This window comes from Macaca nemestrina, chromosome 8 (assembly GCF_043159975.1).
Source record: "Macaca nemestrina isolate mMacNem1 chromosome 8, mMacNem.hap1, whole genome shotgun sequence".
NCBI classification, from domain to species: Eukaryota; Metazoa; Chordata; class Mammalia; order Primates; family Cercopithecidae; genus Macaca; species Macaca nemestrina.
The window spans coordinates 89825127-90401842 of record NC_092132.1 but is presented as its reverse complement, the minus strand read 5'-3'; the positions used below and the strand labels follow the sequence as shown (position 1 = coordinate 90401842).

Here is a 576716-nt window from a genome sequence, read left to right as displayed (position 1 = left end):
GGTTTCTGGTATATAGATGTTAGTTCTTCTAAGTTTAGGAATACAAGAGCCTTTACACTGTCGGAACAGCTGGCTGTTTCCTACTTCTGCTGTAGAATGTGCAAAATGCAGTCAATCATGACAAAAGGAAACCCTTTCTTTATAATTTGTATGAGGAATACAAATCTATATTAGTCAAAATAATATATAAAATATTAATGATGCCATAGAATGCAGACAATGTTGGTTAAACATTACTTTAGAATCTATAATTGCTAATAACTTTAACTATAATAACATTCATGACAAAGAAGAAATAGTGTACACTATATGTTTTGGAGTTTCTTAGTAGTTAGCTCTTTTGAAAGTCACAACCCATTTCTCATAACACTTAAAATAATGTTCAAAGGAAACAATGACTTTGTCATAGATTAGTAATTCATTCTCATTTAATGGTTAATTTAAGAAATTGCAGTTTCATACTACTCATTGTGAATTTAATGTTAGATCTTAGATTAACTTTTTTATCTTTGGCCCGGTTGCTTCTATTACCATGAATGCAGATTCTGAATATTTATTTGAAAAAGTCTCATTTAAATTAGGTTGATCATTTTATGACTATTCAAATTTGAAAATTTTATATTATCAACAATTATGTTATAGAAATCAATCCTTCCATAGTGAAAAAATTAATCCTTTCATACTGAGAAAAAAAAAAACCAAGAAGGTAAACATGATGCATAAATACTGCTTTTTAAATAATAAGGAAGTGTAATGGAAAATATAATGAGAATTCATTTAAAACAATGACCAATTGTGTTTACTGATATCTAATGACTAGGAATTATTATACCAAAGTCTGAGTCTCTCAGCTGAATTATGTTGTAGGGAAAAAATGTGAACAGAATTCATATAGTCTAGATTTTTCTAAGTGAAGAGTCATCTAGACTAACAAAAAAAATGTGTTCTTTTCTTATTGGTTATAAAAAGAAAAAATAGCTTTAAGGGCAAAAATGAAGTTAGTATTTACACTATTCTACCCACTGTGCCTCTGGGGCTTTCTTTGGAGAAGCTGTAGTCAGGCAGATAGGAGTCTATCATGGTTAAGGATTCCTCTTCCCTTTCCACAGTCTCCCTTCTAGGTGCTCTGTGACTGGCGAACTTTGTACCGGACAGCAGGTCTCTGGGATGGGCAAAGATAAGTTAGACTAGATACCAAATTGGTCATGTCCTTCTGGCCTCAGGCACCCCTGGATCATGCAGTGGTTGGCAATGACCAGTCCGACTCCTCTCCTCGCTCCCACCTGGTCTCCTTATGTCTCCCATACACTCACCCACCTGCCTGCCTACACATGTACCAGCCAACAGAGCATGGGGTGATTATCTGAATAAATCAGCCTAAAACACAGCAACTAAAAGATTCATTTTTAGTTAGAAAGTTGGAAAAATACCAATCTAATTAATTACTTAAATTTTCTTTGAGAATTTAAAAATTGTGTTGTTATAGCAGTAGCACAATGAACCCAGGATTAAGAGACTGAGTCTCCATGTCATCTTACAATTATTGTGTAGGAGTTATGATCAGTTTTTCATAATATTTTGGGGACCTAATGAACCAGATGCAACTAACCTTATAATTGGTGATAAACATCTCACATCTCCTCTCTACCTTAAAACCCATCCGCTTTATTACCTGTGTAATTCTGCTTATGTCCCAAATGTCTATAGCACACTCCTTCCCCAGTCTAACCTTCTGATCCCTTCAGTGTGCCCTCACCGGAGGCAAGTTGGTGCATGAAAATGGTTATAATGGTGCTGAGATACTGAACCCTTCGGCTTTCAAACAGCATGGGGCCAAAATCTTTAGGCTGGTACTATGTGGTATGAGCATTGTACTTTTTTCTCAATATGCTGACAAATTCTGACATATTATTGATATATGTGTGAAGGAGTGGAGAAGCATTGTCCTACATTTGTCCTTGACCTTTTTCCTCTCTGCCTCTTCCAGAGCTCCACCCCTTCTGATCCTGACCCCCTCTAGCTTGCATTCGCAGTCTGTACTCTGTGTCTTTTCCCTAGGGACACAGCCTGATCAGTATTGCCCAGTCCAGCATCCGCAAAGCAAAATGAGCACATGCAGATGCTGCTGCCTCTTTCAAACTTCCTAAATTACCTATAACAACATACAGAATGAAAAACAGCAAGAAAACCCTATCTTTAGTTAAACATGAGGGTGCCTGTAAACTTAAATCACAATAATTGAGGAAGGGTGACCAGAAGTTAAAAGGAAGATGAATAAGGGTTGAGAGGATGCCTATGGCCAGAGATCTCAGACAAAATTTCCCAAGAACAGTTTTCTAAAGCAAGTGTTATATCCTAAAAGAAAAAAAAAAACCCTAGATATATAGATAAAGTTATAGGTATATTCCTCTTTCAAGGCAATGACAAATTGGTTCACAAATTGGTTGTAGCATTTTCCTGGGGCCCATTTTGGCAAGAAGGATGGAAAAAGAAGTGAGGGTAGGGATGCCATATTTGTAGGAAGCTGTCTGTTGCTGAGGGGAGAGGAGAAGGGCTCTACTTGGAGAGTAGCTCTGTCACCACTGGTCTTGTAGCCTCGGAGAAGTGAAGGGCTGGATACTTCATTCACTTACAAAAAATCAGTCATGAAGAATTTCATTGTGTGCCAAGGAGGATTCCGGATAGCCTTAAAAACAGCCCTGGCCCACTTATCATCTGAACTTCCCATCCGTACTGGTCCAGGAAGAACTACTTACCCTTCAAAATTCTTCTACTCTGAATAGAACACACCAAATAATATTTTTAAAAAAGGAAACAAGAAATAGGAAAAATAAATTGAAGGTGAAGATCACTCAGAAAAATATTGAAAACGGTGAAAATCTTGCCCAAACATATTTTTATATATAAATTTAAAAATTTGACAGAGTAAACTTGCTTAAAGATATAAATCAAAGCAGAAATTTATTACAGCATATTAAATGGCTTCTAGAGGAAGAGAACTACTACCTCTTCTATGACTGGAAGCCATTGGCTCCTGAAACATTCTACCATTCCTGGGTTAGAACCCTCCCCAGAGAGGAAGCCCCAAGCAGTGCTATGGCCCCTGCCTGTGCTCTGGTCCCCACCAGCAGATGGATACCCATGTCCTTCTTGATACTCAAGGTGCTGGTCACTAGACAATGAGCTGCTGCAGGAAATCTCTATAGCACTCTCACACTTGCCAGCGGAAACAGCAGAAGCAAGGCCCCCATCTCAGCTCTGCTACCCAGGAGTGTGCATCTCATTCATCAGATCTGAGTTCTCTGGAGCCCTGGCTGTAAAGGAGTCTGCAAATTGAAGCATTTAGCTTTTCAGGCACTGCAATACAGGGCAACAGTTAAAAGGAAAGTAGATAGGGTCAACCTGACATATCTACTGGAAAATATTTAAAGGTAACACTTAGGTAAATAACAGAATCAGTGAAATCTGGGTGGTGTAAGAGAGTAAAGAGAGTGGATAATGTATAAATATACAAATCCTATCTTTGCATTTAGGGAACAGATATCTAACACAATGCTTTTTAGGGCCACAAAGAAAAGAATGTGCACAATGCAGCGTGTAGATGGGCCCTGCCTACTGCCCTATTACCCATGACACGTCTATAAGCCATGGTATAATGTGCTGCAAAATACATTGAGGAGCTCTTTTCTAAAGAATAAGATAATTGACCGGGCACGGTGGCTTACGCCTATAATCTTAGCACTTTGGGAGGCCGAGGCGGGCGGATCACAAGGTCAGGAGATCGAGATCATCCTGGCTAACACAGTGAAACCCAGTCTCTACTAAAAATACAAAAAATTAGCTGGGTGTGGTGGTGGACACCTGTAGTCCCAGCTACTCGGGAGGCTGAGGCAGAAGAATGACGTGAACCCGGGAGGTGGAGCTTGCAATGAGCTGAGATGGCGCCACTGCACTCCAGCCTGGGTGACACAGTGAGACTCTGTCTCACAAAAAAAAAAGAGAGAATTAAGTATGAAGTACTCTTTTTAAATGTTTATCAAAATTAAATATTAAAGCAACCTGGGTATTATGTATGTATGTGCTTGCACTTGTATAAAATGTCATACTTATACAGAAATTCGTTGAAGTATTATTTGTAATAGCAAAAGCTTAGTACCAATTTATATACCCATCAGTAGAGTACTAGTAAAATAAGTTATGCTATATCCATACAATGGAATAATATACATATTATTATTAAGTTAAAAGCATGGCTCATGCCTGTAATCCCAGCACTTTGGGAGGCCCAGCTGGGTGGATCATTTGCTGTCACGAGTTTCAGACCAGCCTGACCAACATTGTGAAACCCTGCCTGTACTAAGAATACAAAAAAATTACCCAGGCATGGTGACACATGCCTGTAATCCCAGCCACTTGGGAGGTTGAGGCAGGAGAACTGCTTGAACTCGAGAGTCGGAGGTTGCAGTGAGCCAAGATCACATCATTGCACTCCAGCCTGGGCAATAAGAGCAAAACTCCATCTCAAAAAGAAAAGCAAAAAAGGCATGAAACAACTTTATGTGTACCAATACCAAATGGTATCTGACATATACATTAAGTAAATGCAGCCAAGTAAAAATAATTTGTGTTAAAATGAAGACACATCATGGCATACACATATTTTGAATGTTGGGGAGCCTGTGCTGGTGACCTCCATCTCCTCCAGGTTCATGCTCCTTACTTCTCTGCCCCCGTGGCTCTTCTGGGAGGTTTACAGATGGGTTACATCACTGAGCTCTCCTGTTTTCTCGTTTCCTGTTGACCTCCACAAATAGGGACCAACAAGAAGAGATTGGAGGGGGTGAGAAGAAGGAATCCAGGGACTTATCACCCCACCCAGCTTGGCTCCTTCCCTATGGATCATAATGAATTGCTTATGGAGAATGTGTGGCCTCTTATCTAGTTACCAGATCTAAATATCACATGTACCTGCAAAATTTGTACAACTACTATATATATTAATAAAAACAAACAAATAAATAAATAAATATAAATTGGGCCAAAAAAATGGAAAGAGAAAAGAAATCTATTTCTTACAGTTCTGGGGGCTGGAAAGTCCAGTTTCTAGATATAAAGCCTTTGGCTTGGAGGCTCAACTGAGATATGACTCTATATATGGCTTCTTCTCTCAAGCCTTCTCCAGAGGCACCTTGACCATTTATCGGGTGACTGCCCTAGGAAAACGGAAATAACTAGATTATTGAGGGATTACTGTTATTGGATTTAAATGATTGCTAATAACCAGAGACCAGAAATACCCATGTAGTAGACTAGTCAAGATGGGAGCTTATGGAAGTCAAGTAATAGATGAAGTATTGGCTTGAGTCTACCTCAGAGAGGGTCTGTGGGCTTATTCCATGGTTATTTTTCCAATGTCTGAATATATAGTGGGAATAGATATACTTAAGAACTGGCAACACATTCAAGTTGATTCTCTGGCCACAGGAGTGAAGCTGAAGTGAATGGTCAATCTGAAGCTGCCTCTAGTTCCAGGATGATAATCTGTTAGAATTTGAATGTGTTCCCCAAAAGTTCATATGTCAGAAACTTGGCCCCCAATGCAGCAGAGTTGAGAGGTAGGATCTTTAAGAGGTGATTGCGTCTTGAGGGGTCTCCCCTCATACTTGCATTAATTTGTAGATTAATGGTTAATGGGATACCATGGGAATAAGTTAGTTATTACAAGAGTGAGTCTGTTATAAAAGCCAGGTTGGTTCTCTCCTGTGTGCCCCACACCGTGTGATGCCTCTGCCACCTGAAGACTCTGAAGAGTCACCACCAGCAAAAAGGGCCTCACCAGATGTGGCCCTAGACCTTGGATATTTGACCTTGGAAATATCATGTGATATTTTGATACTTATAAACAATGTGCAATAATCAAATTAGGGTAACTGGGATATTGATCATTCAAAATTTGTAATTTCTCTGTGTTGGGAACATTACAATTCTTCTAGCTATTTTGAAATATATGATGAATTCTTGTTAACTACAATTTCTTTACTATACTGCTGAATTAGAACTTATTCCTTCTATGTAACTGTGTTTTGTACACCTTAGTGAACCTTTCCCTAATGTATGTTCCTAGTGCCTTTGTGAAAAATAAACTGGCTGTAAGTGAATTAAATTATTTTTGTGTTTTCTATTCTGTTTCATTGATCTATGTGTCTGTTTTTATGCCTGTACCATGCTGTTTTTATTACTGTAGCCTTGTAGTATAGTTTGAAGTTAGGTAGTGTGATGCCTCCAGTTTTGTTCTTTTCACTCAGGGTTGCTTTGGCTATTTGGGCTCTTTTGTGGTTCCATACAAACTTTAAGGTTATTTTATCTTTGTGAATAATATGATTGGTATTTTGATAAGGATTGCATTGAACCTGTAGATCACTTTGGAAGGGTAGACTTAAACAATATAATGTCTTTCATCCCAGGAACATGTGATTTTTTTTCATATTTTTGTGTCTTCTTCAGTTTCTTTCATCAGTGTTTTATAGTTTTCCTTGTAGAGATCTATCACTTCTTTGATTAAATTTATTCCTAGGTATTTTATGTTTTTGTAGCTATTCTAAATGGGATTGCTTTCTTGATTTATTTTTCAGTTTGATTGCTGTTACCATATAGAAATTTCATTGGTTTTTTAAATGTAGATTTTGTATCCTGCAAATTTACTGAATTTATCATTTCTAAGAGGGTTTTTTTGGTGGAGTATTTGTTTTTTTCTAAGTGTAAGATTATGTCATCTGCGAAAGGAATAATTTGACTTCTTCTTTTCCAGTTTGGATGCCCTTAATTTTTTTCTTTTGCCTAATTGCACTAGCTAGGATTTCCAGTATTACGTTGAGTAGAAGTGGCAAACATAGGTATTCTTGTCTTGTGTCAGATCTTAGTGGAAAGGCTTTCAATTTTTCTTTTGTTTAGTATGATATTAGCTGTAGGTTTGTCATACATGGCCTTTATCACATTGAGGTATGTTCCTTATATGCCTAATTTGTTGAGAGTTTTTATCATAAGGCGATGTTGAGTTTTATCAAGGGCTTTTTCAGCATCTATTGAAATGATCATACGGTTTTTGTCCTTGATTCATTTGATAGGATGTACCATGTTTATTGTTTTGCATGTATTGAAACATTTGTGTATCCCTGGGATGAATCTTAGTTGATCATAGCAAATGATCCTTTCAATGTGTTATTGAATTTGATTTGCTAGTATTTTGTTGAGGATTTTTGCATCTGTGTTAATCAGGAACATAGTTTCCTTTTTTCATTGTGTCTTTTTCTGTTTTTTTTTTTTTTTTTTTTTTTTTTTTTTTTTGTATTAGGGTAACGTTCTAGCTTCATAGACTGAGTTGGGAAGTAGTCCCACCTCTTTAATTTTTTAAGTTCCTCTTGAAATGTTTGGTAGAATTTAGCAGCAAAGTCCTTAGGTCTTGAGCTTTTCTTTGATTGGTAACCTTTTATTACTGATCTTGTTACTCATTACTGATCTACTCAGGTTTTTTATTTATTCGTGGTTCAATCTTTGTAGGTTGTATGTGTCCAGGAATTTACCTATTTCTTCCAGGTTTTCCAATGTTTTGGTATATAGTTGTCCATAGTAGTTTCTAATCATCCTTTGTATTTCTGTGGCATCAGTTGTAATGTTTCATTTTTCAAGGGGCAAGTGAGAATTGGTAGCCTAAGAGAAGGATGGGGGTCAGTGGATGGAAAATTACTAAGAGAAAATATTGAGAATAAGGGAAGTTCTGGCCAAAATGACTTAACAGGATTCTTGCTGAAGAGAGACCAGGGTGACCAGACATCATCTGAGGGATGACAGAGGATAAGGGACCTGACCACATTTTAAGGGTGATCAGATATTAAGCATGGGGTGTTCTTGCCAAACTGACTTAGCAAGGCTCTTTGCTAAAGCTAGATTTTACAAGAAATTGCACAGATGGGCCTGGGTGAAGGTTTGAAAGCCTGAGCCAAATTTGCCCAAAGGATCTTTGTCAGTGATGAGCAGTCAGGTGAAAAGGAAACATTTACTCTTCACAGTACACCCTCATGTGCATCTTCATCTTTATACCAATTGCATGCATATCTATTTCAAAGCATTCCCCAAGCCCTGCTACCCCCTCTAGTTTCTCTCTCACGTGTCCTTCTTTCCTCATTCTCCCTCCTTCCTTTCCCACCATGTTTCAGTCAGTGTCATAAAATTATATTTATACATCCCTACCAACCCCTTATAACCATCCTCATCATTGCTGGAAACATTCGTAGAGCACCCCACACTCAACCTGTCCAAGGTGCCAGGTGCCGTACCACCTGCCAAGAACACACTATAGGTTTTTTTTGAAATGATGAAAGTGTCCTCATGGTGCTTACATTTTAGTGGGTGAGATGAAATTAAACAAATAGGTTTATTAAATTTTATTAAATTATAAAAAATTCAAGTTGTGCAATGAAGAAAAATAAAGCGCTTAAATGGAGACTCATTGGGTGGTAATTTCAGATGGGCTGAGAAGACAAGACCTTGCTGAGGGGGATTGATTTGAATAGGAGTTTTAATAAAATGAGATGTGATTCCAGAGATCTGGGGGAAGAGTATCCAGGCAAAGCGAAGAGTGAGTGTAGATGCCTACTTAATGAGTTGCCGTTAGAAAGTAGAAAGAGGTAAAGGGTAAGTTTGCAGAGACTCCATAGCACATAGAGCTTTGGAAGCCGTGACCTGGATTTGGGATGAAACTCTGGGTGTGAGAAGTCAGCAGGTGGTTAGTGAATAAAGAACTAGAAAAAAGCTCACCCTGGCTGCTGCCTAGAGAATCGACTAAGGAGCAACTCATCTGTTAGTTATTGCAGTCCTCTTGCTATGAGTTGATGTTGGCTTAGACTAATGTGGAAACAGGGAAAGTTGAGAGAAAAGCTTGGATTGGGGGAAATATTTTAGAGGTAGGATTGACAGGCCAGTAAGCAATGCTGTTGGACTGGATGTGGGCTTGGATGCAAAGAATGAATGTGAGACCTAGGATGTGGCCTCAATAGCTGGACACATGGCATCACCACTTCCTGAAAAAGAGAAGATGGTACAGGAGTGAGGTTGTCGGTGGGAAGAAATAAAATATTCTCTTTCAGATTCTTAAGTTTGAGATGGGCATTCTTCAAGTAGAAAATGTTGAATTGGCAGTTGGGTGTGATATGCAAGTTTGGTACTTAAGGACAAGTCTGGGATAACAGTATTCATTTGGGGAACGTTAGTGTATAGATACTTTGTTAAGCCATGAACCTGGTTCTGAAAAATCTCTCTCCACTAACTCAGGTTCCATCCTCCTGCCATGAAACCATGAAGCACAGCACTGTTCTCCTCTCTCCAGTCCCCTCCTGCACCTGACCTTTCCTCTCCAATTTACGTTTATTTCATACCAAATGGCTTTTCTATATTTGGTTCCTCGTATCCTGCCAATCAATATCCTGAGAGTTTTGTCTACCATTCCCAGGTCACTTTTGAAGGCATTTTCCTAAATCAAGACAGTTCCCTTTCTTCTAAATATTCCGGCTTCAGTAGTTAGAGTGATCCCCATACTGGGAAGCCTGAGAGAGGGATAACAGAGGGTCAGCTTCAATTTGAAGTAGTTTTGGAGTATGGCTTTCATAATGAAGCTGAAAGGAATTACTAAATGTGATACATTGAGAAGTTGTGAAGCTAGAATGTTGGTTGCTTGCCCTTGTGGATGTTAAATTAATCAATCTGAGTCATTAAAGGAAGAGGTGAACTGCAGAAAAGGGTCAGAGTCTATCAAAAATTTGTGGTCCAGACTGCATCGAGAGCTGTGCTATGAACCAAATAATGTCCCCCTCAAATTCCTGTGTTGAAGCCCTAATGCCCAGTACTTCTGAATGTGACTGTATTTAGAGACAGGAACTTTAATGAGGTAACTGAGTTAAAATAAGGTTATTAGGGAGGACCCTAATCTAATCTGGCAGAGATTCTTATTAGGAGAGGAGATTAGGAAATGCAGAGAGACACCAGACATGTGCACACATAGCAAGATGCCCAGGGGAACACACAGCAGAACAATGGTCATCTTCAAGCCAAGGACAGAGACCCTGGAAGAAACCAATCCTGTCAGCACCTTGATCTTGGACTTCCAGGCTGCAGAATTATGAGAAAAGAAAGTTCTGTTGTTTAAGCCACCCAATCTGTGATATTTGGTTACGGCAGCCTTAGTGGACTAGTACACGTTGCAATGAGAAGATGTGCAAAGTGGAATAGTAGAATTCATTCATTGGGAGGAAACTGGTGCTTAACCTTTCTGTGTTCATGATGCACTTTCTAATATCAAAAGTTTTGGTAGCAGTACTGAAGGATCTAACAAGTGAACACCAGTTTTAGAAAAAGAAGTTCTAGAAAACTAGAAACAAATTATTTCTACAGTTATTTACTCTATTCATTTTACCATAGAGTTTGTCAGCAGTTGTAGTAACTCTGCACTCTGAACTCCCGTGTCTCTGTTATAGCAGCGCTGCTGGCAACCCTAAATCAACCTAACTCAGGTGTGACTGGAGGTGTTTTTTATATATCTTGCAACTTGTAACCAGTTTTACCCTACTCTGAACTTTATCATATGATACCCTCAGCTTCCATCATTGCCTAACAAGAATTACCATGTGTCCTCACCTTTAGCAAAAATAAACTGCACGCATTGAGAAGAATTTGAAAGCGTATTAGTGAAGGTTCATATGCTGTAGCATATGTAAACACTGGTGTTGGAACGGTGAGACAAAATTGATAAGCTTTGGAATGGGTTGTGGTTGAAATCCTCTCTTTAAAAGATTCTTACAGATAGAAATTAAAAACTGCTATTAACCACCTTGGTATTTCTATATTGATCTTTCTATAAATTCTGAAGAAAACAAAAATCAAAAAACCCACAAACCATATTTGCTTAACAGAATTTTACTCTCACATTCAAAGACACCTGACTATAATGGTGTTATTTCTATAATGTGTTCTTGGTCAGCTGCACACCTTCACTCTGCGTGCAGTGGACAGAACAGGTGAGACAGGTGCCAATTGAACGTCTGCAAGGGTGTGCTGGGTGTTATCTGGACCAGATGGCCATCCAGCGTGGGGAGGAGCACGCAAACCTTCACCTTTCCCAAGCAACAGTGCTTTGATGTGAAGTTAAGGGTACACAAAGGAGAAGGGAGTTGAAGATCTTTGGCTGTATCAACAAAGAGATACTGCCTGATTGTAGTCAAGGTGAGCTGTCATTGCCAACAAACCACTGGCCACAAATGGCTTTTATTCCCAGTTTCATAGTGAGTGTGGAGGGGGCAAGAGAAAGGGAAGGATGCTTTTTTTACCCAAACACTTTTGGTGATACAGCTTTATATATTTTAAAAACTTATCCTTTTAAAAAAATTAAACTCTATGATAAAATATAACTAAAGAGCTTAAATAACTAGCTTCTTATAGATGTCCCCAAATTATATATTATTATTATTTCAGATGGTATATTATTTAAAGAAAAGGATCCACACTCAAAGCAGAAGCTTTCTTATTTACTCAAATTAAACAACCTAACATCAATTCTTTAACATTTCATGAGATGTGTAATGGCCCACACTATGACATATCTTCGGGAATGCTCCATGAGCACTTGAAAAGGCTGCTCTTGTTGGGTGCAGTGTCTCCTGCAAGGCAACGAGATTACGAGAGTTTATAGTGTTATTCAAATCTTCTATATTTGTACTGATTTTTTGGTCTAATTGTTTTATCAGTTACTGACAGACAAGTGTTCAAATATTCCACCATAATTGAATTTTACTATATTTCTGCCTTTAGTTATCTCAATTTTAATGCATTTATTTTGAACCTCTCTTATTTGTTAATAACACATCTAGGATTATGCCTTCCTAGTGAATTGGCATCTTATCTCTGATAGTATTTCTTGTCTTGAAGTCTACTTTGATGTTAAATTGGTCACATCAATTTCTTGTGCTCAGCGCTTTACAGACCCGAGTCTTACTTTGGGCTTTTTTGTCCACATCACACCCAGAGAGTTGACTATGCTTTTGTGGTCTGTATTCCAGGATTTTGGAGATTTTAAAATTAACCAACTGGGTACACACTACATTTGGCTAATACTCTAAAACGTTTGGCAAACTATGTGTTCTTGATGCTTTATACATTTCAACAAATGTCCACATTATTTCAAATAATAGTAGCAACAATAAAATATAATGAGGTAACCCTAGTAAAATAGGATTTTGGTTTTTCACATTCTGATTTATCACTGTCATTCTCTTATCCGTGGCAACAAGTTGCATAAGGTAAGGTTTGGGGAAGAATCAGGGAGAAGCACGAGGCAAACAGATCGGGCCTCATAAAGTCTCAGTCATCTCCAAAGTGCTGGAGTGATGATGTGTGTCGCTTCACTGTCTTCCTCTTTAATATATTTGCGAATCAACAGACTCACTCCTTTAATGCCAGCAATTTCCTAAACAAAAACAACTTTTTATTCACCCACGTAAGATACTAGATTTTTTGGAAACAAAAGGAGAGAAACCTAAAGCCACAACAGTAGTTTCAAAGGCATCAATTGTAATGTTCCCTCAAATTACCTTGTCAAGCTCTTAGACTGATTTGTCTTAGAAGTTAAATACTTAGAATGCTTTGAAATGGAAACAAAACTGTAATTCCTTGCCTCTTTGTATTTGTTGAATGTGTGTAATGTCCTACTGCAAAACTTGAGTCAAAATGCTTGCAATAAAATATTTTGTTTGTCATATTCAGAGCAGCAAGCTAAAAAGGTAAACAGTCACAGAGTTTGGTCTGGTGACTTGAGCTATCATTTAAGGTGCTAAGGACACCCTTTCCAGAGAATCCAGGAAGCCTAAGCCTACCTGCTTCGTGTGGAGTAGGGAGTGCTCAGTGCAAGTGTCTGAAGACTTGTTTTCTAGATTTACCACTAGCGCATATTTGTGAGCATGCACAAGTCATTTAGACCTAATGATTGATGTCTTAAACTGTGACATAGTGGTAAACATACCTGCCTTACAGGCTTGTGTAGGATCATGTTAGGGGAACTGTAAATAATTCAGTATGACTAGATCAGGGGGCTGGTTTAGGGGAGTGGGGAGCAAAGAGGCTAGGACAGAAAACGGAGACCAGATGACAAAAGACACAGAAAACCATGGGAGGGACCTAGGACTTTATTCTGCAGGATTTGCATTAGTTAGAGGTTTACAATTGAACTGTGCATCTTTTAATATTATGTCTTATTCTCAATTAGCCTGTTCACTTCTTTGTTAAGTCTCCAAGCAAACAGCATCTTCAGGTACCCTTAGGGAAAATCACACCCTATTTCAATTAAAAATTCACCTCTAGCAAAGATAGTACTTGATAACATTTCAACCAAGGACAAAAACTAAATAGTCACACTGAATGAACATTGTCCAAAATACATGCGGTCAAATTCATCACAGGCATTAATAGAAGACCAAAATTCACATTGTGCACTCTAGACCGGTACTGTGCAATATAATGGCTACTGATCACATGTGGGTGTTGAGCACTTGAACTGTGGCTAGTCCAGATTAAGATGTGCTCTGAGTGTAAAATACACCACAGATTTCGAGTGCTTAGTATGAAAAAACATAAATGTAAAATCTCTCATTAATAACTTCATACCAATTATAAGTTAAATGAGAATATTTTTGAATACTGTGTTAAATAAAATTTATTATTAGAATTAATTTCACCTGTTTCTTTTACTTACTAGGAAATGTAAAGTGGCATATGTGGTTCCCATTCCATTTCTATGAGAAGACATTGTTCTGGATCATTCTGAAGCGGTGCTGGAAACAGGCAATATCTCAGTACCATTCTTTTCACTTCAGATACTTTCTGAAGAATGAATAAAGGTACTTGAAAACAAAAGTTATGTATATTTTTATAATTTGTTGAGCAAGTGCAGTCTATATTGAAGGCCATATGTATAAATATCTTTTTGTGTTTGTGTTTGAAAGAAATAGATACTGGGGGTCGGGTGCCGTGGCTCACATCTGTAGTCCCAGCACTTTGGAAGGTCAAGGAGGGTGGATCATCTGAAGTGAGGAGTTTGAGACCAGCCTGGCCAACTTGGTGAAACCCTCTCTCTATTAAAAATACAAAAATTAGCCAGGTGTGGTGGTAGGCGCTTGTAATCCCAGCTACTCGGGAGGCTGAGGCAGGAGAATCACTTGAGCCTGGGAGGTGGAGGTTGCAATGAGCCGAGATTGTGCCACTGCACTGCAGCCTGGGGGACAGAGTGAGACTCTGTCTCAAAAAAAAAAAAAGAAAAAAGAAAAAAAAAAAAAGAAAAGAAAAGAGAAAAGAAGAGAAGAGAAAGAAGAAAAGAAGAGACGAGAAGAGACGAGAAGAAAAGAAAAGAAAAGAAAAGAAAAGGAAAGAAAAGAAAAGAAAAGAAAAGAAAAGAAAAGAAAAGAAAAAGACACTGGGAAATCACTGTGGAGTCTAATGAACTGCCCCACTAAAGCTTGAGCCCTGAGATGACCTTTGTAGTTTGCTGGGAGCAGGATTTCTGTGCTCCAGTGCAGGTCCCAGAAGGCTTTCTTTGGATAATACAGGTGCATAAGATGACAGTACAAACAGATGGGAAAAGAGGGCCACAAAAAAAGTTGGCCTGCAAGACACAGATACCAAAAATGGAGACATCTGCCATGGCCATCAAGGAAAATGTTAAAAAACATTTGCATTCTCTTATTTCTTGTGTTTGTGTGTCTCCTTTATTTGCAAATTCCTGGAGGACAGAAACCATACATGGCCCCAGCATGTTGTTCCATACAGGTAGGAATTTGATCAATCCTTTTCAAAGATAAACTCTTAGCGTAATCCAGGTTTGCTTTGTTACAACAGTGTTAATGATATGTACTACTGCACAAGAATCCTAATTTTAAAAAAATATTTTAGCTGCTAAGTCTCAGCATTAAAGATTTTTACATATGATGAAAAATATACCTCTCGTGAAGTTTTATTAAACGATGTATGAACTGTAAAGTTATTATTAACATTATGTTAGTTATATAAATTAGTTACATAATGACAGTAAGTTATTACTAACTGTAAGAGAGCAGGAGACTGCTAGCAGAGTCAAACTTCAAAGTTATCCCAGTTCAATCCATTTTCACTTATGTAAACATGCAAAAGATTATTACCATAATTCCAAATTGGCTGTTATACGTTCCAGACATATAATCCCAAAGAGGTACTGGAGTTGGATTTTGCCTTTTGACAAAAATACCTGCCACCTTGGTTGACATGCTAAAAATGAATGCAGAGTTCAAGTGTTTGAAATGCTGAAGATAATCCTATGATCACATCAAAATTGCTGGCAAGTAGAGCAAGAGTAAGCAGATTAGATCCTGATCCATTTGTCCTGGCAATAAAGAAAAAGAGCAAGGAAAAAAAAAATGCTAAGTCTCTCCTTTGAAGGTTTACAAGCCTATATCTAAGTACATCTCGTTGTTGTTTTTCTTATAAGAATAGAAATAAAACCTCTTTATCAGTTGTTAAGTGCCAAAGTGGGCAGGATGATGAAACAAACAGAAAACATTAATCTGCAGGCCCACCTGCCAATTTCACCTTCATCCTCCTGCAAAAGATGAACATATCTTAGTCAGTTTGAAAGTGAGTAAATCTAAAAAGCTTCTGCACAGCAAAGGAAACAATTAATGGAGTAAAGAGACAGCCCACAGGTTGGGAGAAAATATCTGTGAATCATATTTGGGGAAAGTGGCTGATATGCAAAATATATAGGGAACTCAAACTACTCAATAACAAGAAAACAAGATCCAATTAAAAATGGGCAAAAGACTTAAAAAGACATTTCTCAAAAGAAAACATACAAATGGCCAACAGATATATAAAAAGCACTCAACGTCTCTAATCATCAAAGAAATGCAAATTAAAACCACAATGAGATATCACCTCACTCCTGTTAGATTTGCTATTGTCAAAAAGACGAAAGATAACAAGTGATGGTGAGAATGTGAGCAATAGGGAACCCTTGAACACTGTTGGTGGGAATGTAAGTTGGTACAGCCATTTTGGAAAACAGAATGTAGGTTCCTCAAAAAAAAATAAAATTAGAGCTACCTTATGACCCAGTCCTCCTGCTGGGTATATATCCAAAGGAACTGAAATCAGCATGTCGAAGAGATATCTACACTCCCATGTTTATTGCAGCACTGTTTACAACAGCCAAGAGAGGAAAACAACAGATTTCCCTCAACCAATGAATAAAGAAAATATGATACACATGATAGAACACTATCAAGTCTTAATAAAACAAGGAATTCTGTCATTTGCAACAACGTGGGCAAACCTACAGGACATTATCTTAAGTGAAATAAACCAGGCACAGGGAGAACAAATACCATATGATCTCACCTATTTATGAAATCTAAAGACTCAAACTCACAGAAGTAGAGAGAGAATGGTGGTTACCAGTGATGGGAAGGGTGAGTGTTGGTAGGGTCGAGGGTGGACAGGGAAAGGGGTGATTTAGGTTAACAGGTACAAAGTTTCAGTTAGATAGGAGCAATATATTCTGATGATCTGTTGCACAGTATGGCCACTATAGTTAACAATAATGTATTGTAGCTAAAAGAGGGGATTTGAAATGTTCTCACTCCAAAGAAATGATAAATATTTGAGGTAATAGATATGTTAATTAGCCTGATATGATTATTTCACAATGTAGACATGTATCAAAACATCACGTCATACCCCATGAATATATCAATTTATAACAAAATATGACAGTTATTACTTGTCAATTAAAAATCAAATAAAACTTAAAAAATAAAAAGCTTGCTTATGGGGGTCTCAGTGGCAGGCCCACAGGAACGACTGGAACTTGGTAATTAACTGCTGCTACTGGATCCTCAGCAAAAGACAGTAGTGATTCAAAACCATGTTCAAAGAGGAGAGTTACTGGAGTAATAATAATAATTCAACCCTGAAGGTTTTCACAGCTGTTATGTCAATTTGGCATCGCTGCTCTCTTGAGCTGTGAAGTATGTCAGATTTTCTCATGAAAAACACAGAGGGTCCCACTGCACGGAACGTTCAGGTCTGAAGAGCTTAACAATAATCACACTCGTTGGTTCTATGCCCACCCCACAGGGGCAATTAGCTAATTGTCTGTGAAGCCCTTTGAAATGAATACGCTTAGAGTCAGAATTTGACATACATACTTGAACTTGAAGGGATGTCAGGAATATTAGATTTTGATATCAGTCCAATAGCACCAGACATAAAATAACATACATTAATGCATTATGTATTTAGGTACAGAATCATCCTTCCCACCCATAAAAGCTGGGATTATTTTCTGTTTTTTTTTTTTTTTTTTTTCCTCCTCACCTAATTTATATAAGGGACTATTGTTTTCAAACTGCCGTTATTAACATTGAATTTCCTACAAAATATATTGTTTAATGGTCTTTCATTTTTTAAACATATTTTATTTTTATCTCTTTCTTCTTTGATTTTGTTTCTTTGTTTCTTTGTTTCTTTGTTTCTTTCTCTTTCTTTCTTTCTTTCTTTCTTTCTTTCTTTCTTTCTTTCTTTCTTTCTTTCTTTCTTTCTTTCTTTCTTTCTTTCTTTCTTCTTCCTTCTTTCTTTCTTTTTTTTTGAGACAGGATCTTATTGTGTCACCCAGGCTGGAGTGCAATGACAAAAACATAGCTAACTGCAGCCATGAACTCCCAGGCTCAAGCAATCCTCCCACTTCAGCCTCTTGAGTAGCTAAGACAACAGGTGCACCACCAAACTAGGCTAATATATTTTTTTATTTTTTATAGAGATGGAGCCTTGTTGTGTTGCTCGGACTGGTCTCCTGGGCTCAAGAGATCCTCCCACCTTTGCCTACCAAAGTGCTGGGAATACAGGCGTGAGCCACCACGCCTGGGCTTTAGCTTTTAAATATATACTTGTTGACTTGATCTTCTTCTGACATTAAATAACAGCAAGGTAATTTTGATAGTTTTGTTTAAAACACACAATAAATGAGACAAATAACAATGATTAAAAATAGTGCCATAGAAATTCTTCAGCTATTTTTTTTTTTTTTAAGATGAAGTTTCACCCTTGTTGCCCAGGCTGGAGTGCAATGGTGCCATCTCGGCTCACTGCAACCTCTGCCTCCCAGGTTCAAGTGATTTTCCTGCTTCAGCCTCCTGAGCTGCTGGGATTACAGGTGTGCACCACCATGCCCAGCTAATTTTCTGTATTTTTTTTTTTTTTTTTAGTAGAGTTGGGGTTTCTCCATGTTGGTCAGGCTGGTCTCGAACTCCTGATCTCAGGTGATCCGCCCACCTCAGCCTCCCAAAGTGCTGGGATTACAAGCGTGAGCCACAACGCCCACGCCCAGCCTCTTTAGCTATTTTTAACTTAATTTTTCTTTGGACAGATGCATAAATCCACTGAATCTTTTAACTGAAAGGATGCTTGATGATCAGTCAACCAAATCTTTCATTTTCCATAAGTTAACTGTTTTCCTCTTGGTTGCTTCTGAGTTTCTCGAGCTTCCAAGGTCCACCCTTGTTGTAAGCCCTGAGTCACTGGGGCGAGTCTCCAGCTCCCTCACACACCATTCCACGGGCCTGACTCTGCCATTTTCTGTCCTCTACCCTCGGAACCCAGCTCCCACAGCTGTAGCCCTCTGTGTGCACAGCTTTGCCCCATGAGGACACACCCTACTTCCTTCATCCTAAACCCCCTGATTAAAAGCCTGACTGTAATGATTTGGGATGAAAGAAGAAAAACAGATCATGACAATCTATTTCAAACTAAGTTTTTGAGACCCATCCTCAAATTTCTGGAACCATTTTCACCAAGCCTTACTTCTCTATCTCAGTACTAAGCTTAACTAAACACAACCATTAAAGTGCCTTTCCTGAGCGGAGGAAAGAGCAGGGAAATCCTCTCCCAAAGAGCAATGATATCCTCCTCCTAGACCACCCAGCCCTGTATCTAGCCAGGCTTAAAAATACAGTAACAATGTGACGTATTCCTTCCCATGACCTTCAGATGATAAGTCTGGAGACGCACAGATATTTGACCAACACCACTCAGCCAGGGAGCTGTGCAACTGGTTTGCAACTGGATTTCCGGGTTCCCAGCCAAGTGGATATCTTACATTGCAGCAGACCAACCGTGAAATGAAACAAGAACACCTTAACTGAGGGTAAATATGAGAGTGTCCACAAAGGGGGCACTATTAAACCATAGGTATCAGGAAGCCCAGTTGTGCCCTGGCCCAATATTGGCTTGCAGCCTGTCTTGGGACCATATCTTGGTGGTTTGTGTTGCCCCAATGGCATTCTAAAATAGAGGATATGTTCAGTGTTACTTCGGCTACAGCGTTTTATTGCCTCCAAAATAGAAGATGCCCAGCTGGGAGTACCTGATGTTATGAAGAGCAAAGGAACAAGTGCAGAATAATATTAAAGCCACAGGGTTCTAGCAGGAGGCAGACCAATGCTTCCAGGCTTACCATTTGGACAGTCATAGAGGCAATTTATACCACAGTCATTCAGCAACTACTGCATTATCTTTCCCAGCTCTGTTCTTTCTCAGAACAAAAATTGTATAATTGAAACAGTAAGTATTTTACCACAACCCCTGGGTCATAATTTGAATAATAGATGTTTATCGTAAGGAATTTTTCACCCTCTTATCTGCTGAGATAGTGTTCTCATAAAGTACCGATGGTGACAATGGAAGTAGGACAGGGTGAGGTTGACTTGAACTGAGAAGGACTCTGGTTATAGGCTCCACAATTCCAGATCACGAGATGATTGGAGTGAGCACAGCCTCAGGCATTGAGGACCCAGATTTGAGGTCTGCACTCATTAGTTTTGGGCAAGATTCTTAACTGCAAAGAGCATCAATTTTCAAATCTGTAAATTAGGATTAATTTAACTAATGCCTACTTATAAAATCATTCTAAGGATTACATGAGCCAAGAGGTATAAAGACACCAAGTAAACTGGCAAACATTCCTCAAATGTTAGCTACCACCAGCCTCTTCTATCTCAAGTCCAGCAATTATAGGCCAAATAGGAGGAGACTGCAATCTGATAAAGTCTAAACTTACAATGAGAACATGTATGTGGAGGGCTCATTATCTATTGATGCAGATTTGCAAAGTTGATTGTTAAAGAAATACTCAGTTACTTGACATAGAATACCAAAGAAAATTTTTTTCAAAAATTTAATTTTTAAATAAAAGTTCCTTGGTGCACTTAAACTTCTTCAAGGAACAAATGGCTTAGTCACCTGAAATCAAGGCAGATACTTTTTGCCCAAATTCAGTAAGTGTTTTGATATAAGCAAAGTTAAAATCTAACTTCAGTCTGTGATATGAGAATGTATAGCTCTAGTTTTGATGTTTATTTTCATTCTACAAATCGTTCAAATATATGATTGTTGTCCTTTTGATTTTTTTTCAGTCAAATACTTGGTTAATGTCACAGACTTATTTAATTGCATGTTAAGTGGTTTATTATCTGTCTTTGAGTATTTACAACTCAGGAACTGGGAAACTGAAGTTGTTTAGAAAAGTTACTTACTCATGTCACAGCGACGGCTACCTGGTGAGCCACGACCTTTCTGTCTGGCTTCTTTTATTTAGCATATTTTCAAAGTTCAACCATGTTGTAGCATGTATGAGTTCCTCATTTCCATTGTATGAATATACCACATTTTACTTATCTGTTCATCAGTTGATTGACATTTGCATTGTTTCCCTCTTTTGACTGTTACAAATAATGCTGCTATAAGTATTCCTGTAAAGTTTTTTGCATAAACATACGTTTTCAATTATTTTGGGTGTATACATAGAAACAGAATTGTCAGATCAATGGTAAATGCTACATTTAACTTTTCGGAGGACTACTAGACTGTTTTCCACAATGGCTGCAACATTTTACATTCTTGGCAACAGTGTACAAGGCTTCCATTTCTCCACATTCACATCTAGAGTTGTTATTATCTGACTTTTTAATTTTACTCATCCTAGTGAGCATGAACTGGTATCTCATTGTAGTTTTGAGTTACATTGTCCTGATGGCTAAGGATGTTGAACATCTTTTCATGTGCTTTTTGGCCATCTGAATATCTCCTTTAGAGGAATGTCCACTCAGCTCCTTTGCCCATGTTTTAATTGGGTTATTTTGTTTTTTCATTGACTAGTAAGAGTTCTTTATGTATTCTAGATACAAGTCCCTTCTCAGGTATATAATTTGCAAATATTTTCTCCCATTCTTTGGGTTGCCTTTTCACATTCTGCATGGTTTCATTTAAAGCACAAAAGTTTCTAATTTTGATGACATCCATTTATTTTCTTTCTTTTCATGTCTTTAGTGTCGTATTTAACAAACCATTGACTAATCCAAAGTCATGGAGATTTATGTCTATGTTTTTTTCTCAGCACTTTATAGTTTTAGCCCCTACATTTAGGTCTTTGATCCATGGACATAACTTCATTATTATGTAATGGATATCCTATTGTCCCAGTAATATTTGTTGAAGAAAATTTTCTTTTCTTATTGAATTGTCTTGGCAGCTTTATCAATAATTAGTTGACTATACATATGAGAGTTTTTTTCTGTACTCTTAATTCTATCCCACTGCTCTATATGTTTATCCTTATTCCAGTACCACACTGTTTTAATTTCTATAACTTTATAGTAAGTTTTAAACTTTGGAAGTGCAAGTCCTCAAACGTTCTTCTTCTTCAAGCTTGTTTTGGCTATTCTGGTCTCTTGAATTTCTGTGTAAATTTTAATATCAGCTTGTCAAGTTTTGAAAGAAACCAGGTGGGATTTTGATAGGCATTACATTGAATCTGTGGATTAGTTTGGGTAGTATTGTTATCTTATCACATTTAAATATTCTGATCCATGAATGTAGGTATCTTCCCAATTACTTGGATTTTCACTATTATTTTCAACAATGTTTTGTACTTTTCAAAGTATAAATTTTGTACTTTTTTTGTTAAATACATTCTGAAGTATTTTATAATCTTTGATGTTATTGTAGTTAGATTTTTTAATATCATTTTTGGATTGTTCATTACAAGAATATAAAAATATAATTGATGATAAATGGATTCCCAGGCAAGATGGCTGAATAGGAACAGCTCTAGTCTGCAGCTCCCAGTGAGACCAACACAGAAGGCAGGTGATTTCTGCATTTACAACTGAGGTACCCAGTTCATCTCATTGGGACTGGTTAGACAGTGGGTGCAGCTCACAGAGGACAAGCAGAAGCAGGGTGGGGCGCTGCCTCACCTGGGAAGTGTAAGGGGTTGGGGAACTCCCTCTCCTAGCCAAGGGAAGCCGTGAGGGACTGTGCCATGAGGAAAGATGCAGTCTGGCCCAGACACATTTCCCATGGTCTTCACAAGCCACAGACCAGGAGATTCCCTCTGGTGCCTACGCCACTAGGGCCCTGGGTTTTAAGCACAAAACTGGGTGGCTGTTTGGGTAGACACCGAGCTAGCTGCAGGAGATTTTTTCATACTCCAGTGGTACCTGGAACACCAGCAAGATGGAACTGTTCACTCCCATGGAAAGGGGGCTGAAGCCAGGGAGCCAAGTGGTGTTGCTCAGCAGATCCCACCCCCATGGAGCCCAACAAGCTAAAATACAATGACTTGAAATTCTTGCTACCAGAACAGCAGTCTGAAGTTACCTGGGATGCTCAGGCTTGGTGAGGGAAGGGGCATCTGCCATTACTAAGGCTTAAGTAGGCGGTTTTCCACTCACAGTGTAAATAAAGCTGGGAAGTTTGAATTGGGTGCAGAACCCACCACAGCACAGCAAAACCACTGTAGCTAGACTGCCTCTATAGATTCCTCCTCTCTGGGCAGGGCATCTCTGAAAGAAATGCATCAGCCCCTCTCAGGAGCTTATAGATAAAACTTCCATCTCCCTTGGTCAGAGCATCTGGGGGAAGGGGTGGCTGTGGGCACAGCTTCAGCAGACTTAAACATTCCTGCCTGCCAGCTCTGAAGAGAGCAGCAGATCTCCCACTATAGTGCTTGAGCTCTGCTAAGGGACAGGATGCCTCCTCAAGTGGGTCCCTGACCCCCATGCCTCCTGACTGGGAGACACCTCCAAGCAGGGGTCAACAGACATCTCATACAGGAGAGCTCTGGCTGGCATCTGGCCGGTGCCCCTCTCGGATGAAGCTTCCAGAGGAAGGAGCAGGCAGCAATCTTTGCCATTCTGCAGCCTCCGCTGGTGATACCCAGGCAAACAGGGTCTGGAGTGGACCTGCAGCAAACTCCAGCAGACCTGCAGCAGAGGGATCTGTTAGAAGGAAAACTAACAAACGAAAGAAATAGCATCAACATCAACAAAAAGGATGCCCGTGCAAAAACCCCATCTGAAGATCACCAATTGCAAAGACCAAAGGTAGCTAAATCCATGAATATGAAGAAAAAACAGTGCAAAAATGCTGAAAATTCCAAAAACCAGAATGTTTCATCTCCTCCAAAGGATCACAACTCCTCAACAGCAAGGGAATAAAAGTGAATGGAGAAGGAATTTGACAAATTGACAGAAGTAGGCTTCAGATAATAACAAACTCCTCTGAGCTAAAGGAGCATGTTCTAACACAACGCAAAGAAGCTAAGGACCTTGATAAAAGGTTACAGGAACTGCTAACTAGAATAATCAGTTTAGAGAAAAACATAAATGACCTGATGGAGCTGAAAAACACAGCATGAGAACTTTGTGAACATACACAACTATCAGCAGCTGAATCAATCAAGTGGAAGAAAACATATCAGAGATTGAAGATCAACTTAATGAAATAAAGCATGAAGGCAAGATTAGAGAAAAAAGAATGAAAAGGAATGAACAAAGTCTCCAAGAAATATGACTATGTGAAAAGACCAAACCCACGTTTGATTGGTGTACCCGAAAGTGACAGGAAGAATGGAACCAAGTTGGGAAACAGACTTCAGAATATATCCAGGAGAACTTCCCCAACCTAGCAAGACAGGCCAACACTCAAATTCAGGAAATACAGAGAACACCACAAAGATACTCCTTGAGAAGAGCAACCACAAGACACATAGTCGTCAGATTCAACAAGGTTGAAATGAAGGAAAAAATGTTAAGGGCAGCCAGAGAGAAAGGTCGGGTTACCCACAAAGGGAAGCCCATCAGATTAACAGTGGGTCTCTCTGCAGAAACCCTACAAGCCAGAAGAGAGTGGGGGCCAATATACAACATTCTTAAAGAAAAGAATTTTCAGCCCAGAATTTCATATCCAGCCAAACTACGCTTCAAAAGTAAGGAGAAATAAAATACTTTACAGACAAGCAAATGCTGAGGGATTTTTGTCATGACCAGACCTGCCTTACAAGAGCTCCTGAAGGAAGCACTAAATGTGGAAAGGAAAAACTGGTAGCAACCACGGCAAAAACCTACCAAAATGTAAAGACCATTGACCATATGAAAAAACTGCATCAACTAATGGACAAAATAACCAGCTAGCATCATAATGACAGGACCAAATTCACACATAACAATATTAACCTTAAATATAAATGGGCTAAATGCCCCAATTAAAAGACACAGACTGCAAAATGGGATAAAGAGTCAAGACCCATTGGTGTGCTGTATTCAGGAGACCCATGTCATGTGCAAAGACACATAAGCTCAAAATAAAGCGATGGAGGAATATTTACCAAGCAAATGGAAAGCAAAACAAAAACAAAAACAAAAAAAAACAGGGGTTGCATCTTAGTCTCTGATAAAACAGACCTTAAACCAACAAAGATCAAGAAAGACAAAGAAGGGCATTACATAATGGTAAAGGGATCAATGCAACAAGAAGAGCTGACTATCCTAAATATATATGCAACCAATACAGAAGCACCCAGATTCATAAAGCAGGTTCTTAGAGACCTACAAAGAGACTTAGATTGCCACACAATTATAGTGGCAGACATTAAGACCACACTGGCAGATCAATGAGACAGAAAATTAACAAGGATATTCAGGACTTGAAATCAGCTTTGGACCAAGAGGCCTAATAGACATCTATAGAATTCTCCACCCCAAATCAACAAAATATACATTCTTCTCAGCACCACATTGCATTTATTCTAAAATTGACCACATAATTGGAAGTAAAACACTCCCAGCAAATGCAAAAGGACAGAAATCATAGCAAACAGTATCTCAGACCACAGTGCAATCAAATTAGAACTCAATATTAAGAAACTCACTAAAAACCACACAACTACATGGAAACTGAACAACTTGCTCCTGAATGACTACTAGGTAAATAATGAAATTAAGGCAGAAATAAATAAGTTATTTGAAACCAATGAGAACAAAGAGACAACGTACCAAAATCCTTGGGACACAGTGAAAGCAGTGTTTAGAGGGAAATTTATAGCACTAAATGCTCATTTCAGAAAATGGGAAAGACATAAAATCAATGCCCTAACATCACAATTAAAAGAACTAGAGAAGCAAGAGCAAAAAAAATTCAAAAGTTAGCAGAAGAGAAGAAATAACTAAGATCAGAGCAGAACTGAAGGACATAGAGATATGAAAAAACCCTCCAAAAAAATCAATGAATCCAGAAACTGGTGTTTTGAAAAGATTAACAAAATAGATAGATTGCCAGCAAGAGTAATAAAGAAGAAAAGAGAGAAGAATCAAATAGACACAATGAAAAATGATAAAGGAGATATCACCACTGATCCCACAGAAATACAAACTGCCATCAGAGAATACTATAACTACCTCTATGCAAATAAACTAGAAAATCTAGAAGAAATGGATAAATTCCTGGACATACACATTCTCCCAAGTCTCAACCAGGAAAAAGTTGAATCCCTGACTAGACCAATAATAAGTTCTGAAATTGAGGCAATAATTAATAGCCTACCAACCAAAAGGAGCCCAGGACCAGACAGATTCACAGCCAAATTCTACCAGAGGTACAAAGAGGAGCTGGTACTATTTCTTCTGAAACCATTCCAAACAATAGAAAGAGAGGGACTCCTCCCTAACTTATTTTAAGAGGCCAGCATCATCCTGATAACGAAGCCCGGCAGAGACACAACAACAACAAAAAGAAAATTTCAGGCAATATCACTGATGAACATTGATGTGAAAATCTTCAATAAAATACTGGCAAACCAAATCCAGCAGCACATTTAAAAGCTTATCCAGCTAGGTGCGGTGGCTTATGCCTGTAATCCCAGCACAGGATGCCAAGGTGGGCCAATCATGAGGTCGGCAGTTTGAGACCAGCCTGACCAACATAATGAAACCCCATCTCTACCAAAAATACAAAAATTAGCTGGGCATGCATGGCTGTAATCCCAGCAACTCAGGAGGCTGAGGCAGGAGAATTGCTTGAACCCAGGAGGCAGAGGTTGCAGTGAGCCAAAATCGTTCCACTGCACTCCAGCCTGGGTGACAAGAGTGAGACTCTGTCTCAAAAAAAATAAAAATAAATAAAATTTAAAAATTAAAAAAAAAAAAAAAGCTTAAGCACCACGATCAAGTTAGCTTCATCCCTGGTTCAACATATGCAAATCAATAAACATAATCCATCACATAAACTGAACTAATGACAAAAACCACATGTGTATCTCATTAGATGCAGAAAAGGCTTTCAACAAAATTCAGCACCCCTTCATGCTAAAAAAAACTCAATAAACTAGGCACTGATAGAACGTATCTCAAAATAATAAGAGCTATTTATGACAAACCCATAGCCAATATCATGTTGAATGGGCAAAAGCTGGAACCATTACCTTTGACAACCACCACAAGACAAGGATGCCTTCTCTTACCACTCCTATTCAACATAGCATTGGAAGTTCTGGCCAGAGAAATCAGGCAAGAGAAAGAAGTAAAGGGTATTCAAATAGGAAGAGAGGAAGTCAAATTGTCTCTGTTTGCAGATGACATGATTATATATTTAGAAAACCCCGTCGTCTCAGCCCAAAATCTCTCTAAGCTGATAAGTAACTTGAGCAAAGTCTCAAGATACAAAATCAATGTGCAAAAATCACAAGCATTCCTATACATCAATAACAGACAAACAGAGTCAAATCATGAGTGAACTCCTATTCACAATTGTTACAAAGAGAATAAAATACCTAGGAATCCAACTTAGAAGGGATGTGAAGGACCTCTTCAAGCAGAACTACAAACCACTGCTCAAGGAAATAAAAGAGGACACAAACAAACTGAAAAACATTCCATGCTCATGGTGAAGAATAAATATTGTGAAAATGACCATACTGCCCAAGGTAATTTATAGATTCAGTACTATTCCCACCAAGCTACCATTGACTTTCTTCACAGAATTGAAAAAACTACTGTAAATTTCATATGGAACCAAAAAAGAGCCTGTATAGCCAAGACAATCCTAACCAAAAAGAACAAAGCTGGAGGCATCACGCTACCTGAATTCAAACTATACCAAAAGGCTACAGTAACAAAAATGACATGGTACTGGTACCAAACCAGGTATATAGATCAATGGAACAGAACAGAGGTGTCAGCAATAAGACCATACATATACAACCATCTGATCTATGACAAACCTGACAAAAAGAAGCAATGGGGAAAGGATTCCCTACTTAATAAATGGTGTTGGGAAAACTGGCTAGCCATATGAAGAAAACTGAAACTGGACATCTTTCTTACACCTTATACAAAAATTAATTCAAGATGGATTAAGGACTTAAACATAAGCTCTAAAACCATAAAAACCCTAGAAGAAACATAGGCAATACCATTAAGGACACAGGCCTGGGCAAAGACTTCGTGACTAAAATACTGTAAGCAATGGCAACAACAGCCAAAATTGACAAATGGGATCTAATTAAACTAAAGAACTTCTGCACAGCAAAAGAAACTACCATCAGAGTGAACAGGCAACCTACAGAATGGGAGAAAATTTTTTCTATCTACCCATCTGACAAAGGGCTAATATCCAGAACCTACAAAGAACTTAAACAAGTTTACAAGAAAAAAACAAACAAGCCCATCAAAAAGTGGGCAAAGGATATGAACAGACACTTCAAAAGAAGACATTTATATGGCCAACAAACATGAAAAAAGCTAATCATCACTGGTCATTAGAGAAATGCAAATCAAAACCACAATGAGACACCATCTCATGCCAGTTAGAATGGCAATCATTAAAAAGTCAGGAAACCACAGATGCTGGAGAGGATGTGGAGAAATAGAAATCCTTTTACACTGCTGGTGGGAGTGTAAACTAGTTCAACCATTGTGGAAGACAGTGTGGCGATTCCTCAAGGATCTAGAGCTAGAAATACCATTTGACCCAGTAATCCCATTATTGAGTATATACCCAAAATATTATAAATCATGCTACTATAAAGACACATGCACACATACTATTGAGGCACTATTCACAATAGCAAAGACTTAGAACCAACCCAAATGTCCATCGATGATAGACTGGATTAAGAAAATGTGGCACATATATACCATGGAATACTATGCAGCCACAAAAAAGGATGAGTTCATGTCCTTCATAAGGACATGGATGAAGCTGGAAACCATCATTCTGAGCAAACTATCGCAAGGACAGAAAACCAAACACTGCATGTTCTCACTTATAGGTGGGAATTGAACAATGAGAACACTTGGACACAGGGTGGGGAACATCACACATTGGGGCCTGTCATGGGGTGGCGGGATGGGGGAGGGATAGCATTAGGAGAAATACCTAACGTAAATGATGAGTTAATGGCTGCAGCAAGCCAACATGGCACATGTATACATATGTAACAAATCTGCATGTTGTGCACAGGTACCCTAGAACTTAAAGTGTAATTAAAAAAAAAAAACAACACAATTTTTAAGAAGAAGGTCCACTATGCTCCCTCTAGAACCAGGAACCAGGGTCCCACACTGGGAATCTGAATTGCCATCTTAAAGATTGTCACTGAGCCGGGATGGTGGGTAGAGACAGAACAAGCAAAATGCTGTGAAGTTTTATTACCACTTTTAAATTGCTTTATTACCACTTTTAAATTACTTTTTCTTGATTCAGCATTTACTTAGTTGGTATGAACTTTTTACTATTTTTCAGAGCTATGACAAAGTTGGTTCTGAGAGTTTTTGCTTGATTTTTTGATGTTTCTGTGAAGGGATAGAACCTTTGAGCTATCTACTCTACCACTTTTGCTATAATAACATCACTCTTCTAATCATTTTTTTTAAATGGGATTGCTTAGAATCCTGTATATAAATTCATTTCATATACATATAGAGGTGATTTTGTTTCTTCCTTTCCAATCCAGGTGTTTTATTTTCCTTGCCATATTTCCCTGGCTGAAGCCCCAGCACAATAGTAAATAGAACTAGTGAGAGCAGACATTCTTATCATGTTACTGATCTTAGGGGAAATGCTTTCAGTCTTTCACTATTAGATATGCTACTTGCTACGGGTTTTACATAGATGTCCTTTATAAAGTTGAGAAAGTTTCCTTTTATTCCTAATTTGTTGAATTTTTTGTATATTTTTGTTCTTGATATTGTTTGAGTGTTGGATTTTGTCAAGTCCCTTTTCTATTGATATGGGGCATCCCATTAATTCATACATTGAGTTGACCATGTGTGTCTTAACCAGTTTAGGCTGCTATGACAGAACACCATGGACTGGATGGCTTAAACAACAGAAATTAGTTCCTCAAAATTCTGGGAAATGTGAGGCTAGAAAGCCCAAGATCAGGGCACTGGTAGATCCAGTGTCTGTCCAGCGTCTGGTGAGGGCACTCTTCCTGGTTTGCAAATGGCCATCTTTTTGTTGCATCCTCACATGGTGGTTGGGGTGGGAGGGTTGAGAGGGGGAGAGAGAGAGAGGAACAAGCTCTGTCCTGTCTTATTTTTAATAAAGGTATTAATCTCATTTATAAAGGCTCTACTGTCATGACCTAGTTATCTCCCCAAAATTCTACCTCTCAGCACCATCACACTGGGGACTAATTTTTTTTTTTTTTTTTTTTTTGAGACAGTTTAGCTCTGTAACCCAGGCTGGAGTACATGACATAATCTCAGCTCACTGCAACCTCCACCTCCCAGGTTCAAGCGATTCTCCTGCCTCAGCCTCCAGAGTAGCTGGGACTACAGGTGTGAACCACCATACCCGGCTAATTTTTGTATTTTTTGGTAGAGACGGAGTTTCACCATGTTGGCCATGCTGGTCTCGAACTCCTGACCTCAAGTGATCCACCTGCTTGCCCTCCCAAAGTCCTGGGATTATAGGTGTGAGCCAACGCACCCCACCCGGGAGCTAATATTTTAACATATGAATGAGGGGCACAAATGTTCAGTCCATAGCAATGTGGTTTTTTGTTCTTTATTCTGTTGATATGGGGCATTCTATTAATTCATTTTCAAATGTTAAAAGAGGCTTGCATTCCTGTGATAAATCCCACTCGGTCATGGTGTATAATTTTTTTGTTCTTGTTGTTGTTTTTGAGACAGAGTCTCGCTCGGTTGCCAGGCTGGAATGCTGTGGCAGATCTCAGCTCACTGCAAACTCCACCTACCAGGTTCACGCCATTCTCCTGTCTCAGCTTCCCAAGTAGCTGGGACTACAGGCGTCCACCACCATGCCTGGCTAATTTTTTTGTATTTTTAGTAGAGATGGGGTTTCACTGTGTTAGCCAGGATGGTCTTGATCTCCTGACCTCGTGATCCGCCTGCCTTGGCCTCCCAAAGTGCTGGGATTACAGGAGTGAGCCACTGAGCCCTGCCTAACTTTTTATATATTGCTGAATTTAGTTTGCTAGTGTTTTGTGGAGTTTTGTGTCTATATTTACAAGGGAAATTGGTCTATAGTTATTTTGTTGGGATGTCTTTCTCTGTTTTGGCATCAGGGTAATATTGGGCTCATAGGATGGGTTGGGAAGTGTTTCTTCCTCTTTTAATTTTTTTGGAAGTGCTTATTATGTATATGTGTTAATTCTTAATTAAATATATGGTAAAATTAATCACTGAAGCCATCTGGACCTGGCATTTTCTTTGTGAGCAGTGTGGTGTTTTTTGTTTGTTTTGTTTTAGTAGTAATTTCAATTTCTTGTTATGGTACTGTTCAATATTCTCTTTCTTCTTGAGTTAGTTGAGTAGTTTGTGTCTTTCTAAGAATTTGTCAGTTTTATTAAAGTTACCTAAATTGCGCCATACAATTGTTCTTAATAACCCCTTATAATCCTTTTTGTTTCCGTGAAGTCCTTTTTCTTTTATTTCTGATTTTAGTAGTTTGAGTCTTCTGTCTTTTTTTTTTTTTTTTTTTGCTTGATGGATTAGTCTATTTGGCCTGCCATAACAAAATACCAGACTGCAGACCTAACCAAAATTAATTTTCTCACAGCTCTGGAGGCTAGGAAGTCTGAAGTTAAGAGTCCACCTGATGTGGTTCTTAGTGAGGGCTCTCTTCCTGGCTTGTAGAGGGCTGCCTTCTTGTTGCACTCACAGGGCCTTTCCTCGGTGCATGTGTGGGAAAACTGAGGTCTTTGATGTCTCTTCTTTTTAAAAGGACAATAATCCTATTAGAGCAGAGTTTCACCCTTGTGACCTCATTTAACCTCAATTATCTCCATGTAGGCCCTGTCTCCAAATACAGGTACAGTCACATTAGGAGTTAGGACTTCACCACGTGAATTTTGGGGTCTTGCGATTCAGTTCGTAGTACTTGGTCAGTCTAGCTAAAGTTTTATCAATTTTGTTGACCTTTGCAAAAACAACAACAACAATAACAACAACAACAACAACAAACAACTCCTGGTTTTGTTGATTTTCTGTATTGCTTTAACTCCTACTTTTATTTTCATTTATTTTGCATACATTTTTGAATAATAGCCACTATGCCAAAGTTTGGGACTATACGTGAAGAAGTCATATATTTTGCCCTCATGGAATGCATTGTCTTCTGCACTATTTTCACATTTTAGCAAGAATAAATATCTTCTTGTAAGGTTATTCGACACTGAATTTATAGATACATTCTTCGAGTAGTGGGGCTGGCCGATACCGTGTAGTTAATGCTACCACTGCATCGAAGACCAGCTGAAATGGAGTGTGCCGTAGAGGAGGTTTTAATTTGCTAAATGCATTTTCACTAAAATAAGAAAAGTGATCCCTAAGAAGTTGCCTTAATTGTTTCTCCCTGAATATCTCGAACAACACTTTCATTGATCTGTTTCTAATTTTTGATCCTTCAAATGGGCCAGCTTAGTAGACACTTGCCACTTTGACACAAATATGTAGATATGGTTCAAGTGAGCTATAGGAGACTAAACTGGGGATAGGTGATCAGTTGGCAGGGTTATAAGGTCATGGACAACCATCTAACTTTTGTGGATCTCCGATTTCTCCTCTTTTTATAAGCAAGTTTAAATTTAAACTACTCTATATGTGTGATTTTCAAATTTCCAATGTTGTGAGGCCTTAGTTTGGATGGATACTCTAATTTATTGTCTCATGTAATCATTTTACTCTTTCAAAGTTTCTCAGAGACTAAAATACTAGAAAGGTCAAAGCAAACAACTGATGCCTGTGACAAGGAAAAAGTGGCTCAGTGCTGCCCCAAGAAGTAAAATCACATTTTAGTAAAATAAACATTAATCTTAATAAAATTAAGTTTAATAACTGAAATGGAATTGGTAATGTTGAACTTGCCTACCTTTAAGTACCTAGGTAAAACCAGAAATCTCAGATGGTATGAATAATTACAGCTGTCAACATTTGCATACTTATTGTGGGCTAGGCTCATTAACACTCTGTATGTATCTTATCTTTCTCGTATTTACACTGGGAGATAGGCACTACTGCTACCTCTTTCTTTTCTAGAAGATAATGGAGGCTGAGAGACATTAGACAACTTGCATAATGTTCCACAGGTGATCACTGGCATCAGGGGAAAGGGAACCCAAGTCTTCTTTTGTTTGTTTGAGACAGAGTCTCGCTCTGACACCCAAGCTGTGGTGCAATTGCGCTATCTCAGGTCACTGCAACCTCTGCCTCCGAGGTGCAAGGGATTCTCCTGCCTCAGCCTCCTGAGTAGCAGGGACTACAGTCACCTGCCACCACACCCAGTTAATTTTTGTATTTTTAGTAGAAATGGGGTTTTACCATGTTGGCCACGCTGGTCTCGAACTCCTGAAGTCAAGTGATCTGCCCTCCTCAGCCTCCCAAAGTGCTGGGATTATAGGCGTGAGCCACCACACTCAGCTGGAACCCAGGTCTTTCTTCCAGCAAAGTGGGTAATCTCAGTTCAATCACTCTTAGGTTTCCTATTTTTATAGAAGTGAAAAGTAAGCCCTAGAAAGCTGCTTTAGCAAGGCCAAGGAAAAGGTTATCTTTGTGATGAAAAGTTTGCTTTTTATTGAAAATGACCCAGATTTCACTCCTCATGCTTTATTGCTCATGCTGTTCTACTAAAAAATACCATTATTTCTTTTGCTTGCCTTTTTAAATCACATGTGGTTTCATCATGCCATCCTTACGGAAAACACCACACTTATCACAACTGATAGTTGCATGCCCATGCACATGCATGCACAAACACCCACACCCACACCCTCAGTTAGGGACCCTCATGGAGGCTCTTCCATATACAGCTGGAAACATGGAAAATGACAGACTTTCAACATATATGGTTTCTATTTATAGTGTTGGAACTAATGAGAGTGCTTCAAAGTAAGATTTAAACCTAAAGTCATGGACAAAGAATTTTGTGTGTCATCAAGTCATATGGTAAAATCGATGAGTCAAAGGTCTTGAATTTGTTGTAGCCCAGTGTTTCACTGAATATGAAAATGAATTTGGTCAAGAAGCCATTACTTCCATTGCTACTGGGCAGTGCCCAGGGTTGGGCGCTGTTGCTGAGGAATAGGCCATGCTGTAGAGTCCTCACCAGCCACTAGGCAAAGGAGGCTTTGCAAGAAGGAAGAGGAGGAGGGAAAGTGGGTGATACTTTTTAAGATTTGCTGACTTTAGCTTGTGTTTTCATTCTTCTGAATTATGGTCATAGCTTGGTGTGAGCATTCCAAGGTATTATTTTAGGCAACTTACTTCTGCAAGGAATCAGATAATTTTTCTACTATTTTTTTTTCTTTGCACATGTCTTAAAATCCCTTTGCGGTTATAAGATGGAAAAGATGACCAGATGCCTTGTCTTAGGAGGACAGTCCTTTGTTTTCATACCTTCTCTTCCAACCTGTTCTATGGGATGCTCCCCACAAACGCTTATTTTTCTCAGCTGAAAGCATCCTTCTTCCTCCCAAACCTCACTTTATTTGCCCTCTGATGATGCTTCTTCAGCTTCTTTCCTTTCTTTCCAGCTCTCTTACTAAGGACCAGTTCTTAGAGTTCTGTGTCTCTTCACTCAGGGCCAGCACAGTGGTAGTTAGGAACAGACTTCACAGAGAGGGCACTTCAGTTCAATCCTAGCTTCACCGCTGAACCACTCTGTGCCACACATATGTATATATTTTTTAATTTATAAAACAAAGATGAAAATAGTACCAATGTCCCAGAGTTTCTGTGAAGTTGAGCCGTATGAAACATGTAGAACAGCATTGTAGCACATTCCTGGCACTTAGTCAATGCTCGTCTTAACCTTGCTCTCCATCCCACACTGATGGAGATATGTAGGAGACACAGATATAACCCCTAACACACAGAATCATTTAAGATGAGTGCCTCATTTCCTTCATTTAGAAAACAAAGCTGATAATTCCTGTCTATATCAGAGCTATTTTCACCGTTTGAGCTGCACCAGTTTACAATTCCTTCACCTTCTGAAGGTGAGTGAATTCTTCACAATTGTTGCCACATTCCTAAGGAAATAGCTCACTGCTTTGTTAATTAAACTAGAACTACGCTGGCCTAAATGAGACTCTACTCCTTCACAACGTAAGCGTCTTCCTCTGCAGTTTCTGGTAGGATGTTTGAAAATGACCTTGCGCTCCAGAGAAGCATGTCAAAGTCTCAGAGGGACACTTTTGCTTGGGTTAAGTAGTCATCACTTTGCCCTGAGGCCACAGGTGCTTCAAAATTCAAAGAGGAATTCTCCTTTTGAAGATAATATGTTGCTTCTAAGAAAGATTGCATGCCTGAGCAGTTTCTTTCCTGGTGTGTTATAACCGATTAGAATTAAATTACATTAAGGGCAGCTAAGGAATGCACAGTGAACTAACAGACTGACCAACTTATGCCAATTCATTAGATAAAACTGTGCAGGGTAAAAATGTTATTTTCTTTCTCTTTTCGTATTGTAACAGACATCTTAGTCTCTCTCTTCAGAAGTGGCAGTTTATTACAAGAGTCTTGGTTTTCAGCCTGAGAACCACAGATGTAAATAACAAATGCAAGTCAGACACAGGATGCAGCAGTATCCAAGAGTCAACATACCCTTACACTGGTCTATTATTCTAGTAACTGCTAGAGACGTTACTGGGCTGCAGCAACATTATGAATGCATTTCCAAACTCCTGTCTTACCAGACATACCAGTCTGGCTTGTGGTTTCTGATGAAAGAAATGACTAAAATTTGAAGACGGGCTGTAGTTTGAGATCTGTCATACTTCAGAGTGAAGGAGCTCAGAAAAAAACTTTGTCTTCTAAGCTCTCTGAGTTGATGGGCTTTAAAATGCCACTTGATGGGCTTTAAATTGTAATCTTCTCCTTCTGAACTAGATCTCATAATACCTAAGTGACTCTGAGCATGTAAATTGGATGCCTCTAGGAGTTGGAGCTGCACTTCCAAGCCTGGGGAAACAGAGGGGACAGCTCCACTGTGCTGTAGTCTAAGTCCCAATAAAGGCACACTGAGAACAAGGCGACAAGGGGTCATATAAAATTGCTCTACCTTTTTTCTCAGGCTTTACCAAGACTTCAAAATAAGCATTTATCCTGCAGAAATATTGACTAGGCAGGGCATCGTGACTCACTCCTGTAATCCCAGCACTTTGGGAGACCCTGGTGGGTGGATTGGTTGAGCTCAGGAGTTTGAGACCAGCCTGGGCAACATGGCAAAACCCCATCTCTACAAAATTTAGTGGGGCATGGTGCTGCACACCCGTAGTCCCAGCTGCTCTGGAGGCCTGGGTGGGAGGATTGATTGAACTTGGGAGATGGAGGCTGCAGTGAGCCGAGATCACATCACGGTTGCACCCCAGCCTGGGCAACAGAGTGAGACACTGTCTCAAAATGGATTGATTGGGCCTAGTGTTTTTGTCAGATTCAAATTTGACAGAAGAAAAATTAATTGTGTTGAGTTCTTCCATCGTTCCAGGCACACTTTGTATATATTAAATATTTAAATTTGGAAAGAATTATATAATTTAGGTGCTATCATCCTCTTTTTGTAAATGAGGAAACTCAGGGACAATTAAGTTAAATACCTTGCTCTTGGTGATAAAGTATAGCTAGAAGATTAAAAACCAAGGTTTGAACCCCAACCTTAAACTTAACCCTAAACACAACCTTAACCCCAGACCTAAGCCTAAATCTGAACAACTCTATCTCTAACTTTAACCCAAATCCACTTTCTCCAAAAGCCACACTCTTAACCACTATGCTATAATAAACTATTACATGCTGATCAACAGCATTTGGAAACTAGTGGAATTGTTTAATACAAAATAAAATGCACAAAACTACTATATGGTGAAAATTATAAGATAATTATATTAAATAGATTGATGAACTCCATGAATGACCAAATATTCCGTCTTTGGGCTAGTAAGTTAAGGAAGATACTTATTTTTATTTATTTGTATATTTTTTAAAACCAGCAGTTTACCCTGACAGAAGAAAGATATTTAAAAGGAGTATTTGTCATTTTTGCCCAAGTTCCAGGTAGCTATCAAGTAAAAATGTTTCCAAGACTAGAAGCTGAAGTATTTTTAAGGGTAATCAAAATGGGATTTTCATTTTGAAAGTTGCATTGGCATTCACAAAAGTGTTCTCATTTTTAATAAGACTTATCCTACCTCAAAGATGCTAGTAAACAGCAACTACATTTTACCATTGAAATGAGTGCTGTCAAAATATTAAATTAGTTATATAACAATCCAGCTACTGGGGACATAAATATCAGGTCTGTTGTACCCCAAAGATTAGCAAGGTACAAAAGAGAATGGAAAACATCAACATTCAAATGTATTTGCCATGGATGGAAGGCTCATTTAGAAAATGATAGATTCTTCCCCCTTGTGAGCCAAACACCAGCTGTAGGGGCAATGGAAATTAAATTTCACATTCAGTTTTATATTCATAGATAGTAACAATGAAAATCAAATTCAGGATCCACAAATAGGTGAGGTAAGTCAGGCAAAGTGTTTGAAGAATAATACATTCTGTGGTCCATTTTCAGGATTTTGCCCCAGGAACATTTAGAACAGCTTTTATATATCACATAGGTGCTTAATACCTACTTGTCAATTGAATGAAGGAAAAGAGTCATCATGGCTGATCTATGTATCTGAATGGATGAAGAGAGACAGACTTCAATATACAGATGAACCATACATATCACATAATTTCAGCTTAGCTGCATCTTTGAAGAGCATGAAGAGAGGATAATACACTTTTCATGTGTTTAGTTTTATTTTTGACTGAAAGAGACATAAGTTGCTTCAACTCATTAAAGAGCCTAAACATGTTAAAAATCACTTCTGATAAAAATTTCTGTTCAAAATAAAATTTGTTTAGGAGTAATGACTGGAGCCTGAATCTATGAACTGTAACCATTTATGTAAATTAACCAGATTATTTAAGTTGATATTTTGGTAGACAGGGAAAAGAGGAATGCAAAACAGCAAGTTGCAGTCTTTTCCAGTCTGTTCCCTTATAACAGTAGATGCCACTACTGAGTGTGGTCTTCTAAAAGTACTCTGTGCTAACTCAACACAGTCACCATTGCTGTCTTTTCTTTCACGGGGACTGAATAGTAAGATTTACCATGTATTTTAAGTTGGTCTATTGCTTCATATAAATATGTGACAGAATGCATAAAAGATCATGTCACTCTCTCTCTTAAATCTATTCATTGGCCTCCTGTGTCCTCAGAATAAAATCTTACACTCTTCATAGTGACTTCCAAGACTCTCTCAGAATCTCCCCACCCCTGATTTATTACACTACATCATTTTCTGTCATTTTCTCTCTTAATAATATCTTCAGTCAATATGTTTTGCTCATAATATTTGGTTCAATTCCTTGCTGCTTATCACCATTTATAACCATGGATCCATAAGTATGTTTATTTGTTCAGTGCCTTTTCTTCCATTTGACCAGGAAGATAAATGATTTAGAATGTGTGCTTGTTAAATAAATGAAGGAATAACTCTTTACTTCAAGGACACTTGGGATGCTTTTGGGGGTCAAAACTATAAGCATGAAGCAAATAATTATACAAAAAGAAGAATATCAAATATGCAACATTCTCCCACCATGTTGTATTATTGTGAACGATCTACAGCAGAGTCTTTGGAGAAGGTCTGGGTGGGCATTAGACCTGAATGGGTATTTTAAAAACGGACAGAGAGAGGTTGTTTAAACTGGGAAATGACATGGGCAAAAGCTCAGAGGTAGGAAAGATAATTGCCTGTGAGTGAGCCAGTAGGGGAAGGAGAGTCGACCAAAACAGAGAAAATAGATTTGACCAGGTCAACCTTTCAGCTCTTAGAGCACTTATGTCAGATGATGCTCCTGAGCCCTGACTTTGCCCAGAATGTGAACTGCAGCACAGGCATGATGGGGTACAAGTTGTACACAATTACCAGAACCTTATGAACTCCTCTGAGTAATGCACTCAAGACACCATAAGCTAATAAAAATGTGAGAGCAGCTGAGGCCAGGGCCTCTCAGACAATGGGAGAGACCTCAGCCAACTCTTTTTTTTTTTTTAGATTCATTGTGTAATAAAAGCTAAGAAATGCAATGTTACAAAAATTCTGATGTATTTTGCTATACTCATTTAACATAAAACAGCACCAAAAAATTGCAATGTAGTGTAATTGTGCTAGTCACAAATTAGAAGATTTTGAAAAAAAAAACAGAATACCCTCTTGAGGATGCAGTCTAAAATAAAATAAAAGCTTAAATTTGTATAATGAACATCTTCTGTATAGCCTCAATTGAAGAATACTTTTAAAAGTCTGAATTAGAGGCTGCACGATTTGCGTGTGCCTGGCACTGTCCATGGTGCTGAGCATAGCACAAGGAGCAAGGAGGAGGCTCCCCGCAGAGCTTGTGGGCTGACTGGAAGAGAGGTGGGCCCCCTCTTGGAACTTATGAAGTCATTCAAGGCCCAATAACCGGCACTGAACTAGAAAGAAAGTGGTCAAACTTTAATAAATGTTTTACATTATTTTAAGTCAGGTTTTACATTAATATGAGTTTAGGGTGATGGTAAGGTAAGCAAGTGAGACACTACTTAAGGTTTTGAACATAAGAAACTAAAGAATAATGGGCAGGCCAGAGCTGGAGTTACCACATGAGAGTCCTAGTTGGGAAAATAATTACAGGTGCAAAAAAGGGCATGGGGGACAGATTTGGCATGAGGATTTTAAAAAGAATTCAACACAGTGCTCATATTTATCTTAATTCTCCCCCTTCTCCTAAAAAAGAAACAGAACCTCAGTTGAGGATGCACTAAATAATAAATTGAGACTGCATGTAGGTAACACTGGAATCACAGAAAACAAACAAGCAAACAAAAAAGGAGTCAATGATGGCTACATTGAGATGTTTCCCAAAAGTCCACTTTCAGTCTTCACCAAGCCCAGGGGTTTCACTCCTCTTCCCATCCATGACTCTCCTCCGGTTGAAGTCAGTGTGGTTAGTTCCTCCCTCCAGCTGTCTGCTTGCTAAGAATAGTTTAATCACTGTGTGCATATGTTGAGAAATAGCTACAGAGACAATGAGCAATTTAGTGTTTTGGATTAAATATTGCCCTATTTTCTCAGTTATCTTTTGAAAAGTAAATGCTCCTTGATGTTGAGATATACTAAGTGATTAATATCTTTGTGGAAATTAACTTTTCAGTTTTTTTATTTTAAAGTATTTAATTGACAAGTAAAGACTGTGCATATTTGAGGGGGACAACATAGTGATTTGATATATGTATACATTGTGTAATGATGATCAGAATCAAATTAATGAACACATCTTCTACCACCCATGCTGTATGCTAGAGCTCCTGATCTCATTCATCTTATGTCTGATTAAAATTTTTCCTTTTGATGGTAGAAACTTTGGTGCAGGCAGGATATTTGGGTTGGTGTGAGACCCCGTGGAAAAGATGAGTGGAGTAAGGATGACAAATGTGGTGCACCCACGTGAACACTGCGCCCACCCAATTCACCATCGAGGCAGCCACATGCAATAGGATGTTTATAAACAGAGCATCTGAAGGACAGGATCTGAAGCATCCAAGGCCAGCCTGCCAACAGCACCTCTGCAGACTCTATAACCACTGCAGACAAGGATATTGGCCCAGCGCATCGCAGCCCTCACAGGAAACAATCCCATTCCAGAGCTCCTCTCACACCCACTGTGCTGATGGGCCTGGCTCACAGGCTCCATTCTCTGCTTCTGAAACCATTCCTTTCTAAGACATTAGAGTTAGATTCCCTAGGGCAGGCAGCCCAAGTTAACTCCTCCCTACAGTGGCATTAACCTACATCAGAGCTGCACAGTGCTGAGTTACAGCATTGGCCACACCTCATTTTACCATCAGGACTAGCCTCAGAAGGACAGTAGTTTAGATTCTTTCAACATTCACCGAATGCCCGACACTTGATTATGAGCTTCTCTTTGCATGCCAGGCTTGGAGCTAGCCTGGGGATAAGAGATAAGCAGACAGAGCCCACTTCTGTGGCCTGAGGGTTCTGACTCTAAGCCCATGGCTCCTGCATAAACCATGGCGTCTCCCCAGGTGGGCTGGGAAGGACCTCCCTAGATAAACAGATAAGTTGTTTGGCATGCTGTTCAAAAGGCTTTATAAGTAAATTAATCTGCTTTACGTGAACAGTGTATGCCTCCAGAGCCAAACTGGTACTGAATTTAGTAATTTAACAACACTATCTTTTCTTACTGAGCACTTCACATTTTGTGAGTTCTCTCAAAGTTTGAGTTGTTGCTCAGTATTCTGGACAAGAAAAGGAACAGATCCTTCTATTGCATCCAGGGGCCCTTAATAAACATCACCACTATAAAGCATTGTCATCTTGGCTGCTCCTTCTCTGGAGTGCCCCTGAATACACAGGTTTTTCTGTGGCCATGAAGGAATGCAATGTCTCTTCTATCTTTAGGCTGTAGCTTTGGATAGACAGATTCCTTTTTTTCTTTTAGATGTGTATTTTCCCCCTTCCTCTAAAATGTTTTGAGCTATCACAGGGTATTTCTCCTGGGTAATTTTCATATGAGTTACCTACTTGAGAGTTACTAAAACAGTCATTCTGAAATACAGTTATTTGTTTATTTCTCCTCCCCGAAAAAAAAAATCCTTTTAAAAAACCAAACTTTAATATAACATCAATATGATAATGCAACAAATAACCTCTTAAATATAAAAAGACATAAATCATTCTTTTTTTACATCTAATTAAAATATAACCTTCCCTCTTCCCCACCCCCCCAAAAAAATGGCACAGGAATATTTATTTTTTTTCTTCTTTGCTCCTCAAATTTGTCTTTTAGTAGTTGAGAGCAGATGAAATCTTTTATCACTATATTTAGACGTCAACCAGGCAGGTCGCTGCCATGGTAACTGCTGCACGAAGAAATGCTAGCAAGGGAGGGGCTTGTGGGCTCCAAGGAGGTACTTACTTAGTGCCAACCAAGAGAGAGTAAAGATGCTACCCGATCAAGGCTTCCAGCAGCTCCTCTACCCACCTGTACCCACCTGCCTGCCTGCATATACCAGCTGCTCCTGCATCCACCTGCAACAGGGCAGGCAGGACTTCTGAACACCACCACCGCCCCTATACAGCTAATGTCTGTGAAATAGGGAGAGATGGTACAAAGGAGTCCCTGCACTCCAGGACCCCCACCCTACATCCAGGCTACTCTCTAATCACCAACAGTGCTGCCTTGGTTTTAAGCAATCCGACTCACCTTGAATCTCAGGATAACTCTAGATGCCCACTCTATAATAAGAGGTCAAATAAGTGTATTGCTTTGCATGTTTATCCCATGTTATTTCAGCACAACTACTGCATGGTAAGAATTCACAGGGCCAACAAATTCTTACTTAGGGCTTGCCTTTTTCCCAACACTGTGTTACACACTAGAAATAGAAAAGAAAAGAAAGAAAAGACAGGCAAGGTGATTCTTTTCTCGGAGCTTAAATTCACTAAGAGAGAAACAGATGATAAAACACAATAATAAATAGCAATGATCAACAGAGTAGACATACATGTTAAAATGCCATATTTCTAAGTGATGTGAAGACTCCAGAGAGGCAGTTGTCATCGGAAGGGGCTGGTTGTTGGGTGGAGAGCCAGGAAAGGTGGCTCTGAAAGGCTGAAATGAATTGAGACTTGAATGGTGGGAGATCAGCCATACCAGATATGGAGAAAGGGCAACGAGGGGAGGCCAGTAGATGGAGAGATGTGCCTGTCTGTTCCACAAACACAAGCCCAGTGCAGCGGGAGTTAGGGAGTTCCCGGCACAAACAAAATCACCCTTGTCTAGTCAGCCCCTGCCTGCTCTTCTGGAGCACGCTTGGCTTCAGGCGTCCTTCAACAAGTCTGGGCGTCTCCAGAGGGTGGGCTTCTGTGAGATCTAAAGGAAGAGCTCACGTCTACTGGCAAAGTGTACCATTTTCCTGACTTCTTGAGAGCTACAGCCCATTGCAAGTGAGACAGAAGCCCAGCGAGGCTCTTGTCCTTGGAGACTGAAACACGCAGTTGAAGTGGTTGCAGCTCCTACTGGGCAAGGAAAAAGGAGCTGCTTGATCAAGGGCTGCATTCTGGCTTTGCAGCCGCCTCCCAGGGACTCCTGTGGCATCCGCTGCAGCCTCATTTCCTGCCGACAGGCACCAGACTGCCTCAGCCTCAGTGCTGGGGCTGCCACTGTGACCATTATGCTGATGTCAGAGTGATTTGGAAAAACTCTCGGCTTCCGTCATTCTTGTATGGCTGTCTTCTTTCCCTAGTGCTCAGGAAATCTGGGCAATAGGCAGCACCCCGGCTTCACATCCTCCTTCACTCTCCAGCCTTTGACCTTGCCTGGAGCACTCCCACTTTCGCTTCCTTTGGGGTGAATTATTTCTTTCTTGTCCAAGAGCCTCCTTAGTTTTTCATATGGTGGCACCTACCCCTATCAATCTTCCACAGCACAGAGAAGACTCAGAACAGACCCAGAATGGGTTTAAGCTGGTTCTTTTAAAGAGCATTTACATGTTAATCTGTCACCAGTGCCCCTCTCCCTAGCACTATTCAGGAATGCTGTGTGGAATGGACAGAGTTCCATCGTGTTTCTCAGAAAGGAGTAAGAAAACCAGTGTTTTTCCTTTTCTGGATGGGAGGACTTTCTCTTCTTGTTTGATTACAACAGGATTTACAAAATCTAGGTGACAATATATTATCCTTCTATCCAGCAGAGTGGGCTTACATAGAATAGAGGAGTCTTTTAGTGAAACGTGTTTTACTGACAAAAGAAAAGGTTTCTCAAGGCTTCACCCGGTTTCTACCTAGCCTGATGGCAAATGCTGGAGAAGGAGAAGATGCGGAATGCATAAGAATGTGGGGGGTGGTACCAAAGACAAACCTTTTCTTAGACTTGCCTTGGCCCTATTTTTTGTCTAGTGGAGAATAGGAATTAGAAACCAAAGAATTGATGTTCTTTAAAAAGAAGATAAGGCACGTAGGCAGGGCACATATGGAGCTATAGTTGTGGAAATATGCTTTTTGGTCTGAAATATAACTTTTTATTTCACATGAACTTACTATTAAAATGGAGGAAGCGGATCTACCTCTTTGAGATACTGACCTTGAAATAGTAGGAAATTTATTATTCCTCAAAGAGTCAAAACATTTGGCAACCTGCTCGGGAGATATTATGGGATGCCTACCAAGTTGTGGATACTGTGCTAAGACTTTGGAGTGGTTGAGCCCAAGTAAGGGCAGAAGGGCAGAGCGTTGTTACTTCTTCACTCACCCAACTGCACATTTTTTGAGCGCCACTGGGTAATTTACTTCTGATGGTTTTTGCTTCTGTTTATATCTGTGTTATTAACACTTTCTCCAGGGCTTCTTGCGAAAAACAAATGGGATAAAGTTGTTTAACAATACTTGTTAACAAGTAAGAGATTGGTAAACAGTTATTTCCCTATCCTTTGCCACACTTAGAATAAAATAATAAATTCTTTGTGTGGCATTTATGACCCTTTTTAAAACCCACCCACATACCTATCTGGTCTTATTTCCCAGGACTTCCATGTCTGGAGCGCCTATGAGAATAGTGTACTGGTTTGCTGGAGCTGCCATAATAAAGTGCAGTAGAAACCCATTACCTCCCAGTTCTAGGGGCCAGGAGTCCACAATCAAGGTGTTGGCAGGGTCGGTTCCTTCTGAGGGCTGTGAGGGCAAGATCTGTTCCAGGCCTGTCTCCTTGGCTTGTAGATGGCCATATTTCGTATACATCTTTCTGGTTTAAAATTCCTTTCTGTGTAAGCACACCAGACATACTGAATAAGGGCCCACACTAATGGCATTATTTTAATGTAACATCTGCAACAACACTATTTCCAAATAAGGTGACATTCTGAGGTACTGGAGGTTAGGACGGCAGCATTTGAGTTGGGGAGGGAGACAGTTTAGCCCATGACAAGGGGTTTTGTTTTTCTTGCAGAATCGGAACTCACCCTGTTCTCCTCTCCACTCTTGCTCTCTCTGGTCTTCTAAAATCCCTTCCTAGTGAAATTTGTTTCCTCCTTCAAGTCAAATTCAATGTTCACACCCTCTGTGGAGCTGCTTCTGATTTCTTTAACTGAAATTCACTGCCTGCTTTTGAATCACACAAGCAGTTATTTTACCTTATTTTAAAAATACTTTTATTTGTTTTAGTGATTATTTTCTATATCACTTCTTGTATAGTACCATTCAGTTACTAAATATTTTTAATAAATGAAAGTACTTGTAAAGATGCTTCTTCTTCCTAACTGGGCTGTAAACTCTTAAATTAAGAGATCATGTTTATACTTCTTTTCATAACAAAATTTTTTTTAAACACAGATCCTGTATGCAGGGGAGAGGAACAGAGACAATACTCATGTGGGAAAGAGGAGGAGCCTTTGGGAAAGGCCCCATTTAGACAAGGCTGCAGAGGATGGCTTTCCCTTGGTAGACAGTTCAAGGTCCTCTACCTGTTAGCTTTGAAAGTTGGTTCCAACCACAAATGGAGAGCAGCTTTATCTAAAAATAAATGCATGCGTGAGATTGATGGATAAAATCAGAACATCGATGTATTAACTCACAGTGAGAAATGAACTGTCATAAACACTGAAGGGCAGTGTCTCCTGATTATCTCCTGTGGAAAACCAGATATAATCAAAAGTTTGCTGGATAAGCCTGGAGTCAGATCAAGGGAAAATCAATAAATGATTTGAATATTTAATGGCATCAGATTAAGATAGTCTGATGAATTCATCTCCATGGTTGTCAGTTGCCAATGGAATAACATTCTTGAGTCTATCGGCTAAATGAGCAGGCACCAGCAATATTTGAATCTTTAGCTATTCTTCCTCTTTGTATAACATGATTATTCTGAGTTTTATAATCTTCTGAGATCACACCTTCCTTTTAATAACCAAATTTAAAATACTTTATGGCTCCCATATGGCGTGACTATAAAGAATTCAGCCACCTATCAAATATTTCTGAGAATTTCTTGTCCTGCTTGTCATTTATTATCTCTCACTCTAAACTACTCCCAAGTTGCCTTGCTAGTCACTGCTTGCCATCTTATTACTATCCCTGTATGTTGCTTTAGCTAGCACTAGTTCCGTCCCATCATTGCATCCTTCCTCTTTCTCCCTTACAAGAGGGTCACTTGATTGTACTGGTTAACTAGTTTGCAGGAAATCTGTTGAGGGAATTTCAAAACAGGAAAGGAAAAAATAATCAACCAGATATCACTGCTCCCAAAGAGCACTGACCATGGTCCATCACAGACTATCCGTTAGTGGCAATTTCTCCACCAGCATGTTGTTGAAACCCCTGTCCTACTCAGATTCGAGGCCTCTTTTCTATCTTCTCTCTTGCTCTCTTCAGCCCCCAAAGTTCTCAAGCTACCCTCTCCAACCCATATGTAAAAACAATAGCAAAATTCCTTCTCCAGAGAAAAATTCCAGCCACATTCTATGATGGTGCTATCATTTCCAGAAAATGTTTATTAAATGCCTACTGTGTACCAAATACTATGGAGGGGGAAGAAAAAATATGGCCCATGTTCTTAGGAAGTATTCATAAACATAATTTTACAAATGAGTGCATGATTACAAAGTGAGGTTAGTGTTCCAAGAAAAGAAACATGGCATTTGGGAACATTTAACAATGGCATCTGGGCACAAGAGGACTCCTCTGGCAGGGAGTCATGAAATATCAATCAGTGGACAAGCAGGATTAAAAGCTAGAGACAGGGGCAGGTGGAGAGGCACAGCCCCCCAGGCAGAGGAAGGCACTGCATGGGAAGGTGCCTGGATCATATGGGAATCTAAGAAGTCTAGTGTGACTAAGAGCAGAGAGGTGGAGGAGAATGGTGTAAGCCCACACAGTGAGGCCAGTGGGAGAGGCAGAGAGGCCAGACCATGCAGGAATTTAGAGGATTGCTAAAGCTCAGATTTGAGATTTGGAAAAATAAAAATACAAAAGTCACTTTACCTGCAGCATGGAGAATGAGCTGGAGGTGGACCAGAGTCTGTACAAGAAGATAGTACAATCAAGAGATGATGGATGTTAGAATTAGGAACAACTGCCAACCAAAGTGGAGAGACGGGGAAGGATTTGAGAATTATTAAGGGGAGAATATCAACAGGAATCAGTGATGGATTTGGAGATTATCAGTAAAAGAGAGAAACACCACAAGCATGATCCCTAGACTTGAAATTGCACATCTGAAAAGATGAAAGTATCATTAAATTGAAATAGGGCATTCTCAGAGAAGAGCAGAATTTAGAGGCTAAAGTCATGGGGTGAATGTCGGTCATGTTGACTTTGAGATGACTCTGAGACATCCAAGTGGGGTTATTGGCCGGATATGTTGACTGGAGCTCAGGAGTGAGATCTGGGCTATACTTATTTAAGCAATATTTGCCTTGAAGAGGTAGTTAAGGGTAGATGAGATTGTCTAGGAAGACAGTACAAAGAGTCAAGGGGAGATGAGAAGAGCTAAGGGTCTAAATGTGAGCTGTAAGAACCAGCAGTTCATAAACAACTTGTTCACCAGAAGATTTCTATAAAGCACAAGCGAAGCAAAAGGACAGTGTTTAGACAGTGATGTGTGATAAAGAAAGGTTTTTTGTTATAAATGAAGATGGCAATAATAAGGTTGGTAGACATGGATTATACTAGAGAGAGAATAATTGACGACTTCAGGTCCCTGAGGCTTAAAACACTGGTGCAGAGATTACCCGTGGATAGCAGGAGGGACTCTGCTGAAATACGGCAGGAACAAACTGGGTGTTTCTTCAGTTTTGAGATAGAGTCTCACTCTGTTTCCAGGCTGGAGTGCAGTGGCACAATCTCCTCTCACTGCAACCTCTGCCTCCTGGGCTCAAGCGATCTTCCCACCTCAGCCTCCTGAGTACCTGAGACTAGAGACACATGCCACCATGCCCAGCTGATTTTTGTATTTTTTGTAGTGACAGAGTTTTGCCATGTTGCCCAGGCTGGTCTCGAACTCCTGGACTCAAATGATCCTCCCGTCTCAGCTTCCCAAAGTGTTGGGATTATAGGCATGAGTCACCATGCCTAGCTGAATGTGGGTGTTTCTAGACACAGGTCAGGTGACAGGTTTGGATGGTAAAGAGTATTTCAAATGATAGCTTCAGCTTTTTCTAAGTAGAAGGTTAAGTGTTTGCTTAGTGAGAGAGTAGTTAGGTTGAGTTGTAGGTTGGAGGGAAGTGGAAACATTTTGAAGTGGTCACTGGAATTGGTGGAGAGATGCAGTGTGGTGGGTCCAGGTTCAGCTGGTGGTCCTCAGCCTGCAGTGACACCACAGTGTGCTTTGCAGTGTTCTTGCAGGGGTGGTGAAGATGAAGAGTAGATGGGAAGAAAGCAGATAGAAGGGTTAATCCAGGTTTTCTCCAGAAGGCCATGATGAAAAGAAGGAAAAGACAGTCCGGATATTGACCAAACTGTCTCTAAAAGGAGGTCTATGGAATCAAAGTTGGATAAGGAAGGAAACAAGGACAGCAGAAGGGAAAATTGGATGACTGGGACACAACTGAGGCTTTCTCGAAGGCCCACTGCAGCTGAAACACCACATACCAGGAACAAGTAGGAAGGCCATGAAAGGCAAGACAGCTGTGGAAGTATGTGGAATACTCAGGGGTGGATCAGTTTCAAGGCATGAGTAATCCAGGGAGTGACTTTGAGAGTGTTGGCTGAGGTGGAGAGAAGAAAATCTTTTTGCAGAAAGAGGTCAAAGTACTGAAAGGCTGAGGCACTGGATGGGCCATCGTAACGGGAGCTGAAGAGCAATTAAGCTTCTCATGATCTCATCCTATCTTTCCAAACTAATTCCTCCACCAAAAGAGCCCATATCTCCAACCAAAAGAGCCCATAGGTATGCTTTTCCAATCCGAAGATGAGCTTTTTTCCCAAAGATAACTTTTGTTTCCATCCTGAGTGGTTTTTTTCCCTGACATCAAACATATAATATATTTTCTAACACCAATTATCCAGTTCTCAGACACTGGCTGTTATGGACTGAATATTTGTGTCCCTTCCCCAATTCATACATTGAAACCCTAACCCTCAGTGTAGCTGTATGTGGAGTAAAAAAAAGTAATTAAAGTTAGGACTCTGATATGATAGGATTAGTGTCCTTATAAGAAGAAGCACCAGAGATTTGTCTGCCTCTCTCTCTCTTCCCGCATGCATGCACCAAAGAAAGGCCACATGAAGACACAGGGAGAAGGCAGCTGTCTGCAAGCCAGGAAGTGAGTCCTCACCAGAAACCAACCCTGCTGGCACCTTCATCTTAGACTTCAAGCCTCCAGAGCTGTGAGAAAGTATATTGCTTTTTATTTAAGCCACCCAGTCTATGGTATTTTCCTATGGAAGCTCAAGTAGAATAATACACTAATTATCCAGAGCTAGTACAGACCCCACAGGTTAACAGGCTCACCTGAAGATTGCCCTCGCCTTAGCTATCAGCTCCCCAGGGTACCTGCAGTTCTGTCTGTCACAGCTATAAGTCCAGAGGCTCCCATGACCCTTCTTCATTTTCATAATTCATTAGAGAAACCCACAGAATGCAGGGAAATACTTACAATTACTGGTTTATTAGGAAAGATACAATTCAGGACAGCCTAATGGAAGCGATACAGGGGGTAAGGGGAGTGGGGAGGCCATGCGGAGCTCTTATGACCTCTCCAAGCATGTCACCTTCACAGTACCTTATGCATTCCCCAAGCCAGAGGCTCTCTGTACCATCATTTCGGGGGTTTTATGGAGGTTGCATTACATACACGCATGATGGAGTAAATTAGCCATTGGTGATTCAATCTTCAGCTCCTCTCCCATCCCCAGAGGTTGAGGAATGGGCTGACAATTTCAATTCTTTAATTATATTTTGGTTTTTCTGGTGACCGGCTCTCATCCTAACACTATCTAGGGGCCCACCAGGAGTCACCTTATTAGCATAAACTCAGGTGCGGTTGATAGGGGCTTGGTAGGACTAAGACAAGAGGTTTTATCATCCTTATCACTTGGGAAATTTCAAGGATTTTAGGAGCTCTGTGCCAGCAACTGGGGACAAAGACCAAACATTTATTTTCCGTTATGCCACACACACTCCTGGGATGCTGACATGGCTACAGACAGCTCTAGAACTAGCAGCCATGGCTTCTGCTGCTGTCTTCATGGATGGCCATACCCTCTTCTTGTTGACAAGCAGACATTCTGTCAATGTTCAGCTGTAATCAAACCATGCTGGTGTAACAGCCATCATCTCTTTCCAAGATGACTTTCTAATTTCTTTTCCAATTCATTATATTTTGATTTTATTCTTCACTCTCGGAATTCTTTTATTGCCAAATTCTTCAGGGATACTTCATGGTAGCCTTCATATACCCAACAAATAAGGTATTGAGTGGGTAAGTCCCACAAGAGCACAGAAATAAATAGAAAGATTAAATAACTACTTTAAGATTAAATTACTTTAAAAGATTAAAGTAACTTTGGTTACTTTTTATAATTGCTCTCTGTTTGAATGTTTCATATGAATATGTAGAGAGGAAGTTTGTTAATTTTTATTTTGTGTTGCTTACACGATTCTGTGTGATATCTACAAGTGCAGCTATTTGACCACTACTTTCCATATCTAATGCTCACTTTTCTGTGCTCAAAGATAAGCTGCCATTGGTTTGAATGTCATCTGCTATCAGTGTCTTAGCAACAACAGACAATCCTGTATTCTGGGATAAAATAAACTACTCAAGGAGCCATACTTAATATCGAAATTTCGTTAAATGAAATGACAAATCATTACCGTAAAAATGTTCCAGATTGATATAGTGTTTTTGGACTTACTACCTTTAAAACATACATTGAGTGCCTTCCCTTGCCTAAAGCATCAAGTTTATACTATTCATTTTGTTTTATGAATAGTGACATATATATAAAAAAATCTTCAAGTGATTTTCTCAGGGTGCTTTAAAGTTTAGAAAAGAATTTGGGTTTTTCCTTTTTCTTTTTTTGGAGAAGAGTGGTTAATTTACTAAGGAACACTAAAGTTGTTATACATTATATATTTCAGAGTGAAACCCATTATAAATGGTATAACAGCAGCCCTGCTTCATTAGATATTGTAAATAGCATTTTCTAAAATTTGGAAGGATCTTAGTTTTATTATTAAATCAAATCACATAATTTTATAGATGAGAAAGTTAAGTCACTGAGAGCAGCCTAGATTGAAATTCACACTGGACTCCCCCAAACCAACAGCTCCCTCCTCTTCCCAGAATGGTAAATTGCCTTAGAAGCAACAAATCAACATGAAGTGGGCAATGCAAGTTGTATTCCCACTTCTTTGCCTTATATTTTACTAGCAAACTGCTCAAAATTTCTTTTTCAGAAATAATGTGTGGCTTTCAAATTAAGTTGAGCTGCCACACAGAGCTCAGAGATTCTACACTTGATATTTTTTATTACAAGCATTTGCAGCCGGGAATCACAATGACACCATGGCAAGCAGTATGTCTTGAAGTCATGCAGATAGAAAGCAGTGGGACCTAGTGGAGGAATAATGAGCTCTGGGGTCAGGTAGAGCATCCCTCAGAGTCGTGACTTGGTCACCGTAAGACTTTCAGTTGCCCAGAGTCCTGACTGGACAAATCACTTAACCCCTTTGAGCCTTAACTCACTCATCTCTCAAATGAGAAATAACTTGCAGGGTTATGTAAGGACTACACTCACAGTATCTAACACAGTCAGAGATGCTTAATAATTGAAAACTCTTAACGTTGTTTCTGTATTTTTGGTCACTTACTAAGTGACCAAATTTTCAAATTTCGGCAAATTATTTAATCTCTCTGAGACTGTAGTCTCATTGGCAAAGTAGAAAAGTATCAATCTTATAGGACTGTCATGAGAATTAAATGATAAAAATACATATAATGGCCTTCAATATATATTTGTTCATTTTTTCTGCCTGCTTTTCTCCTGCCAATAATGTGTCTGGTTAATCTCAATTAGTGACCAGTTTAGATTGAATTTTAAATGGAAGAACTTAATGGCAAGGGTGTCTATGTCTTCATTTTAGGTGGTACATCATTGGCCCGTACACTCTAAAAGTCAGAACCACTGATGGATTGAGTTGTGGTTTCCTTGATTTTTGGAAACACCTCTTCCAAGAGGTTTCTGATGAAAGGTTCTTGCATTAATCGTTGAAACTCTAACTTTGTGGAGAGTTGGTGATGTTTGCCCTGGAAAGGCTTACACATCCACTAGCATGTAAAATATTCATAAGTTTTCAAGTTTATCTCACAAAGAGAGGAGGCTGTAGCTCATGACTCAGCTCCCAGTCTGGAGTCAGCTGATTTTCCTAGAATGAAAGTTTGGCCACGCGTCTCTCGGGGTACAGAGGAAGATTTTGTCTTTGTTAACCGTGATGTAAACTCTGGCAGGTGAATGTGTTTAGAACAGAAGCAGTTGCCTTTGCACTTTTGCAAACAGTGGATGTGAAAAAGGGCAAGGTCTTGACTGGCACTTGGAAAATATTACTGTGAGAAAGGCACCAGTGGATACAAAAGAACTGCTATTTTTTTTTCTTTTCTTTTTTTTTTTTTTTTGAGACGAAGTCTCACTCTGTTACACAAGCTGGTGTGCAGTGCTGGGATCTCGGCTCACTGCTGCAACCTCCGCCTCCCAAGTTCAAGCAATTCTCTGCCTCCACCTCCTGAGTAGCTGGGATTACAGGCGCCCACCACCATGCTTGGCTAATTTTTGTATTTTTAGTAGAGAAGGGGTTTCACCATCTTGTTCAGGCTAGTCTTGAACTCCTGACCTTGTGATCCACCTGCCTTGGCCTCACAAAGTGCTGGGATTACAGGCGTGAGCCATTTCACCTGCCAAGAACTGCTGTTTCTGACTCAGACATGCCCAGAAATGAAAGAATATTTGCTGGTTACACTAAAAATTACAGGTGATTTCTTCTTCTTTTTCTCCTTCTTAAAAAAAAAAAAATCTTTCTTATAAAAATTACTAATTTGTTCATACTTTTCTAAAACAGATTTGGAAGAGAAGTGATATAGCCAAGCATTTTTGTTGTTATTGTTGTTGTCAGAGAGCATCATAACTGTTTCCACTGTATAGCAAATAAAAAAGTTTGGACTAGACTCAGCATAACAGGCAATGCTGGAGTCAGCAGAACTTGATTTTATTTTGGAGCTTACTTATTGGAAGAATTTGGAAAAAGAAAATAATGCATTCACTCCAGCAACAACAAAACTTAAATTCTGAGAGAGATTGTGAAGTTAAATTGGATGATCCATGCATGTAAAAGTTATCACAAAACCCAGCATCGTGTACAGAACAGACTATTCCTGCATCTCATCTTGTTTAATTAGAAAACACAATTGGAAGTTCAGGTATGCCTGGATACTTATTAAATCCATTTAATACTGTTCTCAAAAGATCCCAGTGTCATCCAATTGCAAATAACAAACTGCTTACCTCTTATGGATTTTATAATTTTTCATACTTACTCTGCATTGTTTCCATGGTATGATAATCTGATCTGCTGGTGCTTATGAGTATGTACATTGTTATCTAATTTTTAATTATATAGCTTTAATTTTATTACTTTTGTCAAAGGAAGTGAATCAGTGTCATCTGTTTATAACCAATTAAGTTATGGACTATGTGCTATTAGCAACCTTGAATAAGTCTTGATAGTTTAATAATTCTTATGAACAATAGATATTGCAGACTCTGGCATGAAGTACTTTATGAACCACAGGACCAACAAAAGCTTTCACTGACTCTGCTACAATATCATAAGCAAAGAAGTTGCATTTTGTGGTATACAATTATATGTTCTTTTTTTAAGTAATTAGTTTGATATTAAAAGTGTCTGATTAATTCAGACATATCCAAACCAGTGACAGCAATGATCATGTAAATGAAGCATAAATAATTAAAAATGAAAAATCATGAGTGTCTGGATCTAAAGGCTTTCAAAACATTGGGTGTGTTCTAGAACCAGTTCATCTTCAGAGCAGTGTCTAGGAAGGTAAAGTTAAGTAGAAAATCACATTGTAGAGTTCTCAGTTTAATCTTGATCTAAATGATACTCAACTGCCTAACAACAAATGAATAGGTATGCTCATTATCATTTAGATGCTGTTTTACCCAAACATTAATTTAGATTTCAATCTCCTTTTCAATTAAAAATTCAGGAAAGCAAAAATATAAATGCCTTGCCACTGAGACACCAATATTGGAAATTAGGTGAGACGGATGCCCTGCCACCTATCTTGTATCTAGTTAGATGTTAGCTATTAAGATTATGTGAACATTTTCTCTTGCTAGAAAGTCCTGCTACATTTTCCTGTGCTACTCAGAAATAAAAATAAGTTTAGAGACTATTATCTGATCAAACTAGCAGCCGGGATTGGTGCCTCATGCCTGTAATCCCAGCACTTTGGGAAGCTGAGGCAGGTGGATCACCTGAGGTCAGGAACTCGAGACCAGCCTGACCAATATGGTGAAACCCCTTCTCTATTAAAAATACAAAAATTAGCCGGGTGTGGTGGTGGGCACCTGTAGTCCCAGCTATTCTATTCGAGAGGCTGAGGCAGGAGAATGGCATAAACCCAGGAGGTGGAGCTTGCAGTGAGCTGAGATCGCGTCATTGCACTCCAGCCTGGGCGACAGAGCGAGACTCCATCTCAAAAATAAATACATAAATACATAAAATAAAATAAACATTTTTATTTACTAGAACTATTTCTTTTTGGTTTCTTAGTTATTGTCCGGGGGCCAGGTGCGGTGGTTCATGCCTGTAATCCCAGCACTTTGGGTGTCCGAGGTGGGTGGATCACTTGAAGTCTGGAGTTCAAGACCAGCCTGACCAACATGGTGAAACCCCATCTCTACTAAAAACACAAAAATTAGGTAGGCATGGTGGTGCACATCTGTAATCCCAGCTACTTGGGAGGCTGAGGCAAGAGAATTGCACGGACCCAGGCGGCGGTGGTTGCGTGCTGCACTGCCCAGATAAAGACTTGATTGAAACAAAGGGAAAACATATTTCCTTTTTCTTGAATATTTTGACTCTCACAGGTTTTATATTTATTTTGCATTTATTGTTACCGTATATAATTTTGTCAGAAGACACATGGTAAATATTCCTAAAGTTTCAACAAAAGCCAGAACAAATGAAAAATCTAAACTAAATACAAGAATGTGACTTGGGGAGTGGGGAACGTGGGCATCTGGAAAGATGGAGTAGGAATACTTTTGCATATTCCTGCCACTTAGTGCAACTAAAAGTCCTGGGCCGTGTATGCAGAACAACCACAGGAAGGTTCTGAAAGATGGAGATGGAAGACTAACAGGGACATGGGGACACTGGGGCCTGAGGAACAACCCTGCGTTTTTTATTTGCCTCACATATGTCAGGCTGAATAGTGGACAGGCTAACACCTGGAAAGGCCAACAACCCAAATAAAATTTCTGCTCCCTCCAGACAAATGACAAGGAAAGGGCAGCCTACAAAGACAGACAAGCTTTCAAACAATGACCACTTACTCCTGCCAAACACCACAGAAAAAAATGCGTCTGCTTCTCCACCCCCTGCCACCAAAGGCTGAATGGAGAGGCCATATTTCCACACTGCCCGGACCATAATAATATCTTTCCTGAATGCCCTGAGCAGAGTGCTATCAGAGAAGAAGGAGGAGAAAGCCAAAACTCTCATTCCCACTGGAGGGTAATGAGGTCCCTTTTCCACAAGATGACAATGAAGACCACATTGGGATCCTGGACTTCCAATTCACCTGGCGGTAATGAGGTGCCCTTCCTTCCCCTATCAGAGGTGGATCAGTGAAGCGTCAGGACCGTCACCACCACTCAGGGGCAGCAAGGATACCCCTCCCCATGGCGTGAGCAGAGGCCACGTGGGGCACAATGAGAAAGCACTCCTGCCACTCCCAGCCAAGGTGTTGCCTGTGGAGACCCAACAAAGGGCAGTAGCTCCTATCCCTCCTGGTTGTAGTGAGGATCACTCACTCCAGTGTCAATACAGGCCAAGTGGGGAAACTGTACTTCCACCCCCTACTTGGCAGTCATGAGGCAGTGACCCCCACCCCTACTCTTATTAGAGTGGTATCAGAAAAGGCCACATAAAACAAAGGATTTAAATAAGATCCAGAGTTTTATAACATAATACCCAAAGTATTATGTAACTAGAAATCACTCATTATGCTAAGAATCAACTTAAATGAGAAAAAACAATCAATAGACAAAAACACCAACATGGCAGAGATGTTAGAATTATCTGACAAGCATTCTATTTTACTATTTTTATTTTTATTTTTACTTTTTGGGCCTTGCTGTCTGTCACCCAGGCTGGAGTGCAAGGGTATGATTATAGCTCACTGCAGCCTCAATGTCCCGGGCTTAAGCAATCCTTCCATCTTAGCCTCTGAACTAGCTGGGACTACAGGTGCACATTATACCTGGTTAATTTTTGTCTTTTTTGTAGAGATGTGGTCTTTCTTTGTTGCCTAGGCTGGTGTCAAACTCCTAGGCAATTCTAGGTCTCCAAATCCTAAAGCAATCATCCTGCTTCAGCCTCCCAAAGTGCTGGGACTACAGGTGTGAGTCACTATGTCCAGCCTGAAAAGGATTTTAAAGCACTCATGGTGAAATGATCCAATGAGCAATTATAAACAACTTTGAAATTAATGAAAATATAGAAAATCTCAGCAAAGAAACACAAGATAGAAAGAAGACCAAATGGAAATTTTAGCACTTAGAAAATACAGTTACCAAAATACAAAACTCAATGAATGAGCTCAAGAGCAGAATGGAGGAAAGAATCAGTGAACTGGAAGACAGAACAAGAGAAACTACCCAAGCTGAATAACAGAAGGAAACAGACAAGAAAAAAAAAAAAAAGTTTAGAGCCTTAGGGACCTGAAGAACCACAATAATAAAGATCTAATACTTATGTCATTAGAGTCCCTGGAGGAAAGTAGCTAAAAATATTTGCAGAAAATAATGGCTGAAAATTCACCAAATTTGGCAAAAGACATATGCTTATAGATTTAAGAAGCTATATGATCGAAACAGGGTTAATCCAAAGAAATCTATATAAAAGCCCATTGTTGTCAAAGCTCTAAAAAGCAAAAATAAGGAAAAACACTTGAAAAAAGTTAGAGAGAAAGAAAAGTTAACTTTTTTTAAAAAAAAAGCAATTTGAACAACAGCAGACTTCTTATTAGAAAACATGGAGCCCAGATGAAGCAGCACAATATTTTCTTTTTCTTTTTTTTTTTTTTTTTTTTGAGACGGAGTCTCGCTCTGTCCCCCAGGCTGGAGTGCAGTGGCCGGAACTCAGCTCACTGCAAGCTCTGCCTCCCAGGTTTACGCCATTCTCCTGCCTCAGCCTCCCGAGTAGCTAGGACTACAGGCGCCCACCACCTCGCCCGGCTAGTTTTTTGTATTTTTTAGTAGAGACGGGGTTTCACCATGTTAGCCAGGCTGGTCTCGATCTCCTGACCTTGTGATCCGCCCTTCTCGGCCTCCCAAAGTGCTGGGATTACAGGCTTGAGCCACCGCGCCCGGCCGCAGCACAATATTTTCAAGAGCTGAAATAAAAGAATTGTCAACTAGAATTCTATAGTCAGTGAAAATGTCCTCCAGGAATGAAGGGGAAGTCAAGTCATTGTCAAATGAAGGAAAAATGAGATAATTTCTTGCCCACATACCTACCTTAAAAGAATGGGGAAAGAAGTTCTCTAAACAGAAAGGAAATGATAAATGAGAGGCTCTTGAAACATTAGGACAGAAGAAAGAACAAGATAAAGAGAAAATATATGAATGAATATTAATTTTCTTCTTCCTGACTTTTCTAAATTATCTTTGAAAGTTGAAAGAAACATTGTAACACTTGACTAATGTGATTCTGAATGTGTGTAGAGGAAACACATAAACAATTATAAATGGGAGAATAAAGAGATGGATTTCTACACATCACTCAAGCTGGTGGAATCAGGAGACTGAAATAAGCCATATATACACATACACAAACACACACATAAATACACAAATATGTGATATATAAGCCACTGAAAATCTTTGCATACAAACCTATATAAAGAGATATACTAAAAAAATCTATAGATAAATAGAATTACTGGAATTATAAAAACAAGTTCAAATAACTCAAAAAAGATAGGAAAAGGAAACAGAGAAACACAAAACAGAACAAACAGAAAACAAAAAATAAAATGGCAGATGTAAGCCCTATAATGCCAATAACTCCATTAAATGCATCAATTCAAGGACAGAGACTGGTAAATTTAATTTAAAAAAAAACCATGACCTAACCATATTCTGTCTACAAAAAACTCTCTTCAAATATGATGATCTAGATAGGTTAAAGTAAAAGGGTGAAAAAAGGTATACCATCAAAACACTAATCAAGATTAAGCAGGGTGGCTATATTAGTACCAGATAATGTAGACTTCAAGTCAAGGAGGATTACAGGGACATTGAGGGCCATTACATAAAATCACTTCTTGATCTATCCACCAAGAAGCATAGCAATCCTGGTGTATCCACCAAACAATAGAACTGCAAAATATGTGAAGCCAGAACCGATAGAATGGAAGGAGAAACAGACAAATCCACAATTATATGTGGAGACACCAACATCCTTCTTTCAATTACTGACAGAGCAGCTAGACAGAAAATCCAAGGATAAAGAAGAATAACACACCAACTGACATTAATAGAATATGTTACCTAACAACAGAATAGATACTCTTTTCAAGTGCCCCAGGAACATATACTAAGATAAAACATATCCTGAGTCATGAAACAAACCACAACAAATTTAAAAGAATTTAAATCATTCCGAGTGGACTGTTACCACAATGGAATGAAACTAGAAATCAAAAGCAGAAAGTAAATCTCCAAACACCGAACAACACACTTCTAAATAAGTCATGAGTCAACGAGAAAGACTCAGGGGAAAAATGAAAATTACATTTAAATCAATGAAAATTAAAATACAGACCATCAAAACTTTCAGAACACAGGTAAAGCAATGCTGAAGGAAATTTGCAACACTAAATGCTTACATTAGGAGATAAAAAGTTTTAATCCAATAATCTAAGCCTTTACCTCAATAAACTAGAAATATAAGATCAAAATGAGCCCAAGCAGACAGAAAGAAATAAGTTGTAAAAAAGCATATATCAATGAAGTTAAAAATGGAAAAAAAATCAATAGAGGAAATCAATTAAATAAGAACTTGGTACTTTGAAAAACTGATAAAATTGTCAAATCTTTCACAGGTTTGACAAAGAAATAAAAGATAGAAGACACAATTACTAATTCAGGAATTAAGCATAGGATATCATTGCAGACCTTACACACCAAAAATATAATAAGGAAATGCTATGCACAACCTCACAAATGTAAACTTAACAACTTAGATGAAGTGAACCAATTTCTCAAAAAGCAGGAACTACCACAAATCACCCAATATGAACTATATCATTTAAATGGCCCCAACGTTATTAAGAAATTTACATCCGTAGGGCCGGGCCTGGTGGCTCACACCTGTAATCCCAGCACTTTGGGAGGCCAAAGGTGAGAAGGAAATCAAGACCATCCTGGCTAACACGGAGAAATCCCGTTTCTACTAAAAAATACAAAAATTAGCCGGGCGTGGTGGCGGGCGCCTGTAGTCCCAGCTACTCCAGAGGCTGAGGCAGGAGAGTGGCGTGAACCTGGGAAGCGGAGCTTGCAGTGAGCTGAGATGGTGCCATTGCACTCCAGCCTGGGCAACAGAGCGAGACTCCATCTCAAACAAAACAAAACAAAACAACAAAAAAAGATATTTATATGTGTAATTTAAAACTTTTCAAGGCCGGGTGCGGTGGCTCAAGCCTGTAATCCCAGCACTTTGGGAGGCCGAGACGGGCGGATCACAAGGTCAGGAGATCAAGACCATCCTGGCTAAGCCGGTGAAATTCCGTCTCTACTAAAAACTACAAAAACCTAGTCGGGCGAGGTGGCGGGCGCCTGTAGTCCCAGCTACTTGGGAGGCTGAGGCAGGAGAATGGCGTAAACCGGAAAGGCGGAGCTTGCAGTGAGCTGAGATCCGGCCACTGCACTCCAGCCTGGGCGACAGAGCGAGACTCCGTCTCAAAAAAAAAAAACAAACAAACAAAAAAAAAAACTTTTCAAAGATTACGGATGGTTTCACTAAAGAATTCTTTTAAGCATTTAGGGAGAATTGGCATCGGTACTACACAATATTTTCCAGAAATAGAAGAAGAAACACTTGCCAATTCATTTTATGAAGTTGATACAGAAACCAGACAAAGATAGTACAAAACAAAACTACAAATACCCCTCATAAGTATAGACACAAAAATACTTAACAAAATATTAGTTAATTTAATTCAGTGATACAACTACTTATACATACCTTGACCAAATTAAGTTTCTTCTAGGGATACAATACTGGTTCAATAATCAAAAGTCAATGTAGTCCATTATATAAACATAGAAATCACATAATTGTATCAATTGATGCAAGAAAATCATTTGACAAAATTCAGTACTTATTTGTGGTTAAAATCTCAAAACATGGGAGGATCAGAGTAAATAAAAATTAAATAAAAAATAGAAAAGAAGGAAATCTCAGAACACTAGGAATAGATTGGAAGTTCCTCAACTTGCCAAGGAACATCTACAAAAAACCCACAACTTATATGGCATTAATGGTGAAAAATGGAATACTTTCTCTTTAAAACAGAAAAGAAGCAAGAATGACTAGCTCTATCACTGTTGAAATAGTACTAGAAGTTCTAGCCACCGCAATAAGGCAATAAGAAAAAACAAAAGCACACAAATTGGAAAGGAAGAGGCAAAAATTCTATTTGCAGATGATGTGATTGTATGTGTAGAAAATCCCCCCAAAATCTATGAAAAAAAATATTTTAGAACTAATAATATAATTCAGCAAGATGACAGGATATGAGATCAACATACAAAAATCAGTTGTATTGCTCTGTACCACATGTCTACGGTGGACATGTGGACACTGAAATTAAAAATATGATAACATTTACTATCCCTAAAATATAAAGTGGGGAAAAACTTATATGTAAATCTAACAAAACATATGATAGACTTTTATACTGAACACTACAAAAAGCTGATAAAAAGAAATCAAAGAATATCCAAATAAATGAAAAGTAATATCTGTTCATAAAACAGAAGGCCCACATAATAACAATCTCAACTCACCCTAAGTTGATATACAAGTTTAATGTAATTCCTATCAAAATAACAGCAAGATATTTTGTAGACATATAAAGTTATTCCAGAATAATATGTGGAAAGTCAAAAGAGCTGGAATAATTAAAACAGTTTTGAAAAATAATAATGAAGTAGGAAGAATAAGTCTATCAACTTATTATATAGTTACAGTGATCAAGACTCGGTGGCATTGATGGAGGGATGGACATATAGATTAATAAAACAAATTAGAAAACACAGAAAAATCCCTACACAAATATGCCTAACTGATCTTTGACAAGGGTTTAAAACTGATTTAATGGAGGAAGGAAAGTCTTTTCAACAAATAGCATTGGCGCAATGGGACGTTTATAGCAAAAAAGAAATAAACTTCAACCTAAACCTACCACCTATGCAAAGTAAATTAACAACCAAAAAAAACTGAAAATGTTCAAGATGGATTATAGGTTCAAGTGCAAAATGTAATAAAACAATAACATGTTTAGAAGAAAACAAGAGAAAAACTTCAGGACCTATTTATTGTTCACCAAGAGTCTGAGACATGAAGAACACAATTCATAAAAGAGAAAAAAATAATAAATTGGACTTCGTCAAAATTAAAAACATTTGCTCTGCAAAAGACCCTTTTAAGATGATAAATAGACAAGCTATAGACTGTGAAAAGATATTTGCAAACCACATACCTGTCAAAAGATTCATCTATAGACTATATTTTTAAAGCTCTCAAAACTGAACAGTAAAATACAAACAAAAAACCCAATCCAGTTAGAAAATAAGCAAAAAGCATAAAGAGACATTTCACTGAAGAAGTTATGGGGAGAGCAAATAAGCACATTAAAAGATGTTTTGCATTAGGAAAATGCAAATTAAGACCACAGTGAGATATCACTGCATACCTGTTAGAACAACTACCGTTTAAAAATAATGAAAATACCAAATGCCTGGGAGAACACAGAGAAACATACGTTGCTTGTGGGAATGTAAGATGGTACAGCCACGTTAAAAATTAGTTTGGCAATTTTTAAAAAAACTAAACATGCACTTAAAATTGCCCTTCTGGGCATTTATTAAAGAGAAATAAAAACTTAGGTCCACACAGAAACCCATACTTGATTGTTCATGGTAGCTTTATTTGAAATAGCCACAGAGTAGAAAGAAGAAAAATGTCCTAAAATAGGTGAATAGTTAAACAAACCTATACCATGGAATACTACTTGGCAATAGAGAAGAATGGACAAAAATGAAAAGGAATGGAACAACTTGGATAGACCTCGAGAATACTATGCTGATTTTTAAAATCCAGTATTTAAAAAAACACGTATTTGCTGTATGATTCCACTTATATAACCTTCTTACAGTGACAAAAATTGGACTTCAGAGATGAAGACAATATTAATTCCAGGAGACAGAGATGGTGAGGAGGAGGGCAAGGGATGGAATCATTGTGCATCTTGATTTCGGCAGTAGTTACAGAATCTACACATGTGATAACATGACATAGAACTATGCACATCCTTTATATCATTATTAGTCTCCTAGTTTTGACCTTGTGCTCTATATAAGAGGGAACCAATGAGAGAAACTGGGTGAAGGGTACACAAGTCCTCTCTGTATTATCTTTGCAATTTCCTATGAATCCATAACTATTTCAGAACAAAACATTTTGAAAAAACGGCTATGATATTTGACTAATCTGGCTATGATATCCTGTGGAACTCACAATAGCTAATTGAGCTATGATATTCTATGGAATTCACAATCTATATTGACAACCTGTGCTTCAGAATCAAAGGACCTTTTAAAGTATATGTACTTTTTTTTTTTTTTAAGTGAGGGTCTTGTTCAATTAGGTGATAATTTGGGTCATTGCCTTCTAGGTTCTTATCCCATTAACTTGGAAATGATCAATAAAGTACTACTTGGGCTGAAGACTTTGAGAAGCAACACATACCTGTCTTCATTATTTTAAAACGCAGAATAAAGTAACAATGGACACGTTTAGTCATTCTATAAATAAAACACTTCCTCTTCCTTTTAATGGAGACAGATGGATGGAGGCCCTGCTGAGTGGCCATTAAGGGAAGCACTGTGTGTGAGGTCTCTATCTAGCTGTATTGAAGATGATAAATGATCCTAGAGGCTAGTATTATCTCATTGACATTTTTCTCAAAGCACTACTTTTTTTTGGATGTTTAAAAATTTGTGAAAAGCCATCTATTACTACTAGATTTAATTCTAATTAAACTGGGCTTCATTTGGTTTTTGTTTTAGAATTAGCATAACTTAAAGCAAGTTAGTTTTTTCTACACTTAAAGCTTTTCTAATAAGGCATAGCTAAATGTGACTTTGCAAGTTGTTCTGCTTTCACATCCTTCAGCATCTTTCAGTGCTACTTTCTGGTGCCAGGGCGGCTCAGATCATAAAACTAGAAAAGACCTCAGCCACCGTCTGCTCCAGAGGTCTGGAATTGGCAGCCAATAGGTATGTTATTTCGTAGAACTTGATTTCTTTATGTTTATGAAATTTGAATGTCTTTAGATTGGGCATGGGGTCTCCCATGGGCCACAGCTCATGCCAGCATCTCTGGGTTACCTCCACTGTTTTTCCATAACGCCTTTCCTTGGTTGGAATTTGATTGTGAAATGCTTCTTCCTTCTTCATTACTCCCATAGATGGAGAAGCAGTGTATATTTTATCAAGGTCACATAACTAATTCACTGCAAAACTCAGAACATGCCCATGTCTCAGTCTCCTTCTGCACTTATTCTACTGCCCTCTATACCCCAGAGACATTTCTTAAAAGGGGTTGTGGGGTGGGGCTGGTCCTGAAGAGAGAGCCAGAAACCCCACATGTACGGAAGGATTTCTTTGTGTCCAAAAATGCTTGAAGGTGCAGCTCAGCACAAGACCCAGGCTGAGTACAGAGTGATTTCTTGTTGCTTAATGTGGATCAGACCTGATGGGAAACACAGCCTGCCTCTCCACCAGCTCTCTCCCACCTCCAACCCCAGTTCAAATTGATTTTGTGCTTCCTGTTTTTCTGTGCTTGACAAAGGAAGCAAAAGTAACATGCTGTCAGTGGGTAGTTGCCAAAAAGCAAAGTGGCCGAAATCACTTGCTTCAAATTTCCAACTATAGTTCAAAGTCGCCTTGCAAGCAGCCACTGCAATTTGTTAATAAAATGTTAAATCATTAAGGTCTTCTTATTTGTCTATTGATTGTTTAAGTAGGATGTTATGACAGGGAAGTATTGGTGCTAATAGTATCGACCCACCTTCAGGGTGTTCTTAAGCAGGCAACTCCACATAGGCATTTCACTAATTCAGATATATTGCCTGTCATAGCCATTTCATCAGGACCCTTGACATTATGCTCAGACTGTCTTTTAGGAACTTTAGCTTTCTGGAAAAACTGAGAAAATAGAGACTTTCATATAAAAATAACATTAATAATTATGTATTTAGTGGTTTCCCTGAGCCAGGTAAGGTGCTAGGATTTTGGCCTATATTATTTTTAACACAGCAATGCTACACATAGGGATTGTTATCTTGTTTGTACATTTGGTGAAAATTGGGCTCTGAAAGGTGAAGTTACTCTTCTACACTCTCATGGCTGGTAGTGGCTTTGTCAGAATTTGAACCTAGATCCATCTGAGTTGGAGTCCATGCTCTTAAATATATTGGTACATTGCTTAAATAATAACTCAAACTTACTCTATCGTATTTCTGGTATCAGACTACTGGGGTGTCAGATAAGGAATGATGGCTGAGTGAGTAAGAGAGTTCCAGCCTTCAGTAAAGCCAGTTCTCCTCCCATTGGCAACAAGGCAAAGGACACTGGGAATGGAGTGCGTCCAACAGAGCAGCCTCCTTCTGTGATGTAGGAAAAAACACCCATGATTCATGCACATACTTGGGGCTACCCAAAGCCCAATGCACACTGCTGGTGGCCTGGATACACTTACTGACCCTCCAGTCCAAGACTCCAGGGAGGCTGAACAGAGGAGAATGGGGAAAATTAGGATTAGGAGGGTTACATTGACACATAGTAAAACACATGGTGTTAAAAAATAAGTCATGTTTTTTAAAAGGTTAAGTGAATTACAGAATGCTTTTTAACTTGAGATCCATGGAGATGTCTCACCAGACAGAAGGCTGGAGAAAGAGACAGGGAGAAGAGTAGAGGGAATTGGAGTGACAGCATATGGGGTCCCCACTGGCTTTGAGCAGAGGCATTTGTCTCTCATTATATATTAGAGATAATGTATAAGCTATGTCCATTGAAGAGAGTATTCTGTGTGGGGAAAAACCCTGAAATAGGAGTTGAGTTGGCCTGAAATATCTGGAAACCAATCTGAAATGTGTAACTTAATTAAAGTAAATTACTTTAATTTAATAACTAGAAATTCATTTTAGAAAAATTCATATTTCTTGACGGTTCAGGTCTCTTCTCTGATGTGGTTGGAATGTGCCCCTCAAACTTCATGCATTGAAAATTTAATCCCCAATGCAACAGTATTGGCACATGGGGCGTAATAAGAGATAATAAGGTCATGAGGGCTCTGCCTTTATGAATGGATCAGTATCATTGTCATGGGAGTGGGTTAGTTATCTCGAGAGTGAGCTTGTTATAAAAGTGAGTTCTACCCACTCTTGCTCTCTTGCTATCTGGAGTGCATCTTCTCCTGCTGCCTTCCTGCATTGGAAGACACAGCATGAAGGCCCTCAGCAGATCCCAGCACCTTGATACTGGACTTCCCAGCCTCCAGACTGTGAGGCATACATTTATTTTATTTATAAATTACCCAGTCTGTGGCATTCTCTTATAGTGACACAAAATAGACTAAGACATACACACTCTCTCTCACTATTCATTTAGAAAGCAAGATTCTTTGACCCTAAAGCTATCCTGATTATGGATCTCCTTCTGATTTCACCTTGTCAGCAGAGCTTGGTGCACTGTAACCACATGTTAACTCTCCATTCATGCATTTCATGGATTAGCTTTCTGTCAAAGGGCCAGTCATTATATTCCGCTGAGCAATTACTAACAACATTCCTTCTGTCATCAGGGACTAATGGTTTTCTTGCTGCCTTTGCTCTGAGCTTCAAAAAGCCTCTCTCATTTTCATGGATTTTTTTTCTCACCCGCAATACGTTTTTCTTATCCATGTCTTCATTCATTAATCCTTCTTATGCATGACTCATTTTACCCGTGTACAAGACAGCTCTCTTGGCTGCTTCTACGCCAATTGTTCTTTTACTAAGCTTTGGGTTCATTTCAAAGTCTTTCTAAACACCTGTTCCCCTTTCTTTCCTTTTTCATTTCCTCTTAACATTATTTACTTAAAGTATTTAAAAGCGAAATTTTAAAACTCTTCCCCAGACTTGGCTCTCATCAGCTGTATTCCCTAGAGAAGAACAAGGTATCATCAAAAATTAGATAGAAAATCTAGCATTGTTTATATTTCAGTTCAAGGAACATTTGTTGAATCCTCCTACTTAAGTCAAATGCATAGTACATAGAATTGCAAAATTAAAATAAATTCTCAGTGCCAGAAACTCTCCCGTCCAGCCTCTGTATTTCCATAACCTTTGTCCTGACCACTTGCCCTCAGCACATAAACATGCCTCTCCCATACAGACAGACAGACACACACACACACACACTCACCCCTGAACCACACTCACATACAACTGATGCTGTCGGCTTCACAATCAAGCTTTTAAAAATGAAATATTGTATTTCCTGTCTTCACTCCTTCAACTCCTATTAAATGTTCTAATCCACTGCAACTTTCTCCATCTGTTAACATACCACCCATGCTACTCCTACTTTTTAAAAAATATAGCCCACTATTAAAAGTCCTTTCTGATTATTCACCCTGAACTTGCATGTATTTATTTGTAAGTCTGCTTTCCTTATTAGATTGATGCCCACAAGAACAAACACTACATTTAACTTTGACTTAAATCCTGATACATTTCTGTTTAAATTGTTATTAACTGTGTTTAACTTATAAAAACAGTGATTTTGGTTCAACCTACTATTTATGTGTTCTTAGCACGAAATACAGTGAGTGGTACAAAGCTTAAGTTCAATAAATACTCAATAACTAAATTAATACATAAAACACCCATAATTTACAGACTTGCAGAGTAGCTGTTGCAAACTTCAGAACTTACATTTATTTTTCTGAATGTATCTTTTCTTAAATATTTTCTTCTCAAAAGCTTCAAGAACCAAAATATATTTTACTAAAAGGAAAACCTATCTCTATATTCTAGAATCTAATATATTGTAAAAATTATTCTGTAAGTGTATAAGAAATCATATTATAGATTTTAGAAATACATCATTTAACTGTCAGTTATTATATTACAATTACTAACATCATAGTAAAAATTTGGAGCTTATATTATTTTTATGAAAATTGTTTCAACTTTCTTTCAGTGCGTTTCTTTAAATGAAAAGATAATACTATAATTGAGAAGTCAATTTCTAAGTTACATTTAGAACAGTAATCTATATGTCTGTTTCTTATCACAGGGCAGTGGTTAAGAATCAGGTGACACTGATTTCTAGCCATTTTCCTGAGTTGGAGAGTTTAGTTTACCCTAAACTTTTATCTTTGGAAACATTTTAGGCACAAAGACCTTTTCTGTAATCAGAAACCACATCCAAAAAAGGTAGAAAGGTATTCTACCTTTCACTCTTTCTAGAAAGTGCATTTCATTTTTTCTTTGCCTGAGTTAATAATGTTTTCCACTTCTCTTTTTAATGGTTTGATCATGATCCTGGACATTTTTGTTGTTGCTCTTATATTTTTTGTCCTGGAGGGTTTTGAACTGGGAAAATTATATCATATCATCCTTTATATTATCAAATCAAATATATTCTTTAAGTAAGCTAGAAGAGTTGAAGGAAAGTGTATTCAGTACAGATAGCTGGAGACATAGGAATCCTCTAGATCAAGCAGGACAATTATGGCTCAGGCATTCACCATGTAAGCATGGAAGCCAAAGTCCATCCCTGGGACTGCACTCCTACTCACCTGAGAAAGCCTGGGAAATGCAATGGAACAAGTGACACTACTTGTGCATCCTTGTGGGGGAAGGACACACTCAGGTGGATTTGTTTGCCTGTCTTTTGGGAAAGCCTATTGGAAACAGAGGGTACAGCAGTCCTAGCAAAAGGACAATTCTATTAACAGAGGGAAAGAAACAAATTATTATTGTTCAGACACAGTGTTGTATACACCTTTACTTATCTACTTGTATACAGTATTGGATACAATTAGGTAACCTATGGAAGGCTCAAAGTTCTGTTTTGCCAAGAAAAGTCCAAATGACAGTGCTAAAGATGGAAAAATGTTTATAATTGTGCAAATATCACATTGACAAAAGGTACAATAACACTGCTTCATTTAAAGGAAGAAAGAACTCAACTTTCTAAAAGGGAAGATGTTCATGTCGAATTGTGTGCTGGCAAAACAAAATAGTTTGAAGCCAGATGAGGCAGATTAGAATTGAATTTTGCAACTTTGGGCAAATTGCCTGAGTCTTGGGACATGGCTTCCTCAAATGGAAATGAAAATAAGAATTTATGCTTTTTAACAATGGATAGCTCAACTAGAGATAAAATTAATAGGGAAATACTGGACTTGAACTGCACTTTTGACTAAATGGACCCAACATACATTAGTGGAATTTTCCATCAACAGCAGCAGAATACACATTTTTCTCTAGGCACGGAGATTGTTCTCCAGGATAGACCATATGTTAGGCCACAAAACAAATTTTAATAAATTTAAAGAATTGAAATAATATTCAGGATCTTTTCAGATCATAATGGAATGAAACTAGAAATCACCAGCAAAAAGAATCTTGAAAAATTTACAAGTATGTATAAATTAAACAACAACCTCCTGAATGGCCAATAGGTCAAAGAAGAAATCAAAAGGAAAATTTAAAAATATCTTGAGACAAATGACAATGAAAACACAATATACCAAAACCTATGGGTTGCAACAAAAGCTTAGCGGTTCTAAGAAGAGCAATAAATGTCTACATTAAAAAAGAAAAGAGGACCAGGCGCAGTGGCCCACGCCTGTAATCCCAGCACTTTGGGAGGCCAAGGGGGGCGGATCACAAGGTCAGGAGATCGAGACCATCCTGGCTAACATGGTAAAACCCTGTCTTTACAAAAAATACAAAAAAATTAACTGGGTATGGTGGTGGGCACCTGAAGTCCCAGCTACTCAGGAGGCTGAGGCAGGAGAATGGGCGTGAACCCAGGAGATGGAGCTTGCAGTGAGCTGAGATTAGGCCACTACACTCCAGCCTGGGTGACAGAGAAAGACTCCCTCTCAAAAAAAAAAAAAAAAAAAAAGAGAAAAAAGAAAAAAAGACAAGAAAGAAAAGAGATCCCAAGTAAATATTCTAACACTAAGCCCTGAGGATGTAGAAAAAGAAAAAACTAAGGCCAAAATTTGTGAAAGGAAGAAAATAATAAAAATCAGAACAGAAGTAAATCAAATAAAGAAAAGAAAAACCATAGAAAGAATCTATAAAACTAAGAGTTGCTTTAAAAAAACAAACAAAATGTATAAACTCTTAGCTACTTTAAGAAGAAGAAAAATAAAATAAAAAAATGAAAGTGAAGTTACAACAGACACCTCAGAAATAAAAAGGATCTAAGAGACTATTATGAACAATTATATTCCAACAAATTGGGTAATCTAGAGGAAATAGATAAATTCCTAGAAAATACAACTTAGTAAAATTGAGTCAAGGTGAAATAAAAAGCCTGAATAGACCAATAACAAATAAAGAGATTGAAGAAGTAAGCAAAAACTGCCCATCAAAGAAAAGCCCAGGACCAGATGCCTTCCCTGCTGAATTCTGCCAAATATTCAAAAAAAAAAATGGTTACTACTAATACTTCATAAACTCTTCCAAAACTACAGGTAGAGGAAATACTTCCTAACACATATCATGAGGCCAAAATCACCTTGGTACCTAAGCCAGACAAAGATATCACAAGAAAAGAAAATTACATGCCAATTTATCTGATGAACGTCGATTCAAAAATCCTTGATAAAATATGAAAAAACTGAGTTCAACAGCACATCAGAAAGATTATATATCATGACCAAGTGTGATTTATCTCTGGCATGCAAGGCTGGCTTAACATACATAATCAATCAAGGTGATACATCACATTAGTAGAATGAAAGATAACCACATAATCATCTCAATTGACATGGAAAAAGCATTCAACAAAGTCCAACATTCTTTCTTGATTAAAAACTCTCAACAAGTTAAGTACAGAAGGAAAACTCCTCAGCAAAATAAAGGGCATTTATTTTAACTCCCACAGCTAACATCAGTGGGGAAAAACTGAAAATTTCTCCACTAAGATCTGGTACAAGGCAAGGGTGCCCACTTTTACTACTATTCAGCATATTACTGGAAGTACTAACAAGGGCAATCAGTCAAGAAAAAGAAATGAAAGGCATACAAATCAGAAAGGAGAAACGGAAATTATCTCTATTTGCAGATGATGTGATTCTATATGTAAAAAATTCCAAAGATTTAACCCAAAAATCCCTGTCAGAACTAATAAGTGAGTTCAGTAAAGCTAAAGGATACAAAATCAACAAAAATCAGTAGTGCTTTTATACACAAATAATGACCTAGCTGAAAAAGAAATCAAGAAAACAATCCCCTTTATGATAGCATGAAAAATGCTTGGGAAAAATTTAACCAAGGTGAAAGATTTGTAACTATAAACTGTGAAGTATAAAACATTCATGAAAGAAATTGAAAAGACCCAATAAATAGAAAGATATCCCAAGCTCATGGAGTGGAAGAATTAATATTGCTAAAATATCCACACTACCCAAAGCAATACATAGATTCAACACAATTGCTACCAAAATCTCAATGACCTTCTTCACAGAAATAGAAAAAAATCCTAAAATTCTTATGAAACATAAAAGACCCCAAATAGCCAAAACTATGTTGAGCAAAAAGAACAAAGCTGGAAGCATTACACTTCCTGATTTAAAATTATATTACAAAGCTGTAGTAATTAAAACAGCAAGGTACTGGCATAAAAACAGAAACACAGACCAATGGAACAGAATAGAGAGTCCAGCAATAAATCCAAACATACATGGTCAACTAATTTTTGACAAATCACCATCAAGAGGACACAATGGGGAAAGAACAGCAGTCTTTTCTATAAATAGTGCTGGGGAAACTGGATTTTTGCATGCAAAGGAATGTAATTAGAATCTTATCTTACATGATATGCAAAAATCAGCTCAAAATGGATAAAAGCTCTCAATGTAAGACCAGAAACTATAAAATTCCCAGAAGAGAACATAGGGGAAAAACTTCTGGACATTGGCCCTGGCAATGATTTTCTGGATATCACACTAAAAGCTCAGACCACTAAAGGAAAAATAAATAAATGGGACTACATCAAACTAAAAAGCTTCTCCACAGCCAAAAAAAAAAAAAAAAAAAAAAAAACAATTAACAAAATGAAATGGCATCCTACAGATTGGAAAAAAGCAATTATGCAAACCATACATCTGATAAAGGGTTAATATCCAAAATAGGTAAAGAACTCATATAATACAATAATAGAAAAGTGAATAACCTAATTTTAAAAATGGGCAAAAGACTTGCATAGACCTTTCTTCAAGGAAAACGTGAAAATCACCAACGGGTATATAAAAAGGTCCCCTACGTAATTAATTGTCAGGGAAATGCAAATCAAAACTACTGAGATACCACCTCACACCCATCAGGATGGCTATTATTGAAAAGTCAAAAGGCAATAAATGTTGGCGAGGGTGTGGAGAAAGAGGAACTCTTGTACACCACTGGTGGAATATAGATTGGTACATTCTACAATGGGAATGTGGAATGTAGATTGGTCCAGCCATCATTAAAAACAGAACTACCGTGAGCCAGCAGTTTTTCTTTGGGACATATATACAAAGGAAATGAAATCACCATCTCATAAAGATATCTGCACTCTTATGTGCATTGCAGCATTATTCACAGTAGCCAAGATATGGAAACAACCTAAGTGCCCATCAATGAATGAATGGGTTAAAACACTTGTGGTATATATGTACCATGAAATATTATTCAGCCCTAAAAATAGAATGAGATCTTGCCATTTGCCACAATCTGGATGAACTTGGCATTATGCTAAGTGAAATAAGTTAGACCAAAAAAAAATGCATAATCTCACTTATATGTGGAATGTTTTAAAAAAAATTCAAACATACAGAGCTGGACAAAGAACGAAACAGTGGTTACCAGGGACAGAGTGTTGGGAAGAAATGGGAGATGCAGGTGAGAGGATACAAAGTAATAGGAACACAGGATGAGCAAATCCAGACATGTAATGTACAACGTGAGGACTAGAGCTAATAAAATTGTACTGTATTTGGGTTTCATGCTCAATGAATACATTTTAGCTGCTCGTGCCACAAGAACAACAAAAAAGAGGTAACTATAAGAGTTGATAAATATGTAAATTGGAGTAACTATATGAGTTAATAAATATGTAAATTGGGATAACTATATCAATTGTTAATATGTAAATGTTTGACTCTAGTAACATTTTTTACCATCTATATGTATCCATAACATCATGTTGTGTACCTTAAATGTATACAATAAAACTTATTAAAAAAAATTTTTAAATAGCATAATTGTTACATTCAGTAGTATTTGATGTTCAACATGCAGCCACTTGGACTTTCTAATGTTTAGTTAAATAACAAACCACGAAACATGAGAGAAAAAAGAATTCATGCTTCTCAGGGGGTACTGTGAACATCGAGCCTTTGAAAGTATTTTGTATATATGAAATCTGGAACTAATGTTAATGACTTCCAGAGAGGTAGTTATCAAGCTACAGCAGAGTTGCCTGCTTCTTAGGCTTCTGGCAGCTGCCTTGTATTTGCTCACTGGGCCTTGAAAGAAGGTCCAGCAAAGCAGAAAGAGTGGGCTGAAGCCAGACCTTACTTTGAATCCCGGCTCCATTAGTGACACGTTGAGTAACTCTTAGAAAGTTATTTACTGGGAAGGTAGTGTGTATAGTGGTTAAGTGAATCGAGTATGTGTTTTGAATTTCATCTCTATCACTTAGCAGTCTTGTAACCTTGGGGATGTTGTCCAACCTCAATTGATATACTTGTTAAATGCAGATAACAACGTATATTTCTCTTAGTATTGAGAGGAATGATAATAATTTGCTATTCATAGCCACATCTGATGGAGACTCACAGAAGAGAGTTCATTTGTGTTTTTGAATTGAATAAATAAGTTTTATCCTTAAAACTCACCAGACAATCTGGTGTGCAGGGAAGTTGGGAGGAGGATTTTTAGCAAATATGTAGACTTCGAAATCTCCCCCATATGTGAAAAAAGCAAACTGTCTCATGAAGGGTCAAATGTTTCTACAGAGCTCAGGATGCTAATTCCCACACTACTTTCCCATACCACATGGACTGACTATGACTATGAAATAAACTTAAAAAGGAATAACATTTTAAACATAGTCTCCTCTACACCTGTAAATATGGATTGTCTTTGGGGACTCTGGTGACTGCCTTTATGGTGCACAATTCACATTGTTAAGACACAAGGCAGAGAGAGGTTCTAGCAACTGTAAACCCTATAGATCCTTCTCAGTCTCCAAAAAAAGGCAGGAGATGAGACATGTTCACGTACAATGAGATGAAAAGCCAAACATCAGAGAACTCAACTCTGCCATTTGGGGCCTATTTCACATTGGTCATGAAGCCCGGGCAAGCATCAATTAATGACAAGCAGTAACACCAGCTCTGATTGTGAAAGGTGGTGCAGTGTCATAAATAACAGGTTTGGGGCAGAAAGAACTGGAGCTGCAAACTGTCTTCTGCCTGGAGATTCAATTCTATTTTTCCATATTCTATTTGTGACCAAAGACACAAGAAAGATGTTGGATGCCCAGCTAAAACTTCTTATGACTGGAAGCACATGCTAGCAGGGCAGCTCGCTCTCTCTTCATTATAGTGAGTCATCAATCTTCCACTGGGTGAGACCTAACCAATCCCTCTCCTTACAGACATTTAGGTTATAATAATAATAAAAATAAATAATTATTATTATCCTTAGAGAACTTCATAGTTTGAAAAGTCTTCTTTTATGTATTAGCTCATCTACTTCTCACAATAATCCCAGTGAACAAATGCTGTGCATTATAGGACAAAAACATTTGGCTGGAATTCCAAAATAAATTCTTGGTTAGCTGTCTACAATCATCACATATGTTGAAGGAGATGATCTCATAGAATTATCCAGGCAAAAGAAGACTCTAATACTATGAAAAGCTTCAGTTCTAAATCCTTTTACTATGGGGGAAAAAAAAAAAAAAAAAAAAAAAAAAAAGGCTGGACAAAAGGTAAGATTTCTTTCTTCTTTTAAATCACTTTCTCCTGATCTTATGCTTCTTCCTACTTGATCATGTAGAGATAAAGTCACCTTTTCCTAAGTGTGAGGGTGATGAGTTGTTAGAGAGAAAAACATTCCAAAATGGAAAAACAGGACCTAAACAAGACCAAGAAGTAAATAGATAATCTAGAGTCATTATTTTCACAGAAAAGCAACAGCTCTGCTCTCAGTCCCAAAGCTCCACCTCTGGATTACTACCCATAGTGTCCTTTGCTGTGATGTGTCTCAGCAGTTCTCCTCCACGGAAAGGAGAAGATGGAGGAGATTTTGCACTCCACTGATGGAGGATCCAAGTGATGCAATGTCCCACTCAAGAAAGGAGAAAAGAGATTAACAAACTAGCAGAAAAAATCTTTCCTTCATCCCTCTGACGCCAGTTTTCCAAACTAGCTTCTGCTTCTTTGTATCCATGTCGTAACAATTGGCATTGACCCTTTACACCTCTGAAAGGTATGCTTCTGGTTAAGATGTGGAAAAAGATAAGACTTTCATTCCCTTGATAACAAGGAGTAAAACCTGGGCAAAATTTTGAGGGTGTTTTCGACAGGGTTAGCAAGGAATGGTGAATGTAAGTGAGCCTCAATGCACCAAATTAGAAATTACCTCTAAACAGATGAGCCAAAACCAGTGGCAGATTGCATAAATAGGACCAGTTACCTAATATGGTTATTGTCAGGCAGAAAGGTTGGTTAGCTGTAGATAGAGAGGCATTGTAGAAATGAGGGGAAAACAGCTGAGCCTTAGACCACAGTGTAGGCTGGCAACACTGATAGATTTTTTAAAATTTTTGTAAAAATTGTAGACCTATAAATTCAAAGAGCTGAAATAATTATTCAAGAAGAATAACTACCAAAATGACAGAGAGGGAGAGATTGCTAAAATAAAAAGACAATTTTTTTAAAAAAGGAAAAAAAGTTAAAATAGCAAGAGAAAATGACACATTGCTTAGAGATAATCAATAATAAGAATTATAACTGATTCCTTATCAGAAACAATGTAAGTCAGAAGATAATAAAGTGACATCTCTATAGTGTTACAAGAAAAAAAAGATAACAACCCAAAATTCTATTTTATTATTCAAGAAGAATAGCCTTCAAACATTAAGGTGCAATACAAATATTTTCAAATAAATGAAAGCTGTGAGAATTTGTCACCAGCACATTTGTACTTTAAGAAAGGCTAGAGGAAATACAGTTGTCTCTTGGTGTATGTGGGGGATTGGGTACAGGACCCCTCTGTATACAAAAATCTGTGCATACTCAAGCCCCACAGTCAGCTCTACAGAACTCACAGATAGGAAAAGTCTGCCCATTGGGTGCTGATCTCACATTCTGCTAATACAGTATTTTTAATTCACTTTTTGTTGAAAAGAATCTGTGTATAAGTGGGCCTGTGCAGTTCAAACCCATGTCATTCAGGGTCAGCTGTATTTCAGAAGAAAGAAATTATACCATAAAGAAACTTGACTCGATAGGAAGAAATGCATATATGTATTAGGTAAATACAAAAAACTAATTTTTGCTTTTTATATTCATGCTAAATACCACTTAATATTTTTTATAGAAAAATAAGCAAAAAGAATAATATATCAGTGGGTTATAACATGTGTCGAAGACAAAAAATTGACAGCAGTACAAAGGATAGAAGGAGTGTAATACAAAGTACAGCATTGTACTATTTTACAAAAAGTAGTATAATATTATTTTAAGGTCAATTGTGACAAGTTCAACATGTCCATAATAACTCCTAGAGAAACACTAAAAGTAGAACAAAGAGGCATACCTACAAAGTCAATAAATAGAAGACACAGAATACTAAAAACTACTTAAACAGTCCAAAATAAGGCAGGAAAGGAGGAACAAAGAAACAAAGAATAGATGGGACAACCAGATAACAAATTGAAAAATAATAGCTTTAAATAAAACCTTATCAAAAATAAATTAAATGTAAATGAACTAAATGCTATCACTAAAATTCAGATATTTTCAGACTGGATAAAAACGTAGCAAACTATGTTTGTAGTTTCAAATATAAAGACAAGTTGAAAGTGAAAGATGAAAAATGGTATAAAATATAAAGCACTGAACACAAGAAATTGATGCGGCCAAATTAACATCAGCATAGACTTCAAGACAAGAAACATCAGAGATAAGCTGTGCATTTCATAAAAATAGAGGCCAATTCACTAGGAAGACATAATCCTAAATGTGTTTTTAACCAATAATAGAGGTTCAAAATAAATGTACTAAAATTGAGAGAACTAAAGGCAGAAATATAGTCAAATGTAATTGTCATGGAATATTATAATACTTCTCTGTAAGCAATTGATAAAACAATGAGACCAAAAAAATCAGTAAGAATATAGAAGATTTGAACAACACTATCAGCTGTCCTAGTCTAATTGCCTTATAGAAGACACTCCATCCAACAAGAGCAGCCTTTTCAAGTGCGCATGGAGCATTCCCCAACATATGCCATAGAGTGGGCCACTACGTATCTCATTAATTTTTTTTTTTTTTTTTTTGAGATGGAGTCTTGCTCTGTTGCCAGGCTGGAGTGCAGTGGTGCAATCTCGGCTCACTGCAGCCTCCGACTCCCTGGTTTAAACAATTCTCCTGCCTCAGCCTCCTGAATAGCTGGGATTACAGGCACGCGCCACCATGCTCAGCTAATTTTTGTATTTTTAGTAGAGACGGGGTTTCACCATGTTGGCCAGGATGGTCTCAATCTCCTGACCTCGTAATCCGCCTGCCTCAGCCTCCCAAAGTGCTGGGATTATAAGCGTAAACCTCCGTGCCCGGCCCTCATTAAATTTTAAAGGATTGAAATGATATGTATTGGAAACGGTAAATAATAAAATGTTGTGAAATTCCCCCTACAATTAGAAATTGAGCAATGAATACTCTTCAAGGAAGAAATCACAGAGAAATCAGAAAATACTTTGAATAGTGATATGAACATAGCATATCAAAATTTATAGGCTGTAGCTAAGTCAGTATTTAGAAAAAAAGTATTTGTTGGATTCTTATATTAGAAAATAGAACTGTTTTAAAGTCAATGACTACTGTTTCTGTATTAAGAAACCAAGAAAAAAAGCAAAGTAAATCCAAAGGAAGTAGAAAAAAATAAAATAATAAAGAGGAGAGTGATAATCGATTAAATAGAAAACAAACAGTAGAGGAAACCAACAGAACAGAAAAGTGGTTCCTTGAAAATATTATTAAAATTGTTAGATGACTAGCAATGCTGTTCAAGAAACTTGAAAGTCACCAGTTACCAATATTAGGAATGAAATGGAGGATACAAGTATTGATCATACAAACAATCGGGAACTACATTATAAGCACCTTTATGCCACTAAATTTTACAGGTTACATGAAAAGGACAAACTTCTTGAAAGACATATGAAGAAACAGGAAATGTGAATAACTATGTGTTAAATAAATTGAATTGATGATTAAAAACCTTCCTGTTAAAAAAAAAAAAAAACCTCCAAGCTCAAATGCCTACCATGAGTAATAGCAAGCTTAGACAAACTCTTTTAGAAAAGAGGAGAAATTATTTCTTCCCAACTTATTTAATGATGTTGAAATAACTTAACAACAAAAACATGACAAGGAGCATTATAAGAAAGGAAAATTAAAGACTAATATTCCTAATGAAACTAGACATAAAAAGCTTTTACCTAGTATTAGTAATTATGCTAAATTATATTTAGATATATAATGTAGTTAGTATATATAATGTAATTATATATGAGTTATATACGTATACATAAATATTTATATACATTTAAATAGTTATATATTTTAAGTATATATAAGTACAAATTATTGAATTAATGTAATTTAAGTTATACTAAATATATATAACATGAGAGGACTTCAAATACTTTGTGGAAAAATGGAATTAAAAGATGAAAATAAGAAATGCAAAGTTTATTTTTCAATATAAGCTCCATCAGGTTCAAGACAATTTTATAAGTGATGATACCAGCCATTTAATTCATCCCTAAATAACTGAGAGTCCTGAAAATTTGACCATGTCAATGCAGTCTCTTTCATATTATTAACTGAAGAAAAATAGTTGCCCTTTAAAGACATTTTTAAGATAAGGAAATAAAAGGAAATCAGAAAGAGTCAAATTAGAACTGTAACGTGGATGCCTAATGATTTCTGACCAAAACTCTCACAAAATTGCCCTTTAGTTAGAGGAAATGCAGGAATACCGTTGTGGTGGAGAACTCTCTGGTAAAGCTTTTCCTGCCCTTTTTTTTTTTTTTTTTTTTTTTTTGCTAAAGCTTTGGCTTTCCCAAAACACTCTCATAATAAGCCAATATTATCATCCTTCAGCCATCCAGAAAGTCAAGCAGTAAAATACCCTGAGTATCCCAAAAACTATTGCCATGACCTTTGCTCTTGACTGGTCCACTTTGGCTTTGACTGGACCACTGCCACCTCTTGGTAGTCAGTGCTTTGATTGTACTCTGTCTTCAGGATTATACCAATAAGGCACTATTTTATCTCGTGTTAAAATTTTTCAAAGAAATGCTTCAGGACTTTAGTCCCGCTTGTTTAAAATTTTCATTGCAAGCTCTGCTCTTGTCTGCAACTGACCTACAACAGTTTTGGCACCCATTGGTGGAAAGTTTGCTCAACTTTAAGTTTTCAGTCAGAATTGTGTAAGCTGAACCAACTGAGATGTCTGTGGTGTTGGCTATGTGTGCAGATAATAATCAGGTTTGTTTTTTAGTTAAGGCACAAGCAAGATTAATTTTCCCACACAAATTGATGTGGCTGGTCTGCTGCTGTAGGCTTCATCTTCAACATTATCTCATCCTTTTTTAAAATGAGTTATCCATATGTAAACTGCTAATCTGGGGGACAGACATTATCCCCATAAACTTTTTATAAAGCATCAATAATTTCAACATACTTCCACCCAATCTTCATCATAAATTAGATGTTTATTTCTGTTTCGATTTTAGCAGAATTCATATTGTTCTGATAGGGGCTCTTTTAAAACTGATGTCTTATCCTTAGGTCCTCAAACTAGATCTGTTCAGACATGTTATAACAAGTTAGTAGTATATTTTAGTGCAAAAAGTAATTGAAATCCATGTATAGCTTTTTGCATAATGTATATTTTCCATGAACATTTTGAAGACTCTTCGTGTGTGTGTACTTATGTGTGTGTGGACAGTGGGGAGGAAGAGAGTATGAGGAATTGCTTTATGCAGTTATGGAGATTGACAAGTCCCAAGATCTGTAACTGGCAAGCTGGAGAGCCTTAAAAACTGATGATGTAGTTTCAGTCCAAGTTTGAAGGCAAGAAAATCCAATATCCCAACCTGAAGACAGTGAGGCAAGAAGAGTTGCCTTTTACTCTTTGAATGGTCAGCTCTTTTGTTCTATTCAGAGCTTCAATGGATTTGATAAGGCCCACCCATATTAGAGAGAAAAAATTGTTTTTATTTTATCTACTGATTCAAGTGTTAATCTTATCCAGAAACACCCTCATAAACTCACTCACAATAATGTTTGACCAAGTATCTGGGTGCCCTATGGGCCTGTCAAATTGACACACAAAATTAACCATCACGCTCCCTAAGATCAGGAACAAGACAAAAATATTCCCTTTTCATCACTTCTATTCAACATGTAATGGAGTTACTAGCCTGTGAAATTACATAAGAGAAATAAATAAATGGCATAAACACTGGGGAAGAAAAGTAAAATTGTCTTTATTTACAGATGACATGATTACATATGTAGAAAACTCAAAGAAATCTACTCCAAGATAAAAAATAGCTATTAGACTTAATAATTAAAGTTTTTGATGTAATAAGATGTAAGATCAATATACAAAACTCAATTGTACTTCTGTATACTAGCAGCCAACAATTGGTGAATGAGATTCAAATAAAACCATTCACATAACAGCATCAAGGAACACAAAACAGGAAACAAATAATCAAATGTGTATTAAACCTTTACTCTAAAAACTATAACATTTCTGAGATAAATTACAGTAGACACAAATAAAAAGACATAGAATATTTATTGATGGGAAAACGTAAATTCTCCCCAAACAGACCTATAGTTTCAAATAAATCTCAAATCAAATTAAAATAGCAGCAAGTACATTTTTGGTGAAGTTTATAAACTGGCTATCAAATTTTTATGTAAAAGCAAAGGAGTCAGAATAGCCAAAACAATCTTGAAGAAAAAGCCGAAGGCCCTAGCCTACTTGATTGCAAGATTTACCATAAAGCTATGGTAATTGATAAAATTTGTTATTGGTGAAACAATAGGAAAATATATCAGTGGAACATAATAGATCCCATAAATAGTCTTACTCATAGTTACTTTATTTTCACAAAAGCATCAACAATTCAATGGGGAAATTTTTTCAAAAAATTCTTTTAGAACTGGTTAACTACTTGAATAAAAGTGAGCTTTGACAGGTACATCACACTTCAATAGAAAATTTATTCAATAAAAATCATAACAAATAACTCAATATAATGCAAATGTTGAAGGCAACTAGATTCTAAAAGTCAACATAGGATGATATACTTATGACCTTTTGGTAGGCAAGGGCTTCTTCAAACACAATGAAGAAGCAAAGGATGTCAGCAAGATGGCCAGCTAGAGATACCTGCCATTTGTTCTCCCCACTTAGACACAAAAAAAGGACCAAAGGTGACAAGCAAACAGCTAAAATTTGACTGGAGTATTGAAGGGAAAGAACTGGAGTATAGTGGGGCAGTGAAGAGGCACCTGTGGTGATTGGAAGTCTAGAAAGGCAGCATGGAGGCACTTGGCCTCTGAAGCGCCATCTTCCTCATCCAGATTAGGTCTGCCTGGAGTCAGGAGGGGCCTCCTGTTGTGGGGAAAAGGTAAGCACAAGATCCCCAGTGACCCCCATTACCACCACAAACACCTGCAGTCCTTACAACAGAAGAAACCCACAGTCCTTGCAAGTCCTGAGCCCAGTTTGGAAAACTGTCAGGAATTCATGCAGTTACATTGCCACAGATTAAGAGCACAAGATATGCACTCTCCACCCCCTACCCACCCCTTGTGAGTCAAGCTGCTGCAGCATGGCACTATCATGAGACCAGAGCCACCTCTGGAGTGCATCATGCTGTGGGGACCAGTAGCCACTGCACTTGGGCTCCATCTTCATTCCACCAAGCCCATAGAGGTGGTGGAATACCACAATTCCAGCTGTGTGGAGCCTGGGCCCACGATTGGCTGTGACTCTGGTCCTGCACAGCAGAGAAACCAACAGCTGCTTCATCACTTCCCACTAGAGGAACAGACTGGCAGTAATGTTGAAGGCAAACCCACCTTTGAGCTGACCAAACTACTTCTTGCCCTCTCTCAAGGTGGAGAGGCCCCCAAGCCTCCAAGCAGCTGATATGTTCCCAGGCCAGAGGAACGGCTATGCACTCATGCTCAGAACCTGAGAAACAGACCCGCCCAACACAGCCTACTCAATGGCCCTGCATCTATAATCAGGGACTAAGAAACAGTCCCATGGGCCCTCAGACCAGCCAAGCAGTCAAGAGTTTACTTGAACTTGAATGTGAGAAACAGCCCCATGGGCCACTCCTGGTGGATAAGTCCCAGGCCAGTCAAGCAGCCTTGCTGCAATGTCACAAGCCTGAGAAATAGCCTTGTGCCCACAGACACCACCCCCAAGACCAGCCAAGCAGCCTTGCAGCAAGATCTCAAGCCGAAGAAGAACAGCTGTTCCTAGCAAGTACGCCTTCCAGGCCAGCTGAGCAACCACATGCTTGGGTTCCTAATCAGAGTAACAAGCCTGAGGCTACAACCCCAGCAAGTCAGATCCGAAATTGGTTGATGCACCGTATGCCTTTGAACACCTCAGCAAGCACCCCCGACAAAGCTGTACTACAATCATCACAAACTCTCTCAGCCCAGGCTACTGAAAACCTTACAAATTCCATCAGTGTGGATTACAACTGAAGAAAGTAAATGGAGAATGAACTCCATTCACTTAGAAGCAAATCCAGTGCATCCCACTGAATTGACACCCTAAGACTCATTCATAGGAATAAGTCTTTCTCTATGAAACCTACTTCATAAAATTGGAAGAGGCAACTTCTCTACCAGATGCATAAAAATCAACATAGGACACATTAAACAGGAATAAGGAAGGAAACATGATACTCCAAATGGAAACAATAATTCTCCAATAACATCCCCCAATCATGAGAAAATATATGATGCACCAGAAAACAGACTTCAAAAAAAATCTTAAGGACACTCAGTGAGACACAAGAGAATACAGACAGACAATTCAACAAAATCAGGAATACAATTCAGATTTGAATAGGAAATTAAAATATATGTATATATTATTAGAAAGAACCAAACAGAAATTCTAGAACTGAATAATTCAATGAATGAAATTTTTAAAAAATACAATTGTGCGCTTCAACAACACACTAGACCAACTGAAAGAATTTCTGAAGTTGAAAGCAGATCTTTTGAAGTAACACAGAGAGTCAAAGAAAGAAAAGAATAAAGAGTAAAAAAGAATATAAAGGCCCACAGGTTTTATGGGACATCAGTAAGTGAACAAATGTTTGTGTTATGGGCATTCCAGAAGGAGAAGAGAAGGTGAGGAAAATATATATAATGAAATCATAGCAAAAAAACTCCCCAAGTCTTGAGAGAGAGAGAGAGAGATGGACACCCAGGCAAAGGAAGTTTTAAGAACTGCAAATAGTTTCAATGCAAACAGGTCCTCTTTCAGGCACAGCACAGTCAAACTGTGGAAAGTCAAATACAAAGAATTCTAAAAGCAGCAAGACAAAAGTATCAAGTCAAACCTAAGGGAATTCTCATTTAGACTAGCAGCTAATTTCTCAGCAGGAACCTTACAGGCCAGGAGAGAATGGAATATTTCAAAGTATTGAAAGAAAAAAAAAAAAAAAGCTGCCAGTTAAGAATATTATGGCCAGCAAAGCTGACTTTCAAAAGTGAAAGGGAAATAAATATTTTCACAGACAAGCAGAAACTAAGGGAAGTTATTACTCTTAGAGCAGATCTAAAACAAATTCCCAAGAGAGTTTTACATCTGAAAGTGAAAAGACAATACCATTGTGAAAAAACACACGAAACCATGAACCTCACAAGTAGAGCCAGTACACAAAGGAGGAAGAGAAAGGAAAAAAATGTTATCACTACAGAAAACCACCCAACCTCAAAAATAAGCAATAAGAGAGGAATCAAGGAAAAAAAGACATACAAAGCAACCAATAAAATGACAGGAGTAATTCTTTGAACATCAATAACTATCCTGAATGCAAATGAGTTACATTGCTTATTTAAAAGACATAGACTGGCTGAATGGATTAAAAACACAGGACCCACCTATATGCTGCCTACAAGAAACTCATCTCATCTCCAAAGACACACAAAAACTGAAAGTGAAGGGATGGAAAAAAATATCCCATGTAAATTTTAACCAAAAATGAGCAGGACTAGCTATATTTATGTCAGACAAAACAGAATTCAAGTCAAAAGGTATAAAAAGAGACAAAGAAGTACATATAACAATAAAGGGATCAATTCAGCAAGAGAATATAACAATAGTAAATAATTATGCACCCAACAATGGAGCATCTAGATATATAAAGCAAATATTATTAGATCTAAAGGGAGAAATAGACCCCCAATAATAGTAGTTGTGGACTTCAACACCCCACACCTAGTATTGGACAGATCATGTAGACAGAAAATCAACAAAGAAACAATGGATTTAAACTGCACCATAGACCAAATGGAATTAACATTTACAGGACATTTTACCCAACAGCTGCAGAATATGCATTGTTTTCATCAGCACATAGACTGGCCATATATTAGGAACCAAGGCAAATCTTAACATATTTTTCAAAGTCAAAATCATATCTGACCACAATGGAATAAAATTAGACATCAATAACAAGTGAAACTTCAAAATTATTCAAATACATGGAAATTGAACAACATAATTCTGAACAAATGGTGGGTAAAGGAAGAAATTAAGAATAAAATTTAAAATAGAAACACAATATACTAAAATCAATGGCACAGCAGAAGCAGTATTAAGAGGCAAGTTAATAGCAATATATGTTTACATAAAAAAACTAGAAAGATTTTCAACAAACAATCTAAACCATTAAGGTGTTCACCTCAAGGAACTATGTATTAGGGTTCTCTAGCGGGACAGAACCTAGAAGAAAAAAGCAAGCCCAAAATTAGTAGAAGGAAATAAATAATAAAAATCAGAGCAGAAAAAAATGAAACTGAGACTTAAAAAACAATATAAAAAGATCAACAAATCAAAACGTTGGTTTATTATGCCTGGCATGATAGCTTGCACCTGTAATCTTAGCTACTCAGAAAGCTGAGGTAGGAGGATAGCTTCAAGCCAGGAGTTTGAGATTAACCTGGGAAACATAGCAAGACCCCATCTCTTTAAAAAGTTAGTTTTATGAGAAGATAAACAAAATTGACAGACCATTAATTAGATTAAGAGAAAAGAGGAAAAACCTAAACAAATAAAATCAAAAATGAAAAAGTTGTCACAACAGATACCACAGAAACACAAAGGATCACTATGAACTAGTATGAATAAGCCAATAAATTTGAAAATCTGGTGGAAATGGATAAGCTTTGGTACACATATAACCTATCAAGACTGGAGCAAGAAGCAAGAGAAAACCTGAAAGAGATGGAATAAGTAATAAAAAGTGTACCAACAAAGAAAAGTCCAGGACTGGATGGCTTCACCACTGAATTCTATTGAAGATTTAAGGAGGAATTAATACCAATACTTCTCAAACTATTCCAATAAATTGAAGGGGAAATAATAATTCTCCCTAACTAATTCCATGAGATAGCATTACCCTGATACCAAAACCAGACGATGACACAACAAAAAAAGAAAACTGCATGCCGATGTCTCTGAGGAACATTGATGCAAAAATACTCAAGATAATACTAGCAAACAGCAACTAACAACACATCAAAAAGATAGTACACCATAATCAAGCAGGATTTATTCCAGAAATGCAGGGTGAGTCATTATCTGCAAATCAATAAACATCATACATCACATCAAAAAAGTGAAGAGTAAACACCATACAATCATCACAATAGATCTAGAAAAGGCATTTGATAAAATTCAACATTCCCTAATGATAAAAACTTCAAACAAATTAGATATATAATAATAATAAAGGCATAATAAAGGCCATATGTGACAAACTCACAGCTAACATCATACTGAATAGGGGAAATTACAAAGTTTTTTCTCTAAGAACTGGAGCGAGATAAGGATACTCACTCTTACTACCTTTATTAAAATGGTAATGAAAATCCTTTCCAGAGCAATTAGGCAAGAGAAAGAAATAAAAGCCATCCAAATTGGAAAAGAGGAAGTCAAATTGTCCCTGTTTGTAGATGACATGATCTTATATGTAGCAAAACCTAGACTCTACAAAAAACTCATAGAACAGATAAGCAAATTCAGTAGTTGCAGTATCCAAAATTGATATACAAAAATCAGTAGTGTTTCTATATGCAAACAATGAACTAGCTGAAAAAAAATTAAAAAGGCAATCCCATTTATAATAGCTACAAATAAAATAAAATAAAATGCCTAGAAATAAATTTAACTAAGGAGGTGAAAGGCTTCTACAAGGAAAATCACAAAACACTGATGAAAGAAATTGAAGAGGATACAAACAAATGGAAAAACATCCATGCTCCTGAATCAGAAGAATTCATTTTGTTAAAATAACAATACTACTCAACAAAATCTACAGATTCATTAAAATTCCTATCAAAATACTGGTGATATTATTCATGGAAATAGAAAAAAAAAATGAATTGTATAGAATCACAAAAGACCCTGAATTGCCAAAGCAATCATGAGCAAAAAGAACAAAGCTGGAGACATCACACTACCTGATTTCAAAATATACTACAAAGCTATAGTAACCAAAATAGCCATGGAGCTGCCATAAAAACAGACACATAGACTAATGGAACAGAATAGAGAACCCAGAAATCAACCAACCTATCTACAGTCAACTAATTTTTGACAAAGTTGCCAAGAACACTTATGGGGAAAGGACAGTCTCTTCAATAAATGGAGCTGGGAAAACTGGATATCCATATGCAGAAGAATAAATCTAGACCCCCACCTCTCATAGTACATAAAAATTAACTCAAAATGGATCAAATAACTAAATGTAAGAAATGAAACTTAGAACTACTAGTAGAGGACGGGTGCGGTGGCTTACACCTGTAATTCCAGCACTTTGGGAGGCCGAGGCCAGCGGATCACCAGGCCAAGAGATCAAGACCTTCCTGGCCAACATGGTGAAACTCTGCCTCTACTAAAAATGCAAAAATTAGCTGGGCATAGTCCCAGCTACTCAGGAGGCTGAGGCAGGAGAATCACTTGAACCTGGGAGGCAGAGGTTGCAGTGAGCTGACATCATGCAGTTGAACTCCAGCCTGGGCGACAGAGCAAGACTCCATCGAAAAAGAAACTACTAGCAGAAAATATAGGGGACATGCTTCAGGATATCGTTCCAAGAAAAGATTTTATGAATGAGATATCAAAAGCACAGACAACACAAACAAAAAAAATTAATGGGATTATATCAAACTGCAAGCTTCTGCACAGTAAAGAAAACAATCAAGAGAATGAAAAGACAACCTATGAAATGGGAGAAAATATTTGCAAACACTCATCTGACAGGGAAATAATATCCAGAATGTGAAAGGAACGTAAATATCTCAAAAACAACAATAAAGAAAAACAAACTAACAAAAAACACCACACAATCCAATTTTAAAATGTGCGAATGATCTGAACATGTTTGAAAAGAAGACAAATAGCCACTAAGTATGTGAAAAATGTTCAATAACACAAATCATCAGGGAAATGCAAGTCAAAACCACAATGAGGTATCTCACCCTAGTTAGAATGATTATTATCAAAAATACAAAAAATTTAAAATGATGACAAGAATGCTGAGAAAACAGAACTGTTGTTGGAAATATAAAATAGAACAGCCACTGTCAAGAACAGTATGGGGACTGTAGGAAAAAAGATGGGTGATTTAAGAAGAAAACAGTATGGGGGTTCCTCAAAAAACTACCACAATATTGTTCAGCAATTCCATTACTGGGCGTTTATCCAAAGTAAAAGGAATCAGTGCATCAAAGAGATATGTGCACCTCCATGTTTATTACAGCATTATTTACAATCTCCAAGATAAAAAGTTAACATAGGCATTCAACAAAAAATGAATAAAGAAAATGTGGCATACAATGGAATACTCTTCAGTCTTTAAAAAGAATGAAATTCTGCCATTTGCAGCAACATGGATAGAACTGGAGAACATTATATGCAGCGGAATACAAACACTACATGCTCTCACTCATATGTGGAACCTAAAAACAATTGATCTCATAGAAGTAAAATGTAGAACTGAAGATACTAGAGGCTGGGAAGAGGTAGGGAAAAGAGGTTAGGGAGAGATTTGTTAAAGAATACAAAAAGTACTGCTAGATAGGAGTAATAAATGCTGGCGGTCTACAGCACTGTAGGATGACTGTAGTAAACGATACTGTATTACAAAGTTTTAATAGCTAGAAAGAGGATATTGAATGTTCCCAATAAAAAGACATGATAAATGTTTGAGATGATGAATATACTAAAGACCCTGATCTGAGCACTGTACATTATATGTATCACAACATCACTATGTACCCAATGTATATGTATAGTCAATTTAAAAATTAAATTTGATTAAACAAAAAAACTCTCTTAAAAGATAATTTAACTTTTTCAAAATCAAAGCTTTTGCTTTCCAAAAAATACCATTAATAAATTAAAAGGTGTCAGGTGTGGTGACTCATGCCTATAATCCCAGCACTGTGGGAGGCCAAGGTGGGAACTTGAGCCTAGAAGTTTGAGACCAGCCTGGACAACATGGTGAGACCCCATCTCTACAAGAAATAAAAAATACCAGCTGGGCATGGTGGCATGTTCCTGCAGTCCCAGCTACTCAGGAGGCTGAGCTGGGAGGATTGCTTGAGCCTGGGACAACAAGGCTATGGTCAGCCATGATAATGCCACTGCTCTATAGCCTGGGTGACAGAGTGAGACCATGTCTCAAAACAAACAAATAAAAAAACAAAAAATCCCTAAACTAAAAGGCAAAACACAGACTAGAGAAAATATTCGCAATTGTTGTGTCTGACAAAGGACTGGTATCCAGAATAAATAAAGAACTTTCAAAAAGTACAAGAAAAGCAACACAATTAAAAGTGACAAAAGACTCAAACAGACTTCAGAGAAGATCTTTAAAGGGCCTATAATCACATAAAGCATTTATTGAAAATTCATCTCAATAAATGCTTTTTTGATGCAAGGTTGGTTCAACATACATAAATCAATGAACCCGATTTGTCACATAAACAGCTAAAGACAAAAACCACATGATCATCTCAATAGATGCAGAAAAGGCTTTTAGTAAAATTCAACATCCTTTTATGTTAAAAACTCTCAAAAAAGTTGAAGGAACATACTTCAAAATAATAAGAGCCATCTATAACAAACCCAAGCCAACATCATACTGAATGGGCAAAAGCTGGAAGCATTCCCCTTAAAAACTGGCACAAGACCAGGATGCCCTCTTTCACGACTTGTACTGAATGTCATACTGGAAGTCCTGGCCAGGACAATCAGGCAACAGAAATAAATAAAGTGCATCAAAATAGGAAGAAAGGAAATAAAATGATCTCTGTTTTGAGATGATATGATTCTATATCTAGAAAACCTGATCGTCTCAGCCCAAACCCTCCTTAAGCTGATTAACAACGTCAGCAAAGTTTCAGGATACAAAATATCAATGTACAAAAATTGCTAGCATTCCTATACACCAAAAACAGCCAAGCTGAGAGCCAACTCAGGAACACAATCCCATTCACAATTGCCACAAAAAGAATAAAATACCTAGGAATACAGCTAAAGAGGAAGGTGAAAGATCTCTACAGTGAGAGTTACAAAACACTGTTTAAAGAAATCAAAGATGACATAAACAAATGGAAAAACATTCCATGCGCATGGGTAGGAATCATTAAAATGGTCATACTACCCAACGCAGTTTACAGATTCAATGCTATTCCTATCCAACTACCAATGACATTCTTCACAGAACTAGAAAAAAACTACTTCAAAATTCATATGGAACCAAAAAAGAGCCCAAGTAGCCAAGGCAATAATAAGCAACAAGAACAAAGTTGAAGGCATCATACTACCTGGCTTCAAACTATATCACAGGGCAACGGTAACCAAAATAGCATGGCACTGGGACAAAAACAGACACGTACACCAATGGAACAGATTAGAGAGCCCAGAAATAAGGCCACACACCTAAAACCATCTGATTCTCGGCAAAGACAACAGAAACAAACAATGTGGAAAGGACTCCCTATTCAACAAATGGTGCAGGAATAACTGGCTAGCCACATGCAGTAGATTGAAACTGGACCCTTTCTTTACACATACAAAAATCAACTCAAAATGGATGAAAGACTTAAATGTAAAACCCAAAACTATAAAGTCTCTGGAAGATAACCTAGATAATACCATTCTGGACATAGGAACTGGCAAAGATTTCATGACAAAGACTCCAAAAGCAATTGCAATGGAAGCAGAAATTGACAGATGTGATCTAATTAAACTAAAGAGCTTTCACATGGCAAAAAACACTATCGGCTGGGCACAGGGGGCTCACATCTGTAATCCCTAGCACTTTGGGAGGCCGAGGTGGGTGGATCACCTGAGGTCAAGAGTTTGAGTCCGGCCTGGCCAACATGGTGAAACCCTCTCTCTACTAAAAAAAACAGAAATTAGCCAGGTGTGGTGGTAGGTGCCTGTAATCCCAGTTACTCAGGAAGCTGAAGCAGGAAAATTGCTTCAACCTAGGAGGTGGAGGTTGCAGTGAGCCAAGATCCTGCCATTGCACTCCAGCCTGGGTGACAGAGCGAGACTCCATCTCAAAAAAAAAAAAAAAAAAAAAAAGAGGAAGAAAAGAAGAGAAACTATCAACAGAGTAAATAGACAACATACAGAATGGGAGAAAATATTTGCCAACTATTCATCTGACAAAGGTCTAATATCCAGCATCTATAACGAATGTAAACAAATATACAAGGAAAAAAGAAAACCCAACCATTAAACTGTGAGTGAAAGACATGAACAGACATCTTTTTTAAAAAGACATATATGCGGCCAAGAAACATACGAAAAAAAAGCTCAATATCACTCATCATTAATGAAATTCAAATCAAAAACACAATGAAATACCATCTTATATCAGTCAAAATGGCTATTAATAAAAAATAAAAAATGAAAAAAAACAGATGCTGGCGAGGTTGTGGAGGAAAGGGAATGCTTATATATTGCTAGTGGGAGTGACAATTAGTTCAACTATTATAGAAAGCAGTGTGGCAATTTCTCGAAGAACTAAAAGCAGAACTACCATTTGACCCAGAAATCCCATTTCTGGGTATATGCCCAAAGGAATATGAATTGTTCAATCATAAAAACACATACATGTGTATGTTCCTTGCAGCACTATTCACAATAGCATAGACATGGCAGCAACCTAAATCCCACATTGTCTCTTTACCAAGTCTAAAGGTAGACTTAATAAAGAAGATAAAGGATAGCCATAAAAAAGAGCAAGATTATGTCCTTTGCAGGAACATGGATGGAGCTGAAGGCCATTATCCTTAGCAAGCTAATGCAGGAACAGAAAACCAAATATTGCATATTCTCACTTATAAGTGGGAGCTAAATGATGAGAAGACAAGGACACAAAGAAGAGAACAATAGACACTGGGACCTGCTTGAGGGCAGAGGATAGGAAGAGGGAGAGGATTAGATAAAATAACTATTGGGTACTAGGCATAGTACCTGTGTGACAAAACAATCTGTACAACAAACTCCCATGACACGAGTTTATCTGTATAAAAACCTGCATATGTACCCTTGAACCTAAAACAAAAGTTTAATAAAAGAGGAAAAAAAGAAAAGAAATCATTATTGAAGAGAGAAAGATAAAACCACAAGCAGATACCTTTCCATTCTACTAGAATACCTAATTAAAAAGGCTAACATCACTAAATGTGGAGGAATTAGAACTTTTATACATTATTAGCATGAATGTACAGTGATACTATTGAAAAGCAATTTGCCAGATCTTTACAAATGTAAACACAGAACTCTTCTATAACAAAGCAATATCACATTCCCATATCTGAAGAGGCTTGTGTAATAATGCTCATAGCAGCTCTCTTCATAATTTCCTATAACTGAAAACAACACAAATGTCCAACAATAAGAGAATGGAAAAATATAGGATTAATTCCTACAAAGAAATACTTGTCAGTAATAAAAAGAGCCAATAACCAAAAACATAGATACATCTCAAAAACATAATCTGTTCAAATAAAAAATACATAAAAAGAGTATGTGCTATAGGATTTCATTCATGTGTAGTTTAAAGAACAGGTAAAACTACTTTACAGTGGCAGAAATCAGAATAGTGGTTGCCTCTTATTGGGGAAAGGATTAGTGAAGAAGAGGACAAAAGGGTTTTCTAAGTCAACATTCTTCATCTCAATCAGGGTGTGGAGCACCTGGGTACATGCATCTGTCAAAACTCATGAACTATAAAATTAAGATTAATGTACATAATTGTGCAGTAAATTATGCTGAAATTAAAAGAAGAGGAGAAAACACACTTGGACCATCTACTAGATCAGAAAACCATCCTCATCTCTATTATCTTGAATTATGTTCACCTGCATCAACCAACAAAGTCCAGCAGATGAAATTAAATATTGTGTACTGGATTTCAACACTGTTCATAAAATAGAATAACAGCAATGTAAGTGGCTTAAATTTGTCATCATCTCATAAATGTTTAGTCATACTCATTAAATAACTCTTTTGAAACTTTGTAACTAATTTAGAAAAATACTAATTACAAGACGTACACAAAGCTTCTTCCCTCTCATATTTTCCATCTGCTCAGCCTTGGCAAAAGTGCTCCATTCTAAGGCCTGATGTTGAGAGGTGAAGCCGGCTGGGCTTCTGGGTCTGGTGGGGACTTGGAGAACTTTTCTGTCTAGCTAAAGGATTGTAAATGCACCAATCAGCACTCTGTGTCTAGCTAAAGGTTTGTAAATGCACCAATCAGCACTCTGTCAAAACAGAACAATCAGCTCTCTGTAAAATGGACCAATCAGCAGGATGTGGGTGGGACCAGATAAGGGAATAAAAGCAGGCCACCCAAGCCAGCAGTAGCAACCTGCTCTGGTCCCCTTCCACGCTGTAGAAGCTTTGTTCTTTCACTCTTCACAATAAATGTTGCTGCAGCTCACTCTTTGGGTCTGCACTGCCTTTATGAGCTGTAACACTCACTGCAAAGGTCTGTAGCTTCACTCCTGAAGCCAGTGAGACCACGAACCCACCAGGAAGAACAAACAACTCCAGACGCACTCCCTTTAAGAGCTGTAACACTCACTGTGAAGGTCTGTGGCTTCACTCCTGAAGTCAGCGAGACCACGAACCCACCAGAAGGAAGAAACTCCAGACACATCCAAACATCAGAAGGAACAAACTCCAGACACACCATCTTTAAGAACTGTAACACTCACCGCAAGGGTCTGCAGCTTCATTCTTGAAGTCAGTAAGACCAAGAACCCACCAATTCTGGACACATTTTGGCAACCATGAAGGGACCATCGCCTATTGCTAAGCGGTAAGACTATCACCTGTTGCCAAGCAGTGAGTACCATTGGACCCCTTTTGCTTATTATTCTGTCCTATTTTTCCTTAGAATTCAGGGGCTAAATGCTGGGCACCTGTCAGCCAGTTAAAAGAGACTAGCGTGGCTGCCAGACTAAAGACATGGGTGTCAGGCTTTCTGGAAAAGGGCTCTCTAACAACCCTGACGCTTTGGAGTTGGCAGCATTGGTTTGCCCAGAACCAGCTTCCACTTTTCCTGTACTTCTGCTATTCCTGAAGCTAGGATATGGGGAGCTTCAGAAATGATATCCTTCCTATTCAAGTGAGGACAAAAGGCATCACTCTTCCAACCCTCTAGATCCCTTCCCTCCCTCAGGGTATGGCCCTCCACTTCATTTTTGGGGGATAACATCTTTATAGGACAGGGGTAAGGTCCCAATACTAATAGGAGAATGCTTGGGACTCTACAGGTTTTCAAGAATGCGTCGGTAAGGGCCACTAAATCTTATTTTTCTCAGTCCTCTTTGTGGTCTAGGAGGATAGGCAAGGGTGCAGGTTTTCGAGAATGCGTTGGTAAGGGCCACTAAATCCAACCTTCCTTGGTCCTCCTTGTGGTCTAGGAGGAACACTAGTGTTTCTGCTGCTGTGTTGGCAAGCACAACTATTCTGATCAGCAGTGTCCAGGGACTTTTGCAGGTTCTTGGGCAGGGGTTGTTTCTGCTGCTGCGTCAGTGAGCACAACTATTCTGATTAGCAGGGTCCAGGGACCGTTGTGGGTTCTTGGGCAGAGGGAGAAACAAAAGAAACCAAAACCAAGGGCAGTTTTGTCTTTCAGATGGGAAACACTCAGGCATCAACAGGCTCACCCTTGAAATGCATCCTAAGCCACTGGGACCAATTTGACCCTCAAACCCTGAAAAAGAGGAGGCTCATTTTTTTCTGCATTGTGGCCTGGCCCCAATATTCTCTCTCTGATGGGGAAAAATGGCCACCTGAGGGAAGTACAAATTACAATACTATCCTGCAGTTTGACCTTTTCTGTAAGAGGGAAGGCAAATGGAGTGAAATACCTTATGTCCAAGCTTTCTTTTCATTGAAGGAGAATCCACAACTATACAAAGCTTGCAATTTACATCCCACAGGAGGACCTCTCAGCTTACTCCCATATCCTAGCCTCCCTACATCTCCCCTTCCTATTAATGATAAGCCTCCTCTAATCTCCCCCATCCAGAAGGAAATAAGCAAAGAAATCTCCAAAAGACCACAAAAACCCCCAGGCTATCAGTTATGTCCCCTTCAAGCTGTGGGGGAGGGGAATTTGGCTCAGGTACATGTCCCCTTCTCCCTCTCTGATTTAAAGCAGATCAAGGCAGACCTTGGGAAGTTTTCAGATGATCCTGATAGGTACATAGATGTCCTACAGGGTCTAGGGCAAACCCTTGACCTCGCTTGGAGAGATGTCACACTATTGTTAGATCAAATCCTGGCCTTTAATGTAAAGAATGCGGCTTTAGCTGCAGCCTGAGAGTTTGGAGATACCTGGTATCTTAGTCAAGTAAATGATAGAATGACAGCCAAAGAAAGGGACAAACTCCCTACCAGTCAACAAGCCATCCCCAGTATGGATCCCCACTGGGACCTTGACTCAGACTGTGGGGACTGGAGTCAAAAACATCTGTTGACCTGTGTTCTAGAAGGACTAAGGAGAATTAGGAAAAAGCCCATGAATTATTCAATGATGTCCACCATAACTCAGGGAAAGGAAGAAAATCCTGCCTTCCTCAAGCAGCTATGGGAGGCCTTAAGAAAATATACTCCCCTGTCACCTGAATCACTTGAGGGTCAATTGATTCTAAAAGATAAGTTTATTACCTAATCAGTTGCAGATATCAGGAGAAAGCTCCAAAAGCAAGCCCTGGGCCCTGAACAAAATTTGGAGGCATTAATAAATCTGGCAACCCCAGTGTTCTATAATAGCGACTATAAGAGGACCAGGCCCAAAAGAAAAAGCAAGAACAGAGAGAAGCCGCAGCCTTAGTCATGGCCCTCACACAAACAAACCTTGGTGGTTCAGAGAGGACAGAAAATAGAGCAGGCCAATCACCCAGTAGGGCTTGTTATAAGTGTGATTTACAAGGACACTTTAAAAAAGATTGTCCAACGAGAAACAAGCCACCCCCTTGTCCTTGTCTGCTATGCCAAGGCAATCACTGGAAGGCACACTGCCTCAGAGTGCAATGGTTCTCGGGGCCAGAAGCCCCCAACCCAGTGATCCAACAACAGGACTAAGGGTGCCCAGGTCAAGCGCCAGCTCATGTCATCACCTTCACTGAGCCCTGGGAACATTTAACCATTGAGGGCCAGGAAATTGACTTCCTCCTGGACACTGGCGGGGCCTTCTCAGTGTTAATCTCCTGTCCTGGACGACTATCCTCAAGGTCCGTTACCATCCAAGGAATCCTGGGACAGCCTGTAACCAGGTATTTCTCCCACCTCCTCAGTTGTAACTGCGAGATTTTGCTCTTTTCACATGACTTTCCTGTTATGCCTGAAAGTCCCACACCCTTATTAGGGAGGGATATATTAGCCAGAGCTGGAGCTATTATCTACATGAATATGGGGAACAAGTTACCCATTTGTTGTACCCTACTTGAGGAGGGAATCAACCCTTAAGTCTAGGCATTGGAAGGACAATTTGGAAGGGCAAAAAATGCCCGCCCAGTCCAAATCAGGCTAAAAGACCCCACCACTTTTCCTTATCAAAGGCAATATCCCTTAAGGCCTGAAGCCCTTAAAGGATTACAGGATATTGTTAAACATTTAAAAGCTCAAGGCTTAGTAAGGAAATGCAGCATTCCCTGCAACACCCCAATTATAGGAGTACAGAAACCAAACGGTCAGTGGAGTCTAGTGCAAGATCTTAGATTCATCAATGAGGCAGTAATTCCTCTACATCCAGTTGTACCCAACCCCTATACCTTGTTCTCTCAAATACCAGAGGAAGCAGAATGGTTCACTGTTCTGGACCTCAAGGATGCCTTCTTCTGTCATTCCCCTGCCCTCTGATTCCCAGTTTCTCTTTGCCTTTGATGATCCTACAGACCACACGCCCCAACTTACATGGACGGTCTTGCCCCAAGGGTTTAGGGATAGCCCTCACCTGTTTGGTCAGGCACTGGCCCAAGATCTAGGCCACTTCTGAAGTACAGGCACTCTGATCCTTCAGTATGTGGGTGATTTACTTTCAGCTACCAGTTCAGAAGCCTCATGCCAGCAGGCTACTCTAGATCTCTTAAACTTTCTAGCTAATCAAGGGTACAAGGTATCTAGGTCAAAGGCCCAGCTTTTCCTACAGCAGGTCAAATATCTAGGCCTAATCTTAGCCAGGGGGACCAGGGCCCTCAGCAAGGAACGAATACAGCCTATACTGGCTTATCCTCACCCTAAGACATTAAAACAGCTGTGGGGGTTCCTTGGAATCACCAGCTTTTGCTGACTATGGATCCCCAGATACAGCGAGATAGCCAGGCCCCTCTATACTCTAATCAAGGAGATCCAGAGGGCAAATACTCATCTAGTAGAATGGGAACCAGGGGCAGAAACAGCCCTCAAACCCTTAAAGAAGGCCCTAGTACAAGCTCCAGGATTAAGCCTTCCCACAGGACAAAACTTCTCTTTATACATCACAGAGAGAGCAGGGATAGCTCTTGGAGTCCTTACTCAGACTCGTGGGACAACCCCACAACCAGTGGCAAACCTAAGTAAAGAAGTTGATGAGGCAGCAAAAGGCTGGTCTCACTGTTTATGGGTAATTGAGGAGGTGGCCACCTTAGTGTCAGAGGCTACCAAGATAATACAAGGAAAGGATCTCACTGTCTGGACTACTCATGATGTATGCCATTTGGCATACTAAGTGCGAAAGGAAGTTTATGGCTATCAGACAACCGCCTACTTAGATACCAGGTGCTACTCCTTGAGGGACCAGTGCTTCAAATATGTACGTACGTGGCCCTCAACCCTGCCACTTTTCTCCCAGAGGATGGGGAACCAATCGAGCATGACTGCCAACAAATTATAGTCCAGACTTATACCGCCCGAGATGATATCTTAGAAGTAAGTCCCCTTAGCTAATCCTGACTTTAGCCTATATGCTGATGGAAGTTCATTTGTGGAGAATGGGATACAAAGGGCAGATTATACCATAGTTAGTGATGTAACCATACTTGAAAGTAAGCCTCTTCCCCCAAGGATTAGCATCCAGTTAGCAGAACTAGTGGCACTTACCCGAGCCTTAGAACTGGGAAATGGAAGAAGAATAAATATGCATACAAATAACAAGTATGCTTATCTAATCCTACATGCCCATGCTGCATTATGGAAAGAAAGGGAGTTCGTAACATCTAGGGGAACACTCATTAAATACCACAAGGAAATTATGGAGTTATTGCACACAGTGCAAAAACCCAAGGAGGTGGCAGTCTTACACTGCCGAAGCCATCAAAAAGGGGAAGGAGAAGGGAGAACAGCAGCATAAGCAGCTGGCAGAGGCAGCAGAAAGGAAACAGAGAAAGAAACAGAGAGACAGAGAGAGGAAGAGACAGACAGAAAGTCAAAGAGAGAAGGAAAGAAAGGAAGAGACAAAGGAGTCAAAGAGAGAGAAAGAGATAAAAGTAGTAAAGAAAAAACAGTGTACCCTATTCCTTTAAAAGCCAAGGTAAATTTAAAACCTATAATTGATCATTGAAGGTCTTCTCTGTAACCCTATAACACTCCAATACCACCTTTTTGTCAGTGTAAACAAGGGCATATCCCAAAAGCACTTAGGCCACTGACAACACATAGCCTTCCTATCAAACATCCTTAAACCAGCAGGTTTCCTAACAGGGGATCTAAATCTTAACTAAATATCATACAAGGTCCAGCCAGACCTAGGAGGAACTCCCTTCAGAAGAGGACAATAGATGGTTCCTCCCAGGAGATGAAGGGAAAAGACACAATGGGTATTCAGTAAGTGATAAGGAAACTCTTGTAGAAGCAGAGTTAGGAAAATTGCCTAACAACTGGTCTGCTCAAACGTGCAAGCTGTTTGCACTCAGCCAAACCTTAAAATAGTTACAGAATCAGGAAGGAGCCATCTATACCAATTTTAAGTTAATATGGACTGAATGAGGTCTTATTAGTAGCAAAGAATAATTGAAATCCCAGACTTACAAGGTTTTCAACAAAAGTAAAGTTTGCTAAAAGTTAACAGTGTAAACATATATTATCCTAATTTCTAATCTTGTAGAAATCAGACCCTATCAGTACCCCTCAAAGCTCAAGTCTGTCAGTGTAGAGCCATACAACTAATACCCCTACTTATAGGGTTAGGAATGGCTACTGCTACAGGAACCAGAATAGCCAGTTTATCTACTTCATTATCCTACTACCACACACTCTCGAAGGATTTCTCAGAAATCTATCCTTACTCTACAATCCCAAATAGACTCTTTGGCAGCAGTGACTCTCCAAAACCACTGAGGCCTAGACCTCCTCACTGCTGAGAAAGGAAGACTCTGCACCTTCTTAGGAGAAGAGTGTTGTTTTTACACTAACCAGTCAGGGATAGTACAAGATGCTGCCCAGCATTTATAGGAAAAGGCTTCTGAAATCAGACAACGCTTTTCAAACTCTTATACCAACCTCTGGAGTTGGGCAACATGGCTTCTCCCCTTTCTAGGTCCCATGGCAGCCATCTTGCTACAACTCACCTTTGGGCCCTGTATTTTTAATCTTCTTGTGAAATTTGTTTCCTCTAGAATCGAGGCCATCAAGCTACAGATGGTCTTTCAAATGGAACCCCAAACGAGTTCGACTAACAACTTCTACCAAGGACCCCTGGACTGACCCACTGGCCCTTTCACTGGCTAAAGAGTTTCCCTCTGGAGGCCACTACAACTGCAGGGCCCCTTCTTCACCCCTATCCAGCAGGAAGTAGCTAGAGCGGTCATCAGCCAAATTCCCAACAGCAGTTGGGGTGTCTTGTTTAGAAGGGGAATTGAGAGGGGAAGCCAGCTGAGATTCTGGGTCCGGTAGGGGACTTGGAAAACTTTTCTGTCTAGCTAAAAGTTTGTAAACGCACCAGTCAGCACTCTGTCAAAACAGACCAATCAGCTCTCTGTAAATGGACCAATCAGCTCTCTGTAAAATGGACCAATCAGCAGGATATGGGTGGGGCCGGATAAGGGAATAAAAGCAGGCCAACTTAGACAGCTGGAGCAACCTGCTCAGGTCCCCTTCCATGCTGTGGAAGCTTTGTTCTTTTGCTCTTCATAATAAATCTTCCTGCTGTTCACTCTTTGGGTCTGCACTACCTTTATGAGCTGTAACACTCACCACGAAGGTCTGCAACTTCAGTTCTGAAGCCAGCGAGACCATGAACCCACCAAGACCATGAACCTACCAAAAGGAAGAAACTCCAGACATCTGAACATCAGAAGGAACAAACTCCAGATGCAACATCTTTAAGAACTGTAACACTCACCGTGAGGGTCTGCAGCTTCATTCTTGAAGTCAGCGAGACCAAGAACTCACCAGTTCCAGACACAATGTGAGCTGGGGCCACTGGCTGGTAGCGGAAGTTCAAGTCGGCTTCCACTTAAATTCATCCAGCTGCTTTCTCCTGGAAAGGGGAAATAAGCCATGATGATACTAGCACATCTTCATCATTTCAGTTTCAGGAGCCAACTGAAGACAGCGGTAGACTGTAGCCAGCACATCTACAAGATGTCCAAAGCACTAAACCCCAGAGCCTAATGACACCTCTGCATTAGCCAATACCCCTAGTACATTTTTAATAAACTTGTATAGTAATGTTCCCCCAGCAAAGGGGCTATTTCAGAACCAGACAATACTGCCATCAAGATCTGTATGTCATTATTAGCTGGACAGGAGAACAGAGACAGTGACTATGTCTGTTGTCTAGCAAGAGAAAGCAAATAGAGAAAAGGGAGGAGAAAAAAGATAAAGGGATTTTAGTTTTTGTTTACACCATTTATCATGAATCTATCACCAGTGACTTTATTTTATTTTAGAAATAAGTCTAAAATAAAATAAAGGCCAGGGCTGGTCTTGAACTACTGGCCTCAAGCGATCCACCTGCTTTGGCCTCCCAAGGTGCTGCAACTAGCAGCGTGAGCCACCATGCTTGGGCACACCAGTGATTTTAAAAATGCATTTGGGGCGAGCTAACCATAAATAGGTTAACTACAGTATTAAGATTTCCTCAACTGTACTGACCATCTCCTCTCCAGGAGAATGCCTCCCGCAACAGTGTTTTTCTAACTACCTTTAGAAACTTTAAATACTGCCAACAGTAGCCCTAGGGTCTTCCCTGAGGCTTTTTTATTCTCTTTAGCATCCTTAATACATATTTAAAGAACACTCTTTTAACCTTTCTCTTTAGCAGTTCCATTCCTGATGCTTCACTCCTGAATTGAATAACTCATCTTGGACAACCTTTCTGCCTGTGAGCATTTGTAATAGAACGTTTTCCAAGCAACACCAATGCCTGTGTCTTTTGGAGAGGGAGCTAAAAAGAAACAGTACCACTGTTTCATTCACCAGTATCCCAAAGTCTCTGCTCAGAATCTCTGCCTCTCCAAGGGCAACGCTGCTTGTCCCCAGAGGGATCCTCCTCTCTGTTATACTCAGTTAGGATGTACACATCCAGGACTGCAGTTGCTTTTGCTGCTTAAGAGACATAAGTGAGGCTGTTTTAACCCACCCGTGAGCAAGCTTCTCTCTCAAAACTTTACCTCTTAAATAAAAATGGATCCATGAGCTGTGCAGCTACTCCAGCTTGGGGTTCCTGTGTGACCCAGCAAATACATTCAACTTTGGTCTGCTGAGCACTGCCAGGCATTCATCATTCTCAGGAAAATCTTTGATCACCTAACATAGCCAAAGCCCAATAAAATCCTAGGGAAAATAAATGCAAGAGGACACTAATGGCAAAAGTGCATTCTGCAGGACTGAGCTCCAGCTTTGGGCCCAAATTCTAGTCTGGCTCTAACCGTTGTGAGTTTGAGTGACATATAACTAGACTAGGGAGGACACATTAGTGAGCAGCATGCTCTGGGACCTCCTGAAATGCCCCCAGCAGACACTGATTATCCATAGTGACCCAGATGTGGCCTCAGAATCCTTCCCTGCACAGCACATTCTGGTACTGGAGAGGAAACCTAGCTACAACCTTGCACTAGATTAAGCATAGACCTAAGAAGCCTGTCCATTGGCCTCTGTCCTAGTCTTTATTCTTTCTTGTCATTTGAGGGTGGGCAGGGGTTGTAACGAAGGAAGTCTCTTCTCTCCCAAGGAGGGGGATTCTAAATCCCCTAATAGCCCTAGAAGAGAATTCTTAGAAATTCTTAAAATTAGGGATACAAAAGGGCCTAAGATTCACCAAACAATTCTCCAAGCAGAAACGAGACTTTTTAATGCTTTACCCCAAACTGTTCTGGATCCATTTCAGATTGCTTCTTCTCTGGGGTAGCACTGGCAGGAAGGGTCATAGTGGGAGGGAGGATTGGAGCCTCCACTCATGTTCAAATGTGTAACTAATTATAGGCATTTGCATTGCCATTGTTACATGAAAAAATATTATTATATCTCAATTTTAAAGATTAGAAATCAAAGGCAGAGGGGGAAATTGCCATCTTGAGGTCATTTTTCAATTCAGCAGGGGTCAGAGCTGAATTGAAAAATGCCTATGGTGGGGCGCGGTGGCTCACACCTGTAATCCCAGCTTCTTGGGAGGCTGAGGCATGAGAATCACTTGAACTCGCTTGCAGTGAGCCAAGATCCTGACACTGCTCTCCAGCCTGGGTGATACAGCAAGACTGTTTAAAAACAAAAAAAAAAAAAAAAAAAAAAGGCCCATGATGCATGTCCCTTGCTTCAACCTTCTCCCCTTCTCCTAGATAGTCCCCTGGACAAGAGAACTAGGAATCAGCAATGTCTGTAGATCACAATAGGACTAGTCTTAACAGTAAACTGAGTGATGTACAGGCTAATGAAAAAGCTCACCTCCTCACCACCACGTCTCCTGCACAACCTCCCCTCACATACACTCCCTCAGTGCCCTGGTCCCTGGCACTCTACAATAAAGAGTTCATCATTTTGGAGTAATCATAGCTTCCACTGGTCGTTCTTTTTTTCCCATCAAGATACCCCTGAGAAGATTACACTTCCTTCATCACTCTGACCTTAGCATGGTCGTAGGCTGGCAGAAGGCTTTTCTCTAGCACAAACCTGACCCCAACTTTAGGGATGCACTAGCTACCTTCTTAGAAAACAGGAGAGTATCTCCTGCAAAGGCAGAAGGAAGCTTGGACTTGACAGCTGGACAGAAAGAGCTTCGCCCCTTAATACTCACTCATGTGTGGTCATCCCCCTGTGGTTTCACTTTTCTTGGTTTCAGTTATCCATAGTTAACTGCCGTCTGAAAATATTACATACAATAAGATACCTTGGGAGAGAGAGAGAGACCACATTCACATAACTTTTATTAGGGGTATTATATTATTATAAGTATTCTATTTTATTAGCCGTTACTGTTGTTCATCTCTGCTGTAGTTTGAATGTTTGTCCAGTAAACCTCATGTTGAAATTTGATTCCCTGTGTTGGAGGTGGGGCCTGATGGGAAGTGTTTTGTTCCTGGGTGTGGACCCTTCCTGAATAGATGAATGTCCTCCCTGGGAATGGGGAAGATTGAGTTAATTGTCTCTCCATTCATTCTCTAGACAGCTGATTTTTAAAAAGAGGCTGGCCCCTCCCTCCCCTCTCTCGCTTCCTTTCTTCATGGGATCTGCATATGCCAGCTCTCCTTCTCCTTCTGCCATGAGTGGAAGCAGCCAAATAAACCTCTTTTCTTTATAAATTGCCCAGCCTCATTTATTCCTTTACAGCAGCACACATGGACTAAGACAATTCTTCCTGTGCCTAATTTACGAATTAAACTTTATTATCCATATATACGCATAAGGATAAACATAGTGGACATGGCATTTGGTACCATCTGTGGTTTCAGGCACCCACTGGGGGTCGCAGAATGCATCCCCCATGCTTAAGATGGGGCTTCCTGCACTAAGAGCCAGGCCTTTTCTAGATGAGCATAGATTGGCCTGGGGCAGGGAAGATGACTCAGATTCTACTAAGTCTCGAATCTACTTGTCCATTTGAGCTCTCCTCCGTGGTGGGGAGTGGGTAGTCCTCCTCAGAAAACAAGGGCCTTCCAGAAGGCAAACTTCCAAGCTTGTTACCTGAGTCTAACCTGTTTTTTTCTTATGCTTCCCGTCTAAAGTGCTAACAAATCTTATTTTCATATTGATTTACTTGGCAGAAAGTTCATTATGAACACTGATAAGCCAGAAATTCAAGGAAAAAAAAGTCAGCCTCTTCCATTACTAATTAAAAAAAAAAAAATGGTTGAGTGTGGTTGTACACATCTATAATCCCAGCACTTTGGGAGGCTGAAGCAGGAATTATCAATTGAGGCCAGGAGTTCAAGATCAGCCTGGGCAACATAGTGAGACCCTTCTCTACAAAAAATAAAATATTTTTAAAAAAATTAGAAAGAAAGAAACAAATTTTAAAAGCAGAGCTGACTCTGGTGCTGAAATTATTCCTAATTCTCAGGTGACAAAGGGCCTGGATGCAGTCTGGGGACATATCAGATGAAGGTGCACGCAGGTGACACTAAAGGTCTAGGATGTTACGCTGATGTCCGCATAACTGGCTGTGACCGAGAGCGCTTCTGAGCCTCTGCAACTCTCCCATCTCAGGACCACTCAGACCCTTTGGAAGAGGAAAGGTGAGCCTTGCATCCTCTTGTATTAAACCTATTAGCGTTACTCACACAACACTATCATTCTCTTCTTGTTCTGACAGGAAGGAAATCTTTGTAAAATGTGATATTTGTGGATCAGTTACTTTCTTTCTTTTTTGAGACCGCAAGTATCTTCCACTGCTTCAGCTACCTGAGCATAGGCCAAGGAGCAGGCTGGGTAAACATGGGGAGTGTTGGCTGTCTGGGCAGAGTTGGGTATTGTGATGGCGAGCCTTGGCTCCTGTTCCTTGGAGTTAAATGCTCCTATATTGTGATATCTGTTCTCGTTCCACCCTCCTGCTCTGTCAGTAATTCCTGTGCTGTGCCTGTGATAGGTGTGCAGGTCCGTGACCGTTTTCTGAAGTTGTTTTCTTGATCTCTCTTCCCCATTTATTGCTAATCAGTTCCAAAATCCTTCAAGATTTTCTTTGCTAGCGAGAGATGTTTACCTTGACAACCACATTTTCAGGCTATATCTCCCAAAATAGATTTACAAAGAAGGAAGACAGAGAGACCAAGGCTAGTGAAGGGCTTCTTACGCTGCTGAAGATATTTTTAAATGTCAAATCGCCAATAGACAAGCTACTAGAGAAGAAAGCTAGGAAGGAACATCAAGGAGCTTTAGGGGGGCTTGGTGGACGCCACGGAGAACAGCAGGTGGAGGGGCAGGGCCAGGATCTGAATCCTGAAGACCTGAGCTTCCCATTCTGAAGACGGAACTCAATAATAACCTGCCCTACTTTTGTCAGAAAGCATCATGTTAATTATTATTACTGGCACAGCCTATGGAACCATACTTCTTTTTTCTCATCTGTATGTTTACAGTGCTCTAGAAGAAAGAGTCTAATTTGATATATATTGCCATCTTTTAAATAACAGATGATGAAAAATAATATCATATTTCAAAACTAAAAAGAGAGTGAGCTTGAGCATCATGACAACATCCAAAGCACTTATTCTATTTTACTCCTTCCCATCTCTGAGCATCCTGTGGACAGAGGGCAAGAATAATAAAAAGTAAACTATCTGACTAGATTGGACATTTTCTTAAATTGCAGTTCCAACCATGTCGCTTTCCTGCTCAAAACCTTTCAAGCTGAAATCCCTTCATACAGGGCTCAGCCTTCCCTTTCAGCTTTTTATTTTGCATCCTAACTGGATGACTTTACAGATTCCCAAGTTTACTCTGTCCTCTCCCCACTTCAAAATCTTCACCTGTCAAAACCCTGCTAATTCCTCAAGGCCCATCTCCAAATCCCTTCTTGATTCCTTCTCCTTTATATAAACTCAATCTCTTTTTGTTCCCTTAGCTTAGGGCATTTGTGGGTTTTGTGTGTGCATTTGTGTGTGTGTGTGCGCGCACGCACCTAATCCACTGGGCATTATAGTAACAATTATTTGGGCCAGCTATGCCAGTGTCCGAGTGTAGGTGCCTTGCTAAGGGACAGGTGGATGTGTTCATTATTTGGCTGTCTCTTCAGTTCCTAACACCGTTGGTTGTGCAGTGTTGTCAGTATTAAATGCCTGTTTACTGAGTCCATTTGTCAAATTATAACTGAATGGGGACCTCATCCCTCCACGTACCCCACTTCAAAGTTAAGAATTATCAGTTAATAACTTGGAAAGTATACGTTTCATGTTTGAAGAGTAGAATATTAATTCTGGATGGATGCATAAAACATCCTGTCATTTTTTTATTTGGAGCAGTCACCACCCTGACCCAGCCGAGATCGTGACTTTTAATGCTCTGACTTTATGTTTTAATAGGCCCATCTCTTTCTATTTTAAAGTCTGAGATATTCCATATTAAAAAAAAAATCTGGGACAACTAGAGAGAATTGAATTTGGGCACAATGGAAAAGGACTTGGTAAGTCCTCCTTATGCAAAATTTAACTGAATTGGAGTTATCCCAGATATCTATCAGTGTCTTTTATACTCAAAGAAACTGCCACCGACTCTGTTTCTAAATATGTGCAGCAGGAAGGCTGAAAGACCAATGTGACCAGCTGTCCTTTCTGCAGTGCATTTGAATGAAGGCTGTTCTTTCCTGAGCAGCTGTAGATGCTGTTTGCTGAGCGTGTTGCTATTTTTGATTCTGCCTTCTTCAAAAAGAAGAAAAAGGAAAGAAAGAAAAGAAAAGTCACACCATCTTTGACAGCCCCATACCCAGCTGCTCTCTGTGCACCTTCCCCAGGCTTGGGACTGTAAATCAGTAAATATTCCTAGATTTTCTGTTCCATTTTTAGCTCACTTTATAGTGATTGCTACTAATTGAATCCATGGTCGTACATTTGTCTCACATCTGGATCCACAGAGAAGTTGTAAGCAATGTTTCAGTAGAGCCGGTTCACTGGCTGCATTCCAGGGCTTCATTTTTTTGTTCCCATCTAGCAGCTTATTAATGGGTATTGGTTTCTGGGTGACACTGGTTAAACTGCCCAAAAAGATTCATGTGAAGTCTGGAGGCGAATCTAAGTCTCCCAGCCACATGGCTGCAGGTTCCAGCGTTCTGTCAGCATTTAGACCTTCTCCAGCTTGACGCTTCACTTGACCTGGCAGCCCCTACACAGGCAAGGCCACCGTCTTGATTGATCTCTCTGCACTGTGGCCTGCTGATTGGACAACTTACCTCTTGGGAAGCAGAGTACAATGACTGCTTCCAGATCTTTATTAGCAAAGGAAATCTTTGGCTTTCTGCAGCTGCATGTGTATCCTTTATTCCCCACAGCTCACTCCCCTCATTGTGCTGACTGGCCAATCTAACATAATTGCTTGCAGAATCCTCTGGCTGTAGACATTTATACCCCTGGCCTACATTAACTGATGTTAGAGAACATGCATTCCTGCCCACCAAACCCTCATGAGTCACTAGGGTACCTTGTTCAGCAGGGCCCACTACGCCTCAGCAAAGCAGCTCAAGCCTTCCAGCTGTGACCTTCTTAGGCAGCTTCAATATTCTCCTCATCTGTCAAGGACTTCCTACAAGAAAACAAGGCCTCTCTAGTATTTCCCAGTAAACAGTGCTCAATGGAAAACATTCTAAATTATTCATATAAAACGTATAAACTGACCACAGTGTAACTGAAACAAACATACAAGATCCTCCTAAGGAAATCCTACTTCTTTGCCTCTTCATGGTGAGGTCTCTGTGGGGTAGGGGCACAGGCGTGGCTCTGAAATTTGTTGTCCTTAGCTCATCACCAACCTCTGCCTATTGTGAGGTCACAATCTTTGGAAGCCATTCATCTTCTCTCTCTTTCAGCTAAGTCATCTGTACAAGAATAATAGTAGTACATACATTGTGGAGTTGGTATGAGAAATAAATGATTTAATATATGTGCATATTATACAAATAAATATAAATTAATTAAGCTATGGAAAATTCTCATTTACATAAACAATTTGTATGTAGTTTATAAAAATCTACTAAATCCATAGCTTTCAGAGTGTTTTAGCTGGCCAAAATGTTGCCAGCACTACCAGATGAATTGCTTTGATCAGTTTTTATGGTCCACCCTCCCCTTCCTGGTTGTGATCATGATAAAGATTTTTTGAAATCCTTATCTTTCCTCAGTAGCTTAAAGGTCAAGGGAAAAAATATGTAGAAAAGTTAGGCATCCTCTTCCACCTATGGTTTTAAAATATCAGAGGCAGATTGGCTGCCTTTGAGAACCAATTTCTGTATATGCAATAGTCATTACTAAAATATTAGTGTGCAGAAAGACATACATTTCAATCAGTTTTTAGTGAGCATTTACCAGTGCACTTGAATACACTGGAGTCTACCATTGTCTTCGTGTGTTTGCCATAAGTCAAACTAATGAATTACATGTCAGCATTTCTCCTTGGAATGGTGGTAGAAAAACGTATTTCTTATATTTTGTGAACACAAATCAACTAGACTGTCATGATCACTTAGGCCAAGAAAACAAGCACTCATGTTTATTAAATGCCAGAACTATGCCGAAATGTTAATGAAGAAAGAACTGAGTCTGTACAAACAAGAATACATAGCACTGTTCTTTGAGATTAGTGTTTTTGTTAGTGGAAAGTTACAATTTAGTGGGGCCATATGACTTACAACAATCATAATTTTATCAGTGAAGTAACTGAAGCCCAAAAAGATGAAGATCGCAAAGCTAATTGTTCTTTAACCAAGTTCCTTCCTTTCAACTGCACTGCCCAAGTCAGCAAAATAGCTCTCAAATAGAAAATACAGCCAGTGTGAAGCACTCAAAATAGAAATCTGTAATCCTTAGTAGGTGCTTGCCAAAATCTTAAATATATTAGATGAGTAAATGCAGTGCAAAGCCTGAAGGTGATGAAGTAACCTCTACTTTAAATCTGATCTATTTAAAAATCTGTTTTTCTCAAGGAGGGTAGGAAATTCACTGGCCAGGTGCAGTGGCTCATGCCTGTAATCCCAGCACTTTGGGAGGCCAAGATGATCAGATCATCTGAGGTCAGGAGTTCAAGGCCAGCTTGGCCAACATGATGAAAAGTCGTCTCCATTAAAAATACAAAAATTAGCAGGGCGTAATGGTAATCCTTACTTGTCATCCCAACTACTCAGGAGGCTGAAGCAGGAGAATTGTTTGAACCAAGGAGGCGGAGGTTGCAGTGAGCTGAGATTGTGCCATTGCACTCCAGCCTGGGTGACAAGAACAAAACTCTGTGTCAAAAAAAACAAAAAACAAAAAACAAAAACTGGTTGTCTTACCTGGCCAGAGTACCAAGATCTACATTGTTGGGTTTTACCTACATTCTTTAATAGCATTTCATAGTAGGAGTAGAAGCAAAAATTAAAATGTAGAAATTGGTCGTGTATTGCCTCATGTTGCTAATTTGATGTGATTCACTAAGCTGCTGTTTGGACTGTACTTTAAATGAGATCAAAACTCACTTTCAGATTTCAGGCTTATCCTCAAAACCCCCACCACTAAAAAACTTTCTAAAATGATCTGAATGGTTTATGCTATGGCTTTTGGTGTAGGGTATGAGGAAGATAATAAATACGTCTCAGGCGGTATTTCTCTATGAACCTCAGGCTAGTGGTAAGAAGAAAAACAGAGAATCTTTATCTACATCTCAATGTGCAGCACGCTAAAATATTTTGCCACTTGAGTATTTTTCCCCTACAGCTTGTGATGTTTGCTTTTTTAAAGTAGAAATTATAGAAATATACAAGGAGAAAACACAGTTCACAGTTCCTTCTTTGCAATAGGTATTTGTGTTTTTTTTCTTGGAGTGAAACCATCTTATAATTTATATAGTCTTAATCTATTGATATACTTTCACTTTCTATCTCTGGGATTTCTATCTTTCATCACTATATTAAATCAACTGAATGAAGATTCTTTTGATTCTAAGAACTTATTCTAACTTATAATAAGTTCATATTAGCTCAACTCAAAAAAAGAAAATTTGTTGGTTTGGGTCTGTGGGAAGGCCAGAGGTAGACTGTAGCTTAGGCAAGGCTTGATCTACAAACTCAAAGAATGTGGACAGTTTCTCTCTCTCAATTACAATTTCTTTTTTTTCATAATTTCTTCTGTATGTTGGCCTGATTACCTCATCTTGAAGATGTGCTTACTCTATTTTAGCAGGATGAAGGGCAAGGTGGAACCTCAAATTTACATGCCAACTTGGCATCACTGGTAGGAAGAGACTCTTTCCTTTCTACAAACAACAGTCCAGGGAATGGGCTCTGAATGGCCTTCTTGAGTCAGATCCCCAACGGATTAACATGTGCTGCCAAAGGCATGGGTGACTGTTACACATCCAGCCTGGGTCACATGTCCACCCTTCAGATAGAGGTTGGAAGTGGGGCACCATCTCTGGTATTTCCATCAGAACCTCAAGGAATGGGGAAGGAGTTCTGCAAACAGAAGGGAGTGCCAAAAGCAGAAGGATAGGCGAAAATGTGCTAGGCAGACCAAAAACAGCAGCTGGTGTGTTCGCCACACTTAGCTTTGGCTTTTTTTTAGCAGGGTTGGCCTGAAGACGAGACACATGACCCCAACAGGCATGCTACACTGCTGCTAGTGACCAACCACCATCTGAGGGGCATTGCCTTCTTCAGCACCACAAGTGTTCTTTACTCTCATCCCTTATATGAGCTCCCACTTTCTTCTCTGCAGGAGTACGGGTAGGTGCAGCTTTCCTGCCAAGGGCCACGAAGTAGACCTCTGAGGTGCTGCCAGAGGAGACACAATGGCTGCTGGGAAACATGTTGTATAGTTATCAGAGCATAGGCTTTGGTATCAGAAAGGACACACATTCAAATTGTAATGAAAAAACAGGTTAGCTGCTTTCCACATGAGAGTCCAATTAACAAGAGCCAGGTCTGATACGAAATAAATGAATTTATTCTGAAGTTAGCTTGGGGAAGGGGCACAAAATGTTCTGCTTTTAAATGTGCCACTTCACCTCTGGAGCAGAAAGCAGGCACTTTTATAAGGTTGCAAAGAAAATGAGTAAGGACAGGGGTACCCCTGCTAACTTGGTGTCTTATCTACTGGGCAGTTGAGGTGGTGACTTCCTGGACAGAAGGAAGTTGTAAAAGTGTTCACGTGGGCATGCTTTCTGTAAGCCCTCCTGGTGGACGAAAGTTCTGAGGCAACCCCATGGGGGTGAGAGTTCCATGGCGGGTGTGCTTTGGTCCGCACACTGCCAGTTCGGAAGAAGAGATCTGTCTTGGAGCACACAGAACTTGCCCTCTATGGAATGTCTGTGATGGGGCAGGTGAAAGGCTATATTTGCATTTCTGAAGGGCCAAGTAGGAAACAGGGAGCCCAGGAATACAAAAAGAAGAGGGAGAGGAAAAAAAATAATAAGCCACCTCTAGAACAATGGGGGTACTAGGTTACAAAACCCCAGCTTGACAATTTAGCAATTTTGTGATTGATTTTTCTGACTCTCAGTTTCTATCTCATTGGATTGTCAGGACTGGTTGAAATATTATTTATAAAGCATATAGCATAGCACCTGGTGACAGGTAAGCTCTTAATAAACACCACCATTAAAAGCTACCATTATTATCAAAGATATTATTATTTCCCTCCTTCCACTTCTCAAGCTAGGAATAAAGAGCAGCAATTTGGGATGATGGAACCCTCTTGAATTAGGAGCTGACTAGTACAATGACATACACAATGTGGTATAGGTGCACAAACCTCTTTCATACAACAGCTTTGTGTTCTCTCATTTAGCCTTCAAAGCCCCCACTGAGCTGGATGCCATTAATATCTAGCTTTCAGGTGAGGAAGATGATGCCCAGTGGGACTGTGATTTTATTAGGTCACATAACTGGTAAGTTACAGAGACAGGATTCAAACGTAGGCTTTCTGAATCCAGATTTTGTTCTCTCTTAATTATACCACACTGTAAAGACCTATTTTTCTGAGAGCCCAGCGTGTGCCCTGCTAATCAGATGGCATAATGGGCAAGAACAGGGCCCGAGAAGACCTGGAGAATTTTCACTGGGTCACCAAGGTTTTGAACGTTTTTACCAGGGATTGTTCCAGAAGGTGATAATAGCTGGCAAGCTGTGACCTGTTGGAGGGAAGAGAGGAGAGAAAAGTTAAGAAGAAGGAAAAGAAGCAGAGTGGAAGAAAGAAAGGGATTAAGGTTGAGACAAGGAAAATTAAAATCTGCCTGATTAGAACTAGCAAAAGGCAAAGTAATTTTTTAAACCTTATTGTACTTTTTGATTAAAGAAAATCTTTGCTCAAAGGCAAGTATTACTTAGAAAGCCTAAGAAAGGAAAACAAATGATAATGCCCATTATTTTTGAAATGAAGTATAAGATTTTTCTGTGAATCTTTCAGATTTTAACTCTTGGGATGTGATATCCTTAGGGATTTCTATAAAGACAGACTTATTTCACTTATTTAGTTCATCCACCTTTCCACATGAAATTCCCAAATTTTAATTTACATATCCTGTTATTCAAAGTATCATCCTCTAAAACACTCTTTATCCAATATTGACACAGAGATTTCATTTTTAATTATTATTCTAAACCCAATTTTCAGCTTCTCTGTTTTTCTCTGATATTTTCACCTTCTTATAGGAAAGTTTTGAAACTGTCTTGAAGAGAATGGCAAACGTGTAGAGATGAGGCATACAATATACACTTGAGATCTATAAAACACCGAAAGATGCATCCATACAATGAAATTGCAAACCTGTCATCTGATGTCTTCATTTTTATTCATCTAATTTTTATCTTTTGAGTCTCAGCCATTCTCTTCCCTACATGTACAGGCAAAAGTCAGAGAGTATGCATGTATGAACAAAAGAAATATCATAGAGGCTTCAGTCAGCCATTCCTTTGAGCAAAACTGTGCTGGGAGGAGGAAGGCAAGGCTGAGGCCTTGGACCACTGCAGCAAGCAGTTCTGTGATAACATAGGAGCAGAGGCCCTGGCGCATATAATTTCAAAGCAAATCGAGAGTAAAAAGTGAACTTCCAGTTTCTGGTCGAGGAGGTAAGAAACTTGGAAATCATTTCATTCATCTACCCAGCAAAAAAAAAAAAAAAAAAAAAAAAAAGCTGAGTGAAAGAAAATTAACAACTTTCTTAGGTCCATCAGATAACTAAGATCACAGGACAACCCTCTGCTCTTCAAATTAGAGAGGCAGACGGGCAGATGTGGAGGATCAGGACCTAGTGGGGTAGGAGCCCAAACGCAGAAACCCTCAGGGGAACCAGAACTGGAGTTAGAATTGACTAATTGCTGGAGGCAGACAAGGCTGAGGGTTAAAAGCTCCAGGGGGACCCAGTCATGGAGGGAGGGAGCCCACACTTTTGTGAGTTTTACCTCCTTCTAGGAGCTCTAGCAGGTTCTCATGGTGAAAATGAGAGAAAATTCCCCTTATGTCTCTAAGGGTGGGGTGGAGGTGGAGGGGATGAGGGGGTTGGGGTGCTTTTTAAAACTCCAGAGCACGCTGTCCTTACAAGGTCTGCCCTCAGGAGACACTAGCCCCCGGAGCCTGGCTGACCTGGGGGAAGGGAAACAACTCCAGGCCTCTCTTGCCTGCCTCTGTCTCACCCAGGGGAAAACGAAACAAAACAAACAAGACAAAACTGAGAAGCACTTGTGAAGATCATACCCCAGGGACACAGGCTCAGGAAAAGACTGAGACCCAGTCCTTAGGATTAGCAAAACTAAAACATGTCAGGAGAGATGCATGTTCCAATAAAGTTTCTTTTGTTTCTAGGATTTAAAATCCATTCATACTTGCTCAAATATAATGAAAAAGTCTTCTTTTGAAGGAAGCAGAGAGGTCTTATAAGAACCCAGTGTAATGGGGCAGGGGGTTGACTGGGGAGTGGACAGCGTCTCTGAGGCCAGATATAGGGCGCTACTGGAGCCTACATAGCCTGTGCCTTCAGCCTCCCCTCTGTGACTTCCTCTCTGTCACCCTCACTCCCTCCTCTCAGTCTCACTGGCCTCCTAGCTGCGATGCCAACATGCTGGGGGGCCCTCTAGCTTAACACATTGGCAGGGACTCCCTCTGCCTGAAATGTTCCTCCCCAGCTATTAGCATGACTCACTGCATCTCCATTCAAGCCTTTGCTCAAATGTCACCTCACAAGCATTGACAGAGGCCTTCCTTAAGGATCTGATGATTTTCCTTGTTCCTAGCTCCCTTACCCAGCTTTATCTGTCCTCAGACCCCTTATCAGCACCCGCTTGAACAGCAGCCCCTGCTAACCCACGGTGGGTTTGTTCCAAGAGTCCAGTGGATGTCTGACCAAACCATATGTACACTATGTTTTTTCTTATGCATACATGCCTATGATAAAGCCTAAATTATACCTTAGGTGCAGGAAGAGATGAACAACAATAAATAATAATAAAATAGAACAATGACAGCAGGTTCTCAAATAATGTCATTTTGTTCAATGTTGTTTTGTTGTAACATTAACGATTTTAAAAAATCAGTTCCTGGCCAGGCGCTGTGCCTCACCCCTGTAATCCCAGCACTTTGTGGGGCAGAGGCGGGCAGATTACTTGAGGTCAGGAGTTTGAGACCAGCCTGGCCAACATGGTGAAACCCCGTCTCTACTAAAAATACAAAAATTGGCTGGGTGCAGTGGCACATGACTGTAATCCCAGCTACTTGGGAGGCTGAGGCAGGAGAATCGTTTGAACTCGGGAAGCAGAGGTTGCAGTGAGACGAGATGGCACCACTGGACTCCAGCCTGGGTGACAGAGTGAGACTTTGCTTCAAAATAAATAAATAAATAAATAATAAATGAAAACATCAGTTCCTGCCAGCTCCACCGTGTGTATGGAGTTTGCATGTTCTCTTCATGTCTGCCTGGTTTTTCTCCAGGTTCTCCAGTTTGCTCCCACATCGCAAATCTGTGCCCATTAGGTGAACTGGCATGTCTACGTGGTCCCGGTGTGAGTGAGTGTGGATATGGGTGAATGTGGGTGTGTGTGAGTGCACCCTGCGATGAGATGGCACCTGATCCAGGACTGGTTCGTACCTTGCACCCTGAGCAGTTGATAGGTTTAGCCACCTGCCACCCTGAACTGCAATAAGTGGGTTGAAAAATGAATGAAAGAATACAAATGATTACCATGTAAAAATGTGTAAAGTATATGATAATCATGCAAAATACGTGACAATAAACCATGCTGGATGAAAGCACTCAGCAAGCCACCACGTTTGTGATGGGTTTTTTGGTTGGCTGGTTGTTTTAGACGGAGTCTCCCTCTGTCGCCCAGGCTGGAGTGTGGTGGTGCGATCTCGGCTCACTGCAGGCTCTGCCTCCCAGGTTCATGCCATTCTCCTGCCTCAGCCTCCTGAGTAGCTGGGACTACAGGTGCCAGACACTATGCCCAACATATGTATATACACACACACACACACACACACATGCACACACACATATATACATATATATATATATATATATTTTTTGTATTTTTAGTAGAGACAGGGTTTCAACACGTTAGCTAGGATGGTCTTGATCTCATGAGCTCATGATCTGCCCGCCTCAGCCTCCCAAAGTGTTGGGATTATAGGCATGAGCCACCATGCCTGGCCTTGTGACGGTTTTTGAACTGCACGATGCGAGGAGGTGCTCCTAACAATTTTCTCTTCACAAACATTTATTCCTTGATGTAACTCACTGCTACTTTGACCACTGTTGCTCACTAATTCATCAAAAATTTAGTAAATAATTTTCTTATTTGTTGTTATTAATCATTCTTAAATGCATGTACACTCACATTTATTTCAATGTTTAATATTAGAAGTGTTCTGGGTCACTACTTAGAAGTTTGGTGATGTTTTTTAACCAGTAATATGTTGTAGCAACTAAACTCTTGCTTATGTCATTAGCCATGGGGAAAATGGTTTTCATATAATTAATTTTGCTTCGACAACTATTGTAATAAAGATGTAAATGTGGTCACTCTCTCTCAAAATATCTTCCAGTACTGTACTCATCCTTCTGCTCATGAGAGGGTGAAATGATCAAATGCTTCTGTGATGAGATGAAGTGAGGTGAGTGTTGTAGGCATCGCGATGTAGTGTTAGGCTACTGTTGACCTTCTGCTTTGAGTGATTCCGGTTCCTCGAGCCTTGACAATGTCAATGGAGGAATGTCAGGATCAGACAATGTCGATGGTGGGGAATCCTTAATAGTAGAAGGATTTTTGGTTGAAACTTTTTGGAAGAACACTACAATCAGAAATTGTTGTCTCTTTTTTACTCATCAAAGTGTTTCTGCAGAGGTTTTAATCCTTCGTCGATCATATGGGTGACTTTAATGCTGTGTTCCATTTAAGAATCATATTCCACAATTTTGTCCTTCAGTGTTTGTGCAACTCAAAACACTTTGGCAAATTTTGGTAATTTTCACATTGCTGGTTCAGCTTCAGTTCTTTTTTATCTTCCTCTTCCTCTGTAGAGGACTCAAGTTCTTCCAATTCTTCATTTGTTAATGCTTCTCAATGGCCTTCAATATGTTCTTTCATGCCTCCAAGCATGTTGGAAAATCTTTCTTCACCAACTTGTCTTGCTCCATGAATGGTTTTCCTAATTTCTCCAATGGGGAAACCATTTTCCCCATGGCTAATGACATAAGCAAGAGTTTAGTTAGCCCCAGAAAGCCTTTTAAATTATTCAGGTCAGCACTCCATAAGTTTGTCTAGTAGCCATTTACAGTTACTGGTTGTAATTCATTCATTGCAGCTTTGATAAATGCTGTTGCATCAGCACTGCATTATGTTTGGATTGGTGTTTGCATTAATTGCCGATCATGTGTGATCAAATATCAGGCGGTTGTGTATTGACTTGACAAATCAAATGATACCCAGGTAAATGAACTGAAGCAATAAGATTGTATTTGAAGGTAAAAATATGACCTTGACTTTTCATTTTCACAGCAAACAGATTCAGGATGGCCAGGTGCATTGTCTATTATTAATAGGACTCAAATTTCAACCCTTCCTCTTCCAAGTATTTTTTCATTTCTGAGATGAAGCATTGGTGGAACCATTCCATAAACAAGATGGCTGTCACCCACACTTTCTGATTATGCTGCCAGAACACAGAAACATAATTTTTGTTTTTGAGAACACAAGGGTTTCCTGTTCTGTACACTATGCTTGGCTTTGTTATAGCATCATTGCTACATAGCAGCAGAATTGATCTGTCCTGCCATGTTTTATGCCCTGGTGCCTCTGTTGTAGGTTCTCTTAGGCATTTTCTTCCAGAAGAGCCAGTTGCATCACAGCTGAAGCCTTGCTTTGGATGCTAGTCTTTCTTCTTAATCAACTTCTTCATTGGCAGACACAGACTGTCCTGTAATTTTTATAGTTTTCAGTTTAAGCCCATTCTTGAATCTGTGTAACTATCCCTTACTTTCTCTGTAACCATCCCTTACTTTCAATAAATGGCTTGGTGTCACTCCTTTTCAAGGATCCATTGCTGACGTCTCCACATAGGCTCAGTGCTTTCTGGAGCATATATTGCCATCAATTGGAACATGTTTTCTGTTTATGTTTGCTAGCCTCAAAATTACAGCCATAACAGGTCCATTGCCCAATGCACATGGTAAATCAATACACCAAGCCATGGGTTGCTGCAGAAAAAGAAGTTTAATTATAGGGTCACCGAACGAGGAGCTGGAGAAAACTTCAAGTCCATCTGCCTGAGGAGTTTGGGGCTAGGGTTGTTAAGAATTTTGGAGTGGGCTGAAGTGTGGAGATTGTTGATTGGCTGAAGAGGACAGGGTGAAGTCATGGGACAGGGAGAGGAATAAATTGTATTCTCGTGATGCTTCCTTCCTTTGTGGGGATCTACAGACTGGGTGGCATTGGCAGTTTTGCTACAAATTGGGATCGAAAAAACATCTTAAGCAATGCTTAAACAAAACCTTTATGATTCTAATATCAGAAATCCTACCTAGCTTACACAGAACTCTTAAGGTTGTAATGTCAGAGATCCTACCTACAGGAACAATGGAAATACAAATGGTATCTAGTGGGCCAAAGGGCAGCTTGATTAATGCTAAATTATAGCTATATGTATTAATTATACTTCTGTCCAGAATTTTCGTTAACCCTGTGAGGATGGCTTCAAAATGTAATGCCTTTTCTATCTTAACAAGGCACTTATCAGATACCGTGGCTGTAACTTTTGCAGCTGAGATGTGATAACAAAATTAGCACAAATTTCTTCTCCCTCCTTTACGATTTCACAGATAGAAGATTTGCTCTTACTGTAAATCTTAGCAACCTCAGCATACAATTTTTTTTCTTGGCTTATTAAGTTGAGAACCTTCCCCTTTACACTTAAAAAAAAAAAAGTAGTTTAGGGCTCCTCTTTGGCATATTGGAATTGCCAGTCTCACTACTCTTTTGCTTTAAGGCCACTATTAAGTAAAATAAAGGTGACTTGAACACAAGCACTGCGATATTGTGACGGTCTATCTTATTACTGAGAAGGCTTCTGAGTGACTCACGGGCAGGGACTGTCTACAGCACAGACGTGCTGGATAAAGGCAGGATTCGTGTCCAGGGTGGATGGAGTGAGAGGATGCCAGGCTTTGTCACACTACTGAGAATGGTGTGCAGTTTAAAATGTATTAATCATTTTTCTGAAATTTTCCATTTAATATTTGCAGGACTTGACTAGGTGTAATTGAAACCTCAGAAAGTCAAATCATGGATGAGGAGGGACTGCTGTATATGCCTTTCTGTTTATTTGTTTTCTCTTTTCACCCTAGAATGGTTCGTGGTAGGCTCTTAGTAACTATTTGTGAAGTATTTGTGGAATAATTAAACAAATAGATAAACAAAGAGCAGGTTTTGAGGAATACCAGAGTCTACCACCCCAAAATATGCCTCTTTGGCATATGAATTGTTTTGAGTGAAAGGCCATTGAGAACCAGCAGAGGAAGGAAAGATTCTAAAAACAGCATTTTCCTTTTGGAAAGGAAATTTACATTTATAAAGGAAATTTTCATTTTTAGAGAGAGCTCCCTGTCTGCACTGGGAAGAGGAAACTCTTTAACAACTCTTAAGGATGAAGAAGGCACAGACTTAAATATGCATAAAAAACCTTACTAAACAACCCTGGTACCAGGGCACAGCAGCTCACACCTGTAATCCCAGCACTTTGGGAGGCCGGGGCAGGCAGATCACCTGAGGTCAGGAGTTCAAGACCAGCCTGGCCAACATGGTGAACCCATGTCTCTACTAAGAGTACAAAAAAAATTAGTTTGGCATGGTGGGCAGGGGGTGAGTACACCTGTAATCCCAGCTACTCGAGAGGCTGAGACAAGAGAATCACTTGAACCTGGGAGGTGGAGGTTGTGGTAAGCCAAGATCATGCCACTGCATTCCAGCCTGGGCAACAGAGTGAGACTCCATCTCAAAAAATCAAAACAAAACAAAACAAAAAACAACTCTGGTTTGCCTTACTTTTCCTGGTCACCTTACCATAACTTGCTTCTTCCTCATCCGGAGGCTGCAAACCCCTTTCCTTTCGCCTAAGATGGTAGCTAAGCCTAAGTTCTAAACACCCTCTTTGAGCTACTCATCTCTGGGTACTCTCCTGTGTCACATGCACAATGCTCATGTTAATAAATTTTCTGTTGTTTTTCTCTTGTTAATCTATCTTTGTCCAGTCTGATTCAATATAGAACCCTAGGTGGAGAATCTAAAATGGGTAAAGGAAAAGATTTTTCCTACCATACAGTACCAAGTTGGCTCTAGAGATGAGCTCAGATCTTACTGTTGCCTTTTAGCTTTGAGAGAGAAAAAAGCCTTTTATTTGAGGAATGCAAGCCCCTCTAAATTATCAGGCCCAAAGAGGCATTTAAAATGTAAAAGCGGTTATGTCTCACTTTCCCTGTGCTTAATAGTTATCTCTTGAAGCCACTTGCTTTGCAGGCTCTAGACTGATGCCTCGTAGCCATAAAATGCCACATACCCTGTAATTCAACAACATATAGCCAGTCACTAACCAGTGTTATTTCTGCAAACCTAAGAGAAGTCCTGGTGAACAGCTTTTGTAATCATGCTCTCTCATGATTCGTCCTTTTGTTCTTTAATGACTTGATCCTCACTTTTGTTCTCTGGAGCACTCCCCAAGGCAACTTGGAAATGTGTCCTGGACTGCAGTCCTCAACCTTTGCGCTTGAATAAACTCTCTTTCAACTACATTCTGACCTTTTTGATTACCTTAAGTTGGCATTTTCTCTTTGTGTGTTTGCTTAATTTCTCATGTTCTCCCACCTAGCTTCTGACTCACTGCTCCCTATGACACTGGGGAGCAATCACCTAAAGACCCGCACTCGGCCTCAGCTCTGCTGATGGATCCACTGAAGTGTTTATCTCCACCTGCTACTTTCCTAAGTCTCTTAGTTCAGGGTCATTACTTGTCCAGCAGGAATTTTTCTTAGTTCTGGGTTTGTGTGTGTGTGTGTTTTTGGGGGGGTGAGGGTGGAGGAATGAGGTATCACAGACTCTGTACCTACTCCTCGTAGGTTGGGATTTTCTGGAAGGGAGTGTGGAAGGAGAAGGCATGCACTTGAAATATGTCTTGTCAAGGTAAGATTTCAGTCAAAGGAAGGAACTAATATTTACTATATTTACTTGTGGAGCCCCTGCTAACTGCCAAGCACTGTGCTCAGCATATGGAAAGCACTTCACTCAACCTTTCTATCCACTTTCCAAGCTAGACATTAGATATTATTTGCATCATTTTCACAGAGAGGCGCATGTGGGAAAAGAGAGAGAGAGAGCTCTCTGGGGTCTCTTCTTAAAAGAGTACTAGTCTATCACATCAGAGCCAATCCTCATGACTTCATCTAACCCTAATCACCTACCAAAGGCCCCACATCCAAATACCATCACATTCAGGGTTAGGGCTTCAATATATGATTTGGAGCGGGGGTGGTATAAACACTTGGTCCATAACATAGGCCAATCCAAATAAAATAAGAAAGATTATTAATATGAAGATACCGTTAGCGTGATCACCTGCCTCCTGAGAGTCTGTTTCCTGCATGAATCCATATGACTTCTGAGGGACCTGGCACCCAAAAAGGCAGACTTGGGAATTCACATGGAGGCTCCAAAACTGAAAGGGATCTTTTTTATAATGCTGCTCAATTTAAAATTTTCCAGTAGTGCTTTCTGCATAGACAAAATATGAACTGCTGTTCAAACCCAAAATGTTCCTCCAGGTAATTCAGCTGTTCTCCTTGTCCAGTGTGGTCCACAAATCCTTATTGACTGTCATCCAAAAGGTTTATGAACCAGGAAGAAAGCCTATAGCTCAAGAAGCATCTCATTTATAGGAAACATGAAGTGGGGATTTTCTCTTGTCCTGAAATATCCAAATAATCCATCCAAAAAAATGAAATAATAAATCTCTCACTTGAGCTCTTTGCTTTGCTTTTATCTTCAGATTTATTTCTCAATTGTCTCATCCTGGTACAACCAGCTCAGAATCAGACAATAATCTGTGTATGAATGATATACAGTAGGACAGGAAAGGGAATGAGCATTTTTCAAACACCTACTCTCCACCACACTTTATACATATTTCGTTGTAGAACTACTGAAGCCCTAAAGAAAGTGTGTCCATAGTGTGTACACATAGGTGAGAAAACTGAGGCTCAGAGAGATGCAGCTGTTTGTCTGAACAATCCCTGATTAGTCAGAATGCCAGCTGTGAAACCAGGGATCATGCGCCGGCATTTATGCTACCTGAGCTGTTTCCCAGAAGACTGTAACATTGAAATCGGCAGGATTTTAGTCACTCAGAATAGGTTGCAGTCTCTTAACAAGCCTTTGCAAAGCTTTAAAATTCCTCTAGCTCAGGATGCCAGAACAGTGCTTATTAGATCTCCCTCATCCAAAGGCTGAGAGAGATGGTTGTGGAGCTTCACCCATCATTTGCTCATTATCATTGAGACTCCCAGGACTTAGAAGTGCATTTTGGTCCTTCAGGGATAGTAAAGGTCCCCCGTGAGAGGCCGCTTTCCCTCTCCTTGGCAAGATGCTTCTGTGCAGGCTTTTGGCATTCTGTTACCTTGCAGTTGAAGCCTCTACTTCCTTTCTCACTACAGACGGTCCCAACTTACTATGGTTTGACGGTTTGACTTTACCATGGTGCAAAAGTGATATGCATTCAGTAGAAGTGGTGTGATAGATACTCTCTCACGATGCTGGCAGCGTAGCCGGAGAGCTCCCAGTCAAACACATGGTCACGAGGGTGAACAGCTGATGCTCTAGAGTGTGCTATGCCACTGGATGACTTTCCCCAGCTGTAGGCTAGAAGTGTTCTGAGCACGCTTACAGAAGGCTGGGCTCAGCTATGGTGTTCAGTAGGTTAGGTGTGTTAAATGCATTTTCAACTTAATGCTATTTTCAACTTATGATGGTTTTATCTGGATATAACTCCACTGTAAGTTGAGAAACATCTGTGATCTGAACTATACTTTCAAAGAAGGTACATATTGTCCCTGGATTTTTAATAGCAATTTCTATATTCCTCAGTTAGTATCTTCCATTCACTTACATAATGCATTCAACCAATATCTTAAAGGAGTCACATATTTATTCCTGCAGCAAAATTTTATAATGAACAAATAATATTTGTAAAAATTAAAACATAATAAAGTTCTTCACAAGAATCCCAAATCTTTTCCTTCTATCAACTCATGGCACCTAAGAAAACTAGGAACAGAGAGCAGGTTTTCAATGAATATCCATCGTGTGTGTGCTTTGGGGAAAGTCTTAGACGACAACCAATTATTTCATCAGTGTGGTGGACGAATCACAGAAATAGCAGTTTAGTTAATTTTCAAGACATGAGCAGGATAATTGGGTTTCAGATGAAGTAAGTATTAGTCCTTACAATTAGGGAACATATTTGCTAACTGCCTCTTGGATTTACAGTGGGTTGTACGGATGGCGAGCAAGTTTTTCTCTCTCCCCGACACAGGTCGCTGGTGGAGTGTGAAAGCAATGGACTCCTTGCTATGAAGCTTTACCCATGAATCTGCTTCTGGGTTTCCAGCATTTATTCTTCATGTACTTCTCCTTTTTTTCCCCCTCAGGTAAATGCTAATTTTATTTCTCAGATTTCTTCACATGAAATTATAAGCATACTATTATTATTTCATGAAGCATGTCAAAACAATACACTAATAGCATTGCAGAGTTTAAGGCTCTTTAATATGTAACCCATTTATAGGCAACAATAAGTAGCTTTGCTAGAATGATTAGTAAGTAAAGAACAAATGAACACTCATGCTATGAGTTTGTCATCTTTGTATATTTTCTATATTTGCAAGCTAGTTCATGTGCAATTCTTTGAACTAAGAAATTGTCCTTACACCTAGTAGCTGATTGTCCATATGGCTTTTAATAAGATGATATGAAGGAGTGATGATTATATGTGGACACATCCTTTTTTCTCCCAGGAATTTTTTACTGGATTTATATGAAGAAACATGGCAATGTGTTAAATTAATACAGTTAAAAGCTGAACTGACTATGGTGATGACCTTTCCTCCTCCTCTTTCCGAAAGTCCCCAGCTGTGGACTTTGAGTGGGAGTAACTTCATTCTCTGCTGTAAGGGTGAGCCTTGGCTTAGTCCAATGGCTGTGTTTCTTCTGTCTGAAATTTGTCATGGATGAACATACATTGCAATTTGGGTCAATAAGACAGATGTTTACTAGGGGCTCTGGAAAATAAGCTGCCTCTTCATTCTTTGGAGGCTGTCAGAAGAGAGATAGTTTCTTTCTCTGGATAGTGTGCTATGGATTTGAGGTCGGAGCTGCCGCAACTATGTTACTAGCAGGAGGGGGTCATCCTAAAGATGATGACCCCATGCAGAGGAAGCTGATGCTGAGAGAATTGTGGGAAAAGAAAGAGGTCGTAACGACCTGGGAAGCTCTGGATTCAGTCTCTTCTGAGTTAGATCTACTATTCTTTAGTTACGTTAATCAATATATTACCAGTGTTGCTAAAACCAGATTGAATCATACTTTCTTATTTCTGGCAACCAAAGCATGCCAACAAATGTAACTTTCCAGCTACCCAAGCAAGAGGGTTCTGCATCTACTTCACATTGGTGGTAGTTTTTAAAAAGCCCTCTTCCCGCCCCCACTTCTTCTTCTTCTTCTTCTTTTTTTTTTTTTTTTTTTTTTTTTTGGTTTTTCTATGTCAGAAAAGCCTTGATTCATTTTTTTTTGTAGAGATGGAGTCTCACTATGTTGCCCAGGCTAGTCTGAAACTCTTGGCCTAAAGCCATCCTCTCGCCTCAACCTCTCAAAGTGTTACAATTAGAGGTGTGAGCCACCACACCTGGTCGCTTTAATGCTTTATTCAAATTTTCAAAAGTAATTTAACCAAGATGCTCTGTGGGGTTCCTCACCTGCCTCTTAACAGAGTTTGAGATTCAATTTTTCAATCAGAGTTTATTGACCACATACTATGTAAGTAGCAATCACCCTTTCTTCCAAAACAGTACTTCCATTTTTATCTGTTTTTATTATTGGATGTCCACATACTACTTATTTTGGAGAAAGTATTATGCAGCTAAATATATGAACTACTGATTTGGTCTAACGTCATCCTGATGATTACAGAATGGAGCCTAAAGGAGTTTAAGTGATTTGTTTGAGGTCTCCTGGTAAATTTCAGAGTTGAAATGAAGCTCCTGGTTTCTTGATCCATGATGCAGTGGCCTTTTGTTAGATTCTACTGCCTTCTCACATTGCTTGTCACTACTTTTGATAATGATTATATTATTATTTTTTCCAGGCTTTAATATCCAAATAAGTTTGGTCTGCAAAAATTGAATCAGAAAGCTAACAAGAACTGACTTTCCTATGAAATTTCTAGCACTTCCTATTTTCAGACAAGCTACAAATACCCTGTGAACAGCCTTTCTCATGAGATTTGGCATCTGCCTGTTGCTATGATCAGAAATAAAAGTGTATAAGTTGGAGAAAATTAACTAAAAAAATACACCTGAAATGTCTTGGGTCTACATACACTTGGGAATGTTCAAATACCAGACCCAGGCCCTAATACTGCTCAAACTCTGTTGATTTTTCCCTATAGACCAAAGGTTTGTCTGGACTTGCCGTGTTTTCACAGTGATCATTTGCTTATTTCAAAGTGCTACGTGTTGTGATAACAATAATTTCAGAATTGAGATGAAAACTCTTTTTTGCTTTTAACAATCAGATTCAGAAATGATAATTTACTGATCATCTCCTGTAGGTCGTGACTTTTTTCCCAAAAGAAAACTACCGGGTCCTCTTGGACATTAATCTCGGAAGTTTCCCTGTGTCCTTATTGGTAATAATGCAAGTGGCCCCTGATAGGAGCCGCGAAGACAAATAATGACATAAAATCAGCCATTTAGAAATATAATTTCCTTATGTACTGCTGCAGTAGGGACTGGAATGGATTTTAACTCCAATCCCAGGAGTGCAGTTGCGTTATTTAGTATCAGTGTTCGTTACACTAAACCACTTTGTGATCCACTATGTGCTTTGTTTCCTTCCTCTGCCTTTCATTAGTTGTGTGTAATATTAATTCTCTTTGATGCCATATTTGATTTTCATGTGTAAATAATCCCTGCCTAATCTATTTGTTTTCCTTTAGTGGCTGCGTTGCTTATTGGGGTGGAGGATTCACCCTCTACCTCATCTGTCCTTTGTCTGATCGGTGTGCTCATCCAGGGCGGATCAGCATGGGAAATGTATCCTAATCTTAAAACTCACTCAAAATATGTGTTTTTACTGTGATCAAGTAGTGAGGGTAGTCACTTACATCTCTTATAATGGAGACTGTCCTTGGAGACCACAGTCTCAGGCTTTCAGAGAGTAATGTCCAAGTTGCTTATATAAATGGAATGTTGGAAGAATCAACTGAATGAATAACTAGAAATATTTTATTTGAAAAGAAAAGACGATGTATAAACTGAAGAATGGGGTATCCCATTTTAACAAAGAGAAAAAACATTTCTCTTTCTGCCCTGGAGTGCGGTGGTACCATCTTGCCTCCCTGCAACCTCCGCCTCCGGGGTTCAAGTGATTTTCCCACCTCAGCTTCTCGAGTAGCTGAGATTACAGGCGTCCACCACCACCCCCAGCTAATTTATATATTTTTAGTAGAAACAGGGTTTCACTATGTTGGCTAGATTGGTCCCGAACTCCTGAACTCAAGTGATCCACCCATCTCTCAAAGTGCTGGGATTGCAGACATGAGCCACCATGCCTGGTCTCTCTTTCTGTTTTCTAAACTGTCTAATATGTCATATGAATATTTTATATAGGAGATTCTGGATAGGCAGATATATAGGTAGACAGGTGGATAGATAGATAAATGGATATATACATATATGTGTACATATACTTAATTATGAGGTATTTTTAGTAAGAGATTACTCTGAAACATTCATTTAAGTCAGGAAACAAATAAGAGATTTTTAAATGCGTTAAGGTAAAAAGTATCTGTAGAGAAATTTTAAAAATTACACAGACAAATATGTATTAAATAAATCCTAATAACTTTGATTCTATATCTTTTGGCCATCACCACGCTACAAGAAAGTTGTTACCCTGTTGTCTATAATAGTTAAATGATGGATAGGTTGCAACAAGACACTGAGTCTTGTTCAGTTGAGTCTTTTCCAAAAATGCACACTTGAATACATCTACTCTAGATATATTAGAGTTGTTCCTGATATATTTAAAAACAAACACTGCTCAAAGTTTCCTGATGGTCAAATCATGTCAGTCATCTCTTCTATGGTGTAGGCACCTGCAATGAACCCTCGCAGTGTGATTTCAGTGTAATGAGCTTAGTAGTGCGGCTGAGTGTTTTGTTTTTAAATTCTCAAAATACAAGTTTGGTTTACTCATCAATTTCATCTGACTGATTTACTTAGTTGGCAAGCACAATCAGAGCCAAATCCTGCCCTAAGAGTTTATGTGTCCTGTTACCGTGGACCAAGAGGGAGCAACCCTGTCCTGATACCGCAGGGGCTCTGATCAGCAGCCAGCTGTGTGGGGATTGGCCCAGTGTTTCTGAGGGACGATCACTGCCCTCTTTCCCACATTCACCTTCTTTTACAAGTCTCTCTGCTCACAGTTTCAACACTACTGGACACATAACCATTCCCAAGGATGGCTTGGCAAGGATCCTTTGGTACAACCAGGAAATACCAGGGCTTCCAGCTTATCCTGCTTTATACAGTGACATTTTCAGGATTCAAATGCAACACAAAATGGGTCTAGAGTGGACTTAACTCAGGCACCTGAAGCTTATCTCTATTGACTCCAGACTGTATTGATCCTAGAACCTCATGGCAATGAAGACAAGTCTTGGCCCTCCTCACTTCACCCTGGCCTCTGATTCTCTTCTTTCCTAACGAAGTATCTTTTATACTAACACCTATGACCTATAGATAAAAAGCTGTAGACATCTCCATTTTCTTGATTCAGGGAAGCCATTTGACTTCGTTAAGTTCCAAAGATAAGAAACTGAATCCAATATTCAGAAGAACAAAGTCTGACTGACCTTAGTGCCTTTGACCTTGATGACACCCACAATTTAAACAGCACCAGACTCTCTGTGAATGATGTGCCAATATCATGTATAATCTGCCTATTCAAAAACATACTTGTGTTGAATATGTGATATGATGTTTGCTCTGTAACTACCTGCCCGACGTTGGAATTCCTGGGGAGGCTGTACTGGGTGGGCAGTCCACACAATATTCACTATGTATCCACAGCATGCTTGAGCAAACCAAATTTCTCATTTGAATCTGCCTTCTGAGAGTTATTTCATCAAGACCATATTTCTCCTTGCACTTGTTCCCATGTGAAGCAGATAGTTACACCTAACCTTTGGAAATTTAGAAAACAAAAATTGCATTTGAGCAGAAAAAGTATTTGGTAGGCTTTCCAGGCTATTTAACTTAATTATTTCCATTAATCCTCTGTACATTTCTAATGTATTTACACATTTCCTTAAGAGTTTTCCAGCATCTCAAATAATATCATTGCATTTTGGTGGATGTTTTACTAAATAATGTCTGTTTATTATCACCTTAAACAACTTGTCATGATTCAATTTAATTCAATTGAAATCAAATTCTCCTGAGATTGTTTATGTAAAAGATTATCAAATATTTTATCCATTCTGACAAGTGGTTTATTATATTACTACAATTTATTGGTAACACACACTAGAGCCTTTGGGAAGCAGCAGGGACATTAATACATTAACTACCTATTATAATTCTGTCTGGGTGTTGAGTGTTTTTGTTTGTTTTGGTTGGGTTTGAGGATTTTTTTTTTGAAAGTAAAGTATAAGCTTGAGTATGACAGACAAGAAAATTATTCCAGCATTGTACATTTTCATTTTTATGTTTTATCATTTTATCAGAATAATTAAAACCAATTTCAATCTACATCTAATTTGTGAAGAAGACAAGTTGAACTGTAAAGCCACTGGGTTTTTCAATATCTTCCAGTTTTATTAGACAAACGATAGGAAGTTTCCACTTCCACTGCTTTCTGCCCCTTCATATTTTCAAGGCATGCATGAACCACCTCCGTTTGTTATAATGCACTTTCTCAAGGAACTTCGGAACTTAATTAGGAAAAAGGAGCTCAGCAGCAGCTGGAGCAGGGCCCAGTTCTCTCCAGACTTCAAAGGGAGCTCCTGCTGGGAAGGTGATTCAGGAGTAGGAGAGAGGAGGTGAGCATGGGGTCTCTGGACCCTCTGGAGCTGCTCTCTCCACTACCTTTGAATGAACAAAGCCCTGGAAGCCAATCTAGGAGCAGATTAAGGGTAGTGAGGATCAAGTGCTGTGGGACAGAATTTGCTCACATCAATACCAGAAACATCTATGTTACAGCAATTCAGATTTTGATGGGCCCATTTCTCCCTTGTCATCTTTTTACACCTTGAATATATTCCTTTAGGTGCATGGTTTTGGAAATTCTCTTGTCTCCATGTACTTATCTTCTTGTGAAATTATTTACACATAACTCACTAAATGTGCCATACATGGTTTCATGCACATGTGTCTACTCTGCTTCCCTGCTGAATTCCTGCTAATTCTTTAGGAGCCCTCATCACACATCATCTCCTGTGCAAAGCCATCCCTGTTGCCAGAGTTAATTATACACTACTCAAATTATTATTCTATGTTATATGTATTGCTAATATACTTTTCATGTTATATTATTGGTATGCATGTTTATTTGCCAAGGTAGAGCAAAAGCTTTTTGAAAGAGTGATCTACATCTTCTCCGCATTTTTTTTTTTTTTAATTTGAGACCGAGTCTGGCTCTGTAGCCCAGGCTGGAGTGCAGTGGCGCCATCTCAGCTCACTGCAATCTCCGCCTTCCAGGTTCAAGAGATTCTCCCACCTCAGCCTCCTGAATAGCTGGAATTACAGGTGCCCACCACCATGCCCAGCTAATTTTTTTTGTATTTTTAGTAGAGATGGGGTTTCACCATGTTGGCCAGGCTGGTCTGGAACTCCTGACTGTGGGTAATCTACCTGCCTCAGCCTCCCAAATTGCTGAGATTACAGGCTTGAGCCACTGTACCCAGCAATCTTCTCCACTTTTTATATTCACCCATCAGGTGCCAGTTTTACTACCTATAAATATTTCTGTATATTTTATTTATATATACATATACAAAATTACCACCTAGAATTTCCAATATTGTCTAATTTTTACAGCAGTTTTACAGCCATCACACAACAAAGATGTAATATTTTCAATGTATTTTCAAGCAAAGACATTGAGACTCAGAGAATGCTGCTCAAAGAAGCAATATTCCCAAGGGTAAAAATCCAGAAGAATGAAATTGTGATTGACTGGATCTTAAAGTCCAGGATAATTTAAGGCATCACTATGCTCACTCCCTGCAGTTGCCTACACTTAGAAAGTGTGCCCTCTGTGTTTGTTGCATTAATGAAGTAATTAATTTGAAAACTTTTGGCCACACTCTTGGTACTTGAGATCTGTGCTGCATGTGTGATGATCAGTTTGCTAACTAAGAGAGATGCTAGGCTCTAGGAATAATAGACCTTAAGAGGCAGAGCTACTGCGTCTTCTCTGGTTTTCCAGAAAATCCCCCTGGAGTAGGCGCTGCATGAATATAAATAGTGGGGTCCACAAAACACCAATGCGCCCTCCATATGTTCATTCACACAGAGTGAGACCCACAGGCTTGGAGGACATGTCACATGTTAGGCAGCTAGCAAGTATCAAAGAAGGGACTAGTGCAGAGGGAACTAGACCAAGAATTGGTGGCAATTGGGATTTCTGATGTGACATGAAGCCAATAAAGCTTCGATTACTACTTATTCCCTCTGTTCCTTATCACTAGGCACAATTTAGCCTTTCATCTTTCTATATCTCCTTCTTTATTAAATAGAACTGGCAGATGATGACCTGGATCCCTTTGTTGTAAACCATTATGCCTTTACCTTTACACTTTGTAGAACTCCTTGATGCCAAGTGTGGGGGAAGAACCTTCCTTGCCTCTTCCAGTTTCTGGTAGTTCCTGGCATTCCTTGGCTTGTGGTGACATCCCTCCTACTGCTGCTTTTGTTTCATATCATCTCCTTCCCTGTCTATCTGTGTGCCTTTTTCTGTCTCTTATAAAGACACTATCATTAGATTTAGGTCCTACCCTATTCCAGGATGATTTTATCTCCATCTTTTCCTTAATTATATCTGCAAAGGCTCTGTTTCCAAATAAGGTTACTTTTTGTTGTTGTTTTTGTTGTTTGAGGTGGAGTCTCGCTCTGTTGCCCAGGCTGGAGTGCAGTGGTGCGATCACGGCTCACAGCAACCTCTGCCTCTCAGGTTTAAGTGATTTTCCTGCCTCAGCCTCCTGAGTAGCTGGGATTACAGGCATGCACCACCATGTCTGACTAATTTTTGTAGTTTTAGTAGAGACAGGGTTTCACCATGTTGGCCAGCAGGTCTCGAACTCCTGACTTCAGATGATCCACCTGCCTTGGCCTCCCAAAGCGCTGGGATTACAGGCGTGAGTCGCTCACTGTGCCTGGCCTAAATAAGGTCACATTCTAAGCTTCCAAGTGGACATGAATTTGGGGAGACACTCTTTAAGCCACCACAATGGAAAAAAAAGTGTTTCTAAAGGTAGCTTGTAGGGTGGTCCCTGTCCAAAGAAGGCGCATGGTGCACACCACATGCCCTTCCCACCAGGCTGCCCATCCTCAGTCACTCTCTACTGCCAGCAAACCTGAGCTGGGCGGTCAGTCACCTGGCCACCTGTGAGTGAGTATATTCCTGATCCAGTGTCTTCTCCCAATACATCCTTTATTCTGCCCTCCCAGGCATATGTGAACACCTGGAATAATGGAATCCAGTGTGCAGAAAAGCCCTGCCCTGTGCCATTCCTGCATCTGGCAGAGGAGCACCCAGGAGCAGGAGGTGATGCCCTTGTCTGTGGTTCCATGCTATCTAGTCCTGGGCTGGCTGTGCCATGCCATGCCCACTCCCTCTATATGCCTCATTTGGTCATTTCTGCAAGTTCATCTCTTTATTAAAACACACCATGTTCTTTCTATTCCTCCTCCTAGCCCTCTTCCAAATTCCCACTGATCCCTCAACAGAAATCTTTCCTCATTCTTTTCTTATTCTCTCTCCCTGTCTTATGTGCATTTTATTTCTTAGCCCTTCATATCCCCAAAATCCTAAAGTTAAAAATACTAGTGACATATCTGCATCAACAAAAAGGGAAACTACAAATTTTGAAGTAAAATCAGAAGAAAGAACCTGAACCATCAGTTTCTAATGCCCCTGAGAACAGGAGGGTATCCACTCTGTCCCCCAGGTGAATGAATATCAGAAAGACTTTTTTCAAATTTCCTCCTTTCAGAAAGAGAGGAAAATTTGTTTTTCTGATTAGTGACAATGGAAAAAGGCTCTTTCTCGTTCTGTCTCCCCCAGCCCCTTATCTAAGGGAAGCATCCTTGGGTAAGAGTTCAGTCTTCTCTGCACATCCCCATGCAGACAAGTCGCCCAAAGCCAGAGTCAGGGACCAAGATTAGGAAGTTTAGTGCAGATGGATGGAAGCCGTACTACCCAATGCACCCTAAAAGAATATTGAAGCTGATATTTTGACCTACAGTTGTGTGAAACTTGTGTCTGGTTCTCAATTGATTTGGAACTCAGAAGACTAGAAAGGGGGCCGGGCGCGGTGGCTCAAGCCTGTAATCCCAGCACTTTGGGAGGCCGAGACGGGTGGATCACGAGGTCAGGAGATCGAGACCATCCTGGCTAACACGGTGAAACCCCGTCTCTACTAAAAATACAAAAAACTAGCCGGGCGAGGTGGCGGACGCCTGTAGTCCCAGCTACTCGGGAGGCTGAGGCAGGAGAATGGCGTGAACCCGGGAGGCGGAGCTTGCAGTGAGCTGAGATCAGGCCACTGCACTCCAGCCCGGGCGACAGAGCGAGACTCCGTCTCAACAACAAAAAAAAAAAAAAAAAAAAAAAAAAAAAAAGACTAGAAAGGGATGCTTGTAACTCTTACCTGCAAACCACAATTGAAACAGGAAAAAGCAATCCCATTGGCCTATAACTGTAAATTTTCAAAATTAAATAATATGTGTTTCACCATTATAGAGAGCAAGCACCACATTTTTTAAAAATTAATTCGGGCAATATCGTGCTGTCCATTATGGTAGCCACCAGCCACATGTGGCTACTGAACATTTGAAATGCATGGCATGGATTGAGAGGTTCTGTAAAAGTCACACACACATCAGATTACAATAACTTGGTTAATAAAAAGTAAAATATCTCAGTAATTTTTATGTGGATTATATCCTTAACATAGCAATATTTTTGACATATGGGCTCAAATAAAATGTATTATTGAAATTTTTTAAAAAGAAGTGGGAAGGTCTCCTTCAACATATCTACAAAACCCTCCTAGGTGTTTTTTTCCTAAAAGTTGATGAATTTATTGGTGTAAAGTTGCTTATAATATCTTCCTATTGTACACGTGTGTATCTTCAGCTCTATGCAACTTATCACACGTGTAGGCTTGTGTTTTCCCCACCAGTCCAGAGGCAGAACATTCTCACCATGACAGGATCTTTTTGTAGCCATCTCCTCCATCCTTAACCCCGGCAAGCACTAATTTCTTCTTCGTTTCTGTATTTTTTATCACTTGAAGAATATTCTATAAGGGGCATACCACAGTATGTAACTTTTTTTTTTTTTTTTTTTTTTTTTTTTTTAGACAGAGTCTTGCTCTGTCACTAGGCTGGAGTGCAGTGGCACAATCTCAGCTCACAGCAACCTCCGACTACCTGGTTCAAGAGATTCTCCTTCCTCAGCCTCCTGAGTAACTGGGATTACAGGCATGCACCACCATGCCCAGCTAATTTTTGTATTTTTAGTGGAGTTGGCCAGAATGGTCTCAGTCTCCCAACCTCGTGATCTGCCCGCCTCTGCCTCCCGAAGTGTTGGGATTACAGGTGTAAACAACTGCGCCCGGCTCACAGTATGTAACTTTGAACTACTGAGTAGTATTTCACAGTGTGAATGTACCGCAGTTTGCTTAACCATTCACCATTGAAAGGTGTCTGAATTGTTCTGTTTTTTTTTTTTTAATTATACTTTAAGTTCTAGGGTACATGTGCACAACGTGCAGGTTTTTTTTTTTTAATATAATTGCGAATAAAGCTGCCATGAACATTCCTTTTCATGAAAACATAAATTTTCATTTCTTCAAGATAAATGCCCGAGGCTGCAATTGCTGAGTCTTATGGTCATTCTATGACATATTACCTTTTTTATTCTAATGGAATTTGAAGTGACAGCCTCTCTTTCACACTTGATATTGATAATTTTTGTTTTCTCTTTCTCTTGCTTTTAACTTTATTGATTTTATTAATCATTTCCAAGTACCAGTTTTTCCAATTTTTAAAAATGACGAATTTTAGAGTAGTTTTAGATTTACAGAAAACTAACAAAGATGGTACTGAGTCCCCATATACCTCTCACTCAGTTTCCCCATTCATGACATCTTACATTAGTACGGCACATTTGTCACAACTTAGAAATCCACATTGGTACGTTACTTTTAACTACCTCAAAGGCTTCATTCAGATTGCACTGGTTCATTCACTAATGTCAGCTCTAGGATCCCATCCAGGACACCACACGACATTCAGTCATCACATATTAGGCTCCTCTTGGCAGTGACAGTTTCTCAGACTTTCCTTGTGTTTAGTGACCTCGACAGCTTTAAGAAGTACTGGTCAGGTGTTTTGCAGGATGTCTCTCAATTTATGTTTCTCTTTCGTTTTCCTTATGTTTAGACTGGGGTCATAAGTTTTGGGGAAGAAGACCACAGAAATGAAGTGTCCTCATTCCATGTTGACAGCAGCCATTCCTGTTGATGTTGATCTGGATCACCCCGCCAAGGGAATGTTTGCAGTATTCTCCACAGAAAGTTATTCCCCCTCTTCCTACACTTTATTCTTTGGCAGCAAGTTGCTAAGTGCAGGCCACAGTCAGAGGGGCTTGATGGGAAGAATTAAGTTCCTTCTTCTGAAGGGCTCATTTACTTTTCAATGATCTTACTTTTCTCTCAAGTACCAGCATCTAATAGAAATAAAACTCTCTTGATAAATCTTATTTTTTAATAATAAGTGTCAGTTTGGAAATGATGTGTTTTCTGCTTTTCTATTGCAAATTTACATTTCAGCGCTGTCAGGGTTAAACAGGTTTTATTGGCTCTCTTGGGGATTTAATCACCATTTATCATTTGTTCCTATGGGAAAATGATGTCAATCTTTCAACTGACATCAAATCTAAACCTGTGTTCCCAGCATTTGAGATACTTCATTTTGGACCCTAACCTATATTCTTTGTGGTTTTTTCCTTTACTTCATTGATACTGCTATGTCAATATGGAAATTAAAATTTTGGGACAACTCAACCCCCTCAATTCCTCTAATGACCGTTGTTGGTACTTGTATCTCTTAGCACTAACCTGCTCCTTCTTCAACTAACTTTTAAACTTTAGTCTTTTTACATTGCCCTCACTTTTTCTGAACAGTCATTTTCACTGATGTTTTGAGTAGCATTTCAGCAGTCTATGCTGTTCAAGCTTTAGCATTTCAAAAGCAACAATTATAGTTCTAATTGTCCTCAGAAGAGCTGCAGAGTATTTGTCTGGGAAAGATTTTTCTGTAATATTTATTAAATGTCTGTTAATATGCCAGACACTGTGTTAGGCTCTGGGCATGGAGTGTACATAAGAGATTAGTGGACTACCACAAATCAGAAAGGTTTTATACAAAGTCGCCCTTTAATTCTCCACTCTGCTACCAGAACGCACATTTCAAAACACAAAAACAGGCATGCCACTCTTTTATTTTAAATGCTTCAAGAGTCTCTGTAGTTTTGGGAGAAAAACATTACATCCTCTTAACTTATCCCATAGGAATTGTGGTATTGGGCAGTTGTTCAAACTCTCAAAGTCTTGTTTGACTCTCTCTCTCTCTCCTTTTTTAAATAGTAGTAGTAGATTTGTCTGAGATTTTTTTTTCCCCACAAATGTGTAATGAGGCTTTAGTAAGGCAATTGTATTTGAAAAACATAGGGCATAACATAATTTTATTTCCTCTTGGTTGTAAGCTTTTAATTTCATAGTTTTACATTACATTACAGAGCTATGTATTATTCCCTTTATTTAAAGGGAAATCTGGAGAATGAATAGGAGTTAGTTACAAAAACGGATTTTGCAGGCTGGGCAACATAATGAGACCTCATCTTTACAAAAAAATAAAAAGCAAAAATAGCTGGGTGTGGTAGTACAAACTTGTAGTACCAGCTACTCGGGAAGCTGAGGTAGGAGAATCGCATGAGCCCAGGAGGTTGAGGCTAAAGAGAGCTATGATCATGCCACTGCCCTCTAGCTTGAATGATAGCTGAGATTCCGTCTTAAAAATAAATAAAGATTTTTGTCTATTTCATACCATCCTCCCTGATCCCCCTGATTTGACACACGATTCTCTCAGCTAGATTCTTGTCTCCCTACTGGTCTTTCTGTTTTCACCCTTGCTTTCCTACCCTCAACAGAGAAGTCAGTGATCCTTTTAAAAACATGCTAGATCACACTATCCAACTACTCACTGAATGCTCCTCGGGCTGGCTACATAACTTGTGGGGCCCAGTGCAAACTGAAATGCAGGACCCCAGCCAGGGACAGGGGAATAAATTCCCCTTCCCATTGACCTCCACCCCAAACCACAGAGGTTAAGCAATTCCTAAGAGAGTGTGGTCTTCACCTGGACATGATCAGCACCTGGATCCCACGTGGGTGACAGGCCCCCACTTAGTCTTTCGTTGAATACACCTGGTGCTGCCAGCCCAGGGAGGAGAGAGTCACCCCTTCTCATCCCGAAATGTCATGGGGCACATGCTTAACTCTGACACTCCACACTTCTATGCCCAAGCCCCCATTGGGATGGTGGGCAATAGCACAGAGGGAATAGCCAGGCAGGCTACCCAGGAGGTAGTTAGTAAGCATCTGGAGTCCATCCTAGGAAGCCAGGGAGCCAGGAGCATATGTGAGCTGAGGCGCCAGGTCCCTGGCACATGCTCTGTCATCCCATTGCACTTCACTTACAAAACACAAATTCCAAGATAAAATGCTGGTGACATGAGAGCACTGAAGCATGAGGACATTCTGAGCATGGAGCCCTGTGTACCCACACTGGTTGCACACCCAAGAAGCCAGCCCTGGCTTATAGTTGTCCAATATCTTGTCATCTTGCACACATGAAAAGGAGAGTTTTTGTATTGGCATACAAGGTCCTACATAATCTGACCCCCAGCAACCGGTTTTTCTCTAACCCTATTTCCAACTCCTCAGTTACTCTTTCCCTCCACTGCAGCTACACTGTTCTCCTTGCTAGTTCTCAAACACACCAGGAAAGCTACTGCCCCAGGGTGGTTGCATGTGCTGTTCTGTATTCCTGGAATGCTTTTCTCCAAGTAGCCATAAGTTGTTTCATTTTCTTCACACCTTTACTTCATATCCTCCTTTAACTATCTTTATTGTGAGTGGGGTACCCTCCTCCCTTCATTCAGGTATCTAATTCCTACCTCTAGGCCACCTTCAAGGAGGTCTTGCTCTGTTACCTGCCTACCTAGGGCCTTATAATTCTGATTTCCCATCCAAGATTCCACCTCATTTTGTGGTGACAAATATGGGGGAACAGAATAACTTCTCCATTCTGCAGAGAGTCTACACACTTCCCACTGAACTCTGAACTTATCCTAGTAGACACCAATACAGAAGCCACACCAGAATATGCATTACTGCTAACATCTGACTGGGCCTCACTATGTTGCCTAGGCTAGTCTTAAACTCCTGGCCTCAGGCAATCCTCCTGCCTTGGCCTTCCAAATTTCTAGGATCATTGGTGTGAGCCACCACACCTGGCTTCAAAAATGTAATTTGAAGATAGAACCAAAAGTATTTTCTGGCAGGTGAGACAAGGGGTCTAAGAGAAAGATACAGTCAAGGATGATGACCCTGTTTTGGCTTGAGAAACTTAAAGAACAAAATTGTCATTAAAGAAAATGAGGAAGAAGTAGCATATTTTGAAGGGGAAGATCTGGAGTTCAGTTCTGGGTGTTTTAAATTTGAGATGCCTAGAGGCATCCAAGTATTCTGGGATCCAGGGGGTTTCCAGCCCGGGGAAATAAATACAGGAGTCACCAGCATATAGGCGTAATTTTAAACATGACATTTTGTGAAAGTATCAAGGGAGTGAGAATAGGTAGTAATATGGTTTTGCTGTGTCCCCACCCAAATCTCATCTTGAATTGTAGTTCCCATAATCCCCATGTGTCATCGGAGGGACCCGGTGGGAGGTAACCGAATAATGGAGGCAGTTACCTCCATGCTGTTTTTGTGATAGTGAATGAGTTCCCATGAGATCTGATGGTTTTAAAAAAGGCTTTTCCCCTGCTTAACTCACCACTTCTCCTTGCTGCCACCATGTGAAGAAGGACATGTTTGCTTCTCCTTCTGTCACAATTGTAAGTTTCCTGAGGCCTCCCTAGCCCTCCAGAACTGTGAGTCAATTAAACCTCTTTCCTTTATAAGTTACCCAGTCTCAGGTATATCCTTATAGCAGTATAAGAATGGGCTAATACACGTAGAGAAAGATATGAAGACTGAGCCAGCTTAAAGGTAAAAGAAGCAGGCTTTAAAACAGGGGAAAACCCCAGAGTGTGTGACATTGTGAAAGCCAAGGGAAGAGCAGATTTCACTGAGAAGAGAAGGTTCTACCATGTCAAATGCCACTGAGGGGGTCAAGGAAGGTGAGATTGAAATGTTCAGTAAGGTGGCAATAGGCTGCCAGCGACTTGGTAAGAACAGTTCCAGTGGAGCAATTGTTGCTTTATTTGAATGTGTTCAAGAGAGGATCGCCAAGAACAGGAATTGAAGAAAGCAAGTTTAGGCAACTTTAGAGAGCTTTGTTGTAAAAGGTTTCAGGGAAATGCAGTGGTGACTAGAAAGGGAACTGGAATAAAAAGTTTTGTTTTGCTTTGTTTTTTAACTAGTGGATACATAGGAGGGTGTTTGTACACTGATGGGGATAATCCAGCAGAGTGGGAACACTGATAATTGAGTGTGGAACTGAACTCTTGAGCAGCGAGAGGGGTGGGGGCTGGTGAACAGCAAGGGAGTTGGCCTTGTAGAGCAGGAAGCTGAGTGGGTGGTACACATGCTGACAGGTGGGAAGAGAAGGTGCTGAGTGCTTGTGTGGGTTCTGCTCTGGTCACTTTATCTTTCTCAGTGAAATAGGAAGCAGAGTCATCAGTGGAGAGTAAGAATGGGGAAGGAGGTGTTTAAAGCTTGAGAAAGGAAAATATAAGAAGACATAATTTAAAAGAGCAGGAATGCAAATGGACTGGGAAGATGAGGTGTGACTGTGGAGCAGCCTTTTGGTCCACTTAAGGGTAAAGGTCCAGGATAGAAAGAAGCAGAGTGCAGGGCTATGCCCCTTCTCCAGCTACAACCAGTTACACAGGATCAGACCTGACATAGGTGGAGAACAGAGTTTAACCAGAGCTGGTGCTTTGTCGAGTAAGAGGGACAACAGAGATGAGCAAGTGTGTGAGAGGTGCCTATCATGATTGAACATGGAATTTACACAGTGTAAGAAGAAAGGGGGGCAGGAAGGGGTTAATGGACATGAAAATGAGGTAGAAAACAGGTCCAGGGGTACAGGAGAGAGTGAGCTCACCAATTAGGAGGGGTTAATCAGAATGCAAGGTATGTAAAGTGGAGATTATGAAGCTGTTGAGTAATGCTAAGGTTTAGGTCATACCAGCTGTCCCCAACCCTTTTGGAACTAGGGACCGGTTTCGTGGAAGACAATTTTTCCTTTGGGGTTGTGGGGGGGATCGTTTGGGGATGAAATTCTTCCACTTCAGATCATCAGGCATTTGTTAGATTCTCATGAGGAGGACCCAACCTAGATCCCTTCTATGCGCAGTTCACAATAGGGGTTGTACTCCCATAAGAATCTAATGCCTCCGTGGATCAGGAGGCAGAGCTCAGGTGGTAATGTTCACCCTGTCTGCTGCAGCTCACCTCCTGCTGTGTGGCCCAGTTCCTAACAGGTCACTGGCCCATACCAGTTTATGGCCCAGGAATTGGGGACCCCTGGGTTATACAATGAGAATAAATCTGAGATTGGATGGAAGACAAAATCATTGATAGAGAGATCACATTTCTGATAGGCCAGGAATCTGTATGAAACAACAACTGATTGTGATGCAGGTAGTCCAAGGACTGTGTTTTGAGGAACTCTAGTTTTAAGTAGAGTTGGCGAGCTAAACACAAAAATTTAGAAGCCACAAGACATGAGGGGGCTGGAAGAAACAGGAAAGATATTAACAGAATGTTGTGTGTGGAGTGTGCTGGACACAGCATCAAACAGTTCACATACCTCCTTGTTATTAGTATTAGTATTTGTTTCTGGCAACAAGACTGAATTCTAGAGATCATTATTGTCTCTATTTTACAAATGATGAGCATGAAGGACAGGGAAGTTAAATAACATGTACAACGATAAGTCCAAACTCTGAGCTCGCAACCATTATGTCCACTTGCCTTGACAGGTGCGATGATTATGATAGAGCAGGTAATATTAAAATCTATATCCTAAAATGTGATTACTAGACTTATGAGATTAGAGACTCTTGAGAACAGTATTGTATATAAAGTCCCATAATATACATGATCTCATCTAATCCTCACATTAATCCTGTGTATTAATTTGCTAGGATCATGGGGCCAGTAATTAGCAAAGCCTGGATGTGAAGCTCATCCTGTGACCTCCTGCTTGTAAACTCCTACCACTAACTACGCGTCACCATTACTTTCCAGATATAGTTCAGACGGCAACCTTAAAGAGACTTTTGAATAAATGTATTAATAAAGAAACTGTTACTAGTTATTTCTTTTTAGAACCTAACATAAAAAGTTTCATAATTCCTATGTTTCCATGGGAACATTCGTTAGCACAGAATGCAGCATTCTTCCTGTCATGGAATGTTCTTTCTATAAATTCATGCATTCACTCAACTAATATGTAATAAGCAAATAGTCTGTGCACGTGCTGTGCTAGGTGCAGAGGATACAGTCGAATAAGAAACATTCTGCTTTAGGGGAATCTTTAGTCAGTCCCAGGTCTTCAGCACCTCAGATACTCTGCAGGGCCTTTTCATGCCTGGTGCAATTTAAGACACTGCATTTGACCTAGAATACACTCCATCCCTTAGGACCCAGTTACCTAAGAGATCATTCTTCTCCCTAATGGTTTGGCACAGAGTAAGATCAGCGGTAGCACCCTGGAGTTGGAATCTTAGATTTGGACTCCGGAGAAACAGAATCAGGGTGGTGTTTTCCAAAAAAAGGATTCTTCTACTCCAAGAAGACCCAATTTTAAAGCTGGATTTAAAAATATACCCTCTTGCCTGGCATACTAAGCATCTTAGTGGGACTGTGTTGCCCCTCAGCCATCACTTGGCTATGCCTTTGCTAGAAATACCGGATTTTGTACATGCCATGTAATCGTGTATAGACTCTATGATTCAACACCCTCCTGCCAAAATGTCAGGCCAAGGCCAAACAAGGGAGGGTCCTGGGCACCAGTCTGTGAGAACAAAAGGCAATGAATCCAGAGCGTGGGGCAAATTCCACTTTATCCAGGTTGGTGATGACACAGCCCGTGATATGTAGCACACAATGCGCGAGGCGGCTCTTTCCACGTGCAGAGAAATCCGTGCACTTCTATTTCATAATGTTACTCATTAAGAATGGCACTATGTACTAGTTGGAACTCACCTGGCGCCTACCACCGAGAAGCGGGGGTGATTGGGGGTGTTATGGTTTGCCTCCTGATTTAGAAGATCCAACTGGTGCTCTTAGCGGCAGTGTAACTCGTGTTGCCTCACTTACCTCCGCTCTTAAAGTATGTGAGTCACAGTATAATTTAAGAATTACACTCTATTTCTTACATTTGCAAAAGTTAAGTGAGACAAATCAAAGCTTATGTTTTCTTATTTAAAAAAATGAAGATTCTATATTTTATTGAGGTTTTAAAAATCTCTTAAAACCGCAACATATTTTATATTCTCCTTGAATCACTCCGATCACAGATTTAATTTTTCGAGTCATTTTTGGAGTTGTGGGACCACAGAGCTAGTTTGCAATCCCTATAGCTTTAAGAGAAGGTATTTCTAGTTTTGGAGTAGGGAGTAAGGGAGGTGGCGCCTGCTCCCGGCTCCGCCACTCCCCGCCCTCGCGCCGGGGGTGGGGTGGCACTCGGTTTCCCGCGGCTACCGGCCGCGCCCCGCGGCCCGCGCCGCCGCCAGGAGTGCTGCGCTTCCCACCTGCCTCAGGACGCCTCGAGGGCTGCTGCGGTGCCCACTGGGCTGCCGCTCCTCCCGGCTCAGAGCTTCCCAGCCGCCGAGAGTTTGCGAGGGACCCCGGCGTCGGGCACGGTCCTGGGCCAAGGAGGGCCGCAGCGCCTCCGCACCTGCCTGAGCTCGGGCACCCCCGCCCACCGGAGAAGCCCGGAGCCCTCGGAATGCCGGCTGCCTCCCCCGAGGGCGCTGTCTCGGGGCTCCCCGCGGATCCGCCCGCCCTCAGCTGCTGGCGCGGCACCAGGCTCCGCACGCCTTTCTCTCCCCTGCTCTCCCTGGCAAGGCCGGACACGCCCACTGCCGCTGCTGGCCTCTGAGCCCGGGCGCCTGAGTTACACCCATTCTCCCCACTATTGTCGGCCAGAGCCGCGCTCCCGGCCCTTCTCCCGGTGCCGGCGGCTCCGAGCGGAATACAAAGAGGCCTGCGCCTCCCTGGCCCTTGCTACGGCCACACCCGTCCGTGCCCACTCTCCGCGGTCCACCGCGAGGGCTGCACGCAGGACCCCTCCTCTCAGCGCGCTCCTCCCCCTCCCCCGGTGTCGCTCAAATCCACCTAGCGTTCCGAAATCCCAGGAGTGGGGGCCTTCGACTGCCACCCTCAGGCCCCCTTGGCCGCTCCTCCCGGCCCTTGGGACTCGCCAGGGCTGTCCTCCCAACCCCTGCCCGCCTCTAGGTCCCGGCCCCTCCTCCGGGGCCCTCCTCCTCCCTCGCCCCTCGCGCGCCAGGGTGGGAGCGGCGGCAGCTGGAAGAGAAGGGATGAGGTCATCCTCTCCCTCGGAGTCAGCTGGTGGAGGAGAGGAAGCGGGAGGAGGGAGCGCGCGCGAGGGGAGGAGAGGAATGTGCAGGTTTGAGGAGCGCCGCGGCGGCCGCTGCTGCTCCTGCTGCTGGCGGCGGCGGCGGCTTGGGCGGCAGCCGCGAAGCCGGGACGGCGAGGAGCGCGGGCGGCGGGCAGGGGCGCGCGCGGGGCGCCGCGAGCAGCTTGGCTCCGCGCAGGCAGCCAGGCGGCGCTCCTGCCGGCCCCAGGCGCGCCGCTAGCCCGGCCCAGCGCCCAGCCCGGCGGGCGGCGGGCGGCGGCGGGCGGCGGGCGGCGGGCGAGCCAGCGCAGGAGCAGGAGGAGGGGGAGCCGCGCCGCCTGGGAGGGAAGCCGGGGCGAGGCGAGGAGGTGGCGGGAGGAGGAGACAGCGGGGAAAGGTGTCAGATAAAGGAGGGCTCTCCTCCGGTGTGGAGGCATCATGGCCGCTAAATCAGACGGGAGGCTGAAAATGAAGAAGAGCAGCGACGTGGCGTTCACCCCGCTGCAGAACTCGGACCACTCGGGCTCGGTGCAGGGATTGGCTCCGGGCTTGCCGTCGGGGTCGGGAGCCGAGGACGAGGAGGCGGCCGGAGGCGGCTGCTGCCAGGACGGCGGCGGCTGCTCGCGCTGCTGCTGCTGCTGCGCCGGGAGCGGCAGCTCCGGGGGCTCGGGCGGCTCCGGCGGCGTCGCCGGCCCGGGCAGCGGCGGGGCGGGCTCGGCGGCGCTGTGCCTGCGCCTGGGCAGGGAGCAGCGGCGCTACTCACTGTGGGACTGCCTCTGGATCCTGGCCGCCGTGGCCGTGTACTTCGCGGACGTGGGTACGGACGTCTGGCTCGCCGTGGACTACTACCTGCGCGGCCAGCGCTGGTGGTTCGGGCTCACGCTCTTCTTCGTGGTGCTCGGCTCGCTGTCGGTGCAAGTGTTCAGCTTCCGCTGGTTTGTGCACGATTTCAGCACCGAGGACAGCGCCACAGCCGCTGCTGCCTCCAGCTGTCCGCAACCTGGAGCCGATTGCAAGACGGTGGTCGGCGGTGGATCTGCAGCCGGAGAAGGCGAGGCTCGTCCTTCCACGCCGCAAAGGCAAGCATCCAACGCCAGCAAGAGCAACATCGCCGCGGCCAACAGCGGCAGCAACAGCAGCGGGGCTACCCGGGCCAGTGGCAAGCACAGGTCTGCGTCCTGCTCCTTCTGCATCTGGCTCCTGCAGTCACTCATCCACATCTTGCAGCTCGGGCAAATCTGGAGGTACTGTAATGGGTGGGGGAAGAGGGAGGCTTGCTGCTGCTACTACATCCCCACTGCTTTGCTTTTGCACGGAAATCTTTCAGGGTTGCTGTGGTAGTAACCCTAGCCACACTCTTCCAGTTTTTGGGGTTTCTTTTGAACTGGGGCTTGCATTTTTAAAATTTGCAATCTCAGTCTAGGGTGGGAGGGAAGTGAGAAGCAAGGAAAGGACAGCAAAGTGGTTTCGATCACCTCATCCCTTCTGTCTTCCCACTCTGCCTCACTGGCTTCTCGCTCTTCGCATGCCACAACCACCCCTCCCAATTTTTAGTGATATTGTTTCAGTGAGTAGGAGAGGATTCCTGTCACATGTTCTAAAATTCCTTTATTTTTATGTTGAATTTGAGGTGTGTGTTGCCATTTGGATGGTTTCTTTTGTTCCCTGGTGAAAAAAAATTGCTAATTTTAGTGAAATGGGAGTTGCTGCTGCTCAAAAGTACCCACATATTAATGATCACTGCTGAAGAAGTGCTTTGCTCAAAGTAAAGATCCTAATAGCAAAAGACTTGTCATATATATATATATATATATATATATATATATATATATATCCGAGCATGAGTCAGTAAACTTTATGGGGCCCAGATTTACTTTTAGAGTGCCCTTTCTGATTATCTTACAATATCTCCATATGTAATTTCTCATATAACTACGAGCCTTTGGAAAAGGGGTGGGGCACCATGTTAACTTTAGTTGTACTTGGCATCTTCATTGGCTACTTTGTTACTTGTCATCTGGTCTACCAAGTGTTTTTACACAGGGATCACCTCAGTTATAAACTGGAATACAAGGCTAAACTTGGGCAGAGGGAAACCACCACTTGAACAGTCACTGCCTGGACTTAGGAGCAGAATGAAATAGTATGCTCAGGAATACATTCTTTTGACTTTTATATGTTACTAGCAGATTTCGATGCAATATTTTACATCTATAAAAATTACTTGTATGGAATCTATAGATTCAAATATCTCAGAGCTTTTTTCGGTTTTAAAATAACTTAGTAAATAGGTGGTATAAGTGAAACGAGGACAATTCCTAGAAAGTACACCAATATGGAACTGCACTCTGTGGTACTAGTGCTCTTTTTCAATTTTACTTGTAGCTATTTTTGTGATAAAAGATATGAGTTGTTGACTATGCCGAAGTATCCCCTGTGGAAACAACTCGGAGGATTTGTGGAATAGCACCACAAACTTCTTTTCATTTATGACGAACAACCATGTTTTCACCTGAGAAGAGCAAGTGTGGTAATTTCACAACATTTCCTGGGACCAGTGCTTTGTAAAGCTGACTGAACATTGCCATAGATGGTGCCCTTTCAGATTGTGAAACATTTTTTTTTTTTCAAGCAGATACTTTCTGGAAAAGTGATATTTGATATGCAGTCAGACAAATTGATGTTGGAAACCTTCATACATATTTTGGACTCAAAGTAACTTTTCGAAATGCTAGTTAAATATGATAGCTGTATTTCCCATGGATGACTGTTGGGAAGACATATAGCTTGATGCTCTTCAAGTATGATGAAGGACTTAAGTGCTTACTTTAATTATTGAAATTACTGAGTGGCTAGGATGCATCTGATTAGCATTTCTAATCTGATAATATGGTAAATTAAGCTTAACATCACATTTGTTAACTTTTTCAAACTTTATCAAGATTTGGAAATCACTTAATTTTAAGCACCTTTTAAGTTTCTACACTTATGTAAATAATGCAAATACTTCTCTATCCTATTAACTGAAAAACTGTGACTTTTTAACAGATTGATACTTTATGAAAAATCTGATATTAAATTCTGTGAACTGAGGAAATCCTTTTAATTATAGTTGTGTTTACTATACCTTCTAAACCAAACATCTCCCCAGTTGAAAAATGATGCTTAATTTTCTCAGGGAATAGTATACAGAAAGTGAGAAATAATTAGGAAAAGATATGAGCCTAAAAACATATCAGAGAGACCAGAGCCACTGGGCCAACTTATCATACAGAAAAGTTATTGCAAAGGTAGGGAGTGGGGGTGGAGAGAGAAGGGATAGAAGGGTAAGGTTTGAATGCAGAAAGAAAACCACAGGCTGTCAGACAAATGCATTAACTGACCCCAGCACTTGGAGAAACTGTGGTCACACATTTCTATAGTATTTTCCTTAGAGAATTTGAAGTTAATACTGATAATGTGTGATCGTCTAGGAGGAATATTATAGTTGGAAGTATTATCAGATATAATATTCTGGAAATATTTGTCAACATTTTCAGAATAATGTGTTTAGTAGATAAGTTTTAATTATCATCTAATCTAACTATTCTCAGATTCTGGTTAAGATATTTGGAGGATGCCAGAGTAATCTGGTGAAAGCATGATCTAAGACTAGTCAGCATCATTTTCTATTTATGAAGTATACTTTTCAAAAAAACCAAAACTTTAGCCTAATGTAGGACATTGGAAAGGGATAAGAAAGCTTATGGAACTTGACACTCAGATGCACTCTAATATGTTTCTATTTCTCTGAGTGTTGAATATTCATATGGAACTTTGGGGGAGTAGATGCATCTTTGATAATAAGCCGATGAAGTGCAACTCATCTCAGATTATTCTATTAGACTCACTATGATTCCTTAAATTAGAAGCATTCCTCCCTCTGCCTCTTCTAGCTTTTCTTTTCAATACATTATACACAAATATTTTAGAAACACCAGAGTACTGAGTGGTTCAAAGCACAGAGGTCATTATTCATGTTTTAACATGCTACTTTCTGGGATCAATAAAATAGATTTTAGCTAGGTTGGTAACTGCTTCTTGTGTTTCCATGAAATTCTAATTATTTTAGGGAAGGACCAGATTCTAAAAGCTTTCTGTAGATACAGTCTTTTGAAATAACATCAAAGCGTTTGCTTGTTTAGAAATAGCCATTGAAACATTGTGGATAAGATTTGCATGTATTTACACATAGGTCACAATGCAACTGCTAAAAGCAATGATACATATTCATTTTAATTAAAGTTTACTAATGGCAAATTAATGGCAGCTTTTAAAGTCGCAGGAGGTGATGCTGGGAAAGAGCTGTTTGAAATAATAAAGTGAGTTTTTGCTACCATGTGAAAAAAGCAATTATGACTTTAAAGAAACTGTGCCTGTGAATGAATGTGAAAGTACTTTCCTTTCTTATTTTTCTCATATGATTCCAGAAATTACCAAGAGTACAGTTCAGCCAGTGGCAATCACAAATTCCCTAAGAGAACAGTTTTTAGTCCTCATGCTTTTGATCAATTGCATCCAAATGTCTTTTTCCTTCAGAAATTATGAAGTTTACTCTTAAAACTCTACCTGAATTTCTCCTATATATGTATGTACATAGTTAATTGTTTTCTGGAAAATATGCACTTTGTAAATAATAAGTCAGTGGATGGTAGAGTGGGGAGCATTTTCACTATTCTTACTCTTTTGGGTTTTTGGGTTTTGTTTTTGAGTCTCCGTCATGAGAGTCATCTGGGAAAAATGTGAGGAAAATACAGTTTTTTTCTGCTCTTGTCATGTTTGCTATTCCAGAAGACACTGATTGTGTCCCATGTTCAAATAAGTTGGGAAAATGGTGGGTTAGACAAAGTTAAACAGATCTCTCTACAGCAGGACTTCTCAGAGCCTTTTATAACCTAAGGTACAGTTGTCAGTAAGCTTTTAAAGGCACATCTATTAAATATTTTTATAATGATGCATGCAAAGCACTCTGATAAACACACCATTCTTAAAACTGGCCAAACAAAAATAATAATTTTATTGGCACTTTAAAAATACACAAATTTTTTTTCTACTTTTTATGTCATCTACATTTTAAAACAACTTAAAAGGAAATTATTAGTATCTGTATATGTGAGAAAACTGTCTCAGAGAGGTTAAGTAACTGGCTTAACCTCTTGATAGGGTCACCCAACTATTATGTAGTAAAGTTAGGATTAAAAACAGGGCCCATTTTACCATACAGTCTATGCTTTTTCTGGCTGAATTAGCTACCTCCAAATGCCAACTTGGATAATAATGACAACAATGTATAAAAATAATAATTTACCTTCACTGCGGATGGCAAAGTGGGAAAGGGAGCTACAGTTTAGATGGATTAGGGGATCTTTCCACTGACACACCTGTAGGTAAACAGTAAAACAGAGACTTGAGCTCAGCTCTTTGAACTCTCAGTTCATTGCCTTACTTACTACACCATTAGGACATACTGAGATTGTTTCATTAAATCCTAACTAAGGAACATGATCTCGTAGTAGTTTTAATGATTCCATGGCATAATGTATGTGAATATGTGAAAAGTTATTTGCAAACGATAAAGAGGTTCTAGAGAAAAGGAATGGGTAGAAAAACTAGGGAGGATATAGGTTACACCTCTGACTATTGAAAAAGGTGGTTTCTGATTTTGAGTTAGTCCTGAATTCTGATATAGATTAGGCAAGATTGGTGCCATTTGCTGAGTTTATCAAATGGTTATTTTCTGCATATATGTGTTCCCTCTCTATACATATATATTAATCAGTCATTCAACATACACTGAGCACCTGCTATGTGCAAGGCACTGTGCTGGTTACTAACTATTCCAAGGTGAATAAAATATATATATTTCAAGGAATCTACTCTCTAATGGGGAAGACAGAAAAGTCAATAGACCATCTCAATAGAAGAAGATAAGCACTATGATAGAAACAGGAAACGCAAACCGCCTTGATGGTTCAGGTAAGACTCTCTGGAAGAGGGGATATCTGAGCAAAGGTTTGAGGGATGAGAAAAATCTGCTTTCTGAGTAAAGTGGGACGTTGGCCTTAGAGCCCTGGATACAATGTGTAAAGGCAGAGAGGCAAGGCTGGTTAAGTGCATGCTCTACATATGGAGTGAGGAGGGAGAGTAGCTAGAGATGAAGACGAAGAACTAGTTGGGCTAGATAATGAAAGGAATTTAGATTGTATTTTGAAGGCCTGAAGGAGTCATGAAGGATTATAGGGGGTGAGGATTGTTAACAAACGTGTTAAAACACTGTTTTATTCAAAGGAATGGCAGAAAGTTGAAAGTTTCAGAGGCTATGTCATTCATCTCTGACTCAGTTATGTCTCTATCATTCATGGAAATCCATTGGCTTCACAGTGGGGAGTTGGATGTCATTGGCACATATAAATAGACCCATCATGATGGGAGAGTCATTTTTCAGAAAAACAAGTTGGTTGAAAGTTTTAATTATATTTATACTAAAGTAAATTATTGGCAAAACTTTCTTTGGTGTTACTATTTGAAGAGTTATTTTCTTAGGATACAGTAGTTTTTACTTTATTGAAAGTTAGGTCTTCTGATCCATAGAAATATATTCCTTGTGTTTATTAGTCACCGTTAACTGTCCAGAGAGCTTCTATGTTCTATTTCTTATTTAATCCTTTGAGTGATCTTGGAGGTACCACTTCTATTTTGCAGATGTGGAAATTGAGAGAGAGAATTTTAATTGTTTTCCTCTTTGGGTCATATATTTCTGAAGAGGTTTTAAGCTAGAACTTAAGACTGATATGGGAGGGGTGAAAGCAACATGGAAAATGACTGATGGTACTGAGGATGATGAGGTAGAAGAGAAGCCTGAAAGCTTGAGAACTCCGTAGTAAGTACTGAACAGTTGTAACATGGAAGAGGCATTGGACTTTTGTGTAGGCCCCCTGGGACAAAATTGGTGGGACCAATTTTGGAAGAGATTTTGTCCCCCTGGGACAAAATTGGTGGGACCAATATAGGAAGAGATTTTGAATTGATGGAAGGAAGAATTTTTTTAGTAGTTGAAGATATCCGCAGATCAACTGGGCTTCCTTAGAAGGAGTGAGTTTCCCATCACTGGAGTGTCTAAGCATAGTCTGGAAAATTAGGTAGAGATGTGGTAGAGAGACTAACTCTCATACAGAGGATTTTACTAGAAGATCATCTTCCAGCTCTGAGATTTTGTAATAATCTCCATCATAACATGCTGCTCCAAACATAGTAGACTAACATTTGCTTTTTTGTGGATGAAAGAAGTAGAATGCATTTTTGTGCAACACTGCAATTGTGCCATTTTAATATCTATTCATTGGTTTATAGACTTAGTATCTTCTTCCCTGGAGTATCACAAATCCATATGCCACCCCTGAGTGCTGGCTTTGGCATCAAGCTCTCTGAGTTAACTGACAGGTATAAATCCACACACGATCAGACAGCTCCTTGTGCATTTACCTGGGTTTCTACATGAATTGGAATAATTTATGTATAAATCTCTGTGGTGGGTATATCTATGTGATATCTTTGCAATAACTAGTGCAAAGGTAAATTTCTTCCATTCACTTGAACTGTGAAGTGTTTACTTTACAAGGGTAAATATTTTTATACTTATTACTCCCCAACAGACTACCTTAATGGAACAGTTGAATGTGTAGCATCTATGTACATGTATACTATCAGTTTTGAACAATGTCTACAAATCCTTGGAGCAATAGCTTTGAAAGTCCCTGCTCAATCTCTTACAAAATGTTTCTTCATGATTGAGTATCCAAGCACACAACTTGCTAGTAAATATGTTTTATATGTTACAGTTCGAATGATGTAGTTCACCAATGGATTTAAGTAACACCAATTACTGTCTAACAAATAATGCACTGATTCTCCTTTACATGGACTTACTGGCTAATCTGATTAATACATTTCTTTGACTTATTTTAGAAATTTGTATGGAACACTTACTGGACCTCTGGAAGCAAGACTAGAGATTAGAGTTGGATTTATTTTTCTTAAGCATTTTCACATAAAATGTTCAGTATGATACTGGTCATAAGTGAATGTTTTATCAGGTATGATCTTGTAATGTGTAATTATTGTTGGAATTTAGGGAAAATTATATTTAATATTGCTCTATAAGAAATATTCTCTTAAATGGCATTGCTTGATTCTGAATGCCATAACAAGTGACTTCATCCCAACAACATGATTGTGTCCTTGGTAAGTGACAGCATGGCTGATCAGGAAGAAAGACCATGGGCAAGTTCTCATGAAGTTAGTCTAGTGGTTGTGGAACTTAATGTAAAAGAATATATACTCAGTGAATATCTATGGATCTGTGAATAGAACTCAGGCACTATTCTTTCTTCTTGATGAAAGTGTAGCTAAACTTGCTACTTTGTAGCTTCTCTGAGATTCTAATGGTGTGGTGAATCAGAAAAGGTGCAATGTCTTCTGGGAGGGATAGGAAAAATCACCCCAGCTCTTTTTTTAGATTACTAGTGTTGGGAAAATAGGGGTACATTTTGTGAAGTGCTAGTCACCCTCTGAGAAAAATGCAGCTAGAAGCCCAGCTTTGTATTCCTGTTTTTGCTGATAGAATAGTCAGGGTGAAGAAGCTATCTGATAGATATTTTTCATTGAATTCTTACCTATACTTGACTGTCTGAGAATATACTTATATATGGAAGGAGTATTGGCATTTTTTATGCTTTAGTCTACTCAAAACGCTTGCAGCCTCCACTGTTACTACCACCACCACCATCATCACTGTAATTCTTATCATCATAAAACGTCGATTCCACATCTAGTATACTTATAGAACTGATACAGATTACTGATTGTAGGAGAAACTGGAGAAGGATTAAAAGGAAAATGAATCAGTCCAGAAACCCCTGAGGTGGTCTGAGTGATACCGTTAGGTCTTTTTTAACCCTAAAATAGACAGAGAGGGTCATAGTTAGAGTGTCAGTGATAGAGCTTATTTAAAGAGGCATCTGTTCTTTTGGGAACTGGACTAAATGTGGGGTATCAGAAAAAATGATTTGGTCTCCCATAGCAGCAGATTCCAGGCAGGCTATCTAACTGCCCAGGGTCATGCGCCATTGTAGGTGTAGATGACACACACGGCCCAGCTCCTGGAGCCTCACAGACTAGGTCTTCTTTTGGTTTCCTCTTTCTGGGTCTTAATTTTCTCTCTGTATGATGTGATTGGTTAAAAATAATATCCTAGGTTCTTTCCAGGTCTAAAGTTCTGATTCTGCTCTTATTATACATTATTTTCACTTGCGTAGTACCTAGGGTGTATGCACTAGAATGTTTACAGGTGTTCTAAGGCCACTGTTGTAGGCTTTCTCTGTTTATGTAAGTCCAAGGGGATATACAAGGGACTTTCCAGGGTTGATAATATTAGTGTCTAAACTCCCAGGAACTGGCATGATTCATACATAGAGAGTCTTAAATATATTCATATAATGCAATTAATCTTATGTTATTTCCAAATTTTAGCTATAATCAAATAAAACAATTTTCATTAAAAACACATATCTATGTATTCAAAATGATGTCAAAAGTCTTCCATGTCACTGATTCTAAGATACATACCATATAGACTGGAGAAGCCAAAATTGCCATCTACATTTCATGTGGTAAGGTATGCACAGCTGGAGTGCTGTGGTTAAGAAATAAGAACAACGCTTCACAGGCTTGAAAGAACTATTCATTATTTCAATGAGAAAATGGTTGCCAGAGCTAGATTTGCTTTTAAATTAAAAGCTTGTCTTGGGTTACACTGCCACTGATTTAATATGCTGAAAATTGGATTTAAACTCTATACAAAGATACAACATCCAGGCCTATCCTTGTTAAAAATAGGGATATGGTGCACTCTGCTAGAAGAACAGAGCATTGCATTAGCCTTCCCTGAGAATTCCCTGGGGATAGGAATTCGCTGGATTCTAGGTTCTTAGAAATCTGATGTGAAGCTGAACGATTTTTAACCCCATGCCAACATTTTAGATTTTAAAATTTTAAAAACCTTAAGCATCTGTTTTCAAATTATCTGAACAAAGTATGTCAAACTATTTTCTCATCTTTATGATTCATAAGTAGGCTGTTTGAATCAGTTCTACTTCTTTTGTTTAATTTATACACATGCCATATTTCCCTGTTGGGGAATCCTTTTATACAAACAGAGCAGTGGGTATTGTGTGGGGTGAGTAACGATGAGTCAAAGAGAGAGTCATGCACATATAGAAGTAGGATCTATAGTGAACACCACTTGAAAAAGACTTGAGATGACTGGTTTGACTTCCCCTCAAGTCCACTCTATTTAAGAAGGACAGAGTTGCCTTTCTGAATCACTAATCTGACAGATTTCATCCATGTGAAAGCAGTCTGACTTCCTTTTTCTGCAGCACAGATAATAGTCATGAATAAAGATCTCAGTCTGGGGCTGAATTCTTTACTTTTCAGGGATTTTTTGTTTTGTTTTGTTTTGTTTTGTGGCAGAGAGTCAATAATCAAAGCAAAGGTAGCAATTGTAACAATAACAGCGACTAAATGATTCCCTATAACTTCTATCATTAATTCATGGCATAGTCACTGTATCAGTATGGCAGTAACAATGAGGAAATGATCCCTTAGTGAGGCAAGGAAAGGATTTGTAAAGGCTTTTTTGTTTTGATAGACTTTCAGCTCGTGAATTAACTTCCTGTTTTACAAGAGTAAAATTAATAACAGTCCATTTTTAAAATATAGGCTAATTCCAGAAGACAGTCTCAAACAGTTTATACTACCTGAATTTGTCATTATAACACAAATTAAGAGGCATGTCTCCATAAAGTTTTATATTTCCAGGAAATCTACTACCCTTAAGAGTGGCAGTCACAAATATGTATCTTTGGGATTTTTTTCCTGATGGGGTGATGGCTAGGTTTGAAAACTTGAATTCTAGAGGGGTGTGGGTTTCTTTACCCCATCCTAAGGAAAGCACGGATATTAGTTGAGTTCTTACTTCTGAAAAGTCATAAACAGTTACAATTATTTAAGGATATAATATCTACCTACGTTGAAATAAGGCTGGAATCAAATGAGAAAGAGGGAGGAAGCCTGAAGGTTTTATCTAACAAGCATGTCCAAATACTCTAGAAAATATCATAGTGTTGCATTCTCTAATCTGCTAATAGGAGTGTAGCGTGTTGTCCATAAGGCATGCATCTGTTAGCTAGTGGAAGAAAAATTTAGCCCTGAGAGAAATGAACAAAAAGAAAGAATTGTATTCCACAATCAGAGAGCAGATTTTCAGTTCTTAGAAGGAGTAGGAAAATCGTACTGACCTCCATTTTGAGATACAGCACAGCTAAGCTTCAAGCGGGGCTTCACCAGCCAGATCAAGCTCCTGTTAGATGAGTTTGTTCCGGGGCAAAGAAAGAAAAGCTTGAGTCGTGATAATGGTCAGGTTTATGAGGTCAACTTGATATATATTTATTTGATTTTTATAGATTAACTGGGTGCAGGTACAGTTGTGTTACATGGATGCATTGTGTAGTGGTGAAGTCTGGGCTTTTAGTGTACCTGTTACCCAAAGAGTGAACATTGTACCTAATAAATGGCATTTCATTCCTCATGCCCCTTCCACCCTCCCACCTTTCAGAGTCTTCAGTGTCTGTAATTCCACTCTGTATGTCCGTGTGTACCCATTGTTTAGCTCTCACTTATAAGTGAGAACATGTGTTCTTTGAGTTTCTGTTTAGGTCATTTCACTTAGGATAATGACCTCCAGTTCCATCCAGTTGCTGCAAAAGTCATGATTTTACTCTTTTTAATGGCTGTATAGTATTCCATGTTCTATGTACTACATTTTCTTTATCCGGTCTGCTATTGATGGGTATTTAGGTTGATTCGATACCTTTGCTATTGTGTATGGTGCTGCAGTGAACATACACACACATTTGTTTTTATGATAGAATGATTTGTATTCCTTTGGGTATATACCCAGAAATGGGATTGCTGGGTCAAATGGTAATTCTATTTTTAGCTCTTTGAGGGGTTGCCACACTGCTTTCCACAATGTTTGAACTAATTTAGACTCCTACCAGCAGTGTATGAAAGCATTCCCTTTTCTCTGCAACCTCACGGGCATCTGTTATTTTTTGACTTTTTAATAATAGCCATTCTAACTGGTGTAAGATGGTACTCATTGTGATTTTAATTTGCATTTCTCTGATGATTAGTGATGTTGAGCATTTTTTTCATATGTCTGTCGGCCGCTTATATATCTTCTTTTGAAAAATGTATTGAGAGCACCAGCGGGGTCAGCAGTTTGTGCGTGTTTGACTGAGAATTTTGTGTTATCAGAAGTGAACAGGAAGTCAGAGTCCAGAGGGTGAAGGCCAAACCACATTATCACAGGTGGGGCCAAAGCACATCATCCCAAACCTGGGAATCCAAACAAAGGCCAGAAATAAGCTTACTAATTGAAGAGGTGGGTGAGACTCTGAAATCAAGGACATCAAGACAGTAAACCATGCCCATGCTTCAAAAGGTAAAACTGAGGAGAAATTTGTTGGATTTATATTCACAATAGACCTACTTCTGTTCCTACTGAGGGGAGGGCAGAGAGCTGGGACTGCAGACAGGTTCTCACTCAGGCACGTCGACTGCCTGCAAGCTCATGAGCAACTTATCTGTTAAAGCACCACCTGGTCACTATGATCAGTTGCTGAGAATAGAATGACTAAAATAAGCAGCCAGTGATAGCCCCTTTATTCATGGACTCCACAAACATCTGCTTAGGATTATAGTAAGGAAAATACATTAAAATAATATGCTTTCAAAAAGTCTACTCATTAGGAAAGGAGCCTAGTCATGGGCATCGCCCGCAAATGTCTTTGTGACGATGTGCCAAGGACGGAGCTGTGGCCTTGTTACTGAAGGTGGACTCTGCAAACCCAAACTGTCAGCATCTCTTGGGAGCTTCTCAGACATGCAGAGTCTCAGGCCCAACCTAGCTCTGCCAAATCGCCACCAGCATTGTAGCAAGATGCCCAGGTGATTAGTATGCACATTAGAGTTTGAAAAGCATGGAGCAACTACTGCTGCTACAGGGGAGGGAAATTTAAGCTCAAATGGTCAGGAAAGGCTAATCTGAGCTGGATGTTAATGGGAAATATGGTTGCTCCAGATATTTGTAACTGGCTTTTTCACCAAACACCTAGTATGAGCTGGGTTATATAGCAAGTGTAGTATAGCAAGGGTTGTTGCTTAGAAACTTAACAGAGATAGGTGCATTCATACACACACAAATGAATCTCCTTATAGACAATGCTTTAAGCAAAATGTGAAATGTTTTGATTGGCAAAAGAAGTGAAAGATTTAAATCTTTATTAAAAGTCCATTATTGGCTGGGTGCGGTGGCTCACGCCTGTAATCCCAGCACTTTGGGAGGCCACGGTGGGCGGATCATGAGGTCAAGAGATCGAGACCATCCTGTCCAACATGGTGAAACCCCCTCTCTACTAAAAATACAAGAATTAGTTGGGCGTGGTGGTACACACCTGTAGTTCCAGCTACTCTGGAGGCTAAGGCAAGAGAATCGCTTGAACCTGGAAGGCAGAACTTGCAGTGAGCCGAGATCGCGCCACTGCACTCCAGCCTGGTGACAGAGCTTCATCTCAAAAAAAAAAAAAAAAAAAAAAAAGTCCATTATTTTATGGTTTTATGTTGCAGAACCAATCTCTAAGAAAATAATTAAGCACATTGACTGCCTGCCTCTCACAGTATTATGCAGTATTCATTTGGGCATTAGGACAGGAGTCATCAAAGTAGACAGGAGGTGGTGAGAGAGTGACCGGGCCTTCCCAACAGTGGTGGATGCTGAGGGAACCATTGGCTTCAGAGTAACCAGACACTGAGAATAGAGAGTGAAGAGCTCTCACCAAGACATGATAGTGGTTATCTTTGCTCAGAGAAGTGGAGTGGGCTGGTTCTGGGCTTATTTTTATATTTTTCTGAAAAAGAAGTAGTGAGGGTAGACAAAGTTTGTGTATGCTGGATGGATGGAAGGGATAGTGGAGAGTGAGGCTGGGTTTCTGAACATTCCTCTGTCTTAGCTTTTAATCTCCTAGACTGAAGAGCCTCTGAATCTACATGGAGAAAGAACTGAGATAGGGACTGAGGAAAATTGAACTGGGACTCCAGGCGTGAAGGACCAAGCCACAGCCAGGAGTTAGCTGCGTGTTTAGATAAAACAATACAGAAAGAGTTCTGGTGAACAACCTGTTCCCTGCAATTCCCCTCCCCTCAGTGACCCCTGAGGCCCACAAGGCACAGGTTTACTGTAATGAGAAATAGGATGGCTCAGCTTGATGGCATACTTCACCATTTGTCTTCCTACATGAGAAATGTAATATTCAACAATATGACAAGACATGCAGTGTCTATAGTTTAGAATAAAGGGATAATGAGAATGGTACCTTATAAAATGTATATTCGTGTAGACATGTTATTGATTTCCTTATTTCACATTAAACAAGATAGAAACAGATGACCTTCCCAGAAATGCCTCTTTTCAAAGTATTAGTTTTCTGATTTTCCTTTCATGTAACAGCTGGTGTTGCTACGCTATCACTTTTCTTGCTAGGGTTCCCTCCCCCATCTGTGTGCTGGGAGGTGATCGTTTGGTTCAGTGTTCTTTTTTTTTTTTTTGAGACGGAGTCTCGCTCTGTCGCCCAGGCTGGAGTGCAGTGGCCGGATCTCAGCTCACTGCAAGCTCCGCCTCCCGGGTTTACGCCATTCTCCTGCCTCAGCCTCCCAAGTAGCTGGGACTACAGGCGCCCGCCACCTCGCCCAGCTAGTTTTTTTTTTTGTACTTTTTAGTAGAGACGGGGTTTCACCGTGTTAGCCAGGATGGTCTCGATCTCCTGACCTCGTGATCCGCCCGTCTCGGCCTCCCAAAGTGCTGGGATTACAGGCTTGAGCCACCGCGCCCGGCCCAGTGTTCTTAAATGTTTCCATGGAGAGTTACTAAGTTAATTTTTCTAAGTCTCCTCTTTCAGTAGGTGTGGTCACCCCACATGGCTTTCCATATGGTTGCTACTATCCGCCTGTGCCCGCTGAGCACTTGAAATGGGCTGGTCCCTATTGAGATGTGTTCTAAGTGTCAAATACCCAAGGGATCTTAAAAGACTTGCTATGAAAAAAAGATAATATCTATCTTATTATTTTTATTCTGATTTCATGTTGAACCAATAATGTTTTGGATATACCAGGTTGAATAAAAAATATATGATGAAAGTTAATTTTACTTGTTGTTTTTTACTTTATAAATATGGCTACCAGAAAATTAGAATTGTGTGTGTGGCCTGCATTATTCTATTCTATTGGACATTGCTAAGCTAGATGATGTCAGAGCTTTTTGAGGAGTGAGAAGAGGGAAATCCAAAGTGAAATGTTTCAAAATACTATACGAGAATTTACTAGAAGTTACCAGGGAAAGGGCAGTGAGTTATTTTGCTGCTGAGGCAGGTTTACTTAATGGATTTTGCAAATAAGATTAGCTGCTGGTAAAAATGGACTCTTTAGGAGACAGAATCCCTAATATGAGTAAAGCTCATTGCCTTCCCTGCTTCCTGCCTTGCTTAAGGCTGAGCAACACGCTGTGCTTATTTGGTAGATTAATAAGTAGTATTTGATGATGATGATAAGGAGTAAATCTTTGTAAGTGCCATTGTAGCTTGCCATGCACATTCGTTCTATTAAACCATCTGATCTTCTCATCAGGCTCCCAGGGTAGGTATTATTGCTATTCCCATCTGAGGATGAACCAGCTGAGGTTCAGAGAGGGCAGGAGACTTGCTCAAGTGCACATAGCTACCAAGTAGCAAGTGCCTGGGCTCACTTTCATGACTTTTGTTTCCAAATCTCATGCTTTTCCTGCTCTTTCCCGCTATATCTTACTATTCCAAGGTTAATCCAAGACTCACCTGGAGAAGCATTTCTTGACCTTTCAGATTGTGCTAAAAATGGTAATGAGTTCAATTTTACCATGATATCAATGAGAACTAATTAAGACCAATTATGGGTTTTTCCGCTGACCACCAGGGTGACCACCAGTTGTTGGCGTCAAATTTGAGTCTTCACTTAATGCTGTTAAATTCTCAACTATAAAATGTTGGGTGGGAGTTAAATCAGATCATTTCCAGAATTTTTCTAGTTCTGTAGTTCTATGTAAACTGTCACCTAAACAGAGAATATCAATTCTTTTTATATACCTTATTGAATATCTACATGTGGACTGATATTGACATTTTATTGACCTGGGCTAGATTTCTGATAAACTGCTTCTGGGATTGATACGTCACACATATTTCAAACATGGAGACTACAGGTCAATTTTATCTAAAATGTGTCAAATTCATTTGATACCTACTGGTAAAATACATGTTATTTCCACTGGGAAATGCATAGTACTAAAGAATGCTAAGTAGGTTCCATTCCCATGTGAATAGTATATCATTAGCTTGTATTTATATCCTCATTTTGTATGTAGCCATGCTTTGCATATACTAGCAGCATTCCACCCCACATATGTTCATGAATTATGAATTCTACTACAAGCATGCAAGGCAAAGCCCCTCCGCCAGTCACATCTCTCTCTCTCTCTGAGGCCACTAGGATTTGTATCTATGTGACATACTTCAGACTGAACTCCTAAGACCTATCTCAGAGGACCAACTGTAACAGTCCAGCATAGGCAAGTGCTAGAAGATTCATCATTCTCGAATGCGTGCAATTCAAAATTTTCAGTATCAGATACGGCTAGTTTTTGTATAAACAATTCCAAATGTTCATTTCGAAAAATCAAAAGAATTCTCTTGTTCCCATTCAAAAGATGCTTCTCAAAAGTGGATATGACTTGCGTTGAAAGGGCTCACCGACTTTAATCCAGTCCTTATTTTAATTTTTTTGGAGCATTCCATTAATAACTGTGCAGTATCATTTTTCTTTTAGTTAAATGATTTTATTGCAAAGTATGGGTTTTTTGGAGAGACTAGGTGGTTTCTAAATATGTTTTTTGAAGTTCATGGCATAAAAGTTGGTTCTAATTTACTTAGATTTTTGATACTAATATGCTATAAGAAACATGAAAATCTATAGCACTGATTTTTTTCATGGTTTTCTTCCATATATACATGTGATCATGTAGTTACATAGGTTAGGATGTATTGGAAACAGCAGATATGATTTAATGAAACTCAGGTACTGTGGAGTGAAAATGCCTTCACTCATTCATTTAGTAAATATTTACCAAGCATTCACTATGAGCAGGCTCTGAGCACGCACAAGTTGTCCAAATGTGCTCTCTGACTTCAGGGAATTCACTGTCCTGCAAAAGTCTGCCATTTGTAACTGTTTATACCTCAAAGGTGCCCTGCATTATCAGCAAGGGCAGAGAGAACGCAGGCTGGGAAGGGACTCCTGCTGGGAAGGTTTCACAGAGGTAGGAGCTTTTAAATGGGACTTAAGAGAATGTTAAGCAGAAAAAAAAGAATGGGCAAAGATGTCTTCTGCTGTGTTGTGTGGAGGGCTGAAATGGAAGGGGAGAGGGAGAGAAGGACAGCAGATGAGAAGGGAGTTTGGGGCCAAACTAATCAGCAACTTGGGTGCTCTCTTAAGGCATCTGAAGTTGACCGCATTGGGGAATGGACGGCAATGAGTGTCAGGGGAGGCTCACAGGCCACACTCAGTCATGTATTTTCAAACAGTTTCCTTTTCAAAGTGGGAAAGAATGAATTGCAGTTTGAAAATATTGGAGAAAGAAGTCTCCTGTACTCTTCAGAGGTGGGGAAAAGGAAGTGTGAGTGAGGGGTGGACTTGAAAAATCTTCTGAGCTTTAAAAGGCTCCATAATGAGTGGAGTGAAAGCACTTAAGTGGGCTTGACTGAGTTCTTTCTAAAGATTCTGGTAGTACTGGTTAAGAACTCTACTTAATGAATTATTGGAAAAGGCATAAACATAAACAGAGTTGGGAGCATGTTAAATAAAGATGCTCTGTAAATGCAGTCTGGGCAATTAAAAAAGATTTACCAGAGTAAAGCTAAATACAGTATAGTGGATAATTAATGAGCCTGTGACAACTCAGTAATAACTACCCTGAACTTTTACAATGGTGCATGAACATGTGTGCAAGTCAGAGGGAGGGTTTGTTTTCACAATCAGCTCCAGTTAGCTAGGAAATTTCTCGACAGAAGTTAATTAGGGATTCCTGGTAATGGAGCCTGCTGCTAAACCAACCTCCTGTGCCAAAGGTAACTGACTTTGCCATTCATTCATGGGTTTCTTGTTGAGCCTAAAGGGAGTTTGGTTGTAAATTTGATTCTCCCTTTTCTCAGTTCCCTAAGCTGTCACTGTAGCACGTATTTTGACTTTAAGTAGGGCTTACCTTTCTTACTTTAAGAAATGAACTTCTGTTTGTTTTATAGGCAGGTGAATTCCACCCTGGGAAAGACCTCTGTAGGTGAGCTATAGGTTCTTGACTGGTCCAGGGAATTCAAATTATTAGGATGTGCTAAATTCTCTGTCTTTGATACTTTGGGAACATGGGTTAGAAACTGCTCAGTAAATATTCTTCAGAAAATGGTACTTTTGAGACCCCGGCCCCTTTTATTTCAGTATATCTTCATTTGAGAAGTTTTTGGTTTACAGAAAAATTGAATGGAAAGTACAGAAAGTTCCCATATGCCCTCTTCCCCTTCTCCCACTCACCATTCCAGTTTCCCCTATTATTAACATCTTGCATTAGTATGGTACATTTGTTACAATTGATGGAAAATATTGATACATTATCATGAACTAAAGTCCATAGTTTACATTGGGGTTCACTTGTTGTGTTTTAAATACGTGTATGATGACATGTATTTATCATGAAGTATCATGTAGAATAGTTTCATTGCCGGAAACCTCCCTTGTGCTCTACCTATTCACCCTCCCTCCATCCCCAGAAACTCCTGGCAATGACTGATGTTTTTGCTGTCCAAAGTTGTGCCTTTTCCAAAATGTCATGTAGTTGGAGTCATACAATATGTAGCCTTTGCGGATTGTCTTCTTTCACTTAGCAGTATGCATTTAGGATTCCTCCATATCTTTTGTGGCTTGACAGCTCATTTCTTTTTAGTGCTCAATAATATTCTATTGTCTGGATGTACCACAGCTTGTTTATCACTTCACCTACTGAAGGACATCTTGGTTGCTTCCAAATTGTGGCAACTATGAGCAAGGCTGCCATAAACATCTGTATGCAGGGTTTTGTGTGGACATAAGTTTTCAATTTATTTGAGTAGATACCAAGTAGCATAATTGCTGGATTATATGGGAAGAGTGCATTTAGTTTTGTAAGAAACTACCAAACTGTCTTCCAAAGTGGCTGCACCATTTCACATTCCCGCACTTACCAACTTCTGAGCACCCACCCTGTGCCAAATGACCCTATGTTGGGGAACAGAGTAGTGAACCAGGGCACACGATGTTCTTCTAGAAAGAGTTAAGATACTGTGAACTTGTCCAAGTTACAGACACGCTAAAATTAGGGAGTAGTTGGTTATTTAGAATTTATGCTTTATAGTACAGATCACGTAATTATGCTTGATGAGAAATGCATAAAATAATAAAAATTTAAATTACTGTAAAAGATCATATTTATTCCAGTGATTAGGTAGTTCTATGGAATTATTCTGCTGGACACGTAGACATTGAGTTCTGGTACCAACTCACTAGATTCACATGGGGGAAATAAAAAACTATTGGAACAAAACTTATAATTATCAGTAGAATTATTACTTTACAAATGTAATTATGAGGTAAATAATTTTTATGTTACAGAAAAAAAGGCACACCACAAATACAACATTACACATACACACACACACACACACACACACACACACACACAGAGACACACACGCACCCCTTTGATGTACTTTGGAGCTCTGCCTGAGAGTTGGACAGTTGCCCTGGGGTGGCAGCCTGATTCACTCACCTCTGCTCTGCTTGGGCTCCGCCTCTGATGGACCTGAAGGGAAACTGTATATATAAATGGCAGAAAATCTTCTTTTCAAAAAATCTTTTAAAAGACCTTGCCAGAATCTGTATTTAAATTGTTACAGTATTAGCTAGGATTGAGCTGAATTATTTTTGTAATTTTTAAAAGCAGATAATGAATTAAAAATTTCATCCTCATTTGTTTGACTAAAGCCAACAAATAAGATGGCCATGTTAATAATTTTTGGCCTAAATTATATAGTCAGATAATTTTCTTGTTTACTTTGTACTGCATAGAAACAACTTTGGTGTCAAATATCAGTGTCACATATCAAAGCAGTAGAAATGTCTTTTCGTTTTGCATAAAAATTTGTTTCAATCTGTGTTCCCAAATTTGTTAATATATCTTAAGCTTTTTTTGGTTTTAAAATTTTATACAAATATCTGTGAAACTGAAAATTTTGCATGATGCCTTATGACTATTCTAGTAAGGCTGAGAATGACACTAAAACCTTATTAAATTAATTAAACATAATCAGTATTCTATCTGGTTGAAGCCTCTTAGCTTTGAAAGGGATTGAGACTTTTACCTCTGAGGAGCGAAAAATAATTTGTAAGTCTGTTGATTAGAATGGAATGACTTGTGAATAGTCAGTATGTGAGCATATCTTTCTTTCTGTTTTTGGAATTAGCACATGTTTAAGAATCACGTTTTCGTGTGCTTCAAAGGAAGAACAAAGTTCTACCTGATTTAGAGATGAATGCTCTGAAATTCCACTGGATAAACATGAGATGCAATAACAATTGAATGAAATATTGTTCAAATGAACTCTATTCTAAATGCTGTGACTTGCAGCAAAGTGCCTGCCTTTTTTTTCCCCTTCTATTTAAGAAATGATTAATTAGACGTGTAATTACCTAAGGAGTTCACTGTGGTCACATGGAGGGGATCTTCCAGGGAATGAGAGGAAAGTGAACTGGAAGGATGAGTGAAGACGGAATGGCAGGGTGTGGATTGAGCTTCAAGGGGTGTGTGTACAAGTTCCTCTATGAACCTACTTGTACCTGATATTTACCTGTTGGCTTGCACTTCTTTACTAATACCTTCCACTGACTGCGGAACAGGGTTATTGATTCAGATTGACTCTTGGTTTTCTTAACCTCACACTGGTTAGTCTCTTTTCTAAATTCTGCCACTTTCTGAAATGTGCTCCTCATGGAAAGAGAAACACTTTAATTTGCTCACAGCACTATCACCAGCATGTGGTATGCTATATGGTCCATGTCATTTAATACATATTTATTGATTGAATGAATGAAATGGAAATCAGCAAATTATTAGAGAACTTTATATTCATTCCCATGAAAACTGAGTAAATTTCTAATTTCTAGATACTCTTTTTACTTGTTTACCACATCCACAGAAATGAAAAGGCATATGATGCCTAGGACATTCCCATGAAGCATGCCCCTGCCCTCCTGGTTGAGTTTAGCAGCTGGCATCAGGCCAGTGGGAAGGAGTGGATTTCCACAGTTAGGACTCCCTTTGAGCCCAGAGCATAGGCTCAGGAATCTCAGAGCCCCTCAGTCCATGATGACACTGCATTGTCTAAGCCTGCCTGTTGGTTCCCTTCGAGAACATCTCAGGAGCAGTTATCCACTGAGAAATTGGGAGTACCTTCCATCCCAGACCCAGGACGGGCCTGGCCCTTAACAAGGAGCTTTGGTCCCGCTGGTTTCACTGCTCCTTCTTAGAAGCAGCCTCGGACACCTGCCTCCATGTAATACCCTCCTGCTGGTGTGTGTGTCCCACAGGGGAGACCCCCGCGCCTCCAAATGGCAGCCATGATTTATTAGTGTGCTGATCCCATTCTTGTTTTCTCTTAAGGACTGAGAGCAAACAAGTGATGAAATTTGCACCATTTTTTTTTAGGCTCTGAAACTACATTTTACAGTTGACAATTCTCATTGGACACAAACCAATGGCAAGAGTAATCCTAGCATCCCCCCAATCTTGACCTGCCTGCATGTCACCATAAACTGTTTTTAGGTATAGCAATCCCATGAGGTCTACTTTTTTGTTTTGCCACTATCTTTAAAACAAGATGAGTTTTCTTGTTTTAAGTGTGGCCCATGCCCTCTCTCTGCCCTCTCCAAAGCTGTCATCTTAACACCATGCAGATTTACAAATGCCTCCCCTACCGTCCCCTGACTTCTCCTGCCTGACTTGGAATACTGGCTCAGATTTTCCCAAGCTGGCAACGCTGCTCACTCTCCATGTGGTTCCTTCTGCTGTGCTCCTGGGCCATTCATCTGCTTACTTGCTCCTAACACCACACCCTCTTCTGAGCTCTTTCTGGAACCTTCTTTAGTAGAGCAAAACTACATTCCTTCTCCCCAGCCTCCGGTTCATACAGAGTGAACAGCATTGTTCCCTGAAGGTGGGACAAAAGGAGCTGTGGCGGTTTCCCTTTTCAAGGTTCCTTTTAGTTTGTTTCTGAGCAGCAGCACTGCTGTAAGAGTTAAAGCTCATGATTGTTTATTATTATTACTGTAATATGGTATCTCCTTGCATTCACTTGGTGTCATTTTTATCTTTTTCATTAACTTTTAAAACTACATTTTTAAAATCACAATTTTATAACACCAGAGTAAGCGTTGAGCTTCAGAGGAGCTTTTAGCATCTCAGTAACTTAGGGACATTTGGCCATGGTTTTTGCTGTTTTCTCAGACATACACGCCATCCAAACCATTCTCAATATCCTTTTATTTTATTTTTTCTTCTTTTTAGATACAGCATTTTGCTCTGTCACCCAGGCTGTAGAGCAGTGGCATAATCATAGCTCACTGCAACCTTGAACTCCTGGCCTCAAACAATCCTCCCACCTTAGCCTCCCAAAGTCAATATCCTCATGTTTACTTGGAAAGCTAGATTGAGATTTCTAAGTGCAATATAAGATTACCGTCATTTTATTCAAAGGTAATTAGTCTATCCATGCTTGAAATATTACAGTTGATAATTCATCAAAGTATTTAGTAAAGTTCTATCAAGTGCTAGGCAGCCAATTGTGGCAATACCTTCATAATTCTATGAAGGTATTTTAAACTCGTAAGTTTTAACATGAAGCTGTTTTCCTACAAAATACTGTTGATGGTAGAAGTAAGTATACCAGATCTTACCTATTTTTAAAAAATCTGTTTTAGCAAGTGTTTTTCATAGGGTTATAGATTGTAAGAAGTTCTATTTGCAATTATTATTATTAACTTGGTTTTTCTTTTCTTTTTCTTTTTTTTTGAGACGGAGTTTCGCTCTTGTCACCCGGGCTGGAGTGTAGTGACGCAATCTCAGCTCACCTCAAACTCCACCTCCCGGGTTCAAGCGATTCTCCTGCGATTCTCCTGCCTCAGCCTCCCGAGTAGCTGGGATTACGGGCACGCGTCACCACGCCCGGCTAATTTTGTATTTGTAGTAGAGATGGGGTTTCTCCATGTTGGTCAGGCTGGTCTTGAACTCCCGATCTCAGGTGACCTGCCCGCCTTGGCCTCCCAAAGTGCTGGGATTACAGACATGAGCCACCGCGCCCAGCCTTGGTTTTTTATTTCTTCACAAATACTGCCCATTAATGTGGTAAAATCCTTTTGCAAAATAAGAAAAGGAAAAGCCGTACGCAGTCCAAAGACATGGCAAACTGGAAAAATTTATTTGCAATACATATTACACACAAAAACCTATTATCCCTAACATCACATTTCTTATCAATTAATAAGAAAAAATGGCCAACAGCTCACTTTAAAAAATAAGCAAAGAATGTGCAAAGACAATTCCCAGAAAAAAAATTTAACATACAAAAAGATGAACAAGTTTACTTATAAGTAAATAAATCTATCCTTGTTTTAAAATTGCTTGTATTTGCTCAATATCTAAAATCTGCCTCTCAAAACCAAATACAAGGCCCTTCTAAGTGTGAGCCCTGTGTTACTACACAGGTTGTATGTCCTTGAAGTGAGCCCTGTTTGTAGTCTTCACCTGGAGAGGTGGAGTATTTTATATTCCTTCTTTTTATGAGCAGTTATTATAGATTGGCTCACTGGACACCCACACCAACTCACTTCTGGTGCATCTTATCTGATAGAAACTGAAAGCTACAGAAATAAATAAATTAATTAATAAAAGAAGGAAGGAAGAGAGGGAGAGAGGAGGAAAGAAAAAAAAGTTTCAGCCCTTTCATGCAGCTAGAGAACCCATTTCTACCAAAAACTTGTATTGGTGGTAACTTGGAATGATGAAGTGAGCAAGTTAAGGTAATGGCTGCATGCTGGGAAATGCTTTGTTCTTCTGGGGAAACAGTGATGGAGATTCTAATGTCCTGTCCCTGTTGTCCTCCTTTGAGCAGCAGGTCATAGCTCCAATAGAGTTGCTGGAAGTAAAACCTCCGTTGTGGTTCATCATTGTCCAGCTGCATTGCTCGTGGCCACGGGGTATCCAGGCTTGGTTCTGCAATCCCTCCAAAAATTCTTCAAGTCATAAAATATCTTGTAATAAATCTTTCTCTACTTAAACCAGCTGGAGTGGATTCAACAAATACAATTCAGAAGGAAAATTGTGCTTTGGCAATCACAGGGTAGAGGTGGAATATGATAGGGAGAACAGAGGCATGTAAATAAATAAGCCCATCACAACCCAGAGAAGTTCCATAAAAAGTTCCCATCAGATTTTCAGTTCTAGCTACTTCACTGCTGAAAAATACGGTGTGTCAATTACAGCTAAATTTGCTTTGGGGTCTCAATACCGGAATCCCATAAAATGCTATTTTTAGGCATTCACTCATTCATTCAGTCAAATAGCATGTATCAGTCAAGTGCTTCACCAGGTTAACCATGATTAGAGAATTCAAGTGACTTTGATTTATGCAATGTCTTTTCCTTAAAATGTACAAAACCCCAAGTAATAACTTACTATTTTCAAAAAATCTTAAACAAGAATCCTTTTTATAAAACAGAGAGAGTTCACAGATAAACAGGATATGGTTTCTGAACTTCAGGGAAATTTTATCCAGTTGGATAAACAGATCAGAAAACTAGTCATACATAGCAAGTGATGAGTCCTGTGCTAGTGGGTTGCATAGAGTACTGTGGGAAGACAGTAGCATGCAAGAAACTGGTTAACAAACTCAGGATTTCTCTACTTTTCACCTACTCTCTTATGAGGCAGCTAAAATGCCACCCAAAAGAAGTGTTAAAACCTACTGAAGGCTATCATTTAAGTTTAGGTGCCTCTTTTTTTTTTTTTTTTTTGAGACAGAGTCTCACTCTGTCAGCCAGACTGGAGTGCAGTGGCATGATCTCGGCTCACTGCAACCTCTGCCTCCTGGGCTCAAGCAATTCTCCCGTCTCAGCCTCCCAAGTAGCTGGGATTACAGGCGTGTGCCACCACACCCGGCTAATTTTTGTGTTTTTAGTAGAGACAGGGTTTCACCATGTTGGCCAGGCTGGTCTCGAACTCCTGACTTCAGGTAATCTGCCCGCCTCAGCCTCCCAAAGTGTTGAGGTTACAGGTGTGAGCCACTGTGCCCAGCCTGGTGCCTAACTCTTAAGCAGAGCCAGTGCTCTACTAGAACTTCTGCAATGTCAGCTGTCATGCACACAGAAGTGCAAGCATCCCACTGAGAGGTAACTGAAGACACTCACAGGCTGCTGAGCTGGCCTTGACTTGACTTCAGCCAAGAATGGTCATTCATGTGTCTCTGGATGAAGATGCAGGGATGCAGAGCGACTTAGTCAAGTCTGACTTTGAGGCAAGCCTTCAAAGTTGGTATTCAGTTGCTTCATCTTGTAAAAGCACCACACTTCAGGTAACAAAGTAAGAGAAAAAGTAGCTGAATCTGTCTTGGATGACTGTGTAAACTCTTTTAAACATGTTGGAAAAACAAAAAACAAAAAACAAAAAACAAAAACCAGCAAACCGAACGTACCATGATTCCTGACATTTCAGCTCTTTACATTTGACGTATGCAACAAGTAGACAGATTCTCCTTTTCTCATTCTGGAGAAAGCTTATGGGAGGTTTCTCTCCAAAAAACAAATGACACAGGTAATCAAAGTGCAAAATGGCACCAGCTGTCATCCATGCAGCGGTACTGTTATCAGGATGTTGAAACGCAGGTGCTTGGTCAGGAAGTGGATTACGAATTGGAATTTGGGAGAGATGAATACCAACGTTTTGTTTATAGGATCATCTAACCAACAATGGTGGTAGGCTCTGAATCTTCATCAGCACAACCACAGGAGAACTGGAAGCTTCTACAAATATTCTCACATGCCAGCTGAACGTAGAAAACTTTTGACTCAGAATAAGGAAATATTAAACTTACAGCCATAACAATATTTTTCATAAAAATTTTGAGACAGCACGAACATCTGTTGAGTTTTGAAAATGGAGAGAGAACCCAAGATTTTGGGTTAGAGGAAAATGTAGTTTTTTCTTTCTGGTTACAAGGCTGGTTACCAATACTATATTCTGAGTCAAGAAAAGAATTTCTAAGATAAAGAAATAATGCCCTCAAAGGACTTCTTTCCTGTGGGCAAATTCCAATGAAAAAAGTCTATCTGTTCTCATTCCTGCAGGTTGGGTGCCAGGAGGTAAAACTGCCTTGCACTCTGACCTGAACCTCCTGATAAGGAGAGGTGGGGTTACAGTTATATTTCAGTTTTACAAACCATTCTCTTCACTAACCTGCAATAATAGTTTGACCTCATTTGTGTAGATCTTAACTCCTTGACTGTGGCATGTTTAATGGATTTAGTAGTGTGGAGACCCAAGTAAGAGCTGTTTTGCTGAAGTGCGGTGGCAGAGGCCAGATTTTTGAGAGTGGTGGACAGACTCGGGGATGAGAAAGTTGACCCTGAGGACCAGAAGAGGGGATGGAGAGGACTATAGGTCCAGGAAGGTAGGAGTCTTCAGTTTTCTTTTTCTTTAGGGCCTTATTGTTATATTTTAAATGAGAATCTGGAACATGCTTGAATATAGTTAAAAAGGGTGAGGGAATTGTTGGGAGAGGGAGAGGAAGATTAAGATTGACATTGATGATACTGGAGACTGAGTTTGATTCCACCTGTAGGGTTTCTGAGACACAAAGAGGAGCGGTGTTAAGAGCACATGTGGAAGAAATGGTCTGTGTTGGGTGGAGAAAGGAGGAGACAGGTGCAGATTCAGGGATTGTTGGCCATCTGGTCACTTCTATTCTCTTTGAATTAGGAGGTAAGGCTATCTGCGGAGGTGCAGGGTGTGGGTAGAGCAGGATTAAAAGTGAAGGAATGATGGTTGAAATCATCACTTAGGGGAATGGAAGAATAAGCTGACTAGAGAAACTTTTCAGCTCCAATCAGCTCTTTTTATACATCAGGTACTATTGTTGGCACCAAAGATACAGCAACTTACATTCCAGACAGGAAATACAGACATACTCAAAAAAGCTAATAAATAGGTAATATGTCAGGTGTTATCTGCTACAAAAAAGTAATAAAGCAGAAGGAAAAGAGAGCAGGGAGAAGGGTTCTATTTTATACAGAGTGTTCTGCTAAGATGACATTTGAGCAGAGAGTTGAAGCAAGTGAGGGAGTCAGCTATGCAGATACCTGAGACAGGAGCATTCCAGGTAGCAGTAACACACCTAGTACAGTGACAAAAGCAAAGGGGCTGTGTGCCTGGAGCACAGGGAGCAAGTGGCAGCAGAGGAGAAAGGAGGGGAAGCAGGGAGCCATGCCCTGGAAGTCTTGTCGGCCAAGGTGAGGACTTCGGATTTTAATTTGGGCTATTGGGAAACTCAGATTTAGTCTATCTGCCTCATACCAGCCCCTTTGGACAGACCCTCAGTTTGCAATATCTGTACACCTGGTTCCTGGCTTTGCCTTCACAGTGTTCCTAGATGCCAATCTGATAGGTCAGGTTGACCAGATGACCAGGCCCCCATTATCTATGAGGGGGTTCATGTAAGTTGTAGTGTATATGTGCACGTGTGTGTGTGTCAACATGACACAAGTTTCTTTGGTAAAGGAAGTAAAAGCCCCAACAATCTGACCTGCAGTTTCATGGCCTTGCTACTCCAAGTTTGACCTCACCTTCTTGTTAGAAATGCAGACACTCGCGGTAGCTCATGCCTGTAATCCCAGCGCTTTGGGAGGCCGAGGTGGGTGGGTCACCTGAGATCGGGAGTTCAAAACCAGCTTGACCAACATGGAGAAAACCCGTCTCTACTAAAAATACAAAATTAGCCGGACATGGTGGTGCATGCCGGTAATCCCAGCTACTCGGGAGGCTGAGGCAGAAGAATCGCTTGAATCCGGGAGGCAGAGGTTGAGGTGAGCTGAGATCACACCATTGCACTCCAGCCTGAGCAACAAGAGCGAAATGCTGTCTCAGAAAAAAAAACAAAAAAATGCACACCTCAAATCCATTGGATCAGAATCAGATTTTGCATTTTAATGATTTCCTCAGGTGATTCATATGCACTTTAAACTTGAGAAAACTGACTTTAGAGATCTTCATAGAAAACAGGAAAGTTTTCCCCTTCTATTTAAGTTCATTTTTCAGGGATCCTTCTCATTCTAAACACATTCTAACAGGCCTTCTCTACTTTCTCTGAATGAAGTGGAAACATTTGTGTGATTACTTTGTTACACAGTGGAGCATACATCTAATTATTTGTGTAGTGGGAAATCATTCCTTTCTCTCTTACCTATTCTCAAGATCCAGATCCTTTTGTCTTTCTAGATAAGAGTCCCCTCGCCTTGAAGTGTGGATCTCTTCAGCACATGAGATGCCTTGCATTAGCGTCCCCTGAACTGAGTGGAGTTAAATAACTCAGTGCGTGATTGATATGTTCATCACAAGGCCTTTGTAAAAGATATTCTAGCATCTTCTTGATATTGAGTTCAGCTACTTTTTTCTGTTTCTTTCTTTCCTTTCTTCCTTCCTTCCTTCCTTCCTTCCTTCCTTCCTTCCTTCCTTCCTTCCTTCCTTCCTTCCTTCCTTCCTTCTTTCCTTCCTTTCTTCTTTCCTTCTTTTCTTTCTTTTCTTTCTTTCTTTTAATAGAATATTGCTCTATCATCCAGGATGGAGTGCAGTGGTATGATCACAGCTCACTGCAGCCAAGGCTGCGTAGCTGGGACTGCAGGCATTGGGCCACCATGACCAGCCTCCCTAATGTTTGTTACAGTGAGCATGCTGTTTACACTTGGCCCGTGCACAGTCTTAATGAGAGCCATTCTGGGGATAAAATGATCAGGTGTCTGCTCTAGAGGAACAGTTTCATATGGCAGGTATAGCACAGAGCCCGAAGGGTGTGGCACCATAGGTCATTGGTCAGGCCATGGGAATGTCCATGTAACCAGCAGTCATTACAGATGGGCAGAGTTTGGGAACATGGCCTGACAACAATGGGTTCAATTTATTGAGCTCGTATCATGCACCAGTCACTATGCTTCACATTAATGATCTTCTTTAAGATTCTCACAATTCCTACAGAATATGCAGTGTTGTTCCATTTTACTGAGAGGTTGAAAGAGAAGTTAAGGGGCCTGCCCGCTATCATATAATTAACAGGGAATGCAATTTTCTAATCCACATGTGTAATTGTCCCCCCTTATCCACAAGGAATACACTTGAAGACCCATTGAAAGGGTGGATAGGACCAAACTGATACTATGTTTTTCCCTATATGTACATACCTATGATAAAGTTTAAATTAGGCACTGTAAGAGATTAACAATAATAACTAAAAATTAAATAGAACATTTATAACAATATACTGTAATAAAAGTTATGTGAATATGGTTTCTCTGGCTCTCAAAATATCTTACTGTACTGTACCATGGGTAAGTGAAACCATGAACAGTGAGACCGAGGATACGGGTAGACTACTGTGCCTGCCTCCAGGGCCGTATTATTAACCTCTGCACTAGAACCCCTTGTCAGAAATTGAGCTCGTCAGACCATTAACTTCAAGGCGGTGTGACTGCTAGGTCACAACGTACTTGCCTGGTGAGCAATCCTAAGTGGAAAAGCCTGGTTGTAAAGGAGGAGTGGTGCATCCAGGATGTTCTCAGAATAGAATTCTACTAAAAGGAATGGGCGTCCGAGGCCCAGGATCAGGTGAGTTACTCAAACCAAGGTGTCCCATCTGTGCTCAGCTCCCTGTGCTATGTGATGGGGGTCCATTCTCCGGTTTGTGAGGACAGCTGGAAGCACATGATCATCAGGTAAGCTTAATCCTGGCTAGGGTGGGTTGAGCCAGTGGGTGACAAGTGACTATGTGACCAGGCTGGTCCTTGAAAGATGACGGAGGTTTGGACACGTTTGTGTGGTGGAGATGAGAGGAAAGAGAGAGAAATGCATTTTTTGCCTGACCACAAAGGGGCCTTGTTTGTCTTGTTCATTTCATTTATCTAAATTCATATTCAAGAAAAATACAAATTAGTGGAAAACAGCCACAAACTTATAGAAAAGCAGATAATGGAATACACAAAAAAATTTTAAGAGGCTACAATAAAGGGTAAGTGTGAGTGTGGAAAGAAAACTTTTTAAACTGCTCTGGCTAAAACTGCTGGGCCAAGACCTGGAAACAGCAGGGATGCATCTCATCTTGCACAGGAATGTGGATAAATAGGTTTCAATGCATAAGACATGTGAGTCTACCAAAGGCACACACACGCAGTTTCCATCAAATTCCACACACTCGGTTCTGTTGGAAATAAGCATGTCATCTGTGTGATTCAGTTCAATGGTTGGTGTAATGGATTAGGATGAAATGCTGCTTCATGAATAGGAATTGGGTGTGAGGTATCTCGTGTCTGTGAATAAGGTGAGAGTGACTGATTCTTGCAGTGGTTGATACTGGCGATTACCAAGTAATAAGTTAACACTACAGAGCCTAGGGAATATAAGTAGTGTGAATTAATATGACAACAATAGTTTGCATAGGAAGACTGAGAATGTGCTAACTAGCCAAAGTTGCTGAAATCTTAATTCGGTATTTTGATACATAATGAAGGATATTTGCTCCCCTCAGTAACTGTCATCAATTAAAAGAGATGGACAGGGAGAATTACATTGCATTTAATTTTATCTGAATATTTAATCACGAATAATGGAGATGAAAATTTATGAGATATTTTGACGTTCTGGGAAATACAGCAAAGTTAATATTGTTAGAAGCTTCTCAGCTGTGGATTGCTCAGAAGTGAAAATGTCCATAATAGCTATAGAGACTGGGGAGATTCACAAATTCAGCTTTTTAGATCATTTCGAAGAGTTTTCTCTCCAGACAGATTTTTTTCCTAAAACAATTTGTCAGTTGTTTTTAATTACTAAATTTTAAAGTAAAAACTGTTTATAACAGCTAATTGCAGAAAATAATCATGTCCCCACAATGCTAAAATATATTTATATCTACCATATATTAATATTTGCTCCGAAATGGGAACTGTCCAGGTCAGCTGAGCTCACCCAAAATTCTAGAAGAGAAAGCAAGCGAAGATCACAGTAGTGGATGCTATTTGAAGTGGGACCTTCCTTTCCTTTCTTTTTTTCAAAGTTAATTTGATTTATCGAAAAATATTTCTGTGATTATGAGAAGCTATTTGTGTGTGCTCATGTAGATGACAGTAGCCTTTATATAATTTGTGAGGGTAAAGAAAGAAAAATGTAAAAAGAAAAGATGTATGCATTCATGTGCCAATGCTCCTTTCATGTAAAACCTAGGAAAGGACAAAAAGGAAGGCAGAGAAAAAGTCAAAATAATGTAACCTACGTTCATTTATGCATTCACTCTCTCTGTGCTCATTCTTCCCAGCATGGCAGTGAGCTCCATTTTCCTGGGTGTCTCTTACATAGTGGGAAGAGAGGCGTGGGGTGGTCAGAAGACCTGGCTTCTGCCTTTATCACTGCCTTTTATTAGCTGCATGACTCTGAGGAAGTTACAATCTCTGAGTTGCAGTTTCTTCATTTGTATGTGGGGTAGTAATATCTGTAACCCTGCCTTGGCAGGCTCTTGCAACAAATGAAGCAAGTTTTGTGAAACTTCATTTAGCTTATATCCTTTGTTAAAATGCATACATATACTGAGTGCTATTCACCACACTGAGCACATTCAGTGGATGATCTCATTTAATTCTCACAACCCAAGCCCTAATAAGCAGGCAGAGAATATGAGGTACAGAGAACTTTGAGGACACAGAGCTAGTAAATGGAGAAGCTGGAATTTTTTTTTTTTTTTTTTTTAGTTTTTTGACAACATGCATAGTAAGAAATACATTTTACAGTCTGAATCAGTATAGGTAGATATGATAAATACATGCCTAAATATCTACACATATAGGTATGAATGTAAAAACAAAATTTTCACAAAAATTTCATGAAACAGTGTAAGTAATGGCAAAAGCCGCAATTATGTTTGCACCAACCTAATATATGTGTAAGTATACACACATGCATGGCTTGAAAGTAATGCCAAAAACCACAATTACATTTGCACCAACCTAATATATGTGTAGCTATACACACATGCGTGGTTTGAAAGTAATGCCAAAAACCACAATTACATTTACACCAACCTAATATATGTAAATAGATGCTAAATTGAATATATTCCATTCTATATCATTTCTTTTTTATGAAAACATACTAAATTGATTATACAAATCAATTGTGATGCACAATTTTTAAAAAACTAGTCTAAAGCCTACACTCTTTAACCGCTATGTTGTAATCCTTCTATTTAGAGCAGATCTTTATACATAATAGATATGCAATAAATATTTGTTGGATGTTGTATGAATAGGGACAGAAATAATGAAATCTAAGGGTCCCCCCAAAGTCATATCTGAATCAGTGGCTTCACTCTTTGTCCATCTGTAATGTTAACTTTTTTCCCTCAGTTGATGACACGAAGCACAGTCCAATATGTCCATTGCTTTCTGTATTGCTTTCTGCTTTCTCTGTCATCGGAGCTGTCTACTGAGGAAAAGCCAGGGACAAATGGCTCCCTGGATAGAGGAGTTTTCAAAAAACAGGGAGAGCAAAATCAAAGCTGAGATTTTCCAGCTTATGCCCATTACACCTTGTAAACTTCCTCTGGGCACCTTTCTGAGCCCTGACCCAGCAGGCCGGTGCACTCACACCCTTCCTGGATGTTGCCCACTTCCTCTCTCTGGTATTAGGAAGTGGAACAGCTCTGAAGAAAACATTGGACATTGGATATAAATCTTTTCTTTTTCTCCGAGATTTCCTTTCAACATGCTATTTTTTTTTTTTTTTTTTTTTTTTTAAGACAGAGTCTCGCTCTGTCCCCAGGCTGGACTGCAGTGGCACCATCTCTGCTCACTGCAACCTCCGCCTCCCGGGTTCAAGTGATTCTCCTGCCTCAGCCTCCCAAGTAGCTGGGATTACAGGCACACACCACCACACCCAGCTAATTTTTGTATTTTTAATAGAGACGGGGTTTCACCATGTTGGCCAGGATGGCCTCAATCTCCTGACCTTGTGATTCGCCCCCCTTGGCCTCCCAAAGTGCTGGGATTACAGGTGTGAGCCACCATGCCTGGCCCATGCTCACTAATTTGTCTTTACTGCAAACAGTTTACAATATAGTTACTCCCCATTACTTTATAATCAAGACATATTGTTGGATGTGCCTGGGGTGAGCAGGGAATTATATTGGCAGTAGCAAATGCACTCCCTTCACAGAGAACAATCTCAACTTGACAAATACTTAGGGTTGAATGAATGGCTCTTCAAGTATTTCCTCAGTTTGATGACTGCTTTTTAAGCATTTTAAACAAAGATTATATCCTTTAATTTTCTTCCTCACACCAGCAAAGTGTTATGCACATGAGAGTTTTGAGTAAGTAGTAGTATGTGGGTAATAGTATATTGAATATAATATCAATGCTCCAGGAATAGTCTAAATGCCTTTAATGGCTGTGTTATCAGAAAGCTTGGCCAGCAGTCAAACAATAATAATTGGAATAATTAAAACTTATAGATCTTAATCTTTTTTGCTCCCTAATAACAAATGAATTGTACATCCTCTTTTTACTGTGGGTAAATCTGATGTGTTTTAACAAATTGGTTACGCTTCTTTAATTAGTGATGGAGACTTTAAAATGGTAGATATAAAAAAAGTGAGAAAGTCTGTTAAATCATTTTAGCTTAAGTTTAAACAACTTTAGCTCTTAAAATAGTTCCCAAAAAACACTCTTGGGCTTCCCACATGCATTACAGTTTTAAATTAACAACAACTGGCATATCCAGAAAAGAATATGTAAAAAGGAAAGCATTCAAAGACGCCCGTCTTTGAGGCATAGAGAGCTAATTTCAATATGGCATGAATAAGTGCCTGTTATCTCTGCTGAGGACAGAACTGGAATGAATATATGGCCTTAACTCCAGAAAACCGGCAATGTTAGACATTTCCGAGAACAATAGTTTTTAGATTCCGGAGCTGAACTTATAGTGTGAGCATTTTATGTTTAGTAATCTCCTAGACTCCCAGGTCAACTCCTGGGAAGATAGCCAGATAATCTGCTAGAAAAAAGGTCAGAAGACCTTTTACAAAGTCAACAGAAAGTTGGAGGTGGAAATGGGATAGGGATGTTGAGTAGAGAGAGGAAGGGAAAAAAAAAACTTCTGAGATTCCTTGCAGGCCTTTCAACCTCTCCCTAAAGATTTTAAAATTTACCTTTAAAGTGATTACCTCAATTGTCCATTATTTACCAGTCAATTATTATATATTGAACACCTGCTGTGATCAAGGCATTTAGTTAAATCCAAGAGGAATCTAAAGAATAGCAGGTTTTCTCAAGGTCTTTTAGGGATTATTATATAATTGGAAAGGAAAACATAAAAATATCTGAAATTAATAATCTGAATGACATCACCCAAAGCTAAAAATGTTAAGAGGTTTAGACGCTTCACAGAATTTTTTTTTTTTTTTTTTTTTTTTTTTGAGATAGCAGCTTGCTCTGTTGCCCAGGCTGGAGTGCAGTGGCACACTGCAGTTTCAAACTCCTGGGCTCAAGTGATCTTCCCGCTTCAACCTTTCAAGTAGTTGGGACTACAGGTGCATGCCACCACACCTGGCTAATTTTTATTTATTTTTATTTTTTTGTAGAAACAAGGTCTCACTCTTTTGCCCAGGCTGGTCTCGAACTCCTGATCTCAAGTGATCCTCCCACCTTGACCTCCCAAAGTGCTGGGATTATAGATGTGAGCCTGCCCTTCACAGAAAGTTATAAAAGACCCAGCCTTAGAATGAAAGAAAAATTTGGATAGTAATAATAATAACTTCATTATCTAGTATAGTGGGCACACCCAACTGTATTATTTGTATTGAGAAGATTGTTCTGGTATCTTGAAACTGTGGCTGTTTTTGCGTGTCTAATTAATAATCTCACACAATGAAGGAACTGGCTCATTACCTTCTTGAAGCCCACCATGACTTTGGCGTTCTACAATGTATAGAAATGACTAGTCCCAAAGCAAATGTCTGTTCATGCTCAGTCCAAAGGGTTCCTTTTATTTTGTTCTCAGGCTATATCACCAGTTACTCTTTTATTGGTATTTAGCTCCTTTAGGTAAGTTTGCCAGCTCAAGAGAGATAATAGGTGAGGGAGAACCTGAAGTCAATGGAGGCCACAAGGCTTTAGATCATCTGTTGATACCAGAACCCATTTTCTTCTACCCCTTCAATAATGAAACCAAGAGTGTGTGCTCTGGGAAGAGGAAAGAGAGAAGATCTGGGCAAAGTGGAGAAATGAGAGAAGTTTTTAAAGTCAGCTCACAGGAAAACATTTAGAGAATCTTCTAAAAAAATAGAATAGATAAAAACGAAGTCTTTCTTAGATGCTCTAGAAATATATTAATGTAACAGTGGTTGCTAAAGAGCACTTAAATATTTCTAAAGCATGATGTCTAAAAATTGAAACTAAGTGCCACCAAGCAAGGGATGTGCTTCTAATTAAAGGTGACTGTCAATTGGTGTTTCCTTTTATGAAATGAGACTTACATTCAGCTCATTTATTTATTAAACAAATATTATTGAGGGTCTACCATGCACTGGTCACTGTACTAAGGAAAGGTGATAGGAGAGTTTCTAGATGGAGATGCAGGGTTGAGGGAGGTGGTTCTTTTGCTTGTTTCATTTTGCTTACTTTTGATTTTTTTGGAGATGAGAGTAAATTGATGTTGGCTATGAAGATTAAGTTGAATATGCAGGAACGAGACAAGATAACTGTTGAATCAAGTCCTAGAATAGAGTGGAGGGAATAAGGTTGAGTACACAGATTCAGTGATCACCCTTAAGTAAGAAATGACATGGCTCGTCTGTCTGAGATCTTCAAATTCTGTGCTTAATCTGTGCCCAGTAGAGACTAAAAGTGTACATGGTACCTGTGTATATTTTTTTCATATTGGAACAAGATTCTGTAAACTCAAATTTGAATTCTCCTACAGCTCTCTGGCTTCAAACTCTGTTTCATCCTCATTAAAAAGGGGGCAGTAATATCAGTCCCTTATTTGTCCCAGGAGGATCCCACGTGCTGATGAGAAGGGACTTGCAGTAAGGAAATGTAAGAAGTACTGGCTTAGGCCGGGCGTCGTGGCTCATGCCTGTAATCCCAGCACTTTGGGAAGTCAAGGTGGGTGGATCATGAGGTCAGGAGTTCAAGACCAGCCTGGCCAACATGGTGAAACCCCATCTCTACTAAAAATACAAAAATTATCCAGATGTGGTGGCAACAGGCACCTGTAATCCCAGTTACTCGGGAGGCTGAGGCAGGAGGATTGCTTGAACCTTGCAGTGAGCCACTGTACTCCAGCCTGGGTGGCAGAGCAAGACTCCATCTAAAAAAAAAAAAAAGTGCTGGCTTAGCATTTTTGAGCCCTAACTGAAATAGGGTTCTACTAAAACAGATTATTCAGAGAAGAACACCCTTGACATCAATGCCGTATTCAGAATGAAGATCTTGAAAAGCAGATATGTAATGTTAACAAGAGAATAGTAGTTTTGTTTTTTGTTTTTTGTTTTTTTGTTTTTTAAACAATGCTTAATTTCTTTGAGACAATACTGAACTCCTAAAACATCCAATTCCTCATTTGCAAAATGGGAGTAATCATGATTGCTGCCTCAAAAGGTTTGTGTGAGCATTTCACCAGCAGATGTATTTAAAGTATGCCTGGCAGAGAGTATTTAGGAATGCTTAGCTATTATTTATCTCATCCTTATCAATAAAAAACCAATGATAAAATCTTTTTACTTAATTAAATATGTACACCATTAAGCACATGTCCTTAATTTACCAAGTTTTATGTAATTAATATATTTACAAATCATTGCTTTTCCACTTTAATTAGCTAACAGTTAATTTCTAAGGTACCAACAATTGAGACTCTTACTGAGAAAGATTCTCATCCTATTTTATTTATTAAATTAGAAAAATAGTACCTCTTAAGAGTTTACAAGGTGAATTTCTTTTAGATGAAAATTCTCCCTCAGTTATTCCTGGGTTGGTATCTTGACAGAGTGTCTTTTCTTCTTTATTTATCTCAAAGGTGAGTTCCATCTGCAGACTCTAATAAATAATGATTAGTTTCAAAGCATAGATTCCAGTTTAACTCTTAGGAAGGGATGTGTGACAATTCAGGAATGTGGTGTTCATGGAAGTCTGTGAAAACTGTGTTTGGGTCCATTTGCTTGTTCACACACTGTTTAAGACTTTTGTCTCCTGATGCCACGTGTGACAGAGAAACTTCTTCATTTTGCTCATGACAAGACGCTCCTGTTGCTGGGGTTCCCCAGGGGTCTCAGTGCCTGCAGACCTCAGTTTAAGGAATGGCTTCAGCCCAAGAGCTTAGGGCACAGCTCCCCAGGCTCTTACCAACACCATGGTGCAGTGATTCTTCGCTAATAAAAGGTGGACTAGAAAATGCATTGCTCTGGGGTTTCCAACTGCTGAGTTTGTTTGTTGTTCATATTGGAATGGACATACGCTTATGCCTGCAGGGATGTCTGGTGTATCCGTTGAATGTTGCTCCAGCAGCTCCCAGAGCATGGTCTGAGGGTGCTTGGCCCTGAGCTGGCTCTGGGTTCGTGGGCCCATCCTGCAATTATGCTTGGGGCAGGACCTTAGCTTGGTGATGAAGAGCTCCTTGCCCATCCACTGTGGCCTATTTTTAGAAGAGTAATCTCTGTCAACTAGAAAAATAAAACTAGCATCATTAGGCTGTCTGAGAGACCTTTCAGATGAACTGTAGATGTTCATCTGTCCATTTGTATTGTGTTGTAACAAGCATTTTTTAATAAACATTTTTATTGAAATATAACTCACATACCACATATTTCACCCATTTAAAGTGTACATTTCCGTATTTTTAGTATGTCCACTGGGTGTGAAAACATCACCACAATCAATTTTGTAACAGTTTTATATCCCCACAGAAGAAACTCTGTACCCATTTGCAATCAGTCCCCATTCCCCTCCCACCCACGCCTTCCCAGGCCTAAGCAACCACTAATCTGCTTTCTATTTCTAGAAACTGTGCGGCAAACATTTTATTTTAAACTCCGCACTGGGACCGCCCTGCCTAGCAGCCTGGCTGTCGCAGGACCGCCTCCCTCCTCCTCTGCCTCCAGCCCCCTCTCCAGAGGCATCTCCCGGAGGTATTCTTCCTCTCCTTCCCCTGTGTCCTGTCCCTCCCGCGCCCCCCATCTGTGGCCGCTCTGGCATCGCTGTGGGCCACAGTGGGGAGGTCGGATTTCTCTTCTGCCCTCCTCCTCCTCAGCTTCCGTCTCTACTGGGGCCCCAAATCCCATCTTCCTCAGGGACTTTTGGGTCACACGAGTCAGAAACCTATGAAAACCGATGCAATCAAAGGAGAGGAGAGTGGGGGAAGGCCAGGGGATCCCCAGTGCAGAGAGTTGGCAGTGGGGGTTGATTCTCGTCACCCTCTGCATCCGAGTGGGCCTGAGCTCTCGCTTCTGCCTCTCTTGGTGCCTCTGCTTCTCTCTCTCTCTCTTTCTCTCTCTCTCTCTCCCCCACCCCCCGCCCCCGTATCTGTGTGTGTGTGTGTGTGTGTGTGTGTGTGTGTGTGTGTGTGTCTGTGTGTCTGTGTGTCTGTGGACTGGCATCTTCTGGTTCTCTTCCTCCCAGTCCATAAGTAATGGCCCCTAAAACAGCTTGCCACAGATTCAAATCCCTGAATCTCAATTATAAGCTCCCAGAAAAGAAAATGAGTTGACTTGGACTGAATTGAGGCTTTGAGTCAAGCAACTCTAAGGGGCATGGAGGGGTGGGGGTCGCGTGCTCACTACACAGTCCACAGGAGCTCCACCTCCAAGGGGGAGCCACATACCTGCAGGCTTCAGTGCAGACCCTTCCCCAGGCCCCGCCTCTCCATTTCCAGGGGTGATAAAGCCATCTCTGGGCTGGCTTAAGAGACTGAGGGCTGAACTCAGAGCCCTGCCACCCCCCAACAGCCTTGCAGCCTCCCTGGTGACTCTCCAGGCTGCTGGGGAGTCTTAACTATTCTCTCTTCCCTACCTCCATTCCTTCCCCCACAGGGAGCTCAGGGCACTGGCCTCACTGCTGCTCTCCTGAGACTTTGTCTTCTCCTGCTGATCTGTTGGTCAAATGGGAGAACTTCACGTCATTGAAACTTGCTCTTAGGCCTCTCCTCATAGGAGAAGTTGCCATTCTCCTGGAAAAGGAAGGGGTGTAATACACACTACTCTCTTCAGAGTACTGGCTGCCTGCCCTCTTTCCTGCTTCCTCATCCTCATTAACGGTCTGTCCCGCCTCTTGGCAACCCCTTGGCGCTCCTTAAGTTGTCCGTGACCCACTTGATCCTCCCAGGTCCTCCTGAATAGCAGGCCCCAGGGCCTCCAAACCACATGCAGGCCAAGAACATGCTCAAAATGAAGAGATTTCTATATTTTAAAATATTGATTTAAAAATGCTTACTCAATTATATTTTAAAACTTTTTATTTCAAGTGTACCATAGCTTAGATTTGGAAAGTTGACCTCTAGAAATCTAAACACAAGAAATAACAAAGTGGGACCAAAAGTGTATTAATTCTTAATATTCAATAAACTTTTTAAAAAAATTCCAGTTTTGGCAAATAAATCCACCAATCTTGTAGAGTTTGAAGTTGGACAATTGGGACTGACATTTTCTGTGACTGTCATTGTTGCTGTTTAGTAAGCTTTTACTGCATGTATGCGTGATGTGTAACATACGTGCACAAACAAGCAGAGTGAAATGCAGCTCCAGGAGCATCTACAGAATGAGCCCTCTCGTGTCACCAGCATGTGGACGAAGGAGCAGCGCCTAGAGGCCCCCTTGATGCCCCTGCTAGGCAGTGGACCCTTGTGGGTGACCATGAGCATGGCTTCTAACACTCTAGATTCATTTGCCTTTTTTTTTAACTTGACATGAATGGTGTTATACAAGATATATTCATTTTTGTCTGACTTCTTTCACTCAAAGTTGAACTGAAGAGACGCATTCCTGTTCTGTGTTGTGGTTCACTTATTCTCATTGCTGCGTAGTATTCCACTTTGCAGATTTGCCAAATCACTCTATTATTGCTTAATGTTTGGAAATTTATTTCCAATTTGGGCCATTAAAAACAGTGTTGCTCTGATCATTTGAATGCATTTCTTTGTTGAACACATGCATACATTTTTCTGGGTATATATCTGGGAGTGGAGCTGCTGGGTCCTAAAGCGTGGATGTGTAGACACTGCCCAATAATTTTTCAAGTTGCTTTGCCTTTTAATAATGATTTTAAAGTATAAACAATTATCTCACATCTGATAAAATTTTTATTTTTCCCAAAAGAGCTAACATAATTCTTTATGTTGTTTTACCTCTTAATAATGATTTAAAAGTATAGAAAAATTACCTAACTTCTGATAAAATTTTGTTTTTCCCCAAAAGAGCCAACATCTGTGTAATGCAATAACTACATTTTTTTCTACTTCTAGAAGAAAATGAATCATTATTCGGAGAAGGAAATGGCACAGAAGAAATTAGAATTTTTTTATTAAAAGGGGCCATCAAGGTCTTACAGGACATTTTGAGATATGAAACACACATACTTGGTGATGCACCCATAGTCACAGCATGAAGGAAAGTCAAGACAGGACGTGCCTCCAAGTCCTAAGAATGACCCATGTTCTTTTCTTTGTTACTCAATTCTATAGACAAGTGTGGGTTCTTCTGTGGGTATCTGTACACTATGCAATGTGTGAATTTCCAGTAAATACAGCAAAGGGTCTTGTGGTGTTGGAGCCTCCCCTTAGTGGAAAACCAAATCTCTACACACAGTAATTTTGCTGGAGTGAATTTTGGCTCTTACCAGACTTCTGTCTCTAGTAGGTAATCTATCATTTACAACAACTTGGCCCCTTTCTCTCCGCTTTTTATTACTTCTCCCCTAATTCAAATCTTCATTACTTCGGGGCTGAATTGTCGCAGCAGACTTTTGGCTAGTTTCCTCACTTATATCTTCTGCCCTCTCTCATCTATCTCAGCGTATTTCTGATCAGATTAGTCTTTATAAGACAACACATTCATTTTGCATCTCTTCTTGTCAATATTATTTAACAGGAGTTTCACACCCAAATCCCTAGGAGACCTGGTAATGCAAACGTGTAAAGGCCAGATGAGTTTCCACCATGACAAATACCTTTGCAATGTTAAACATCTAGAGAATTATGCTTTCTTTAATTTTCATTGAAACCCAGGGACGTCTTGGTCTGGGTTTCATTTCCTGATTTGCCAAAGTCTGTATGGAAAAAAAAAAAAAAATTACTTTAAGAAAACATTCTATAATAAGAAAGCCAACAGCACAAGCCCACCTAGAAATAGTGCTTGAAACCCAGGGAAAACCCACTTAAAGAGAGCTGTTTGCAGCTATTCAGTTCCAGGCAACTGTTGGCATGATGGAATTTGGCCTAGTGCTGTTAGATCTTCCAATTTTTCAAAAGAAATTGGAAAGCCAGATTTTTTCTGTGAAATTTCTGGATATTTAAATTTTGGCATCTAATCTAATTTTTTTGGATAAAACTTGTAAGTCATAGACAAAACAAAACAACATAAAAAAGAGGTTCGGTGTGTGAAGTGTGGTTCCCGAGATGCCTGTTTGAGTTCTGCCCTGTATAAGATGCCTTAAATGCATTCACATAATAATCCCAACAGTCCTGACATGGGAAGCTAGGCCACCCTCCCTATTCACAGTATTATACTTTTTTATTTTATTTTATTTTATTTTAATTTAATTTATTTTATTTTATTATTATTTTTTGAGACAGAGTTTCCCACTGTCGCCCAGGCTGGAGTGCAGTGGCAACACTCCACTGTGTCGCCTAGTGGCTGGAGCCATCTCGGCTCACTGCAACCTCTGCCTCCTGGGTTCAAGCGATTCTCCTGCCTCAGCCTCCCGAGTAGCTGGGATTGCAGGTGCCTGCCACCATGCCCGACTGATTTTTGTATTTTTAGTAGAAACAGAGTTTCATCATGTTGGCCAAGCTGGTCTCAAACCGCTGTCCTCCAGGGACCCGCCCTCCTTGGGCTCCCAAAGTGCTGGGATTATAGGTGTGGGCCACCACACCTGGCCTATTACCACTATTTTTTATTCTACCCAACATGTGCTTCTGCAGGCATATTGGACTCACCCCTTCACAGAACATGCCTCCTCATTCCTGTGGTCATCACATTGGTCATTTAAAAATTTTAATCCACTCACACGCTCTGCCAACACCTACTCCATGTCCGTCTCTTCTTGAATGCTCCTCTGACATTCTATTCACATATTCATAGGTGAATATGAAGCCATTCTTAATACTTCAGTATAGATTGATTTATTCTTTTTCTGAACAGAGTGTATTTAAAATCACTGCCACCACAGTTAACACCTAAAATTTTTTCTCAAAAGAAAAAACAAATGTAATTTCCCTAAGAGGATTGCAATGTTTTAGATTCATTCTGTAGTGCTCCTCCTCTCAGAAATATTTGGCATAATGTGGGGTACTGGAGAGAGTGTCCAATATCTGGCAGATTTATACAAGATGTGAGATGGTATCTACAGCTCATCAAAATGATCCAAATATTTTTGCAACTTTTTGGTTAGTTGTAATACATACATACTTTAACTCAAGCTGTTTTATTTGCTATTCAAGAACCTAAAAGAGATTTAAATAGTCTGGATTTTGAAATAAACTTCCTTAATTACATGTATGTTCATGAAAGTACATTTCTATTGTCCTTAAGAACAACAGCTATCTGTTTACATCTTTTCATCTCATAAAATTTGTATGCAAAATGAATGCATATCAGCCCGCCAGTTCACTCCAGTGTCTCATGAGGAGATTTGAGTGGTTTCATGTTTGGAAACAGATCTATCTGTGAAGTAAAGACATATCACTCAGTTTGATTTGGAAAAAAATGTTTTAGGTTCATGTGGTAATGTAGATATTATCTTAGGCTTATGTTTATTGATTGGGTGAGCCATGAAGTGAAACTGATGCTTTGCAAATGGGAACTATCAAATGACATTGTAACCTGAGTCACCATAGAACATGAAATGTGATCTAAGGTCACTGTATTTTTTGCTATACCTTTTATGTTTCATAATTTATCTTGACTACTAGTGTTCTAAGAGGACTGGAAGATGTATTCCTTACCTACTTTAAAATCAAGCTGAAATTCTCAAAGAAAAGCCAAGACGGCCCACTGACATGAGCTTGGCAGAGATGACTGACAGGAAGGACTGTTCAGAGTTGGGGACAAGAAGGGACCTGTTTTCCAAGAAGTTAATGAAAGAGACTTTCTGAAAGAATGTTCTTACGTATAAGTATTAACGAGGTGGAAATGAGTTTCCACCATGACAAATACCGTTCTTTTACAAAGTACCATATTTTCTAGAAGAGTGCTTTCCACTGCAGAAATTTCTGCGGTGATAGAACTGATCTGTATCTGTGCTGTCCAACATGTGTCTATTTGCACACTTGAAATGTGGCGATGTAGCAACTGTGATTGAGAAATTGAATTTTTAATTTCAACTCACTTACATGTAAATAGTCACATGTGGCTAATACAAGTGGCTAATACAAGTGGCTAATACAGTAGCCAATACAAGTGGCTACTATATTGGACATAACATGCTGGAGGAAAATGTATCTTTTTCATGTCTTTTAAAGAGGCTTAAAATAATTTTTTGCTCTGCTATCTGGGTCAAAGACCCCAAATATTTTCACTGAGGGCATTTGCTTTTTAATTTCTCAAGGTGAAACGTTTTTAGGAAGAAATAGGGTGTGGGCAGTACGAATGAAATGTGGGGCTGGCCTAGCTTCAGGGATGTACCACCTTCTGCTGTCCCTTGATACAGATGCCCTTTGGGTAGGGGAGGGGGCGGCTGCTTCTGCCCACACTGGAGCTCCCTTTTGGAGAGATGCTCATAGCAGACGATGTTGCAGTTCAGATGTAATCATTCCATAGAAGGGAAGCCATGCGATATCCAACACAACGAAATGCTGTTTTCGAAAATAATTTGGGCACTTTATTAAAGCCAAAGGCCATATGATATGATAGGTCACAGTATTCAACATATTCATACTTATCACTGAAATAGGTTCTAGAGATCTTTAAAGTCAAGCATCTGTTTTTCAGTGTATTTTATTCCAGTAAATGTGAGAAACAGGTATATAAGAAAAGCTTCAATTAACATCTGCTGTGATTCAAATAAAACAAAGGAAAGCTTTACACAGAAAAAAAAAAAAAAAAAAACTGTTCAGAAAATAGCAGAAAATGTGAACTGTCAGATAATACAACAGCCAATAGCCATAAGCAAGAGATTGGGAAAGCCCTGGGCCACTTAGGTGGACCAGCCTCAAGAGTGAGCTGAGAATGCAGAAATCACACTAAAGAGAGGAAAGTCTCTCCTATTTTTAAAGACACTTAGGGAGGGGAGCTAATAACCTCTTTCAGTAATTATGCCTTTTAGTTATGAGGCACGAACTATTTTGTGCTGAAGCTCATGATTTAGATTCTAGTTTACATGCTTTTCAGATTCTCCAAACTCTTAAATGACAAACTCAATCATTGCCAGCACCTCCTGAGGAGAATCTGGCCTGTGCACGTCCTGCAGGCTGTGGTTCAGAGTGAGGGGCCTCCTTGCCTCCTAGTTGGGGAGTTCCTGTCCGAGGAGGCAAGAGGCTTGTGGCCTGCTTGTCCCTTTCCCATGCCTCTAAATCTGTCTCTCTGGCTTGAAGTGTAGTGTGTATGAGAGCGCTGGCATCGAGATTTAGGGAGAATTACTATGAATGGATGCATGTGACACCAGGCCCATAAATTACCAATGATGCATGAGAAGTAAAATCTCATCTTTGAAGCTTTGGTCCCGTAGGCCTATTTTGTCCATTTTATGATTGTCTGTCACAAATATGACATTGTGCCGAAAGAGAAAAATGTAACCAATTGAATGACATAAACCAAGAAAAACAAGGCTATGACATCTGTGAGCCAAGATGTTTGTTCTTTATGGATCCGTAGCTGTCTCTGTCTCTGGGGGACAGGACTCTTGGACTCTCAGTGGGGACAAGGGCTGGGACTTCTGGTGGCCTTGTTCCCTCATTCCTCATTTCTCTAACCTGTAAAAAAGGAGGTGGGGTTGAATTACAGGTGCACTTGTCCATTTTATAAAATTGCAAAATTGTATGAACACCAAGTGCTCAAGTGGTTCCGTAAATACAGAGCTCTGATATCTGAATTTAAAGAGGGAAACTTTTCACAAAGGCATATAGCTTCCTTTTCTTAAAAATTACCATTGCTTCAGCCTGGACAACATGGTGAAACCCTGTCTCTACTAAAAATACAAAAATTAGCTGGGCGTGGTGGTGCACACCTGTAGTCCCAGCTACTTGGGAAGCTGAGGCACAAGAATCACTTGAACCCAGGAGGTAGAGGTTGCAGTGATCCCAGATAGCACCACTGCACTCCAGTGTGGGTGAGAGAGCAACATTCTGTCTAAAAAAAAAAAAAAAAAAAAAAATTACCATTGCTTAGGTTGACCAGTAAATGACAATCCAATCCCTATCTCCTTGATGAAGACTATGCCTCATGTTCAGACCTAGAATGCAATGAGGAGCTTTGTCTTTTCAGTCATTGTTAAGTTATCGGGTCAAATAATGTAAAATGCATGTCAGAGCATAAGGTATTTAAATTCTGGCCTCTTCATTTTCCCCAACAAACCATGTTGTATTTTATCCAATTTAATTACTTTAGAATTATAATTTATTATTTGTCTTTGAAATAATTAAAGATTTTTTTCTTTTCTTTATTTCCTTAAACAATTAACGGCCAACTCTAAACCCATGAAGTGGTCAATTAGCTCAAGTGGAAATTAAAATCTGGTGCATCTATTTTAAGGTTGATGGTGTTTTATTTCTCAGAGCTGGACTGCAGACTTCCTTGGCTCTGTCACAGAAAGCGTCCTTAGCAAAGAATGGGGTTTCTCTTCCTACTGAAGTGCTTCCCCACAATGAATTATTAAAGACTTGAGAATGAAAGTGTTATTGAAGGCAAAAGTACAAATAAGCCAAGTGCACCTATGTCTTAATTAGATGACACTGAGGAAATGCTGCTCAGGAAACACATTTACTTTTTTTTCCCTTTACTTCTAAGCTGTAGTCCTATTTAATCTTTGCCTAGAAACAAGTTTGTAATGAATGTATTTGAATGATGGGCAGCATAGTTGGCTTGAGCCTTGGGCAAGCAGAGCTGCTGGCTGTGTCTATGCCATTTGAGAGTCTGGCTTCCTTATAACTTGCTAGACCCATCCAGGTATCCTGATTGCCCCCCATATTATCCAACTAATTGTTTCCATCATTTACTTTAGTCCACTAGTTCTCTCTTTCAATTGACTCCCTTTTTCTAGGTGCTAGGGAACAAGAAAAAATATAATACTAGAGCTGCCTTACACTGTGATGTAGGAGAATCTGAAGGGAGGTCGGGGTGGGGACAGGAGCAGGAGATGATGCGTTTGAAAGGCTTAACATACACAAGTAGAAGAGCAAGAGAAACAAAAGAAAAGAAGTGGGCCTGGATGGGGTGGTGGGGAGCCTTTGGCATTGAGAAAAAGTTTAAATTTAGATATTATGTAATGTTCATCAGAGTTTCTTGGCAACACGGGGATGGTTTTTGATAACTAACAGGGCTGTAGTTCTCAGAATGGTTGTCAAATGGGAAGAGCATTTCAGAAGATGCCCCAAGCTCTGGCCTTTGGAGTATTTATAGCTTAGCTGAACCCATAGCCAGACAGCAGCCAGCAGGCTGGGATTAGGAAAAAACTAGCTGATATATTTGAGTCTAGTTATTTGCTACCTATTGCAGAAGCAGGTGCTGCCTTAAGATGTACTTCATGAGCACCTTTCTTAACAGCATGTGGTGCTGGGTCTAAGGAAACTTGCCTATCAAAACTGATAGTGAGGACTTTGGCTATTTGTGGATAACCAATCCATACAAGGGGAAACCATATTGATGCATTCTTTATATTGGAAAGGCTTGCCTTCAAAGGTGTACCACGGTACAAGGAGAAAACCTGCTCTTCAAATTCAAAGATTTAGATCCGAGTACTGGCCATTCTCCTCCTAGATGTGTCATCCCAGACAAATCAGCCTAAAGCTTCCATTTTTCATCTGTAAAACGTGAGACAATATGACCCTGATTATGCATTACTGCTCTAGGATTGTATAAATACCATTTCGTGGGTTATTTACTAAAATTGTTGTTGATCTACAGAACTGGGTCTTCAAGTTAATCAGAGCAATAGTTTAAACACCAAACATTGCTAGGTAACTGTAACTGCATTTCTGTGCCATTTTTTTCTCTTCTTGTTTTGGTTCAGTTTACATTAAAATCTGTGCTTATAAGTAAAACACAGCAGATTTATTGCAGGCTGATGCTGGTATGTTTTAGTATACGGGTTGCTAAAGAAGAAAGTAGGAGGAAAAAAGTTGTTAGCAGAGGGTTAGATTTAGCTATTCCAGACTACGTAGATAAAATATAATTTGAGCATGCAACGATTATGGTATGGTCTTTGTAAAGATATCATTCATACTCAGGAAGTCATGCATGACCCTTCATAACTCTCCCATTCCTCAACCCACCCCCGAAACCCTTCCAGGGCCCTCTGCTCCCTATAACTGCACCTGTCTGTCCTTCTTCCCTTTTTCTGCTCAGCAAACTCCTCCTCACCCTGGAAAATCCAGTTCAGTTGTTACCAGACAATTTTTTTGTGTGGATATGCATAACCCTTTCTAAGCATCTCTTATGTAATATTTATTACATGTCACAGCCATTTATGTGTTTTTATACCCCAGTAAAGTTCAAGCTCCATGGGTAGATGATGGTGTCTTTCTCATGGTGGTCTCCACAATACTGGTGCATGGTAGGTGCCAAAAGTCGTTGTTGGAAAAAAAAGAAGGCATAGATGGAAGAACAGAGAGTGAATGAACACATTTGTCTGCATTTATGTCAGCAAGACAGCTAACATTTCTCCCTGCACCATTACATCTAACCTCTTTAAGAAACAGATGCTTTAGCCAACGTATGATTGGTTGCAAATCCATCTCTAATTCTGGCAATTACTCAAAGCAGTCTATTAGTACTTTTTGTCAGTGTAAGGTTGTCTTTTATTTATCATCTCTCAAGCTATAGGTAATATACACCCCAGATCATCTCCAGATGGTTAAGGCAATATTAGCAACATATGAATATTTAAAGAACAAGAATAGCACTACTATCTTGTTAAATCTAGAATTTATGCTTTCATTTCTGGCCTGCAAAGCAAACTTCACAGGACATTGTCTGACCTTAACAATTATCTGATCTAACACCAGATCTGACAGTAAAAGAAACCAAGGCTAAGGGAAAAACAACAGGAATACGAGGTGAATTTCTATCACCAAGTTCATCTGAAGCAAAAGACATGCTACCAATTGTACCGCAAACTTCTGTCTCTCCTCATTGTCTCATACATGACATGACTATAAAATGATCAGTGAATAAGCTGCACGTAGAAATTCAGGCATTATCCTGCATTCCCAGCACAGATATCTAGCTATATCACAAAAAACGATTATCGTAATCTCTTATAATAGAATGTACTTAAGAAACGTTTAGACATTGTTTTTTATAAGTATAAAAATAGTACATATTTCTTGTAAATATTGAAAAATCTAGAAAGGGATGAAAAAAGAAATTTTAAATTGCTGTATGCGCTTCCCTCACTATCAATAATTTTGTGTATTTCTATTGAAATACAGAGACAGAGCTAGGTCTGTAGAATTGGAATCAAGCTGTAAATGATTTTTGTACGCTACTATTTTCACTAACACTTCATTATCCTCATATCATCAAACAGTTATCAAAAACATTATTTTAATGCCTTATTAATATTCCAGTGAGTGAATTTACCATAATTTATTTGACCAAATTAGCCAGTTCTCTAATGACGTCACCATCTTTACTGTCAAAATACAATGAAGAATCTTGCAAGTAATTCTTTCTTGGTATTTTTATTTCATTAAATTAAATTCCCAGAAATGTAATTGCTGGGTGAAAATATGAAGATTTTTAAGGCTTCTGATTTATAATGGCAAATTGCCCATCTTATCTCCGTTTTCTAAGAGCAGCAAGATCCACTTAAATGAAAATAATTTCTACCCTCCCAATAGAAGAAAAGTAGTTTTGAAATTACCCTTACTTAGAAAACTTCCAAAGAAAAGGGAATATTAGCAAAATAACATGCTTTTAACATGAACTATGTTTATGAAAGAGGACTCTAGATCACAGATTCACCAGAGGTTAATGAGGTACTAGCTTTGATAGTTTTGTTATCTTTACATTTCCATACTGTTTAAAGTTAGATGATAGACTCTATGTAATTTTAAAGGGTTCTTCAGAGAGTTTTAAGGGCTGATTTGAAATCCAATAAGATGTTCATTATGTACCATATATCTTTGCTTTATAGAAAAATGGCAGGTTTTATACAGAACCATTAATTAGGTAAAAATCAAGAAAATAATGCACAGGCTATGAAAAATACTTTTGTCTTCAAGGAATGATAAATGAATGGTCATTTACATTCTAAATTATTAATTCTTATAAAGGGTAGATTACTTTTTAATTGATTCTTTCCAACTTTCATGGAATTAAATTTTATTTTAAATTATATACCAAATCTAGCAATGGTAGTCATCCAAACAAAAAATGAAAAAAGCTGATACTACTAATGCTTTGTGAAGCTGGAAACACCAAGATAACTGACTAAAGAGTAAAGGGAAAAAAATCAACTGATTTGTTTTGCTCTAATACAGTTCAGTCATTTCAGTATTCAGATAATAGGAGATGACATAATGTTTTGGACCGAGATACTGAAATCCAATTTGAGCTCATCCCTTAACTACATTTGAGCCTAGGCAAGTTACTTCATGGCTACCACCTCAATTACTAACCTGTGAAGTGCGAGCATTAAATGATGCAGTGTAGCTCTAGGGTCTCACTGTTCTTTATAGTATGTACCTGTTCTTCATAGTATGAACCCAGGGCTTTGGGGTTAACATGGCGAAGCACTAGAGGCCATAGCTTCTATTCCAGGGGATGTCATTGGACTAGTTCTTTCTGGAGCTCCCTTAGGAGGATCCAGGCTCATGCTGGGTTGGCCTTAGTGTGCTTCCTTGTTTGGGAATGATCAAGACTCAAGGTCCACACTTGCCACATACACTCTAGCATCAAGGTGACCTTTTGAGGGCCTCCCAGTTTTAAAAATGGATGAGTTATTTGTGTTTACTCAACTGACAAACAATTCTTGGTCCAAGTGAGTTTTAGAAAAGCTTTTGCTGGAGCAAGCATCAAAAAAATAGACAATTTTTGGTGTTTTTACCTTCTAGTTTTTCTCCTGAGGGAAGATATAAGAGAGAATGAATTAGTTATTTCTCAAAGCATTGGACTCTTAATGGGAGAAAATATTCAAAGACTATTTCATGAACTTGTGACCTTCAAAGAACATATACACCAACACTTCAGCCTACCAGAGAAAAGAACAGGAGGAAATCAGCATTGCTGTTTCTATGAGAACTACCTTCACAGATATGTGTCCACTAGAATGATAAAAATAAAATCAATGTGGGACAAGTTGAATCATGTTTCTTCATACTTTATGATAAGTGATGAACCCTGAGAATATTCCTTAAGAATTCCAATACAAAAGTAACATGCTTGGATTAAGAATAATTCCTTTCTCTTTGAAAGGTTTATTTTGACGACAAATCTTAACTAACTGTTAAGTGCCCAGTGCTGATACCCTCCTGGGCATGGAGACAGAGATCAAGTGCTTGGTACAGACAAATCAAAGATTTCCTCTGCCACTAGCTGATAGGCTCATGGTTTCTTGATACTATGCAAATCCACTTGGAAAAAGGAAAGCAAGACTTGTTAATGCATGAAGATATTAGACATACAGGCAAAGCAAAGATAGAGGGGAATTGATAAAGCATGTTGGCTTAGAGCATACTTTTGATGAGATGTATTCCCAGGAAAAGTAAACACATTGATAAACTCATTGCCCTTGATCTTCCTACACAGTTTCTATTGACATTTCCTTTCAGCTCCAGGCACAGATTAGAGAGTATATGGCCCATTGATTGCATTTAGGGTTCTTAATGACAGGAAAGAAGATTGAATTCCTCTCCCTATATACATAGGGAAGATTAGTAGCATTTCTGGTCTTAACACATTCTTGGATTTGCAAATCTGTTTTCAGAATCTGTTACTAATTCAGTAATTATTTCAGGGGATGCTTTTATTGTAATCCTTAAAAAGTTGAAAAATGTTATGCTATATATGACAATTCAAGTTATGGTTCTGAGCTTCTATACAACTAAAATTTTTGAGAAAGCTGTTTGAAAAAGGCTCACATCATTCTTGTGATGCTTTCCATATAATATCTGTCATATGTTTTACAAACTTGAAGACTAGCAAAAGTTGATATTCTTAAATATTTAGAGAACATTTTCTATTTAAATTTAATTTTCTACTTTTACTTAGTTTATAAAAGTTAAATATTCCCAAGAAAAATGTACTTAATGCCAGTGACATCAGATATTAGATTCCACCAAACCATGTCCAGTGTTCGATAGGAGACGGTTAACCTGCACCCATTTGCCTTTCCTGGGCTTCAGACTTTACAGCATTCTTTGTATTTTCTTGGTACTGGGCAAAATCCTCTGAAAAGCTTTCCAGGGAGATATACTGGGGCCCGAGACCTGTTTATCACAACCCTGCACTTTAATAGAGCTAAGAAGCTCATTCCCATCATTAAATTATTAGCAGCTGCAAATAGCCCAAACTCACTTAAAAAGTGTTAATAGAAAGTGGTTATAATTAATTAAAAGCAGCTTGTTTATTGAGGAGAGAAGTCAATTAACTAGAGATTTGGGAGTATGTATGGACTGGGAAGGATCACTGTAAAATTTATATTTGCACAGCCCGTAAAATGTCACTGGTGTACGACGTGAAGACCAAATCAGGGAATATCAGTATAAACATGGCAGAATGGACACATGGGTCTTTGTGGCAGTTCAAGGAGCTCTTCCCTCCATCCCAGGAAAACCGAAGACTTCTCTTCTTCACCCTTCTGCAGACCAGAAATTGATTCTCTAGAGAAATTGATTCAGAGGCTTTGGATATGAGTCCAAAACAGAGTAGGGTTTGAGGTGTCAGTCTGAAAACACATTGAATACAATGATGCACGCTGATCTCCAAGATCTCTGCCCCTCTTCCCACATTGCTGCTCCCAGAGAGCTGCAACCAGCTGTATACCCCTCATTCTTTTCAGAAGAAAATGAACAACCCTGGTGAACATACAACCACACACTCTTCAATATGAGCAGACAGCTAAGGATGACCATATGGTAGAAGAACATCCTCCATGTGAAGCACAGACCAGAACAAATTAAAAAATAAAAGAATTCTTAGAGGTAATTTAATACGGAAGTAGAAGAAAGATTCCAAAATAGAGATACATTTTAAAAGATATTACATATGATGTAAAATAACAGGATGTTGTAAAAACAGGAATGTCAGAAAATCATAAAGTGCTCTTGGGAATTTAAAATAAGGTAGAAATGTAAAAAAAAAAAAAAAAAGTAGTTGAGGATTTGGAAGAAGTCAATGAATCTCCTAGAAAGAACAAAAAGATAAAGACATTAAGAGAGAGAGAGAGAAAAAAAGAATATAAAGTTCTAAATTAAAAGGGACCATCAAACACCCAGCCTAATAAACAAGGAAGAATGCACATACCCACCCAAATCAAAAATATTAGAATATCGGGGACAAAGAATAAATACAAGTGTTGAGGAAAGAGGAGCACTCACAGTGAATAGCTTTCAAACCTGGCATCAACAGTAGATAACAGGAAACAGCAGAGAAATACTCTAAAATTCTGAGGGGAATATGATTTTCAATATGAAACGCTATATTCAGCCAATTTATCCATCAAGTGTAAGAGCAGAATAAAGACATTTTCAGACATGCAAGAACTCACACACAAAAAATACCGCTCAAAAACCTATCTTAAGACACTGCTAGAGAATGTGATTCAGCCAAATGAAGAATTTATCCGAGAATGAGATACAAGAAACCGCTTCAAACACAGGAAGATGGCCTTTAGGAGGAGATAGTGTTGATGGGAGCTGGGAGGTGTGACTGTGGGAGAGGAGGTTCCGCAGGGAAAACAAGGGGTAGGTAGACTGTTTAGTATTGTTTCTGTGTATTTGTGGGGGGGGGGGGGAATCTTGCTAGGTATTTGGCAGATCTGTTGAAACACTCGGGAAAAAAAATTGCGATAAATGTAAGAAAAAAACATTAAAATATGGAATAATTTTGAATCCAAATAACCGTGTAAAGACTCGTAAGGCCTTGCAATCAATAGTGCGCTCAATGGCAGATGCTCCGCGCATAGTCACGGCGTAAGATGGCGGGGCGGAGGGGGGAAGGGCGGGGCGGAGGGGGGAAGGGCGGGGCGGAGGGGGGAAGGGCGGGGCGGAGGGGGGAAGGGCGGGGCGGAGGGGGGAAGGGCGGGGCGGAGGGGGGAAGGGCGGGGCGGAGGGGGGAAGGGCGGGGCGGAGGGGGGAAGGGCGGGGCGGAGGGGGGAAGGGCGGGGCGGAGGGGGGAAGGGCGGGGCGGAGGGGGGAAGGGCGGGGCGGAGGGGGGAAGGGCGGGGCGGAGGGGGGATGTGTAAGTCAGATCTTTGCCTTCTGTAACAGGTGTTCACTAATAGTTAATTCAGTAATTGTGTCTAAGTTTCCTAAGACAACAAATAGAAACAATTTGGCGATAACTGAAGAAACGCCTAAAAAGGGTTAAAAGTGCTTGGGATGTGGGATTGGGCATCCAAATTAGAAAAGACTGGAGTGTGGGCTTGTGTTTTTTATCCCCATTGTGAGTCTCTCGATACTATTTCATTTTTAAAAATAAGTTTAAACTTTAATCAAAGTTAAAAAGTTCTTCAGAAATGAAAGATGGGAAAAGAGATGTATGCCTTATAAGTGTTCAGGGAGGCAAAATCCTGTGACATGCGCCCTGGGCGAGCATGTAAGGTTCACCCATAGGAAGATTACACCAACAACATGTTTCCGTAAACTTTCTGCATAAACAAGTCTCTGAGAAAATTGTTAACAATGGGATGAAACTGGTATCCAGAATATAGTAACAGTCCATAAAATATAAAGCAGACTTTCACAGAGGAACAGCACCTTGTCTTCTGATTTGGCACTCAGTGAATATGTACATAATCACTTTTCATTGTATTTGAAGTTTCATGCTGTATGTTATAGTGTCTGCTGTGAAAGCTTCTATAACAACTTTCCGTGTCCCAGTTGTCCTGTGGAATTCCAGAACAAATCACCACCTACATGTCTGATTTAAGGCAAATCATGAACCTTCCTGATTTTTAAAAATCTGTTGACTAACATTGATTGTATCCTACATTATTTATAGAGATATTTATGAGTAGGTTTAAAAATAGAATTGGAGGAAGCTTAGAAGTGGAACTTAGTCATTGTAAAATAGGAATAATGTATATTGAAGGAATCTCTTTTTCTTAGGAATAAATTATGATAAAGAGATATAGCATCATCTAGATAACACTAGATAACATGATGAGAGGGAGGTGTGGTCTGTTTTAGTTATTTAGAACATTATTTCAACTCAATGTGTTGAATTAATAAGCATCTTCTGCAAGATGAGAAAAACTAATAATACCTCTAAAAGTTTTTGGAAGTACTCTTTTTTTAAAAAAATAATTTTGCCTTTTAAAATAACTTTTGTATTTTTATTCAAGGGTACATGTGCAGGTTTGTGGTGTAGGTAAATTGAGTGTCATGGGGTTTGGGTGTACAGATTATTTCATTAGGTAATAAACATAGTACCGGATAGGTAGTTTTTTCATTCTCACCCTCTTCCCATCCTGCACCCTCAAGTAGGCCCCAATGTCTGTCGTTCCCTTCCTTGTGTTCATGTTTAGCTCCCACTTACAACGGACAACATGCAGTATTTGGTTTTCTGTTCCTGCATTGGTTTGCATAGGATAATGGCCTCCAGCCCCATCCGTGTTGCTTCAAAGGACATGATCTCCCTCTTTTTTATGGCTGTGTGGTTTTCCATGGTGTCTATGTACATTTTCTTTATTTAGTCCACTGTTGATGGGCACTGATTTCATGTCTTTGCTATTGTGAATAGCAATACAATGAACATACATGTGTTGTGTCTTTATGGTAGAATGATTTATATTCCTTTGGGAATATGCCCAGTAATGGGGATTGCTGGATTGAATGGTAAATCTGTTTTAAGGTCTTTCGAAATCACCAAACTGCTCTCCACAATGGCTGAACTCCTCACTGGCAGTGTGTAAGCGTTCCCTTTTCTCTGCAGCCTTGCCAGCATCTGTTATTTTTTGACTTTTTAATGGCCATTCTGACTAGTGAGATGGTATCCCATGGTGGTTTTGATTTGCATTTCTCTAAAGATCAGTGATGTTGAGGATTTTTAAGTGTTTATTGCTGGTGTGTATGTCTTCTTCTAAAAAGTGTCTGTTTTGCCTTTGACCACTTTTTAAGGAGGTTGTTTTTTGCTTGTTGATTAGTTTAAGTTCCTTATAGATTCTGGATATTAGACCTTTGCTGGATGCATAGTTTGCAAATATTTTCTCTATTCTATAGGTTGTCTGTTTACTCTGTTGACAGCTTCTTTTGCTGTGCAGAAGCTCATTATTTTAATCAGGTCCCATTTGTCATGTTTTGTTTTTGTTGCAATTGCTTTTGGCAATTTTGTCATGAAATCTTTGCCATATCCTATGTCCAGAATAGTGTTTTCTAGGTTATTTTCTAGGGTTTTTATGGTTCTGTGTTATACAGTTTTTAACCCACCTTGAGTTGATTTTTGTATATGGTACAAGGAAGGGGTTCAGTTTCAATCTTTGGCATATGGCTGGCCAGTTATTCCAGGACCATTTACCTTTCCACATTGCTTGTTTTTGTTTACTTTGTTGAAGATCAGATGGTTGTAGGTCTGTGGCATTATTTCTGAGCTCTCTATTCTGTTCCATTGGTCTTTGTGTCTGTTTTTGTACCAATACCATGCTGCTTTGGTTACTGTAACCCTGTCATATATGTCGAAGTCAGGTAATGTGATGTCTCCAGCTTTGTTCCTTTTGCTTAGAATTGCCTTGGCTATTCTGGCTCTTTTTTGGTTTCATATGGATTTTAAAATTTTTTTTCTAATTCTATGAAGAGTATCATTGGTTGTTTGATGGGAATAGCGTGGAATCTGTAAATTTCTTCAGGCAGGATGGCCATTTAAACAAGATTAATTTCTTCTATTCATGAGCATTACATGTTTTTCCATTTGTTTGTGTCATCTCTGATTTTTTTGAGCAGTACTTTGTAATTCTCATTGTAGAGATATTTCACCTCCCTGGTTAGCTATATTCCTAAGTATTTTATTCTCTTTTTGGCAGAAGTAGTCTTTTAATCTACAAAGCTTTATTGAATGTCAACTCTGTGTCATACATTTCAAAGCACTTGGGATATGTCAATGAACAAAGCAAACATCCCTGCCCTCACAGAGCTTAAATTCTAGCAGAGGAGACAAATACTAAGCAAAATAAATGAGTAAAGTGTACACACACACATTTTATGTTACAAGGCAATACATGCTATAAAAACAGAAAGATGAGTATGAAGGGGTTGTAGGGAACTTCCAATTTGAATACTGTGAAATGGCATCTGTATCTTTTGAGCAAAAACTTGGCGTCATGTTGTCCTATATAAGAGCAGTTTAAAGGGAATGATGAAAAAGTCTGAAGACGTGAGTAAGAGAGAGCATGAGATGAGGAATGACTTGTAAACATCAAGTACAAATGACCCTATAAAACAATTTTGATGCCAACCTGAACATCAAAAAAAGGCAAGATAAGATTCTGTTTGTCTGTTGGTTTAAGATGGGAAAAGTAATAGTTGGTGGAAGTAATCCATGAAGTTGATACTGAAGAAGGAATGAGATCTAGAGCACAGAGAAAGGGACTAGCTAGAAATACATGCAAGGCTAGTTCATCTGTGGTCCTGGCTGCATAGCATCACATGTAGACTCAGGTAGTGATGTGGTAGGAAAGTTGACATGATGCTAGGGATGGTTCTTCTCTGATCACTTCTTTTCATGAGATTATTGGATAAGAGTCAGGATATGGGGAGGTGCTACTGATTTGAGCAAAGAAAAGAAATGATGTAGGAATGTAGAGAATTGTCTAGGAAAGTAGGGAATTAGTGCACAAAGGAAGTGTGCGTGATAGTCTGGAAGCATGGGGTGTAGTTCATGAAGTTAACATGAGACCATTGGCGTGGTTGTATTTTTACTCCAGCCATATTCAGCTCATGAGTGCAGGCCTGAACTAGGCAGAAAGTTGAGTTTATTTAAGATGTGGTGTTTTCAAGTGAGAATGCAGCATTGTGTATGCAAGGAGTGTTTAAATTGATTGTCATGTAATTTGCAATATAAGCTGGAAAGGAGGGGAGAAAAGGTGAGAGACAGTGAGGAGGGAGTAGGATCAGTGGATCAGGAGGGTTAGAATTGGAGGTCTCTAGGTATGAGCTAGAAGAAAAAGAAGTGGGGATGATTTAGTGGGATGGTGGGCCTAAGATTTCAGATTGGTTGCCAACTGCAGCTTTTGGCAAGCACAAGGTCTAGAGTGAGTCCAAAGGCCAGAGTTAGGCAGGGTGTTGTAATTTCACAAAACACAGTTCCTGGCAGAACCTTCCTTACCCTCTCAGAGGTATTTACGTGCCTCACTCTGTTTCTGTAATTCCCTATGAATATGCATTATATTTCATTTTCATTGTTGTTATATTAGGTTGAACCACACAAAATGGCCAATGTTTGACTGTTTTGCCTGTAAAAAAGGCAATTCCATGTGGCTCAACCTAACATTTGTACTAGTATGAGCTTCTTAAGAATAGGGACTGTTACATGTCTCTATTTCTAGCCCTTATCACAGTGTCTCTGGTATAACTGGAATTCATTAAATATTTGCTGAATAAATAAATAAATGAAATTCCATTAATAAAATTCACACATAAAAGTTTGAAGGCTACATCTGGTGTATTTTGGTGGGTGGAGTTTTTCAAAGCATACTGGAGATTTAATGGAAAGACAAGGGTGCTTTCTGGACACATAGGTGATTGTTGAGTAGGTGTGATGGCTTTTTAATCCAGGTCAGACCTGTGTTCTGGGCTTCAACTTCGGTGGTTGTCTCTTCCATTGAGTATTACCAGCACCTGGACCTGCACAGGCAGTGCTTCTCATCATGGCTCTGAATGTGGGCTAGGGGTTTCATCCTTCACAACACACGGCCATGCACAGGAGCAGCAGCCATCTTTCTACACATGATATATAGGTACTATGCAGGTGTAATAAAACTGGAAGCTCTCCTTTCTGCTTCTGCAGACACATGTATTTCACTCGCAGACATTTTTCCCAGAAAAAAAAAAAGATGGAGGTTTAGACTTATACAAATGTGTTCATAGCATTTTTCTGTGTAATGAGATTGGTTGGTCCCCTCCTTCCATCACAGTGACTGTCATAATTGCCTGCTTCTCTCTGAGGTCCCAAGGGGAACTAGAGTCTTTGAGTACCTGCTGGGCTGGGCAGTGATGGGTCCTTTACAGCCACAACCTGAAAAGGCAGAAAAGAGCAGGATGAGCAGCGCTCAAAACCTCCCACTACTGCTGCTGGCTGTCCAGTCCTAGATAAGTTGTCTGCATTTGTTAGATGTGGACAAATAGTAGTACCACTTCCTAATGTTGCAGTGGGGATTGGATAAGTTAATACGTGGATGGTGTTTAGAAGTACCTGGTACCTCCCCACTGGTCAATGAGCAGTTCCTCCAGGGAGGTGCCACCTATGGCCACTTACTGCACATACAATCATCACTAAATCCTTTTCTCCACTTCACAGGTGACAAAGCTGTGCTTAGCAAAGTTAAGTATCTGAGGTCTTAAAAACGAGTGCATTTCTGTCAGCTCCTCTTTAAAAACCTCTGGTGCTTCCTTGTTTTTGATCAATTCTTTCACAATCTGGCCTGTGCATTTTCTGCAATCTCTGCTTGCCACCACCATGGGCCTTTGATTTGCAGAAGAGCTGGTGGTGCCATATTATTTCAAGGCTCTAGATAGAAGTATATTCATGATCTCACCTTTATCTATTGGTCACCCTTGTTTAAATAATTCCACCTGTCTTTCAAAGCTCACCTTGATCACCACATTCTCCAGGAAGCCCTTCCAACCTAACTCCTTGTCTGATTGTGACTCTTTTCCTCTCCACTCCTGGAGAACCTGGTTCATATTCTTCTCATGATGTTCATCACAGTCTACTCTGGTCCCTAGAGTACACACCAAGTGCCTCCAAGAGGCTGTGAGGATTTCAAGGATACAACCCACACCTTATTTGTCTCTGTGTCCTTGGCATCCAGCACTGTCCAGCACTGTGCAGAGGAGCAGCAATAAGTGTCTTTTAAAATAAGTGAGTTAATGGTGAAGCCTACGGATCTTTGGCATCAAATAGACCTAAATGTTACTATCTCCTGCACAACTTGTGACTGAATGAACTGTTTCTTAAATTCTTAAGGCCACAACTTCTTCATTTGCAAAATCAAATAATAAAATCTTCTTTATAAAAGTGTTGTGAGGATTAAATAAGACAGTGTATCTAAGTGCCTTACTCAAAGGGTGGTACATGCTAGTCATTGAATAAATGATATTATTGTTAATGATTATTATTTTTAAAGCCAGAGTTCCAAAATCCCCGTTCTTTCCACTACAATTGAAAGTCCCTCCTCAAAAACAAGGTAGGCACACAGAAAGCATATTCAGTTTTGTGATCTCAATAGTACAATTTAGGGTATTACTGTGTGAAATTGAACTACCCTTTTAATATTTAAACTACTAGGTTAGAAATGTCCAAAATCTATACGAGGTTCTTTATTCTAATTAAAAAAACTGTATTATATATGCATATATGAAATAGTTATTCTTAGCTGAATTCTACAGAATATCTGAATTTAACAGTATGTATTCCCAAACGTATACATGGGGCATAATTTTAAAAATATAATAGCCTAAAGTGTTATGAAATATGTGTTATACAAATATATAATATTGTAAAATGCTTTACATTTTTTATTAATGTCACCATGCGGAGAAGGGTCAGAGTTCACATCATTTCTAGTCCTGGCCTTGCCTGTCACGAGGCAAAATTCTTTATGTTGTAATTTCAGTGACAGTAGAATGTCTCTCTCCCTAAAATAAATCCACCGCCCTCCCATTACATACACATACCTGCTGAGACTTCTAAAGCTTAATTCTTTAAACTTAAGGCTCTGATCTCTGTTAACATGGAGATAACCCTGGAAAGAGAAGGCTTTTACTTATTATTAGCTACTTGCTTTTAAGTGTGAGTGACCTTCAGATCCTTCTATTAAAATAGATCGCATTTAGGTAAGGGCTGCAGAAAGAGAGGATGAGGCCCTTGTGGGCCTGAGAGAGAGAAAATACAGAAGCAAGTAAATGGCAAAAGGGGCAGCTCCAGTTTTGTAGGTGAGCTGCGTGGTTCCATATAGAATTTCACTTCAATGTAGACTTCTAAATATTCCCAATTTATTCCTATGGACTCTGTGTCTTTTGGTTCCATAGCTCAGATAAACATGTTACATAATTTGCATTATTTTAAATAACTATAAATATTAGAATGGGCATGGTGGCTCACACCTGTAATCCCAGCACTCTGGGAGGCCAAGGTGGGCTGATCACCTGAATTCAGGAGTTCAAGACCAGACTGGCCAAAATGATGAAACCCTGTCTCTACAAAAATACAAAAATTAGCCAGGCATGATGGCAGGTGCCTGTAATCCCAGGTACTTGCGAGGCTGAGGCAGGAGAATCGGTTGAACTCAAGAGGCGGAGGTTGCAGTGAGCCGAGTTCGTGCCACTGCACTCCAGCCTGGGCAACAGAACAAGACTCCGTCTCAAAAATAAATAAATAAAATATAAATCAATCAATAAATATTATATAAATAACGTTAATTAGTACCAATAATGATCGTATGTGCTCTTTAAAATAGAATGGGAAAACATACTTAGAAGTGCTGAGCTCGTTAATGCCTGCGTGCATATGCTAACGTGGAAGCAGTTATAAAAATATTTGCACACACACCTCTTGCACACATGCACACAACTGCTTCAGGAGGCTCCTTTGCCCTTATCTGTGACCCACATTAAGACCTCCACCTTCTCTTCTCAGCAGACCACAGCCCCAGACCAGCCCTACAGGGGTTACTCCGAGCACCGCTGGCCTGGCCCAGCACACAGGTTGCCTTGTCCCCCACCTCCCCACAGCAACTTTCCTGCATTTTATAGGCATTGAGGCCCATCCCCTCTTTCTCTGTCTCTCTTTGCCTGACCCTCGTCTATTCTTCTAGTGGGCAGGATGCTGTCAGCTATTGCTGTTTTGGGGGCGAGATGACTCCTGAGTAGAAACAACTCCTATAAGTTGAGAGGTCCAGCCTCTAACAAACTCATGTTCCTGTTTGACTGGCAGATCTCCCAAAAAGTAAAATAAAAGCACCTTGAGGACAGAGCTGGGAATAGTCTACCTGGGTATTCTCCACAGCTGCAAACTCAACATCCTGAGCTTGCTGGTTTTCAGAAAATGTTTAGGAACTTTCTTTTTACATTGAGGGTAGTGCTTATGGGCAAAATGAATGCCCACGGGACTAGCCCTGAGATGGCCGGACAGCAAGAAAGGAGAAAGGACAACATGGGTGATTTTCCACACGTTTTAAGTTTGCAGGGGGAAGGAGACCAAGAGTATAAGATCGAGTCAAATCAAACCCATGTATAATAATACCATTACCAATTGTTTTCTTATTTTATGTTTTATTCTGATTCCTCCTAACAAAAGTTCACACACACACACAAACACACATTCAGCAGAGCTCAGGTTGAAAATAAGTGCCAGTTTTTATACCAAAAAGTAGTATGCTTTGCTTTGAAATTCCTGAAAGCTCATTTGCTGCCTCACGCTCCCTCTCCCATGTCCTGCAGACCCTGTGTTCAGGATCTATCCTTTGAATCCACTCGAAGGCAAGGTGGTCATTTCTTATCAAAAGGCAAAATCTACAAAATTATGGCCCAGTGGCCGGGCGCGATGGCTCAAGCCTGTAATCCCAGCACTTTGGGAGGCCGAGACGGGCGGATCACGAGGTCAGGAGATCGAGACCATCCTGGCTATCACAGTGAAACTCCGTCTCTACTAAAAAATACAAAAAAATAGCCAGGCGAGGTGGCGGGCGCCTGTAGTCCCAGCTACTCGGGAGGCTGAGGCAGGAGAATGGCGCAAACCCGGGAGGCGGAGCTTGCAGTGAGCTGAGATCCAGCCACTGCACTCCAGCCCAGGCAACAGCGCGAGACTCCGTCTCAAAAAAAAAAAAAAAAAAATTATGGCCCAGTGGCAGAAAGGAAGTAGAATGGGCAGCCCTAGGAAGTAGAATGGCCAGGTCCCATAGAACATGGGACAATGAAAATTCAGTATGCTTGTTCCTCCCAATAATTCCTTTTTGAATGCAGAGACAAAGTTAACTCAACTGGTCTTTATTGGAGATTAGAATGCTGATTGGTGAGTCTCTCAGTGTGAGACTAATGACATGTTAGACGTGTGTTAGTGAATTTATGTAAAGGGAGACAAAAAGAGGAACCAGGGCTAATCAAAATGCCAGCCATTTTAAGATCTTTGACCACGTAATGACCTTCATATATATTATGCACCATTAGTATTCATGACAATTATATATTTTTAATTTTCTCAGTGTTATAAAACATTAATCATGTGTACCAGCAAATAAGATATTTTTGCCTGAATAGTTCATATAAAATTTTGGCAATGCTAAACTTGCAAAGTATCATGAAATATATTTCAAAAAATGCCACAAACTGAAAGTAATCCACAAAACTCTCAGTCAATTCTAATCATTGACGATTTTTGGTGTCATAATTAATGCCAGTGAAGAGGGGTTTCAAAATCTCAATGACTTAAAATCTTCATCTCTTCATCTGAAAATTCATGAAATATGGTATTTGAAGGTCAAGGAGGTTTATGGGAAAATAGGATGTCAATGGCTTACATATCCTGAGAAAAAGTAACCACTTGCCTACAAATAAAATGAATACAGATACTTTCTACCTTCGCTCCATGTGTATCTTTGCTGCTCAGGGTCAAGGGTGATATCATCAGAAATGACTTTGGCATTACTCTGAACAAGGTTAATGGGAGCAGGGAAACATACATGTAGTGAGGCCTGTGGATCTGGCTGCCTGTCTCATGCAAATGAGGTGGGGAGGGAGGAAGTAATGATACTGGGGTGTCCCAAACTGTGGCCCAATAAATATTAAATCAGCAATAAAAAATTGCTCAATTCAACTGTATCTATTATATTTGGTCATAGAAGGTATCTTCTTTTCTTTTGTCGTGATGCACAGTGAGTCCGATAATCCTGAGGGATAACTGGACGGAAGTTCCAGCACCATCCTTCTGCTGACGGAGCACAAGGAGACGGTCTGGTTGGAAGGGGAACAGTCATCTCTCCTGAGTCTTTAAAGGGAAATATTTTATCTGTTCATTTAAAAAATGTGTGTTAAGCACCTACTATGTGTCAGACAGTATCCTAGCACTGTGGATACAGCAGCAAAAGCAAACAAACAATAGACAAAAGTGTCTGCCTTTATGGAGCTCACATTCTAATGGAAGGAAATAGAATGAAACATCTTAATAGAAAAGCGCATAGTATGTATGATGATGATATGTACTCTGAATAAAAAATATAGCAGAGAGTGACAAGAGGAGATTTGGATATGCTAGTGGAATGATTTAAATCTCCCTGAGAACATGATGATAGTGAACTATGTGATATGTGGGAATATGCAGGCAGGGGGATCTCCGACGAATCACACTGCATGTTCAAGGGCAGCAAGAAGGTCAATGTGTCTGGGGTGAGCAGTAGGCAAAGAGCAGGAGATAAGGATGGGACCAAACCCAGTACCATCTGGTGGACTAGAGTACAGATTGTCTTTTGCTTTGAATGATATATGAAACCATTGGAGACTTTTGAGCAGATTCATGATCAGATTTAGATTTTAAAAGGCTCATTTGGGCTAAGTGTTGAGAACAGACTTCAAGGAGATGAGACATTTAAAGCTTTCAAGGGAGAGAGGATGGAAACTTAGACCAGGATGGAAGGGGCAAAAGTGGTGGAAAGTGACCTGATTCTGGATATATTCTGAAGGTGGCATCAGCATATTTCTTACTGGACTGGATGTGGGAAGTGGAAGGAAGACAGTTGAATTGGAATGATACCATGGCTTGAGCAAATGGCAGAATTGAATAGTTACTTAATGTGAAGAGGAAGACTCTGGAAAGGATGAGTTTTTTGGAGAGGTATACTATAAGTTCTGTATTTGGGTATACTAAGACTGAGGTCTTTGTCACACTTCTTTCATGAGATTCAGCGAAGCTGTGTGTCCCGGCCTCCTTGAACTGAGTCTAGGTTTGTGACTGAGCTCTAGCCAACAGAAAGTGAGCACAAGTGTTATGTATCACATCCAGGCTCAGCTGTGAAGACCTCATGAGCATGATGCTCCAGGCTCTTTTCCCATCCTTAGAGGACTGCTGAAAGGAGAAGGCAGAGCTGTAGGATGAAAAGAGCCCAGGTCCCCAAATAACCAGGTGCAAACCCACCTGCCAACAAGGAATGATTGTGATAGACTTAGGAAGCAAGACATAAATTTTTGTTGCATATAACCACTGGGATTCAGTAGTTTATCTGCATATAACCACTGAGATTTGGTAGTTTATCTGAGACAGAAATTAGTGTTGCACTAACTAGTACAGTGTCCAGATTAGACATACACTTTTGGGAGTCAATAGCGAACAGATGGGTGTCAGAGTCATACAAGTGGATGTGATCCCCAAGGGAATGAACACTGATTGAAAAGAAAAGAGGCCCAATGATTGAGCTTTGGGGACTCTAACATTTTGAGACCAAAGAGATGGGGCTGAACTAGCATAGAAGCCTAGAGGAGTGACCAGGGAAGTAGGACAACCGGGCAAGTGTGACATCCAGAAAACCACTTAAAGCAAGAATTTCAAGGAGTGACCAACTGTAAAATGAAGCCGATGGATCAAATCAGGTAATAAATTGGTCATTTCATTATGAGAAATATAGGTACTTTTGGAAGATGGTTTTATGGTAGAATAAAATACAACCATGAAAACTGGGAAACACTTAGAATCTTTAAAAATAATAATCTTGGTTTGAGAAGAGAAGAAGAATACAGAGAGAAATATAGGTACTTTTGGGAGATGATTTTATGGTAGAATAAAATACAACTATGAAAACTGGGAAACTCTTAGAATCTTTAAAAACAATAATCATTGTTTAAGAAGAGAAGAAGAATACAGAATTTCTGTTGTTCTAAATGATAGTCCAGTGAAATATTTATTTATCATCCACTCTGAATCTGGAACTCTTCTATTGGCCAAACATTTCCTTTTTCTTCATTTCTGAACAAGCGGGACCCTGAACAGAAGAGTTATTTCTACTTCCCTTGCTGTTTTTTGTTTGTGTGTAGTGGTGTTTTTCATCAAAGACATAGAGGACAGAATGGATGTTTTACATTGGGGAGCAGGAGATGAGTGAATCCAAAATCATCTGTCGTATCCTTCATCCTGTTTTGTTTCATTCTAAAGTACATGAGAGGCTGAAGGATTATTACCTTATAATAATTTTTAAATGCATCCTATGTTTCCACTTCTGTGCCTTTTCTCTGTTCCTGTGCTCTGAGTATCGGGTAAGTCACTCTAGAAATGTCACTCTCATTAAAATGAATGGTTTTGATCCTCACCTTGGAAAAAACAGATGTCTACTTCTCCTGCCTCATTTCATCTGTTTGCTTTAGTTTTTCATTCTCTTGTTGTTTTTAGTTCTGAAGCCTATCCAATGTATCCTCTTCTATCAAAACTGTGGTAAAAATTCTATCAGCTCATCCTTACACTTTTAGAGACGTTTCAGATCTCCTGCTCAGCTTCTCCTTGCTGGTCAGACTCTCTCCCTGCATTATGAGCAAGAAACGCCAGGACTGTCTGCCTTTATTTTACAAATGCGGGTACAGCAATTCACTCCAAGTGTATATACTGAATATTCTGAATCTACCAGCCTGTCTGTGTCCTGTTAACTGATTAACCACAGTCGTGTGGAATAGTCCTAGCAAACTGCAGGCCTATGGAAAATCCACTTCACATTTGACAGATCACGTCTTGATGAACATTTCAGAAATTGATAGGTTTATTTGTTTCAAATCGTGTTCTTTTAAAAATACTTTCTGGTCCAATTTTTATTCTTTCTAGACACATGTTGCATACTAAATTCTGAAAGAGTAAGCAATCGTGTTTTTAACATGTGCTCTTTAAAATATTGACATGATTCAATATTTTCATATTTCATATTCAACAGTTCTTAGCCATTTGTGAGTGTCTTCATATGTAGTTTGAAACATTAGAAAACTTGTCTATCTTATTTCCCTTACCTCTGTGCTGGGTAGCTCATAGTTCTTTAAGTCTTTCTGCCAGTGGTGGTTTCTAACCAGACTGTTGCCACTGAACGCTACAGGGAGGAAGGTGGGAAGGGCAGGTAAAATGGCAATAATGCCCATCAGTGGTTTCATCCCTTTTCAAAGATTGAATCTGAACAGTAAATGCCAAACCCAATATGAAAGTCATCAGTTCAGGGTTACAGAGGGCCATCAACTCAATGTTTTCTCCAGGCCCTGTGTGTTTTTACCTCTCACTTCCAACATAGTAGCAGGTGGGCAAGGACCCAGCATCTTATCCTGGATTATGTAGGGGCATCAGGTTGGCCCTTCCACAAAACCATCATGACAGCATGGACACCTGGATCAGGACAGTCCTTTCTCGCTTGTTGTCAGAAACACAGTAGTGTGCAAAAAGACTTCATTTCCCCCCATGTTCCATCTAACTGTACTTTATGATTTCAAAGAAAACGGTATTAAACTCTTTCATTAATTAAATCAAAATTGAAAGTGGAAATATCTCCTATTCAGAATTTAAGTGCAGAACTTTGAATAAGGATATTTGTGTAGACAAGAAATCCCAACTAGAAAGGAGTCATCGTGTGCAAGGAATTTCTACTCTGCTCCTAAACAACATTGATTCTTGTAAGAATAACAGAATTTGCTAACACTTCTTGAGCCTAGCTTAACTTTTATTAATTTGCCATTTTATAATGTTGCATATATCTTGAGTTATTAAAATAACTTAATTCTTTCGTAGTCCAACAAAACAGGCAATAGTTCTCCTTCCTCCTTCAAATTTGTATTCATATTCATATTCTTTATGTACTTCAACCAAAAGTTCACAGCATGTTCTAAACACACCACTTTTGGATTATGCATGATGAGCTAGTCAAGTTTGTAAGAGACTGTGATGGGCAGAATAACGGGCCCCCCAAATATATTTGTATCCTAATGCCTGGAACCTGTGAACACGTTAGCTTATAAAGCAAAGGGGACTCTGTGATGCAGATGAAAATAAGATTGTGACTCAACTGACTTTGGATCAGGGAGATTATCCTGGATTAGGTAGGGGTGTGTTGTCATCATAATGATCCTAAAAGTGCAAGAGAGAGGCAGGAATGGGGAGTCACAGGCATGCTGTGGAGATGGAGGCATGGGGCCATGAGCCAAGCAATGCGGTGGCCTGGGACAGCAGGCAAGGACAAGAAGACAGATTCTCCCCAAAGCCTGCAGAAGGAACATAGCCCCGCTGCTTGATTTTAGCCCAGTGAGACCTGTATCAGATAACTGACCTACAGAACTGTAAGCAAAGTAAATTCTAGGGCTTTAAGTCCCTAAATTTGTGGTAGTTTGTTACAGCACCAATAGGAAATTAATGCAGATATTTATGAGACATATGCATTCATCACCTTCTCTGATTATTGATTATACTCATTTTAACCTGGAAGGCATAACGACTGTGATGATGGGCTCTACCAAAACATTTCAGTCCGCAAACCGAAGACCGAGCACTTAGGCCCCACAGTTTGAGTTTCTGGAATAAAGTTTTCCTCTGACTTTCCAGACACACAGGCAGGAGCTTGGAACTTGGCAAGAGGCGAGCTGCGTGGCTCCTAGTCTGCCTGTCCAGCCTCAGAAGGTCAAAGTCTCTCCCCCTCCCTTCTTCTTTAACATGGAACTTTCTGCTTCCTGTCAGTATTATCTGATAATTTCCTGCCAACTCTCCTGTGGTATTTTTGGTATCAGATTATTACGTACCTTCTGGAAATTAAAATTTCTTGGGAATAGCCAATATAATTACTTCCTAGATTATATTGCTTTCTACAGATAAAGGCAGAAAATGGGTCAAAATACTTACACATATACATTGTACCGTGAAGAAGAGCTCAGGAAATAGTGAAGATTTTCAGTACCTACAATCAAGAAAATAAAAATGCATTTCTAAGAAATATTTGTGAGGTGATAATGCTCACATTGTATTTAATGGTGAGGAGTTTGATAGAAAATGTGTTCTTGCCATCATCTGTTACAGCATCTGGTGGGAGACAGAGAGGAGAGAAGGGAAGAGATGAGGCTTGAGGACAGGCAAGCCAGTACTTGAACCCCACATCCAGCACTTAGACGTAGACTTTTGGAAAGCTTCTCGCCACTCAGGGCCTCTGTGGGCTCACCTACAACATGGACAGTGCAGGTTTTCATAGGTCACTGTGTCATTTTACCTGTTGACCACCTTGGGTCTCTCTGGCCTTTATTTTGAGCCTTGTACATCTGGAGAGTTGCCTAATGGGACTTGGTTCCTTGTCCGTATGTTCTTAGCACCTAAAACACATTTCCAAGATGAAGCCCTTCACTCTGCCTCCCACAAGTTGTCTTTTGCTTTGTTTTCCCTGCCTTTGTTGGGCAGCCTGCCATCCTACACCATCAGCCACAGACCCAGGCATTGCCCTGCATTTTTCCTCGCCTTCGCCTGACAGCCTGGTCATAAGCCCAATTTATGTCTCCTTCCAGTATCCCCAAGCTACACTCCCTGTTCTCCATCTGTGCCTCCCGAGTCCAGATCCCCATCGTCCATCATCTGCGCTATGGCCACTGCTTCCCGGCTGTCCTCCTTGCCCCACTGCCAGGCTTTCCAGCCCATTCCTCCACAGGGGTCTTTCTGATAGATGTGTTCTGTCATTAAAATTCTTCCCTGGCCGAGGCAAGCAGATCACTTGAGGTCAGGAGTTTGAGACCAGCCTGGCCAACATGGTGAAACCTTGTCTCTACTGAAAATACAAAACTTAGCTGGGCATGGTGCCACATTCCTGTAATCCTAGCTACTTGCGAGGCTGAGGCATGAGAATCACTTAAAACCAGGTTGGGGGTAGGTGGCTGCAGTGAGCCAGGATCATGCCACTGCACTGGGCGACAGAGCAAGACTCTCTCTAAAAAAAAAAAAAAAAAAAAATTTCCCGGTTTCCTTCACTTACAGGATACAGGCCTTAGGAAGCTACTTACCTTTTCTCTGCCTCAGTTTCCTCATCTCTGAAATGGAGATCATCATGCTTTATTTTTAAGTAGGTTATATATCTTAATGATTCAAAAATCCATCCACTGTGAAAAATCTTGCACCTACTCTTGCCCCATCCATCCAATTATTCCCCTGCTCCAAATTGGTAAAAAATGTTATATTTTCTTCTACATCCTTTCAAAATTAACAAAATATATGCATATACACATCCATATGCATATAAATACATATGTATAATTTTCTAAAATTCCCCTTTTCTTATAGTATAAAACAAAGACAGAGTGAAAAGCATTTAGAAAAAGAAACAAACTTGTGCATAAGTATGAGGTGACTAGCCAAATTGAAAACAGCACAGGTATTTAAAAAACACAGGCACGACATTACCAAATTTATCAAGTTTATAGTCTGTCTGTTCATACAGACAAAAAAGAAATGTTCTTGCATGATTATCATATCCACAAAGACCATGACACATTTTCAGATGTCTGCAATAGAAAAGCTGGGAGTAAATGGCTTTTGTTAGGGTATCAGTGATTTACGGGAAATGCTCAAGGTTTAATTTATCTTGGGAACGAGAGCTAGACATGTGACCCCTTGAGTTTCTATTGGTAGGCTGATTTGGTTTCGTTTCAGCGTTCCATGTGATAGTGTTCTTTTCTTTTCCTCTGACTGTAGAACATGCTTGCTCATCATGGTAGCAGGGAAAAATGTCAGTGTTGCTTGCACACAAATTTTGTAGCTGGAGTGAGTATTGTTATTTGTGTTACAGGGAACTCTCACTTCCTAACTTCTTTTGTCCTGGAGCATAGAATTACTGCAAATGCTCACCCTGGGAGCTGTCCTGCCCTGATCTCCCGCACAAACACTCAGCTGATAGGCACATTTGCACTTAAGAGTCCCCTTGGCAGGCCACCTTTCCAGCATTGTGCTGACAATTGGATGGGTACTGCATGCACACTAAGGTCCGTTCCCAGCATGGCACATGGGCTCCCATCAACATTTGTTGTTTTTGTTATTATTGTTGATATGAACTTACTCTTCCCTACTTCTTTAACCTTCTTTCCAAATACTCCCCTTCCTCCATTGTCTTGCACTTCATGCAACATCAATACAAAAATATACATAGTTTATTTTAAAAATGTTTCTTTAGCATTCTGTTTCTGAAAAAATGTATAGCTTTAGAACACATGACACTGTTTCATGCTTTATGCCTTTGATTGTATTGTCCTCTATTCTCCACCCTTCCTCCAGCATCTTTTCTGGTCTCCTTATGGAGGAGCTGATTTTTATTCTGACAAGTGTTTTCTTCATCTCTGAAACCGCACTGCCTAGCACAGTGCCAGGCACATTGTAAAAAAAAAAAGTTTGTTGAACTCACATAGGTCAATTACAAGGCTAGACACAATAGCCTTTCCCAAGCATACTTGGCTTGTAAGCAGTACCACCAATTAAGAATGCAAATGCTTAGTCTAATGACAAGTTTCATGTTTCATGGCAGATTTTTTTTTCTAAACAATGGGGACACTGAAAAAATATCTTCTAGATTTCTCGCATAAATCCATCGTCCTAAGATGTCAAGCGATCTGGCTTTTGTAGGTCAATTTCTATTTAGAGTAAAAGCAATTGTTTAAATGGTCCTTGACTCCACCTAAAAGAAGAGTAAAACTGTTTTTTCTGCATCCCGCATTGAACACCTCACAAAGAACTAAAGGATGTTGCTTGGACTAAAGGAAAAGGATGGGGACTACATCTTCTGTATTTTGGAGTGTTCGGGGCTTCACGAAGTGCTTCTTATAAGGCATTTAACAGTGCTTGATGAATGTCTAATTGAACATTTCCATCATAAAAAAAAATACAGCAACCACCCTGTGATGTTAGGTTAATTCCTACTACCCTTCATCCATAACTGAATGGCTCTTTGTTGTAATGTGTTGGATGGTACATAGGTAAAGATGGGAAGGCCTGGGGCTTTGACTTTTTTCAGTCCTACTTATTGGGTGGTTGAAGTAGTAACTGTCACTAGTCTCTCCCAGTTGACAGGATAACATTGCACCACTTAGAGACAATTCAGGGATGGTTTGTCATTCAAGAGCCTTAAGAAGGGACTGATTTGGCGACACCAGAAACATCTCACGGAGTGGTGTGTGTCACAGCATGACTGTCTCAGTCAATGATCCCATATCATGGCCTGTTTGTCTCAGGTTGCTCTCTACAATCTCATTAGGGAATCTCAAGTTCCTCCCCAGATAAGAAGACAATCAAAGGAGATGTGACAGAGGCAACCTGACTTTCAGCTGCCACTGAAAGAAAGGAATTTCACTAGTAGATTTCAGAATTTTACACATGTACACACACTATAATGTTAAATGGTATAATTCAAAATAAGACGTAATAAGATGCTATTGAATTTGGCTCAGAGTATACCCAAAGGTAGTATTTTGAACCTTATCATCATCCATGTGAGATCTGTCAGGAAACTCAGGGAATGTTGTGCCACTGTGAATAAGTAGAGATTTAGAACCAAACTTTCACCTAATGGTTAAAGAGGTTTCAAAGATATTTAAATGAGAAGCTTAGGTTTTGTAACTGAAAGGTTCAATAGAAATTGGCTTTGACAGAAAGCAGTTTTATATCCAATATTCTGGTTGCTATGGAGTCCATTTGGGCAGATTATGAGTAATGTAAGAATAATATAAGCTTCAGCTTCCAAAGACCTGATGCCCTGGTTAAGAGATGCAGCCACTTGACAAATGAATGTTGACTAAAATCTTGATTATTTCAGCAAGAATGTTCAATTACAAAACTGGGTGTTTAAAACCCAGTTTTGTAATTGAACATTCTTGCTGAAATAATCAAGATTTATGCTTGGTCATTCAATGACTGAAGAAGCCTTATTTAGGCACTTTACTACATGTCCAGAATTATGTCAGATATTAGTTCCACAAAAAAAAGTTGCATCCATTCAGAATTTGAGCTTTCTTAATGGCTAGGCCAGTGTCATGGAAATAGAGGCACCCAAAAGCACGAGCACTGTCAGAATAAAAATAAAATGCACTAAGCTTGATTATGCTGTATTTTAGGTTTTGTTTGTAAAGAAGTGATGTGCTTTTGAGTCATTTATAAAGAAGACCATATCAGTGTGCAATAATACTTAAAATAAATAGTAAATAAATAAAATAATCATGTATCCATTATGTGAGTGATGCATAAAGTTCTAGGGAAAGTGCACATTTAGATGTTTGGGATGTAAGACCCATCAGACTAGTTATTGTTGTTAGAGGAAATACGTTAAGTCACATAATGGTCACTTTGCACTCTATAGAATGAAAATCTTAATATCCATAAAAATATGACACTTTTTCCTCTATTTGGCAGATAGGGAGTTGAGACTCTCTTCTAAAGCTTGAGATAAGCACACATCCTCTTTCTAAGTTACCTACTGAAATAAATCATAGATACACAGGTGGCCTGTGACAAAGTGCAGATCTATATGGTCAGAGTGAAAGAACAATGTGTGCACAATCACTAATATTTATCTCTGGCATGTGGAACTTACGTTGCATCCATTTTTCAAGGTGTTGAGAAGTATGTATTCTATAAATACAGTATCCAGGGTTGGGGCTGAGCACTGCAACATGGATTAGATCCATTTGTCACTGAAAGAGTTCACCAATGGGGTTCGCTCTGCTAACCTGGCATCCTGTGCACCATCCCCAGCCGCCGCCTCCAGAGACATGTTGAAAGGTAGAGTGCTGGCCGGGCGCGGTGGCTCAAGCCTGTAATCCCAGCACTTTGGGAGGCCGAGACGGGCGGATCACGAGGTCAGGAGATCCAGACCATCCTGGCTAACCTGGTGAAACCCCGTCTCTACTAAAAAATACAAAAAACTAGCCGGGCGAGGTGGCGGGTGCCTGTAGTCCCAGCTACTCGGGAGGCTGAGGCAGGAGAATGGCGTAAACCCGGGAGGCGGAGCTTGCAGTGAGCCGAGATCCGGCCACTGCACTCCAGTCTCGGCGACAGAGCAAGACTCTGTCTCAAAAAAAAAAAAAAAAAAAAAAAAAAAAAAAAAGAAAGGTAGAGTGCTCCACTCCATTGTGTACTAGCGAATCCTACTCACATGGCTGGGCACTGGGGTGTGTGTGTGTGTGTGTGCATATATAGGAAAGCTTTCCAGTTAAATCTTAATGTCAGGTCTTTGGAAGCACAGAACAAAGTCATTCTTTCTAAAAGCACTTCATTTTATTTATAGTAGGCACCAGACATTCACAAGACATTGTTCCTCTAGACCTTTGTAAATGTCTAGTTTCTCAAATGTGGACAGGCTTCTAACTTCGACCTTATTTCTGTTGAGAATCATGTGTTTCTTGTTCAGATTCCTCATGGTACACCTTGGAATACTTTTTACATCTATTAACATTTTTCCCACAAGATAGTTAATTTTTTTCCTAATACACAAATAATGAACTAATGATTACATGAGAATCATGTGCCCAGGATGATCGTGATAGGGTGAGCTGTGGAAGTGCTGATCAGTTATCATACTCCCTGGCTCATTCCCTTCTACACACCAACATCTGTCTCCAGCAAATGACCACGAGGCAAATTTGTGCACAGCCAAATCACAAAAGTACCCCATATAATTTGCCTAGTAATTTTCAGATAAACACAAGCAGAAGTGTTAAATATGAGTGGTCTATCCTTCTTTTTTTTTTTTTTTTTTTTTTTTTTTTTCAGACAGAGTCTTGCTCTGTTGGCCAGGCTGGAGTGTAGTGGCACGAGCTAAGCTCACTGCAACCTCCACCTCCCGGGTTCAAGCAATTCTACTACCTCAACCTCTCAAGTAGCTGGGATTACAGGTGTGTGCCACCGTAGCTGGCAAATTTTTGTATTTTTAGTAGAAACAGGGTTTCACCATGTTGGCCAGGCTGGTCTCAAACTCCTGACCTCAAGTGATCTGCCCACCTCTGCCTCCCAAAGTGCTGGGATAACAGGCATGAGCCACCGCGCCTGACCACTTCTTGACTATAAGACAACTTGACTCTAGGGACTCCTAATAACACAGTTAAGTACTGGGCTCCCACCCAGGGGACATCTCAGGCACAGCTGAGTTTTGGGGAAGAGCCTGGGTGTGGCAGCACTTAAGTATATCAGGAAGAGGATCTTGTGCGCACCTTTTAATCTCTTTATAGAGCTGACCCCTGCACAGATCTCCTGGGGACTTTGACAGTTAGTTCCCCAACTTGAGTTAGCTGTGTGTGTCACCGAATGAGCAGGCCTGTGAGCCCTGGCAGACATACTCCTGCTGGGAGGAAACATGTTCTCTTTGTCATTCCTTGTCAGCAGCCTTCACTAACACCAACTAGGGAGATGTCATTGTTCTGAAGTTATAAATGTCACATTGCTTCTTTCCCAGAGGATTTGATTTTATAGCATGGCTATTGTGGACTTTGAGATGTTTCCAATTTGTTTGGCATTTGTCATGGTTGCTCTTTATCTCCTGAAAGCTGTTTTGTTTTTGTTTTTGTTTTTGTTTTGTTTTTAAGTGTGATGTCCACACCTTCCCTGCTCAAGTCCAGTTTCCTTTCCTCAAATCCCACTGGCCAGAGCTGTTTAGGCAGCCAAGGATCAATGTCCTGCCAGGACCAGCCTTGGCTCACTTAAGGACACCTCAGTGCCCTGTGGAGGTGCTCCAAAATTTATATCATTAAGGAGTGAAACAAACCCCTTTAATGGTGGTGATTTCTCAGGAAGAGCAGCCACTGTCAGCAATTTCGGCATTGCCCTCTGGTTTTTCTAAGGTTGCTCACATTCCTGTGCTTGTGTGGATACAAATGGACAAAGTGGTAAGAAGCATTAGAAGCCGTCTAGGAAAATTGTTACAAAGCAGAGAATGTTATTCTTTACACTTAATTGTAGAAGTGGACAGTCATATAGTTTAATCCTCTCATTGTCTTGGTGAAATAAGAGCTGAGATACGTTAAATAACCTAGTTGAGTGAGCTTCGAAGACCAGCTATACCAACTGTTGTGTGATCCTGGGCTGACAGCTTAAACTCTGTGCCAGACTCTCCCCGTCTGTAAAATGAAAATAGTGATATCACCTAATTCACAGAGCTGTTATGAAGGTTAAAAGGATTAATGAACGTCAAACATTTAGTACAATGCCTATCATATTTTAAACAGTGTTTTCTATAATAACTATTATTACTAAAACAGATCTCCTGACCCCACCCAGCAGAGGGCTTCTTCGATCATTCTACCACGTGTTCTCCTTACAAAATAAAACCAAAACCTGTCTTCGTGCTGTGGTGGAAGAGAGACCCCTGAGCTGACCATCAGAACTAGACCACATGGTTTCTAGTCTTAGCTTGACATTAACTAGTCGTGTGACCTCAGAAAATTAACCCAACTTCTTTTGACCTCCATTTCCTCATTTGCAACGTAAAAACCAGAGATGGAAAAACCTTTTGGAACTCTTCCATCTCTAACAGTTCTGGGTCTGCATAGACAAAAATGGCCCCGCTTATAAGTCCTCTCTTGCTTCCCACTGTTGTTTGTCACCATGGCCTCAGCTACCTTGGTGTTCCCCAAAGAATAATCCAAGACACTCTTCTCAGTAGCAATGTTTACTTTTTGGCATCTTGTTGGTGGGGTGTGGCATAGTTACGTGGATTTATCTGAGGACTAGGGAAATATGAATGATAGTGAGAACCTGTTCTTTGTGTTCCCAGAAAAAAATACACAAGAGGAAGAGGGCTTAAATATGGCAGGAGGAGCTAGACATCATGAAATCAGAGATTGATTGGTATGGAGTCATAAAATACCAGAGTTTACTAGTAGAAAAAATCCTTACAATAAAAACTGAATTGAATTACCAGACAATATTTGGAATATCTACCTTAGAAACTTTAAAATAAAGCAGGCTAATTTTTCTGAGATGGTTTAACTGCAACTCTGTCCAATGTCAGGAGCATGACAACATTCCACCTATTCATTCACTCGCTCATACTGCATTGAGTGAGTGACTGCTGTATGCCAGTGCTGACATGCAAGACTTCTCAAAATTTCTTTCAGGCCTAACGTTCTCAAGTTTTAGCAAGAGGGGTATTCTTTTGCCCCAAAACAGGCCATCTCTCACATTTTCACACTGGTATCCATTTGTGGCTTTTGTGCTGGGCTGTTGATCATTAAGAAGTAATCTGTAGCCTGAAAATGATTGATTTTTAAATAGCTGAAGTTTATTAATCAGCTTTTAGTAAAGATTGAGGGAGTATGTTTCAGCTTTGCATCCTTATCTGTAAATGCCAAAAGCACAACTAGCTTGAGGTAGAGTATTTATTCTCTGCATTCTCGGTGAGAAATTGTTAAAGTCTATTTTTGTTGCCTAGGTAATAATACAGCTTTACTTTGGTTTCTTGGAGTGCAGCAATAGTACAGAATGGATTATAAGAAACAGTGCACTGTGGCTAGCATAATGGAATATTGTCAGAAGACTATCAGTTTTACCCTTTTTTAAATCTTCTGTGTTATTCCCACTAATATCACATTATAATAAAATTACATATTTGAATATAATAATATTTCCTTTTCAATGAAAGCTGGAAAATTTAGATTTATAGAAGAGTTTCTTCCTCTAGCAGAACCTAGAATAACAAGCTCTCCTAGAAGACCTTAATTATACTCATTCTTTTTGTGCAGTGATGTTTAAACACAATGTTATTGTAATTATATGCATAATGAGCTATCTCTTGATGTCAACACATGGATTATAAACCCTTCTATTTGAATTAAATACTGGTTCACATGAACTAAATCATCTTAGATTAGATAGTTGAAAAGATTCATGAGTCAGAGGTACTTTATAATGACCATCAATAGCAGCACATATTTCAGCATTTGTTGACCATTCATCAGTCAGAGATTATCTGTAAAAGCACAGCTGCATGGAGTGGTGTGTGAATATACCTTTACGTGAATTAGCATAAATTGGATGGATATGCAGCTGCTGTATCCAAGTCTTCGTCAAGGAAAACGAATATGCAATGTTGGTAGCTCTAATGAATTTTATTTTAGAGAGGTAAAACACCGACTTTATTTGAGAGGTAACTCATTCCCTATGTATCTCCTGTGCTATTATAGCTCAGAGGCGTCAATGTGGCAAAAGGAACTTAGGAGACATTTTTCTAGTGTGACCAGGTATAGTCATACAAAAATAGGTATTCTTTTGTTTTTTTTCTTCGAGATGAAGTCTCACTCTGTCACCCAGGCTGGAGTGCAGTTGTGCAGTCTTGGCTCACTGCAACCTCCGCCTCCTGGTTCAAATGATTCTCCTGCCTCAGCCTCCCGAGCAGCTGGGATTACAGGCTCGGCTAATTTTTTTTTTTTTTTTTTTTTTTTTTTTTTGAGACGGAGTCTCGCTTTGTCGCCCAGGCTGGAGTGCAGTGGCCGGATCTAAGCTCACTGCAAGCTCCGCCTCCCGGGTTTACGCCATTCTCCTGCCTCAGCCTCCCGAGTAGCTGGGACTACAGGCGCCCGCCACCGCGCCCGGCTAGTTTTTTGTATTTTTTAGTAGAGACGGGGTTTCACCATGTTGACCAGGCTGGTCTCAAACTCCTGACCTCAAGTATTCCACCCGCCTTGGCCTCCCAAAGTGCTGGGATTACAGGTGTGAGCCACCGCACCTGGACCCCAAATAGGTATTTTTTTTTTTTTTTGTAGCTATTTATTTCTCACTAGACTTTCTTGTCTAACAAAAGAAATTCACTTTGCTCTCAAATACTGAGGAGTTACTTGACACAGATCACAACAGACTTGCTAAATGAGTAGTATGAATGAATGATGCCAATGATGGTATCAATGCAAATTGATTGAGGAATCCATTGAATTAAAACATTAAAGTTAGACTTAAAGTCTTATTGGCAGATCTTCTATGAATAGATCCAAGCTCCTACTATGTCTCAAGAGTAAATTTGCAATTACAAAAAAATGAACCAAGTCTTACTTACCACCCCTACCCTGGTTTCTGATGTTGTCTTGGTACTTAAGCTTAATTTTCAAATAAGCATCTAGATTCTCCAGCTCATCTTTTGTGAGAATTAATTGACTGGGTCTAATATCATTGTTTCTTTCTCTGTGTGTGTCTCATTCTGACCCTAACAACAGTGTCATCTCCTTGCATCCCACAGGTGATCTCCATGTGTCACTCTGATAACTATTCCACAAACTTTTCTACATCCTCCCCTCATATCTCTATATTTTACACTCCTCCCTTCTCTCTTTTCTCCTCAGCCCCTTCCCTTCTTTACTATCCTCCTTCCTTTCATCCTTCCAGAAACATTTATTATTTTTATTGAAATATCTTAGCCAAGCTGAGGGACCACTACAGATACGCAGTAGGCATTTGATAAACATTTGTGAAGCAGGTAAGTGAATAATTTGCATGCATTTTAGAAGGGTCATGTGGGCAGCAGCATAAAGATTGAGAGGCAGTAATCCTATTAGGAGCCTGCTGCATCCTTGCAGGCCGGAGATGATGACAGTGACTTTGGGGATAGAAGAAAGGAAAAAGGTGAAAGGAGAGGAAGTCAGCTGGTAGAATGAAAGAGGACTTCGAGGTTGACTTCGTGATGGTCAGGTATAAAATAAAGCAATGGAGCACAGAGAAGATAAGCATTTTTGTACTGGGAAATTAAAGACCAATCAACTTAAAAGTCTTCTCCCGTGTGAATCCTTTTTGAACTCCCTCAGACTGAATTAATTGTTCCCTTATCTTGATTTCCATAATGCTATATGGAATTAAAATATTTGTTTTTGTTGATTTTCAGCATCTAAAAGTTATGATCTCACCAAGGCCAAGGCTGTGCCTGACTTGGTGTTGTTCCCTCCTCATGTATTCCATGGCTTACTTGCTATCATTATTCTTTTTTGAAGTGTCTACTCAGATCTTTTGCTATCTTTTATCAAGTTGTTTGTTTTCTTATTGTTCTAGTTTAAAAATTCATTATGTATTTTGGAAGTCAGTTGTTTTTTCTTTTTAATCGAGTATGTGGCTTATAAATGTTACCTTCCAGTCTGTGGCTTGCCATCTCATTCCCATAACATTCTCTTTCACAGAGCAAAAGTTTTAAATTTTGGTAAAGTCCAGTTTATCAATTTTTTTCTTTTATGGATCACACTTTGGGTGCATTTCTTTTATGGATTACACTTTGGTGCATTTCATTTATAGATCACATGGTACATTTGCAAAAATAAAGATAATACAGATTCTTCTATTACATTTTCTTCTAAAAGTTTCATAGTTTTATGTTTTAGATTTAGTCTATAATCTTTATTGTTAGTGTTTGTACATGAGGTGAGGTAAGTGTCAAGGTTTATATTTGTGCATTTGGATGTCTAGGGTTTCTTTTTGTTGAAAAGGCTTCCATTTCTTAATTGAATTGCTACTTTACCTTTGTCAAAAATTGATTGACTATATTTGTGCACATCTATTTTGGGGCTCATTCTTCTGTTTTATAGCTCTGTGTGTCTATGGTTTTACCAATACCACATAGTTTGGATTACTGTAGATTAATGGTATGTTATAAAATTGTGTAATATCAATCTTTCAACTTTGTTATTTTGAAATGTTGGCTTGACTATTCTAGACCTTTTGCCTTTCATATAAAGTTTACAATCAACTTGTTAACATATACAAAAAATTATCCTGAGATTTGATTGGGATTGTGTAGATCTGTAGATGAGTTTGGAAAAAATTGAGATCCTAATTATATTGTGTCTCCCATTCCACGAACATGGTATCTCTCTCCATTTATTTGTCTTAAAACATTTTAAATGAGCATTTTGGTAGTTTATGTCTTTCAGGAATTGATGGATTTTATCTGCATTGTCAAATTTATGAGGAGAGAGTTAGTTGTTCCTAGTATCCCATTATTATACTTTTAAGTCTATGGAGTTAATACTGATGTTCTTTTCTTCATCCCCAATATTAGTAATTTGTGTTTTTTCTTTTTTCTTGCTTAGTCTGATTAGAGTTTATCAATTTTATTGATCTAAGAACCAGCTTTAGTTTCATGGATTTAAAAATACATATCTTTATATTTTCAATTTCATTAATTTCTGCTCTAAAAGTATTATTGCCTTTCTTCTGCTTGCTTTAGATTGAAATTGATCTTTTATTCCTCTGGTTTCCTATGGTAAAAGCTTAGGTTAATGGTTCAAGACTTTTCTTCTTTTTAAAATGTAATCATCAATGCTACTTTTCTCTTATCACTTTTCTCTAATGCTGCTTTAGCTGTGCCCATGAATTTTTATGATGTATGTTCATTGTTCATTTTCATTTAATTCAGAATATTTTAAAGTTTATTTTGACACTTCCTCATTGATCCGTGGGTTATTTACAAGTGTACTGCTTAATTTTCAAATTCTTAGGAATTTTTCTTATATCCTTCTGTTACTGATTTAGAGTTTAATCCCATTATGATCTGAGAACATGCTTTGTATGATTTCTGTTATTTTAAATGTGTCAAGATTTGGTTTATGCCACAGGACGTGATTTATTATGGTGAGTGGTCCCAGTGCACTTGAGAATGTCTATTCTGCTGCTATTGGGTGGAATGCGCCATAAAGGTCAGTTAGATCAAATTGGCAGTTAGTGTTGTTCAAATCATCTATATCCTTACTTATTCTTTGCCTACTTACTCTATTAATTACTGAGAGAGGAGTGTTGAAGTCTCCAAGTCCAGCTGAGGATTTGCCTATCTCTCCTTTTAGTCCTATTAGTGTTCGCTTTATGTAATTTGAATCTCTATTTGGTGTGTACACATTTAGGATGGCTACTCTTCCCCTCCCCCTGCCAGCTCCATCAAGAATGCTTTCTCAGGATTCTTATCAAACTTTCCTGAATGCCTAATAGGGTTCATGGAGAGAAATCTGACCAGAATGTGAACCCTTTTATTTTGCATCTACAGGGACTTCTCCCTTTTTGATAGCCCACATTTAGCCTATAGCAATATATATATAAAAAAAAAATTTACCTGAAGCTTCTTAACAGCGTACATGGAATGTTTGCAATGCTGGGTTCTGTTGTTCCCTGTAGATACCTTTCTGGTGCCAGATACATCTTGATTGGTTGCTGTCCATCCTTAGTGTTCTCATGGGATTAAGAAAAGTTGTTAATATACTGTTTATTTACCCTTTTCCTTGTTGTAAGGGTGGGAGTGATACTTTCCACATCTCCAAGCTGAAACCAGATGTCTTGCAGATAATTTTGAGAGTTGAAAATCTCTGTAGTTTTCTTGTTGCCACCATCTTATTCATAGCAACTAGCAACTTGTGCTTTTTGCCGTTTTGTTTCTCTTGTTGTAGGAATCAGAGTTCCCTGAAGCCCTTTGCTGGCAGAATTTTACTTACATCTTTCTGGACATTCCGAGCCTTGACGTTCCACAATGGAAGTTGTGTATTTTTCTGCTGTTTTCTTTCATGCGTATCTCCTCTGTGTGTCTGCACAATTACATTGGCTCTTGTTTGGAAACAAACTTCGTATACATCTCTGTGCCACACTGGTTTTCACTGTTAAGTACATGTTAAATAAGGGTGGTGATGATCTCAGTGGTAATTGTGGTAAACATCAGTCACCTTTACAACCTCCAAAAAATTACTTCTCCAGTGTCAACCTTAACTCTTATGTCTTCCAATCAGGGTGTGTGTTGTATTTAGGTAATATAAATTATTATTCTCAGGCGTAGATCTATTTTTTCTTTTTTAAGGCTAAATAATTATTAGTCACAACGTAGTAATATGCAACCAAAGGGTTATTTAATTCCCAAAGGTTATGAATATCAATATTTTAATATTCAGTAGTGAACATGCCCAATAATGAATGCCAATCATTAATTACAGTTCATCTAACCTTATGCCATTTGAAGTTCAGCTTAAAATTATTAAATAAAAAAATGCACACAGCCAAACAATAATTTCTGCACATAAGCTGATCTGAACCATTGTATTTTTAAGCAGTGACACAAAGTAAATTTATTTTTTAATAGCTTGGTTTGATGAAAAGGGATCAGAGAAATACGGCGATTCTGTTTTATTGCTTGAGGCAATCTCATTTGCAAAATCATTTCAAATCAAAGTTCATCTATCACTATGTAAATGACATGGAATAATTTTTTCAGTATTGATATGTTTCAGTTGAGAAATCCCACTTCAACCACTGGCATTGAGGCCGTAATTCCTGTTGAAAGGTCACCTTCTCATGCTTTATTTCTTCTTTTAACTTCTTCGCACTACTAGTGTGCATGTATTCCTTTTCAATAAGCTATTTTTCTTATCAGCTGGGTTTTCTGATGGACAGAAACAGAAAATAACCATAATTTGAATGCTCTTTTAATAATTGTAAGACAATCCAGGAACTAATAAAAGCCCTTCTTGCTAGCATACCCATTAATATAATATTTAGACTAATAGTAATGAAACAAGCTTGAACTTTTTATGAAAAGCAGCTGTAAATATTCAAGTATTATTTGGAATTCTGGAACATCTGGGCTCCAGGGCTTGCCATCACTTTCTATGGTTAGGTAAAAGGTACCTGGTTAAATATGTAGTTCTGAGAAGAGAACTATGTGCCTCATGGCTCTAACTGACATTGCAGATTATTCAATCATTAATGGACAGAGGAAATTTCTCAGAAGAGAGTATAAAAGAGTTTGAGTCCACCTAGATTGCCTAGTTGAACCTCAACTACCCTACCACTTTTGATCATTCTGAAGACTTCATGCAGCCAAATCATTGTTAATTTTATGTGACCCTCTTAGACTTAAAAAAGCCAGTGGTGTTGTTGACATACCAAAACCTAAAATTGATCGTGAAAAATCATTGGTAATTGCCAAACTATATTTTTGGGGAAGAAAATGCTTCGTATTTACATTGAAATATGGGTCTCTCTAAGGTTTTAGACATTCAGTGTCTAAAATAGTGTGGTACAGGCACGCTGCACAGTCATTCTGTTTTCCCACACTCCTGGCTGCAAACCAATTCATCTCTCAGAATAATGTGAAAGATCAACAAGTTTGACCCTTGTATCAAAACTGCTAATTTGTATTTTTCCTAAAGGGCAGAGAAATAATAGTTTTGATTTAAAAGATCTTCTCTTCTGATTCTTGCACATACATAGGCCCCATTTATGTTAACAAAATGCTTAATTAAGCCAAAAAGATGACAATATCAGTAAAAATTTGAAAACAATATTTGCCTTTACAAATTCAAATAGAGATGATCCCCCTGACATAATCAACTGTGTATTCTTTTATATAGAATATATACTTCTTTTTCCACACTCAGATGTGGTTAATAATATATCCTGCTTTTCTTAAAGGAAAATATGATCCCCCAGATTAAGTAATAATAGTAATGAAGTAATAGATTGTTATATTTGTAATCAGTAATTATGCAGTCACCAAATAAGTGGCTGGTATCTAGGGAACAAGCAATTATATGAGTATGATTACTAAAGAAGTAATTATGATGAAAGATAAACCTCTCTTAGTTGTGCTATTTTTTGTTTCTGAAGACTGGCATTTACATAACAGTTTCTAATCCACAGAGAATATTTGTTTAGGTGTGAGAGAATGTGTATCTGTCATGCACAGTTTAGTACAGGAACCCTTGCCATTCACAGCCTTGACATTCTCAATTTCAGCTCTTCATTAGCGGTTTGAAGGACAGTGACTTCCTGTAACTTTTCTATGGCATGAATTTGAATCACTTGTTGTAGTGTTTCTGTGGAGGAATCTAGACTGCCTGGCACCACACTCCAGTGTTACTCAGGTCCGACATGTAGAGTCTCTTGTGTAGTGGGAAAATCTCTGTTTCCAGGACAAAAAAAAAAAAAAAGAAGAAGAAGAAAAAGAATACCTGCTATTGATAGCGACACAATTAAGGAAACAGAGTGAAAGATATACTAGAAAGTGGGGAGAATTATAGACTGATGTTGTTGTAATGAATCTGGGAATTCTTAAGATTCTGAGAGCATGACCTCATGATTAGGAAGGGGCTTTAATGAACTTGGTAGACAGGTGAGTCAAGTTGACCAGTGTCCTCTTCTCAGGAATCTGACCATTAAGACTTGGTTTTAACTGGCATAATGTGACATAAGAATTTTATTTTAGAAATAATAACACTTAAAAAATTATATCTGGCAAAAATACCTACATTTCAGGTTGTTGTTATTGTTTTCTATTTGTCTCTGTTTTGGGATGTTTTATGTTTTCTTAGCTCATTGGTAATTCTATGTGTTTATTCATGCTGCACATATAGAGAATAAGAGCTATGGTAGGCAGAGAAATGGAGATAGATAAGACGATTTTACCAATCGCTGAAAACATATGATGGATCAAAAGTTGCAAGCAGGTCTCATGAAACGTGTTCAGAAGTTAATTTATTTTTTGTAAGCAATTTCTTGCATTTAAAATGGCAATTAATTATATAAACCATTTCTTTTGCAAACATTTAAAGATTGAGTTTTCTCTATATACTTGGAAATGTAAGTGCTTTTTTCAGAATGTACATCCTTTTTTTGCCTTTTCCAATGAAGACGAAAATCAAAATAACTTTTGCCTAATGCCGGCATCATTTTTTAACTGTAGAAATAACCTGTTAAAGTAATGCTGTTCATTATGTTTTATAATATAAGACATATTTTTAAGTAGACACTTGGGTTTGAATTCATAGGAACTTAGAGGACTATATAGTTGAGTTACAACTAGAATTAAATCTATGAAACACCTCTTGCAACTAATCTCCTTTTAAAGTTGTTTAGCAGTGTTTCATGAGAAAGAGTCATGTTTATTGTCTTACTCTTCTAAGCCTTAACCATGAAATCAAGTCGATTTGATTTATTCTTAATTTTCCTTTATAATAGTAAGGAATTGAATTTACCAAATTCAAAGTAAATTCTTATTTCTCCTAAAAAGACAAAACAACCTCTCAACTTTGAGATCTTATAATAATCCACAATTTGTCCAAAGTAATCCTTAGTCATTAAAAGAAGCCAAATAGACCTCAAGTTGAGACTACACCCTCTTCTAAGACAGTCGTTCAACAGCTCCTGTCTCATGCATCCTCTTAAATTTAAAGACAGGAACATTTTTTGAAGTGTCTCCTTTGAAAACAGAAACCTGAATTCCTGATATTAACCAAGTAAGTTGATATCTGTACAAGAGTAACGCGAAATATTCAAGAGTTTTTGGGTCTAGGGTCAAATTGCTAGGGTTTAAAGTCCTGTTCCAGCACTGTCTAGATGGGTGACAAAATCATGAAGATGCTTAGTAATGGTATGAGTTGGGCATGTTACTTAACCCTGCTAAGCCTCTGTTTCCTCATCTATAAAATGTCAATAATAATAAAAATACCTACTAATAGAGTTGTTGAGAGGATAAGCAAGATAATGCAAGTTAAAGTCCTTAATACAGAATCTGGCCATAACAAGTGTTCAGTTAAAGTCAGTTATTATTATTTATTCAACTGGAAGACATGGAATGCCTGCTCTGTGGTCAGTAAAAGGATTCACAAATCTCTTCTGTCATCTAGATTGGGGACTAGAATCTAAACACACAAGCGTAATTTGAGGTCCAAGCTGAGATAAACAGGATTGGAGTCTTGAACTTCTCTCTCTGCCCTACTACGTCCAGGGCTCCTAAGTTGAAGAGTTAATTGTGATTTTGATGGGATTAGGATGCCTGTTAAATTTATTTTCGTTTATTTCCATTTTTTTCCTGAGGATAAGCATACCTTGGTATATAGTAAAAGAGGCTAGCATACTCTGAAAAAAGTAGAACTTTGCCTGTCAGTTGACAATCTTTTTAAAACTTCCTTTCAAAGATGCAGGTCTGAAGCTTCTTAAGAAATGTGTGCCGAGGCACAGCTAATGTGTGAGTACAATCATGCCTCAATGAACGGCGGGGATACATTCTGAGAAATGCATCGGTAGGCAGTTTCATCACTGGGAACATCACAAAGTGCACTTTCACAAACCTGGATGGTAGCACCTCCTACACACCTAGGCTGTATGATAGAGCCTGTTGCTCCCAGGCTACAAACCTGTATCGTGTGTTATTGCACTGGATACTGTAGGCAGTTGTAACGCTGTGGTACTTGTGCATCTAAATATAGAAAAGGTAATATGTTGTGCTATAACATCACAATGGCTAGAATGTCACTAGGTGATGGGAATTTTTTAGCTTCCACTATAATCTTATGGGACCACCATGGTACATGAGGTCTGCTGTTGACCAAAACATCGTTATGCTGCACATGACTGTATTTGTATTTGTCAGCATTTTTGTTTCCTGTCTTTATAAAGTCTCCTTTCTGCTACCATTTGTTCTATGCTGAGTTGGTATCATTGCGAATCTCATATTAGGAAAAGGAGAGGGAATTAGAAAGAGGTGTTCACATAGCCTAAAAACTCACACGACAGGCACTTCTGTCTTATTTCAACTAAGCCATATGCCTTATTCCTTAAAGAACTTTGGTTCTGTTAGTCAGAAAGGTATTCCTGAATTGAAGTAAAAATTATGAATCACCGACTCACTTGCCCAGAGACAAACCTAACGGGAGTATATTGCTAGACTGAATCCACCTGAAACATTGGCTTTAATCTGCGTGTGTGTTTAAAGCGTTTTGAGATGACTTTTTATTGGAGCCTGTCTGTGAATGGAGCCTGTGAAAGTTTGTCCTCTGTTTGTGCAGTTTCTTTTCCTAAGGATATGGGAGCAGAAGTGGGGCTGGAACGGCTGGGCTTGGAGGAGGAAGGACCATCAAGCCCTGTGCTTCGCCAAGTAAAATTGTGTGTGCCTAACGACACAGGGCAAATAATTACTAGGCTTCAGTGACTTATAGTAAGAGAAGGGCAATAAGGGCAATTCCTTGCCAGTGGTCATAGCTCTATGATTAGAAAAAGAAATATTTCTTTTCAGAAAGTATGAGGTAGAGAAAGAGGCCTTTGTTTAATTCAACAGTTCTTGATCACAGTGTTTCCAAAAATTTCCCTCACTTGACCCAGCCACTCTTTACAACCGTACATTCCTGTGCCAACTACGGCAGCAGGGAATCAGACTACCTGAGAGATGGTCCTCTGAATTTCTATGTTTAAGAAGAACTCAGTTGAGTGTATGATCACGTAACTTTAGGAGACACTGCTCTGTGGGCTTAGATAAAAATAAGGGAATAAAAATGTAAGTGAAAAGGCATAATAATTGTAGAAAGGTAACATGTGGTATGCTGAACAGACAGGGGCCATCACTTGTTTTAAAGTAAGTTGTCTTCGGGATCAGCAGCAAAAAGAGAGGAACACCAGGGTCCAGAGGGCCTCTGCTTTATGGAAACTCGTACATGATGTGCAGCCTTGAAAATCTGAAAATGGTTATTTTTGAAAATATTGAAAACAGTGCTTTTTCAGTCTTTGAAACCATATAGTATAGGGTTACCCTTTTCCTTATCTCGCTTCATCTTATACGGACTACGCTTGCTGATAATGCCAACCTTTTCGTTTTAGCAAAGTGTTCCCATGGAGAACTAAAATGAGCCAGGACTGATTTGATCCACAGGGCTTCCCATCTTTCCTACAATTTGGTGATGGAGTTTGCCTTAGTCTGTAGCTCTGTGGAAAAACTCCCTTCTGTGCTTTAGAGCCTGGGGTGAATAGGAGAACTTCTGAGGGGTCCCTCTGCAAGCTGTTCATGAGTCTGGAGAGTCTTCCGTGCACAGGATAAAGACCCCCCCACCTCCTACTCCAGCCATCCAGACCCTCCTGGCTTGGCCACCTGCTTGGACTGCTCTTCTCTCCTCCCAAATCCTGCAACCATCTTGAAATGCATTCTACAGCAGGGAATGCAGCGTGGCCAGCCTTCTGTATGGTAATAATATGTGTTCAATTTATATATGCTGGTTTAGTTTTTCGATTTTATCTGAAACCAGATCTATAGCATTAGACTCTTAGACCTTCATTTGTCCACTTTGGCTGCTAGAGCTCTTCTGTGCCCAGGGCCTGACTTTTACTAAAGACCATGATCTGTTCTCTAATGATCTGCCCACTCTTCACAAGTGCTCACTGAAATGGGCTGATGGATATGGCTTTAATGTCTAAGTAAATAGTCATTAAGTCGTTCAGCCATTATGTAAAGACACACTGTGACACTTAGACTAGGACATACTCCTATTTCCCAGTTTCTTTCTCTCCTTCTCTTTTTTTTCTTTTAATACAATTCTTACATAGTCCCTTAACTTTGTTGAAATCTTGTGCTAGCCATTCCACAAATCATTATAGTCAGAAGTGACTTGGAGCATAAAACTACTAAGATAGAAGGGTTTCTTCCCCCTCAAGTATTAAAAAAAAAATGGTCACACTGATGTTTTTGTACCAAAATTTTGGGCTATTTTGAATGATTTAGAGTTACATCAATTATTGAAAGTGAATGTGTATGTTTTGTTTATGCAATTTTTTTATACCTACTTATTCTGCAGTTAGGCAGAAAAATAAAGCCTAATGGATTAAAAAGTCCAACTTTTTCCACACTGGATCAAAATTAATCTGAAATACGGAGCCATGTGAATGACAGGAGACTCAGGTTATTGAGGCAGACCCTGAGGGAGAATTCCGGATTTTCCTGTTGTTACTTACAGACCAGCATAGCAGCTGGGACTGTGTGGGTACATTATGCACATGTAAAAGAACGCAGTGATTCCTCTGTCCATCTTTAATCTCGGGGTCATTATTCTGGTTAGATTTGTGGGGCAAATGGGGGTGAGAACACATGAAAATGAACAAACTTGTATGTAGGAAGCTCCACTTGATTGAGGAAAACTGGAATTACAGTGAGGATGGGCCTTTATGGGAGGGTTGTAGGGTGGAAGAGGCTGTGGGGGCTTTCGGTCCCCATGTGGGAGTGGGAACTCCACTGAGCAAGGCTGTGTGGCTGTGTGACCAGCAGGGCCACAGTGGCATGGCTGTCCCCACCCCACCCCAAGGGCCTTTTTTTGTTTCTCTTCCTTCATTCTTCCCTTCCCCTCCTTTCCTCTTTGTGAGATGACAGAAGGCAGTGGTGATGGGAGTGTCCGTATCACAGGAGACCTTAGGTCTTCAGATGAAAAAAAATACAATTATATTGAACTGGGTTAGAACTGCACTTCCGATTTTCCCCCCATTACCCGTCGAACTGTATTGCCTGAGGAGAATGATTTGCTTTCTCTGTGCCCCTCTGTCTTCCTTTTAACCCTTGTTCTTGCATGAGGATTGATCTGTAGATGTTTTTTCTGTTTCTACACTTCTCAGTCCCTTTCATGCCTTCTCTCTGTCCCAAATCCAAATCATTCAAAATAGCCTAAAATTTTGGTATATAAACATCAGTGTGACCATTTTTTTTAATGTTTGAGGGGGAAAAAACCCTTCTATCTTAGTAGTTTTATGTTCCAAGTCACTTCTGACTATAATGATTTGTGGAATGGCTAGCACAGGATTTCAATAAAGTTAAGGCACGCCTTGCCCTGTTTTTTGCTTGCTCCAGTCCTTCTTCACTCCCCAGGTCTCTCTGCCACCCCACTGCATGCATCTTTCCCTCACTCCTCACTTGCAGAGCTGCGGGGATGTTTCCCACCTATCATCAGTCCCTCTCTGCCCTGACCTCTCTCTATCCGGGCTGAGGCTGGGTCTGTCACTGCTATGTATCTTTAGAGCTGCTGTGCCAGGGTGGCTGGGGCCCTCTTGTGGGCCTACAGCTGCTCTTTGGGGTCCTTGCACCTGTGCTCACCTTCCTGATAGATCCCTTCAAGAGCAAGTTATTTGAGTTGTCCCCACTGTAGGGGTTAACAAATGCTGCTCATCTGCAGAAATGAGAGTCCACATGTTAAAAATAATCTGAAGCAATACAGGAGAGATTGAAGCCTGGCTGTGTGGTTTGCTTAGGACCCTGTGGGGTGAAGCCCCCTCAGGTCCCCAGATCCCTGGCCACAGTCACACAGACTGGTGCTGAATGGTGCACCCACCAGTGTTTGGGAGCTCTGGGTATGAGATGGCTGAGGGTCAGAGGCTGTGCTTGTGACTACCTGGACAGCTACCAGGCCACTCTGCCCTCCTACCTCATAGCCGACCTTGCAGAGTGGCTGGGAATGTGAGGCCTCTTCACTGGCCTTGTTTTCCTGTCCCCTGGGGCCCTGCGATAGCCTCCCCTAGCACTTAGCCTGAAACCACAGAGCTCCCTGCCTGGGCCCCCCTCTTGTCCACCTTTCAATCTGTGCCACAGGTAGTGGTCAGGGCCTGCTCAATCGGTGAGCCACTCTCTTTGAGTACCTAAGTAACTAAATGCCAGGTCAGATTTCTCTGATGAGTCAGAGAAAGAGCGGTTTCTTAGCCCACAGGGCATGGTCTAGCTGTTCTGCAAATTGAGAGTGTGGCGCTGCCAGCAACCACTGAAATGATATGTCTTTTAGCCATGGAGACGTTCCTGGAATATTTTTGTCAGCTCCCATGAATTCTGACTATGAGTGGCCAGTCCTCCCTCTCTGGCTGCTTCAGGGAGATCTCAGGGCTGACCCACTTAGAGGACCTCACAGCCAAGGCAAGTGAGCCTCCCTTCTCTCCAGCCAGGATTCAGGCTTAGGTGCCTTCTACCCGTATATCATGATTGCAGAACATTATTCTTGCCTTAGCTACTCTGTGGGTGCCAATCAAAATTATAGAAAGAGACTCACAGCACACTTTAAGGCAGCGGTCTTCAAACAGGTATAAATATACCGTCGGAAAAAAATGATGGCTCTCAACAGGATATGTTGGCTCAGACTTTTCAGATCATTTGCTTCCTTATATATTGTGCTAAAATTAATCTCCACAGTGCTGCCTTCCTGCTAAGGCTTTCACAGTCAGTCTTTCTCACTTTATGAGAAAGAGATGCACCCATTTGGAGCCCTCTAATAGCCCTTGGGTAGCAAAAACCTCCCAGGTGTCAAACAAAGGAATGATTCAAATATTGATGAAAGAAGTCAGTGGTATTAGTGAGTGGGCAGCAATTTGTGGCTAACAAATCCTTTTACAAGCTAGCTGGTTTCTAATTCTTTGCTCTCCATAAAATTAAAGGAGGGCCTAATCAAGTTGCCAGGTGATAGATGAGTAAAAAATTATATTCCATGATAGATGACTATGTGACTGGGGACATATAATTTGGAAAGAGTACAGTGAATTGAATAGATCTCTAAAAAGAAGCTGCTTCTGTTCCCATCTATTTATGCAAAGAAGGTTTTTTAGTTTTTAATTCTAAAAATAAAAAGGGAGGGAAGGAATAGAGTTGATACTGACCCCTGTTCATTTCACCCACAAGTCCATGAACTAGCTGGAAAAAAAACAGTATCTATCTCATATTAGATGCATTTACCATCAAATTGTACTATTAATGTTAATAATTATCTATCAAAAATATAACATTTATGTTTTTGAATTGTACACTAATAATAATATAACAAAAATAATTTTTTTACACTGAGAGCTCTATGAACATCTTTTTTTCATTTTCATTTTAGTTTGCATATATACCTTTTATTTCAGGCAAGTATAATTGCATGATCAATTAGTTTTTTAAATGAAATATACTATTATATATAACATATGTTTTAGTATAATATATAACCTAAATATAAATAATTTATTATTAGCCTGAAATACAGTATAGAAAGTACAATGGAAATAAAAACTCAAGGAGAAAAAGGAGTTCTAAAAAATTTCTAGTTTTTAAAAACTGTTTACATATTTTTAAAATTAACAATTTAAATTCCCAAATTGCTCAGATATTTGGATTTCATTGCAAAATTAAAAGTGTAAAAGTTAAAATTGAAACTGATGTCAATTGTATGTCCTTTACAGTTTTTAAAACGTAAACACTTTTAGGTTTCTACTTTAAATATCAGAGGAAGTGTTTAGTTTTGTATATATAAACAAATATTTGAAGACTGCTATTTGTGTTAGCCGCCATGGTTTCTGAACAAGGCTGCCCATCAAAGCACTTAGAGATATTTTTGCATTTTACCAATACCATAGCTCAGGCCACACCCCAAACCTGCCAAATCAGTCTCTCACCAGATGGCTTAGGAGTTTATGGTTTTATAGATGTCTCCGGGAAAGTCAGCGAGTGGTTGGCTTGCCATCTGCTGCTTTACGGCACCAGAGGGACACGGCATGCTCCTGTCGGACACTGTTGCAGAGGGACTCTTCTCCAGCTCTCAGAGCCGAGGGTGGTGCCCTCGTGCTGCAGGTCAGGCAGAGAGAAGCCACTCAGTCAAGAGGCAGTTTCCTTCTACTCCTTTATAGTAAATATAGCAAATCCTACAGGAACATGTGGTTGTGCTTGCTTTCTTTCTTTTTTCTTTTTTTTTTTTTTTTTTGAGACGGAGTTGTACTCTTATTGCCCAGGCTGGAGTGCAATGGTGTGATCTTGGCTCACCATAACCTCCACCTCCCAGGTTCGAGCGATTCTTCTGCCTCAGCCTCCCGAGTAGCTGGGATTACAGGCATGCACCACCATGCCCGGCTAATTTTTTGTATTTTTAGTAGAGACAGGGTTTCTCCATGTTGGTCAGGCTGGTCCCAAACTCCTGGCCTCAGGTGATCTCCCCGCCTCAGCCTCCCAAAGTGCTGGGATTACAGGCGTGAGCCACTGCACCTGGCCGGTTGTGCTTTCACTAAGGATTTTGAATCCAGATTTGAAAAGTTTGTGGTGGAAGATCTTTAAAACATTGCATTATTTTCTAACAAACTAAGAAAATCAGATTGTAGGTTTGCAAGAGAAAATGTCATATGGGGATTAAGACATGGTTTGCTTAAATAATGTTAAGTGCTGGAGAAATTTAGGAAACAATTGAATTAGCTGAATAAAGGAAAGAATCCAAAAAAAGCACCAGTGCTATTAATATCTAGATTTTGATTCTATTAAAGGAATAAGAATGAATTAGAAAGAGGGAGACTGAATTAGAATCTTTTAGGACAGCATAAAACGGAAGGAATGAAGGATGGCCTTCTTTTCGGTGCTCTCTGGGTGTCTGCTTCTGCTCGCACACAGTGAATGTTATGTGATCGGATGGATGCTAGAAGAAGAAAGGCAGCGCTGGCTCAACAGAGGACTTCTGCCTGCTTCACCTACAGCCATTTCCGGTATGAATGATGATGCAAGCTCAGTAACTACTAACACAACCCATAACGGAGACAAGATGTGGGGAGGGAAAAACAATTCATATTCCCTTATGATAATCTGCTACTTATGGATGTCAGGAGGGAGAACCAAGGACCTGATGGTTTACACTGCAGTTTGAGGGGCTATGAGAATGCCACTGATGCTTTAGGGTAATACCATAAAAGCTGTAACAACTCTTGATGATTCAGCTCAACCATCATCTCAGCCATTTCCATATGTCTATAATCTGATTCTCTCCTGCTTTGTGGTTCTTTGAATGCGGTGTCTCCACACACCTCCATATTAGGTGATGCATTGCTGGTATAGTCATACCGTTTAGTAGGATGTGTCCTTAACCACATCAACTGTTAATGAGCTGCTTGTTGAGGAACTGCTTGTGAAAAATGGACTTATGCTACTTCATGGACGAAAAGTATTCACTTTGTGATATGTTTAATGTGATTACATGAATGGATAAAATAAGCTTCGTATGAGTTTTCTATTTTAAACTTTAAAATGAAATGTGTCTAACATCAAAGCTCTGGGTTCAGCTAAATTTTTTTGTTTTGTTTTGTTTTGTTTTGAGACACAAGTCTCTCTGTAGCCCTGGCTGGAGTGCAGTGGCATGATCTCAGCTCACTGCAAGCTCCACCTCCTGGGTTCACGCCATTCTCCTGCCTCAGCCTCCCAAGTAGCTGGGACTACAGGCGTCCGCCACCACGCCCAGCTAATTTTTTGTATTTTTAGTAGAAATGGGGTTTCATCATGTTAGCCAAGATGGTCTTGATCTCCTGACCTCATGATCCGCCTGCCTTGGCCTCCTAAAGTGCTGGGATTACAGACGTGAGCCACCATGCCCGGCCGGGTTCAGCTAAATTTTTAAAAACAAAGTTTCATGACTGAAATTCCTGATTAAAATTACAGTAAAAGTTTTTCACTAAAGTTGTGCCTGATTGTATGTTTGGCCTGAGAATTATGGTACCATGAATAAGTAACTAAATGCCCAGACTAAAGGCCTCTACACTGGCCAAATAAAATGTTTTAATGAAAATCAAAGGTCTTGCTTACTTGGCAATGTCAGGCCCTAATGCTCCGGATCTGTTCTTCATGAAGTGCAGGAACATCTCTATCATGGCTGCCACTGATTCCAGTTTGGCAGCCAACAAATTCAGGGCAGAATTCCTCTGCCTGTGCAGATCAACCAAGTTGGGTCTCCATGGCCCGAGACCAAATAATGTAATATCTGCACTATCCTGATGGGGATTTTATCAAAGTAATGGCTGGTTGTGACAATGACATCTACTCAACCTGGATAACTTGTAGTGTGATGCCAAATCTCAAACATACCTTCCTGAATGTCAATAGCCTTTTTTATGGAATATGGTGTGGGTGGTCAAAAACCAGTACAAACAGTAAAAGAACAACTTTAAATTGATAATGAGGAATTAATTATTGAGGGTCTAAGTCAAGAAAAGTTATAAGTATAATGTTATAAATAGGTGCATATTTTTATATGTTATAATAAAATGTATATATAAATATATGTTAATACGTTTATTTGTATAACCGTAACTTATATGGGTGCTTTCATATAAACTAGGAAATGAATTCTTACTTTTGGATACACTTGTCATCATTTAAAAAATTGTAGTAAAATACTGATTTTGCTAGAAAAATTATGTTCATATCTTAGAAAATGTTAGAATACTCATGTGTGCCAGGAAGTTGTTATAATAAATAAGAATCATTACAATGTGAATGGCATTCCTATAGCTGTATAATATACAACCCCATAATAGTGGGTGGTAGCCAGAATCCTTTTATGACATTAGGTCAAGCATAACAAACACACCCTGACTCCCTCTTTGTTCTAGTGAGAGATGCTATGTATCTTGATGTCTACAGAAAATATAATTCAGCCTTAGCTTTAGCAAACTCACAATCTAAGTTTGAACCAGCTATAAACACCCCATCTTCCTGCAATTGGAAATGACACGCAAAGCAATTTTTTAAAAGATTCAGCTCACGTATAAGGAAGCGATTAAAAACTTATCTCAATGTAGACAACAAGGTTAAGGTAATAAATGCGCTTGCAGTACTTACAGTTTGTATTTAGGAAGTTCTTACATATTAACGCAGCATTGTAAAGTGGTTCATTACAGAGCTAGAGGTGATGAACAGTGATAGAAGGTCAAAGGCACTTCCCAAAACAACAGTGGACTGGGTCAGACTTTGTTTATAAAAAAGAAAAAAGAAAAACTATGGTAAAACTAGAGAGGTGAATATCAGAATGCAGCTATCCATAGATTGCTAAACTGCACAATTTCCTTTCTATGATATCAGATTACACTTAGGGACAGGAAATAATGAATCTAAAGTGCTTAGCATTGTGTGTAGTTCATAGATAATTGTTAGTTTTTGTCATCATTTTCTTTTATCTAAAACACCTATTAATCACATCATTTAGGTACTGTGTGCTTTCTAAAATAATTCTGCATATGGTTATTTTAGTTCATCTTTAGCATAGACCTATCTGTAAGTTATCTTTAGGTTCCCATTGTGCAGATGAGGAAACAGAGGCTTAGGGATATTAACGACTTGCACACAGTTTCAGAGTTCATAAGTAACAGGATCTGAGCACTGAGTCTTTGGACTGTTAATTTGACACTCTCTACCAAATGCCAACTCTTCTGATCACAGCTATGGATCACTAACATTAGAGAAAATAATCAAACCACTCATCTGGCTAGATCAAAGGTCCCTTTAGTGTTGGACTGTAAAATAGCCATGTAATAGTAGCAGCTAACGTTTATCCAAGGCTTATTACATGACGGATACTATGTTACGTACTTTATTTGCATTGTTTTTTAGTTTTCTCAGTATCGTTTTGGGTAGGTGCTATTATTTTCTCCATTTTTCTGATGAAGAAACCAAAGCTTAAAAAGGTTAAATTGCTTGCCTAAGGTCGGGTAGCTGGCAAGGTGTAGAACCCTGTATCAATTATAACCTCCGATTCCAAAGCCCTCAACTCCAAACTGCATCACTATGTCATCCACATCAGTTAGACAATACCGTGTGGGTAAATCTGTATCTTTTTTTCTTTTTTGAGATGGAGCCTGGGTCTGTCACCTAGGCTGAACTGTAGTGGCACAATCTTGGCTCACAGCTGCAACCTCCGTCTCCTCGGTTCAAGCAATTCTCCTGTCTCAGCCTCCTAAGTAGCTGGGATTACAGGCGCCCACCAAAACGCCCAGCTAATTTTTGTATTTTTAGTAGAGACGGAGTTTCACCATGTTGGCCAGGCTGGCCTTGAACTCCTGACTTCAAGTTATCCACCTGCCTGGGCCTCCCAAAGTGCTGGGATTACAGGCATGAACCAATGCACCCAGCCAGTCTATATCCTTTTACAGTTCCAATAAGAGATGGTGAGGGTAAAGGTAGCCAGACATGTGATTACAAATACAGTTACATATTGAGAACTTTTGGTGGATAATTTAGGTAATCCTACAATTTATACTTCATCTATTTGCTAAGAAAATTAAGTATAAACACAATATTAGTAAAATGTTTATGGAAATAGAAGTGATCATAGCTTTTCCAAGCATTTAAGACATATGAGTTAAAAAATCACTTTATCCAATAAATCAGGTTATTCTCTGATGCAGATTTGCAATAATATGTTGACACAGCAGTATGATTTAGTGTGATTTTTACTGTTACAAAAAGAAAGCCTTGCTATGAAAGTTGTAAGGGACAGCAGTATCTGTGGCTGCTTGACTATGCATGAGATAATTACCTTCTGGACTTCTGTAACATATGCCAGCAGAAACAGCAATGTTTTAATATTTTAATTATGGCTAAACAGGTCACACATTTGGTAATAAACTAAGATAGAACTTCACGTTTGTAGACAGTTGCTATTAGCTGTATTAGTATTGAATCATAGTTAACAATGGGCCAACTGAATCTTACAAAAATATCCTTTCAATTTATGTTAACTAATAATGTAGGTACTACTTATTTGAGAAGCATTTCCTGCCAGTGGAAACATCATATTAATTTCTTGGGGATTTTGTTACTGTTGTGGTTATTTGTTGTTTTTTTAAGGATGTGTATTGGCTCCAGCACAGATAATGAAACAAATGTGAATTTAAAAATAAATCAGGTTTATAAAATTGACTTTATGTCTGCTAGTTGAAAGTCTTGAAGAAATCAAGATTAATCAGTACTTCGTCCTTTCTATATATATCTGCAGAACCTAGAGTAAGGCAGGCAAATAAAGAGGTACTGAAAAATATTGTGGCTGCAGTCAAATTGAGAAGACAATGCATCTGAAAAATTGTCATGTCATTGGGACATTTCTATGCCAACAATAGGTGTGGTGACAGCCCACGCTGTGATAATGCAAGCTTAGTTTAACCTGAACAGTAAGGAGACTACTCTGTTATATTTATATATCCCTGTCCTCTCTAGACTGGAGAGTAATTTAAAATTTGTCATTTTTCTCATAGCATTTCTGGGAAAATTGAGACCCAGAGAATGTCTGGAATGCATCAGGGAGGACACAGGTGTTATGTGGTGGGCAGCCCCCTCCCCTCTCCACTTTCACCTCTTACCCTGTCTCTAGGAAAGCTTGCTATTTCTATGGCTAAAATTCGTGACTTAAGTGGGGAGCTTTGTAACCATAAGCTCTAAGAACTGAAGTTTTAGACCTGTTTCTGGAATTTTCCAGTGTTCTGTGTGAAGTGGGGGATGGCTGCATGGCCCAATTGAAACTCATGTTCTGATGGCCCTGGAGAAGTGCTGAAATCGTCTGCACAGTCCTGCTGACTGGGTACAGCCTCTTGTTGCCTACAAAGTCGAGCATTTATAGGAAAGGATGGTTTCCAGTCAATATCTTGTGTCCATATAGGGCCTCTATTTGTGGTGTTTGAGAAATGTGTTATTAAATCAGATGTCCTCTATTAAAAAGGAGTGTCTTTCTTTGGCTGATAAAACTAAGACATGGTTTCTTTATTTACAAAATGGAGGTCGTGATATGAGCTGTATTACCTGCATTAAAGAAGAGTAACTCCTCAAGAATTTTCCCACTCAGGCAAATGGTGTGAAGAGGAGAGAACTGGTGCCAACAACTGCTCAGATTCTAACAAGAACAAAATCCTAACAAGGGAGTTGGCTCCAAATTTGAAGGGCACTTGATAGCTTGGACCTGCCTTTTAAAAGTTGGTGAATACATAATCAGTCGTGGGGATGAGGGACCTGAGGGTTCGATATGTCATTACAGCCAGTTGGCTCGTGGCCTTACGCGAAGTGAAATGATTTATGGAACCAGAGTGGGATAACTACTGAAGGAGGCTGGGAGTTGCCTGGGGAGGTTTATAGAAAAGGGCAAAGCAATGTAGTTTCTAGGCTGGAGTCATGCCCTGAAAGGATGCCCTCGCCAAGGGTCCCCTCCACAAATGTGGAATTCATCTTCAGTGCCTTCCAGACAATTCCAGACCAACAATTAACATTTCAGGGTTTGCCAAGGAGCGTTAGTTTCCTGCTCAGCATTTGGCTTACTATAAGGCTCTTTTAGGTGTGTTTTCCAAAGTTTTGTCATCGTGGCTCACCTGGAAATGATAACCAGCGCTTATAGCTGGAGGTCTGGGGTTTCCTGGGCTCCATGCCCTATGCTAGGATCTCAGCGTATTTATGACTTGTAACTTTCAAGGTATTGGAGTACTTTCATTTGAGTAAGATTTAAGTCTGCTTCTAAGCAAAGGCCAGGCAGACTAAAACGGAACATCGTTGATGAAGATTTGCAAAACGAAATGAGACCCTTTCTAAAGTCAAAGACTCGAAGGCAAACTTTTTTTTTCAAGGTCCAAAAGAGCAACCTTTAGAGATGGAGATTTCCAAGCTCATTGCAAAGTCTGCAGAGCAGCCCTGCTGGCTCGTCCGCCCTGACCTTTAGGGAGAGTCTGTGGATCCAGCCAGAGCTGGAAGGTTGGTCACACTTCACTGAACAAAGTTGCAGGCATTTGAAAGACCGAGGAGACTGCGTCACTGAGTGCTTATTCCCTGTGTAGCAAGGTAGAAACAATTTCAGGCTTGGCAAAATGTGAGGTAAGGAGCTTGGCACAGAATAGCTACCAGGGTGTTGGATAAAATGACAGGCATGTGGTGTGCACAGCCCAACTGGCACCAGCTGTGATTCATTGTCTATAACAATAAAGCATTGGCCCGCCAATCACTGCGCCTGTAACTTGGCTTTGCACTATTGTGCCTGCCACACTGTCCTCGCTTCTCTGCCCCCCAACCCCCCCGCCCCCACCAACCCAGTCCCCAACTGCATCTTCACACACCTCACAGCTGCATCTGCTGGGGAAAGGTTCTCAAAGGTGGGCATGAAAACGACATGGCACAGATGAGTAAGAGTTGACTTTATTGCACCTAGTTACTTTCAGGGGAGCCATGAGCGGTCCCTGTGTTTCCCAAGTTCCCTGAGGATAAAGATTACTGTGGGAGTGGTTAGATTTCATAAGAGAGACCTCATCTCAGACCTACTGAATGAGGCTGATGTAAGATAGGCTTGGTAGCCTGTGTGTACAATAAGCTTCCAGGTCCTTCTTGCTGGGGAGGTTTGAAGAAGAGTGTGGCAGGGCAGCATTGCTCAGCCTGGGCTGGAGTTAGAACCACCTGGGGAACCTGACTCAGCACCATGTCCAGGCCATACCCAGACAAGTTAACTCACAGGCTTTGGTGATGGGGTCCCAGCATTGCTGTCTTTTAAACTCCCCAGGTCACCGGAATGTATAGCCAACACTGAAAACCACTAAGCTGCAGAGAATGACTCATAAAGGGGTTTCTAGCTCTTGGGAAAATCTATGTCTTAACAAGCACTCGTGTAACTTTTGTGTCCAAAGAGCACTTTACAGGGCACTATGAAGATACATGGCCTTATTTTAAGTAACAGAAAGAACCTCACCTTTCTGGAGCCTTTGATTCACTGTAAGAGATGTATATATAAAGTGAATCCATAGTAGTTTTGGGTGGTTTGTTTGTCGTTTGTTTTTAGACAGGGTCTTGCTCTGTCCCCTAGGCTAGCGTACAGTGGTGTAATCATAGCTCACTGCAGCCTCAACCTCCCAGACTCAAGCAACCCTCCCACCGCAGCCTCCGGAGTAGCTGGGACTATAGCAAGTGCCAACACACCCTGCTAATTTATTTTTATTGTTTTGTAGAAACAGGTCTCGCAATGTTGCCCAGGCTGGTCTTGAACTCCTGGCTTCAAGTAATCCTCCCATCTCAGCCTCCTAAAATAAATCCAAAGTTATTGACCAACAAATCACAATGACAAGTAGTATTAAAAATGGAATTAAATGGAATGGACAAACTTCATGTCACCATTTAGCCACCAAAATATTTATATTATATATAATTTTTTCTTTTTTTTGAGACGGAGTCTCGCTGTGTCCCCCAGACTGGAGTGCAGTGGCACGATCTCGGCTCACTGCAAGCTCCGCCTCCTGGGTTCACGCCATTCTCCTGCCTCAGCCTCCCGACTAGCTGGGACTACAGGCTCCTGCAACAGCGCCTGGCTAATTTTTTGTATTTTTAGTAGAGACGAGGTTTCACTGTGGTCTCGATCTCCTGACCTTGTGATCCGCCCGCCTCGGCCTCCCAAAGTGCTGGGATTATAGGCATGAGCCACCGCGCCTGGCCAATTTTTTCTTTTAAATAATTGTGATAAAAATCTTCACACATACATCTGTATGTAATTCTCTGATATTTTGGTTAAATTCTGAAGCACAAAAGTTCATGGCCAAAGAGTATAAATATTTGTGAGTGTTGATAAATATTGCCAGATGTCACCCACAAAGGCTGTGCCAGTTTATATCCATGTAGCCCATGTCTGTAACTTTTCTACACAAGAGGTCATCAATAAAAAATGAAACACATGAACAAAAGACTTGGATAATGTAAATCTGAGGACACAGAGAGTGGAGAAAGATTGGAATTTGGAGTGGGTTAAGGAAGGGATGATTCCTGGAAAGAATATTTTGAGCTGGAATTTCAAGCATATAAGTTCTCATCCCTGAGAATAATTTATAAAAAATGTAAAAGTACATTTTCTATACTTTTCTTAGTTTCTGGTAATAATAGAAATGACCAAATGGAAGAGAATAAGAATGACTCAATGATACATTTTCACATTTTGATAGTAGATACAAAAAGCTCTGAGATGCTCCCAACAGGGGCACTGTTAGATGAATTGGAAGGCAGTTGGGTGGGCCCTTGGTGCCTGGCGAGGCACTGACCCAGATCGTGTGAGTCAGGTGTAACTCGTGTTCCTAATTGCTGCCGATGAGCTGTGGAAACAGTTCCCCAGGAGGCTTTCCGGAAGTGCTGTGATTACTGCTGGCACAGCTGGAAAAGTGAAAAACACCCATTTGATTCTGTGCTTTCTTATATTTACTAAAACATAAGCAGCAAAATAAAATTTTTCTTATTTTGAGTAAAGGAGATGGTTAGTAGACCAACCTTTTCTAAGGAGCAAAAAGCTTTCCTGCCTAGTTGATCACGTTTTACAATTTTCATGTCATACAACATGCACATTGAACTTTCTGATATTTTATTTTGTTTCGTACTTAAATTATTTGACATGTATTTGTTGTCATAAAATTAGACTCAAATTTAGAGGCAGAGAGTGTTTCTTCTATTCTGTTGTTATGCTGAGAGGCTCCATAAAGACTTGGGAAATACATGAACAAATGTACTTAGGATGACAACAAACTGAAAACAGCAAATTCAGAAAAAAAGAAGTGTGGCATTATTTTCTTGGGATACTGGCCAAAGAATGTTCCCTATAACATCTTTCTAATTATTTGTGAAAAATGTGACCTAGAGAAATAAACATTGTTTAATTTCCATTCTTTTGCAGTATGATTTACTCAATAATTTTAAGGAGGTAGTAAATCCACAGTATAGTTTTATATTTGATAAAACATCAGATGTGGGAATTCAAGTAAGTCATTTTTCTCTGGAGCATCTCATGATGAGAAAATGTATGTCCCATATGGTCTTAGGGCATATATTATTTAAAATAACTTACGAAGTATGTAAAATTTCCTTCATCCACAGCACACACAAAACAAAAAACATTCTTTTTCCTTTTGTTCATCTACATTCATTGAGTGTCTGCTCTGAGCCAGAGATGAAAGTAGAAATAAACCTACAATTATGATAAAGAAAACCCCAACTTCTCAAAAAGAGAAACTACCAGATAAACCACAAATATTTATCCCTGAAAAAGTTAGACTGTTCACCTTAGCAGGCATTTGATTTTTGACATACTTATGACTTTGCAGAAACATTAAGTTTTGGTTAAAAATATGCAGTTTGGAAGACCATTTTTTTTTCATGGTCAGGAGTAAAGATTTAGATTTGAACTGGTGAAAGAAATCCCATATAGTTATTGCAGAAAGAATGTAAATTATACTAAAGGTGCCAAGACTTAGAATTACAGAGCATTCTTGCCGGAATGGGAATTGGAGACCCTCTCATTCAGCAGAATAACTGACACATATTAGAAGACCACCCTGCCCCGCAGCATAGTCTGCTTAATCAGGGAGAATCCAGCTAAGTCCTGTGATCCACACGGCATTGCTACTAGCAATAGAGGCTTGGAAGAAAAATTTCACTCTCTCCAAATTCCCAAACTGAAAGCACGCTGAGCAGGGAAGGAGAGGTCCTGCCTCAGATGGCGTGGTGCTCTGCTGTCCCGTTCTCATCTCCCCTGCCTCACTGGTAAGGACTGTACTTCTTTGCAGCCTCCAAGCTAGCTAGCTAGAATTTAACATCTAGCATGCATGGGTCTTGGGGGCAGGGTGGGGCAGTGGCTGGCCAGTGGGTGACCTGCCCAACACCCCTGTTCCTCCCTCAGTGGGACATTTGTGTCCAGAGCCTATCTACAAATAGAGATTCAGGATGCCGTGTCAATCTCACATTCTCTGTGAGCATGCCTTTCCTCAGGCGTCACCCCAACCCTAATTATTCCATTCATTCCCTGCACCAGAGATTGTATCATACTGTACACGTGTGTACTGGGCTTTCTTTTATGCGTGACACACTTGTCAGCCCCATTACATTTTGAGTTCTGTCATAGCAGGGATCTTTATTACCTTGTCATTATCATCCCCAGCCCCACTCCTTCCTCAATTACTGTCCATTCTCTTGCAAAATATGAATGTCACACCTTATATACACACACACATACACACATGTCTCTTGCCCCTATTGAATTTTTAGTAAATGGGAAATCAATCCTTGCTCATCTTCTCATGAAGAGGAAGAGGAGGAGGAGGAGGAAGAGGAAGAAGAAGAAGAGGAAAACTAGGAGGAGGAGGGGGGAAGAATGGGGAGGGGAGAGAGGGAGGTGGGGAGGGAGAATCAATTTGGGCCATGTGATTAAATCTAGGAAACCAGAGAGTTTGATTCTAGGGTGCCTAGACCTCACCTCCACCACATTCCCCAGGCCCTCTCTTCTTCCTCAACTCTCCTTGTTATAACTGCTTCAGGAAACCATGTCATAAATGTTTGGAGACAACGTTTGACCTGCAAACTTCCAGCTGCCTTGTTCTAGCAGAATGGTGGTAGCCTGTGGGCTATAGCGATCCTCTGGTCTAATGTGAAATGTTTTTTATTATTATGTTTATTGTGTATATTTAAAGTGCACATCATGATGTTTTGACAGACATATTCATAAATGACTACTACAGTCAAACAATTAACATATTCCTCATCTCACAGAGTTACCTTTTTTGTGTGTAGTCAGAGCACCTAAAATCTGTTCTTGCTAGCAAATTTCCAGTATGTAATATTATTAACTAGAGTCCTAGTGCTGTATTTTAGTTAAAGAAACTCAAGTCTGTAAAACCCAATTCGCTTGTTATATGACATGCATAGTAGCAGAGATATGATGAAAATTCCTCACATTTAGTATTTTTCCCAATACACCTGTTAGCCATTAGGGAAAATACCTTTAATGTGTTATTTTAGATCCAGTGATTAAGTGGGAATAAAGTTTCTCGTTGTAGTTTGTTTTGTTTTGTTTTCTTTTTTATTTTTTTTATTTTAATTTTTTTGAGATCGAGTCTCGTTCTATTACCCAGGCAGTGGATTTCCTAGGCTAAGAATCCCTAAGCCTAGCTGGAAAGGTGACCACATCCACCTTTAAACACCTGACTTGCAACTTAGCTAGCACCCAACCAATCAGAGAGCTCACTAAAATGCTAATTAGGCAAAACCAAGAGGTAAAGAAATAGCCAACCATCTATCACCTCAGAGTACAGCAGGAGTGCCAATGATCAGGATATAAACCCAAGCATTGGAGCCAGCAAGGGCAACCCCCTTTGGGTCCCCTCCATTTGTATGGGAGCTCTGATTTCACTCTATTAAATCTTGCAACTGCACTCTTCTGGTCCGTGTTTGTTAGGGCTGGAGCTGATCTTTCCATGGCCTTCCACCACTGCTGTTTGTCGCCCCCACAGACCCGCCCCTGACTTCCATCCCTTCCGATCCGACAGGGTGTCCTCTGTGCTCCTGATCCACAAGGTGCCCATTGCCGCTCCCTATCGGGCTAGAGACTGGCCATTGTTCCTGCACTGCTAAGGGCCCAGGGTTTGTCCTAATTGAGTTGAACACTAGTCACTGGGTTGCACTGTTCTCTTTCGTGACCCACGGCTTCTGATAGAGCTATAACACTCACTGCATGGCCCAAGATTCCATTCCTTGGAATCCATGAGGCCAAGAACCCCAGGTCAGAGAACACAAGGCTTGCCACCGTCTTGGAAGCGGCCCACCGCCATCTTGGGAGCTCTGGGAGCAAGGACCCCAGGTAACACAAGGTGGTCAGGCTACAGCTTGGTTTTATACATTTTAGGGAGACATATGACATCAATCAATACATGTAAGATGTACATGGGTTTGGTCCAACTTGGAATGAGGTGGCAGAGGCCCCAAGGAGGGGCAGGGAGCTTCCAGGTCATAGGTGGATTCAAAGATTTTCTGATTGGCAATTGGTTGAAAGTGTTTATCTAAAGACCTGGAATCAACAGAAGGGACTGTCTGGGTGGAAAAAAAAAAGCCAGAGGGGTGGGGTTGCAGAGACCAAGGTTCTTATTATGCAGAGGAAGCCTCCAGGTGGCAGGCTTCAGAGGCAATAGATTGTAAATGTTTCTTATTAGACTTTAAAAGGTACCATATACTTAGTTAATTCTCTCCTGGATCAGGAAAAAGACATGGAAAATGAAGAGGATTCTCTACGGAATGTAGATTTTCCCCACAGGAGATAGCTTTGCAGAACCATTTCAAAGTAGGTCAAAGAAATATATTTTGGAGTAAAATACTTCGATTTTATTCAGGATCTGCTCTCTGTCATGTTGGTATCTGGGTCTGTTTTGTCAGTCTTCAGGTCTCTGTTTTAATGTAAATGCTGGTCAGCTGTGCCTGAATTCCAAGTGGAGGGAGGTATAATGAGGCATATCCTACCATCTATTCCCATCATGGCCTAAACTAGTACTTCAGGTTTACTTTAGAATGCCATTGGCTGAGGAGAGGGCCAAAGGCATTAAAGGCAGTTGGTTGGGAAGCTTATAATTTTATTTTTGGTTTACACCTTTTTGTTTTGTCCTTAAAAATTCAGAGGCTACTACTATGAGTACTATTCATGGAATTCAGACAGAAGTAAATCTCATCACAGCAAAACTCTGCAAGGGATGATACATTCCTGGGTTTTCTCCATTCTGAGCACCAGACTCGACTAAATTGTTGGGTGGTGTTCACCCAGTTTTTGTGTCAGAATAGCTATACATTACAGAGTATAGGAATTATTTTAAAATATTAAAATTATTTATTAAAGAATATTGGAATACCAAAATAAAATTTACTGATAAGGATTGATTGCACACTGTAAAATAAAGATGTTATTATCTTCAAAGCAAAATTAGGAATGCTTCTGTTCTCAAGATATTGGAACATCAGGACACTCCTAAGTCTGGGTCTGTTTAGTAAACATTATCAATCTGTTCCTTTAACCATAAATATGTAGAGGCTAGGAATGCCTAACTCTCTGAGAATGCGACTCAGCAAGTCCCGGCCTCATTTTCCTAGCCCTCACTTAAGGTGGAGTTACTCTGGCTCCAACACCTCTGACAAAATCAGTCTCCCTGAAAAGTCAGAGACTGGGGTTTCTGAAGAACAGTTTGGTGGGTAGGGGTCAGAGGGTGGGGAGTGTTGATTGGTTGGGGCGGAGATGAAATCACAGGGAGTTGAAGCTGTCCTCTTCACTAAGTCAGTTCCTGGGTTGGGGCTGCAAGACCAGATGAGCCAGTTTATCAATCTGGGTGGCATCAGCTGATCCATGGAGTGCAGGGTCTGAAAAATATCTCAAGCACCAATCTTAGGTTTTACAATAGTGATGTAACCTCTAGGAGCAATTGGGAAGTTTAGAATCTTGCAGTCTCTAGCTGCATAACTCCTAAATAATAATTTCTAATGTTGTGACTAATTTGTTAGTCTTTCAAAGGGTAGTCTGGCTCCCAGGCAAGAAGGGGGTTTGTTTTGGGAAAGGGCTGCTATCATCTTTGTTTCAAAATTAAACGATAAACTAAGTTCCTCCCAAGGTAGTTCAGCCTATGCCCAGGAATGGACAGGAACATTTTGGAGGTTAGAAGTAAGATGGACTCAGTTAGGTCAGATCTCTTTCACTATCATAATTTTCTCAGTTATAATTTTTGCAAAGGCAGTTTCAATAGAATCAATAACAGTTTACTATTAATACTTTTTTTTTTTTTTTTTTTTTTTTTGATATGAGTCTCGTTCTGTCGCCCAGGATGGAGTTCTGTGGTGCAATCTCCGCCCACTGCAAGCTCCGCCTCCCGGACTCAAGCGGTTCTCCTGTTTCAGGCTCCCGAGTTGTTGGGATTACAACCATGCGCCACCACACCTGGCTAATTCTTGTATTTTCAGTAGATACAGGGTTTCACCATGTTGGCCAGGCTGGTCTCTAGTGATTTGCCTGCCTCAGCCTTCTAAAGTGCTGGGATTACAGGCGTGAGCCACCACGCCCAGCTGTTTAGTACTTGCTATTCACTTTGTCAGTTGAGACAAAGTAAAATAAAAATTTAAGTAACTAAAACACAATTCAGTAAATTTAAAAAGCCCGGGTCCCTGTATGCATATTATGAATAAAAATGCTAGATCGTAAACATGCTGAGGGCAATATCATTTCTAGGCTCATCCGAGTCAACCATGCTGCCTTATTTAAATTTTCACAGTGCTTAACTTAGTGTCTAGTACTATTTTATTTTCTATTTTTTACATAATACTTAGCTCAATACCCTACTATAGTGAGTATTGTACATATGGCAATAAAGAATGAATAAATGAATAAGATTAATTTGGCCTGAATGTCCAGCTATCATTAATCACATTTATACAGGCACATGGACATCACCAAAATATATTGAGTAGTGATGGTTTTTCATTTTAAAACACCGTGGTTTCATTTAGGCAAGCTCCTCAATCTCATTGAAATTGAAGTTTTGCATTCCTGTAATGACCGTGGTAATCTAGAGTTTAATTCTCTGGCCCAGGGGTGGAGTGGGTAGGGTTGCATTCACCCCCAAGTGCCCTGTTGATCTGTGGGTACCTGAGAGGAGGGGTAAAAGGAGGAGAAACTACCCTCCACTTCACTGTGTGAAGGAGCTTCCTGCTTGTCTCTGGGACCAGTAATAAAACAAAACAAAGCATCATTTTTTTGTGTCTTTGTTGATGTCAGAGAGAATTTTGATTTATGAAATACACATACAAAAGAAGAAAATATGCCAGAAATTATTATTTCTCCGGGATATGGTTTCTAGCAACATAGAATAGTAAATTGTGATTCTACTGTCAGTGATTTTTTAATTGTTAAAAAATCATTTGCCTCTTAAACTTACTTGGGTTTAGAGTATAGTTAAAAAAACAAAAAAGTCCTAAAGCCAGGCCAAGTTTGTTATTTTTTCCCTTACTCTTCATTTAGCTGCTGAGTATTATCACATGCGATAGATCATAACTCCTCATTCATCTCCTACGACATTAGGGGGAACCCTGTAGGACTTACTATTGAGGTCATAACTTGCCCAAACATGTGTAGGTCATATGACTAAACTGGTCCAACAAAACTCCTTGGGTGCATATAGCATAATAAGGCTTTTTCTGGAATAAGTAATTAAGAATTATTTCAATCTTAAAATATTTTTCCCAAAGAATAGAAAAAAGGGAACACACCTTAGACACAATTCATTATATGATAAGAAACTACATAAGATCAGTAAGAGAAAGAAAAATTTCAGACCAATTGCACTCATGAATACAGAAGTTAAATTGCCAGACAAAATACTAGCAAACTGAATCCAACTAGGATCAAATTGGATTCATCTTTAGAATGCAATAATAATTTAACATTAGAAAACCTATAAATGTAATTCACCATAACAGTAGACAAAAATGTTAAAAAATCTGATTTTTAGATTTTTAGGTTAAAAGCCTCTAATAATCATCTTATTTGATGTAGGAAAAATATAACAAAATTCAACAACTAATTATGATTAACTTCTCTCAGAAACTAGGACAAGAACATACTTCCTTAAACTGAGAAAGGGCCTCTACCTATAACAAACATTATTTTTAGTAGTGAGACATCAGAAATATTTCCTTTAAAATCAAGAGCAAGACATAAATGCCCACTAGTGCTGAATTTGTTTTGAAGTATTGAATGATGCAAGAACACAAAATAAATAATGATGGTGATAATTGAAAAGAAACTGTTTTCTTATAGATGGCATGATTGTCTACATAGAAAACTGCCCTCTCCCCACAAAAACATAGCACTTACCACTTTAGTAGAATCTAAACACATAAGTTACTAAAGAAGAATACATATGACGAAAATAAACCAGATAATTATGGAAAAATCTTATAAGTCATTGGACATTTTTACAGAGGAACTAACTAAGTGGATATATACTATACTCATGGATAGGAAAATTAAAAATCATGCATTATCAATTCTCTACAAATTGATCAAGGAAAATGTAATCCAGATCCATAGAGTACTTTCACAGGAATTTGACAAATTGATTCTAAAATGTATATGAAAGGGAAACGGGGGCAAAAAAGCAAGTATTGCCGAAACTCTCCTGGAGAAGCAAATGAGGTGGCACATGCCCTGCTTGCTATCAAGCCCTAGTGACCAAGGAATTAAAATTGAGCAATGTAGAGTAATATTTTTATGAACCTAGGGTAGAGAAGGATTTTTAAAATATAATAAAAATTGTTAGCTAGAGACTGGGCTCGGTGTCTCATGCCTGTAATCCCAGCACTTTGGGAGGCCAAGGCGGGTTGATCACCTGAGTTTGGGAGTTCGAGACAAGCCCGACCAACATGAAGAAACCCTGTCTCTACTAAAAATACAAAATTAGCTGGGTATGGTGGCACATGCCTATAATCCCAGCTACTTGGGAGGCTGAGGCAGAAGAATCGCTTGAACCTGGGAGGCGGAGGTTGCAGTGAGCTGAGGTTGTACCATTGCACTCCAGCCTGGGCAATGAGAGTGAAATTGCATCTCAAAAAAAAAAAAAAATTACTAGCCACAAAACGTTGATGAGTTCAACAGCATTAAAATTAAGAAGTTCTATTTATATATATAAAAAAAAAAAACCATAAGGATAATGGAAAAACAAGTCATGGCCATATATAAAAATAAGAAAGCATTAGAATTGCAAATAAATATTTTTGACAAAAAACGCTGAAAAGAAATATGCACAAAAGACACGGATAGTCCTTGCTGGGCTCAGTGGCTTACGCCTGTAATCTCAGCACTTTGGGAAGCTGAGGCGGTGGATCACGAGGTCAGGAGATCCAGACCATCCTGGCCAACATGGTAAAACTCTGTCTCTACTAAAAATACAAAAAATTAGCCAGGTGTGGTGGCAGGCGCTTGTAGTCCCAGCTCCTCGGGAGGCTAAGACAGGAGAATGGCATGAACCTGGGAAGCGGAGCTAGCAGTGAGCCAAGATCACGCCACTGCACTCCAGCCTGGGTGACAGAGAGAGACTCCGTCTCAAAAACAAAACAAAACAAAAAGACATGGATAATCCTTTCACCGAAAAAACAAATGAATGGCTGCTAAACATATGAAAATATGCTAAACTACATTAGTAATCTGCGAAATTCAAATTTAAACTACAAAGTGACACCACTTTATATCCTCAGGATTGGCAAAAACTAAGAAGTCTGGTAATACTGAGCACTAGAGTAGATTGGAAGCCATAAGATCCCCATACTGCCAGTAAGTGTGAATTGGTACACCATGTTAGAAAATAATCTGGCTTTATCGCATCAAGTTAAACATGTGACCATTGCATTCCTGAGGGAATATACAGCCCAGAGATACTCTCGCAAATTTTGTGGTATATTCAAAGCATGGACTATTACTCAAAAGAAAAAAATGAATCATTGGCAACTATAAGCAAAAGAGTTGTGGATACAAGCTGGTTGCTGAAGTCCAGCTAAGTATAATACCCTTTTTTACAGAGATCAAAAGTACATAGGAAGACAGATTAGATAGATAGATAGATAGATAGATAGATAGATAGATAGATAGATAGATAGATAGATACATAGATAGATAGACAGACAGACAGACAGACAGACAGACAGACAGACAGACAGACAGATAGATAGATAGATAGATAGATAGATAGATAGATAGATAGATAGATAGATAGATAGATATGGATAGATAGACACACACACACAGGTAAATACATTCTCAGAAGACTGCTTTGCAATGGCAATAAAATCATAAATATGAATCAAGATAATAGTTACCTCTGATGGGGGAAAAAGTAAGAAGAGCAAAGATAAACATACAAGAAGACTTTGTTCTATCCAGTACTTCGATGGCAAAAGCAAACAACAATGATAATAGATGGTCTTTTATAATTCTTCCCTGTGCCTCTCTCCTTTCCTTTTTGACTGGATGTTTCAAGGCTGTTTGTCTCAAAAAAATAATAGGAGATGGAGAAAGGGAACTGTGGGCCAGCATTCAACAAATGTTATCTCATTTACTCTTCACAAGAACTAGTAAGCTACATATTACTTTACTTACTGCAAAGATACAAAAACTAAAGCCAAAAAAGAATAATTATCTGCACAATGTCTTATAGCTATAAAAGCGGAGGTTTGAATTCACATCTGTATTATGAAAGTCCATTTTTGTAACAAGTGATAATAATTATGTCATGTGATATGTGGTTATTATCCTTCAAAACCAAAGCACATTTTTTCCCTAGGAAAAGGAAGCATTTCAGTTTGCACTTAGCAAGAAACTCAATTCTCTATGAAACATAGTATGAAGCAAAATGCGCTAAAATTTAAGTGGGAGTTATTCACATATCAGGAGAGACTGAGACACTGTCTAATATACATTTGTCCTGCACAGATTTTGAGTGATAAAAATAAACAAAAATTACCAACAGAATTAAATTTAATGGTTAAAAACTGGTCTCCAAATCATTGCAAACACTCCCTCTTAAGTTATAAGAAATAGGAAGAGTTTTACATCTTTTGTGAAAATGGATTTTAAAATAGTTCCAATGTTTATGGGCCCATAGGTTTTGTTTTTCCTTGTGATATAAACCTTCTTACAGTACATTTCAGTTTTCAGTCACAAGGCACCTTTATAGCAAGTTATCATATTCTTTGAAGTAAGTATAAATGTGAACAAACAGTAGATAATGATTCTACCGTTTTGGAGATGTTGTTACATTTCTGCACAAAAGAGCATTCCTCTCATCTGCTCAGAGTCATTACTTGGCTTATGAAGAGCTGTTTAGTGTTCTGTAGGAATTGTTCTCACATCTGAGATGCACACAAGAGCAGGCATTTGAAACACCTCCACGGTTCAGAAAGATATTTGTCTTACAGGCCCACCCAGCAAAATTTTAGATCCTCAAATCGAATTCTAGAAGCAGTCTTTTTTTTTTTTTTTTTTAATTTTGTAAGATAGAGGGGCCTTTGTTCTTTATTCTGGCATAAACATCTAAAAAAAAAGGACAGTCATGAATCCCTTGTTAGAGTTGGGTTTCTGTGAGCCATTCCCCAAGCAATCAGGTGCTCAGTTCTCATCATCTCTCAGTAATTACAGGAAATGGCGGTAATGTCTAAGGTACCTGTCAAAAGCATTGTTGTTTGCCGGGCCCTTAAATAGTAAATGATAGCTGATTCATTCATGGCCCTGCGATGGATCTTTGTTCCTTTCCCATTCAGAATCTGCTCTTCCCACTTCACTCAGATGTTTGCAGTTCATGCTGAGAGTAGCAATTCATTCTTGGCAAAGGCTCCCCAAGGCTTGGATTACGCAACTCCTGTGTAACTGAGCTCTCCACAGGAGCATGGCAGGTTGGGGCGGGGCGGAGGAAGTGAGTCTTACTGGTTTTCAGTGTGTCCAAGTTCTCTTAAAATTGATCTGCTTACCAAGGGGCTCCAAAAACTAAAATACCTCAGTTATTTTGTCTGGACTCTGAGAAGCATGTCTCTGCATAATGAATGATATCTTCTCTTCAGTCCACTTCTGATGAATCAGAAATGGACCTTAAGCCTTGCAAACCAACAGCCTCTCCCCACCCCTTCTTAGAGCCAACCAATGTTGACTCCCAGTGAAATAAAATTTTTTTAAGAATCCAAATCTGAGGCTCATATAAATGTAAGCTATTCTACAGATGTTTGCTTTCTTATAATCTTTCTATTCCCTTTGCTTTGGTGACAAGGGCTTAGAAATAAAGTTAAACCTTTTACATATCTTCTGTTTTATGGGTGCTTTAAGGAAAGAGAAAAGTTGGAAGTTTCTCCTATGCATTTTTTTTCACATATATACTCTGAAAATGTTCTAGGATTCCATGTTTAAGCAATGGATTTTTTTGTGGGCACTAATCCGGCATTTTATAAGAATAAGATTTCGTAATCTATTGCACTATGATGATCATAGTTAATAATAATAATATATTGTATGTTTCAAAATTGCTACAAAATAGATTTCTAATATTCTCACTGCAAAAAAATGAGAAATTGTTGAGGTGATAGATATGTCAATTAGGTTTATTGACTCTTTCTATAATGTATGCATAGATAAAATATCACTTTGCATCCCATAAATATACACAATTATTGTTGATCAATTAAAAATAAATGATGTTTTAAATGTATGATAGCATTGAAAACTACAGATTTCATTTTTTGGCCTGTGTAATCAAATGAATAGAATAAACAAATGATTAAGTGTAACAAATGTAAATGCTCTGAAAATGTGCAATTATATCCCACAAGGGAAAGGAAGCAAGTAAGTCTTTTTTGGACATTAAACATCTTATAGAAATGCTGCAATGCCAATGAAAGTGAACATAAGTATTAAATTTTCTTGGAATATAAAACAAATTTTAAAATGTTTAAAAAGATATAGCATTGTCTGTTTGTTCTAGCACCAACTAGGCTTCAAGACTAAAGTCTACAGTTCCTGAGCCTCTAGTCATCAAACCTGGCTCTGGAGGAAGTGGGGCAGGTCCCAATGTGACTGAAATGGACTCCATAGACTCTCAAAGCTCTCACACTGGGACCTTCCCACTGAACTTCACACATTTTTTCTCTCAAACCCAGCCAGTTTGGTTTGAACTCCGACCACCTTCTAGGTCTTACCATCTCCTTTTTCCCCAGAAACTGAGACCTCCATTCTCTTCCACCCAGTATCTGGTTCTAGCATTACCATTTACTGAGTAGGTGATCTTGAAATAGGTAATCTCCATTTTAATCTTTAATCATAATCTTTTAAATGAGGACATTGATGTATAGGATTGTTATAAGGATTAGATCTAAAGTATTTAATACAGTGACTTGCATATAGTAGGCTCCGCGTTTGTGGTAGATACTATACTAATGGTTCAATGTGGCCAGACCTCCCCTCAGCTGCAATCCATGTCCAATGATGATCTCTTTCAAGAGATACCTATTGTTCCTCCCATCTCCGCATTGGCTTATATGTTCTGAGAATCATTGCCAGCCAAGATTTGATTTGAGTGGCCTTGGAACACTAGGACTTGCAAGGCTGGCTGGCCAATGTGGAGCCCAGCCTTGCTGGTTGGAGTAGTCCTTCTGGAAGAGTCTTCTAGGTTTTTTCTTACTTTTCTTGCCTGTCAACCCGTGGATAAAACAACATAAAAACTATATAAGATAAGCCGACAATGTGTTTTTTGAACCTGGGTCACAGATGAATTATGTCAACCTAATCTCTAAAGAGGTGTGGTAAAATAGGGATAAAGCAACAATAATGACAGTCTTTGTTGCTAAGAAAGTCAACGAGACCATCTCATTTTATGCTGTAAGGTCCCCACAGGTTTCATTTGCTTTCCTGGGCAGCCCCTGCCTTGAAAGCAGGGTGTGGTGGTTTCCTGCCCCACATGCTGGAGGCCCTGGCTTGCACCCTGATGTTTCTGATGGTAAAAGCCAAGGCGATCCTCACCTTAGGGCTCAGATGTCCTTGGGGGAACTTTGTGGTGCTCAAACTACACCTTGGTGACCCTCTTTGCATTGTCACTATCATTCTTTGGCTGAGCTCAGGAAGTTCCTTCTGCCACGCCCATCACTTTCTTCAGCAACCTCCCCAGTACAGTGATGGGGAGGGAGACGTGAGCTCTTCCAGGGTGCTTTAGTGCCACAGTTCCTCACCGGACTCACTCGCTCTTACAGTCCCTTCTCCAGAGGGTCTCACAGGACAAGTTTTCCTCTGTCAGCTGGGGTTTGGGTGACACCAATGGTCGGACACTGGCCCACTCCAGCCACCAACCCCAGCCATCAGCTCATGAGGAAAGAGGAGGGTGAGTCCACCTGTCTCACCAGACATAGGACTAGCCACAGAATAGATTCTCTACTCCGTATTTGTTGAATTGGAATGAGTGAATTCTTCCTTACAACTAGTCTGTCCCAGGAGACTGAGTCCATGGGCCCTGCATGTTTCCTGTCCCAGAGAGTGCCCCCTGCCCACTTAGTAACCCTGAGATGTGGGTTCATCCTCTTCTCAACCTTCCCATCCTTGCTTAAGACTTTTGTCCTGGTACTGTTAGTTGTAGCATGTGTAGTTTCTGTCTTCTGAGATGTTTTCTTAGATCATGTTTTTCAAACTCATTTAAACCATGACCTGTGGAAACAAAAGTTTAATGAAATACTCACCTTTCCTGTGGGTGATGTTCTCTGATTATTTCCCCATTCTGCTCTGCTGTACTTCTCCAGTCTATTCTATTCTGTCCTGTTGCACTTTTAAAAGACTGGTCACAGCTCACTGAATTGATTTTTAAACTCCTGAATAGGTCACTGTCCACAGTTTAAAAAAAAATACTATATGAAGACCATATTCCAATAAAGCCACTGACATTCAGCCATGACATGCCACAGTCTCCTTAGTGAGGAAGGTTTTGTCAACCTCACAGTCTTCTCAGTTACTGAATCTAAAGTAGATCATTACTATGATTCTTTGTTAATTCCCTTCATAACATTAACAGCAATCCATACATATTTTATTCATTTGCTTATGTCCTTATTTCTGCCTCTTCAAAATGAAAGATCCATAAAAGTAGAACTTTGTCTTATTCACGATTGTGTTCCCAGCACAAATTCTCTGGTACATTCATGTTGAATGATGGAATGAGTGAATGAAACCCTCACTACACATGTATATACAAGGAAGTTTGGTTCTCGGAGGACATTTTGATTCTCTGTCAATTTTGTGTAAATGATTATAGGTAATATATTTAAGGGAGAAGAATTTTTTTTTTTTTTTTTTTTTTTTTTTAGAATATAAGGTCATTCACACTGCAAAAAGGGCAGGAGCCAGCCAGCTTCCAGAGTCAAAGTGGTAGATGTAGGGTACTATGTCTTTAGTGCAACATCATGAGGTTGAATTGGCTCCAGTCACTGCTCAGATTCCCAGAAAAGAGCATCTGACTGGCTGCTCTTTATTTTATGGCTCTCTCTTGTCCAGGAGAGGAAAGAGCACCTGACTGAGGTCAAGACTGCAAGTATGGGGAGGCAAAGTTAGGTTCTCAAAGAAAAACTGTGATGCTATCAGCACAGGTAAGGCTGGACAGGCAGAACCAGTGGATGTCAACTACGTATGTCTTTATGTCTGTCATTCTTGCAAGAGTTGAAATGATAGCCAGGGTCCGATGTTGGCATAACTGAGATAAGATTTCTTAGCCTTCTAACCCTTCACTTCTCCAGATCTATAGATGCCTCCCATGGGAGACCTCTCTTGTACTCTGGTTTTGTATTAGAATTATTCTGAATCTATTTATACAAAAAGTATGTAATATACTGTTTTGTATTCAGTAATATATGGGACACTGTGGAAACTTACAAGATAAAAATGTGACATTGTACCCTACTCCAGTTTACAGTTCAAATGGAGTTCAGACATTTGACACTTTAAGAAAGTGATATAGAATAGGATTGTATCAAAGTTGATAAAGTAAATAATTGCATTTCTTTCATTCTGCATTTCTAGAAAGTAGCTAAAATTTTTCCAATGCATTTCTAGAAAGTAGTTGAAATTCCTCTAAACGTTTGGAGTAGAATGAAAAATATGATTGTTCACCTTCACTGTAAACATCCTTAAACAACTGCTTGAGTTGTTAGTTGATTTAATATAGGGATAAAATAATTAAAAATGTTTAGAGTGAAGGCTAGATTTTTGTCATGGGTACTTAAGCAGACAGATACTGTTACCTTTCGCTGGAGGGCAACAGATTTTTGGGGCTGAAGAGAGATAGTTGGGTTTTGGACATGATAAGATTAAGCTGTGTGATTCTTCACCAAACTTCTCTTTATTTTTTCTGCTAATGAGCGAAAGAATAGACTTGCTCACTAGCAGAAAAGGAAAGGAATCAGAGGAGAGAAAGACAACTCTAAAATAAATTACTGAACTTGCAGAAAAATATTATTTAAACCTATGTGTTTTACATTTAGTGAGATGGAAAGAACATAGCATAACTAAATGTGCATAAATATATACATCTGCTTTTTCTACATTTTCTTTTTCCCTCCTCTCTCCTTCTTCATTTTTGCCTCCTTCCTCTAAGAATTCTATCCTCTTATTCTGTCAGGTACTGATTATCCTATTTCTTTTTATTTCATACTGGTTCTCATTTGCCCAGAGATATTAAATTTCTACCTTTTAAAATTAGTTCCCATTAATTGAGTCCAATTTAGCAAATCTTGGAATTAAGAATATGGATAATTGTCAAAGAATATAGATAATTGCAGTTGTGTCTTGAAAGGAAGTTTACCCTTCATTGAAGCAATTCTAGAATCTGCAAATGGATGTATTAAGATAGAAAATTAAATGATGTTTGGCTCTCATGTAGTCTACAGAACAGACTCGATGATTTTGTCATATGACTTAGTTCACTCTCAACTCTGTCATTTACTTTTAATTATTCTTGACTCTCTACAATTGATTTAACCTATAAACTCTTTTAAAAATAGCACTTCCAAAAGTGGGCTCCATGGAACGTTAGTTTCACGAGAATTTAATGTTCAATATTGCGGGATAAAAAAGAATAGCCTAATGAAGTACTGGGTTAAACAAATTTGGCAAATTTCATTTCCCAAGTGCATTGAGGGTCACTGAGAGATGTATTATGTAAAATTTCCTAAACTCACTTAACTATACATTATTTTTTCCTACAAAGAATCCTAAATGTTTATTATCCTATGGTAAACATTTTGGAAAATGCTAGATTATATTATCTAAATGTTGCTTTATGGCATTTCTTGTTCTATGGAAACATTGGTTTCAAATAATGGCATTTGCTGTATGTGATTTCAGAAGCACTGAAGGGGTTAAAGGACCTTAAAAGTAAGAATTAGGTATTTTCTGTTACTAATTAATGAATGATACATATGTCGATTTGGGTATATGGCATTGTGAATTAAGTAAAATAATTTTAAAGCTTATTAGTACATTATAACTACTTAGAATAAAACATAATATAAAACTTACATTCCCTGTGCTTTCCTTAAGCTATTCAAGTAAAAACCTGTGTCTCATTTCGTATTTATGCAACATAATGTCACACAGTGTGACTATGCATATTCCCCATTTTACAAACTTGCCTGACTCTTTTACTTCTTCATTTGGCTATTTTTAATTTTGGTAGGATATAATGTTTCAATTCACAATGTACACTTTTAAAAGATGAGGACTAACTCTATAGGATAAACAGTTACTTACAGATAAATATATGCATTGTATAACACAATTGTAACATTTAGAAATTATACTTTAGGTGGGCTAGATTATATAAAGAGTTAATATTGGTGTTCTTTGCCTATTAGCCATTTTGCATTGCCCACAGTCTAAATGGGCTGTATAATAGGATCATTGCTATCATTGACCCCATCATGGTGCTCAGTGATCAGTGGTCCTATTAATGACATTCTATGCCTGGAAACATCTATGGAACCCTTCTCCTCCTATGGAGACAGATGGTGGATTTAACAGTGACCCACAAGGCCAGCCTAGTCGTCTGTTTTCATTTTGGTCATAATTCATCCAGAGCCAGATGCAGAACTATGCATGAAACCATCACATTCTTAGTGAATGCCCACATGAACATATGCACATCAAGTTTGTCTGAATGCAATGAGTGGTTGTTTTGAATAAAATGACATTGCCCTGCATGGTGCTGATGATTGTTTCCTAGAGAATTTTAGAGACAGGTGCCAACCAGTAAGTGAAACTAGGTACTCCACATAAAATGTATTATTATAATGTGTCAAGTGTTTTAGTTTGTTTGCTTTTGTTGAGTAGGGAAGTTTGTTTTGTTTTATAAGAAGTGAAGAGTATAAGAGACATTTGGTGACCAGATTTGGCCAGGACCATGAAGGCCAAAGTTTTAGGTCCCTTGCCTCTGTCTGGCCCAGACAACACCATCCATGACCAGGGTGCCCACTTTGCATCCACAGCGAATGTGGTCCACATGAATGTCTGGGCCAAAACGATCGATGAGTCAGCATTTAAAAAGAAAAAAATCCTTCAAAATGTAACCAAGAACATCAAAGTCCATACCCTGATGAGCTAGGTCAATCATACCTTTAAATACAAAGATTAGCAAAATAGAATTTATTTGAGGATTCATGAAAGGAGACAGGAAATGCCAGAAATGTGGTTTAATGAACTTCGGAATGAAAGCAAGAGTATAAATCTTTTCTCAGGTCTATAATTGTGTGCATTAATTCATGGAGAAGAGAAAATGCACTCTCAGTAGGCGATTGAACATATAAGTTAGGCTGAAGGAGAAACTTTGCTACATGGTAAAGGAGGGCTTTCACACGGCCTGTGACCTGTGACATGATTGCTGACTCAGAGAATGAAGCATTTTTACACTGAATGTCCAGGAGAATGGTGGTGGGGCTGGAGGTAGGGACAAGATGTATGCATCCTATTAAGTGAAAAAATCTATCTTCCCGACCCATTTTTTTAGAAATCCCTCCGAGATTCCTCCTTCCTCCTTAGAACTCCTGAAGTCCGACAAGCCATCCAGTGTGACCTGTCCTGCTTCCTAAACACTTCCCAACTCTGCCTTTCCTCCTCATCCCCACTGTCACTAAACTAGTTCATGCCCTCATCGTTCTTGCCCGGACTGCTGAAATCACCTTCTAACAGATCTTACCCTCCCACCTTCCTTTAATACCCCTTGTTTGAAGAATCTTACCACTGACAGTAGAGTATCTTCCTCAAACATGAGTCTGATCCCATTATCCTATTACCCAGGAGCCTCTGCCAGCTATCCATCACTGTTGAGAAGAAAGTCAGGAGACTGAACAAAACCTACGAGGACCTTGATCAGCTTGCCCTTCCTATATGGCTGCTTCCTAAAATGCACCCACACGCCCGACTCACTCTTACTTACCTGTGTATTCCCAGACATACTCTCATTCAAGAAGTCCTCTGGAACACCGCAACACCATCCCCCACCCCATTGTGTGTGGTGGCAGCCCCCACCTTCTGCCAGTGCACGCTGAGCATAGAGTCCTCGTGGCGTTTAGCACATGCCAGTGTGGCTGTTGGTTTTCTCATCTATGTTGTTCCCTACCCTATGAGCAAGGCAGGCCTCAACTAATTATAGATGTTGTTATCATAGCTGAAAGATGTGATGATCCCTCTACACTGTGCACAAAGACTTGAAAATCTTTACTTAGTCAACAGATACAATTTCCAGATCATGGTTTCATTCTATAAAGAACCACTGAGGGACCAAGGCAGGCCCAAGACTGAGCACCAGTGGTACTAACACTTGCTCACTACCCTCCCAATGACATTGCTTGGTAAGAGTTGCCATTCGTTTCTCAGATGAGGAGGAAGAGGTGCTCATCCAGCCAGAGGTTGAGTCAGTGTACCAATCAGGTGTGTCTGAGTCCAAGGCCAGGCGCTCTCCACTTCCATTCAAAGATAGTCACTGTCTCTTCCTTAAAATGTGGGAGTAAAATTAATTGCTTGAACTAATAAACCTTGAGAGGGCCCTGGCTGAGCTGCCTGACTCTTGAAAGGGTCCTAGCTGAGCTGCCTGACTCATGGTTACAGCGGGACAGTTGGGTGGCACTTCTGCAGAGACAGCCTGAGACCAGGTGGGGACGACAGAAGAAAGGGGTGCAAGTGCTGAGACCACAGATCTGCGACAGCCACCCCTGTGTGAGTGGGACATTCAGTGCAGCCCAGGGACTCCTCCCTACTGTGGACATGATCAGGAATGTGCAGCTCAGGCTGTTCTGTGAATCCACAGCTTTTGTTTTTGTTGGTTCTCTGTATGCCACACAATGTTATTACTGTTTTTTTTTTTTTTTTTTTTTTTTGAGATGGAGTCTTGCTGTGTCACCCAGGACAGTGTGCAGTGGTGTGATCTCGGCTCACTGCAACCTCTGCCTCACGGGTTCAAGCAATTCTCCTGCCACAGCCTCCCGAGTAGCTGGGATTATAGGCATGTACCACCACTCCCAGCTAATTTTTGTATTTTTAGTAGAGACATGGTTTCATCGTGTTCGCCAGGCTGGTCTCGAACTCCTGACCTCAGGTGATCCGCCCACCTTGGCCTCACAAAGTGCTGGGATTACAGGCATGAGCCACTGCACCCGGCCATGTCATTACTGTTTTTAGCAGAGCTGCCATTTGGGAACTGAGATCATCACAATAGAGACAGAAGGCATGCATAGCTTTCATGCATTTCACAATGCAATCCTAAGTACAATTTGCTAAACATATTAGATATCAAAAAGAACCACTTAATAAAAAATAACTACTGTTCATCTAAAGAGGATGAATCTATAAGAAATCATTTTTAAGGAAAGTCAAATTTTAACCTAGTATCATTTAAGAATGTCTTTATTTATTATGAATTATTTATTTGACTTATTACAAGTTCTCATTCTCAGAAGCCTTAGGCACATATGTGAAGAATAAATGGAATAATTAAATCCAATAGTTAAAATCACCACAAAGAAAAAAAAATCAATGTAATGTTACTATTTGCAATTTAATTGAAGAAATCACTTAAAACATGTAACAATATAAGGAATTTAATAAGACCTTCACCTGCTTCTATAAAACCAGGAGGCAATCTGCTGCTGGCCTCCTCCTATTCTTCTTTATGTAGTAGTGCCGTGTCTATATTCCTCATAGCTCACCACGGTTGTAATTACTTTGTTTTCATTTTGCATGGTTCATTAAATATGTGTTGAAATGTATGTATATGTGTGTATGTACACACACACACATACACACACACACACACATTCTCTCTTCCATTTCTGTCTCTAAAATGTGATTCTGGATTAGGGGATTTATTAAAAGAAAAGCCTCTGAACAACCCAGACCATGGGGTTCCCTTCCATTCAGCTGATGTTTTTCTAAAGAACTGGAAAAACAAACAAACAAAACCGAACACAAAACAACAACAAAACACCTTTGCAAAGGGAGCTGCTGTCCCTGACTGGAGCATGTTGTCATATATCTGTGACCAGGTTCCCAAACCCAGCCTACCTGCTCTAGCAGGCTTCTGATGGGGCTGCTTAAATCCATCCTGTCTGTAACACAGGCAGCCGCGGAGCCTGACCACTCTCTGAAAGGGGCCGGCTGACAGCACTAGCTGTCCACCCTGTGTTGATTTCCGCACAGCACCTCTGACCAATGCTCCTGGACAGGACCAGAGGCTGTGGAGCAAAAGAGAATAGTGAAGGAAAGAGACAGCTGGGAGACACAGAGCTGACACAGTTGAGGCACAGGCCTCAGCTGGCACTGCCTTCCCAGAAACCTGATTGTCTCCTTCAGAGCACAGGAAGTGCTCCATGGACAGTTGCATGGCTGGCTGGATGGAGGATGAATAGTGCATGGGTGGATATAGTTAAGAAAGGAAGGAATTGGACATTATTTATTTCATGTAAAAACTTCCGATTCCTCCTGAGTTTCTCCACTTCACTTGTCTCCTTCACTGTCTGCTTCCTTCCCTTCTGTCAAGGATGTATTACAGTCTCCAGTCCTTGGTGCCTTGTGTGTCTCTCTTCTTGCATCTACTACATTTATGTGGGTTTTCCCATAGGATCACCTTGCCCCCCCCTACAGAAGCTTGGTCTTGCATTGCCAGCTCCAGCTGGACATTCTCACTTATGCATCTACCATATCCTCAAAGCCAGTATAACTATTGTTAATTAGCTTTTTTTTTTTTTTTTTTTTCTAATTCCTTCTCCAGATTTTCCTGGTGCCTGTGTAACTCATGCCTCTTTTGGGCACCTGGCTCGAGGCCTTGGCATCGTCTTTGCTCTGCTCATCCGTTGCCTGGTGTCCTTTGTTGCGGGCCTTCCTGCCATTTCTCTCATTCTATGTGGGTTGTGTTGTAATCATTTTCTAAGCACGCTTCCTGACTCCATTTTCTTCCCACTAAAGTTGATACTATCCACTAAAGAACAATTAATTTTCTCAAATTACTTCTCTGTTCATGTTACTCCCTGATTTAAAAATCTCCAGTGACTCGTTATGGCTTAAGGCAGTGGTTTCCGAGAATGTTAGATATGATAGAGCAGTAAATAAAACAATTAGAAAAAAAAAATCAAAAGTAGAAAAAACTAGGGAGGGGAATCACTTTTATTTCTCCTACTACAGACATCTTTTCAATTACAATCTATGGTAGCAATGATTACGTTTAGAAAGAGACCCTTTTTTTTTTTTTGGAGGCAGGGTTTCTCTCCCATCATCCAGCCTAGAGTGCAGTGGTGCATGCCCAGCTCACTACAACCTCTGCCTCCCAGGCACAAGCAATCCTCCCGCCTCAGCCTCCCTAGTAGCTGGGACTATGGCATGTGCCACTATGTCTGGCTAATTTTCATATTTTTAGTAGAGACAGGGTTTCACCATGTTGGCCAGGCTGGTCTCGAACTCCTGTCCTCAAGTTATCCACCTACCTCGGCCTCCCAAAGTGCTGGGAATACAGACATGAGCCACCATGCCCAGCTGGATGAGACATTACATTCTAATCTTAAAAAGTAGGAATGACAATCTCATAATAGAGGAAAAACTAGAAATAATAGAATAATAACTGGAAATAATGCTTTTATGAAAAGCTCAAACCACTGGTCACCTTCATCTCCTTGTTCTGGTTCCTTGGCTGGTGACAATGTCTCTGCCAAGCCACTGGTGCTTGGAGCAGGAGAGAGCTTGAACAAGAACTCACAGTCCTTTCATCCGTCCATCCTTCCACACTCATCTCTCCTCCTGCCTTCAGCTGCTCAGTCTGATTGTGTCTGAGCTCTGGGGATTTTGCTTAAGAGGCATGTGACACATTGCCTGGTCTCTTTAGGCCTTGCCTTCCTGTTCTTTAAAATGAAGAGTTTGAAATTGATGATAATGAGGTTTCCTCCGTTGCTAAAGTCTGTATTCAAATTGATTGATTTGTTTACCTAATTGAAGGTGGTATCTATATATGCACTTAAATCTAGCTTTCTGTCTCATAAACTCAAAATTAAAATATTGAGGCTTATAGGCAAGCATTTATCATCTGAATATGAGGAATGAACTGAAGTATGCAGTTGAAACCTTTCTTTATTTACATGCAGTTAGCTTGACATCAGGGAAGACCCTGGGTAAAGTAGGACAAAATGATGAAAATATTCATTTCATATATATTGTTTTAGTGTACATGTGTGGAGCATATTATAATAGAATATCTGCCCTTCCATTTCACTTAGCTATGAAGGAACCATTGATTTAACATATATTGTTGTTTTTGCTTTTATCTTATTTTGATACGGGCTCTCACTCAGTTGCCCAGGCTGGGCAGTGATCATGGCTCACTGCTTGTTTTTATCCCCAGTCTGCCCCATCCTTCCCACACAACCAAGATGGGGTTCAAATTGAAGTAGCACAGACCAAAAAAGGGGAAAGGGATGATCAATCATATTTTTTTTCAAAGGAATTACCAGACTCAGGATGTTTAATCTTGGCAGATGGATGCAGTCTCATGAGTCTGTTTTGCAGATTTCCAGTGCTATGTGGGAAGAGCTAAATAAAAAATAAATGCAGGGAAACATGGACACAGGGTCTAGAGTGGGGAATCTCTCCTGCAGAGTGGAAGTCCTTACAAATCCTGTAAACTCCACTCCAGTCTCTTAAATTTGAGAGATTCCCTGCACTGTGTACATGAAGAGCAGAAAGTTTAGAGAGCTTGAGATGCTTAGCTGTAATCTATTCCTGTGCACATTTCCCACCTGAGGGCCAATTAGCATCTCAGATTCATTTCGTTGTGACTGAGAGCTTCACAAACACTTCCTTGATATTGACATCACTATGAAACTGATAGATGGGCTCCTAAAAGAAAGACATGGATGGTTCAAAATGGAATCTCATCTCAATCTTGTCATTTTGACCACAGATAACATCTTGCCCCTCAGGAATCATTTTCTGTTGTGTTGTACATCCAAGTCCCCTGGCTCTTGTGGCCAAGGGGAGGGACTTCTGGACAGCTCTCTTCAAATAGTAAAGTGGAATTCTCACTTTTGGGGTGGGCAGGCAACTTGCAGGACATTAGTGATGCTTGACCAAGTGCCAGGAAGAGGCCATTAGCTGGGTGCACTGCTGGGAAGAGCCCATTAGCACCCAGCTGCCAGGCCACAGTTTGGAACTTGGAGCAAGCTATGTAGTCACAGCTTAGAAATTGTGATTCTCTTAGTATCCTGCAGATGGCTTGGAAAGCATGCAAAGATGAATCATACTCTATAATCATTTTGATACTTTTTCCCCAAGACATCAAAAAGACAGAAGAAAAATTAAAATTGTGGTCAGTTTCCTAGACATTTTATATATTTGGGGCTGCTTTGGAAACATCAAATTTTTGAAATTTTTATGAACATACAAAGAATCACGTAGAACTTGAAAGGTGCCTGAATTTTTCCCATAATAGCATTTCGTTAAATGCAAAACCCATTTTTCAAAAATTACTCATGAGCTAAATAAAAAAATAACAATAATCATGTATCAAACTCTCAGAATGATTTTCCTCCCTATTCTTAAGAGAGCATCTGTCTTGCCCTCCAAGTCTTAGGTTTTCCCACATTTCCAATGAGGAGATCAGGGACCAACCAGGGTGTGTTTATGAGCTCTCTGCAGCCTGGCCCACCTTCATCATATAATTCTTTCTGCTGTGCATTTTGGTCTCTTCCACTCTCTCTGTTCTGGCTCTGTGTGACCCTCGTTCTCTTAATAGCCCACTCTGTTCCTGCCTCCTTTGTAAGCTATGAAGCTATGTTAATTTATGTCTTTGCTGCCCACTGTAAGCGGGCATGGACTGGAATGAAGGATGTTGAATCTGCGTGGGAGGAAGTAGGTATCTGGAGGGCTGGATAACTGGTTTGAGGTCACTTTACACTCTGTGTTTTGATCCAGAAAACTGATTGTAAATTAAAGTCACTCAATTGAAAGGGGGAATTCATTATAAGGACACAGAGCTGCCTCACAGAAATCCAGGGAAACTATAACACCTGACTTCAGAAAGGGAGGAACTGGAGCATTTTTGTTGATCTCTGCAGCAATAATTCAGAGTTTCACCCCAGTTTTCTACAATGAATAAAATTTATCTATACTCCTCATGTCTTCTGGTTTTTGTCCTTTGTCCTTTTACTAACTTAGTCTCTCATCTCATTCTAAATTCCTACTGAGGCCATCTGATCCTTTTTTATTTTTTTATTTTTTTACCAGGTCAAAGTTATAGTCAGGCCAGGGATAGCTACCTTGCAGGTCAGGGGACAGCACTTGGTCCCATCACCTGTGCCAGGAGAAGGGCATGGCCTCATGCCTGCACAGGCTTGCAAAGGAAGTGGGTTCTTTGCAAAGGTGTGGACATGCCAGGCACGCAGAGCATGTCTTATCACATGGCCAAGAGCCATGAGGCCTGCCACACTGAGGTGGACCTGATCGTTCAGTCACACTGCATATTTGTCATGGGGGGTGGGGATACCCCGAAAGTATGCAAATGCCTGAACTGTGATTTTAAGAAAAGTACAAAATCATGAAGTCTGACATTTTCAGGAACTTTTCCCACATTTCTTTTAGCCTCTCATCTCCTTAACCCATTGAAATACCTTCCTTTAATATTGGATTAAGAAAATGCAGCAAGCACATACCTGTTGCTAACACACTGAATAAAGCACGAAAAAAAGCTGAAGCAGAAGATTGTATTTCAGAGATTGTGATTATTACATTTATGGACTTAGAGATGAAAGATAATAGAAATAGTCCTAAATAGGAACCCCAGAATACATGTGTCAGAGCCAGAAGGAGCTCATGGGTCAGAACCAAAGCCAATACCATTATCAATTCCCTGAAGTCCGAATAAATAGCACACAGGATTTAGGAAACTGTGGTCAAGATAGATATTAGCAAAATGTGATTCATGTGGACCAGGGAGACAGAAGCCTTTATTACCCACAGAGATGCAGCTTTCAATTTCACACTGCTGTAATTTTAACAGCCTGGAGCTGCTCAGACCTGAAAATACTGCCAGCCTTATACCTACCCTATAGATTTGGATATTCTCCTCCAAAAAGAAATTGTTCCTTTTTTATTTAAAGTAGTACAAAATCAGATTTTTGCAAAAATACATTGTTTTCCATCCTTGTTCTTTTATGGTTACCTTGAACATACTTTTCACTAAAAATAAACTTGAATTTTGAACTAAAATTGTTAATAGAAATAGAAAATGCATCGCTTTTTAGATCACCCCAAAGTATCTTTGGGGGCCAAGTCTGAAGACTGCTTCTGAATTTAAATGTCTCCTTTCTAAAGTAGTCATTACTAAATGTCTCATACTGAAATCACTCTACATTACACCTCTCACAAAACCTTATTACTTCCAAATTCAAACTCTTGTTAAAATTTGCATCACTCCAGTAGTTTTATATCAGTAGGAACACTGGCAATGTTGAGTGATTTTAAGGTAATTGAAGCATATTTATTTTAACAGGCATTGTAATCTGGCAGGCAGTGAGGCAAACACGGGAATATTGTAGCAAATAGGGATACTGAATGGCTCATCATCAAGAATACAATGATCAAATGCATTAAAGACACACAGTGAAAACCAGGTGTGAGGCTCTAGGGAAGCCTCTCAGGACATAGCGCAGACCCCTGTGGCCGTGGAGGCTTCAGAGCAGGGTGACCAGGAACATGGGCTCTGCATCCAGGCTCCTTGGCCCTGCCTTTAATACCTGTGTGTCCATGGGCAAGGACCTCAGCTGCTATACTAGTTACCTGTGGCTGCCATAACAAATTATACAAACTGGGTGGCTTGAAACAATAACGACTTATTCTTTCACAGCTCAGGAGGCCAGAAGTCTCAAATGAAGGATTGGCAGGGTTGGTTGCTGAGGCCTCTGAGGGAGAATCTGTTCCATGCTTTGCCTCTGAGGGAGAATCTGTTCCACCTTCTGAGGCTGCTGGCAGTCCTTGGCACTCCATGGCATCACCCAGTCTCTGTCTCCATCCTCACATGGCCTTCTCCTCTGTACCTGTGTTCTCTCCTCTTCGAATAATGACACTGGCCATTGGATTTAGGGCCCACCCTAATCCAATGTGATCTCAGCTTCATCCTCACATTAATTACATCAGCAAAGATGCTATTTTCAAATAAGGTTACATTCTAAGGTTCCTGGTGGACCTGAATTTTGAGAGGATCACGACTCAAACCACTACAGTTGCCTCAACTGTAAAATATGGATACAAAAAATATCTGCCTCATAGGTTGTTGAAATGTATCACTTAATGAAAATAAAGTGCCTAGAACAGTATTTGGTATGTTGTAAGCAGTGTATGTGTTTTAACTATTAATTGTATTAGTAAGTTAAAAAATCACACTACATAAATATGTTTGTTTTTATCTGGCAAAGAATCATTTGCAGATATGTTTATAAGAACATTACCTTTCCCCACCACACCAACTATCTCCCTACTTCCCCTCCTTGACCTACAAACTGTCCATGTTTAACAAAAAAGAGAGTTCGGACCTGAAGGCAAAGCTTGGCACAAAGTGACGCTGCAGCAATAGAAAGGAAAATGTAAGCCAAACCAGTACCCAGCCTGATCCTGGGTGATAGAGGACAGAGAATCTGTCAAAAAAGCACATGACTGCTGGGTGCCAAGTTACAAATTGGCAAGCTTTGTTGGGCCTACATAACCAACTTACTTTAATTAAATTGCCTCTGATTGAGCTTTGGGCCATGATTTTTCATACTGAGTTTGGCTCTGTGGTGAGCCAGCTCAGGCCTCTCTGCATTAAACTGTTCAGAGGTGTCTTTATCTGACCATATTTAGAACCCCAAAGCTTGCCTTGTTCCAGGCTTGCTTGGCTGGTGTAGTCATCACACCTGGTTTGCACTGATCCTAAAGTGTAGCATGTCCCCAACCTATAGGCGCAGGGTGGCCCTTGCAGGACACAGTGAGTCAGGGCAGGTGGAGAAAAAACAAACACCAATATGGAACTAATGAGGTTCAGGTGGGAGCCAAGGAAGCCCAGATCCTGGCAAAACAAAGAGAGGTGAGTGATGCTTTGCTGCCTTTTCTCTTCTTACCTTTGAATGGAAAATGGTATTAAAGACAGAGGCCTCACGAGGCTGCATACAGCCCAGTCCTGGCCTGAATCTCCAGTGGTTCCTGGCCTTGTACCTCCTGGTCTGCATGAAGGAGCATTTCATACCTCAGAGATAATCGATTCAACCTGACTCCAATGCAGTCCAGGTGAGGCTGAGACCTTTCCAAATGCAGGTGTGAAGGGAATCACCTGTGCCTGCTTCCCAGAGGAAAAACAGTCAAGAAGCTGGCACACAGAGCTGTCCTTGGTGGACTCCCTGCCATCAAATGCTGCATGACCAATAAACCTCGCCCTGAAGCCATGGGTGACCAGACCTGATTGGCTAAAATCAATTCAGAACCCCTGATAGACCTCTGTCATCACACCTGTCCCAGTCTGGCCCTCTACCCTCCTGCGTCTCTCGCCCCAGCTCCTCCCCATTTCCTGGGCAACAGGCCCTTTTCTCCTGTTTCTCTTTGAATGTGTCTTCCCCAGTCTCACCTGGAATATTGCTCTTTGTCTTTTGAGAAGCCAGGCCAGGTTTTCATGCCTTGGAGAGGGAGCGAGGTAAAGGGCTGGAGGGAAACCAAGCTACTTTGACCCGCTTTGTCTGGACTCTCTCTCTCTCTTTCTGGTGTTTTTGGTCACTATTACTACCACCTCGTTTAATGATTACAGTCTTGAAAACCTCCTGGCAACCTGTCATCTATTTATTGTTGAAAAGTGGGAAATAAATTTCTTCCGTGTCTCCTCAGGTTGTGCTTCTTCTTCAAGGTCTAGTTCAATTGTTCCTCTGATTTGAAGTCTCCTTCCACTCTCTAGGGCAGAGGTAGTTTTAGTTTCCTCCTCTGAGTCTGCACAACTTTATAGAAAACTTTGTGATCATATATCACTCTCCTTCATGGAGCTGAATTCCTTGGGAAGGTGAGGGGATGCAACAGAGAATACAGTTGAGCTTTAAAAAACATGAGGGTTAGGGGCATCAACCCCCCACAAAATCAAAAATTCACATGTATCATTCGCTTCCCCCAAAACTTAAATAGCTTACTGTTGATTTGAAGTGTTACCGATAACATAAACAGTGGATTAACACGTAATTTGTACATTGCATGTATTATATACTGTATTCTTACAATAAAGTTAGAGAAAAGATAATGTTTTTAAGAAAATCATACAGAAGAGAAAATATACCTGCTATTCATTGAGTGGAAGTGGATTATCATAAAGTTCTTCATGTTCATTATCTTATCCTGAGGAGGTAGAGGAAGAGGAGGGTTGGTCTTGTTGTCTCAGGGGTGGCAGATGCAGAAGAAATCCACATATAAGTTGACCCATGCAGTTCAAACACATGTTGTTCAAGGATTAACTTCTGTATATCTCCACCACTTTCACACCTTGATTATGAGCAGAGGGTCTAACATATAGTAGAAGAACTAATACAAGGACTAAAGGGGATGAACACTGTGTGATGCACACGATATTTGTTAATTGATTTTATCCTGATGTAGTATGTCAAAATCCATCAAGTATAAAAGAAATAATCATTTTATTTTCTGTTACTTCACCTGATTTATGACTGACTCCTTGTGCTTCCACACTGGTGGAAAATTAGCCTGTCACCATCTGTCTTCTGTCCTCCTCCTTCCCCAGGGGAGTGCCCATCTGAAGAGCTTAGGTAAGAAGAAAAGGAAGAGAGAAAGAAAGAGAGAGAGAGAGAGAAAGAAAAGGAAGGAAGGAAGGAAAAACGAAGGAAGGAAAGAAGGAAGAGAGGGAGGGAGGGAGAGAGGGAAGGAAGGAGGGAGGGAGGAAGGAAGGAAGGGAGAGAGGGAAGGAAAGAAAAAAGAAAAGAAACAAAAGTCTTGGTCACACATTTCCTCTGAGACAGTGATATAAAAAAATACGACTTGAAGGAGTTGCAGATGAAAATGAGAATTAATTTGTAGGCAAAGCAACCCCAAAGTACAATAGCACAAATAGAGATTTATCTCTCTCTCTCTTTCTCTCATAAAACAATCCAAAAGTAGATAGGCCATCCAGCCACATGTATAACTGTGCACCAAGAGGCCAATGATACCATTCTAAACATGCAGCTTTCATCTCTAGGCCTGAGGCTGCTGGTTTAGTTGCCCCATCTTCCAGCCAGGGAGAGGGAAGCAGAATTCAGGAAAAGCATGGCTAAGTGGAAGTGGATCATCATAAAGGTGTTCGTCCTCATCCTCTTGTTTGAGTAGGCTAAGGAGGAGGAGGAAGAGGAAGATTGGTCTTGCTGCCTCAGGTGGCAGAGGCAGAAGAAAATCCACATATATTTGACTTATATAGTTCAAACCCATGTTGTTTAAGGGTCACCTGTATATGCCAGGAAAGGTCAAAGCCTCTGACCTGGAGTTACATATACCCTAAACCTGATCTGGAGTTACGCATACCATTTTTGCCCACCTCCGTGTGCCCTCATCTAAATATGGCCACACCTAGCTGCGAGAGAGACTGGGGTGTAGGGACAGGAGCCAGCCACCAACTGCACAGCAAAAACCCAAGAGGAAGTGCAGTTCTATTATTAAAAGGAGAAGGAGAGAATTAAAACTGGGTCCCAGTCAGCAGTCTGCCACATACAGAGAAAAATTAAAACAACATAAATTAAAATCTCAAATTGCATCCATCCATGTTAGCGACAAAGTGATGCTTATTTCATTTTAATAAGTGAGATTCAGAAACATGAATAATTTATCTAGGTTCATATAGGTAGTAAATAAGTAAATGATAGAGTTACAACTCAATTCTCTATCTGTCTGACTTTGAAACCTATACATTTCCCTAAACTCCACTAGTTATTAACTTAACACATTTTATTCACACATGAGCGAATAAAATTTAAGATCATCTTTCCATTTCCCTGGTTAACTGGCAGGTTTTATTTTTTCATATTAACCCATATAAAAAATGTAATAATTTGGGCTCTGTTTTAACGTCCCTTGTTCTCCACAATGATTTAACTTATTGTTGCAGTGATGTTTGAGATATCAATAAATTCTTAGGAAATTGGAGCCTGGAAAACACTATTAGCTTCACCGCTCTGTGTTAGGTAGAGATGTCATGAATTTGTGTCACTTTATACATGAAGTATCTTGTTGTTCGGTCACGGGTGATAGCTCAAATTGTGTTCAGATAGAAAAGGAAGGCAACAGATCAATATCAATGAAGCCTGTGCTGGACCATATGATACTTTTTTATATGCAAAAGACATACTGCCTGCAGCCCAGAGCAATTTAGAAATGCCTGTTGCTCACTGAAAACCAAGTAGCATCTTTGCACTGACTTTTAAGCCCTGGAGAATAGGAACATGTCTTTGTCTGGATAACTTACTGCACTACCTTTGGTCTCTGTGCCACTCTCCTCCTGCTGCCCCACCTGGCTTCTGTTGAATTCATTGTGTTCCTCTTTCCCCCTCAGCCTTTCTATGTAGACGTTCTTCTAATATTCTGCCCTGTAACTGTTCTCATCTGGGGTGTTCCCTTTCACGTTCATTTCTTCAATAATTTGGAAAAATAACCAAGTTTATGCATCTGGTCATGTCCCTTCCTGGCATATTATAATCATCTCTTGACATCTCTTCTTCAATTATTCAACCCAAATTCCCATTCCATCCCGCAGCTTTCAAAAGTGACCTCCTGCACACCAGTTGCATGGTAGTTGACACTTCAAGGCAGCTCTTGAGAAGGAGAACTCTTGCAAAACATTTCCCCAAAGTGCTTCTTATTCACACTGGACCTAATGCTCTCTCCCCAGACCTCAGCACCCTCTGCTACCACCAGGCTGAACTAAGTACGCTGCTTCTGTGAGTGTGTGTGTCTTGTCTATACTTCTATCATTGAACCTAGTGTATCTCACTGTGTGCCTGTTTCTGTCTACCTGCTAAACTGTTAAGATTTTTAATGCAGGGGTCATGTTCTTGTCCCCAGCATCTGGCACAGTACATGAAACATAGTTGATGTGCAGGCAGCTTTGAACTGAATTAATCATATCCTTTTCTAATAATGAATTCTCACAAGTCATCTAATAAGAATACATTTATGAAATGCACCAAATAGTAAAAGGATATATGTATTTTGTATTTATTTTTTTAAATATAAAAACACAGATCAAATACATAAGAAGCTAAATGAAAGATATTAGACATCAAAGCTAACATTCAAGTACTAAACAACCTCTATGTTCTAAGATATGTAGTCTATGCCTTTTTAAAAACATATATTTACAGACATAATGCTGAAGGACTTTGTCACTTATATTGATGAATTATGGGACAGTTTAGCATCCGAAGGAGTATCTGAACCTGACATGGCAGAGAGATAGGAAAATCTCAAAAGCCAGAGAGAACATGATCAAGTGGAATGGGAGATTAAAACTTTAGTTGTCCAGGAATCATTTGAGCCTCATTATCCTACAGAGGACAATAAAGAAAATAAACCCTTATTTTCCCCACAAGGAGCATGAGCCTATGAGGAATATTAGTAGATTCCAGGGCACACAGGCAAGGGAATAGCCTCACATCTCTGGAAGCCCATAGCTAAAAAAAAGAGAGAGAAAGGGCTTTTCATAAGCAAATTATCATTTCACAGGATAACACAATCACTTTATGGCCATGACATTTTCCAAGATTCACGTGGCTCAGAAATGAAGAAATGATTGAGTTGCCCATGGTGAGGAAAGCAACTCCAATTTGAGAGAATGTCCTTATTTCCATTGTTCTACTCTGGTTTGTAAGAAAGGTAAGGCATTCTGGAAACCATCTGAAGAGGACTACTTGGCCCTGTCTTATAACAGATGACTTCACATGTTAATCAGACTGAGTCTTCAGCCAGCAGGGCCAAGCGGCCCATCTATTTTAAGAATAAAGGCTTCAAACTTTCTGTGCTCGCATCTACTGTAAAAAAAGAAATTTTCAAAACTAGTGTATTTGACTTTGCTTAACCTCAGACAATCTGAGTGCGCAGTAGATTTTTTATTCTTAGCCCATCGTGTTTTTGTTATTGAAACTTTCAACCCACACATTCATGAACTCGGTCATTTATTCTTTCAACAATAATTTATTGAGCAACTTGTATATTCCTGTTCTCTTCCCTCATATATCCCTGTCCTCATGGCAACTTACCTCTCAGGCCCTTCTTGCCTAGAAGTCCAGTGAGTCCTGACACACACTCAGTGACTGTTTTTTCTGCCCTACAGCAACCTTTGTGGTCATGGCATTGCAGCTGTTCTCACTTCTCTTGAAGTTGCAGGAGCATTTTAATCATTAAAGTGAATAAGAGTTATTTTTAAGCCCTGAAAAACTAGGCTTTCTCTGTCTTCACTGCAGTCCGTCAGCCCAGGAACATGACCAGTCCCTGCGGTACTGGCCTAGGGACTCCTGGGACAGCAGTAAGCGATGCAAGGAGCCTTCAGTGTACCTGGCACTGATATGTAGGTTGTTTCCTGCCTAAAGGAGGATTTCTGGCCTTCTGATAAGCCAACTTTGGCTTCATACCCTTTTCTTCCCAAATTTCAATATTAGAATTTCAGGGTTTCCATCATTCCCCTAGGTCTCCTTCATTATTTCTCACATATGGCTTAAGGAATGTGATGTGAATACCCTTCCTTCCTGCCTACCTTGATGTTTCAGATTTCCAGAGGTGGATTTTAATCTGATGAGATAATGTTCATAAAGTACTTAAGATCTAACAGGTAGTATATACTCAATGAATGATATCTATTAGAGCTAGTCTATAATAACGATGACAAGTGTACAGATTAAACTCTGCACATAAACCTAGCTCTGTGTAGCCACAGCAACATGATAATAATAATAATAATAATGTTATGGCTATAGCTGTGTTTATAAATCTGTGCATGCTAAACTTTTAGTTATTATTTCTTCTTGAAATATAAATAATTTCAAAATAATAAACCCTTTTGTATTCTGAATGGTTTAAGTGCCAGAAGATTTTACCTATGAATGCAGCTTATATTCATTCATATATTCACTATTAAATAAATACTTGCCTCATTCCTGCTTTCCCTCAACTTAATCCCATCTGAATCTTTTCAGTCCCACATAAGGTTTCAAAAGCTTTATTCTTGTCCTGATTGGCATGTGTTTCTTCAGAGACACCACTTGGGAGTGGAAATCAACACCAGCACCTTCTTGGCATTCTTCTCTCCTGACAGTGTAATATAAGGTTATGAGTACAAAGGGTCTGGTGGGAACCTGTCTACAGCAGCCTTGTCTCAGCTCCATCCCTGCCACATCAGCGTTTATCATCTTCCTGAGTCTCTGAGGGAGACAGACTGGAACTCAGGATTCGGATCACCTGTGACAAAGGAAATGAGAGGGGGTAAAAAGGCACTTCAAGAAAGAAGCGTAGACATTCTGAATCACTTTGTTCAAAATTGGATATAGAGTGAAAACAGTATTTTAAAATGTTTGCTAATAATCAAGGAAGTGCAAACAGAATAATTGATGAGATGCCATTATCACTTTCAAAATAGCATCGATTGAAAAAATAAGCACTCAGAAGGTTGGTGAGTGGGCAAGAGAAGGGACGCGTGCCCACCCCGCAGCGGGATGTTAAGTTTGCCTGTGGCTCTAGAAGACAGTTGGCAGGGAGCCGCGGGGGAAGCATGTGTGCAGAGCTACGTCTTGGATCTGGTTTGAGGGCATTACCGGAGATGTGTCCAGAGAGTTCTAGAGAGAGCTGTCTGTTACATGAGGGAAACTATGATGTGAAGTTTTTAAAAGTCCAAAAATAAGAAGTGGATCAGATAAATAATGGCACATCCGAGTCGCATAAACTATGAACTCACCAAAATCATATTTAATAAAACTAATACCTGGGGGAAAAGCAACTTATAAGATAATAGGCACATTTTTGTTGTATTCTTTTTTTCACTATATTTAGTTTTTAGAGCAGTTTTGTGTTCACAGCAAAATTGAACAGCAAGTACAGAGATTTCCCGTATACCATCTACCCCTGCACATGCATGGCCTCCCCACTTATCAACATCCTCCAGGGGAATACATTTGTTACAGTCGACGAACCTGAATTGACACATCATTATCGCCCAGAGTCCATAGTTTACCTTAGGTTCACTCTTGGTAGTGTACATTGTTCGTTTGGACAAATATACAATGCCATGTATCGTACAGAATAGTTCCACTGCCTAAAAATCCTCTGTGGTCTACCCATTCATCCTTCCCTCCCTTGAAAACCACTGATCTCTTTACAGTCTCCACAGTTTTGCCTTTTTCAGAATTTTACAGGATGTAACCTTTCCAGATTGACTTTCTTTAACTATTAATATGCATCTAAGTTTCCTCCTCATCTCTTCATCGGTTGCTTCCAAGTTTTAGCAATTATGAATAGAGCTGCTATAAACATCTGTGTGCAAGTTTTTGTATGGACATAAGTTTTCAATTCATTTTGGTAAATACCAAGGAACTCACTTGCTGGGCTGTTGGTAAGAGTGTGATTAGCCTTGTTAAAAACTGCCAAACTATCTTCCAAAGTGGCTTTACCATTTTGCATTCCCACCAGCAATAAATGAGAGTTCCTGTTGCTCAATATGTGCATTTTAATTGCAATTCTGTAAGGCTCTAGAGTGGAGTAGGCAAAGTCCAGGCCCTGCAATCAAAAAACTTGAGTTCCAGATACAGCTCTGCCAAGGGACAACTGGAAGAGGAAGGTGATGGTAGGATCTCCCTGAATGGTAATGATGAAGGATAAGTGAGATAGTGCATGTGAGTGCATTCACAGCACCTGCCACACACGATAAACACTCAATAAACACAGCAGTAATTATTCTATGTGCATATCCATGCTCATTTAGAAAAAGGTAGTCAGTGGCTACTTTTGAAAAAACCAAGTATCCAATATACTGGTTCTTTTTTTCTTCTTTGAGTATTTTATAGCTTTTTAAGCATTTTTATTTTAGGTTCAGGGGAACATCTGCAGGTATGTTATACAGTAAATTGTATGTCACAGGGGCTTGGTATACAGATTATTTCATCACCCAGGTAATAAGCATGCCAGATAGATAGTTTTCCTATCCTCTCCCTCCTCTCACCCTCCAGCCTCAAGTAGACCCCATGTCTATTATTTCCTTCTTCGTGTCCATGTGTATTCAATGTTTAGCTCCCACTTATACGTGAGAACATGCAGTATTTGGTTTTCTGTTTCTGCGTTAGTTCGCTCAGGATAATGGCCTCCAGCTCCATCCATGTTGCTGCATAGGACATGATTGCATTATTTTTTATGGCTGTGTAGCATTCCATGGTGTATATGTACCACATTTTCTTTATTCAGTCTACCATTGATGGGCATTTAGGTTAATTCTAAGTTTTTGCTATTGTGATTAGTACTGCCATGAACATACAAGTGCATGTGTCCTTATGGTAGAAATATTTATATTCCTTTGGATGTATACCCAATAATGGGATTGCTGGATCAAATGGTAGCTCTGTTTTAAGTTGTTTGAGAAATTGACACACTGCTTTCCATAATGGCGGGACTAATACATTCCACCAGCAGTGTATAAGCATTTCCTTTTCTCTGCAATCACACCAGCATCTGTTATTTTTTGATTTTTTAATAATATCCATTCTGACTGATGTGAGATGGCATCATACTGTGGTTTTGATTTGCATTTGCATTTCTCTAACGATAGTGATGTTGAGCATTTTTTCATATGCTTGTTGGCTACATGTATGTCTTCTTTTGAAAAGTGTCTGTTCATGTCCTTTGATTACTCTTTTTTTTTTTTTTTTTTTTTTGAGATGGAGTCTCACTGGTGTCGCCTGGGCTGGAGTGTAATAGCGCAATCTCGGCTCACTGCAATCTCCGCCTCTCAGGTTCCAGCAATTCTCTTGCCTCAGCCTCCCGAGTAGCTGAGATTACAGGCACCTGCCACCATGCCTGGCTAATTTTTATATTTTTAGTAGAGATGGGGTTTCACCATGTTAGCAAGGCTGGTCTCAATCTCCTGACCTCAGGTGATCCCCCTACCTCAGCGTCCCAAAGTGCTGGGATTACAGGCATGAGCTACCATGCCCGGCCCTTTGTCTACTTTTTAATGGGCTTGTATTTTGCTTGCTAGTTGGTTTAAGTTCCTTATAGATTCTGTTATTAGACCTTTGATGGATGCATAGTTTGCAAAAATTTTCTCTCATTCTTTAGGTTGTTTACTCTGTTTCTTTTGCTGTGCAGAAGATCATTAATATTCTTTTTGTAGCAGGGTAAAATTACATATATATATTTAATAATCCTATATTAATATAATATATATATATTTAAATAATCCTACTGTGTGGTATAGCAGCTTAAATAAAGGGTCCACACATTTCCCTGCTAACTATCTCCGGCTCTCACATATTATTTAGCTCACTGATTGCACCTTTGTTTTCTTTGCTGTCCTCTTTTCCCTGGTCTTGATGCCTGTATAGCACCTCTACTTGAATGTCAAACTTTCCGAGTTCAAAGCAGAATTCTTAAATTTTCCATAGAAGTCTGCTGCTCCAAAAGTCTCCCCATCTCAGTGAGGAACTGAGGACCCCTGTCAGGATCTGTCTGAGAGTTTTGATGTCTTTGATTCCAATCTGTCTCTCACTTCACACTCAACCCATCATCAACTCCAGTTAACTGTGTCTTTGAAATGCCTCCCAATCTAGGCTGGGTGCCATGGTTCATGCCTGTAATCCCAGCAGTTTGGGAGGCTGAGGTGGGTGGATTACTTGAGGCCAGGAGTTCAAGACCACCTTGGGCAACATGGCAAAACCCTGTCTTTACTAAATACATACATAAATAAAATTAGCTGGGTGTGGTGGTGTGTGCCTGTAATGCCAGCTATTCAGGAGGCTGAGGCACAAGAACCGCTTGAACCCAGGAGGCAGAGGTTACAGTGAGATGAGATCATGCCACTGCACTGTAGCCTGGGTGACAGAGTAAGACTCTGTCCTTTTCCCCTTTCATAGCCTCTGCCTTAGAGTTTTTATTTAGGGATGGTGCCTACTTTGTTTTTTGCTGCATCCCTAACACCCAACACCATATCTTGCATATACTGCTGAATTAAAGAAATCATGAGGGTCTGAAAGAGGACTTAGAGCAAGGTTGGTGTGGATAGGAATCTTCTGCTCCTCAGTGCCTCGGGGGCAGTGGACACAATCTGAGGGCAGCCACTAGGGAAACACAGATAGCAAGGAGAGAGAGAGAGAAGAGCTTATCACAAGGCAGTGTATGATGTGGCTTCACCAGTGTATCACCAGCCAGAACATAATTTGGGGAAAGGGATTAAAGAATATCTTGGTCTCATCTATTCATAATCACTTGTGCCTACAGACAAATCGAATGTACTGATCAGCTATGTCAACTGAGTGGCTTATAGAACAGAAAGTTTCCTCATCCTAAGTCCTTGAAAGTCTTTCTTCTACCTACTAAGTATATAACTAATAGCATGTACATTTTCCTTTGTTTTTCAATCTGGGATGGATAAAGCAGATTCCTCCAAAAACTATTGAGAGTCATGGGGTATTCTGCAAGGTTTTGGGGTCTCAACAAGAAAGACCCCGTTAAAGTCTTTTTTTTTTTTCAGTTTACTTTGAGGAGCTTTGGATTCCATTTTCAGCTTCATCAATGACTCAGAGTCGTTCTTTGAATCAATCACTCAACCTTTTAGCCACAAAACTTCCTTATTTGTAACAGGAGAATAATGAGAGCTCCCACAGGCAAGCTCCCAGAGAGGCATGGAGATCCCTCTTTATTCACTGTGCTCTGGATTTCTGCGAGGAAAATCCCTGGGGGCCGGCTGAGAGAGAGATAAGATGTCTTAGTGTCTGGAGAAGTCATAACAAAGCCAAGCCAGGAGGATTAGGGAAAGGCAAGGGTACTCCCTTAGGAAACCAGAGCTAAGGTAAACCATCCCAAGTATTGTTTCTTTTTCTTCCCCTTCCTCATGCTCCAATATGTTTAAGCCAAAGAGGAGAAATTAGGTTAATATGAATAGCAGGGGGAGTTCTGAAAGTGAAAATGTGCCTCCAATTGGCAGATGAAGCCCAAGGTACCAGTGGTAAGTGTGGGCAGGAAGATGGAGAAGCTATGAGCTGGAAGGTTTCCTATAATCATCTAGGATAGGGCCCCTTTCCCCTGCCCCTTAAACTGTTTCCCAAACTGCCTGACCTCAACTTTGCTATAGGACTTCTTAAAGGAATTATTTTAAATTATTTAATAGACTTTATATGACATTGATTTTCAAAGTACTTGCATAAATATTAGCTCTTTAGATTTTCACAAATCATCACTTTGAGCAAAAGCCATTGCTATCATCATTAATTTACTGATAAAGAAACTGAGTCTTAGGGGGATTAAATGACTTATTTGAGCCCATATGGCCAACAGGTGATATAGCCAATGGAAAGTTGGATCTTACAACTATGAGTCCTATATTCTCTTGATACAAAAATGTTGCTAAACACGCAGGGAGATGGTGCTTGAACTCCCGAGTCACCTTCATGATCTCATTCCCTTTGTTGACATTTTCTGCCAGACTTAAGATCTGGTTTCTTCTGCAGTTCACAGTTTCAATCACAGTGCTTGATCCTTTCTCTTATGAGTCCCAGAGCCCTACTGGGCTACTCTTTGAGTAACCAGTATAGAACAACTTACATTATTAATTTTTCTTTTTCTTTTTTTTTTTTTTGAGACAGAGTCTCACTCTGTCACACAGGCTGGAGTGCAGTGGCATGGTCTTGGCTCACTGCAACCTCTACCTCCCGGGTTCAAGCAATTCTCCTGCCTCAGACTCCCAAGTAGCTGGGACTACAGGTACATGCCACCACACCTGGCTAATTTTTTTGTATTTTTAGTAGAGATGGGGTTTCACTGTGTTAGCAGGATGGTCTCAATCTCCTGAACTTGTGATCTACCCACCTCAACCTCCCAAAGTGCTGGGATTACAGGCGTGAGCCACCACACCTGGCCTATTTTTTCTTATTCATCCCCACCAAAGATCCAATGGAGAGAGGCTGGAAGCCTCTTCCTGGAACATTTATCATCCATCACAGGGAACCCAGTTTCTAATAATATTTTTATGTTTCCTTTTCATAGGCATATGATACTACACAGACTTTCTAAATAGCTGATTCATCCCCACCAAAGTGCATTGATCCTCTGCTCTGTAATTTATTTTCTGCCATTTGACATTCATGCATACATGTAATTGCCTCTACCTGCATCATAGCTCAGCATTAGCAGACATGTAAGCCAAGTTTGAAAGTCAGATTTCATAACACACAGCTTGTACCTGCATGTTTCTCAGTCAGTGATAAATATTTTATCATATATCAAAACAATGTATAACACTAGTAGTGCCTTTTGTTTATAAAGGGCCCTTCTACTTCTCAAAGTACTCATATATTCACTCTGCTTCATTTGTCTTCAGAGGTTTTCTACTATTTTTCTCTTTACATATTTCATAGGGCCACATGAATGTAAGTAATGTAAATATTCTTATACAAGCAGATATATGTTTCAGCATATTTTCAAACTTAATATTCTTTCATGTAAGTTAAACTTTTTTTTCTGTGTTTCTTGGCTTTTCCCTGTCTGGGGTCACTTGCGTGCAGGCTAGAGTCTCAGAGTGTCCCAGGGCAATGTGACCTCCCATAGACTTGTGACTTCTTTTTTTCCTTATTTTACTTCACTATCATGTCTCAGTGGAGACATAAAGACAGGCCTTCTGGGACCTCGATTTGGCAAAGGAAGATGGAATCCTTACCATCTGTCTTTCCCAGATTCCTTTGGCAGAATTTTTCTCTCTTTGTCTCTGTAGTCAATTCGTTAACAATTTTTGTTGATCTTTAAGTGTGGTTCCTAAGTCATGGTTAAAACAGGCAATATCCCTGCTTTCATGAAGTTCTTATTCTAGTCAGACACTGTTTGGCTATAGCAAAATAAAACCCACTCAAAGCAACTTAAGCAAAAAAAGATCATTGTTGAAAGGGGTATTTCCTGCAATTCAAGGACACAAATATAATCAATACTCATAAAGAGCTAAAACCTGAAATTGGGAAGTCACTGGAGACAAAGCAGTGACTCTCTCGCCCTCTGCTCCTTTTGCTGAAGCCACCTGGGCTTTATGTCTTCTCTTTTGGAGGGTGTATAGCGACATCATTCTCCTTCCTGTAGATGCTTTATCTACTCAAGTTACATGGTCAATATGGTTGCCTAGGCTCAACTTCATGTGACCTCCTAGTCGAATCTCAATTGCCAGTTCTCATGATTGACCCTGGCCACCCAATGGGCTGACTCCCTTTTCATCAGGAGTTCATCCCTGCGCCAAGTGCATGGTGCTGCTTACATGCTTTATGGATTGACAGTTTCAAATTGCCATTCAAGTTTTAAGCTTTGGAAACTTTTTAGTAATAGATTATGTTCTTTCCAATTGTTTGGCAGCTCCATCAAATGAAGCATCAGTTGAAGACGCACCAGAAAATATTCACAAAGACCTATGTAAAGGTTAATTAGAAAGATTTTGTTTACAATAAGCCAATGAGGTAGCCATACTCAAATTTACAGTCTTATTTAGGATTGTCTAGTATTCTGTGGAATTAATGCGTCAACTCGTCATTCTTACTTCACATCCATATTGACTACTTTCGTTTATCTAGAGAATTACACGGTGTTAAATAGCATCATTTGATGTGCAGTACTCTAATGTATAAGAATGTGAGTAGGAAACTAAAACTTCAGTAACCAGGAAGCTACTTACTTATGTTTTTTTTAGTGCCCTGTGAAGCACAGAAATTATCTGAAAAATTAAGTGTACATCTTTTTTCTTAGCATTAGGAAGTTGTGTGAGCCTTTTCTCATCCACTAAAATCTTAATGGAATTTAAGCTAATATACATTTTTCAAGGTCATTTGTAAGTTTTATAATTCTTTCAGGAAAAGGATCTTAGGTTCCTGATGGTTTCACTAGGAAGTTGTTATGGCTACCTAAGTAGTGAACGTTAGAGACAGCTAAGGGATAGCTGTATGTGAATCTAAGAACACATTTTCTTTTCAAAAGGGCTGCAGCAGGTCAGTTTCCAAATATAAAGTCAAAATTATCAAATTATCTCTCTTCTGACAATAACATAATAGAATGAAACACATTTATTGTAAAGAAATCCATAGATCCTCAGGAATATCTACAAAAGTAGGTGATACAGTGCTTCTTTTATTTATTTACTTATTTTTTGCATTCTAGCTCTGGCTGCCCTGATTCTGGACCTTTGGATGTCTAATTTAGGGCTTCATAAGAGGCTTTTCTCTAAGGGAACTGGCTGTGTTCCCTAACTCCTACAAGGACATTTGGAATCACCTTGTGTGGTCCTGACCCATGCTTCTCATTTCAGCTCATCCTGTACATCCTACCTGGCCTAACTGGCTGTGAACTCTCCTGAATTAAAAAGATATTTAATAGAGGCAATTTTGCCATTTGCGTTTTCTAATATCTAAGACATTCTTTGGCTGATAATCATCTTATTTGAAATGGAAAAAATGTACTAGCAACTGTGAATGTCAATTTTAGAATGTTCAATTAAAATAGAAGTGAAGACAGCTCTCAGTATATACTAGGCAATTTATTCATACTTTTTGAGTAATTCAAATAATAAATGATTCTTTACCTTAAAACCATGGAAAACCCTGGTTTTAGGCACTTGGACAGCAAATTGGTGTTAGACCATTTTCAGTGGTCATCATGCTTCATCCTTATCTATGGGAGAACCATGTATTCACAGAATACACAAAATTTATAAAGCACACTTTGAGAGTGCTAGGAATCCAACAGGGACCAGGTACACCTTGAAGAAGCTATAGGTATAGGTGTACGTATAGATATAGGTATGGTATAGGTATAGTATAGGCATAGGTGTGGACGCAGGTATAGTTACAGGTGTAGTGTAGGTATAGGTGTATGTGTAGGTATAGGTGTATGTGTAGGTATAGGTGTATGTGTAGGTATAGGTATGCATGTGGGTGTATATTTAAGAATCGGTGTAGGTATAGGTATGATATTGGTAAGGTATAGACATTGGCATAGGTAAGAATACAGTCCTTTTCTGTAACCTGTTTTCACCAATGTCATTACTTTTCAGATGTCATCCAGAACTATGAAAATCACCCACATTCATTTAAGGTCAGGATTAACGGAGTCAGAGACAGCTTTCAGTTGCTGAATTTTAGAGGAGATGCTGAATTTCAAATTGCATGTAAGTGGCAGTTGGCTCTTTTCCAGGTTTATATAAAATTTTGTCTGCTGCCACTGCCTGCCTATTAGCTTTTTTTAAACATAAAGACCATTGAAAGATAATTAGTTATGTGACTGGGATAGAATGAGTCCTATAGATCCATATAGCTTTGGAAGATAGTAAGTAGCTGTTTCCTATAAAAGATTTGGAAGCTTAATAAGTAAAAATATCCATAATTGTTTTTTAAAGTCAAGACTCTAAATCTCTATGAAGGAAGTTCATTTTCTTTTAAGACAGTAGGTGTGGAGGATCAGAATGAACATGAAGTTGTTATTCTAATACCTTTGTCGCTTATACCTCTTTTGAAATACAGTAATGAGATAACATTCATTTTGCTTCATAACTCCACAAATGTTTGGTTTGAGCCACCAGTGAAACACTATGCTCACATAATTTATCAGTCTCTAAAACAAATACATTCTCCTCATTCTCAAGCCTGCCTTACTCTAATATCTGGTCACTTTTTATCATGCATTTGTTCTATTTGTCATTATTGGCCAAGATAGTAATTGTTTCACAGCATATTATACAGACTGGCCAATCCCATGAGTACCAGAGCCTTTGTATTTCTATAGAAGTATCAATTTCTTCTCAAATGGAAAATGCTTATTTGTCCCACCTTGGACTAGAATGGATAAAACTTAGTAAAAATATTCTTCCTCCAATGGATTTAAATTATGTGCATTTGTAGAAAACTTCTCTAACCAGACTCAGTATGTCCCAATGGTTTAAGAAAGACGGTTTTTCAGGGTGGCAGCAACTGCATACTAAGCATAAGAAAAGCAAATTTGTCTATGTTGTCTTTGTTTCAGTAAGATTCTTGCCATCGAGTTGGGCAAGTCTGCTGAAACTTCCTATTTAAAAAATGCAGATGTGAAACTGTATAAACCATTGCCTTTTATTTCCTAAAATTGAAGGATCTCAAACATGTACCCTGAGAGGCAAGGACTATTTTTGTTTTATTGTTGTATTTTGACTGCCTAGGCTTGGAACAAAGTAGACACTTAAGTGTTTGCTGAATACATGGGTAGCTGGCTGGGGAGGAGGGCAGCAACAAACACAAGACACTACCCGACCCGGATTCATTTGCCATAGATGGGAAATTAGGAGTTGGTGCAAATAATAATCCCAAATGTGTAAAATTTGTCAGCCCACATTCTTATGCATAAACTGGCTCAGGTTTTGCTTTGACAGAATTGGGCCATCCCCAGGATACACTGCATCTATGGCCATATGTAAATGAGAACGTGCATTGTTTATGCCAGAAGGTGTGTAGTTTACTGCTTTCTGATATGTCAGTCTGTGGGAAAGCCTCAGAAGGAAGAGAACCTGCTCAAAGTCTGTGAGGAACTGGGACTCAGCTTGATTCTCTGTCCAGTGGGAAAGTCAGAGGCAGAAGGAATGGCAGAGAATGAATGTTGATCAAAATCAGAAAGAGTACAGACCAAATGAGATATGCATGGGCTACTTCTGGGGCTCATTGCCTTCAGCTTGTCCTGCCTTATGCTATATTCAGGCAGGGAATGGAACATAGGGAGGAAACATCATCTTGGCTTCCAGCTTTCCAAAAACCAGGGAGAGTAGGGTCTGATACAGGAAAGCACAGGGAGTGGAAAGAACACAAATCAAATGCATTTGCTTGATTTTACCTGCTTTGTTGAAGAGTTTTGTATGCAGAAACAGAAACTGTTTTGAAAATGGAGCATTTGGGTGATCTGAAAATTTTAGTTGCTATGCTATGCCTTTTCCTTCCTATATAAATATTCTCTTCCTTCCTCAGCTCCATGGTAGTAAAAAAAATGTGACTAAAACTTTTCTCCACCGTGGAAGCCAAATGCAATTCAATGGCGACATGCCTCTGTGTTGCTTTCCTGAGATGCTTCTTTACAAAGACGATGGATTTAATACCATTTATCTACATAGATGGCAGAGAAACCACACTTTTTTTTGTAATCTTCATCTATAATTTCTACTGGGTTTATTTTTATAGCTACAATTAAAGTACCAATAGAATAATATCCAAGCCCATAATTTTTCTGACTAACCATTGTGAAAAATGAAAGCCTAGCAGTTCTGTAATGTTTCTTTTCCAGCACTGCATAGATTGTGTCTTGTTCCAAGATTCTTACCTTAAGGATTTATGATGAACTTTAATGCAGGCAGCAAGTCACTTTTTATTTAGAGAAGATCAAAGCCAAGAAGACAAAGGGGTTATTGTTTTTGTGACAGTGTTGTGGGGTTCGGAGCTGGTTTCTCACAGATTATCTCATATTTTCTTTTCTTATTTATTTATTTATTTATTTTTGAGACAGGGTCTCACTCTATTGCCTAGGCTGGGATGCAGTGGCACGTGGCATGATCACGGCTTACTGCAGCCTCCACCTCCCATGCTCAAGCAGTCCTTCCAAGTAGCTGGGACTATAAGTGCATGTCACCATGCCTCAGTAATTTTTGTATTTCTTGTGGAGGCAGAGTTTCATCACATTGTCCAGGCTGGTCTCAAACTCCTGAGTGTAAGCGCTTCACCTGCCTGGCCCCCCAAAATGCTAGAATTTTAGGTGTCAGCCACTGTGCCTGGCCTGTCGCCTATTTTCTTGTACATCTTGCCTCTCCTCTCTGTCTTGTGCTTGGTCTTATTTTTCTCTTCAACAAATGAGAGCGCTTCCTGTAGTGAAGTCGTTACATTCACATAGAGTAAATTCTTTAGTCGAGCCTTTCTTCTTATGTGGTGTCAAAAAGAAAGACAGAGAGATATACATAGAGAGATATACAAGGTATGCTCTTTCTGTTCTCACAACCCTTCTCCTCCTTTCCAAATAAGAAAAAGGATTATTCACTTGTACGGTGCTGTGAGAATGGACCTGAACAAATTTTAAACACACTGTAACTGTTTGTTCCAAGCAAATAATCACTGTATGTAATCCTGTCACGATCGGTGCTCTCTTATCCATGGCCTACAGTTGTCATGGATTGGGTGTGTGGCAGTTCAGAGAGTACAGGATAAAGCACAAACTTCAAGTGCTTCTCTTTTTCCAGGCAAAATCTATAAATGACCCTTTTTCAGTGTCTTGCTAAACAGTCTCATGGAACTTGTGATCCTTTTTTTGACTAGAAAGGAATGTTCACGGTTTGATAAAGGAAGTATCGATCTCAGAACTGCACCTAGACAATCTAGTTCCTGGTGCTGGAAAGGCACTGAGCAGAGGGTCAGGTTGTGCCTGGAGGCTGGGGAGCGATGTGCCAAACTGTTCCAGGAACCCTAGAACCACATGCTTTCTAGAGTCAGCCTGTCATTTCACCTCCCCACATGCAGTGGCCTCTGCCTCAGGGAACGAAGCCCAGGCTCAACCTGATTTCCCACAGGTTCGAATTGACTTATTTGTGGGTTAAAAACTTCCTGACTACCAAAGACTCCTCCTTCTATTTGTCCCCACTGGCCCCCAATATTGAAAGATTTTCTCTACTCATGAATTATATTTCTGAAATCATGATACACTTTCTCTATTAGCTGATGTCATGCACAACAACCAAGTTGATGCTTTCTGGATGCTATGAAAGAATCAGCATTGCCACACCCAGTATGATGAATTTAAGCTAAAGCCAAGCAAAATAAATAGGCTTTTAATTATTCTGTACAACTTCCTTGAGTATCAGTGCAAAATTTCCGGTAAATACCTGCATGTCTCCACAATTACATTCATGGGCTTTTTAGAGAAAACTCTGATCTATGCACATGCTCTCTTTTCTGACTCTGGATAGTAGAGTGCCTGGGGTTTGGAAATCTGTCAGACCTGACTTAGAATTTTACTAGCGGTGTGACCTTGGGTAAGTTATTTTGCTTCTCAGAGCCTACAGTCAGAAATAAAGAAAAAACATAGAAAGTGCCCACAATAGTATATAATGAGCAGTCAATGAATGCAGCATTTTAAAAATTAGCTACTTACTGTCTGCTAGCTATCATCATCATTTCCCACACAACTTCCAGCATTTATCCCAATAACTTTTTATTTTCATCCCATTACCAAATGAATATAATAAATAATTTATTGTAAATGTCATGAAGGCAAAGACTGGGTCTTTTGTCTTTGGATCCTCAGCACTTAGAGTGATGCTTAGGCATAAAGAAAATGATCAGGGTGTGCTTGGTGTATAAATGAATGACCAAATCTAAAAACTGATGTTAAATAGTAATAATTATATTTATATATCTGCACACATACAAATGTACAAGAAGTGTAATTAAACATAAAAGTAAGCCCCTTGAGAAAGACTACACAGATAGGAGACATTTAACCTTTGGAGATTAAGAAGGGGCTCTTTGTTTAAGTTTGTGAAGTCATAAAGTACATGAGCTGTGATAGACAAATTGCCTGTGGTCAGAGCTGGTGTGATACAAATGAGTGTCCGTTGCCTGCCAGGTAAAGTTGTAGGTGCTGAAGATGGTGCGCAAAGGGTATGCTTCCTGCCCCTAATGAGCTTACAGAAGAATGGTACAAGAGACACATCATCCAATCATTCCAACAGAGGGAGATTTGTGCAATGATAGAGGTGTGTCTAGGATGCCGAGGTGCGTCAAGCCCTGGGGTAGAAAAGGGATGTCCCTTTTCTAGGGGTTGTGTCTAGGCAGAGTTAAAAGGATTAATAGCTCAGGGGAGCTGAAGGATGAGCTGAGGATGAGGGAGGCAAGGTAAAAGTATTCCAGGAAAAGGATACTTCACAAAATTAGGTGGAGACTTCATAGAGTCTTATGTTGCTAGAAGGTAAAATATGAGGCTGAGAAGGAAGGAAGTTGAGACTGAGGACTTGGGTCTTATGGATCTTATTAAATAACTTGAACTTTATTCTGAACTTTCATTGGTAACTTGAAAAAAAATTTAAACCAAAGAATGGCACGGCCAGATTGCATTTTGTATCAATCCTCTTGGTGGCTGTATGGAGAATGGATTTGAGGAAGATGAGACTGGGTTCTGGGAAACTATTCAGCGGCTGCATTTGCAGTTAGTCCAGGAAACTGGAAACCAAGGCACTGAAGGTGGATGGAAAGGAGATAGTAATTTGGGAAACATTTAGGAAACAGTATTGGCAGAAGTTGGTAATTAACAGGATGTTGGAGTTGAGCTGAGGGAGGACTCAAGTTTTTCATTTGCATGACTAGAAGTAAGGGAATTTTATCCATTGAGAGAGACAATGTTGATAAAGGAATGGGATTTTAGAGTTGGGGGGATGAGGCAAGTCTGAGATGCCTACTGGATGCTAAAGGTGGTGGAGCTGACACCTCAAAGGTGAGATTTAAAGTAGAGTCTGTCAGGTCATCTGCACCTGGAAGATGAGAAGTTTCACTTCTGAGATGGTTCTGTGGCATAAACCATGACTGGGTTGACATGGTGTCTTAGTGTATTTGGCTGTATAACAAAATTTCTTAGACTGGGTAATGCATAAATAACAGAAATATATTGCTCACACTTCTAGAGTTCAAAATCAAGGGTCCAGCAGATGTGGTGTCTGGTGAAGGCCCATTCTTCATAAATGGCACCTTCTTTCTGCATCCCTTCCACCTGTTTTGTAAGGGTACTGATCCCATTCACGGGGGGGAGCCTTCCTGACTTAATCACTTCCCAAAACCTTCATCTCTTAATACCATCACATTGTGTATTAGGCTCCAACTTAGGAATTTTGGGGGAACACAAACATTCAGACCATGCACACAGCTTCATAATGTAAAGAGGAAGCTGATCCAACCAGGGGCAGTTATAAAACCCATGTACAGCGTCATTACATATTCTAGGACTTCCTTAAGAATTAGACTAAGAGTCAACTCACGAAGTCTGAAATAAAGGACAGGGCATCAAAAGAGTTCATACAATAAATATATATCTACGGTTGAAAATGTAAAAATAGATATTTCTAAAGAGAAAGAGGGAGGTAGAAATGAAAAAAGAGGGCAGAGTGGAGGAGAAAGAGAATAAAGAGCATTTCAGAGAGAGGAAGGGAGGAGGGGAGAAAATGAGAGAGAGAGAGAGAGAGACTATGCACTTACGAGAGGAAAAAGAGTTCCTGCTCCTGGGAATTTCAAAGCAATTCTGATCGCTTGCCTGCAAACTGGAATGAAAACCCTATAGCAGTATGTTTCCCTTCTTCAAGTTCAAAAACCTAAACTTTTATGCAAATATATACAGAATCAATATTATATGTGTATACTAAATACTCATGGGTTTGCATTTTAAACTTTCAAGAGTATGTTTAGTTATGTGACACTTTATTAATATTGAATTGATACTGTGGCTTTTCACTCTCAAAGCAAAACGATTGGTTTTTGCATTCTGGTGTTTTCTATGAGCCCCTTCAACATCTAAAATGTATCTCAGGTCGTATTTGTTTTCTTCATACACAAATTCTGTTCTCTCTTCTGAGGTGGCCTTTCTGTTGGCTTCTTTCTGCCCCCAGTGGGCACTCAGCAGGAGCCACACACGATGAAACAGCCAGTGAAATGGCTCAGACAATGGGCTCTGGACTGGATTCCAGCCCCAGTGCTGGATCCTGAGCTGGTGACCCTAGGCACCTCACCTAACAGCTGTGTCTCAGTTATGTTACTGAAAAAAACAGGATTCGTTTGACTAGTGAGCAACAAACAACTCTCCATGAGAATGCAGGTTTTGCTAAGTAGTTTTATTACTTGGCACAGGAAGGAGGACACTAGCTTTATCCTCCAAAGCAGTGTCTCCCTGAGGGAAAGTGACAGGCGAGTTTCACAGAGTGATGGGGAGGGAAGAGGGGATTAGGTGCATCCTCATGTGTCGAGGAGGAGCCCAGTTGTGCAGACTCAGTGAGTGATTAGGCCAGCACATGGATCACAGGGAGGCTTTTGCAAGGTAATGAGGAACGTTCACTTGGGTTCATCTGTAAGTTTCTGGGGTCTGTCAGAAGCTGGTTCCAAAACCACTGCAGGGCAGGAGGCTGTAAAACAGGCCGACTGCTCAAGTCGATTAAATTCGTATAATCCCTAGAGACCCTCCCTGCCTTCCTACAGTTATGAGAAATCTAAAGTGGGGATGACATCATTGCTACCTCACAGAGCTGTCCGGTGAAATAGGAACAATTTCGGCAAAGCACTTAGCCTGATGTCTGGTAATGGGTCAACACTCCATACTGAGCAATCGTTATTACTATTTAAACAGATTTGATTATTTTTTAATTAAAGCATCATCATTTAATAGCTTGCTAATGATCATTTGTATTGTTATTCTTATTTAAGGATAAATCTGCACTCCCATGGGGCATAGGCCTCTAGCATTGCTCTCACTTCCTTGCTGTCCCCTGCAAGCCCCAAACTCAAAAGCTCAGGACCTTTGGCCCTGAAAAGAGAATGTGCTGCCACCGGGCAGTGGGAATAGCTGGGTAAAACCAAGATTGGTTTTAGGATCTTCTCAGATTTAAGAATACTCCTTCTTTTGGATGGATAGTGGCTTGAATGTCCTTATCACAAGGAGACTGAATTTCAGGACACAGAAGAAAGACAGGCTCAAGGCAGGGGAAGCTCAGGCATTCGTGTCCCTGCCTGCAGGGAAAACGCCTGGGACTCCTTAAGCCACCATGTTCTACAACACAGTGCATGAGGTCAGAGAAGGTGAACTTCATACTGGCCAAGCACTGCTGCACTGCAGACCATAGCACCTGCATCCACTGCACAGGGGTGCACCTGGGGTGGGCCTCGCAGCTTCATATCCATGATTTTGGGTTCAGGTTCTTGAGAATTTAGCCATTGTAACCCTTGGCTTCCATGTTTGTGAAATGGTGGTGAAATTACCTAGTTTGATCATGAATATTAAATTAGATAATGCATGTAAAGGGCTTAACATCTGACATTAACAAACATGATAGGAATGGTAGCTACTAGTGTGATATGAGTTGATTTCATTCTCCTACCCTATGATGGATGAGTTGCTGAGGTGCAGAGAATGACGGAAGAGTGCCCAAGGTTACAGCGATTGAAGAAGTGGTGAGGTTGGGGTTTGCCCTTGGTTGTATCTGACTCCAGAGCCCACACTCCACAGCTCTGAGGTGCTGGAGTGCATGGGGACCCTCACTTGATGTACGTGAGGGTGAAGCACATTCCTGGAGCAGAGGGAAGTGATTCATCTCTCCCAAGGTTCTCTCACTATAATGATGTAAATTATTAGCCCTATTGATATACCTCTCTGGTCATTTTATGGCACTTTTCAGTGGAGAACCGAAAGGCTTCTGCTAATTAATAGTCCTGAATTCTAACAGACTGCATTACATTTAGAAATAGGAAATTCTAATTAAACATAATGAATCTAATTCCCTTCTGGCCTTTATTCAAATTCACTGAGACCTGCCCTAGCCATCCTATCTAAAATTTCCACACCACACATTCACCCACCCACCCACCCACTGCCCCTCCCCACCCCTTGTGTATAAAACTTCCTGTGGCTCTTCCCTTCTTTCTGTGTTCACCTTAGCACTTATCACCATCCAGGATTCTCTGCAATTACTCCTCTCTCTCACTTGCTGTCTATCTCCCCTACTACTTGTACCTCATGAGGGCTTGCATTTTGGATTTTTTCACTGGCTGTATCATCAACACTTAAAGCAGAACCAGGCACAGTGGGCACTTAAAGAATACTTGCAGAATATATGGACAAATGAATCCCTATTCTTTCCCCTACACCTGTTCACTTTTTAACCTGACTCTCTCAGAGAACCAAAATTCTCCAGCTAGTTGAACTACCTCCCCTTTTTTATAACTTGCTTCTAAAATTCCTCATGGTGTTTCATTTCTTTTCCATCACCTATTGTGACCTCAATTAAACAAGTAAATAAACAAAACGGATCTGTTTGCCCTAGAGGTATTGAATTTATTTCTATGAAAGGTATGGGAAAGGCTATTTAGTATTTCTACCACCCTACTGAAGCAGTACTGTTGTCTGGTGTAAATACCCAAGGTTCATTGCCTCATGCCAAGGAAATCAAGGACATGGACACACATGGAGTGAGGTTTGGAGCACAGGTTTAATAGGCAAAAGAAAAATAAAAAAAGAGAATAGCTCACTCTCCTGTGAAAGAGAGGGGCCTGCAAGTGGGTCTTCCAGCTGATGGCGGAGTGCACAGGGTTTTATAGACAGGCTTGAGGGGTGGTGTCTGATTTACATAGGGCCCAAAGATTGGTTGGAGCAGGTGTCATATTTACATAGTGCATAGGGAAGCTGCCCACCCCACCCTAATCTTATTATGCAAATGAAATCTTTGCCTGACTGGTGCCATGTAGTCTGCTCCAGACTGCACACGTGGTTGGCAAGGAAAAGGGAAGATGGAGACACCATTTTGAACATGCCTAGTCCCAGGTAGCCTTTTCCTATTGGGACAACTGCCTGGCATTCACCTGTGCAAGCTTCTAGCTTGTCTATGTCTGCAGCTTGATTTTACAGGCTGCTCCTTGTTAGAAAAGAAAATGGTTTGGGGGCTGCTTTTCATTAAAAGAAAAACCTTATCAAGGACTTCCTTACCTTCACAATCTGTCTAAATAATTTCTTCTTAACTCCTATATCACTACCTGGGAAGGTGAGATGTTAGGGGAACCATATTTTATTAAAGGGAAGAAAAGGAGAGGAAAGCAGAGACACAGAAGAAAAATTAGTAGACTAGGAATCAGGGTGCCTGGGTTCTAATGCTGGCACTTACTAATCACGTGACCTTGGGAAAGCATTGAACCTTTCCAGAACTAAGCTTCCTCTTCTGGAAAAGAAATGGGTCAGACAAGATACCCCCAAATTCTTCAAAGACCTAATATTCTAGACCTAGCCATATATAGATCTAACTAGCTGTAACATTCTGTGACTCAAGATAACTTAAAATATGTTTTCTAACATCAGAAACACTTTCAGATCTTAGTTTATTCTATGATATTTAAAAATATTATTTTCTTTTCTCGGGTGTAAGCATTGATCCAACAAGGTTTAGCTCAAAGATCTTTCATTTTGAATTCCTTTGCACCCAAGCCGACCCATCATTTTCTGAAGAGCAATAGAAACAAAACTGTCAGGATTTTCAAAATTGAGGGAAGGTGGCCTTTGGCAGTCTTTTGAATTTGCTCTCTAGGCTCATGCAAAGTATGCAAAATAAAGCTTCAAGCTTTCTTTGAAAATGAAATTGGTTTGAAACTAATAGGGATTTGGAAACAGGCAGCTGAGCAGATTTCCTTCTGTAAATATCACGTGAACTCTCCACGGGGCATGGAAATTTGAGGATTTTTAAAATAGTCTGGTCATTAATAGATCAAAGTGTCACTTCTGGAATATCAGAAGGTGATATTAAGTTCTTGCCTAAGAAAGAAAAGGGAAGATTTGCCTTTTTTTCTTTTAAAGTATTTTCATATAAAGTATCTTTTTGCAGACTGTAAGCAGTATCTTTATCCATATCCTGGAGGAGAGAGGGATATTAGTCTTAATAAAATGAGAGGTCATGAGATCATTAAGTTGAGAAATTTCAATGCATAAGGTCGAGACGAACTTTTCCCAGATATCTTCTGAAAACTGCCTTAGATAAGTTTTAAAAAGTACCTTCTCTGAACTAGTTATTTACATAAATTGCCAGAATTAATCCATGTAACAAATGTGTGAGGGAGATAGGATTTTCCCATTAAACTTAGAGGAAACAGGCTCAGAAAGATCTGAATATTTGCTTAAGACAAAATATCTGATAAGTGGTTATTATGAACTGAATGTTTATGTCACTGAAAAAATTCACATGTTGAAGGCTTACCCCCAGTGTGATGGAATTAGGAGGTGGGAGCCTTTTGGAAGTGATGAGGTTTAGTTAAGGGCAGGAGGGTAGAGCCCCAGTGATGGGATTAGTGTCCTTAAAGAAGATAACAGAAAGATCAGAGCTTTCTCTCACATGCACTGAGGAAAGGCCATGTAGGGACGCAGTGAGAAGACAGCTGTCTGTAAGCCAGCAAGGGAGGCCTCACCAGGAATCAAGTCTGCCAGGACCTTGCTTCCCAGCTTCCAAAGATGAGAGAGGTAAATGTCTCTTGTCTAAGCTACACACCCTGTGGCACTTTATTATTGCAACCCAAGCTGACTATGACAGCGGTAGACCTGGCATTAGAAGCCCACTTTTAGATTTCAAAGTCCGTGCCAATGAGGATGTGGGATCAAGAAACTGTCATGGGCTGGAGGCATCCCATAGGCTAGATGGATTCACCAAAGGATTGTGGATCACTGTGGTCCACGGAGCAAGAGCATAGTGCAAGTGAAATCTTTTCCTACAAGAGTAGAAACCCTGAAGGCAGGGAGATACCTTCCCAGGTCTCTCGCTTCCCCACATGCCCTGCACAGCATTGGCCTCTGAGTCCTGCAGCTTCTTCTCTGTCCCTCTGACCACCCTGCTCTTTCTGCCTTGGTTCAGCTCAGCCGCCTCTCTCCACTGGGCTCCCTGCCTTCAGTCTTTCCCCTTTAGTCCATCATAACCTAGGAGTGATTTCCTTAAAACTCTTAAAACTGGAAATGATTTATGTTACTTTCCTGTTTTAAACCTTTCAATGGCACACGGAGTGTCACCACCCCATGTGGGGAGCATTAGTGTTCCACTCTAAGGAGAACGTATAGATGTATGACACCACCGTGGCCATTGTTGCCATCACAAGGTGGTGCCAAGGGCTGTGCTCTGTGCCCTGGTCATGGCCCATGAGGTGAGGTCCTAAGCGCACCCCATGTTGTCTTCTTTGTGTGATCTGATGCCATTTTTCTTGTTCTCTTCCCTGCACTTTTCCTTAGGGTCAGCCAGATCTGGTAAGTAGGTATGTTCTTCTAGGGATAAAGGCAGAAATAAACACAAAACTAGAGCATTAAGATTTTGAAGCTGAAATAGCATGCAAATGTAAATAATGCATATTTGAAGTAATCACTGTAATGCTATTTATAGTGCACCTTTCCCCCAAGGATGGCAAAGCAGTTTACAAATATTCTCTTTCTAGTCCTTACTGTATTCCAACATATTGTGCTATACATGCAATTTTGAGCTATGAATTTCTTTCTTTCACCTTACAAACAATACCTGGGTAATTTGTTGAGTCATTTAACATAGGATCCACACTTGGGAATTGATGTCTTTTTGAATGCAGACTAAAACACAGCACTTGCTGAAACTAACATCTGAGTAACTGCAGACATCAAGCCACACTCAGGGTTGCAGAAATGCATTGAAGACCTTATAGGGCCACCTCTCATTTTCTTGAATGAAATTAGGAAAATGGTCACTGCAAGTGTATTGAAGTCCAAGGGAGCTTGAGTTGTTTGTAAAGGCACATTTCTTCACCATCCAGAACAGGACCTATGGCTGAGGCATGGTGCTCCAAAACACTACATAATGTCTCCAGATCTCCCTTGCTCATCTTATTGCTGCTACCCTGGCCTCATTCCATTACTGGAATATGCCAGGCATGGTCTGGACTCAGGGCCTTGGCACCTGCTGTTCTCACTAGCTGGAGGCTCTTCCCCTGCATGTCATCCCAGCTCCTTCCTCACTCCACTTGGGTCTAAAGCAGCATCCTTAGTTATCCTTGCCTCCTGTCACCCTGCTTTCTATTTCTCCTTTGCCTTTATCAGTATGTGGCAGATTTTATGTTTATTGGTTTATTGTTTTTCTTTCTTTTCCATAATACATGCTCCATGAGAACAGAAATTTTGCCCGTTTTGTTCAGTGTTGTATCTACTAGTGCCTAGAACAGTACCTGGAACATAGAAGTCCTTAGGAAATATTTGATGTAAGCAAATGGATGAACAAACTGCTCCTGGCTAACATCTGTAGGGTTACTAGAACAATCAGTATGATTATTCACAACTGTGTTTAGCTGGCTGTTCTCCAGATCAACTGGTAAAGGCAATGTCTCAGCCACATTTAGTACCTTAGTATGTGAAACTATGAATTTCCATAAGGTTTGTAATTCTCACTAAGAAATTATGTAAAGGGAAGATACTTTCATGGTTTGCAAGTTGTCCTTAAGGCAGAAACCCTCACGCAAAGCAATTAATTAGCATGCAGAATAGAAGGCAATCCTGAATTGAGAATTGCAACGCATTGATATGGTCATTTTACATCATTCCTTTTAATATGATTTGTTTCTGTCTACACAAAATATAGACAGAAGATATATTCCTGTATATAACACACATGCTTTCTATTTGCTTCTGAATACAGATTGTTTTTAAGACCTGGGGATATATGGTAAGAATCCCAGTCTTTCCAAATTCCAAATCCAAAAAGTCTCTTTTAGCTGCTAGAGGCCAGGTAGTTCTATCTGCTACAGCCAGGTTTCCACAGATCATATGCATCATCTTAAATTATGACTTTGAAGCATTTCTTTTGACCACTGTGTTCGCAATCATCTTAAGACGTCTGCTTGTGTATTTTTCTGCCAGCCATCTTCCACCCTTATCCTGTCAAGCAGAAGCTATTGAAGCTAGTAGGGTATCAGTACCAGCAGATAGATTTTATTCCAGAATCCCATTCCTGGTGAAGATGCACCATCATCAGGACCACTAGCAGTGTCCTCTCTGCAGAGTGTTTTCCAACTGGTCAGGAAATAAAAACTAAGAAATATATGTCTACAACTTCTTCAAAATGTGCATTTGACATATGCCTGTTTCAGGGCTGAGTCAGTTTTGACTTCATGCCAGCTGAAGGCAACTATGAATTATTCCAAAAGGTTAAAATCCCCATGCGGCTCCAAGGCTGGCCTGAAAACATACCCATCCCAAAGCTGGTCCCTCAGCAGTGGGATCCTGAAGGCCAGAGCTGGATTTGGCAGATGGGGTGAGTTTCTCAGAGACAGAAGGAGGGAAGATAATTAGGGTGTAAAAACCATGTTCAAGCTAAGAGTAAGAAAGGGAGGGGGCTGGGCATGGTGGCTCATTCCTGTAATCCCAGCAATTTGGGAGGCCAAGGCAGGAGGACTGCGTGAGCCTGGGCAACATAGCAAGACCCTGTCTCTATAAAAATTTCTGATTGGGCGCAATGGCTCATTCCTGTAATCCCAGCACTTTGGGAGGTTGAGGCGGGTGGATTATGAGGTCAAGAGATCAAGACTCTCCTGGTCAACATGGTGAAACCGTGTCTCTACTAAAAAAAAAAAAAAATACAAAAATTAGCTGGGTGTGGCGGCATGCACCTGTAGTCCCAGCTACTTGGGAGGCTGAGGCAGGAGAATCGCTTGAACCTGGGAGGCAGAGGTTGCAGTGAGCTGAGATCGTGCCACTGCACTCCAGCCTGGCTGGAGTGAGACTCCGTCTCAAAAATAAATAAATAAATAGTAAAAAATTTAAAAATTCTTAAATATAGGCGTGTAGTCCCAACTACTTGAGGGCTTGAGGTGGAAGGATTGCTTGAGCCTGGGAGGTTAAGTTTGCAGTGAGCTATGATTGCATCACTGCACTCCAGCCTCAGTGACAGAGTGAGATCCTATCTCAAGAAAAGAAATGGAAACTTACAAGTCTGATGATTCAGTCTGAGGGGGCAACACGGGAGCAGGTATGAGGCAAAGCTGACAAGGAGTGATGTGAGTGCAGTACAGTGGGGCTTTCTAGGGTTATGGAACAACCCCTGTGTTTCCATGGCTGCATCCTCTAGCCGCCTCTGTTTTAGTGCATTGCATGGCACCGTAGGGGCTTGACTTAAAAGTCCACAGTCACGATGGACACAGATTTAATCTGCGAATAGAGTAATAGAGCAGAAAGAGTGCCCATGACATTTGCTAATGACAGCACACAGAGAAGGAGAGGCATTCAGCCCTTTCGAAAGAAGATAGAAGCTCAATACACCCTTGAAAAAGTTAAAGACTAGTCAGTTGCAACCAGAATGGAATACAAGATGTACATGGAGAGGGAGGGAGAAGCACTCCGTTCAAGTATGAGATCAGAAATGAGAGGTTTTGTGATTTTTCTGGATGGCATGGCTGTGTTTTGCTGTTAAAGAATTAGGAGGGAAGCTGAGATTCTCTCCTGGGGCAAGAACCAGAAAGCCCTCTATTCCTCACCCTCAGTGTCCTGGGTGGATCTGATCCTCTTAAAGAGACATGGCCCCCTCCTCTGAGTTTATCTAATTCAAACCAGATAGAAAGCAGAGATGAAAAGCGCATACCTATATAAATATCATTAGCATCACATGCCTGTGGGATAGAGTGCATGTTATGTGGTGGTGGTGGCCGAGAGGCATTACTGGACTTGTGTCCCCTAATGATGGTCAAAATGAATTTGCAACCTCTCTTCCCATTATGCAATGACAAGATCAAAGATCAGGTAATATTTTAATAATTACTAGAACAAGAAAGATGGAGAATTTTGATGGGGTTGGTGCAGGAAACATTTTGGAAGTTTTAATATAACCAGAGCATGAGGATGGTGAGGATATCAAGTAGGTGTGGGAGGTGAAGGGGAGATAGCAGAAAATCAATAGAGCTAGTTCGGAGTCTTAGACAAAAGTGAAGTATAACAGGGAATATCCAAACTAGAGAACGAAAACCTATGATTTACTACATGGTAGGCATCTGGTGACCATCTAGTGTTACAAAAACCTAAATTTCAGTATATTAAGTAACATTTATGTGACACTGTTGAGACTGTAAAGAATGTCTGCATATAATGTAAACTGCTTTTTCCAGCAACGCTGTGGAGTAAGTGTGGTGTTATTATCATCACTTTACAGGTGAGGAAGTGAGACCTGGAAAGCTTAAATGACTGTCTCAAGGCCACAGAACAGGTCTTAGTTGGCTTAACGCACACCTAGCTGCTGAAACAAACAATTCCCAAAGCAAAGGGACTTATTAATAGAGTTGTATGCCTTGCAATCCACCAGTAAAATTAAATACAGCATAAGGAAGAGATTTCAGGCATTAAATTGTAACCAGCATGTTAACAAGGGTTGTGATAGTTTGGTGGGTTTAGCGTTTTATTCCTATTATCTTTTTTTTTTTTCATTTTTGCAATAAAGTTGCATTATTTTTATAATGACTCTAATAATTTTACAATTGACAAAAGATTTATAATTTGATAGAAGATCCTCTGATTACTCTCTGAACTTAAGGATAGACTCATCTAAGAGCCTCTTCCATCCTGCACCTCACGTCCAATTATTTCTTAGACAGTAGAAGTGCTCTGTAGGAAGAATAGAAATCTCATAAGATGTTTGTTGACCTGCTGAATAGTTTGTAGAGATGCATAAACTGAGCCAACCCTATTTCTCTTTTAAATGGTGTTAATTTAGAAAAACAAGTTCTGGCTAAGGGATAAAAGAGGATGTATGGAAATGAAAGATTAAGCGATTAATTGAGGAGAAAAAGCCATGCAGTTGGGCTCTGTCCTATATTGGATGTTCATTACACCAACTAATGGATAATATATAATTATGAAAAGACGTTGTCGGAACAGCACCCAAGTCTATTGATTTTGCCATCATGAGTACATTATGCTCTATCTTCACAAAATTAAAATGAATGGAGAGAGTAACAAGATTCTCCATGAATTAGAGTCATTCATTTTCATTTTAAGAAAGGAAAGTTTGCTATATTTTCAGCATTTTAATTGCAATCTAGCAGATGAGAACTTTACAAGGTAGTAATTTTAAACAGAATTTATTTCTATCTTAACAGTAAATTGGTATAATGATAGCAATGTTAGTCTCAAGGTAAAATGTTGAAGAGGTTTTTTAGCACCATAGAGGAAGGACAGCTTGCAACTGATGTTGATATTGCTAATTGTGCTAGCCTGTGTACTTTAATACATGGTAGGTAAAACTGCTGCATTACATAATTAGGTTTTCAAAATTTAGCAGATATTTACTACATATCTACCAAAAGCAAGACCCTATTCTAAGTAACATAGGTAATAAAAAGAATTTTAGTATATGTTCCTTCCCTTCAGAAAAGATGGTTAGGAAGACAATTAATAATACTAATAGCAACAGCATCAACGTTTGTTGGGCACTTACAATGAACCTAGCCTTGAGTGAATTGTTTTTACTGGTATTAAATTGCTTCATCCCCACAAGATCCCTGTAAGTGCCATATTTCTATTCCTATTTTATTAGATGAGGAGATGGAGGTGGAGAGCATTTATCTAGCTTTGTCAGATAAGCAGTGGTTCTACATAAATGAATTTCCAGGTAACTGAAGAAATATTCAAAGCCCCTACATCTGTATGTTCTAAGTAGACTTCTACATGCTTTAATCATTTTGGATGAACTTGTGCTAGAGTGTGTGCAAAAGTTCCACCTTAAACAGAATTCTGGAAATCTTTCCTTAATGACTTAGGCCACTCCTGGAGTACCTCAGATGTTTTGTTTTAACTTGGTGGTTTGGGGGCTACAGCTCCTACTGTGCATAGTGCACAGTAGGATTGACAGAAACAAAAATAGTTAGAATTTTATGTAAGATAAGAGTAAATTATCTCTGAATAAAGCCCAGATGAATTTGCTTTAAACAATGTAATACATTTTTTTAAAATAAACTTGTATATTTTGTCTGTTAGGGCTTTTAGTCATTTATTTATTTTGTGGTCTCTCTTTCTCTCTCTTTTTTTTTTTTTTTTTGTTTCTAACCTGTGTTTTGAGTAGTTAGTTTGTGGAATAAAAGAGTTTATACCATTGCATATGTTGCAAGAAAGAAACAATACTTTGTTTTTTAAATAATTGGTGTAGGATCACTAAATCCATACCACAGTTTATAAATTGTTTAATCTGAAATTGTTAATATGGTTTAGAAAGACTTCAATTTTTGCTTCCATGATAAAAATGTACATTTATATTCATGTGGTATTATCAAAGTTGTTGAAGGTATGTGAACGCTCCTCTCCCAGAAGACTGCATATTTTAGTGAGTGGAGAAAGAATGAAGGGAGGAGGGATTATAAAGAGTGGTCATGCATACACTATGTCATGGTAAATAACAGCTCAGAGCCAAGTGTTGAGAAACTGGCCTTCCTTATAAAGGTAGCACCGATTAGATCTACCATTAGTCTTTAAGAATCAATTCCGCTGCCCAAAAGTACAGACTGAGTTGACAAAACCTCAAAGGAATCCTGGAATAGGGAACCTGTATGCTCTGTCCATTGTGGAGATTTGTATCTTTTTTCATGCTAATAATGGCACTAAGGGACCCTATATAAGTTGGCAAGTTAGTAAAGCTGGAAACCTCAGTTATAGAAATGCTAGTAAATAAGTTCAGAAGAGATCAGGGAAGACGTTAACTATGGAAAGTTGGTGATGCAACCGTGTCATGCTTTTGGAAGTGTTATTTTGGAGTCATTGGCATTGCTGTCAAAATCTTTACATGTTATTTAACAATAGGCCAAATGCGAATTAAGCATCCTCACTATGTCACGGGCCATTTAGGTGTATTCCGCAGAGGATGGAACCCTTCTTGTGGGGTGTGCTCCCTGCACTCTGGTTATTCCTTTAGAAGGATGGATGCCACATGCCTAGGGGGTGGTACAGGGAGTTTGTGCATCAGATACATGTTGGAGTGAATCACCTCTGAAGTCCACCTTGCTTCTCTGCATGTCCTTGCTGTGTGCCTGGCACTGCTATGACTCACTGTCGTCCCCTTTATCATTGTCCCCCCCTCCCACATTTACCTCTGCTGAGGTCTTGGCCACTGGCGACCTCCTAGTCATCCTTCAAGTGGCATCTCAAATGCTTCCAGTCTTGGCATCCTCCCCACTCTCCCAGGAAGGGTTAGGAGTTTCCTTCACGAACGGCCTCGGTGTGTCAGGCCCAGCTCTGGAGTGCTGATCACCTCGTGTTGTTGTCTATCTGGTGATTCCCATTGTGAACATCTCACAAAGCGCACCATGGGTTAACAGGCTTATATTTCTGGGGTGTCACATAATGTTTGGAACATTACAGATACTTATGTAATACTGTTGGAGTTTGATTCTACTCCTCTGAGAATGCATGTCCCAAACATACCTACATTGGATAATGTAAGCTAAACTGCTTTAACAAGAAGCTCCCAAATCATCCAGTGCTGAAGAGTATGAAAACGTATCCTCGCAGGTAGCAGAGGTGCTCCATTTTGGTGATAGCTCTCTTTGCAAAGTCATTCATTTCTTCTTCCACACATGACTTTCAGGTCACACTGCCCATGGCTATCTCAGCCAGGACAGGGGGGTGAAAGGCATATAAAATAGAACCCATGCTCAGCCTTAAGACCCCTGCCTGCAGGGCTCTGGTTAAGAGTGACCTACAGTACTTCAATTCATTTCCATTGGCCAGAACATCAACCTCTGACCATATCTAAGAGCTAGGGAGGCTGAGCATGGGCTCTGTTTGTACTCAAGAAGAATGAAGAACATGCATGTTGGTGAACAGTTGGCATCTTCTGCTACAAGGCCCTTCCTCCAGGCTTCCCCTTTTACTTTTAAAAGCATGACCATCTTCCCTATCATTTGGCTTCAAAATATTACAATTATGTTTGCCTTCTAACTCTTCTTTCTCACCTCCCACCTAGAAAGTCTGAAGGTCCTCTTTCAACGTGTGAAATCTCTTTTCCTCTCCGTGACTTCCTTTATAGTTCAACAGAACACAATACGTTAAAGTGAATCATTAAGTAATCGTAAGCTAAAAGAATGAGAAAGGCAGAAAGCAGAGTGGCTATTACTAAATAATTTGACCCTAGGGGAAATAAAATCATGGAAGGCAAGGTTAAGTGCACATATCTTTAACTGCTTGTTTTTGTTTCGAGGATTTCAAAAAGTAGTAATTAAGAGAGAAGGCAGAGAAGTAAAAAACTGGAAATAAAGGAAGACCAACCAAATAAAAAAGAAGCAAAGAGTATGCAGAACCTGCTGTAGCAAGGGAGTCAGTCACCATCCTCTGGGTTTGGCAGAGACTCACTTACTGCAGGCAGAGGGCTGGAAAGCTTTATAGTGGAGAAACACATGGCTCCAGGTGTGCCCTGATGGCGACTGATGGCCAGGGGCAGCTGGAGGCAGCTAACTAGAAGCAGGACATCCTGTGTGAGTGGTTGGGGTGTGTATTTGGCTTTCTCTGGTTGGTCTTAAGTTGGAACTGTGGGCAAAACTCAGGGACACTGTCAGTTATTAATCAATTCCTGGCCATTTGGGGCTGATTGTTTCAGCAGTTTTTGTTTAGCTTCCTGGACTGTCTCTAGAGAGCAATCTGGCCTCCTGCGTCACTTATAGCAGGCTGGCTTCCTGGGTTGCTTATTGTATATAAAGGGACAGTTTCCTGGGCAAGATGCTACAGGTCATGGGTCAAAATTCTGTTTTTTACATGGTCTAACCTTGTCCATTTGTATCTTCAGTCTCTCAAGACAATGATGTGAATGAAGAATTTTCTGCTTTATACATAAATGAGGTGGTGGCAGTGGATGGTGGAGAGTTGGGTACACAAGTGTTTAGGGAGAGTTTGATCCTAACAGGTACAATTGTTAAAAGAACAAAGAATAAGAAGTGATTCTATGCATGACAAGCAACTACTGAAGTGGCTAGGGCTTCTTCATAGAGGCATAGATCAAGCTCCATTGCTATCAGAGCAAGAACACAATGGAAGGCTTTTGATCTTTATTAAAAAATAAAATCCAGAGTGAGCTGGTAACTCAATATTAACAAGCAATTGGATAGGGAGTAAAATTTAGAATGGCGTGAGCAGCACCTTAAAGATGTTGCTGGGTAAAGCCACTATGTCATGAGATAGCCCCATAAAAACAGCCATGGCAAAAGGAAGGTGTCCAATTGAATGGGTGGGCCCTCCATTTGTCACAGAGCAAATGGCAGTCCCCAGTTTTCAGTCTAAAACTGCCCCCCTGGATGCAGGCTTAGAACCTCTTTGACATGGCCTCAGCACTTCATAACATATTTCTGTTTAGCGCCTGTCTGCCAGCCTGCCCCCAGATCTGCCTTGGAGATCTCTGACCGAATGTCTTCGGTGCCTGCATGTTCAGTGCCTACATGCCTCTCTCGCAGAGTAACTAACCCCAAAGTGTGCTAAATCAGCATACACAGCAAGCGTGACTTTCTACATAAACATTCTCAGACCCTTAACATTTGCTACCAATGACATCTCTGTTTAGCTACCATTATGGCAAATAGTTAATTAATCTATTCTATCCTTTAAAGAATTCCAAGAATTATGTTTTAGAGTAAATTTTAATTAGTTGTAGAATGACTTACTTTCCTCTAATAAATTATTCATGTCTGGAGATATTTCAACTATTGGGTATAAACTCTGATAAACACCACTGCCTACTTTGGAGCAATTAACTGAATTTTCAACAAAAGTGTCTAGAATGCCTCAGCCTGTCTCTAAGGGTGTGATGTGGTGATGTAATTCCATTCAATGGTAGAAAATATTACAAGATCTGTTAGCTTCATTTTTCCCTCTAGTAAAATAGGAAGAGCATAGAATGGAGATAATGTAGTTTGGGGAAAAGAGGGCTGTGCGCGCGCGCGCGCGCGCGCGTGTGTGTATGTGCGTTGCTGCACCCTCACGGACTAAAAGTGCTCTTGTTAGATTTGTCACGAGTCACTGCTGAAACTGCCTTTGCAAAATTATGACTGACACAGTGGAAGAGATCTAACTTAACCAACTCCATCTTGTTTCTAACCTCCAAGCTGTCCTTGTTCATTCCTAGGCATAGGTTGAACTAACTTTGGGAGAAACTTAGTTTATGGTTTAAACAAAGATGGTAAGAGCTGTTTCCCAAAGCAGACCTCCTTCTTGCCTGGGGACTAGATTGCCTTTGTAAGACTAACATTAGCCACAAGATTAGAAATTATGGTTTAGGAGTCATGTAGCTGGAGTGTACAAGATTTTGACCCTCCTTAAACTGCTCCTAAGACCAGTGCTTGAGATATTTTGCAGACCCTGAACTTGATGGATCAGCTGGCACCACTCAGATCAATAAACTGGTTCATCCAGTCTTGTGGCCCCACCCTGGAACTGACTGAGTGCAAGAACACAGCTTCCACTCCCTATGATTTCGTCCCTGACCAGTCAGAACTCCTGGCTCACTGGCTTCCCCCCACTCACCAAGTTATCCTTAAAAATTCTGCTCCCCAAATGCTCTGGGAGACTGATTTGAGTAATAGTAAAACTCCGGTCTCCCACACAGCTGGCTCTGTGTGAATTACTCTTTCTCTATTGCAATTCACCTGTCTTGATGAATCAGTTCTGTCTAGGCAGCGGGCAAGGTGAACCCCTTGGGTGGTTACACTGCTGTCTAGTGGGGCTAAAAGGAGAGAGTAGATATGAAGCCTTCTGATTCTGAATTTTTGCTTTTAAATCGAAGAATACAGGAATGAGGCTTATTTGTCCACAGTCATTTCATTCACTGTCTTCATGCATAAGATCTTCAGCAAACTGAAATCAGGGCATTGAGCAAGTTCAGGACCTGAAGCAAGATAAAGATGATTACCAAAATCAAGAATCCAGAAATGTGAAAAACCAAATAATGTCAGTGTCTCTGTCACTAATAATATATGACTAGTGCTATATTACTTACTAGGGCTGCCATAACAAATACCACAAGGGAGGAGTCTTAAACAACGGAAACTTATTTTCTCACAGTTCTGCAGGCCAAAGCCCAAGATCAAGGGGCCAGCAAGATTGGTTTCTCTTGAGGCCTCTCTCCTTAGCTTGCAGGCAGCGGCCTTCTCCCTGTATCCTTATATGGGCATCTCTGTGTGTGCACATTTGTTGAATATCTCTGTGTGTCTAACTTTCCACCCACTCCCACCCCCTTTTTTTTTTTTTTTTTTTGAGACTAAGTCTCACTCTGTCACCCAGGCTGGAGTGCAGTGGCATGATCTCAGTTTACGGCAGCCTCCGCCACCCGGTTTCAAGCGATTCTCCTGCCCCAGGCTCCTGAGTAACTGGGACTACAGGCTTGTGCCACCACACCCAACTAATTTTTGTATTTTCAGTAGAAACGGGGTCTCACCATGTTGACTAGGCTGGTCTCAAACTCCTGGCCTCAAGTGATCTGCCTGCCTTGTCCTTTCAAAGTACCGGGATTACAGGCAGCCACCATGCCTGGCCAAATTTCTTCTTTTTCTAAGGACTCCTCCATTCATACTGGGGTCTTTATTTTAACTTAATCACCTCTTTAGAGTTCCTGTCTCCAAATACAGTGACATTCTCAGGTACTGTTGGTTAGAACTTGAACATGGGGAAGTGGGGCTGGTAGGCAACAGTTCAGTCCATGACAGTGCCAACTGCAGTCAAGCAGGCTCATTTACCATGTGCTTGGGTGGAAAACAGACTCCTGTATTGAAACTAATCTGGGATTACATCTTATTTCCTAGTAAAGTATTAGGAAACTGGAATTTGAAAATCTTATTTTACATTTAATAAGAAGTTTATATATTTTGGGGAAAATTGTTCCTAAAAAATGAAACATCTGTACAAAATATTTAGAAAGTAGATATGGTATTTTTGTTCTAAAGAAAATATTTCAATTTCAAAAGTAAAATATTCATCATTTCAAATTTCTATTTTAATACATAATTAACAGGAGCAAAATATCTAATAATAGTTTTTAAAGCATGTGATTAAAAATATAATATTCTTTTAAGTCTATCTTACGTCCTATTGTTACAGAAACAAGTGTGAATGTATTTTATAGTAATAGATATATGGAATAATTTAGCAAATATAGGTGAAACAAAAGGGAATACAAAAATGAAATTTGCTTTTCAGTTACATAGGGAAAAAATTAAATCACATGGATATCTTTGACTCCTCCAAGATATTGTGTAATAAATATATTCATTTTTGGCTGAACAGGATAAATAGCATCGTTGGTTTGGGTGTAATTAAGCTAGAGAATATCAGGGAAGGGTCTCAGTGATGTTCAACCCCATGATCTTTCTTCATAACTGGATCATCCTAAGGATAAATACATCCTCCAGTGCAGAATCTAGATCTGCAACATTGATATTTTGCCATAAAATACTTTTTGTTATTTCAAGAAGATATTGCCTATACTCCTCATTAATTTCTTCTTGAACAATTTACTCAACCAAGAAAAAATTTCCAAAGGGTCCACCAGTTTATAAAGTTCTTACCACATTTATCTAACTTATACTAATTAGTCCAAGTCACCCGGAATAAGGGTTGTTCCTAAATAAAAGGTTTTCCTTTGTCAGATTCCCCTCAGAACGCCTCGTCCTCACTAGAGGATCATGGGCCGGGACTGTCCTACCTGGGCCAGCCTTGCTAACATCTCCAAATAGAACTGCTTTTCTTCTCCACCCTGTTGTGATGCTAAAGGTTATTCATGTTAACATTTTGATGCCTTGTTTACCTATTAACTCTTCCAAATTTTTCTTAACAGTGCTTCAAATAGTGTGATTTTTAAGGCTCCTGATAAATTAGTAAAAACAATTTCTTCTTACTAGAGAGACTGAAATCATTATACACAGTGCATCCCTGGTAATAGAACTACACTTCACACAGCATTTAAAATGTCATTCTTTTCCTGGGTCTCTTAGATTGTATTTAACACAACACCCTCGATGACTCGTTTATTTAAAGACATCGGTTTGGTGATGAACAGTAGAAAGTCGAAGGGACTTTTACCCAGAGAAACAAAGCTCCTCAGCAATAAACTACTCCCTCCGAAACAGCAGATTTTGGACAAAATTATTCCAATGATCTGACAAATGCACAAGAAATTTGAATGCCTTTCTAACTCCCTTTGCTCAAGTAGTCACCATCAATACAACAATAGCAATACAACTCATAACCACTGAAGGAATGAGAACTTTGTGAAGAAATTAATAATGACTCCTCCATCTCTACATTTTTGAGAAGGTAGCTTGAATGCTAGGAAACCACAATGCAACTCTTCACATTAATTTGTAGATAGAGATGCAAGGGTAAAATCTGGAGTAATTTGTATTTCCTATCATTCCTTAGAACCCACAATTTCTGAGAATCCTGCTATGAAACAGACAACAATTTTTCTTACTGTTTTCTAAATAAGTGATTACAGAGAAATTTGATTTATACTATTTCAGTAAATATTGGACACATTAATTACTGTTTTTGAAATGTCAAGACAGAAACAAATCATCGACTATTATTCTATTTTGCAATAATGTAAAAAAAGGACAATTCATTTTTTTTTGCAAATTCCAGAGAGGCATCAACATCTGAAGTGGAAAGAGAAAGAACAAAATAAATCCAGTCAGACAAATGAAAAGATAAATTCTATTTTAGGTAAAGCCATGCAAACTGTGGTTGTGCCATGGAATATTTGTTTATGTGGAACTATTGGAGGGATTAAACCTACAAGGACTGGGTTTCCTCAGCTGTGTTTGTGTAGAGCTGAGTCTGACAGCACTTAGGAGAAGACAATTAAAAGCCAAGTTAGATCATTGAACAATGCGTGGCAGAATGACTGCTTCCCAGGATTTATGTACCAGCTCCTGCCCTTAAGAGCACTGTAGGCTTCTTCCACTGAGGTCAATATGAACTATGGACATGAGATCCTGTTCAATTATGTGCATCTCTCAGCTGTCATGATGTGTTCACCATCCATCATTTATAAATCCATGATGCTAAGGTGCTACAAACAAAGGTGCTGAATAAATAATAAATGGAATACAATAGCATATTCACTGGTATACTGTTTGATAACAGGCAGAGCTATTTTATAAGTATATTCATATACGAGTTGAGTATCTTTTATCTAAAATGCTTGGGACCAAAAGTAGTTTCCATTTTTGAATTTTTTCAGATTTTGGGATATTTCCATAAACATAATGAGATATCTTGGGGATGGGACTCAAGTCTAAGCATGAAATTCATTTCTGCTTTATATACACCTTATACACATAGCCTGCAGTTAATTTTATATAATATTTTTAATAATTTTGTGTATGAAATAAAGTTTTGACTGCAACCCACCATATTAGGTCAGGTGTGGAATTTTCTACTTTCTAGGTGTGTCGATGCTGAAAAACTCAGATGTTGGAGCATTTTGAATTCCGGATTTTTGAATGAGGGGTACTCAACCTGTACTTACACATATCTCCTCAAACACTTCTGGGTTGTGGAATAAGACTACAGAGGGAGGCCCATGTGCCATGTCTAAACACTTAAAAGTCAAAAATGAATCTTACAAATTGCTAAATGAAATATCTTCTATTGTGTTTGTTCTCGTACTTTGATAAATATACCTTCAAAATGTCAAAATCAAAAAATATGTAAATATTTATCATTATTGCTTATATAGGTCTGAAAATGAGCAAAATATCAATTGTGACTAGACTTAATTATTAATGTAGGAGTCCTATGCATTAGCCTATGGATCAGCAGCACCTGCTAAGTAATAAAATAAAGCATACATCAAGCCAGGCACAATGGCTTATGCCTATAATCCCAGCACTTTGGGAGGCTGAGGTGGGTGCATCACTTGAGTCCAGGAGTTCAAGACCAGCCTGGCCAACATGGTGAAACCCTGTCTCTACTAAAAATCAAAAAAAAATTAGCCAGGCATGGTGATGCACACCTGTAATCTCAGCTTCTCGGGAAGCTGGGGCACAAGAATCATTCAAACCCAGGAGATGGAGGTTGCAGTGAGCCAAGATCCTACCACCCAGACATTCAGTAGCTTTTGGGAAATAATTATTATTTGAGAACCTATTGTGTCCATGAAGATGAATTCATTTTTCTTTTCTCTTACCTAAGTGATTCCACTGCTTATATCATCACTGTACATCAAAGAACTTCAACTCTGACAACAAAGTATCACAAAACTGCAAGGCATTTGGCTGTAATCTCCTGTCTGGAGATCACAGACAGGAGATCCCATCGCTGGTGACCAGTGATGTAGGTTGGGAAGTGTCTTCCTGAAGCTTGAAAAGTGTTAACTGTGAGTGTGTTTGTGAACTGTGGGGCCCAGGTCCAGCTTCTCTTTCCAACGTCTATGGTGCTGTAAGGTACACTGACTCTACACCATGGTTCTCCACCCACAGCGTATCTGTAAATTCCCAAATGATGCTGAGGTGGGAGCATTTTCAGTGGCTCCGCTCTTGGCTTGGCAGAGGGCACTTGCATTGCTCCAACTCTGATGTGCTCTTTTGCTCACTTTTTAAATTGCCAGCTGTTGTTAAGGTGAACCTGTGATCCTCTCTTCTATTTTGTTATACATCAGAAGTGTAAAAGGGTAGCAAATTATATAGTTTAGTAGATCAAATATAGTTTCAACTCAACTGTCATGTGTTGCTGGTTTGAAAGCTTCCTCTGAATCAAGAGGCTTTACTTTCTGTGTGGACCGCCTCTTCAAATGCTCATAGAGTGAGCCAGTGTGGCGCTCTGGGGACAGCTGTTCGCCTCAACCCGTCAGCCAGGGCACGCAGTCTTCATCATGAAGTTGTGCTCATTTCGTCCAGAATGGGGCCATGTCTTAGAGTGTTGTTCCCAGAAAGACTTATCTCTTAGAGACCAGCAGAGAAATGACTAGGTATGAGTGCAATAGATGTGAGCAGCTGTGCTTTTTTGCCGAATAAAGCCATACATTTGCTCTTCTCTCAAATGTAAACCTATAATCATGTGAGGCTGAGATGAATAAGGGTTGACAAAGCTTTCTACATTGTTTTCGAAGAGATACACCAAATTTCTCAAGGTAACAACATCATTAATGATGACCAAATAATCTCCCTTTGGCCTTGTAATGTGTTTGTGTTTCATTCAAATGCAAGCTATCTGATACTAAAAGATTGCCCACTTTTCAAATTAAAATGAAGCCATTTTATGAAGGTCTGTGTCAGGAGAGCACAGAAAAGCGTTCCAATTTCCCTGACCAAATGTTGTGTTGCAAGCCTGAGTAAGAATGAGCCAAATTGTTTTTATGTTTGTCAGAGCTATTGTTTCTTTTCCATTGGCTCAAAAGGGAGTTTGTTTGTTAGGCGCCCACTGAGCCATCAGATCTGCAACTGAGAATGCTGTCAAGATTCAGTAAATGTGCAAATGGGAAAACCCACTAGGTAAACTAGGTTAACTCGAGTTGTCCTGTTACTTAAACACAAAAGTTTAGTAGTAAACACCCTGCTGTCAATCAGCTTGTAAATAATTACATTATTACAAGACTAGGAAAGGTGCTTCCTTCAGCCCTCTAGTCCTGTGTGCATCTATCCCCTTCATCTTTCCATGACGATGAGACCATATGAAAAAGAAGCACAGCTTAAGCCTATAGTTTGCTTGATTCTTTCTAATTGTTTTCAATGAGTGGATGGATAAGTATACCCACTCTTTACTTTGGCTTAACCATTTATAATCCTTAAGGAGTTAAAATCATTTTGAACTAATAGGATATTTGGATTTTTAAAAAGTACTTGATTTTAGATGTGAAAACATAAATTATTCAGAGGCCATTTAATGATAATATGAGGTATCAATGGCTTTATTGAAATAAATAAGAGTTGAGAAAACAAGACTAAATACCCATTCTATACATTAAAATACTGTAATATATATAGTTATGAAGACTCTAAAATTTTATCCTAAAAATCCATCCACTTGCTGTTGAACAACAAAATTAAATCTTCCAATGAACAGTTCTAGGTTGCTCAAAGAAGATTTTATCCTGTATCTGAACTAACAGTTTTGTTAAAATGTACTATACAAAGAACTACTTGTTCTACCACCTTCTGACTTGCCTCTGGGAAAAAAGACAGGTCTTTCACAGTGGTTCAGGTTTCAAATGACAATAGACACTAATGGAAAAGTAACATCTTTATTTGTCCCCAGAAAAAAATCAGAGAACTTCCTTGGGTTTTAGTCTTTCCCTCTGTAAGAGCTGGGCATTGACTTTTCTGAGATAATTTTAATATTAATTATTCATACTTTTTTTTTAAATTGCTAGTGATATTTCATAATGATACTGGTGCACCTGAAATAATGATCCTCTGACCTCAACTGTGTTGGGTTGCCACAATTAAGTAGTTCATCAAATAGTCACACATACCTTTAAGAGAGGTTGATTCTGTTGTTCTGCAAAATTATTGGTTGATCAGCACCGCATACCTCATGTATCTTATCCTGAAGGAATTCATGTGCATAAGGAGAAGGGAGAGGAGGGACTCAAGGTCAAAATGGGAAATGGGAAATCCCTACAGTTAAACTTAAATGAGAAAAAAATACTGATTTCAGATGAAAAATGTGGAAACATGCATGCCACTCACATTGACCTATGACCTCACAGTCAATGTCAAGTTCATCAACCTGTAAGAAAGGAGGAAAACACAGACTGCATGGAGAAAACTTCTTGTTGTAACTCATTCCAGATTTGAGAGTGCTGGGGAACCCTGAGGGAAGTGTCTTTTCATTGAAATGCTTTAAGTAATTTATCTTGCTGTTTATATTCTGGGGTCTTGACATGTTCTGTCAAAAAAAATCCCCAAATGAAATCCTTAGTATGATTTTTCCCCCGTATACCAGGAAAGACTGCTTCACAACTTTACGTCCCCAAACACCAAGCACAGCTCTCAGATTGTATATTAACAATTCTGAATTGATGTTTCTTGGCTAAACCTGCATTATTCCCAATGAAAATTGGCAAAGTAACTGTAGGACTCACCTAACATCTTCCTTGGCTTATGTGCTTCCTGCCGGAGCTTGGCCAGTGGAAGCAACGAAGTAACCCTCATGTCAGCTCTGTGAAGTAATTAGGCAGTCAAGTGGGTATTCTGATGAGATGGGACAGAGAGATCCTGGTACAAAACTCACTTGAGGGAAAGAACTCTAGCCATAGTTCTTCCATAGAGCAGGGTATTATCCTGGTTCCTTTTATGATAATACAGTCATGTACTGCAAAATGGAATCTCATTGGACTATGGACCACATATACAACAGTGGTCCCATAGATTATAATGGAGCCAAAAATTCCTATTGCCTTGTGACATCATGGCCATCGCACAATGCATAATTCATGTGTTCGTGGTGTATCTTAGTCCATTTTGTGTTGCTGTAAAGGAATATCTGAGACTGGGTGATGTATGAAGAAAAGAGGTTTATTTGGCTCATGAACTGCAGGCTATATAAGAAGTATGGGTGCCAGCATCTGCTTCTGATGATCATCTCAGCAAGTTTTAAACCATGGTCGAAGTGGAAAAGGGGAGCAGGCATCACATGGTGCTAGATGGAACAATAGATAGAGAGAAGACGGATGCCACACTCCTTGAATCAACCAGTTCTCCTGTGAACCAATAGAGCAAGAACTCGTTCATTACTCTGGGGACGGCACCAAGCCATTCATGAGGGATCTGCCCCTATGACCCAGCCACCTTCCTCTTGTCCTACCTCCAACATTGGGGATCAAATTTTGACACGAGATTTGGAGGGAATGAATATCTAAACTCTATTGAGTGACACTGGTATAAACAAAGCTACTGCTCTGCCAGTTATATGAAACTGTACAGTAATGGTCTAGGCTTTCACATTCACTCACTACTCACTCATGGCCTCTCCCAGAGCAGCTTCTAGTCCTTCAAGTTGCATTCATTGTAAAATTACCATTGTAATGGTAATAGGAATGTATAATATACAGGTATACTATTTTTTAATCTTTTATATCATATTTTTACTGTACCTTTCTTATATTGAGACATATTCAGATACACAAATACTTACCATGGTGTTACAATTCCCTACAGTATTGAGTACAGTCACATGTCATACAGGTGTGTAGCCCAGGAGCAATAGGCCATACCATAGAGCCTAGGTGTGTAGTAGCTCTACTATCTAGTTTTGCATAAGTATACGCTATGATGTTCACATAATGATGAAATCGCCTAATGATGCAATTCTCAGAACATATCATCATCGTTAAGTGATGCATGACTGTAATAATTTATTGTGTTATTGTTATATGCCTGGCATGGTGCTAAGTGCTTTATTTTTTCATGACAGCTGGATGATTTGAAGAAGTAGCTATGGAATAGTGGACGTAGACTGAAAAGGCCCAATTTTAAATACCCCCTCTGTCGCCAGCTGCTCTGTGGCCCAGGGCAATTCCAGACTTCTCTGAAACTCAGGATCCTGTCTGTCAACTTTGTACATTAACACTTCCCTCACAAGACTGTGATGTAGATGACAAATTCCTTAGTTTGTGTGAAAGTGATTTATAAACTGTAAAGTGGTAGCCAAATGTCAGCAGTGACTTTGATTAAAATTATGCAGCAAATGAGCACTCGAATAGAAACCACCATTCTGACAGCCAGGGCTATTTTGGTGGAGGAGAATGCCACTGATCTTTTTCTCAAGCTGAAAAAGCATTTCAGAATCTTCTTCTTGAGAAATAAACTCCAATAAAATTATAATTAACGAAGTATTTATTTTTGCACGTCCAAATGCACATATATTTCTCTATTCAGAATAAAGAAAATTGTAGTTTCATCAGATGCTGTCCTGGAAGCCTGTGAATAACTCACAGCTATTTTCCTCGGGTCTGATGTGAGGCCAGCTCATTTCACAATGATGCTACTGGGACATTACCAGGAAAGAGAAAGTGGACAAAGGAAGCAATTGCCCTTTGGTAAGTTTTTAAACTAGATAACCAAATTCTGATTCTGTGACGTGATCCCTCCATCCTCCCAGCTCTGCCATGAATACTCGTTGAAGGATAGACCACAGAAGTCTAATATAATTGACTCATGGGTGCAACATGCCTTCTCTTCTCCTCTTTGGTACTGTGCCTAGAAACCTATTTATCATTTGTTTTTCTAATAATAAAGAGAGACACAGAGGCTTGATTTATGATGGGATGATGGCCAAGGTGTTAGGTTTCTTCGTAGGTAATATATTCCTATTTCTTATGTGAAAAAGCACAGAAATTATATCAATATATTTACTAGATTATATAATGTGAACTCTCATTAATATTTGTAAATGTTATTTTATTAAATTTTAATGATTGATTAGTTTGTTTCTAAACAACAAATATTGATTTTTCTCACAATTTCCATGGGTCTGAAATTCAGGAGCAGCTTAGTTGGGTGATTCTGCCTCAAAATCTCCCATGACGTGGGTGAAATAACATCATGTGGGGCTACAGTCAGCTGAAGGCTTGACTGGGGTTGGAGGAAACCCTTCCAAGATGGCCCAACTCATATGGCTACTGACAAAAAGCCTGGGTTCCATGCGGCAGTTGGCAAGAGGCCTCAGTTGCCCACCACATGGGCCTCTTCATGGGGCTACTTGAGTGTCCTTGTGAAATGGCAGCTGGCATTCTCCAGGACAAGTGATTGAGAGAGAGAGAGCCCAATAAGGAAAACACAGTGCCTTTTATGTCCTAGTCAAGGGACATGGTGATGTGTCCTATGATGTGACCACACCCTGAGCCTGTCCCTCCTGCCACATTCCATTCATTAGAAGCAAGTCACGAGTCCCACCCACACTAAAGGGGAGGGGAATTAGTCTCTACCTTCTGAGGGAGGATTGTCAAAGAATATGTAGATATATGTTTATTGCGTCCACCTCAACTCTTTTTCACTCACAATCTACATCTGATCCATGAGGGAGGTCTGTTGGTTATACCCTCAGAAAAAAACCTAGAACCCTACCCTCTGCCACTAATTCAAACACTACTCCTAAGTCACTGAAATCTCTCACTTTCCTGCCCCAAACCCTCAGGCTCTTTTAAATACAGCAGTCAGATTGATCCAGTTAAAATCCAGCTCAGATCATATCACATTGCTGCTCACAACACATCTCCCTCAGAGTAGAAGCCCAAGATCTTACAATGGTTTGTAAGGACTGTACTACTGGCTGTGTCTTTAAACAAATCTTCTACTTTTTCCCACTTCTCTAATTTTTTTTAATGTCAGCTGATTGGATCTCCGAACTTAAGTAGTATATCAAGTAAGGGCACATACCCATTACATAAAGTTGAGTATCATTCTACAAAATGATCAGTTGTCAGGGACATGAATATCATGGAATGGATGTGAGTAGGGAGATGCAAGAGGAGGGACTCAAGGTCTATCATGGGAAGTGGGAAATTCCTAAAGTTAAGAGATGAATGGGAAAAATAAATATTTTTTTAAAAAATTTTTTTATTATGATTATACTTTAAGTTGTAGGGTACATGTGCATAACGTGCAGGTTTGTTACATATGTGTACTTGTGCCATGTTGGTGTGCTGCACCCATCAACTCGTCATTTACATCAGGTATAACTCCCAATGCAATCCCTCCCCCCTCCCCCCTCCCCATGATAGGCCCCGGTGTGTGATATTCCCCTTCCCGAGTCCAAGTGATCTCATTGTTCAGTTCCCACCTATGAGTGAGAACATGCGGTGTTTGGTTTTCTGTTCTTGTGATAGTTTGCTAAGAATGATGGTTTCCAGCTGCATCCATGTCCCTACAAAGGACACAAACTCATCTTTTTTATGGCTGCATAGTATTCCATGGTGTATATGTGCCACATTTTCTTAATCCAATCTGTCACTGATGGACATTTGGGTTGATTCCAAGTCTTTGCTATTGTGAATAGTGCTGCAATAAACATACGTGTGCATGTGTCTTTATAGCAGCATAATTTATAATCCTTTGGGTATATACCCAGTAATGGGATGGCTGGGTCATATGGTACATCAAGTTCTAGATCCTTGAGGAATCGCCATACTGTTTTCCATAATGGTTGAACTAGTTTACAATCCCACCAACAGTGTAAAAGTGTTCCTATTTCTCCACATCCTCTCCAGCACCTGTTGTTTCCTGACTTTTTAATGATCGCCATTCTAACTGGTGTGAGATGGTATCTCATTGTGGTTTTGATTTGCATTTCTCTGATGGCCAGTGATGATGAGCTTTTTTTCATGTGTCTGTTGGCTGTATGAATGTCTTCTTTTGAGAAATGTCTGTTCATATCCTTTGCCCACTTTTTGATGGGGTTGTTTGTTTTTTTCTTGTAAATTTGTTTGAGTTCTTTGTAGGTTCTGGATATTAGCCCTTTGTCAGATGAGTAGATTGCAAAAATTTTCTCCCTTTCTGTAGGTTGCCTGTTCACTCTGATGGTAGTTTCTTTTGCAGTGCAGAAGCTCTTTAGTTTAATGAGATCCCATTTGTCAATTTTGGCTTTTGCTGCCGTTGCTTTTGGTGTTTTAGACATGAAGTCTTTGCCCATGCCTATGTCCTGAATGGTACTACCTAGGTTTTCCTCTAGTATTTTTATGGTATTAGGTCTAACATTTAAGTCTCTAATCCATCTTGAATTAATTTTCGTATAAGGAGTAAGGAAAGGATCCAGTTTCAGCTTTCTACTTATGGCTAGCCAATTTTCCCAGCACCATTTATTAAATAGGGAATCCTTTCCCCATTTCTTGTTTCTCTCAGGTTTGTCAAAGATCAGATGGTTGTAGATGTGTGGTATTATTTCTGAGGACTCTGTTCTGTTCCATTGGTCTATATCTCTGTTTTGGTACCAGTACCATGCTGTTTTGGTTACTGTAGCCTTGTAGTATAGTTTGAAGTCAGGTAGCATGATGCCTCCAGCTTTGTTCTTTTGACTTAGGATTGCCTTGGAGATGCAGGCTCTTTTTTGGTTCCATATGAACTTTAAAGCAGTTTTTTCCAATTCTGTGAAGAAACTCATTGGTAGCTTGATGGGGATGGCATTGAATCTATAAATTACCTTGGGCAGTATGGCCATTTTCACGATATTGATTCTTCCTATCCATGAGCATGGTATGTTCTTCCATTTGTTTGTGTCCTCTTTGATTTCACTGAGCAGTGGTTTGTAGTTCTCCTTGAAGAGGTCCTTTACATCCCTTGTAAGTTGGATTCCTAGGTATTTTATTCTCTTTGAAGCAATTGTGAATGGAAGTTCATTCCTGATTTGGCTCTCTGTTTGTCTGTTACTGGTGTATAAGAATGCTTGTGATTTTTGCACATTAATTTTGTATCCTGAGACTTTGCTGAAGTTGCTTATCAGCTTAAGGAGATTTTGGGCTGAGACAATGGGGTTTTCTAAATATACAATCATGTCATCTGCAAACAGGGACAATTTGACTTCTTCTTTTCCTAACTGAATACCCTTGATTTCTTTCTCTTGCCTAATTGCCCTAGCCAGAACTTCCAACACTATGTTGAATAGGAGTGGTGAGAGAGGGCATCCCTGTCTTGTGCCAGTTTTCAAAGGGAATTTTTCCAGTTTTTGCCCATTCAGTATGATATTGGCTGTGGGTTTTTCATAAATAGCTCTTATTATTTTGAGGTACGTTCCATCAATACCGAATTTCTTGAGCGTTTTTAGCATGAAGGGCTGTTGAATTTTGTCAAAAGCCTTTTCTGCATCTATTGAGATAATCATGTGGTTCTTGTCTTTGGTTCTGTTTATATGCTGGATTATGTTTATTGATTTGCGAATGTTGAACCAGCCTTGCATCCCAGGGATGAAGCCCACTTGATCATGGTGGATAAGCTTTTTGATGTGTTGCTGAATCCGGTTTGCCAGTATTTTATTGAGGATTTTTGCATCGATGTTCATCAGAGATATTGGTCTAAAATTCTCTTTTTTTGTTGTGTCTCTGTCAGGCTTTGGTATCAGGATGATGTTGGCCTCATAAAATGAGTTAGGGAGGATTCCCTCTTTTTCTATTGATTGGAATAGTTTCAGAAGGAATGGTACCAACTCCTCCTTGTACCTCTGGTAGAATTCAGCTGTGAATCCATCTGGTCCTGGACTTTTTTTCGTTGGTAGGCTATTAATTATTGCCTCGATTTCAGAGCCTGCTATTGGTCTATTCAGGAATTCAACTTCTTCCTGGTTTAGTCTTGGGAGAGTGTAAGTGTCCAGGAAATTATCCATTTCTTCTAGATTTTCCAGTTTATTTGCATAGAAGTGTTTATAGTATTCTCTGATGGTAGTTTGTATTTCTGTGGGGTCGGTGGTGATATCCCCTTTATCATTTTTAATTGCGTCGATTTGATTCTTCTCTCTTTTCTTCTTTATTAGTCTTGCTAGTGGTCTGTCAATTTTGTTGATCTTTTCAAATAACCAACTCCTGGATTCATTGATTTTTTGGAGAGTTTTTTGTGTCTCTATCTCCTTCAGTTCTGCTCTGATCTTAGTTATTTCTTGCCTTCTGCTAGTTTTCGAATGTGTTTGCTCTTGCTTCTCTAGTTCTTTTAATTGCGATGTTAGAGTGTCAATTTTAGATCTTTCCTGCTTTCTCTTGTGGGCATTTAGTGCTATAAATTTCCCTCTACACACTGCTTTAAATGTGTCCCAGAGATTCTGGTATGTTGTATCTTTGTTCTCATTGGTTTCAAAGAACATCTTTATTTCTGCCTTCATTTCGTTATGTACCCAGTAGCCATTCAGGAGCAGGTTGTTCAGTTTCCATGTAGTTGAGTGGTTTTGATTGAGTTTCTTAGTCCTGAGTTCTAGTTTGATTGCACTGTGGTCTGAGAGACAGTTTGTTATAATTTCTGTTCTTGTACATTTGCTGAGGAGTGCTTTACTTCCAATTACGTGGTCGATTTTGGAGTAAGTACGATGTGGTGCTGAGAAGAATGTATATTCTGTTGATTTGGGGTGGAGAGTTCTGTAGATGTCTATTAGGTCTGCTTGCTGCAGAGATGAGTTCAATTCCTGGATATCCTTGTTAACTTTCTGTCTCGTTTATCTGTCTAATGTTGACAGTGGAGTGTTGAAGTCTCCCATTATTATTGTATGGGAGTCTAAGTCTCTTTGTAAGTCTCTAAGGACTTGCTTGATGAATCTGGGTGCTCCTGTATTGGGTGCATATATATTTAGGATAGTTAGCTCTTCCTGTTGAATTGATCCCTTTACCATTATGTAATGGCCTTCTTTGTCTCTTTTGATCTTTGATGGTTTAAAGTCTGTTTTATCAGAGACTAGTATTGCAACCCCCGCTTTTTTTTGTTCTCCATTTGCTTGGTAAATCTTCCTCCATCCCTTTATTTTGAGCCTATGTATGTCTCTGCATGTGAGATGGGTCTCCTGAATACAGCAGACTGATGGGTCTTGACTCTTTATCCAGTTTGCCAGTCTGTGTCTTTTAATTGGAGCATTTAGTCCATTTACATTTAAGGTTAAGATTGTTATGTGTGAACTTGATCCTGCCATTATGATATTAACTGGTTATTTTGCTCGTTAGTTGATGCAGTTTCTTCCTAGCCTCGATGGTCTTTATATTTTGGCATGTTTTTGCAATGGCTGGTACCGGTTGTTCCTTTCCATGTTTAGTGCTTCCTTCAGGGTCTCTTGTAAGGCAGGCCTAGTGGTGACAAAATCTCTAAGCATTTGGTTATCTGTAAAGGATTTTATTTCTCCTTCACTTATGAAACTTAGTTTGGCTGGATATGAAATTCTGGGTTGAAAATTCTTTTCTTTAAGAATGTTGAATATTGGCCCCCACTCTCTTCTGGCTTGGAGAGTTTCTGCCGAGAGATCTGCTGTTAGTCTGATGGGCTTCCCTTTGTGGGTAACCCGACCTTTCTCTCTGGCTGCCCTTAAGATTTTTTCCTTCATTTCAACTTTGGTGAATCTGGCAATTATGTGTCTTGGAGTTGCTCTTCTCGAGGAGTATCTTTGTGGCGTTCTCTGTATTTCCTGGATTTGAATGTTGGCCTGCCCTACTAGGTTGGGGAAGTTCTCCTGGATGATATCCTGAAGAGTGTTTTCCAACTTGGTTCCATTTTCCCCCTCACTTTCAGGCACCCCAATCAGACGTAGATTTGGTCTTTTTACATAATCCCATACTTCTTGCAGGCTTTGTTCATTTCTTTTTCTTCTTTTTTCTTTTCGTTTCTCTTCTCGCTTCATTTCATTCATTTGATCCTCAATCGCAGATACTCTTTCTTCCAGTTGATCGAGTCGGTTACTGAAGCTTGTGCATTTGTCACGTATTTCTCGTGTCATGGTTTTCATCTCTTTCATTTCGTTTATGACCTTCTCTGCATTAATTACTCTAGCCATCAATTCTTCCACTTTTTTTTCAAGATTTTTAGTTTCTTTGCGCTGGGTACGTAATTCCTCCTTTAGCTCTGAGAAATTTGATGGACTGAAGCCTTCTTCTCTCATCTCGTCAAAGTCATTCTCCGTCCAGCTTTGATCCGTTGCTGGCGATGAGCTGCGCTCCTTTGCCGGGGGAGATGCGCTCTTATTTTTTGAATTTCCAGCTTTTCTGCCCTGCTTTTTCCCCATCTTTTTGGTTTTATCTGCCTCTGGTCTTTGATGATGGTGATATACTGATGGGGTTTTGGTGTAGGTGTACTTCCTGTTTGATAGTTTTCCTTCTAACAGTCAGGACCCTCAGCTGTAGGTCTGTTGGAGATTGCTTGAGGTCCACTCCAGACCCTGTTTGCCTGGGTATCAGCAGCAGAGGCTGCAGAAGATAGAATATTTCTGAACAGCGAGTGTACCTGTCTGATTCTTGCTTTGGAAGCTTCCTCTCAGGGGTGTACTCCACCCTGTGAGGTGTGGGGTGTCAGACTGCCCCTAGTGGGGGATGTCTCCCAGTTAGGCTACTCAGGGGTCAGGGACCCACTTGAGCAGGGAGTCTGTCCCTTCTCAGATCTCAACCTCCGTGTTGGGAGATCCACTGCTCTCTTCAAAGCTGTCAGACAGAGTCGTTTGCGTCTGCAGAGGTTTCGGCTGCGTTTGTTATTGCCGTGTCCCCAGAGGTGGAGTCTACAGAGACAGGCAGGTTTCCTTGAGCTGCTGTGAGCTCCACCCAGTTCGAGCTTCCCAGCAGCTTTGTTTACCTACTTAAGCCTCAGCAATGGCGGGCGCCCCTCCCCCAGCCTCGTTGCTGCCTTGCCGCGATATCGCAGACTGCTGTGCTAGCAATGAGGGAGGCTCCGTGGGTGTGGGACCCTCCCGGCCAGGTGTGGGATATGATCTCCTGGTGTGCCTGTTTGCTTAAAGCGCAGTATTGGGGTGGGAGTTACCCGATTTTCCAGGTGTTGTGTGTCTCAGTTCCCCTGGCTAGGAAAAGGGATTCCCTTCCCCCTTCTGCTTCCCAGGTGAGGCGATGCCTCGCCCTGCTTCAGCTCTCGCTGGTCGGGCTGCAGCAGCTGACCAGCACCGATCGTCCGGCACTCCCCAGTGAGATGAACCCAGTACCTCAGTTGAAAATGCAGAAATCACCGGTCTTCTGTGTCGCTCGCGCTGGGAGTTGGAGACTGGAGCTGTTCCTATTCGGCCATCTTGCTCCAAAATAAATATTTATTTCATGTGAAAACTTAGCAACAGACAGTTTAGAGTGAAAGAATGAAGAATTGAAATAATGAAATCGTAGATGTGCATGAGAGAGACAGAGGAGAGAAGGAGGGAAGGAGGAAGGAAGGGAGGAGGGAAAGCCCGAAGAATGGGCGGAAGCAATAAAAAAAAAATGGTATATTTAGAGCAAGGCTTGTTAATCCCTTTTAATTGAATTGAAACAGGAAGAGAACTCCTCAAAGAGTTTTCCCGCCCCTTCTTCCAGTACTTCCATACTGTACACATTGCTTCCACCTCTCTGTTAGGGGCGTTCAGGATCACCAAGTTGTCTGAGTTTATCTGGTCTTGGGGATGCATGGAGATGGCTTTGCCTAGCTCAGTCAGTCTATAGCCAAGGTCTATGGGCCCATAGGGGCAACTGTTTCTGGACCTGTTTATCAACCGCTATACCCCTCCCCCAAAACAGCCATCCTTGATGTCAACCTATTACACCTCTCTTGCCTATTCACGGCAGTTTGATGGTGACATTGCTTCGTTCGGGCACTAAGAAGCAAATCTGAGTTTATTTTCTAATGCAGTTGAGAGCAAGCTCACAGGAATTCTGCAGACATCAATTTCTGACATACTGTGTATATAAGTCTATCTTCCAAGCTGCACAGAATCGGCTGTACCTGGCTTGGGAACAGCAGTCACGTTTGTTTCCAAGTAAAAGAAAGAATTCTCATCGATGTTGTCAAAGAGTCTCAGTGCAAAACAAAGATGGTCTCCTACCTCAAGATGACAATTGTGAAATGAGTGGCTCTGCAAATACCGAGAAAAAGAATGGAGATCTTCTCAGACACAATGAGATCATCTGAGAAGATCGGAAGATGGTGAGATTGGAGTTGGGCTGTGAAGAGAAATGTGGAGTTCATGAAAATAGGAAGAGAGAAGAGGCAACCCAGAGAATGCATTTAGCCTTCATGGCTACTGTTGGACATCGACAAGGTCCGTTCTCCCCATTCATCATGTGAATGTCAAGAACAGACACCCTTCGAAGGCATTGTACCAAGGGGCAGCCTCTTGGTCTGGAGTACTGGGTGGGGGGACTCAGCCTCTGGCTTCCTGGGGGATACGGGGGCATGCATATTGTTTTTTGAGGAGCTAGCCCACAGTGAGGCAGCAGTGAGCATCCCTGGAGAGGGAGCACCCTCCAGCAGCAGGGCTGTTGGAGGTCCCAGGGCAGGCAGCCGTCAGCCAGTGTTGTCCTGGAAACAGATTTACATGCTTTTCTCACAGCATGCCTTCAGCCAAAAGCTGCTGACAGCAGAGAGGCTGTGGCCTTTTCCTCTTTTTATGGGATCTGGTAGCTTTTAAGTTCATTCCTTTAGTGCACACACATTATTGGGAAACCCTTAGATGTGATGGGCACTCACCTCCCATCAAATGGGGAACGTGTCTTTCAAATACCAAGAATTAAAAATATTTAGAGCTAAATATTAGAAGGTCTACTTTCTAATGAAAGATACGTAAAGTGATCAGCTACAGATTTTTGCTCAGGATTGAATTAAAGCCTTTCTTAAGTATATTAATTCTAGTTATTCCATACCTGTAAAATGTGCAAATTAGGCAAACCAGATCTGGTTGGTTAGAGGCTCTCTGTTTGGTTTTCTGTAGACCATTGAAACTATAGAAGAGAAAGTTATATTTTGAGGTTGGAAATTTAAATGTCAAAATGAGTTATATCAAATAATTATTGGGTGGTGGGGGGAGCCTTTAATAATATGGGAAACATTTTAAATAAAAAAAAAATACTAGAACAAATCACCAAACACTTTCAACCACCGACAAATCAAAATAAAGATTAGAAGTGCCAAAAGTTGGAGCACAAGCTGTATATTTAGTAATCTGATACTGGTTGATGGAGAATTTGAAAAGAGCAACCTCATATGGGGACTGTTACACTCAAGATCATATTTAGAAAATCCATTTCAATTCAAGCACATTTGCATATTAGAGGCTTCATGTGCATCTATTAACACTATGACTGATAAGCTGGTGAGTGTACCCATTAGGAATCCCAATATCCAAGATGCTTCAACTTCTCCTAAAAGGCCTTAGGAGAACCAGGGAACCCAGAGCAAAACAGAATCTTGAACCTAATGAGAGAGGGAATCTTGGAAGTGAGTGCTGCATTGCACCATTGTGCCGTCAGACCCTGCTGTCCTGACAAATCCAGCAGCACATCGCTCCAGAGGCTTTCTTTGCAGACTTGCCAATAGCTCACCCTTTGTGAAGAGGGGATCAGCCTCTCAGCCATCCTTTTCCTTCCTGTCTTAGCCATCCCCTTTCTCCCTAAGGGTCTTACATAAAATGTCATTCCTTTGGGGCTTTGCTTGTGGGAATTAGGGGTGCTGTTGAAGATAAGTATGTTGTTTGCCAACAATCTGCAAGCAAAAATTTTAAAAAGAGGCTTTCCCTGAGTGCTGCCAACCCTAGTTAGCAGGAATAAAGGGACTCTGACTCTTAGAACCTGATGGAATTTGGCCGGGCGCGGTGGCTCAAGCCTGTAATCCCAGCACTTTGGGAGGCCGAGACGGGCGGATCACGAGGTCGGGAGATCGAGACCATCCTGGCTAACACGGTGAAACCCCGTCTCTACTAAAAAAAAAAAAATACAAAAAACTAGCCGGGCGAGGTGGTGGGCGCCTGTAGTCCCAGCTACTCGGGAGGCTGAGGCAGGAGAATGGTGTGAACCCGGGAGGCGGAGCTTGCAGTGAGCTGAGATCCGGCCACTGCACTCCAGCCTGGGCGACAGAGCGAGACTCCGTCTCAAAAAAAAAAAAAAAAAAAAAAAGAACCTGATGGAATTTACTTTGCACAAGACATATCCCCATCTTCCTTTCCTCCTCTAAATCTAATATGGCAAGCTTGGCCAACCCATGGCCTGACACAAATTCGTAAACTTTCTCAAAACATTATTATATTTTTTTGCGATTTGTTGTTGTTGTTGTTGTTAGCTCATCAGCTATCATTAGTGTTAGTGTATTTCATATGTGGCCCAAGACAATTCTTCTTCTTCCATTGTGGCCCAGGGAAACCAAAAGATTGGACATCCCTAGAGTATGGGGAAGCATATCAGTTTTCAGAGCAATGTGTCTTCACCAAGGGGACATTCAGTATTCAGTCACATACAAAGACTGCAATTCGGCTTTCAAGAGCTCAGGGAAAGAGCTCTGTTGTTTGTGAAGATTACAATGCCTGGTGACTTAATTTTAGGCTTTGCTGTTTTGCAGTAATTTTAAAAAGTTGCTAAAGATGTTGCCAGAAAAGTAAGGAATGTAAATTTCATTTAATTCACTTAAGAACTTTATGCTTAAAATTTTTTAAATAGTAGCTTCTACAATGGATCCTGAAAGTACTTTCTGGAATGAAACCAGGTATTTTAATTCACTTGTAGATGTAATTTCAGGCTCATCCTACTAGTATGCCAGATAATAATGAATCTTATACATGGAGAATATTTAAGCTCAGTACAGAGCAAATTGTTTTTAAAGCAAATATTCATTGCTTTCTCCAACTGCCATATTTATCTATTGTATTTTCAATACATTGTTTTAATTTGGAGAAAATTAGAAATTAGCATGCAGTTGTCAGAAATAATACAGAGAGATCATTATATGCTTTACCCAGTTTACCCAAAAGTAACATCTTGCAAAACTTGAGGACAATATTCCAACAAAAGGATCCCTTATGTTATTCCCTGATAGCCACACTCAATTCCTTCCATTCTTACCCCCGGTTTGAACCATGGCAATAACAAATCTGTTCTCTTTGCAAGAATGTTGTGTCAATGGAATCATGTAGCATGAAACCTTTTGGAATTGGCTGTTTTTATTTTTTTCATTGAGCATGGTTATCTGGACATCCCACCAGGTTGTTACGTGGATCAGCAGTTTGCTTTATTATTGCCAAGTAGCGCACCATGGTATGGATGTATCCATCAGTTTCTTTATCATTTACCCATTCAAAGACACAAGGGTAGTTTCCAGGTTTTTACTATTATAAATAAAGCTGTCATAAACATTTATGCATATTAGTATGAAAATAAATTTTTATTTCTCTGGGACACCTTCCTAAGAGTGTGATGGCTAGGTTAAATGGAAGTTGCAGGTTTAGTTTTATAAGAAATTGTTAGGCCGGTTGCAGTGGCTCACGCCTGCAATCCCCAACACTTTGGGAGACCAAGGCGGGTGGATCACCTGAGGTCAGGAGTTTAAGACCAGCCTGCCCAACATGGTGAAATCCCATCTCTACCAAAATGCAAAAATTAGCCAGACGTGGTGGCGGGTGCCTGTAATCCTAGCTACTTGGGAGGCTGAGGCAGGAGAACTGCTTGAACCCAGGAGGCAGAGGTTGCAGTGAGCCAAGATAGTGCCACTGCCCTCCAGCCTGGGGGGCAGAGGGAGATTCTGTCTCAAAAAAAGCAAGCAAGCAAGGAAAACAAAAGAAAGAAAAGAAAGAGAGAAAGAGAAAGAGAGAGAGAAAGAAAGACAGACGGAAGGAAGGAAGGAAGGAAGGAAGGAAGGAAGGAAGGAAGGAAGGAAGGAAGGAAGGAAGGAAGGAAACTGCCAGATTATTGTCCAGAATAGCTGTGCCATTTTATATTCCCGCTTATAATGTATGACGGGTTAAATTTGTTGGCATCCTCACCGGTATTTGTTATTGTCATTGTTTTTTAATTTTAGTCGTTCTGATAAGTGTTTAGTGATACTTCATTGTGGTTTTAATTCATTTTCCTAGTGACTAATAATACTGAACTTTTTTGTGTGATGGTAATTCTTTAATTTAATTTTATTTTTTTGAGATGGAGTCTCACTCTGTCACCCAGGCTAGAGTGCAGTGGTGCAATCTTGGCACACTGCAACCTCTGCCTCCTGGGTTCAATATATTCTCCTGCCTCAGCCTCTGGAGTAGCTGGGACTACAGGCGCCAGCCACCATGCCTGGCTAATTTTTGTATTTTTAGTAGAAATGGGGTTTCACCATGTTGCCCAAGCTGGTCTCGAACTCCTGACCTCAAGTGATTTGCCCAGCTCAGCCTCCCAAAATGCTGGGATGACAGGCGGGAGCCACTTTATTTTATTTTATTTTATTTTAAGATCTGGGATACATGTGCAGGATACACAGGTTTGTTACATGGGTAAACGTGTTCCATGGTGGTTTGCTGTCACCTAGGTATTAAGCCCAGCATGCATTAGCTATTTTTCCCGATGCTCTCCCTCCCACTGCACCATCCCCGACAGGCCCCAGTGTGTGTTGTTCCCCTCCCTGTGTCCATGAATATTGAACATTTTTAAAATGTACTTATTTGTCATCTGTATATCCTCCTTGGTGAAAATTCTCTTCATATTTTTGCCCAAGTACTAACGGTATTGTTTATTTTAATTTTTTACCATTGAGTAAGAAAATTTCTTTATATATTCTAGATACTATTCCTTTGTAAAATATGTGGTTTTAAATATTTTTTCCCAGACTGTGGGAAAAACAGACTTTGTCTCTTTAATGAGGTCTTTTGCAGAGCAAAGATTTTTAATTTTTATGTCACCTTATTTGTTAATCTCCTTTATGAATTATGCTTTTGGTGTCAAATCTAAGAACTTTACCTAGTTCTAGATCCCGAAGATTTTCTCCCTTTTTTTTCCCTAAAAGTTTAATCATTTTATGTTTTACTGGGATCCATTGTAAATTAACTTGTATATGAAATGTGAGATTTAGGTTAAGGTTCATGCTTTTGCCTATAGGTGTCTGATTTTGCCAAGCACTATTTATTGAAAATGCTGTTTTTCCTCTGTTGAATTTCTTTTATGTCTTTGTCAAAAATCAGTTGGTGATATTTGTGTGGGTCCATTTCTAGGTTCCATATTCTGTTCCATTGGCCAATACCACACGGTCTTGATTACTACAGATGTATAAGTCTTGAAATTGTGTGGAATGATTCTTCTCATGTTATTCTTCATTGAAACTGTTTTGGCTATTCTAGTTCCTTTCCCTGTCCTTATAGATTTTAGAACAATCTTGTCTATGTCTACAAACAATCTTGCTGGAATTTTTATAGAAATTTTGTTAAAACTATATGTCAATCTGGAAATAACTGCCATCTTTACTATGCTGAGTCTCCCAATCCATCAATGTGGTATATCTTTCAATTTATTTAGGTCTTTGATTTCTTTCACCAGCATCTTGTCATTTTCAGCATACAGTTTTGTACATTGTATTAGGTTTACACCTAACTATTTCATTTCTTTGAGTGAGTGTAAGAGGTAATAATGTTAGTCTCAGCTCCCTGGTGTTCATTACGTGTATGTAGAAATACAATTGAGTTTTTTATGTTATCATACATCTTGCAATTTTGCTGAATTGGCTTACTAGTTCTAGGAGGGTTATTGTTATTTGTAGATTCTTTGGGATTTTCTATGTAGACAATCATGCCATCTGCAAATAGGGACAAAGTTTTTTGTAGATACTTCTTATCGATCTGAGGAAGGACTTCTTTATCCTTATTTTTCTGAGGTATTTTTTAAAATCATAAATGAATGTAGAATTTTGTCAAATGCTTTTTGTGCATAATTTGATAAGATCATGTGATTCGTGGCCTATTAAGGTGGATTACATTGTTTGATTTTCAAGTATTGAAACAAACTTGCATCTCTGACATAAACTCCAATTGTTATGGTATATAATTTTTATATGTATTGCTTAATTCTATCTGTGAATATTTTGTTAAAGATTATTTAGTCTATATTCATGAGGGATATTGGCCTATAGTTTTTGCTTTTGTGCTGTGTCTGTTTAGTTTTGACATTAGGGTAATACTAGCTTTATAAAATGAACTAGGAAGTGTTCTCTTCTATATTTTGGAAGAGTGTGCAGAGTTTATGTTAATTCTTCAAACCAAGCCAATAAAACCATCTAGACCTGGAGATTTTTGCAGGGGGAGTCTTCAAATTATGAATTCAATTTTTCTCAATGTTATAGGGGTATTTATCTATTTCATATGGTGAGTTATAGTGGTTTGTATTTTTTTCAGTAGTTTGTTTCATCTTAGTTGTCAGATTATATGTATGGAATCATTCATACCACTCTCTTTTATGGATTTGATGTCTGTGGGGTCTGTAGTCATGTCACCTGTTTCATTCTGGATACTGGTAATGTGTGTTCTCTCTTTTTTTCCCAAATTTGAAAAAGATTAGCCAATTTTATTAACCTTTTCAAAAAACAAGCAATTGGTTGCTCTATTTTACTGTTTTTAATTTCATTGATTTCTGCTCTAATCTTTATTATTTCCTTCCTTCTTCCTGCTTTGAATTCATTTACCTCTTTCTTTCTAGGTTCTAGAGGTATGGGCATGAATTGTTGATTTGAGACTTTTCTTCTTGTCTAATATGAGTGTTTAGTTCTGCTAATTTTCCTCTCAGTACTGTGTTAACTATGTGTCATAAATTTGGAAATATTGTATTTTCATTTTCATTCAGTTTTGCTTATTTTTTTAAATTTCTCTTGAAACTTGCTTTTTGATCCATGGGTACTCAGCAGTGTGTTGTTTGGTTTCCGTGCATTTGGAGGTTTCCCTGTCTTTCTGTTTTGGGGTTCTAGCTGATTCTATTACATTCAGAGGACATGCTCATTAGTGTTGCCAACTGCTGTTTTTTCTGTTGTATTTTAAAATCCATATAGTTTGGCCAGGTGCAGTGGCTCACACCTGTAATCCCAGCACCATAGGAAGCCGAGGCAGGTGGATCACCTGAGGTCAAGAGTTTGAGACTAGCCTGCCCAACATGGTGAAACCCCATCTCTACTAAAAATACAAAAATTAGCTGGGAGTGGTGGTCGGTGCCTGTAATTCCAGCTACTTGGGAGGCTGAGACAGGAGAATCACTTGAACCCGAGAGGCAAAGGTTGCAGTGAGCCGAGATTGCAGCTCCAGCCTGGGCGACAAGAGCAAAACTCCATCTCAGAAAATAAAGTAAAATAAAATAAAATCCATATAGTTTAATAAAAACTCTTTTATAAGAAGAAGAAACAAGTGTGAAATTATCAATGTTCAGTTGTAATCATTTAAAAACTATTGTTTATAAAATTAGTGTAAGAAGTTCTTTTTTGAACATGGTTAGCTACATTGTGGGGAAAAAATCTAAATGAAGTCACATACATTTTATCATTTATATCTGCTTAAATTTTGAGAAACACTTTATATATCATTAAAATAAATGCTTTTTATGATTCGATTTTAGTAAAATCATGATGTAATTTTAGTAAAATTACAGATATTTTATCAAGAAGAAACTGTAAAAGCTTTACCCATTTTTAAGGAAAATATTCCATTCTAAGCCATTTTCCTAAAGAAAATGTTTATACACTAATTTTGTTTATTTGCATAGATGGGTACTTATGGGGCTCAAAGATAAATTTGAGCTTACAATATTGATTTGACTCATTCTGTCATAATTAACTTGATATAGTGAATCTTGACTCATAGTTAGGAAATAAAATACTCAGAAAAAATAACCATCCATTCTTGATTTATTTATATCTGCATTTAAGCTGTTTATTCCAGTTACCATCAAAGTAACTTCTTGAACAGCTCATTAACATCTACATTTTGATATCTTGAAACATTAACCCATGGAAATACTTCTTGCCCAAGACACTGGAAAATAGAAATACAAACATTTGGATCCATTGGAATATTTTCAAAGCCTTCTATCAACTTACCTTACTACATCTTCAACTTTGTTTCTTATTATCCACCATTATTATTTTACAATGCTGATAACTGTCTCCTACCTCATGGTTTGGTCATTTCTATTAGTTTGCTTCTCATTCTTAGAATTCCCTCCCAAGCCCTGTCTATCATCCTCATAAAGACTTAATTTAAATTTTATCTTCTCTAGGAAGCTCTTGAACAGGGACAGGTATTCTTTACAAGGCCACTTGATTGGGTAAATTTACACCAACTACTCCCATCTTGATCAAGTGTGTTTTCCTTCATGACATTATCACTTCTCAAGATATCCATGTTCCTACCACCTTCCCAGCACACACACTAATTTCCTCCACCTTACCTCATGAGTGATGGTGTCTTCCCTGGGCTAACGGGATGTAGTCGAGGTGGGAGATACTGAGAAGAGCCTTGGTGCACAGGTGATCATATCCCCAACTGGAACATTAATAGACAACATCTGGTGATTGGCAATCCTCAATGGATGGCATCAAGAGAGGCAATTAACTGCTGACTCTTTGTTCACACAGCATCCTGATATGCTTTATTCTTGCTTCCTTACTCGCTCACTGTCTCCAGACCAGTTCCATCTTTTTATCTAGTATCTTAAGATTTGGCAAATTTATTTGTCTAATATTCCTTTAGCATACTTCTATCAGACACCTGCTTTGGTTACTTAATAGGTGAGTGTTTGCAGCCTTTGTTTCTGGCTGTGCAATTGATGACTCAAGTCTGTCTTGATACCATGGGGGAAAGATTAAGACCTCAGGGTATGAGTAGGGAAATTCATGCAAAATCTTTTGAAAATATCACCCAGTGAATCCAGTGTCCCTTTGCACACTAAGTTGTCAATACAAAAGTATTGAACTCATATATTTCTCTCATTTTCTTTCTCCTTACTGTTATTTCTCCATACCAAATCAACAAGACCAGTTGAGATAATTCATGGTAAAAATAATCTACAAAAATATGCATTTTATTATCATTATTTACATATTAACACTGCTAATACTAAGTGTAAGACACTGGGCTAGCTGTAAACAGAAGGAATTGAGAGGTGATTCTGCCACAAGTTCTCTTCCTCCATTGCTTTCAAGCTCCACATAGGAGGGAAGAGGAGATAAAAATAAATTTCTGTTACAGAAGATAGTAATGAATGACATGAGAAAGACAGAAAAGTATTATGAGAAGGCACAGAAAAAGGGGTCATTTCCAGCTGAGGGCATCAGAGAATATTTCTTCTAGGAGATAGATTCTGATTCTTGTACTTTAGTATTATTAAGAAGACTGATACATTTAGAGATAGGGAAGAAGTATTCCACAGTGAAGAAAGATTGAATTGTTCTTTTGATACATAATAATTGGGCACTCACTATGTGCTGGTAGCAGGGACAAAGAAATAACAATATGTTAAATGATTTTTGCATCAAACTGTAAATAATTCAATTTAGCTAGAACAACAGGTTGAACAAAGGCATGGTGGGAAATATGGAATAAAAGTTGTATATGTGTAAAATAAGATTATTGAGATAAGAATAAGGCACTTGATGATCTGACCCTTTGCAGGGTGTGTTTCCTTGGCACTTAATGAATTTCAAGCTTCTTTGTGGCTAGGACTGTGTCTCCTAAGCATATTTTTCAAAAAGGATAATAAAATTGCTCAATAGAGAATAAATACTAATTATCTGTCTACTCTTGGCGAGCTTATAAATGGGGGTAGATTTACTAATCATATGTATTCACTTTATGTTTGAGTGTTTTAGTTAATGTTTTATTCCATTTTTATTACTTTGTACTCCACAAATCTATTAAGACTGATTGAATAGCATAAAACGAAGATTGTATTTCATAGACTAACAATTCACCTGTTATAACAGAGAAATTCAAAACAATGATGACATAGATAAACAGAAGTTTATTTTTCTCATGCAGAAGTTGTGATCAATGGTCTAAAGCTGGTATGGGGCTGGGCTATCCTCAGGGGTCCAGGTTCCTTACATTTTGTTGCTCTGACATCCTGGTCACACCCCCACCATGTGATGTTGAAGGTGACTGCTCTGTCCACCAGCAACATACCAGGAATCCAGCATGAGGGGAAGGAGGGAGAGGTGGGGGCATATTCTTTCTTTTTAAGGGAATGCTGTTGCACATATCACTTCCATTTTCATTCCCTGGTTTAGAAGTTAGTCACATAGCCACCCTCAGCTGCTGCTAGTGAGGCTGCAAAATGGGCTCTTTGACTGAACATCCATATGGCCAGCTAAAATGTGGCATCCCACTATTAAAAGAAAATGATAGACTGGAGATTGGGCAGGAACTAATGGTTTCTTTCATAATTACCTGTTAAGATTATGAACAAGTAATTTAATTAATGAAAGCCTTTTGTACCTTTTTCCATCCTCCTATTTGCCAATACTATTTTTTTTTTCTTCTGGAGAAAACAAATACAGAAACCAAGCATTGTAATCCAATTCCAGTGCAAATTTAGAGAATTAATGAACAACGAGGAACCAATTATGCATAAGTAAAAAGGTCATAGTTGAGCTCCTGTTGAGATCAGAAGATGGAAGTAACAATTTTAGGTGGAAAGAAACTGCCCAAGACTATGCAGGACCAGAGGAGACCCTAAGATTGCAGAAGTCAAGCAGGACTGCTGAGATAAAGTCGGCAATTTTCATACTCACCACTGCTGTTGTTTCGGACCAAAACATGTATGTGTTTATGAATGCAGGTAGACGTTCAAAAGAAAACACAAAATTATATTATAAAAGGAAGAATAAGGGCCACCAGTTAATACATTTGTGTTCTTATTTCTATTTTTAATATTTAGTTGTGTGACCCTGAACAAAATGCTTAACCATGGAGGGTCTCTATTTCTTCATCCATAAAATAGAAATGTTGAATTAGATTGATGAGCAATAGAAAACACATTTCAAAAGCCTATTCTGTGCTAGACTACATTCCAGACATGTAAGTAAATGCTTCAGGGAGCTCACAGTGTCTTTGGCTGGGGGATTGGTGTCCCCTCATAAACAGGCAATTCCAACATGCTGATCAACACAGCATCAGGAAATGATATCCAAGTGCCTGGGGAACACATTTAAAAGAGGCTTCAGACTAGAAACGTGAGAGTTGATGAATGAGTAATACTGGATTAAATTTTCATTAGCTCGAGGTCCAATACTATGTTAAATTTGGCAATCAAATTAGAAAGTGCATAAAATGTTCAGTTAAGACAAGATGGGTTAGAATGGAGCTATTTCTGCATAAAATATTTGTTAAAAATTAATATGTACTAGGTACTCAACAGAGGTTGAAACAGGCAAGATTCTTGCCCTTGAAACCCTACAACATACAATCTAGAATTTAAGATTTTTGAGATTTGGCATAGAGTGACATGTAATCTGGTCGTGATCTACTGAGATACAAAAGCTCATCATTACAGGGAAAAGGTTATCATTTCTGTTTTATTGGGAAAATTATAAAAATAAAGAAAAGAGACTGGGAATGTTGTCATAACTTTTAAACACATAAGTTTTTTAAAAATATTTCTCTAATGAAGACATATTACTACTTAGGTACACAGATAATCAAGTAGTTCAAGATACACCCAAAAGGGGGCTCTCTCTAAAGGTACTTTACTCTCAGATCCTATCAACTGAAGCTTTGGGGAAGATGGACCTATTGGCTTTCTTTTCCTTATATATTCATTGTTAAAGCACCTAAAATTTATCTGAAATTTTATTAATCAACTTACACATATTTACTATAGTAAATTAGAAGAAAACAAGCAATAAGAACAATGAAAATGAAATCATGTAAATTTCTGTCAGCAATTTCATCATCCAATTGTAATATTACTTTGTATATACTCAGAATTTTTCTAAACATTGTATGTGATTAGTTACATTTACAGTCTATTTTTCTGGCCTTTATCCAGCAAGTTTTTAAATAAAATATTTTATACTGGAAGAATTTCTACAACAGTTTTTAATTTTAGCTCTTATGTGCCAAAAATAATGATGACAGAATCTCTCACATTTGCTCAACAGTTACAAAACTGGAAATGAAAGAATCCTAGAACTTCCTTTTTAACTTTCTTTTGTAAAATAATATAAAAACTTACAAAAAAATTCCAAGAATAACACACAGATCACCTATAACCTTTACTCAAAATTCAGCAAATTTAATACATTGCCTGTGTTAGTCCGTTTCCATTGCTACAAAAGAATATCTGGGACTGGATAATTATAAAGAAAAGAATTTTATCTGGCTTACAGTTCTGCAGGCTCTACAAGCATGGCACCAGCATTAATTCTGATGAGGACCTCAGGAAGCTTCCAGTCATGGCAGAAGGCCAAAAGGAGGCAGCATATCACATGGAGAAAGAAGGAGCAGGAGAAGGAGAGGAGGGGGAGGTCCTAGATCTCCTATGAACTCATTACTGGAGGGTGGCAGCAAGCTATTAAAGAGGGATTGGCCCCCATGATTCAGCACCTCCCACCAGGCCCCACCTCCAACAATGGGGATCACATTTCAACGTGATATTTGGAGGGGACAAACATCCAACCTATATCATTGCCACATTTGCTCTATCATTTTCTCTTCTATCTGTCTCTCTGTGTGTGCATGCACACACATGTATATGTGTGTACGTATATAAACATACATATGTCATGTAAATATAAACACATATATTGTGTAAAATTTTTTCTGAGCTATTCGAGAATAGGTTGAATACACCACGCCCATTTACCCTTTAATAATTCAGTGTGTATTTCTAAGGAAAAAGGTTATTCTCTATTGGAACAGTCGTGTAACTACACTATCAAACTCAGGACATTCACATTGACACAAGACCTTTACCTGATTTACAGTCCACATTCTATGTTGTCAATTGTCTGACCCTTCCTTACAACATCTTTTGCCTTTCAAATAGGGCCAGCCCAGGACCATGTGTTGCATTTCATCTTTGTGTCTCTTTCATTTTTGTCAATCTGGAATAGGTTTATTTCTCTTTCATTACATTGACATTTTGGAGAACACCAGCTAGTCGTTTTATAGAGTGACTCTCAAGATGGATTTGTCTGGCCCTGCTAATTTTAAATAAGTAGGTGATAATAAGCACCCTCCAGGACAAAGTGGAGATATTTCTGGCAGCCTGAGGACCACAAGGCTAAGAGAACAAGAGGGAGCTTGTCACAGATGAGGAAATGAACAAGGCTCCGTGTGACCTCCTCACCACTTGTGGAATTGAAGGGCTGAGGGAGAAGCAGTGAGACCAGGCAGGCCAGCCAGGGTCAGGTGCTGAAGGGTTTAGACCATGGACTTGATTCTGAAAGCATTAGGGATCATTGGGGAATTTCAGTCAAGGACATAATAATGTTTGTTTCTGAGAAAGACAATGTCTTAAAGATAATTTAGTGACTGGATCTGAGAGCACAGCAGCACGAGTAAGAATTCTGTTAAAATTATTGTGATGTGGACTGCAGGAAGACTTGCGGTGAAAAGATGCAACATATTTGGATAAATGCTGTAGAAAATAGAATGATTTGGTGATTTGGTGTACAGAGTGAAGAACAGGAAGGACCAGGGTGACAGTTGGAATTCTGTTGTGTGCGCTGAATGTCAGATGCCTGATCCTCTAAGGCTGGAGATGGGATATAGAGGAAGCAGCTCTGAGTCAGAAGAGACTGAACACTGTTTTGGACATGGTACATTTGAGGTCTCTGTGGGAGATCCAAGGGGAACTGTCTTCCAGGACCTGAGGAGGAAGATTTGTACCGGAGATACAGATTTAGACATCATCAACTCACAGTCACTGAAACCAGTGGCTGGAGGAGCTCCCCAAGAGAGGGAGGCCTTCTGGAAGGGGACGGAGCACAACTAGGGACACAGGACTGTCTGGAGGTGTTGAAGCCCCTGCTGCAGGTGGAGAACCATGAATTCATGGATACCAAGAGCTGATAGGACAACTCTTCCAGCAGCACATTATAGCTCAGGCATGTGAAAGGTGAAGCAGGTGGTTCAGTTGAACCAGGGGTGTAGGAAAGGCATTGGGATTATTGGTAAGATAGTCATTGAAATGATGGATGACAGACTCTATGCTGTGTGTTGAAGGAGGGAAAGATAAATGAGCCTGAAAGATGAGTGTTGGGTCCTGGAAGTCTCCATGGGTTAAATGACAGATGCAGGAGCTGAATCTGAGTGAAAATGAAGGTATTATAAATAGCAGGTGGAAATCAGAAATGGGAATGTTTGTGGCTTCAGAATTTCTTAAGTTTATTTCTGGGTGATGACTAGTTCAGGGACAGCTGACAGACAGGAGCTGAGGTGGAGTGAAGGTAGGAGTCCTCAAGGACAAGGAGATAGAGTGGGCAGGCATCTAAGCTTTGAATGCATTGTCCTCATGGGCAATGAAAGCATCTGGATGGAGATGGGTGGTGGAATGGAAAGTGAGTCTATGGGTGCCAAGGCTACAGTGGAGGATGGAAATGAGGGGAGACAGAGGGCTTACAGTAATGGGGAGGAGCAAGCATGTGGAAATAGCCCTAAAGGGGGAGAGGCTGCTGGCCACCTTCAGGGCAGCTTTACTAAATGTGGGGGAATAAAGTGCTTCCATCGCAGGGATGCAAGACAAGAGTCAGGCAGGATGGTGTCCCCAACAAAGGTGAAGCCACCATTGGAAAAGAACATCTGGAGAACTGGGTTTTCAGAAGACAGCTGTTGGTGTGGGAAGGAAAGAACAATGAAAGGCTCTGCACTATGAGGCTAGGAGTAAAGGAGGATTATATTTTAATTTAAGAATAATAGTGATGAAATGAGGTCCAAATGGGTGTTTCTCACTTTCCTCATCAGACACTTTATTACCAGAGGCAGAAATGATAAGCTTCATCATATCAGAAAAGAGATAATAACAATAAAATTATTAAACACTTGAATAAAATAACTGAATTTAAAAATACTTATTTATATTAATGTAAGACTATGAGACAGATTACAATCAGAAATGATGGGAGAGAGGGGCACCCAAAAATTGGGCTCAGCCACTGGTGATGGGACTTCAGGGGAAAGGTCTAGAACCCACTGTTCTGTACAGCAGCCACTGGCCTTATATAGCTATACAAACTTACATTTTAATTAATGATCATTAAAATTCAATTCCTTGCAGCACTACATGCTAAAGATTCAATAGCCACAGGTGGCCATGGCTACCATATTGGGCAGGACCAATACCAGACATCTCTGTTTTTTACAGAAAGTGCTGACGGCGTTGCTCCAGCAGGGGAATCTCGTATGTGGCAGGGTGGACCCCAGTTCTTCTGGAGTGAGGATTCCTGGACACCTGATTGCTCTAGTGACCCAGAGAAAGGAGGGGGACACAGGAAGGCCACAGATAGAGTTCTCATCTCTTACTCTCAAATTAACCTAAAAAGATCAAACTTTTCTGCTTGTTAGAGTGAAGCAAATATTGGACTGGAAGGCAGCAGATTCAGTTGAGTTCATATGTGCCTTGAGTATGTCACTTAGCATGTCTGATTTTTAGACTTTATCTATGTAAATTGGGTAGAATAATATTAATACTTCACAATGGCAATGAGGATTAAATTTGACATATTTTGTAAAATTACCGATTAGCTTAACAAACACAGCACTGTATAAATATTAGGACTGATGCTGGTGATGTTGGGGAAATTAGCCTAATGAGGTTCTAGCAGTTCTCCTTCCCAACCCACCAAGCTCAATGCCCTTCCAATCACTGAAGGAAAAAGATATGACTTGTATATTGATCCATGAAATGATCTTTTTTCTTACCATTGCCCCTCAATAAAAATAAAACTCTTTCCTACCCCCAATTAGATATCAAAAGTTTTAAATTCTAAATTTAATGGTAGATGTACCATGTAAGTAAAAATGAGTGTCAGTGTATTCAACCAAGAAATGTAGGTAAGTGGTTTAGTTTTCTGTCTTCTGATTATGAGGAACTAACAAACAGGGCTGAAGGGATTGGGTGAAAGATAAGATTTAGATGATTCTTGGAGAAGGCAAATTTTACAAACCACAGTTTTGTTTAAAGTAGGGTTTATTTACCTGCTCCTAAAGAGAGATGAAAAAAACTGTGCGTTTTTTCAAAAAGCTGTGCATGTGGGCAGATAAACTGTACATGGTTTATAAACATTGAAATGGGTGGTAGGCTGTTTTCATTTAAGGAAATGTTTATTGAAGCTTCATTCTACTTTGCTATTTAGCATCTCCTGCAGGTAGCTATCCAACTTTCAAGTACAGAGACACAGCAAAAAAGGTCAATATAACTAAGACTAAGAAAAGCAGGTCCTAAAACAGTACAAAAGTGGTCCATATGGAATCATGACATGGTATATTAGTCCATTTTCATGCTGCTGATAAAGATATACCTGAGACTGGACAATTTACAGAAGAAAGAGATTTAATTATACTTACAGTTCCATGTGGCTGGGTATGCCTCGCAATCATGGTGGAAGGCAAGGAGGAGCAAGCCACATCTTACATGGATGGCAGCAGGAAAAAAAGCTTGTGCAAGAAAACTCCCACTTATAGCAACCATCAGATCTCATGAGGTTCACTTACTATCATGAGAACAACATAAAGACCTGCCCCCATAATTCAGTTACCTCCCACCAGGTCCCTCACACAACATGTGGAAATTCAAGATGAGATTTGGGTGGGGACACAGCCAAACCTTATCACATGGTATAAAAGGTGATGGATTCACATAAGTGCTCAACTGATTTTTGGCAAAGGTGCAAAGGCAATTCAATGAAGGAAGGATAGGAGCTGGAGCAATTGATGATAAGACAATTGGATTTTCATATGCAAAATCCAAATTCTCTTGAATTACTGTTTAAGGTGTGAGAGAAATTGGACATCCATATGCCAAAAAAAAAAAAGAGCCACAACCTAAATCTTACACCTATACACAAATTAGGTCAATATGGATCACAGACTTAAATGTACATTATAAACCTGTAAACTTTTAGAAAAAGAAAATAGAAAATATTTGAGACCTAGGACTAGGCAATGAGTTCTTAGATTTGACACCAAAAGCATGATTCAGAAAAGGAAAATTGATAAATTTGACTACATCAAAATTAAAAACATTTGCTCTGTGGAAGACTCTGCTAAGGGGACAAAAAGACATGCTGCAGCCTGCAAGAAAATATTTGCAAACCACATAGCCAACAAAGGACTAGTTCCTAGAGGTTACAAAGAACTCCCAAACTCAACAGTCGAAAAACAAACAATCCAAGTACAAATTGGGCAAAAGACAAGAAGAGACATTTTACTAAAGAGGATATACAGGAAGGGTGCAGTGGCTCACACCTGTAATAATCTCCCAACACTTTGGGAGACCAAGGAGTAAGGATCACTTGAGCTCAGGAGTTCAAGACCAACCTGAGCAACAGAGGGAGACCCCATCTTTACAAACAACAATTTTAAAAATTAGCCAGGCATGGTGGCACATGTCTGTGGTCCCAGCTACTTGGGAGGCTGAGGTGGAAGGATTGCTAGAGCCTGGGAGGTTGAGGCTGTAGTGAGCTGTGATTGTACCACTGCATTCCAGCCTGGGTAGCAATGAGGCCTTGTCTCCAAAAGAAAGAAGAGAATCTATAGATTGATAGTAAGCACATGAAAAAATGTGCAACATCATCAGCAATTAGGGGAATACAAATTAAAACCAAAGTGAGATATCAACACACACCTATCAAAATGGCTAAAATTAAGAATAGTGACAGCAGCAGTTGCTGGCAAGGATGTGAAGAAACCAGATCACTTATACATTGCTAGTGGGAATGGAGAATGGTAGAGCCACTCTGGCAAACAGCTTGGTAGTTTCTTATAAAACTAAACTAAATACAGTTATCATATGTATTAGTCCATTCTCACACTGCTATAAAGATACTGCCAGAGGGCTGGGCATGGTGTCTCATGCCTGTAATCCCAGCACTTTGGGAGGCTGAGGCAGGCAGATCATGAGGTCAGGAGTTCAAGACCAGCCTGGCCAACATGGTGAAACCCCGTCTCTACTAAAAATACAAAAATTAGCTGGGCATGGTGGCATATGCCTGTAGTCCCAGGTACTCAGGAGGGTGAGGCAGGAGAATCGCTTGAACCTGGGAGGTGGAGGTTGCAGTGAGCCGAGATCATGCCATTGCACTATAGCCTGGGTGACACAGCAAGACTCCATCTCAAAAAATAAAAATAAAAATAAATAAAGATACTACAAGAGACTGGGTAATTTATAAAGGAAAGAGGTTTAATTGACTCACAGTTCTGCATGGCTGGGGAGGCCTAAGGAAACTTACAATCATGGTGGAAGGGAAAACAGTCACCTTTTTCACAAGGCGACAGGAGAGAGTGTGTGTGTGTGAAGGAGGAACTGTCAAACACTTATAAAACCATCAGATATCATGAGAACTCACTATCACAAGAACAGCATGGGGGAAACCGCACCCATGAACCAATCACCTCCCACCAGGTCCCTCCCTTGACATGTGGAGATTAAGGGGATTACAATTTGTGATGAGATTTGGGTGGGGACACAGAGCCAAACCATATCACCATACGATCTAACAATCTGAATCTTGAGTATTTATACCAGAGAAATGAAAATTTGTGTTCGTATACAATCCTGTACCTGAATGTTCATAGTGGCTTTATTTGAAATATCCAGAAACTGGAATCAGCCCAGACATCCTTCAACAGGCGAATAATGCCCCTCCCAAAGACATCCACATCATGATCCCTGGAACATGTGAATATGCTATAGTATATGGCAATGGCAAATTTTAGTTGCATGGAATTAAGACTGCTTATCAGCTGTACTGGAAATGGGGAGATTCTCCTGAATTTTCTGAGTGGTGCCAATGGAATCCGAAGTGAGGAGGTTGGAGTGTTGTGATGTGAGAAAAGGCCTACACTGTTTTTGCTGGTTTTAAAGATGGAGGAAGAGACCATGAGCGAAGGAATGCAGCAGCCTCTGGAAGCCAGAATGGGCAAGGGAATGGATTCCTCCCTAGAGCCTCCAGAAAGAAACACAGCCCTGCCAACTCCTTCATTTTCACCCAGTGACACCAACACAAAATGTTGTAGGTCACTTAGTGTGTGGAAAGTTGTTACAGCAGCAATTGAAAACTAATACACATACCATGGCACACTACTTAGCAATAGGAAAAGCACCAATACTCACAACAGATTGGATGAATCTCCAGAGAATTATACTGGGTGAAAAAACCCAGTCCTGAAAGATTACATACTATTTGATTCCACTTAAATCTTTTAAATTTGATTCCACTTAGATGTTTTAATATGACAATATTTCAGAAATGGAGGAAAGATTTAGGGGTTGCAAAGAATTTAGAATGGGAATGGAAGAGAAAGTGTGGGAGGGAATAGATGTCATTATGAAAGGTCAATGCGGTATTTGTAGTAATAGAACTTTTCAGTATCTTGACTATAATGGTGTATACGTGAACATAAATGTGTGACAGAATTGTATAGAACTTAATACACACAAGCACACAAATAAGTACAAGTGAAATGAGAGAAATCTAAATAAGATTGATGGAGCGTTATCATGTCAATCCTCTAGTTGACATATTATAGTTTTGCAAAATGTTACCATTGGGGAAAATAAGGCAAAGTGTACAAGAGATCTCTGTATTACTTCTTGCAGCTGCATGTGAATCAACAATTATCTCAGTACAATTTTTAATAAAGAATATTGTAGGAAATTGTTATCTTGCTGCTTCTTATAGCCATGGCTATGGATTGCCTTAGTTAAAACCTAGAAGGTAGGGACAAAGCTATCTAATTCGCTTGGTACACTAGCTCCCTTGCCATCATCTGCCACTAATCATTTAGAGGCTTTTCATTAATGATAATGATATGTCTGAATGTGCCTTACAGCAGAGAATGTTAACCTATTTATGTCGATCCTTAGCTCAGGGGGTTCTTAATTCATCTGGAAACTCTAGTCAATATTTGTGTTTGTGTGTGTCTGTGTGTGTGCGCGCATGTTTTTGAAGAAAACATCGATAACTTTCAAAAGGGCTCCATTACCCACTCTAAAAAAAAAAGAAAAAGAAAAAGACCAAGAACCAAAGTCCTTAGAAACACACTAAGTGTGAACTTAAAAATATATTTCTTTGGAGTGATTTAAAATAATGCTATGCACAGCTGCGTCAACATTTTTGAATGGGAGAAAATATGCATGGTCTTTGGTAGAATGGGCTCCAGGGTCAGACTTCCAAGTGTGTGACCTTCAGCAAAGTCCTCATCCTTTCTAAGCCCCAGTTTTCTCATCTATAAAATGGGAAAAATAATACTTCCTGTTTTATAGAACATTGTGAGTTTCAAATGAAATAATGTAATCAGTCATTTAGCATATCACCTGACACATGATAAGCACTCCATAAATATTAGCTTATTTCTGTTATTACTATTGTGTTTAAAATGGAAAGATCTAAAGATTCAAATTATTCTTTTCAAAGTATCTTTTCAATATAATGGAAAAAAATGGCACACAGTTTTGTAGAAGGGGCACTGGTGTTAGTAGACTTGTTCTGCCATTGGTTCCCTGAGTAAGTTTGGACAAGTCACACTCTCTCTGAGCTTCCATCCATAACATAAGAGGGCTAAAAGTTTGGGCTTAAAAAGATGCATGAATTCACTCAACAAACATTTATGGGAGTTCTTTATATGGTTTTCAGGTTGAGTTCCTCAGAAGCAGACCATGAGTGGGAGATTCGTGAGAAAAGGTTTATTCAGGAACGCTCGGGAAAAACTTGGAGGAATAAAGAAGTGGGACAGGAAGGGGAAGAAAGGAAAGCAAAGACCCACAGAGAGTGCTATAGGGTCAGTCCTTCAGAAAGCTCTAGAGAGACCACGTAAGTCACCCTCAGCATCATCTCCACCTGGGAACTAGGGTGCTTATATCCCCACTGCAGCTGGTTATTATTTAAGGGCAGTCCACACTCGCATGAATTCCCAGGCACTACCTGCTCCCTGTGTGAGCCAGCTGAGCAAATACCAGCTGCCTGAGGGCAGCCTTCTGGCAAAGAGTTGCAACTGTTGGCATTTTGGGAGTGAAAGCCCACAGGGAGCTTATGTGCCTGGAAATGGTAAAGGGACCCAAGGGAAAACCAGCAGAGCAATGACAGCATATGCAAGGTCTCAGAGCCTTCTTCTGCCTTCATGGATGATACTCACAGTGTCATGGGGAAACACACAAGCAGCCACACGATTGCTAAAGAACTCCCAGGAGAGAGCCTCAGTTCAGGCTGGAATGTCAGGGAGGGGCTCGGAGGGCCCGCAGGAGCAAATGAAGACAGAGAAAGAATTAATCAAGCAAAATAGGGAAGTGGTGAGAGGGTTCAGTCAGCTGAAGAGAGCATGATACTCAAGGAATTAAAATAAGCCCAGTATAACCATATCAAAGGAGCGGGGCAGCTGGAGATGTGGCTGGAAGGTGAGGGGAATCCAGATCATGAAGTGAATCATGTGAGTTAATTTGTAGGCTCTTAGGGTCTAACACAGTTTAGTTACAGACAAGTATCATGGCTAAGAAAAGGGTACAAATTTCTTCATATACAATGGAAATGATAACATAGTTTCCCATTAGCATCCCCAGGTTATAGAGAAAAAAGTCATTGGGGACATATCAGTTTTAAAGAATTGAAGTTAGGTAGATTTAAAATTCTTTTTATTTCCTTTGCATGCTGGAAGGTAAAAGAAAAGTTATATAGAACCTAAAATAACTGAAAATATCTCTGTAATATAGAAAAAAAAAAGAAAGAAAGAAAAAGAAAAAGGAAAGAAAAAACTAAAACACAAGAAGAGCTTCTGCAGTTGATTATGTCAGTAGAGCCCCGGCTTCTCCTTGGTCTGCAGTCCAGAGTCATCTACCAGCTACTGAATTAAATCAGTAGATTCTGGTTTAGATTTGGTCTGAAACAGCCTGTTCTAGCACAATTTAATTTCATGGTCAAATGAGGATGATTATTCTAAAAAGCTTCCAGCCATGAAGTTCCTGTGCTTTTTTAGTTAAAAATGTGGCCACTTTGAACCCTGTTCTGTGATTTTTAGATGTGGATACAATGAAGTTTTTGCCTTTGTTCACTCTGACTCTGCTTTTTTTTTTTTTTTAATGGGAAAAATCAGAACTTTCCATCTGAAAATAGGAGTTTAGACCAGGATATCTCTGTCAATATAGGTTACTAAACCATTTCCTCAAGTTAATAAAATATAATACCAAAAATTCATAGTTGCTAACTTATCATGACACCTTTGTCTTTTTCAAGGTTCATGGAATGAGACTTTTAAGTAATAAATTTGATATTTGTTTCCTTTATTTATACAGCCAATTACAAAGGCATAATAAGAAGGCATATTTAAGAAGTTGATGCAAATCCTACACTGTGGTTATTTCTGCCACCTTGGAGATTCTTATCCTAGGATCCCAATTTAGCACTTTTGGTGAGATTTAAACAATAAGTCTCTAAATAGTCAAAACTGCAGACACGTTAGGATGTGATCATTGGAATTTAGCATGAGTACCAAAATTCTTTATGTTGGAATATCAGTAGAACACTAGTCCATCATCGATGTAATTAATGCCCATCAAGATCTTATTTAGAAGTATTCTCTTTTCATGAATTTTATGAGCATCTTTTTTTATTTTATGGTATTCTTTTGGGGTTTAATTTAAATTTTTCTCATAAAGCTGTCTCTAATCACTAGAATTCAAAGACAGCTATATAATCTAAGACCCTTTCTATCATCTTCTATTCATAGATGGCGTCAAGACAAGGAGAAAGAGACTGGACTCAGGTTGTTGTGGTTCTTAGATGTGGAATCTGTCTCCTCCCTAGGATAGTTCTGAATTAGATGCTTTAAACAAGACAAAACATTTGATTAGTTTTTTCTTAAGGAACTTCATATGACACAGTTGTTTGGTTACATTATTCTGCTTCCTTTCTCTGGTTTTATAGCATTTTAATTGCTGTTTTAATCCTGTGTTTTATATAAAGCATCTATAATTCCCTTGATGGATAGAAACCATAGAAGTAAAAAGCATTATTATTATGCATTTCCCAGTCTGTTAGTGTTTTGATAGATTCCCTAATTCACTCTTCAAAAAAAATTGCTATATACATTGTGTTCTTTTTACAACATTACTATCATGAGTAGGAGGAATATTTTAGGGTAGGATAAATAGTAATTGGCAAGGAGCTATAACATTGATTTGTACAAGCTTCATGTCCAACCCATTCTGAGGACACTATTAGAGTAATGGGTGAAATGAAGGGAGTGCTGATTTGCTAAATTTACTTCAGGAAAAGATCAAACTGGTGCTAGGGCTTTGGGGGCAGTGCCCCTGGTTTCTTGAGGTGCACACTGGCTCTTTGGAAGAAAGAGCACAAGTTACCCAGCAGCAGCATGCATGGTCTTTGGGCAAAAGAGGCCCAAGATGCTGAGAGAGAGCAGGGTACTCTGGAAGCCACTAGATGGGGGTGTCTACTTGTTCAATCTGGGCAAATATCCCATCAAACAGCTGGCATGAAAGAAATAAAGGTTAAAATGAGGGTAAATTCCATATTCCTCAATGCCATTCTTTTACAGAAAGTGAACTGTGTTGAATATCAAAAGCAACTTCAAGTCACCTGCTGCCTCCAGTGATCTGGCCTGGGAGGATAGCCACTGAGATCTTCTTATGCTGGGGTTTTGGGGGCTTTCATTTGAAAGCAGCATTCATCTGGGAAACCAATGAATACAGAATAACGAATTAGAATGGAGGTGAGGTATTTCACCCAGTTTTTCTGCAGAGTTATCAGTGATTCTGACCTAGTCATTTAAACCCTGGACACCCACAGTTTCCTACCTTTTCAATGAACAGACTAATTTTTGTCCGTCATAGCTACCGATAATAACAATAACTTATGATTTTATAAGTAATCTCCAAATGTGATCAGTCCTAAAATAAATGTATCTGAGCAGGAGGAGGGGCAGCAGAAGCAGCTACAATTTCAGGATTCATCCAGCACCAGATGAAAATTCCATCCTTTGGTTAAAATTCTTCTAAGACCTTGGCTGGCTGGTGAACTTGGCAGACCCAATTATTATAGCAATTAAGATTTTAAAATGTGAGTCAAATTATGAGCCAACCTTGTGCCAAAAGCTGGCAGACAGACACCCTGAATTTAGGTCAGGGATGTTGTTCCCTGTACCAGTGGTAATTCAATTACATCCCAGCCCCAGGCATGCAGGTTCCAACCCCATGAGACCTGATAGTCATAATAGGTCTTCTCTGGGCTAAAGAAACCCTGGGATGCCCATTCTGCCTGAGGCCCCCCATCGCTGGGACACCGACCTCAAGGAACAGCAGGAGAGGCCACCATTTATCCTGACATTCAGCTCCCGGGGAAACCGCCGTGCTGAGACAAACACCTGTGAGGGTCAAGTCAGCTTTGCTATATTTATTACAAAAAGACTCCTGGAGGACTGGCTGGTATTCTGATAAGATCTTGAAGGAGAAATGCTTTCTTTAAGGATTACAATTTTTTGACCACAGTATTTGATTTTTAGCATTAAGTATTCTGAATTTAAACTACTAAAGAGAGAATGAATGCATGTGCGCATGAGGGCAATTGGTAACAGGCTCCCCAAGTCTGGCAGCTAGTCCCACCTCCCCAACCCAACTCTTGTGAGAGTCATTTCACACTCTGAACCTCAATTTTCCCATCCACAAAATGGCGAGGATAAACTACATCCAAGAAGGGAAGGCTGTTTCTTCTGCAGTGGCAGCTCAGTGTGGAGAAGGCTCTGTGGTTGAAGAGGTCCATGTGGAACATGTATCCAGAGGGACTGTGTTGGAGCCATGTTGACTCCAAGGACAGAAGAGGAGAGAGTGTCAAAACGCTGTGCATTTGCCATTCCTAAACTAGGTGATTTCACATGTCATTTTCATTACAAACAATCTTTAAAACTATACATGCATTTCCTGAGTGTTCAAGTGAGAGAGCAGGTCCAGGTTAGAGCAATATGTCAACTTGATACCTGAGTGAAATGGCACAGGGAGATCTATTTTAAATGACAGGTACTAATTTTATTAGCAGTTAGCTTTAGCACTCATTCATGGACCAGCTGTTGTGCACAGAGCACTATTCTGAGCTGCAAGGACACGGAGATAAGTAAGCCAGGCACTAAATGTCAGGTGTTTGGAGTCCAGTGGTTCCAGGGGAATTTTTGTAAATGCAATAAATGGTTGGGTTTTCTGTCCAGCCTTGGTCAGTGTCCATGAGGAGCATGTTCTTATTAACGGTGCAAAATAAGTAAGTAAGACCTGTGGCAGCGCCTAACCTGCTCTCTGGAGGACATTCTGGAGAGGGCTGTTGCTGGTACTCCCACGCTAAGGCTGTGCCATTCCCAGGCGAGACTCAGCACCTTTTTGAATGGGAATAACTTGCCAAGTAGTCCTGGTTACTTGGGATGGTGAGGGAGAAGGATTGCTTGGGACCAGGAGTTCAAGGCCACAGTGAGCTATGATCATGCCATTGCACTCCAGCCTGAGTGACAGAGCAAGACCCTGTCTCTAAAAAAGCAAAAACAAATGGAAAGAACTTTTTATTCTACAAAACCACCTCATTAAGCCCATGCCTTGTCAGTCTAGAAAACCCCCAAGGTGTGTTTAACCAATGTTCTGTGAAAAGGAGAAAGTGGCTACCTATTCAAGAAACACTGGAGTTTTTAATGCTTTCCATATTTTCCATGCTCTTCTCCAAGTAAAAAATCTTAACACAGGAACATAATAGCATCTCTCTGAAAATCCTAAAAATTGGATGAACCCTCACGGTTTAGTGTGATTTGAACTAAAGGCAAGAAGACTCACTAATGAATCTCACAGAGTCCCTGCTACTCTGGGATCTTAGATCTTAGCTGGTGGCAACAGGAAGCCAAAAACAATCACCTACACCATAAAAAATCATTCCAACATGAATTCAAAATTCAAATGAATGGAGTCTTAGCACCATAAAGGATTTGTCTGATTTCAGATGAATCCGTTCAGTGTGGGTTCCCTTCAAAGTAACAGTGACAGCTCATGCTAATAATTTACAGTCTCTAAAGCATGTTCACAGCCATTTTCTCTTATTTTGAAAACCTATTGATGGATGTTTCCTATCAAAACACCAAATCTTCCACATCTTGTGACCAGTAGCACCGATTCTCAGGCTGTGAAAACTAGGACAGTCACATTCGAGCTCCAGCCTCACCGCGGTCCATCCCACTCTCCTCACCCATGATTCCCGGTATGTAGTGAGAGAGCCGAGGATAAAGCAAATAGCTTTGGTTCAGGATTAAAGTCTTGAGTTGTCTAGATATACCCCTTTTGTCAAAGTTTGATTCTAGCATAGATCTGTTTAGGACAGAATCTTTGTTAAGAATATTTATGATTTACAGATGGCATTGGAAGAAAATCACATTGATTTCAGTTTAGAAAGATGGTTTACAGAACGCAGTAGTGTTCTGAGGTTATGTGATTGAGCTAACCCATCCAGATGTCCAGTTCCTCCCTTTTCCACTGCCCCTTCCTCTGGCCTGCCCCACCGCATCCCTAGACTGCAGCAAACCTATCAGAAAACCCAGCTCCCCCTTTACCTGGTTCCTTCCTCTGGTTCTTTTCCACTCCACCCTTTTTCTACTGCAACCCCCAAGCATATTTGAGATGACTCAGAGGCATCATGGTTTGGACTGAATTAAAATGATGGAAACATAAAGGAATTCTTACTGTTTGTATCTAATGAATTTCCCTGGTGCAAATTCAATATTAAATGCAGATTGAAGCTAAAATGGTCCTTAAGGGAATAACAGAAGTATATCGGATGTTAAAGGGATTGTTAATTAAAAGGAATAGCTGGCTGGGAAGCTTTTAATAAATATTTACTTTCAGTGGCTCAAAAAATAAGTCTCCCAGAGGAGGGCACCTACTACCTCTACTACCCTGTAAAATAAGAATATTTTTTATGCCAAAGCGTACATAGACATCTGTTCTGGAAAGTTACAGACTAGGAAAAAAACCAAATTATAGTAATCGTTAGCTTGCTCATTTCTGAAGGAGTTTATAATCACTTATGTGAAATATTTACTTAAATTACTTGGCATTCTGTTGTAGATGATGAGTGGCCAAAATAATTACTTATATCTAAAGTAGCATTGAATTAGTCTGAGTTTTGCATCTAATGTCTCTGAAATGATTGATCACAGGTAAACAAATAAAAAGTCCCTCCCCCCATTAGTTGTTATTTTTCTAACTTCAGATTTATTGTGTCTTTTTGAGGCTGGGGTTTTAGTCTATGTTTTTTGGGGTAAGGCTTTGATAAATTAAAATACCTCCTCACATTTCATTTTCATTAGAAAAAATAACCCATACTGCATCTGAGAAAGCAGGATTCAAAACATAGAGAATTTTCACGCTAAATATTAACATTGGCTCTGATGTATTTATGGATAAGAGACAGTACTGTGGCATTTTCAGCTCAGCCCCAGTCTTCCAGCCTGTTGTCATGTCAGACCTCAGTCCATGCTAGGCCCAGGCAGTGATGAAGGGCTCCGTATCCGGTGGTCACCCCATTAATGTGAGTGACAGAAAACCACTGTGGACAACTCAGGCAGCAGGTGGTCAACAAAAGCATGATGTTAAGAAAATACTGTGGAAATCACCCAGCAAGACAGAGAGTTGATGAATGGCATAGAGGTCTTCATGACACAGGAGGTCCTGATATCAGGGGCTGAGACTCAGGAGCAGAATTCTGAGCCCAAGGAAGACGGCTTCAATTTAAGTGTAGTTGGAGAATCCAGAAAAAATAAAAATAAAAAAACACTAAGAAAACAGATAGGAAGCCAGGTCATGAAATGGTAGTACCACGCTGTAATTCATTCACAGGAAACAAGTAATAATCCAGTTTGTTAGAACCAATGTTCAAGGTTGGACTAAAACCAGAAGAAAGTTAGCTTGTTGTTGTTGTTAACCAAGTTGTTGCAATTTTTGGCTTGAATCAATGTCTTCTGACACTAGATCATTTTAGGGTTAGAACTGGGAGACAGGCAGGATGATCATTTATTTTGTAAGTATCTTCCTAAAAATTACCCTGACTAGCCTGAATCATTAGGCCGTATTTTATCAAAATCATGACAAATAGGTACCATAAGAGCAGATAATCCTGAGTGAAGTAAAAAGTAGCATTCAGTGTGAAGTCTTTCTGTTCACATCAATGAGAGTTTGTTGAACACCTACTATCAACTAGAAAAAGTACAGGAGGCTTTGATGGCACAAACCAAACAATTTTGACCTCAGTGCCTCTTCTCTGTTCTCATTAGCAGTTTGTCCCAACCTCAACCAAACCAAAGTGTGTCTCTCCATGGCATAGACCCAATCCAGGGAGAAAGCAAAATGCAATTTTGCTTTGGGCTTGCATCACCTTTTTGTTAAATGAGATTAATGCTTGCTATCTGGAAACATTCATTGAGAACCTACTACCCTAACATCACAATGAACTCTTGGAGTACAAAGATGAATACAGAATGGTTACTATATTGAAACAGCTAACAGTTCAAGAGGGAAGACATACACGCAGAACATTAGAAACAAACATACCTGCTCCCATCAGGCATGCAACCTCCAGAGCAGTGTTGCATATAAGACAGTGCTTCCAACTTTGCAAGAAAACAATTGTTGTAAGTTTCTCTATTATCAGATGTGACAAATTAACAAGTAGGGCAATGTAGATCCACAACAAGAAAGAATATTTGAAGACCTAAGCAATTAGTTTCAATGTTAAAATTCAATAGTACAGGTTAGGAATGTTCTAGTACAGTACCTATTGTCAAAGCAAAAGAGTGGTGCCTCCCATGAAATTGTCAGTTGTCTGACTTTTGTTCATTTTCTTCTCTTTGTGGCAGCTTGTTCTCTCTGCAACTAATTTTTTCCATGGAAAACTATTAAGGTCATTGTGACATCCTGTGAAAAATAGAAGAGAGAAATACACTGACAAAAATTCATAATCAAGTCAGAGCAAAAGGACTCTTATATTACCTATTTTTTCCCTGTGATATTTTTCTTTAAAAAAATCAAAAGAAAAGTAAAACCTAGACTTACAAGTTGTGACTTTATACCTAGAAGTAAGGCATAGTTTGCAATTTGTGGTTCTTTGGTAAATGTTAAATGGTTTACTACAGAAATGCAAAAGCATTACTCTTTGACCATTAACGTAACGTGAAATAAAAGGATCTAAATTCATTTCACGTATCAAATATGTCACTCTTTTGGTGCACATACCATTGAACTCCAAAAGGTTATTGCACTGAAGTCATTCCCCATGTTTCTAAAGGCCATTACATTGTAAGCATAAAAAAATGAAACAGTTACTTTCTAATTTACATTGATTCATGGGCAAGAAACTATATAACATATACTGCTGGCCTTCAAAGATGAATAGGTTACAATCTTGTTTCTAGAAGAGCTTACAGTCTACTGGAGGGCACAACTGTGAAATTCAAGGCATATCGTAAAAGCGCTATAAAATATAATGCACATATTAATAATATAACAAAGTATGAAGGACCTACATTAGGCAGAAGCTATTTTCATCTCCTTTAGTCTTTACAATTCTAGGAAGTAAGTTATTTTTATTTCAGACATAAAGAAAAGTTACTTGGTGAGATAAAATAATTTTTCCTTGTTTTCTCAGTTAGGCAGTGGTAGAAATGAAATTCATGTCCATTTGATTGCAGAACCCATAATCCGTACTTTTTAGCAAAGCAGTGTGATGAAGAGGAGGGAGCATTAATTGAAGATGTAGAATAAGGATGAACCTTAACAGTAGCCATTATGTCTTTCTCCCCCAGTTTCTTGCTGGAAAGGTGAAACTTGCTTCTCTTCCTCTCTCATTTCAGCACTTATTTTTCTTGCGCCATCTCTTGCAGAGCACAAGGGCTTAATAATCCAGCAGCCAGTGTGTTCAATGTGTTATATTATGTTAGGCAGGCTAGAAAGCCTTACTATGTATTGATCTGAAAAACAGTCATTGAAAAGCAGTGCTCTAACAGTGCAAAACAACAGAGCTGACAGTTGGTTCAAACAATGAGTATTATTAGTGAAAGGAAAAAAGTCAGAACTTGCTTGACTTCTGTATAACCTCAAGACCTCACCTCCCAGGCTCAGAACTTGCCCTGATAATATGTAGGAGTTAAAGTACTTACCTAGCCCTTAACTTCCTATTTGAAGGAAGGAAGAGATTTAAGTTCAATGTAAATTAACTCACTCATCATCACTTACCATCACTCATCAAATCAAAAGATACCCAATTGGCACTGAATCAACCAGGCTCTGAGTAGTAGCTTGTTTTGGAAAAGGGTAGAAGGGGGAGAAGGTTTCTGCTATTCGCACAAATACTATGAAAACTCACAGTATTTGGCCTTCTTTTCACAAAAGTAGAAATGTTTTATCCAGATGTTAAATTAGGGGCATTATATTAGGTCTGCCTCAAATCCTAACATGATTTGTGGGGAGCATATCCTTCTTTTTTCATCTCCACTAAATATTGCTTGATTCCATTATGCCTGATTCTGGCAGTCTGCATATACAACAGATACCAAATCATTTGTCAAACCCGAACTCAGTAGTAACCCTTTCTATAAAGTCAGACTCGATTCCTTCACTGGCATGAGACACACCTTTCTTTGTGTTAGAAACATCAGAAACTGTGACAGAAGGCTTCTGTCATAGTTTTTATGTATTGGTATGTCTCCCTCTAAATTTAAGGTAGCCACAAACTCCTTGAATGAAAAGACCATTAATCTGCCTTCCCTTTTCTTCACTTAACTCTTTACCTCCCCCAAACATCTGTCTTTGCAGAGAAAAGAAGAGCCAGCCTCCCACCACCACACCAGCATCTTATCTCTGCTTGCTTTTCTTGTGCCCTGATAGAAATGAGGAAGTTAAGCTTCCTTGCATCTAGGGCCAAACCTTCTGCCTGGCTTTATTTTTGGTCATTGCCTCCTCCTGCTTTCTTATAACACCTAACCCACTGACTATCCCTCTTCTGTTTTGCAGATTCAAGTTCTCTCTTCCAATAGATTCTTTGTCATTAGTTTCAACCCAGTTCCTCTCTCTGTCATTAACATAAGCAAAACAAACTCTGTCATTAAAATAAAAAAAAATCTTCCCTCAGCAGGTTATTTAATCACCAGCTCCTCAGCCCTGTCTCTCTGGTCTTCTTTATAACATAAATTATTGAAAGTGTTGTCTATACTCATTGGTTCCATTTCTTAACCTTGACTTTCTGCTCAGCCCACTCCTCCCATGAACTACTTCATCAAAACTAAGCTGTTCCACGGAGGGCATCACTGAGTTCCAGGACTTATCTGCACTTGAGACTATTGACCCTGGCCTTGGCTTTGGGACAGCATACTCTGTGCTTTCTCCTCTTCATAGTCTCTGTCTTCTTTGTAGACTCATCCTTCTCTACCTACTCATTAGAATGTTTACCTTAAATGGTGAAGATATTTTAAAAATGTATAAACTAGATAAATGGCATCTAGCATTTAGCATATATTTGTGAACTCACCACCTATTAAAAACATATCCTGGGCCGGGCGCGGTGGCTCATGACTATAATCCCAGCACTTTGGGGGGCCAAGGCAGGTGGATCATGAGGTCAGGAGATCAAGACTATCCTGGCCAACATAGTGAAACCCCCTCTCTACTAAAAATACAAAAATTAGCTGGGCATGGTGGCGGGCGCCTGTAGTCCCAGCTACTTGAGAGGTTGAGGCAGGAGACTCGCTTGAACACAGGAGGCGGAGTTTACAGTGAGCCGAGATCGTGCCACCCCACTCCAGCCTGGTGACAGAGCCTTGACAGCAAGACTCTGTCAAAAAAAAAAAAAGAAGAAAAGCCACAGCTTATCTTTATAATCTTTGAAATCCTTCCTGACTCTCCTCAATTCCACCTTGCTTCTCTCCTCAGTGATAACCACTATTCTAAATTTTATGTTCTTTATTCTTACACCATTCTTTATAGGTTCACCACATGCTTTTATCCCTAAGTAACTGCTTAATTTAGCATGTTTTTCAAATTTTGTATAAATGGATTACATTGCAAGTAGTCTGTCTTAACTCCCTTTTTTCACTCGAGTATGTTTCTAAATCTCATTCATGTTCTTATTTATAGCTGTAGTTTCTTTATCTTTACCTGTATATAGTAATTCTTATGTCCATATGTCTTTGAATGTGTCATCATTATGATTTATTTATTCATTCTGCTGTTGTTGCAAATTTTGCTGTTTCAAGTCATTTGCTAGTAAAAACAGCAACCATGAACATTATCATACATGCCGTCTTTTACAAATGTTCAAACATTTCTGTGGAACAGACTTTTGCTTGAAATTGTGAGACCATAAGGCAGAAGCATTTCTAAATTTGCCTGATATTTTAAAATTATTTTCCAAAGAATTTTAACAATGTATACTCCTACCATTAGAGAAGATGAGCTCTCTTGCTCTATAATCTTACCAAACATGATACAGCCAGATATTTGTTTAAGTTTTACCAATCAAATGAGTATAGAGTAGTGTCTCATTGAGATCTTAATGTATACTTCCCTGCTACAGTACACAATATGTCTTTACATTATATTTGCATTTTATTTTTCTTCATTGATTTTGCTAACACTATCATTTATCTTCTATTCTTTTTGTTGTAATATAGGAACAATCATATCACCTTTCAAAAATGGCAACTCTGTTTCTATTGTCAATATTTGTATCTTATTTCTTTTCTTGCATTTTCCCATGAGGACTTCTCATATATTGTTGAATAAATGTTGTAAAAAATAGTCATCTTGTATTTTTTTCTCATATTAAAAGAAATATTTCAATGTTTTGCCATTCAGTATGATGTTTTCTGTAAGGATTTTGCACTTACCATATATTAGCTTAATAAATTTCTTTTATAGTTCTAGCTTGCTAAAATACTTTAAATCATGAATGATGTTGCATTATAACAAGTGATTTTTCTGCATTTATTGAGATGAGTATATAATTTTGCTTTTTAACATAGATGTGGTAAATATTACTACTATTACTTAATTTATGTGTGGTAAAATTCACTTTTATTGGTGTAGAGTTCTATGAGTTTTGACAAAGGCACACAACCCTGCACTAGTCATTGCAATCAAGATACAGAATAGTTCTATCTCCCAAATATTCGGTAGTGCTACCCCTTTTTGGTCAATCCTAACCCCAACTGTTGCTCTTGGCAACCACTGATCTGGTTGGTTTTTTTTTTTTTTTTTTTGGTCTCTATATAGTTTTACCTTTTCCAGAATGTCATATAAATGGAAGCATACAATATGCAGCTTTTGAGACAGGCTTTTTTCACTGGAAACTTGAGATTTGAGATTTAGCCATGTTGTTGTGTTTATCAGTCCTCTGTTCCTTTTTATTGCTAAATAGTATTCTATTGTGTGGATGCACCATTTGTCTATCCATTCACCAGTCAAAGGACATTTGGGTTGTTTCCAGGTTTGGGTAATTTTGAATAAAAACCTCTGTAAATGTGTACATGCAGGTTTGTATGTAATTCTGTTTCTTCCTCCTGTGTAAATACCAAGAAGTGGGATCGCTCAGTGTGAGACTGTGGAACATTGTTCTATGTGTCCCTGATGCTATGTTCATTTCGGTCCCCAAGTCTTTTTTTGTCTTTGTTCCTCACATTGGATAATTTCTATTGATCTGTCTTCAAGTTCATAGACTTCTCTGTTATCACTATTCCACTATTGTCTAGCCAGCTTTTTTTAAATTTCAGATATTGTGTTTTTAAGTTTAATATTTCCATTTAGTTCCCTTTTTAATCCTCTGCTTTCATTCCTCTGCTAGGAATGTCAACCTTTTCATTTACTTAAATGTGTTTGCCTTATCTTATATAGTACAGTTATGATAGTCATTTTAATATTTTTGATAATTCTAACATCTGGGTTATCTTAGGGTTGACATTTTTTGTTGTCTTTTTTTGAGACAAGGTCTTGCTCTGTCACCCAGGCCAGAGCTCAGTGGTGCAAATGCTGCTCACTGCAGCCTCAGCCTCCTGGGATCAAGCAGTCCTCCCACCTCAGCCTCCTGAGTAACTGGGCCTATAGGAGCATGCCATCATGCCTGGCTACTTTTTTAATGTTTTGTAGAGACAGGGTCTTGCTATGTTGCCCAGACTGGTCTCAAAATCATAGGCTCAAGCAATCCACCCACCTTGGCCTCCCAAAGTGCTGGGATTAAGCATGAGGCACCTCACACAGCATTTATTTTCTTTGCCCTTAAGAAGTGGTCACATTTTCCTAGTTCTTGAATGTCATGTAACTTTAGATCATATCCTGGACACTGTGTGTGTTATATTATGTACTGGTCTTGTTACTATCCTCTGAAGTACACGTGTTCTCATTATACAGACATGCCATTTTCCTCTGACCATGAAGCTTTGCTCAGTGCTCTGTTAAGCAAATACCTTTCCCTTCATGCCTTCATTTCCACTTACGGCTTAATTCACTGTAGGGGAAAACTATCATTTATTAAGTTCCTGATATGCATTTGACATTGTGTTAGAATGCAGTGTTCCAATTAAGAGGATATGTGTATGTCTAATTTCCATAGGAAGAGGCTGAGACTAGGGGACAGGAAATAACTTTTCCAAGATGACATAGATATTAAGAGTCAGCACCAGGTTTCAAACTCAGCAAACTCTGATTCAAAAATCCATTCCTTTACCACTACCTCTCCCAACTTCATGAAACCTTCCCTCACCATATCAAACTTTAAAATAACTTCGCCTTCTATACAAATATTTACCACCTTTCTCATCACATAATTCTACAGGGTCACCGATTATTTAATATATATATAATTTATTCAGTAAGAATTAAAGATTCTTGACAGTTAAAACTGAGTCTTCTATTTCTTTTATACACCTCTCAAAAGATGTACCACATATTTTATGTGCCACAAAATTTATGTACCACAAAGTAGATGCTAAGTAAATACATATCAAAGGGATTTTAAAAAAATAAATCAAAATCTAGTTAAAGGGTAAAATATGAGGCATAATTTTAGCACAAAGAATAGACCATTTGGAAGATGTTAGTATTGCTGTGCTATAATCAGAAAACAAAAATGGAGAAGAAACTGTTTTAATTGAGCCTCCTATACATTTGCCTATATATGTATTCTGAGCTTAATGGATTGGGCTTAATTATCTATACTGCACTAACCTTTGAATTGGCATCAGGGCTTTCTCACCTCAGGGATTTCTTCTACTCATCTCTTGAATTTCCAAGCAGGGAGGCAGGAAGATCAGAGTTGTGACCCCAAATCTTCCACTGATTTACTGTATCGGCATGAGCAAATAATTTACCCTGCAGGGTCTTCAGTTAGTTTTAAAACTAAAATGAGGAAACAACTCTTAAATGTCTCCTTTGAATTTGAATATAAATAAAATATGCTACACCTAAAGAGCTTTGAAGATTTCTAAAAAAAAAGCTTGGCATAAACTTCCTTTATGTCTATTTTAAATATTATTTTTTCTTTCCTAATTAATTTTAAAAAGATTCAAGAAGAGGTGACAAGATATCAAGATATGACTCACTCCCCCATCATTGTTAGACATAATTTCCTGTCTTCCTGGCCCCAAATCTTATCACTGTGAGGAACAATTGTTTAAAATTGTCTATGTAAGAGACACTATACAAATGGATGCTATGGGGAAATTTTTACAAATTAATAAGGCCTGGTAATTCCTCTCTAAGAATTTGATATATAGTTGAGGAGATAAAGGTTGTTCAGAAGGAAGGGAAACTATTATATAAGGTGGAATATAAATTCCACCAAATCAGTAGCATAAATGTGCCAAGGTTTATGGAATAGAGATAAGGATGAAGTACAGATTAGGCCACTTGGTTAGCCTGTGACTTTGAATGCCAAAGCAAAGAATGTGGGCTTGATCCTGTAGACAACAGAGAGCACTGAGGACTTCTGAATTGCGAATGACCTGATATGAGGGGTATTTTGGAAGATAAATACAGAGGAAAGAAAACTGGAGACAGGCAGACCTGTTAGTATACTGCAATTGTCCAGGCCAAAAAAAAATCATATATACCTGGGTGGGGATGTTGGCAATTATAATGACCACCATTTGTTTAATGCCTACTATGCCAAGCCCTGTCATGAGTGCTTGACATAAGTTCTAGTTCTCACAATAACCAGGCATGATCTGTGTTATTGTTTTATCTTGCAGATGAAGAGTTTCAAAGTGCTTATGTGATTTGTTTAATGAGATTATAAAATAAGTCTCTATAGTCTGTAAGATATACTACACAATGTTCCCCTCAACTGATTTTTTTTTTTTTTTTTTTTTTGAAACAGGGTTTTGCTTTGTCACCCAGGTTGGAGTGCAATGGCCTGATCTCGGCTCACTGCAACCTCCACCTCCTGGGCTCAAGTGATCCTCCCACCTCAGCCTCCTGAGTAGCTGGGACTACAGGCGTGCACCACTGTGCCTGGATAATTTTTGTACTTTTTGTAGAGATGAGGTTTCACCATGTTGCCCAAGCTGGTCTCAAACTCCTTGGCTCCAGTGATCTGCCCACCTTGGCCTCCCAAAGTGCTGAGGTTACAGGTGTGAGCCACCACATCCAGCCTACAACTGGTTTCAAAAGTTGTGAAAGTTAGGCAGATTTGAGTTATGAGCTCAGGCTGCAAGATTATATTTGAGTTTCTGTGCCTATTTAATTTGATTTTTCAAGGAGAAGACGGCCTAAAGAAGCCAAAAAATAAATGTGGCCAATAGTCAAATGTGGGATCACAAGATGGTTTTTAGGAACAATGAGGAAGCTCCTCTCCTTTGCTTCTTTATGCTTGAAGTCACTTTCCTAAAGAAAAAGACCTCGGAGGCCGGTAGCCTCAAGAGCAGAAACACAATCACTTAAGATCGCTGCAAGGCATTTATGAAACATGTCAGATCATTCCTGATCAAATGTTTTTGTCTAGCTTGTCCAGAAATCAAAGCATAAGGTCAGTAGGCGCATAAATGAGAGGAACAGGGAAATCATTAGCTTCATAATCATTGTAAACAATTTATAATCATTAGCATTCCCTCACAATTTGGCTAGAAGTGACCTTTTAAAGCCAGGGCACTTTTATTGAAGTCTCTAGGTTTTCTCCCCCATTTAGAAAAATAAAATGTTTATAATATATGCTCAAAATAATTAATCTCTTCCTTTGAAGAAAGCCAAAAAAAAAAAAAAACCCCTTCTTGTTTGGATGGCATCTTTCATGCTATCCCCAAATCAAGAGTATGAGGAAAGGTAGATGCTCATAAAGTACAAGAACTACTCAAATACCATGTTTAAGGTAGTTTCTTTTTCAGTTTCTAACCATATCATTTATTCATTGCTGGAGATGGCACAGAGGTCAAACTAGACTTAAAATAAGCCTAATGCATAATAATTCTAATCATTATAGTTCTAAGTTGCTTCAAGGTTGTATTTTGCTGGAGCCATACTTGAATGAGACCTTGTAATCAAATAGTATTTGTGTCTTTTAATACATGTAATATAGCATATCTTTTCGGTGATTGTCTTAATATTAATTAACATTCTTTGGTCATAAATAACCATATTTGACAGAAGAATTTAGCAAAATATCTGGGAATAAACAAATGTTCTCTAGAATAACTTTGACTTTTGTGACATTTTACATGGCGAAAAATAAAGTCTGTCTAACCTTTCAACCAGAACACATAAGATGCCAGTTGCCAAATTCACATGGATAACTAGCAGCAAAAAATTAGATACAGCTTTGCAATAAAAACGCTACTATATACTGGTGATGGTGTCAACCAAATCTTAGAAAAGTTCACATTCTTATTGCTAGTTGTATTAGTCTGTTCCAATACTGCTATGAAAAAATACCCGAGACTGTGTAATTTATAAAGAAAGGGGAAATGCCAGACATGTATAAAACCATCAGATTTCATGAGACTCACTCACTGTCAAGAGAACAGCATGGGGGAAACCACCCTCGTGCTCCGATTACCTACACCTGCTCCTGCCCTTGACACATGGGAGTTACAATTCAAGATGAGATTTTGGGTGGGGACACAGCCAAACCATATCACTACTGATTGAATTTTTCATATGTGGGCTTCAATTTAAAGGCCCATAATATTACTGAAACAGTACATGGTGAATAAGGAAGAGGCAGCCCCTTTCTTCAGGTAGCCCACCTTCACGAGAATATAACATCAGTGTCCCAAACATGAGACACAATGCAAGCGCTATATAATTATTCCTAATGGATCATTGTCTTGAGATGCATCTCCTCACTCCCCACATCTTGTCCTTTGGAAAGTGTGTTCACTTTGACCTCCTGAAGGCCTTCAGCCCATCTAATTCCTTTCAACCTCACTACCATCACCTCTTTCTTGAAGAGGACAACAGCTTCACCTGTGTTTCCTGCAATCCAGTCTCCGCAGAGTAGCAATCAGATGGGTTCACATTGCACAGAGAGCACAGCCCAGTCCCTGGCTCCCTCCAGCTTCAATCGCTGTCACTCATAGTGATGCCACTGCCTGACCTTTCTTCTAGTCTTTGAATGTGCCTCGCTCAACCCAGCTTTAGCCCCTTGTGCTTGCACTGCCTGCAGCTTCCTTCCCCGAATCTTCACAGGGCTGGCAGTGCCATTTCATTCAGATCTCAGCTTTACTACCCTCTCCTCAGAGAACCTGTATTTAACTACCCAATTTAATTTACCACCACCACCCACCGTGTTTTCTTTTCTTCATAGAAATTATCAATTATCTTGTTGGTGTGTTTGCTCATGGTCTCTCCTCCACTACCTCGCAGACACCCTGGCACAAGGGTCCCTGACTATCTAGTCCACTGCTCTGTCTCCAGTGCCTAGATCAGTGCCTGGAACAAAGTGGGCCCTCAGTGAATATGCGTCGAATCTTCATAACAATCCTGATTTAATAGCTTTTTATTTTCTTTTCAACCATGAAACAGGAGTTCCTAAATCTCATGCCCCTGCCCCTGCCGCAGGATAGTAGAACTCAGAGTTGATATATTTAAAGTCTTTGGAGAAAAATAGAACGAGGAAAAAGTTGAGAAAAAGGGAGACTACAGTTCCAAATTCGCCTATAAAGTCTCAAGCTTGTACAACCCAAGGCCCACAGCTGCATGCAGCCCAGGACAGCTCTGAATGCCGCCCAACGCAAATTCGTAAACTTTCTTCAAACATGAGTTTTTTTGCACTTTTTTTTTTTTTTTAGCTCGTCAGGTATCGTTAGTGTTAGTATATTTCATGTAAGGCTCACGACAATATTTCTTCTTCCAGTGTGGCCCAGGGAAGCCAAAAGATTGAACACCCCTGGTCTACGTAAATATTCTACATGGACTAAGTTTCAGGAACAAAAGTAGTACACTAAATAAAAGGGAACATAATCACATTTGACATGTCCTAACTTTGTAGTTAGAGATTCTAAATACCTAGTTCTTGTTTACTGGCGTGTGCTTCCCAGGTTTTTTATAGGAACTCCTTCCCTTGTTCCTTCTCTAAAATGTATTGAGGTTTCCAAGTTCCATACGTTGTAAGGCTTTGTTTGATCCACTCAAACAAATAAATCCTATTGTTTTATCATCAAGAAGTATACAAGAACATTGCTGTGTGTTTCCCTGTCTACACCCACTTTCAACTACCAAAAGCACAATCACCCCAGTACATGAGACAGCATGATGTAATGGAAGACACTAGACACAGAAGTTTGGTTTAAATATGAGTCTACCACTCTCTTGTTTTCATTTAATCTCTCCAAACTTCGGACTCCAAATGGAAAATAAGAATAATAACTAATTCTCAGGGTTAATTCTAGGATTATGTGAACAAATGTATATAAAGGGACTTTATGAATTGGGTGTGGTTATAAATATAAGGAGTGTCATCATCATCAGTATTATCATCATCATCACTATCACCATCACTATATTTGAGCCAGATCAGACATTACTTGTGATTTTTAATTGGCATATAGTGTTTATCTTCTACCAGAACCAGTCTCAAAAACTAATGCAGTATAGGTAAGCAGTTAAAAGCATGGGCATGATAATCAAACCTACTTGAGTCTAAAACCCAGCTGTGCCACTTACTAGGTAGGGGACTTGTCTCCAGTTGCCCAATCTCACTAAGACTCAGTTTCCCCACTTGAAAAATTAGAAAAATAAAATTATCTCCACCCCAGTGGCCCAGTGGCAAGAAATGTGGATTAAATGAAAAAATACACAGAAGGGAGTAATATATCTGACACATAATAAGCAATCAATTACCACTTGTGTAAGTAGTGAATTCCTACAGAGCAAAAAATGGGGAAAACATGCTGTTTTATAAAAAAAAAAAAAAATACATTTTAGTCCAGAGCAAGTTAATTACCTTTAAATCCTCTTAATGTCATGGATTTGAAGGGTTTCTTCTTCTACCCAAAGTAACTGAATTCAGCAGTAATGAAGTTATGCTCACTTGCAGCTTTCTACTGAAATCCTAAACTTCCTGAAATCTTCACCTACATATCCCCCAAGTCATCCATATCCAAGCACCTTCCATGAGTCTCCATGATAAGGCTCATTCCCTTCCTCCCCAGAAGTCATGAGTATTCATGGCATGAAGTACTTCTTCCCTCAATCACTCACCAATCTTGCTGACCAGGACAAGATGGCAGAATGGGAAAGGGCTGCAGTATTGGCTCACATGTGACTGGCTACAATGATCTGCATTTTGTACAAGCTGTGAGTCCATGGAATCATTTGCTATACAATCTTTTTTTTTTTATTGTGGTACTATATACATAATATAAAATTTAATGTTATATTTTAATCATTTTCAAGTGTACAATTCAGTGGTATTAAGTATATCACACTATTGTGCAAATATCACCACCATCCATTGCCAGAACTTTTCCATCACCCCCAACTGAAACTGTACACATTAAACCATAACTCCCCATTGCCTCCTGCCCCTGGTATGTTGTGTTTCTACTTTTATTTGTCTGAAGATACTTTCTAATTTTCCTTGTGATTTCTTCCTTGGGCCATTGATTATTTAACAGTATGTGTTTAATTTCTACATGTTTGTGAATTTTCCAGTTTTTCTACTGCCATTGATTTCTAGTTTTGTTCCATTGTGATTAGAAAAGATACTTTGTACAATTTCAGACCTTTTAAATTTATTGAAACTTGTTTTGTGTCCTAACATATGGTCTGTTCTAGAGAATATCTCATGTGTATTTGAAAAGATTGTGTATTCTACTGTTGTTGGGTGGAGTTCAATAGATGTATTTTAGTCTAAGTGGGTATATATTGTTCAAATACTCTATTTCGCTGTTAATCTTTTGTTTAGTGCTTTATCCATTACTGAAGGTCCAGTATTGAAGTCTCCAACTATTATTGTAGGAATGTCAGCTTCTCCTTTACATTCTGTCAGTGCTTCAGATATTTAGGCAGTCTGATGCTTGAGGCATATACATTGTAATGGTTACATCTTTTTGATAAATTGACCCTTTAATCATTATATAAGGTTCTTTTTTGTACCTTATAACAGTTTTATACTTAAAGTCTATAATATTTTGTATAATATTAGTTTGCCACCCCTACACTTTTTTGGTTACTCTATGAATGAAATATCTTCTATTCTTTTACTTCCAATCTATTCTTAGATATAAGATATGTCTCTTATAGACAGCATGTAGTTGGATGCTGGTTTCCAAATCCATTCTACTAATCTGTGTCTTTTGATTGGGAGACTTTAATCTATTTATATTTAAAATAGTTACTGATAAGGAAGGACTTACAATTATCATTTTGTTATTTGTTTTCTGTATGTCTTTTAGCTATAGTGTCCATTATTTCCTCTATTACTGCCCTCCTAGGTATTTAGCTGATTTCTTGTGGTAACATGTTTTGATTACCTTCTCGTTGCCTTTTGTGTATAGTCTATAGATTTTCTTTTTTCGGTTACCATAGGGATTACATATAACATCCTAAAGTTATAACAAAACTTTAATTTCAATCACACACAAAAACTACTCTTTTACAACTGTACTCACTCACTTTATATTATGGATGTCACAAATTATATCTTCATATAGTGTATACCTGCTAACATATATTTAAGTTATTTTTATGGATCTACCTTTTAAATCTTGTAGAAAAATAAAAGCTGGAGTTACCAAACAAACCATAATGTTTTTTATATTTATTCATGTATTTACCTTTACCAGAAACCTTTATTCTTCCATCTGGCATCAAGTTACCATCTTGCATCCTTTCACCTCAATTTGAAGGACTCCCTTAAAATTTCTTGTAGGACATATCTAGTTGCAAGGAACTTCTTCAGCTTTTGTTTACCTAGTAGTGTCTTAATTTCTCCCTCATTTTAAAAGGACAGTGTTGCCAGATATAGAATTCTTAGTTGACAGTTTTTCCCCCTTTCAGTTCTTTAAATATATCATCCCACTGCCATCTGTCTGCAAGGTTTCAGCTAAGAAAAGTGTTAATTATCTTATTGAGTATAATGTGTCTTGCTATGGGTTTAAGTTTATTATACTTGGAGTTCATTCAGCTGTTTGTATTTGTATACACATATCTTTCCTGAAATTTGAGAAGTTTTTGACCGTTATTTCCTCAAGTAATCCCTCTATTCCTTCCTCTCTCTGTCATTTTTTTTACTGGAACTTCCATAATATGTGTGTTAGGTTGCTTGATGATGTCTCATAAGTCCCTCAGGCTCTATTCACTTTTCTTCTTCTTCTTTTTTCTTCATCAGGCTTGACAATTTCAAATGACCTGAATTCAAGTTTGCTGATTTATTCTACCTGTTTTCAGTCTCCTGTTGAACCCTCTGGTGAATTTTTCACTTCATTTATTATATTTTTTAGCTCCAGGATTTCTGTTTTTAAAAATTTTTATCTCTTTCATGATATTCTAATTTTGTTGATATTTCTCTTTTAGCTCTTTGAGCACATATAAGATAGTTATTTTAAAGTCTTGTTTAGTAAGTCTGATGCCTGTGTTTCTTCAGGGGTGGTTTCTGGAGATTTATTTTGTGCCATTGAATTGGCCATGTTTGTCTGTGTCTTTGTATACCTTCTGCCTTTTTGTTGAAAATTGGGCATTTGAACAAATAGCCACCCCTCTATCTTTGCAAACTGGCTCTATGGAGGGAAAGAACTTTACTAATCAGCTCAACCTGAAGACTTAAAGTCTCCTCAGGCCTTTTCTGGACATGCCTCTACCTTGGGCCTGTGCATATGCTTCATTCTGATTCCCCCATATACATGGCTGCTTTTAAAACTCTTAATTTCCCTAGGAGTTTCACCCCTTTTTTCTCATGATCTTAGCTGTTCTATTGTATTTCTCAATCAGTAATCTCTGGCCTCAGGTATCTGTGGGTATGTAGTCACCTTGCAATTTTCTTGAGTTATACCAATAGCCTCCCATGGCTTTCGCTAGCCTGAAATTCAAGCTGTACCACTTTTGGATGTCTGAGTGCCGAGTTAGGTGACACAGAGACCATTATCTGAGGATGTCCCCAGACAAGGTAGAATGTTACAAATTTGGTCTCATTCGCACTCTTGGTTTGTAGAAGGGAGCTGGGGACTGGAGCACTGCTTTTCCCAAACTGTATTGCACCACATGAAAGCGGGGATGGGACAAATGTGAGTAAAAATGTCATGAAATTTTGTAGCATTTTAAATGTAGTTTCCTTTTAATGGGGATATTGGTTGCTGTAGATCTTTGACTGATTTCCAGAGCTCCTATAAAATTATTTTAGCTAGTCTAGTTTATTTAATGTTCCCCTGAGAGAACAAGGATCTGGAGTTTCCTAGTCTGCCATGTTTCTGACATCACTATACAATTTTAATAGAGAAAAACAAAAGAAGGAAACAGAAAGACCTACTACTTAAACAAACCTAAGTTATAAACATAGAGGATATTACTTGAGAGATGTCAGAGAGGACTGAATAACCTAGAATGGTGAAGTTCAAGTGTTTGGTAATCACTATGAGGTGATTACACAGAAGAACAGAAGTATCTGCTGCTACATATAGGGTAAATGACTTCACAAATACATTTATGAAAGTCCTTAGCATGTCTGGAGGATATAAATTAAATCAGGAGAACTGGCATGAGTGCACATATTAATAAGATATAATTGGAGCTTAGGGCTGGGTCGTGATAACATCTCCATCTATAACAGTTTCTCAATCTGTGGCCCTCAGACCAGCAGCATCAGCAAATTCTTGATTCTTATCCCTGGTCTACTGTATCATAAATTCTGAGAGAAGGGCTCAGCACTTAGTGTTTTAACCAGACCTCCAGGTGCCTCTGATGTATACTCAAGGTTGATCTGGACAAACTTGCAGCAATATTCCTGGACCCCTCTCTTCACTCCCAACTTCATGCTGTCATAAAGACCAACCTCACATACTTGTGCATTTGAGAATTTTAAAGTAATTTTAATAAAGCAACTGATGACCTTATGGCCTGAGATGTGTGTGGGTGCAGGTGTACATATACAGATAACGTGTGGGCCATTGTTAGAATTACTATCTTCCACAGGAGAAAGTCACACTAAAAAATGAAATTTCCCTCAGACACATGTCTGAAGGACTGGGGTTATGTGACCTGTAGTCCTGTGTGAAAATCAAGCACCTTGAGCTAATTTTCCTGGGTCCTTTGCTAATGTAGATACTGTTCCTGGATGACTTCATGCTGTTTCTGGGTCCTTCATCCATAGGCTTGGGATCAGCTCTTTAGAGATGGATAGCAGTGTACAAGAAAAGCCTCAGCCTATGAAACTGCTCCATGCATGGCAGGGTCAGCTCTACTGCTATTAACTCTGGAAAAATTTTAGACAACATAGGAACTGGACTGTAGACATGACCTAGGTCTAAACTCAGATAACTGCTGTCGGTACCTGATAATGTTTTCATCTATGAATAAAACCATGAAGCAAGCCCAGGGGCAATAAAGATAACAACTATATTAAGGTAACCCAAGAAGCAGAAATCTAAATTCACTAAACAAATTATTAGTGGAGTGCATATATTTCCAAAGAATCATTTACTTCACAAAATGACTTATTATAGAATTCTTTGAAGTAGAGAGTTTCTTTGAAGTACTATGCAGCAGTTTAAATAAAACCTTTATGTGAATTAGACATACACATGGCAATACCCATGGATCTTAAAATCATGGCGCTGTGTGAAAAAATAAAGGAAAATATTTTTAACAAAATACCATTTAATAAAAAAAATGCATGCCAACAGAACACATGCAAAAACAAATGCCAATAATGCCAATGTCTTACAGTGTTCTGCATGCAATTATCATGTAAACCAGCAATCCCACTTATAGTTATTTATTCCAGTGAAAGGAAACCTATATTCACACAAAATCCTGTATTTGAATATTTGTAGCAGTATATTCATAATTACAAAAGCCTAGAGACAATCCAAATGTCCTACAAAGGGTGAATGGATAAACAAACTTGTACATTTATACAGTGAAACTACTCGGCAATAAAAAGAAATGAATGATTGATATATGTAACAACTTGGGTAGATCTCAAAGGCATTATGCCAAATGAAAAAAACCTAATCTCAAAATGTTACACACCATATAATTCCATTTATATAACATTCTTGAACTGTCAAAGTGTAGTGATGGAGAACAGATCTGTGGTTGTCAGGGTTAGTGTTGGTGGTAGTTAGAACCATAAATGTGTAGCATAATTGAGTTAATTTTGGATTATCTGCATCCTAAGTGTGGTGTTAGTTACATGAATCCACATATGTTATAAAAAATTTTATACAACTCTATACCCAAAAAAAAGAAAAAAGACAGAGTGCTTATAAAAGTGGGTGATAGGGTTTGGCTGTGCCCCCACCCAAATCTCATCTTAAATTGTAACTCCCACAATTCCCATGTGTCCTGGGAGGAACCTGGTGAGAGGTTATTGGATTATGGGGGCGGGTCTTTCCTGGGCTGTTCTTGTCATCGTTAATGGGTCTCACGAGATCTGATGGGTTTATCGTGGGTTTCTGCTTTTGCTTCTTCCTCATTTTGTCTTGTCGTCACCATGTAACAAGTGCCTTTTGCCTCCCGCCATAATTCTGAGGCCTCCCCAGCCATGTGGAACTTTAAGTCCAATTAAACCTCTTTCTCTTCCCAGTTTTGAGTATGTCTTTATCAACAACATGAAAACAGACTAATATACTGGGCAAAAGTCAAAATAAGGTCTGTAACTTAGTTAATAGCATTATTCCAATGTCAATGTCAATACCTTGGTTTTGATCATTGTGCTGTGGTTATGTAGGATGTTATCACTGGGAAAAGCTGAGTCACATGAGAACTCTATGTACTATGTTTTTCAATTATGTGAGCCTAAAACTATTTCTAAATGAAATGATTATTTTAAGAACAAATGGCAACTAAAATAATGCATATTAAACACATTTTAATAGTTGCCTGTGGGGAGAAAGGGAAGGCAGATTAGAGGGGGAAGGAGAAAGATATTCCAGAGGATATTTAAATGTTTGATTTACAATTTTGGGGGGTACACTACAATTCTCTATTATTAAACCATCAGCACCATGAGGTCAAGAACTGTTTTCTCTCAGTGACTAGCCTAGTGGTGTGCATGCATCAGGCGCACGTGAACTTTTATTCTATTATTAAACAAATGAGCTCCTGAACATGTATCTATTTCATAGCTGAACTCCATAAAGCAAATAATCCTAAACTTGCAAGGTTTTTTTTTTTTTTTTTTGGTGGAAATCTTGACATTTTAGGAATACTTACTTTAAATATTATGCTTTATATTTGGGTCTGAAACATTTCTGTGTGCCGCAGTTACATCCTGGCCAGCCCTTACCCAACAGTGGATGTGACTGCCATCTATATATTCAGGAATTCAGTGGGAAACAGCAGATGGGGAGCCAATTTGGTCTCATCACTAAAAAGGGCCCTAGTGTCTCCTACTACCAAAATTTGCCTTTTATCAGAAAAGAAATTATAGTCCCTAGAAATAACAACATGGGGGTTTCTGGAACCCAAGCTGGACCCTTGAATAGAGTGCCCCATTAATCAAATCATGGGTTTTTTTGTTTTTTGTTTTGTTCACCAGTTTTTATATTTTCTTCATCCTCCTTTCCGCCTTAAGAGGGTCTGCATGCAATTTAATATTTCTTTACGAGATTTTATGAATCAGGGCCATGTTTCTCAACTAGTAATTGCAGTCCTTTAATGTGTAATGAAGGCTGCTCAGAAATGCACCAAGCTGTATTTTCTACTCCTTGTTGCCAGTTTATGCCTGGGAAGAGTGAAAATGTCTAGGAGGGCATATCATATTAACAACTGAGGTGGAGGAAAGACAGAGGCCAGTGAAAGAGAAAGAAGGACAAAGGGAGAGGATGAGAGAATTGTATGCAGTGGCAGGGGCAATGGTAAGATAAACAGTTATTTTAATAAATTGGTAGATATGATGGGAGTGGCTGTGAAAAATTTACATAATCTGAAAACATCACTGAAATACCTAGGATAAAGGCTTTTTAAAGGAATACTCTTTTCTAGCTTGTCTCAGCTCTGAATCCTGTGGTCCTTTTGAGAACAGGATAAGCAGTTATCTTATTCTTGACAGGAAAGGCAGAATATTTTCCTCACTGTGTTATGAGAAAGTCATACATGCGACATTTGGTTACCTTGCTGCCATATTCAATATGAAGGGCCTTCCTTTTGCTATGAACAGCATGTCTCCCATATTGTCTCTTGCCTAAGCTGACTGGAATCAAAAACTGATTACAGAAATAGGCCGATTTGGCATGCCCTGGATGACAAAGCTAATTGAGCAATAAGAAAAAAATGTAAAACTTTTGTCAGGCATTGTGAAAAGGGAAAGTCACATGGATATGAGAGAAATCTTCTCTTTAAAAAAGGTTCTGTTTTTTAAAATGCTAATTGCTTTCCCAAATTTTGTTTTAAAATTTGCATCTTTTATTTGGGCAACTGTTGTTTTCCTAGTTCCCCCTCCCACACAATCCTTGGTGAGAAAAAGAAAGTTTATAGATTCACTTATGGTAAATGTCTTACCCTGGGTCCCTCCAAAGCCCAGGCTGTGACAAGAGCTAGTATGCCTGTGGTGTATTTTGGGTTGTGGTTCCAGGGCACCGGAGTGGGAGCCAAGAAAGTGGGGATGGCTAGTCCAGGATGCAATGGCAAGCTGGTCACCACTATGGGGCATGGGAGCTGGACACATGGAGACAGGATAGAGGGGGCCATTTATCCAATAACTCCTCCCATCCTTCCTGGTCAATGGTGCCCCATCACATGTTGACACCCTTGCATTTACACATTGTTTCTGAGAAGTCCTGGGACAAAAAGTGGAAGCAAACACTGCAACTCAAGAAGATGTGGTCAGGTTATACCTGTGCAAAGTCAATGACTTTGGCAGTGGCTGGAGTACAGCTGAACTGGGAGGCTGGCCATAGTACAGTGAAGACAACCAAGAGGGCACAATCATCAGCACTTGAAACCTGAGGCTCCTCCATCGAATTAAGCTCTAGGGGTTGATTTTTGGATATTTTGGATTTACATAGACAATTTAAAAATGCTCAAGAAACTGTAATCCCAGCTACTCAGGAGGCTGAGGCAAGAGAATGGCGTGAACCCGGGAGGCAGAGCTTGCAGTGAGCCGAGATCGCACCACTGCACTCCAGCCTGGGGGACAGAGCAAGACTCCGTCTCAAAAAAAAAAAAAAAAAAATGCTTAAGAAAAATCATACTTGATTGTTTGGGTTCCAGACAAAGTTAACATTTCTTAGGCAAGTAAGATTGCTCCAGATGAAGTTGAGCAATAAGTAAATTGAACTGTTTCATGCAGCTGTTGACTAGTGGATAGTGTGGTGTTAGGACTCATAGCAGGACTCCCAGGATTCCTTCTAGAAACCAGAACTATAAAGGCTGTTCTGAACGAAATAGTATATCAAGTTCAACTGCATATTGAGGAACCTAGATAGTTCTGACTCAAATAAAATTTTAATAGAACAAATGGCAATTTAGGCATGGATAATTGACACAATTTTCCTGGACTGGAAACCCAAGGCTTTTTGATAACATAGGATGCTGTGGCCATGGGGCTGGCTGTGTCTGAAGGGCATGAACTTTGGAGGCCAACACAAATGGCATTTATGCTCAGCTCCACTTCTCACTAGCTGTGGAAACTTTACATGTGATCTAACCCTCCTACAGTGAAGATTCCTCTTGGGTCAAAAAGAGTAAATAGCACCACTTTCATAAAGCTTCTGAGAAGACTAAGAAAACATATATAAAGCATTTTACCCAGTAAGCACATATTTTAGGCAGAAACACTGTTAATTTCCTTTCCTGATCATGCATGTTCATTCCGGAAAGCTGAATGGCAGAAGCAAACCTTACAGCTGCCCACATACATAGTCATGCCTCACTCTGATGCATTCCTTGGGCTGCCCCTCAGTCACCATTCATAACCAAGTGGGAAGTTTGAGTCTGGGTGACATGGCACCTTCTTTTTCTTTAATGTTAGCAAGTTTAATTTTAATACTAGGCTTTCATAAAACAGGAGGATGTAGGCAGTCCTTCGTTATCTATGCAGCATGCTAAAAATTGTGTGCTAGACAGTAAATTAGGAACAGCTGCCCTATAAATTTCAATTAATCTTACTTTAGTTTCAATATTTAATATGTCATCATGAATCACATTTCCACAAACCACACTGGAAGTTCAGGAAAAGAATATAGGAATGTGTTAGATTTTTACTATTATGTTTTTTCCAAAAAAAAAAAAAAAAAAGCCATTCCCTAAATAAAGCATGAAATTGGTTGGAGTTTCCTCTGTGACCTGAAAAACAAAATCAAGTCTTATTGTCCACTGATGTTGCCAAATTGAGTCCAAAGAATGACATATAACTTCAGTTCATAAATGACCAGAATAGTTCAAATTGTATCCTAAAAGAATACGTGTACACACCCATTCTGTATTGATTTATTTTGTGATTTTTAAAAAATTGGCTAGGAGGCACTGGTTGATAGTAAAATATGATATGGCACAAAAGGACGGTCTGTATAGCACAATGCTCAAGGACAAGAACAAAAAAAAAATGGTTGAAAATCTTTTATATTTGAATGCATACATAGTTAACTATAAGCTCACAGCCAACAGAGATGCATTTTCAGCTGCAGCTGTGTGGTGTTTGGTGGTGGCACTGGTTCTTGACACATTGTGTGTATGTACATGTGTGTGTATGTTAGAACCTCATAATTCAACTTTAAGTTTCGATTAATGAATTTATGTTTAGAATGATAAGTTGGATAGGCACAAAGGAGAAAGAAACTATGTACAATAGAATCACCAGCCTGAGGTGCTTATAATCAAGTGAGACAGTTAAGACTAAATAGCATATGAAGTAATTTGAGCAAATACCTGTTGCATTGGCTACTGCTCACCAAAGGGCAGATGTCACTAATTGATACTAGGGATCCCAAAGGCTAGCTCAGGATCCTTCCCAGCACAGTCACCTCCAGTGGTTCACAGGTGGGATGCACAATAAAATCTGTTCTTCATTCATGAATTAGGGAGCACTCCTCGGTATCAAGACTTTTCATGCTGAGTGAGTTCAGTAGAATCTCGGGGACAAGAGTCACTGTAGTAGGAACAGCAGTTAGAGAAAGCTTGAGCTAAGCCTGAAGGAATGGCTCTTGGATTTGGTCAGGCCTTTTGTATAAGGGGCATTCTCTACCAAGGGAGGAAGCAGTAAGGACATGAAGGACCAGGGAGAGCAGCCTGTGTGGGTCACACATGTGTCGCCATGCAGAGATAACCTGTGAAGCTGGACCTGATAATCGACAACCTGAAGAACTCAGAAGAAGAATCAAGACACAGTGGGAAAATTAGGAACCATTCTGGGGTGTTTGAGCATGGAACTCATGTAACACCAATGGTACTTTTGGCGGATTTATGTCTAGAGAAAGAAGTACATCATTGGGGGATGGGAACCTGTGATATAACTGAGATCAGGATTTGAGTGCAAGAGCTTTATTTAAAGGTGGTCCCAGGAAGCACTGGTCAGAGAATAGGGAAGGAGAGGCAGAGAAACTAGTGTGTTCCTGAGCAGGTCACCTCTGTGGGCAACTGGGACCTAAGCCCACTGGGGACTCCTCTGTGAGTCAGTGGTCAGAACACTTCAGAATTACGTTACCTGGCAGGTAGGCAGCTGGGGTATTGATGCTCCCATTCCCACTTGTCATTGGCAGAGGCCTGCCCCCAGGGCATTGGCTCTCCAGTCCTTTTAGGCTACCCTGCATGAGGCCTACAACAAAACCCTCAGCATGTACCAGAGTGTGAGTGCTACAGGATCACAAGCAGGGACATGTCTCAGCGTGCATGTGCCAGGAAGGCGCCCTGGATTCTCTGTTTCCTTCTGTCCCTTTCCAGTAAGGATATTTCTGACTACTCTGCAATGAAGAACTTTCTGAAGACATCTGTGTCATTTTCACCAGCACATCCACCAAAAAAAGATGACCAAAAGGCATCTAGGTTTAGACATCATGGAAACCTGATCTTCAAGTTAATTTCAAACCGATGCCATTTAACTTCCTCCTAACCCCATAGGTGGACAACAGGCCGACTTTCACACTCTTGCCTTGGGAAGGAAGAGACCTCCTGAACATTCACACCTCCCTGAGAGAAGCTGGATCCATGGCCCCTGGAGCCGCCTGATGCATTTAAGCACGGTGCCTTTTGAAGTAAAACCCTCTCCGGGGGCACTGAACCCACTCTTAGTAAGGAGGTACAGGAAGACATTAAGGCTGGCACTGTAAGTGAGGGCAATCTCATCTTGTCTTACAGCTTTAAACACCGTAACACCTCCCAAATAATCCCTTAGACTGGACCTGAATTCCAATGCATGCATCCAACTGTCTACTCAAGATCTCTGTCTGAATATTTAAAAAGCATTTCAAACTTAAAATGTCCGAAGCTCATCATTATCTGCTGATCTCTCATCTAAGTTGCCCCATCTCAGCAACTCTATCTTTCCAGGAGCTCAGGGCAAACATCTTGGAGTCAGCATTGCCTCCTCTTTCTCTCACACCCCATGTCTTCCATGGGTATTGCAAATAACATGTAACATGGCCACAAATCCCACTGGCTTTAACTTTAAAATAAATACCCAGAATCTACCCAGTTCCTCACTGCTATTGTGCAGGTCCTAACAACCATCATCACTTGCCAGGTTATTGCAACAGCCTCTGACTCTACACTCACTCCCCTTCATGCCATTCTCAGCACAGCTGCTGGAGGTCCTCATGAGATGTTGGCCTCACTGTGTTCCTCCCCTTTTTAAGCCCTCAAATTGCTTCCCATCTCACTCACACAGTCCACACAGCACCCACCAAGCCCTATGTGATCAGACCCTCCCACTGTCTCTGTGCTCTGATCTTCCACTGCTCCCCCAGCCCTGCTCCACCACTCTTGTCTCCCTGATGCTCCTGGAATGGACCACACACGCTGCCTCCTTAGGGCCTCCTTTTCGTTCTGCCTGGAATGTTCTTTCAGATTTTAAATTGAGAGGGCTTGATCCTCTTCCTCCTTTGGACTTTGACCCAGGTTTCACCTCTCTAGTATATTTCTAGTATATCTGCCACACATCTGAACTGGCAAGCCCCGTGACACTCCTTACCTTCCTTCCTGGCTTACTTCATTATTGGTACTTAGCATAAACTTGTATATTTATCTTGTACTTGTTTACTGCTTATCTTCCCCATCTAAAATGTAAGTCCATAATTCATTTGCTGCTCTATTCCCTTGAGAGGAGTGTTGATCTCCAAGTAGGTGCTCAACAAATACTTGTTGAGTGAATGAGTAGAATGAATCAATTGTTTTAGTCAAAGGAAACTTTCGTTTTGGAAACACTGAACTTTAGTCTGTAGGCACAATGCCTAGGTAAAATTCTTTATAGTAACCTGCGTGGAAAGTGATCTCAGAAACTTTTCTCGAGAAGGACTCTGCACGCTGCTAGATGCTTTGTGTGGAGGATCATCCAACCCCTGCCATGGTTAGCACACTGTTTTCAACAGCTCATTTACCAAATTGTTACACCCAGTTGTGGTATGATGATTTTCCCTGGGGTGCTAAAAACAGATGAAAGCAAATATTGCTGAACCAATAAGATGAGAAAAATTATGTTTCTTATGATGGTAAAAGTTTTTCCCCTTTCCTGGATTCAACTTCATGAGCCACTCTGTGCTGTATTCCATGGAAGCCATTCCCAGAAACACTCCCAACACAGGCACAGGCAGGCTGTTGGCACTGGGAGCTCAGGTGCTTTCCTCCTGTTGAATTGGTCTCACAGCCTCTGAAATGCTGGCCCATGAAGCCTTTCAGCATTCCACTCTCAGAAATTAGCTGCCCATGTGAAACAGTGATAAACTGTAGACCAAACCTGCCAATGTATGCCGGGAGCAGACAAACATTTTCTGCTCTCCTCCAAGAATCTTACTGCGGAGGGCACAGTTAATGGCCCCTGCAGACTGGGCTCATGCAGGGCCAGGGAAGGGGCATTGCTGCTTGCAAGAAAGCCCTTCTATTCACAACCACTAAAACATTTCAGACTCAATCTAACCGGATCTTGGGTTCTTTTGTTCTCCATCTTTGCACAACACTGTATTTTATGTTTTCTAATTCTGACAAGATTCTGGAGGGACACAGCTTGAATTTCTTCTTCCCCTAGAATGGATGAATGAATGAATAAAGGATACAATTATATTGAGACAATAGTGTGCACAGTAATACACTACCTTAAGAAGAACACAAAATGATTGCATTTGGACCTAAACCTCTGAAAGCATTCAGATGAGATGGGGTGTAGCAGGTGCAGGTTGTGTGGCTGTAGATGCTCTAAGCATCAAAGCTCTTGGAAGTCAGCACTTTGATGGTGAAATCAATCCCTATGATGTGCACTGCTTCTGGACACTTCAGACAGGACCTCAGGGCCACCAGAAACACAACACCCCAAGTTGTTTTGCCCCCACTCTCTCTCTCGCCTCCCTACTTGGCTGCCCAATGGATGTGACGGGTCAGGCACCCTAGGCCTATGGATTTTTCAGTTATCTTTTAAAACTATAAACATCCATAAATCTGCTAAAGTCAAGCAGTAAAATGCTATAAGGTAGTGTTGTGACTTTAAAAAGAATGAACCACTACACAAACACACACACAGACACTCAGTGCTTTCCTTATTGATCATAAAATCACTTGAACAGGGGTTAGGATGAAGGTTCTGATTCTATCACAATCACTGCTTCCTGAGTTGTGAGAACAAATATTCTGTTAAACCCTGTCTGGTTTTTTGTTGTTGTCTTTTTTTTTTTTAATGTGGCTAATAATTTCTGCCACTAGCTTCTTAATCATTTGAAGGCTTGGATCACAGTCACCATGTCAATATTATGTCAAATAGTAATCACTGCTCTATTTACTTCAAGCCAGTCTTCTCCATTTGAATACACATTTTACTATTAAAATATTTGCATGTAGGAGCTCTACAGAAGAATAATTTGGGGAGAAATGCTGCTTTTGTTAGGTATAGTTGCTATGAGGCATTGAGAGTGCATTCAGAACCTTCCTTCCAAGTTCAGTAACTTCATCTCCTATTTCAGCTGGACTCACCAAGTTGCCCAAGAGGCCCTGGCCATAGTGCACATTACAGGAGAAATTATTTAATAGAGAAAAAACTTCTATTATTTCCTCTTCCAGGTCTGAGGAAATGACTGAAGAGTAACTACTTATGTAATAAATATCTTTATGAGAGATATATATACAATTTTAGCAAAACATATCCCATAGATAAATCTTGTTTTCACATAAGAAGAAAAAGGAAACCAGGTGCAGCGGCTTATGCCTCTCATCCCACCACTTTGGGAGGCCAAGGTGGGCAGATCAAGTAATTTGGGAGGCCATGGCAGGTGGATCACTTGAGGTCAGGAGTTCAAGACTAGCCTGGCCAACATGGTGAAACCCTGTCTCTACTAAAAATACAAAAATTCCTTTTAGATGATTATTAGTGGGAAATAAAGTCTAATCTTGAAACAAGAGCCACTAGGAAAATGTTCTACCATAGAATATAGGCCAGAATTTTAAGTTATTTTTACTATTATTCACCACAGAATGGAGATGGCAGAAGCCTAATATCCTGGTACTAAAACAAAGTGGTGTTGTGGGTGTCCTTGTTGCTTAGCTTACCCAATAAAGAACTTCTTAGGATGATAAATCATACAATTTTCTTAACAGTAACACAAACAGAAACCTGTTGAGGTCGTGTGTGTGTGTGTGTGTGTGTGTGTGTGTGTGTGTGTATGTGTTTACAAAGCTTTATAGCCAGGCAACAGAAGAAAATATCACTTGCTGGAATCACTGTTTAGTAATGTTATTTATTTAAAGCTCTTCTGCACAGATTTCACTCTGTATTTTTCAGACAGTAAAAATAACAGCTGATAACAGCCGAACTGTTTAATGTACAAATGATAGCAAAATAAAATTTAATATTAGAATACATTTGCATAGTATCATGATAGGTATTAATAATTTCTTATGCAGCCATGGATATATCAGCAGTTAATGTAACACTTGGTCAAATCTTATTTAGGGATTGAAATATTTATCTTACATACGAACTGTCTGAAACATGACTTACATACATCCCATTTCCCCACACATAATGTAAGGATTATGACAATCATTTCAATTTTAGATTAAGTATGTACTAGCTATGTGATCTCTGACATATCAAATGTTTGAGATTTCCCTGCCAAGCTTGTCACTTCGGCCATATTATGTTTCAGTCTGAACTTAGTGACATGGGAGGCTGTGACTTGAGTCCATGGTACTGTTTAGCACTTGGAAAATACTGATGAGAAGGAGCTGAAAATTTAAATGCAATTTACATGTTCAGAATCTCACTGGACTTGATTTTGTGCCTGCGTTGTGGAGGGGATGGGTTACATGTAGGTGTCCATGTGCATGGCGTCGTGGGGAGTTATGTATGTGTGTTTTCATGCACATCTTCAAAAATGCTAAGGAAATCACAAAGTCAAGATGTTGTTGGATTGAAATTATGTGGATAAAGTCAGTGCAGAATTCTTGGTGACATTTGTGATGTAAACAAAACTATATCTTCCCTTAGCATGCTTCCCAAGGCAATAAATAATAAGACTGACCATATGAGAAAATGAATCAGTCATATGGTAAGGAAAGCAAATGCCTTGTGAATGTGTTTACCTCTGAAGAGGAGGCAGAACACATTGACATATCAGAGAGGGCTTTTATCGGGAACATCTCCCATTAGCACTAATGAGAGCTGGGTATTTAATCCACTGTTCTCTCATGCTCATGGCATATTTCATCCTTGATGGCAAGGCCTTGAAACTTTTTTCCTCCTTAAATGATACTCTGTGGTAGTTATGCTAAATTTTTAACTGTGTATATGGCTTTCTGTGACTCTTCTCTGCCATCTGTATAAATATCTAAGAAGAACTGAAGCTTTTCATTACTGTGAACTTCCCTGACCACCCTCTTTAGAAATATTTTTTTTCATCCATGCAGAATCCTAAAAAGGAAAAGCTTAGTGAGCCCCAACCTCCACCCTACCAAGCCCCCAGCCTGGACTCCCTGGATTTCAGGAAGCCCAGAAATCAGCTTGTTTCTCAGTAGGGTGGTGACATCTTCATCTTCTCCTCCGAAAGGTCAGTCAAAGCCCAGATCCTGATTAACAGACTGATCTAACCCAATGTGACAAAACACCATGCAGGATAACATGCCTAGAGAAAATGACGAGGACTGAGGACGTCAAATCACTTTAGTCATGAGGGGGAAAAAAGACGAGCAATCTAGAGGAATCCAGAATATCAAGAGCCATGGTTCACAGAAGTGTGCTTGTCATGAGTGAGGCGTGTGTGTGCCAAGTACATTTTCCCATCTAATCCCCACACAGCCTGTGAGGGAGGGACGGCCATCCCTACCTTCTCGGAAGGTAATTCCGGCTCAGAGAATATCGGCTATGAGAACCAGAAGGAAGGAATATTTTCTAGATACAATCAGCACAGTTGCCAAGGAGACAAGACTGCTTGGCTTTTCTCTTCAAGTGTGCAAAGGATCATTTTCCAGGGACTGGCTGTCAGCCATCCTCCTCTTACCAGTGTCAGAAGTGGACATGGGGTTACAATATAGGACATGGGGTTACAATACAATCCAGGAAGGACCTGGATAGACTGGATGAATAGATGAAGGATAGGTAGATGATAGAAGGAGAGAGAGACAGACATACACACACACACATACTCACACACACACTCACACAGAGAAATGATAGATAAAAAAGACAGAAAGAAAGATACAGAAATAAAGATCCAGATAGAGTAACAGAGACAGACAGATAAGTAGATAGAGATGTTTACATACAGATATAGACAGATATACAGATAAGAGAGATAGAGATGGATACAGATAGACTGATATAGAACTAGATAAATACAGATAGAGACAGAGAGAGAGATGAAAGAGAGAATGGTTGCCACAGACTTTGAGTTCTCTGATAAAAGTTGACCCACACAAATCACTGAGTCTAAAGATGTCTTGAAGCCCAGGCATCTGAAAGGAAAATCCAAAGATTAAAATATCATTGCTACTTTCCATTTTACTCCTGAAAAAAAACCAACTTATTTTTACTGACATCTAATATTTACTTATTGCTTACTAGGTGATTTATGTGCATCATCTCATCTTATTTTTAATTCATCATTTTTTAACAGGATGGAAACCTAAAGTTTAGAAATTAGAAAGTAATTCCCCAGAGTTCTGGAACTGACAGAACCATGATTGTTCAGAACAGAAGTCCTTAACCTCTGCACCTATTATCTCTCAACAACAACAACAACAACTAAAAGCACGTAGGAGACTGGGAAATGCAGTAAATACCATCTGAGTGTTTTTGCTATGGTGAATTCCAGAATAGTGCCAGCTGGACAGATGTAATGTATGATCGTGGAACCTGGCATTGGGATATCCGGGACCTTGGCCAAGTTGCCATGTCTCAGTCATATCATCTTGGACATCTGATCCCTACATCCCTCCAGCTTCTGCATCCTCTGATTCCAAGCTAGAATATTATAGTATAAAATATATGGTAAGAATCTGTCCGTGATTTGGTTACCATGATCCGTGTTAAATAAGCCAAATTTGAGGCTGAAAAATTAACACATTAAAATTGAAAATGGCATTCAGGCAAATCACAGAATAATAAATACAAGTGGCTAATACACATCAACAAATGTTAAACCTCAGTAAGAATAAAAGTCGCTAATCGAACGTGTGTTTTGTCCACCCATATAATTGGCAATTTTAATGATAATACATAAGGATTTAAGAAAATAAGGACACTTATCTCTACCAATTAGTACAGTCTTTCTAGAGAGCAATTTTACAATATATATCAAAAGCTTAAAAAATATGAAAGCTATTTCCGCACTTTAGTTACATGAAAATTTATTACAGCATTGTTTATGAATTTCAAAAAAAACAACAACACATAATCCCACCACTGAGAGATCATCACTTTAATATTTTGGTGTTAAATATCCTAAATTTTATTCACACACACGCGCACACACACACACACACACACACACACACACACACATGCTTAAATATTAATGGGATACATTGGCTATACTATTTTAACCTGCCTTTTGCCTTAACAATATACAATGAATGGATGTATTATCATTTGTTTAATTAATACCTTATCATTGGGCATTTGGGTTTTAATCATTTTTTGTACTATAAATAACACAATGTTATATGTCTTCATAGCTAATCCTGAGTGAATTTGTGTGTGCTTTTTGCCTGTAGTTGTTTTCAAAGAGCAAGAGCATGTACGGGACACCAGCCTGGCACTTCACATGACCCACCCACCCCTGCCTCCTAAGGGCAGGACTTCCAGGCTGGTAGATGGAGCCTTATTCTGGAATATTTTCCGATGTCATTCTTTGTAAGCTGGACCCATCAAGGAGTTGCTGGAGGTCTTCCCTCCAGCAAAGATTCAGGCATTTTAAAACGCCCCATCTAGAAGTAAACTTTGACATGTGCTACAGCACAGGTGAAACTTGAGGACATTATGCTAAATGTAATAAGCCAGTCACAAAAAGACCAAGACTGTATGATTCCACTTATATCCAGAGAAGATACCCAGAGTAGTTAAATCCAGAGATTTATCCAGAGTTAAATCCAGAGAAGACAGAAAGTAGAATGGTAGTTGCCAGGGGCTAGGGAAAGAGGGGGAATGAAGAATTGTTGTTTAGTTGATATAGAGTTTATGTTTTCTTTTTCTTTTTTGGTCTTTTTTTTTTTTTTTTTTTTTTTTGGAGATGCAGTCTCGCTCTGTCACCCAGGCTGGAGTGCAGTGGCACGATCTCAGCTCACTGCAACCTCTGCCTCCCGGGTTCAAGTGATTCTCCTGCCTCAGCCTCCCAAGTGGCTGGGATTACAGGCGTGCGCCACCACGCCCAGCTAATTTTTTATATTTTTGGTGGAGATGGGGTTTCACCATGTTGGCCAAGCTGGTCTCGAACTCCTGACCTCAAGTGATCCACCCACCTTGGCCTCCCAAAGTGCTGGGATTATAGGCATGAGCCACCATGCCCAGCCAGTGTTTCCATTTTCTAGGGTGAACGGACTTCTGAAGATGGATGGTGTTGATGTTTGCAGAGCAAAGTGATTGCACTTCACACTTCACACACACATTTAAAATAATTAAGATGGTAAATGTTATGTTACATATAGTTTACCAACATGAAAACAAAAAAACTTCCCATCCAGGACCTGAAAATTGCTTTTTTTTTTTTTTTGCCATCCTTGGTTTATAGATGTTTGAATTCTGCATGGGTATTATTAGAAGGTTTGATTTTGTGTCTTATTATGTGAAACTCTGTGAAACCTAATACTCATTGTTTTATTCTATGGGAAGAAACCTGTCACCAAGATCAGATTAACTGTGAGCCCAAGGTGCTATAAAAACAAACATCTCATTATACCAGAAGAGTTCCAGTCCCTGGGGAGCATGTTTGTAGCTTTTTAGCCTGTGGAAGCAAACAGCTAGGAGTATACATAACTTCCTCCCAGGTAAAAACTAGAAAGAAAATAGCTCAGGGAGGCATTTGTGGGAGTTCTACTGACCACGGAGGTCTTGAATTTAAAACTTCTGTTAGAACTGCAAGGAAGTAGAGCATTTATTCATTCATTTGTTCACTCCCTGCAAACGCTGTCTGTGCTTTCTTCACAATATAGCTAACTCTTACATCTTCACACCACCAACATCACTGGCCCCCCTGATTAAAGCCAGCATCTTTTCTCGCCTGGATTGTTGTACTAGTCTTCCAGCCAATGCCCCTAACTCTCCTGGGCCCTACTATCCTTTATTTTCCACACCATAACCAATTTTGTTAAAATGCAAGTCAGATTCCTTACTTTTCCATTCAAATCTCTCTAGTGACTTCCTATTTCCCTTTGACAAAAACACAAAGTTGCAAATATTGCATGTGTTCAATACATACTCATTGAATCCATAAAAGGATGCATGTTAATTGAGTGCTTATTAATCGTCAGAAACTGAGCCAGATGTTTCTTTATAAGGGTACAAAGATAAATGACATTCTTTCCTTTCTGGTAGTTTATATTCTAGAATATGAGATGAACTCATAGATGAATACAAACAAAAACAATGTTATTTTTCCCTGGTTAAAGTCTGAATAAAGATAGTTGGGCTCAAACATTGGAATGGCCAGTTTTACCTGGGTGGGGAGAGAGGGCAAGCGAGAGGGAATTCTTGAGTATTACAAAACAGCAGAGATTCCAGCATGATGAGGAATGTGTAGGGGCGTTCCGGGGCAGGAGAACCACATGAGCAAAGGCGCGAGGTGTGGATTCATCTCCGAGGAGCAGGGAGTGTTTCAATGAGGGTGGGAACCTAGAAAATGGGAAGCGGCATAGAGGCCAAAGGTTAGGAAGAAAGGTTAAACTAAAAGTTTTCAACTTAAGTGCCTTCATTTGCATTGATTGACTTTACTGTTTTATCTTCTAGGCAGTGGGGAGTAACTGAGGTTTTAAAGGTGATGGAAATTGGATTCAATGCATGTCACAGACAGGTCACACTAGAAGCAATGAGAAGAATCCATTCGAGTTTTCTTTTTTTTTTTATTTTTTTATTTTTTTATTATTATACTTTAAGTTCTAGTGTACATGTGCATAACGTGCAGGTTTGTTACATATGTATACTTGTGCCATGTTGCTGTGCTGCACCCATCAACTCGTCAGCACCCATCAACTCGTCATTTACATCAGGTATAACTCCCAATGCAATCCCTCCCCGCTTCCCCCTCCCCATGATAGGCCCCGGTGTGTGATGTTCCCCTTCCCGAGTCCAAGTGATCTCATTGTTCAGTTCCCACCTATGAGTGAGAACATGCGGTGTTTGGTTTTCTGTTCTTGTGATAGTTTGCTAAGAATGATGGTTTCCAGCTGCATCCATGTCCCTACAAAGGACACAAACTCTTCCTTTTTTATGGCTGCATAGTATTCCATGGTGTATATGTGCCACATTTTCTTAATCCAATCTGTCACTGATGGACATTTGGGTTGATTCCAAGTCTTTGCTATTTTGAATAGTGCCACAATAAACATACGTGTGCATGTGTCTTTATAGCAGCATGATTTATAATCCTTTGGGTATATACCCAGTAATGTGATGGCTGGGTCATATGGTACATCTAGTTTTAGATCCTTGAGGAATCGCCATACTGTTTCCCATAATGGTTGAACTAGTTTACAATCCCACCAACAGTGTAAAAGTGTTCCTATTTCTCCACATCCTCTCCAGCACCTGTTGTTTCCTGACTTTTTAATGATCGCCATTCTAACTGGTGTGAGATGGTATCTCATTGTGGTTTTGATTTGCATTTCTCTGATGGCCAGTGATGATGAGCATTTTTTCATGTGTCTGTTGGCTGTATGAATGTCTTCTTTTGAGAAATGTCTGTTCATATTCTTTGCCCACTTTTTGACAGGGTTGTTTGTTTTTTTCTTGTAAATTTGTTTGAGTTCTTTGTAGGTTCTGGATATTAGCCCTTTGTCAGATGAATAGATTGCAAAAATTTTTTCCCATTCTGTAGGTTGCCTATTCACTCTGATGGTAGTTTCTTTTGCAGTGCAGAAGCTCTTTAGTTTAATGAGATCCCATTTGTCAATTTTGGCTTTTGCTGCTGTTGCTTTTGGTGTTTTAGACATGAAGTCTTTGCCCATGCCTATGTCCTGAATGGTACTACCTAGGTTTTCCTCTAGGGTTTTTATGGTATACACCAGTAACAGACAAACACAGAGCCAAATCAGGAATGAACTTCCATTCACAATTGCTTCAAAGAGAATAAAATACCTAGGAATCCAACTTACAAGGGATGTAAAGGACCTCTTCAAGGAGAACTACAAACCACTGCTCAGTGAAATAAAAGAGGACACAAACAAATGGAAGAACATACCATGCTCATGGATAGGAAGAATCAATATCGTGAAAATGGCCATACTGCCCAAGGTTATTTATAGATTCAATGCCATCCCCATCAAGCTACCAACGAGTTTCTTCACAGAATTGGAAAAAACTGCTTTAAAGTTCATATGGAACCAAAAAAGAGCCCGCATCTCCAAGACAATCCTAAGTCAAAAGAACAAAGCTGGAGGCATCACGCTACCTGACTTCAAACTATACTACAAGGCTACAGTAACCAAAACAGCATGGTACTGGTACCAAAACAGAGATATAGACCAATGGAACAGAACAGAGTCCTCAGAAATAATACCACACATCTACAGCCATCTGATCTTTGACAAACCTGAGAGAAACAAGAAATGGGGAAAGGATTCCCTATTTAATAAATGGTGCTGGGAAAATTGGCTAGCCATAAGTAGAAAGCTGAAACTGGATCCTTTCCTTACTCCATATACGAAAATTAATTCAAGATGGATTAGAGACTTAAATGTTAGACCATTCGAGTTTTCAAAGTCAATCAATAAATAGTAAGAACTAACATTTACTGAATGCTTACTATCTATTAATACCACGCTCTGTGCTGAGTCCTTCACTTTTATTACATTTAATTCCCAGGTCAACCTATGTGATCGGTACTGTGATTTTCCCCCTTTAGAGATGGACATATTAAGGCAGAGAAATTTTAAGCCCAAAGTCATACCATTAGTAGATTAAAGAACCAAAATAGAAACCCAAAGAATCTGACTTTAGGAAAGGGAGAGGAAAAGAAATACATCAAAGAGATAAAAGCTCCAGAATATAGTTACCAGATGTAAGTGGTAAGGACCTAAAATGCCCCCTAGATTCAGCTTGGACAACTTAATGGATGGAAGTGTCTTCCTAGTATAGCAAATGGGACAAATTTAGAAACAAGGCTAACAAGATGTTTTGAATATGTTTGTTTTTATATGATTGTGGGAAATCTGGAAAGCAGATGGGCACATGGATTTGAATCTCAGGTGAGGGTTGGAGTTTGAGATGCAGACTTGGAAATCACCAAACAGGGGAGGAGAAGTCATGGAGTAAACAAGATCAAACACTGATAGAAAAGTGTTAGGGTTGAATTGTGTCCTCTCTTAAAGATGTTGAAGCCCTAACCTCATATCTGTGAATGTGACCTTATTTTGGAAATAGAATAAGATCTTTGTCATGATCAAGTTAAGATGAGATCATTGGGGTAACTCCTAATCAATATGACTGTGTGGTTATATAAAGAAGAAATTTAGATGCAGAAACAGACACACATACAGGGAGAATGCCCTGTGAAGAAGAAGACAGAGATTGGGATGATGCCTCTACAAGTGGAGGAATGACAAAGATTATCAGCAAACCACCAGAAACTACCGAAGGGCAGCATGGAACAGGCACTTGCTTACAGGCTTCAGAAGGAACGAACTCTGATGACACCCTGATCTCAGACTTCCAGTCTTCAGAACTGGGAGATAATACCTTTCTGTGGTTTAAACCACAGTCTGTGACACTTTGTTAAAGCAGCTCTAGGAAACTAATACAAACAGGTTGCATATGCATGGAGTATTCAAGGATGATTGGTGATGATCGAAAGGAGACTATTTATTCAAAAATGTGCCTGGCAGTCAGAGAATCAGGAAAGGCTATTACAAGGCTATTCCAAGCATGAGCATGTGAACAGCCACGGAGGTAGAAGAAAGGAAACACCAGCAGTTTGCACTGACCTCATCACAAGCTGCTGCCATGGAGCGATGGGAGAAAGAGATCTGCCCATGAAAGTCCCTATAAAATGCACAATAGCAAGTTTCACCTTAGAGTTCATACAGAGCAGCCCAAGGTTCAAGGGAATGATTACATCCATTTTGTGTTCTTAAATGTTATGTTCTGCAAATATGGTGACAATGGCAACATCATTCTTTAGTCTACCAAAATTATCAAATTAAAATAGGCAGAGCAACTAGGTTGACAAAACTGAAGAATTGTGGATGATAAAACAGTGTTGAGACACCCCCGTAACTACCTAGAGACAAATTAGTGATAACGTATAAGAGCCAATGTGATATCAACAACCATGCAGGAGAAAGTAGAGGGAAGACCCTGAGAACCAGACACTCCCTGGGAAGTGCCCTGAACCAAGCTCAGAGGAGCAGGAGAGACGTGGAGGGAGGGCGTTCTCAATAATCCAATGCAGGGGTGAGTCCAAGGAGGCCACAGTACAACCAAATCTGATGCTACTGGAGCGGGCTGTGTCCTTTAATCCCATTAACTAAGAAACTGAAGGCCGTTCCCAAACAAGTCTCCATACTGAGGAGAATCTGCTGGGAACAGATTCCAAACTGAGCAGCACAGGGACAACCACGAGAGATGAAAGAGAATGTCCAAATAAAAGCGGGGAGGAGCAGAAGCAGCTGATAGCAGAAAGTAACAAGTGATTCTGTTTACCACTCATGAGAACGCCAGAAGAGTGTGTTAGAGCTGTGAAACCAGCTCAGCTATCCTGGCCCACTCATCCCTCCTAAAAGTATAGGAAACTAAACTAACTTTTAAAACTTAACAACAAGAAAATTACCCATTATTACAATGAAAAGAAAGTAAGAAGACGTATGATGTTTCTGTAGACAATGAAACAAAAAAAGAAAACACACAAACATGAACAAAATGGATAAAAATCATAAGCAAATACTTCTAAATGAGCTGAAAGAAAGTTTTTAAATTGTAAAAGCTATGAAGAATAATATAAATCAGAATTAGAAAAAGTTGTAAAAGAAATAAGTAGAAAAAAGTAATATATGACACAAAGGATGATGGATAGAACTCATCAGAATAGAATTTTTTTTTTTTTTTTTTCCTGGAGATGGAGTTTCTTTCTTATTGCCCAGGCTGGAGTGCAATGGCGCGATCTCGGCTCACTGCAACCTCCGCCTCCCGGGTTCAAGTGATTCTCCTGTCTCAGGCTCCTGAGTAGCTGGGATTACAAGCATGCACCACCAAGCCCGACTAATTTTTGTATTTTTTTTATTATACTTTAAGTTCTAGGGTACATGTGCACAACGTGCAGGTTTGTTACATATGCATACGTGTGCCATGTTGGTGTGCTGCACCCATCAACTCGTCATTTACATCAGGTATAACTCCCAATGCCATCCCTCCCCCCTCCCCGCTCCCCACAATAGGCCCTGGTGTGTGATGTTCCCCTTCCCGTGTCCAGGTGATCTCATACTTTTTGTATTTTTAATAGAGAGAGATTTCATCATATTGGTCAGGCTGGTCTTGAACTCCTGACCTCAGGTGATCCACCCACCTCGGCCTCCCAAAGTGCTGGGATTACAGGTGTGAGCCACTATGCCCGGCCTAGAATTTTATATTAAAAAAAAAAGAAAAATAGCAGGACAGAAAGGAAAACTCAACTAGAAGGGATATGGCACTATACATACACCATAATTAGAAGATGAGTAGAAGATGAAGAGGAGGAAAAAATTTAAAATCAAGAAGAAATTTGAGATTAGAAGGATTCAAGAGAAACTGTTAGACACAGAATAAAGAAGATATAGCATATATCATCAATAGGAGGCCTCCAAGGAGAAAGACAAAGCGATGGATTAGAAAAAATACTGAATGCTATCGTTCAAGAAAAATTAAAAATACACATGGGAACCTGAAGCTACATAATGAAGATACATATCACATTCTTCAGAAAATTGATGCAGAACAGCCGATATCAAGATACATTCTAATAAAACCATAGATCTCTAAAAAGAAACAGAATATGCTTGGGACATCCAAGCAAAAAGATCAAGTAGCTTATAAGAGAATGAATATCAGATTTCTTTCAGACTTTTCCATAAGAACACGAGGCTAGTAAACAACGAAGTGACAGAGTTAAAGTGCTCAAATAAATAAATTGCAGATCTTGGACCTTGCATGGAATATGCATGAATTCTACATCCATCTAGCCTAACCTTTCGGTGAAAAGGTTGCTTGGATTTTCTGCTCCTGCACTTCCTTGCTGTATCCCTGCTATCCTTCGCTCTTGGCATCTGAGAATCTTTGCACTGGGTAAATGCAGTTCATTCACAGACTCTAAGAGTGGGTACCAATCTCCAACTAAAACTGTGAAACTTTCAGGTCTATGTAACCAAAAGAGCCTATACTCACCCAAGGCAAGATTGATAACAATATACTGTTATAAATATGCAAGAGCTCAGGTAATATTGTCTCTATGTACATTTCTTGAGGGATCTACCACAGAGCAAGCTCCAGACAACCAAATACTGTAGAGACATTGGCAAGAGAGCTGGAGAAGTATTCTAACAACTAAGTGAAGATCGATGATGGCCTCTGAATATCACCATTTTGCAACCTTGATTGCAATATCGTCAGTATATGGTAAGATCATAAAATAGAACAACTAACCCTGATGTGTTTCCTGATGAAAGTACACAACATCACCCACCGAAGACAATCAAACTTAAAGCTGATCAAAATTCTAACACTAATTACCCATTTGCAGAAAACACAAAGGATGGATATGTTCACCACACCATGCAAATGCAATCATTAAAATCAAGACAATGAAAAATACACAAGAAATTTAAAAAGACACGGAAGGGTAATTCATGTTGTAAAAAGGACTTAAGATACATATCAAATAATCATCATATGTGGATCCTGTTTGGACTGCATTTCAAACTTCAAAAATTGTGATAATCAGGAAAATATCAACACTGAGGATTTGATACTATTAAGAAATTACTGTCTTTATTTGTAAGTGTGATCACAATACTGGTTTTAAAATTATTTTTAATAAAATACTTATAGATGAAATAGGGCAATGCCTGAGATTTGCTTTAAAATATTTTGGTGACAGGAAGTAAGTGGAGGTACAAATGAAAAAGATTGGCAATATGTTGATAACTCCAGTTGATGCTTAAACAATACGAGTTTGAACTATGCAGGTCTACTTATAGGCAGATTTTATTCCACCTCTACCACCCTTGAGACAGCAAAACCAATCTCTCCTCTTCCTCCTCAGCCTATTCAATGTAAAGATCATGATGAAGACATTTATGATCCACTTCGACTTAACGGATAGTTAATATATTTTCTCTTCCTCATGATTTTCTTAATATTTTCTTTTCTCTTACTTTATTGTAGGAATACAGTATATAATACACATAGAAAATATGTGTTGATATTTATGTTATCGATAAGGCTTCCAGTCAACTATAGGCTATTAGTGAAGTGGAGAGTCAAAAATTATATGCAGATTTTCAACTACATTCAACTACTACAAACTGCATTTCAACTCCCAACCCTCACTGTTCAAGGATCAACTGTACTTAACCTGAGTGAAGGGTATAGTGGATGCATTACTTTATTTTTTCTCCTTTTGCATATGTTTGGAATTTTCAATAATAAAAAGTGGTTTTTAAAGGCATAAGAAGGTTTACATGCACATATATTTTGGTGCTTCAGGCTTTCATTGTGTCCTAGGAGAAACCCCCTCATGAACACTGTTGGGCCCATAGAGAAACTGACAAAAAAGAATGTATGTAGACCTTTAAAGTAGCAAACCCATTCTCCACCTGAGTTTCCACCACATTCCACCTCACGCTTCTTCATATTGCAATTGAGCAGAATGTCTTTATGAGGACTAAAATTGCGCTGACTTCTCAAAGTGAGCATTTACAAATATGGGTACTCTTAAGCAGTTAACGTTGGACTTTAACTCATAAGCCCCCGAGGTAATTGTTTCTTGTGCTAGCTTGCATATGGTGGCTTGCAGAAAAGAACAACCCTGGAGTTTGAATTATAAACTATCATCACTCATCTCTTTCTTATTCTCCATGTTTTCTTTCTAGATATTTCCACACAATATACTTAGGTATTCGAAGTCGACAGAGTGGGGAGAATGACAGATGGAGGTTTTACTGGAAAATGGTATATGAGTATGCGGATGTGAGTATGCTGCATTTGCTAGCCACCTTTCTGGAAAGTGCTCCACAGCTGGTCCTGCAGCTCTGCATTATCGTACAGACTCATAGCTTACAGGCCCTCCAAGGTAAGGGCTTGCAATTTGGTTTTGGAATTTGGGGAAAGATTGACTGGCTACTTTTGTCACAATCCGAGCAACTGTCCTAATGCCCTTTGTTGACATAGACCTGTGATATGTCTGCTGTTTTACATGTGTTTTGTGAATGATGCATGATGTTTTCCTACCATTGCTTCTCATGACTGGTTCATTGAAAGACAGGGCATTTTTGCTCTCCAGCTGCCCTCTTAGTAGGAAAAAAAATCTTTATGATTTTACACTTGGTCGATACGGGGATAAAGTCAGTCAACTGAGGCTTTCTGGTTTTTATAATGGAATAATTTCCAAAAGTTGCAAAGAAAGCAGTAGCGCTCTCTCTCTCTCTAATATACATATGTGTGTACGTATGTGTGTGTGTATATATAGTATTAGAGTAATTCCTACTATTTCCTTTTGATGTTAAGAGAGACAGAGAGAGAGAGAGAGAGACAATGAGAAAAAGAGATTAAAAGGAAGTGGTAGAGATTACCCTAATATTTAAGGAAAGAAGGTCATATGGGAAAAAAAGTTGTCAATGTTTATTAATATTTATATACTATGATGTTTTATAAAATGGATATTATTATCAGATTAATATCTTTGTGCTCTCCCATATTTGATGATCTCATCAGTAGGACTATTCCAGTTACAGCAGAGCTTCCAGGCATTTCCTTAGAGCCTGCTGCTCAAATCCTTTCTAGAATAAGTTAGCAAGATTAGACAGACTGGTGGGTAGGCAGATGAATACATGGGCACACGGATGATGGATAAGAGAGCATTTTCTAAGGAAAGCATTTCCTATTAATTTGTCAATCCTGTAACTAAATAGATGCTGTTAAACAGTTAAGTACTGTATAAGTGCTCGTTTTGTTTGGATCTCAGCAGGGCCTCTGTGCGCCCCTCTGGGCACATGCTGCTCCCTTGTGCAAGATGGGTCATGCTCCAACTTGAGTTTTGTTCTGGTTGGTCTGGGGAATCTCCTCACTGTCCTTATAACTTTTTATGGCATGGAGCATGTTAGTTTAAGCTGAGTGCTTTAGTTTGGGGGACAGAATCAGGGCGCATGTTACCTGCATAGGAAAAGAAAGAGAAAATGTGTACTGGTAGCTGGTGACCCATTTATTCATAGATTCCTGGCCCAACCCTGGTTTCACAATAGAATAGCTTTGGTCCAAGAAGTTTGAGAAGAATGTCAAAGAGATCCACGATGTATGTTTCTCAGCTGCTGGAAAGCAAATTGGGAGAAGAGGAAAGTGGAGTATTTGCACAGAAAAACAGAAAAGCACGGAGAAGGCAGAAGGCCGTGTGAATTAGTTGTGGATGACTGTGTTTCGTGGTGTCTGGTGGTTGAAGACCATGAGCTAGGCATGCGGAGGCCTGGGCTCTGGTTGTCTCACTACCTCACTATAAAACCTCGCACAGCCACTTAATCTCTCTGGGCCCCAGGTTGCTCAAATGTAAAGGTCACAAGTTAAACTGGATGATTTCCAAACTCCCTGACAACTCTATTCAATCTTTGAATCGATGAATTCCCAATAGGCATATAATGCCTGGTATATGCTTTAGGAAATGATCTGTAAGCCAGAATACAAATGAAATTGAAAGGCAACATCAAACTAAATCTCTGTCAAAGAATTTAGTGCTCATCTCCAGAACAACTTGGCAACTCCTTAGTACAATTATACAGTTGGGAACTCTGTAGAGGGGGAAAATTCAGGAGCACACGTGCAAGGTTGCAAGTCACCTTCTGATGGCCTGAGGTCACTGAGTGTCTCTACTAGTTTTCTAAAATATTTGGAAAATTATGGAGAGGTTTTTCTTACAAAGATGATGGAGATAGAGAAGGGAAGGTGAGAGAGGGATCTAAGAAAATGAGGTCACATTTTCAGTTTAAGAACAATACATAAAATTGTACAGAAAAAAAATGTGGAAAATGCAATCCTTAGTTTTAATCAGATTATTCATCCTAAACATAGCAGCCAAGTGTTGAGTTATGTTTTCTGAGTCTCTGGCTCTTTCCTGACATCTAGTGTCCCCAGCTAACCGACTAAGCTTGACACAAGTATGTCAGGTGTACTGTAGGCGCTGAATGCCAGACCTCGTCCTTAGCCAAGGCAAGCCTTGCCGTCAAGTTTCAGAATGGCGTAGGGAAACTATGTTCTGTTTCATTCCCAAGGTGGTCAAAAGATAGGTTGATCCAAATATCACTAAGGATCAGTGCAAGTCATTGAGTCAAGAGGAGGAATAAGCCCACTACCTTGATCTTATTGCTACTGATTTTTAACAAGGGAGGTGGGTAGACAGTTGTGTTACAAAACAAAGAGTGAAAATATCTGACAGTAAAAAACAATGACAAACCCTCCAGCCAAGGAAGACCAGCCCATGAAACACCATGTGATTCCTTTTGCATTTTGAAGAGACACCTGTCTTCAGAGGGATGGCTTCTAAATACCCCTCTGCTGATAGATGATCCCACTTACAAACAAACCAGCTGATAAATTAAATTGATGTGAGTTCTAAGAACAGAGCAGTTTCCCTTTAGGAAAAGAAAAATAAATGTAATAACCTAGTTTGACATGTATTTTCCAACATCTTCAATGGTTAAAAAAAATTATTGGGATTTACATGTGAAAACGCAGCCCTCTGCTCTGAATTAAATAATCAATAGGCATGAAATCTGTAAAGGATTTGCAGATAGCTCTGAATTAAAATCTCTAAACCATTCTTATTTAGCAGGGAGAGAATGATCACTCTGCATGTGACTGTCTAAAATTACTGTTTTTTAGGATAGAAGGAAAATTGCTCTTTAAACCCAACTTCAACCATCCACCACTCTCTGCAGTGTTTTTAAAACAATAAGAAAAATCAGACAAGAAATATGACATTTTATAACTGATGCTAGAAATTGTATTCTCTTTGTGGAAGCTGGGTAGCCCTAGAACGCTGTCAGCTGCTGTGAAAATCTTTCTGCTAGTCCTTCCTTATGGAGTCACTTAGTCAGAGGAGCCTCCTCATGCTGGAGGCTGACAGGCTCAGGGAGAACTGTTGGAGCATAATTGTTCCTCTATTTGCACTGGCCCAGGAGGGACAGTTTGGAGTCTGTTCTGAGAGCAGGAATGAGGGTAAAGCTGAGTCTTGAACCTGAACATCCAGCTCTTCACACTCCACAGTCACCTTGGACATATTATAGGGCAGCAGCTGCTCTCCACGGGATCTGGGATGTCCCAGAGCCAGCTCCCTGCGGAGTGTAAGATACACACTAGGAGGCCTGACTGCATGCACGGCTGTACCTGCACAGGGTAATGCTCTCTGTACTTCCAGAGAGTTTCCAGTTTACACGCCGTTATGGTTTTCCAGTCCCAATCCCACATCGTCACAAGGAGAGAGGGAGAGAGGAGAGAGATGGGTGTTGAGAGGGGGAGAGGACGGCAGGCAGGAAGGAAAATGGGATGGGGAGAAGGAGGGAGGGAGACCCCACTCGACAGTGGAGATGGACCGTGGCATTTCTGTTAGTGTCCACGTGGAGGGCGCTGCTCTCTACCTGTTTAGTGAGGGCGACAAAGATGCTAAGGAAGATGTGGTCTGAGGCCTGTCAGTTGTATCTTCAAGCAAAATCTCACACTCCATTCATTTCACCTCATTTCTACTGTGCTCACCCGGCCGGACCACATGCACCCCCACCCAGACCCCTGTGGCTGGCCCACAGCTTCATCCTCACCCCTGCCCTCTTCATTCCCTTCTCCTTGGAGTGGTCCTAGAGCCGCTTAGACTCTAATCTAAACCACTTCAGTGTTCCTCTTGACACTCATTAAAATTAAACAAGATTCCTGAGCAAGTTCCAAGGCCTTTGTGTCACAGCCTTCTCCTCATTAGTCACTGCTCTGCAACCACGCTGCACTCCTCTCTCTTCTGAAAATGTTCCCATTTCTCTCCCACCTCCAGGCTTTTGCACCTGTTATTAACCTCTCCAGAATATTCTCGTCCCCTCTCTCTTAGCCTGTCTAGTTCTTACTCATCCTACAGAATTCAGCTTCACCTCTTCAGCGTATCCAGTCCTAACTGCTCATTCACATTTTTATTTCCACATTAGTATTTCCTCAAGGTATCCTGAACTTCAGCCCCCGACCTCAGGTAATTTTCTTATTGTTGTTAAGCTTCAATTTGCCCATGAATACTGAGGGATAGTAATAGTGCTAATTCATAGGATCCTCGAGATTAAATGAGAGAGTACACACAAAGGATTCGGCAGACCCTTGGCCCAGCGCATAGGGCTTCTTCGGCTTGATCTTGCAGAAATCTACCAGGGAATCTTATGGAAACGCAAATTCTCACTGAATAGGTCTCAGGTGTGGCCTGAGTTTTAGAACAGGAAAGTTTTAGAATCAGGTGAAGAATTTGATGGCATGTGAAAACGGGAAAAATAGTTCAAATTTGAGCTCATGAACCCTGAATTAAGGGGTGTGTGTTAGAAAGGAAGTGCAAGAAACATTGTGAAGAGAGAATGGTCAGGTCTTTTGACGGACAGAGCATGGACCAAAAGAGACCGAAGCTTGAGTCCATTTGACTGAGAGAGAACCTGGTGACAATAAAACCAAGCAGGTCAGCAGGAGCAGCCACTTAGGGGGAGAGCATTTTAGACATTTTAAGCCTGAAATGGTGGAGGACAATCAAGTTAAAAAGTCTTCAGACTGCAAAAAACAAAGACAGCTTAAGATAAGTTACCCAGAATTTCAGACCTCCATGTCTGTCTAAATGACGCCAGCAAAGGTAAAAAGTTCATGGTCCGAGTTACCTCATCGGGACTTTTTGATGACCCCAAGAACCTGTAAAATGCGCAGTCAGTTTTAGTTTTGTGATTGTCGTATTATGAATAGTTTATTTTGGTTGCAAAGACCCATGATTGGCAGAGAAGATACCAATTCACGTACAGACAGCTGCACACAGCCTTCCTCAGCAATACAGTTTTGCTCAGAGCTCCCTGGGGTCAAAGGGTGTACTCCCCAGAGCAGCCTGGAACACCGTGTAGAATAATGGCACATGGTCGATGCTCACAATGAGGGTATATAAGCCACAACTGAAGCTGCATACAGCACTAGTCACCTGGCTGCACAGGGAAAAATTGTGCGGAAATAACGCTTCCTTGTAGAGGAACCATCTAAGTAAAACAAACAAACAAAAATCTGGCCTTCACTAGATGAATTGGTTGAGTGCCAATCTGCCAGCCTAAATGTTTCTGCTTTTTCCAGAAGGTTTTCATTCTTTGTTTCCAATTGCTACCTTATCACTAATGGAAAATCTCATCCTACACCCTAAGTGTATTTAGCTGGGGTATGCTGAGTGAGTTACCAACAAATGCCATCCCACAGGCCATGTATGTGCCCAGGAAAGCTTTACTGAACAAAACAAAAAACACCTACTTCTCATTCCTTCATATTCCAGAAAAATATGAATAAAACTCCTTTTGCCAATAGTTTATCCTGAATATTTTGTGAAAGGAAGGGAGGAAACGGGGAGTTGGAAGGGGTTTCTAATTATTCTTCTCCTGTCTTGCATCCTTTAACTCCACAGGAAGTTAGAAGTAAAGTTGTCTTCAAATATCTGGCAAACACTGTTACCTGCTAACCAGGGTAACCAAGAAATACCTGAATTGTGAAAAACACTCCATTTGTCCTCTCCTGGTGAGCACTCTTGAGACCTCACACTGACTTGCAACTTGCCCCACCTCATCGTGAAGTGGGTGGAGACAGGTCCCAGCCAGCTTTAAATGACCTGGGTTAGAGAAAATCCCGGTCACCCCCATGCCCAAGGCCTTCCTCCCTTGCCCCACACCACTGTCTTCTAATGTGCCTGCCCCTACCTCTGGATTCTGCAGATGGGGAAGAGTGCAGGTGAGAGTGCCAGTCTGTGAGGGGTCTAGGCTCCAAGTCCCTCTGGATCTGCCTCCTCTGCAGTTGCTATTATCGTAGTTAATTGACACATTTATTGAAAGCCTGTTTGTGCATGATGGTGTGTGAAGCTCTGTGCAACATTTATTTGTACTAAAGAAGTTCACTTTTTACTAAAAGTTTATAATGTGACACTATAAACAACATGACAGAACATATTTAGAAACACCCATTTATCTGGGTGCATTCTGGACTGAGTGGTGCCATTTTGTAGAGGATCAATAATTTGGTTTAATTAGTTAGCTTAGTTAGTTTAAAGTGAGAGAGGAGCTTACAGCACTTCCAGCTCACCTGCTCCGGGAAGGGGCCAGGCAGCCTCTGCCTGAGCAGCCCTGTGTCCATCGTCAGACTGTTCTGATGGACTGAATCACACATTTCCGATCGGACAGTTCTGACGTCCTTGATGGTGCTGGAAGGAGCAGGAAGGCAGCATCAAGGACATCTGCCCCCGCCCCCAACCTGACGCACTTCTTTGCTCAAATCCAACTTTGCCCAGCACATTCCACCCCAGGGCCCACCGCCTCAGCTGGAAGGATGCTCATCAGCAGGAGACTCCTACGGGAAGAGCCCTCCTCTCCAACTCCGCTCAGGCCATGCCCTACTCCTTCTGTAGAGGGTTCTCCCTGATGCCCCCAGGACATTGAATATTCATGCCAAGCAGGTTGTTTTTAGTTACCAGGCAGAGTTGTCTTCTCCAGTTGAGCTATGCACTCAGCCAGAGTCAAGTTGGGTGTCTGAAACCGTTTCTTTCAATGTCCTTCTTATTGTTGGTTTTGTTTGTTTGTTTGTTTGTTTGTTTGTTTATTGAGACAGAGTCTTGCTCTGTTGCTCAGGCTGAAGTGCAGTGGTGTGATCTTGGCTCACTGCAACCTCTGCCGCCTGTATTCAAGCAATTCTCCTGCCTCAGCCTCCTGAGTAGCTGGAATTACAGGCTCCCGCCACCACGCCCAGCTAATTTTGTAGTTTTAGTAGAGATGCTGGCCAGGCTGGTCTCCTGACCTCAGGTGATGTGCCCACCTCAGCCTCCCAAAGTGCTGGGATTACAGGCTTGAACCACCATGCCCGGCCAATGTCCATTTTATTGTAAACTTAGGTTTGCATTACATAGTTTAATTAGTTGGATTAATTAGTTTAATTTAGTTTAATTAGTATTATTAATAGAAAAGCTGATGAAATATACTGTGAAAGAGAGTTGTTTCTATGAAATGTACATTGACAGCTTTTGAAAAATTGGGTAGGACCAGAGCAAAGTGGTGTGTTTAATCCGGTTGCATCACAGCCTCAGGACCCCTGGGAGGACCTTCTGGCTGCCCTGGGATGTAGAGCATGAGGCTGCAGCCGGCTCCACTCCCCCGCAGCCTGCTGTGCGCGCTGCCTGCTGCTGGCCCTCCAGGCACCGTGCTCACTCGGGTGGTACGCACAGTCTTCAGTTGATCCAAACCACTGGGCTTTGTTGCTGTCTGCCAGGTCATTAGCTGCTGGATTTTGCTTTTTGTGATGATGTATGAAGTAGCATACTACCCAGACCAGGAAAGTAGAACGTGTTAGCTATTTTAAAAGAAGGGAGCTGGAGGTGGTGGCTCACGCCCATAATCCGAGCAGTTTGGGAGGCCAAGGCGGGCGGATCACCTGAGGTTGGGAGTTCGAGACCACCCTGACCAACATGGAGAAACCCCCGTCTTTACTAAAAATACAAAAAAACTATCCGGGCGTGGTGGCGCGTGCCTGTAATTCCAGCTACTTGGGAGTCTGAGGCAGGAGAATTGCTTGAACCTGGGAGGTGGAGGTTGCAGTGGGCCGAGATCGCACCATTGCACTCCAGCCTGGGCAACAAGAGTGAAACTTCATCTCAAAAAAAAAAAAAAAAAAAGAGAGAGAGAGATTTAGATTGAGGAATGGGCGGCACAGGTGCTGGGAGGGTGAGAGGATGAAAAGCCATACCCATGAAATCAAGAGATTTCACAACTGAAGGAAGAAGCTCTTATCTGTAGGGCTAGTGGAGTGAAGGAAGAGGGCTCAGACTTCTAGGGAAAGCTACTGCCTGAGGAGTGCTGGGTGACAGAAGGGGTGCAACCTAGCAGCTGCAGGGACTGCCGCAGAGCCAGCCAGGCAGCGAGGGAGTGGGGCTCACCTGGAACATTCCTGGCACAGGCCGGCTGCTGCTGCCTCCCCTGGGCTGGGACGAGGCTGGGGCCGGGAATGCCAACAGCAGCGGTGGGCTGGAGCCAGGCGCTGTGGAGGCCCAGTGATAATAGGATGCTGATCTGTAGAGGAAACCAGAAAGTCTCTTCTCCTCTCCTCCCACCTTCCAACCTCCCACCAGTGCCACCTATTGGCAGAACCTACTGGACTGCCAGTCAGTCAGGGAGTCCAGAAAGGGGTCTGCAGAATCCCCCCTTTCGGGTGGAGGGAGCTGGCACACACTCCCCATTCTGTTTTGTGACTTGTGTCTGCTCCCAGCTGAGAAACTTGATAACCAAGCTTGTTAAAGCTATTTCTGAGTAACAGCTGGAGGTGAAGGCCTGAAAGGCCATGGCATGAGACAAAGGCAGACGCTCTAGATCATGGAGGTTGTGTCATGAAAACGCCCAGGCAGCCAAGTCTGGCAATGGACATGTCCTTTCTTAAATGTGTGACCACAGACCTCATATGGCCACTCAACATTGTCCAGCAAGCCTACCTTATGTCCCCCTTGAAATTCCGTTTCCTGCTCCAAAATGAACTGCTTCCTACTTTCTCTGGTGGCCTCACATTCCAACGGGCTGCCTCCAGTATTCGTAACCTGATTTCAGTAAGAAAATAGAAGCAATAAAACAAGAGCTATTTTATTTTCTCACCCATATGTCCTGCCTTGCCTTTGAGAACATGCTGCCTCCCAGCTAAAGTCCATCTCTTCTACCCTGGAATCCACTGCCACCTGCTCAAGCATCCTGTTCGTGGAATTAGCCTCTCTCTCCCTATTCTGCATTATCAGTTTTTCCTCGCTTCTGCATCACTGCCATCATCACACAAACAAACATGCTGTAATCAAGAAAAAATGGACCCATGCCACCACCCACGACCACATTACTTTCTTGCTCTTCACAAACTGTGAAAAATTCATCTTATCCTCTGTCTCCACTTACTCACTTCCTATCCTCTGTTTTTATTTCTTTTTTTTTTTTTTTTTTTTTTTGAGACGGAGTCTCACTCTGTCGCCCAGGCTGGGGTGCAGTGGCCGGATCTCAGCTCACTGCAAGCTCCGCTTCCCGGGTTTACGCCATTCTCCTGCCTCAGCCTCCCGAGTAGCTGGGACTACAGGTGCCCACCACCTCGCCCAGCTAGTTTTTTTTATTTTTTAGTAGAGATGGGGTTTCACCATGTTAGCCAGGATGGTCTCGATCTCCTAACCTCGTGATCTGCCCGTCTCGGCCTCCCAAAGTGCTGGGATTACAGGCTTGAGCCACCGCGCCTGGCCTTATTTCGTAATTTTTAAACATTGTTTGTTAAGTATAACATATATACAGAAAAGTACACAGTTGTGAGAAACTACTCCCAAGGTCAAAGGAAGAACATTTTCAGGATCCCAGGAGCCCTGCTCTTACCCGCTCCTTGCCTGTGTGCCTGACATTCTACATGTGATCACTATTTGAAAAAATTTGTTTTGCAGGTTTTTCACCTCTATGTAAACATACGGGTGTGTGTGTGTGTGTGTGTGTGTTTCTGGATTCTTTCATTCAGTGTTGTGCTTGTGAGATATAATTCCATGTAACTGTAACCCATTCATTTTCATTGCTCTACAATAATTTATTGTAAGAATAAATCTCTGTCTATTTTGTGGTTGTTGATAGACACTGGTTTGTTTTCAGCTTAAGAGTATTATGGTTAATTTTACTGTTGAGTGTTTTTAATATGTCTTGAATACACGTGCACACCTATTACTTCTGGATTCATACCTAAGAGTGAAATTGCTGAGTCATGGGGTACAGACAGGCACACTGAATGTGAGTAGATGACGCCATAGAGTTTTCCAAAGTGCTCGTACCAATTTATATTCCTACCAGCAGTATATGTCTGGAGATTGCTCCAAATGCACTCCAAAACGTGGCATTGTGAGTCCTCTGAATTTGACCCATGGGTTAGCATCTCAACGTGACTTTAATTTGCGTCTCCTGATAATAATCAAACTGAAAAGTATCTTTCATTCTTCTTTTTCCTCACCCCCGATCCAGTCCATCAGCAAGTCCTGTCTGCTCCACCTCCAAAACATATCCCAAATCCGACCACTCTTTGCCGCCCCCGCTGATAACACCCTTTCCAAACACCAACTCAGTTACCCTTCTCCAGTGAACTGGTGTCCCCCTTCACCCTTCCCCACAGCGTACACACCATACAGCAGCCATAGCGATGTGGTTTGTTTTTTTTATTTTTTTTGTTTTCTTTTTTTTGTTTGTTTTTTGAGACAGTCTCACTCTGTCACCCAGGCTGGAGTGCAGTGGCACAATCTCGGCTCACTGCAACCTCTGTCTCCAGGGTCAGGCAATTCCCATGCCTCAGCCTCCCAAGTAGCTGAGACTACAGGCACACACCACCACACCCGGCTAATTTTTGTAGTTTTAGTAGACATGGGGTTTCACCATGTTGGCCAGGCTGGTCTTGAACTCCCGACCTCAGGTGATCCACTGGCCTCCCAAAGTGCTGGGATTACAGGTGTGAGCCACGGTGTCTAGCCCACAGCGATCTTTCTATCACTTCACTGCTCTCTTTAAAACTCCCTAGGGACTTCTTGCTGCAATTAAATGAAGTACAAACTGCTGACAGGCATGTGACAAGGCCCCTGCTATGCAGCCTCCAAGTCTCCCTGCTCTCCCGCTGGCTCCTGCGAGTCCAGCAGCTCTGTCTGGCCATCCTCTGTCTCTGAGGCAGGCCCTGGCTGCTGCCCCATCAAGGACCCTGCATTTGCTGGCTCACTGCCCTTTCACTCCCCCAGGGCTTCACATACCTCATCCCTCTCCAATCAGGATGGGACTCCAACATCACTCCTAAAACACACAGCTCTTCCGCTTCCAACAGACACCCCCATCTACTTACTCTGAGTGATTTTCTCTTTGGCCATTTGAAATTCTATTCGTCCATATGTTTTATTATTCTTCTCATCACCTTTACTACAGGGTGAGCGCCATGAAGCAAGGAGTACAGGAAAAGGCCTATAACATGGAAGGCACTCAAAAGGCCTCTGACTGAAGAATGCTGGCAGATTTGTACCATCTTCAGAAGCTACTTCAGTTTGTATTGGCTTTTCAGTTGGACTAGCCAATACAGACTGCTCATAAGTTCCTGTGGGATGTCATAGTGTTATTTTATATAGACGAAAAGACACAATATAAGTTCCCCTCCTCCAAATACCGTATTTGTAAAACTTCTACATATTTGGAATTTTTAAAATATTAACTTTTATTCCCTATTACACATACTATTAAAGATAAAATAGAAAACCCAAATATGCACGAAGGAGAAAGTATAAATCACCTTCCTGCCACTCAGAAATGAAAATCTTGGCTGGTTATGGTGGCTCACACCTATAATCCCAGCACTTTGGGAGGCCAAGGCAGGAGGATTGCTTGAGGTCAGGAGTTTGAGACCAGCCTGAGCCACACAGCAAGACCTCATCTCTACAAAAGAGAAAAGAAATTAGCCAGTTGTGGTGGTGCATTCATGTAGTCTCAGCTACTTGAGAGGCTGAGGTGGGAGGATCTCTTGAGGCTGCAGTGAGCCGAGACCATGCCAGTGCACTCCAGCCTAGGGCACAAGCATGATGCTGAGAAAGAAAAGGAAAGGAAAGGAGAGGAAAGGAGAGGAGAGGAGAGGAGAGGAGAGGAGAGGAGAGGAGAGGAGAGGAGAGGAGAGGAGAGGAGAGGAGGAAGAGAAGGGAAAGGGAGGGGAGGGGAGGAAAGAGAGAGAAAGAAAATAAAGAAAAGGAAAGAAAGAAAGAAAAGGGAAGGAGAGAAGGAGGGAGAGAAGGAAGGGGAAAGAGAAAGAAGGAAAGGGAAGGAAGGAAGGAAGGAAGGAAGGAAGGAAGGAAGGAAGGAAGGAAGGAAGGAAGGAAGGAAGGAAGGAAGGAAAAGAGAATAAAAATCTTGCACCTAAGAAATAATTAAAAGTTATATTTTGTTGCTTATCTGTGTAAACTTATTTAATGTTTTAATATATTACATTAAAATAGAATCAATATTGGATACCAGTTTGTATCCTTTTTTAATAACATATCACAAACATATATGCATAATAATATATATAGTTCTTCATTTTTAATGACCACATAATATACCAATATATGGATTATCCTTTTCTTTTTGAGTAATTTTCTATTTCTGAAATCATAAGTTATATATATTTGCTGTAATAAATAATGCTATGATAAACATATTAAGAACTAAATCTTAACTGGCTCCACTGGCACACGTCTGCAGTCCCAGCTACTCAGGAGGCTGAGGCAGGAGGATTACTTAAGCCAAAGAGTTCAAGGCTACAGTGAGCTATGATTGTACCACTGCACTCCAGTCTGGGTGAAAGAGCGAGACCACCATCTATAGGGAAAAAACAAAACAAAACAAACAAACAAACAAACAAAAAACACTACATCTTTGCAGCAAGCCTTAATTATTTCTTAAAAATAAATACCTGAAAGTGAAACTGCTGGATTCAAAGGCAAGCAGGCTTTCAAAGTTTTTTATTATATAATGTCAAACTGGTCATTCTGATGACTATGAAGAGCGCTGTAACATCTCAGGTTTCTGATACAAATGCTCAGGAAGTCAGTGAGGTCAATAAAGGTGACAAAGGTTGAGCGTGGGGCAAATCCCCTGAGATTTAGGAAGAGCTCTTAATAGTGGCTCCTCTGAATGTAAAGAGCATCATTCTCAGAAGTGTTCTAATTTCTTCCCTTGTTACTTTATTGTATCCGCCTTCATAATAAGCTTTATTAAATCTATTAAGTAGCAGTAGTTCATTAGTGATGAAACAAAATTGTAAGAGCAGCTTCATCAGAGACTTGATTTGAACCAAAATTATAAGGAGAGTAGACATAAGCTCCTCAAAACACTTCACAAAAGTCTGACCAATGAGAAGTGGTGAAGAAGCAAACTTAGAAAAATTAGGAGCAGCAGCCCCTACATTGGAGAGTTATGATTTTTTTCTTTGTCTTTCTAAACATATTACATTTATCCAATAGCACTTAGTGCTAAGCCCTCAGGGGATAAAAGAAAGATGACAGCTCCTCCCTGCCAGGTGCTGGAAAATTCCGTCGAGATGCACAAACAAGCTTGGCAGCGCGATGAGGCCAGCACTCCAGGGCACTCGCACATTCCTTCCCAACACAGTGGAACCACACACTCGGCACAGAGCGGGCGATCCTGGGTGTTTGTTGAATAGAAGCAAGAACGGACGCCTGGTATGTGACAAGGCCCTATGCTAGGCAAGACAGATACAAAGACACAGCCCCTGCTCTCCAAAATTTCAGTCTAATGGAAAAGAAAGACCAAAACATTATTAGAAGTCAGTGTGCTGTGTCCTAGTGGTGGTCACTTTGAGGTCCTTTGGTGACACAGAGCAATCTCATATGCAGAATGGTACAGGGGAAGCAGCAATGCCATGCTATTGATGTTTGAAGGAGGAGGACATCAGGGAGTATGGAATCAGGAAAGTTTTTGTGAAAATAGTGGCCTTTGAGCTGGGCCACAAATGATGCCCAATACTTTGTCAGGAGAAATGATATTCTGTAAGGAAAAGATAGCAATGTGAACAAAACCAGACTGGGGAGGCCATTGGACTGGTCTGTGCCTGTGTCTGTGCAGCAATGCTGGTGATCAGTCTCCACAAAGCAATGGAATTGCTGATGTTATTGACAGCACATAATTAGATTTATTCCCAACACTTGAAAGAGGTGTTTGGTGTCAGAGTAAATCCTTGCATATATACTTTTTAAAGTACCACAACCTATTTTCCTGTATTTCTGACTTTTGAGTCTGTCTTTGCATTGTTCAGTCCTTGGGATACTTGGCAATATCAGTAAGTAGATCAATAAAATAGTAAACCACTAGTCTGCTTAATCAATACATTCATGGAGTTCAATTTTAAAGACTCATCACCAACAACTTCATAAGGAGAGAATCACAAAACTCACACGGCGTGTTGGCCATATGGCTCCACTTTATTTAAAAGTATTGGCAGAATAAATGATGGGTGTCATGGGGGTAATGATATTATTGATCTCTTTATTTCACATTCAGTAGTCTCTGAGTCATGGTACCACCCCAAGTTATACTTAGAAGAACAGAAAGAAGCTTCTTCTACTTATCATTGATTCAAGTGCTTGAAATCAGCTCTATGGTATATCAACCCCCAGCACAGCTGTGAATAGCTTTGAATTTGAATCATTTTGAACATAATATGAAATAAGGGGCCTATTTTTAGGTTCTACTTAATTATCTCCAATAATCAAGCATAAATCTTGGTATTTTTCCACTCAGTATTTCTCCTCTCTCCTGCCTCTCCTTCCCTCTGAGGTATGGTGAGCACACAGGCATGTTCAGGCACAGGGAGAGGAGCTGGGTCATGGATGTGGTGGACAGTGTAATTAGTCACATGTGCTATGGCTATGGGAAGAGGAGAGCTGGAGGAAAGATCTAGAGCAGTCAGTTCAATCCTGTTTGGAACAAAGAAGCATCAATAAGGACCTGTCTGCAAGGAATGGTGCCCCAAACCCTGGCTGCTTGTTGGCCTTTCCTGTGGTGTCTTCCTTTGCCAGCCTCTAACCTCCCCAAATTTCAGTAATGTGTTAGCACTTCACACCTTAGAGGAAACAGAAGCCCACGTTTATCTCCCATTCACCTGACCTTTAGCCAGTGTGGGAACTTAGAGCCGATGTTTGCTTTGACCGAATATCAACACACTGTAATTATTATTTCTAAACACTAAAAATAACCATGGGAATGGTAAGCAGAATGCTTGCCGAGCAAGGACAAAAGGGAAGATGGGTAAGGTCAACTTAATAAAAAATTCAAAAGTGGCTTATTGTGGTACTTTCCCAAATAGCCTTTTTTATTTTTTTTTTTTTCTAGAAAGCCACAGGCAGTTACAGGATCAGGATTTTGTGACCCAATTTGGATTGGATTGGGTAGGTGGGTGGGTAAGGGAAGCTCCCACAATCTCTTAAATAGTTTTCACATCATGAAGTGTATATTCTAGGGTATAAATGTATTTTGCATTTATTCAGCAGATTGCTATTAGACTGATTTTAAAAGTATTCCTCAGACAGGTAAGCTAATATTTTCTTGATGACTCAGCAGAACTAAAGAACCAGGATCACTTCCTACTGAATGATTTTAAAACAGCTTTTCCCCCCTAGGGTACTGCTCATACACAAGAGGATATATGTGTGGAATAGAGAGAGCCCTGCAAACTGTCAGAACAGATGCAAGGGGGTTGGGAGGGAGAAGCTGATTCAATTGGTATGTAAACGTTTGTTAGGATAAAATCACATGGAGATTCACTCTTCAAAGCTCACAATGAGCCCTGATTGCAGAAGGACAGGGCCTGCTGAGCTCTGCCTGGCTAAGGTTTTGTCAGCACTTTCATTGTGATCTTAAATTTCCACAGCTCATAACTCAGCTGTAGAAAAAGTCTCAGAGACTACAAGACTAACAAGACTCGAAAACTCCAAAAACTTTTGGTTTGTTTTTTTTTTTTTAGATGAAGTCTCACTCTGTCGCCTAGTCGGGAGTACAGTGGCGTGATCTTGGCTCACTGCAACTGCCACCTCCTGGGTTCAAGGGATTCTCCTGCCTCAGCCTCCCGAGTAGCAGGGATTACAGGCACGCACTACCACACCCAGCTAATGTTTGTATTTTTAGTAGAGATGAGGTTTCACCATGTTGGCCAGGCTGGTCTGAAACTCCTGACCTCAAGTGATATGCCCACCTTGGCCCCCCAAAGTGCTAGGATTACAGGCGTGAGCCACCGCACCTGGCCAACATCCAAAAACTTTTTTTTTTTTTTGAGACGGAGTCTGCTCTGTCGCCCAGGCTGGAGTGTGGTGGCGTGATCTCAGCTCACTGCAAGCTCCCCCTCCCGGGTTCACACCATTCTCCTGCCTCAGCCTCCCGAGTAGCTGGGACTATAGGCGCCCGCCACCATGCCTGGCTAATTTTTTTGTATTTTTAGTAGAGATGGGGTTTCACAGTGTTAGCCAGGATGGTCTCGATCTCCTGACCTCGTGATCCGCCCGTCTCAGCCTCCCAAAGTGCTGGGATTACAGGCGTGAGCCACCGCGCCCGGCCCCAAAAACTTTTTAAACATCCATAGTATTACTGGTTCAAAGGCTTGGGCAATTCGACGGGGCATGAACTTCCTTACGCTAGGGTTGAAAAGTGGGAGTTACCAGCACAGAGCCTTCAATGAAGGGGCACCTCCAGATATTTGTCATCTAAAACATTGAGTTACAATTCGTATTTTTTAAAAAAAATCTAAAATATATCCTCCATGATGTAAATAGAAAACAGATATTTTTAACAAAGATCCTTGGAATAAATGATTGAATAAGTAATTGCAAAACACTTTGTCACATCTTTTTAAAGAAATCAACATAGAAAAGCTGTTATAAAAACTATGTGAAGTAAGTTTTAATTTTTTTTTTCAATGTTTTGTGAACACAGGAGATCTTTCTTTCAAATTCACTTTGCCCAGGAAGTTTGATAGCAAAGGGAGTGAGTATTGAACCTTTAAGAATGAGTGCAGTGATTTCAAGTGTACCAGTGCTTGGAGGGGAGATTGGATAAGAGCAGGTCAGGGAGTCAGGGAAGTGTGAGGTCTCTTACTCAGGCCCTGTGCTGTAGCATAGCCAAACCAGGGACAGGAGGGGATGATGTGAACTTGATCCTGAAACCCAAGGGTCCTGAAAAATCCCTCCTTGTTCTCATCCAGCTACATGCCTCCCAAACACAGGCTGCAGTGTCTTCATCAAGACCTGAAGGAAATCTTCATTATTTACTGTATATTACAAAATACAATAACGTATCACATTATTACAATAAACATGGAGTGGGCACCTATCCATGGCAGGTGCTGACTTGGATACTAGAAAGTGAGCATGACTAAGACCATTCACCCCTGAAGGGCTTACAGCCTCATAAGGGGGAGCAGCATATGAATAAGTACTAAAGTGGTCCCGGGTAGGCCCAGAGGTCAGTGGACACCCAAAGACAGAAGTGACCGGTTCCACCTGGAGAGGGTGAGAAAGGCTTCGCACACACTGTATCTCAAGCTGAGTTGATAGTTGAAGCAGGGAAAAATAGAAGAGATGACCTAGGGAGAGCTTGTTGGAGGAGAAGGCCAAGGGCAGAACTGGTAAAGGGAACCACCATTTAAGGGCCTATATTGGAGAAAGAGCCAGAGAAGGAAATAAGAGAGAGGTGGGCGTATTGGAATCATGTCTATTCCTTAACAATCCTGCAATAGGAAGAGCATGGGGATGGGGAGTTTCCAAAGAAATGCCCTTGAGGGACCAGTGAAGATGAGAGCTGAAAAGAGCCTGATGGGTCTGACAATTCAGAGACCACAGGGGCACACAGCAGAACACATCGGTGCAAAGTCTAGCAAAGAAATGAAGAATGCAAATTAGAGGAGAAGGCATCACGGTAGCAAGGGTGGAATTTCTAGACTATAAAGAAGAAAATAAAACTAGTGAAGTGGCCAGAGCACACATTTTAGGACAGAGACATAAACCGAATGCAGACTGATGAAGCTGTGAAAAGTTGGGCATGGGAGATGCAGCAGGAGCACTTTCCTGCCTTGTCCAGCAGTTTGCAGTAACAAGGGTGATGCCCCCAGCAACCAGCAACCGGTGGAGTTGCAACCAGGGCCTGGGGTCCGAGCTCCATCCCACCGGGAAAGGACCTCAGTGTGGAGGAATTCCATCGCCAATGATCTCTGATGTCTTCACAAAGCGTGTGGCCTTGAGTGTGTGACTTCATGACACTGAGCCTCGGCTTTTCTGATTGGAAAATAATTTTAATGATCTAAATTGCAGTGTTGTGTTAGAACAGAATAAAATAAACAATGTAAAGCGCCTAAGCCATCTGACAATGGAGCGTGCACTACCTGCCCATGTCCTCCTCTGGTCTCCTCCTTGCCTGCCTCCGATGGAGAAGGGGAAGAGCGCCCTCCGCCTGTCTAAATTTATCAGAAAAGAGTTCCTCATTCGCATTCTGTTTCTCTCCTAAATGGATGTAGACCTATTTAAACTCGTTTCACCTAACCTTGAGGTGAAACATTACCTCGTCCTCCCCAAGGTCTTGGTCTGGGCTGAGCTCCTCGCCCTCTAAAGCCAGAGCTGACTGCACCTACTGGCTCCTGTCCTCTCACCCAGGCTGCCCCCAGGGCCTGAAACCTCACGAATCTTCCAGCAAACAGCACTTAGACCTTGCTCTGTCCACTCACCTATATTTTTAGCACAAAATACTTTTAGCCTTGACATTTTTGAAGATAAAAATATTTATGAGGAAATACGATACATTTTCTTCTTTTTTAAAAAAAATATAAATTTTTTTTAAGTTCCAGCATACATGTGCAGGATGTGCAGGTTTGTTACATAGGTAACAATGTGTGCCATGGTGGTTTGCTGCACCTGTCAACCTATCACCTAGGTATTAAGCCCCTCATGCGTTAGTTCTTTTCCCTGATGTGATCCCCCACACCCTCCCCTGACAGGCCCCAGTGTGTGTTGCTCCCCACCATGTGTCCACGTGTTCTCATTGTTCAGCTCCCACTTATAAGTGAGAATGTGCGGTGTTTGGTTTTCTGTTCCTATATTAGTTTGCTGAGAATAATGGTATCCAGCTTCATCCATGACCCTGCAAAGGATGTAATCTCATTCCTCTTTATGGCTGCATAGTATTCCATGGTGTATATGTACCGCATTTTCTTTATCCGTTCTATCATTAATGGGCATTTGGGTTGATTCCATATCTTTGCTATTGTGAATAGTGCTGCAAGGAACATACATGTGCATGTATCTTTGCAATAGAATGATTTATATTCCTTTGGGTATATACCTAGTAATGGGATTGCTGGGTCAAATGGTATTTCTGGTTCTAGGTCTTTGAGGAATCACCACACTGTCTTCCACATGGTTGAACTAACTTACATACCTACCAACAGTGTAAAAGCATTCCTATTTCTCTGCAACCTCGCCAGTATCTGTTGTTTCTTGACTTTTTAATAATCATCATTGTGACTGGCATGAGGTGGTATCACATTGTGGTATTGATTTGCATTTCTCTAATGATCAATGATGTTGAGGCTTTTTTTATGTTTATTGGCCACATGTGTGTCTTTATTTGAGAAGTGCCTGTTCATGTTCTTTGCCGCTTTTTAATGGGGTTGTTTGTTTTTTTCTTGTAAATTTGCTTAAGTTCTTTGCAGATTCTAGATATTAGACCTTTGTCAGATGGATAGACATCAACTTCACACCATTAGATGTAAAAACTAATCTTTTTCTCACAGGCTCATCTGTAGCATATGTGTGGAGATATTTCCTACAGTTCTGGGAAAGTATAGGATTCCTAAAACTGGTGGCCATACTTTCATGATGTTAGAGGCAGTCTGGGCTGAGCGCATAGCAATAATTCCAATAAATGAGTCATCAAAAGTTATTATATTTCTTTCTTTTCTCATCTCTCACTCTCTCTCTCTCTGTCTCTACCTCTCTCCTCACACCCCTCGCCATACACATACACACACACACACACAGAGACAGGGAACCACAAATATACCTGGTGTAACAGGCACAGACTTTCTCAAGTTGTAACACGATATTTGCGAGTTACAATGTCTGATGACAATGGCACTTGTCCCCGCCACCACCACCACCTGGAGAATGAAAGAAGTCTGCAGGTTGCCTCCTCCAGTGAGTTTTGAGGCTCTCAATGGAAACTTGAGTCAAAAAACCCACCACTTAGTAACTTTCACCTGTGGTTCATTCCTCTACTTCTCTGCATCTGCTTCCTTATCAAAGGAGTGGAGATAGTAACCCATACATCATAGGCAGGCATCTGGGAGAATTTGCTGAGACAATGTGAAGGGTGGATGCTCTGTCTCATACCTGGTATTGGCAGGTACCCAAGAAGTATCTTTTCCTCTTTGTCACATAGAGAATATTTAGCTCTGATGTGTCAGTACAGATTTCACAGGAACAGACCATTTACAATCCACAGTATCCACCTTACATTCAAGGCAGCACTAGCAAATAAACTCAGAAAATGAGTGAGGAATACATCACTGCTTTTTCCCTTAGGGAGCAACAGAAGAAAGAGGGAAGGAGGGAAACAGGGGAGAGAGAAAGGGAGGAAGGAAGAAGGAAAGGAAAAGAGAGAAGGAGGAAGGAAAAGACCTGAACAACCTGAGATAGGAAAAGTCAGAAGAAAACCCAGAACCCCGTAAGTTGGTTTTGCCTGCATGTCCTGAGGCTGCCTTGGTGTTCCCTCCCTTGCCACTTGTCAGGACATCTACAGGCTGTGCCTGCACCTTGCGAATACAGGAAAAAATATGAACAGTAATCTGATATTATCAGACCCCAGAAAGGCACTTCTGGAAACGCTAATGAGATTTTCTTCAACCTTTTTTAATTTAGTGAGTTCTAGGAGAAGATCACACCTCTCCTAACACTTATAAAGAGAATTTGTGAGGAAGATTGTGTGCAACTAATACCTATTCGATGCTTGAGGCAACCTGTTGCCATGGTACCAATCAGATGCTGTCTTCGTGGGGGAATAGAAATTAAAACGAACAGGGCTTGAGTACAAATGTTTTTATTTGTCCCCATGAACAGTGTGAATGTTTGGAAAAGGAGCTCTGGTCTTGTTGTTATTTTCCGGTTTTGAAACAAGACTACATTAACATGTGTAGAATATGAAATAGTACAGTGAACTTAGAGAAACAAAGAACCCCCCAAAGAAGTGCATTATTCTTATAAATTTACACTATCAAAGGATGTGGAAATGCCAAAAAAGCACATTCTTAATGGTCAGAGTCAGCAGTGTCATCTCAGAGCCAAGGAGAGCTGTCGGTGGCTAATAACGTGCAAATGCAGGATTGGTCTGAATGCTAACTGGCTGTTTTTATGGCCTTAGAATTCTGATCCTATGTTAAGAGCTATAAAATATCCATTGTGCTTTGGGGAACATCTGTGCATCTGGGTCTCATAATAGAAGAAATATTGAAAATCAAGAGAAGTATCTTGCTAGGAGAAAAACAAGAGTACGATTAACATGAAATTCAGGAAAGTGGTTGCCTGTGGGGATGAGGCGTGGGGAGGAAGAAGTTTCATAGACACTGGTAATGTTTAATTTCTTAAGTGCAAGTGCATTTTATTCTGCTCAAAACTGCACATAGACATTGCCTATACTCACAATAAAAACTTACATAAAAAGGTGGAGAGAGAGACGGAAATGGAGAATGGGAAGTCAATGGACAGAAGGCAGTGGATTCAAGCCCTGACTCTACGACTCTCTAGCTAAGGGAATGAGCGCATGTCTTACCTTGGCAGAGACTCCATTTTCTCATCATCTAATATTTTAATAAAAATATTAAATAGTCCAAACACCCCCTTCTAGCTTGAAAACTAGCCAACTCTACGTATATCACATGGAATACAATATTGCCAAATGAATCATGTTGGGGAAATACTGTCTTTTCTTCATGTAAAAACAAAAACTCCCACAGTCACCATCTAGTCATCTACCACAGTTTACTAGCCGTGTGTCAGTTACTCTCTTATTCCAGGTGAGCCACCATGAGTAACCCTGCTGTTCTTTGAGCAGAATTTTGGAGCTTCTTTTTAGAAGCAAGATATTATGAAGTCAGTGATAGGACTTAGAGTCTGGGGGTCAGAGATCCTGTTGGTGGCCGGGAAGAAGACTCCACACTCTTCTCTTTGTCAGCTCATCATGTCAGTGCCTCTGAATGCAAAATATCAACATAATGCACTCAAGAGGCATGTCATTATTTATTGCTCATCAATTGTGCATCGAATGCTGTCAGGTGCTTCATAGTCCAAAACCAATACCAAACAATTGCCAAACTACAAAAAAAAAACCTCTACTTTTCAGGACTAGGACACCACCATACCAATTAGAAATGTTTCAAAGAAATGCTCTTTTTAGTGTGCAGCATCAGGAAGCTAGAAGCATCCTCTTTCCTCATGCATTCAACGCGTGTTTCCAGAATGCCTCCTGTGGGCAAGTCCTGTGCTGGCTACCTGTTTCTACTTAATTTCTTAGAGCACAGACATGAGATGTAATGACAACAAATGTGCTCTGGGGTATTGCAGCATTTCCCAGGTGCTGGTGTCCACTTGCACTTCTTTGGATTTGTACGTCCAAGGAGAGCAGATGGAACCAGGCTGCTATCTTCCCACTTCTGGTTTTGTTGCAGGCTGGGGTCCAGCGGAATCAGGATGCACTTTGTTTGACCCCAACCAGCTCCTCACTCCACCTGGAGCACAAGGTTCCAGGGCATCCTTAGGTGGGTCCTGGGGCAGAGGCCCTCCCCTCCGGAGGCTGTGGGAGAACCAACCATCCAGGCTGGAGCACCAAGCTCTGAAAACTGGGACAGATTTCTCAGCCTTTCTAAGACTTCACTGATTCTCTCTGAGATGGGAAACTACCTCAAGTGTTATGAACACTGTCAAAACTTCTTATAGCTTATTATGGCATCATGCACGTAAGGCGTTGAGCTCAAAGCCAGGCACTTAATATTGACTCAAAAAAACATTCTTGCTTCCTCTTCCTGTTTAACATAATTAAACACACAGTCCTGTGGCAAAGGGAAATTGCCTGTCCCTGCTGCCTGAATGCTCCATTGGTTCTGGTGAGAGACTAACTTGAGAAACACTGACAATATCTGTTTCTCTCAAATATGTCCCGGCATCCTTGAGAAATCATCGGTTTTAGGCACACACTTAAATGAAGGGGAACAAGTTTGGGCACCAAATGTGTTGTGGCATCCTGGGAAAAAAAATCAGAAGACCAAAGTCAACAGGAAGCAAATCTGAAAGCAATTCTGCCATGTTTCTTATCCCAACCCCCTTCAAAAAGAGTTTAGTGTAAGGAGTGCAAGCATGCAAGACACTCTTATAATAACCAAAATTATCCAGGAAAGACATATTCATTTTAAATGTTGAAAGAAAAAGCAAACCCCTCAGGAAATTAAGTCTGAGTTCCATGACATCTTTCTTCTTATGTAGACATTGAGACAACAACAAGAACAGTCTGTTTGAGCTTTCAGCTACTATATTTTTCCATTTCATTCATTCTTACTTATTTTCAATGTTTTCAATTTATTCAGAGAACTAATAAGTGATTTCTTATGGGAAACTAGGGTTTACACCCAAATGCCAAGAGAGAAACTAAATTCTATCCACTGAGTCACCAAAAGAAGTGACTCATCCTGTGTGCTTCTATCAACTCATCCTGTGTGCTTCTAGGACAGGAACCTGCTACTTATTTCACAGATGTATCTTTGTTGTCTTTAGTAACTGCTCTGTGCTTAGCACCTACTGTTAATTCATGCAGTCAACCTTTAACCAAATACTGAAAAGGTGATGTATGCATTTGATAAAAGAGTCAAACTAGGTCATCTCTGAATCTCAGATTGAAAGTAAGTAAAACCATATTTATTTCAGTTTATAAAATGTTTCATTAATACTCTGTTTATCTTCTTTGGTGGATCTAATATTTAGGTAACAGTTTTCTTTTAAAACAATTTCACATCTAAGAATAAACTAGATGTTGATGCATTGAATGTCCACTTCAAGAGACTTGGCAATATACACATTATATATAGTCAACAATAAAGTCAGAAATAAAAAGTGCAGATTTATTGGAGATGATGAAAAGTATTTTCATTTCAAGAAGAAAAAATTAAAATTACTCTAAATATGATGTATTTCAGATCTTAGCTTTTATATTTTACCATTTTATTGTTGATTCCAAATTATTTTCCTTTGCCTCTTTCTCTTAACTGAGAAATCTTTTATCTTTGTTGCCAAGCCACATAATTTGGAATCAACAAGGTGTTTAAGTTTCTAAATAGGAGAGATGGGATTTATTAGGGAAATTGGCTCACACAATTATGGAGGCTAAAAGGTTCCAATCTAGGCTGTCTGCAAGCTGAAGAGCCAGGGAAGTGGACAGTGTAGCTCAGTCCAGGGCCAAAGGCCTGAGAACCCGGAGGGGCCGCTGGTGCAAGTCCCATAGTCGAAAGGCCGGGGAATCTGGACTTTTGATGTCTGAGGGCAGGAGAAGGGTGTCCCAGTCTCAGAAAAGGCAGTGAATTGACCTTTGCTCTGCCTTTTTGTTCTATCTGGACCCCAGCCGATTGGGTGAAACCCATCCACATTGAGAGCAGATCTCCACCACTGAGTCCGTGGACTGACACGCTATTCTCCTCCAGATACACCTCGTAGACATACCGGGAAATAATTAATGCTTTGCCAGCTGTCCAGCTATTCCTTAATTCAGTGCAGTTGCCACCTAAAATTATGACATCGCACTGTAGCATCTTTTCATAGAAACACTTCCCCCTCTATCACATCTCTTTCTATACCCACACATGGAGTGTGTATTCTTATTCTCATTTCCAAATTGAGGGTGAGGGTGCGCTGAGATCCAGGAGGTTAAATGCCAGGACTAAGGGGAGAGGTCACATCAGGATCAGAAAGAGACCTTACGTTTTGTCTTCCAGTTAGGTTGTGTTTCTATTTTAAAGCTTCTCCCAAAAAATTAAATCTTATGCAAATTTTAAATACTACGATTAAAGGAAAGAGTTATTTTTGAAGTCTTTATAACATTATAATTGGAGATGCCTTTGTCAAATTTCCCATTTTAAACTGCCAGGAAAAACAATAATTATTTTTCTGATGCTGAGGTTTTATATTTTAGTAGAAGAACTTAAACTGTGACTTGTATTTAACTCTAACAGAAATAGAGGTACTGAATGAAAGTAGTCATTGACCTCGGACAAGATCACTTTGAACATGACACTGTTATACACAGTGTAATATTTATTTTTAAACAACCACTTTTCAAAAGCAGTTGTGCATATATTCCAAAGAATAAAATGCTAGCTGCTAGGTTTTGAGAAGCAGAATAAAATATGAAACTGAATTACTGAGGGGTGATAAATTTGGGTCGATGTGGCTGAGGTGGTTTGTTTTAGAGTTTGTAGCAATAAAAGTAATCAGGTGATTCTTAATGTTGCCAGAGTACTGCAGTGGAACCATTAAAGGAAGGAGAAAGGGGGGTATTTAAAAAGGTCAGATCTTTGATTCTGGAAGATTTCAGCTAGGTATTAATTCTATCAATGCTGATAGCATCTTAAGGGAGGGAAATTCATCTTTAAAAGAAAAAAAGTCTGTTACAGAAGGTCGAGTGGATGCTCAACTACTACCAAGCTTTATCAGCTTATATTCTGGAGAGTAGTTCCATTTATTAATACTTGATTTCTTTTTAGCATCTGGTTTTCTTAATTATTCAGGATTTTAGGTATATGGGCTTATTAATTTCGAAAATACTCTTATGGATAGGTGAATTACAGGGAGAGTCCAATGTGTAGATGTCTGTGTACCACAGACCGGGGCACATGTTGGGTGAGTGAATGAGTGAACACATGTTCAAACTAAAACAGACTGAGGCCAGGCGTGGTGTAATCCCAGCATTTGGGAGGCTGAGGTGGGTGGATCATTTGAAGTTAGGAGTTCGAGACCAGCCTGGCCAACAATGTGAAACCTTGTCTCTACTAAAAATACAAAAATTGACTGCGTGTGGTGGCACACTCCTGTAATCCCAGCTACTCGGAAGGCTGAGGCAGGAGAATCGCTGGAACCTGGGAGGCAGAGTTTGCAGTAAGCTGAGATCCTGCCACTGCACTCCAGCCTGGATGCAGAGGGAGACTCCATCTCAAAAAATAATAGTACTAAATAAATAAATAAATAAAAGAGACTGAAAGCACAGTTGCATTTGATCCAGCCTTTGCAAAGACCCAGCCTTTGATCTACCTAATTACATCTCTGACCTGAAGAGGTTTCTTACACATCCCAAGTCTCCCATGAAGTTTCTGATCCTCAGTACATACAGGAAAGAGCTACAGGAACTGCTCGGGGCCTAGAATAAGGACAAGGAGAAGGAGAGGAAATCACTTAGCTGAGTATAAAGGGAATCATTAAGTTATTCTTGGTTCAGGCATTCTGAGTATGTAGAAGAGCAGGAATTTGGGTGTTTGGCTTTTAATTTTTTGGAATTTTTAGGCAAATTCGCATTATAATTTGAAATTTGCTAAGATGATTGATAGATATTAAATGGTTAACATTTCTGAAATGATCCAATTTTTCTAATAATTAGAACAGTCTTCTAATTGTTCATGTATTAATTTCATTTAATCCTCCCAGTGGCCTTTAAAATTCTATTATTATCCGAATTTTATATCTGAGTCTGCTTAGAAGATTGGGTAGGTCCTTTATTATCCCAGTGTCACTTATAAGGAAACAGAGACGCAGAAAAATAACTTGTCTAAGATTATAGGAAGAAAAAAGGACAGAAACAGGATTCATATTCAGACAATCTGTCTCCTGAGACACAGCACATATACCCTTCTACACAATACTGCAAATCATGTTTACTCAGAAATGGTCACACATTTTGTCTTATATGTTAATATATTATTAGTAAGGGGAGGCATCAAGTGAGAAGTTGGAAGCTTAATGTGCAAGTCTCCCTTTCGAGTTGGCCTAAGTATCATCACATCACTTTTGGACATGCAGCACGTGATTGCAGAAAAGGGAGACACTGGAGGTGAGGACTTTTCGAGAGAAGGAAACAGTACATGGCAAAGCACAGGACATGTTTCAGGAAGGGCAATTTGTCCTGTGTGCCTACAGGTGGTGAGCGAGGGTCGAGACAGGAACTGGGAGGCTACGTTTGGAAGAATGTGTTGGAGTTGGGTCTTCCTTCAGGCAGGAAAAGACATGAGCAAAGCTATTCAGGAAAAACAGTTTTTCACTTTCTGCAAGAAAGGCAAATGTGTGCTGAAAAAAATGTGTAAGACAGCAAGTGTGTTATTCATTTTTTATTATTTTATTGACTGTTTTTAACTTGTCAGATTATGGTTAGAGTAAGAATGGCTGCAGGCTTGGAACAAAAAAGTTCTAGAAATAGGAGCCTACTAACTTACCATCTGAACTGCTGAAATATTTTTACCAGGGGGAAAAAAAAATAGCTAAACGTTAGATTGAGAAATGGCAGTTCCAAGCAAGGACTCTCCTTTTTGACTGTGTTTGTTTTTAACTGGATCATTGCCTAGAATGACTCAAAACGCTAAGTTTATTCTGACTGAGGGAGAAGGTCCCCGAACACAGTGAGGTGGAGACATTTACCTACAAATTAATAAACAGGAAATTAGGAATAATGACAGTAAATGTAAGCTGTCAAGAAAACCAACCCAACTCAGTGGGTGCGAGCAAGCGTCCATCAGTCCACACAGTGTGTGTTTGTAAAGCAATCATTCTGACTCTTTAGCAAATACACTTAACTTACAAATTTCAAATAATTTTGGCACCCCAAAACAGGTTCCATAAATGAGCTCAGTGATTTATTCTCATGGCTAAAAATACAGCAGGGACTCCTCTTTGAGAATGGCCATCACAACTAGTGACCACTCTTTTGAATGGCCTTAATACAACAATAGGACAGCCTCTTTTTTCTAGAAGTAGGTATAATTTTTGGAAAATGTCAAGAAAATACAGATTTAAGTCAGGTAAAGAAGGATGCTCTACATTGGCAATACGCTTTAAGGGCAACTAAAAGTTGTGAGTATAAAGAAAGACATAGGAGTTATTGACCACATCATATGCTGGCTCCAAAGACCTTACTATCCTTCCCAAGCCCTTTCTACTGTCCACCTCGTCTTTCTTGTTTTCCCATCACACCCCACTTGACAAATACCACCTATGCAAAGGCTGCGGACAGGCCTCAGTACTTCAGCCTGTAGGGACTTCTACTTGCTGTTTCCTGTGGCTCACCCTGTGCCCCTCCCATTTTAGTCTGGCACATCGTCCTCTTCAAGAATTTGCACAGATATCACCTCCTCTCTGTGAAGCTGTCTCTGAGCCTCTGCACATACCTTACTCTTCCCCTCCCCACTAAGCATATGCTTCTGAAAGTTGAGCATCATGTTTATTTATCTTTAGCTGTATCTATAGCTTCTACAGAGTACCTAGCCCATAAGTACTCAGTAAGTATCTACTGAATAAGTGAATGAAATAATTTAATTCCAGAGACTGCTAAACAAGGTAGTATCACAGAATAGAGTAGATAGAACAGGCTTCCAAGAAAATTGCTTTGAAATGTCAGTCATTAGAGATTTGATGTGTACATTTTGGTATATTTGTTTTAAAAAATTGGATCCATCTTTGGAGTCTCACCTTTTGGAAAGTACATAGCACATTAGAAATACATTGCACTCATATGCAAATATTTTGCTTAACCTGTTAGAAAGAACCACGAGGAGAGACATTCCATTATACCAACAAAAAGAACCCCAAACAAAAAGAACTGGCAATTAAAGTGATAGGAATAAAAATGTGTTTTATGGCTCCAAATTCTTTGTGCTGTCTTTACTTTTTTTCTGTTAATTGCTTAGAAATTTCATATGTATAATTTTTTAAATCCTTTTAAAATAATTTTATCCAAAGTGTATTTAAAGTGAGCCTGAAGGCAGAGCAGCTGCCCTGTGAAATGGAATATACCCATGTCACAGACATGTCAAGACATCGAAATGCTTATCCGTTTTATAGGACGAGGAGATAGCAAATAATCACCACCATGATCTGAAACATCCATGATGTTGCATTTGGTAATGTTCACATACTCAGGGAGCCCTTCGTGGGATTGGGGAGAGTCTTGCATCACCACGTCGTGAGTTCCTGGGTCCCTCGCTGAGTCTTCCCCAGAGCCCACTGCATGCGTGACATCCGCACGGTATGCAGGAAGCCCGAGAGTCCTGCAAAGGGAGTTCTGGCCCTAATCTTTCATCGTAGATGCTTGTTTCCAGTAGCTAATTAGCACACCCCACAAAGCACTGATGAAACCCATTTTATAAAAGTCTCTCCTAATGGTTTGGATATAGCTAAGCCAGAAAGGCATTCATTCAAATAACCGCCAGGCAGATTGACACATGTTGCAAAGTGTTTCCACGTTCCTAATTGCGGATTCAATAAGAAGTTTCTCAGCTGTTAAAGTTCTACCCACTATTGCCAAAATGGAGATTGGGAAGGTATTTCCACACCTGCTGCCACTGAAATAATTTGCTTTTAATATATCATGGAATGTAGTAGCTAAGAGGAGATAAGTCTGCAACTGGAAAAAATGGAGAAAGCTCTGGATCCCTGCATTGTACAATGTGAAATAGGAGTACAGGTTAGTGGACTTGATGCACTTGTTTTAAATTGACAAGATTAGCTCTTCTAACACATTTATTTTCTTTTGTTTTTAAACAGATTTTCTTTTTCATCTAGGGAGAAACTTCATGATAATATTAATTATATATCTTAGTCCCTCACTTCTAAAAAATCCAGATCTGACACATTGTATCATATAGCAAATGTCTATGGCTTCTGCAATTATTAACGGTATTATATGTTGCATAAAATACTATGTAAGTCACAGAGACTTTACATCTTGTTCTTAATGTGGCAGTTTTCCAGTGATTTTAGCTGGGCTTTCTTCATCTCTTTCCCTGATCTCCCCAGTAAGCTTCCAGGTCTGCTCCTATAGTATCACACCTGGCTGTTAGCCTCTGCTAATTACTAGCTGATTGCTGTACTGTTTTTGACAACACCCTGTGCATAAAGTGCCCCATGGTCTGATCTGATTAAAGTTGTGAGGCACTGCTTGTCTTTGAGGCTGCTCTGACTCCAGGAAGGCTCTTCTCAGCCCTCAGGGCTGTCCTTGGCTCTCGCTGTTGAACCTCCTGGGGATCTGCCGTTTCACTCTTGCTGTGAGTATCGTGGATCACCTTCTTTATTGATCACCACCAAGATCTCCATTGTTTTTGACAGTGCCCTTAGGCATGAACTTCCACATTCTCTGTTCCAGATAAAGTTCGTCCCCTTTGGCAGAGATGCTGGAGCTCTTTCTTCTTAACCTTGCCTCTTTCCCTAGGCAGAATCTCTGTACTACTTCCCCAGGGCTAGGGCTTGTGTCAGCAACCTGCTTCTCCCACAGTGACTCCCCTGCTCCATTAACTGGGGCTCTGGGTAGGAACGGTAGACCCTAGTCTTCTCAGCTTGCTCTTTCCCAGCAGGACATAGACCTTCTGCCCTCTGAGTGAGCTGGGGCTAGAGAGACCAGAGCCCAGTAGTCTCAGCCAGCTGCCTTGCTGCTACAAGTGGGAGATTGGTGGGAGAGGGGAGCCACATCCTCTTGGCTATACCCACCTGCAACCCAAAGCTGGGAGTAATGAGATAGGCCAATAGCCTGTCCCTCTCAGGGTGAACTGTAGCTCTAGACTGAGAGCCAGGAGGAGAGGGATCCCCCTCTCTATTCCCACCCAGAATGGAACTTCTGTCACACTGAGCTGAGAGAAGAGAGGGTGATATGAGCAGGTCGTAGCTTAAGTGTCACATTGTCTTATTGTTCTCACAGAGATTTAGTAGATTTTCTTGAATAGATACTCCACTACTTGGTGTTGTACCTTAGGACAATTATCAGATTTTAATAGCAATTTTTAAAAAAATAGTTTTCAGTAGTTAAATGGTTGTTTCACTAGAGAGAGGAACTGCTGAGCTCCTAACTCTGCCATTTAGGAAACCAATCTCTTTCTACTTTTAAATGTTTGCAACCAGGGCAGCTAAAGTTCAGAAGAATATCATTTAATATTAACCAATTTGTTGTTTTCTAAATTATATGCATCCTGGCATCTCAATAAGAAAATTTCCTTTTAAGGCCAAAAATGTCTTATTCATAATGATATTATTCTCAAAAGGCTGTTTCTGGAATAAAAAAGAGCAACTTTTTACTCTTAAACTTTTACTATTGGCAGATATCTTGATCCATAAAGGCTACTATAAAAATATACCATAGACAGGATAGCTTATAAATAGCAGAAATTTATTTTTCACAGTTCCAGAGGCTGAGAAGTTGAAGATGAATGCACCAGCAGTTTCAGTGTATGGTGAGGCTGGTTCCTCATTCATACGTGGTGCCTTCTTGCTTCGTCCTCCTGTGGCAGAGAGCAGAAAGAGGGGAAGCAAGCTCCCTCATGTCTCCTGTATAAGGGCACTCATCTCATTTATAAGGGATTTACCTCCATGACCTAATCACCTCCCAAAGGCCCCACCTCCTAGTACCATCACCTTAGGAATGAGGACTTCCACATGTGAATGTTGAGAGGACACAACCATTCAGTGCATAGCAATGGACTTTCTTAGCCACGTCCACCTCATAGGACAATGAAAGGATAGTGAGCTCTACTAATTCCCTATTCAGATCTGTTATCCTAGGCTTACACTCAAGCATTTAATGACACGTAACTGATTTTTATTGATGATCTCTCCACTAAGACTTCTGTTATGGGTTGACTTGTGACACCCCAAAATATGTTGGAGTCTTGTGCCCCAGCACCTCAGAATGGGACCTTATTCACAAATAAGGTCCTTGGCAGATATAATTAGCTCAAATGAGGAGATTGGGGCAGGGGTCATAATCTAATATAACAGGTCTTCTTTAAAAAAGGGGCAATTTGGACACATGAACGTGAACATGCACACAGGGAGAGAGACACGTGAAGACTGTCGTCACGCTGCCACCAGCTAGGGAACTACCAGAAACTGAGAAGGAGGCCTGAAACAAATCCTTCTCCAGCACTTCTAAAGGGTGCATAGCCCTGCAGGCACCTTGGCACTGGACTTCCAGCCTCCAGAACTGTGAGACAATAAATTTCTGTTGTTGAAGTCACACAGTCTGCGGTACTTGGTTACAGTAGCTCCAGAAAACTAATATATTCTCATCCTGATAGGAAATGATTTCTTGCTAGCTAATATGTCACACCAAGTTTCCTGTAACCTATGCAGAATTTATGTAATGTTCAGAAGGCCCCAGATTATTATAAAACTAATCTTTCACAATAACGAGCAATATAAGATGAAGACTACACACTGGCTAATGGATTCTGTTTGTCTCATGGAATCCATCAGAAAATGATTGGAAGAAGTGCATTTTAATATGAAATTTCAAGGGAAGATGGAGTAAATCAATGGCAAACAGTGAAGAAGGAATGCAGATATGCCATCCACATGAGAAAAATAAAGTCAGATTGTTATCTCCTGTAACCTCTACTCCAGGGTCTCGCAATCATTTACTCATTTAACAAATATTTATTGAGTACCCCCAGTCTGCCAGACTCTTGTAGTCCCAGTGCTTATTAAACATCTGTGGAAATGAAGTGAAGTTATAAGCCTGTCTTTAAGTCCCTGGCAACACACTCCCTTCTCTGCTTAGTTACTGCTATTTTCAGTTACTTGGAAACACATCCATGTCCTCAGGTTCCTAGTGCCTACTAGAGCCCAAACAGCTAATATTTCTCTTTCCCTCTCTCTGACCCAAGACTCACCGTCAAAGTTCCTGCCCAGGGCTGACTTCTAGGTTCTAATTGTTATATACATGTTGTTCAGAGGCCTCTGAAATGCCCCTCAGTCCTAAGGGAAAATGCTAAGGGAAAAAAGCAAACTTTGACAAGTGGAAACTGGCCCGTGGTTATCTCAGTTTCCAGTAAGATTGTCTGTAAGGCCAAAAGATAAACTTAACAACTCATTTTTGAGCATGCGGAGGCTTCTGGCTAAGATTTATTTAAAAACAAAAAGAAAATCAATTTCTTTCTCTAGTTAACTTCTTGACCTTAGATTTCTAGTGATGTTCCTGTGAATCTCATCAAAAAACTGAGGAAGTTAGGTTAATGGTATAATTTGCCAATTTCAATTTAACATTTATGATTACCAATGGAAAGCCTAATAAATACAATTTTAATATCACAAAGGAAGTACAGTCTTTGTCCTTTATATTTGCTCTTGCATTAGAAGACTTTGAAAAGGATTTTTTACAAAGTAAATGCTGCATTTGTGTTCCATCAACATACATTATAGTTTACATCAATTGATTGTTTTTCTCTAACATATAGGAAACCTTAATGTTGTAAGTACCTGTAAAACTGACTCTTAGTAACTTTCTCCCTCCATTAGAAGCTGTATTTGCCTAAGTTTAGACCATGGGTGGCAGGGCCAGAATCTCGTTTCGCTAAAGCTCAGTACTGGGTACTTTGGTGTTAGTGTTTGAATCACTTTCTCACATACTGATTATAAAATGAGGTTTTGCTTTCTCCCTGCTGCTGTTTTTCATGCACCATCTTCTGGCCCTGAATCACCTGGCACTGGTTTCATCCCTGTACCTCGGCAGTGGCTATGACAATGACTTTGTTCGCTGTACATTGCCAAGTGCACTGAGAGATTTACTCACCTGAGAGAGCCCCAGAATACAGTTTTAGAAAAAAAAAAAAAAAAAACAAAGAAACTTCAAAGCCATTCTCATCTCCCTCTTATCCTGCTACCAAATTGTTAAATGTAAAAATAAATGTGAGTTTTTGAATTGGCAAGTTACATGGTGAGTTTGATTAAATGCTTTACTCAAGAAATTCAAAACTTTTACAACATTCTCTCCTGACATATGAAATTTTAAAAAAAAAATGGTTTGCATTCCTTACAATAAGAGAAACCAGATCAAAACTACACTAAGATACTACTTCTTTCCTGTAACATTGACAGAAGTCCGAATGTTTCACAACATTCTCTTTTGGGGAGGCAGTAGAGAAACAGGAGCTCCCATGTGTGGCTGATGGGATGCCACACGACCCCATGGAGTCACACCTCAGAAACTTACAGGTGCATTCTTCCCTGGCCCAGAAACCCTCTCAGAGTCTACCCTAAAGATACACCTCCCAAAAATGATATGATATTTACACAAGTTTATTAATTGTAGCTTTATTATAACAACAAAAATTGGAATCAGCCCAAATGTCCATCACTAAGGAACTGGTTGAATAAATTCTTATATAACTACACAGTGGAGCATAATGTAGGTTTAAAAAGAAAAGAAAAAGAAATCTGTGTTCCAACTGGAGCAATTTCCAGGATATATTGTTAAAAACTGTAAATTCAAAGAAAAATATGTATGGTATGTATCCTTTATGTGAAGAAAAATACACATACACACACATTCTTAGTTTGCAAAAGCAAATACTTAAAGTGTAAACTAAAATTAAAGAAAATACAAAAGAATAGGAAGTAGGAATGAAAGGATACTTCTCTAAATACACTTTGTTATATAAATTGGACTTTAGAAATATGTTTTCCATATTCAAAACATAAAAAACAAAATATAACTATACCTAAAATATTAAAATAAGCATATGAATGAATCTATAGGCCAAGTTAATGACATAATTACAAAGAAATGACTTATTTCAAATGTTTTAAACCTGTATTTTGGCTATACTAACTTAGTGAGACATATTCTAAAGAAAAATAGAGATGTAAAGAAGGTCTTACACTTTAATAGTCAATTTTCTAGTTGTAATATTACTACTGATCATTTTGCAACTCTCCTATATAGGGTGTAGGATGGTGGAAATAAGTAATTTTGTTAATGCTGTTAGGAACCAAGGCTATCAGTGTAAAATGAAGGAATTGCAAGTATAAGATGCAAGAAGGTAAGTAAAAAGCTCATTGTTTATAGTTCAAGTTTAACTTGTCAGGATGAGCTCATGATTTTTTTTTTCCCCGAAGCTTTGTGTTTCGTATGGATGTCCTCTAAAAAGGCATGGAAAAAATGAAAACCCAACTGCAATGAACACACCAATAGTCCTGATTGTCAAGTGCAGGTATCACTCACTACTGAAAGAGGGCTCCTTGGAGGAATGGTGGGTTCCCAGGCCAGGGGAGGAAATACACAGGCTGAGACCAGAGCATCTTATTGTCCCAGAAAGCAAAGAGGCTACCAAAGACTCATAGGTCACATTAAAAGAAAACCAAAGCCAACACAAAGGGACTTTGGCCAAAGATGAGACAATGTTATTTAAAAAGATAATGAATTCATTGACTGAAACACATTAAATATATTTTTTTAAAAGTACATTCGAGTTACTATTAAAAACTAAAAGAGGCCGAGCATGGTGGTTCACGCCTATAATCCCAGCACTTTGGGAGGCTGAGGCAGGTAGATTGCTTGAGGCTAGGAGTTTGAGACCAGCCGGGACAACACAGCCAAACCCTGTTTCTACAAAAAGTACAAAAATTAGCTAGGCGTAGTGGTGCACACCTGTAGTCCCAGCTATTCAGGAGGCTGAGGTAGAAGGATCACTTGAGCCTAAGAGGCAGAGGTTATAGTGAGATGAGATTGCACCACTGCACTCCAGCCTGGACAAGAGAGGCAGACTCTTTCTGAAATAAATATCAATGAATAAATGAGGAAAAGCCCAAAAGAGGGGAAGAGTGGACCTTATACAACATTTTGGAATTAACTAGGATGCCAACTTTTTACTCCGAAAGTTGGCAATTAAAAGTTAAGAAGTAAGCATTTATCTTGCCTTTCCTATAAGTACTGAATGCAGGGTAATCATATTCCCCTGTTGATGAGGGGAAGTTCTTATTTTAAAAAAATCAGCCAATAAATCTGGGAAGAATAATAGAATTAGAAGCATCATCATTTTAAAACACCAAACAAAATAATGGATTTAGCAAGGATCATTAAATGGAAGAAGCCATTTGATAAAAGATTAATGAGAAACTTCTTGATGTGAATATCAGACTGTCTTCGAATCATGAAAAGTGAGACAAGGTTTCATATGTCTCCTAAAATAACTTACTATGAAGGAGACATCAGTGTTTCTTCTCCAGAAAATAATAAAAATATAATTGAGTTACATTTCACCACAAAGAATCAAGCAGAAAATCCTAAAATATGGGATTTTCTAAAGGATAATTGGTCTCATTTCTCTTCTGAAGTACAGAAGAATAGAATGACATATGGGTGGAATATACTTCTTAAGGAGAAAGGAAGGAAGGCAGGAAGGCAGGAAGGCAGGAAGGCAGGAAGGAAGGAAGGAAGGAAGGAAGGAAGGAAGGAAGGAAGGAAAGAAGGAAAGAAGGAAGGAAGGAAGGAAAGAAGTGAAACAATTGTGGCAAAAATGTTCATAATAGTTGAAGCTATATGATGGCTATATGGGGGCTTACTATATTAACTTTTCTGCTTTTGTTTGGTTTGAAATCTTAGTAAAAAGTTAAGAAAATGTTTTGTTCTATGGAATATAGAAATCTTGGAGCAATTTGGCCTGCTCAACCATCCACAATACAGTTGTAGGCAGCATGATAACTGGCAAGGAAGTCAGGGCTGGAAGTCATCAAGCAGGCTACTAGTTTCAGCTGAAAATCCTAAGCATAGAAGTTGGGTTCATAATAATAAACAAACATCCCTTTTAAAGACATTGAGTCATCTTAATGCACTACCCATAAAACATAAATGCCTCCTTTTTCCAAGTAAATAAATGAGATCTAGAATTTTCTCTTCTTTCAAAAAGTTGCGATTGTGCCCATGATCCTGTCTGAGTAATTCGCTTCTGCCCGAGACAGTTCATCACCAAGTGGAGCTCCAGAATGATGCCGTTATAAGAACAGTGAGGATCAACAATGAAAGCAGACCCTGACCATGAGAAGTTTAACTGGGAATGTAGAACAAATGCAATCAATTGATGTAAGAAAACAAAAATAACCTCTCAATTTGGTAGCCAAAATGATAAAACTCAACTGCTTTTTTGAAGCCCAAGGAAACCTAGTTCTCAAAAGAAAACCAAACCAATTTTTACATTCACTATTAATTTTAACTAGCTCCCCTTCATTCGGTCTCCCTTGGATACTAGTTATGCACTATGGATATAAGAATGAAGACTGGCTGCTGTCTGCAAGGAGCTTACTGCCTAGTAAGGGATGTAGACATCTGAGTAACTAACTATAGGAGGTCCTTACTATTTGAGGAAAATTAATGCCAAAGAAGAATAAGTTATAATAACTCTCATAAAAGCCAAAACCTCATAGATCTAAAAAAAAGTTATCTTTATCTTGAAAAATAAAACTAAGCATCATGAAAATATATTTGCTTTATTATATTTAATAAGATATGGTTTTGACTTACACCACGCACTGATTCATAGAGCAAATAATTATACATTGATGGAGGGTATGGGCATCATCTTATCAACAGATTATATACTGGCGTGGTGGAATATCTTTCACTTCCTCTTTGGCTTTCACAGTATACTCATAAAGAGAGTTATGTAAACACAAGTTTCACCAGCTATTCCGTAAGCATTTCTTACTCAGTTCTCTGCCAATCATTCTCTCTAGGAGGAGCTACCATGACATTAATTATCACTTTTAGGTTTTTTTCTTTAATTATCTGGTCTTCATACACTGATATTCATTTTTCTTTCTTGTGATTTAGAGTTCCCTAGTATCACCAGCATCAGTTTCATCAAATTCATGAAATTCTCCATCTTTTCGTCTTCATTTTGTCATCACTTTGCATTGAAATGCCATCCAAAAATCAACTAGGCTGTCCAGCAGATACTACCAAGATAGTGTTAGTCAGGGAGGCATGATTGAGGGAGCTAACTGTAAAAGTGGTCAATTTATTGATAATACTTTACCTCTCTGTGGAGTGCTATAATTATAATGCCTGGGATTATGAATATTCAGGTAATGAGCCCTCCTGAATAATCAAAGCAATAGTGTGCAATCTTTCCACCTCAGGGAGGTAGCGAATCACTGAGGAGCTTTATGAAGTGATTTTGGGAGAAGGAAAGGAAGGTTAGGAATTGTTCAAGGAAACTCCTCAAATAATTGTGACAAGCATCTCTTCCCATGAGAACCACTGAGGAAGATGGGGCGCATGCTCTGGGAGCTCAAGTTGATTGGATCAGGGTTCACGCTGCATTCCCATGGAGAAAGCAGCACATGAATGGACAGTTTGGAGGCAGAGAGAGTCCAGGAAAGGCATGACCATGAAGTAGAAAAGCGAGGAATTGACTGAGAAATCATAAGTCATGTGGCGTCATGAGAGCACAGGATGTGTACCAGGGTGCAGTCAAACAGAAGCCTGGGGAGGCAGACGGACCCAGCCCACAGGCCATCTAGACAGAAAGATAAGGAATCTGGAATTCATAGATAGGTGATGGGAAATCAGTGAGGGTCTTCGAGAGGAGAATGGCCTATCATTCACTCTGCAGAAAGATAGTCACTCACCAGAATGTGTGGGACAAGTGGGCTGGAAAAGCAAGTGATGAGGACGGAGACCAAGTTGGGAGGCTTTTAGGTAGATGGGGCCCATCCTGCCTACACTAGGCCTAGGTGGAAAGCTGGAAGCTGAGCCATCATCCAGGAGGTATGACCTAAGGAACAGTAGAAAAACTGCCTTAAATCTTAGTCTGTTCTGGCGGCTCCAACAAATCACCATGGACTGGGTGGCTTCAACAACAGACATTTATTTCTCACAGTTCTCAAGACTGGACAGTCCATGGTATTGAAAAACCCAGTGTCTGCTGAGGGCCCACTTTCTGGTTTACAGGCAGTCTTCTCGCTATATGCTCACATGGAGGAGAGCAGAGAGAAAGGAAGTGGGCTCCCTCCTGTCTCTTTTTATAAGGAGAATCATCCCATTCATGGGGGTCCTTCTTCATGTCCTGACCACCTCCTAATACCATGGGGGTATGAGGGTTTTAACACAGGAATTTTAAAAGGACACATTCAGTTCATAACGTGCCCTTCCACAAAATGTTTTACCACTGACCCTGATAATAGTGCTGTTCATTTTTACACGACTCAATCGTTCTGGGGCTCAAGGCCTCTTCTGAGATGCATGTGCTATTTGCCTAGGAAGAGACCCAGTGGCAAACCTCTGCCTCATTTTCACTTCTTTATCACCTGGACTGGGTAAATGCCCTGCAAACATTTTGTTGGGACAGAGGGCAAGGGGAAGGTTTTTTTGCAGAGGATGAAATCAATGTCAAGGAAAACTTGGGCTAATTTGGGATCAATTTGAGAGCTTCAGCTGGCTAAAGGGAAGAGAGCAATGTCACCAGAGTCCCCAAGGGATGGGAGAGAAAAAGAACAGCCCAGAAGAAAGGACCTGAAGAAAAGTTCCATCTATTTCACAGTCATACTTAGAGCCGGCATCTCTATCCTCTGTTTTCTTCCATTTCTCACTCCTGGATATTGACTTTAGGACAGAGAGGTAAAGTGGAACTGGAAATATTTGTATGGTGATTTCTTCAGAGGAGAATGGATTCTGAATGCAAATATTGGCGTTAATGTCGGCGTTCCAGCCTTGTTTGTTTTTAAAAATAAATTAGTGAGGCTTAACTGTACTTTAAAAACTAAAATCACGCTTTAAAGACTTTACATGTATTTACCTTTGGATCTTCCAACTATGGCAATGGGCTGAATTGTATTCAGTATAAAATAAAGCATGAAATCTACTGGGAAATCTCTTTGAATATATTTTCCAATGTCTGACAATAACCACTGTCACACTTTCATTTGCAGGACAGTAGTTTGCATAGAACAGTATAAGAAAAAGCAAACTTAGGTTAATTTTCAAAGTCAGTCTTTTCTTTCAAAGACGAGTATTTCTCCACCTTTTCTCTATGATTGACTGGCCTAATTCTATGTCTGCACAAAAAAGCAAAAAACAAGGCAATATTCTAGATATCTCAAAAGAAAATTAACTTTTTGCCTCAATTATTCTCTTTAATTTCAAAGGAAAAATCTTTGAGAGGAAGTTTTGTGGACATTCACTACACTTCTTTGGCAGACCCTGTGTGTGTGTAAATAATATGAGTAGCATTTAAACTTTCTCTTGCCACAGTTATTATTTCCTCTGTTGTGTAATCTCAGTGGAAAAGTTTTCAGGAAACAATGCAGGGAAAGCCAGAGCCCTTCTCACTGCTTTATTCGAAAGATTGCTAGCTCATACCTGGGAGCAGCACAACCACATTAAAACAAGCATCTGTCTGCTGTGGGTTAGGTTGGGGTTTGGCAGCTTGTGACCCAAAAGCAACAGGTAACCAAGTGGCACAGTCAGGAACAACCAGGATGAATACTGCACAGTTAGTGGGGCATGACTGTGCCTCCACTGGAGCTGTGCCCTTAATGAAGTTCAATGTTTTTTTTTTCTTCTAGGAACTACTTCCTGCCACTGCACCCCACCATGCATGCACACACACATGAGTGCACACACAGGCATACAGGCATGTGCACACCACTCCCAAGCCCATGGGTGCATTCTAAGTCCCACTGTCACAGTCAGCTCATTTTCAGCTAAGCCCTTCATCAATGGTCTTCCAGCTTCACTGAAAGTCCTTAAAAACCTTGATGTCTTAGTCCAGCTTCAGATGCTGATTCAGACCTTAGCAGATTCTATGTAGGACTCATGGGCTGCTCAGCGGGAGCCTGCAGCCATTCATTATCCCTGAGGGCAGGAACCACCCAAGGGCTCCTCCAGTCACACCTCTCAGGGGTTGATCTCTTCGACAAGCCCCCATGTACCTGTCACAGCACGATTTGAAATGAGCCCAACCCAAACTGTCCCCTGGCTTTAGTGAAAATCTATCTAGTCTTTTTCAAGAAATGTGATAACAGATAGAAAATTTGTTTTTATATACAGAAAAAAACCCTGATATCTCCACCAGGGATACGTGCACTTTCAGAGGATGGAAGGGATAGAACTTTCCTCTCCTCATCAAAACCTCCCTCTATCTCCAAAAGGGCTGCCTACAGCAAAAAGCATTCCCAGGAGTAGACCTGACCCTACACCTGCTCACCCTAGAGCAGCTTTAAAGAGGGAGGTGAGGAGGACTGCCATGGGCCATCACACACCCTCGCCATGCACCTTCGCCCCATCCCTACCCACCCAAATGAGGGAGTCATTGGAGGTTAAAGGTTCTTGTTTAGATATTAGTCCAGGGTTGTCATTCTGCAGATATCATTTTCTGTCTTTATGAATTTCTACAGCAGTCTAAAATAGCATGCTATTTAAAAATACATCAGAATAGCTCCGTTCTTTCTTGGTAGGATTAAAAAATAAGGAGAGAGCATCCTTTGGTGAAAGAACATAAGGCAGAGGGGGCAGTTTTCATCTTTGCTTGGGCATTAATTGGCTCTGTGACTTTAGTTCAATCACTTCACCTCTCTGGACCTTCACCTTTAAAATAAAGACGCTGAGTGCCAATCCAGCATCAGATTAATAACATCCAGGAGGAGACATGAAGGAACTGGAAATGAGTGAAACCAGACAGAGTTGTGAGGAAACAGGACTTGATAGCAAAACTGAAGACATTTACATTTAAAATGTTAAAGCCAAACAAAACATGTTGACAAATTCATTGCAAGGGCAGCCAACGTGACCATTTCCCTGGAGAGTTTTTAAGATTCTTGTTGCTTTCAAGTATTATCATCTGAAAAAATAATGTTTTAGTGCATGTGGAGCTCTATTGATATCATGTGGTTTTCCGCAAAAGTTTCAATGTCTGTTGAATTTCATAGTATTTCAAATTCAAAAGTTTAATATTCATCATGGCAATATTTTAGTACACAAGAGCACTGTATTTCTTATTCCTCTGAATACCTCTAAGGAAGATTTTCTGGAGGTAGTGAGTGTTGTTCTCTAGGTTTACCACAAGGAAAGAGATTTATTTCTAGTGGGATTAGAGCCTCTCTTCTGACACTGGCTTCCAGCGGGGAGTTTAGACTTTCTACAATATTTGTCCCAAAAGGACTGGATGGCAGAGCCACCCCACACTCTCCAGGCCTAACATTTTCTACACTCATTATGTCCACGTGTACAGAAGATGAATGTCTGCTATGGAAGGAGGCAGAAAGTACCAAAGGAAAAGATAATTCACCTTGAAGTACTACCGACACAGCCACTCTTTCTGGAATGAGCCAGAAGCTAAACAATAGGTTTGTGAGCTGACTTCTTCCCAATGATAGCTCGGAGGTTACAATTACTGTGTGAGCAGAATAGTCCCCATAATCTTGATTTCTACCTGATTTTATTAAACCTTTCTTGCTATTTCTGTCTGTCATTTAAAATGCATGTTCCTATTCCCATCCCTGCCCACAACATGTGTAGAAATGCACTAGAAACCCTGGGTTCTTAGAATGAGGGCACAGACAGGAATCCAAGTCTGTAATCCCACTTGACCTCGACAAGGAAACTGCTCACAGCTCTGACATGGGCACTCGTGCCAGTGCAGCCGTCGGGAAGGCAGCCTGACTAGATGAGGGCAAGGAACAGACCAAAGGCTCTGCTGATCTTTCTTCTGCATAGGAGGGCTGGGCGAGGCGAGTTAACCTAAGAACACAGGAGAAGAGGGGAGAGGTCAGAAGTGGGCATGGGAGTCCATTGTGGAGACTCAGTGAGGCTGTGAGGATACGGGCACAAAACCTCCAGGATAGGAGCAGCCTGCTCGCCCACACCTTGGAAAGGGGAATCAGGGAGCTTCAGTGTCTCCAGGTTCTGCCCCCTCGGGTTTCTCCCACTGCCCCCAACATGCTAAGCGTATGCTGCTCTTCCTTAAAAACTTGCACTCAAGGGCAGCTCTGATGCATCCATATCTTTGTCTTTCTCAGTACAGTTCGGACAGATGAAAATCTCAAAACACCTATAAAAACTAGAGGAGAATGAAGAGAACTTTGTTTTAGAGAACACGACCAACACACAAGTCTGCTTTCCAAATGACAGGTTTTAGATCCTGAGGAAACTAACAGGGGTAGCAACATCTCTATTAGACCTAAAATCCTCTAGCTTGTGACAGGTGCCACTCCTAAGAGTCACATGGCACCCCATCGTCATCAGACTCCCCATCCCCTAGAAATGTTCTGCCAAAATATTGTCTCTCTCTAAGAAATGCTGAAAAACATCTAGTTCAGATATAGATACCCACACCTCCCCAATTCTGGTGTCTGGTGTCCTGGCGTGTCTGAGGTGGATCCTCCGAGGCAAGAGATTGTTAGACCACACGAAGAAGTGCCTAGCAGTACAGGAACCCAAGTCCCTGCTGAATCATGTTCTCTTTGAGACTGACACACAGTGAGAGGAGGAATCCCCATGGAGCGGTAAATGAGGGAGTCTGAGCGGCTTGAGAAGAGGATGGCAGAGAGACAGCCTGAGCAAAGACAGCTGAGTCAGCTTCTCCCCACGCTTCCAAATCCAATGATCTAATCTAAACCCAAAAGGTCTCCATTCCAACAGTGAATGAAAAGCTCTAGAATCTTACAAGTGAAGTGAGCAATGGGCTGCTGAATAACACAGACCCAGATATATTCACAGACTGCTTCCAAAATCTGGGGTGGTCGTGCCTTGCCTTCCCTCTTCCACGTTGTATTCATAAGATTGCCTGCCTGTCTGCTGCCCTGTTTCTTAAGAGCTTCCCTCTCCAGGAGGACTACCGAAGGCCTTAGTATCAGGAACATACTCACAGAATTTGAGTTCACATCTTAAAGGCAGACACAGTGGGAGAAGTCACAAGTGGACGATGTATCAACGCAGCCATACACACTTGGCACTCGACTCACAGGTACATGCTGCTCACTCTGTTCCTTATGGATGCTGTACCTGACCAGATCAAGTCCAGGTGCCTGCCTCAGGGAAAGCACAGTATCTGGGTCAGTAACTGAGGAGACACGCAGGCGCCAGCATTTGCACACTGACTCCCCACTTTGGAACTGCAGACATTGTTCTGATGCTTTGTGCTCCACTTGTTCCACCTGCAACCTGAGAGGACAGGCCGGCTGAGCTGGCATTTGTTGTGGCTGTCCTGAGGACTGCTCCCTTTGTGAGTGAAATGGTCCGTTTCCTGCCATCTGGTATCCCAGAGCACACAATGAGCGGGAGGCACGATGGTTATCATGAATCGTCACAAGAAGAAAAGAGACTGAGTCTATGTGAGTGACTCAGTTCCTGGAAGTTCACTAAAGCAGCCTCCTTGCACCAGCTAAGGTTGAGGACAAAGGCAGAGACGCAGTCACTCACTTCTCCAGCCAGTGGCTAGTGGACCTGCAGGAGGACTGTCCATAGCTGTGGCTGTAGCTCCAGCCGAGGCTCCTACAACTTGGGTTCCCTTTCACAACCTCTGCTCTCCTACCTCATCCTCCCTGCAGAACCTCCCTGGGGATTAGCATGATCTGCGTTCCACAGACAAGCAAGCTGAAGCTCAGCAAAGTCAGGCTGCTTGCCAACACCCTCAGCACTAAGGAGAGAAGTCAGGTTTCAAGCCTGGGTCCATCTGGGGCCAAAGGCCAGGTCCTTTCCATTCACAAGCATTTTGTCATCAGGATCCTCTTTTCACTCAAAGATCACTGAAGGACCTGAAAAGGCCTTTGTTTGTGTTGGGTACACCTATCAATTACCATTATGATTTGATGATATCGTATCTAATATAATATTATATTAGAAATTAAAACAGAAATGTTAAGTACATATTTATTTATTTCTTTGAAATTAGCAGTAATAAATTAGCATTACATGTTAACAAAAGTAAACTACTTTATGAAAAATAACATGACTATTGAAACAAAAAAATTAATGAGAAGGACATCATTTTGTATTTTCACGAATCTTTTTCACGTCTGGCTAATAGTAGATGATTCTTGTATCTCCTTCTGTATTCAATCTGTTGCAACAGCAGTAGGTAGCCTCTAGGAAACTGCAGTGGATAAGTCATGGAAAAATGGAAAAATGTCTTAGAATTGTTATAAAAACAGTTTCTACTTCAAAGACCCTTGGGAAGGGTATGAGGGACCTCAGAGGTCTACTGGCCACACTTTGGGAACTACTGCACCAGGGTGCCAGCCCCTGCGTGGAGGTAGAGAAGGATAAGATACTTTCTCACTGGCCAATGTGGGACCAAAACAGTAACCCTGTCACTCCTATGGTGCTCACAAGGCCACACTTCTTAGAAAGTGGGGTTAGCACCCTCTGGGAGGCCACATGCACATCCTTCCGTACCAGAACTGACCCAGCCATAAGCCCCATCCATTTCTGCAGCTTGTATTCAAAATGATGGGAGACTTTTACTATGATTCAAATTGTTGCTGTAATTTTCACTGTGGAAATATGGACCAGTGCATGTTGTGGGGCAAAACTATGGGCACTTCCTTCCTTTGTCTTGATCAGGGTCAAGCAAAGTGAGGGTCGCATTCAGGATAATGCCCATCAGAGCGAATCTTCCAGCAAGGGAAGCAGACAAAGGCCAGGGGCGGGTTCACAAGCTGGAGCCAGATGAATGGATACGAAAACTTGGCAGGGAAAACACAGCAAATGGGAAGGGAGAGGGGGCCCACAGACCTGCCTGAGTCGGGGTGCGCAGCTCAGAAAACAGACCTCTGCCAGTTCCGCCCAGGTCAGGAGCATCACAAATCAGAATCAGAAAGGGCCAGGGGCAGGCTGGGGTTTGGTTCCCATCCTACACACTCCTTACAGCCACAGGAGGCTTCTCGGATATCATCACAGTCCTGGTTGTAGGTTGCTTCACCTAGACACCATTCTGTCCCTGCAGAATCTAACCTCATTTCTATAATAGAGTACTTCTACCTATTCAACTTTATCAGTAATTACATTAAATTTTGTTGATTTTTTTTTTTAAAATGTCGTATCAGCTTCAAGCATCTACAGATTTCTATGTACACCTTTTTAAAACCACAGTTTTCATTAATTTTGCAAAGTTTGCTTTTAGGGTCAAAAAGGATCTCTTACCAATCAATTTCTTGGGCTTTTAAATAGTTTTCCTAACATTTTTCCATTTTCTCACTTTATAGCTAGGCTACTTCTGTGAGAAAGATCTATAATTTAAGTAAGATAAGTCAATTAGAAGCAACTTTTTCAAACTATGTTTTTTAGGCACCTGTCAGTGAAGGAAAAATAAAAAATAAATAGACTTACCTTTAGAGAAATATCACCCGAATGCAGACAACCATTAGCCTTTTGGCCGTCAGCCATCACTTTATGGTCATCAGTTAAGCAATTAAAAGGTTGCAGTTCCATTTGTCTCATCACTGTATTAATCACTCAAGTCTGTATTGAGCATCCACTGTAAGCAAGACTGGGGAAAGCAAGCTGTTTGTTGAGACAGTTTAACCTTCCCAGTCTTCTGAGGATTCAAAACATGCTGTCAGAGCTTCCACTAGCCTTTCCCCCACCAACTTTCTTCTCTCTTCCTCCTCTTTTTCTTTTCCTCCCTCTCTCCCTCGTTTATTCAACAAACATTTTGTAAGTCACTTCAGTAGTTAGCAACAATTTTCTTCTCAGTAAAAAGCTTTATGGCGTCCACTGCTGAGACCTGGCAAGTATCACATCCCAGAAGCTCATAGAATGCCAGGGCACACCTGGCTGCACCCCTTCCAACCTGACCCGAATATCGACCCTGTATTACTCACTCCTCTCAGGCCTCTTTACACCCTCAACGTCCTATAGCCTTGGAGAAAGAGAAGAGCAGAGGGAAGGCGCAGGAGTAGTTTCTGAAAGAGTCTACACGTATATGTGTACATGTGTTTTTTTATCACCTTAAACTCTGTTTTGCAGTGTCCTCAGAGTACTCAAAATACGAACACTGTTTCTCTTGGTATCTGTTAACCTTAGGAGGGATAAACATGTATGTAAGGAGACAGATTAGATAGATGGGTGGATAGATAGGAAGGACAGATACATAGGTAGACGATAGGTGACAGACAGATAGATAGACAATAGATAAGATAGATAATCACATGACACATAGAGTCACTGAATTTTATAATAAAAATTATTAGAGCACAATCCCTTTGTCCCTTGATTGCAGATCAGGAAATGAACCCAAAGGCTTATTTAGGAACCATGATCAGCAGCAACCTTGTCCAAAGCCTCTTGTATGTTGAGCTCCACTTGTGCCTTGTGTTTTGGGGGTCAATGGTAGCGTCATTTCCCCAGGAGCTTCCGGTCTGAAGAAAGAACGAGCAGACAAACATCCATTTCCATGCTCACTACAGAAAGGTCCTTGTGTCCATTCATCTCACTAACCCACTTGTTATTTTAATTTCTGTGATCTATACATAGTAAGTCCAACAGTTCACATGCTTGAATTTGCTAAGTCCACGCATGCCCTGTTTCTCAACGGTAAGACTTTGACCAAAGCTCTTAATTTATACCACTCTGGATTGCTGCTTGTCTTGCTGGCTGCTTTTTGTAGAAGATCAAAAGAAAATAGATATCTAGGGGCCAGGAGAACCACAGGAACTCTTGCCAAGGCATTCACCTGTCCATCATGGTGGAGGTACAAAGTGTGTTTGGATTCCACTTCGCTCACTGGGTTTATTAATGGTAACTCCTGCCTGACAAAGCGACAAGCACAGATTACGTCTTTGATGCTGCGTTGCGCTGAGGCTTTATGTGATTTGACATCTTTGCAAAATGCCTGTCTTGCCACAACGAAAAAAATGTCTGGTACAATTTGTGCAAGAATTTGATGCCTTAATACACCAGATGATTTAGACATTCTTTTAAAGTGTTTCTCTGCTTCATGGGAATGAAGAGCAATTTGCCTGAGACACCAGTGCTAACCCAGCTCTCTTAACACCCATCGAGCCACAGGAAAAACCCTCCCATTCTCTGTGGAAGTCAACCCGTCAGTATTGTCAGAGTCGAATCTGACACATGTAGCAAAGAATCAGGCCTGGCAGCCTGGATGGGCAAGCTGAGAGGGGCCAGAGAGAGGACACGGAAATCTAATAGCAGCAGACAGGAGAGCTGCTACCCACGTTGGGATTTGCTCCCTGGAAAACTTAAATTATAGTGACGTTGGCAACTGCCAGCATAGCTGCTGCCTTTCATTGCTTGCTTTCTGAAAACTTCAAAAGTCTCATCAACTTGTTTACGGTGAGGAGAACCGAGAGACGCAGCAGGTCGATCACCTCTTGGCTTCCAAGATTCTGTCAGTGCAGAGAAACAGCTTCAGAGAGAACAACATTAAAACTTGTCACATGCATGGAATTTGACTCTAAGCAGGAATCAGCCTGCCCTGATTAGCTGGTGAGGAATCCACAGATGCCATTGATGGTAGCACGCTTTTGATACTCTTCAACTCCCAAATTTCTTTGATTTTGAAATTTCTTCAATTCCCTTTGATAGTTCAGACTCCAGGAGTCTAGAGAAGGAAGTGACTTTAGAACACATTTAGTCCAAAAGAGTATGACCTTACCAAACCAGAGTCATTTTACAACGATCATTTCACTGCTGCCGCTTCAGTGTTCAGAGGCCTCTGTTAAAGGAGAATGTGTGTCATGGAAATAGGCCTCCAAGGTGTCTCTGCTGACTGCCTTCTCTGTAAGTGAGCCCTTCTACCTGCGTGCAGAATGCACCAGCATCTGGACCCCACAGCAGTGGGCAGCCTCAATGCCATGTGATTCCAAACCATCAGTAAAACACATGTAGATTTTACAGTGTCAACCAATTTGCAATTGATCAGTTGACCCTGATCAATGATGAGATGTCTGTGGTCCTCCTCAGCCTCTGAGTGTATGACATCTGATCTGAGACATGGCCTTTGGATAAAGTGATTTGACAGTAAGAAGACTTGTAAAATTTATTTAACTAATATGATAATGAGGGCAATCAGGGAATTAATGGGAAAATTAACTTTGATTGATCTATATGGTGCAGTTATTGAAGCCTAAGTGCTCCCTAGTTGCATCTTTTCTTCCAGCCTCTCCACTCTATATCAGAAATAGTGGTTGAAAAAGTAACAGTGCCTACCACCTATCAGCGTTAGCCGTGCTCAGGGCTACACTCACAGCTCCTTATTCAATCCTCGCTTTACCTCTATGAGGTAGATGCTGTCACCATCTCATTGCACAGATGAGACTAGGCCTCACAAGGGTTAAGTGCCCTGCCCACAATCCCACAGATCATATATATAAATATATACATGCAACTTCCAGAAAGGCCCGGGTCTGCCAGGCCCCAGAACCAAGGTCTTACCTACTTCCTGTTCTCCTGCCAAAGAAGCTTCATGTAGATGTCAGCATGGGTGCCAACAAACACTTGATCCCAGCTCTCTCTTTTGTGAGCTCTGTGATTTAGGGCAAATTATTTAATCCTTCTGAGCTTCATTTGCCCCAGCTATAAATTAGGAACAATAACACATAGCCATTGTTATAAAGGCCAAAGTCTTTGGCCTTTTGGTCACAAATGTCTAATGTTATCTGACACATATGAATCACTCAGTGTCTACTATAGGAAAGAGTGACAGAACGAATGAACAAGTGAGACCCTAAAGCCTTTTACTTCTTTAGAGAGTCAGTAAATACAGAAGGCAGGAAGACAGGGTATCATTATTAGCTAACATATTCAATAAGTACATTGTTGGAACTATCCAATACCTTATACGGGTTCTTAGTAGAAAAGGATTCACATGTTTTTGTCCTTGTTACCCATGTCTAAATCCTGGAGCCGGGAAACCAGGAAGATGGCCAAGGATAGTGATGCTTCTCTTGGCCTCTCCAGCCAGCAAACCCCATCATGACTCTTCAGAGGTTTCTGTGGAGTCCTAAGATGGCTCCAGGACTCCAAATGAACAATCTCAAAATCACAGGGAGCCTGGGGTGCCAGGGAGGCAGCTTCCCCGCACAGGCCATGGCCAGAAAGAACCCGGGGCCAGCCTCACATGGAAAGGACTCGGGTTTTTAAAATGCAGAGGAGGGCCGGGCGCGGTGGCTCAAGCCTGTAATCCCAGCACTTTGGGAGGCCAAGGCAGGCGGATCACGAGGTCAGGAGATCGAGACCATCCTGGCTAACATGGTGAAACCCCGTCTCTACTAAAAATACAAAAAATTAGCTGGGCCTGGTGGCAGGTGCCTGTAGTGCCAGCTACTCGGGAGGCTGAGGCAGGAGAATGGTAGGAACCTGGGAGGCGGAGCTTGCAATGAGCAGAGATCGCGCCACTGCACTCCAGCCTGGGTGACAGAGAGAGACTCTATCTCAAAATAAATAAATTAATTAATTACATATAATAAAATGCAGAGGAGGAGAGGACGTGTCAGGTCTTAAGCGGAGCTTTTGTACTCATCCCCGGGAATCACCGCCCCATGGAGGGAGGAGAAAGAACTCTACACATTTGATTATGGAGTTACAATGGTCATTAAAGCAATTTTCAGCATCCCACTTGAGAATTACAGACTTAGAAGAGCTTCAATGTCAGCTACGGGTCCCTCTGTCCATGCTGCCCTCGCTGGAGTAATGAACCTGTCTGTTGCACATTCACGGGCCTGATGAACTGAGAAGCAGCTCCATGCAGTAAGCAGAGCAGGCCCTCTGGTCAGATGCCCTGGGCTCAACACTGGCTCCACCGCACTCTTTTCCCCCTGACAGCCGGGGAAGTCTCTGAGCATCTCCAGGGTTCTTGTGAGGACTAAGTAAGATCACATTTGTGGAGCACCGGGCACCAGAGGTGCTCACGGAAAAGACCATTCCTAAGAAGGTCAAGCACTGCAAAGGCTACTTTCTTCTTGTTAAATATTTCAGTTAAGCGGTCTCATTGAATTTTGTTCCATATGGAGATTTTTGCTTTTATTTTTGCTTTTGCACTTTCAGAAGGGAGTATCATTGTTTCCATTCTTTCATGGGAGACAAAACATAAGCCAAGAAAGGCCTTAAAGAGACCATGAAACTAGGGCAACGGATTTCATTTCATGAGGTATTTATTGCAAGTCCATGTGTCACTAGCCTGAAGATGTGATCCTGCTTTCAAAGGTATGCCCACCACTTTCCTTGTCAGTGAGTGAAGACAGGTGGAGCAGCATCCTCGTGCTATTCCACTGCCTGTCCACAAATGTATGTGTCGCTGCAGTAAGCCCCTATCACGCAGGGAAAAAGCAGGCAATTAGTAAAAAGGGGATGAGAGGTTACAGAAGAGCCTTCAGGGAAGGTTAAACAGTTTTGAGTGCCAAGTGTATACCACAAGCTCTTTTGTCTCATTAATCCTCCCAACGACCCTTGGAAGTTAGTATGATCATTCTGATTTTTCTTCCAATAGGAATGTTGCCCAGAGTTTGCCCAAATTTACACTGCTAGGAAGTGGCAGACCTAGAACAAACAGGAAACAAAAGACAAAGCATGACTCAATCAAAAAACTGCTGACTCAGAAGTTAGATGTCCTGGCTTCACTGCTCAATAATTCTATATCCTATCTCAAGATGTGGCCCAGGGAACCACAGCAGGATAAGGAAGACTAGGTGTGGAATAGTCCCCCAGTGGGGTGGTGCAGGACCCAAAGGAGCAAACATAATCCAGAGGGGCTGGAAGTCCAAAGTGTCAGGCAGAAGGGCTTCTGGACTATGTGGACACAATGGTCCTGAAAGAGCCCTGAGGTCTCCTGGCAGGTGGCAAAGATTGGCAACCCAAGCTTGTAGGCTATTGGAAGGTGACAGGGCCCCAGGCTCAAAGATGGAGCCACAAGCCGGGTGGTTCACACCTGTAATCCCAGCACTTTGGGAGGCTGAGGCAGGTGGATCACAGGGTCAGGAGTTGGAGATAAGCCTGGCCAATATGGTGAAACCCTGTCTGTACTAAAAATACAAAAATTAGTGGGGCATGGTGGCGTGCGTCTGTAATCCCAGCTACTCAGGAGGCTGAGGCAGAAGAATTGCTTGAACCCGGGAAGCAGAGGTTGCAGTGAGCCGAGATTGTGCCACTGCACTCCAGCCTGGGTGACAGAGCAAGACTCTGTTTCAAAAAAAAAAAAAAAAAAGATGGAGCCACAGCACCAGGAGGGGAGTGGACAGGGGTCCAGGAGGCTCTGGTGTCTAGGAAGGACTAAGATGCTGGACATAGGACCATGAGGCACAGAAACGAGGCAGACACGTGGTTGCCAAACATGGGAACACTGGAGACCAATTCTCAGGCATAAAGCCAAAGCCATGTGTAAACCCTGTGTTGGAGAGGCGTTGCAGGCCTGGCAGGCAGCAAGCAGGCACTTCCCTGCTCTAGTGCTTCACTCGAGTTTCTTAAATCCCTCCCATCTAAGGCACGTTTCACCTGAGGGAGTGAGACTGAGCATGAGGGTGGAGAGAAGAAACTTCAATTGTGGGAGCTGTGGGCTTTTATAGGGACATCCAGACATTTCTGACCCCAGGACTTTGGGTAAATTATTTAACCAGCGTGAGCTTCAGTCAGTAAATGAAGAGGCAGAATGTGATGATTTCAGTGGCAGCTTGTTTTAAGAATCTGTAAGTGGTATGAATCAACAAGCGTAGAGACTAAAATGGGATTTGCCTGCAGAGGTCAGTGGAACATGAAACAGTTTTTTTTTTTTTTTTTTTTTTTTTTTTTTTTTTTTGACACTGCCTAACCTACAGTGTTTAATTTTAGGCGAGCTCTTAACTTCGATTTGCCTGTCCTAAAATTGGGGATAAAGGAATGAGTTCTTTAGGCATGCCAAAGTTTAAACTAAATATAGCACTTCTATGCTTAGATGGCATACATGGCATAAACACTGAAAATAAAAATCTATGGCCCTAGGATCACTTTTTTAAAAACCTGTAGGAGAAAAGAAATAGCTTCTGTTTAATTCCAACAGACAAAGAACAGAGGGTAAGGAAATTCTGATTGCTGAGAAAGTGGAGAAAGCACAGCTGCAGAAGAAACTAAAACTTAAATACTTTTGCTGCAGCAGCCTTTCTGCCTTTAATCTCTTTAATTGACTGCTCCCAGCTACACAGAAGCACATCTTCATCTGTCTGAAATAAATCATGAGAACAGTCTGACTGGAGCAGGGAGATGATGGGGAATTGCTGTATTTCTGTTTGCCATGGCTAGTTGATTCTTCTCTGTCATTTGCCTTTAAAAGAAAAAAAAGCCTTTTGAAATGGAAATGGTAAAAGTTCTCCCTCTTTCCTGAAGCCCTCTCCTCCCATTTCTTGACTCACCCCCCTTCTGGCTGCATCTCTCTGGCAACACCCCATCCTCCACTGCTGCTCGCTGCCAGAAGGTACTCCAGTCAGCCTCGTCTTCGTCTCCTCCCTTCTCCACTGACTTCCGGGTCCATCCACCGGCTGTGATGTCGTTCCAAGCATGTCTACATGTGTGGACTGCAGCCCTGATCTCTCCCTGGGCCGTGAGCCCCTGTTGGGCAGTCAAGGGTATTTCCAGACAGGTGATCTGCAGGAGCCTCACACATATACAAGAACTAAGTCTATAACTGGGTTATAATCAGCTCCGAAGCAGCTCCCAGAGTCTCTCCTTCCCTGGGCTTCCAATGGCCAGAGTCCCCACCAGCCTCTCAGCCACCCAGGCTAATAACCAGGACCCTTTGTGAACTCACGTTCATCCCTCCTCTGTACATGCACACTGTCACCGGACCTTGAAGCACCACGCCTCTGCTCCTCATCCGTCCCCACCTGCCCCTGCCCACCTCTCCCCTGGAACCCTGATGGGCCTCCCTGCCCTAATCTCTCTTACCTGAATCCACCTGCTGACATGCAGGTTTCCTCCCTGTAACACAGCTGTCTCATGACACTCTTCTCTAAAATTTAAAAGTAGTACCCATGGTCTGCAGAATAAAATCCACCCACCTTTGTTTGGATTCAAACCCACTTTGCTACGAACTGTGCTCTAGGCTGTTCCCCACCCTGGGCTCCACAAAGCGCACACGGTGGGCACGCTTCACCCCACCCTTCCCGAGACAGATTGAGCCCCTCCAGACCCTCATGTCACTGTGCATTCTCCACTCATGCCTCTGCCAGGGAGGCCTGCCATCCTCTCACACACTCCGACGTACAACCAAATCTTTCTCCCTTGCACTTCTGCATCTCATTGCTTTTATCCCTATTTGGTAATTATTTAATGTTGTCTTGTGCTAACATCAGTTAGCACAAGGAGGCTGTAAGTTTCTTTAACACTGAGTGGTGGTTTAGGAGGCAGCCCTGCAGAAGGACCCTGAGACCAAAGCCCGAGTCTACCACTAATGAGCCCTGCCTGGACTCTTGGGCAAGAGACCTCATCCCTGTCACCTCACTTTCCTGACCTGAGAGATGAAGATCATAATTGAATTGACCTCATCAAATTCTTGTGAGGATTATATTTGTATAATGTGTAGCACAGAGCCTGGCACATTTACATGCTCAGTGAGCGTGAGCTATGATTTTCAAAAAATTATCATTGCTATTATTCCTCAATAGTCAACAAACACTCAGTGAGTTTTCAAAATTGAATTCTTCCAAGAAAAGGTGGTCAAATCCAGGAACTCGAGTCACAAGCAGAGAATCTAAGAATGATGTGAGGTTGGAATGTTTCTGCTGGCTCATCAACTGACCACTTGCCTACTTAACCCTGATTCCCAAAACACAATATGGAAAAGGGGGCTAGAGATGAGAGACCCAAGCCCGTTGACTCTGTGGGAATGAGGTCAGACTTGTGCAGGAGGCCAGCATTCTCCTCCCCTTCCCTGACAATCAGCGTCTGTCTTCCAGCTGAATGAAGTGGAATTCGCTAGAGTGCCTTCGCCCCGTCACCAAGGTGGCGAAGTGGCCCAGGTGCAATAATAATCGCTCGCAGTGGGCGCCTGGGCCCCTCAGGCCTAGCACTGCCTGACAGCGCTCTGCTGCAGCCACCCACGAAGGACGGTGACGAGAAATCCTGTCAGCTAATGACAACTAAGTGCTTTCCTGAAACAGAAAAGCATCCCTTAAAGATCCTCATCTGAGGAGATTCACATTTAGTCTCCCAAAAATCATGTATGGAAACTTTATGCCACTTTTTAACCTCTTTATGGCAGCTGAAAATTTCACAGAGCACAGAATGGAGGCATTTCCCAGATCTGTGGGTGGCAGCAGGAAAGGGGCATCAGGGTGGATGCTGATTTCCACGGGGTCCTGGAGAGATCCCTGGACTGGTCACTGAGGGGAAGAAAGAAAGGAGACAGGAGGGAGAGCTGGCTCGTTTGTGGACTGAGCCTGGAACCAATCCTTTACCAAGCCCCAGCGCTCATCCATGCACAGCGAAAATGTGAACTCGTCTCCCTCTAAAGCTGCAGTGGGAGGGGGCAACTCTGTGATTTCTAAAGTTCTTTTCAGCCACAAAATTGTGATTCTGTTAGCCATCATGCCAGTTCATAGCTCTAAATAAATAAAGGGGAAAATATGGCTTCGCTTATTTAATTTCTTTTTAAGCCAAAATCCTTGAAGTGACAATGGCAGAGTCAAGGCTTTCATCCAGGGTCCCGACTCCCAGTCCAGTATTCCTTTATTCCCAACATGTGTACCCAATGCTGCTGTTTGCTTGATGCACACTGCTCCTTCCTTCAGTCTTACCAGGCCATGTGACTCCAATGAAACAGAAACATTTTAAAGCCCTCAACAATTTATTCACAAAAGGATATGTAAAACAATGGAAACAAAAAGTCCTTGAATACCTTCTTGCTAGTCAGCCTGATTCAAATAGGAGAATCTCAGCTCTGGCAGCACCAAGTGTGTTAAGGACAGAACACTCAGAGCTGCTCTCACGTTTCTGTTCCCGCCATGCGTGTGCAATTCCCGAGGAGCCTCACTAAAGTTGGCAACACCAAATGATTTCCTGCCATTCCTGATGAACAATGGAGGGAGGAGAATCATTTGTCCTTTAAGGTATCCTAGGAGGCAAAGAAGAAATTTCTGAAGCTGTCCAATGTGGCTTTGATGAGAAAGTAATTAAAGTCACCGGCAGAATGATCCTCATGTTTAAGTCAGATAACAATGTCATTGACAGCAACGTTCTGTTCTGAAGGGCGGGGATGGAAGACAAATGAAACCAGATTACCCTGAGTAGTTTTATTGACATCCTCCTTGTGTCCAGTTAGTAATATTTAGTCTACAATTATAGAAATATGACATTATTTTACTGATTATTTCCTCCTTTTTGTGAGAAGAAATGAAGACAAAGAAATCAGTTGCTCTATTGATCCTACGACAGACATATCTTCACTTTTTTTTCTTTTCTTTTCTTTTCTTTTTTAAATGGAGTCTCACTGTGTCATCCAGGCTGGAGTGCAGTGGCGCGATCTCAGCTCACTGCAACCTCCACCTCCTGGGCTCAGGCGATTCTCCTGCTGCCTTAGCCCTCTGAGTATCTGGGATTACAGGTGTGTGCCACCATGCCTGGCTAATTTTTGTATTTTTAGTGGAGACAGGGTTTCACCATGTTGGCCACGCTGGTCTCGAACTTCTGACCTCAAGCGATCCGCCCGCCTTGTCCTCCCAAAGTGTGAGAGAAAAGGCATGAGCCACTGCTCCTGGCAATATCTTTTCTATGACAATATTTACTTAAAATTTCTTTCCATTATTACTTCCTTTTTCGTGGCAGTAAAATAGCATCCTTTAAATGTCCTTTAATATAATTAAAGAAGTGTTTTAAATCTCTGGTTCTGTTTAAGTTCTTTAAAACTTCGTCTGGTTTTTCTTGATGTGTATAATAACCAGAGAGATGCATTTTGCCACTCAGGCCATATTGATGTAGCTCAGGCTCACAGGTCCTACTTAATCCAATCAGTCTCACCCCTTTCCCCTCCTTCCTGTAGCAGTTGTGTTTTATGTGAAAAGATACCCATAACAAAGTAGTAAGGAACAAGAGTATAAAAGTATAACTTCAAGTAAAACATTGCTGTGCTACTTCTTAGTTAACAGTCTGTTAATTGCCAATGAAGACAATCTCATTTTTCTATAGACTGTCAAATGATTATGTACCCATTTTTACATAAACTGTATTCTTTTGAAAATCAAAATATAGAGAGTTTGCATTAATTTATGATCACGTTATAAAGTTCCTTCATCATAAAGAAATAATGGAGTCATGTCATTTACTCAAGGTTTAATTGTGTCTCCTACAGTAAGAAAGAGAAACTTCAAGCAGAGATTATACTTGGAAGTCAGTTATTAATATGTTGGAAATGTGTGAATAATCAAGGGAAATGATTAGAATATTAAATAGAGGCCTTGTCTAACATCAAGTTGCCTAACTGTTCCTTGGTCTTTAAAGGCAACATTTATTCACGTATTTACTAATCAGATAGTTAGTCAGCATTTGCTTCTTGCAAGGCTCTTTCCTGGGACTTACAGGAATTCAAAAAGTAATAGCTTTGAGTTTCTGTTCTCCACAAGTTTTATAGACTACCAGGAGAAATGACATACATCGTGGTAAATGCCATGAGACAGGAGACAAGGGCTAAGGAATGTAATTGAAGTTTAACAGAAGGGAAGCTTTTGCATCTTTAATATTCTGTAAGTTATCTATTGCTGTTTAGCAAATTCTTACAAAACTTAGCAGCTTAAAATAACAAATATATATTTGCTCATGGTTTCTTTTGTGGAGGAATCCGGGCATAACTGAGCTGGGTTCCTCTGTGTCGTGGTCTCTCATGGGGTTTCAGTCCAGCTCTTAGCTGTGGCTGCAGTCTCCATCTTTCAAGTGTGGTGGAGAGGGGCATATCTGCTTTCAACCTTACTAACATGGTCATTGGCCCATCTCAGTCCCTTGCATGTGGGCCTCTACATAGGCCTGTACATGATCTGACAGTTGACTTCCCCTGGCCAAGTGGCCTAAGAGAGAGCAAGTAAGATGGAAGCCACAGTTTGTTTAATAGTTAAAAGATTATAAATTATATATCTTCCATATATAGTATATATGGAAGATATATAATCTATGTAGATTATATAGAGAGATCTCTATGTTGAGATTATATACATATACATATATATAATATATGTATATATATATAGTATATAGTATATAATCTCAGATGCACCATATTCTATTGAAGTCCAGCCCACAACCAAGGAAAGGACATTCCACAAGTGCATAAAGACCAGGAGGTGGAGATCACTGGGGACCATTTAAAAGGCAGATGACCACATACATGTTATTTTTCCTGTTTAAATGCTAAGATTCACTGTTGTGCCTAGAGTAATCCATGCAATTTTCCAAGCCATCTTTAATGAAAAGTCTAATAAGGATGCTGGAAAGAGGACAAGAGTACTGTGTGTCTCTTCCTCTGACTTGTGTCTATTATTAAGGAATAATAATTTTTCCTCCAGCCATCTCAGAGTAGATGGCACATTTTCTATGCATTCATTTAACTCACAAAGCTCCAGACCAGGCCTTTAATTTCTGTGCCATCAGAAAGTAATGTGGTATTGGAGTGCCTCCAGGACAGAGACCTAGGTGTGCATCATAGCTATACAAATCTGTTCTTGTTTCTTGTTTGGAACATTTAGTTCTGTCAAAACAGGCAGAGCACATCTTACATCACTAACAATAGTCTGTGATTATACAGAGGAAAGAGAAGAAATCTTAAAGACAGCTTGACAAAGTGATGTCAGACTATAGGTACTGCCTTTTCAAAGTCATGATTTTATCTGAGATTATTCAGATTAGAAATCAGGGGAGAGTTTTATCCTTCAGAATATCTGATTACCCTGTTAAGTTCATATAAGGCAAGGAGGGCAAGGGCACCTCACTTGGACAGGCAAGGGTCAAGCCTAGACATTGGTAGAGACTGGAAGAAAGAATATATTAATCCATCAGAAAGACCACAGCTGCAAAAAGTAATGATTATGTCAGAAGCTAAATACATAACAGCAAAGTTATCTTCATGTAATGTAGGAAAAGATATAGATCCCTTAGACCTCACCTCACATTCAGCAAGCATTTGTTGAGCTCCCATTGTGGGCTGGGTGCTGAGTCCTTGGATAGAGAAAAAAATACCTGAATGTATGTTAATGAACTATTGTTACAGGAAACTCATGTCTCCTTTTGTATTTCCAAACCATTAAACTCCTTCAAAGCTACTGTTATAGAAGAATTCCTGGTCTACATTATTTTCATTTTCTAATTTTCAAACAATTAAAACCTCATTAGAAAATTATTTTAGTAGGGTGATTATAGGGTGAAAAATACATAGATTATACAGTCATGGAAACTAGATTATTGTCTTGCAAGTTAAAAACTGTAGACTTGGGCATAAGGCTTCAATTCATAGAGTTATACGAATTAAACAACATAACTCCTGACAGTCTTCTACTGCGGTGCCTGGCGTAAAGTAGCCTTATAGTAAATGGATGCCATCATTATTATTGATAATGGCGATGATTATTGATATTTATTATTTATTTATTTATTATTGATATTGATTATTGATTATTGATAAAAACAATGGTAATGTGGTGACTCAGAGGAATGGCAGAGCTGAAGCTACTGCAATAGAAGCAAAATGATTTTGTCTTTAGGAGTAAGTATAGCACTAAGCAATATGAGGTCATTACGCTTCCACTCCCGCCATACATTTTAAGTTTGTAATTAAAGACCTGGTCTGGAGCCCTGAAAGTTAAATGAATGCTTATAACTAGGAGAACTCTCTAAAGGGAGGCACTGGAAGTGATTAAAAGGCTAGAAAATGGAGCAATGAGAAAAGTCCATAGGTAGTGAAGCTATAGAGTATGGAAAAGAGAAAACTCTGAGGCTTCTAACTTGGGAAACATCAAGAATGGTTGTTCTTCATTTTATTTTGGCGATATTATAGAAGAAACATCTGGATTAGCATAGGAAGTTTTGGGATCTTTGCAAACGTATTTAGGCCATGAGTCTAAATTACATACTCACTATGTAATCTTACCTTACCAATTCCATACCCTGTGTGAACCATAGCTTCACAGTCTCATTTGCTGGAATAATACTGACTGCAGGGTGCTCAAGGATCTGGCCGGATATTATTTGGCTGAGATCAGTTTTGCTGATAGAAAGTCGATCGACATCAATATGCTAAGGTGATCGGAGGTGGATTGTTCTGGGCTGCAGGAAGAGCTTGACTCACTGCAGAAGAACAGCCTGGCTGGAGGATCACAAGCAAGGGGGTGACAAGAAGAGGACGATGGCAGGGGACAGTGGCCAGGGCCCGTCAGTCAGCTCATTTCCATCAATGACATTTAGCTATATTGTATCTAGCCAAGAGCTTCCCATCCGATTGTAGCCAGAAATGTATTTTACCGGATACAGCAGCAGTTCTCTACGAATTTAAGCCATATGCCCAAGTCTACAGTTTTTAACTCACAAGACAATGATCTAGTTTCTATGACTGCATAATCTATGCATTTAACCCTATAATCACTCTGTCCTTAAAACAATTTTCTAATGAAGTTTTAATTGTTTGAAAATTAGAAAATAAAATAATATTCAAACCTGGTCTGAATATTAGAGTCACCTGGGGTGGGGTTACATATCCCATTGCCGAGGCCACACCCAGACCAATTATATCAGGCCCTCTGAAGGTGGGAGCCAGGCATCAGAGGTGTGAAAGCTCCCCAGGTGATTCAATCAGCAGCGAAGGCTGAGAACCACTGTCGTCGTGGGTACTATTGAGGCGTAAGTGAAGAATCCCCACAAGTGAACTCTAGTTTCTCTCTTCCCCTAAATACAGCTTTTAGAGGGCATGTGGGCTTTTCCAAGCGGGCAGTTTAGGAATGGAGTAGATGATGCCTTGCAGCCCATTCTGCACCCAGCCATGGTTTAGGAGAGAAGTTATTCTTCTCTTTTCTTTTCTTTACATGCTGTCTAAATGGCCAAGCATTTCACAAATTGGTTAATTCAGTTCACAGAACAGTCTATTCAAAAGGGTACAGTCAAATCTGATGTTCTCTGGCACAAGGTACGCAAAAACAGTTGCATATAGTTGCTTAGATTTTTCTGTTTTCAAATTTTGGATAGAATGCAGGTCCACACATAGATTTAGAGGCCGGAGGAGAAAACAAATTAATTGCAAACTGGTCATCACTCTAATAGACTGACAGCACCCCAACTTTCAAGAAAGCAGTAGCTGTAGGGTATTATCATTTTGCTAGATGTATGTGAATCACAAAGGTAGAACGACATATCCGATTTCAGTTTAAAAGTGTTGCTTTTCATCCCTAATTACTTGTTTTTAGTTTCTGTTCAGAGGTATCATCATTATCTGTTAACCACATAACGAATGTTCATGAACTACCTTTTATGAGCAAACTGTAGAAAAAGTACAGCGCTCTGCTGGACCTAGTATGATCCAGTTGGGGAGAACATCACCACAGTTATCTGCAAGGCAGATGCTGAATGGAATTCGGGTGGTATTGGCTACACCAATAAGAAAGACAGGAATCTATCAGGAGCTCGTATCATTCCGATTTTGGGAGGCCACAGAAGGTGTCTTAAGGTGGATCCCCTGAGGAAGATACAGCGATTTGGGTGCAAAAAATTTACTGAGGTGTGTTCTCAGAAACAACACGGTGAGGGTGGAGGAGGCAGGACAGGACCAGAGGAGCTAAATGGCAACGTTCTTGCCACAGAGGCCTGAGCCCATCCCCCCGAGAGGGGAGCCTTTCAGTAGTCCCTTATTCAGGCAAGGGGGTGGGGCTTCCTAGCCCCACCTCAAGTGGCCATTGGATTAGGTACACCCTGCACTCATGGAGGGGGTGTGGATAGCCTTGGCAGGGCAGATCCCTGAGAGGTCATTCAGTTTAGAGCCATCAGCAGCAACAGCATTTCAAGTCTGACAGGAGCTCCTGATGGTTCTCTGCACTTTCCCATCTCACCGAATCGCAAATCCATTCTTCTAGCTGTTCAGGCTAAGACCCTTTCTTGCTATTCTAGATTTCTCTGTATGTTTTACCTGCACATCTCTTCCATCAGCAAATCCTGCTGGTTTTAACTTAAAAATAGGTCCAGAATTCAGCAGCATCTCACCCCCTCCGCTGCCCTCATCCTGATCCTATAACTTTGCTCAGGTCCTGGTAGCCTGAGGTACTGGTCTAACCAGCCTCCCCTCTTCTGCCCCGTCCCCTCAGTCCATTTTCAACACAGCAACCCAAACGATTCTGTGAAAATGCAAAACCAGTTCATCTCACTCCTCTATTTAAAATCCTTCAACATCGTCCCAGATCTTCTCAGACCCTCTATGACCCACCATTCAGTGAGGCACAGGCTCAGTGACAGCGGCCATTTCCTCTTCCTGGAAGGCCCTACCTGACACCTGTCCAGCTCCTGCACTTTTTCAGGCAGTGACTTGAAAGTTGCCTTCTCATCATGACCTTCCTGGCCCTACTGCTCTCTGATGTTTCTTCTCTCCAATTTGCCCTACTTTTTTTTATTAGCATTTACTTCTACCCATTTTCCCATACTTCTGTGATTATTGACTGTGCTTCCCAGTAGAATATGAGCTCCATCAGGACAGGCAGCGCTTTCTTCTGCTGCAGTTACCAGTTATCTCCAATTACCTACAGCAGTGTCTGACATATGTTCCAGGCTCAAATAACAAGCACGAAAACCAAGAAGAGGGCCAGGCACGGTGCCTAAAGCCTGCAATTCCAGCACTTTGGGGGCTCCAGGCAGGTGGATCACCTGAGGTCAGGAGTTCAAGTCCAGCCTGGACAACATGGTGAAACCCCGTCTCTACTAAAAATACAAAAAAATAGCCGGGAGTGGTGGTGGGCGCCTGTAATCCCAGCTATTTGAGAGGCTGAGGCATGAAAATCGCTTGAACCCTGGAGGCAGAGATTGCAGTGAGCCAAGATCACACCATTGCACTCCAGCCTGGGCAACAAGAGTGAAACTCCATCTGGGAGGTCTGCAATGATACAACACCTCATTGGTATTCCAGTGTATTGGGCTTATCTTTTAAATATGACTGTCCTAGACTCCATGATTCCATATGAACTACTAATTCTTCTAACCGTTTTCACTTTCGTGTTCTGTTATTACTACTGAAATTGTATTCAAATATTTTTAATACGTGATGTATTTGAACTAGCTCCCTGAGGCTTTTAACAGGAGTGATACACTCTTAAGTAGATAATAACACGATCTTCTGAGACCTAGTTAGGGTCCTGCTACTTAGCAAATTAATAATGGGTTGATTCATTCCTCAGTAGTGTCCAGATTCTCAGTCTCTTCAATAACTGACAATTCTTTTCATCACTCAAGCTTCATGAAAGTTTTTTTGTTTGGGTTTGGTTCAGCTTGGTTGTCATTGCTTACTTGGGATACTTAAGATAATTGTATGGGTAGAATGGAGAAAATTTTGGAACTATTACTCTCTATTTTTCATTAGCCACTTCTTCCAATTTCTTCCTCCTGTATCCAACTCTTAAACAACAATGATGACAGCTGGTAACACTGATAAAAGGACTTTGACGTTATAGTGAAATTCTTGCTGTTTGATTTCTGAAATAAGGATCACTCCAACAATTGTTATTAAAAGCCTTGGTATATTCAGTCAAGAACTCTGACAAACATAGAAAGCAGTTGGTTTGGTTTGTTTTGATATGGTTTGGGCTTTTTTTGGATTTGTTCCTATTGTCTTATAGATTAAATCTTTCTCTCTAAGAAAGCAAAAGAACAATGAGCTGAGTCAGCCCCTGTGAAAAGATTGTGCATAAAAGGAAGCCATTCTATCTTTCTAGTCTAGAACAACAAAAACAAATATCCAGAAAGATGTTTAGAAAGATCCTTTGGCTGTTGCTGTTCAGATAGTATGATAAACTACACTTTTCTATTTGGTTATCTTTATAGATTGTGGTTATTCTTCATTCCTTGTGGTTTAATGACTAAATCTGATGAATAAAGTTGAAAAATGTAAGGCAGTGGTAAACAGGTTTCTGGAATAACCTAGCAAGTGCTATGCTACTTTGACTTTATAAAATTCTTCCCAAAATAACAAGTAGGTAAGTGAAATCGACTTTTTATTCAAGCTTTTAGACAGAATTGAATTCAAGCCCTTGCTTTATTTCCCTCTTCTAATAATAATAGTTATTCTAAAAACACTTCCCCTTGTAAAGTGTTCTGAGGTTTATCAAGTGCTTTCACATATTTGTTTCTCACAATAACTTTTTGATTCTCACAATAACTATTTGATTCTCACAATAACTTTTTAAAGAAATTAGGCAATCAAACCTCTGGTAGATTAAGCAAATTTCCCAGGGTCACAAAACAATTAATGATGGAGCTAGAAGAAAGATGAAAACTTATCTTTGAAGTTGAAGTTCGGGGATCTTCCCACCTTGCCATACAGTTTACTTGCTAGAGGCAAGTTCATAGAAAAAGAAACGGGATCCAACCAATTGGCCATAGAGCTGACCTGCAAATGTCCGCTCTCCCTGAAGCCTAATGCAGCAATAACAAATAATTCTGACACTAAGAGGAGACATCCAGGCATCACACCTCGGCATCTCTCTCTCTCTGTCTGTCTTCCCAGGGACATGTCAACAGGCCTGCATGCAATAACACTCATTGCAAATTAGCTGATGGTAGTTATTTAACAAATTTAGGGTATAAGGACAGACACTGAATAATTTGGGCTACATGCCTGGGTTTTAGACTGAGACTTGACAACTCACACAGGCTAAATTGCAATTCCTCCCTCAGTTTGTTACAGTAACCAAGTTCAGTTTTAATTGACATCTGTGTGTATAGTGAGTAAATACTGGTTTCAGTAATTGTATTTAAATTGAACTGAGTCTTTGGAAGAAAAAATGAGACACTAGGGAAGCAGCTGCAGGTGGCAAATGGTAGGGCTCAGAACAAAAGTTACATGGTTCCAGCCCCACCTTTGTCTTCGCTAACTCAGTAAGCTCCTGGGAGCCATTTGCTTTCTCACCTTTCTGCACTTACACCAAGGAGAGGCTGTATTGATGTATGTATTAATGTCCCATGAGCCTTAAGGCATAAAACAAAAGAAAAACTATGGCCTGTATGTGCTGAACATATACAAGACAAAAATATTAGTGGTTCCATGAATTGAGATCATACTAAATAAAATTACATAACATTGGGACTTTTTCAATTCATAAATAAAATTGGCAGTGAAAAAACATTACTAGCTAGTAGAATTGGTAGATATTCATCACCTACAGTGTGAGGAATTCTATGCTAAAAGATATAAAAAATACAAAGTTGAAGAGTACACAGCTCTTACTTCTAATGCATCAGAATAATATACACACTGCACAAATAAAGGCATAATTTTACAAATGCAATACAAAAGGTTGACATATAGTACTGTATATATGGGTAGAGCACTGGGGATTTAAAGGAAGGAGAGAATGCAATAATGGGAGTGGGGAGGCTGAGGGAGGACCTCACAAACAGCAGAGGATTTGATTTGCTCCATGAGATGAATATTGCAACACGTACTGGCTGGGGAAGTGCATTCGCGACTGAAGGATGTTCTAAAGCAAAGCTAGTGAGGCAGGAAATCAGAAGAGCAAGTAGTCTACATCGAATCCCAGGGAACACGGCAGTGCAAGAGCAGCTGAGAAAGGTAGGCTGGAATCATGTGAAAGGTGGAGAATGCCAGACTGATGGTTTATTATTAACACCGCGGACTGTGGGGATAGCATGAGAAACTTCAAGCACTGGAATGATAGCATCAGAGTTGCACTTCAGGAAATATAATTCTGCAGCAAAGCATAAAATTGGAGTAGGAAAAAAACTTGAGGTAAAGAGATCAGTGAAGACAACATTGCATTCGTTTAATAAGAAGTAACAAGATCTAAATGAGAGGGGTGGCAATGGGAGAGGGGAAGATAAATGGGTGATGGACTGCCTGTCTGTAACATCAATGCAGATGTGAATGTCTTTGAGCTCTATGGAACTGGCAGGTAATAGGCTTATTTAGAAATGGCATTAAGTCTAAGACAATGCCCCGTATCAATGCATACATTAATAATATGCATAATATATTAAATCAACAACAACACACATCTTGGAAGTTATCGTAAGGCCAAATACTGACACTTTTATTTATTTATTTATTTTTGAGACAAAGTCTTGCTCTGTCGCCCAGACTGGAGTGCAGTGGCACGATCTAAGCTTACTGCAACCTCTACCACCCTGGTTCAAGTGATTCTCATGCCTCAGCCTCCTGAGTAGCTAGGATTACAGGTGCCTGCAACCACGCCAAGCTAATTTTTGTATTTTAGTAGAGATGGGGTTTCACCACGTGGGCCAGCCTGGTCTCAAACTCCTGACCTCGGGTGATCCGCCTGCCTCGGCCTCCCAAAGTGCTGGGATTACAGGCATGAGCCACCGCACCCGCCAACACATAATTTTTAAAAATAGTGGCCAGTTGAGTCAAAAGAGGCTTTATTTGCCTCTGTTATACAAAAAAAAAAAAAAAAAAAAAAAAAATGGCCCCTGCTTATTCTGAAGTGTGAGCCATCTTTCCTTGTCTGGCTTACTCTGTTACTTGATCTTAAAGGTCAGTTTTCACACCACTTTCTTTGGGAAGCCATGGCTATCCCTCAGATTAAGTGCTCCTTCTATGCACGATAGTATGAGCCTCAACTTATGTTATTTTTTGCTGACTAGACCAATTTCTTCATTAGACTACAAACTCCATGATATCTGGGCATTTGTCCGATTTGTTCTCAAACCCGGCACTAGTCTCAGTGCTCGGCACATAGGAAGGGCTTAATTAACATTTCACTGAAGTAGTAAGTGTTTTCTATTGCAAGACAGATCTTTGAAATGTGTCATTCTTGTCAGACCAAGCCAAACTCACAGGTTCTGTCTCATGAGATTGGCAGGATAGCATCGCCACAGAGGGTCAGGAATAGATTCTCCATGAATCAGTTCACTTGAAAAACAAGAGGTGTTAGTTTGTGTGGATGGGAGCAAACCTTTCCCTGAGTAACTCCATTGTCAAGAGCATCCCCACAGTCCCTACATAATCCAAACGCACACCTGGGCCATCCCAGGAGCACAGCTTGAGGGAGCTTGTCTGTAGGAGCACATGCAACTGCCTTGCAATTAATTTGATTTTGCACCTGCTTCGGATCACCTCTGGGCATTGCCCTGTACCCCAGGAATCAGTTTCTTCAAATTACAACTTTCAAAAATGTAGGCTTGCCTCTCAAACAACTGCCCATATTTCCATGACTAAAAGTCATATTTACATCCTCTACATGTTACAAAAAATACTTGTTTTAGACACACAGGCAGGGTGCCAAGTAGACCATAACCATAATTGTTATATTCAACATTTTTTATAGTTAGCATGAGCCAGAATCTGGACTTAACGCTTTCTAGACACCATCTCAGTCTATTCACTCAATGATTCTATCAGTTGGTATTATCATTGTGAACATTTTACAGGCAAGAAAACAGAAGCACAGAGAATTTAAGAACCTTTCCAGGGTCTGCTTTTAATATTTGCAGAGATAAATACAAGGCATCTAATAAATGGCACTGCTAAATATCAACCTGTCAGGCACCAGCAGCCAACAACTGGCTGCTGCTTCTGCCACAAACGCTGAGGTTTGTTTCAACCACACGTCAGTATCACAAAGAGAATATCCACGAGGGAAAACAACCCCCTTGTATGTAATTCACTTTGGGGAAGTTTGACTCTTCTATTCACTGCCAAATTCCTTGAACCTGGCGTGTGTTAGGAATGAAATAAGTATTTGTTGATGAATGCAGTTCAGTCCTTGTGAATGGGACTTCATTACTTCCTGAGCTTCAGCGTCACTCTCAGTCACTCCACCCCATTGCCTATCGCAGAGCACAAAGTGGTGGACCACAGACATTTTCATTTTCTCCTTGGCCTCTGGCATAGAGTTTTACATTTAATTAGCTGCTAAGGTTTAAAAAATGGCATACTTTATGTAAAAATCTAGATTTCCTAATCCCCATAAAAAACTGAAACATCTAAACCTCTGCCTGTATTCTGTAATGGTGATGGCTGCAGTGAGCTGTGACTGCCCTCTAATGAGCACACTCAGTTTGCCCCAGTCGTCACCAAGCCCTATTGTCTGAACTCCACATAGAGGCCCTCAATTATAGGGTCACATATAGTCTTACAACCTAGTGGCCTCACTGAATGATATTCTTTTCTGATCCCTGGAGGCACACAGTTAGCTTAGACCCAGAGTAACTAAGATTCCAGCCTAGAGTTAGGTCTTCCGTGATTTCAAAGAGCCACAGAAAAATTAGCATTAATACCAATTCTGGATTTTGAATGCTCACCTGGAGGTTGGCGCCTCACCCTTTGGGAATTTAGTCTTCCTTAGTATCTGTTCTTGCCCCATTGTTTGTTTCATTCAGCACACTCTCGTCTAGCCTCTCTCTTCATCTTGATGACAACTACTACCCTCAGGCTGATAATTATTAGATCGAGATCTCCAGCCTTGATCCTTCGGAGCTTCAGGCTATCACACACTACTTCCTTTAACATCTTCACCTGTAACTCTTAGAGTCACCTCCCAAATGAATATGTTCAAAGCTGAAAGCACCTGATCTTCCATCATTTCCTACCCTGTGTCTTCTATCTGTTGGAGTTAGCCGCTCAGTTACCCATGTCAGAAACCTGGGTGGTCCCATGATTTTCCCCCTCTCAGCTCACTGCATTCAAATACTGATCCCTGATGACTGTGTCAAGCTCATTATCTCTTCTCCATTTGCCTTGCCACTTCATGGTGTGGGCCTCATAGCTCTTAGCTGATCCTCTGTAACAGCCATTCTCTCTGTTCAAGGCTTCTTCAAGTCCACCCTGCATGGAGACATCAGAGCAATCAAGCTACAAATTAAACGTAATTGGGTGACCCAACTACTTAAATGTCATCAGCGGCTTTCCTTTTTCACTCAATCTAGTACCAAGGCTCTCAGAGGGAGCACCTCCCACTCCACCCCGTCTTCAGACTGAGTTCTCACATTTTACTTCCCTCCTGGTTCCTCACCAACACCATACTACTTTCAGTTCCCTGGGTAAATCATAAATGAGTGACTGGAGCTATCTCTGGGGTGATATAAACACTAAATAGGCAGAGACTTTTGTAAGGAAGACACTTCTTCACAAACACGGAAGTGGAAGTCTATAGTTGAAAAGAATTTGACTTTTCAAACTTAGATATGGACAATTGCAGAGAGTTTATTTTGCTTTAGTAATGCTAGCTCAATTCCTTTTCTCCCCACTGCCTTTGCCTGGTTAATTGCTACTACTGAGTATTTATGACTCTGCTCAGGTATTTTCTTCTCCTGGAAGCCTTTCCTAAAACTCACGGCATCCTCACTCTCTCTGTCACACACACACACACACACACACACTCACACTCAGAGGCTGGGATTGGGTTCGGTGCTCTTACTGTATATTCCTTTAAGGTTCTGTCCATATATTTATCATGGAACTTAATAAATTATATTTAATTATCTTTTTGCATTTATATCTCCCTCACTTAACTTGCACATGCTTAAGAATAAAGGCTGTGTATTATTCTTCTTTTATCCCCAGAACCAAGCACAGAGTAGTTCAAAACTGCTAAACGAACGAATGAATAAATGAGCAAGCAAATGATGACACCGGAAAACATATACACGAATCAGGCATTAAAAATAGGCTCTGATATTTAGGATAAATTGAGCCGGAGGCAACTCAACCAACTGTTTGAAATTAGATGACATTTTTGCCACCACTAATCATGAAACCAACCCAAACTATGCTAAAAAGTTAAGCAGTTGAATACATTTTGTATTTGTCTAAATGTCTTAGAATAGGCAACAGAATAGTGTTCCTCTATCAGAGAGATAAAATTGATTTTTAAATATTGACTGACTTTCTGTAAATTCATAGATGATGTAATAACATTGTGGAATAATGATTTCCTACCACTGCCTACAGTTGCTATTCACAGCAAATTATTTACCAGAATGTCCAGGTAGTAAAAGTGAATCAGGTCAGTGCCACATATAAAATATGGTAATTGCTAGTAACAGTCTCTTAAATTATTACTGTAATATTACATTTTGCATTATATAAACATGTATTGGATAATAGCAGCATTATTGAATTTGATGTTCAGCAGTTATCTAAAAACACTTATAAATGATGCTCCACTATACATAGAATAGACGTCCAATAACTGGAAGAAGTTTTCTCAAAGTAGCAGTATATTAGATGATTATTCCCAGAAAAGTTAAAAAATAAAAGGATGTGTTAACTCTAAGGTATCTATGTTTAGAGCTGAGCAAGTATATCAAAGTTGATATATTTTCATGGCATTAATTGAAACCAATTCTTTAAAAAAATTTTTTTAATAGAAACAGGGTCTCACTATGTTACCCAGGCTGGTCTCAAACTCCTGGCCTCAAGCAATCCCCCTGCCTCAACCTCCCAAAGTACTGGGATTATAGGCGTGAACCACCACACCTGACGCTGGAACCAATTATTAATTAAAATTTTGGTTACAGGCACATACATAACACAAGGGGAAAAATTCTCACCATTTCTCTAAAATTAGGATGACAGAAAGAGCTATTTGTAATACACACTCTGAATAATAAGCTCTGTGCAATTGTCCATATTTAATTTTAGAAAGACTTGGTATTTCAAACTAAATAATAGACTTGTATTTCAAGAACAAATGTTCCTCAACAGATGTCTTACTTCCAGCAGTGTCTAGCTACTTAATGGTTGTATCATTCTAAGTATATCATTTGTTTATTTATCCAACCAATGTTTATTAATCCTTTAATATGTTTCCCAGTCTGTAAAGGTGAAAAAAAGAGGCAGACACCACTCTCTTATAGTTTATAATCATTACCCCAATCTGCAGATGAGTTCATCGAGACCAACGCTCAGGGTCTCAGGATGAGGCTACTACAGGCAATCTCCAAGTACAGATTATCATTTATGTAAACTAAATTTTATTGAGACAAATAGAATGTTATATAACTTTTTTCAGTCTGTGGGAATTGCATGTGGTTTATACAACTTTATGTGCTTTAAAAATATTTGTAGGACTTCTGCATCCAGGAAGATGTAGTATACATACATATCCTATTTCTTTCACCAAGTAAAACTAAAATCCCTGTATGTTATATATAAAGCAAACATAAGAAGACTCTGAACAGTATAGAGATTAGCCAGACCAGACAGGGAACTTTGGTACCCAATGAACAACACAGCAAAGAGTTCGCTGGGTTTTCTTTTTGCCTCATATATTTCAGATTTGGGGATGACGTCTGGCAACCTGGTAGTCCCATCAATCCAAAAAGCCCCCCAAAAAGCCAGCCCTCTCTAGCCAAAGGACCAGGAAGGGAGACATCCCAGAAAGACAGTAGACTTTTAGACAGTTGCCACTCTACTCCAGCCAAACACCACAGAAAACACTTCCAACCCTCATTCACACCACCAAGGCTAAGCAAGGAGCTGACTTCCACCCTGGTCAGGCTGTAACAAGTCGTCCCAAAGTGCACTGGAGTGCTGTTAGAGAAGAAGTCTGGACTTTCATCCCCACTAGGCAGTGAGTCTGCTTTTCTCAACTCCTCCCTGTGTCACATGAGACTGTATGGGGAGCCTGAACTTCCACACCCACCCAGTAGAGACCAGGGAGCCCTTCTACTTTAGTGTAGAGTCAACAAAACATGTGCAGGACTTCTATGCCAAAATTATAAAGCACTGATGAAAGAAAGTGAAAAGGATCTAAGTAAATGGAAAGACATACCATGTTCATTAATTTTTAAACTCAACATAGCAAAGATGTCAATTCTTCCCAAATGGATGTGGGTTTAGTGTGATTCTTATCAAAATCTCAGCAATAGTGTCTCTAGATATAGACAAAATTAGTCTAACATTTATATGAAAAAGCAAGCTCAACACTAAGTAAGTAGTAATATTTCATTGTAGCTTTAATTTGCATAGAATAGCTAAAACAATTCTGGACAAGAAGAACAAAATAGAAGGAATCAATTTCAGTATAGCTACAGTAATCAAGACATTGTGGTATTGCTGAAGAAATAGACACATAGATCAATGGAACTAACAGAATGGACACATGATATATCCACAAATATATCAAACTGATGTTTTCTGAAGATGTGATGGCAATTTAATATAATAAAGATAGTCTTTCCAACAAATGATGCTGGAGCAACTGGACATTCATAGGCAATAATAAACAAAAAACTTCAACCTAAATCTCACTTCTTATACAAGAATTAATTCAAAATAGATAACAGACTTCAGTGTACAACGTAAAACTACAAAACCTTTAGAAGATAATACTCATGAAAACCCTGGGGATCTAGAGCAAAGAGTTTTAAACTTCATAGCAAAAGCAAGATTGAGAAAGAAAGAAAGAAAGAAAGAAAGAAAGAAAGAAAGAAAGAAAGAAAGAAAGAAAGAAAGAAAGAAAGAAAGAAAGAAAGAAAGAAAGAAAGAAAGAAAGAAAGAAAGAAAGAAAGAGAGAGAGAAAGAGAGAGAGAGAGAGAAAGGAAGGAAGGAAGGAAGGAAGGAAGGAAGGAAGGAAGGAAGGAAGGAAGGAAGGAAGGAAGGAAGGAAGGAAGGAAGGAAGGAAGGAATATTGAGGTCGGATGCGGTAGCTCATGCCTGTAATCCCAGAACTTTGGGAGCCAAGGCAGAATTGCTTGAGGCCAGCAGTTCAAGTCCAGCCTAGGCAACATAGCAATACCTCATCTTTATGAAAAAAAAAGTTTTAAATTATCCAGGTGTAGTGACATGCACCTGTCATACCAGCTATTCTGGAGTCTAAGCTACTGGAGCAATGAGGTGGAAGGATCACTTGAACCCTAGAGTTCAAGGTTACAGTGAGCTGAGCACACCACTGCATTCCAGATTGGGTGACAGACCAAGACCCTGTCTTTCAAAAAAATGAAGGAAGGAAGGAAGGAAGGAAGGAAGGAAGGAAGGAAGGAAGGAAGGAAGGAAGGAAGGAAGGAAAGAAGGAAGGAAGGAAGGAAGGAAAGAAAGGAGGGAAAGGAAGGGAAGGGAAGGATGGAAAGGAAAGGGAAGAAAGAAAAAGAGAAAAATTGCTAAATTGGGCTTTACAAAAATTTTAAACTTTTGCTCTGCAGAAGACACTGTTAAGGGAAGAAACAAGCTACAGTACAGACTGGGAGAATATATTTACAAACCACACATCTGACATATGACTAGTATCTAGAAAATACAAAGAGCTTTCAAAACTCAACAATAAAAAAACCCAAATAATCTAGTTGGGACATGGGCAAATGATATGAAGAGACATTTCACCAAAGAGGATATATAGATTGCAATAAGCATATGAAAAGATGCTCCAAAATCATTAGCTGTTAGGGAAATGCAAATTAAAGCTACAATGAAATATTACTACTTACCTATTATAATGGTTAAAATAAAAAGTAGAGATTATGCCAAATGCTGGTGAGGATGCAGAGAAAATGAATTCCGCATCCCCCCACACACATTGTTAATGGGAATTAAAAATGATATAGCCACTCTGGAAGATAGTTTGGCGATTTCTTTAAAAATGAAACATTAAAATAGCATATGACCAAGCCATTGCACTCCTGGACACTTATGCTAGAGAAATTAAAAATATGTCCACATAAAAACCTGTGCATCAATATTCACAGCAGCTTTATTCATAATACCCCAAACTGGAAACTATCTACATTTCCTTCAATCGGTGCATTAATAAACAAACTGACAATTCAATTTATACAACATTCTTGGAATGTTAGATTATACAAATACTGAGCAGATGATTTGTTGCCAGAGGGTAAAGATGGGGTAAGGACGGAGGGAGGTGTTGTGGCTGTAAGTGGTGATGGAAATGTTCTGCTTCCTGATTGTGTCCATATTAGTACTCCAGCTGTGCTATCCTACTATAGTTTTGTAAGATGTCACTATCTTAGTGCTAGGGCTGCCTTAGCAAAGTATCATAGACTGTGGCTCAAACAACAGAAACATATCTCACCGTTCTGGAGTGTGGAAGTCTGAGATGAAGGTGTAGGCAAGGTTGGTTTCTTCTGAGGCCTCTCTCCTTGGCTTGTAGCTGCCTGTCTTCTGGTGTCTTCACATGGTCTTCCTTCTGTATCAGTCCTATAGGATTAAGACTCACCCTAGCGACCTAATTTTAACTTAATTACCTCTTTAAGGCCTCAGTCTTCAAATAGAGTCTCATTCTGAGGTACTGGGATTTCAACATATGAATGTGGGGCAAGGGACACAATTCAGTTCAATTCAGCCCCTAGCAGTTACCATGGGCAGGGAGGCAAACTGAGTAAAGGGTATACAGGGTCTCTCCGTATTATTTCTTAAGACTGCATGTGGACCCACAATTATCTCAAATTGAAAAGCTTCTTTAGAAAAAGAGTTGTAAAGGAGTTTGATTAAGTAATAAGTCAAATGTAGTGGAAGTGGCTGGACCTTAACTGGAGAAGTAATTAGAATGTGCTCACATTGAACTTTAGTCTTTTCCCTGAGATAAAGCAAAATGTCAGAAGAGGGAAAAAATATCTAAGTGCCTCTGTTTGCTTTATGTATAGAGAGAAGCTTTTTAGTGATGTTAATAGACAGAATTTCTTTAATTCCCAAAACATCATTAGGCTGTATAACTCCATGTATACATTGAATGTGAATTTATTTCACGTTAAAGGGAATTCAGAATCAAAGTTCAAAATGCTTTTAAATCCCAGTATTTAATAATATCAGTAACTACAACTAAAGATCAATTATCTTCACCTGCTGAGATTTCAGGAAAGCAGATTATTTTTGGCTTCAAAACTCCTCATGTTGTCCCTAGTATTTTGAGCATCAAATGTATACACTTGTGTTTATATTATCAAAGCCGATTCTTTGTTAGCATTTATCAAAAACATCAGATACATAGTGTGTACAACTTCTCCATTTCTCAGGGTATTTGACTACTATCACTACATGCAGGCATCTGAAATCAAACATTTCAGTTCCTGGCTGAATGTGGCTGAATATAAAAATAAAATACTTTTTATGTATATTTTTGTCATCTGATACTACCTTCTGTATTTTTTCTCAACTGTCTTCTTGAAGAAGCTAACGACCTATTCAAGAAAAATTCGCCATTATCAGGTAAGACTCATTTGTTGGAGTTACTCAGCTGAACTGTTCTAGCATCTGATTCTGTCTTCATGGACTGGAAGAGCAAACCCATTGATCATTAATCCAATCCTGCTCACATAATATTGTGAGTTATAACATTTAGCTCTTTCTAGCTTCTGATTCTTTCTTCATGGACTGGAAAAGCAAACCCATTGACAGTTAATCCAATCATGCTCACATAATATTGTGGGTTATAGCATTTAGCTCTTTCTATAATTTTAAATGCCTTCTCTCTATGGTTGTAAATTTTATCCAGGAGAAGGCTCCCTGCAATCTGAGCATCGGCTTGTGTGTATGCTGGGTGGCTGGGGCAGGAGGAGGGTTATTCACTGTTGCAATGTGTAGTGAACTCAGAAGCCAGGCCACCTGGGTTGGAATCCTGGCTCCACCATTTACCAGCTATGTGACTTTGGACCACTATTTTAACCTCTCTGCATTTGTCTCCTCAGCTGAAAAATGAGGGCGATTGTAGCACCTACCTCCTAGGGGTTTTCCGAAGATTAAATATTTGTAAAGTTCTTTAAATGGCACCTAGCAGGAAGTAAACGCTGTGCCAGTGCAGGCCTTTCGTGCCCCTGTGCTGCAGTAAACCTCCTGCTCCCTGTATGATCCTTGCATCGCCAGTTTGGCTTTGTCTTCAATTAGAAAAAGACAGATAGTGAGAGCAAAGGGGTCTTCATTGGTATTGCAGTGATCTTTACCATAGGTAAGTGGTGGATTGTTGAACATATCTACACATTAAATATTGCTTTGTAAATATGAAAATGTTTTGAAGCAAAAAATCTGAGGTTCGCAGAAAATTCCACTTACCAGAGGAATTATGTTAGTCATATTCCTATTGCTCCCCTTTCTTCCAGGAAACCTTCTTGTCTGCCTTCCTGAACCTTATTTTCATTAACTTTTTCCAAAAAACAGTCTACGCTTGGCCCTCTCAAATCTAGGCTCTTTCCCTGCCTGATCTTACCTTTCCTTCTGACACTAGAGGAGAGCAAAGGAAAGGAAGGTCATGGAATGCACGTTTCAATGTGGGGATTTCTGTGGCCGCCAAAGGCCTTTCTGAGTAAAATAGCAGGCGGGGTAGGGTCTTCACTCATATCCTGCCCTCTGTGTCCAGCCTTCAAGGTGGCAAACTGGCTCGTTTACTTTACATGTTTTAAAATTTAAACCTGAAATTTTTAAAAATTCATATGACACTTTTTTTCACAGTAACAAGGTTGTTTTTTTTTTTCCCCAGCCCAAGAATTACTGAGACCAAATACTGAGGCCAAAATATATGACAGAGGAAAAGAGCTAACTATGTAAATGCAATTGGTTTAGAATTTCTTAAATACTAGTTAACAAACAAGCTGTGCCTTGGAATTATAACACACCAAAGAGAGACTGTGTTTTCATTAATGGCATAAAGTAATAGTGAGCTTATACAGCAGTTGCTAAATGATGACATTATACATAGGATTTAGTTCTCTGTATTATAATTGTGACCAAACAATAGTTAATATAGGAAGAGATAATAATAGCAAATCATTAACTTGGGCTCTATTTCCTTTTTATACTCTCATTTTCAGGATTACTGATTTAAGTATAGTTTTCTTTTTATGGGTCTACCAGTGGTCATTTGTACACAAAGAGAAGTTTCGCTTTCTATGAGACTACTTCACCCGAGACAAAAAAGCATTGTCACCTCTTTAAAGGGAAAAACATTCCTTAAACAAATGAAACCTTTGGAAAGTCAAGTATAACCAAAAAGATCGAAGAGGAGAGAAGGGAGCTAATTGTCTTATTATGTACAGTAGACACAGCAAGTGTGTATTAAATGAGGATTAGGAGGAAGGGATGCAGAGCAAGAATCTAGTTCTTTGCCTGTAATCCCAGCACTTAGAGAAGCCGAGGTGGGAGGATTGCTTGAGCCTAGGAGTTTGAGACCAGGCTGGACAACATAGGGAGATCCCATCTCTATAAAAAAATAAAATAAAAAGCATTAGCCGGGCATGATAGCACACGCTTGTAGTCCCAGCTACTCAGGAGGCTGAAGTGGAAGGATTACTTCACAGCCAAGAAGACAAGCCAAGATTGCAGTGAGTCATGATCACACGACTGCACTCCAGCCTGGGCTTCAGAACAAGACCCTGTCTCAAAATAAATAAATAAATAAATAAATAAATAAATAAATAAATAAGCTATCACAAGAGAAAAATCAAGTCCAAGAAAAAAGTGTTTCACTCTTTATCTTTAAAAGTTTACTTACTAAAAAATAAGTACATATGTAAAATGAGGATTATGGCCACTTACATAGACATTAGAGAAAATTAACAATGACCCAGAATGTAAATCTACAGCATATTTTCTCTCTGTTCTCTAAAACTTGTAACCTAATTGAATCAGCTACGAAGGGAGCCTTTGTAGTTTAGCCTTTTTTGTAGACTTGAATTAGTGTTACCAAAAAGAATTAAATCCAACATTGAAAAAATTTTATGTAAAAATTTAATATGGGTTTGAAAACCGTCATCTTGATTGTTCTTACTTGATACCTATCATATGTGTGTGTGTGTGTGTGTGTGTATATATGCACAAATGGCAATCAAGACTGTTTAGATATTAGTTAATTGGATAAAATCCAATCACAGAATACAAGCCAGATTGAAAATGAGAGTCCATCATGGGATTGGGGATATGGAGACAAAAGCTACACCTCATTAACATGCACAGAATAAACAGTCCTGAGATTTTAGTTTTATCATTATTATTCATCATACAATGTTTGCAAACAGAGTCTCCTGTGGATATGTTGGACTTCTGTGAGTAAATCTGTTAATGGTAATGGGATTTCCACCCACTCAGTGTGCTGAAGATTAATACCACTGTGTTTCGACTTTGCTGCCTTTTAATTGTTTAGCGGACGAACAATTTACTTCAGAGCTCCTTCACACAGTTACACTGTGCCTGCTGATTGCCCCAGAGCTGTCCTTGTCTGTCTTGAAAGGCTACACAGGGGCACACATGGCCAGCTCTCCCTTCCCTGCTGTGCCATGTGGGGTTCACCCTGCAACCCATCATACAACTTCCTATTCCACAAAAATCAACCATGCTTGGGTATGGAGTTCACTACACACACAAGCATGCTAGCATGCTTGCAGTCACTTCTGAAAGTCTAAGAAATGTTCACGTTTTTGGAAACAGGGCCACTCATATACATACAATGGGAACAGAGGTCTTGGCTGGTCAAAACATGTCCCCACCTGTCTACCAGAGTGTGCACCAATCCAGCTTTTGTGTCAGCTGCTTGGGCTTTCCAAAACTGCATGCATTTTGTCCAGGTTAAAACATTCAGTCGGCTTACAGGGCTAATATTTTAGCTTGATGATACATTTACTAGGATTAGTTTGAATTGTTGCTCATTATTGTCCATTGTGCCCTAGACCAAAGGAGTAGTCTCCTCCCTTAGAATTGAGTACAGTGAAGGAAAACATCCATGAGGGGGAGGAAAGGAGACAAGTTTGAAGTTTAGGGCATTTCTCAGACCCTGTGCGTACCCTAAGGGCAGGGCAAAGATCAGCATTAAGGCTCCAGCATATGACTGCAGTGGTGGCCAATTTCGCCCATTTTATAGCTTTGCCTACAGCTAGACCTAATAGGCAATCTCCCTTTTTTTTTTTTTTTTAATTTTGAGATGTGGTCTCGCCCTTTCTGTCAAGAAAGAGTGCAGTGGCATGAACACAGCTAACTGCAGCCTCAACCTCCCAGGCTCAAGCAATGCCCCTGCCCCAGCCTCCTGAATAGCTGGGAACCCAGGCATATGCCACCACACCTGACTAATTTTTTAAATATTTTTATTGCGATTAGGTCTTGCCATGTTGCCCAGGCTGATCTCGAACTCCTGGGCTCAAGCGATCCTCCTTCCTGGGCTTCTCAAGGTGTTAGGTTTACAGTAACTTTTCAATCTAATCAAAAGATATACTCAGATATAAGTTAGCTGCCCCGAAACCCTCCACAGGATCTTCAAAAGACTGCTAGTGTTCCATCTGAAGACAGAAAGACATATGCCCTGCAACATTTTCTGCACATTGAGCTGCACCAAATGAGCTGCCCTGTTGCAAATCACCTTTAAATACAGCGTATTTTTTTTCAAATGCTACATATTTATTAAGCACACCATTTTTCCTGAGTATGGAACTCTGTTCTCTCTCAATGTTAATCTTTAATGTACAAGCCATCTTATGATAGGGTTTCAAAGTGAACCATGTAATACATTCAATGAGGAACATTTTTCTTATTAAGACTAATTAACAGGTTCTCGATTCCCACAAATGCCTATGTGCTTTACAGTGATTCTCTTTGCAATGACAATATTTAGCCAACCAAAATTTAACCCTTGAGAGTCCTTCATTACCACAGTCAATTGAGAAGTGAGTCATTGATGTTACATCTCTGCTAAGAATAGTCTGCAGATGTGCTTTTAAGGAAAGAGGAATTTAAAAATAAAAGTATTTGACAAGTTCCTGATCAGATGCCTATATTTACCACAACCAAATGAGAAATGTGTTGCACAAAAGTTAAAGTTTATCCTGGAAAATTCCTGAGACATGTTCAGGTTTGACCTCAGAAGTCTTTTTCCATTACTTCGGAAAAACATTTTGACTTCCTTGGGCCATGCTTTTTCTTATAACTCAAAAAGGACTTTTCTTCCTATGGGCTTTTGACCTCCAACCTCACAGATTGACAATTTATTGTGAAGTACATGTCATCAGAAATAGCTCGGTGTCATGTCTCTGTGAAAGGACAGCCTCGCTGGCACCAGGCACAGGATTCAGGGGCGACCATCTCGCAAATCACTTCTCTTCTTGGAGCCTCCACTTCCCCTTCTCAAAGCCAAGGTGTTGGACTTGATCATCATTATGGATCTTTTGAGCTTCAAGAGTTGATTGACCCAAATACACAGAGGGCCCAGTAGCTGGTTCCCTGAGCCCAGAGTCTGTACATTCTCAGGGGGCTCTCAGACACACATGTATACGCACAGCATGTTTTATTACTTCCATTGTTATTTCTGCCCTATTGAGTTTTCTGAACAAGAAAATCTATTTTATAAAAGATAGGGGATTTGCTGTTCCTGTTCAGAATACAACACAGAGATTGAATATGTGTTATTCATTGTAAACTAATTTTTAAATGTTTTTGTTAAGGAAGTAAGTTGTGCATAAAAGTATTGATAATCTCATGTCCAAACTGAACCAAGAGATGACTTTAGCAAACAGCTTATTCGATTTTCTTTTTTATCTTTTTTATTTTATTCTTTTTATATTTATTTTTATTTTTCACCATGTTGGCAAGGCTGGTCTTGAATGAACTCCTGTCCTCAAGCGATCTACCCTCCTTGTCCTCAAAATGCTGGGATTACAGGCGTGAGCCACTGTGCCCAGCCTCAATTTCCAATATTAAAGAAGGAGGTTTCTACCTGAAATCAGACTTAGAAGTTTACATGTGATGTTTGAATCAGGGTTAAGTAGAGATATAACTGACAGTCAGGGATTCTGACCTACTCTCAAGGGTTTATAACATGAGTCCAAAGCTTCCCTCATTCTAATTATATTCCTAGCTACCTACATGGTCAGTGTTAGAGTCTTGTGGTTAAAAACCCCACCAGTTCCCCAAAAATCATACGGATCTGAGAGCATAAATGATATAAGAAGATACAGCAAACACTCGTTGAGTGCTAACTGTATAACCTGCACAGTGCTAGTTACTCTACATACATAGTTTTACTTATTGGGAGGCAGTGTTGCATATTGGTACAGACATGGGCTCTGAAATCAGACCGTTCTTGTTTTGCATGTGGCTTACAGACTGGCAATGGTGATTCAGATATGTGAACACAAGAATAAGAAATTTCTAAAAGGAAACATTGAGTGAGTTTCAATAAGCAGACAAAGCAGCAGTGTAAAGAATCATGGCCATCTTTTAAAGAAACTAGGGAATTGGGTGAGACTGCAGCTGCAACCTTTCAAGGGAGGTAGGGTCTCTGCAGGTCCTCCAAACAAACAAACAAACAAACAAAAAAGAAGAAGAAGAAGAAGGAGGAGGAGGAGGAGCAGAAGGAGGAAGGAGGAGGAAAGAAACTAGGAACAGGCAGAAACAAGAAGAATAGATTAAAACTGAAAAGGTTCTGGATGCAATCATGAAAGAAGATGTAATAGCCAGAGTCCCTGCAAGAACAAGAGAAGGTGGCTTGAGAATGACTCAGTGAGCAGGGCTCTAGAGACATGTTACCAGATTTAAGAAAGTTAACTAAGTCCCAATTCAATTCAAAGGGGAACACCTAGAGCAATGCACTGAAATAGCCTTGCATGCTCAGGGATAATGACTCACAGTAGTCTTCTTCCTGGCCTGAAGGTTACCAAAATAAGTAAATAAGAGGCAAAACACAAAGAGAGGATTGCAGTGGCTCATGCCTGTAATCCCAGGACTTTGGGAAGCTGAGGCGGGCAGATCACAAGGTCACGAGTTCGAAACCAGCCTGGCCAACATGGTGAAACCCTGTATCTACTAAAAAAAATACAAAAATTAGCCAGGCGTGGAGGTGGGCACCTGTAATCCCAGCTACTCAGGAGGCTGAGGCAGAATTGCTCAACCTGGGAGGTGGAGGTAGCAGTGAGCCAAGAGTGTGCCACTGCACTCCAGCCTGGGTGACAGAGCAAGACTCCATCTTGGAAAAAAAAAAAAGAGAGAGAGAGAGACTTATAAAAGAAGATGCCAAGAAATGAGCCTGCCTAAGTCAATTTAAAGAAGAAATTGGTGATCTTCTATGCCTGACAATATGGCTTATTATATAAAGAAAGAAAACCCTCTGGTATAAAAACTCATAAAACATTATATAAAATATATCTTAAAATATTGAGACATAGCTGAGTTGGCAGGAATATAAGGACAAGAGAGGCTATAAACAACAGGAAAGCATTATCCAGAGCAACAAGTATGACGCTAGCTTTTACTCGGAGAGCATCTGCTCATTTCTATTGACAGAGAAACTGAGTTTTAATGAGCCCAAGTAGTGCAGGACACCAATCTGAAATATCCACATAAAGCCAGAACCTCAAAGTGTGGGAAAACTAGGATGGGGGTGAGGGGTGGGAAACGAAGGAAATAGTCTTGCATAGGGACCTTGCGTGATTCAGCCTTGACTCTGAGTAGAGAAGTAGATAAGATTTAAATGTTTCTTGTGAGAATTTCCAACTACCTGCTCACTCTGACATGGACATGTGCCTTAAATTCACATTACTTGTGTGACCTTAGAATCCTCGAGCTAAAAATGTAATTGAATGTACCATGGGTTGATTTTTATCCCCAAGCACCAGTCAGAAACAAACAAATACTCTCTGAAAAATGCACATTAAATCCATGCCTCAAATAATGCTCGTGTATAAAGTCCCAAAGAACATGAGCTCCCTCCCAATCAAAATTCTCTAAACACGTAAGGGAACAGACCACCATGAGTGAGAGGCAAAAGACCTCAGCAACAGATTGGCAAAGTCAGCAGATACTGAATCTATTAGATTCAAATATAAAATAAGTATTTTAAATATTTTCAAAGAAGTGAAAGCATGGTTCAGGAATAAGAGACAATCAGGTAGAGTAGGAACAAATACAATTTTTGAAAGCAAAACATTGAAAAACTAAAATAAAATCTGCTTGTGTAGATCAAACAGCGGATTAGATATAGCCAAAGAAGTAATAGGTAAAGTGGAAGAGAAATCTGAAGAAATGCAACACAAAGAGACAAAGACATATAAATTTTTTTAATGTTAAAATACATAGATGATATAGAGTAAAAAGGGTTAACATATATTTAATTGTACTTCCAGAAAAATAAAATAAAAGAAATTAGAGATAGGCTATATTTGAAAAGGTAATAGCAAAGAATTTTTTAGAGTTGATTAAAGATGTCTATCTTCATATTCAAGAAGCCTAATTAATCTTAACAAGAATAAATGGAAGTGAATTCTTAAGTATACACAACAGCATGAAGCTGCAGGACACCAAAAAAAACAAAGATAAAAAGAGGAATATAAGGAGCTATAGGGTGCAGAGAAGGACGAAGACAGATTTTTACAAAGAAATGAGTTTTGTTACTAACATCTAGGATCTCAAGAACAGAAATGGAAGTTAGATGATGTCAAAGTAGTATCTTCAAAGTATGGAGGGATTAAAAAAAACTCTCAGCCTAGAAGTGTGTATCCGGAAAAAAAGTATGTTTTAGTTACAAGAGTGAAATATATTTTCATAAAACAGAACAGAAAATTTAGTATTAACAGATCTTTACTAAAGAAACATAAAATATGTTGAACTCCAGGTAGAATGATTCTATTAAAAAGGTAGAAGATACAAGAAGGAATTCAGTGAGGGCAGGGATAAGAGAAGATTACTGTGTAGGTAAATCTAAGCAAACAGTAGTGGTATTAAAACAATTTTTAAAAGTCTAATTTAGGGGGAGTTAGAATTTAAGATAGATATAAATTCCTCCAAAAATAATAGCACATTAATCTGGATAGAATCATCAGACTTAAAAGGAGTTATGATGTGGGAATTATTTGGGAGGTGGGCAAATATTCTGATTTAGACCTTAGGTTAAATATGCACATTAAAATTTCTAAGATAATCTCTAAAAGAATACAAATAGAGTGTGTAACTTCCAAACTAGCAGCAAGAAAAATGGAATGAAGGCTATATTAATCAATCAAAATGATGATAAGAAGAGCAGAAAACAAGAGCCCAAAAGAGTGGGCAAATATAAAACATAAATTATATATAAGTATATTGAAAATAACAATGATTGTAAAGGAACTGTAATCACAATTAAAACATGAAAGCAATTAGACTCTTTCTACATCTGTGATAACAATAATAATACTCCTAAAACATAAGGATTCAAAAAGACTAAAAGGTAAAAATATGATTAAAAAAAGATAGCTGGTGTGATTATTCTAGTGTCAGGAATAAATAGAAGCTGTCAATACAACATAGCTGGTCACGTTGACTCATGCCTGTAATCTCAATACTTTGGAAGGCTGTGGCAGGAAGATTGCTTGAGCCCGGGAGCTTGATACCAGCCTGGGCAACGCAATGAGACCTCATCTCTACCAAAAAAAAAAAAAGTTTAAAGTTAGCCAGGCATGGTGATGCATTCCTGTAGTCCTAGCTACTCTGGAAGCTGAGGTGGGAGGATCACTTAAGCTTGGGAGGTCGAGGCTGCAGTGACCTGTGATTGGACTACTGCACTCCAGCCTGGGTGACAGAGTGAGACCCTGTCTCAACAAAAAACATAAATGACCCAGCCATCCCATTACTGGGGACATACCCAAAGGATTATAAGTCATGCTGCTATAAAGACACATATACACGTATGTTTATTGTGGCACTATTCACAATAGCAAAGTCTTGGAATCAACCCAAATGCCCATCAGTGACAGACTGGATTAAGAAAATGTGGCACATATGCACCATGGAATACTATGCAGCCATAAAAAAGGATAAGTTCATGTCCTTTGTAGGGACATGGATGCAGCTGGAAACCATCATCTCAGCAAACTCTTGCAAGAACAGAAAACCAAATACTGAATGTTCTCACTCATAGGTGGGAATTGAACAATGAGATCACCTGGACACAGGAAGGGGATCATCACACACTGGGTCCTATTGTGGGGAGGAGGGAGGAGGGATAGCATTAGGAGATATACCTAATATAAATGACGAGTTATTGGGTACAGCACACCAACATGGCACATGTATACATATGTAACAAACTTGCACATTGTGCACATGTACCCTAAAACTTAAAGTATAATAAAAAAAAAAAGAAAAAACATAAAAAAATAAAGTACAGCACATTGCCAGTGATAGAAGGTAATTACAATGAAAAATAAATAAATCACCAGGAAAATACAATAGTTCTAAACTTGTAGACAATAATATACCAACAAAATATAAAAGGCAAAGATTTTCAGAAATGTAAGGAGAAATTGACATATTTTAACACAGCTCTCAGTAAATAATAGATTAAGTAGACAAAAATGAGGAAGTATGTAGAATATTTTAAAAATGCATTTTTTAAGCTTGATCTAATAATGGGCACATGGGGAGCATTGCACTCGACTTGATAATACTTGTTATTCTAGAGTAGTGCATGGATCATTTATGACAACAAACCAAATTCTGGACCCTAAACCAAGTCTCAATATATTTCAGAGTTGGTTTCACACGATACATTTCTTTGACTACAACATTCTGATGTTATAAATTAATTAAAAAATATATAACGATGACTAGAAGAGCAGAAAGCAAGAGGGTTGGTCAGTTAAAAGGTAGAATTCTCAACACAAACAGAAATCACATATTGAAGTATAGAGCATAATGTAACTTGAAAAATAATTTGGGTGAAATAATAATAAAAGCATTATATATTATTACTTATGAGTAAGTATTACTTATGAGTAAGTAAACACTGCTAAAACAGTGTTTAAAAGAAAATTATAAGTTTAAAAATAATATGTTGGAAAAAGAAGAAAGACTCAAAGTTAGTGAGTTTGGTATCTAATTAGGAAGTTAAAATAGAAAATAGTAAGCCCAAAAAAATTTTTTTAAAAAAGAGATTATAATTATGAAAACAGAAATAAGTAAAATAGAAAAACACAATACAAAAGATTAACAAAATTTTTTTCTTTGAAAATAATAACAAATCGACAAATACCTAACAATGATGATCAAAAATTTAACAGGAAAGCACAAATTTTAAAAAGAAATAAAAAGGGGCATTAATATATTTGCTGAAGAAAAGATATTACTAATAATTTTCTGCCTAAAAATTTGAAAACTTGGTTGAATTGGACAAAGTTCTGGAAAGATACATATTACAAAAGCTGATTCAAAAAGAAATAAATACCACTTTATACTCAGTAGGATGGCCAAGACCAAAAAGACACTAACAAGTGTTGAGAAGGATGTGAACACATTGGAACCATCAAATATTAATGCTGGGAGTGTCACCTGGTACAGCCATTTTGGAATGCAGTTTGAAACACAGTTCGTCAAAAAGTTAAACACAGAGGCACCACATGAGCCAGCAGCAGTCCCATTCCTAGATATATGCCCAAGAGATTTGAACATATACATTTCAGAAAATTGGTACATTAAAGTGCATTACTTATAACAGCCAAAAATAGAAAAGATCCAAGCATCTGTAGATTGATGAGTGAATGAATCAAACATAGTATAGCCATGCAACAAAATATTACTTAGCCTTAGAAAGGAATGAAGCACTGATAAATGCTACATGAATAAACCATGAAAATATCATGCTAAGTGAAAGAAACCAGACACAAAATAGCAAATGTTATATGATTCCATTTATATGAATTGTCCAGAATAGGAAAATCCAAGACACAGAAGGCAGATTAGTGGTTGCAACGGGCTGGAGAGAAAGAGGCATGGGGAGTGGCTGCTAATAGAAATGTGTGGGGTTTTTTGGTGGGGGGAAAGGGGGGTGATGAAAACGTTTTGGAATTAGATGGGGGAATGGTTGGACAACACTGAATTGTACACTTTAAATAGGTGAATTTAATGGTAAATAAAATATATCTCAATAAAAAAAGGGGAATGGAAAGTCTAAATGTTCCATAATCACAAGAACATTAATCACTACATTCAAATCTTTCTAAAGAGACATCAGTCTCATTTGGTTTTACAAGTGAATTCTATAATCTTTAACAAACTATAGGTAAGAAAGTGAATACTACACAACTAATTTATCATGCTAGTATAACACTGACATATAAAATAGCAAAGGAATTCTGAGAAAAAAATTACAGGACACGTTTCTTATGAACATGGACACAGAAATTATAAATAAATATTAATAAACTGAATACTGCAGTGTATAATAAGAGCCAAAGGCCAGTATCAGATTAATACATTTGAATACATATTACTATATAATATACCACATTAACAAATTAATGGAGGCACATCTCAATAGATGCAGAAAAACTTCTGATAAATTTCAACAACCATGAGTGATTTTTTTTTTTAATTCCACAACAAAGGTCCTGTTCAATGATTGAGGTTGTTTAAAAAATCCTTAACAGGAAGAGACATAGGGATTATGAAGAAACAATACTGTTTGTTTGAAGATTTATAATCAGTTACATTAAAAAAAAAAAAAAATAGAAGACCGGGAGCAGTGGCTCACACCTGTAAGCCCAGAACTTTGGGAGGCAGAGGCAGACAGATCACGACGTCAGGAGATCAAGACCATCCTGGCCAACAAGGTGAAACTCCGTCTCTACTAAAATACAAAAAAATTAGGCAGGCATGGTGGCGTGTGCCTGTAGTCCCAGCTACTCAGGAGGCTGAAGCAGGGGAATCACTTGAACCCGGGAGGTGGAGGTTTCCGTGAGCCGAGATTGTGCCACTGCACTCCAGCCTGGTGACAGAGCGAGACTCCATCTCAAAAAATAAAATAAAATAAAATAAAATAAAACAGAAAGTCTAGGGGAAAATATTAGTTATTCATAGTTCATTAAATTGATGAATACAAGTGCAACATGCAAAATTCAATTATATTTCCCACCAGAAATAATAGACAATGAAGTTCTCAAAAAGAAATAATATATCCAAAGTAGCAAAAAATGTATCATATCTCAAAACAGATCTAAAAGATGTGTAGGAGTTTTATCTAAAAATTAAGAATTTAATCAGAAACATTAGAAGACATAATAAGTGGAGAGAAATACATGTGAAAAGACTATATCGTGAAGATGTTACTTATCTTCATGGTGGTAAATAGGTATTATATAATTCTAATCAAACTTCCTACTGGGTTCTGTATATATAACTAGCTAGCTCTGGAATTTATATAGAACACTCAAGAATAGTCAAGACACAGCCAGGCATGAAGACTAATATAAAATTCTGGTAACTAAAATGATGAAGCAAGGCAGCAAGTATACAGGAAGGGATTAATGAAATAAAACAGCCAAGGAATGGACCCATGCATATATGAATACTTAATATATGACAGAATTGGTACTTCATATCCACGAGAATGAAGAATCCTTTGTGATTTGAGGACTAAATATATGTATATTAAAAATCAAGGCCGGGCGCGGTGGCTCAAGCCTGTAATCCCAGCACTTTGGGAGGCCGAGACGGGTGGATCACGAGGTCAGGAGATCGAGACCATCCTGGCTAACACGGTGAAACCCCGTCTCTACTAAAAAATACAAAAAAAAAAACAAAAAAAACTAGCCGGGCGAGGTGGCGGGCGCCTGTAGTCCCAGCTACTCAGGAGGCTGAGGCAGGAGAATGGCGTAAACCCGGGAGGCGGAGCTTGCAGTGAGCTGAGATCCGGCCACCACACTCCAGCCTGGGTGACAGAGCGAGACTCCGTCTCAAAAAAAAAAAAAAAAAAAAAAAAAATCAAAATGGGCCAGGCACAGGGGGTCATGCCTGTAATTCCAACACTTTGGGAAGCCGAGGAGGGTAGATGCCTTGAGCTCAGGAATTTGAGACCAGCTTGGCCAACATGGCAAAACCCTGTCTCTACCAAAAATACGAAAATTATCCAGGCATAATGGCACGCACCTGTAGTCCCAGCTACTCGGGAGACTGAGGCACAAGAATCGCTTGAACCTGGGAGGTGGAGGTTGCAGTGAGCTGAGATGGCACCACTCTACTCCAACCTGGGCAACAGAGCCAGACTGTCTCCAAAAAAAAAGGACTCCTGCCTCATAGCACAAAATAAAAGTAATTTCAGATGAATGAAGAAATAAAATATGAAAAGCAAAATAAAACCATTAGGAGAAAGTATAGGAAATGAACTCAGGATACGGATTAATTTCTCTTAAAATTACAGAAAATGAAAAGCATACAGAGAGTTATTAATAAATTCAACTACATTAAAAATGAGTACTTTTTCTTTCATCAAAAGACTTCACAAAATGGGAAAGAGAAGTAGATAAACAGTAGATATTTCCAGGAAATATAATTGGCAAAGGATTAGTATCCAGAATATGTAAAGAAGTTTATGTAAAGAAGTTTTAATAATCAACTAAAAAGGCAAATGATTTGGACATTTCACAGAAGAGGAAATACAAATAACTAATAAACTTTGCAAAAATGTCCTCAAACATTTTAGCAACCATAGAAATATATATCAAAATCATTTTCAGCAAGTTGAAAATTTAAAAGTTGCACAATGCCAAGTGTTGATTAGTATGAGGAGTGACAGGAACTCTTGTGTACTGCTAATGGGAATGTATGTTACTGTATGTATTTTATGTACTATCACTTTAGAAAATAATTTGGCATCATCCATTAAAGTTTAATATACACAGCCCCAAAACTCAGCCATTCTACTTTTATGCATATGCACTAGAGAATTCTTACATACATATCACTATATAAGTACAAGATGATTCATAGCAGCATTATCTGTAATTATGGCAAAACAACCTAGATGTCCATTGACTATAAAAAGGAAAAAGCAATTGTGACATAGTCATATCATGAAATCCTACACTGCCATGAAAATGAATAAACCACAGCTATATTCACATGTATGAATGGTTTTTGGGGTTTTTTGTCTTTTTTTTTTTTTTTTTTTTTTTTTGAGATGGAGTCTCACTCTGTTGCCCAGGCTGGAGGGCAGTGGCATGATCTCGGCTCACTATAAGCTCCGCCTCCCAGGTTCATGCAATTCTCCTGCCTCAGACTCCCCAGTAACTGGGACTACAGGCACCCGCCACCACACACAGCTAATTTTTTGTATTTTTAGTAGAGACAGGGTTTCACTGTGTTAGCTAGGATGGTCTCGATCTCCTGACCTTGTGATCTGCCTGCCTCTGCCTCCCAAAGTGCTGGGATTACAGGCGTGAGCCACCGTGCCCGGCCACATGTATGAATGTTTAAAACACAATGTTGGGTGGGAGAGGCGAATCACAGAAGGGCACTATACTCTGATTATTTTATATGTATTTAATTTTATATAAAGTGACTATATGAATATGTCTGCCCCGTTAATATGAGCGCTTTCCCGAACTAAGGAAAACTTGCAAAATATTTTCTCCCTAAGAGAAAAGGCCCTGGAAATCAGAGTTTAAACTTTCTGGCCTGAAATTATGTCTGCAGGGTAAGTTTTTAAACCATGAACAGATAAGATAAAAGTGGTTCCTCAGAGCATGTGCTATCTAGGGCGGGAGATTAGGGTGGGATCCTTCCCACTTAGCCTGCTGATTGGCCACTATTGCCCCTAGTCAAATCAGAAGATACAATCTGTCCCTTCTCCATCACACACAAAAAGCCTTTGAGATAATGAGAAAAACAATTGTAAGAGTAACTGTTACCACAGTAAGAGTAGCAACAATGTTATTTCAGGCATTGTTACTCATGTACACAGGTATTCAATACCAAGCCTTGCTAAATCAGCTGCCATGCTGTCAGCAATGCCAGCTGCATAAGCCAAATCTAACAGAAAAGGCCTCCGACTGTATGCTTCTGAGAATCTTCCAAAGAAAAATCTCCTTGGCTGTCTGGAGCTCGGAGCCATTTCTGTCCGAAGGGCTGACTGATGGCCTGAGCCAGTGAGAGATTACCATTCCCAACCTGCAGCCTCTGTGCTGCTGCACTTCGTCCTCCTGCCTCACTCCACCCCGATACTTGGCTCAACCCCCACCCTGAAACTATAGCTTTATTCCCAGGAAGGCAGAAAAAAGCTATGCTGAAAGTTCAACTCAACCATCACGTGGAGGTACCTGGCCCAGTGCAGGCTAACTAACCTTGGAACTTTTATCCACATGTTACAATGTGCATAACAGGGGCTCAACCTCTCAGTAGGCACAGCCATTGTGCCAGGGTTTTGGCACTGGGAGATGAATCAAAAACTTTAACTGACTGATTTCTTTTCTTTTTTTTTTTTCTTTTTCTTTTTTTTTTTTCTTTTTTTTTTTTTTGAGGTGGAATCTCACTTTTTAGCCCAAGCTGAAGTGTAGTTGTGCAACCTCAGCTCACTGCAACCTCCATCTCCGGGGCTCAAGTGATTCTCCTGCCTCAGCCTCCCCAGTAGCTGAGATTACAGGCACACACCACCGGGCCTGGCCAATTTTTTTGTTGTTGTATTTTAGTAGAGATGAGGTTTCACCATGTTGCCCAGGCTGGTCTCGAACTCCTGAGCTCAGGAGATCTGCCCGCCTCTTCCTCCCAAAGTGCTGAGATTACAGGCGTGAGCCACTGTACCTGGCTAAGTGACCAATTTCAAGAGGGGATCAGTAGTAGTTCCATTGTGACCAGCTTGCCCAATAAAGTTTAGGGGACGGTGGCTTTATGTTTTCACCATCAGACAAATACCTACTCAATGACAAGCAAAACTTTTGCCAGACAATATCTTCTGAAAGAGATTCCTGCAATAATCCAAGGAAACGACCACTTAGGTCAATGGACATTTACAGAGTGAAAGACAGTGAATCTTCAAAGAGCAAACTCTTACAGAAGAGCAATGGTGCCTGCCTCAACCGTATGCTTATTGTCAAAAACCTCAATCCCTCTGTTTAGAAAAATTGGATAGGGAAAAATTCATTCACCCCAGAGAAGTAACTTAGTCCTATCTTTCACCCAATTTTTTTGAAATGATGGTATAGCCTACCTGATTGGGAGGGAAAAAAAAGGAATGAAGCAACTAATAGTAAAAATACACAAATCTAGACCTAAATGATCCAGTGATCTGGATAGGACCTTTATGATCTGTCAGCCGAGAAAGAATCAAAGCCAACTCTAGGAATTGCTGATAATTAAAAGGTAGGTGAACACAAAAGAATATTAGGAACCATTCTATGTGGCAAGACTGAAAAGAGGATATGACTTCTTAATAAATTAGATAGAAAGTGAGAGCCAAATCCGTGCATCATTCCAAGGTTGAGATCATAGACGGCAGATGGACCCTAGGGCTCTTATTATACCTGAGAGGGGAGAAAGGGAAGATAACACACACAGACGAGCCTTTCAAAAAGGTTGGCCAAGAAAGAAAGGGAAGACCCCACATAATAACAGGGGTGGAAGTAAAGTTTCCATTCAACAAGTCCTTTGATTCTTTTACACTGTTCTGTACAGCTATGTTAGTATCACTATCTACTATTATCATTATTCTTTCATTAAAAGTTTGTGGAGTACCATGAAATGATATCTGTCCACTACTATATAAAAGCCCTGTAGTCCTCCCTTCACAGAAAAGAAACCGCTAATCACCAGCAGTTCTGTTAAAGACTGCAATAAAATTCAGGCAAGACATTTTTTCTTGATAACTTCATTTTAAGAATACTGTCTTTTCTAACCTGTAGAATTTTAAGGGACAGCCTATAAGCTCCTTTTCTTTCTAGCGGAAGAATTAGGAGTCTGAGACTGGGGAATTTGAGACTTCTTTAAGTCAGTTTTGATCCTTGGTTTATTAAACTATTCATTTTAAAGAAAGGTAACATTAACCTCTCACAGTAAATTGTGCCTGTCAAATACTTTGATACGATGTCAGTTGGCGAGTGAATGACACCGAGCCCCCACCCTCACTCCCAAGATTGAGTCAGCCCCAGTTACAAAGCTCGCTGGCAAGCAAACTGCCTGTCAAGTTTGCTAAAAAGAACAGCAAAAGTGGGAACAGCCAAGCTTGTACAATTTTGCAGTTTCTTTCTTTCTTTGGTATATTTTTAGGTTGCCAGGAATCGATTTCCTCTTCTCTGCTTTATAAGTTTCTATTCATAAGCCTGACAATTTATTAAACTTCATTTTATTCACATAAAATAGTCACTGCTCTGGAAAACAGTGACTCAATAAAGCCGTCTTCTTCCCATACACCTGGACTTCTAGCCAGAGAACAAGATGCGGTGTGCACAAGTACCAATCAATGAAATGAAAAACGTTTTGTGAAAAACAAAATTTAGTCTTGAGAATCTGAACATTTCTTTTACAAGTCACTGATTGAAGGGATTTTTGCAATCAAAATGAATCCAGGCAAACCCATGCTACTGGATTTTGATTAATTAAGCCAAAATCTGCACATCTGCGTAATGTCTAGCTCATAAGTGAGATGGGTTTAATCAGTGAGGAAAATGTGGTTTGGGGAAGAGGCTGCAGGTGGAGTTTGCTAACTAGCACATTTTATTTATTTTTCTCTTAGTGGATGTCTACTTTTTAGTAAGGTTATTATAATCCTTGGTTTTCTGGTTTCCTGCCCACTATTCATCTCTCCCACTAAAGATCTCCCACATGCCCTACATAACAATGATCAATTAAAATGCAGTAGTCAACCTGGTTGGCTGAAGCTTTGCTTCATAGAGCAGAGATGAAGCTAGAAGCCACATTTTGTGCATTATGTCTATTCCTAGCATCGTAAAGAACCATGGTGAACCAACCAAGACAGCCATGTATACAAATAAACAAAATTACTACAAATAAAGAAAAATAAAGAGAGTGTCAGTGGAAGGATAAGCAACTGCCTGTGGCTCTGTGATTGAGGCCTTACATACCCAAAAGAGCATTTAGCATTGAACTCTTCCAGTAGCCCTAAAATCCAATGTTATGACTTATTATATAAATAATAAATGACTTGAACTTTTAGCCATGGTGGTATTAAGAGATTAGCAAATCCTCTCAGGTTAAAAAAATAATAACATATAAAGTTGGACAAAATTGTCGAAAATTGATGAAAGGTGATAAATTGAGATATTTATTCTTATTTTATTTTATTTTATTTTGCGGTAGTTCTCTCTTTATATAGACTCTGATTCTAGAAACAACTCGCCTGCAGCCGGCTGGCTGGGCTATTTACAGGCCCATTGTGGGCTGTACCTTGGCCACCTCCCGGCACGGTGCTCAGCTGTGACGCCAAAATAAGTCAGGGCCGGCCGGGCAGGGCGGGGCGGGGCGGGGCGGGGCAGGGACCCGGCCTGTACACACAAGTGCTGGGGGCTCGGGGCCTCAATACTGCCGAGGGCCGGGCCGGGGCTGTAAACACGGCCAGGGCGGCCCTGCCCACCCCTAGTGTTTCGGTAACGACTGTAAGCAGAGCAGCCAGGCAAGTCCGGAAGGCTCAGGCCTCCGACAGGCGGCTCTGGATCCGGTCCACCCACTGCTGGACCGAGGGCACGTCCTGGGCACAAAAGTTGTAAACGAGACGTGTTGTCTTCACGTCAAAGAAGGCCTTCTCATCCACGCTCTTAGGGGCGCCCATGGTGGACGTGCCAGGTGCCACAGCCTCCACCTCCACCAGGTTCATGACACCCTTGCACTCAGTGTCCACACGGTGGCCGTAGTAGCGCAGCTCGTGCTTGGTCTTGTCCAACATGAACCAGCGGGCCTTCCAAGGCTTCATGAAGTCCTCCTTCTTGTGCAGAGTGCCCTCATAGGACCTGTTCTCACTCTCAGCTGTCTGGAACTGGCTGTACAGGGTGCTGGTGCTGCAGTGGGCAGCCTGGTGGGAGCCAGATGCGGTCGAGCCACTTCTCTGGTCCCTCTCCAGGCTGAGGCTCAGGGTGGAGCCCAGGGGTTCCTCCTGCTGGTACATAACCAGCGAGCAGCGGTGGTGGGGTGCAGGGGATGCTAGGAGGCAGCTAGGGGTGCCACGTCCATCTGGCCGGGCTTCGAGGCACTGTGCAGCCTCATCCGTTCCCAGGTGTCCTTCCAGCGCTCAGCAGGTCAGCCCAGCTCTGTCTCCAGCCTCTGCAGCTCCTCCAGCAGGCGTGAGATGGCGTCAGGCTGGGCTCTGAGGCAGCTGTGGTAGCAGGCCACACCCTACTGCGCCTGCTCTGGGGAGTGCCTCCCTCAGACCATTCTTCCTTTGGGGCTCAGGGGGCCCCTGGGCCAGTTTCTGGTCATAGGGAGGGCCCTCGGCCAGCATCTCCTCAGTGTAGAAGTCCTACACCTTCAGATTGGACACGTTGCTATAGGTCCGCAGGACCTCTGTGTCCTCGGGTGCATGCATGTAATTGTGGAACATGGGTGTCCTCTTGCTCATCCGGTCCACACACAGACCTGCAAGGCAGCTGGCTCCTGCGCTGCCCTTTCTCTTACAGCAGCCCCAGCTCAATGTGCTCATAGTCAGGGTCCAGCAGGAAGGTCCGGAAACAGCGAGACACATGGTGGTAGCCAAGGAACTTGAGGTAGAACTGGCTGAACTCAAACTCAGTGGGGAACTGCAGGTGGACCTGGTGTAGGCAGTCCAGGAACTACAGGAAGATGGTGTGAAGCTGCTGCTCTGTCCAGCCAGAATGTGGTCTCTCCAGTGGCTGAAACGATGACTGAAGGACAGCCACTCCTTCTCCACCAGCAGGCAGAACCCCTCCAGCATGCGGTAGAAGGGGTCTGACAGCAGCTGCACCAAGGATACCACCTGCGTGGTGATGGCCCAGCCGTCCTCCAGGCCCATCAGCACGGAGAAGCTTGAGTACAGGAGTTCCCCACCAGCACCAACACCTGCAGCAGCTTGTGGATCTGAATCAGCCACTCCAGTCCTCCAGCAAGGGCAGGAAGGAGGCTAGGCTGGGCTCAGCAGAAGAGCAGCCTGGGACACATGCCTTCAGCAGCTTCTTGAAGCTAGCCTTCACCTGCCGTTCCTGGAATACCTCAGTGGGCACCAGCTCCCACTGCTGCAGGGGATCTGGCCTCACACTCTTGAGTTGGACTTTGTCCCCGAGGATGTAGAGGGCTGCTCACTGCAGCCACAGGAAGTCCTGGTTGGGGGGCAGGGGGCACCCGTTGGCCTGGGGTGGGGCCAGCACGTCTCTGCCAGCTAGCCAGGTGCCCACATTGGCACCAAGCCCACTGCTGCGCCCACTAATCCCGACACTGCCCCCACTTACCTCAAGGTGCAGTCAGTCTGGAGGCTGAGGCTGCCATGGGGTTGGACAGTGTGGTGACCCTGGCTCTGGGGCTGGGAATGTGGCTGCCCATGTAGGCTGAGGAGAAGCCGCTAAGTGTGTTGCGTCCGGATGCACCGGAGTAGCGGGGCATGGAGCTGACCACAGCCTGCAGGTACTTCTTCTGCTCCACGCTACTCAAGTCCGCCTGGAACTGGCCTGGAGAAGGTGCGTTCTGGGCCTTAAAGAGGCCGACGACACCTATGCCATGCAGGCCCCCAGAACGCAGCAGCATTGCCTTGGACCGCCCGCTGCCCCAGCAGACCACGGGGAAGCAGTTCTGGCGGTAGCAGTGGGACACGCGCTGCAGGGCGTTGTCCTGGACACTCTGGGGCGCGATCAGCAGCCCCGGGTAGCTGCAGCAGATGGCATACATGCGGCTGACCGGAGAAATGCAGAAGGATTCAGACTTGACCCAGCTCAGGCGGCTGCTCAGGGTGCCCAGGCCGAGGTACTGGTAATCGCGGCAGCAAGTCCTTTCCACCAGGAGGCTGCTCACGGTCATGCGGTCTGAGGGCTTCAGGGCTAAGGACAGGGTCAGCGTGCTGGGCTCCAGCTACTCAGACACTGAGATCTCATCCTCCTGGTCCTCAGGGGGCTGGCCCCAGCGCTCCTAGCTTGGGGGGTTGTACTTCTTGCGAGCGACATGCTGCCGCCCAATGGTCTTCTTGGCATTCTTAACCAGGTTCCGGGACAGCGTTCTGAGGGAAAGACCCTTGTTCTTGGTGACACGGGGTGGCCTGCCCAGTGTGTAGGCAGAGCCCAGGATGAAGGATAAGGTGGCCCTGACATCCAGCGTGTACCGTAGCTTATGCAGCTGCTTGCAGAAGGGCTCGACACTGTCAGACCCCCCCCCTCGCCATCAAAGGCCATTTTCAGCAGCAGGAATGTGCAGGAGCGCAGCTGCAGCCCATCCTGCAAGAGCTGGTCCACAGGGGTCTGGACGCTGATACGCTTCTCCTTGGTCAGCGCGGCCACCGGGAAGGAGCGGAACACCACCTGCTCCCCCACCAGGGGGTCTGTGAGCATCCCTGTGAAGATGACGTGGTACGTGATGAGGAAGACGGCGCCCTCAGCTGGGAGCAGTGCTGGCCCCCCTGCACTGCCCCCAGCACCCTCCTCACGCCCATCCGGTAGCAGGTAGATGCGCAGGCCGTCCAGCACACACTCCTCACCAGACAGCAGGCGCGGCCTCAGTAGCTTTGGTTTCTGGGTGGGCATCAGCCTCCAGTTCTCCCGCTGCACAGCCTTCAGGGTCTCGATGTGCATCTGGATGATGTCTGGCACCATGACATGCAGCCCCTTGAGGTGGTCACTGGTGACCCCACTCTCTGTGCAAACCTTGTCCACAAAGCGATTGATGAAGCAGAACACAGCCCCAGCTACATTGCAGGTCTCTGTGTCCTCAAAGCCGCTCCCCGTGTCATAGCTCTTAGCCACACTGCCAGCCATGCTGTTGGGGACCAGGCTGTTGCTGGCACTCTCTAGGTCACCCAACCTGGGAGCTCCTGAAGCAGGAGGCTCTTGCTGCTGTCCAGGGGCAGCAGGAGGTAGCTCATGCGGTTGGCATAGTGGATGGCCTGGCTGAACACCATGCTCTCCTCTTTCTGCATCAGTTCCTGCTGCTTCTCACCTCTCAAGGATGGCCACAGGCACCACTGCTCAGAAGCCACGTCTAGGGCAGAGTGCTTGCTCGTCCTCCTGGGAAGGTGCCTCCCCAACCTCCTGGGCAGGGGCCTGGTCCTTGGTTGGCTCCAGGTACAGGGCCCAGATTTGAGTCTGCGTGTCCCAATAGAACATGGCCTCCCAGAATTCTGGCATGCTTCACACCACGTGCTCCTGCACACAGCTGTAAGAGAACTGCCTCACCCCTCCGGCTCAGCTTCCAGCTTCGTGACCAGAGGCAGCAGAGCAGCCAAGATGTCATGCTCGTCCAGAGAAGCGCAGTCCTGCAGGCAGCAGTTCATCATATGGATGACAAAGTCAAACTGCTGGTTATCCAGGACGGCCGAGTTCTGCTGCACATACAGGTGCAGCTCCTGGGCGAGGCAGCGGCGGGCAGCTCGCCTCTTCAGGGCCCTCAGCACGGCTGGGAGCAGCTTCTTGGCCTCAAGCATCTTCCCCTCAAACTCATGGGAGATGCAATTGCCCACAACCTCCAGCCGGCCAGCGCTATTGACCTGCAGCCCTCTGCACCGCTCCAGTATGGCAGTCATGCGGGCCCCTGAGGGCCCTGTGGTCCTCCTTTCAGCCTTCGTGGCTAGGTGTGCCCCTTGCATCTTGGCAGTAGCCTGGTCCACGATCCGCTGCATGGTGCCCTCATCCAGCTAGGGGAAGGGCTGGGGCGCCCATCGCAGATGGCTGCTCTCACCCGCCTCTGTACCTTGTGCATCGCCAAGTCTGGGTACAGGTTCTCGTTCTTGTAGAGCTGCTCCGCCAGTTCCTGGATGTGACGCAAGACACACTGGGGGTGGTTCTCATCCGCCCGCCTGCATGCCACCTCGTGGGCCACCAGCTCATCAAACAGTTCCGTGGGGCGGTACGGGACCCCACGCTCCAACATGAAGAGAGCAAAAGCCATGCCCTCCAGCACCTTCATCAGGAAAGCGTCCTCCAACAGCCCACACTGGCCCAGGAAGGCTGCCTTATGGAAGTGGACGACAGGCTCCGGGTGAATGCGCATGACGTGCAGGCATCAGAGATAGCCCTGCAGCAGCCAATCGAAGAGCCGCCAGAAGATGGCATGCAGCTCTTTGTCCTGCATCTTCAGGGAGGAGGGGGACGTCGTGGGTGGAGGGAAGGCAAGGTCAACCAACTCCAGCTCCAGGTCCAGGACCATGCTCAGAACACTGTGCGTCTGACTCTGCAGTGGCTCTAGCAAGGGTGGAATGTGCACACACTCAGGGATGGTCACCGTCCCTCCATCCAGATCAGCAACGATCACATCTAGCAGCTCCTGGTCTCTGCCTAGAGGGCCGCGTTGACCCCGATGATGAAGCGCATGGGTGTGCTGAGGACCTCCAGCAGCTGGGCCGGCAGGATGGGCACATAGGTGAAGCTGTACCTGAGAGGAAACAGCAATGCCAGGAGGCCCCTGCAGGCATCAGCGAGCTGCTGGTAGCTAGGGGACAGGAAGAGAACCTTGTGCTCTGTGAGGGCGACACAGGACAAAGACAGCACATTGGTGATGTCCAGCTGGCAGAAGAGCAGAGCCACGCTGCAGCTGCTGATGGGCAGCGAGTCAGCCAGTGGAGTCTGGATGACCTGCCAATCACCAGCCCCCAAAGAGATCGTCCTCTGCGAGCCCCCAGCCAGGGGCACGGTGCACGTCAGCAGGTTCCTAATTACATTCCCTGGGAACACATTCAGGCCCTCCATGTGGATGGCATAGATGAGGCCGAGGCCATTCCTGAACACCTCTGTGTGGTCAAGTCGCTACACCAGCACCAGCATCTTTGGGGCAAACATCTGGGCATATGGGGCAGGCTCTGTGGGCGACAGGTGCGTCTGGCCTCCCTCATCCTCCTCTTCCTCCCTTTCTGTGGCATCCTCAGCACGCATTGTTTCCTGTTGTGAAGGCTCCACCGGCTCCCAGAAGGTCAAGCAGCGCAGTAGTGGCGTTCAGAGTTGATGTCGGTGAGGACAGCAACAAAGGTTGGTGTATATTCCTCTTCAGAAAAATTAATCCGAATTCAGAGTTGACATAATATATTATCTAAAATTTCCCTTTTTGGGCAAAACAATTACTAAGCATGCAAATAATTAGGAAAGTATGATCCATACTCAGGAAAAAAAGTAATCAATAGAAATTGACTCAGAGTAGCAGCCGGGCACAGCGGCTCAAGGCTGTAATCCCAGCACTTTGGGAGGCCAAGGCGGGTGGATCACCTGAGGTGAGGATTTCGAGACCAGCCTGACCAATATGGAGAAACCCTGTCTCTACTAAAAATACAAAATTAGCCTGGCGTGGTGGCATGCATCTGTCATCCCAGCTACTCGAGAGGCTGAGGCAGGAGAATCACTTGAATCTGGGAGGCGGAGCTTATAGTGAACTGAGATTGTGCCATTGCACTCCAGCCTGGGCAACAAGAGTGAAACTCTGTCTCATAAAAAAGAAATAAAGAAAAGAAAGAAAGAAATAAAAAGAAAAAAAGAAATTGACTCAGAGTAGATCTAGATGATGTATTTGGCAAACAAATAATTAACAAAATGCATGATGTCTATGATTCAATAAATAATCTTTACAGATAAATAGAACCCAAATATTGGAAGTGAAAAAGAACCAAATAGAAATTCCAGAGTTGAAAACTATTTTCAATATAAAGATTTTGCTTGCTGTATCAACAGCAAATTTGAGATTAGGGACGAAAGAAGCAGTAAACTGAAATATAGTTCAGTAGAAACATCTCAATCTGAAAAGTACAGACCTTTTTTTGAATAAGCATAGCATCAGAGGCATGTGGGGCAATGTTAAGCCTACCAACATATGTGAAATAAGGGTCCCAGAAGTAAAAAAGAGAGAGGAAGGGGAAAATCATTTATGTGAAAAAATAATAGCTAAAATCCTCCAAAATTTGATGAAAGGCTGTCTACAAATATTAAAAGCTCCACAAACCCAAAATAAGATAAGCATATCAGAATTCACATCTAGACACATCATAATCAATGACTGAAATACAAATACAAAGAGAAAATCTTGAAAAAAGTAAGAGAAAAAATGACTCATCAGGTATGGAAAAAAATATGACTTTCATTGGCAATAAAATCCTCTGCATTTACCATCTTCAATTCGTTCATGCAACCTGATTCCTCCTGGATGCCGGACAAGGTCCCAGGTGTGGGTGCAAGAGGCTGTCACACTGACCCTCCACTGAGCTGTCCAATACTTAAGCCATCCACGGGTGGAAAAACTAAAAGAGCACACTGTAACGCATGCCCTCTGGGGCTCCAGGGGTCATGGGCAACTCCTAGACACTGCCACATGGAGTTCTGCTCCTGCTGACTTAATAGCTGACTTATCACTATAAACAGTGAAGACCAAGAAGCAGTAAAATGACATATTCAAGTGCTGATTTCTTTTTCCTTTTTTTTTTTTTTTTTTTTTTTTTTTTTGAGACTGAGTCTTGCTCTGTCACCCAGGCTGGAGTGCAGTAGAGCAATCTCCTCTCACTGCAAGCTCCGCCTCCCAGGTTCATGCCATTCTCCTGCCTCAGCCTCCTGAGTAGCTGGGACTACAGGCGCCGCCACCACGCCCAGCTAATTTTTTGTATTTTTAGTAAAGATGGGATTTCACCGTGTTAGCCAGGGTGGTCTGGAACTCCTGACCTCGTGATCTGCCCACCTTGACCTCCCAAAGTGCTGGGATTACAGGATGAGCCACCGTGCCCGGCCATGCTGAATATTTTTAACTTTCAACCAAGAATTCTGTGTCCATTGAAACTATTCCCCAAAAAATAAAAGCAAAATAAACACATTTCCAAGTAAACAAAAACTGAGAAAATGCATTACTAGAAGATTCGACCTAGAAGCATCACTAAAGGAAGCAGTTTAGGCTTAATAAAATATTCCGAGCACCTTAGGCTTAATAAAACATACCCAGATAGAAACTAAAATTCATGGGGAGGAATGAAAAGCACTGGAAGTGGTAAAATGTAGGTAGATTGAAAGACCCCTTTTCCACTTAATTTCCTTTTGAAAATAGACATTTTAAACGTTATTGTAAAGTTTTATTGTTAAGTATGTTATACATACACACAGAGTTAGATTTATGGATATGTATGTTTATTTATTTATGACACTAATAACTCAAAGAAGAGGAAAGAAATGGAACTATATTAAAGTTGCTGTATTTTACTGGAATTATGTTAGCATTAACCTGAGGTAGAGCTACACACTAAAAATCATAAAACATCACTGTGAGAAATTTAAAGATCTAAATGAAAGGAGATGTACCATGCTCATTGATTGAAAAACAATATTGTTAATATGACAGTTCTCCCCAGATTGATCTATAGCTGAAACTCAATCCATATGAAAATTCCAGGAGCATTTTTTCATAGACATGGACAAGCTGATCCAAAAAAAAAAAAAAAAAAAAAAGTATATGGCAATGGAAAATACTTAGAATAGCCTAAACAGGTTTGAATAAGAAATACAAATTTGGTGAATATACATTTGAAATGAGATCATTCCCTTGATCCCTTCATGAGACTTGTGAAGGGATTGGCTTGTTTACTCAGCCCACAGGTCTCAACCCCTCATGGGAGGGGAAGCACGCAGGTGAGTGGGTGCAGAGGCTAGGATGAGTGCTTCTGGGCAACCAGCAGGAGCAGAACTCCACGTGGTCCCGTGGCAGTGTCTAGGAGTTGCCCATGACCCCTGGAGCCCCAGAGGGCATGCGTTACAGTGTGCTCTTTTAGTTTTTCCACCCGTGGATGGCTTAAGTATTGGACAGCTCAGTGGAGGGTCAGTGTGACAGCCTCTTGCACCCACACCTGGGACCTTGTCCGGCATCCAGGAGGAATCAGGTTGCATGAACGAATTGAAGATGGTAAATGCAGAGGATTTTACTGCCAATGAAAGTGGCTCTCAGTGGGATGGGGAGCTGGAAAGGGAATAGAGTGGAAAGGTGGTCTTCCCCTGGAGTTCAGCTGGGAATATCCCCAGACAAACTCTTCTCTGAGATCCCACCATCAAGCTGTCCCTCTGAAATCAAGCTGCTTCTCACTGACGTCAAGCTGCTGCTTCTCTTCTCTGCTGCGCTGCTCTGCCCCTCTGCCAGTAGCCTAGGGTTTTTATGGGTGCAGGATGGGGAGTAGGGCAGGCCTTGGTGGTTTTGGAAAAGGGAATATTCAAGTGGGAAAACAGAAATGCACATTCTCACTTTAGGTCACAGGTCCAGGCTTGAGGGTGGAGCCTCACCAGGGACCCCACCTTTTTCTACCTAGTACCTCCTGTTCATATCACACTGACTAATTTTGATACCAGCCATAAAGCTACAGTAATCAAGAGTGTAATAATATTGGAGTAATAAAGACAGGCAAATAAATCAAAGGAACAGAATATAAAGTCCAGAAATAAACTCTCACCTTTATGGTCAATTGAGTTTTGACAAAGGGACCAAGACAATTCAATGGAAAAGGAGAGTGGTTTCAACAAATGATGCTAAAACAATTGAATATTCATGAGAAAAAAATGATCATAAATCCTTGGCTTATATTAGACACAAAAACTACTCCAAAATAGAACATAGACCTAAATGTAAGAGCTAAAACTATAAAATTTTAGAATACAACAGAAGAAAATCTTTCTGACCTTAATTTAGGCAAAATTTTATTTGATTGGATACCAAAAGTGTGACTCATTAAATAATATAATTGGAAATTGAACTTCATAAAAATTTAAAAATTCTGCTTTTCAAATGCCAACTTTAGAAAAATAAAGAAAACCATAGACTGAAATAAAATATTTGAAAATAACATATCTAATAAAGGACTTGTATCCAGAATACATTAATAACTCTTACAACTCAATAATATATCAAACAATTCAATAAAAATGATAAAAGTTCTGAACAGACATTTCACCAAAAAAAAAAAACAAAAAACCACATACACAGAAATTGCTCACAAGCTCATGAAAAGATACTAAACATCTTTAGTAATTAGAGAAATGTAAATTAAAAGCACACACCCACTATAATGACTGCAATAAAAAAGACTGACAATACCAGGTGTTGGTATGAATGTGAAGAAACTAGAACTCTTATCCATTGCTAGTGATGAAGTAAAATGGTACAGTCACTGTAGAAAACAGTTTTATGGGGTTTTTTTTTAAGTTAAATATTAATAATATTAATGTATGACCCAGTAATTCCATTCCTAGGTATCTTCTCAAGAGAAATGAAATATATCCATACAAAGTTTTAGCCACAAATATTTCTAGCAGAATTATTCATAATAGCCAAATACTAAAAAAAAAAAAAAAAAAAAAAACAAATGCCTATCAACTGGTGAATGCATAAACAAAGTATAGTATATTTATACAATTGAATACTATTCAGCAATACGAAGGAATAACAACTGATAGATACAACAATAAAATGAACCTAAAAAATCTGATAAATAAAAGAAACCATACACAAAGACTCCCTATTGTATTACTCCCATTACACGAAAATTCTAAAAAAGGTAAAACCCCAGAAACAGAAAGCAGATCAGTGGCTGTCTGAAACGGGATGGAAGTGAGAATTGACTGCAAACAGGCATAAGGGATTTTGGAGTGATAGAGTATTCTCAAATCGGATTATGACATTGGTTGTGCCACTGAATAAATTTTTTCAAAATCATTGAATCATGTGCTTAAAACAAGTGGATATTATGGCATTAAATTATGCATCAATGAGGCTGTTTTAAAAACCAATAGATATTTATCAAAGAAAATAAAAACAAGAAGTATGGAAAAGCACATTCTTTACCATCTTACCATCCATATAATCAGTTGCCACTTTGGTTTAAATCTTTCCACATAATATATGATATACCAGAATGTGTTGAATCAGTCTACTATGACTGGAGTTTTAGGTTGTTTCTAGTATTTTATCAGTAAATGATTCTAAAATAAACATCCTTATACATATATTTTTTATTTGGGTATCTGATTAATACCTCAGGATAAATTCTCAAGATTGGGCTAAGTTATTTAATAAAAAATTTATTAGTTTTTTATTGCTGTAAAACAAATTACCACAGACTCAGCAGCTTAAAACAGCACATGTTTGTGACCTCACAGTTTCTGTGGGTCAGGGATCTAGGCAGCACTTGGCTGGGTTTTCCACTCTGTGTCTCACAAGGCTGCATTCAAGGTGTCAGCCAAGACTGCAGTCTCATCTGGGTACAGGGTCCTTCCCAAGCTCCCTGTGGCTGGTAGAATGCAGGTCCCTGTGGTGATAGAACTGTCAGCTCCTAGAGCTCAGTCGCCATTCTCTGCCATGTAGCCATTGCCACAATAGGACAGTGTGTGTCTCCAAAGCCAACGGACAGCATCTGTTCCTGCTTCCTGTCACTTGCCTCCAAACTCTTTTTTAAAGAGCTCATTTGGTTAGACCAGGCCCATTGAGGATAATCTTCCTTTTGGTTAACTCAAAGTCAACTGATTAGGCACCTTCATTACATTTGCAAACTCTCTTAACTTTTGCCGTAGTCTGTAACACAATCACAGGAGTGCTATCCCTTCATATCCACAGTCTCTCCCTCACTCAAGGGGAGTGGATTGCACAGGTGTGTGTACTGAGTTAGGGATTGGCGAGAGTGGGGACTGGGGACCATCTTAGAAATCTCCCTCGCACAAAGAATTTGCACATTTGTTAAGATTATGATTTAAATTGCCAAATTTTCTGAAGAACATTTATACCCCATCGGTAAAGTGCTAATTTCCCCAACACTGGGTATTACCATTATGCTTAATCTTTGCCAAAGACAGGCAAATATTGTTGTCTTGGGACCACTGGGCAGAGATTGTGACAGTGAGAGAACAAGTATTAAATTCTTTGATTAATAGTAAGATTATTATGGCCTTTGGCAGGTTTTGTTTTCTTTTGCAAATTACCATTCAATTTATGTGGTTGTTTTCCTCTAAGGGTAATTCTCTGTTACCTGTCTTTTAATAACCTCATGTTGAATATTCAGAATATTTACTATTTATGGTTTCTATAGTATTTTCTTTCGGTGTCTTAAAAATTGGGTTACGGAGCCTTATGCCATGTAAAAATTTTTAACTTTCATAATCAGATCTATTAACATTTATGGTTTCTTTTTTATGCTTTAACATATTGTTTGCACTTTTCATTTCTAAAAAGAGAGAAGCAAATAAATCAAACGGGATTTCCAGTTTCCATCATAGAAGACAGGAACTATAGAGTGGGAAATCATGTACAAAGATATTTCTCATAATGCACTGCCCATCCATTTTCTGATTGTTATGTAAACCAATTCTTAACCTAAGATATCCAGCCAGAGAGATGAATGTATCATTCCTCTAAATGACTTGGTTGTGGGAAATATACCACATCATTCTGTTAGCTTTCAGGACCCAGGGTGTCAGCTTCAATTATTTTTTTCATTTCTTGTCTTGGGCTGTCAGATTATAGCTCTGAGTATTTGAAAACAGACAGAAGTATGAAACCAACTTTTTCTAAAGTATTTAGTTTTGATCTTGAGTTTTATCCCCATCTCTGAGCACGATTTCCATATTATATCTAATATTTTTTTCTTAATATGGGACCTAAAACATGTCTTATTTTAAAAAAATACATTGGATAATCAAGAAAGTGTGGCTTTTAGGCAAGATCACTTCTCCCTGCTGTATTTAAAAAATAATGATGAAGCATTTCCTTGACAGAAACAAAATCAGCTTGTATCTATTAAAAAGTTGGCTCAAATCTCTCCTTTTTTCATAGATGAATGAATCATAATATAAGGATATAAGTTTCTTAAACCTTCCTTGAAGTCTCAGGCATTAAATGTCCTCATCTATAAAATGAAAAAGTGAAACAAGCTGATCTCTAAGGTTTCGGTGAAATCTAACACTCTGATTGTCTTGATGTTTGACTCGAGGTTTTCTACTTATATTCTTTCTTTGCCCTTTTCAAATTCCCAGTCTGAAATCTTGCCTTCAAGGTTTTTCCTCTTTTAGTTTTCAGATTCTGACTATGCATTCTTGTAAGACATTCCATTGTCACTTCCAAGTCAAATATTCAAAACCAAACTCTTGCTATCCCTCTCAAACTACTTGGTTTCCATATTTATTGGATTTGTACCATAGTCCTTGGTATGCAGGCATGAAGAAAGGAATAATTTTTCATCATCTTTCCCTCGCCCCATAGCTAATCAGTATCTAAGGCCAGAATATTTGTCAACTGCAACATCTGTCTCCCTGCCTTTTTCCAATTCCTCCAAACACATTAGTTTCTGAGCCACAATGTGTCCCTCCAGGACTCAATGTTGAAAGTTCTTTATCTTCTTCAAGTTTCCTGATACAATGACTCCAAAACACCATAGCCAGGTTGACATTCCTGTGGTTCCCTATTTTTTGTTAGATTAAGAACAATGGCAATGAAACCCCTCCACAATATGTCTTAATCTGGCTTTTCACACTTCTTTTTGTCTTCCCCGTGCTTATGCCCAGTGTCTTAGCCTCCCAAGATCCTTGCTATTAATATTTCCTGATCACACACTCTATTTTGCCATTTCCTGCCTTTTAGGGTTGATTTTGAATTTCTATTTTCAGTGTTTAAAGTTTCTGTAAATGTTGGGATATTGACTTTAGCTAAAACAAACAAAAAATAACAAGTAATCACTTTAAATCTGTATCCTACTTCCAAGAAACAATATTTTCATTGGTGCCAAAATAATATATTCCATGTTAGTGTAATACAGTAGAACTTAAAAAAAATTAAAAGTCTATGTAGAAGACAATGAGGATTGAGTGTGTTAGAGCTGTACGGAATCTTGGGCGGCTCTATTCCCATCTTCCACTTCTAAGGATCAGCAAAGCCAGTAGGCTGACTGTAAGCTATGAGCTAATTAGGAACAAATCTTATACTAAAGATTTGAATGGTTTTCTATTGCTCAGGAAACTACCGAGTTCTGCCCTTTAACAGGACCTGGTCAGTCATTCACTCAACAGACAGGTTTTCAGAGCCTGCAATGTATCATGTACTGGGTCCTAAGAGTTGAAATATTTAAAATGGCCCTGTTTTCTAGAAATGCAGTCTGGGAGAAGGAATTACACATGGACAAATAAGTGCAATAAAAACTGCCATGATAGAAATGGTGCACTGTAGACACAAAGGAGGAGGTCCTCAGCTCTATCTGATGTAATAGGGGAAAGTAAAGGGTTTCATAGATAAAGTAACCCTATGGGCTTAATGTAAAAAGGTAAGTAATTTTCACCAGGGTGGACTAGCAAAGAACCATTATTACCAAAGGCACAGAAGCATACGTTCATTTGATAATATTGGGGGTAAATGCAAACAATTTAGAATTCTAGAAGTTAAGGTACAAGACAAGGTGATATGGTTTTTGACTGTGTCCCCACCCAAATCTCATCTTGAATTGTAGCTCTCATAATTCCCTGGTGTTGTGGGAGGGACCCAGTGGGAGATAATTGAATCATGGCAGCAATTTCCCCTATACTGTTCTCGTGGTAGTGAATAAGTCTCATGAGATCTGATGGTTTGATAAGTGGGAACCCCTTTCACTTGGCTCTATTTCTCTTCTCTTGTCTGCTACCACATGAGACACGCCACCATGATTGTGAGGCCTCCCCAGTCATGTGGAACTGTGAGTCCATTAAACCTCTTTCTTTTTATATTGTCAAGTCTCAGGTATGTCTTTGTCAGCAGCGTGAAAACAGACTAATACACAAGATATATCAAAATAAAATTTTTTAAGCAAGGCAAGCCCCCAGTTATGAAGGGACTTACATGTCTTACAAAGAAGTTTGGAGCAATAACTATCATTATCATTATTATTAGTGAGTATGTATCAGCTTCTCATTATGATTTACAGATCCTGCCTACTGATCACTTTCTACGATCACTATAATAAGTAATTTACATTGACAAGGAAACTGAGATCAATGATTAACTCCCTTACCTAAAGCAACATGGCTATTAAATATCGCAGCCGTTTCGAACTCAGGTCCGCCTGATTTCAAAGCTAGACACGAATCACACTATAATCCTTACCTTTAATCTGTAGACGATGTGGCACCATCAGGACATTTTAAATAAAGAAGAAATGTGAATAGACTCTCGTTCTGGAAGGGTCTGACAACAATATAGAGTTGCAGCATCCAATACAGGAGCCACTAGCCACATTGAAAATTAAATAACTATTTAATAATTGAGAATTCAGTTCCTTGAGGGCAGCAGCCACATTTGAAGTGTTCAGTACCTACATGTGGCTAGTGGCAGCTGTGTTGGACAGTGCATGTGAATATTTCCGTCCTCACAGAAAGTTCTATCAGGCAGTACTGGTAGAGAGGAAACACTGGAGTTTCGTGAGGTGGGGTGAGGAAATTAAAGAGACTATTACCTAGGACAAGTAGGAAAGGATTAGAGACGAAACAAAGCACTAAGAGTAATGAGTTAAGTCTGTGTTTCCCAAAGTGTGACTGCCCACCCTTTTCCCCTCAACCAGCCTTATTCAGCCCGGTGTGGGAACTTGTTAGAGTGCGCATCCACATGGAATCTGAAACTCAGAGATGGGGCCCAACCATCTGTGTTGTACCGAGCCCTCCCGGGGATTCTGATATTCACTAACATGCGAAGGCCATGGATTTAGAGGAAGGAACAGAGCTGTAAAGCATGACACAGAAATATAGGCAATTTGGAGGCCAGATGCAAATGTGGGTGATATGGTTTGAATGTTTGTCCTCTCCAAATCTCATCCTGAAATGTGATGCCCAGTGTTGGAGGTGGGGCCTGGTGGGAGCTGATTGGATCATGGGGCAGATCCCTCATGAATAGTTTAGCACCATCCCCTTGGTAATGAGTAAGTTCTCCCTTAGTAAGTTCTGGGACCTTCCCCACCCCCTCTTGTTCCTGCTCTTGCAATGTGATGTGCCAGCTCTCCCTTTGCCTTCTGCCATAACTGGAAGCTTCCTGAGGCCTCCCCAGAAGCAAATGTTGGCACCACGCTTCCTGTACAGCCTGCAGAACTGTGAGACAATTAAACCTCTTTTCTTTATAAATTACCCAACTTTAGGTATTTCTTTATAGCAACATGAGAACAGACACAAACACAGTGAGGCAGACAGGAGAATAAATCTAGAATAACTCCTGGTGGGTTGATGAACAAAAGAGAAGAAACATATTCGGAGGGAAAAGACAATGAATTTGAGTTTGAATTCCTAAGGGACATTCAAGTATCATGATCCTGTTCAGTGTCAGCCTAGAAGTCAGGAGAAATTTCTGGGATGAAGATACAGTTTTAGGGTCACTGGGATTAGATGGTAGATTCGCTAGGAATGGAGGGGATAGGTAGCTCTCAATTTTTTTCCTGCATAAATGATATCATCTGTGTGTCTGAAAAGGCTGAGGGGTATATCTAGACTTAGATACAATTCTCCACATGCTAGTTCCTTTTCTCTCTGATTCAAGGAGTCATTTCAAAATGCAAATTCAGTCAGATAGATGTGAATATGTTCTATTTTTAAAAATAAGTGATGAACATGCATTGTTATGCTGACTATTATTAGTATGTATAACTTGTCAAACAAGGTACCCAGAATCCTAAATTGTATAGAGGGAAATGAGACCAGGTCTAAGGGCTGACCCCAGTTCAGTGAGCGTTGGAAAGTGATTGCAGCAGAGGAACCAGCAGCAAAGGGGAGAAAAATGGTCAGAGAGAGGGATGGGGTCCTGTAACTCCAGACAGGAGCACTTTGTAGATAAGGTGATGTGCACTGTCATATTTCAGAGAGACCTGTAAGATGAAACCCCGGACTTCGCTATTCTGAGGTCACCACTGAACTTTCTTCAAAGCCATTTCTATTATCTGAGGATAATTTGGCTGATCACCTTAAGAAGATTGGAGTATTTTGAAGAATAAATGGGGGGTGAGGAAATGGAGGCACCAAGGGTAGATTTATGCTTTGCACTATTACCTGGTTACCGAAGCGTTGCCTTATGTTCTCGGCATCTTATAGAGATTCTAGTGAAACAGGTCTTCTAATTTGTATACTTTCTCTAACCAGGGCCTCAGCACAAGTATGGCATAAAGGGGCTAGTATACTATGAATACAATTACTCCACCCACTAATATTGATCCATTGGTCCTGGACAATGAGCTCACCTTAGTCCTCCATTCACCCAATTGGATTGATTGTCTTCTAGAATCCACTCTCTCCTCCAGTCTTCCTTGGCCTGCCCCACACACCTTAGTGACCTCTCCAAATCCTTAGAGTAAATATAGCTTCAGCTTTAAAGCTGGGACCTTCTCTGCAAAAAATTCCTTCTGAATCGTTTCTTATAATTGACCTGGCCTAAATTAATCCTCACACCCATCCTGTGAAGGAAGTAGGAAAGTGTTATTGTTCTTGTTTAGTGGGTGAGAATTGAGGTTCTGTGACAGCCAATATCTTTACCCCTCCTAAATCACAAAGAAACAACCCTATCTTATTTATTTTGCTAATGTATTCATTCCACATTTTTCCATGAAGGATTTCAGGCAGAGGGCATCTGAAAAATAATGAGCAGAATGTCAAGATAACTTGATAAAATAACATAGATATTCAGCTGCTAAATCTCCACATAATTGGCATAGCTGAGCTTTAAATTTGGTTCTAAGGTTTTTGGCAGCCAAACAGAAAGGCAGACACTGTCAATTATGCAGTTCCTGTTTTCAAAAAGGAATAAGTGTGCCAGTTTCTCGGAGGAACCAAAGTACATTCCTGCCTTAGTTCTAAAAGAAACTTCAGATCCATGTCTTTGCATACGGATCATTTCTATAAACAAGTGTAGTGAAACATCTTATATTGGCTCTAATGGTTTACTTTGGTAAAATTTCACTTAAGCTCAAAGTTAGAACAGATTCTCTTTCCTCCCTCCCTCCCTCCCTCCCTTCCTTCCTTCCTTCCTTCCTTATTTTCTTTTTCTTTCTTTCTCTCTCTCTCCCCACCCCACCTTCCTCCCTTCTTCCCTCCCTCCCTCTCTCTGTCTTTTCTTCTTTCGTTCAATGAGATAATGTTCTGTCACCCAGGCTAAAGTGCAGTGGCACAATCATAGCTCATTGCAACCTCCAACACCTGGGCTCCAGTGATCTCCTGCCTCAGCCTCTCCAGTAGCTAGGAATACAGGAGCACATCACCACATCAAGCTAATTTTATTTAATTTTATTTTTATAGAGACAAGGTCTAGCTATGTTACCTAGGCTGGTCTTGAACTCCTGGGCTCAAGGGATCTTTCCACCTCTGTCTCTCAACGCACTGGGATTACAGGCATCAGCCACCATTCCTGGCCTAAAACAGACTTATCAACAGAAGCACACTCACTAACTTACTGATCACTGAGGGACAGTTACCACAAAGATATAAAACTTTACGTCTTGGGCTGGATTTAATTTTTATAGTTGTGACTAAATTCTGTGCACCAATTAGCACATGTTCCTGGAGTGTGCTCTCTCTATAGAGAGTTAAAAATCAGGTAACCTCTCTAACTGTCTACACATTTGTATATACACTGTGCACACACATACATAAACATGCAAAGTCTACCATCTTTAAAAAAAGTGTAAAGATTTTTCTAGAAAAATCTGTTCCTGAGATTTTAGGAAATGCTCATTGGCTTAAGTGAAATGTCATCTATCATTTTAAGATGCTCCTAGAATAAATAGATATTCAGGTGCTTAGAATATAGACAAAAATTGGGGGTATTTAAGTTATTATTGGAGCAGATGCTGAGTATCCATCTTCCCTGACTCTCAGGCACTGATGATCACTAACATTTTTAATTAATCACAAATCCCTATGGATGCTAGTGAGGCTCTGACAAAATGGTCCTTTCCCTCACACAAAGTGCTGAAGGAACCATGCACCCAGTGCTGTATTCCCGTATCTCATTAGGTAATCTATATCTGGACACCCAGGCACCACATTTTCAGAGTGTTCTTCTAAAACAGAACGTGTGTATGCAGAAAACCAGTCTGTTAAAATGCATTAATGAACACCTGCTGGCCTCAGAGTCCCGAGCAAGGAACTGTTCCAGAATATTAAAGAAACAAAGTCATTCTCTGTCTTCAAGGAGTTTAAATCCGGTTGGAGAGACAAAATATACTGACATGTTATACAACTAAAAACAATAACCTAAGAGCCTATAAATACATGCAACATAATACAACAAATAGTCAATGATACTAAACAGTACATGGAAACCAAGGCAGTAGGTAAGGGAAATGACTGCTGATAAAATGAAGAGTAAAGTGGTGACCTCTGCCTCCATCAGCTGATACAAAAGTAATGTGAAATGGCCCCTAGATGCAGGGAGCAATGTTAGGTAGAGTAATAGCCACACTATATGTGATGGCCCAGGGTTGTGGGCAGGTGAGCCAAATTACACAACATACAGGGGAATTCCATGCCTGAAAATGTGGATTGTCTTATTTCAGACCAGTGATTCATACACGTTTTTTGTTTATTTTGTTGTTGTTGTTGTTAGGTTCTTTGGGGTGAGGGGGGAAAGTCTTGCTCTGTCATCCAGGCTGGAGTGCAATGGTGTGATCAGATCTCACTGCAGCCTCAATCTCCCAAGCTCAAGCAATCCTCCTACCTCAGCCTCCTGAGTAGCTGGGGCTACAGGTGTGCACCACCATGCTCACTAATTTATTTATTTATTTATTTATTTATTTATTTAAGATGGAGTCTTGCTCTGCTGCCCAGGCTGGAGTGCAGTGGCGTGATCTTGGCTCATTGCAACCTCCACCTCCCAGGTTCAAACAATTCTCTACCTCAGCCTCCCAAGTAGCTGGGATTATAGGCGCGCACCACCATGCCCAGCTAATTTTTGTATTTTTAGTAGAGACAGGGTTTCACTTTCTTGGCCAGGCTGATCTTGAACTCCTGACCTTGTGATATGCCCGCCTCAGCCTCCCAAAGTGCTGGGATTACAGGCGTGACCCACCGCACCCAGCCTCACTCTTGCTAATTTTTTAATTTTTTGTAGACACAGGGTTTTGCCAGTTGCTTAGGCTGGTCTTGAACTCCTTGGCTCACGTGATCCATTCACCTCAGCCTTCTGAAATGCTGGGATTATAGGTGTGAGCCACCACACCTGGCTACCTCATAAATGTTAATGAGCTCTTACTTCACTTAGGGTACTTGAAAAACATACTGATTTGGGAATCATTCATAGATAATCTAATTCTGTGAGTAGTAGGTAGAGCTTCAGAAAGTACATTTTCACAGTTCTCCCAAGGATAGAGTTAGTCTAAGGACCCCAACGTGAGGCCCACTGCCTAATGCACTAACCCAAGACCCGCTCATGTGTGACATGAAGGAAAAGCCAGTATCAGAATTCACAGGGCTCCCAACTACCATTAGGAAGCAGTGCCTCAGAAGGGATAGGAATTCTAGAATGATCCCCCAAGAGGTCAAAATGCCACTCAGGCAGGAAACGGATATGGTTTTAGTTGGTGAAATTGCATGTTAGAAATAAACACATCTGCAAACCTGCATAGAAAAGTATTATTCAATGATTCATTTACTACCCAGTAGACTTTACTGGATGATTATATGTTGGATTTTGTAAAAAATAATTGAACTAAACTCTTTGAACTTAGAAAGGAGTACAATATATACTCAAAGGGTTCTAATAAAATGAAATTGTTTGCATGAAATTTGCTACCTGATAATTTTCTCTGAATGTATTTTGGATTTCCAAAACAGAATTTTTGTTTTTCATTATTCAACAGACCTCAGTTAGATGTATTTGTTCTCTTAAAGACTATAAAGGTTTCTGAGAAACCTTATGCCATGCTATTATCAGTTATATTTTTTAAAGCTTTTCAAATTTGAGATCTTCTTACCCTGGGCACTTTGCAAATGAATCGTTGTTTGCCCTGTTCATATTTAACTGAGAAAACATGAGAAAATTACTCAAATTCTCTGAGCAAATGAATATGAGTGCAAATTGACTGTAGACTCACTCATTCAGGTGGTGGTAGACATTCATCCTACATTCTCAGGGCTTAGTGTTCTGTATTGTTTGGGAAAAAAATGGGTGTATAATTAGGAACCCGGACTCTGGACATTAATCTGATCACTTTTTTCAGATCACATCTTTCACCCGGCATCATTACTCCTCATTATACTTCTATAATTTCAACTACAAACTTATTCTAAACTAAGAAGATTTAGTATGAGCTTCCTTATAGTATAGCCTTAAGGTAACTTTGCAACCGTTATTTAGGAAATGAAAAGAAAATGTGGTCATCCAAGAATTTTAAAAATAAGCAAAAATGCAAAGCCAAAAAGGCACATGGTAATATTAAGAGAGTGGTATGAAACATTAAACTCGGCTAGAAATAGGGTTTTTGTTGCAAGAAATAATGGGAAATGGGGCTGGAAAACTGAATTGAGCCAAATTATGAAGGATTTAACAGCCAATTTGATCCCCTCACTCGTGGGTGATCACGGATGCCAGGTGGAAACACTTGAAAACTAAACAACACACTTCAAAAATAATACATAGGTTAAAAATGAAATTTCAAGGGAAACTTTTTAATTACACTGTACTGAATAAAAACAAAAATACAACATATTAAAATGTATGTGACACAGCTATAGCAGTACTGAGAGGGAAGTACTAAATGCATCCATCAGAAAAGTGAAAAGCTGCTCCCTTAAGAAAAAAAAAAGTAGAAAGGCAAGAGCGAAATTAATGCAAAACAGGAGGCAGGAAAATAATAAAGGTAAGAGAAGACAGCAATATAAGTGAAAACAGAAAAACAATAGAGAAAATCAGTGAAATGAAAAGCTGGTTCTTTGAAAAGATCAATAAAATTGACAAACCTCTCACAAGACTGACAAAGAAAAGGGAGAGAAGACAAAATATGCATACCAGGAATGAAACAAGAAACATCACTACAGACCATACAATATCCAGAGTGAAGCAAGAGAATACCAGGAATAACACTACTCTCACAAAGCACTTAGGTGAAACAAACCAATTCCTTAAAACATATAAGCTACCCTAACTCACCCAGCATGAAATAGATGATTTGAATAGCCCCATATCTATGAAGAATATTGAATTAATAATTTTAAAACTCCTTAAAAGAACTCTCCAGGCCAAGAAAGCTTTACTGGAAAATTTTGCCAAATGTTTAAAGAATTAATAGTAATCTACACAATCATCCAGAGCATAGAAAAGGAAGAAATATTTTCCAATTATTTTTATGAAACTAATATTACCATGACTTTACATGTAAAACGATGCAAAAAGAAAACTTCAGATTAATATCTCTCATGAACATAGATGCAAAAACCATTGACAAAATATTTGCAAACTAGAATTCCACAACATTTAAAAGAGAATTACATACCATAACCAAGCAGGGTTTGTATTAAGGATACAGTCTGGTTCAAATATTTGAAAATCAATCAATGTAATCCACTTGATTAACATGCCAAAGAAGAAAATCACAATGTTTAATTTTATGTGTCAGCTTGACTGGATCACAGGGTGCCCAGATATTTGGTTAAATATTGTTCTGGGTGTGTCTGTAAGGGTGCTTTTGGATGAGATTGACGTTTGAATCATTAGATTGAGTAAAGCAGGCTGTCCTGCCCAGTGTGGGTGAGCCTCCTTCAACTCATTGAAAGCCTGAATAGAATAAAAAGGTTAAGTAAGAAAGAATTCTTTCTCTCTGCCTGTTTTGTCACTGGGACATTGATCTCCTCCTGTCTTCAGACTTGGACTTAGACTGAAACCTGGCACTTCTATTTCTCTGGCTTTCAGTCCCAGACTGGAACTATACCATCAGCTCTCCTGGATCTGACTTCTCAGCCTCCACCATAGTATGAGCTGATTCCTTATCATTTCTGTTTCTCTGGAGAATCCTCTCTGATACATATGATCATATCAACTGAGGCAGGAAAAGCATTTAACAAAATTCAACATCCATTCATGAAAAAAATTCTCAGAAACCTAGGAAGAGAGGAGAACATCCTCAACTCGATAAATCTACAAAAACCTACAGTTACCAATACACTTTATGATGAAAGACTATGTGCTTTTTCCCTAAGGTCAGGAGCAAAGCAAGATGTCCTCTGTTGCCACTGTTATTCAACATACTACTGGAAGTTTAGACAGTGCAATAAGGCAAGAAAAGAAAATAAAAAGCATGTACTTTGAAATGGAGAAAATAAAACTATCCCTGTTTGCAGATAGCATGCTTATCTGCATAAAACATTCCAAAGAATCTATAAAAACAAACAAAAAACTAGAACTAAAAAGTTCAGCGAGGTCACAGAATATAAGATAAACATAGAAAATTGAATTATATTTCTACATATTAGCAATAAACATATGGACTCTGAAATTTTAAATATAATACTGTTTACAATCACCCAGAAACAAAGGAAATACTTAGGTCTAAGCATTTTGTATTTTTAGTAGAGATGGGGTTTCACCATGTTGGCCAGGCAGGTCTCGAACTCCTTACCTCCCACCCCCCTCAGCTTCAGACAGTGATCCTTCCGCCTTGGCCTCTGAAAGTGCTGGGATTACAGGCTTGAGCCATCATACCCGGCCTAAGTGTTTCTTTTTCTACTGGTTATAGAGCTGGCTACTGTACTCCTTCTGGTTTCTCTCCATTGGGGTGGTCGGTTGCCCACTGCGGCACAAGAAGGGGGCTGGCTTCTGTTGAGGGCCCCAGGAGCTAAGCATAAGGATGCTCTGGGATGGGAAAAACCAGTGCTGATCATAATCCCAAAAGACACAATCCTGAATTTCATAATACCAAAAACATAATTCTGGAAAATATAATTTTAATTTTTTTCTTAAAAAACATCTATTTATGTTTTTAAATGGGAATTTATTTAAGAAACATAAAACATGAAAGAATACTACTTCATAGGCCACTTCGTACAGTAAAACAGACACATATAAATAATCACATGTAAATTTTTGCAAGCATAAACACGGAGGAATTCTAATGACAGTCACACAGATATAAGAGCTATGAAGAGATGAACCATATCCACAAAGAAATCTGTCAAAAAGTGAATGGTATAAGTGCACATCACTTTGGTGCATAATTATGTGCACCCAACTTTATAGCTACAGTCATCTGAAATATTAATATCATGACAAACAACCTAAGTCGTTTGACCAGATCCATCAAAAACCTCAGTGAGTCACCCCTGCATATGCAGTCACCCAAAGAGCTGAGCTGTCAAGAAATAGTATCTTTTACAACCACAGATGCACAAAAAGAACATCTCTACATTTATTGAGGAAGTTTTAACGTTCTTATTTACAAAGTCAACAATTGTAATAATGTACTTTCCCGAAGTCAAATTTGCAAAAATTGCATGAAACAAATTAGAACTCTCTAAAAGTCTCTGCACAATTTATACCTCCAGTATCAGAAATAACACAAAGATGATACACATGGCATAGCCAGTTGGCACTATGTGTGAAGGGGCAGAAGTCATACACAATTGAATAGTTTGGCAGGAGAGATTTCTTGTATTTTTTGCCTGTGTTTTCACTTGATCTTTGAAACACTCACCGCACTTGTATTTGGATAGTGGTTGGGGTCTACACATTTTGTACGTATATGCTGCTCATTTGAAAGTCTGGTCATTGCTCAGCAATTAAGCAATTTTTCGCCTTCACAGCACCAATAATAATTAGTGTTTAAACTTTTATCTTTCACCATTAAGTAGCTTCATACACTTAAGTTATCACAGTCTTTTTGTGGGGGAGCAATTTCACAGATCTTTTTTATTGTTTTGTAAGGAATACAGTAAGAAGGAATGAAATTCAGCTTCCCCAATACCAAATTGGTACTAATCAGGGTTCTCCAGAGAACTAGAACCAATAGAATATGTATATAGAGATACGAGAGGGGATTTATTAAGGAAATTGGCTCACACAATTCTGATGACTGAGGAGTCCCATGACAGACTGTCTGCAAGCTAGAGACCCTGGGATTCCTGCAGGATGGCTGAATCCAACTCAGATGGCCTCAGAGCCAGGAAAGCCGATGTCACTTTCTGTCCAAGGCCAAAAGTCTGTGGACCTGGGGAACAGGTGGTGTAAGTCTTAGAGTCTGAAGGCTAGTGAGCCTGGAGTTCTGATGTTGAAGAAAGCAGGAGAAAAGTCTGCCCCAACTCTCAGAGAAAGACCAATCCACATTAACAACCTCACAGACACACCAAAAATAATGCATTACTGGGTTTCTAGATATTCTTTTCTTTTCTTTTTTTTTTTTTTTTTGAGACAGAGTCTTACTCTGTCACCCAGGCTTGGAGCACAGTGGCACAGTCCTGGCTCACTGCAACCTCTGCCTCCCAGGTTCAAGTGATTCTCATGCCTCAGCCTCCTGAGTAGGTGGGATTACAGGTGTGCACCACCATGCCCAACTAACTTTTTTTGTCTTTTTAGTAGAGATGGGGTTTCACCATGTTGGCCAAGCTGGTCTTGAACTCCTGGGCTTATGTGACCCACCCGCCTCAGCCTCCCAAAATGCTGGGATTACAGGTGTGAGCCGCCACTTAGACATTCCTTAATCCAGTCAAAATGACACCTAAAATTAAGTTCACAAGTCCTCCCATTGTCAACCTGGCACCCCTACACATCATCTTAAACCATACTTCATTTCCAAATAAAGCCAATAACAGACAATAGTTCCACCTAACATGATGCCACCATCCCAAAGACAACCAAAAATGCACTAATCCCTTCCCCAGAATTCTGCTTTCAGGATTTCCAGCTTTGGAATTTTAATCATTCAGGATTGTGTATGGGGAGTCTTAGACATTAAGAATTTTAGACATTAGTGCTTTTGATTATTCTGTATTTCAACATATGAGATTATGGCCTTTGGGACTGTCTTTCAGGATTATGATCAGCAACAGATTGTAACATGTAAAACGTCATGGACAATGAGTTACTCCTACACACCTATTAGAATGGCAAAAATCCAAAATACTGACACCACCAAATACTGATGAGGATGCGGAGCAACAGGAACTCTTATTCACTACTGAGGGATGTAAAATGATGAAAAACTTTGGAAAAACTAAACATGCTCTTATCATGTGATCCAGGAATCACAGTCCTAGGTATTTACTCGAGTTAGTTAAAAAATGTAAACTCATACAAAAATGTGCACACAAATGTCTACAGCAGCTTTATTCACAATTGCCAAACCTGGAAGTGACTAGGATGTCCTTTGATAGATAAACTGTGGTACATCCAGACAATGGAATATTATTCAACACTACAAAGAAATGAGCTATCAAGCCACAGAAAGACTTGGAGGAATTTTAAACACATTGTACTAAGTGAAAGAAGCCAATCTGAAAAGACTTCACATTGTGGAATTTCAACTATGTGATATTCTCGAAAAGAATGGAGAGAAGAAAAGACCAATGGTTGCTGGAGGTTAGAGGGCTGGGAGGGATGAACAGATGGGACACAAAAGATTTCTCAGGGCAGTAAAACTACTCTGTACGATATTACAATGGTGGATACATGTCATTATACGTTTGTCCAAACCCATAGGATTTACAACACAAAGAGTAAACTCTAATGTAAATAGTAGGCCTTCGTTAAAAATAATGTATTCATATTGGCTCATCAATGTACTGCATCGGTAAAAAATGCACCACAATAATTAATGCAAGATGTTAACAATAAGGGGAACTGGCAGGGGAAGGCTATGGAAACTCCCTGTACTTTCCACTCAATTTTCTTATAAACCTAATACCACTCTAAAAAATAGTCATTAATTTTTTTAAAGGTATAACTTAATAGTAACCATGTTACCCTCTCAAAAACTATTTGTCAATTTTGCCACAAAAGAGAATTTCAAGTATTTATCTGTTAAGAACAATAGTTACAACAAAAACATGGAGATATTTTTACAAATTAACAACCCATGGAGAGATAAGTTTGGAAATAAAACTAGGACTTAAAAGATGAAGTCCTGGCTCCTCATGTCGTGTTACTTTAGGTAAGTCAGTTACCTCTTAAACCTCAGTCTAACACTTTTGTTATTTAAAAAAAGGATTATTATGATGCATCAAATATTTTATACTAGATCTATTCACTTAATATATTTATTTTTAAGTATCTCGGTAAGTAAAATGAATTATTTAAACATTTTCAAATTCCACTTAATTCCTAGATATATGTCGCCCATTAATATAAACATGTACTTTAAATTATATGAAGTTGGTAAGTCATCAGCATGAAAATCAAGTCAAAATCAATTACACATTAAATTGGTTACAGTATGTATCTTTAACTTACCACGACCATCTATCTTCAAATCACTTTATGCCACTTGATGTATAAAAACTTTACAATAGTGTACTTCTACTTTCCCTCCCAGCCTTTGTGCTATTGTCATCATACATTTACATGTGTTATAAACCCCACAATACATTATAATTGTTTTTGCCTAAACAGTTATGTTTTACATAAACTGAAAGTACGGAGATCCATTTTATATTCACCAAATCTTTACCATTTCTGACACTTTTCATTACTTTGCACACATCCAAGTTTGCTTCTAATATTCTTTCCCTACAATCTAAACTGTCTATAATATTTCTTATGAGGCCATTTATAGTAGCAATCTACGATGACAAATTCTTTTATTTGAATGGGATGTCTTCATTTTGCCTTCATTTTGAAAGGGTATTTTCTCTAGATATAGAAATCTAGTTTGACAGACACTTTTTTCCCCAGCATTTTAAACATGCTGTTCCAATGCTATTCACAATAGAAAGACATGAAATCAATGTAAGTAAGTACCCATCAACAGCGGACTGGATAAAGAATATGTGGTACATATACACATGGAATGCTATGCAGCCATAAAAAAGAATAAAATGATGTTTTTTTGCAGCAACATAGATGCAGCTGAAGGCCATTATCCTAAGTGAATTACCATGGGAACAAAAAACCCAATACCAAACGTTCTTACTTAAAAGTGGGAGTTAAACAATGGGTACTCATGGATATAAAACTACTAGAGGAGAGAGGGAAGGAGAGGGGCAAGGGTTGAAAAACTCACCATTGGGTACTATGCTCAGGACCTGGTGACAGAATCAATTGTACCCCAAAATTCAGCATCACACAATATACCCAGGTAACAAACCTGCAGATATACCCTCTAAATCTAAAAGTTGTAATTATTAAAACCAAAAAACTTCACCTCTCAACACCCCAAAAATAGAAAATTAAAAATAAAAGATGATGTTTCATTCTCTTCTGACTTGCATTGTTTGTAATGTCAGCAGTCATCTTTGTTCCTGTGTACATGACATGTTTTCGTTTTTATTTTTATTTTTACTCTGACTGCTTTTAAGATTTTTTCTCTATCACATCTTTCTAGCAATTTAATACAAAGTACTTTGGAGTATGTATAGTGTGTGTGTGTGTGTGTGTGTGTATGTGTGAGTGCATGCTTGTGGTTTGTTGAGAAGCTTGGTTTACAGTTTATTCAAGTTTAGAAATGTTTCTGCCAGTATTTCTTCCAAACTTTTTTCTGCCCCCCTCCTTTCTGGCATTCCAGTTACACAAGAGATAGACCGTTTACTATTGTTTTATAGCTCGTTGAGGCTCAGATGGGTTTTTCCAGCCATTTTTCTCTCTGTGCTTCAGTCTAGATGGTTTCTATCACTATGTATTCAAGTTCACCGACTTTATCTTATGAGGTCTAATGTTCTCTTCTTCCTCTCCAGTGTATTTTTTATTTCTGATATTACATTTTTCACCTTTAAAATTTCATTTGGCTCTATTTTATATCTTTTCTTTCCTCATCATGTCCATGTTTTCTTCTACATTCATGAGCACATTTATAATAACAGTTTTTAAATGAACACTTGCTAATTCCATCATCTTTGCTATCTCAGGTTATGTTTCTATTGGCTGATTCTTCTCTGGATTGTTGGTCACATTTTTCAGTAGTTTTATATTGTCAATGATTTTTGATTGGATGTGGCATATTTGGAATTTGAATTTTGTTGTCTTCTTTGAAAGAATATTGAATTTTGTCCTGGCAGGCAATTAACTTACTTGTGGATGAGCTTGATGTTTTGGGGGCTTCTTTTAAAACGTTGGTAGGGCACATCTGGAGTATCTTTTATTCTAAGGCTAGTTTAGCTCTACTTTTTAAGATGTAGCCTTCTGGGGTCTTTTCTGAGTGCTCCAGGTGTTCAATGGCCTCTTTTATGTCTTTGGGGGTTGGTTGGTTGGTTTGTTCGTTTGTTTGTTATTGACGGGGGTGGGGGAGGGGGGGAAGGGGGAGGAGAGTCTCGCTGTGTTTCCCAGGCTGGCCTGAGACTCCTAGGCCCAAGTGATCTTCCCACCTCAGCCTCTTGAGTAGCTAGGATTACGGGCACAAACCACAGCCCTAGCTTCTTTAATTTTGGATGATCAAAACGTACAGTATCACAGCCCTATGTAAGCTCTGAGAATTGTTCAGCTTACAACTCCCCAGGAGTCTATTTTTTTGCCTAGCTTATGCATATGTGGCATAGCATTCAACAAAAAACTCAAAAGGATGCCTATGCATGTTTCTGGAACTTTTTGGCTGCATCACTCCCTGCTCTCCGGTATTCTTCCCCACAAAGTTCAGCCATCTCAGTTTTCCTGAACACTGCCATCTGTCTGATTTTCAGAATAATGCTCTACTGGAATTCCCCTTCCCCTGGCCGCAGTTTAGAAGGTGCCTCGAGGAAAAGGAGCCAGGGCAATTGCTGGTCTCACCTAATTTATTTTCTTTCTATTCTAGATACAGGCCTGTTCTGTTGTTCAGTATCTGAAATCGTTGTCTGTCATATTTTTTCCAGTTGTCTAGTTGGTTATGGGAAGAAAGAAAATTCAGAACCGGATAGTTTGTCCGTGCTTTATATATTTAGTAGGAGTTTCAAGGATGTCTTTATAATAGGCCAGATTGTCTTAAAAATTACAAGTATATTAAACACTAAATATGTATATGTTTCTTCTTAACCCCAAAATACTAATGCCATGATTTTATTTTTCTTAAACATTTTTATATTTAATTCTGAATTTTACAGGGTTTAAAAGACTCTCACCCATTAAGGAAAACAATCACCATCCCCTTTAAGTGAACCACAACACTGATTGTACTGATGCTATTCTAGACGGTCCTGAGGGGACTCACTGAGTACTGCTTGTGATTGCCATGTCAATGATGCCATCACTTAGAAGAAGTGCCACTTGGCCCACATTCCTGAATGCAAGATAAACACATTAATTCTTCAGTCTACTCACGACAGTGCTCAACTCCAACTCCAGTTGATCGTTTGATCAGCTTCTTCATTTGTTTAGTTCCTAAGACACAGACATGTCTTTCTTTATGTCTTAAAAGACCTTTAAATTCTATGGAATTCTGCATTTTTTCAGTCTCATGATTTACAGATGATGTATTGCTATTCAGTTGAATTTTAGATCTCTTTCCTGACATTATCAAGCTTGCAGTCATAACATCTGAGGTCACTCTGTCAGCACCAGGGGCCCTGTGAATCTGTGAGCACTGTGCCAGCACAGCCTTACAAAGCTGTGGCTCAGACAGGGCAGATGGGAGCCTCAGTAGCAGGGCAATTGTAACTATGCCAACAATGACTCTTTGGGTCTGGGGGAAAGTTTCTGTCTATCCACAGTGGACTCTAGAGGATGGTGTGGGCCAAGTGGATGTAATATTGGTTCATTCAGAAAAACAAACTTCTTTAGGTATCTCAAGCTAGAAAGTGATTGAAATTAAGGAATTAAGAGACAAAATATGGGAACTAAAGGAGCAAAAACTGGGAAAGTTGGTGGTATCCAAAGATGAGAAACTTCAGAAAACCATAGCATCCTACCAGAAGTAATGCCCATCTAATTCCTCATTTCTCTGCCCTGATACAGCATGTGAGCTCCAGAAGGCCTGGGTTTTGCTAGCTATTTCCTCTGCAGGCATCCATGCTCACCTCCAGAAGTACTAGATCTGCTGGCACTATTGCAATAGTCTGTAGTCACCTGCCTCTGCCATAAGCAGGGTAGTTTCTATTTTCTTCCCACGTTTAATTTGTTATGAGTGCCTCCCATTGCCAGCAAGGAATCCCAACTGAGCACAAAATCTGGCAAATGCAATTTGCAGGTTTTCAGCCACAGTGGCTTAAGGGAGAGTATAAAAGACCAAGTATGGGTCTGTAGCTATAGCTGCATTAAAGCTATAGCTTTAATGACTCTATTTTTGAGAAGCCTGACACATAGGAAACTCAAAAAATCACTGTGGTTTCTATTATTTTTAGTTAATAAGCAGTGGAATGAAAAGTCAACCTATATCTGGGCTAACCATACAGGAACAGACGTAAAGATTACTGTGCCCTTTACCCAATAGTGCTACCCATCCACACAGTTCTCCTTTTTCCATTTCAGGAATGGATAAAACAATGATTGTATTGATTTCCTGCTCACTATGGTATTAATTGCTTGTGGTCCCCAAACGCAATGTAAGTTAGTAACCTTTGTATCTATCCATTTGTTACAGGATTTTTGGGGTGTCACTTCACCAGTCAGAAACCTCTGTGGCCAGTGGTGCCTTTGTCTGAATTTTGCTCTGTCCCACTGGGCTCATTCTGCTCACTTGGCCTGGCAGGCTGCGTTTGGCTTGTGCTACTGGCCTAGATCCCATGCCTTCCAAGGGCAAGCCAGGTGCAGAGCAGCGAGGGGTGTGTGAGTGGAGCATGGGGTCCAGGCACACCAGCTGCTGCTGTGGGGTGTGCAGCTCCAGGTGCCAACACAGGCACCAGTTCCCTGTGAGGGCACAGCTAGACCAGGCACACCACAAGCAGCTTCCACGGCTGGCACCAGGGAACAGAGTGGTGCCCACAAGCTTGGAGATGCCAGGAACCACAGGGCTCCAAAGAGGAAGTCACAGCCCTGGCTTGGGGAGTTCCCAGGTCTGAGCTCCCTGAAGAGCCGCAGCTCTTCTCTCCTTTTCTTCACCCACAACATGGCAAGCAAGAGGCATGTTTCATCCCTGTTTGTGTTACAGCTCTTTTATTTCTGCCATTCAGTGGGTCCCAAGTTCTTGTCCTGCATCCAGGAAGAATGAAGTATGCAGAGAAGTGGAGAGAGAGCAAGACGAAGAGGAGTTTTATTAAGTGATAGAACAGCTCAGAGGAGACCCACAGTGGGTAGCTCCTCTCTGTAGCCAGGGTGTCCGATGAATGTTCAGCTCTCAGCAGAGAGGGTAGCTCCTCTCTGTAGCTGGTTGTCTGTCCTCTCTCCATCCTCTCTTTGAGTCTGGCTGAGTCTGGGGTTTTTATGAACCTCAGAGGGGAGGAAGTGCATGCTGATTGACCCACTCACAGCCATGGGTGGCCATCGACAGGCCCAGGGAAAAGCACCACAAGTTCCTCCTCTGGTCTGCAGGACTGGCTGCCCTGCCCCCATGCTTCATGACCTCCCCAACTAGAAGGCGGGGCATCACCAGGCACGCTCCCCCGTCCACCCAGGAGCCTGTCTGTCTCCTGCCACTGTTCATGGCTCCCAGGCTGTTCATGCTGAGGGGTACCGGCAGGCTAGCACCAGGCTGTCCTCAATACCTCCTCAACCTCCCTCCCATACTTGTCAGTGCCCAAAATCCAGAGAGGCCTGAGGTAGCAGGGAGCTGGCATGACATGTCAGTGCTGCCTTGAGCATGTGCACACCCAGCCAGGCTGTGACAGTGCCCAGACTTGGCCCCAACTTTGCTCTGAGATTGGAGAGGGCACTGACCACAGGGAGAAGCCAGGCAGTGGGAGCAGGTACTTCTGAGCCTGCTGCAGGTATGGAGGGCCTTCCTGGACCCCCAAGAGCACAGAGATGCCTGGATCTGGAGCTGCAGCAGAGTGGCTACAGCTGCACCCAAGGAGCTCCTGCCCCACCCACTCAGAAGGAGCAGGGCTTCCACTTGTCCCAGCTCCTGCTGGCTCCATGGAGCATGAACCCCCAGCCATGCTTCCTCGCAGCCTGTGGCAGGTGCTCCAGGTCCTCGCTGGGCCTCTCTGTCCATTCCTCCATGCCCTACCACATTGCTCTCCCAATGGCATGCAGCTCAGCCCAGCCCTATCACGGTGGCTTCCAGGATGGTGGGCTCCTGGGGGCCTCCCAGGGGTGGGTTTGGGGATTGCCTGCTTCCCCAACCAGGCCCTCCCCACAGTGGCAGTGGGTGATAGTGGTGATGCAGGGCCAGGGTCTGGAGCAGCAAAGGCTCTGGGCAAGGGAGTGGGTCCCACCCAGCCACGAGAGGTTGGGTTGGAGGCAGCGCTGTTGGCTGCCTTAGGGATGCAAAGCACAGGAGACCCACCACTGCCACTACTGCTCCCGCAGCTGCTTCTGCTGCCACTGCTACTGCCTCTTCGCTGCAGCTGGCGGCCACTCCAGATGGCCTGCAGCTGCCATCACGTTCACAGTAAAAAAAGTTCTTTACCAAATGTATATATTCACACACCTCAAAAGCACCATATGAGAAATATTTTAGAAAAATTGCCTCAAGCATAACATCAAGGTCAAATTAACTTGAGAATATGAACTCAGCAATGTTTGCTTAGAAACTAATTCAGTCACTCAGTCAAACCTCACCTGCTGGCTGTTGCTGAGAGGGCTTCGACGATGTGGTCTGTAAGGAAGTGGGACACCGTAGGCATTTGATATATGTTAAGTAATAGTAATGAGGGCAATAAGTACTCGCATACTGAGTGGAGGGAGCTGTACAGGTTAGAAGAACACTTCTAAGCTCTAATGCTTAATGGATAAAGATTAGGACTCTGGAAACCTTTCTATATTCAACAGAATCATTGTCTCTTATTCACCCTGCCTGCCAATTCCTGGACCAGGGTCTGATAGTGCAAATATCTCTTTAAACAGCAGTCTAAAAAAAACTCATATAGCGTTTCTTTAAAACAAAAAAGTTACCATTTGAGCCAACCAGAGACCTGGGCTTAAATTCTGACTGTCCCTTACAAAAGGAGAGATTGTAAGACAGCCAACCTCTCAGAGCTTCAGTTTACTCATCTAAAACTTAGGGCATTGATAATACATTTTTAAGATTGCAGAGTGCTTCTCACATAAGTAATGAGTATTCTTATAAAAGCAACCTGCAATTACAGGCAACTTTGGACCAATTTCTTCTTTAAGAAACTACAATGAAAACCTAGATTCCCTCCCAACTCCCCTGCAAAAAACTATGTAGGCTTTTGAATGTGATTTCATATTTGAATCTTTGTATGTTATATATCCTACAAATGCACCTCAAACAAAACACTGCATATCTAATTCTGGTGGAGGTGAGAAATTCACTTTCCTAGTTCAACATTTCTCAAATGTTTGACATATTTTCATAAATTATAATCCCATAATTAGAAAGTACCATTTAACAGATCAGAATTTATTCCATAGATCTCAGTAGTTCTAGGGGAAAACAACTGAGTCGAATATCCATGCCAGTCTACCCAATCTGTCCCTCCAGTAGTGATCTCCACTAGAAAATGAAGCCTGTAAGATCCTGCCCAGGAGCTCCCTAATCCTGCACCTCAGTGTCCGATAAATACATCCGTCTGTGTGCATTCAGAGGAGACTCGTGCAGCAATACACTTTCCTCCATGAAAATGTCTGTTCTCGGCCGGGCGCGGTGGCTCAAGCCTGTAATCCCAGCACTTTGGGAGGCCGAGACGGGCGGATCACGAGGTCAGGAGATCGAGACCATCCTGGCTAACACAGTGAAACCCCGTCTCTCCTAAAAATACAAAAAATTAGCCGGGCGTGGTGGCAGCGCCTGTAGTCCCAGCTACACGGGAGGCTGAGGCAGGAGAATGGCGGGAACCCGGGAGGCGGAGCTTGCAGTGAGCTGAGATCCGGCCACTGCACTCCAGCCTGGGCGACAGAGCGAGACTCCGCCTCAAAAAAAAAAAAAAAAAAAGAAAATGTCTGTTCTCTTCGCTGACCTATGAAAACTATTTTTGAGCTGTAAAAACAAAATCCTGAGCCGTATTTCCCAGATGTCCATTTAACAAACTGCCATTTCCCTAGTATGCTAAGCACTTAAACTCAACACTGAAAGTCAAATAAGAGATTGATTATAAATGTGTATGTGCTGATCAAAACACAATAATGAAAAAGGCTCTGATAAGGACTTTACAAAATTTGTGGGGGGATTTATTTGTGTGTGTTTCTAATATGTTTTTAAATGGGCCATCATCACAGGCAGATTATTGATTTTTTCTGATGATTATAAAGTTGGGAAAATAATAACCAATAATTATTGAATATTTATTATATGTGTCTGTCCTAACCTTTTGCTTTATTAACTTTTTTACCCTCAAAACAATCCAGTGAAGTAAGTCCCATTATTATCTTTAGTGTCTTCCCAAGAAGACCCCACTTCAGAAACTGTGAACTTCATTCTTCTAGTTGTTCAGGCAAGAACTTCGGCATCATCCTTGAGTCTTCTTGTTCACACCCCGCATTCAATCCAAATTCAAGTAAACAAATGCAAGTGCCAAACACAAATGTGAAATGTACACGTTTCTGTTGTTTTCTCCTATTTCAAGCCTCCTGGATTATTCCAATGACCTCATTGGCCTCCTTGCACTAGCCCTTGTCCCTGCAGTCGAGGGACTACACAACAGCCTGGGGATCCTTGTGAGACCCAAGCCAGATTCTGTCACCCCCTCTTCTCAAGAGCCCTTAATACCTTCCCACCTCACGCAGAGTGAACCCCAGAGTCCTCATGCTCGCCCGCAAGACCCTACATCACTGGCCTGGATCTCCCAGACTCAGATCCCCATCTCCACTGCTGTCCCACACTCAGCCGTCTGGTCACACCCACTCCAGGCTGGCCCCGAGGATTAGGGAGGGAGCCAGAACAGGGGTGCAGGGCCTGGCTTTGCAGGGCCCCACTTGGGGTTTAAGACCACTCTTTGTTGCCGTCTTGATATTCTGAATAATAAAATATCTCTGAATATGTGTTTGCTAAGAAAAGACCAAAAGAACCTCAGCTGGGGACCACACACCTCAGCCCCCCATGGCCTAACCTCCAAGGATGGGCTCTGGAGGCCGCTGCACTCTAAGGCCCACCTGTCTAATTGGACTGACACAGTCCCACTGCCAGGGAAGACAGATCCCCATGGTGGCCTTCCGCTCCCAGCGTGAACCTGGACAGGGCATGCAGGGGCTCAGGTCATGTGCAGAGGGTCAGTGTCGTGCATGTCCCCGGCACCTCTGTGTGGCCCGTGCAGCAGGCTCTGTCACCAGTCCTGTCCAGGCACCGAGCACATCCTAGCAAGAAGGTTACAGTCTCCAGGGGTCGCCTGGCTGCTGTGAAATGGGGTGATGCAGGGCCGGGCGCAGTGTCTCAGCCCTGTAATCCCAGCATTTTGGGAGGCTGAGGTGGGAGGATCACTTGAGCTCAGAAGTTTGGACCAGCCTGGACAACATGACCATACCTATCTCTACAAAAAATGCAAAAATTAGCTGGAGCTCGTGGCACATGCCTGTAGTTCCAGCTACTCAGGAGGCTGAAGCAGGAGGATCGCTTGAGGCCAGAAGATTGAGTGTGCAGTGAGCTGTGATCCTGCCACTGCACTCCAGCCTGGGCAACAGAGCAAGACCCTGAGAAAGAGAGAGAGAGAGAGAGAGACAGAGAGAGAGAGAGAAGCTCACTACTTTATGTCTATATCCCTAGCATTGGATACTTGCAATGGGAAATCATCCAAATTTTCTGAAAAACCGAGTTTCCACTTTGTAGATGAGGAAATTGGGACTCAGAGAAGCGAAAGGACTTGCCTTACTAGGATCTACTCCCAGGCAGTCTGCCTCAGGGGCAAGACATTCAAGGCCATAAATAAAGCCAGTTTATCTGCTGACATTTCAATCAAACATAAGATGAAATCCTCCTTTTTTTATTTGGTCTTCTCCTGGTTACTTGAGGAAACATTAACAAATACCTTCAGAATCCAGAAAGAATGTCAACTGACTTCTAGATAGTAATCTTATAGAAACTATAGGCACCAAAGTTAAATATTAAATGTGAAAATATGAAACCCACAGGCTATGCTAAGATGATGTATGGGGAAGCACTTTGAAATTTGACATTAAGGTGTCATTATCATTATTTTAAGTGCCTGGAGCATAGAGGTCCATTAAAGAAAGGAGTTATTAACATGTTCCTTAAATCAATGCAACTTTTCTCTCAATATTGATTATCCCACTGTTTGAAAATCTTCTCCCACCTACCATGTGACACACATCAGTTAGTCCTTGGGACCCCAAGGACAGAGTTATTCCATTCCAGAGGGCTTCATTTTTGCAAAAATAATGACTGGCATCTTTTCTGGTGTTATTTTTGCAAATTTACAAGTTAGGAACCTGAAAAGTGTTCCAGAAGTGTGGTCTGTTAACAGGCAGAGAGAACTTGTTCTCCTCATATCTGCAGTGACCTATTGTGAGATGGCCCCTGGGACTGATTGTGCCACTGAACTGAGACTTGCAAAGATGAAGGAAAGAATTCAAGGCAACTGACGACAGCAGCTTGGCAGAGAAAGCTGTCACACACTAATAATACCAATTTGGTCTTTAATTATGTATTTACACAGCAGTCGGCTGAATATCCAGCTATTGCGCTGTCTTTAGCAAACAGTTCTCCTTTCTGATTTTGCTTTGTTTTGTTTGGGCTATCACTAGAATTCAGGATGGAGCCTGGAGATTTTCCTCCAGTGTGTGAATTTCTCAGTCCCTAGGTGTGCCTTCCTTGTGTCTATATGAAACAGAGTATGCATATCTCTTGAAAATAAGAAGAAAGAAAATGATAGCCAGTGTCAAAAATGTTATAACATCCATTTTCTTCTTTCATCTCTTCCATCTTCCTCCTCTAGAGCTTGAGAGCAAAGGTGAGAGGAAATGCTTTTACTGACTGAAAGGTGTCCTCGAAATGCTCTGTGCTGCAGGGAGGAAGGGCACGCTGAGGAGCAAGCTACTCAGAAGTTCTGGGAAAAGCATCTGCTCCTTCAAATTGGGCCAAAAAAAAAGAAAAACTTAATGTAACAAGAACATTGCAGCAACAAGGAAAAAATAATCATAATCCTTGAGTTCCCCTTGTTTTCCTGGCTTTAATTTCTCTCCATATTTCTGCAAGCGTAAGATATCTTCACCAGTATTGAAAGCCATATTCTATTCTCAAAGGTCCAGATGACCTATTTTTCTCCCTCAGATTGTCATCAAAGATAGACGAATGTCATTATGATGCTTATTTTACCACATTGACAAAATCTACCCATTATTATTTAAGCACTTATTAAGCAACACGTTAGACATACAGCTGAAAGACAAAGTAGACACAGTCTTTCTCATCTAGGATCTTACAATCTAGCTTACCACAGGAGACCCTTATGTAAATTACTGAACCACCCTCCTCTGTCCTCTTCCAACCCTAATCTAGGAAAATTGTATGACACCATCACTATTCCCTCTCATGGGAAAACTGATCACTTATGGGGGGGCAAAGAGAAGACAGAAACCAACATTTGCTGAACCTTCTGGTGTCTGACAGGGACACGCTAGGTGCTTTTGTATTTACAATCTCATTTAACCCTGCAAAACCCCTAAAAAATTAATGTTGTTATCCCTATTCCACAAATGAGAATACTGAAGCTGACTATGTATCCAGAAATGGAAATGCTGGATCATGTGGTAATTCTATGTTTAATTGCTTGGAGAACTGACATACTGTTTTTCATACTGGATGCACCATTTAACAGTCCCACCAACAGTACACAGGTGTTCCTATTTCTTCTGCGTGCCACGGAGCTATAGGTAGAACCAGCATTCAACTCTAGTTCTAAACCCAGGTTCAAAATACAGCCTTTGCCATTATACACACATGCCTACAAGTAACTAAGAATGGCTCTTCACCCAACAGATATGTGCTGGCAAGCTGATAGATAGAAACAGGAGAGATGCAACGTAGAGTTATGTGAGTTTCAAATTTACATAACCCTGGAGCCCTGGCAGGTAATCAGTTAAGTGGAACAGACAGGTGTAATACTGTAGAGAATGCTGAGGCTTGTGGCTGACTGGAGGGACTCGTCAATCTAAAGCAACAAATTCAATTTTTTAAAAAACTGTATAGAAACCTAAATGTATCTGGTGCCAAATTAGTACTCAGCGACAGTGTACAACTTCAGTTTGAACTGTTAAGTTTATTAGAAATAACTCCTGATTGCTTTTATTGTGGTAAAATACATGCAAAATAAAATTTACAGTTTGATATTATGTATATTTTACATAACATGTTAACCATTTTTAAGTGTACGGTTCAGTGGCATTGAGTACATTCACACTGTTCTGAGACATTCACCACCATCCATCTCCAGAAATGTTTTGTCTTCCCAAACTAAAATTCTGCACCATGAAACACTAACTGTTCATTCTTCCCTCCCCTCCAGCCCCTGGCAACCACCATTCAGCTTTCTATCTCTATGAATTTGACTACTTTAGGTACCTCATAGAAGTGGAATCATGCCATATTTGTCTTTTTGTGACTGACTTATTTCACTTATTGTAATATCTTGAAGGTTCTTCCATGTAGCATGTGTCAGAATTTCCTTCCCTTTTAAGACTGAATAATTTTCCATTGAATATATTGTAAAAATATATATATATAAAAACCATTTTGTTTATCCATTCATCCAACAATGAACATTTGGGTTGTTTCCACTTTTTGGCTACTGTGAATAATGCTGTTATGAACATGGGTGACCAAATATTCACTTGAGTCCCTGCTTTCAATTCTTTTGGGTATACAGTCATCCCTCAGCATCCATGGGGGATTGGTCCCAAGACCCCCTCGGATAGCAGAATCCACAAGTGCTCAAGTCGCTTACATAAAATGGTGTAGTATTTGCATATAACCTACAGCACATCTTCCCATATACTCTAAGGCATCTTTAAATTACTTACAATGTACAATGTAAATGCTATGTAAAGAGTTGGTATACCATATTGTTTAGGAGATAATGACAAGAAAATAAAAGTTTGTACATGTTGAGTACAGAGATAGCAATCCTCTTTTTTCAAATATTTTTGATCCATGAATCTTTTCAATTCAAAAAATATATTTTTTCAATATTTTTCAAATATATTTTCATCCATGGATGCAGAACCCATGGGCAAAGAGGGCTGACTATGTATCCAGAAATGGAAATGCTGGATCATGTGGTAATTCTATGTTTAATTGCTTGGAGAACTGACATACTGGTTTTCATACTGGATGCACCATTTAACATTCCCACCAACAGTACACAAGTGTTCCTATTTCTTCACATTCTCACTAACACTTGCTATTTTCTTTTTTTTTTTAAGTAATAGTCATAATAATGGGTATGAAATTATATCTCATTGTAGTTTTGATTGGTATTCCTCTAATCTTTAGCGATACTGAGTATCTTTTCAGGTGCTTATTGGTCATCTGTGTAACCTCTTTGAAGAAATATCTGTTCAAATCCTTTGCCCATTTCTAAATTGGATTTTGGGGTTGGGAGGTTGTTGTTGAGTTATAGTTTTTTTTAAATGTATCTTTATTGGATATATGGTTTGCAAATATTTTTCCCATTCTATGACTGTCTTTTTACTTTGTTGACAGTATCCTTTGATGTAAAAAGATTTACATTTTGATGAAGTCCAATTTATTTTTTTCTTTTGTTGCCTATGCTTTTGGTGTCTACCCAAGAAATCATTGCCAAATCGAATATCATAAAGCTTTTCCTCTATATTTTCTTCTAAGAATTTTACACTTTCAGTTTTTACATTTAGGCTTTTGATGCATTTTAGGTAATTTTTGCATGTGGTGTAAAGTAACAGTCCACCCCTTTTGCATATATTTTCCCAGACCATTTGTTGAAAAGACTCTCCTTTGCCCATTGAATGTCTTGGCAATCTTGTCAAAAATCATTTCACCATCTATGTGGGAGTTTATTTCTGGGCTCACTATTCTATTTCATTGGTCTATTTGTCTGTCTTTCTGCCAGTACCACACTATTTTGATTACTGTAGCTTCGTAGTAAGTTTTCAAATCAGAAATTGTGATTCCCTCAAATTTTTTTTCAAGATTATTTTTGCTTTTCTGGGACCTCTGCGATTCCATATGAATTTTAGGATGGATTTTTCTATTTTTGTAAAAAATGTCATTGTGATAGGTATTGCACTGAGTCTGTAGATCACTTTGGGTAGTATTGACACCTTAACAATATTAAGACTTCTAACCCATGAAAACAGGATATTTTTCCACTTATTTATGGCTTCTTTCATCTCCTTTAGCAACATTTTGTAGTTTTCAGTATACATATCTTTTGTTTCTTTGGTTAATTTCTAAGTATTTTATTCTTTTTCAAGCTATTATAAATGAAGTTGTTTTCTTAATTTCCTTTTCATGTTTCCATTATATATATTGTAAATATATTCATTTTGTCCATTGTTAGCATATAGAAACACAACTGATTTTATATTTATTTTTTATCCTGCAACTTTTCAGTATTGGCTTATTAGGTTCTGTCATGTTTTTTGTGGAATCTTTAGAATTGTCTACAAATTATGTTATCTATTCAGAGATAATTTCACTTCCCCCTTTCTCATTTGTATGTTTTTTATTTCATTTTCTTGCCTAATTGCTCTGATCAGGATTTTTAATACCACTTTAAAGAGAAGTGGCAAAAGCGGGCATCCTTGTCTTTTTCTTGACCTTAGAAGAAAAGCTTTCAGTATTTTACCATCAAGTATTTTTTAGGCTGTGGGCTTTTCATTTATGGCCTTTGTTATGATGAGGTAGTTTCCTTCTATTCTTAGTTTGTTGAGTTTTTTTTAATAGTGAAATAGAGTTAAATTTTGTCAAATGCTTTTTTTGCATCTATTGAGATGATAATATGGTGTATCTTCCCCCTTCATTCTGTTAATGTGTTGTATTACATTAATTAATTTTTATATCTTAAACCATCCTTGTATTTCAGGAATAAATCCTATTTGGTCATGGTACAAAATCCATTTAATATGCTACTGAATTCAGTTTGCCAGTATTTTATTGAGGATTTTTGCATCAGTGTTCACAAGGGATATTGGTTTGTAGTTTTCTTTTTTGTTGTTGTTTTTGTTTTGTTTGTTTTGTTTTGTTTGAGACAGAGTCTCGCTGTGTCACCCAGGCTGGAGTGCAGTGATGTAATCTCAGCTCACTGCAACCTCCACCTCCCTGGTTCAAGCAATTCCCTTGTCTCAGCCTCCCAAGTAGCTGGGATTACAGGCACATGCCACCACACCTGGCTAGTTTTTTTGTATTTTTCGTAGAGACAGCATTTCACCATGTTGGCCAGACTTGTCTCAAACTCCTGACCTCAGGCAATCCACCCACCTCAGCTTCCCAAAGTGTTGGGATTACAGGCTCAAGCCACCGCACCTGGCTGTAGTTTTCTTTACTTGCAGTGTTTCTATCTGGCTTTGGTATAAAGGTAATTCTTGAATGAAGTAGGAATTGTTCCCTTCTTTTCAGTATTTTGAGAGTGTTTGAGAAGGATTTCTATTAATTCATCTTTCAATATTTGGTAAAATTTACCAAGGGATCCATCAGATCTCTGGGCTTTTCTTTGTTAGACGGTTTTGCCTTACAGATTGTGTCTCCTTACTAGCGATAGGTCTGTTCAGACTTTTTATTTCTTTATGATTCAGTCTTGGTAGATTTTGTATTTCTAGGAATTTGTCCACTTCTTTTAGATTACCCAATTCTAATTGGTATACAATTCTTCGTAGTATTCTCTTATAATTCTTTTTATTTCTGTAAAATTGGTAGTGATGTCCCAACTTTTGCTACTGATTTTAATAATTGAGGTTCTCTTTTTTTCTTAATCTAGCTAAAGAGTGATCAATTTTGTTGAACCTTTTAAAGAACTAACTTTTGGTTTTCTTGATTTTCTTTATTGTTTTTCTATTCTCTATTTTATTTCTACTCAAATTATTATTATTTCCTTTCTCCTACAAGCTTTGTGTTTAGTTTGTTCTACTTTTTATAGTTTCTTAAGGTGTAAAGTTAGATTATTGATTTGAGATCATATTTTTCAATGTAAGCATTTATAGCTATAGATTTTTTTAGCAGAGCATTGCTTTGCTGCACCTATTAGTTTTTGCTATGTTGTTTTTTCATTTTTATTTGTCTCAAGATATCTTATAATTTCCCTTATGATTTCTTCTTTGACCCACTGGTTAAGAGTGTGTTGTTTAAGCCTGGGCAACATAGCAAGATTTCATCTCTACTTAAAAAAAAAAAAAAAAAAAAGAAACCGGGCATGATTGCACACACCCATAGTCCCAGCTACCTGAGAAGCTGACATAGGATGATCCCTTGAGCCCAGGAGTTTCAGGTTGCAGTGAGCTATGATTGCACCACGATACTCCTGCCTGGGCAACAGAACAAGACCCCGTCTCAAAAGAAACGAATTTTTTAAAAATAATAATAAAGAGGATGTAGTTTAATTTCCACATATTTGTGAATTTTACAGAGTTCCCTCTGCTATTCATTTCTAGTTTCATCTCACTGTGATCAAAAAAGATACTTTCTATAATTTCAGTCTTTTGAAATGTTTTAGGATCTCTTTTGTGGCCTAATGTATGGTCTATCCTGGAGAATGTTGCAAGTGTGCTTAAGAAAAACATATTTTCTGCTGTGGTTGAGTAGATGTACTCTGTATATGTCTGTTACGTCTGGATGGTCTCTACTGTTGTTGAAGTCCTCTATTTCCTTATTAATCTTCTTTTTGGTTGAACAACCTGATTTTTAAAAACATGAAAACTAAAACAGATACTAAGATACATGAAGTAATCTGTTCTAAATCAGGCCATGTCCATCATGACACCAAATAATCTTCTTATATCAAAATATATATTTGAACTTTTAAAGCAACTTTTTCAAGAGCTGTCATATGTAGTAATACAGGTTCTGCACTACTCAACATAAATGTGTGCAAATGCTTTAACTTCCAGCCGGCAGTAGCCACTGTTTTATAGCTCTGAAGTAATTGAAAAACAGAATGAGATTCCCCTCCCAAAACACAACCTGTATCCTTTCAGAGGTTTTTGTTTGTTTGTTTGTTTGTTTTTGTGCCCCCTCTCCCGTGAATGCATGAAATGCAAATGAAACCCAACAGGTGTTTTCTCTCAGTCCACAGGGCATCTGGGAGGCCTTAGGACAGTGGGTGATGTAGGGAGAGGACTCCTGAATCAGTCTGGCATCTCTATTAACTAGAGATCAAATAGATAGGCCTGAAAGGCTCACAGCAAAAATCAGATACCAGCCACAATGTTTCCCACTCAAGACCTCAGACAGAAAGAAAAGCTGCAGATCAGGCACACACTATAGACCTGTACTGCAGTGCCTTGATTAGTCACTCCCCCCAGCAGAAGCACTGACTTCATGTATGCCTTGCTTTCTCTCAGTATCTTATTAAGAGCCTGGCTGAAGCCCTCGGGAGGTCAACACCCCATCTTCCACCTTGCACCACCTTTGTTTAAGATCTCATCTTGTTAATAGTGTAGAGATCATTTGATGTGCATACCAGTCCATTATCTGCCCATGATCTACTTCCCCTTTCCCTAATTGATATCTGAGAAAAGCTGATTTTGTGCCTGCTTGATTCAGACACGAGGTCCATTCTGCCCTCATTGTGTTTCAACTTAGAGATGAAAAGTCCACGTAGACCTACTGTGTACATGAGTTGGTTTAGATTTCTGATGAAGTATACAATGCAAGCAATAGACTGTGAACCCAACATTTATTGCATTCCATGGAAAATGCAGTGACTACGCTGGTTCACTGCTGATAGAATATTCCACAAGGACAATTACTTCTTGCTTTTATCTAATGACAAGAATCATTTAACTCATTAAATTTTTTTTTTTCACTTTGGCTTCTTGGAAGCTCAGTTAATATTAGCTTAGGGTTGCGGTGTCACTTTTTTTTCTTATTCTCTATCAATCATTTACTGAGATATGTTTCTTTATGATTATCTGGTTCAAGTCTTTTTTCCAAGTTTATCATTCAGAATAAGCTTAATGGGGACTATTGGCCTCAGAATGATCACATGATTGTCACAGCCATTGGACCACATATGTAACAGCATCACCAAATTGTTGAGTCCCTTGTATTGCACTAACCCCAAAAGTCTGAGACATGTATAAATCCAGAGTTTTTGTTGAGAACTTAGACTTGGCTTCTTTAATATTATCAAAGCACCCCTATACATATATTTATAAAAGCTGAAAATAATTGATTCTCATCCATTTTCAAAGATTTAGAAAGAGCCTTGAATCTGGAGTTGGTCATTTCCATTTAAAAGTCTCTGTCTTGGGAAATTACTGTTCTTTTACTGCTAGCTACCATACAAATTCCTAATCGAAAAACCTTTACAAGCAGTGATGGCATGAATTGAACTTACTTCTGTCCTATTAGGAACATGTCTTGGTCAGGAAAGAAATGCATGTTGGATTCTTAATGATTTGTGTTTTATGTGTTCTGTGCTAAAGGGCTATTTCAGTCCCCAAGATACTAATAAGCAGTCCCTGATCCAGGTCATTTGTATTTTTTTATCAGCAAAAACAGCACCCAAGCCATACCTCAATTTAGAACATCTCTAAATTCAATTCTGTTCAATTCAATACAATTTATCAAATAATTATCAACTGTGCTAGGCATTTTCTGTTTCTGGAAGTACAGCAATGAATTGATCTCAGTCCCTACCCTCATGAATGCCACAAAAGAGAAAGGCTGACAAGTAGCTCAACAAGGCACACAGAGGAGGAGCTTCTTTCTGGCCACCAGATGGGAGAGGACAGGATGGGTTTCTCAAAGGAGATGGCTCAAACAAGCATCACAGAATTGTCAGCCTGGAAGGATGATTGAGGTCTAGACCCAGATATAGTTCAGAGAACACAAGAGGTTCAAGGGAGAAGGAGGTGGAGGCCCTCAGCATTCCCAGGGGCTAGTCTGGGGCAACCCAAGGTGGGCATTCAATAAGTGTTTAGTGAATTGAACAACTGAGTATAAAGAAATCAGAAAAGACCACAACAATATCAAAAGCGAATGGAGTCATCGCTGCTTATTCATCAGGGTCACTGAACTCAGGCTACAGACTGCCTGGGACACAGGATTCATGTACTAACTTGACTTTGAGGTAATTCTTAGTATAAAGCAACCCTCCATTTTTCCAATGAAAGGAGAATATATAAAACAATTTTGAAGCCAACTTAAGTATATGAACTTTTGGAACTGGAGATGAAAAGGCTAAATGTTAACGTATACTATTTGACTCATTAACTGAGTCACAAATACGAATCAAATAATATGTGGACTGAAAAAGTTTACTTCTTTCCTTCATCATCATTTTTCAGTCTTCTAGAAGGCATAGTTGGGGAGCACCGCCTCTGTCCTCCGCTGCCTGTTGAAGACGCAGCACTGCTCTGAACAGGTGTGTGAGGCGTTTACTAGAGACAACACCTAACCCAGGTTCTTTCTTGCCATTTATGATCTTCAGAACTACCCACTATGTTGCTTTAAGAGGCTGATTTGTAAGATCCAAAACTTAATTGTGAACTCATACTTCCAGGAATGCTTCTTAAACTGAATTAAATTTCTGTACTTCCTTTTTTGTTTCCATATTGTCCTTCTTTGTTTCACTGGTTCTGTCAGTAAATCTCTATAATCAGCCCAAACTTGCAATGATTTGGGTCATTTCAAATATATAGGCCTTCCCAAACAGAATTTTGTTATTTAAAAAATACAGTAATTAATAGAGCACCTCAAAATTTGGCAGGCAGGTCTGCTAAAAGGTGACTCCTATTCCTAGGAGTCTGTATGGGGAAGAATCTCTCTATAATCATCCATGACAAATATGGAAGTAACTCACATAAGCTGGTGAAAGACTTATTTCTCTCTAAAAATAAGGTTATACTAGAAGAGATTGGCTGGACTGACCTTGGTACTCCTGAACCTGGAAGCTGGTTATCACACACCAAGATTCTGAAGGCTGCCAAAGTGCCAGCCATTTCATCCTCTAAGAACCCTAGACCAGAAGGATCCTTGATAGGTCTGATCATCTGTCCTTTTGGCAAGGAAGGCATCTCTCACAGCCAGAGATTTTCTAAAAGAAAGTTCGTAGTGCTCCTAGGTAACCAAGACTGTGAGATTCTTTCCTTTGGACTTGTTTTCTGAATGATGGAGGTAATACCTAGTATTTGTAAAATTCTGCAGTTTACAAAGCACTTCCACAGCCTCTCTCTCCCCTACTCCCAGCACAGTCCTTGGAGTTAAGAGTAGAACCTACTTGGGCTTCAAGTGACGTGCCCCCACCCAGCAGGCAGAATGGCCCCTGTGTCTCCCCTCCTGGGGCAGGAGAGACACCCACAAGCTGAGTCCTCAGGGAAGGTCAATGCTGCGGGAAGGTCAATGCTGTAAGAAGGCCCTGCAGAAGGCCTTGGCGAAGGAGTGGATGGAAACAGACAAAGGGGCTTCCTGAGCCGGGATCCCGGGAGTCCTCCAGGTTGGGTGGAGAAAGGAGACCCTGAGACCAGGAGAGAGAGGAAGAGGGTCTGCAGGCAGAAAGTCGGGGAGAAGCAGGGAGGGTGCAATTCTGGAAGGACTTGGTATGTCATTTATCTTGTGGGGACATAAATAGGGAGTCCTTGAAGGGTTTTCAGCTGGGGAGATATTTGATCAGATTTCCATCATAGACAGTTCATTTTAATTACAAACTAAAGAGGGGGGGACCAGGAGGCCAGATAGGAGGTTGCACCTGATGGAGTCCTCAACTCAGGGATGGGCAGATGGGAATGAAGAGGAGTCCACTCTCCCAAAACTCTGCAGGGCCCCCAGTGTGGCCCCCTGCCACCCCATATCTGATCCTAAATCCTAAACTGTGTCAGCTCAGATCAAGCTGCTGCTCCCAAAACACAGCAGTGAGTTACTCTCCTCTCCAAGGCGATCTTCATCATATTATTAGATGCTCTCATAGTCTGTCTTCCCCAGGAAAAACTCCTTCCTTTTTCAAAAGCGCTGAGCATCTCCCAGAGACAGCGTGTAAAGGAGCATGCCACGTGATGCCCTAAGTGTTGCAGGAGCGATGGCCCAGGTCCCGTGCCCTGCGATGGGAAGGGCGACTGAGAAGCTGGGCCACTTCTGAGCCCTTGGGGTCCTCACCCGGTGGACTTTCTCTGAGCCAGTCAAGCCAGTCCAACCCTTAGAGCAGAGAATGCTACCCACACATGTCCTCAGGGTATTGAGCCGTGTTTTGTAAATCACCTAGAAAGGCATTGCTGGGCTTGAAAGCACAACTTATTGCTACATTATTAAATGGTCCCAGCAGCAAGCTACATTCTTTTTATTGATAGAGTAAAAATGAAGCAACCTAATGGGTGGGACCCTGGAAAATAGGACAGAAGCCGCGGTTCCAGTCTCTCCCCACCCCAGACACACAGAAAAAGCCCTTTTCCTGCTCCCCCTGAACCCCGCAGGCCAAGGAACCAATTCTACATTGAAATCCTTAGAGAAAGCTACTGTGTGTAAAAGGTGAGATATTTTTAAAGGGCATCCATTTCTGCTAGAAATTTTTTGCGGAATGAAGCCAGGAAACAAGCAATCAAAAGCAGAAAAAGGAAGTGTCCACTGGGATCCCAGAACCTCAGAAGGGTTTGGACAGGCATTCCCTCTACCTTCTGCCTTCCTCCAACCAGCCCCTTGCCCCCAGGTCCTTCCCTTTCTGCCTCCTTTTCAGCTTCGGGAGGAACCCCCACATATAGAGACCCTATATTATGAGCTGGGCCATGCCCTCCTTTCTTGTACACAATTCAGGAAAATCCTGAGGAATGAAGCCGCTAAAACCTGCTTCTGTCTCAGACTTCTCTGCAAATCCTGGAACAGCTTCGACTTGGCCCTTCCTTTTTTCCAACAAAGTGGCCTCTATTGCATAGGCCTTTAAGCCAATAATATTAAGCACACATTCTGCACAGGTAATTAATGGCCAGTATTTTTCCTCATACTTTGAGCTGATTTTTAAAAATATTATCCTATCAAAAGCATTTATTTTATATCTCTAAGGAAGAAAAAAATAATTTACTCTGTAGCTTGTAGCTTTTATTGTATTCTTTCTCTGTCATGCTATTCTATTCAAACCAACTTCCTCCAATAAAATTTCCTTCAATCCCAGGGCATTGAAAAGCTCCAGAGGGAGAGTGGGATGGGGAGGGCAAAACTGCAAGCAAAGCTAGGGTTCAGAATGGCTGATTATATTTATAGAGAAACGTTTCTGTTCAGAGTGCTCTAACGGACACACTGTGTCACTGATACTCACTCACTCAAATCCATGAAAACTGGGTGAGGTCACGTGACTCGCCCGGAGGCATGCAGCTCCCGGAATGACCTCTGCATCCTCTAGAGCTCCACAGAACTTGCTTCTCACCCTCACTGCCATCTTCGCCCAAGTATTGAGATACCTCCCACCTCTGTCTGGAGGGTCCCCTTCCCTCTGGCACACTCTGCCCACTCAGGGATCCTAATGTGCCTTGCTAGGTGGCTGCCGGAGGTGCCACTACCTCAGGTTGAGGCCCGAGTCCCTTTGTCTGGGATATCATGACCACGGCCTCCTGCCTCCTCCGGCCAGCCTGCCTCAGCCCTGCCTCAGACACACCCAGGCCAGCCGCAGCCACACCTGCAAGCTTTGGCCTGTGACTGTCTCTTCTTGAGTTGCTTTTCCCCTCCTGGACCAAGCCTTAGTGCACAGCTTCTCTCTTCTCTACACTCTGCTCACCATCCTGTAAATATGTGTGTTGAAAATATATGTCTGTCTTCCTTGCTGATTTTTCAGTTCCTCTAGGGAACGATGTTTGTGTCCTTAGTGCCTGGCACTTAGTAGGTGTTCAATAAACATTTATAAGAGGAAAGAATTGAGAGAGGGATGGAGCGAGGAAGAAAAAGTGGGAGGATCTGAGTCTGGGCCTTCGCAGGTCACTGGAATACAGCTCCCAATGCACCCCTCCACGGGTGGGCACGCCGGTGTGTTCTCTCTGGGGTCTCTCCTTGGGAAACTCTCCCACCACAGGCGTTCTTTCTGCTTTCCTCTCTACCAGGTAGGCAGAGTCCCATTTAAGCAGACTCCCAGCTCTCTTATCAGAAAAGGGCTGCAGGTCTCAATGTTCACAAATGCAAATATTGGTGCCACCTTGTGTGATGACGAACACCCCACGCCAGCACCACCTCTACTTGTGCCACCTACCCCAACACCTGCTGCAAAGCATGTCTTGTGCTTCTTAGTTTCATTTACCCTGGTCCCAGGGTGAGGCAGTATGAGTGTCACTATTTCTCGTATCTGGGCCCCCTTCCAAGTCCTCAAAGCATGAATAACTCTGAATGTGGGTGAGTGGACAGTAGTTCTCATTAAAATTCACACTTGATTATAGACCCCAGGGATGCAGACTCACTCTCCCAGGGATGCACTCATTACACATTCCCCTAAATAGGCCAGTAACTGTCAATATTGGTGATGCTCGAGGATGCTTTGTGGCATGTGGGCCATCGAATTCACATGCATGGCAGACTACAAAGGCACCTTAGGGACATCTGGGAAGGAGGAACAGCTAAATTTCCATCTCAGAGGCTTTGGCCAGCATGGTCGGGGGCGAGGCTGGGTGAAGGAACTGCCCTTCTCACAAATAGGGGCAGAATGAAGTGCCCAGGGGACCAGCCTGAACCTATCGTGCCTGTTCACCCTGCAAGTGCCTGCCTATTGTCCTAGAAATGATCAGGAAGTGTATTGAGGTACGGCATCTGCGGTCCTTAATAGATACCTACAGGTGGAAAGAGTCCCTTTTCAAGAGGTTTATTCACGTCCAGACTCCACCTTGTGTACAAGACGTGCTGACACCAGGAGGTTCCGTAGGTTTGTTCGGTTGTTTGGCTGGCCACCGTGCCTCTGGGCTTTCATGCAGACAGCACGACCTATGCCCACACTGCAACCATCTAAAAAAGCTTCTTTAAGTTACCAGGTTTCACAATTGGCCTAAAATGTTTCGATGCATAGAAGAAAAAGTGTAAGGACTTCAAAGTAAGAAAAATGTGGGTATAAATCCTACTTCTGTTATCTGTTAGAAATGTGTCCACCAGTGAAGTGAGTGAGGGGCCAGGAAACTGAGACCCAGGGACCGCATCCGGCCCACCTCCTATTTTTTCATCTGTTTAAGTATTTATGGCTGTGTTCTCTCAACAACAGCCAAGCCAAATGCTTGTGACAGAGACCCACATGGCCGACAAAGCCCAAAATATATATCTGGGCCTCTACAGAAAAAGTGTGCCCCCTCTGGGTAAGATTATTTCAATTCTCTAACCCTCAGTTTTTTCATCCGTAAAATGGGCAAAATATTTACATTGAAGAAGTAGTGCTGTGAGAAATAAATGAGAGAAAAAAGTCAGACACATAGCAATGCGTGCTTGCTACAGGCTGGGATTCTTTTTTTTTTTTTTTTTTTTTTTGAGAAGGAGTCTCACTCACCCTTGTTGCACAGGCTGGAGGGCAATGGCCTGATCTCAGCTCACTACAACCTCTGCCTCCCAGGTTCAAGTGATTCTCCTGCCTCAGCCTCCCGAGTAGCTGGGATTACAGGCATGTGCCATCACACCAGGCTAATTTTTGTATTTTTAGTAGAGACGGGCTTTCACCGTGTTGGCCAGACTGATCTCGAACTCCTGACCTCAAGTGAACCGCCCACCTCGGCCTCCCAAAGCATGCTGGGATCTTTAAATGCGGATTAACCTTGCTGTTTTCTAGCCATGTCATTCGTGGACAGGTAAGAAAGGGACACAGCTTGTCTTCCTGTCTCCATCTGTGTTTCCCTTTTCACTTCTCACCCGCCCCTGAAAGTAGAAAAGCTACAAAAAACAAACAAACAAAAAAATCATGCAGTATCTTTTTTTTTTTTTTTAAGTGGGATGGAAAATAAACTTACTCTAAACAAAAGCTTAATTCTTTTGAGCATCTCAGGTTACTTATTTTATCATCGTTTTATTTTTAGTGTAAAGTTAATCATGTAATATGTAGTACTGAACAAAGAGGGTCTTCTTGCTTTCTCCCATTTACAGAATTTTTTTCTCAAAGAAAATATTGTTTAGATAGTTTCAATTTCCCACCCTTAAAATATTTGTCTTCTTGAGAAATTTTAATAAAAAACTACATTTTATAATGGAATGGAGCTATGTGAGATAATCTTAGATGTGTTTTCCCAACCAGAAGGAAAGAATCTTCCATATTTGTCAAGAAGGAGGAGAGACACTTCGCTTCTCCCAACAACCTTCTTCAACTCTTTCTATATTAAAATTTTTTTTAATTTGAATTCATTGTTTGCCTTATCACCTCCTCAGCAGCCTTACAATTTGCCTTGCAAAGAAGTAGAAATCCTCCAAATGGATTACCAAAAGAAAGTATATACCTACCAAAAGTAAACATATTAAAGCATTTAAAATTTTTTTTTTAATTACACTTTAAGTTCTAGGGTACATGTGCACAACATGCAGATTGCATTTAAATATTTCTAATCAGAGCTATTACAAGGTTTAAAACAGAGATAAAAAGGCTTCAGTGCAGGGATACTGAGAAAGCCCTAGACTGGGTGGAGCTTGTATTACCTTCCTTCCCTTCACTGCACTCAGCAAAGATCTGAGCACAGAAGGTGTCACCTTTTTTTTTTCAATTATTACCTTACTTCAACTAGGTTAATTAGCTATGGTTCCAGCCAAGAGGATCTACTACTTTCATACTTGTAACTAAAAGACAAGTTCTAAACACACTACAGAAATGGGAAGCCATTCTGGCTCTGGATATTCATTTTGTGACCTGCTACTCTTAGATCATATGATTCAACTCAAATATGGAACTGTCTTTCCTCAGGCGAAAACCCAAGAAGACTAGGAGGCCTCTTTTACATCAGAAAGTGCAAAGAGGAGAAAAGCATGGCTTTCCTCCCAGGTGCTTGTGCCTCTGATCCATTTTGTGAAAAGAATCCAAAAGGGATCCTTTGACCTTGGGACCAATATGGTTGCTATAGGCCTGCAGGAGTTGGTGTGAGGGAAGCCCATTAGGGAGCAGGTACCTAAAGAGGGAGCAAGAGTTAAAGACCTCCAGGGTCCTCCACAGCCTGCCATGTACCCCGTGAGTGTGAACTGTGGGAGATTTGAGACCTCCCTGCACTTGTGAGTCTCATGCTCCAGTTGTTGGTGAAGGTAACCATACCAATCCATTGTGGAGGACAGAGTTTTGGAAGCAGGACTTCTGATGCCTGTTCTCCTTGCTAATTACATGAGTGTGGGCAAGTCTTTTAACCTCTCTTTGGTTCTGTTTCCCTGTTTGCAAAAAAATAATACTTGCCTCAAAGTGTTATTATGACATTTAAATTGCACAAAGGCCGTAGTTGCCTAACATATCACTGTGGACAAAGCAAGGGCCCAACAAATGCTTGTTCCTTCTTAATTTGTCTATGATTACGAGCCTCATATGCACTAAACAAACTATAAAATTTCTTGACTACAAGAAATCAATATCATACTGCCATCTAAATTTCAGTATTGTATTTGTTAGTCGGTTCGTTTGTTTAGAAACTATGCCTTTAGGGGAAAAAATTATGGTGAGAGTGTGAGGAGAAGATATATGTGTAATGAATGGTCATGTGATCATCTCACCTCTGTAGTAGGGTTATGTTGTAAATCATCCATTCTTAAAACTACTTGTGAGAACATACTTTAAATTTCCTCTAAAAATGTTGAAACCAACAGAAAGGATGAAGAAATGGGGAGAGAAAAAGGGAAGTCAAGATGTTTGCAATGATGTTGGGAAGACAGAAAAATGATATGAGAATAGCTACTGTATGGCAAATGTACTCATTCATTAAAAAGTCAAAAAAACAGCAGATGTTGACAAGGATGTGGAGAAAAGGAAATGCTTATACACTGTTGGTGGGAATGTAAATCAGTACAACCTTTACGGAAAACAGTATGGAGATTTCTCAAACAACTAAAATTAGAACTATCATTCCATCCAGCAATCTCACTACTGGGTACATACCCAAAGGGAAGGAAATGATTATACTGAAAAGACACCTGCACTTGTGTATTGATCATGGCACTATTCACAATAGCAAAAATATGGAGTCAGCATAAGTGTCCGTTAGAGGAGGATTGGATTAAAAAAAAATACATGGTACATGTACACCATGGAAATACCATGCAGGCATAAAAAAGACTGAAATTATGTTTTTTGCAGCAATATAGATGGAACTGGGGGCCACTATCCTAAGTGCAATAACTCAAACAGGAAGTCAAATACCACATGTTCTCACTCACATGTGGGAGCTAAACAATGTGTACATGTGGACATATGGAGTGGAATAATAGACATTGGAGACTCCAAAAGGTGGGAGAGTGGAGGGGGGTGAGGGCTGAAAAATGACCTCTCAGGCACAGTGTTTACCATTTGAGTAATGGGTACACATAGAGCCCAGACTTTACCACAACACAACATATGCACGCAAGAAACCTGTACTTGTGCTCTGTCAGTATATACAAATGAAAAAATTAAAGTTTTTTTTTTTTAATGACAGGGGAAAATGCACTAATTTAAGAAGTTAATAGGCAAGCAGAGTGACAGGTGCTGGGGATACTGTGGTGAGCCATAGGCTGCACACCCTCCCTCCTGGGGTCACATCCATCAGTACCTGCACAGATACAGAGCTAAAGCAGGCATGCCAGGGTATGTGAGGACCAATGAAGGGTGTTAGGGGTTAGAAAAGGTTTCCAGAAGGAATGAATGATGCTTCATCTGAAAACTGAGGAATGAGTGGGAATTAATTGGAGAGAGCGGCTTTTCAAGGGAGAGCACAGCATTTTCTATCTATGGGAAGAGAATACAGCTTTACATAGCATTTGAGAAACGGAGAGATGGCAGTGTGCCTGGAGCACAGAGAGGCAGGTACAAGACAAGGCGGGACAGAGAGGCAGGTACAAGACAAGGCGGGAGAGCTCCAGTGGGCCCAGAGATCTGCCAGGTCGGGCCTTCCAAGCTGTCCCGAGAGAGTCCCAGGCATCAGCACAGCCGTTCTGGCTCTGGAAATAAAGAGAAAGGGAGAAGTCAATGAGAGCCCTTTAGTTGATTCAGCATGTAGGGTCCATTTGTTCTATTATTCTCTCTGCTTTTTTGTAAGTTTGTAAATGTTCATGATAGTAAATTTTTAAGTTAGAACAACAACAACAAAAAAGAGGCCTTCTCACCAGCTGCAATTTAGCTGTGAATGTGGGCCAGTGACCAGAAGTTTCTCTAAGAATGCAAACTTAGTCTTGCCTGTCGCAGGGGAAGGTTATGGCCTCCTTAGGGAGAAAGAAAATGACAGGCTCATCCTCTCTGTGGAAGAATCAAAGAATTCAAGCACTTGGTTAATTTGCCGAGCCTCTTCCATCTAGGGAATTAGGCTGTACATCCTACGAAGCATGCTCTGGGGATTTCCAAGAATTCTTGTTTACACCCAGACCACAAACAACACAACAGGAGTTCAGATTTTATTACACAGTGATTTGGCATTTGCAGCTCAAACTGAAATTTTAAAGAAGCAGAAGAGAAAAACAACGAAGAATCGTGCAAATCTTTTGAACATTTCATTCTCTCTGTGGTTCTAGCTCTACATTTGGAATACTCTTTCTTTTTTTTCTTTCTGTCCCTCCTTCTTTTCCCTCTAAGTGCCAATTCTGAATATATGTTAAGCACTTTGCAATGCTCAAGGGGACAGAAGGATAAACAGGTATTTATCCCTGCCTAAAAGACCCCCAGTAGTGAGAAATACAATAATTAAACAAGCACAAAATGAAGCATAATTATAAACCGGGATCCATGCTCTTAAAAACAGGAAGGGGTACCTTGGTATGGAATCATGTCTGTGGAGAGAACCAATTTACATTTGAGGGCCAGAGATAGCCCCCTCCTAGTCTAGAGGTTTCAAAATCAAAGGGACTCAGATTATAATGTTTTCAAGGGGAGTTTTACAACCGACGTTAACCCTTTATACATTATTTCCTACAGGAAATAATGCATAAGTTGAGATGATAGAGTTTTTGCCCACCACACACACCTGCTATCAACCAGGACTACATTAGCTATCATTTTTTATAATCCTAACACAAATAATTCTCTACCTCTCTCATTCAAACTGCTTTTAGACACAAATTAGAGGCAGGTTATAGGAAAGCAATTTACTTGTGATGAAAAGCAGAGGTTAGTGATGTTGAGTCCTTTTAATGGGCGCTGTGGGAAGCCTTGAAATCGAATCTGAATTTGGAGCAAAGCCACAGGAATCAGAGCAAAGGTAAAGAAAAGTATAGTTAGAGCAGACAACTGGCATTTAAATAGAGTACCTTCCTTTCTTATTCTGAGCTTTACTTGTGTTTTAAGAACATATGTGGAGTTAGATTTGGGGAACACCAAACATGTCATTAATGCAATTTTTTTTTTTTTTTTTTTTTTTTGAGACAAAGTCTCACTCTGTCGCTCAGGCTGGAGTGCAGTGGCGCGATCTCGGCTCACTGCAAGTTCCACCTCCTGGGTTCACCTAATACAACTATTTTTTAAATAATTTACTTCCATACTACGTTCAATAAGAAAAGGAAATAGGGGAGAGCAGAGTTAAAGGAGGGGAGGAGGGGAACGAAGGGGAGGAAAACAAGGACATGAAGAGAGATGCCCTAAAGGGAACATACACCCATGAGAAGCAAAAAGAAGAGGGAAGACATTCAAAACTTTTGCTGTTGGCTTGGACTACATCATATTGATTTCTGTCAGTTCCCCTTGAAATGCTAATTCACTAGTGAGCTAGTATTAGACCCATAACCCTTATTCTGAAAAATCTTTATTTAAAATGGACAAGTATCTTAGACATCCTCTGAGAAACTAGCCTCTGGCTTACACAGCAGTGTCTACAATAATTCAGATGCACAAATCTGAAGGGCTAGAAGTAGCTATCTCCTAGTCTAGAGTTTCAAAATGAAAACTCCTGGATTATAATATTTACAAATTCCTCTACCATAAAAAAAACAAGGAATCTCTCTATATGCATATCCATTTGATAATCAGTTCAAAATGATGGAATAAACTGTCATACCAACTTTATGGTCATTGAACTGTTGTATTCAAAGTCAGATTGATTAGTCAGACTGTGATACAGTAAGAAAGCAAAGACATCAGGATCAGCCTGACTCAGTTCAGTGACAGAAACAATGACCCGAAATGGTCTGCATTATGGACACATGGATTTGGGTGACTTTGGACGTGGCATTTCAGTCAAGCTGCAGGTAAAATCCTTTTCTTAGAACTGTGGCCGCCTATCTGGAAATTCATGTTCCCTCTCATTCCGAGAAGGGCATTACACTAGCAACAGGGGGGGATAAAGAGAAGAAGAACTGTGTTCGTTCCACGAGAAAGCAAATGTTGTCACCTACAGCCAGATTGCTTCCAGGTATTTCATCGTAGGTCCATGGGGTTTCAGGTCTCACGGTCAGACATACAGTTCTGGGGCTCAGAAAGGCTGGGAGTCCAGATGGGCATTTGCTCTCTGCTGGGTTCAAGACATGGAGTGAGTGAGGTCACCCAGAGAAAGGCTGAGATGGAAAGAGGACTGAGGACTGCATCCCAAGCAATGCCAGTAGCTAAAGGACAACCAGACCAAATGGGGGAACAAGAAACAACAGGAGGGAAAACAGGAGACACATCTGAAATAAAGAAGAGGAGAGAAAAAAAATCCCACGAATGGTGTTTCCTGGGATAAAGGAGGCTCGTTACATGTTTGTAAGATCTGGGGAAGTACTCTTATAGAGGAAGAGATGGAATCCAGAGAAAGGCAGGTTAACTGTTAGCGCCCTTGTTTAGGAAGCAGGAGGTTCGCTTTGGAGAAGGACAATTTTCACCCAAGATAAATGGGAGGCAGGAGAGAGGGAAGATAACCTCTCAAAGTGAAGCTCAATTTCTTTTCTATAAAATAACATTATTGCAATAGGTAAGCTTTAAGGTCTTATCGCCTATTTTCACATTTTAAGAAATAATATATAATCCCTTTTAGTCCCCTGTAGCTGTTTTTATAGTTTGATCTTAGAAGCAAGTTTTCATGAGTAATACACTATTCATTATTTTGAAAGAAAAGACCGGCAGACCCATTATATATTTTTTCCTGGGGCCACTGAAGGAATCTTCATATTTTAGTATATTGATGATGCTGAAAAAATACATTGTCCAATGTCACATATATTCCTGCCTGGGAATGTACCCATGAGGAAGCAGCAGGTAAACCCAAAATGAGGAACACCTTTTTTTTTCTTTTTTTTCTTATTTTCAAGTACTATACTCTTCAAACAATGCCAGTGTCATAAAGGCAAAGAAAGTATTTGGAAATATTCCAGATTGAAGGAAACTAAATTAATACAACAATTAAATGTAGTACCTGATTCTAGACTTTATCCTGTATAGGGGAGAAAAATTTTGGAATGGACCTTGTTAATGTCAATTAGTGAAACCAGAATACTGATAGTGGATTTTTTGAAAGTACTGTATCAATGTTAAATTGATTGAAGTTGATAACTTTATGTGGTTATGTAAGAGAATACCCCTATTCATAGGAAATAAACACTGGTATATTTCAGGGTAAAGGACCATAATGTATGCATTTAATCATAAATGGGTGAGAGAGAGAGACAGAGACAGAGAGAGGGCAATGATAAAGTCAGTTGACAATTGGGGCAAATGAAATATACATGTTCAATATAATATTTCTATTCTTACAATTTTTCTGTAAGTTTGAAATTATTTTCAAATAACAACTTAAAATACACATTAATAGCTAAAGGAGTGCTCAGATTCCTGTGCTCCAGCACTGTGCCACTGCACATCAGAAGCTCCAGAGAACTCTAAGAATAAGGCCGTGCCTTGCTAAGGAAGTCTACCTTGGCGTTGGAAAAAACTGAGCTTATATTATTTGTATAAAGAGCAAAAGAACTAAGTGTTCTGTGGCAGTTGTGAATTTGTGAAGTTGTAAGGGTCTTAACTTGAATATGACCCCATATTTTCTGTTCAGCATATATTTGTCTTATAAAAATCAATTGTTAAACAGACGAAAAAGTGAATAATAATCAAAGGAAGGCCCAGCACGGTGGCTCATGCCTAAAATCCCAGCATTTTGGGAGGGAAGGCAGAAGGATCACTTGAAGTAAGGAGTTCAAGACCAGCCTGACCAACATGGTGAAACCCCCTCTCTACTAAAAGTACAAAACTTAGCCAGGTATGGTGGCACACATCAGTGGTCCCAGGTACACAGGAGGCTGGGGCATGAGGATCGCTTGAACCCAGGAGGTGACGGCTACAGTGAGCTGAGATCGTGCCACCGCACTCCAGCCAGAGTGAGACACTGTCTCAAAAAGTCATCGTCATCATCGACAACAACAACAAAGGAAGAAGAGAAATTCTCATTGCTGAAGCAGAGAATTCATAAAGGGGGTATCACAGGGACATGAAATTTCCCTTTGGTATAGATTTTTTTAATTGTAAGATATAGAGAGAGCAAAGCTGATAGAAAGCCTTCATTTTTCTAGGGCTACAGTATCATCTTAACAAGTTCCTGGAGTGTCAAAAGTAGGCTGATTTACTCTTTTAGGACACGCAATAAAAGGGGTGGAGATTACAGGGGAATTTGAAGGAGGCTAATGTTTCTATTCTTTTAAATCTGATAACAGATCATTTCACCATTTCATCATACTGTGTAGTTAAAGTTTTGTTACTATTTTTTCACTGCTTTGGAAAGCAGCCTTAAGTAACGTCTTCCTGTGCACACTGGTAGACCATTCTGACCACCCCGTGGACAACGCCCCTTTGGTTGGCGCGAGCCTGACCTGCGATGCAATTATCTTCCTGAAGGCGGCGCTGTGCCCCAGCTGCGCTGAATGAGGCCGGCGTGCAGGAAGAGGAGGGGCATTCCTGGGCAGAAATCGTGCTGGGCGCCCCGCTTAAAACCACAAAGGGAGCACAGTCTAGTGAGAAGCTACACGTTTGCAAATGGTACACATAAGGAGAGAGATATGAGCGGCTTCTATACCCTACAAAGGCGTAGAAATTAAAACGGCACAACCTTTTGTTCTTAGATCCCCAACTGATAATTAAGACGTTCGCATAGTCATTATCCCATTACCTTTTATTTCGCATTTCTCTCACCTTCTTTTGTCATTTTTTAAACTTTTTCTCCTTCCCACTCTTTTCACTCCAGAATTTGTTTTATAATTGATGTCGGTGTTTTCTGTTGCTTAGAAATTAAATTATCAGAAACTCCTTTGTATACTGGTCTCTGACCTATAAATAGCGCCACAGCTGCCTGTGACTTACGGCAATTAAAGATTTTTGTGCTAACCAGAAAAAGAAAAGAAAAGAAAAGCCTGAAGGTCCTAGTGTAGCACGTCTAGTTGTTCTGCTGGCTTTATTGGGAGGAAATATGAGAAATGGCTCTTGGAAAATATTTTCCTTATCAATAATTGTTCTTTGGAGTTCACCTTACTCAAGGAGGATGTATCAGAAATAATTATTGGGGTTGAGTGTATTTCTGTCAATTCGTGTGGCCTTTTTCCACAAGAGTACTTCCTTTTCATTTTTCAAGGATCATAGACAACAGCTCTTCTCTAAAAAATATATTTTTGAGTAAAAATACCAATTCCATTATAAGCTCTTGGCAATCAACATATCTTCTATTATTTCCAAAAGAAGAGAAAGGCTTTAATGGGGCCTGGTTATGATTAATAATAGATTTGGTGAAGAAAAAGCCAGCCGGACTTTAAAATAGATGAGAGCATTCTTAGTCTTGGTGAGTCTTGGTTCAGCTCATTAAGGAAGCCAGCTGCGATGCAGATCGGCATACCATTTCCGTGACAAAGAGGAATTTCCCATAAAAGCCCTCTCCTGAAGGAGGCCAGTGTGTTTTTAGGTGAGCCCTGGCCACATCTGGACCATAGAGATGAACTGTGCCACACAGGAGGTGGAACAAGAGTCGAGGAAAACAATAAAAATGACTTTTGGCCAGGCACAGTGGCAGATGCTTGTAATCCCAGCACTTTGGGAGGCCGAGGTGGGCTGATCACGAGGTCTGGAGATCGACACCATCGTGGCTAATACGGTGAAACCCTGTCTCCACTAAAAAATACCAAAAAAAAAAATTAGCCGGGCGAGGTGGCGGGCGCCTGTAGTCCCAGCTACTAGGAGGCTGAGGCAGGAGAATGGCGTAAACCCGGGAGGCGGAGCTTGCAGTGAGCCCAGATAGCGCCACTGCACTCCAGCCTGGGCGACAGACCGAGACTCAGTCTCAAAAAAAAAAAAAAAAAATTACTTGTAACATTTGGAAGCCTGCTTTTAGAGGGAATACCAACCGAATGGGGCCAATAAAATGATAAAATAAGAGAAGTGACTGTAAAATAATTTCAGTACAATCTTTAATCTATGAAGAGCTAAGAGATGAAGACAGGGAGCAGACATGTCTTCTGTTATGGGAAAGGCAGTAAGGAACAGATGAAAGCTGCAGGAAGAGTGCCAGATTGCACTAGGACAAACTGCACCAGGTATCACAAGAAACATTGCCAAGGATGTTGTACAGACACCTTTTATTTCTAAGAACGCATAAACTGTCTTTTGTGAATAAGCTACATTTAATCCTGCTTCCAAGCAGAAAGATAAACTAGCTAGTCCCTGGTTTCCTGTGATTACATATCCCCTTCAATCATGGAATCACAAAGCTGACAGGGAGCTTTGGAGATCATCCACTTTAAAAATGAGGACATCTGTTTTAACAATAGTGCCAGGACATGAGGGTAGTAAGTGGCAAAGTTAAAACAGCAACCTGGGTCCGACAGCCTCCGGTCCATGGTTATTTTCCCACTTCACAGAACTACCTCCTTAGTCCATTTACACCAAATACAGACAGTTAAACTCCACCCCATTTCCAGGCCTCACACCCATGCTGGGTTTGAGGAGCATTCCTATTAGCTTCATGACTTCTCCATATGGTGAGCCTTAGAGAGGACAGATACGAGGATCCCCATCTGAGTTAAAACCCAAAGAAAATTCTGGCTAACACGGTGAAAACCCTTCTCTACTAAAAATATGAAAAATTAGCCGGGCGTGGTGGTGGGCGCCTGTAGCCCCAGCTACTTCAGCGGAGGCTGAAGCAGGAGAATGGCCTGAACCCAGGAGGTGGAGCTGGCAGTGAGCCGAGATCGCTCTGGGCAACAGAGCTAGACTCTGTCTAAAAAAAAAAAGAAAGAAAAAAAAGAAATTAAGAGCCTTTGCTGAGGTCAAAGCCAGCCTTCCCCAAGCCCCCAGCTCTGTGTGACTTCCAGGGGGCATTGCTGCAACTGATTTTTGACAGACTGTCTTCCTGTTTGCCTTTGTAGGTTTCACAGCGGCAGCCTCCCTCGTGTCCCTGGCCTGGGCCTTGGCCTCCTATCAGAAGGCCCTCCGGGACTCTCGAGATGACAAGAAGCCCATCAGCTACATGGCGGTCATCATCCAGTTCTGCTGGCACTTCTTCACCATCGCCGCCAGGGTCATCACGTTTGCCCTCTTTGCCTCGGTTTTCCAGCTGTACTTTGGGATCTTCATCGTCCTTCACTGGTGCATCATGACCTTCTGGATCGTCCACTGTGAGACAGAATTCTGTATCACCAAATGGGAAGAGATTGTGTTCGACATGGTGGTGGGGATTATCTACATCTTCAGTTGGTTCAATGTCAAGGAAGGCAGGACACGCTGCAGGCTATTCATTTACTATTTTGTGATCCTTTTGGAAAATACAGCCTTGAGTGCCCTCTGGTACCTCTACAAGGCTCCCCAGATTGCAGACGCATTTGCCATTCCAGCTCTGTGTGTGGTGTTCAGCAGCTTTTTAACTGGCGTTGTTTTTATGCTGATGTATTATGCCTTCTTTCATCCCAATGGACCCAGATTCGGGCAGTCACCAAGTTGTGCTTGTGAGGACCCAGCCGCTGCCTTCACTTTGCCCCCAGACGTGGCCACAAGCACCCTACGGTCCATCTCAAACAACCGCAGTGTTGTCAGCGAGCGCGATCAGAAATTCGCAGAGCGGGATGGGTGTGTACCTGTCTTTCAGGTGAGACCCACTGCCCCATCCACCCCATCATCTCGCCCACCACGGATTGAAGAATCGGTCATTAAAATTGACTTGTTCAGGAATAGGTACCCAGCATGGGAGAGGCATGTTTTGGACCGAAGCCTCCGAAAGGCTATTTTAGCTTTTGAATGTTCCCCATCTCCTCCAAGGCTGCAGTACAAAGATGATGCCCTTATTCAGGAGCGGTTGGAGTATGAAACCACTTTATAAAGCAAAAGGAGTTGCAAGACCCACAACATCCAGATGAAGGGGTGACAGCAGGGCTGTGGCCATAATGACACTTCATCCTAGGGCAGGGCAGTGAGCTGTGAAGTTCCGTCACACCATTATCATTTGATCCTGTTGGCTGGGGGCAGCTGGTCTCCTTCCAAAACAGCTGCACCCAAGAGTCTCTGACTCCACCTGAAAGAATGACGCTGGCTTAGTAGGACTCTCCATTGCTACCAAACTCCTCCTGCACGGTCTTGGGTGCACCCACCAGAGGGTACTATTATTATGGAAAATTTTGCCTCCAATCATTAGGGTGTCTTGATGGTGTTAACTGATCTTTCCATAAAAATAGATTCAGTCATACACACATACACACACTAACACCAGTCCTCTGTCAAAAAAGCTTAGGTGACTTTTTTTGATGCAAAGCTCTGATTCCCGCAGGAATATAAAAACAAAGAAAGAGAGAAATATCCCTCGAGAAAAAAAAAATAGTATTGCTTAGAAAACAATTCATAAACCATTTTCTCATTTGGAAATCCATACCACGTGTGAAAATCCTATCCAATGGACAGCAAACCCAAATGTTGTTTACACATGTGTTAGCATTGATGGAATGGTTCATTTTCTACACATTTCAGGATTTGTTTTATATTTTAAATTTTCTGTTGTGAACATCCTTTTTGACAGAAATCCTATGCAGCCCATGTATGGCTTTCGACAAGACCAAGGAGCTCAATAACTTTATGATGTAAATTAAATAGTAATCATGATTCAGTATTCAATTGCAAAAATGTAATAGGTACACAAAGAGGAAGTGGGGAAAAAGGCAAAATGAGAGTCTGATTCCCAGTCATGTGCAGCGCCTATTGGGACATAACGGCAGTGCTGCACGAACCAGAGGAATGGGCTGCAACCGGATCTGTTTCCAGACGCAGAATGAGTGGCTCTGTGTGACAATAGGCAGACGCCGACTCTGGAAGAGGCCGTGCCACTCCTTTCTAGTGCCAAACACCATCCAACCACAGGACTGACGTGGAAGCCCCGAACAACTGAGAATGATTGGCATGAGCCCCCTAAAAGCAGGCAAGAGAACGAGCAGTCAAGTTCTCCACTGTGTACAGACTTTTGCTCCCCGCAATCCAAGGTCAAAGTGATATGTCTTTTAGAGGCTTTGGGACACTTTTTAGTAAGTATGAGCAGACAGATGCAATGAATATGCTATGAAAAAACCCTTCTGAACTGATAGAGGGCTTATCACTATATCCAGCTAAGATTTGTATTTGAATCATCTGTAAAGTCGCACTCTTACAACAAGCTTCTGGGTTTTAAATACCTCCGTACAGCAAGTAAACGTTCCCCGCTTTCTGTTCTCAGTGTCCTTGGTCATGGTGCTTTTCGTTGCATTAAAAGTGCCGGTCAAACTTTGATAGTATTTTTTTATAGTTGGTGCAGAGTGGAATAACTCATGGATTATTTCAATATTTTTGTAATAAAAAATATAGGGTATACACATAGGCATCATCACTTTTTTTATAGACCTGGAATCGTTTAAAACACTTTAAGCGTCATAATTACTTGGGATGTCAGAAACTGGTCCACAAATTCCATCAGCCTGCCTCAGCAGATTGAAAACATTTGTCTCTTGCAAGATCACCCTACTTTGCAAGTTGGTGCCCCCAGGAACCTGGCCAGGGGTGCTATCAGAATATCAGGTGAAGAGAGAATCAGCTTAAATAGAAAGGGCTTGTCAAGACTGGCCAATGTTTCCCAGGAAATCAAAGATGTAAATGATTACTTTCATCCATCCATTATAACAAACCTGACCACAGTGGAAGATGTCTTAAACTTCCTTCCCTGGTTTTATATTAACCCAACTGATAGATTAAGTATTAGTCAAACCACCAAAAAAGAAAAAGAAAAAAAGTTTAACTTAATTATTTGGTTATTTGGACTAATTCACATAAGGTAGTCCAGTTCTCTAGCCACCACCTGTAATGGGTGTGTCATCCAGAGACTGTGTCCCCACAATGACATCACAGGAAGTAACAGAGGGCTCAACCTAGGACTTCTTTTGGTACAAAGCCCCAAATCAATTTTTTTAAAAAAATAGACAATTTTTATAAGTAGACATACTTCCTAGTACTCCATGATTTGATCCTCCAAGCAAGATTTCCACTAAAAAATACTAATCTTTTGTTGGGATGTGGGAAGATTACCTAGTCACCAGTAAAGGCCCGGGAAAAGGCTCTTGTTGTCAGCACATGGTGAAAACATTCCACCCCCCATTGTAGAAGGAAAAAAATGATGATTTTGGCAAATTCTTCACTTTTGTGCAGAACCTTGAGTTATTAGCTTCGTTGTTTCCAAGACAACTTTTAACTGATGATCTTTGGAAATTGAGTTTCTCAGTTGAACTATACCTTTGATTCTATGAGTAAATCACAGATTACAATCTAATAGAGTCAATCGATCAACACAAACCCAACAGGCCCCATCATGCTTCAATCATGTAAGTTCTAAGTTATTTCTCAACTTGATCTCTCATTCAACATGTTAAGAGTCAGAATGAATACTATGTCAATTAAAAATGATGTACTGTGCTTTGACTTGGAGGTGAGATTGGCAGTCAGGAGAATGTAAGAAGGTTGAATTTTTCAGTGATTTCCCAAATACTGTAAATACTCTGTTATCCAACATACTTGGAGATTATGATATTTTAATTCGGCATGAATTCTTGTTAAGGAAAGAACATATCAACGATGTGATGAATTACAACCTTTCAAAAGATTACGAGAGCAAAACAGCTTACTCTAGAGGTAAATCATGATTTAGCCTTGCTTCCATGATTCAGGAAGCAATACACTGCCACCAGACTGTTGTGGTGATAACAACTTTTACTCGTTTTGTAGAGGCACAGATAACAGAGAGTTTAAAGTATTCAGATTTAAAGAGACATCGTCAATGTACAAAGAAACAAAGTTTAATTTTTGTATTTATATTTTAATTCTAACATTTCCTTTTCAGTCTGCCATTAAACCCTCCACAGACAGTAACCGGAGAATCCCAAAGGAAAAAAATTGGAAATGGTGCATTCCTTATGTGCAGGCTCCTTTCCATGTCTGAGTCCACTTTGATTCCATTTAAGAGGGAGATCTGCTCTTACTCACTTTTTGCATAGGATCAGGAAATTTTCGAAAGGAACAACATTGTAATTTGTTTTACTTTTAAACTTGCATTTCTAAATATGAAACCATGTTTAATGAATATATATAATGTGTTTGTGTGTATCTTAACCATAGTGACACTTTGTTTGTGTGAAAGAAAAGGAAATAATTTTTCCATGTAAGTCAAAATCTCGCAAAATGACTATGTCCTTTAAATCCTCTTTGCTTATTTACTTAACTATGTACTGTCTGGTTCAGTAACATTCTTTGCAGACACTTAGTTACTACTCATTTATGATAAACGCTGTTAACCCAACAAATATAATAAATTCTCTTACTGACATGGCAAGAATATATAATTCAAGTATTAGCAAAAGATAATCTGAAGATAAAAGTAAAATGAAGTATTTATGGTTAATTTCAAAATGCCCAATTTATTTTGCTCTATGAGTAAAGGAAGTGATTGCACAGACCAATTAAAAGTGAATGAGACTAATTGAAAACTCAATGGCTGTTTTTTAAAAATGATATGCTCTTTTTAAGTGTGTGTGTGTACATACATATACGTGTATATATGTACACGTATGTGTATGTACACACACACTTTCCAACTAAAGTAACAGAGATGAAAAGGATAAAGTATATACTGCTTTTGAATGCATATAAAGTGGTATGTTATGCATATAAAGTGTACGTAAGCTTTTTAGAAAAGAAGCATTTTCCTACTGCTTTTTCAAAACCAACCCAAGCTTACAGTCCATCTATAAGACCAACACACTTATGAACTTCAGTTGGAAATACCTAGATATAATTCAGCACTTCTTAGCTCGAATGAGTTTTATCACTTCTTAAGGATCTCATCTTTTAAACAGCTGAATAAAATAGTTCCGTGTGACTTCAAAGTTTCTTTCTCTGAACAGATTGAATTGAGCAAGGAAAACCTCTTCTGTCCTTACCAGGATTGTGTAAGGTTACACATTTGCTTTTAAATATACCAAATGCCATTGAATGGAAACAAGTTCTGACACAATGTTTAGACAAGAATCCAGAGATTTTTTCTAATGAACCATTTTCTAGACTAAATATATGCTCCCTTGCATTTTCCACATATCTTTGCCATTAGCTATTGCAGTTTCTATATAAAGCTTGGATGAGATGCCTGCATTTTTATGTGCTAAGGAGAATTCCTTAAAGCCTTTTTAAAAATAGCTCATACTGTCACTCAGATTATAGCTCAGAAGATGGTTGAAGCGCATGGTGAAAACACAGCAGGACTGGGGTGGTCATTCCTATAATTTCAGTGACAGAGGCAGATCAACGGTCCTTTGTCTTGGCAATCCAATGTCATTTTTGAAAACAATCAAAATGATCGCTTGTGTCAGCTTCTGACTCGTAACACTCCTTCTCCCACCTGATGCTCCAGTGTTTCAAAATGGCCAAGGATGGGTGATTCCACTCTATCCCCCATTTCTGAGACTCTTGTCTGGACCTGTATCAGGCCATGAAATGCCCTGAGCATTCGAGTGGCATCTCTCCTCTTCACATAGGCACCTGGGTGGCAGCATCAGGCCACTCCAGAGTTCTCTGTGTTGACATATGTCTTGTCTAGTTGCTGTCCTAAAAATGGGCACCTGGCAAGACTATCAATCAACAGCCTCGACAGTATCATTACTCATTCTAAAGTAAAACTGCAGAATGTGGGTGGAATTGTATAAAAACATAATGAGCCATTTAATTTTGCTAATTGAAGCAATTAGGCTAGCACACAAGCAGCCGGCTTTCACGGCAGAAAGCCACATGGAAGAAGTGCCAAACAGCCATTTGCATTTATTTATATATATATATACACACACACACACACACACACACACACACACACACACATATATATATATATATATATATATATATATATATATATATACACATTTATAGCAGGCAGTGACCTAGCCCCCAAATGTAAAGCTTTAGTCAAACTTGAGGCCTATATTCTGCAAAACAAGAGATGACAATGTCCTTGAAATATTTTCATAATATACTGACGGCCTAAGTCAGAAACAAGCTGCCTAAATCAAGTCTTGCTTTTGGTTATTTCATTTCCCCATAGACTTTCTTACGGTTCTATCTCCCATATTGAGAGTAGCTCATCACGATGGATGGTTTATTGGGCATGTAGTGCTGGACTAAGAACTGTATCTATGTGGTTTCATTTAGTCTTCACTGTCATCTGTGAGTTAAGCACCATTTACAGATGACAAAACTTTGGCTTAGAGATGTCAAGCATCTCTAAGCTAGGAAACAGTGGGGCTGAGGGTTGAGCACAGCTTTCAACAACTGCGACTTCTGGGAGCCCAGTGACTCTTCCCACAAAATCTAGTCCTGATTTGGCAAGTCTTCAGAAGAAGGAGAATCATGGTCTGATGATCAAAATTTCCCAAGAAAATTTTATTTAAAAATCAAAGATGTCCTTCAAAATGAACAGTTAAAAATGTAACAGTCAATGATGTGAAATGGAAGTCTCTATCACCTGTAACTAAATTTTACCTTAACTCTCTAACTCATAGTAGGCAGATAAATGCTATTCTCCCATTCCAGGCAACTGTCCTCCTCCTATGGCTCTACTATGTATTCAATTAAGTGATAAACATAAATTAACGTGATGCCACGTCCCTCGTATTTTATATGTGTATGCTGTTTTCATCCAATTAAGCAGACTGAAAAAAAACTAAACCCCATTGCTTACTTTGGCATTTTAACAAGATAGAGAGAGAAGAAAAGAAAGAGGGAGGGAGAGATGGAGGGAAGGAAGAAGGAAGGAAGGAAGGAAGGAAGGAAGGAAGGAAGGAAGGAAGGAAGGAAGGAAGGAAGGAAGGAAGGAAGGAAGGGAGATCTAACAAGTCTTTTAAATGATGTTTTTAAATTATAAGGTAATTCTGTTTCACTGCCATAATTTTTCCTAAATTTTATTTAATATCTTGCAGGTCACAAAATTTAATATTTAAGAGGATTATTAAACCACTAGCTTGAACAATCGTATAAGTCTAGGAACCTTATCTTAGTGTTAGATGCAAATAATACTGCAAGTGTGGACCAAATATTTGTTGAATGGAATTATAAAATAATTGATGTGTTCTTTCCCTTCTCACTTTAGATGTAGCATGTCTGAAGGTCTGCAAGATGACAGAGTTGTAACCCATTCAATGATACTGTTGCCTAGTAAGCTGTGTGTGTGCTGTTTGAACTGATACTAAAAAGGTAGCCGATAATAAACCAAAAATTTTCTCAACCCTGGTGTTTATTTTTAAAAAATCTTCAACGATCAATATGAATGTAGTATATTAAAATACAAGTAACTATCTTTCTGCTTTGATTTAAGAGATCTTTATGAATTTACATAAAATTAGAAGTCACTGATTTTTATAGGGAAATAGCATGTAAAAGAAATCTAAGTGTTGCTTTATCACTTTATTTTATAGATGAGACAACTGAGATCCAAAAAGAACAGGTAATTTTTGTCATCAGGATTACACATTACACTTTTATTTTTTCCCTGAGTCATTTATTCAACAAATATGACCTCTGCAACTCTTATGGCTAGGCAATGCACAGTCAAGCACAAAAGGAAAGTTGTATCAGAATAGCTCACAGTCTAGCTATTAGCAGCACAATCATAGTTTTCTGACATCAACTCTTACTCTTTTCTACCCTACCACACTACTTCTTCTCAATATCTATATTTAATTTCATATTGAAGCAATAAAGAAACACAGATTTTCTAAGACTATACAGTCATGTGTCACTTAAGGATGGGGATACATTCTGAGATATGCATCGTCAGGCAATTTCATCATTGTGTGATGGAGTGCGCTTACACAAGCTTAGACAGTAGAGCCTACTACGCTCCTAGGCTATATGGTAGAGCCTATTGTCCCCAGGCTACAAACCTGTACTGCATGCTACCATACGGAATACTGTAGGCATCTGTAACACCATGGTAAGTACTTGTGTATTTAAACATAGAAAAGTTACAGTAAAAAATGTAGTATTATTGTCTTATGGGATCGCTGTCATATGTGCAGTCTGTTGTTGACCAAAATGTCATTGTGTAGCATGTAAGCCTCACAATAAACAGTTACTATATAAAATAATGATGACGAACATAAAGCAACAATACGAATCCAAAAAAAATCAACACTAGATGACTGCTTATAAAAAGTAATTTTATAATTTGTATATATGACTCTCCACAACACTAGATATTTTTAAATTAATATCACGACACAACAAAAACCATTGAAATACTCTCTTGGCGCATAGTATTTGATTGAAAACAATCATTTTTGGATAAACTTTGGAGCGATTCTTGAGAATTTATTTCAAGAAAAGGCATGAAATTAGGGAGTCTCCAAAGTGAAGAGTTTTCCAATAGGTGACTTCTCTGATTTTTCAAGAAAGCATTCTTCACTTACTGTGTTTCTCCAGCATACTGGTTATTTAGGAATAACAAATTTCCAGACATAAACATCAGCTGTTGTTCTAAAGCCTTTCCTCCGATGCCCAGAAGAGCAGCACTGTGCTGCATGACAATTTCAAGAGTCAGGAGTCAAGATAGTCAGCCCCAGCTCCTTGGGGAAACCCACACTGGCTTTGGACCCGATTGCATTCTCTCCTGCAATGTGGCCCTGAGTGACTGGCTTCCCACATATGTAAGGAGCAGATTGTTAAAGATCACTATTAACTTGTATAACTAATTTTCCTTATGTGAAATAATTCTGCTCAGGGAATATATAAACCCATTGACCCTCCATAGAGTAGAAGAAAAGAGAGAAGAAAGCATATTAACTTTTATGAGTACAGAATAATTCAAATTCCTTGGCGAGTCACATTATGCATTAATAAAAGAGTTGACCTAATAAATGTTACAAGGTACCGTGATCTCTAGGTTCATGCCACCATTACCACATTCCTTACTACCATTATTGCTACTTTAGTCATTGGACCAGACAAAAAGAAGCATGTAGTTACAGATATAATATTTGCTAAGCAAAGATCTTGTTTAACAAAACAAATCAACAACAAAACTAATTAATCAAAATATTAAGCCAATATTACCAGCACAGTACTCACACAAAATTTTCTCTTGTGCTAATAATTGAAGCATGTCATCTACCCTGTTATTAGAATTCAGAAAATATAAAGTTTTGTGTTTTTATTATATTTCCATCTACCACATTGTTGACATTCTCCTCCTCTCCATTGCTTAATTTGTATTAAAATGGATTTAATCAAATTATTACTTCATTTAAGTACTACAAATGTTATCAGACGGAGATGTGGTTAAGCTAATTTCATTTACCTGTTCTAGTGGCATTCTGGTATGGAGCTGTATCAAATCAACACTTCTAATTATTTCAGATTAATTCATCAAGAAGTTCCAAAACACTACTAAATGTGTTGAAAATATAGTTTGGGTTTCTATGATCGTAATCAAAATTACTATTTTGATCACACACCAGTAGAACCCATTGCAAGCCACTGTGAGTCTGGAAAATGAGCACTTTGTGTGTTGAGCACTGTTGCATTCACTTAGTAATTAACCTTTGACCTGAGGTTTTCTGCTGAGCCCCTTGTGATGTTTTTTATTCTATTCAAATTGGGAGCAATAACACACCTTAACATAACCAAAGGAGACCTGTCAGCTAGTGGAATAATTGTCATTTTATATCATTCTTTCAAAAAATTAAAATATTCAACTTCCTTTATTAACCTTTCTAATGCATCGTACATAAAAAAGGAAATGGATTTCTGAAGTATATTTTGAAAGCCTGGGGTGAAACATTTTCCACGGTCTGAATAGGAGGCTTGGGGCTCTGTGGAAAGATGTAAATCCCTCCTGCTGTAAGAGGGAGAAAGGCAGCAGTGAGCTGTCACTCACAAATACGGTCTCCACTGTCGCAAAGCTGCCTATTGCTGATGCTATCGATTCCCTTCTTTTTCTACAGAAACATCTTGGAGCTTGTCAAGCTTTACTGGAGGTGATTTGCAGTTAATTAATTCAACAGACACTTTAATCTTGCAAATTCTTGACTTGTAATATTGTAACGAAGCTCCTGCAAGGGAGCATTAATCAGTTAGCGAAAAAGGAGCACTTCCGTTCAGCAGTAGTACCATGACGTGCCCAGGCCTGAAGAGAAAGACCTCTGTGAAGTGGAGCGCTAGTGAATTCCTGCTACCTGCTTCTCATTGCTCACGCTATGAATATTCATCTGCTTCATTTGTTTTTTCCAGTAAGCGCTGTTTTTAAAAAAAAGAAAAATATTCCCGGGGTCTTATATAGCTCGGAGAATGGGGTACTGGGTCGTGGAGACTTGCTTTAAATTGATTCAAATCCACATGATTGGAAATGAAAATAATTTCACTGTCATCTGTTGAATAACTGATCTGAGTACGGTTGCTGCTTTTATCTCATTTCTCGAGACTACCATTGTCAGCATTGTAATAACCAATTTATAAAAATCGAGTTTTTATTCAGCTTCAGAGGTAAAATCTGCATGGGTGTAGCTACTGAATAATTTGATTCCTGCCTTCCTAGGTGATGACATTAGCAGTTTCAAACCGAGATCCATTTCTATGTGGAACTGGCTATCCTGTTGCTTCTCAGGCCCTGCAAAACCTTGGTTAGAGCTCAAAGATCACAAATCCGAGATCCTTTTTTTTTTTTTTTTTTTTTTTTAGACAGAGTCTGGCTCTGTCACAGGGGCTGGAGTGCAGTGGCGCAATCTCGGTTCATTGCAAGTTCCACCTCCCGGGTTCACGCCATTCTCCTGTCTCGGCCTCCCGAATAGTTGGGACGACAGCCGTCGGCCACCACGCCCGGCTAATTTTTTTTTTGTATTTTTTAGTAGAGATGGGGTTTCACCGTGTTAGCCAGGATGGTCTCGATCTCCTGACCTCGTGATCTGCCCATCTCGGCCTCCCAAAGTGCTGGGATTACAGGCGTGAGCCACCACGCCCGGCCCCAATATTCTTAATGACTACATTTTCACATAGAGGTAAATAGGCCGTCTCTTAATTTAAGACATGGTTCTTTCTCCCTTCTGTTTTGTTTGTTTGTTTGTTTGTTTGTTTGTTTTTCAAAGAAAGATTTGAGCTACAAGATAAGAATGAAGTTACCAGAAGTTATCAGGTCATAGTTTCAGAGTATGCAAGAGAGTCGGGCCTTCATATCTTCTTATAAAGTTTTCCATCTAATCTTTTGGCATAACAATTTTAGGAGTTCACTCTAGATGAAAGAGTGGAAGTCACCAGATTTGTCAATAAGCAGTCTAGAGGGAAAATGAGAAGAAGAAGAAGCAGGGATTCTTTTTCTTGTGTTTCGAAGATGTTTCTCCTCCCTAAGCTATCACCTTGGTGGTTATCACCAAGATGTGTAATAGCAAGCACTACTGAATGATCTTCCCAGTTATCAGCACCAGTATCACCGCGAGTCAGTTTTCAGAACTAGCTCTTGGCACAAGAACTGAATTAAAATGGGGACAAAAAGTGGTCTACCACCATGTGACTTATTTTCAATTGCCAGGCAATGAAAACTAACAAGTTAAAGAAAATGTTCATTTTCTGAACCCCAGAGCCCACATAGGTACAAAGATGCTCTGTAATGTACAATGAGGTAGCCAATCATGGGGATATAGGAGCAATAAACAGTCCTCTTGAGCAAGGTTCATGGGTAAGAGTTACTCTAGCAGGATTGGGTGTTGGGCCAGAGGTTATCTATTAATGTAGAGGCCCAAGTATGGTGATGAAGAGAAAACCTGTCAGTGGCTCATCCATAGTATTTGCCTTTTCACAGAGCAGAGGAGTTCAAAATAGTCACTGCCAGTCCGTAACTATAACAATAGACATGTCCCCTTTAGAAAGGCCAGGGCCTGATAACAGTGGGAAAACAGAGATTTCAGTGGTGTCATGACTAAGACTGACTCTGTCATTAGGGGAGCCCACCCCCTGTGATTGTTCTCCTTGACCACTGGCCCCTATGGGCTCTGCAGGAGAGCTTCTGATGGGTTCTAAGATAAGGTATTCCAAGGTATTGTAAGTCACCCTTGCTTGTAGAACGTGAATGATTTAACCATTCCTCCTTTCAACAGCAATGAGATTCAGGGTTACCATGGCCTTACTCATCTTCCCATTGTAAATATATCACGATGTCACAAGAGCCTCTGTGTCTACACACACTAAACTGAGTTTACAAGCATTAGAATCTTTCACTCATATTGTGAATCTCAATTCTGCCAGTCACCTAGTCTGTGTACCTATTCCCAAACTAGAAAAAATAATTCTTGTGAGAATAATTTTCAGAATAATGGAAGTGGAAAGAAACGGACAGTTAAGCGATTTTTCAACATAGACAAAACCACTGGACCATTGATAGCCCTCAAGCTCTGATTTTTCCTCCTGACTAAGTTTCTTTTCTTTTGGGGGCTTTCAACATCCGAATTTTCCAGATGATTGCTGAACCATCGTCACTAAACCAAAGTAGACAAAGAGTTATTAAAAAATAGAGACTGTCCACATGACTGCAAATATCCTGAGGAAAAGTGGCAAAATAGGTCACTCAAGTGGTAAATTTGGTCTTCATGATATCAAACATATGGATATTTGGAAAAGTCGAGATGTTTGAATCATACAGTTTTCTGTCTGGGTGTCTGGTGTTGTCTGGATAGACAGACTGCTCAGGTGTTATAAGTAATGGAATTGAACTTTCTTGCACCGTAAGCAATTGCTGGTCATATTTTGCTGCTAAAAGTCTCTTTGTTGTGCAAAGAGAAATAATGCAGAGCAAATGTTTATAATTTTTATTTACTTTCGGCAAACACATGAATGAAAGAGGTCAGGTAGGCTGTCCTGGGCATTCTGGGCCTGGCTGCAGCACACCCTCCTTCACTGGGCCCCTGCCAGGCAAGAAACTTTCTATTCAGTCTTTGCCATCTTTTATAAATTGTATCATTGCTCTTCTGCTGTTCATATCACCTTAGTTATTCACAAAATCTACTTGACAAAATGGCTCAAGGGAAATACAAGTTTGTTAAGTTTTTATTCTTCAAATAGAAGTTTTAATTTTAAGCATTCCTTATGATATTTTTTAAGCCTAAAAACAGTTCAAACTGCTTGACAAAATCATTTCATGGTTAATTTTATGGTGTTGATAGAAGTAAAAGCTATTTTTCCCAAACCAAACAAACAAAATACCATACGTAGTTTTTTGGGTTTGGTTTGTTGATGTCATGCCAATTTCCAAGCACCAACTGGTTACCACAAATATGGGAATATTTAGTGGTTTTTTTGTACTCATCGTTAAAATTCCTGGGAAAAAAGAAAAAGGAAAATTCACCTCCCAGAAGGAAAGTTTGAGATGTTCATCCTGACACTTGCATTCCTGATTATTTGTGGATATTTCTTCATTGTAACAGTAGGAAGCTGATCTTGTTTCTCCTGATTTGACACTGGGTTGGTGAGCATTGTCTCAAATTTTGTGCTTGCCTCATTTATGGTTCTGAATCTTAGCAGAAAAGCAGACAAGCTATTCAGACCAGTTTTCTTTAAGAGCTCTTAGGTTGCAGAACATGATACAAATGATTGACTGTGAGCAGGCACACAGAGGACCGAAAGGTATTCAGCTATGCAAAGATATTGAGGGGATTTCCAGAGAAAAAGTTTTTGAAGATTTGTAGGCAGGGTTTTGATTGTGTCACATTCCATACTCAGTTCCAAGTTGGAATGACTTTATGGGGAAGGCAATAAAGTTCCTTGTTGGGTCCTTCCTTCCCTTACATGCAGAATGTTTTTAGGAAATCAAATGGATCCTCCACTTTGTGTAGCAAAGACCCCCTAACGCTCCACAACGTCATCACTGTGAGTCCCATCGCAGATGTGTGTACCAGCCCAATTCAGTTTCGCTTTTCTTTTTCCCTGAGATTTTTACATCACCAAATCCCATTTCAAATCTTTTTACCTTCAGGTTACCAACAGGATGTTTAGCTGAATCAGCAACAAAGAGGTGACAATCTATTGTCCTCCACAAAAGCTTGAGTCATTTTATTCAGCGATCTTTGGTAGTATGAAAATCAATGGAATTTATGGTGTCGTGGAAAACCAAAAATCCCTGTGTTGAATATAGTGACTGTCTTAAATATACTTACATATGTCATTCTACAAAACAATACCCTTTTACACTATGGGATGGATTCCTTTCTGGATGCAGGGATGGGAGGGGCTATGGGTCAGTGACTGGGAAACAGGAACTGGGAATCTCTGCACAACTGAGCCCTAATCCCTGGTCCATCTCTCCAGCCTCGGAAACTCACCCTCAGCCTCATTTTTCCCATATGCAAAAGAGAGATATTTATTTACCTACCTCATAGGGGTGTTGTGGAGATTAGCTAGATTTGTTAAAGTGCTTATAGGTTAGAAAGTGCTGTCATTCCTGAGAACTGGCATTAACAGAGGAGAGCTGTGCACAGCATGGAGGAAGTGGAGTCTGAGGAACACAACAGCAATAACTCACCAAGCAGAGAATACAATGGTTCTTCACCATTATATAAAACTAACGCTTTTCCTTCAAAGGTCTATGTATAATTTTCTTCAATGATTAGCTTTTTAATGAGACAACTCCTTTCGTCCAGACATTGAGACGCTTTATATAAGTTGGCAATTTTCCTGTTAACCAAACTGAATTTTACTAAATGTTTATTAAAATGCACCCAGAAAAATTGTCTCCTCCTGATGCCTGAGGGGTTTGCATGCCTGATCCTAAGCTGCATTTTTTCAGAATGCGTGCATGATGCCCCAGTTCCCTACTCATGATCACCAGGTGGCGTTCTGAAATCCACTAGCAGGGAAAGATTTTTAACAGATATTAGTGAGATTAGGGTTGGTGTCATTTCCATTGAGTATCCTCTTCACCCCCAAGATGACACATCTTTACAACACAATAAAAGAACGTAAAGCCTTATTTCTGCCTGGAACTCCTGCACTGATTCATTTTCATATTATAACTATATTTCAAATATTTTGGATTTTACACAGGGCTTCAGCTATATATTGATATACATATGCTTACATGTGCTTAGGTGGTAATTCTACTGAAGGAAAAAGGAGACAGTGAGAAAACAACATCAGAGAACATCCTGTACAACTTACCCCAAAGTGACACGTTTTCTTGTACTTAAAAATTTAATCCTGTTAAGAACTAATGTGCAATAACATGATTTTGGTTTATAAATATTTGTAATTTTTGAGACATAGAGGCAATATTGTGATATAGGAATACATCCACGAAACTAGACTAGCAAAGCAGATAATGTTTTCATGATATGGCTTCATGAGGCAAAGTTGTTGTACATCAATATTATCATTGTGCCCTTATTTAACGATTATATTCCATTGTGAAAAAAATTTGCACACTCTTAGAAATATAAAATGGGTCTCAGAAAGTTTACTTGAGAAGTGAGTTTGAAATCATCTTGTGCTTGGAGCTGACATAAGATACACACTCAATATAATCTCTTCTGGATTCTAAAATCTAATTGGCAGTGATATTTCAAAGCCTTAACATTTCAAGATGGTTAATTAAACGTATTTAATGCATGGTATTAAACTTTCTGAAGCATGAATTTAACCTAGGCAATTATCTGATTCATTTTTCTTTTTTAAGTTTATGCTGCCATACCAGACTGAAGTATTGTTTTCGTAGACTAATACTATGAGAATAGTGAGTTAAAAAATAATTCGAACTATCCTTTTTCCCCCGCCCAGTTCCTCGTATCAATACGCTCCCAACCAGAAATGCAGCAGAATATCCTTTTTGCTATAAAGAGATATACCGTGTCTTTATTTGTTTTTGCACAAGAAAACTGGTGTTGCCTATTTGGACTAGATGTAGGGGCCTGGCAGCTTTGCAGGTGGGGTGACCGGGATGGGAGGAAGATAGTGGGGCAAGTATGTCATGGGGAGATTTTACCACAAAGATACAAACCAGAATTGAAGTGTGTTAGAGCTGGATAACCCTTTGAAATGACAGAGTCTAGATCCTTCACTGAACAGATGAAAAGACAAGTAGAGACAACATGTACTTGAGATATAAGCTATACATCTCAGCACTGGAAGAAAGGAGACTTCAGCCTCTTTTCAAGGCTTTCCAGACCACATGGAATTCTCCAGAGCCCTCCTTGAAAGTAAGAAACTCTTTTAGAAAAACTAAAATTTTCAGCAAAGATTCATGTGATTATGCTGCTGAGGACCAGTCATTCTGTAAACATCACATATGTGATGCTTTGTAAATGTATTAATTGTGGTCAACTTTCATGGCTATTTCCCATTAACATTGTATTCCATGAACAAGTGATAGAAAACATATGGCAATTCTCTTTTGATCAAAAGGAGTGTCTCCCAATTAATTTATGTCTGTTGGTATTGCTGACCTCTTACTATCATCACAAAATTCCTTTTATATCTAGATGGTATCAGATAAGAAAAGAATGAATCATTTGGTCAATTGCTTATTGAAGATTCCCATCTGAAACCTTTCTTTGGTAAAGAGGGCAGAAAGAGACCATAGCTATTCTTGGATGAGAACCTTGCCTCTACTAAATAGTTTCTGCTTTTCCTCTCTGTAGCCAGACAGCTCAATAGCCTAGGGAGAGAGTCGATGAAGGATATGCAAATTACATTTTTCCCAGTCTCACAACAAAGACAGCAACCACTGAGCCAGAGGTTTCTTCCCTCTTTGAAACCAAACAGTACACTGAATTTAGGGCTATGACAAAAATGTTGTTAAAGCAAGAGCAAAATCATCCTTCTTGTGGATTCTTTTCTCAGTATTTACTTAATTCTTTTTGCAGTTTGGATTGGAGTTTCTAGTAATGATAATTAATGCCATTTTACGTGATAGCTGCAATGCAGAAATGGTGTGAGCATGAGTTACAAATGAGATGACTAGGGATACAAAGTTCGTCTGTACTGACATCCTACCGAGCAGACTGGAAACAAATACTACTACCACTAATATTCTGATTTAATTAATAACATCTAGTAGAAAAAAAGAAGCATCTTGCTTAGCATGAAACCATTGCACAATATAAACCTGCTCCCAAATGGCAAGGATTTTTGCTACCAATATTTGTTCTTCATTCTCCGGTTATTTTAAGTAAATAAGTTTCACATCTAACTACCTCAGCTACAGTTGTTTTATTTAGAAACATGAAACCATGCACTTTGTAATCAATAAGTCTTTCATTTAAAATTTCAAAAGGATACTTGGTGCAAAGCAATTTTCAAAAATTTGTACATGATATATACCGCCCAACCTCAGGAGGTTATACTTAATTTTGTTTGTTTGTTTCTAAGGTTGGTTTTGGGTAAAATCCTCATTTCCACTCAACATCAAGATAAGCTGCTCTATATTTGCTTAATTTGCCTTAAACATTTTGTGCTCCTTTCCCTGTTCGATTTTTTTGTTTTGTTTTAAATCTATCTCTGAAAAAAATGGAACAGGTGGCAGGTGAACAGCAAATGGAAGAGAATGGACCAGTAATTTCTCAGTCCCCTGTTGTCAACTATCTGCATGACATTCTGATTGTGCAAAAATGCCATTCCTGTGCTTCCCTCTCCATTACAGAAATAAGGTCCAAGAGACCCCATGAGTGTGCATAGGGAACGGTGTAGACATTTCCCCCAGTATGAGCACAGTGCCTGGACCTGAATGATCATCTTGGCAGTTCTTGTGCTATTACTTTGTAAACATTGTACAAATGTATTTGGAATTTTATTTGAAATGGAGACTTAAACTAGTTATTCAATTTGTTTCCTTCCTGTAAATATATATATTCAAATTCCACGTATCCAAACATCCCTTTAGCGTTCAGATTGTAAGTGTGTCTTTATTCGCAGGAGGCCATTGTCGGCAGGCAGTGACCCCCAGTGCCCTAGTTCGAAGCACAGTGCGTGGAGTATTTGATGTACTACAGTACCATAGTTATTTTGGTCTGTTAAGTAAGTTGCAATTTGTGATGAAATGAAGTGGAAAGTAGTACTTCATAATGAACAAATTTCCTTGGTTACATGGTTTTTCTTGTAAAACTTAAAGAAAAAAAAGAAAACTTGAAATTTTATATATTTGGATTTTGTAGGTTTTTTTTTTTTTTAATTTTACTGCAACACAAGGTACCAAAATCATTAAATAAAGTACACTGTGGTCATTTTAACAGAAGTCTGTGTTCCTGATTCTGTCTAAGTCTAGGAAGTGGGTAGGCTACCATGGGTGTTGGATGGGGAGGGAAAGGAGGAGGCCATGTACACAAGCATGTTCCCAAGGCAACACGATGTAAGTCTAAAAAGCAAAGCTGAGTTCTGTCAAATTTAAAATACATTAAAAATTAAGTTATATTTCTTTTTAGTAGATGTTTTATTCATTTATTTAATTTCTGAGAAGTCCTAAAGGGTATTCCTCTAGAGCTACTATAAAAGCAAAGAGATTTTCAGATCACAAAGAAGCTTAAAAATCCAAATAAATTGCTTAATCATTAATGAACAGAAAAAGTGTCAATGGACAAAAGTACTTTTTTTTTTTTTTTTTTTTTTTTTGAGACAGGGTCTTGCTCTGTCATGCGGTCACCACCATAACTTGCTACCGCCACAAACTCCTGGGCTCAAGTGATCTTCCCACCTCAGCCTCCTGAGCAGCTGGGACTACAGGTGCATGCCACCACATCTGGCTAACTTTTTATTTTTGTAGGCCCAGGGACTTGCTATGTTGCCAGGGCTGATCTCAAACTCCTGGCCTCAAGAGATTCTCCCACTCTGGCCTTCAAATGTGCTGGGATTACCGGCGTTAGCCACTGCCCCTGGCCCAAAGGTACTTTTTAAAAAGACTGTGTGTCTAAATGTTTTGCCTTTTCTAAAAATCAGTGCTATATTTTATGTGTTTTTCTTAAAATATTCTATTTTCATTTTAAGGAGTTTTTCTATTTTTTATACAGTTGGTAAGAGTTCTACTGGTTTATAAAAGCCTTCTTTCATAAAATGTTAAATAGTAATTGTACTATAAGAATTGATTATATAGAGAGAGACTTCTACGGATAACAACTATTAATAGAAACAGATAAGGAAATGATCAGAAGAAACAAAAAAATGGAAAAAAAAGTCAATCATTCACTTGTTATTTTTTAGAGTTGATTATTAAGGTCTCCTTTTTTCCTGATTATAATAGTAACACATGTTAAATGCACAAACACTAGAAACTCACCATCGCAACACACTTCTAGTCTTTTTTGAAAGCATTTATATTTTTATTCTATCACAACTATGTGCCATGCATGGTATTAGTATTATAAATATGAACAAAACACATTTTCTTCTTAAAGTATACAGTCTAATGGGGAAGCAGTTCAGATACACTAATTGTGGTGTTATTTGGTGATGCAAAAGTATAGACATTCACAGATTATGATGAGCGCATCTGACATAGTCTGCAAGCAGTCAGGGTGGAAGAGGGAGCCACACCAAGAATGGAGCCTGGGTCCCAAACCAGTGGATGGAGCAGAGTCCCCGCCCCACCCTTGCTGAACCAAAATGGACATGAGCAAAATATAAACTTCTACTGGGTTGAGCCACTGACATTTGGGGTTGTTTGTTATAGAAGTTAGGCTTTTACAACTTTTACAGGAGCATTCCATAGACCAGAGAAGTATAAGGAACTCAAGCTGGAATATGATTAGCTCAATTGTCTCTACCTGAGGTCCAAAAACAAAGAGAAAGAAGAAATGGCTATGCATTTTTCATGTTCTCTACAGTGAGTAGATATTGTTATTATAATCTGAAAACAAATAAAATTTATGTTTAGGGGGAATTTTTAAAAAAGAAAAGCGTGCCAAAATCCTGAATTTGTAAACTTAATTTAGTAAGGAATGCAATTTGCCCCTAATTAATCTAGAAACATGATACAATTCCAAACAAATCCACAAAGGTCTTTTATAAAGCTTTGCAAAATGATTATAAACTTTATATGGGACCAGGCACAGTGGACCATGCCTGTAATTCCAGCATTTTGAAAGGCCAAAGAGGGAGAATCTCTTGAGGCCAGGAGTTCAAGACCAGCCTGGGCATCATAATGACACCCTGTCACTACAAAATAAAATAAAAAAAAAAAACTTAGACAGGCATGGTGGCACGCCCTCTAGTCCCAACTACTCAGAAGGCTGAGATGAGAGGATCACTGAGGCTCAGGAGGTCAAGGCTACAGTGTTCTGTGATGGTGCCACTGCCTAGGCGACAGAGAGAAAGAGAACACTTGCCCTCTCAACTATTTTAAGTAATAGTACAACAAGAGAGTGCTACCAGCACAGGAATGTAAAAATCAATAACCCCCCCTCCCCAAAAAAGTCCAGAAATAGAGTCTACACATATTAAATAAGTGAATTTAGTATATGATCATTTAAAATCAGTGAAAAAATAATGACCTCTTCAATAGAAGGTCTTGGGATAACAGACTCACCACTAAGAACATCTCTTTACCCAAAAATAAGATCCTATGAGCTGAGTGCAGTGGATCACACCTGTAGTCTCAGCTACTCAGGAGGAGGCTCAAGCAGGAGTACCCCCTAAGCACAGGAGTTCAAGGCCAGCCTGGGCAACATAGTGAGACCCAATCCCTAAAAACAAACAAAAACAAGATCCTATCGATTAAAGATACAATTGTAAAAATGTACAACTGCAAAAATAGTATTTTAATATCATCTCAAGGTGAGAAATATTTTCTAAGTTTTATTTAAAATTTAAGACAGAGAAAAAATATAATCAAGAAGAAACACAAAGTTCCAGAAAGCAACTGATAAAAATATTTAACCTCACTAGATCGAAAAAAAATCTCCTAAAATGTATATACAAAGCTGTTTATAACAGGAAAAGCTGGAAATACCTGAGAAACAAACAATATGCAATTAAATAAACTAGAGTACATCTTCACAATGAAACATCCTATAACAATTAAAAGTAACAAATACTAAGGTAACTTTATTGCATTAAATAAAAATATTATTTATTAATAATTCATTTTGAAAGTAAAGAACAAAGAAATAAGTGTCTTGGTAAAACATAAACATAAAAACAGTAATATAATTAAGATCCCAAGCAAATAGGCAAATAATATTGAAAGTGAAGAGAACTGGCTCTAGCTGAATGCGCAACTACCTGAGAATATTCTTGTCTGATGCACCACTTAATCAGTGAGTGAGAAATTGGCAGCTATGGTAGGTGTGAATTGAATTTATCTGACAGATTTTTGAAAAAAGGATAACCACCTAAGGGAAGAACTGGAAATTCCTCTGACAGAGTTGTCCCTAGAAATAACATTTATAAGGCATGATCGGGTCTGGAGAGACTTGAGGAAATGGCTGAGTTTTTCAGTCAAAGTGGGTACTCAGAAAAAGAGAAGACGGTAAATGACCTCCTTGAATCAGTGTGCAGGAAACCGGGGCTGCTGAAGGAGTCTTGCAAAGAAAGCACTTGTGGTTATGCAGCAGTGTCAAAGGTATACCAGCACCGACTGCATGGAACAGGATCTCAGCTGGATTCATAGGGAATCCAAAGTCACTGATCACCTAAACAGTTTAATTGAATCAGTGCTGTCTTTGAAATCCTTCTAAGCATTTCCCTGCAGTGTTCTCCACATAATGACCAAACCCGCCAAGTGCCTTGTCCCACCCTGACCATCCACATAATAAATGCTCTTGCTGTATCTCCACCTCCAGAAAAAATATCAGCCACAGACTCAGGCCCTCCTCCTGAAAATCAAAATCCATCTGTATGTACAACCATTCTTGACAAATTTAATGTATTTAAGGTTAAATCCCTAGATCTGTGGGGCTTCCATCAACAACACTTCACGTGTCAGTGGGAATCCAAAATAATTTCCTAAGGAAAACTTTTGCTCTGCATGTCAGGGTAAAGAGAGAGAGACATTACATTCAGACACAATTTTTTGAATACATAAAAGATACCAGCCTTAACTCAAGTGCAATGAGTAGCTGAAGCATACAAATCTCACCAAAACATGTTGATGGATATTCCTACCTGTGTTCGAAATTTTTGTCATAGAATATAACCTTATATTCTCTATCACACAATTACTCTCTAAAGTTGTCATGAGCAATTCACATTAAGGATTATCTAAGTGGCAGGTGGTCCATATGTGTCCCTGTAGCAGAAATCACAGGTGTCAGATCTGCAGGGGCCAGG

The 576716-nt window shown here is 40.1% G+C and overlaps 1 protein-coding gene, 2 long non-coding RNA genes and 1 pseudogene across 7 annotated transcripts; 1 reads left to right on the top strand and 3 right to left on the bottom strand.

Annotated features, from left to right (window-relative positions):
- Positions 1 to 49805: 49805 nt before the first annotated feature.
- On the bottom strand, positions 49806 to 107808 carry LOC105482283 (uncharacterized). Its single transcript, XR_011606518.1, has 5 exons — positions 107697 to 107808; positions 107503 to 107604; positions 103172 to 103264; positions 100280 to 100417; positions 49806 to 50418 (listed from the first exon to the last, which is right to left on the bottom strand). It is a non-coding gene; the product is annotated as an uncharacterized lncRNA (long non-coding RNA).
- Positions 107809 to 143275: 35467 nt separating this feature from the next.
- On the top strand, positions 143276 to 572691 carry LOC105482316 (XK related 4). 5 transcript variants are annotated; one of them, XR_011607023.1, is made up of 4 exons: positions 143276 to 144209; positions 397800 to 397999; positions 554315 to 557773; positions 564431 to 572691. XR_011607023.1 is itself a non-coding variant. In XM_071068234.1 (3 exons), the coding sequence occupies exons 1-3, from the start codon at positions 143404 to 143406 to the stop codon at positions 555259 to 555261; spliced, it is 1953 nt and encodes a 650-aa protein (XP_070924335.1). In that variant the 5' UTR covers positions 143276 to 143403; the 3' UTR covers positions 555262 to 572691. The 5 variants fall into 5 exon arrangements, 1 of the variants encoding a protein (XP_070924335.1); XR_011607024.1 differs by having other exon boundaries at positions 561580 to 572691; XR_011607022.1 differs by having other exon boundaries at positions 558289 to 572691.
- Positions 311427 to 318892, bottom strand: LOC105482281 (uncharacterized). Its single transcript, XR_987522.3, has 3 exons — positions 318756 to 318892; positions 318144 to 318217; positions 311427 to 311561 (listed from the first exon to the last, which is right to left on the bottom strand). It is a non-coding gene; the product is annotated as an uncharacterized lncRNA (long non-coding RNA).
- On the bottom strand, positions 491859 to 523770 carry LOC105482315 (myotubularin-related protein 5-like; annotated as a pseudogene).
- Positions 572692 to 576716: the final 4025 nt, after the last annotated feature.

Excerpts from the sequence above, each read along its gene's own strand:
- LOC105482316 (XM_071068234.1), top strand. The coding sequence starts at position 143,404 with ATGGCCGCTAAATCAGACGGGAGGCTGAAAATGAAGAAGAGCAGCGAC. Across the intron at positions 144,210-397,799 it reads CAGCTCGGGCAAATCTGGAG|ATATTTCCACACAATATACT; the intron begins GTACTGTAATGG and ends TTTTCTTTCTAG. Across the intron at positions 398,000-554,314 it reads TAGCTTACAGGCCCTCCAAG|GTTTCACAGCGGCAGCCTCC; the intron begins GTAAGGGCTTGC and ends TTGCCTTTGTAG.